The following is a 567,181-nucleotide window of genomic DNA, read 5'->3' as shown; positions in this document are numbered from 1 at the left end:
TACCTATTTTTGGTTGGAAAATACAGTTGCTTGTGAAAGAACAAAAAAAAGGAAAGAAGCAAAGGCAGAGCAACTTTTAATGTAGGCCAATTCATCCTTACGATCCCGTACGCTCGAATGAGTCTTACTTTCCTTCGGTGGATTCAGTCAATTAGATGGATCATCTGCTGCGAACGGAGCACCAACATCCCACCATGACTCAGTAAGGTAGACGATTCTAGCAGCTTTTAACGACTGCCGGCGTTTAGGCTCGCGTAGCTTTTCACGCCACATTAATGGGCGTGCACAAGAACACAGAGAGCTGACTGTGAGGGTGAAGGTTCATTCTTTAAATAGCTTTAGCTCATCCGGAAGAGGGAAAGTAAAGAGGGAAACAGACTTGTTAAACAACACAAGAACCAGGCCCGCCATGAGGTCTGGTAACGAACCAGGCGGTGGAACGCTGTCCAAAGGAAGGCTCTAATTGAACAGCTGGAAGCAAGGAGGAAATAGGACTTTCAGTTGCAGCTGTAATGTGATGAAATACGCTCCATTTGAGGTTCTAGTTTATATTGCAACAACTCTTCGGTATAATATTAGCTTTTCAGGTTCCCCAGCATACATCAAAAACTGGGAAAGTATTCAAATGCTAATCAGCACACGAACGACATACCTCCCGAAGACGCCATCATGCGATCGATCCTATTAGAAATTAAATTCAAACCCGTCCATAAACGCCTTCGTCTACGGATACCCGGCCAGTGATCTCGTCAACCAGGATGGTTCAACACTCGTAAAAGTCACTTTACCGAAACTAGATTTATGTATTTTCGCTTTCTTTTCATCCCTTGGTCTGCTAGCGTTCCTTGCTGGGTGGGTACGCTTCCATAAAAAAAACCTCAATTTCTTCGCTTCCTATTCCTTGGCATGCCACCTTTTGGTAAAATGGTGAACATCTGCTAGCGGCTACTACTGGCCGCGTTCTTGTCGTGCGTTTACCACCGCAGTTGCGACCGAAAATCCGTTCGATTTCAATAACTAAACTTTCTCGTATTCGTTGCGTTGTGGCGCGTTATCTAGCAGCCGTATTTCAGGCAAGGAATTTGCCATCTGAACTCCATTTCCAACCGTGAGGGAGTGAGATCGTGCTGGACCACGAGGGAGCGGACATTTTATGATCGCGTGAAATTTTATTGACCATCACCCCAAAATCCCATATTGTCACAGAAAGCAATGGCTCGCTTTCGCGCTTACACTCGCCCCAACAACAAAGCTCCCCATTACGTGGGGAATGGGCCCCCACGGGACAGTTTTGCTTTTTTTAATGTGTTAACGACCACGAAAATGGGGGTCCCGAACGATATTGGCCAGGGCTGCTGCCGATGCTCGGGTGATGCGGGTGGGTGGTTAGTTGGGGAATTTACACTAATGTGTCGTTTTGTTAGTGGAGAATTATTACCAAGCTAGTAACGGGCTTCGACCAGAAGTGTCGTTGAGCTGACCATAATCGTTTCAAAAGCTGGCAAATGGTAGAGCTTATTTTGATGCTTTCGATCGAACCAGGACGAATCCTTTTTCACTCATCCGCAAAAGATTATCCCGAAGAGAGTCTTTGGCTTAAGTTCAGGTCGTGTGGTCAATCATCTTTCCGAAAACCACACCGAAGAAATGGCTTCGTTTTTAATGTTCTTCCCGGGTATTGGTCAACCCAAATTAAACACGTGGGAGTAGAATGGATTTAACTGTTCGGCCACGATCCCCAGCCCTCAAACCCTCGAAGGCCCCGGTGATCGTGTTTATTTGAGCAGAGTTTTCAAGTCGGCGTTTTATCGATTGGAAGGATTTTTATTGACTTGTTCGGGCAGTTTCGATCGGTTTTAATCTGTCGCCGGAGACACCTTTTGGTCGGTCGGTCGTCGCCGTCGTCGCTGATAATAGGATTCGAGTTTATGTGTATTTTGTATAATTTCTTCCACCTCAGGCCTTCGGTCCATAGAATCGGTCAAAATAAGGTGTTCGTAAATCATACAAGATACTTCCACGGGTAAATCACCACCGAACCGAGCGTCCGTCTGACCTCGTTATTATTTACGTTATTGGATTCATTTCGGCCGCGATGTCGATGAGAAAACATGTTTTAATGGATTTTCACTGCTTTGCCGAACGATACCGTTACTGATTAGATGCGCCAAAGCTCCGGGTGAGAGAAAGAGAAAGAAACGCTGCTGTTAATCGGATGTTTTGATCCTTTTGTTACCAAAACAAAAACTTCAAACTCGACTGCGAATGGGGACATTTTTTTGGAAATAGGAAAGAGGCGTCAACAAAAAAGAGAAAAAAAATGCTTAAAATGTAAATCATTTCTCAAGAGCAAACGGACAGGACTCAATCAAGACGATCAATATCGATCGTGCGTGCCGCGCGTTCGTTTGCACAAAGATGGCGCTAGCGAGGAGTTGTCGAGGAGTTGCAGAATCGTACATACGGGCTTGGTGGACATCACGTACACCACTACCTACTCACGATCGAAAGCAATCATCGTCACCAGCAGTGGTCAAAGTCTTCATCGGACAGGATCGTTCGATCGAAACGTAAATGAACTTTAAAAACCGCTCCTTCTCGATGGTTTTGCCAACTGGACCGGCTTCCCTCTGGCCGAATCCAGCATGCAGTTGTTGTTGGCTTCTGTGTTCTTTTTTTATCACTCTCTCTTTCTCGCTCGCTCTCGCATTGCTGTCATATTGGTGGCGAGGTTGTTTTGTTTTCGTTTTGTTTCATATCGTACCTTAAGCTTCATAAGTTCGTCATGTCGTCATGTTCGATGTCTCTTTTTATTCTCCTCCCATTAGGGGAACCTCATCACCAACACAAGCGAGGCCACATTCTGACAAATCGAACTTCCAGCCCCAAAAGCGGCCCAACATTCCCAACGACCGGACCAGCTTTCATGTGTTGCGCTCCATCATTTTCGTCAACGTCCAAAGTACAACGGGTCGTCGTCGAGAAATCAGGTTCGTCGCTCTGGTGGTGCAAATCTTTCTCCCTTCGCACGGCCGTGATCTGTTTGTTCTTGCTTGCTTCTTGTTACCAACTTGCGATAAAGAGTTTGATTTCCGCCTCAATTTCGAGTGGGGATCGGGAGCATTCCACGAAATGTGTATGCTGTTTCGTTCCATTTCGCGCGCTGCTGTCGCGGAGTTGGGATTGCCATTTCACTCGCTGTGGCTGTCATTGGGTGGTGTTTTTTGCTGTCTCGAGTTTTATGATGATTCTTGTTATAGTTATTAATTTAAAACCGAAAATGTTAAACGAAATCAAACACTTTCCACACACACAGCCGAGGGCGAGGCGAACAAATGAGCGGATCGCAACAACCTGGGCCGAGACCGGGCCGAATGCGATTGGGCCAGAGCCCGACGGTGATGGCGGTTTCGTTGGTGTTTGATGAAGAGTGTTTCTTGCACCCTGGTTTACCATTTTATTCTTGCAAAGTTTGACTTCGTCACCTTAACTGTATGAGAGAGCCGAGCGATTGGATCGGGAGTAAAAAGTTTTATTTGTTTTATTTTATTGGTTAATTATGTTAGTTAATAACACGTTTTTATTAATTTAAAGTTATCGAAAAATTTATACAAAACTGTGTACTTAAAATCTAGGTGCAAGAAGTCAACGATGAAAGAGAAAAAAAGGGTCTTGGCACAGCAATACACCTCAGCGCGAGGAATTTGACGCAAAAGCGCATGACAACCGATTTGTCAGTGTCATTAATTGCACACACTCTCACACACACACGCTCTGCACGCTTATGGTAGCGATTTTACGATAGCAAATGAAGATATGCCCACCCCATAAATGAAGATCCCGCAATGCATTTGCAGCACGGAGCGGCAGTGAGGTTCGTCGCCTGCTCGCACATTTAAATCTTTTCCATCTTTTCCACCGTCGTGCGTCATCTATTCTACCGATCAATAATCGTCGTCCCATGAGATCGATCATACGATTTTGCGCGGCGTAAAGCACGCTCTCGCAACGATACACGATAAAGGCAGATAAGTTGAGTTCGGTGGTGTGCAATGCACCCACAAGAAGTGCATTCAGACGGACGTTGGTCGAGATTGTTCATTTCGCGTTGGCTTCTATTTCTTCTCGGCAGTTTCACGGCGGGAAGTCAACTCCCGGGCAGCTTAATCTTCAAACAGATGATGATCTTGAGCCGCTGACTGGTTGACCGGCTGCCTGCACCAACTCGATCGGACGCCCTGTTTTTCGTTGCGTTGTGCTATCTCTCCTTCCGCCTGGCTGGCCTGGATGGCCGATGGCCGCGGGAGCGATGATGAACGTTCCGATGGTGACATTTTGACAGCCGTAATCAAGCGAAAACACGATGTACTGTCAGCTACTGGAAGCCTTAATCGGGTTTCCCTTCCTCACTGCCGGGATTTGCCCGTTTGACTCTGCATTCGTGGATGAGTAGGTACACTTATGTGTAGTCCGGAAACAGATAAAGTAAGTCCACGGGAAGAAGACATATAAACAGGACCACTCACTACGAAACCAATACGGCACAGATGGTTTAATATGTTAGTACGTGATTTCGTTCCTTCCCGAGTAGAGTCTTCTAATAAAGTGCTTGAAAGGGGATCAAATTTTGGAGTGGATGTGAATGTTCGGGGTTTTCTTGTTCCCTGTTTTGGAACATTAAACCCGGGCTAAATGTGTCGCAACTGGCCCGCCGATGGCATGCTGCTTATGGAAATAGGAGTTTCTTGTTATGATTATGCACCCATTAGTATGCCAATATCGAGCCATTTCGGTTCGGTCAACCGTCCTGCGCAAAACCGTCGCCAGTCGCCTGTCCTTGTGTGACATCCCGGACCACCAGGTGACTCACTGATAAAGGTTGTGCGAAAATTAAGTTCTTCCCGTGTAATGGTATCTCACACACGTTTCGTCCCGTTGCTATTAATATCGATCGAACGAGCCGAACGGCCTAGATGGTCAGACACCAAGCGATTTGCAAATACGTCTCCGCGTCACAGCCTTGATCCCGTGATACACAGCCGAACACACAGTATCACATTACCGCAGCACGATCGTAGCGAAAGCAATAAGAAAACTGCCAGACGGGAAGATAATAACATTGATCCTAATTAAAAGTGTGATATATGCGATATAAAACAAATTAAAATACTCTCTTTCTCTCTCTCTCTTTCTCATCCAGACAACATAAGACTCACCAGAGGAGCCAGTTGGGACGAAACTAGTTAGAGAAAGACATGAAAAAAGGCTCAATTTCTTTGCTTTCCCGCTCGATGGAAATCGATTTCGATTTGCTTTCTGTGTTTTGTCTTTCAGCTCGAGATCGAGATATTCGGGTACGCAAGGCTTGGTTTGTTGCCAGAAGATGATAACTTCTTCGCTCTTTGGTAGGGTCTTCTGCGATGCTGCGATCGTTTCCCGATATTTGATATAGCAGTGATTTTGATATCAAATCAATTTTTATCGATCAAAACTGCTATGGCTGGCTGGGAAATTGGTCGGACATTCCATTCCAGGGTGTAGGGTGATAGGTGAAAAGAAGGATGGTTGGTGTTTTTTTGTGTGTGTGTGGAAAAGAAAGTCTATCGCACGATCGGGAAAACTATTCGCGAAATTCCATCACAACAGCCCATTTTTTGCACATAAAGTCTTTGGAGTTATTTCTTAATTTTGAGCTTGATTTGAGGAACGTTTCTTAGAAATCGTACGTGATTGGAGGAATGTTCCAGATGGAAGTGTGTTCGATCAACCAAATAACCCACGCCCGGGAAGGTGAAACAAGTCATCGCGGTACTTAAATGCGAGAGATTCCGTTTGCTCAAGCGTCCACCGCACACCGAGGTCATTCTATGTTTTTGATGGGCATTATTATATTCTGCCCACGTCCGCCGATCGTTACCACCAGCGCCACCGAAAGTGTGAGATTTTGGCTTAACAGGTTGTTAAATTTTACGATCGCTATCGCCTGTCATCCTGCCATCCAGGCGGGCCGAGGAAGCCTCGCAGAACCGCCATCGCGAAGAAAGTGCGCCTGTGGTGCACGAGAAAAACGAAACCATCCGTCGCCGTGGCCCGATCGTCGGTTGGGCGGAACGATATCGGAAAGTGTCGCAAAAACGGTCCCTTGTCAAGTGGAACGAAATTTACTGTTATTGATTGTACTGTGCGTGCGTGTGTGTGTGATCGAAGACCAAGTTTTATTGATTTTACGCTGCCCTGTAGCAACCTCCCCGCTACGGAACGGTTTGTTGCTTTATCTCACCATGCATATCCCCTTGTGCAGATCCGTCGCTATCGATCGCATAAAGTGAGGCCCGTAATGCTGGGCAGAGATGTGCAGTTTTAATGCCGGGGGTTTTTGTTCTGTGTTTGGCCACTATTGGCTGAACTCCTTTTTTCGTACTGCTTTTACGTACAACGCGATCCGTTTGCTGGCGCAGAGGGTGGCCATGGCGCAAAAAGCGTGATTAAGTTGTTTTGACACATTTCACGCTGCTGAATGACGGTGCAGGAAAGCGGGCCGGCAGCCAGCTGGAGTCTTGGAGCGAAAGACAGAGAGAACCTACCTACAAAGAAGGTACGTGACTGATAAATGGTGCAAAACTACTCGATGGGGTCTCGTTTAGCTGCATAATTTATTGGTAAATTGTTTGACAAGAGTATCCAGTCTTAATAAAGGGAATAAATTTTTGGAAGAGAAAGAAACTTTGTTGTACCAAGGAAATATTTTTATAAAGATTCCTTAAGGCGTATTAAAACAAAGTAAAATCAAATCTCACCCCAGGAAAATGCACCCAATTGCATAAAAAATAAGACATGAAATGCAAATGCACCGGAAAACGTTCAAACACGGGAATTATTGCGATAATTTATGGCCTCAAATTTTATCACCATTTATCAGCTTCCCGGGATCTGGTTCGCTGTTCTGTGTCGCGTTGAAGCTGCTGCATTTAATGACTTCCTTTTACGTTCTTCTGGTTTCTTATTCTTCATTTTGGATGTTTTGAATTCTTCGAAATGGACCAATTTTTATTTTACAAATTTAAAAACTTAACAAAATTTTCTATAATATTGGCTCAAAAATGGTTCAAAAATATAGCCTCGAAGGGATATCCTCTCGATATAGCTCGCTCGATATAAGCAATGGGCTCTCATATTCGATCCATCCAAATCAGTCATTAAAGAAAGATCGCGCTGAGAAAGACACACACAGACAGCGAAGAATCCGATCGGTCCGGAATCGTTGGAGCACCAGCGATCAGCGGTGGGCAAACGACGGTACCCGGCAAACGACCGTTTTCCGAAATAGTATTCCGTACACTTTAGACTTAATTTTATGTTGTTTTTATTTCACGCTTTTACGATCGAAAACTTAATATCCTACATAAAAGTGGGGAAAACACATTTCATGTCATTCCATTTCGTTTTCATGGCGCATCATAATGTCGTCCGGTGGGGGGATTTGCGTCCGCGGAACAAAGCGGAGCGAGAGAGAGAGAGAGAGAGAGAGAGAGAGAGAGAGAAAGAGTGTGTTTTGGAACAGGAAATTCAAAAAAACTTCGGATTTGTTTTTCGAGTTCGGCAGTTTCGGAACATTCAAAGGAGCTCTCGGTGCTTTGACGAGGTTTAACGCTAAACACCAGCTTTTTCATTGCTGCAAAGTTTGGCCGTAGTACGATCGATTGTGGACTTCCTCCCACATGCGGCAGCCAGACATTTCTAAAAGGTGTCAAATGGCTTATAATAATTGAGTTTCTAGTGTTGCTAACAGTTTTTTCGCCCCGTCGAGATGAAATTAAGCACAACATGATTCCGATGGAATGCTTCTTCTTGCCGACGCGTCTCTTTGTCACTGGATGAATTGGGAATAAATCACCGTTTTATATTGGGCTCATATTTGGTTGGTCGGTGTCGAAAATTTATAGCTCGCCCGCATGATTCTTCCTCTCGCTGGACTACATCGCGCTCGAGAATGTCTGCGCCTGGTTGTACTTCCAAAAAGGCTCACTTTTGCATTTTACGAGCCATCGTGGGTTGCGGTCTGACAGGCAACTGATCCTTTAACAAAGCAAATCAAATTATAGATACTTGGGTGACTTGTGACGATTTTGCTCGGACTAAGTGGCGATGTCGGTCCCCTCATCGGCGTCGTCATCATCATCACCATTCTCGAGGTCTCATCGGAGACCTCCAACGTGACCGCAGGATTATCGATGGTTGGGATGCATCGTGTAGGTGCCACGGTGTCGCCCGCTTGTTAGAGATGTGTGAAACAAACGGTAAACATGGACGCCCCCGAACAGCGCACACGAAGACGCTGGCAACTCGCTGCTTCGTACAAAACCCCACGGGCGATCGAGATGCATCCCAACAAACCCAACGGGAATGACCCGATTCTCCCGTGTTGTGGGTGAGCGTAGACTCTCCTGGCCGGGTCTTGCTTTGCATAAGATGATTTGCCCGTGGCGCTTGCACCGACGACGACGACGACGACTGATGATAACCGCGTCGAGTGCGGTGGGAAAACAGTGTAAGCAGACACGGGGTTTGCGAATGGCTTACGGAGAGGAAAATAGGGAAAGCGACAAACGGGCAAATTAATCCATCGTTATCGCTGATGGGAAATTAAACATGGGAAAGGCTGTCTGGCCGAGCGTTAGAATGTGTGGTTTGTGGTATGGGAGGGCAGTTTTTTTCCCATTACAGGGTTGGTGGAAGGTTGATAGAGGCATCATAATGCATATTTATTTTATGATACTTGAAGAGATATTTATCGCTATGTTGTGGAGTTATTTTGCTCTATTAAACAATGTGATTCGTTGAAATAATTTGTAAAAAAGTTAAAAAATCCTTTTTTTCAAATTTCATCCAGGAGTGTTCATTCAGTCATCGTCTTTGTCTCAACTCAATACTGAAAAATCTTTCAAAGTTGCAGCTATTTGGGAGCTAGTTGAGCTACTGCTTCTTAAGATTGGGCATTGTATTTGAGGAAATATTTTGTGGAAATAATGTGTTGGATAGAATACAGTCTTCCAAAGTTATATTCTTCTTCGGTACACTTTCTCCTATGATTAACAGTCATACTGAGCGGAGCTCTGATAGAGCTACAACGCCACGTACTTTGTTCAGCGTTAATTCCTCATAAAGGCAACTACTACCGACGGAAACTTCGAACTTTTAATGTCTTCTGAATATGCCTAAGGAATTGAGGACAATAGGTGTCTAATGAGCATTCCCAAGGAATCGAATATCTAGAAGAATAATTCTCAGGATCATGGTATAGCAGACAGATTCTTTATCAACATTACAAACAGAAGATTGGTCTTTGATTGTTCTTAGTCGAGGACATAAACTACCAGAACGCCTAGCCAGCCGCTGCGTTTTAAAGGAAAGTAGAGATTTTCTTTCATGATCTTGTACTCGATTGAGATCAACGTTTTCATTATCATTAATGATCGTTACCTTAACTTTCAGCTTATTACAAAACTCTAGTTATAATATCTCTCTGATGTCTTCAGATATTCGAATCAACAGAGCTTGGCTGGGGATCCAAAGGTTTAATTGAATATCAAACAATTGACTTCCGGCCCTGAAGTGATTAAGCTTTATTAAAGCTTTGAGATGTCTAGACGAAAAACGTTCACAAAAAATATATCATTGAGTGTTTTGTCCATATCTACTCCAAATGCATGTCTTATTCAGGCTACTTGTAACAAACCTCGTACAAAACAAAAATTTGTTGGTGAGTGGACCTCAAGATTGCATCAAATATCTTTGCTATCAAACCTTTTAGTAAACCATCCTTATGTACAGTTCATGCCATAATTATAACGTTCGGTATGGTTTACCGTTTGAAACTCCTGACTGCATTCCACCTCAAGAGTAATGTCTTTTTATCACCCATTACTTCTTGAGAGATCTTTTAGAATAAGTGTCCTACAGGCTTCAGAAAATGGGCTTATACACCATCCCGAACGGCATATTTTAAAATATATATTGGCTTGTTAATATTTCTTCGGACACCGTATTATAATTCAATTTAATGTTGTATCCAGCAGGAATGCGCTCCATCCCACCTGAGCAACCATCCGCAGGTTGCAAAGTAGCATCGGCACAAATGGTGGTAAAATAATTCGCTCGCTCAATGCGCTCGAGCCTTCAACGTGTGCCTCCGGTTACGTGTGCTTCGGTGTGTGCGCTCTTCCTGTGTCGGGCTGCATTCTTCCGATCTCCCACTTAACCACGGCTGCCCTGCATTTCGGGAGAGTGATCTGCATAAATTCCTCAACATAACTGCGCAAACACACACAAACGTAGGCAGAATCACTCCGATCCAGCCTTTCACGGGAGGATTTTGCTTCGGGGTGTTCGGTGGTCAATCGTCGCCCATCACTCGATCACTTGGCAGGTTGGCATTTTCCATCCCTCGCAGCTTCTCCTCTCCCTTTTGCCACCGCCTTTATCGACCGCGAATAAAAAGTGCTACCGCGCGAGGGTCGGTTCCGGTGAAAAGAAATGCTAGGTGAAAACAGAAAAGAAACCCCGTACTTGCTTTTTGCGAGTGGAAAAATATAATAATAATAATAATGATAGTGATAGTTATAATCATACAGCGCGCATACGACAGTCCATTGTGCCAAGTGCAGCAGCGAGTACCACCGCACCAAGCATTTATCCTTTGGAGCAATAAAGCTGCCAGGCTCGGGTCAGGCTCGGTAACTCGGGCAAGCATTATCTGTAACTTTAAGTACATTCCAAGCGCTTTTCTTTTGTCAAAAAACGAACTTAACACAAAGGAAGCATTTCAAGTAAAAGAGCAATACAAACCGACAAGACTTTACCCACTTCAATATATACGTTTTCGCCTTTTGGCGATGTTTTTTAGTTGTGCTGTGAGCTTAAAGGCGATGTCCTTTGTCTGTCTCCTTTCAAACAAAAAAAACACGCCCGGAGTAGAGTGCGCTGCTCTTTGATTAATAATTTATACGAAAATTATTATGATAAATTATGTTGGTTCCACTGTCTCCGCCTTCTCCATCCCACCCAGACCCTTTTCTGCTCTCCCGGCAACAGGCCAAGCCAGTTGCCGATGGGCGAGAATCAGAAAGGAAAAACATTTTCCAAGATGGTTGATACCGTGGCGAGTGTTGCCAGTGTGAGTGAGTGATTCCTTCCTTCGGCCGGGACGGACCCCACAACGGAGCAGGGGTGCCTCATTATGTGCGATAACACCATTTTGCATGTCGACTATATTTTACTCCACTTGTCAAAGCGGCCATACTGTTTGGAATATTTTACCATCACTTTTTTCTTTCTTTTCGCTTCGGGTATGTATTTTTATATAAACCCAGAAGCAGCAGTTGTTGAACCGTGCACTGCTCAAACTGCAACTCCAACAGGCACGTTCTTATCAGCGAATCGAGATCGCTTTGGCAACGTTTTAGCGCAGGACATTCCGAGCCCGGGCACTGCAATGCACACCCCGCTGCAGGTGACCAATCTGACGGGATCGGGCATCGATCAAGGCCTGCACTCACCATCATCCGACAATCATCATCCATCGGACGTGGCTGGGTGGGTTGGTCCGGTTTTGAAGCACGTGTAATGCAACATGTGCCCGTGTGTGTGCGTGTGTGTGTGCTGGCCAGCCCCCTGAATGCCTGAAGAGCAACTCAGAGTCGCGATGGGTGTTGTAGTTGGAGTGAGATTTTTACGACCAGATTATGTTATTTTAAAGAGTGCAAAATTATTTTGTGGGATGTTGAGCCCTCCCCGCACCCTCTTCCTCTTCCACCACTAGCTTCGCTCATCCGACTTCCCCCTCATCGAAACAGTTGGATGATGATGGACGAACTTTTACATTTAAATACCTTTCTATCACACGACGCGGTTTTCACATGGGGTAACTCCTTTTTTTTCGCCCTCCGCTGGTGTAGGCTCGGCAATTATAGGAACGAACATGACAAAATGGTGGACGAGCAGATGAGATTACTCAGCCCCCCGATCGCACCGGTACACGATCAAAATGTGACGAAGATCCCTTCATTTGATATGCAAAGTTCGTATCGAGCGTCGATCGGTGCGTCCTCGATCACGAGCGGAATGGAAGCGAAAGGTACAGTGCCGGTGGCACTTTCGTGCCATCGCCCTTTTACACCGAGACACCAACTGTGCGCCGAATGCGGACCGTACGTATGCCTTCCGGTGCTCGATCGAACCGTTGCGGCCATTTCCCGTGAAAGCCGGTGCCGGTAGAACCGAGAGATCGAGATTGATTGTTGATCGATCATGCAATCGCCCCGCGGATCACCTGCATTGATCCTGCCATCACCCATGAACACACACACACACACTAGCGCGCACACACAGACACCGGGCACATTTTGTGCAAAAATTATTGCTCCAAAGTATAGGGAAGCAGTGGATCTGCGTAAAAACGTTCTGTGCTGGAGGCTGTGACCAGTGATTGCAATTAGTGCTCTGAGCGTGTGTGTGTGTGTGCTCAAGCAAGAAAAAACTCCTCATTCGTCCAGCACATTCTTCATTTATCCTGCCAGTAAAGCAACCCAACGGACCGACGCTGATTTAGCATTTTGTAACCCCGCGTGCACGACAGTGTGATCAGCGTGATGTCGTTTCGCGGGCATGCCAAGTGTGCATGCCCTTTTTTGTGTTTTGCTACTACTTCCAATAAATCCCCCCGAGCGGATGAGCGGAGCACAACGCAAACGTACGCGGCAAAAGGTACGCGGTGAATTGCTTAGCGTTTAGGTTAATGTTTCATTAGCAAATTGATTCACGCTTGCAGCACTCGGGTTGCAGCTTGGTTGCTTGCCGTTTGTACCGGTCCGATATAATTTTGATTGCCTTCGAGTGAATTGAAAAACGTTTATCGAGTTACAGAAATAATGTGTTCACTTTCGGGCGTTGTACGTGTAGTTGTTCCTTTTTTTCGTAGCTGATGTTTGGTTTGTACGGTTGGTTCGTGAGAAAAGGTTGCATGCGGCATCATTTGAGAACTGAATTTTTTCCTTGAGCAGAAGAGGGTAGAAGTGAGCAGAATTGGTATTAGTATGTGGAATAGCTATTTGACTTTAATATGTAGCCTTATGTCAACATCAAACTAAACAAGAAATAAAATAGAGGAATTATTGAAGGTGCCAATTATGATTTTTTGACTCAATTAATGATTTTTGGACAAAGAACCAAATATAGTTTAAAGTCATGCCGTTTTCGAGAAGAAAGCATGATTTTTCAGTACTGATTTTTAAAGCTTCTTAAATATTGAAACAGAATTTGAAGCTGAAGCGTCCCGGGTTCGTGTCTTATGCTGCAGTCTTTTGATTTAAATAAAATAAAATAATAAATTAAATGAGATAGATGAGTGAAGTAAGGGATAACAGTCTTCAGATTCAGAAGAAAAGTTACGAAGAAAAGTCTGTAGCTTTTTCATCTTCCAAACCGAATGAAGTTACCCTGTCTTCTTACTTTATTACTTTGGGATATTCATAGCTAAGACAATGCTTACTGTGTTGCAAACCAGCATGAATTTAATTTATATTTTCAATATTTTAGTTTATTGTCTTAAATATGGGTTGGGAGTAGTTTTTATGACGAATTTATAGACCGTAAAAACATTGTGTGTTCACAGTAATAATAATAATTTAATACTAGAAATTTTAGTCTATCAGTGAGATAGAAGGAAGACAGGAACGTGAGAACAATTGCTCTCCGTACAATACACATAAAGTATCGGCTCACACAAATCCACCCTCGCTGCACTTCCTTCTTCACGGCCGAACGCTAAAGCCAAACGCTTTGTTGTGATACAGCACGGACAGATCCTTTCACAACAATCAAACAGGCCGTGGCCAGAGCCGGGGCCAGGTAGAATATATTTCTTCCGTTTCTCATTACCACCGCCGGCCACGGTGTGTTTGGTCTATAATGCCTCTAGCTTAAGCGAACACGCAACGTACAGCCTTGAATGAGCTGTGATCCCATTTCCAGGACATCCCAGACCAAGACGTCGGGTATTTGTGTCTGCGTGTGCGATCGACCACAGCGAAGGAGCGAAGGATAAAGCGACGGGAGCCTTGTGTCGCAGCGTGTGTCGCATCCTTTGAGACGAGCCCTAGTTCCCGGGAACCGATATTTATTCCGAGAATTCGGACATCTTTACAAACCACCCGGGTTCGTGTCTTGCTGCTGAAGTCTTTTGATTGAAATGAGCGCTGCAATAGACAGGATGCGGATCGGTACAGGAAAAAAAAATTCCTCGAATTTCATCCCCGACGTGCGGCGTCTTTGGTCCTTGCTCACAGCCACATCCGGATGTCAGCCCGGACGGAACTCACACCCGTCACTTAAGACACCATTTTACGAGCGACACATTCCGCCGGCCCACCCGCAGTAATCGTGCAGGAGAAAATGTATGAAGCGTTTAGAGAAAATTGAAACGTTACTAACCATCGATTTGCGTTCGAACATTGGTGGTGCTCGGCTTTGGGATCCAGCACGACGAGCAACAGACGACGGGCTTTCGGTACAGACGGAATGGCATTAAGCAAAACCGTCTCCCATTCCCTTTCGGGAGGAGTACATACATACATTCTATGCTACATGTACACGAATCACATGAACATGCCGGTCGAGGGCAAAACGATCGATCGACCGTACGTACGACCGTATGTATGCTTTTCCCGGGGTGTGTACGTTCCCGGCCCGACTTGTATGCACATATTGCATGGCACCTCCAACGGCACGTCCTCGTTGCCCGCAGTCGTCAGGCGCGCGAAGCATCAAAGCACGAAAGCATGACTTGGGACGGCCACGAATCACGTGCCCGTGAGCAATCGGTAATCTATCGATTGCTTTTCGGAGGTGTGGTAATGAAGACAGCCAACATGACAGACGATGTGTTGATTAACGCGCACCCGACCTGGCCACCCTCCCGTTCTCCACCAGGTTGCTCCCCCTTTCTTTACAGAGGGAGTTAGAGAGAGAGAGAGAGAGGGAAGGCTGTAAAAAAGTGAACGGACAGTGTGTGGCTCGATGTGTCTATGCCGTCGCTTAAATGGTCTATGATGTGATGATTAGTGTGGGCAATTTATTGAATTTGTGGCCAAAGGCACACGGTGAAGAATGTGTGAAATTTCGGAACCAACTCAATTTTCTGGCCGTGCCTGGCTGGTTTGCCCTGTCCTGGTTGTCTGGTGGATAAACAAATAGACAAAGCGGTACGAAGATGAGAGACTGTGATGTTTGCTGTAGGAAATTCAATTTATTGCACTGTAATCAATCATAAAGGAATGCCATATACGCCCGAGTGAGCGTTGGCTTTGGGAAAATAGCGATCCGATAGTTAAACAAACAGATAATTGGCAAACGGGCTCGGTGAGTATGGCAGGATTTTTTTTTCTTTTTTGCAGCAGACTTTTTAACATCGAAAAATTTCTGCTAGCGAAGTAGCAAAGTGGCGTAATTTTCTAAATTTTTATTTTAACCATGACCACTTCATTGCGGCTACATAATTATTGAATATGGCCCTCGAATAAAAATTTATTAGCTAGAAATTTTGTTGAAGACACCGTAAACATTGACAAGACTTGTTCGTTAGAACAAACAATCGAAGGATCTTGCCTTGATTCCGTTATAAATTTGTGAAGGACATCAACAACATAGAGAAAGGTTATGCTTGAATCTATCGTTTTATTAGGCTACCGATTAGGAGCCAGTCTATTCAAAAATTATTGACTCCCTATTTCAAAAGCTGAGCACGAAGAATTGTTGAAAAGACTGGGTGAAATGCAGTGTTTAAGCTTGTTTTTCCTTCATCTACTCGCAATTATTCCTGGGACATCATAAATGGTGAAGAATGATTCGAACAATTAAATAAGTCATAGCTTCCCGCATGCAGCACAGAACGAGACCGGTCCCGATTTAATCAGTCGCTTCTTCAACAGCTCCCATCCATGCCATTTCCAAACACATCCATCATGATGATTCCCCCGAAACCGATAAGCAACAAAAATTATTACTAAATTTGTTTTCCTCCACATTTGCGGCTAATTACCTGTCACGTCCATTCAGAAAACTCCCTCATGCGTTCTGATGTATACAGCTCCAAACACCGAAGCCCCCTAATTAATCCATCCCGTCGGTAGTCGGCGTCGTCGTCGTCGTCTGCCCCGAACAAAATGGCCGTACCAGATCTGAAACTCATCAGGATTCAGCCAAGCAAAATCGTTGTACAAGAGCTAGTGTAGAAAACAAGCGGCACCTACTCACAAACATGCTAAACATCTTCCTCTTTTTCGAGGGAGGGCTATCAAACGCTTTATTATCGTTCCGAGCACAACCGGTAGCTTCGTTCACAATATTTTTACTATCTGCCCACCGCCAGCAGGTTCGCCAAACATGGGAAGACGAGGAGCCACCCTGCCGAGGTGACCAGGGGTGAATGAAATGATGAATATAAAAAAGAGGCGCAACATCCCGCCTCCAAGTCCGCACTCGTTTGCATGTTTACCCCCCCGCTCACTGGCGAAACCTTCGGTCTTGGGTTTTTTCGGTGTTCGGCTTGGATGGTTGGCTTATCGGCGGGAGAAAATCTTTACGCTACCAATTAATATTTATAACAACTTTTAAACATCTAGACAAACTTATCAACCTCCCCCATCACGGGCCGTGTCGGGGGTGAATGAAAGCGAAGCGGAAAACGATTCGGAGCACCAGCATGACAAACGAGGTGCCGAGGCTTGGCTGGATGGGCAGAACGCGATGGGAGTGTGGTTGGAGTCTATTACGTAAAGGAAATCGGCGAAACGGCCAAGGACGACTGCTCTTAAGAGATCGCTAACATTGCCTTGATGAACAAGATGAATTTGAGCTCCAAGAAAGTACTCTTGTTGAAACTTCTCAAACTTCCTCAAAAACTCAATTCGTTATAAAATAAAAATATTCATTAAATTTCGAAATGCAAAAGACCAGCTTGGGTGTCGTCTTGAGGAATGTTGCGTCCCAACCCTTCAAGACGCGTGACTCAATCGATCGAAACGCGCGAGCAAACGAAACCAGCAGCGCGAACCCTACTTCCTGTGGGCTTGCCGGGCGGAAAAGGTGTGTGTGTGAGCCCATGCGCATGAAAACAAATGAAGAAACCAGGAGGAAATAAGGGAAAAAATTATCATAGATCTTTATCGCCTGTTGGTGCCTGCTTGCCGGCTGAAGTTACAGTCGCCGGTGCCGGTTGGTCAGTTGTTTGCTGGTAGTTGGCTGGTGCTCACCCAGCCAACGCGATCCACCACTGCATTGCATCCCAAGCTCAACTCCAAAACTGTTGGTATGTGCGCGCGCGCGTGTGTGTGTGTGTGTGTGTGTGTGTGAATGTGGGCTTCAGCGCACGCCCGCTCGCGGTAGGACGAATGAAAATGTTCCCCCGTGCGTATGTATAAATAATCATAATCTGACAGCTAACATATTAATTCGAATTTATCACGTTCAATACAAGCACCTACACCTCGCAGGCTGTGGTTCCTATTTCCGGTGTCCCACATCATCCCCCCTCTCGCGCTGGGCACCACATCCCGCGGCTTCAACGAATGCAACTAGTCGTAATGCTACTACTTGCTGCTCGGAACCACGGAATGGTCGTTCGTGTACGGGGAGGCCCATGAAATATTTGGTTCAATTCGTTCAAATCAAAACACTCGAGCGACTGTACGTGGTCCCGGCTGTCGAAAGCCTCGGCGAGCCCAGGCGAGCTTGTGAAATATTAAGCGGCTATTTACCACGCAGCATGGTGAGAGCAACGCTTGTTGGCAAAACATTCATATGGAGCTCGATCTATCACGGCTCCGGGACGGCTCGGAACGGAGGACTGTTTGTTGAGGCTTCAAGATGGCAATGTTTGATAAGTGTAAGATTGATACCGGGTAAACAGTTGTTGAATGCAAACGGAAACATGTTCATCGACAAACAGATCGGCTAAAAATTCTTCTCGGCTTAAAAAAAAAAATCAAAAAAAGATTCTTACATCAAAGTTGATTTTGTTCGAAATTTCTATAAATTAATGCAGTGCACATATTTCCTAAAGATTCAGTTTTCTTCTAAGTGAAGACAAACATTTAAACTATTCTTAGTCGATTAAGAACATTAGATAAATTATGAATATCCGAGGAACTCTATGAAGAAACTCCATGAGCAATCGTTCCTATTATTACGACAATCCCTGTGCGATGAAATTGATGATCCTCCGGCAAGTCTTTCAAATCTTGACAAGTCCTCCAAAATAACCAGAGCTATTTCTAGAGCTTGTTATGGTCTAGACTAGATAGTGAACTTCAAGAACAAACTATGTGTATGCTGGAAGACATTTATCTCCAATAATTCCTATTATTAAATTACTCGCTTTATCTTAATTAATAACTTAAAAAATCATTATCAGAATATTTTGTTCTCACTCAAATTATTATTTATCTCTCGCACAGAGATCACACCCTCGATGTAGATCACCTACCACCGGCATAGATTCTCAGGAAAATTCTTCCGAGCCTTCACCACACACCAACCTACTTAAAGCCCTTTCCAGGAAACGCATTCCAACTCGACCGTTCCGTTTGCCCGAGCTTCCGTCCAAGTGTAATTCTTCTCCCAGAGTCCCGAATCATACCACCGAGTAGGCCATGGGAGCCAACCATCGTAATGTAAATACCATCACGTTCCGGTACTTGAATACCTAATGATCTCATAAACATGCGCCGGAATTATCCAATTTGGAATCGATTCTGTCACACATTTTATGCGACGCGCTGGCCGGGATAAGGATTCATTCGGATTCAAATGAACTTTCGGGCGGGCGCGCTGGTTACTTGGAGCGGGGTCTAAGTAGCCTGGTTTGACCGATCTTCCTGCCTGCCCGCTTTTCAACCCGGGAACGCGGGTTCCGCGGGACCCTGGTTTGTACCGACTGACAGTAAGACGGTTAGCATAAATGCTTTGATATGTAAATTGATTGACACCACACACATGAGTGCCGCGCGATCGCTATAAAGATGCACGAGTGTGTGCGTGTGTGTGTGTGAGTGTCGGTAAGGGAGGCACAAGGATGGGAAGCAAGGGTGAAACCGTCGGAAAGGGAACCGAACAAACATAAATAATTCCATCACGACGATGCGTCGGAACGTGCGACGGTGTGGTCTTCAAAATCATCCCGGGTGCCTTAACGCGCGGGACCGTTCCTCTGCACCGTTCTTTTTTCGATTGTCCTTCCATTCCATTTTGTTTTTCTACCCTGCCCCCCAGAACTTCGTTTAGCAAGACCGTCACGTTTTCGCTGTTCCCTACTGACGTACTGACGAATCGGTTCGGGGTCGGTTTTAAGCTTCACTTGAAGCTGCTTCTGCCAGTAATCCGTGGGTACGAATAATTAGAGCGCTTTATGATGCCGCGACCTCAGTCTGGTTGTGTGTATTGGCTATCAAACAAGGCCACACACACACACTCATGTACCTGTAGAATCTAGCCCTGTTCTGAAGCCATTAGAATCACACCATACAAAACCTACCGAGGCTAATAAGGCCAATAAGAGCCGAGAATCGTGTAATCGAGTAGATCGTCCAATATTGCCATAAACGATACGCCCCACGAACGAGGGTGCAGCACCGAGCAGACTGAGCTAGTCCACTTCCGTTCCTTCGCGTTCGGTACCAGCTCGACAGCAAAACGACAAAAGTGTCAGTGCTTCTCCACAAGGTCCACAAGATCGGATCCAACCAGGCGGAGCTCAGAGGAAAAGACAACGCAACTCGCCACCAAGTAAGTCCACGATCGGCCTCGTTCAATACTGGAATATTTCTAATAAAATAGAGAATTTATTGCCGCATATCATGAAACGCCAAACATGCAAGCCGCCCGCTGCCGGTGCCACTTTGCGATCTCTGCCGAACCGCCGATCGTCGTCGGTCGTTTGTCTCGTTCGCCCGCTCGTGACGGGCGGTGGATTCGGTGTTCCTGTCAACCCGCGGGTACGAGCTCGAGCTCCGAAACCGCATCGGATGGAATAAAATTCTGATGTTCGATCGTAAAAAGTCGTAAAAATTAGAATACACATAAAACGTAAGCGTGAAAAAAATACTTCTTTTACATTTCTATCACCTTTGCGGTTGGTTATGCTGTTGTTTTATCGTCCTCGTCAACCCGCTTTTCCGTCTCGCACTCGCCGCCGAAAAAGTGGTCTCTGTTCTTTTCTCTACTTTGAGCAGTCCTTTTTCTCCTGTCCCGATTCCGTGGTTTGACCACTCGGGGCGGGCCGGCTTTTAGGAAGGTTCTCCGTCAGTGCAACTATTGCCACGGTCACATCATCTTCATCACGGTTCTGGTTCTGTTTGTCGCTGTTTTGACCGGATTAAGTCCTTTCCCTCGTTTCGATTCCACACTTTCAATGTGCTGGCGTGCGTGTGTGTGTGTATGCATTCGAAATTTTGTAGCTCTTTGTTGACTGCTACTTTTCGAACCGCCAGCGAGGTTCGTCGCTTAGCCTTTTTTGAAGTCTTTCGTTTTGTAAGGTGAAGCAGGATGGCTCATTTCTTTCTCATGTGTGTGTGTTTTTATGCGGGGAGTCGTTTACATGCCTCAACAGCATTCTAACCCTTAAATTACTCCGGCAAACTAATCCTGCCCATGACGTCGCGCACGACTCAACCACGTGCACCTATTGCGGATGCATATCCATGTAATGAGCTTATACATATTTGTGTTTTAATATTTATTTATTTGTTTACAGCTTAGTCACACAAACCTCGCTTCTCGTTCGGGGCCACTCCCTCATCGAATGAACGGAACCTCCTCCCTCCCCCTTCCCTTCGAAGCTCACCGGTCCGCCTCTGGGTCCAGCTTTTGGACAGTTTAAAAGCTAATTGAAGATTAATTTTCCCGAAAATGAATGACACTATCGAGCAAGAATATCTTTTAAGCCACCGGATGGAATGTGTGGCTGTGTCTTGCGGTAACCGCTTGCCCCATGGCAGCCTGATCGTGAAGATGCACCCCCATGTCAGCCTAAGAACGCCTATTGTCGCGCTTGGCGTTTTTATTTACCCGGGCCCGGGTCGCTCCCGGCATCATCGTGCACCCGGAGCGCGACCAGCCGTTGTCGTATATTTAAATTTTACGCCGATTGATGAAGCTTGTTTGATAGTGTCACTCCCCGCTCCACGGTTGGTGGATGGGGAAAACGGGCCGTTAAATCGATGTAAATTTATTTAATGTAGTGTATTTTCCGGTTCGTAACGCGACCGCAACCGCTCTGACGGACGCGCTCATGAACCTCATGGGTCCTCAAAATGATAAATGAACTCCCCGTTTCGGAGATGCAAGCAATTCCGAACGGCCCCAGTGCGTCAGAACCTCGGTACTGGACACTGGTGAAATGGTGAACGCGCGAAGTGAAGTTGTTGTTTCGCTCGCGGAAGGATTTGCGGCTGAGATTTTATTATTTTTGCACCAAGCGCAACGCAGCAAACGGGTGAATTATTCTGGGGGTTGTTTTTATGGCACTGTCATAAATATTTTAACTGCTGCTTAATCTACTGCGGAAGGATGTTTTTTTTTTTCTCTCCCGAAAATGAATCTTCGGTAATAAAGCGCCGATCGGAGCTGATAACTCGGTTCGAAAGCGATTAAAGCTGCCCGTCTGCTACAGGGACGAAGTGTGGGATTTATTTTTAAACCCGTCGTTAAAGACACGGTTCGGTTGAGGTCTGCATGGGAAATGTCAAGCAATTTTTTAATAAAATTTCCTTAAATGATTTTGTTTTCTTTTGTACATCAAAAACACGATAGCGGTGCTGATAATATTTAAGTCACCGTGAGAAAACGCAACTTATTTATAGCTGTATTACCTTTTTCTATATGCATGAAATAGTTTATCCGAAGTTCAATTGCACAATTAATGATTTTTTAAGAAGCCTTGTGATACCCATTAATTTTGTTTTACTAAGCTTAAAATTTGAAAACAAATAATTGTGTCCAAAAACCTTTGATCACTGCTATATTGTATATTCTAACTAAATATATTATTAGTTCGGCCGTTCATGTATTTCCTTTTCTAGGGCCAATATTGTAGTGAACTCTGGTTTGCTGATCATCTGACGTTCATTCATTCGTACGTTTCTTAGTGTATTTAGCATACTTTTGTAGTAATGAATTACAAGAGAAAGCTAAATATTATTCCGACCCTAATTTCAGCTAATTTTAGTACAACTGATTCAACCGACAACTGTTCAATCTTCATAGCAAAATTATAGCAAAATCATGCATGTTCATGAGCACATGGCTATGTCAAAACGGCGGTCAGCGCGGCCAACATCCTATCGTTTTCCAAATGCAACCAGGCAACCACCACCATTTTATTCTATCAGCACTCAGCACCAGCGAAACACTTTCCATGTCACAAATATTATGCAAATATTCCGCTGCACTTCACTCAGATCTGAGCCGCCGTTCGACAGTCCTCCACGCCGCCCCCCAGTACCAGTCTCTCATCCTCTCCAACTTTGCGTGGAATTTCGTTTATTATTTTTTTCACACTTTAATCTCGCTCCGGCACGCACATGTCCGAAATGCCGAATTCCAGCCTGCACCCATCGTGTGGGCGAGGAATGGTTGCGTGAGGAATGGGGAAAAGGTGGACAGGGATGCCAAGTGGTGGAACTGGAGCAAGTGTAGCATAAGGGAGTTTCGTCTGACCACCGGGGCAACACACCAGTTGCACACAGTGGTCCTGACACGCTGGTCAAAATTTGCCTTGCGAAGTGGGTGAACGCGTCGCGATCGTCCACTGTGCACTGCCGAGGTGGATTTAGTGTGCACGGTGGGGGGTTGTGTGGCAGCTAGCAGCAGGGGGTGTCTGCAAACTGTTCTGTGGCAGCTTTAGCCCCCCCCCCCCCCTCCCATTCCTCCCATTCTGCTTATCCCATTTTTTTGCACGGGGGAAATACGACAGAAAAGTTCCGAAGATAAGCCCATTACGACGACGATCGGCAATGCATTGGCGCACTATCGGCGAGTTGAGGGGATAATTCCGGCCAGTGGTCGCCGGGTTCCTGCGTTCTGGTATTTATTTTTTCGGGGTCCTCTTCCTGCTCTCGTTCTCGGCCGTGTTTATCGCTCGTCTTATGACCAGGCCAACCCGCCCTGCTCATCACGGCCACGGTCTTCCTCGTCGATGCTGCCATTTGCTGCCATGCGATCGTGTTGAAAATCGCTTTAACGAGCATATTCCGCGGATGGTTTCGCGCGCGCTGGCTAAGACTGGCTTAAGATGTTTGATTTAACTTCAATAGGAATTATTTCTGAAACGAGCTTGGGTAAAGCTTTTAATATTGTTTCTGTTCCTTAAACTAAAGTAGTCCTTTGAAGACTAAAAATCGATGCAAGCTCGACGAAAGTCCAGCAAGCATTCAATCTGCACTCAAAATTCGCCCGTCCAAGACATGCATACGATCTCCCGTTTTATTTCATGTGGTTATCTTCTCTTCCCTTCGATTCCCCCCCCCAACACACACACACACCTTCCCCCTTCACCAGCTACTTGTAGCGCTTATTGCAAAATGCCAAATGTCCCCACTGCATCGGCTGCATCCGTCCGGCTGCATTTGGTTCAGTCCGGGTGCGAAACGGGATGGCAGTCCGTTTGGCAGTATTCATTATCAAACTACTTAAGAACGCGAAGATAACTCTCGTTTTATTTATTGACATGACTTTTTAATGGTTAAATGGTTTTTTGTATCATTCATTTGCCGCCGCACCATCATTCCATATCCATTCTCGCTCACTCGCCGATCGGGCCGACCGGGCTGCACTTTGTCTCAAGTGCGCTTTTGCATTTCGGCGCTGCTAACCGGCTGACCCGGCACTGACGGAAAACGGATTAGCGAGAGGATTCGTCTTGGAAAGGAAACGCTTTCGGCTCGATGATATGACTTATAGCGCGATCGCTTCCCTTTTTCTTCCCTCTCGTCTCGTCCCCATTTCCGGCCGAGACGGATTTACGCACGAGTGTGTGTGTGTGTCTCGTTGTCAGCCAATTTGGGGTGATTTTCATGCGTTTTCGACTGGGCCTTATCGGCCAGTCCTGCTCCCTGTTCGTCCTTCGACCGGAGATGAATTGACCAGAACGGGTCCGCTCCGCACCATTGTCCTCTTCCTTCCTGGCTATGTTTTAATGCTTTATAAAGCATCTGTGCCACTCATTACGGCAAACGGCATGAACGAATGATTTAAATAAATTTGCCTGCTGGAAAAGTAAAACCCCATACTTCAAACCATTCCGACACAGTAAAAGGAGCAACGGCGAGCGAAACCAAAAAAAAAAAAACCCGGTGGCACTCGGATCCTCGAGTGGCAGCAACCGACGACTGACCGGCCGTGAATCATTGTTAAAGGATTAAGTCATTTAAAAGGCAAGTTGTCTGTTTAAAATGCAATCATTTGCCGCCGTAGCTGTGCCCCGTAGCCACCGGGTCGAAATATAAATGGCAGGGCACCAGGGTGACTTTCGATAAGTAAAACCGACGGGTGAGGTGGCCTCGCTAGCGGCGTGGAAAAATGTCAGCCCCATCGATGCGTTCCACCGGCCTGCACACGGTTTAGAATGACAGCGATCGGCATCATCCTGTGTGAGCGTGTGTGTGTCTCTCTCTCTGTCCACTGAGCCAGCGAATAGTTGAACCTTTCCAAGATCGAACGTGTATTCGAATGACTAATCGGGCTAATGGTGCGCGTTTCGTGTTCGGAATCGCCAGACGCACACATTCCTCCGGGAGGATGGCTTTTGCTGCAATCATCCACCGTCCGGACGCCCACACCAGATGGTACACATTCTTCGCGATCGGGTGCCAATGAGTTGCGTTGATTATGCAAATCTTCACCACTTACTGGGACAGTTTTAAGCAACGACGATCACAGTGGCTGAGCTTACGCTCACGACTTTGTTGCATCGGTACTACGGTTGACGACAAACGAACTTGCCCGAAACCATCCAGCAGGGAGGCAGTTCGGTGTGATTGTGAGCATGTAATGTACGTACAGTGAGTGCAAAAAGTATACATTTAACAGTTTAATGAAAATTCCGCAGAATTAGCCTCGTGAAAAATCAATGGAAGGAGATTGTTCAATCAGTTTGCGTCCAACACAGAAATACAACTGATCCAAAAGGCCCATGAATAGCTGAACAAATTGAACAAAGTTCAATACTTGAAGATATCTGGTCTAGTCAAAGCATCGCCATCACTTCCTCTTCCTAGCAGACTGTACAACCTAAGAAAGAGGTCAGAACAGTCAGTACGATATTTATGTGAAAATTAAGGCCTGGGCACAACATGTCATTCAACTAACCACATACTTTTCCGACACACTGTACTCGAAAAATCAAATTCAAATGCTTCCAAAAGCTTTATTTTTTCAGAAACAATTTTAACATTTTCTCTTGCAAATGCTCCCAAGCATACTGTACCCACCCAGCAAGCCCTGGGTTTCTATTTATCGCACTCAAATTCATCAAACAGTGTTCCGGTTTTGGCTGCTCTTCGATCTGTCACACATGCTTACCCTGCTGCTGGTCCGGCAAACATTCCGATCGCGCTCGATTCCATCAATGCTTATCTCTCGCACCATTTCCGTACCCATCAGCCAAGCAGACCCTTTGGCTTTTCCTTCTCTCGCCGATTCCCGAAATTCGTAAACGAATCCCGATGGGAATGAGGACGACGAGTGGACAATTTAATTTATACCTAAGCTCCTGGTTTGATTAATAACTGCAATAAACAAATAAATTAAGCAAGATATGTATATATTTTAAAACATATTTAGCCAAAGAAGTTCGTGCTCTTTCTCACTCTCTCGCTCTCTCCTTTTCTTGCTTTTCCAATCCTCGGTTCGAGATTAGCGTTTGTCGTAAACTTGTTCGATCGTTTGTTTTTCTTTCGTATTGTTTCTTTTTTTTTTTTTTGTTTGAGGGACTATCCGGCAGTTTTTGCTAGTGCTTGTTTTAAAGTTAAACCATTTGAGGGTTTGTTTTTGCGGTGCAGATGGCTTGATGCTTGTCTAACTGCTTTTCCACGCCGGGAGATCATTTGTCCTCCCCACCAAGCACAATCCATCCCGCATGCAAGATCGCAGCACAAAATAAATGAGTCCACAATGCTTTGGCTCGGGATTTTGGATCAGAGACAGTAACAAAAAAAGAAACGCAAGCCCGCACGATTAAAGGAACGACTAAAGCAAGCACACACGGCGCGCAGGAGCGAATGCAAAACACACACACACTCAAACACACATATCCCCATTTAGATGTCGTTTTAAATATTTGGAGTGGAAGCTAAATATTTTGCATAAATTAATCCGACGACACCGACAGCGTTAGCGGGTTAATTTCTGACTGCGGCTGAGGCTTCTGCCTTACCGGTTGAGTTGGAGCTGGAGCTGGATAGAGTCGCGGTACAAGATTAAAACACCACGCCACGAACTGATGTTTCGATTGATGCAAAATCGAAGTCGGTTTGAAGGGGAGAAATTGTTCTACCGAAAAACTGTTCTGCCCTCGACTCGGTGGTGCTTCTAGGCAAATAAATTTGAAGCTATTTCGGATAGCAAATCGTTTACCGGATAAGATTGGCTGGCGCCATGTACCAAGCTTACAGTCCTACTAAAGCTTCAGGTCGATTTTCTATTTTTGTTACGGACCTGCCAAAGCTTTCCCACGGTACGAAGTTACGGAGAGCGATCGTCCAGCGCCAATACTTATTAATCTTTGTTGCTCGGGCGAGTTCACCAGCGAAAAAGGAACGATGCCGACTCGCAGATGTCACTCAACCTACAGCAACGGACGACGGAGAAGTTCCTCTTGAAGTTCGCGAGCATCAGTGTCGTCCACCGAATCTGTTCGATCGCGGCATTTCGGAGCTCTGGATACGGGCAACGGATGAAGCAATTCAAGGAGCCAAGCTCGGTGAACTGGATGTGGAAGGTAGCTCAGACGAAACAGACCGATAAACGTTACTCGCTTTGATGAATGACTGGTCCGTTCCAAATGGAGCCCAAAAAGCACACACGTAGTAGCGCAGAAGAAAACATACAGCAGAAATGTCGCAGACGTACAGCTCGGACCGAGAAGATAAAAATAAAACCTAACTCTGCCTGAACCTAACTGAAGCGCTTGACGGTGATGGAACTTATTATTCAACTCTACCACACCAATATAGTGCACCGGGTCGTCCCTGGCTGAAGACGCGCTCGGTGTCTCAGCTTCAACCGTGGTGAAGATTTATTCACCACCACGAAGGCTGATCTTTTGCCGTATACAAATGAAAAGCTCAGCGCTCGACATAAGTAACATTAATTAAATTTTGACAATTATTCCGTTTAATATGCGATTAATTTGCATTTCGAGCCATGGGACGGTGGGCACGCTGGGCGGTTTGTTTGGATTCTTGAGCGTGGCCTTTGTTTGCTCACGCGCTCCGACGTTTTGTTTGTCTGTTGATCCTCTTTCGGGGTCTTTTGGGTTTCGGGTTGTTGCAGTCGGTTTTTTTGTTTTTTGCGGTTCAAATTTTGACAGCTGAAGAAGAACTGAAAGCCCTGAATGATAAATTTGTTGCAACAACAATGTTTGCATGCTACAATTCACACAACCAAACCGAGGGCGTTCGTTTTGCAATTGAACTAAAATTAGCCACAAGCGAGCACTTAGTGCAGTCAATCAGTCGATTTAAGCAACAAAAAAAAAGCCACAACTCAAAGAAATTCGAAAAACACTCCATTTTGGGCCATTCCGGTCAAAAGAATTATCGACCGTGAGCAATTAATCATGCTGCAGTCAAAACGTTGCAGTTCGGAATGAGGAACGAGCTTGCAAAAACTGCGAACTGTTTCCCATCCGCTTGCCAGAAAAAAGAACCCACTTGTGATCCACTGAAAGTGACGTGAGAGCAAGCAGCCAAGAGGTTCCAAAAGTTCTGCCAACAACTTAAAAAAAATTGCACAAATAACTGCACAACGCCCCCATACGTATGTCTCAAGCTGTTGCGTACGCGATGCGCTTACGATCCCTTGGTACGTTGGTGCCGATGTTCGTGCTGCCAAAGGCTTGCGTCGGTTTCGCCCGGGCCGCAATAATACGAAACCCGGGTCAATCTGCAGGCGGTCTTTGGTGACGAAAAACGAATAAAAAATGGCACGATGCCAATGGGAGCAACAAAAAACTCTGCTAAAACCGTCCTGTGTTTTGTGTTGGCACGTTTCCTGCTAAAATGCATGAAGGGACAGAGTGAAGCGCGAGCGATGGAAGGGAACGGGTGACAGCAAACGGTCGGGTGGTGCTTTTTTACATGCTGTTTATTTATTGGTTTGAAGCGTTCGTTAAAATCGTTACCGGTGTAATTTATGACAGCCAAGCAACATGCACTGGGGACGGACCTGGGGGGGGTGGGGAGGGGGGTGCGAGGAAGAGGGGATGTTTGATTGGGAAGGTTGGGGGAAGGTTTGATGTTGCTCTGATTTTTGCTCTGATTAAATGGGAGAGAGAGATTATAGCGTATATTGCAAGGATGGAAACAGGATTATGGTAAGTACAAATTCAAAAATATTTCTAAATATGGTTTACTCTTAGAGAACCGTCACTTCAGACTTTGAAACAGTCATAAGAAGTGTTGGTTAGTAAGCTCGAGAGCTTCTATTAAATATATTGGGGAAGTGTGTTATTTTGGTTCTCAAACAGATCCTAATCTCTCAAAGGAGCTCCACAGTTCAACCAGTAGTCCCGCTTCTCATAAACTAACTCTAGCTTAACCTCGCTAGATAAGTCTGACATCTGAAGAAGTGTTAAGTCTGATCATTCAAAGACTCTATAAAGCTCTGGAATCACTCTATCTCTATCCTTATTAGGAATTTATTTTTAATGAGAAGAGTGGAACTCCTGGGAAGTTTTAGCTCTCAAAGGGTACGAGAATAACTTCCACCTCCTCGTGAAGAAGGTCTAAAATCAACTTAAAAAACTAGGCTCATTTGATTTAGATGTTCTGAAGTTATGAAAATCCTCAATCATACAGGGCCATCCTGAGTTCCTGTTTCCCAATTTCTCTAATAAAAGTCCACAAGTTTGAGGACAGACCTCATGATCTAATACATAGCTTAAAGGGCAGAGCGTTCAAAGCTCCGAATCTTGTTGCCCTTTTTTGGAATCTCTGAAACCTTTAGAACTTAAACATGTGACATAGTCAGGTCACGAATCCTTTTAACAGGTAACTCGGTTAAGAACTGCACTTCTCCAACCACGGCTGCATCCGATACCCAACAAGTTAGACTCTGCCGACAAGTTCGCAGTGCTCGTCACGTGCCTCCCTGATAGGGCATGAATCCTCATCCGAAATCCTCATCAAGTTGAGTAGGAATATAAACTATAAACTCATAAATTTAAGACTCTTTCTCGTCGGAACCGGAATCGAATGCCGGTAACCGTTGTCATCCTTCTTTGACAATGTTCAAAGTTCAATCGTTTTTTAAATTCTAGTTTCAAAGAAGCTCTCCATGCCTGTTAGAGTTTTCTTCTCCACACAAATTCCTCTACTGCACTTTGTACATCTGTCATCAATCAATTGCTGTTTTTCTTTTCTCCTACCAAACCCAACAATAGTAAGGAAGTGCATTCCAATTCCTGAACCGCTCGGGCACAATTAGAATGCTCACCCGAAAGCGTCCCACTTGACAAAAGGAAGCAGCCAGACAGGCAGCCAGCCAGTCAGCTCAACTTCCTTCTTGAGCGCATAAAATCAATTACGCTAATCTCTCAAACACACACACGCACACATTCACTTGCGCACGTACAAAGCCGGGACTGCGACAGGAAGAGAAAATGTGCCATGTAATGGTTTGCTGTCAAAATCGACACGAAACGCCGTACGGAGTCGTGCCTGGTACGGGGCTCGTCCGCACCGGAGAAGCTCGTGGAGGGACGCTTTTAATCCGACAGGAATCTCCTTAGTCATCGACGGGTGTTTAGAAATTGTAAGATTCTCATTTGGGTCGTTTTGTTCTCGGGTGTTTGCCTTCGGTTGCCTGCCTGCCTGCTTCTGTGTACACCGGTCGTGCAATCCTGCAATCAAGCTGTGTGCGTAAGCAGCTTGCCCTCAGATGAATCGAAGGAACACAGGAGTTCAGGTGAAGAAAAATGATCAACAAACAATGAGGCAATCTGGCGTGGAGACGAAGGTAACGTAACGAGAGGAAGACGAGGCGAGGGATCCATTGAGAAAACGATGGGCTTTCAGTAACGAGGGAGTCTTTAGTAAAGGACGTCCTTTCGAGCAGACGGTTCGGCATACCGGCGCGCCAGTGTTGATCCTCTTCAACGCCGAAGCCAGACAGCGACAGCGTTCTGAAATGTGGAAACCTGAGGCAAACCCGGGCTAGACACGTCGCATTGGAAGGATTATTTCAATCCGTGTGGGTGTTCGGACAATTCTTTGAAACGTGACAAAAGAGATCCAGAAGGACCTTGCGAAGAGTCGGAGAGTGGAAGAGCGAGAGAGAGAGAGAGAGAGAGAGAGAGAGAGAGAGTGAAGGTGATGCTCCCGAAAGGTAAACAAGGCACAAATTTAGTCATTTAGGCGTGTCGTGTCGGATCTGGACAGGAAAAGGTAGTTAGATGTTGTGCCACTTCTGTGCATTTCGGGAACGCTCCTACCTGGCAAGGTGTCTCGGCAAAGCGGAAAGGATCTGCCAAGGATCTCCGCAATAGCTACAGGATCGTTTGTAGATCTGGACCGAGTCCCTGCACAAAAAAGTTGATAAAGTATTTCTCCTCCTTTTGTCGTCCATCCTTTCAGCTCCGGAGCTACACCACCGGGATGGCGCAAATGAAATTCTTCGCCCATGCTCCAGTTCCTCGGCACAAAGTCGGCCGGAGCGGTTGAAGATTTTCGGAATGTGATCAACGATCCTCATCCTCAACTTAGCATTCCGTTCATCTCGTTCGCTCGCTCGCTCGCAGCGGAATGTTTTGAACCGAGGTTTGTTTTGATGCGCATCACGGCATCAAGGCTTTTCTCGCTCTTCTCGGCGGAAGATGGTTGAAGTCCACCGTCTTCGACCATGTGCTTTTGGGATGTCTGTTTTTGCTCGCATGTCCCCCCCCTCTTTTATGAGACATCCGTTCGATGTTCGGCGAACAAACGGATACAACACCCCGAAAAAGCCTCCCCCCCTCTGGTTGTCAAATGAGATTCTTGGCTCACCGAAATGTTCAAGTTCCACCCCGGTAGGGGGGGTTTGATCATTTACGCCACATCAACCGCCGGCAGCCGGCAGACTGCCGACTGCCGAGTGTCAGAGGGTGTTCCGAGTGTCGTCGTCTGAAGCGGGAAAGTGAAACGAAAGGACACAAAAACCCAGCAATACAGAAGTCCGAACTGAAGCCTCTCCGTCGATCGAAAAAGAAAAACGAAAAGCTGCTGCCGAGACTTCAACCACGGCTAAGCTAACTCGGTGGGAATCGGAGAGGCAAGGCGTTCGGGTGCGCCGAAACCCGAGAGACAGATAATATGAGTGGCATTTCTGAACGTCGTACGTCTGTCTGTTTCTTAATTTCTACCGAATACCGAGCTGTAGAACGTAGAGTACCCTCTGCCGGTACGAATACGATGGGAAAGCCGTGAGGACAGTTCGTTGCTGTGTTCCGTGGGGACGGTAGCGGAATGCGGTCTTTGGAGCCTTTTTGGGTGTCTCTTTTCTTCGCAGGGCGCACACCGTCACACAGGGAAACTGGAGAATGCCATGACGGTAAAGTATGTATTAATAAATCGAGAGTTGCTCGCGCGGCGGACGCGATCTCACGGGGACAGTGTGTTCCGGGGCGATCTGAAGGAACCGAAAATCGCTCATTAGAAATCAATCAAGGTTGTCATTGAATGAGGTTATGAGTCAGTTCGGATGGAGGAACTTGTTTGAAGAGCTGCTGAGGCTGTTTCGGATAGTTTGCAGAAGAAGTTTAGGAGTTAAAATCTCATGAACGCTTTAGAAGCAATATCTGAAGTTTATACAAGCATCTCCAACTATAACTCCAAGGCCGCTTCAAAAATCCGATCACTCTTAACTTCAAGTCTCGTCTCGATGTACGGCCAATGCCCCATGTAATTGATTGAAGAATTATGACAGCCATAATCTTACAACAACTGATCCTCACGCCCTCAGAAACACCTTCCCCAAGGATCGGTGCGATATCTGACCACAATCGCTAACTTCTCCGCGAAACGATATCCTCCACCAAGGCAATCACTTTATTTACGAACTCAACACACAGACACCTCATCATGGCTGTTTTCGTACCCTTGCCGAGACGACCTAAGGCCGTGTAGGTGCCATTGCTCCAACACCCATTTCGATCGCTTTTGTCTTCCCCTTACAACAGACAAAGGTCAATAAAAGGCTGTTCGTTCAATCGATCGTTGGAGGTGATCGCAATTTATAATTCAAATTTATTCTTCAAGGTCGACTCGATCAATGCTTTTTTGCGATATCTGGAGGTAACTAGTTCTGTTCCAATAACTGTCGGCAATTTAAAATATTTTTAAAAGGAAATAGACTTAAAATATGAACCTATCAGTATCACAAATCCGCTGTTTTCTCTCTCTCTCTCTCTCTCTCTCTCTCTCTCGCCAATTCTAACACTTCATTGCACCTCAGGATATGTTGCGCACAATCAAATCACAGCGGCAAACAATCGATCCTATAAAACCCATGTCCAATGCGCTGCCCGTTTCCTGTTGAAACGAGATCCCACCCCACAACCGCCCACCCCTACATTACCCTCCTCCCACTGCACGCATTCGTGTGTCGTGAGGTGAGAAAAGCAAACGACGTGTTCTGGCTGTGTTTTCCGCACGTGTAACAATACACGACGCCGGTCCGGGATGTGTGTTTGTGTGGCCGCGAGCCGCGACAGCCGATTCCACCGATTCCTGCCACAAGGACACACCCGTCCCGAGTCGTCCGAGTATCGGCCAGTAGCGTGGCGTCCAGGGGCATCGGTGTTGTGTGTGTCGGTGTTTTGCAAAAACCGTGCCCCAAAGCATGCGGGATGGGAACGATCAGCCATCCCAAAGGGGACAAGTTATTTTCCTTCGGTTCCTTTTCTCATTGGCTGTGCGGAAAAAGGATCGCATCGTACGCTTCCTGTATCCCGCATTGCACCGAATCTGGCGGTAGAATTGAGCTTAAATTTCAACGCTCATGTACAACACAGGCCGTGGCAAACGGCAGCAGCAACAGCGGCAGGAAAACGGTTCTGTTCTCTTTGTTCTGGTCCCATGTTTCGGCGGGACCTTCGCCTCGTTTGGGCTGCGGTTCGGTCGATCGGGAGCGAAATGATACGAAAGACATCAACCGATCGCACGGCCCGGCAAACGGCTGTGGAATGTTGTAAGAATGTTCATTCGTCTTCTGTGTTTAGCATTGTCGCTCGTTTCTCGAGAGCCCTTTAGGCCGTGGGCTATGAGTCGTGTTCGGTGCGCTGGTTGGGATGCGTTCAAGAAACTTGTCCTACAGCTTGAAGGGTAAAGATTGTTAAATAACAAAGAGTTACTAAAAATTGAGCTATAAGAGCAAAGCGAAAGGTTGAATCAAATGATAACCCTTCACTCGCGTCTATCTGGCTTCGATCACGCATGCAAAAATCCTCCATCGTCAAGAAGGACTTTCGCTACTTGACACTATTCCCCAAGTGCATTCCAGCAGCTTCAATTGCTGCGCTGCTCAACAATCGACACCGAGAGCCCTTGCTGAAGCCTGCGGGCTCTCTGGTTGTGCAGAAAGCACGCAGCCATCGTACGCTCGAGCTACAGCACTGCCACGCTTAGGCCGAGTTTGTTTACGCTCTTGAGCTTCTCGCTCGCTTCGTCCGGGTGTTATTTCAATCTAGTTTGAAAGGTTTGCTGACTGTGGCGAGCTGTTGCAAAGTAATAAAACATCTTCCCTTCCTTAAGCACCAATTATTACATGAGTTAGAATGTGAATCCTCCCGAAAAAAAAACAACCCAGGCACCGATTTCGCACACCACAATCCAGACGACGACGGCAAAGTTCTTAAAATTCGCAAACCTCCCCCTCTTTCTGCTCTCCACCCTTTAGCCTAACGAACGAACCGCAACGCGAAGAAGCATTTCTTCCAGAAAACGGGGCAAAACCAACGTCACACGAAGAAGCACACACCGAGCGAACAAACGGGGCAAAGGCACGGCCAGATAACACTGACACGTGAGAATATATGAACGTGATGGCGAGCGCTCGATACGGCAAGCCCCGAACATTAAATGGTCCTACGACCACGGTGGCGGTGATCGTCGTCGTGTTCGCGGCGACCACATGCGCTCTCCACGCGGGCTTTTCCTTCTCCTAGTGCGATCTTCGCTCCACGAGTCACGTAGGTGGATTTACCACCAGTTAAGCCTCTATCCTCCAACACGAGGGCTGACAGGAGCGGGAGAAAAGGGGCATGAAGCTATTCAGTGATGCGGATGCACATGCCAGCCATCCACCGCCCTTGCAGTGGCCGGTCGATGCTTAGGAGGTTATAAGCATATTTTATCAAAAACGGGTATTAAAGAGTAAATGGTGTCAAAGTGAACCGTTTAAGCTTCGTGCGGATTGTGCGGATGCGTGCCATCATCGGTGGAGGTTAATGGGCGTACGGGTGAAGAATGAACCAAGAACGTGTGTGTGTGTGTGCTTACGCAGAATGAATGTGGAGTTGTCACTGGCACTGTTATGTCAAAAGTATTAGGGAGTCGAAGGGATTTAAGGGTTTGTTGAGACGTTTAACCATACTGACTTAAGCTTTAAACTTAAGATCATTTCATAATTTAAAAACATTATTTGAACTTCCTACACTAGTTTTACAAATTATAATTTATCTAAATTGTTTTGCACTGTTTTGAAAGCAAAAATCAATGTCGAAAGCAGTGGCCAAGTCATACAGATCAGAAATAATCATAATAATAGTCAGCTTTAGAATAGAGAGACTTTAACCAATGGACGTTTTGAATGAACAAAACAGTACGAAAGACTTCAAGCGACGAACCTGCCGACAGAAGTGAAACTGTGTGAAAGACTTCAAGCGATGAACTTTTCGGTGAAATTAATTGGCACAAATGACTCAAAGCGATGAATCTTTTGATTTAAATAAATTAGAGCGATATCCCTAAATATCATTTAAAACACCCAATAACAGCTCGAATTAGAGCTATAGGAATATTTATTTGGTTAAATAAATTGTAGAAGAGAAAATATATATTCCCGACGAACGTGCTGCTATCAATCTTCTAGCATTTAATTAATAAAAAATGCACGATTTATGTTACGCAAACTTCTTACAGTGGCCAATAAGACACAACAGTGACACCTTCATCCTGGGCTGCCTCGAACGCTGGCAATTAATTTTGATAAATGCTTTAATGCATCCACCGATATTCAGATGCTCAATGTCGTTGGAATTTGTGTGACTTCACTCACCCTGTTTCCTGCCATTCCTTGTCAAGTGCGGCTCTTTTCCTGTTTAGCTCTCTCCCCCCCCCTCTCTCTCTCTCTCTCTCTCTCTCTCTATCTCTGTCAGAGCCACCAATTTGTACCGGGAAGTTCTTCCGGGGCGTACAAATCGAGTGAAACCGGCATACCCGATTGCACACACGTTGCGCCGCGAGTGAAGCAAAACATTCTAAGTACCATCACCTCCTTTTTTCACTCCACTGGAAAAAAAGGGGATGAGTGGCGAGCGGAAGGGGCTTCAGTGCGTAACCAGCATGAACATAAACCGGGCGCTGTTCTAAAACATGAGTTAAGAGCAGAACGAGTGACGGAAGGAAAACCAGAGTACAAGCGAACCGAGCGAAAAAAGAAAAGCACAACATCTCGCTACAACGCACACACGAACACCACTGGCGGAAGATGCACTGCTAGCTCTGCCGAAGCGCTGGTGCATCAACTAGCACTCCAGGCGTCACCGGGAACCTCACCGTGGCTTCTCTGGTCCTCACCAACCCTCCGAGTGTACCGGGCAGCGATAAACGTCGAAGCGAAAATACTTTATAAATCTTTAATAAACGAGAAAAATGTTATTATTGTCCCTCGGAGCTGAATAATCATGTTTTATATATGTTCCATCCATCTGCAGCGCCGGGAGATGCGCATCGGGACGCCCGATCGCGCTGAACGTACCGCAACTTGACGCGGCGAAGCGATCGCACCACCATCGGGCCAGCGCCACTGCCTCGCTGGTTTTGCGATGTTTACTTCCTCCCTCAGGGGATAGAGCAACGGTTGAGCGACATCGGTTTCGTGTGTTTTGCGCGACAGCGAGCCACTCGCGACGGGGCTGACACTTTGCAGACGTAGGCAACATGCCGTATGTGAAAGGCAGCACCAACAGCAACAGCAGCAGCAGCAGCAGGGAATAGTGGTACACCGATGCGACGTACAATCCATCCATCGATCGCAGATAAATATATTGCAATGATTAATTGATTATCACGCTGAGCAGATCGTTGAGGGACGGCGATCGGGGCGAGATAGTGTGATCCCGGGGAAGCAGTTTACGACGGGTGTGGGGTCTGGTCCAGGTTGAGAAAGTCCCAACCAGAAGGGATGATCCACGGGGATGATCCAAAGTAGGGACTTTAACATCTCCACATGCTGGGTTTGCCCACGGGGAGACGCTATCGATCCCACGCCCAAAGCAAAGAAGAGCACCAACAAACCACCGAGTGTGTGTGCGACTCATCTGCTGCGCGCGCGCGCCATACGACCATGCTTGCAAATCGTTCACGACACGACAGCATAATGTGCCGGATTACGGTGCCCCGTCACGGTTTGCGCCTTCGTCAAGGATACAGTTTCCAACCAGCCGGCCGGCTCGAGACGATCTAGCGAGCCCTTCGCTGATGTGCCGTGTCAAACGCGACGCATCGCAATCGCGAATCTCAGATCCTCACCAGCCCAGGTGGAATCGATCGATCGGTGCGGGGCGTGCGGGCGATGTCGGTGCCGCAGCCTGTTCGCGTCGATCGTAGATCAGTTGATTGAGTTGACTGCAGGGGCTACCAGGAGGACGATTGACGGCTGTTGCTGCCGCTGTTGCTGCTGTTGCTGCTTGCCATCGTCATCGTCTGCTGTTGATTTAGGCTGGCTGTCGCACCCATGATATGGCGCGGTGCAGCGTTTCGTGCACGTGTGAGAGCGATTGATTGTTACGGGTGAAACGATTTGCAGTGACTGCTAGCTGCAGTTTTGCTGCAGCTGTGCGGTGCTCTCTCTCTGCGGCTATGACGTTGATTAATTTGCCTTTGTGTGTTACGTGGCCGAGATGCTATCTATGATTATGGATTGGTTTTGTTTTAGGAGTTTGCTATTGTTTCCCCGGAAGAAGAATATTGAGGAAGAAAATTCATGATGTTGTTAAGGTGGGGATATTAAACACAATTAAGATTTTTCTAAAATGTTTAACAATAAAAGTACTGAATACACTCGGGATATCGCTTGAAGGAGTTTCTACCGAATTATTACTATTAAAAAGTTCGTCACTGGGAGTTTGTCACTTTGTTTCTTCTTTACATTTTGTTTTCTATTGATAGGTTCAAGTATTGCGTATCAGACCTTTTCATCGTATCAGAAGGTTCGTCGCTTGAAGTCTTTAATACAGTTTGGTTACATTGATAGGTTCGTCGCTTGAAGTCTTTTGTACGATATTGCTTACGAAGACGGGTTTGTCGCTATAAGTCTTTTGTACTGATTAGCTTTAAACGAAAAGTTCGTCGCTTCCAAAGTCTTTCATATCTTCCTGCTTCTATCGAAACGGATCGTCGCTTCAGCAAAGCCGTTCCGATACATCAAACAAACGGAAGCTAAACAACCCAACAAAAAGTCAACCATCGTTGGAGAAAACATTTGAAGCCATCGAAAAATTAGCTTTAAACATTTTCTCCCAAAGTTATTCCGTTACTTCCACTCCGTGCTGCCACCGCCTCAACCTCAACAGCGCTCGTGACAGCTCGTCCGTGGTCCGGTGGTAAGTGTCAGCTCAGTGTAACCCATCACGGTGGTGCCTTCGAGCGGAGCGGGGCTTTGAGACCAATCAAAAGTTTTGAAGAATTCATTTGCATTTTCAAATGGCTAAAAAAAACCGACCAAGCCCGCAACCGCAAAGCAACTACGATCGAGGGCGAAGAAGGCTTCTGCTGGTTGGGGCGCGGAAAGGTGCGCTGGAGGAGCGAACACCATGAGCCATGGCTAGTGGAGCCGAGGAGGCGAAAGGCAAGAAAAAAAGGCCCATCCCTGTGACCCATACTCAGAGCCGGCCGTTATCATAATGTGTTTTAATGCTGCGCGTAGTGAAAAATAGATATCAATAAAATTTAATATGGCATTTTCTTATCGTTGTTTTCTGTGTCCGCCTGTGTCCATCTGTGTGCCCTCCTCCACCTGCTCCTCTTGCCCACGCGCACCAGTCGCGCTATCTCGTTTACTTTGTCACCAGTGTGTCCGGCTTTTCATTGTAGCCGTCCCCTGTTTGCGGCGCAAAGCACACTGGCCGGAGGGAACAACTTGTTTGTGGCACGAAGATGTATCGAAAGTCCATATTCCACCGCGTTTGCGTTGCGTGGCTGCAGCGATGTGTCGCAACGGTCAGCGCCGAGCTTACTAGCGCTTTGAGTGGCTCATAATTCATACCACCGCAATAAAACAGCCTAAGCAGCCCGAGTGTGTGGCGTAGAGCTGCGGTTGTGTGACGACTTTCGGGACTGTTTAGACGTGTGTTTTCCCGATGATAACGCTCGTAAAAACTCTAACCATCGATTCGGGGCGGGAGGATTTTAGCTTTTGCATCTCTAGACATGCGCTCCGTGCTTTCGTCAGCCATCCAGTGACATCCAGACGTCCGGCAAAGGTGGGAGCAAAAAAAAGAAATTGTTCCAAAGGATGTCATATTGTTTCATACGCTTGGAATGCAGTTCCTCCTATTTCTCGCCACAGAAGGGTTCGGTGCGGTTCAGGCAGGCAGCACTACCGGGCAGCATACCGCTGGTGATGATGACGGTGGTTGGCAGCTGGTTGGTTCTCCCTTCGGTCTGGCTCATAACCACGGCTCAAGCACACACATCCTCCGGTCGCTCTCTTTTTTGCACGCGCAACAACCGATCTCTTTTACCGAAATCCCCGACGGCTACACCATAAATGCCAGACAAAGATCGTGAACGATCATGTATACACGTATTAATTTTTTCTGTGTTACCTGTTTCCCCCCCCCCCCCCCTGTTGCTTCTTTCTGACCATTCTCCTGCTCTCCTGCTTTCCTGCTGGTGCCGTGTTCTATGTTCTCTGCTCTTCCTGCTGTCCCTGCTGCTGGACCCCGGCTGTCCAACGAGCCCATCATACCCAGCGTGGCCAAACCGGCGTGTGATTCTCCTGCAGCAGCAGCATTTTGAATGGACATTTGTTGGACGCTCTCTCGCTCATGTGCGTTCCCGTTTTCGCTGCAGGTGTTGGGCGATGGTGTCGTTCTCTGTCCACAAGGCCCAGGCGAGCTTTTAGCAGATTAAATTCTTGCCTCATTTATAAGCTTTTTTCTTCGCCTTTTTCTACTCAAGAGTTTAGAATTTGGAGCTCGAAAAATCAAGTTTGTTGAGTCGGTTCCAAGCAGCAGAACTTCTATGACGTCCACATACCACGGCAGGGCTTCTTGGAGGGTTGCATGAGGGATGATATGCACCGTGATATCATGTTGAGGTGAGCTTTTATGAGCTCGGGCCTTCTCTTTCCAACGCCCATGCTATTGTTTCACCTCCTTCTCATTCGCTCTCCCTCGCTTCCCATGCTCAAGTTCAAGCTGGTATGTCCCCGTCCATGTTCGTCACATTCATTCCGGTTGTTTGAACTATGCGCACCCCCCGTGTACACAGGGGGATTAAAATTCTCAGCAAACAGCATTACTCAGCCGCAAACCCAAATGTTCGATCGCTATCATTGCTCTCTTTCTGATGCCTAGTGATTTTTTCATCTGTGTGGGTGCCAGTTCTGCCTTAAACACTCGCTCTCACCCTTTCTCACTACAAGTGAGGAACTTCAAAATATCCTCAGCATGCTTCAGTGATAGCCGTCAGAGTGTTGGTGCCAGAATCAAAAGCTCACTCTCCTTCATTTCGCTCTCGCTCTCTCTCCCATACTCCGGTTGTTATTTTGTGATTTAAAAAGAAAACAAAAGTCTTCGCTCACCCGTATCAACTGAGAGAATATGCTTTTTTTTCTTATACTCTAGGAGAAATCATATTCCCTTGGTAGTGTATGTGTGTGGAGGCTAAGTGCCGATGAATTGCATACGCTCATTGAAGAAATATGCAGAGGAGTGATTGTGAGACAGAGAGAGAGAGAGAGAGAGAGAGGGCCTAGCCAGCGGGTGAGAGCGAAAAGAAGCGATATAGTCAAGAGAGCTTGATCCTCGCCAAGCGCTACTTTGAACGCGTGCAGAGAAGATCGCAAGGCAGCGATTGTTCGCAGCCGCAAATGCCGTCGGCAAAATGGACCATTCCGCAATCGCATCGGGTTTTGGGGTTTTTTTAAACGATTGTTTGCACTTAAGGGAACATTTGGACAGAGCATAACACTTGAATTCAAGAAGGATTTGACCACGTTTTCTTAACTCTTGTTTTAAGAAAATCATTTGTTTCATTGCCTTTAAATCCCGGATCAAATAAAAGGCTTATGATGCGACATATTCTTCATCCAACATCCATTCCACCTCCAATAATTGATGAAAGTTGTGATTGATTTTTCCGTACTGCTTATTCCTAGATCCAACTTTGATGCATAATACATTTTTCAAATAAAGTCAGCTTTCAGCTTTTTATTATTTTTAAGAATTGAAAAGTTTTTTTCTATTTTCAATTTTCCATTCAAAATTCTTTGTCAGTTTTATTTCAACTGTATATATTCTTACTTATGAAAAACAATTGATTGTTCTTCTTTGTATTTAGTAATAACTGTAAGCAGTTAGTCGTATAATATTCAAGCAAAAACATTTTAAATCAACTGCAACTGTTTTCTGTTAAAATACTCTTGTAAATTGTCTCTGAAAAGTATTACAAGCATCAAACCATTAACACAAATCTTCCTCTGTAACCTCTAAACGTACAATTAATGAACATCACTTCCCTCAATATAAAGTGCTCGATAGGTACCGCGGAAGTGCAACAACTTCTGCCTCATACTCATACTCCACAGTTGACGAATCATGCAGCACACAAAAGCTAAACCGGACAGTCGCAGATTCCTTCGCAGCCTTGCGCAGTTAGCCAGTTGGCCATTGTGACACTCCCATGCGGCTCACAACATAATTTCCTTTCGTGCATTTTGCGTGGTCCAATTGAGTCGAAACTTTCCACGCCCGGTCCGGGTCCCGTCCGATCCCGAAAACGCTCGCCAAAAAATCTCGCAATCCCGGGCGCACAACCCTTGTCCTGACAGGCATTTACATTGCGTGACAGGCTTGCTTTGATTATTGTTATTAATTTCTACGCCTCGCGCCTGTCTCACCGCCTGCGACCCGCTCCCGTTGTCCACGACTACCCTTACAACTCCCTTTCTTTCTCACACGAGCCTCAGTGGGAAGTGCAGCAACCGTGAGTAAGCGAGACAGCTAGTGGTATCATAGCACCGAAAGCTCTCGGGCTCGAGCTTTTCGGTGAAACGCACACTCGCACGCTCTCTCGCTCTTTCGCTCACCCGGTCGGTCTCTCGCGCGAGAGCATAAGCGAGATGCACCTGTGTGTGGGTCGAGAGATCGTGGCTCAGGCCAGCGAAGCCAGCAACCTAGGGTAGGCCACACCGAGTCGGAACTGCTGTCGAGGCACCAATTTTGTGGTAGATTTCGTGGCGAACGGTCCAGCTTTTCGATTTCGCTCCCGGTTTTGTGTGTGAAGGCAGCATTTTGTCGAGTTGTCGAGCGGGCTATCCCAGCGTCAGTCAATCAGTTCGAGTAGAGTTTAGCACCCGTGAAGTGTAGTTAGTTTTTAGGGGGAAAACTCTTAGAAACGCCATAAAAAGAATTCGAACTCGCTTGTACGAAGGTGGCTAGAGTGAAGTGAATCGCAACCGGTACGCAACGTTTTCTGCTAAACTAATACGGTACGAAAGCGGGTTTGGTTTTTAGTTTATAAAGTACATAGAAGCGATCGGGGAGAGATGGCCGAAGGTGAAGCAGTGCTTAAGGAACTGTTAGTGTGATTGAGTAGAGAAAGAATTCAACCAACAAGACAACTGCCGCCGGTAAACTCGACCGTGAGTCCGAGAAACATCCGACGGCCAAGTGTTGTGATACTTCAGACGACGGCAAGTTCACGCTGTAGAAGTGACGTTCCGTGTTTCAAAGTTTCATTCCTGCTTCCAATATTTACATCCTCACCAAAAACAGACCCCTCAAGAAACTGATCAAACACCCAATTCCTTCTGCGGTTTGGTGAGCTTCAGTGTTTTTGGTGGCGTATAAACATACCCGCCCGGATATTTGGGTCACCTTCCACCGTCCGTGTGCTCGTGTGTGTCTGTGTGTGTGAGTGATGGTGTGTCTGTGGGCTTAAGGTCTAGCTGATATCACGGGGCCTGCACGTTTGTGATACCGGTTGCCCCGGTGCCTCCCGAAATGGGGATTTCTTCGATGAAACACGAGATTTTTCCAACCGACTCGATCGAGCTAACCGCACACTCCATGGCGGTGGTGGTACCGCAACCACCGGTGAGTGAGGTTTAGCTTTTCATCTGCGCTGTTTTGGATGGGCGACGTTGTTGGACTGTTGTTTTGATTCTCGGTCGGAACACAGGGAGGTAAAGGATTTTTGAGGACATAGCACCGAAAAAAGCCCTTAGCCAACGATCATGGCAAACGCACTCGAGGGTGGTAGATCGATCGGTGCGTAACTTGAACCGGTTGATGTTTTTTTATTTCGTCTCGGGACACAACCACCACACTTCGTACACCGTTCGGACCGGGTTCGAAGATGTTGATTCGGACCTCAGCGATCCCACCTCAGAGAGAGAGGGTGGACGAGGTGCTTGTAATGACGTGAAGAGAAGGGGCAGGAGTAGCGTAGGAAAACCTTCTTCAACTGTCCGAGTCCGACACACTGTATCGCCTCGAGCCACCTCGAGAGTTCGTCCGTCCGCACGCACGCAGGATCCGGGACACTTCATGTCGGTCCTCGCAGACACATCAGACAACCCGTGTGTGTGTGTGCTGCAGTTGAGCCCAATTGCTCCACGGAGGGCGGATAAGCTAGCGAGGGATGCGGTACAAAAAAAAGCGATAAAAACTCTGAAGAGGACTCTCGCCCGAGTCCCCGGACACCCTGAAGCACTGACTTAGCCGCTTAAGTGGCAAAACGACGCTGAAGATGCTTCAAAAGTCTTCTCGGGTGCGTGTCTTCGGTTGTAGGATCGCGCTGCGCTGCGTCGCTAAAGCGTCTTGGGGGAATCTCGGGACAGAATTCCTGGTTGCCCGGTTGCCCCGGTCCCCAAGCATTCGGGAAGTGAGATGAACTAAGAGGGGAAAAAAAACAAGCAACACGACGAACACATGCACGTTCACGCACACAGCCTAGCAAACTTCAAGAGTGAGGCGTGGGGTGAGGGTGAGGGGGGGGGGTTTACATCGACGGGGCGACTAATCAGGACGGTGCCGGTGCGAGGACGGACAACAACCGGCGAGAGAACGAGAACGATAAAGAATTCCAAAACGGTTCCCTGGCGTGTTGCATGCGCGGTGCGGTTGAGCCAGGAGGCCGAGGCAAAGAGCGAAGAGCGAAGAACACAAAAATCCAGAACCCATCGGAAACCCCGCACACACACACACACAAGCACACATGCACACACGCACGCGCGGGACATGAGCAGGGGGTTTTTCGGTACGGAGAATCGAAACGAAAAACGCGCCATGCCATCCAATTCCATAGCGGACGCGGAGCGGATTTTCGGGGCAGAAAATGGTGTTCGGCAAGCGGGACGAGGCGACGCCCAGCCACAGGACGGGACAGAGCGAGGGCCACTGCTTGCTTCAAGTGGCTGGGGGAGATTGTGGGTGTTTTGCGTTCCGTTTCGTGTGGTGTTGCTGGAGCGTTCATTCAAGCCTGCCTTGATAAAGAGCCCCGATGCTCCGGGGCGTTCGTTGCTGCCCTGGCTCTCTGGCACCTACCCGGCCGCCGCCCGGGTTGATGCATTTCTGTACTTAAGATTATTTATAAGGGTCCCCGTACATGCTTCCATTTAGAGCCTTTAAGAGGTATCGCGACCCGACCGTTTCGGAGGACTTAATCGAAAAGCGCTCCGTAGCCTTTTTTTTAAATGGAATGGATGTTGTTGTTGTTGTGGGATAACACACTCAGAACCGGGCTTAAATATGGAAATGCATTATTACCTACTAGCAGCTACATTGTACCGTCATTCTCTAAAACATTCTCCCTCTCTCTCTCCCTCTCATTACAGGCATCAATCCGAGCAAAGTGACTGAAACAGAACGAACGACTTCAACGCAAGCGACGAATCCCCGTCGCAACTGTTTCGACCAGCCGTTTGATGGTGTTATTCGCGCGATAGTTGGTGTGAAACGTGTGTGTCTGTGTGCAGTGCCCAATAATATTCGGTTCCGATGTAAAATGATGCCCCTAAACGGTGGCGCCCAAACAGATCGTTGCAGCAGTGCAGTAGCCGCAAATCAACCCCATCGGTGGTGTTTTCGCGAGTGTCTCTCATGAGCCAAGAGTTACGTGAAGATTTTAAGCCAGTGCGATCGTCCCTTCGAGAGAAAAAAAAGAAGCAAAGAAAGCACTGCAATAAGAGCAGCGAGCAGAAAGGCAACACGGTGCATATGGTTCCACGGTGAAGCGCTGTTCGCTGTACGGGTGATAATAATAATGTGTAGCACCTCGCCGGTTACTGCCCGCCTGCCACCAGCAGCAGGAGGAACCGTGTACTAACGAGCCGCAATCAGTCCTATTCCGTCTGATCGTGTGCGTATATGGGTGTATGTGAGTGTGTCCTGTGTGTGTGTGTGTGTGGATCGCATATCGCGCGCGGCAAATCAGGCCCACGACGACGACGGGGCTTGTTGCGGGAAAAAGGATTTATTGTCCCCAATCGTGATCGGCAAACAACCCGTACCCTCGTACGATAACCACACGCCCTTCGTCCCTCCAACGGAGTGTGCGTACGTGTGTCTCTGTGTGTATGCGTCGGTGCTAGCGGTGCACTGTGGCTGTGAGTTTGTTTATGTGGCTTCGAGGAAGCGGCCAAGAATCGTGATTGTGCACACCGAGAGGTGGGTCTGCCGCTTTTACACTCTTCGCGGCTGTTTCGCCGCACTGCGGACGAGCCAGGCGAAAAAAAGTATGAAATAAAAATAATCCTTACTCCCCGTCCCGCCCCGGGTCCCGCAATTGCATTCTTCCACCGTTCCTTCCCCGGTTGAGAGCTCAACCGGTGGAATTGATGCGTGATTTTGGTGTGTCCTGTCCCTGGGCTGAAGAGGAGTGCTTGTGTGTCCGCGTGTGTCCCCATCGGTGGGGGGTTTTCTCGCAAGTGCGGAGGAGTGTTTCGTGTTTCGTGTTTGGTTGCAAAAGAGCCACAGTGCCTGTTTGTCGTTGTTGTGTGTCCTCCGATCAAAGCAAAAGCGGATTCTGTTGCCAGCGGAGAGTTTATCGCACACAAATAAATCAATTATTATAAGCTCGCGGAAGAGAAGTCGGGCGACTACGGGTGGTGCAGTTCCGTGCGATCGAGTGATCGAGCGTGTGTCGATCCGATCGAGTGGTAAGGATCGTGGGTGAAAAGAAGAAGAGCAAACAAAGGTGACCAAAACAGAAGGAAAGTAAGAAGAAAAAAGGAACCGAAAGTCGCGTTTTTTCGAGAGCTGTGAGTTGGTGTATTATCGTGTGTGTGCGTGTGTGAGTGGGTCCTGGTAGAAAGAATAGTGCAAAGAAGCGCTCCAGTCTGCGTATGTGTGCGCCGACAGCAGGATCATAAAACTTCTGATCAGCATTATCCTCAGCTGTTTGTGTACCGTGATCAACGCCGACCGATCAACAAAGCGGAGCTCGGTGCAAAACAATTGTTGTCCGCTGGGTGTTGTTTGCTGCTTGCACGCAGAAAATGTTTGACGTGCGCACCGTCGAATCGGGTGCCTGTTGTGATCAAGAGCGTGATAGTGGCGACAGCGCAATGTCAATGACCGCGCGACGACGGCGCGCCTTCCAGCGGCAGGCATGTCTGCTGAGCGTGCTGGCCGCCTTTTCGCTCGGCCTAGCGCTCGGCGTGTTTGTGCCGCTGATCGGTATTTCGCAGGCCGCATCCAAGGGTGCGATCGTGGTGGACGGGAGCAGCAGCAGCAGCAGCGGTAGTGGTAGTAGGTTGAACCTCGAACCACAGCCATCGTTACAGGCCCTGCATCATCCAGCGCACCAGATGCCTCATTTTCCGACAATCGACGATATCCGGTCGGACGAGTCGGCCGGTCCACGGGGCCGGTACGCGTCGGTGTCGTTTATCGCGGAGGAAAAGCTGGCCGGTGAGGGTGAGGTCATCTTCCAGCCGAAACTGGACGCGGATAGTTTGGCGGACAGGAAGTTGCCATCGCCGGGCGGCTCGATCGTGGAGCAGATGTTGGCGGGCAGTTCGAAGGTTGTGCCAGCGCCTCAGCAGATGCTTGAGCGGCGTGAGTCACGGGCGAGCAAGCTGGACGAATCGGCTGACCGGGAAGATTTGGAGGGCGTGATACGGGACGGCATTTACTGGGGTCCGAGTGTGGAGCGTGCCCTGCCGGTGGGATTCGATCAACGACAGAGCGATTCATGGTCGAGATATCTGCGAGAGGCGGAAGTGGAACGATTGGAGATTGGATGTGGACGTATGCAGAACCGTTTGCTGGTGTTCCGGGACGGGACACGGGCCTGTGCCCGCTATCGGCAGAACACCGACCAGATACAGGGCGAGCTGTTCTCGTTCTATCTCGGCCAGCTGCTAAACCTAACGAACCTCGCACCGAGCGCGGCTTCCATTATCGATCCGGAGGCGCGACTTTGGGCGGCGGCCACCGAAGAACTGGCCGGAGCGCAGTGGAAACCCACCAAACCCGTAGTCATCACCAAGTGGATCGGTAACCTTGAACCGGCCGGCATTCCACAACCCTTCCGGCCACTCGAACGCCACCTAAATCGATTCGATGTGCGCAACATCACCGAAGGGCTCGACCGACCGCGCGACGGTGTTAGACGCCTGCTCCTGGAACGTCTCGGCCCCGTCCGCGACAACTCCGTAGGGACGGGAGCAACTCCCTCCTCTTCCTCCCTCCTCCTCAACCACCCTGCCATCTCAACCTCCGCCACCGGAAGTTCTCGATCGGTTAGTGGAGCTAGCGCAATGGTCCGACCTGATCGTGTTCGACTACCTGATCGCTAACCTCGACCGGGTCGTCAACAACCTGTACAACTTCCAGTGGAACGCGGACATCATGGCCGCGCCGGCCCACAATCTCGCCCGCCAAACCGACTCCTCGCTGCTCGTCTTTCTCGACAACGAGTCGGGCCTGCTGCATGGTTACCGGTTGCTGAAGAAGTACGAAGCGTACCACGGCCTGCTGCTGGACAATCTGTGCGTGTTCCGGCGTTCGACGGTACGGGCGCTAGAGGCGCTCCGCGATGCGAGCGTTGGCCAGCGGCTGAACGCGCTGTTCGAGCGAACGACGACGGCACAGATACGCGACGTGCTGCCGCCGCTGCCGGAAAAGTCCGTCAAGATTCTAGTCGACCGCATCGATCGGGTGCTCGGGCAGGTGCAGAAGTGCCGGGAAACGTTCGCCGTCCGATAGCGTGCGTCGGCGGACGGTGGCTGAAGCAGCGAGCGACAAAAGACTGTGAGTCCTTGTGGAGCGAATGGGAATTTATTATTATTATATTATTGCTATATTGCTAGTTGGTTGTTTTATTTTACTGCGGCGCATTGGCGCGATCGCCTGTACAGACTGTCAATTGTAAAGTTAACTCGTATAGAAAAGATAGGAACGCGAACGTAGATAGGAAGAAAGATAAGAAAAGCGAGCAGCAGCAGCAGGAGAAAGTAAAACACGAGGAGGAGACAGAAAATAATGGAAAATGTTTAAAAAAAAAGAGGAGTTAAAACAAGATATGACGCAAACAGAATCAACCGCACAGTTTCACTGTAAAACAAATACACCGCCGATTCGAGGCCACGTCAGAGATCGTCAGCCCGCCACATCCCAACGCCGTCAGACGATAGGACGTTGTATAATTACAAAAGCCTTAACTCCACTTGCCACGATGCGATCTTTCAAAAACTCTGATGATTGTACGAACTTTTTGACAGCCGAGAGCCGTTGATCTTCGCTGCTTTCTCAGATACACACTCACACACACACATCGTCCCGTGTCCGTCGTATTCTAATCGCTCACTCTGTTTTCGGGGGGAGATTTGTTTTTATTGTTATTCATTTATTCCACTGCCAAAACCCTTAACCTCACCCGATTCCACGCCTTCCCTGAGCGAACGAGCGCACACTTCACTTCACATGCAAACGTACAACGGCGGTCCTACAGCGAGCGCGTCACGTCGAAGAGAACCGAAACACCGAACCGAAGCTCCGCATTAAAGGACCTCCTGGCGTGGCAGTTAAATAGAAATTCTCTTAGACCTCGATCAAAACCCCGGGCCAGGGCTCACTCTGTGTATGTATGTTTCCCTTCTTTTACATACACACACACATACGCGAAGAGCACACTCCGAGCGATAGAGCTAGCCGGTGAGCGGCGTAGCGAACGAACGACTTGTGCGACGGGCGGGCAAGCGACGAACCCGGGGCTAGAATTTGGCTTGCCTCCATTTCGCCATTGCTCTCGCACTATCGGATCGGATCAAATCGGAACCGCAATCGAATTACACGCCAATAGGGCGCGCGTAATCAAGCGTCATGCAGTCCAGATTGATTCGCACAGATAGAATAGAGCTGGAAAATTGGATCGATTGAATCGCGGTTCTTGATTTGCCTAGTGAGGGGAGCGCTGTTTCGGGAGGCATTTTAGGAGTTCCTTGGCGTCTTCTTGAAGGTTGTGTGTTGCAGAAGAACTAAACAGCCGCCATCTTGTGAGTGTTTCCTGCCAACATCAGTCAGCCAGCGTGTGCTGCATAATTGTTACATGCAATTTGCCGTGGCCCATTCCGTTCGCCGTCCCATCGTCCGTTTAAGCACAGAAAAAAAGAATGGAAAAACGTTTAGACACAGCACTCAAATTTCGTGTGCAGCGTAAGCGCATTACCCTCCCCGGGGGCAGTCCCGAGGAGTGTGCAGCGTGGCAGTGTCGTCCCGTGTCGGCAGAATATTTCAATTTTCTCACCTCTCACCAAAAGGTTCTTCTGGGCCGGTTGGAGTTGCCGTTGTGCTGATGGGAAAAAATATGGTTCTCGCTCGTGAACCCGTCCCGTTGCAATTGTCCCTTGCGTGATGTACCCTGGCAAGAGCCGGGACTCGGTGAGGGAACTGTTTTGGGGTGGCCGGGTGTCGCGTTTTTAAAACAATTACCCGTAGTCTGCCGCTCGCGCCCGAAACCAAAACCAACTACTGGGACCGGGACGATATGATAGCCTTCCCCAAATACTGGAGCTGGCATGGGGCCCGAGAGTCCCGCACACACTCGCAGATATTCAAAAGCACACGATCCTCGGTGCCCGGCACTCGGGGAAAAAGGGATCGCCCTTCTTTCTCTTTGTTGTTGTTTCGCCTCACTGTCTTTTAGCGCGAAGTCCTGCCCGCCCCGAAAAACTGACCACGACATGGCCGGTTGCATTGAATAACCCCCGTTGGCTGTTCGAGGTCGTTTTACCAAGTGGCCTTTCCCTCCCTGCTCGGGCTTTTGTTCCTCCTCCGCTGCTGTACTTGCTGTGCAATTCTTGTGCAAAAGCCGTCCAAAACTGTTCCGTCCGAGAGGTTGTTGATACCCTTTTTTTCGTTGTTGTTCTTTCGTGGTGCTGCCTGTTGCATATCCTGCCTGCCTCGTGGGTTTCCGTGCCCATGATGCTCTCTTGCTCTCCCCTCAATTAGTGAGCACCCGATGCTCCTAATCCTCCCTTTTTGTGACCTCACCTCAGCCCATCTCCCATCTTCTCCGCCACCCGAAACGTGCCACACACGTACAGTGAGGAAAGAAAAAAAAACTCTCAACCAGCCAACCTTTCGCCGGCGAATGGGTCTCATAATCTCGTGTGCGATATTTTCGCATTTTTAGCTTATGCTTTATGAAACTTATCTTGGGCTGGCTTCGTCCCCCCCCCCCCCACACACATCCACTTGGGAAGGGTTTGCCTCCTCCACACGCTGTGGGTAAACCGGCCCGGGAATGCCCTTTGGGCAGGCAAACATGAAGATGAAGGACGAAGCGGCGGAAACAAGGAAGAACTCAACAACCACAACAACAAAAAACGTGGACGCCTTAAACCCACAGCACAGGCTTGACTTGGTGGACACGCATTGGATCCGAGCGAAAGGGTTTCGAACCCGAACGGTTGGCTTGCTGGAGCGTAATCTCTCCACACGGAGCTAATATGCGCGATATTGTACCGAAGCCCTCTTGTGTGTTTGTGTGTGTGTGTGTGTGTGTGCTACAACAATTGACTACCGGTCCGTGGGAGGGGGGGATCGAGGAAGGGACTGTGTATGTGTGTGCTTTTCCCTTGCACCCGCGTAACAACGATGATGACGACGGTGAGGACGACGATGCCGACGCCGCGGTAATCGTGGCTAACCTCGCGAAAGATAGACTGATGAGCCCCAGGGAGCGAAGAATTTTTGTGCAGCGAAGAATATCCACCGTACTCCAGCCGCCCACCCCCGCCTCTCTTGTGGGATTGGGCTTTCGGACTTTCGGAACGTTGGGCCCTGTTCCTTGGTGTGCATGTTCCACAGAAGCATATCGGAAACACACGATAGAGTTGCAGTCCTGTATGGAAGGGCCCTCGCTCAAGCTGTGGGTGGTGTTACGATAGGAATTGCTAGTAATGTGGGGCTTTTGTTTTGTGCCTTCCAATTTTCCTAGCCAAGTGTTTTCCTGCATGTGCCCATTTATCATTTCACCCGGGTAGTTAGAATCCCATTTAGTTGGACAACTATTAATTGCTAATGGGGTTTATGACGGCTAGAGCTACAACATTTAGAAATTGAAGTCGTTAAGTGTCCAAAACTCTGCGTGCGGCTGGGGCTAGCTCTAGGAATTTTTGAAGCATAATCCACGGAGAACTCTTTGATATAAAGATTTTTTGTTTGATTCAGAAAAGATGATCGTTTGACACATCATCATGATCATCTTCGTCAAATTGTGTAAGTAACTCATTGTTGTGTTTGAGTTTAAAAGAATTAGAATGGGACAATCAAAATTGAGGACTTCGTTACTCTTTTTCCCTTTCGAAATAATTTTACAGAGTTCCAATCAACAGAAGCAGGTACAACCAGCCAACCTTTAAATAATCCTGCTTCAGTATTCTCTCCCTCTTACCGGATTTTCGGTCAAAGCTAATAATTTTCGAGTTCATTATCTGGAATTTGTAGTCCCATCGGTGGACCATCTTGGAAATCTTACCATCTAGAATTTCATTCCTTATGCAGGACAGACTATCCAACTAAAAGAAGAAGCATTTCAAGGAAGCTAGTAATGACAGGTCAAGTGCTTTATAGCTATTCGAGCCAAACTGGAAGAAGATGACTTGATATATCGTGGACTCCAATATTGGTTTTGCACAAGTATTTGGATCATTTGGAGGTGTATATAAAAACCTTTTAAGCCTCAAATGACTTGAATTATTAGTTTTAATAATTCTATTCATTTGAAATTGGATCGGAACATTATATTTCAGATAAATGTTTGGCAAGCTATCATACTAAAGGCCAATATTTCACCCCGATTATTTTGGGTAAATCAGCAATTAAAACTTTTCTTAGCCTTACGATCGCGATCGCGAAGAGTCCTGTCGAGAAATCCGCCATAAAAAAAATCAAAACCGGTGCTCCACTGTGGACAAACACGAAGCACACGAATTTTTCGACACTCTCGGCAGTCGCTCCAAGGCTACAGTGGTTCACTGGAAGAAATCACCTTCTCCATCATTCAGCCAGCTTGAAAGATGCGCTTTCCCCTATCGTGCCATGGATGGGTGGGTGGATACCTCTTTATGTGTGTGTGTGTGTGTGTGTGTGTGTGTGGGTATGAAGTAGAAAAAAAAATGCGGAACGGGATTCTGAATCTGTTGCTGAGGTTCATCCGGCGTCCTCGAATACGGTGGTGATGGGTGGGAGTAAGCAGGCAAACCACAGCGCAAGAATATATCGAATACATATGAAAAACAACAAAAGGGCAGACAGTAACCGAGAAGAAAGAATGAGAAACAGGAAGACAAAAAAAAGACAAAACAGCAAGACGACAGGCAAGCAAGCTCTCCGAAAGCGTGGAAAATGTGGAAAAATTGTGATCTACTATATATAAAGTAATTTATCTTAAATTTATCTAGTTGAAAAACCCGGGCTAAGTAAAAACAATAAATTTACCCCGTTGGGTAAGGCGAGTCGTCGGGTCGTCGCTTGTTTGCCGTCGCTGGCCCATCCATCCTTCCTGGCCCTTTCCTCACCACCCTACTGTGCGAAGGGCGCGATATGCGACCGAGCCAGAAACAAAGGGTCGCCACCGCGTGTATCTCGTGGGCTCGTTGGCGAGCGAGCGACGACACCGACGACGACGAGCAGCAGAACGAGCGTGCCGTTCTTATCACGACCTTTTAGCAATGATGAAGCATCACGAAGGTATCTTCTGACCCCGCGCCATTACCGTCGCCACCCCTTCCATCCCGTCGCTCCCAGGGATAATCCCCGCCGATCCCCGGGGTCTCCGCCCGGGATTAAAACGGCGATTTTGAGTTTTCTTCTTGAAAACTGCAACCCTCCCGCTCCGTCGCTCTTTCCCCTGACTCCTCGCTTTTCCTCTCCATTCCGCACGGAAGAATGATACCTTCCGGATGATGTAGCTTTTTTGTTTTTTTTTTAAATTTTGCTTTTATATTTTATTTTCGATACTGCGCCACCCGCCGATTCCCGGGTCGGACGGTAACCGTGTGTCGTACTTATCGTTGAAGCTAGCTCGTTCTTGGCTTCCCTCTTCCTTTACTGTGTGGGGGAAAACTCGGAAGGGACACATCCGAGGGTGGCGCACATCAGGATCGTTTCAGGAACAGCAACAAATCTTCGGGAGGATTATGTTTAGGGAGATAGCGAGCAACCGGGGGAAAGCACAATTGTATCATAGAAAGAAAGGCTTCGAAAGGAAGAATGTCTGCCAGTTGCGCAAATTTGGGACTGAGAAAGCTTCGTGCGTGTAAATAGTTAGTCAGTAAACCAGGTGCCAGGAAGTAAGTCAGAACGAAGGTGGGCTCCGTGTTTTGTGTAAAGTAAGCCAGATGAGAAAATCGATAACCCCTTCCACACGGAACACTAAACTAGGAGGTTGCGTGTGTGTGTGTGAGAGACCGGAAGCTTATGTATCATAGTAGAGAAGCGCAACAATCTTGTACCAAAAAATTGTGAATGTTTGTGAATAAAGTGCGTGAAGAACGGGGCGGTTTTCCGACCGGAAAATCACCGGAAACAAGTGACACACCGAGCCAGTTGGTGTGCTCGTTAGAAATGAAATCCAGCGTGTCGTTGTGTCTATTACTTCCCGAGGTGATTGGGAGCCTGGCTTTGTTTGCTCCAAGAAAGAAGGATTTTCTCTTCCACTCGCCTGCATTTGTGACGGTAATTATGGTTGCCCTTTTTTTTCGCTTTGCTTTGCTAGGACTGCATCGTGTTGTTTTCTCCCCTTTTATTTAGCTTACTTTTTTGGAAACAAATTTTTGAGCGTGGTGTACCGTCATATTTTCGTCACTCGATCGTCCGTAGGCTGATGAAGAAGAGTCGGGTGAGAAAAACGACCCGTGGCCGAACCAATGCAGGTGAAAACGACGTCGACACCGTGAAGAAACCACACAACATGGATGGGACGGCATGACAACATCCACAGCAAAAAACTTATGTTTCATCTTGTCACCAGAACTCGGGGCACCATAAAATGGCGTTTCATTTGTAGGCTCCCAACAACAGGGCCTCGGAGACCGGCAATGAACTGGACTGGACGAATGTTCGATGAACCGAATTTCTTCTTGTTCCCCGCCCGGTGTCTTTCCCCATCTTTCTCCTTCTCTTGTTTGCCCTCCCCATCAAAGCTCGTCGTCATCAGCACGCACTTCAGCATTGTCAGCTTCATCAGCGCGCGCGCGCGCGCTCTCTCACCGCACTAAGGGAGTTTGGGGAGCTCGAGTCTTCGTCCGTTCGTGTGCTTTTTTTTGGTTTGGTTTGGTTCGGTTTAGTTTTGCGCCTTGTCTGCGCTGTGGTATTCACATTTTTATGATCTTTCTGCTCCCCTTTTACCTTCCCCCTTCCATTCCAGCTTTCCCGTGCCCTTCGTTCCGGTTCTTCTTCTGCCCCCCCTTCATTTCTCACACCGCGATTCCGCTACAGTTCCGCTACGCGCCTGCGTTTTGTTCACAGTCTCCTTTCAGTTTGCTGCGCTACAATCCACAGCCGGACACATACGGCGAGCTACAAAACCGAAATAAAATCAAAAAGACAGCAACAGCAACAACAGCAGAAAAACAAAAACAACAACAAAACGCACGCAGCAACAAACCGGGCTGAACCGGGCATCTCTCCGGGGCTCTTGAAATGGTGACAACGGTAACGATTATGATGGCTCTCGATCGTCGCGCCCGGGAGAAAACATTCCGTCCGACAACCCCACCCGGCGAACTGCGACGGGAGGGAGGTATGAGGGGGGGAGCATTTCTGATGGTGTGCGTGTCCGGTTGTTACGCATGTGCTGGTAGTGTGAGTTTCATGTTGATCTTTCTTCACAGAGCGAAAGAGCGTTATCAATTCCAGCTGACCACAAGACGACTCCGGGACAACGCATCCCCCCACGAAAGCGGTAAGCAAAAGCCAAAAACAGCACCTTTAAGCATTATCACTCCTTGTCCAGCCTATAAAATGACGACCGTTTATACTTATCAAACCGAACGAGCACTGCACCGAGCAGTGCGCAAGGGAAAGCGAGCGCGGCAATGCATAGCGAGCGCACAAACATGATTAGGGCGCATGCTAATGCTTCCAAAACCCAGCACTCCCCAACACGTGTGAGAGAGTGTGGAGAATGAGCGACCGGCGATCGAGAAAAAACAAGGCATCGTAACGCTTCATTTCGACCGAAGAAAACCATTCTGGATCGAACGAACCAGACAGACAAAACACGACGGGTCCACGAAAGGAGGCCACCGACGGCTTCTGGAGCAACTAATTTTCGGGGGAACACATGCCTGTGTGCGTGTGTGTGTGGGTTTTGGCAGGGGTAAAAAAGGGAGGGTGCAATAACTACCACCGTTCTTGATCGTGCTAATCGTTTAGCTTTAGCGCATCGCATCATTGTTGTGTGTTTTATTTTTGCTCTTTTTCCGTGTCTGGTTTTTAGAATCGTGTGAAACGACGAGCCCCAGCATTAGGGAAGCTGTAGCTGCCTGTTTCAATGTCTGCTGGAACTGGACCATCTACGATGGAAACATGCGCATCGGTGCATCTTAATGATAGGGGGCCGGCCGGGGCCCTTTTTGGTTTAGAAGATGAGCATTAGCACTCGAATAACAGTGTTGTGCTTGCATCTGATTATGAGTCACCGTGTAAAGAATTTTCGATCCACAAAAAAGAGAATACACGGGTTAGAGATTTGACGACGATAGTGAAACAAAAGTGCATAGATAAGCATGAGATGTCTGGAAGAAATCTAGTCCACAAACAAGGTTCGTCGCTTGTGTGAGTGTTTTGTTATTTCGCTGCAATTGAAAGCATTTGCAGGTAGCAAAGTTAAAAGTAAACAAACAACTTCAAAGATATCCAGCAGATGTGTGGAATCTTGTCCAAATATCAGAATCATCGCTTGTGAGGTTCATCACTTGCGAGGTTCGTCGCTTGCTCAAGTCTTTCGTTCATATTTCACGATTAAAGGCTCTGACTCATCTGTTGTTGATGATTTGTATTAGTACGAACGGAAACACACACACCTTCCGCTTACATTGTTTCTACCAATATAATGATAATTGTTTAATTTAACACCTTTAAAATAAATATAATAAAATTTTATAATGCACCAAAGTCAGACAGACAGCCAGACAGCAGAAGGCAGCGCATAACGGCGGCAAGTTAAAGATTAAGTTCTAATGCACTTTGGAGCGCTCGTCACGCTCATACGCTCTGGCACCTTCATCCTAGGGCCCTTGCAAAAATGACAAAAGCCGCTGCGAAACACACACACACACACACAAACTACATCTCATTACGCACCATTCACACCCGTGCGCTAATTGGTAAATATAATGATCGCCCGGCACGGCCCCGGCGAAAAGCGTTTGTCCATTTTGGTTCCAGTTCCAGCGGTGGTGGAGCGCACCGAAGTACGCTGCTGCACTCCAACAACATCATCATTTTGGTATTTTGCTATTCCGAGTGGACAATGTCAAGCGTCGTCGTGGTGGCGTTGATTGCTCGTGGACACTCACATGCCACACGATCTGCTAAGTGTAGCGAGAGGTGGACGGGGGGTTGGTTGGTGGTAGGAAAAAAGCACAAAAACAGAAAAAAACACTGCCACTGAAATCACGATCCCCTTCGGTCAAATGAACGCAGCAGCAGCAGCAGCCATTGGCATTTCGCACTTGCACGCTGCGACCTCGACTCGCTCCGGTAGCCTCAAACGTGTACGCACTAAACGCCTTGGGACGCATCTCCGGCCATCCTAGAATGGTATGCACAGGGCGTGGGACAGTGGGAAGTGCAAGGACGGGTACCTTTCCCCTCCGAACCTCCCCAGCTAGTGCTGCGTGTCTTGTTTTTCCTTTGGGAAGCACTATTTTTTGTTGTTGTTGTGTCGTTGTTTTCCTTTCGTTCGCACAAAACGGTTTCCATTTGATGATATTTATACGCTCCCCCCCGGTGTCGGATGTACGGCTTAAAGCTCCCTCCCTGTGGCCTGAGAGGGGGTGGTATGGGAGGTAGGGAGAGGGCAAGGCGAGAGACTAGTAGCGAGGTAGTGTGATTGCAATTGGCAATGTCAACGAACGGCTAGGAAGCGCTAGGAATGAGATCGGAAATGACGCCGAAGTCATTGGTGTGAACAGCGCGCAGGCAAACAGAAGCGGACAAAACACAAAATAAGGTGGTTTGCAGTAGTAGCCGGGCGGCCAGCAAATGTGTGTCTCGGGCTCGGTGACGACAATTGACGAAGTGCAGCAAACGTTTCAACGCGCCACGGATAATTGTTCACGGCAAGGTGTGTGTCGGCAAGCAATTTTTGCGACGATCGTTTTGTGTCTTAAGGTGTCTAAATGGGGTTTGAAGGGTTTCTGCTACCGGAACGCATAGGGAGCGTTTCCACACGTTTTCGCTATGATCACGCCGCAATGTCGGATCGGCGTGGTATGGAGGATGTGATGTCAGGATTTCTAAACAAAACAAAAAAATGTCTGAAATTTATTTACTAGATTATAATACGATTAATTAAGTTATTAATATTAGTTCAAAATTTTTCTTTTCAAATATCGATTCTTCAAGACTTAAAACAACAGCTTTTATCCTCATTATCTTCTAAGTACCAGTGCCAGTGTTGCGCGATGGGTTAATAATATTGCGTTTTATAGCAGTAATTGAGCTAGTCTTAACAGTCTATTATTATAAACTCAGAAAAGAGAAAAAGAGAGCAGCTAGGCCCGCCATGGTTGCTTGTAAATTCTTCTTCTTCCTTGCCACTTACAACATGTAGAGGAGTCGGCTTGCCATTGCTGACAAGAATTGATTTTACCCATAGCCGAAAAATCAGTCCTGCGTATGGTCTGGATGGGATTTGAACGCCGGTCTTGCCATGTGTAGACCGGAGCAGCTATCGGTTAAGCCACCGGATTGCTGACCAGCAGTTAGGTCAGCATTAATTTACAGCATACAAAATAGCACCTGGTCAGTAGGTTCCAGGACTCTAAAGAATTGAAGGTATGTTGGTATTATATTTTAATTTGCCGTTTTTATCGATGACTGTTGTCTTGAGCTCTTCTAACCTTCACCATGACATTTATCGCATCCGATTGATTCTGCAGCAGGTTTAAGTCTTTGAGATTCTTAAACATTCCATAGATCACATCCCTACTCAATCACCGCAATCATTCTCGGCTGCAATGCTCCTCGTCAGCAGCTTCTATATGGGTCCACAACATGCATGATAGACTTCATCTCCTCCGTGAAACAAATCGAAGAGTGAGAGCAGCAGAAAAAGAATACAAATTCCCCCCCAAAAAAAACACACAGTTCCTCTATAACCATGCTAGCCGAACGTGGCACTGGGGCTCAGTGTGGCCCGGTATACACGGTCACCCCCAGGCTTGGGTGGTGAGATCGAACGGCGAGAATCAAAATGTTCCACTTCGAACGAGCTAGAGCTAGAGTCACCCCTAGCAAGGTCCTAGCGACCGGCGGCGGGTTGGAAAAGTGGCTGTACACCACAGCCACGGGTCTCACGGAAGATTGTGTTTCTTTCGATTCCGGCGGGCGGCGATCGTACAATTATGTAAATCTACTACACGCTCGCCCCACACACACACACATGCGACGATCGAGTTGGAGCGGAAGAAGCGTGCAACGCCAAGGGAAAATAATCACGCTCGTTGTATCGGGGTGTGCGCGCGCGTGTATGTGTGTGTGTGTGTGTATGTGTGTGTGGGTGTAGTGTGAGTAGAAATGGTACTTATGTTCTTCAGGGTGTTGCGGCTGCTGGCTTCGCCGCTTCTTTGGTTGCGGTTGCTTGACATTGTGACGCGCTTTTTAGCGTTTCCGATGCGACTTGGTGCGGGAAGCACAGGGCGTGTGTGTGTGTGTGAGTGTCTCACCAGTGGGCCAGAACCAGTTTGCCGTCTGTTAAGGTTGAGGCTGCTGTTGCTGTTGTTGTTGTTGCCGCTCTTGGCCGCTTTCTGGAGCGAGCTGAAAACTGAGATTGGGCCGGGCCCGGGTAGATCGGGCGAGACTGCAACGGCCAGACCTCGCAATGACAACAAAACGGTTCTCGCACGCAGCATCCACTCATCCATCCACCCATCATCTCTCCGTGTGTGTGCGTGTGTGCACGTGGAGAGATCGATCCGTTCGGACCTGTTTCTCGACCTGACGAAGGTGCTCAATCCACGTCTTTCCCTGCGGACTTCTAGGATGGAGCGGCACTAGACACCGCCGACGACTCGGCTCCACCAGTGATCGATCACCGACCGAGGAGATTCACCTCGTAAAAAGCACGTGCTTTGGTGCAACCCTATTTGCGTTCGGGACATACACTCGGGAAGGGCGTGAGCCAGCGCGCGCGCGCGCACCCGTACGCTCTGTACTCTCGACATCACTCGATCTCGCGGGTCACGATCGTAACCGTTCTGTCGCACCTATATGTCACACGGGAGGGAAGGTGGTGGTGAGATGGTGGTGGTTGGAAGGGGGACAGTTGCGATGTATGAGCGATGCACATTCGGATGGACGGAGAGTAGCGGCGAGGTGTAAAACATTTCAATTAGGCGCTGAATTAAACAGCCGATCGATGTTTGATTAAACGCATTTGCTGCAGGGCAAGATGGATGGTTTGCTGGTGGTGGTTGAAGGCGGAAAGATTGCACATGGGGATTTGTGTGTTAAACGGGGGTAATATTGTACAGTATCGACCGGTGGATCTTTGCTAGAAATTTAATTGATTGTTTTTGGTTTATGGAGTAATGTTGGTATACAGTATTGTACATGGGTAGTGAACAGAAATCTTAAATGCAGGCATTTACTGCGGGCTGACCACAATATATTTGTTAATTGATATGTTGAAGTGATTATTATACCTTTATTTCCAGACCGACTAGCAACTCAAACTTGAGGACTAAAGAAAGCGTTCCATTGAAGAGACAAAGTGTTCATAGAAAGTTGCTAATCATCCCTAACTAAGTCCAACATTTTTTAGAAAAGCGTAAATATTCAATCCAGTCAAGGACATCTATTTGGTCATACGTAAGGCTTTTCTATTCCACGTCTATAGTCAAGAGATTATGAGCCTTCCAACAGACATCCTATACGATAGTCAAGTCTCTTAACTCTGTAGACTGCATACAGAAGATCCCTTACTTATTCGTTGCTTTAGCTGTATGTAGTTGAGATGATCAAAAAAAGAAAATCTTCTCAAATCTCTCAAAATATCTGTGATGTCTAATAATAGAAATAATAGTTCTGATAATTTACCAGGTGTTATTTCAATAGACACTTACTACGATGTTCTTCAAGTACAGAACATTCTAGGGAAGCGGATGCCTTACTCATCTCACTTAAGACACCTGTGGGGATATTAGTTGTTCTTATAGGTAAAAGGAACAAACATTCAACCGGGGCCAATAATTTGCTTCGTATTCCAGCAGATACTACATAAGTATGATACCCAATTCTCTTCTCCCTTGTGATAATATCATGTGAGTACTTATCTCAGTAAATCAGTACAAGAGTTTTGAAGATCATCAAAAATCAAAGGCAAATATTCGCCTTGCCTGCAGGATAAAACAATCATTTTTCATACCGTCCTATTGTAAGTGCTCATCTTATTCCTCCCTTACATTCACTTTACCCTACAATTAAACTAGTGATATATGTTGGACAATCTACCGTTCCATTAAAGCACGTCACTCATCGTCCGTCCGGACCGTCTTCAACGTTGGCCCGCTTGCTTATGAAAGCGTTCGTCGTCGTCGTCGTCGTCGTGGTTCATCGCAAGGATTTGGGCAAGGATGTGATCCTCAGTATAATCCATCCAAACCACAAAGGACCGTTGGCGATTTGGGCATCGATTTTAGCAATCCATCGTCGTTCGATGGAGTCGGTTCCTGATGCACCGGCGATGTTAATCAATCATCGCTCTTCGCTGACGCCCATTTTGCGACGCAGCAGGAAACAGGGCTTTCCCGGTGCAAGTGCGAGTGCAAAACAACAACAAAACCGCAGTGCTGCCACTTTTACGATCCTGCCCAAAGCATCCTCGAGGCGTCCGAGTGCGCTCGGGCTCGAAACACGAATTTGCCACCCCGGGCCAAACGTTTGATGGAACGGAATTAATTCGTATTTAATACAAGGGGTGCAGTGTGTGTGAGAAGTGCATTTACTCTCCCACCCTCTTGTGGGACGTCCCATTTTTCCGATGGGGGAATGCCGATGCAATTTTCGCTAAAAGGAAAACAAGGATAAACAGCTAAATGTAAGCTTTTTGCACGTTTCCCGTTAGGGAGGATTGGTTGGAGGGGAGAAGGGGGAAATGGAAGTGCAACGGGGGGATAAGATCCCGATTGGAAGAGCCATTCATCAATCCTTGACTTTTGGATCCGGCCCACTGCACACACTGCGGAAGGAGGTACCGATCACATCATAGTTGATGGATAGCAAATTAAGGGCTGGCATTGTGGCGATCAGATGCAGCCTTCTTTGGCCAGGATGCCTCGGAGAGTATGTTTTTTTGAAAGGGGGGACGGATCACTGCACTCTGTAAAGAATGCATTGGAGTTTGTACTTGAGAGTAATGAAGTTTATAATGGCAGGAGAAACTCATTAAACAAAGAAATAATAACATTCTCCTGTATTAAGGATTCTGCAAGGAATTATGCTTACACAAAAAAAAGCTTAAGTCGGTACAAACAACCCCAAAAAGCCACCAATCCGTTTCAAAAATTAAAAACACACCACCAACCGACCAAAACACAACGAAAGACTGCGGCACAAGCGACGAACCCGACGACGAACCGTTCCAAGTGATAATGCTCACGGTTCCACAGCTCGGAAACCTTCAAAAACTTCATCCAACCAAACGGACGTCTGCTTTTGTCTGCCACCGTTCCCCCCATCCCCAACCCCGATCCCCCCTCCCCACCATCGTTCGGGTGCTGTACGCTGTTCGCGTTTTAATTTATGCACAGTGTCAAAACTGCAAAATGAAAAGTTGTCCCGCCGACTATGGCCGACCCGGGCACCATCAAATTGAGGACACATCTGGGGCGGAGGGGAACAAGAGGGGGAAGGATGTGGAAATGGAAACGGGACGCGGTGGGAGAGACGGTGATCGAGACGAAAATATGTGCGAGTGATGTGTAGTATGATCGGTTCTGGTCGCGAACGCGTCGAGGCTTGTTGGAGCTTTTTGGCATGAGCGGCAGTTCGGTTTCTACTAAAAATGCGTGGTGTTTGTTTAGAAGCGATTTGTTGTTTCAAAAACAGATTTTCCCTATCCTGGGCTCCTCTTCGCTTGAACAAAAAAAAAAAAAAAAAACACGTAATCTTCTGCATGTGTGTCACGGACGGTTGGGCACAAAATAGAAACAAGACACATTTTTCTTCACCTCACTTGGACTAGGGGCTGGAATGAGGGGAAGGGAAGGGGAATTTTGGGGGGGGGGGCAGAACTCTCTTGCCCGGTTTCTCCCCTCCCCTCCCCCCTACGAGGAACGTTAATCAGCAGACAAGTTGCTCGCTCTAGGACTGATTGACTAGCAGCAGGTTGGAGGATTAGTAGGATCGATTCCTGAGAAACTCTACACCGGATCCCAAGGTCTAGACCTGGTGCTGCTGCTGCTGCTGCTGCCAACGATTGCCAAAGGACCGAGGAACGGGTGAAGTGAGATGCGAGGGAAAAAATAACAAAAACAAGCATTTAACCCTCGTTTAACACGCAGCAATCGCACCGAAAAGGCTCCCGTCTTGAATTTGATGGATTAGGAGAAACCTGTCGTCCTCTTGGTAGGCTTTTTGTTTTTTGCTTTGCTTTTTTCTTCCTGCTCGCTGCCAGGAGAATCCGAATCGACTCTTCGCGGGGGACTCTTCAAACTCCTCCCTCTCCCTTTCCCTTTCCCTCTCCTTCAGAGCTTGCAATCAAGTGTTCATCGGCAGTGTTGCTGCTGCTGCTGCTGCGGTTTTTCGGGTAAAGTTGCTTGTTATTTTTGTTTATTTCAATTTCTTTTCAGTGTGTGTGTCTGTTTCGGGGCTTACTAGAAGGAGGAACCATTTTTCGCCCTCCAAAAAGCGAGTTTTCTTCGAAGCTCTCCTCGTACTTCTCCCTCGGTGTGTGTCTGCCTCGTGTGGCGTACTTATGAATTTTGAAAAATAGCTCTCCTCTACCATTCCGACCTGCTGCTGCTGCTGCTGCTGCTTTGAGCAGGTCCCAAGTGGTACAAAGTCAGCCAGCAAGCCAGTCGCCAGTCGAATAGGAAAAAAAGAAAACAAAAGGCAACCCGCAATGATGATGGTGGCATGATGGGCTTCCAAGGGGAGAAGGACGGGGAAACCGGGCCGAGGTGTATGTAAAATATTAGACGACAGGCGCTGGGTGATTTGTTTTTCGGCAGTGAAGACAAATATCTTTATCGTGCTTCTCTTTTGCACCAGCGTTCGTTTGGCCCGTATGCGCCTGCCCGCAGACGCTAGCCTTTCCAGCGATGCAAAGCGATGGGGCATCCCTTGCATTTCGGGGCATAATTATTCAAGCAAATAGTGAAAACCTTGCCTCATTGAACCATTTGCTCGTGCAATCAAAATTCACATTTGGTCCCGTTTTTTTTTCTTCGCCGGCGCTTCGTGAACCGTACGAGCTTTGTTGATGAACGATCTCGCTCCGGGCCCCGGTAACCCGGTTCCTACGGAGCCCGGAGGAACTACGAGAGGGATAGAGGAAGGAAGGAACTACAGTGGGGAAAAAGTGTATCAAAAACAATTCCTATTCGCTTGAAATCGGACATTCCTCGTCTGCATTCTCGCCGATGAATGACGCGCTGACACATGTTTCACGTTCACGGACTTCTGGCTCAACCATCGCGGACCTGGATCAACTTTCTCGGCCGAACGACGGACAACGGTGACAACCCGAACCCGAACAAGTGATTAGAAGCGGAAAATGTCAAATATGAGTCCCTGTCAAACTGATCCATGGATGGAAGCACCAAGGAAACAGACACACACACACACAAAAACTCCAACCTCTGTCGATCAACGTCGATCGGTTTGGTGGCAGTGGAGGCCGCATATTGGGCGCATATCTGCGGGTTACGATGTACGTACAAAATATCTACACAAAATAGAACAAGTCCCGTCTTCCATCCCACCCACCCCCCGGAAACTGTCTCAACCTCACTCTCTCTCTCTCTCTCTCTCTCTCTCTCTAGGACACCGAGACACTGTTCCCGAAATCGGCGTGGACCAAGGCGTGGACCAAGCAAACTAGTTCTGGTGCTTTGTTTCTTCTTCGGGTTCGGGGGCCACCTTCAAACTCCTGTTGGGATTTTCATTAATGTGTCACTCCACTGTATTTGGCCCGTCTTGTCATGTTTCCTTCTCCTTTCTCTCTCTCTCGCTCTCTCTCTCTTTCATCTGTCTTTCTCTGCTTGTTCGATATTTTAACATCGATCCTTCAGATCCCACAGCAGCTCCACAACGAGCACGGGCCTTCCTTTTTTGACGGATCTGTCAGCTATCGATTGACGTTCGGTTTCCTTTCGGGACTGAACCGCTTTTGCCCCACACACACACGCACACTTTCTTAGCCCGGCGTTGTGCATGAGGAATTTTGGCTTCCTTCCACCGAACAGCTCTCCGACAGTTGCTCCGGATCTTATTCTAGTGCGTGTCGGGTCGGTTTCGGACACTCGGTCCGAAATTTGGTTAATCTTTCCGCATTCTCTCCAGCATTCTCTCTCTCTCTCTCTCTCTCTCTCTCTCTCTCTCTCTCCCCAACGCATGGTCCCACCGGACACCCGCTGGTCTTTCACCGTTCTTTGCTTCACCGTGAAACCATCTGACTGCCATTCATTTTTCCTTATTACTTACTGTTTTTCTTCTTTTAAACGCTTTCCCTTGGGTGACGTCGGGTTTGGGCTTTACGTTGTCCCTTCCAAAAAACAGCGCAAGGGCCCAAGACTGACGATAAGAAATTAAAACATTTATTACCGATGCCTTCCCACTCACCACCGGTCCACCACACGGCTGCTGGCCGTTCATAGATATGAGAACGCAGAACGAGCCGTTTTATAGCTGCTTGACTTATCTTGCCCATTCTTGCTTTCGCTGTTTGGCCTCCTGCTTCTTGCCGGTGAAGAAAGTACGCTCTACGCTGGCGGGGTTTAAAATTAAAGCACACAGTTTAATGCACAAAGCTACAAACAAAGAACTGTGGCGAGTGTAACAGTCAGGTGGACTGAACTGTCTCATCACTGTTGCATTTCACTTTCAAACGAAGCACGGAATAGATAGCTACAAATGCTCCAACTACCATGGTAAAAAGCATGTGAAGTTGATAACATTTTTCGACTGCGATGATCTGCCCTTTTCTGCTTGGTCCAAGACGATTAAGTTGCTTCAAGCACTTCATTTGCGAGGAAGAAATTGGTGGCCCTATCGTGACGAAATTAACCAAATGTTAGATAACATTGTTCGGTTGAGAAAAAGGGCGCGACTGATGGCCAATGGGCGATTTGGTTAATGCAGGAGAAAACGATTAAATTGTTAAACGTTTGATGGTAATCGACTTAAGATTATATCGTTTTATGTTTGTCTCTGAGATCCTTAACCCCTTAACACCTAATTTTAAGTTGAAGCAATTTTTGCGTGATGCTTAAACCTTTCCATATTCGATCGCTTCAACATGCCATTCACTCAGAATCAAATTGAATGTAATAAGCCAAATTAAATAACTCAAAGAAATGCTTTCCTCCTATTTTGTGTGTCCAGGAAAATAGCACATAATCTTTACTGCCAGTTTATTCAATTTAAGCTAAGCTCTAGTCTATTTTTACTTTTGCTCACAATTTAAGAAATTTCTGTCATTTCTCACTATCCCCATACGAGTCTCTGTTTTCTGCCTCAAAACTCACAAGTCCACAGCCGGCTTAAAAAAATCCGCGGGAGTTTCACATACCTTCCAGTTTCCAAAAAAACAATCCATTTTCGACACCGGAAGCCCACAAACGAGCAAAACGGCGTCTGCCAATGGGACGAACAGGACGTTTCTGTCCCATCACCGCCATCGTACCTCCCCATAGCTTCCCCATCCACGAACCATCCCGGCGGTTCGAAACCCGACTTTGAAATTGAATTCAAGCTTAACTAATGACACCAGGTGAAATAATCCGATAACACCGATCCCGATACGGACGCGTACAGCGAAATGCTTTCACCCTGCTCGGTAGTGTGCCAGACCCGAGAAAGCGAGACAGGATCAAGCTCCCGAAAATAAAGGGTGACGAGTTCGGCAGTGGAGTGGAACCGAAAAATCGAACCTCAAAGACAGCTCTTTCTTATCTCGCGCAAAGCATTCACGGGTAGCGAAGAAAAACACTACGCACACTGCCAAAAAAACAGACCCCAAACCCGTCGATCGTGAGCCACTGACGAGCGATGCAAAAATATGCCGACGTACGAGAAAAACTTGCGCTCACGATTTATGTTTCGCGACAAAATGTTGCTCTTTGCGGTTGTTTCGCTTTCCAAAAAGGTCTCGGTGAGGGAATTTCTAAGTCAGCTCATTCTGCCCAGGACAACAAGCGAGCCAAGGTAAAAAAGTCACTGATCTTTGTTTTTTTTTTTGTTGCTCCTCTGTTCTTCGACCGTAGCGCCAGTAAATTAAAAGGTCCCAACAAAGCTTAACCGATGCGTAGGTAAAATTTGCTAAAATACGGTAGCAAAATACGGTCTCCTTTGGGTTGCCACCCGTGCGAGGGTCCCGGCAGCAAAGAAACAGAGCAAGGCGAGGAAAAATATTATCCCAAACAAATGCGAAAACAAATCTTCACCCAGCTGTGGTCGCGAGAGAAGGGAATCCCGAAACGGAAACCAAAACTAGCTAATCGTGGGCATTTGGGGAAGCGTAGAGGGAGATTGAAACCGAAAATTAAGGTGTCGTCCTTAAACTCTCGAAAAAATTACAGAATCCAGCCGAAAGAATCGAATCGCGGCAGCCCAACAAAGCGCTTCCCGAAAGAACCCTGCTTGGCAAAATAAAAACAAAACTCACTGGAAACAGAAACAGATAAGAGGACGGAGTCGATCGTTCTGCGGCTGATTTTGGCATGCCCGAGGCCGAGTGAAAGAGACCCAACAGAGAGAAAGCAACGGCGAGATAATGAACCACTGACCGTGCTTGAGTGGGAGGAAGAAGCAATTAAAGTAAAAACAAATCATTTTAACGGCGGCCGACCGGTTGTCGGGAAAAGGTGTGTTTTCTTTAGCTACCAGCTGCAGAACCACCTCGTCGTAGGGCCACCGGGCGGTGCAGAGGAAAACCTGGCACCGAATCTAGCACGCTAGCCAGCATGGTATGCGAAAAAAAAAAACACAGAGAGAGAGAGAGAGACAGATTTTTGGACGGTGAAAATAAAACAAACCGAGAGAAAAAGCATTTCGCAAATGAAAATAGAACCAAAGCCACGATTCGGTAAAAGCCCAGAGTTGGTATGGGGAAGCAAAACCAAAGAATGATGGTATCCCGAACAGAGTCACAGTCAAGTGCCCGCTGGCCGTTTGCAGGCGCAAAAATTAAGAGAACCAACAGCAAAGAAAAAACAAGCAACAACAACCGATAAGCGGGACAACCCTGAGCAAGAATACGGAAACCCCGAAAAACTCCGGGCTGTCGCCGGAAAACGCGGGAGAGACACCTCCGCGGGAACGAGCCGAAGTCGAAATGAAGAAATTGAAAACGGCCATTAATCACCTCGGGTGGAATTTTTAACTTTGCGGTTGGTGAATCCTGGATCGGTGGATTGAAGGAGCGGTGGTACGGGGCAGGATTCATTGGACTGGCCACCGGATATTTTCACTCCCTAGCCGACTGAGGACCTCCGAAGAAGAGGAGCAAGATTAGACATGTGTGTGTGTGTGTGTGTGTGTGTGTGTGTGTGTGTGTGTGTGTTCTTCGTTCTCTCTCTCTCACTCACTCTCTTTCGAACCCAGATTCCTGACGCAGTTGCACTTCAAAAAGCCATAAAATTATTTCTTAGACTGCAGCAAACAGAATTGCGTATCATTCGGAGTCGGTTATGGAAATTAACTTCTCGCCTTAACATTCCTTACAGGTCAGGTCAGAAAACTAGATTTGCTAGGCGGCTAATTGCAGGACTCCTCCCATTAGAACCGGGAAGGATCTAAAGAATGGTTAGATTGTCAGCACAACAGCTGTTGTCGTGTTGTGGATGCTAATACCGTGAAACCTTTCAAAACACGAAATCGAATCGGTGCGGGAAGGATCAAACGGAGCAACAACAACAAAAAAAGGACACCTTCTGCCTTGTCTGCCTGGTACGAGATGGGGGCCGAACACGGTGAGTTCGGGTTCCGTACTGAATAAACAAAACATCATCCCGTCCCAGGAGCTAGAAGTGTGACGTTGGATTGTTTTTTGTGTGGCCTGGAACGCTGCAAACTCCGGGTGAAAATGATTAATGGCATAGAGTCTGCGGAAACCTAATCATGTTTTGCACATTTGAGTTAGGTTCGGGAATTGGGTTACTAATAGGATTTGCTGTTCCCGTTTCGGTTTTTCTGCAAAGATTTTGTTGTTGTTTCTTTTAGCTCAAAACTTTATTTAAGAATGCTTTTTAATAATCATTTACGAATTTTTGGAAAAAAATACATATTAAGACTTCCCAAGAGAATTTTCAAAATTTGAGTTTCCTCACTTGCGCTAGCGTTGAAGTCTTTTCCGTTAAGATTGGGCTGCTCACTTGGTTGGTTAGAGTATTGTTAGCACTTTGCAGGCCGTGTTTTGTTATGTTGTGAGTGTGGTATTAGTAAGTATTTCATACCATGCCACATTCTCTTCTCCTTCTCCCTTAACACCCCCCCCCTCCCCACAAGTTCCAGCGTTTCTTCTCCCCAAGAGAGCAGAAAATATAATTTATCATCTTTTATTATGAATTTTTCGGGTGGTTTGGGAGCACAACGGAGCAGTACGGAGCTCCCTTTTGGCAAACTCAAACACACAGGCACACACACAGTGAAGAGAGTGAGAAATCGTGCGGGAAATAGGCATGCTCGTATGGGGGATGAGATGCTCAAGAGCAGCACCAGGAATCCATCCATCCATCCATCCATCCAGCACGAATCGATGGGTTTTAAGCATTTGTTTCGATTACATTTTCACACATACACGCATAGCAATCCCCTTACGAAAAGATAGAAAATAAACATGACTCTTAGCTTGCCGTGATTCTGCCCGCTTTCAGTTTCAGCTCACAACAAAAAACCCCCCACCGTCACCGCGGGAATGTGCCATTTTATGTCCAGTTTGCTCGCACCTAGATCGCGCTCTTCCCTCGATCCTGGCGGACGTGACCGGCGGTGGTTTGTTCGAGTTTGTGCGCGCTTTCAGCACCTTCAGCCGGCCGGCATATTACGGCCGAAGCTCTAACTACAACCAAACATCACACACCGGGAACGGGAAAATTATGAGACGAGGCGGTCGAGGAGGTGTTTTTTTTTTTGGAAAGTGTTTGAATTAGACGCGAGTGTTTGGGGGTCGGCTTCGGACGGGAAGGAGCTGTTCCTTCCCCTATCGTCGAATGACTAACGGGAAGGTGTGGCCAGGTTGCAACAATGATTGGCTGCTATTGATCGCTTTCGAGAATCTGAGCTGTGTTGGAGCAATGTCGGAGGGAGAAAGAGAGAGAGAGAGAGAGAGAGAGACAGAGATTTGGTGGTAGATTAGCCCGTGTTGGGCGTTTGGTGCAGATCTGCGGGGTCACCAGGTTTTCACCTGGCACGCTTCGCGTATTTTGGTCTATTTTTATTTAGTTCGTTCAGGAATAAGTGAACTGGGAGACATTGCCAGAAATTTGTATAATAGGTCATTAGAAAATTATTGATAATTTGTTCATTCTTTGCAAGTATTGGTAATTTTAAAATAATGAAAAAGATAAAATTTGATTTAATTACCTAATTAAAAATTGTACCATCCTCAGTCAGACAATTCATCAAGATTGGTGGGGCGCATCTTATTACAGATATAATTAAAACAATCTTTAGTAGAAGTTTATGTTGTTGCGACTTATTCGATGTTTTCCAACCAATATGCAGTGAAACAGGATGGCCCAGTCTTATCTGTACATTATCCACTCCACTTACCTTACTTTGAGAATTATAATAAGTATTGTCTAAGCCTGCAAAGATCTTCTAAAGACCTTGAAACAAGTCTTGTGTTCGATCTTTGGCTTCTTGCTCTCAAATAGATCATACTTGTTAGCATTTTATGACATCAAATAATCATAATTCTTCAGAGTTTGCTTTAAATGCCCATACTTCACTTGAACTTGAACTGTTTTTTCCCTCCTCTTTTCCACACTCGTTCGGCAAACACTGATGCTCATCAGAACGCGTGCAAAACGTCGCGACTAAACAAACGCAACAAGATGTGTCTCGTCATCGTGTCGCTGTCGCTGCCGCCTCACACACCACACAGTACACACACACACACCTTGTTTGCGCCAATAAAAGTGTCGACGAACTCAATTTCCTGCACGAGATCACGCGCCATCTTTCCCGCTACCCCGTTTGGCCCACCCACCTAAACCGAAAAGGGGGCGAGACGTGCTAACTAGATAAGCATAAGTGATCACGCGCACACGACGCATAACCTCGCAAGCAATGCTTCGGATAGTCCCCTCGGCCCGCTTGTAAAACAAATCTCGCCTGTACGGGCAACGTGCGATCGATTGTTTGTGATCGGATTATCTCGTTTCGGAGGGGCTGGAGAGATTTTGGGGATACAGTCGCTCGCCCTTTTCTATTGTTTGCGCGAGGCTGAAATGGGGGGAAAAGAAAATACTTTTTTTGAAAATCATCCTGGCTCCAAACTTTCCTCAGCGATCCCTACCGTTCCCGCCCGATCCGAGATGGCCCTGGCGATATGCGATCCTCGGCTATCCATAATCAGCGGTCAGGTGGAGGAGGAAAATAAGTGGAAAAAGGAGGGGAAGAAAACACACACGGACACAAACACGAACCCAGCGCTCTTCCCATCGCTCCCCACTGGGGCGGTTTGACACATAGATTAGAATATTTGCGAAAATGCTCGTGTCAGAAATTAATTGGATTTTGCCGATTTGCCCAGGCTAGGGCGTTCGTGCTAAGCATTAGAGGTGCTTGTGCGGGTTTGCCGGGATCGCTGCGAGTGAGCGATCCCCATCCATGCCTGTTTGTGTCCGTCGATCCGATTGATCATCTCGTCTCGTCTCGCTCGCTGGTGGCTCGAAGTCATCGGGCGCACATTCCTTTAAACCATCTTCTCCTCATGAACCGCGACCTCACGCGGTATTCGCCCGCGTTTTCCGCTTTCTGTGTGTGTGTTGTGTGTACCAGCGTGAGGTCACCGGAGCGGATTGCTTTGTATGTGGGTTCGCGATCGTAACTGCCTGGTGTGTCCAAGGGCCAGAGTATCATCAACAGCATCCAATCCGTCCCTGTCACAACCGTTCGGGCTGTAAGGAAGGGGTTTTGGGGCTAACGGGCGCACCAGAGCATCAGGATCATTGCCAAACTTCGGCCACCGACAGGACCGAATGGAATCAATTTTGGTACATGCGTTCGGTCGTGTTGGGGAAGACATTTTGCCACAAACATTTTGCTTTATGGTTGCGAAACCAGCGCAACAAGCGCTTCGTGTTGATAGAGCTGTTAAAAGAATAAATTTCCATTCATCTAGTTGCGGGCTTGCTTTGTTGCTGGTGTTTGCCATCCAATAGCTCTAGGGTGCGTGGCCTAATCCCAACATCCAACACTGGAATTGACGCAAGCATTTGCCCCAAATGACACACATATGAAAGCCCACTCGCATCAACACACAGACACACTCACAGTAAAACACACGAAAAATCATATTCATAACCGAAACGGACAGATATCGGTCGAGTGGCGGTCGAGTCCGGTCCGAAATGTCGAACAGAACTGGAGCACATGGGGTTCGGCGTGCTGCTCAGCGCCCGAACGGTGATAGGAATTGGCAAAACAAAGCCCGCTAGGTGCCCCACAGTGTGGTTTGCCGACCAGCTCGATCGGATTAAGCGACACCCTGTGGGACTCGGTGGGCCGTCGCCCGTGAATGCCGTGGCCTGTTGGTTGGAAAATATGCTGCCCAAAAAATATTTCTCACCCAGTTGTCCGATCCCATCAAACGCGGCTGCCCGGATAAATCGATCGATTCACGGTTGATCATGCGGTGAAAACAGGAAACTGCGCGCCGATACAAAGGAAATCGAATTTCTCTACAGTTCGCTGCACGCAGAACGCAACGACCCGTTGGCCCAACAAGGGAGGGAGCGAGAGAGAGAGAGAGTGAGCAAAAGAACAATAGAACGCACCTTGATCCACCTCCCACGGTGGCCGTAGCGAAATGTGTGTGCCCCTGCAAAGATACCCTGCGAGACCTGGCGGACGGGAACGAACGTCGAAGACAATTTGTGTGCCGCGTTTCGGTAGTTCACGAAGCGGAAAATTGAGAACTAAAAGGATCGTGGCCAGAGCAAAAAAAAAGGAGGGTAGCGGGGATAATGAAAAAACACAGCGCGCTTGGAAGCACCTTTAACGGCTTTAAATAGCAACTTCCTCCCGGCGATGACAATTCGGAATTTTCGGTTCGAAGGAAAGGTTCGTCGCTTCCGATTCCGGACAACCGGAATTGAAGTCTTGCGTCCACACGTTCGTCCACCGGAATGCGGCGCGAGCGCTGGTCGGGCTGCCGGTTAGAAAATAAAGCAATTCGTTTTGGGCACTTCCCACGTACCCCGGTCGGCTGTCGTGCTTGGAACAATCGGGGTCGCTCTACCGGAACGGAGCTGCTATTTTCCCTCGCTTTCGTTGACCCGACTGGCTGACTGGCGGTCTGCTTAGAAGCAAATCGTTCGGCTTTGTTCTGAATGTCGTCACGAAGATTCGGTTTTTGCGCTCGCCTGTGGTTAAACTACCTACCGCAAAATCTACCGCCCACAAAGGGAACACGCCGGGGAAGGTATTCAAATTAAATTAGTGAAATTGAATTGGTGACGAGTTACGGTCATTATCGGTCAGTCGCTGGAAGGTTGCTTCAAGGTAGGGGTTTTTGATCTATTATAGAACTTTTTTGACAATTACTTAAGAATAGCATCGTTAGTCATCAAGATGTGCTATCCGGGACTATTCCCAAGTCATTTTGGAGCTAAGCCCAAATGATTCTAAGGTACGCTGGAAATCCTTATGATAAAATTGAGAGACAAAAAGAACAACAGTAGCTTGGTAGTTCAAGAGGCTTTCCAGTGAGCTGACGGACCAGAACCAGGTCGTCCAAGGACTCATTTGAGCAAGGTGCCTTATCCCCCATAAGGCTTCCCTCCTAAGAGATTTCACTGAGCAATGAGCCTTGTTTTCTTGAGGATATCATTATTCAGGAGACTTGTTTCACCAAGAGTCTTAGTTGAATAGCATCCGACAGGCCTTGAAGTTTGAAACATTTACCAACAGACCTCGTCGTTGAAGGGACCTTGTCCACTAAAATGTTGGGACCTCGTACTTCAAGCTCCATTTACCGAGAGACAACTTCTTCAAGCAGATCAATCTCAAAAGAAATGTCATCTACATAGAACTATCTGCCATGTCCAACAGTGAAGCTGACTCTGATGGGATTTGAGCCCCGGTCCTTGATACTTTGCAAATCTCTGCCTTTGCTACTGATCAGCAGCAAGTTTCCTTATATCGGAGTTTAAGTTATAAAATGCATGTATCTGGGTAGAGAGCATAATATTCAGTTCTTCCATCGCAAGAATTTGAGCTTGGTTGGTTAGTCCATAGAAACTTTGAGCCTTTAGACTCTTCAGTATTTCATACTCCTGCTGTGTTCATACTCCTTTAAATTTACATACATCTGGGAGTTATTTGGCGTAGTCTTGCAAACCGGCCCAAGCGTGCTTGTTCTAGTTTAACACACCACAATCTGCATAACCCACTTCTTCCGTAACCTTTCCACTGGCGATAGTTCAACCGGCCGGGCCAAAAAGTCATTAGTGTCACATCATTAGTTGGCGGATTAACGTTTCCATTCCGGTCGGTCGGCCAGTTCGATTGCGCAATGCGTCCAATGCAAAACCGATCACGGTGGTCAATCCATTACCGTGCTGGTGTTCCCACCGTCCAGCGAGCAGACCAAACAAACAAAACCAAAGGAACAGCAGCAGCCACACTAAACAGTCTTAAAACATACGTTTAAATGTGCACCGGCGTGACCCGATTGAAGTCAATTACTGCAGTGAACGGTATGGCGAACGGTTGCTGGTAACGATATGTGAACATAATGAGAATGTTTTGCATAGTTTTGGCGCCATAAATATCGTCCACTTGTGCCGGGATGACATGGTTTCTGCTGATTGCTTCGATCAGTTAATTTCGATCGGTGGCCCAAAAACAGCTGCATTAGTCATCGAGTTTGAGTTGTTTGTTTGTTTTTTTTTCCGCGGTGAGGTTTAAAACCTTATCGACAGTAAAACGACAGAAATTGCTTGTACGAACATGTAGCGAACCAAGGCGAAAGCTCACCAAGAAACGATTGTGCCGAACATAAGCCACCCTGCACACACACTCTGGCAGATATAAATTGCTCGTCGACCGTGGACCGACAACGGCAAATAAATCGATACACACAGCGCCATGCTGGTGCATGCTGAAATCGATACCAGGGCGCCACAACCGGCGAGTCAACGAAAGTGAAACACGCTGCACGTTGGGGCTTGCAGTGCAGACGAGACAGAAACCCGTGCGCGGTAATTCATCGCCCTCTGGTTTGGCGTGTTGGCGGCGACAGGCTTATCATCATGTCAGCGGTAATGTCACATTTGACACATGCTCCCAACTGTCATCGGGGAGGCTGTTGTTGAGCTGAGCTTGTGAAGAGCGTCGATTACGTGACCGTACGCTTCCCGATCGCATTTTGCCAGCGAGATTTCTACTTTCGCTTTCGCATCTTTCTAATCACTTAGCCGATTGGTTTTGCTGGCCAGTTTCACGGCAAACAAACTGCAACGTACTTCCATGTCACGCTACGTTGCACCTGCTGTATGATTGCGTTGGCTCTGTCAGTGGCACACACAACTAATTGCTTGCCGCTTACTGTAATGCAAGCAAAAAATAAATCAGAAACGCAAGACACGATCGGCTTCGCGGTCGCCCGGTCGCTTGACAAATAGCGATGGTGTTGAAGGTTTATGGTGTAAGATTTGTATCAATTAGACGTTTGGTGCGCTGGCATGGCTGGCTGACGACTGTTCGTTCCATTGGGCTAGTGAGGAGCTGTAAAGCTAGCTTCAAAATGACAAGGAACTCTTGTTAGTGACACCTCATTTGGTTGAGTTTGGAAAGCTTTCCCATTTAATACGAAAAGTCAGACGCTAGTACCACACATCCGGCGAGCACTATTAAGCGAATGTAATATTTATCAGCCACACATTCGATGCCACACTTTATTTGTGCTGGTGCTGTGTACATCCTCCCGGCGTAGTGAATAAATATTGGCCCTAGCCGGAAACGGTGACGACCCACAACGACCGCAAAAAAAAACAGCCACCCAAACCAACCAACCAACGAACCAACGCCTCCCGGTTGTATGTGTACTCAGGTGCAGCAGAAGACAACTTTCGCGCACTGGCAAACGGGTCGGATTATTTCACGGCTTGGGCATTGCGCATCCTCCACGCAAACTTCGCCCGATGCACCAACCACACAGCTTCGGCAGATCGGAACACGAATCACCACCGCGCATCGGTCCGCCATCGTCCACACCACCGTCCGGGGTTTGCCACCGCCGGGTGTTCAATAAATAGTAAAATTTATGCAAATCACCTGCACTACGTGGCACGGTTCGGGTTTTGGTTCGGTCGGGGGAAAAAAAGGTGTGATCGAGAAGTATCTTTGATGGGACATAAACCAGTCAATTTAATCGACTAGTTTATGACTATTATGGAGATCCGTTGCGGGTTTGGCGGTTTTTTGCACACACACACATACACGCATACGATTTGCTAGCATTCAAACACACACACTACGGTTGTCTTCTCGATTTCCTCAGCACCGGGGTCGGGATCAAACAGTGGGATTCGTTCACGATCGGATCGGCTTCCAACTTTCCGTTCGTCGATCCGTGAGTGTGAACGCCAGGAAAAAAAGGAACCAGAAAGACACCTCACCTAAACCCCGGTGGACAAATTGATGGAACGTCTCGGAAAACGCCGGCAAAACGTATGAATTGGAATGGGATATGACCAAGATTAGAGCGAGTGTTCGTCTCCGTTCGGAGAGCGCACGATATTTGCATTAATTTTGAGATGCTTTTGGGGACGCTTCCGTGGACTTTTGTGGACTGGTGGCTTTTAATGGTTAGTGGCTTTTGCTAGTGTTTTTTTTCGTTGATGGTTTTTGTACAGCATAAAGCATGGAAATCTTTTTATTCTCGGGTGTTTGTGTGATAAGGATGGAAATAAAATCGATATGAGCGTCTACTTTTAGTTGTTCGATACACTTTCAGGAGTGAAATCAGATGTAGCAGACAGACATGGGAGATAAAGGGACTTGCAACCTAGCTAAAACCAAGTAAATCTTCACTACGTTGGAACGGTGCGGATGGGATTTGATCCCCTGTCATGCCGTGGGAAGACAATTGCAAATTTGAAAAATAAGATCCGAAGAATTATCGAGGTCCTCAAAAGAGAAACTGTTTACTACATTGCTGCTGCTCGTCTCAACTCATTTTCTCTACTGATCCTATTCGAGTGCAACTCAGACCACCTACGGTTCAACAGTGCACCAGGTCAAACCGGATTCCGTCCAAAAAAAAAAAAAGCACACCAAAACGCTGACCCGTTTCAGCTAAATGGCATTCTATATTTCATAATGATAAGTCTAATTTATAATCAGCCAACCTTCGAACAAAACTACCCCTGTCCACGTCAGAGCCGGACTAATCGTAAGCAGCTTCTGCGATGAGGCTCAGCATGCTATCAAAGACACACACACACACGCACGCAGAAAAAATGAACAAAAAACAATCAGCTAGGATTCAGCCCGCCCCGCGCATGGGTCCAAGGTCAACCCAATTGAGCGATAATTAATTAGCGATTACCCGGCCGCCGTATCGCCCAGTGGCATGTGAACGGGGAAAAACTGACGTGATTCATTGGATCACCGACCGGCCCGAAAAAAAAACACTCCTCATTGACCATTAATAACGGGGTCAGAGCTTTGGCTAGGAATGTTGATCCCGAAATAACCCGAAACTCGGCATCGATTTTGCAAAAACCCTTTTCCCTTACCGTCTCGGTGCCCTTGACGATCCCCAAGACCACCCTTCATCGGGGGAAACAAACGGATCGGCGGGCAACCCCCCGTGGATGTGCTTTTGCGCTTCCGCTACGCTAATCAAATTTATCTAGTTTTGTTTCAGATCGGGCGTAATCAATTCCAAGCTTGCCGTGCCAAGTCGCGCCGGTCCAAACGGCTCCCGTCCAGTTATCGAGCCTTGTCGATAATAACTTGGACTTTGAATAGTTTCGTGTGCGTGCGTGAATGAAGCAATACACTCATTTTCTTCCTAGGCGCGCTGGATCAAAATGATAAATTATCGGCTCATTCAACGCACAAAAAACACGGAATGTGTGTGTGTCTGCCTCACCACACACTTTCGATCGCCAGGTTCATGTGCCGAATGTGAGGCTTGGCGAAGGTCTATTCCTGTTAGAGGACATACTCTCCTACTAGACGTCGTATAAAGTGTGCTTCACTGGAAAGAGTGCTAGAAAGAAGGCACACACACAAAAAAGGCTAATAATTCCCATATTTATTGGATTTAAAAATATGGTTCACGAGTCGGGCTGACTCACCTGACTGTAGCTTGGTTGGGCGACTGATTGAACCACATGCTCGCCCGATCGAATACAGAACATCCACTGCGTTGGTACGTGCGAAGCCAATCGACAGCGGCATTAGAATCGTTTCATTTGCCGCATAGATAACCGCGACCAACAACAACAGCCGAGCGAAAGAGAGAGAGAGAGAAAACCCCACGAATCCAACGTTAAAAGCATCAAAAGACTTGGTTAGTGCAAAGCGACGAACCCACAAACAACGAGCGCATGTGGGCAATACGGGAAAACAAAAAAAAAGAACAAGGAAACGGTCACCAACACCGGCCACAGTGACAAAACTAACGGATGCGGATTATTGGAGGTTAATTTTATGGCCCCCATCCGAACCGAAACTGCCTGGCCGTGAACCGGAATTGGATGTAAAAATCTGCGCACCCTTCGGCGAGGGAAGATCGCATTGCGTATCGCAATCGCAAGCCGCCACGGCTCAGCATGAATAATCAATCGATATTCGACCGGTATCTACGGTGCCGATCTGTGCCTCCACCACCACCTACCGAGCCCTGTCTAAGTCACAGTCTCGCAGCGCAAAAACCTCTAGTGGATGACAAATTCCAGTGAGGAAGCTCTCAGCTCCGGTGCGGCTAGCCGATAAGCGGCAAGCGCGCCATTGGAACGATCATCAGTGATCGTGAGACGAAGACAAATTCCTTGCCAGCGACTGGCGCAAGCGCAAACAAAAAAAAGGTACATCCCAACGCAACCGAAGCCGAAAAATAGATTGCGATCGAGGCAGGAACAGATCGACAAAAACAGATCGACCGATTCGAAGGGAAACCCAAATTAGTCACATGTTTATGGTGATTTTGTCGCTCGTCCGCGCTCGTCTTGGTCCGGTGAAATGTTCCTCCAGGTTTTTCTCAGCCCGATTTTCGATCGAAATCTGTTTAACGGCCGATACTGATGGCGATAGTTGCCGATTGATCGAAGAGCGCGCGCTCGCGCGGGATCGGTGTCGCGATCACCATTTTCGCCAACACCGCGAGCGTGTGTTGCTGGGAGGGCAAGTAACCGAGCACTTGCTGGGCTTTTTATTTTTTGCACGTGTGAACCGTGGTCGAGTAAAATCACTCACGCCCCTTGCTTTAACAGCAACAGTCCATAAACATCTGGTACTGCTGATTGGTGATTTGTTGTCGGTCGGTTGATGCTCTCGGTTCGCAAATAAATCGCGTGCCCAATCGAAACAAACATCTCCGGACAGGCGTGCGCTCGCGCCCATACTGTTGCAAGATCTTCCCGGGCAAGATCGTATCGGTCGTGGAGCTCGATTAAGGAAGCGTAAAGTGATTTGTAGCCTCTGCTTGACGGAAGAACAAAAGCACGACTACTAATTAAGACCGCTACTACAAGGCATTTCGAGGCGAACGCCGAACGCTCGAAAATGGTGGCAGGAAATGAGTTCATCCGAGGACTGGTGCCACGTTTTTCTGCTGCTGTTGTGCCCGAGCGTGCCATATATTTCTCTAACGCGGATGAGTCCCTTGAAATGGGCTGAATGTTTTCCTCGATCCACCTAGAGCGAAGTGATTGATTGGAGTTTAGATTTTGCCGATCTTTATAAGGATTCTCGGGTCCTCCGACAGATAATGTTAAACTTGTGTAACGATTTAGCAAACACAGAAATCAATTAAATTAGAAAGAAAAGCAAACGTAAGAAATTAATTAATTACCTGGCGTTCCTCAATATCCTAAAGCACAAACACCCGAAAACAGCAAAAGCGCTTAGTCAAATTCGCGACCCCACCACGGCCCACGGTCCAACTGCGTACCGGATCCAAGCCGGAGACATAAATCACTTCCTAGACAGCCGCCACCGAAAGCCCGAGCCAACCAGCCGACCAAACCGGCCAAGGCAGCAAGCCGTTTGTCGTGTACTCAATTTCGGCTGAACAAATTTGAATAAGGTGAGTTTGCGCTTGCGAAAAGATTTACCGCCACCGGATCAAACCCGATCGACCATCCGACACTGAATAGAGTAAACAAATGTCGCCGTGTGCCTGGAAGATGGCTCGCGGGAATGATTCTCATTAACCTCGATCGGGATAGGAATTTGGCGACACGCCAGTAAGAGATGCCGCAACAATTTCTACTGATGAGGCCCACCTAAAGCATGATCGATGTGATGCCTCGGTGTCAATCCTGTGACTTTTATGAGCATTCGCCTGCTGCTGCTGATCACTGTTTCAACGTCAACTGACCTAATGAACTACTGTTTGTTTGAAATCCGCACCGGTGCAAGAGCTGCCAGTGCTAGGGGTTTTCACTTGCCAGTTAGTGGGTCAGCAGTTCAAACCAATCACCTAGCGGATCTGCGTCAAACTCGGTGCACTTGGTCGCTAATTGTGTGGGAGTCCAACCAACGCGGTCAGCTCATTCATGACTACCGGTGTAAACCGGAGGTTTTACCAATAAATAAATCATACCGCAAGTAGTCAGGATGTGTTTCCAAGCTGAAGAGCGCGTACAAGGAAAAAGGAAACCTAGGTGTTCTCTCTCTCTCTCTCTCTCTCGCCCTGCCTAACGCCTTTTCCTTCTAATATCCGCGAATCGATCTCCGAGACCCAGCAAGAATAGTGAGCATTTTATTGCGCGAACCCGAGTGCTACTTCTTCACACGCAGCCTCAACAGCCAGAAGTGTCCAGGATGACACACTGCACCGGTGGGCGCATGGCACCGGGATTGACGGACCGAAACGGCGGTCGCCGCGTCTACTGTCGTTACGATACGCGCCCCCAAGCGATGCCTTGCTGCTGCCCGCTGCTGGCCCGAAATGAGCCGCACTGACGGACGTAAATGACATTCCACCGGGTGCAGCGTGCGCGCGTCCACTGTGCGCGGATTAGCTTCCGAAGCACATTCCCCGTCCAACGCCATTCGCCGTCGGGTCACATCCGTCAAAACGCTTTATGACAGAAATATTTAAAGCATCGTAAAATTTTGTTTCTGTGCCACCGTCCGCCTCCTGCACCCGGCCCATGGCCAGCCAGACAGACGGACAGTTGCAGTTTTAAAATCGGTGCCAAACAAATTGGTCGTAAAGGGAAGCTGTGCATGTGTGCAGTTCTTTCTTGTTTTGCGTTTTTGCCATTTCACTTACCAACTTTAATGGGTTGCGCATTTTTTGGTGTATGTGTGGCGGTGAGTGGTGTGTGTGTGTGGGGGGTACTTTTACTGACATTGGTTTGTATGCTCATTGTCGTCTGTTCTGCTGTTGTTTACCGATTGGAATTAATAACGTCTTTGAACATGCGCTTTACTTGTGCATTTAAATAAGAAAATTAAAATATTTGCTGCTTGTGTTAGTCGTTGAAGTGATTATACCGGTCTTGTAATTATAAATTGTTTACTATGAGTCCACTCGTGATGGTTTTTCAGTTTTGTTGCAAATGCAACAGGCAACAATCCGCGAGAATAAATGAATTAGACGCCTTCTCTACATTCGTGAATAAGTGTATTCTTTTTGTAATTTTTAGTTACACTTTTGGCAGATAAAAAGCTTAACGTCTTCCTTCTCTCGCTTTATGGCTGTTACTGCCGTGTGTAACGCGGTCATTCGTCCTCTCCCTTCGCTCTCTTTCTCCAGCTCTCTCTTGCAATGTTTTTTCTCTTTGGCTGCGCTCGTGGCTCATCCTTAAGTGGCTGCGTACTTCCGCGGTCGGCTGTCATCGCACTTGACGTTGACGTTGTATTTTGTTAACAAGTTTCTTAACAGCTCTTCCTTTCTTTATTCTCTTCAAAGGCTCGTGATAATGATACAATGTGAGGCAATCTTTTCGAAACTGTTGCTTCAATAAGCTAACAAATTTAAGAAGTTGAGTGGTTTCATAAAATTTTGTCCAACCCTTTAAGCCGAGTTTGTAGAAGGCCGTGAGTGATTTTTACTTAAAAAAAAATCAGCTTTTTGCATTACTTCAACTTCAAAACCCCAAGAAACACCCCACTTCAACTCATAATTTGTAAGCGAAAACTTTTTGTAATAAATAAATCCCACTTAAATATGATCCTTCTCATACCGTCCATCAGCTCTCAAGAACTAAACACCCCACTGGAGAAGAGTTACGCATTTTTCCCTTCCGGGTAAAACACGACATTTACAAAACGACGACACCGACCCAGCGTCGCCCAGTGCATACCAGAATGTACCCCACTTGCGCTCCATCTCTCCCCCCCGAAGGACAGCGGACGGTACAGCTAATCGATCAACACACACACACGCGGTCCCGCGGACGCCAAAACGCCACTCAGCCACACAACCGATCGATGCAGCATGCTCCATGCGTGTGTATGTGCGGAGGCAAAAAGCAGAAAGGAATTTAAATGCAACCAAACACCAGCACCGAAAACACCCAAAGAAGTGGAAGGGTGTGCCGGTGAAAAGGGCGCGCGAGCGCATATGAAAAGTGAACCTGTCCATCACGCTGGCTGCAACTGCAACATTATGCTTAAAGCTTAAGGGCCAGGAAAGGCCAGGGCTGCCACGGTGCATAAAGATTTATCGAGTTCGTCGATCCGTTCGATGGTGGTGGTGGTGGTGGTGGTTTCGACAAGCGATCGATCGATGAAGTAACAATTGAGCTGCGACCGAAACTGTGGCCGAAAAATTTGTTGCAAAACCGATCATGCAAAAAAGGGCCGACCGCCGGAACATGACAGCTACGATGAGCGGTCTGCCCATCTCTAGGGCACGGTGGGAGGCACGGGGCGAAGGAGCTGGAGTAGGGTGAGATGGAGTTGGAAAGAGAATGCAACGCTTCCCGTCAGTTGCCACGGTAATGCTCGGTGGTTCTGGTGGTGAATTATTTGATCTTTATCGAAAAGAGCGGGCCCGGTCCGAGAAAGTATCTCCTAAAGACAGCTCTTTCACTTCACCCAACAAAACGCTCTCCTCTCCCCCCTCCTCCACAGCCCTCCGCTGTCCTTCTTCCGTCACCGTGTTGTGTAGCTGGCTGTGGCTCAAGTGTACCACGATTTGCATAATGCTCGTCGGATCGCCCCGTTTCCTTCCGTCCGTTTTACCTCCGGTGAACGTTTTATGGTCGTGTCTTGGTGCGCGAAAGGAAGTGCGCAGGAAGACGGCTATTCCCAACGCTGTCCCGCCCGATCGATCGGTTGAATGGATGGATGGATGGAGTCGGTCTGGAATGCCGTACGAAATGTCCTCCGGCGCAACACCGACCCGAGCAGGTTGATGCGCCGGCCTTCCACGCCGCGAACCGACCGCAACCGTTCTGGTTTTAGAATATTTTATAAACCATACACCTCCACTGAAGTGATCCTCTTGGTCTTGTTTTTTTTATTTGCATTTGTGTCTGTGTGTGTGTGTGCTTGAGACTGTTGGCTGCTGTTACTGAGGTTGTTGCTGCTGCCGTCGTTTAGCCTGGCGGCCAAATCCGAAGGGATCCCACTGCTAGATTGCGTACTAATCAATTATGTAAATTATGGGCCTCTCGTCAAAAGTCTGCCACGGCATACGGCTTGCGACAGGGAGAGACCCACTACCACCACTAGACCCGACATCGACACATCCTGGGGCCGATGTCGACCTGGTTCGCTTACCGAATGCGATCGGTCTCGTTCAACCGCCAGCGCGCTTAAACGCTACCAAACCATCAATTTGTTTAGAATGTTGCTGATTGATAAATTGATGCTTTTGTAACCCGAGCGAGCGAGCGAGCGAGAGAGAGAGTGCGACTCGTTTAACGTTGGAGTCCTTTTGGTGATCCTTCCTGTTTCGCCTATCGGGAAGGATTCCGTTAGAAGACGATTGTCCGGTACGGTGCAGTGCAAGTGGCCGTTGGCACCAACAAACGGGGCTTTAAATTTACACACCATGTTGATTCTGGCGACGCCGAGCTGCTGATGCCGACGCTGATTTAATACCACCAACGCGTACGATTCACTTCTGACACTTTAGACAACGCAGTAGCGAAGCGAATTGCTGTGTGTGTGTGTTTCAATCTTGACTTGGTTGGCTGGTTTGATGGTGGATCGACGTGAAACAGTAACAGAACTTATTAATATTCAGCTCAGCAGGTCGCGACGCGCTGCTAGTGTGATCGGTTCTGGTGATAGGTGGTAGGAGTTGTTATGGCGAATTATGGCGACTTTTGGTGTGTGTGAAATTTCCCATAAGATGTGCGCTCACATTTGTATATGATTTTTGCAAAAAATAAGAAGTTTAGTTTAAACAAACATGGATTCAATCCTATAGATGTTTAGAATACTAAAGGTAAATCACCTGAGAGTCAGGTGAGCGATTGTAAACTGTCTTAATTATTTCCATTAATAGAGAAAGATTTATTAACTCTTCTAAAGCAGTAGTTTCAAATATATAAAATAGAGGGGCCTTACTTTTTTTTTCGAAGACTTTTCCAACATTTTTTTTCATAAGTGAAAAACAACCTTCTCTTCTAATTCTTCTTCACTCTTCAAATTGCAAAGGTATTGGCCAGCAAATTCTGGCTTCGTGTGACTTGATTTTACTCATAGCTGGATAGTCAGTCCTGCGTACAAGCAGACAATTTGGATGGGATTTAAACTCCGATCCTGAAGAAAAGTCTGCAATTGCTTTAACTAAAACTGAAACAAACCAAGAATAAACTGCAGCCCTGTATTATGAAAATTTGCAGTACATTTTCCTCTCATCAATGCCTTATGATGATGTCAACAAACAAAGGATTTTTTGAAAAAAAAAAACCCTTGAAATAAATCCCTTAAATTTATATAGTAAAATAATTAAATAATCAACAATGATCCCGAAGCTACAAAAGCAAAGACATGTCTGATTTTAGGTCATTTACTTGGCAACAATTAATGCTACTCTGGTGATCCAATCGCTAGCAACAATCTCCCGCAATCACCTACCGTCCGTATTCTCCAGAATCACATCTGTATTCGATCGGCATACGATACCGGGAAACCCATTATACACCGGACGCTTTTCCATGAATGAGGTTGCGCTGTGAGAACTTCTTCACCAACCGTTCCATTCGAACAAAAATGCTCCCACCACCAGCAGCAACAACATCCTTGAATACGACGCGCACAACATTGCTTCACGTTAGAGTTGCAAAAGTTGCGAGAAGTGTTTTGAGCCTAACCTGCCAACCGCTCTTGTCACCGGGCTTGATGGGGACGGTGAAATTGTTGCCGGTGCGTCGAGGTGACCGGGCGTCCGGTGGCAACTTTGTAGCGACCTTGGGAGATGTTTTGCTTGCTACCAGCGCCCGCTCGCCAGTACCGCATCATTTGACCGATACTTGTTCTTAGCTCCTTTTCTTCCTCCGATTGGTTTCATATTTCCAATCCCTCTAGGGGATCGTCCGAGAACTAAAGCTCCCCGGTCCACGATCGATCACCTAAACCGACCGGGTTCGTCGCTTACAGTCTTTCGTGTCGCTCGGTCACTGTTCGACGCAGGTTTTCCGTGCTTCGTGGTGGCAGTGTAGTTCTGGATGCCGGTGGTCGTTCTCGGGAGCGCGCAGCGGCCAGCCAACGCAACGCCAACGCCATCGTTCACCGCATTCGATACGCACCACGCAACGCAACACGCAAGCGCGGTGGACGATGCATGAATTATAAATGAACCATAACCCGTCATTCGGTGATTTATCGTGTTGGCATTTTCGCTCGAGGATCCCGCACACCACGCACGCGTCCAGAGTTCCGAGGACCGTGGCTGAAGCCGTGGTCAAAGCTAAACTTGTCCACCGCGGATCCTCGAGGCGGTCCACATCCACGTCCGCTCGATCCAATCGATCAAGCCGCACCAACACCGGCCGATGTCGATGTGTGTTCCGCTGAAAGAACTTTCCCCACCAAATGCCAATCTCCTTACGTACGTACGTGTTTGTGTGTGTGCTCGACGCTACACGAAGCTAGCATATGATCAAACAAGCTCCAAACGAAACGCCAGCGGTCAATAGATCAACCGAATGACTTGCAATCGCGCGACCAACGGCTAGCAACGGAACCCGCTGTTTTCCAGGAGGCGCAAAATTTCACCATATCTGTTCGAGGCTTTGGGATAGGATTAGGAGATGGGTGGGGGGTGAGGGGGGGGGGTGGGAATGAACGGGAGTTAAAATAAAATAATAATCGTATAATCATAATCGCAAGTACGCCAAACGCTTGCGTACTGCACCGGGCACGGGCGGCAGTCAATCATGTGCCGCATGTGGTTCCGTTTCAGCCGACGCCGAGTAAGGAACCGCACACATAACGCGCTGCCAGCCGGGATTGCATCGATGCTCGGAAAAAGGGCGCGGAAAGCGTTGTGCGAGCGGAAAGGCGAGACGCGCCACAGTTAGAGAAAATCCCGCGAAGCCGGTTTACTGCGGCAAAACGGAGGCGATACTAAAGAAGTCGTACAAGTAGCATTCGAATCGGACTGCCAGGCCCAGGCAGTCTCATCTCGTCCAACCTCCGATACCGATCCTGCCAGGCGGATCGCTTTTCTCGCTCAACCCCCCTCCCACCCGTGTGTGTGTGTGCATCATTGGTAAGTGTTACTTGGCTACGGGTACGATTCAAATCGGAAAACGGGAACCGCAAGGCGGTAGCAATCGTTTTAAAAGTGTTTACCCCGCAAAAGCACTTCACATCACATGCCGAACACACTGGCTCGCACACACACACACACACACACACACTGGTGTGCCGCCATTTATGCTAATCTTCCTCCTGGAGTCTGGGGAGACAGGATGCGATGGGTGATGGCAGCGGTATCATCTCGGTAACCAGGGGGAACATGTGTACGATGCGATGTATGGACATGTGATCTTGAGCTTCAGGCTGCCGGACCGAACCGATGGCAGTATGAAACGATGGGTTGCGAGCGAAGCATTTATCCATCGTTTTGTGGAAACGCGTTTGCGATGAGTTAGAAGTTGGTGAAGGGTAAAAAAGCATTGGAAATATTTAACATATTGCTTTATACCTATCAAATTGTTAATAATTTGGGTCTCTAACAGATGAACTGATTTTTGTTATGACTACTGGATGACGGATTGCGAGAGAACTTATCCGTAAAGTAACTATATTATTCTTTATGTCAGCCTTAATTTAATGAACACAAATTGCCTTTCGATAGGGTACGAAAGAACTTTGGAGACTAACATTAATTGACTATTTTTGCATCATAAATTATTCCAACCGAACTCCTTCGGTACTCAACACAGGCACACATACAATGAGCACAATTTATTTCTTTCTTCCACCCTATGTTGAACCGACTCGATTGTTAGCGCGCACAACAGTAATTGTGCCTCGTACGCTCGTACCTCAAATGTCTTTGAGTGGTCCCCGTATACCCATTGAACTTCCAAACCCCGCCCGTACGGCTCACCGCCTGTGATAGATGCTGTATCATTGACTTGACCTTGAACACTCCTTCACCATTGCACCACCGTCCAAAACTGTCCAGTTTCCATAATCCCAAGCGATTCGATATTTGATTCTGCTCCATCCATCGCCACAACCATCTCCACTACACCCACATTCTTTTCATCTCCATTGATTGCTCCCCCAATCCCCTTTGCCGACCCTTCTAATTCCTCTTGATCCACTCTCGAAATTTAAAATCAAACGACACAAACGGCACACACAAACAGTTCATGCAAATCATCATTCCGGCCCGAGGGGGGGAGAGAACAGTGGGTTCTCCTCCAAACCCAAAACGAACTGTTCTCGCCTTTATCGTGTCCCGAAGCCGTGCAGCCCATGCAGGCGCGAGATAAAGATTATTAAATTCAATTAAATCCCTATTCAAGCACAGCCCTTTTTCAGCCGGCTATTTTAGCCGGTGCCGGTCACGTTCCGGCGGTACGGGCAAACACGACGCGGGCGCGCTCGCGAAAAAAAAACCCAACCGAAACCCAGCCGACCGGGATAAAGAACCCAGCCGAGAAAAAAAGGAACAAAATTCTCATTGATCCTTCATCTTTCCGTGTTGTGTTTTTGTTGCTAGCTGTAGTCGGTTGATCCGATCCTCCGACAGAGCCACACACGCAAGCAGAAAAGACAAACCTTGTGCGCTTTGAAATCGGAATAAAAATCCGAAACAGAACCTCCAACACAACAAGAGGGTCGCTCCTTTCAACAGCTTATCGTTCAGATATGAACAAGCGCGGCCGCTGGTTGTTCCCGGAGAGGGGCTCACAAAGGGGGAAGAAAGATTCATCAATGTTGCTTCGAAATCTTCTCATAGACACACACACACACGCCTAGCAGTCACACTTTAATCCATCACCTCGAAAACGGAAAATCTTCTGGTTCTGTGTCTCGTCTCTCTCGCATCTTCTCTTCCTTTCCCGAGCGCACCCTTGGGGCGGTTGGGGTATCATCTTCTAATTTACTCAGCAACTCGGGCCCAGAGCCTTCGCCTGGAAGTGAGGTATTTTTTGTTTCTCTTCCTCTGTTCGAAAAAGGCGCACGAACATTAATCTTTGTTAGAAGCAAATCCGTCTTCTCGGCGCGAGCAGACGCGCGCGCGCGCTCTCGTACACACACTCTTGTGCGCATTGTGCGCATTGATTGTTCACGCGTAATGCCATCACCATCTTCCTGCGGCCCGACGGTGTTAGAATGTGAGCGACCGCATCATCATCATCGCGCACGTAGGTTCGTCGCCTGGGCGAGGGTCGGCCCGTTGAAGTACCGAGTGCTCCACAACGCCAGCCGTTCAAAATAGCGTTCTTCGCATTGATCGCGCTCAAAGACGCTTTTTCGCCGCAATCCTGCCGGCCAAAGGGTTTCGGTGCGGTGGTTTTGTGCGATGAATGACAGCACGAGAGCAGCAGCAGCAGCAGCAGCTGCGGTGCGCTTTTCCGATGTAAAAACAGTGTAAGGGCCTAGCCCGCGTTGCCGATAGGACGATGCAAAAGGCCAATGCCTTGACCCGAAAAGTCTATTAATAACTCGCCTATCCCTTCCGAACCCCCCCCCCCCCCTTCCCTAGATTAGGACGCGAAAGGGGAACGCAGGGTAGTGTTTTCGGGGAGTATTGACTTTTATTTTCATCGACTCGTTGAGTGAGGGATATTAAATGATCGTGCCTGTGGCGGTGTCGGCCGTGTTTGTGCGGGATCTCGCAATCGTGCCATGCCGTTCGTTGGGGCTTGGGTGGGTTTATATCTAAATCGAAATACCAACCGACCGGATCGATCTACATCAGAAGAGTAGAACGGTATTTTGGAGGTCCGACGACGGTGGAGGATACGTCTCGGGCCAATTACCAAAGGGGCAACGATGTAGTTAGATCGCATCGAGCATGTCGAGTAAAGCAGTACTTGGCGAATGGTAAGTTGAGCGGCAATGCGACGTTGAAACAACCAAGATTTTTATTCATTATCTCTTAATGTCTTTGATGATCGATTCGATGAAGACTGTTTGCGGACAATGTTTATGCAAAGCTGTCATTACAATCAACCACTGCAAAGGTGTGCTCGATTTGCCGAGTCGCTTGCTTGACGAGCGTTTAAGCTACCGAAAGAATAAATTTGTTTCTTTGTATTGCGATTCAAATATTGCGAACCGGCCGTAAGTCGTTTATAATTTTTACTCCAAATAAGACATTTATCGCTTTTTTATTTTATAAGTGCCCAGTTTTGATAAACGTTCAGCATGAACCCACAATCCTTGGGCTACAATTTCTCTATCTACCCGTTTTCGCCAAAAAACCGTTCTTCCTGTGGCCACCTGCTGCTGCCTGCGGGCCACGGTACTCTGTCCGGGCCACAACACGTTCGTCTTAATTCGTTGTGACATTTCGCTCTGTAGTCACAACGCTTTTCACTCGAAATTGTTAATTCATCACAAAACCCCAACGACCTGCTCCTTCGGTGGTAATGGCATTCGTCTGGTCGTTCTTTAGGCAATATGGTTGACCTGTGGCTTCTGCGTCCGATCGTATCCGCCGAGCAAACGAGCGAACGGGACGGCGACAGCTAAACAGGGGAAAAGCTACACCTTCAAGCATGGAAAAGGAAGCTGGGCAGGTGCAGGGGCGGCCATGGCGAGTACCGTGTAGCGTGAACGAGGAGTGCACGATGAAACGCTTCCCTTTAGGGACGACTGGAATCCCTCCGGTCGGCAGATATTTAGCGCAAACCGCGCGCTCCAACAACCGGATCGGCACAATGCATCACGCTGAGCATGAAATGAGGACGCGCGCGTAAGCCGCATCCGCTACCGACCCGCCGCACCGCAACAACAGCAGCAATAGCAAAAATTAAACAAATAAACAACGGCGAAACATTTCATTCTGGTACGGGCAAACACCAACAACAACAGCAACAACACAATCTCTTAAACGCCCGTGTCGGGCCGGGAGCAGGGCAGACCGGATAAAATAAGAGCGAAAATGAGTCCACCGACGGAGGACTTCGCCTACAAACGAGCCCGGGAGATCGAGATCAGTGTTGAGATGTTTCCTTTTTTTTTCGGCGTACACAAGTCACCCGCTCTTTCCTCGAACCCTCCCCTCGTCCTCTTCCCCCTCCCCCCCTACCCACACTTGGTTGGAGCCGTCTGATACGGTGCGGAATACGGAAGGAATGAAATTCACCGAAAAAACAACATGAACCATTCCCCGGTCCCGATACATGGGGCTCGTCGCTGCTTGCGTTTCCAGCGCTGTGTTTTTCTTGCGGGTCCTTCTATCAGGAAGGAGAACCTAGAGGAGAAGGAGGCGGTGAATAACGAATGCCGAAGAAGTCCATCGAAATAAATGTATCAAAAGAATTCTTCGTCATAAAATGTCATCATTCAACTTTCGGCAAGCGACCGGCCGAAATGTTTCTGCGCGATGGTTTTCTGGCCCGGTGATGGCTGGTTCGAAAGGTTGGAGACGATATGAGGGAAGGCGGTGGGTGCCACGTAACTTCATTTGGAAGTGCCATGTTGTTTGCTGTTTTCTGCTATTTTTCTCCAGCTTCCCCGCTTGCCGAGGCATTGAAGTTCTTCGTACTAGCGAAACGGTTTGGGGCTTGAGCACTTTGCCTTGTAGAGTGCATTCCGTCGGCAGGTTTTCTGGAACTGTTGGATGGTGGCGGGAGCAGCCCCTCTCCATCCTGCCCCCTCTCCTCCTCGTCCTCTCTCTCTCTCTGCTCACACACACGCACACGTATGGTCGGTATGCAGTTCGGTTATGATGAGTTTATATACCCAGGGCTAATGAGGGAAAAATGATGGACACAAAATCGCACGGCAGTTCCCCGTTTTCGGCGTCGGGACCGTGGACAGCGAGGAAAATGGAATAAAAATAATTAACAACAATAGTAGCAGCAGCAACCAGCAAGCGGTTCGAGATCATCACAGCAACAGAAGCACCAGTTTTAGGCAGCAACATCGGCAACCGGCGGTCTAAAGATCAGTCCACAGTCGGCGAGGATCGGATTCATCGGAGGTCTGGCGGGGGGGAAGCGCGGCTGGCGGGGGATCAAATCTTATGCTCGCTACAAAACCACAAAACCAGTGACGATGACCAATGAATGCAGCGACAAACGCATTCTGGTGCTCCATTCGGGTCGGGGTAGGGCAGTGCACAAATGGCCGCACCTTGCGACATTCGGTTGAACGCTCGGTAGAGCACTCGGGCACTGTTTGCTGATGATGTCGCTACTCCCTTACCCTAGGGAGAATATTTCTTTTGGCAATCGGGACGCTAAAATTAAGAACTCGCATACACACGTCAGCAAACGGATGCGGTGGTATGTTGTTCTGTTTTTTTTGTCTCCCCGAAAGCCTTCCCCGGCTCGAGAGTGGTTGGATGCGTTTTTTTTTGTTGTTGGTTTGGGCTTTTAGACGACCATCCATGATGGTTGACGCGACAATGATGATGGTTCGTCATGTAATGGCGGCTTTTGATATAAGGCTGTATATGGATGGAAGAGCAATACATTGGTTTATTGTGTGCGAAATAATCTAAATATAAGGGATTTACATGCATTTTCCGATATTTTCTTCACGAATTGTATGCTTCAGTCTAGGTACTGTGTGGATATTCAGTATAATGTGTTAATTTAACAGATTTTTTATCTAACGTTACAGTTCGAGGTAATTCAACGACTATGATAACGATAATAAGAGCTTTCAGTTGTACTGAGAAGCAATTATTCGAAGCAAAAATACTTGGATTAATCAAGGATCTACGATAGAAGTTCAACAAATCAACTCTATCCTATCTCCAAGCGAAAAACGGTCACGATTATGAGGTATAGCCTAGAAGTCCTAATTCCTAAGAAGAATGATGAGCTCATTAAAATGAAGGCAAGTTCCTCTGATGAGAGGTTCTGAGGACATGATGACTTCATCGTTCTGCCATTTGGGCCAAGAATTCAGTACAATCATCCAAACCAAGAAAATCCTGTTGGCTGTTCCTATCTAAAGACTTCAATCCAGGTTGAGATCATGGCTGAGACCTAGTCGATGTTTGTTGGTAGAGACTGGCAAGCTCTCCTGGTAAAGTTTGTCTTCCATGTACTTCCCACTATAAGTACAGAAATTAGTTCTTCTGGACTCTGCTTATTGTGAACGAAATACTAGCTCAATCTAGAAGCTTTCTTCAATAAATAGACCATAAAGAAACATGTGCTTTTTTGACCAACCTTGGATTACGTTCAATCTTTCAAACACACATCAAAAACAGAATTCAAAGCTGAGGAGTAACTTATCGTTCTAGACACGTAAGGGCTCGCCCTCGGACATACAAACATCGATCGTTTCTAGAGTTCTGAATAACTATCATACTGCCAACAGGCCAAGAATAGAATATCATTTTAGCAACATTTTACCCAACTTTATGACTCAGTAGGTAGGATAAGTGCGTTATAAGACACCTATTCTCATCCATAAACCCTACACTTAAGAGTCGCGAACGCTCACCCGTCCACAAACTCTCGTGCATATTTCGCCATTTGCATGGCCAGCTCACATAAACGGCTAATTATTCACTCCCAAAGCTGCAAAAAACGCACGTGGATTAAAACACTTTGCACTCATTGCCAACTCAGCTTGCCAAAGAAAGCCAACACATTGACGATTAATAACAACGCCACAATGATGCGCTCCACCTGTGAACCGTGACGAATAACGGCTTCTCGTTGGGGTGGAGTAGAACGGACTCACAGAACACAGAACAGCAAACCCGTGAACTGTGCAATAAAGGGAGAGAGAGAGAGAGAGAGAGAGAGAGAGACGAACGACGGTGGAAAATTGGCATGCAAAAGTGTGCCCGCACATTGGAGGCCATTTTGTTTTGCCCCGAGTCGTTTTCGGGTGAAATGATGCGAAATGATTGATCATGTTACCGGTGAGCTTCTCACATTTATTTTTTTTCGGTTGAGAATTCTGTCGATATCGAACAGGAATGTTGTCTAACGTGGTCAAAAATATCGATCCACCTATAAATCACTCACTTACTTTAGCCGATTATTAAGCGTAATTATTCGAGCGCACATTACTCACCGCGCCCCGACCAGGCTCAATGCGTCGTCGAGGGCATTGAGGGGTTCTTCGAAAACCATATCATCATCCTGATGCGTTGGAATGCAGCAAGAAAACCGATATGCAAATCTCGGGGTTGGCTGTTTGCTGTCCCGGTCCCGGTTGGGAATGATGAATGAGGGAAATCAGCGCTCAGTGGCGCTGTGTCGCTTGCGATCGCAACATCGTCAGGTGTTCTATGGACCGACTGTGCAACTTCCTCCCGCAGGGGACACGACGATGGCCGATCCTATTTCCTTCGCAGAAGAAAATGGCCACCGAGCCGGGACCATTCATAAGCCTGTAATTACGGCCGATCAGCAAGCATCGGCTAGTGCAGCCCAAGTGCAGCACATCAAGCGACAAGCTTGCACCGCATAAAGTGTATCATTATTATTATATTAAAATATGCTCCCGGGCACAACTACACTCGCACCACACCAAAACCAACCCCTTTTTTCTGCAGTGGATCGCTTTTCCACACACCGCACATTCTACAAAACTCGAGTTTGTGTTGTGTTCTTTGCTTTGGCTTCTGGCCTCAACCGCATTACGCTCGTGTTGGTTGACATTGTGCGGTGCATATTGGGCGGAGCGTAAGGCAGCGCACTTACCCGAAAACACCAGCATCTGCGATCGCACACCGTACCATCAGCATTCCAGCCCACCGGACGATGAGTGATTGCACACTGGGAAGGAATAAAAAATGGCATCCACATACGGGATACAGGCATGAAAAATCGGCCACCGAATGCACAGTGCCGAAAAAGTGCAAGCGATCTCGATCTCTCGCAAGGCACAGCGCAACACCGAAAAAACCTCACACACCAAACACACCAATCGCTGTTCTGCAAACCGAAAAGCAGAACAATGCAACCACCATCAGACTGTGGGCCTCAAAAACCACACCTGGCAACCACACTCCTGCTGCTGCTGCTGCTACTGCTGCTTTCATTTCTTTCCATGCCTTTTTTTTGCGGCCCATTCTCGATCGCGAAATATCTCCACCCGAAGTCATCGCGAAATGCATCACAAAGACACACCTTGCATCGCAATTGCACAATTTGCGCGCGGAAGCGAGAGCGAACCGGACGGTTTATTGATAGCGATTCTCATCCAGCTACTCATCACACCGCAACACACATCCACAACCAGCATGCAAAGCACGCATACAGATGCATCGGGGCCTACCGATCCATCGCCTCCCCTTCCCACACACCTGACACTAATTATGCTTTCAATTAAAGTCCGATCAGGTTGCCCCGAACCGTTCGGATAATTGCAGAAAGCTTGCCCTCTCGCTTTCCCGCACTCGGATGGCGGATGTGATAAGGGTAGCGAGCTCGGCGAGCTGCATTATGCTGCGGCTCATTTTCCCTGGACGCGCTCCTGACCCTCCCGATTATGCTGCGGGAGGGTACCTTCAACCCCTATTGTGTTTGAGAGTAGCCGGGGAATCATGGCCTCCGATATGGCTTACATTTGTCCCATTCTTCCATCTTTTTTCCCCAGCACACGCACGCATACATAGTCGCTTCTGCAACGAGTAATTATATCTCACCGTTCGTTCTTTCATCGGGGGCTACGCTTTTTTTTTTTGTTGCAAATTTTCTCTTTAACACCATATGACAAGGAAAACTCATAGCAATTTCTTCGCTTCACGTGTGTGTTGGTGTGTAACGTGAGCATCGCACGCACAGTACAGTAGCGGACACAGCAAGTGCAAATGGAGGGATAGCGTGGAATAAATGAATCTCGCTTGGGATATATCTCTCACAAAGCTAACTAATGAGCAATTCAGAATCTTTTTGTAATGTAAATTTGAAAAACTATGCTCATCATGTTCATTTTAGTTAACTTATCACCAATGGCATAGATGGGGAAAGCATGGGTCCTTTAAGAGTCCTGGGATCTCTTCTACCAAACGCTTTCATCGTCAAAGAGCCCTTGCCATTTAAGGTGCTTCGCTATCCGTGGAACCACATCTCCTATAAGAACATATCTTCTAACGGACTTCGCCGTCGATGGGACCACGTCTATCAGAGACCGAATCCTCCAAAGGGGCTATTCAATGGCTTCAGAGAAGCACAAATGCTGAATATGGCCTGACTGAGATAGCAGCAGCCGTAGAGTGAGTCCTTGACAACATTTTCTAATAATTTCCCAAGAATATCTTTTGGAATGCTCTAAATATTAAGCCTATGGATCAAGCTCCTGGACTATAACTGTTCGCTGCCGAAGCATATTGGTAGGCGGAGGCACTATCTTGAGGCCCCTTGAGGTCTTGAGACCCTTGATGATGGATTCTGAGGGAAGTTTGTATTGAATCTTACTCGATCGGCTTTGCTCGATTAAATTGAAATCGATTCTTCTTTTAATTTTTCTCGGTTAAAAACGATTGTTTTAATTTTTCGATAATAAACTAATTCAGATGGTTTTGCAGTTGCCAAAAAAAGCTGCACCAGTTTGGTCTGATACTGTATGTCCACCGATCATCATCATCATATCGTATCACATGCATCTTGCTCCATCAGCACTGCAGCAAGGGCGTTTGATCGCGACGCTTTATCGAGGGACAACAAAGCGGACGAAGATATTACGATGGACGAATGACGAACCGACCCTACTGACATGTACACATGTTTCGGTAATGAGAGAAAAGTACCGGTCGCATACATGTGTGTGTGTGTGTGTGTGCGTGTAGTTTAATCTTTCTTTTATGTACACGCTTTTCGCCAACAATTCTATGCATCGCAACGCACCACCGATTGGACAGAACGGATGGCAGCAGCAGCAGCAGCATGTCTTTAGCGGTGGCCGATAACATTGTATGCAAAAACCGACGCGGCTCGAATATATGTTTTGTGCGTTTTCCTTTTTGTGTCACGGTTGAAAACATTTCACACAGCCCTGCACACACACACACACACACCGTGAAAGCCTCGATCAACAGCAAACGGAAGTGCTCACACGTACGATCCGCTTTACATAAAATGCGACTGAGGTGGATTGGGGGTGGATGAAACGGGGGGAGGGGGGGGACTTCCTTTCACAACATGGCGACATCGGGCGTGTACTTCGGTTGCGACCTGCCCGGATGCTCCGATGAAACACCATAATTATTGGTGGTGGCATATAAGTTTCCGACCGTTTGTTGCTGCCCGCTCTTCGCCTTAAGTACGCCTCGTTATTATTTTCATTGAAGCCACCGTTCCGCGGGATGCGTGTGCACTCACGTGTTGCAGGTGGGGCTTTTTTTTTCTTAATTCCTGCTCTCCCCCCTTTCATTATGATCGTTTGGTGATTCTTATATATCGAGCGGCTGCTGCCAGTCGAGCTTTTCCGCCAATGGGCAACGAAATGGGGTTGGGTTTGATGCGGGATTGGCCCCCTTTCGAGCGGAGCTTGAGCTGCGCATCGGGGGATAATTGCACCGGGATGCACTTGCCACTTTGAATACATAAATTAATTGCCGCTCCAGCTCTGTGAGGCGTCCATTTTGTACGAAGCGATACTTTCATCGGCCGCGATGACTCGAAGCTGGTCCAAAAACTGTCTCGTTAGGTTCTCATAAAGACGATCCTAGAGAATGGTCTTCGAGGCGCTCGCCAAAACTAAACCATTCCACCCGTTCACTCAAACCCATTCAGATGATAATGAGCCCTGGTGCTGTTCCTAAGCTAAGCCCTTAGGCCAGCTCAATCGTCTTAGCCTAATCACACACCATTTAAAGTATTCCGTCAACAAAAACTCATCGCGGTGAACAAGGCGCGCACGGTTTAGCATACAACACGCTCGCACCACCGCACCAATCAGCTTAACAACCTGTCCTCACCCCCCGGCTAGACACAGCCAGACACCCCCGAACACCACCAAACAAAAGGCAAAAGTGTGAAATTTTACAACTTCAACCCTTCTGCTAGTCTGGTGTGACGACGCAACGGCGTAATGGTCGATTTAAATTCCGACCAGGTCATTAAACGATTATCCCTAATACCTTAAATAAGTCATTCTTAATTTTTATGTTGTGACCGTGTCTCTCGCTTCCTTCCCTCTCTCTGTCTCTCTCTCTGTCTGTTGGCTTATATTTTATTCATTTGAGGAATTCCTTAAGCAAGTCGCATACCTTAACGTTGTTGGTCAGGTTCGCAAGCCTGAGCGCGGAGAATTCTGATAATTCTAACACCTTCTTTGGGCATCAATCGAGCGAGCCACTGTTTGGGTGTGTATTTATTTGGCGATGAAATGAGCGGGATTGTTATCACATTAAGGGTTTTATTACTAGCTTTGTTTTGCTTATTTAAGACCTAATGCGATGCTTAATGTTATTAAGGCAGCCTTTACGTTCAGTTCAATCGTTTCGTCTTTTCTTATGCTATCCGATTTACATTCTATTTGAACTTTAGTAATGCTTAGAGCTTCGTTTGATGCTCATTTAAATGTTGGTTGTTTGTTCTTTACTTCTTTTAAGGCCTTTGTTACATCTTCAAATCATTGCAAACTGTGTGTTAAATGTTCGTTGTTATTTCATTTATTTATTCGCGCTTTCCACTTTAAACCTCTTTTCTGTTCTGTACTCTTTTCTTTAAAATTATTACAAAATTTAATTTACTTTAGTTTTCTTTTTCTCTGTATTCTTCTATTAGTTTCTTCTTTTTGTTTCACCAATTTAGTTATCTAATTTATAAGATCAGCATTTTATACGGCTCAGTTGTTTTATTTCTTCCTTTTATTATGTTTTTTGTTCTTAAGTTAAATCAACTTCATGTTTGCTTGAATTTATTTCATTAGTTTAATAATAACCTTTTTTCCTTTTTTAAATTAACCATTTTTCACGCTTTGTTCTTAAAAACTCAAAAAGTCTTCCAATTTCTCAGAATATTTCGAATTTTCATTTAATAAAATAAGCCTTCAAGCCATCAAAACGCTGCAAAAGCAGATTCCCATCTTGTAGCAAACATCGACATCCGCTCTCTGCGGCCTGCTACGCCATTTTGTAATACTCACCGATGAAACACGACAAGTGTCGATATTAACGGGAGATGCAGCACAAAAAAAAAATCCTCCTCATCAACCCCAAACACACACACACTGGGGAGACTTCTTCTCACCCTTATTCTTCCCAACAGTTCATTGCAAATTGCCCACACGAAGAAAATGGCGTCCCTGCCCGGTGCACGGTCTCCCGGTCTCCGGGAAACCGCTTTTAGGGTGGTCTAAGAGCGACCGTTGTCCTTCTTCCACCCCGTTGGAGGCGAACTTGTGCAAAATTGTGTTATGATCAGTCAAACAATCGGAAGGTATGCAAATTAATTTTCCATTTTATGTCCCCTCTGATTTGCGTTTCCACATCGCTTCCCACCCTTTTCCCCCTACATCGTTGCTTGCAGGTAATGGAGACTTCGAAACCGCCTAGACGACGAACCGCACACGGTTAGCGCAGCAAGAATTATTCAAATCAAAAGCTCCAGCTGCGGCTGGCTTCCACCAGCTCTGCCGGACAAACTTCGTCCGGCTTACTGGCTTACGATTACGTGCGAGCGAACGATGCGACAAGATAATCAGGTAATATCCACGCGTAAAACAGGACACCTCATCATCATCATCATCATCGTCGGCATCAGCAGCGAATGGGGTTGGGCTGGCTAGGGGAACGATCGAATTCAAACAACTTACTCACACACGCACGCACACCATTCTGGATCAAGCCGGCGTGCGTGTGTGTGTGGGAAATGTTGCTGGAATGCGATCCACCAGCTCACATGGTGCACGATCGGATCAACGGGTATAACCGCATCGCGAACCCGATGCAAAAACCCGGTCCATTACCACCCATCGGGCTCGGCTCAACGAACGATCTGTGGCCGTGGTCGTGGCGAGCAGAAGGTGGTCAACTGGCCAAATGGGCGATCAGAATCCGGTTGCACAAAACCCATGCAGTTCCGTTGGATCGTCGCAACGATTGGCGATTGGACGGTTGGGCGACCAGCCTAATGGAGAGTGTGGACCCCGTGCGTTGGAAACAAGTGTTGGAAAGACGATTGCATTATCATTCGCCTGCATCTCCGGATTGCGAATGTGGCTTTTTTTTCGCTGTGGATACGTCCCTCCGATCCGGTCCCTACCATTTGCCTGGTCCGTCCGAGGCGAGCAGAAGTCGATAATTGAGTCATAAAAATTAAAATATTACCAAAGAATGTGTAGCTTCCGCGGGTGAGCAAGTGCGTATTGGTCCCGGTGAGTGTGCATCGCCGCGGCGTGTGACATGTACTGGGAACTGGCAAATGGATGACAATTATTGTTAGTTGGGAGTAATGGAAGTTGGATTTTAATTTAGTTTCTCCTGGAGAGATAGACGAGCATTAAAATAGTCCTTTTTAATGTCAACTAACAACGACAAGGGTAGAGTTAATAAGCTTCTTGAAGGATCTTTAACAGAGCTTTAACTCAATGCGTTCTTAAGAGAGAATCCTTGAAAAAAGGAAAATACACTAAAACAATAAAACCTTTCTTTGGTAGTAAAAGCTTGAGCCCATCGTCGAGGGTAAAACTTGTCCACTCACCCGGCTAATTATCTCTTCCCACTTCATCCTGCCGGAAGTGTGCTTCAACACACATTGTCTTCAGTTCGGTTTTATGATGTTTCCTTCAGGTTCGTCACCTTAACACCTTTTGTATACCGCGCTCTTGTTTTTTTTTTTGCTTGCTCCGTGTCTATCTCTCTTCAATTTTGTCTATTCCACAAAACGATAGGCAAATAGTCCATCTAGCTCGTCTAGCCCTAAGCCCCGATGATGCCATCTTCAGCTGTCGATTGTCTTCATGCAACGACGCGCCCGACGCGATGCACACACGCTACCCAGCTGTCGGATGTTAGTTTGCGTTGATCGCTTGCTCCCCTCCCGGCAGCAACTAATCGACACGGCTTCGACAGCTGGTGAGAGCCCGAACGGACGGCTGGCGAGCTTCTAATTCAATTTACACCCAATTCTGGTACCGCAGCTAACGATGCAGTAAACGACGCAGATGATGATGACTCTTTCGGACCACGGTTTGTCTGTTGCCGGAAGGGGCAACTTCGCTAGAGTAAGGAAGTGTTTACAACCAACAAAAAAGCAGGGGAAGGAAGTCGAATGTGCGTCCCTTTCGTTCGAACCATCAGTACATAGTAATTCGACTGTCAAAACAAGGGACGGGACAGTGATGTTTTTGATAAGATGAGGGGTAGCTTGAAGTTGAGATGTTATGGTTTTATGGTTTCTTGTATGAAGTAAGTCGTAAATTTTAATAGGCGATAGCACATTACTGATGTCCATAAAACTGTGCACCAAAAAAAGGTTTTAAGGATGTAACGTAATTGAATTTAAAAGTTACAATTTCTTCGTCATTTTTACTGCTAAGCATTACGGCTATGCTATCTTACTCAAACAAAACGATGTACTTGATCTGGAAAATTAAAATATTTACTTCTAAGAGATGGCTTACTCTGTGATGATTAAATGAATTGGGATTTGGGACAGCAAACAGTTCCTTAAGAAAAAATATTGTATATCAACTATGAATTTATTCTTCAATCTCTTTTCCCAGCAAACAACAATCAATTAGCTTCAAACGAAAAATATTTTTTTCGATATGATAATGTACACAAAAATATTACGTTCATCTTGCGACGAATTAAGAAGACAATCAAAACAAGAAGCCCATTGAAAAGCAGGATTAAATTAAATTAGCTGCGACACATTTCTAACGCTAAATTGTGCCGTCCAAAGTCAACTGCTCAGTAACGATTGATTTCATCATAAATCTCCTCCAACTCCAACGCTTTCCGTTCTGCTGCAAATCACAACCTGGAACCGCTATACCGGCGCAGAAAATGAGCCAACAGACAGACAAAAAGACAAACTTCCCAGCAGCAGTATCGCAAGAGGCTCGCCCGCTTCTTTGTATTTGCTTTTAATTGCTTACGCTAACTGATTGGGAATCGAATGGTGCCGCAAATAAATATTCCGCCGCTTTTATGCACTGCTGCTGATGCTGCTCCAGTTCTAGAAGAAAACTCACCAACGGTAATGAACGTTGTGCCGCAGCACATTACCAAACCTCACACCTGCCTTCCTTTCCCACCTACTTTCCTCCTCCTGATCATCCTCCCAGACGCTAGAGGTAAATATTTATACAATTTTTCCTGTTTGGTTTGCGCTTCATTTTCGCTGCGTTTGCACCTTCTTCCCACGGCCGCAGCGCACTGCTGCATTCTCCCAGCGGCTGATTATTTCTTTCACTGTCCAGCCGGTCTCTCTCTCTCTCTCTCTCTCTCTCTCTCTCCCTTCTCACCCGACCGGAAGGTACTCAACAAAAGTAATGTTTTAACAACTTAATTTTATTATTCAAATTAACAGCGATAAATAACGAGCTTGATTTATCTCCTCCACCATGCTGTTTTAACACCTGATGCCCTTCCATTCGCCAGCCACTCTCATCCTGCTTATGTTCCGAACCGAAAGGAATATTCTTTACCGCATTCTTCTCACCTCGCGAATCCAGCCGACCGGTTGACAAATGTTTGCTTTGCTGTGTGCGTTGCTGGACCGTGCGTTCGGCCGAGCTACAACAATAATAATAACAGAATGATCACAACCGCATCAACGCGTACACGGGGTCGAAACGGCTCGCTCCGGAACGGAAATGCTATTCTATCCTCCCGAGCCTTACGGAAGGCGCAACATTCCAACGACGGCGTACAACAAGGGATGCGGAAGGTAGGGCAACACGGGACGCGAGCGACAGCAATCGAGCATTTGATAGATGGCCAGTTGAAGCTGGAGCACTCGAAGCTTGAGGACCCGTGCTTCATGCCATGATTAAGTGATCGAGGATTTGCCGGCTGAAAGTTGGCCACGAAACAAAGTAAGCCAGCGTGCAAATTATAGACGTATTGAGCCTGCACGGGCCAGTAATAAATGACCGCTAATGCGTTGAGGTTGAGTCGTCGGGTCAGCTATTCAGCGGCCAACTGCAGGCGAAAGTGTTGTAAGGAAGGGAAAAGTGCGAAATCCACCAGGGAAAAGTCCTTCAAGAACGCCTGCCCCTAGTTCGTCAATCTAATTGTGGGGGTCGGTTCTTTCCCAAAGCTTCACTGCTAATTGAATCATTCAAATGAATTTATCAAATTTCCGTTTGACTTGCTTCACACCCGATTTAAATCGCCGCTTTTTTTAAGCTTCACTCCACGACGAATGTTGTTTCGACTGAGAGTCGAATTTCTCGCTTCCAGGAATCCGAAGCACACTGGCAGGACGTCCTGCTGCTACCGAAAAGAACCGTCAGTTGGAACCGGTACCGGGATCACTCACCCACGGCTAGATGAGCTTAACGTTTAGCACACGGCACGGCGGTTGATCCGGTCGTGGCCGTCGATCGATGGCGTGTTACTTTGTTGCAGCTTAGGATTCGGTTGTTGCACGGCAAAAACGATGGTGGATTGACGGTGGCATTTCTGCATATTACCACCACCGCTGCAAGGATCAAGTTACGTGCATATCACGCTCCCCACATCTTCGCCGGCGTCTCCTTAAGCACTGCAGCCCTTTTGTACAGACAGACAGCATTGCCTTGCTTTTGTCTTAAAGTTCCCCCACGGGTTCAAATCAACCGTTTCGTGCATGTGTGTGTCGCCTGCAAAACGCTCAACCGACCCGCTCGAAATAAATACAAATTCAATCATACAAATTAAGCCGTCCGATCTGACAACCATCGGCAAATTGACTGTGAAACACAGCGCCACAGTGCGCCCGTCGTTTAGCGAGACGACTCGACTCGGTTTCGGGGGACGACTCCGCGCGCGCGCGCGCGCTCCTACAGCTGCATCGGATTGCAATGGTTCGGTTGCAGCGGCAGCCAATCGTAACCGCAAGCGCAAAATCCGAATGACGAATTCGATCGACACGGAAAACGGGGAGAGAAAAAAACGCTTCCACCGGAAAGCCGATCAATTCATTCAACGTTGCAGTTGTATCGGCTCTTTTTTTTTGTAGTCGATGTCTCTGACTGTCTGTCTTTGCTTCCATCAAAAAGGGACAACATCGGCGAATGTTTTTGCTTGCCAGTAAGAGTACCAACTTTATCTGGAGGGATCGGCCGGGGAGGGTGAGGACCTAAACCACCACCGCCACTTCGGCCAAGTAATTACGTTTTGCGGTTCGACCGTTTTGATGTGCTGTCAACTGTGCTCAAACGTCTGGTCGATTTGTTTCGCCGTTTTTTTTTTATAACAGGAGAGTTTTTCCACCTCTTTCCAGGGGTAACTGATCGAAACGGTACGGTGTTTTTTAAAGGCTCGCAACGACCCATCGAATCAACCACCGCTGGGTGTGCTTTATTCGATTGGTAAAAAGGAAATCTATTGCATGTGGCGTCAAACAACGAGCAAACACAATAAGCAAACCAGCACGCTTTAGAGACGATAGCCTTTCATTAGTTTATGCTATGGAGGGTTTCGACAAGCCCATTTCAGCCCTATTGATGAGAGATTTTAAAAGAGAGAGCACCCCAATATTCCCTACAAAAATCATGAGAAAGCGTCTCCTCCCGCACTCACAGAAATCATAAATTCCTATATTGCTCCCCGGAGCGTCAGCCCGCGATCACAGCTTCCTAGCACTTGACAACTCCATTAAAAGAGTAAATATCGATCCTAACGCCCGGAAACAAATTGCTGCTTCGAAGCATTTCCCGCGCCACCCCAAAAAAAACCTGACCCTTCCATTGCAACAATGTAACCAAATCTAACCCCAACCATCCGTATGAAAATGATGCCAAAGTCCGCGCTTTATTAACGTCATAATTACCCCCAGCATGCAACCACAGCACCGACCAGCGAAACCTTTTCCAAATGTTACCAAGTGCACCGAATGCTCAAGCTTTCTTTCTCGGGCATCTCCTAGCTTCGTCGGCCGTAGGGTTCGTCACGGCTAGATCAACCTACGGCTCAGATAGGTCCGACCGAGCCGACCTCGAAGCTGGAACCGTTTTGTCAAGCGTCCCGTAATACATCATCAAATAAATATATATTGCCCCGTTAAAGCCCAGCTAAGCGTAACGTTATTAATGCCCGGTCGCGTCCCAAGACACGCAGCAACAAACAGCACTGGACTGCCAGCCAGTGACCAGTTGTTACCGGTTGTGGTGTTGCCCTGCACCATCGTTGTACGAATTCGCTCAATATTTGATGAAATTTAAATAATAACATACAATTTACCATTTATTTCGAAATGATATAATTGATGTTTTCTGTGGGGATTGGGACTCTCCTTCGCGGGACGCTTGTTCTGCCTTCTCTCTACCTCCTCTTTTTCGCACTCTTTTTTCCGTCCCGTCCCGTGCGTCCCGTCGGACAATCGGAAGCAGAAGGTGTAGATAGTAATTGGCTCTCTAACGATTCTCGGACCGTTCGTTTTGTTTATACCAAATTGATGTTTTCATTTCTAGTTCTGTGTTGCTGTGATGGTGCGCAGAGCAATGCGGAACCCCCCTATTCCTCCTCGCACCAAACAACACGCCCTTTGCGATCTGCCCGCGCACGGATCGCCTGATCGCCGACACATCCAGATCGTTCGCCGAAGCGCCTTCATGCGCAGGTTTCGGGTGGATCTTGACGGCGAGAAAGAAGGGCGGGAATCTCGAAAGCAAAGGGTAGAAATAAAGGTGGATCATTGCTGATTAGAAGCTTACGTGCGTTGTCTGGCCACACCGAACGTCGGAAGACAGTGCGAGCGAGCGAGAAGGGACATGAACCGTTTTTTCTCTACGCAACCTAACGTTTACTTGCCCATCATCGATCGGGCCGAGCGGTTCACAAATGGTTAGGCATACGCTCTCTGGCACACAAACACACACACACATACAAATGATCAGCAGCGTTTAGAGCAAGAGGGGGGCTTTTGAGCTTTTTGGAAGCCTACTCGCCTACTTCGCCCGGGCGCGACTTCATGCCGGTGTGCACGATAATGAATGGGTTTAGTGATCGTTAATTTGTTAATAGCAGGTGATTAGTTTCGGTTTAAGTGACAGAAGTTGTCGAGCACGGGGGAACAAAAACTCCTCCTCCGACCGCTGATTCGATGACACAAGGGCATTACGACGGCAATCATGCACCAAACTCTAGCTTGCAAATTGAATCGCGCGGTTCGTCGCTTCTACCGGCACGAGTCTTTTGTTTGTTGCCGCGGTGGTCGAAATTTTGATTCGCAAAAGCAAACACGCTAACCTCGTTCCAAAGTGGCATGGGGAGCAAAAACAAACGGAGGGTGTTAAACGGGCTGCTTACTGCTGTCTTAATATCAGCTTAATTAGATCCTTATGAGCTCGTTTCGATTAAATAAACAAATTGCTCACTTTGCGCATGCGCACCGGGCCAACCAACGCCGGGAACGAGCTCGGAAAGGTGCACCAAACCATCACGATGGGTCATAAAATCATCCGGCACTCAACTTCAACCTCGGTTTCGTTTTTGCCGCGTGCCGTTACGCCGCCCGGTTCGTTTTTGTTTTCCCTTTTTTAATATACGGCATCTTCGTGTGGCGTGTAACTTTTTACAGCAGCCACACGGTCGGACCGAATGCACCGATGCACGCAGGGAGGCGGATGATAATCTTTCATTTGAAAATTAAATAATAATTTAACCCGCAAAATGATTTCTGCTTACGCTGCCACAAAAGGGCGGTCCGATTTTGCGTTACGATCCCGTCCCTTGTCCCGCGCAGCCCCGGATACGGATCTTCACTCGTTGCCGCGCGGTACTTTGGCAGCAGGCAATCGACAATCATCGGCATCATCACCCATTATCAGTGCATCGGATCGGCGAGTGCGCCAGGCCGGGTCAGGCTTTCCTCTGCGCAGACAAAACACTTGCCGCCCAACATGCTGGCAACGACGACGACGTTGAACGATTGCGGTAATGCCGGCCACGAGGATGATGAGCCCATGTGGAAGAACCATGATCATTTTCTACCGGAGCCACCGCAGCAACAGATGTGCATTTGGGTGAGCTGCATCCTCGGACGGTGGTGGGCCGGAGTGGTGCGATAATTGCACACGGCAGCCACCGGTAATCACACACACACACACACACATTTGGCTTCCGTGCGGTGCCGGCCGAGGGTTTGACCGGCGAGCCAATTTCTCTAATGGAGTGAGATTAATTTCAATTAGGATATCTTCCAACGTTTGATTGTGTTTCCGTTTTTTTGTTTTCGCTTTTCCCGCTCTGTCTTGCCTGGGTGCTTGGATCTAAGTTGTGATGAGATGGAAAAGCACCCGATGTAATCGCTTCATTTATTGTGATGCGTTCAATTTTATGAGCACTTTTAGAGGGTAATTTCTAAGGTGCTGAAATAATATTGTTATCATTAAAACTAACAAAGGAAATTGTTTTACAGCACATCTTAGTGCAATGCTTTATATGATCATTTTTTTGAAATTTGTATGTCTTGTTTATCGTTTACTAAATGAAGGTTCATTACAATCATCTCGGTTGCGAAAGAGATTTCTCATCTGAGTTAGGTTCGTCGCCTATACCGGCATCGTTTTAGATGAGTCTTTTGTTTCTGTCATTGGTAAAGAAGCAATTCCTTTGAAACAATTTAAAGTAAATCTTACTCTGAGTCATTGTTCTTACAAATTTGACAAGTCTTTTCCTTCCTTCAGTCGTTTTACAGCCATCCAGCTATTCGGCTACATTTTGAGATCATGAGGAACTAGCTCAAGTAGACTATTCAGCTGAATTGATAGGATGCTGAAATCCCAAGCCCTGATATTTTATTCATTTTTTATACCATTAAACGTGGATGATATTATTGATAGTAGCTTTCAATAACCATGATGTTACGCTAAATACAAATGCCCGATTTTTAAGCTAGACATCATTGTCTCTACAGCCCCGACGGTCCAATGGACACTTACACGAATATCATTATTAGTATTCTATAAAATACTCTGCCAAATCTCTCTATTTTCCTTACATGCTTTCCAAAAAAATTAAAAGCTTCATACCGTATGCCACTCCTTCAACCATCATATGATTCACAAAAGCGAACAAAACTTGTCCAGAACAACCTCTTCGGGTTCGGTCATCTCGTCCAGAACAGTCACCTGGATGAGACAATTTGAATTGCTTTTGAGTTTCGACTTTCGGTTTCTATCCGAGCCTTTCCAGCGAAACGTAAACGCTTCACACCGACCTTACATCTGACGGCCAATGGTTCGTTCTCTTCACGGTGCATTTGTGTGTGTGTGCATAGCACCCAACCCAACATTCATCCCACACCTCGATTCGGATTCGTTCTTGAGCGTTCGTCACCTCGATTCTCGAGACCTTAGACGACACTGAGGCGGTAGTGAGTTTCATAAATTTCCAGATTTGGTCTCGATAAAGGCGTGAGCTTTATGAAATGAGCACAGCGCAGAGGTGATGGTCTTTAGACACGCTAGCTAGGAATTAGAATACGTCCCAATCATTTCCCTCAATCCGTGCGAGCACTAGCGCAACTCTTGATTTAGATCTAAAAATAAAGGCTACAGAGAGCAAAAGGAAGAGAGAGAGAAGAAGGAGAAGATGCTCATAAAAATACATTCCTCAAGGAAAGGCCGCGGCACTAGAGAACACGTCAAGAGCACGAAGAGGGTGAACCAGTTTTTCAGTTTTTCATAACCGTGTCACCGCTCGCACCAGCTATTTACGGAAAGGGTCGATCACCAGAGCAGATTCTTCCCTGCCTTCCTACCCCCGTCCAACCTGAGTCTCGCGTCTCGAGATGCCACAATGACTCAAGCCCCAAATTTATGAACGTGAGGAAGCTTTTAGATAATGTCGACTGTATTTCTTCACCTTTTGCCGACCAACCAACCAGCTCGACCGATGGGTAAATCGAGCGAATAGCACCGAAAAGCAAACCACCACCAACGATACCACTGCTCTCGATCTTGTCTTTGGCGTTGTTGTTTTTTTTCTTCCTTTCTCACTCTCTCTCTCTCGAGGGATGGCTTGGCTTTGGCCTCCGAATTTGCTTTTAATCCTCCAACTGTTTTAATCATACCTCCAAATCATACGCTGCATTAAGCCTAACCGACCGCGAGCCCCATAACGCTCGGAGGTGACGTTAATTCACCGTATGCCCTCTTCGCTTATCAAACCTGGTCCCGGCCTTCCTGGTGGTGGTGGTGGTGGCTGGCCGAGAACTCGACTCAAACACACACACACGCTTCCTACGAGACACCGTTCTGCTGTTTGATTTATTCTCGACCGTGCCAAATGCGCACGTATGCTTAAAAGTAAATATAAGATAAATAATGTCAACTGAGTGCGCTTGCGTGCGCACCGAGCTGTTTCGGGCTCGATTTGATGAGTATTATTTATGATGGAAAGTAAAAAACAAATACGCAGCTCTTTGTGGAGCGATCGTACGCGAATCTTGGTTAGGGACAGCTGTGGAGTAATCGTTTGTCGACACTTGTCGAGCTTTAGATATCGAAATATTTAGAGTTCTTTGAGCAAAGAGAACGGTCATTAGAAGTGATGCAATAGGAGAGATATTTCACAACCCAAAACTCAACTCCCTTAATTGCACTCGCCCCCTTTTTGCTTGTTGGCCATCAGTCTGACAACGTCAATTAATCTCGGAACCCCACGATTAGTCGACTGTCGATTGATTCTCCACGCGCATATTGATGGCTCGTCAATCATACGATCATTTGAAGCGTTCCAAAATGGGTTTTTTTTCCATTGGCTCTTTCCCACGTGAAACAGGGAGTGCAATATTGCATTCTCGCTCGCCGAATGATACAGCTGCACCGGGACGGTTGCCCTTGGTTCAAGGAGGATTTTGAGAACAATATTCTCATCAACACGATCGACGGGTGAAATGTGGTCTCTATATGCAGCACAAATATGCAATTTTGAGTGATTCCCGATGGATGTATTTCTTCTTCTTCTTCTTCAGTGGCAGTGATGATCAGGAGATTTGGGATTGACAAGGCGGGAAGAAGAAAAAAAAGTATCGCCCCAAAACTCACATCAAGAATGCAAATAAGTTACCTCTTTTTTCTGGATCGTTCACTCCGGACATGTGTTTCTGCGCCGTTATCCTTGATTGATCTCAACCTGCTACTCCTCCTTTTCAGCCTCCCCCTCGATCTCCCTCCTGAACCCATTCATCGTAGTGGTGCATTATAGTGAAGAGATTTTGTGCAGGCTTAATAACAATAATTCATCGTTCGCTCAGGCAGATAAACTAAATTTCGCTCACAGAAGAAGGATGACGAGGATCTTGCCGGGATCAACGTAACAAAAAAGCGGGATGGGGAGGGAAGCTTATAGAACATGACGCACCACAGAGAAGCGAAAAAAAACGACAGAGAACCACAACAACTCGCCCTCTGTTGCATTCACCTTCCGCTGCGAGTCAGTGTTCCGGAGGGCAGCAGTTTTTCGGTGAAACCGAAGCGTAATGAATATGCATTTATTCGTCGATTTTTTAGGGTCAAGTGCCTGCCGCAGTGGTGCGGTGAGTGAGAGCGAGAGAGAGAGAGAGCTAGAGAGATGGAGTCCTTTTTTTCCCTCGGACAATCTGTCAAGCGATCGAGCAGAAGGCGAGCAGACGGGCGAGCACCGGCCGAGCGTTGATGGGAGTGATAAATAAATGCAAAATTTTTTGACTGATTGTTGTAATCTGAAGAATGAAATCGGGCATCCCTCGGACCGGGGAGGATCAGGCGGATGCGTACACCGGCGTTCCCTTGTTCTGCCCTGGGCGAACACCAACTTCTGACCGTCAAGTCTCAGGGTCTGTCCAGCTTTTTTTTTTGGCTCGTACGCCTCGAACCAACCTCGAAGCGTTCACCCCGTTAATGGACGCGGATGCATTAAAAAAGTGCAACGCAACTTTGGACCGAAAGGAAGGGGACTCTATGCAGACCATGTCCGAAAATCGTTTCTTCCATCTATCGGAGCAAGAGCCTCGGACAAATTTTGCTAGAAAGCATCGAAAAGCTTCAGCAAAAATGCATCCTCACCTTGTGGCCGCAGCGTTCTCTCGGGGTTTTTTTTAATAATATGCAAAAATTATGACTTATTCATATTTTTACTTCAAAAAAATCCTCCCCTGGTTGTCTGGCTGGCCTTACCTTCCTTCCCATTTGCCTGCTCCATCCATCCGAACATGACAGATTGACTTTGTTCAGTGAAAACTACCCTCGCCTGCTGGAACTGGCCGCTTTCCGGGAATGAAAAGACTTATCCACCCGATCTCTCGACGCGGCTTGACGTCGATTGATATTTGGGAGAAGTTGTTTTTTCTCTCTTTTTGCGGTGCCGCAAACTTTTTCCCCGAGCTTCAAATATTTTAAGCTCTCGTGTGCAATGCAAGATTTATTGCACCTTGTATGCAGAGGGTTGATTGTTTTCCGCTCCCCAGCCGGTTGTCCGGAGGGATATCATCTGCATTCCACGATCACTTGCCCACAAGACCAGCCAGAGTCCTTTCGATTGACAGACGGGCAAGGATATTGACGAGCATCATATTTTAGGGGCCACGGTGAAGAGCGATCGGAAAGCAATTTAGCAACATTCGAATTAGGTTTTATTTGTTTAAAATAACGAACGCTTCAGAAAACTTTCCAACAAACAAAATCAATCTTTGAGAAGGGATTTATGCATTAAGGGAAAGAGCCTTCCAATGTTAAGATAATCTGTCTCAATTCCTATTTCAACTCCATCTCAAACCACACACACACACACTCTCGATCCACCCATGAAAGATGTTGAGAGCACGTTGATAAAGCACGATCATCATGCACACCACCTCCTCCCCACCGCCCATCATCGGCACGAATCCGCTCTGTGCCGAAAAACCGGACCGGTAAGCGAGCAGCAGAAGCAGCACCGGCAGACAGCAAAAAAAAAACGGCAGAAAAGTCGCATGTATGCTTGCGTTATAAATTGCGTGTATTTAAGATGAGATAATAATACATTTATATTACCTCGGCGTATCGGCCTGTTGAGGGTCGGGTGTGTGTGTGTTTTTTTGCTTTCCATCCTTACGATTTCTGCTGCTAAAAGCTTCCCAATTTGCCAATTATGTGAATCCGATGGCGATGGGGAAGGATTTTAAAGGAGGAGAGGAGGGTTCGGGATGGTAACATTACCACCATCCGTTGTACCAAATTCACACGTCAACGAATTTACCAAATTATCCAATTGATTATGGCCCCTAATGTGAGAATGTGTCCATAATGAAATGATTCGCCCAAAATTGCGTATTGTTTATACAGGGAATAGTAATAGAATTACTCCAGTTTAAGAGACAAATTTTCAAATTTCAAAGACTTCATTTACATTCATCAACAAAAATTCACAATAAAAAAAGCCCAAAGTTGATCCACCGTCCGAAGTCTCCGATGGACGCGATAAAAGATTTCAACGACAGCACAAGTGACATTAAATCCTAACAGCGGTGCCACAAACTGCACCATCAACTGGCCCACTCCTCCTCCTCTTGAGCTGCTGCACATAAAAGAGTTCGAGCCACTGTCTGCCATCCTCTTCCCTTTCCCTCTACCCACTGTTCTCTCCCTCGCCCAATTGTGTCTAATTTTTTGAAGTGTCTCGCGATCCGGGGTCCGCCCAGATCAACTCATTCGCGGAACGACTCATTTCGCGTTTGACAACGAGAGCTGGCACGATCCGATGCCGGTGTGATCCGAATGGGGTGCCGTCTTGCCGTTTTTGAGACACTGGATGAGAAAAGCGTCTCACCCGCGCCCGCACACACACACAAACACACACGCATCGCATCACGGGTCAACGTGTGCGCAAAGGAAGAAAATCACAAATTCGTTCCGTTGCTCCGTTTACATTTCGTTTGATTTATATTCCTCTCAGGTCTTTATTCTTCGGCAAAACGCGACTACGTGGCTTTTTAGCGTAGCATTTATTTAAGTACGCTTCTTCCTTCCTTCCTTCCTGCCCACCGAAACCCTCCCTTCCCCATCGACCGTGCCCGCACAGAGACGGACTTGACGGTTCTCACCTGGTTCGGCTGGAACGCCGGAAAGGAGTCGCGAGCGGTGTCGATGCCGTTTCTTCCTTCGCCCGGCGTCGTATCTCCGACGAGAGCCGGCTTTTGCGACCGCGCGAGCGCAATCGTTCTTATCCTGCAGCTCATTTAAGTTCCACCCAAGCCGGAATGAATTTATTCTTTACGACCAACCCGACACCCTGAACGGCACGGCTCGGACGGTTCGCCAAATCAGCCTCGGCTCGGCGGCCTGCCTGCCTGTGTGTGTGCTTATGTGTGTGTCACCAGTCATGGACTTATTGGCTTTCCGCTTAAATACGCTGCTCATGTCACCGCAAAATGCGTTTTTGCGTTACCACCCCTTTCTCTCCCCTTTTCTTCTCTCCCCACCCATACCCATTTCCTCATTTCCTGGCATGCGTTTTTGCGATTGTTGCGCTCGTGTTGCGTTTTTGTTGTGCGCCAAATAAAAGAAACACGTCCCAGGGCCACTCACAAGCACGAAGGGGTAGGAAAACGGGTGGCCGTGTGGGGAAAAACGGGAACGGGAGGGAAGGAACGAAAAACAAGCCACGCCAGAAGGAGAGAGAGAGAGAGAGAGGAAAAGCCCTGTCCCCCCCCCCCCGCCCATTTCTTTACGCATACAGATGCCATGTTTCTGCCCATTCGACACCCGTTTTTCCAACGCCAGAATGGAACGTATGGGGCGGGCAGCAGCATACATGCCGGGCCCGCGGTTTCGCAATTTCGAAGGGGTCCACCAATTTGGTGGATCTCTTTCGAGCCTTAGCTCTCTCTCTCTCTCTCTCTCTCTCTCTCTCTCTCTCTCTCTCTTTCTCTCTCTCTCTCTCTCGGATGCTAAATGGCGGGCTACACAATTTGAATGCAAACATCAATCATTTAAACACACTGCATCAAATCGATAACAATATGGGAAATTTATTTGACGGCAGAAATCCGCCCGCTGTCTTTGTGTTTGTGTGTGTGTGGGAATGGAGGCGAACGAATGAAGGAGTTAAAAGGCGGAAAAAAGCGTTGCAAGTAGTTTGGTAAGAAGCATGGGACAGTTTCAAATCGGGTCTCAATAATTAAGATGTTCGCTGTAATGTTTGTAGTTGTAAACAATTACAATTGTAATTTATCCGTTTTTTTACATCAATCATTTATAACATCTTTAGGTATAATGTTAACTCGTTTTTTTTTTAATTTGCATTAGAAGCACTCTAAATACATTGCAGGTTCTCTCAAAACCATCCTCAAGCCTTCCATATTCCAATACTGTGGAATGACTTCTTGCAAAAGTTATCTAAATAATATAAGGTTTAGAACTTTTGTCAGTCAATTAGATTATCAAATTTTTCTTTGACTTCCTCAGTAGATCAGACTGATGCATACTCTCAGCTAAGGGAACATCTGGCTGTTTAGAGGCTTTTCTATTCCTGGACTACATGAGCTGCATGATATTCCAATACTTGCTGAGTGTCCCTTTCAAAGCATGGTTAACCAATTATTCACTAAAATAACAGGTGGCTTTACAGTTTTGGCTTGCCAGGTATGTTGTTGGATATATCACCACCATTCTTCCTTCTAAGGACTTCCTACGCCTTTGTTCTATCACTCTCCACTATGGCTACTATGGGACTATGAGGACGGTCTCCAACGACTTTATGGACTGGTTCCTAAAGTGCCTTTCTAATGACATAGCTTACTCAACGGGAACAGCTGGATCACAATCGATGTCCAATGCAAAGATCATCGTACAGCTCGTAGAAATCGGTATTCAATCAGCTGTCCAACGCAGCTAAAAGGATTTCGTGAGCTTTAAACAGGACAAAGGACTGAATATACCACCATGGTTTATATTCTCAAAATATTGCACGAACACCTGTAACGATATTCAAAAAATATTAAGGACCCTTAAAAGCATTCAAATTTATCTCCAAAAGGCACAACGACGATATGAGCTTAATCTTTCGACACTAACTTATGTAAAGATTTTTTCAATTTTATCGTTTATCAAAATCAATCCTGGCCTGTTTAAGAGCAACAACCACTATTACGAATATTATATCCAAACCCACGAGCAGGAATTCACTGTAATACATTTAGAACTGATGTTTGAAGCCTCGGACTCCACATATTCTAAGCCTTCTTAATGTACGCAGCAGCTATTTGTTACCGAGCCACCCCTTTCGTTATCCGTTCGCTGATCTTTGCTTCATAAAGTAATTTGCAAACGAAAGACTCCCGCTCCCTCGAGAAGGGAGGACACGAGACCGGGAATCGTGCAACAAATCACTTCTGCATCAGAAAACTGCTGCACCACAAATCCGTTCCATTCGTTTGCCTCCACTCCAAAAGGGCCATCGCAGCTCTCGATCCCTGGAATGCCGAGGTGGGGGGGGGGGGTTCTTATGGGAGAAGCGGACCAGCGAAAGGGAGACGATAAATCGATGTTTTGCTGAAATCGACGCCGTACGCCGATTGGATGTCCATCAAAAAGTTCAACCCGAAACGTTTTTTTTTATCCCCTTTTTTGCTGCATGAGTGTGTCTCGATGGGTTGGCGAGACGAGGGACAACCAACAGCGACAACCAACAGAGAGCAACAGAGCAAAAGAAGAAAAAAAACACGGCACACACATCCACAGTATGAGAACGATGCATCATTCTGATCTGCCCGGATCCCAAAAGCGACTCAAGTCATCTGTCAATCATTCGGCCACCCCAGATACCTGCTTTTTGGTACCCCTTTGTGCCTCCCTCCTTCCCTCTCGCTCTCTCTCTTCTCTTCCTAGTCTTGCAGATCCGGGGGTCCGTCGTTTTTTTTGCTTACTGCTGCCCTTTCTCTATCCGGGGCTCAATTCAATGGTGCGGTGCGTAAAAATGGTCGTTCAAAGGCTCGTCAAAAATCGCCCACCGTCCGATCAGAAAGTGCAGCTTATTGGCAATAACACTGCAACGGGGTGCGCGCACACACACACACGCATTCGACCCATCAAAATCAAATGAACCAGGAGAAGGAGGGAAGGATCACAGCGAGGGGAATGGAAATCATCGCGTAAAAAAGGCTTCCATCGAACGGGGGTTGAAGGCACGCAAATCCCGATGATGATGCGATCAAACTGCAACAGCCGGGACCGATGCAGTTATAATGCAACCATCCACCCCAACCTCCCAACAGGAGAGGGAAAGAAGGTGGCGAAGAAGTCGAGCGGCGGAGGAGCACTTTTTGGGGATCCACGGCAGTCGATCAGTATTTTGTGTCAGCATCCCGGAGACTTAAATTGCGTTTTTATATTTCCAGAGATTATTTTACCTCGTATTTTCTGATTTCGTTTATTAGTCTCCGTCGCCAGGGGTTTTGGGTTCACGTATATGAGTGAAGGGCCGTACGAAGCTGCAGCCGTTTGCTGGGAGGACAGACTGGCCGACGGATCGCTCGTCGCGTACGGGTAGCGTGGGGCGGATCGCCTCAAAAAGGATCATTCCCGAATCGGACGGACGGACGGCCGGGAACCATCATTTGAACTTTCGCTTCGATATTCGACACTTTTTATATGCATGAACGTGAAACGCGGGCAACGGGGTTGGGGAGGGGGAGGGGAAGGGAGGGGAGTACAAGAATGACGGGGAATGACGAGAGCCATCAAACTTGCCCGCTGCCTGCCCAACCATTCCTTTTGATCTGCATCCCAAATCTTCTGCAAATCTTTTCCGCACCGACGTCAGTGTCTTTTTCGCCCGGTTTCGGCATCTGTTGTAAATTCTTAACATCTTAAAGCTGCACCTTCTGCCCGCTTGCGCACCCGTTGAAGTCTCCCTCATTTCGATGTATTTGGGGTGCAGGGTAATATTCTACCGTCAGACAGCGCGCAATCTTGCACCGGTGTAAGATCATAGATGCTGATTCACGGGCTGCTTTCACACGATTTGCTGGTGCATAATTTACGGCGGAAAGATTTTTATTAAACATTGCCATTTCGGCGAGAAGATGCGGCTCACGCCAAACACGAGGAAGATGAGGCACGGGGGTTTTTTACAACGAGCAATATTGATTTCTGTTAAGAATTTTTTTTAAATAACTTTTGATTGAGAGCGAATAATTGCATTTTTCTGTGTGAGAATGGGTGTTATAGAAGTGAAAGGATGGTTATTAATTAACGAAACGCTTTTGAAGAATTCGAAGTTTATTGGGACACGTTTTTTTAACGGCTATTTGTATGCAATTAATTTTTTCGAGCTTCAACTGAAAATATTACAAAAAAAATTAAAAAATACAAAAAAGAGACTTAAAACACTTTAAGAATGGTTATATTAAAGACAACGCCTCTAAATCGTCCAGAAATCCTTTTCCAGTTAAATGAAGCGAACGCAACAACACCACCAAAACCTTCAACCACATCCACAATCGCAAGCACAAATCGCCGAAAAAGTGCAGAAAATTGCCGAACGAACGAACGCCAAAAACTCCTCCCGCCTAAAGAGAAACAAACCACCCCGGAACGCACCAAATCCACCACCACCATCGCCCCACGGTTACGGTGGTGTCGTCTGCCACTCAGCCTTCCGTCAAGTGGTGCTTGGACGAGTCGCTTTCCCAACGATGATGACACGACGATGACAAAATGCACGAAAATGATGACAACCGAAATGCCGATCGGTTGCCGCGATCAGACACAGCGTGCGAGCGTGCGCGGCTTCCATTGGAAGAGGCGATTGATCGATCTCCGGGGAAGGGTGGAGCGGGCGGATGCTTTGGCTTGCCGTTCTGCATTCGAAATCAGCCTTTTCATCCATCGAAACGCAAATACCATTCGCTGCGCGGATGCCATTCGCGGTGGAATGTTTCCCGTGCGCTCAAACGAAACGTTCGGCTTTCGGAAGCCTCGGACGGTCAAATTTTTGGCAGAAACGGGGCACGGATGGGAAATTGGGCAGGAGGGGGGGGGATGCATTTACCACGCCGGTATGCAGGGCCGATTTGATGGACTCGTTCTTGGAAGCCAGCTCAAAGCCCAGCACGGACACGGTTCTGTTTGAAGGCAAACGTGGCTCAAAGGATGGAACCGAGTGTCTCACGGCGGAGCAGCGTTATGAAATCGCCATACAAACGTATTTGACTTAAACATGATTTAAATCCATTTGACAGTTCAATTTTAAACAATTTGATATTAAACGCTCATAAAGAAATCTGACTGATAAAAATGGGATACGAGTCAATGGGGTTCGTCGCCTGTTTTATGAGAGGCGAGTCTTTTGTTTAAATCCTCTAAGCTTTCGAAGAGTTCAAGGATTTTTTCCACTTTTTCTTAAAATTACATATTCTTTGATTTATTTAAATTGCTCAAGCTATTTTCAGCTCTCAGACACATATCTTCCCACCGCAATATAAATATCAATTATTCCCTGCACCAGCTCATCACACAACAATGTTGCAAGTGCAATGATTTTGTGCCCCAGGATTAAGCAATCTTTTTTTCCATCACCAACAGCAATACCACCAGGCCCAAGTTCAAAGTGTGCAAAAGAATTAGAATAATTCTTCAGCGTACGTTAGATAAATAACGTTGTGCATCGGAAAATTATTACAATCGCCACCGACACCTTGCCGCAATAATCAACGGGCTTTCCAGGCAGCTAGTTTCCAGGGTTCCTAGCGCAAGTGCTTCACTGCGGCTGCACTCGCATGAAAAGAACAACTCGTGACCCTTCGTCATTTCACCACCATCGCCTACCCTTGCCCGAGACAAGCCGGCGTACCAATAACTTAACGGCAAAGTGCAATAATACCGGAATATCTCGCGCTGGGTAGTTTGGTCGGAAATTTATGATCCGTTTTGGCAGAAATACGAGAATTCGCTCACTTAAACCGTGCCACCCCCCTTGGGACGCAGCCTCTTCTTGCATTCTCCGTTTAGTTGCAAGTGGAATGATGAGCTCTTGGTGCGGGAAGCGTTTAGAGCGTACGCAGAATCGCAGAAATTACCCACAATCCCAGCAAGCCCTCCTGGCCCGATTTCGGTACGATACTTCGTTTGTCACTTTTCAACCTTCAGACGGAGCAGTTGCTGCGTGTGCAAGTGTGAAGCAAATTGTTTGGACTTCCTTTTCCTTCGCCCGGTTCGTGACCATCCGAGCGGGTCCGGTGTGCTCCGTACTGCCTCCGTTCCAGACGACGAGCCGCGAGATGGTGAGGCTTGCGCTTTTGCATTCCCGACACTGCGCGCCGGAAGCCACCAGATGGGGCATGGGTATAAATTATCGCAGATAATGTTTACCATAGAATGCTACTGCACTCTCGCACGCTCGCACAGTTGGTGGAAATCTTCCTGCCCCATCCGCCACCACCTGATGGGAAGACGACCGGCATCAGTGGGAGAGCGCCTGAAGCTGTCCGGAGCCGTTTGGGAAGCGATACCGGAAGGTGCCACGGTATCGAATCGAGTTTATCGATTCCAACCAGCTGGAAGAAGCTGAAGGTAGGCGTAGTTGAAGCTTGACTGGTACGTGCTTTGATACAGAAGTTATTAATTAGTTTGTACCCGCCCACGGATGGTATTAAGGTGTAATAATTTGTTGTTCCCTCCCAACGACCGAAACCCGAAAAAGAAACCAAAATATTAACAAAAAACCTACAGAGCTACGAGCACCGCCGAGTGAGGAGAAGCAGGAAGCGACAACAGACGCAAATTCTCTTCCCTCTAGGATGGGGACGTTCCAGCGATCAGAAGGAGGACTTGGAGAACAGTTTCGTAGAAGCGAAACGATTTGGAACCGACCGGGCGACCGGGCGACCAAGCGCGATATCGCGGACTATCGTTAGAGCGCCCACCGAGATTGAACGACAGAACGGAGCAGTAAAGAAGAGCTCCAAGAAGAGAGAGAGAGAGGGAGAGTGTGAGACAATCGGTCCAAGCGAATGGACGAAAATGGATCGCCTTTTCAGATCGCCGTACCACCGCGACCGCGATCGCAATCGTTCGCAAACGATCGGCCGGGACCGAAACGCATGCGCGAGACCACGATGACTCTTCGACAGTTGTTGCCGCGTGCGGTTAAGCGCACAGGCCAGGGTAAGTCCGGACACACCGGCGACGAAACCAGGGCTCTGTAATGAAAAAAGGCGGTGAAAAGCGATAATTACCCCTTAATAAATGAACATAATCACTGTAATCAACGGTGACTGCCTAGGCGAAGGCTTGAGAACTTTTTCCTCCTGCACGGTGGGGGACGAGCGATGAGAAGGGTGGGTAAGAGGGGTAGTGGGCCTTTTTTTGGAGGCGAAACCGGAAGGTTGAAGCCCAAACGCGGCTCGTGGCTTGTGGCGCTTCGCGTTGACAGAGAGATCAAGCTTGAAAGTTATACCGGGGGTCGGGATCGGCATCGGCGTGATGGGCCGGGCTTGGGCGATCCACTAATGGGAGGGCCGGCGACCAACGGCGATGGATCGATCGGTTAGCGATAGTTAGCGCAATGGAATCTACTGTCATGATGAGGATGGCGATGATGATGAGAGTATAGATAATCGTACGAGGTCGAATGGTTTAAACGATCAACGAGCAGGAGGGTTCGTCGCTTGGCAATTCGAGGAGTGAGTCTTTTGTTTTGAGCTGCATTAAACGAGCGGATATTTTATTGGCAGAACATTGCAATTAAAATATTGCGACTGGTTTATCACACCGTGGTCTATAGAAAGGGTTCACCGTTTGTTGATTGAGAAGTGAGTCATTTATTTCTGCCCGTTAAAAGCAATGGAATATACGCTTTCCTTCGATTTTCAGCTGGGATAAGGGAATAAATATTTACATAATAATAACATCAGAAAAAAATTGGTTTAAAATATTATTCTAAATATCTATAGAATTTATCTTCATTTCAAGACAATTTTTTGCGAGGTTCGTCGCTTATCATTTGAGCTGTGAGTCTTTTGATTTTAAACAACTTGTCGTATATATTATTGAAGCAAAAATGCATTTAAAATATTGCTGCCATGTTTTCAAGAACCAAAATAGACTTCTAAAACAGAAGATTTTCCTTATTTTTCCTCCACACTCGCACACAAACTCTTACTTTTTACACCGCTCGCCTAAATGACTCTGTTCAAAACCCGGCGAACGTTGGGCACGTTTATTGACGTGATAAATAGATTCGTTTTGGATCACCTGGTAACAGGTAACAGAAAATATTGCCAGCCTCGACGATGACGAGGTGGAATTTTCAGCTCACGAGAACGCCAGGCAAATGACGCCCAACACTGGTGCTGGTGCTGGAAGATGATGATGATGATGAGGATGTTACCTACGCGTGGTGATGCGCAATACGGAAGCATGAACCATGAAGCAGTGAGTAACGCCAAAAAATAAGCTTACCTACCAACCCGGTCCCCGGCTCATGCTCCTCCTCCCAACACCGAAACGATTTCCAGCAAACCGTAGAAAGTAATTTGATTTACGAACCAAGCGATCTAACCCCATCCTTAACGCCTCTCGTGTCTCGTGGCCCTGGTAGCTAGCAGCAGAGTCTGATGTCCGATGAAGCTTTAATGTGCTCGTTGGGAATGGACGGGAATGGATGAGCAACACACACGTACACACGGCCCGCTTGGCTGCCTGTGTGTGTGATAATGATGTGATGAATGCGAGAAAAATTTCATTCATTAGACTACGGTTTCATTGAATAGATTTTGGAGGATGGCCGTGCGTGCGTACACCGAGCGAGCTGCGTGTACATGACGCGGGAAGGAATGACTCCCGTACATAGCTTCTTCGTGTGCGTAAGAATTTCGTACTAGAACTTAATCTCGCTTAGCCCTGTACATAGAGGCACATTAATGAATGGCTGGAATGTGTTCTATTGATCACATTCCAGAGCGATGAAAATGGGAAGGTCTTGGGAAGAAAATCGCATTAAAATTCTTAGAGACATAGCATAGAACCTTTGCTACAAAGATATCACATTATAAACAAATCACTTGAATCAAATAAAAATATATAAAATATATCACCATCAAGATCGAGTATAAATATGCAAAGTAATCCAAGTACAAAGTGACCATTTCCTATCCGCACTGAGCACACTGCCTGACGTCAATTAGTCGATGATTTAGCTGTATTAGCTAAGTAAACAACTCAATTATCCACCAGCGTATTCTCCTGTCAAAGTTCCCGCAATTCCGTCATGTCCAGCGTATCTGACCGACGCATTGTACCGAACAACACTTTCTCACGATCCCATACACACGATGAAGGTGGTTCTTTATCCTTCTCTATCGACACCAACAACAAAAAAGCCGTGGACACAACAAGACATGGACAACGTTGTCAATCGGTGGCGGATCAGTTGATAAGGTCAACCGGTAGCGGAAAGTGCAGGAGGACAGCAGCGGCAGCAGCAGCAGTGTTCACATGAAACGAACCAAACAAACAAAAAAACAACACAAGGAAAAAGCAACTTCAACGTCGAATATCACCCATCGCTACAAAACAATCAACTGCTTACTGTCAGTCGGCTGACATCGAGATGTTTGATTGACACAGAAGTCGTGCATAATTTGATAAATGGGTCCCGAATAAAAGAGAAACACACACACACAGCAAGCTCCACAGTTTTTACGGCCTCCCCAACCGCGGGAGGATAATTGATAGAAGTGTGAGAAAGACCTATGCGAAGGTCTAGGAAAAACAAACAACCTCATGGGAGCAACAGTGGCCAGCCAGTGGTATACTTGGTCCCGGTATTCAGATGTCCGGTTCCTTCCACCTTCATGGATTGATCGCGCCCCATTTGTGTCGAATATCAATGTCAAAAAAGTCGAAAAATCCCAGGCCAGGCCAGCCACGCGAGCGGTAAAGTGGATCATTCCGGGGACCGCCACGCTAATCAGCTACCCCGGATCGCAAACACCGCAACCAATGTCCAACATTTCTAACAAATCACCAAGAAGTCACCGCCCCTGCTGCTGCAGAGGCACACGCAGCGTAACTTGCGGTAGCTCGGCAACAAAACCCGGCGATTCCTAACCCACCCACCCGATCCCACTGGATCTCCTTCCCCCAAACAAAAAGCTCTAGCCCCAGCCAGTCGTCGTCGGTGCTAGAGATTAAGATGGCACAAAAAATAACACAAACCAAACCGAACCGACACGGTCACCGACGGAGACCGTCACTGGCCTGATGGCCTATCGGTGGGTATATCAATCTGCAAAATCTGGAGTAACAGGTTTCGCTTAATTTATTTTCTTATCTTGCTGACTCATCTCGTCCGCCGAAGGTACGGAGGCATCAACTCCTCTGGACGCTAGATAGATCTGTTCAACCCGACGGCTGTCTCCTCCCAGCTGCGTCTCCTCTCCAGAGTGTGTTGGATTAATCTATCGTCCGCTTCGGGAGTCCTCTAGCAGGCCCGGTTGTCTGACCAGGTTCAAGATCATGATGCACATATCCTTATTAAGCCATTTCACCGGGTCCAACTTCTTCGCCTCAGTACTCTACCCAGCACAACCGCACAACAACCTAGCCCCGGCCAGTTTGGTCGGGACAAAATTAATAGACTTATTCAAATACGCTCTCCAGTGGCTCTCCACTGGCCAGCGGTGCATGAAGCTTGGTGGACGTACTTCGCTTCGTGCGACGCATCGCACCGTAGCGATGATGCGCTGACGGTCCTGCTGACACACACGGGACCGCGTTTGTGTGCTTTATAAGGAATGGAACGATTAAATTTCTCAACCTCGGCTTTCGGTCGAATGCGGAAGATTTCGCAGATGTACATACGCAGAGGTTCGTACGGAAATTGTTCTCCTCTTCAACGTCTCGCGCAGTGTTGCACAGGGCGGACTGTAATAAAGCATAAATTATCGCAACACGCTAGAATCAATTTGTTCGCACTGGAAGAAAAGAACCGCGCGAAGGATTTACAAGCGCGACCGCAGGACAGTACTTCATCACCTCGTCCATCAACACAACTCGACGCGAGACTGCTTTACGAGACTCAGATTTTGTAATAAGGCCAACGACGCTCTATTTAAAACGCTCGACAAGCTCCGTTTGATCTATCACGGACCGAACAAGTGCATCGTGGACACAGACAAACAATCACTTTCGACCAGCCCCTGGTTCCCGATTGTCCCAACCCAGGCACAGGTGTTTCTATCGCACGAAATCACCCGTCAGCAAATGTCATCCGGTAGCAACGAGCGTCACTCACACACCGGTGCGGTGCAACAACTCGCTGCCGATCGTTGGTGGTGATCGTGTAAATTCGTATCGCAAAATGTCAAGTGGTTCAAATATCTGGTTCCCCACTGCTGCCTGATAAACCTTTCCCTTTTTGCATCTAGAACCCGAAGCTCACACTAGCCTCAACAAGGTCTCAGGCGTGATCGTGCATTTAAATTCAAATTAAATTATTTCATAATTTCGAAAATTCGCTACCAGCCGAACAACAATACATCTAACGCTGCTGATCGCCCGATCGTGTCGACGTGCTGCCGGGCTCGTATATCAGAGATTATGGTGCATAAATTCGCTTTGCTTCAACACCCCACTTCAGTTCGGATGGTGCGCCTAGAATGCACCGCAAGGCTCTTTTGCTGTCTGTGAGACATTTGTGTAGCTCCGAGGCGATACAAAATTGGACCATAAAACAGCTCACTGCTGCTACTGCTGCTGTTGCAGTTGCACAGTTCGTTCCGGACGCACGCCTTGCATTATCGATGCTTCAATTCTTCACACCATCGCCACTACCGGCACCGAGCTGAAAGCTGCATTTCATAGAACCTTATGGCATTCATCAGACGGGCGTGTGATTTACGCGACGCCAGCCATTCACGATTCATACGGCGTACGGCAGTCGATGCAGTGCACAAGGACGCGCAGAATCGGAGGGAAGCAATCTTGTTAGTGACACGGTTAAGGCACGGTCCCCGGATTCGTCACGGAGCACCCGGTTGTGTTCAGCAGCTGATCGATTAGATTTATGGACGTCGCGAGCGGAGTTTCGCATCGAACCGCTTGCTTGGTTGGGGTGCTAATGAAGGCGCGAAACGTGAGAACACTGCCACAGAACTCAACAGAAGCCCAGATTTTGTTGCACTCGATTGAAAGTTGATTTTATCTAGCAGGAGATCGAATGCAAGGCTGATCGGTAGTGAGCGTCTGTTTGGGAGTATTAATATGCAGCAGCTACTTCTGTGAGATACTCCTTGAAGTTAGACTAGCACTTTGTTGGTTTATCGCTATTTGTGAACATACCTCTTTTCTTAGAGACTTACTTTGATACCTGCAATTCTGAAGATCATTCAAGATCAAACACGAGTCTGAGTTGTGAATAGACCGTCATTGATCCTAAGATAGACAAAGTTTGGGATGACTTCAAACTAGAGATCTCTTATATTCAGGGCACTTCTGGATTAGTCTGCAGAGACTTCTGATTCATTGGTATCTAGCTCAAAAATATCTGACATCTATTCTTAACTTTGCTAAGTCTCTGGTATGTCATCTGTGTTATCAGGTCATGCCTGATTATCTATTACCTTATAGATGACGAGGATTTCCTCTCGTGGTCTCCAATGCACCTTGATCTAGCTAGAGAAGTAGACAGACAAATTCTTCCTTCGTTGGCTGCAAATAATCCACTTTGTCATTGTATAAACTGTGATTATTATTAATTTATAGTAAAATTATTATAAGTAACAACAAATCCACAACAACGATTCAAGTGAAACATCCGAATTCCAACTGCTGCTCACACTCCTCTCCATCTTTGCTGACGTTTTTCGACTATGAATTGACCTTGACGCTCCAAACATTCGGTAAGCAACCCACGCTAAAGCCCATCAGAGTTCGTCTTTTGATTGTACTTCCCGTCCAATGCCAACGCTATGCCATTCCCGAAAAGCATTCGTTTCTCTTCTCCAAATCCGACCCATCTTCGGTGTGGGCACATAAAACATTCCTCAACCAGGCGTCCAAACAGTTCGTTCTGATCTACGCAAAGTTCCTTAAGCGAATTGCACACACACACACAAGAGCTTCTACGAATCGAATCAACCTGTCCCGGCCGCATGTTGGTCAAAGCGCACACGAAAAAGGATCCTTCCTCATCCTCACGATGATACACCGCACTAAGAATGTACAAATCTGTTTGGTACAAAACCACCGCCAGTAATGCCTCCTCCATCGAACCCCTTACCGAATCGATCAAAGTCCGCACAGGTCCACGGTGGACGAAACAAAAATGACATAATTTGAAAATTAACAACGTGCAAAAACGACCAAATTACTAATCATTTTGTCAATCATATAAGCGTTTAATTTTGACTTTTGAGTGAATTTGTACCCGGCCCTTTTGCCAAAACGGAATCGGAGCGCACCTTCGCGCGTCGCGAGAACGCGAAACAGACGCGGACAAAGCACAGTGAAGCGAAGAGGAAGAACAACAGCAACAACAAAAGCAACAACCACGCGGCCAAACGTCGCGGTCGCGGCAAAGCAAGTTGAGTAGTTGATGGCGAAACAAAAACTTCCCCCACGCTCGCGAATCGCGACCGAGCGCGGCTTGCGGCTCTGGCGGAGAATGCGAATACGGGAATGCGTCTGCCTCGTACGCTTCTCCCGACCACAGCTCGTCCGGTGAGTCCGAGCCGAAGGATGGTGGTGGAATAATAGCGATCATAAAAAAATCGTATCCTCCGAACCGGCATCCCTCGATGCTGCTGATCCGGTGCGGAAAGGAGACCGCGCGGTGGAAGGGAAGTCACAAAACCCAACCTAACACAGCCCGAAACTGTACTGCGTCCCGTTGACTGTACTGTAGCCCTCCGAATGAGCACCAAATGCAGTGAAACGCAGAAAACGCATCGCGCGAGACGCGGATCGTGGTGGACCGGACGGCGCGCTTACCGTGCCAGTGAATTTTTCCCGTCATAGTTGCAGCTGGGTGAGTGAAGAGACGGGAAGAGGGAGAAGAAAGGCGTGAGGGGGGAGGGGGGGGGAGTTTTACTTGGCGTTGATTACGCGTTGCAGCAACATCGGCAGCAGCCTCCGTACCATTGACTCGGTGACTCGGTGAACGCGGGTTCGTCGCTTGCATCCTACCACGCGCCAACTCACCGTCAACCGAGTCGGATGGTCTCGTACGAAGGTGGTACGTGGCTTCGCTCCGAGAAGAAGGAAAATGAGCTACAGAAACAGCAACAAAAAAAAAATCCTCCAAAACCATCGTCGCGAGCTTCCCCCAAAAAAAGCGAGTTCGTTACGGTACTGAGAAAGGAGATGGAGAAACGAGAGAGAAAGAGAGAGAGAGAGACTGAGAGAGAGAGATAGCAAAGAGGCACAAAAAATATATCATCAATCGATATTCGATCCTCGACGTGAACCGCCACCGAACCGTTTTATCAACGCGAAACCCTCCTAAACTTCAGTGTGTAGTAGAATTTAGTTGGTCCTTGTGGGTGGGTGGGTGGGTGGGTGGTGCGGCGGGAGGGTGGCGAACGCGGGACGAGCGGTATCGCAGCGATCGTGTACGTATGCCGTATAAGAACTTTAACATATGTACATACATCGCTATTTATCTCCTTCCTGCGATCATTCACTTCTTGCGCCTTGCCAACGATCAACCCACCTTGTCTCTCTCTCTCGCTCTCTTTCTTGCTCCCCTTTTCGCTCCCCTAATGTCACTCTTCCCAGCTTCATCATCCCACCAACCCAACAGACACACACCAATCGATCGTGATCGCGCACGTTGCCTAGCCTCCGATCTGAAGACTCCGATCTCCGAGGCGATCCCGCGATCGCCGATCGTCAACCAAGATCGGTCCGTGATGAGAAGTTTGGGAAGGCTGTGGAATTTGCACAACAGCATTGATTGCATGAGCGCCCGGGAACGTCCCCGAATCCCCGAGTGACGAAGGCCTTCCGAAGCCGCCACCACCACCAAACAACAACCACCGCATCGCGCTAGCAGGGAGTACGCTTGTCCAGCTCGTTTGAGTTATGACCTTTGGCCCTGGCCCCCACGCTCACTTGGACTGCACCTCTGAGAAACTGCAAGCCCGAAACGGCACTTGGCTAGTCAACAAACGGTACAGCTTCCGCGGTGGCCGCCTCGCCGCGGCTGGGTCGAGGATAACTTTCCCTGCAAAAACCCGGGCCCGGCTAGCTCCGGCCGATACGGATCGAAAAGGCATAATTCTTCTGCCACACGATGGCTAGCTGGCTGGTGGCTGGCTAGCTAGCCCACCGTCCGTTACAATTATGATCGAGCAAATATTTGATTATGATAAAGGCTTCGCATTGCAGCGGACCAGACCGGCGAGTACAGGACGCCGGCTCGGGAGTCGAATGGACCACAACCTTCCGGGGTGTTACGTGGCCATAGTGTGCAGTAACCAATTTATTGCTATCTGTGGGGCGTTAATATAAAAAGTGAAAGCTGGCGCTAGCCCACGGGAGGAAACTGGCCGATTGACGACCGATGTTAGCCGTTTGTGGGGAGGGCAAGCGAATTCCGATAGCGTAAATAAATCAAACCCTTTATGAGGGCTTTGGACAAGTTTCAATTTGCTTATTTTATAATCAGATTTTATAGAAATGCCATAGTACAATGTTATGCGCATATCTTCAAATGAGAAAGGCTGTAGTACCGTTGTCCTAGTCTAGCACTAGGGAGATGTCCCTTTGAAAGAGGAACATTTGACCACTCCTTCATCCTAGGGTTATTCTGGTAGTTTCCACAAACAAACACAACCATCTATGCCAACTGCAAGTATATAAGAGTAATGTACTCTTCTCCTGTGGATTTTACTGGTTTAAAGACTCTTCTTAGAAGGACACAGGCCTCATAGTCTTTATCGAAATCATAACTACTTCAAGTCTTGCTCATTACCAAAAACAATACCAATATTTTTTATTTGAGCTAAGATTTGTTTAGATCTCATTCCTTGGGCAATTTCTGATTCCTCCAAAGTATATGCCCTCTATAGATCTTGCATTTATACATACGACGTTTCGGTGCCTTCCAATAGTTTGATGCGGTAAAAGCTCAGGTCTGAACTTGATAGGGCCGGGGTTTTAAAAGAGACTGGCCAGATGTCTTGGACCTTACTACATTATTAAGCGTAGAGCTATTATTTACTGCGTATGTTTTTGAATTTCCACAGAGTCATTTTCATTGGACCTTCGCGAAGTTGAATGCCGTAACAGCTTTCTGAAAAAAACTTCGACCCAAGATACTAGATTAGGCCCAGCAAGGAATTCATGTCTTCAATTCTGTTGAAGAACTACAAAAAATCAAGTTCATGCTAATAATTATCACTTGCTGTATTGAAAAACAGATACTAAACACTGGTAAATTGGCCATTAAACTCACATTGATTTTCAAGCAGTTTGGTGTCCTTTTTCATCACATGCCCAACAACCCAATACAGCAGTAACGAACTTTTTTTTCCCTAGCCACACACAACCACTTCAACCCAAAAGCAAATCGATCACAATCGTTCAGATTAATATATTCCCTTCAACCGTACAGCCCTTCGCAACAAAAAAAAACCACTTCCAAAACAAGCGCGCCCGGGTACCGTGAAAAATTGTATGACGAAAACGCTTGCAAATGCAAGCGCAAGCCAAATGTGGCCCATTTGGCGAATACTCGATGCTCGAATATTTTTACATAACAACGGTTGCCCATTCCGCCCGGTGAAATACCTTCCCCGAATCCGGTAAACCACTTCCACCGCTGGCGGCCGACTAGCCATCTGGTACGGGACAAATAAATTACCAACTGGCCCCGGATGCTAACCCCCGAAAAACCCATCCACCAGTCCTGATCGATCGATTCTGGTGCAAATTAAACCACCGTTCGCCGCCCCGTTTCATTTCCACCCTTCGCCATCCCGGTCTCCAACCCTATTGTAAATGCATGAATGTGGTTTAATTTAATTCCGTGCCCGGTTTTTCCTTCCACCAAAAAGCGCGATCGATCGCGATCGCCCGGAATCTTAAAGTTTTCCACCCCTTTGGTTGGTGGTTGGCCTCCCTGCCTCCCCCTTTTCGATACGCTATCCACCACCGAAAAGGGAAGGACCGGGTACATTTAACCATCCGATCACCACACACACACACACACACACACACACACACACACACACACACACACACACACACACACTCATGGTCCACTTGCTTCCCGGTGCCCCGGTGGTGACGAATGTCAATAGTCCGGGCTTCCTTCGGGGTCACTTTACAGTAAATGTTCATCGTGAAATGTAACCAATTAAAATTCAATATCATATGCGAATGCATTCCGTGGCTCAACTTACCCTCACACACACACACAGGCAACCAGAGTCATGTACAAGGCTCATTTGAGCTCATTATTTTGCCCCGGTGCTATTTACACATCATAAGCAGAGCCTCGCCTGTTGAGGTTTTGTCGGAATAATTATGACAGGCGCGGATCATTATCATTGAAAACCGGGCAGCTTGCTGCATTTTTCGAACGATTGCGGTGGATCTTCTGCGGTGTTTATCGTCGAATTGTAAATGAGTATTACTGGATTGCACACTCGGTACTTGTACTGCTCTTTACATCATCATTACTCTACTCGCGGGAAGAAGGCTCTCACGGGAAGGATATCTTTGTTGCCCAAAAGGGGGTTGCTCTGAAGCATCAAGCAATCCAAACGAAAAGGTTTTTTGACTTTAAAAAGCCATTTCAACTTCCTAAGCATTGCACATTCGGTGCGCATTTGCCGGCCGCTCGAGCCCGGGACTCGAGCTGCACGTTGATCAACATTCCGCGGCGTCCTGTTTAATGTCGGAGCGGTTGAGTGTTTACTGTTCCCGAGATGATCGCATGACCCTGCCACGACAATAACGAACGTGCAACGGCGGGCAGTCATATCATAATTGCTCTAATTAAGAGTTTTCACAAACCGATCCACTGAAGCAAGCACACACACACACAGGCTGCCGAAAAACAAATACCTGAAGTAATGCACCGACTCTCGGTCTCAGATCAGCAGCAAACCTTCTCCCGAGCCTTTGCGGTACTCGTAAATAGCGATGTCATATTTTACATACCGACGTGATCATCGAATACGAGTATGTGCACTTTTCGGAAATTGTCCACATACGCCCAGTGGGGACAGACCCGCGGAATGTTAACAATGTTCTGTTGAAGGGCTTTTGTTGCTGTTTTGTTGGCAATCGAGCACCGACCGTTCCGAGAAACGGGCCCGAATCCTTTTTATGGGAGATTGGAATGTGATCGTGGCCGAAATCTGCCAAACTTCAACAACATATCTTGGAGGCAGAAAAGGATATTGAAGAGATCTTATAAAACAATCTACAAAGACAAGTTTATTCTATAGTTGTATTTGACTCCATCCTTCGGATACAAAATGTAGCGGACTAGTTGTTATCTAAGTACACAGAATGTCCTTGGAATACATATCTTCAGCTCAAAATCTTGCGACAAATGAATATTCTGGCACGAGACTCAGAAGGTAGAGTTCACAGTCATACAGTGGGCTCTGAAGAATTAAAAAGTAGCATTACTTATATTGAATGGTTAAATTAGAACCTTCTTCAAGCTATGGACCGAGTTAATGATTTTTTGGAGGCCTTAGACGAGGCAGTTTGAGCATCTAGAATTTGGAAGGGCAAGGTTCCTTTGTAGACAAGGCCTACTGCACGACCATTCCTTTATGTACCTTTACAGGCCACTTACAGACAACTTTAAGTTAGTAAATGATTATATATGATTAGAAAATTCACCCATCGTTTTGAGCGATTAAACTGTTGTTTTGGCAGTTATGCCTTAGAAGAAATTCGTGGCCTGCTGCAACTATCCTCGACACCGCTCACGGCTTAGCGCCGTCATGGACCAATCAACTATCCTGACAGTTCTGGCGGACACATCAACACCAACACTCCATCTCAATTTAGGCCTACCATATCTCCTTTGTACGTGTGGACGGGCAAAAAGGAATTTACGGGCTGGATCGTCCGGTACTATTCTCATGACATGACCATCCCACCGGAGCCTGACGAGTCTTATTCGTTGCACGATGGTGAGATCACCGAAGAGCTCGTCATTACAATTGTGAAAACCAGATATCTAAAAACTATTTACGCATCGCATCACTGTAGTCCGATTCAGGTATTCATCGGGTGACTGGCCCTCCGCTCAAGCTCCCAGATACTTCTGGAGGGCCTTAATGAGACTCCGAATCAAAGTTATCAACTTGGTAGGCAAGGTAAACTACTTCGAACTCTCTTTGAAACATATGAAGCTTTTATAATATTTATAAAAATAATTTAATAAAAGGCTCGTTATGCCACTCTTAGGATCGAATAATTATTGGTAAGTGATCAGTTTGCTCAAACAGTATAATAAGTTTAGGTTAATAGAACATACTTAAAACATTCATTGTGATAAATTCATAATCTTCAATTTTCATGTAGATTCTCAAGGCACAAACCGAACGGAAGTAATTCATATTTCTCACGGCTGGTTCTCCTATGCATCAACCAAGACGATGAAAACAGTACATCCTCCGCTCGCCGCGTACGGCCACCACGCCATGCAAATGAGCGATGACCAATCGGTTGTTTGCTCGCACATACGCAAAACATGACAGCAATGGGCCCCATGAATGTCATCTTTCGCAACGCACGCACAAAGCACGTGTCCACCATATGGGAGTACGTGAAAATACCGCCGAACATGCCGACGACGACGACGACGACCGCGTATCGTCGGGTGGTCGTCGGGCTTCTTAGACAAACCGCTTGGAAACCGTCTGTCATTTGCTGGAAATATTAAAATTAATCTTGTAATACACGCTGCTCACGGGCTCGCTAGGCTCTCTCTCTCTTTCACACACTCCCTCTCGTTCTCGCCCAGCCGACTCCGACGATCCTTGTCTAGACATCTGAATTGTCACAGTGGGCGCAAAATGACCTCCCCAGTCCCTCTGCTCCCCGGAACCCGGCGGAAAGCTGCCACAGCGAGAGAATGAGCTAAAGACACAACAACAACGACAACTAGAAGAAGAAGAAAACGATCCGAAAGACTTAAACCCTACCAAACAGCCGGAACGGCCAGCCGTTCTGAGCGTAAATGACAGATGATGTCGAGCCTGCGCCCGGTGAGACTGTCCGGTTTCGGAAAGTGACGACTGTCAACAGGCTGCTGCCTTCAACACTTCTGAGCCCTCGGAGTCCTCCTCCAGCCCCGAGCGGGCTGCATTTATGAGTGTGATTTTCTTGCGCTGCCACTTTTCTTCGGTCCGCCTAAGCCCTAGCACTCTCGTGTTTCCTCATTTTTCTTACGCGCCACGATTGCAATGATTACGGCTGCACTTTTGAAGCAGCAAAAAAGAAAGCAACAACAATCTGCTCCACCCGATCGAACGCACCCGGGTCCTGTCAACTTTCACTTCTTCACGGCGTCAACTCGGTGGGCAAATCTGTCACACCGGTTAACGAGACAAACAAAACGGGCAAGAAAAAAAAACTCCCTCTGCTGCACAAATCCATATCGTCTCGGCGCACTGGAGGTTAACAATCTGCACAACTGTAACGCACAAAACGCGCTGCACGTTAGCGTTACTCCTTCGCGTTGCGTTGAGGTTTTACATTTATTCTCTTCAACCGTACCCTCTTTGCGTACTGTTTCGGGTTTGTTCCACACACACACACGCGCGCGCTGAATTCATTTTCCAATGCTGCACCAGCGGTGGCCGTTCCGCGTGCACAAAACTACCCCTTTTTCGCGGACGCTGGGGAGTATTAAATCTAGTGAAGTGAAGTGAAAAAATAATGGCACACCATAGCGGGAGTACTGGCTGGCTAGGTAGGCAGCTAAATACCGGTTCGCTTTTATCGGCCACGACAGGCGCATAAATTTACACCCGTTGTTTCGTGAAACTGTGGCGATCTTGTGGCGATGGTGCTGGCTGCCAACCCCTCGGTGCAGCACTCGCTACCGAAACGCATCCGATCCGCGATGGTGCGGTGGTTTATGCTGCTAGATCGATCAAACTGTGACCGTGTGGGTAGACACCGTTGACGGTGGATAGGAACGGGGGAGCGAGTAGCTACTGTCGTTGCTAGGGAGTTTTGTCCTCTTGAAGGTTTAATCAGACGAAAGCATGTGAGACCGCGCAAAAACGTTCCCATTAACTCGATGTTTCGGTTTTATTTGCTATGCTATTTGTATTTACGCGTTTCTTGTCATTTAATTGTTTTTGATCAGACTGATCAGCTAACTACGGGTAAACAACAAGACAAGAAAGAAATGACGGAACGATGACTGGCTGCTTAAAAATGGTGTTATCAGCGTTTGACCAGGACTCAATCAGGTGTGGACCCTCGATAAATGAAAGTAACAGAAAGGGATGATAGGGTCACAGTTCGAAGAGACTGGATAAATCGAAGAGTCGAAAATCATCTTTAGGATAAGATGCTAAGGACAATTCTTTCAAACAACTTAATTCGTCTCTTAAAGTCTGGAGAGTTTGTAACAATTCAGTGGATTGTGATTATCTAGCAACGTTTGGTGGAGTATTAGGAAGTCCTGAGATTATTAAAGCTTACAGAGCTCATCTAGGAGGGAGATTCTAGGCTGTTCCAGAGATGTTACAGAAGATATTGCGCTCAACCTCTATGTCTTTTAACTAGTCTTAATCTATCATGCTAATTATGATGGGCAAGCATAGTGCGAACCGTAACCTGGTGTATACTTCAACCTCATTACTCCAGCTCAATTTAGTGCTACTATGATTCTTCTTTCCTTGGGGACATACTGAAAGAAGATAATCCAAGCTAGAAGATTCCGTGTCGTTTTCATGTAGTGACTAGCTTACCATGAGCTTCTCAGCCTTGAGAGGTTTAGGCCTGCCTTTACTAACTTCCATTGGCTTTATTTTGGTTGAAGCTTGATAGTATGCAATCATTTGATAACCTATCAGCTACTGCCTCAGCCACCGCACCATCCCTTACCAGGGCTCAGCTGTTTATTAAATTCTAATAGCGTTTAAGACTCTGAGAGAAAGATGAGAATACTCCGACTATATGGCTGTTCTTCTATTCTAGCTTGGCGATGTCCTATTTACACCAATTGATGTCGGTTCTTCCGTTAAGACTAAGTGATAATGCTCTTTCTTTTTTGTCAAATTTTCTACACAAAGACTGGCATTTTGTAGCATCAAAATTACCGATGAAGCGACTATAAGCGACGTAATGCATGACTAAAATAACATAAAATATATAATTTAACACCGTGTTCTATGAAATCCACAAAAATAATAACTAAACCCTCATTTCCATACGAAGATTTGAAGCGACTTTGAAACACTTATGATGTTTTATCTAAAACTCCTTAACACATGCGTTACATTAGGCAAAAAAGCCCGATAAATCTATCACACATTATCAGCCGCACAACCGTCGCCGACTGCACATCACCCGCCAAGCAGTGGTTCCGCCACTCATATGCCATTTATCAACAGCATCACAAAACATTGCGACACAAATCCTCCTTCCGTTTTCCTTTTTTGCTCCTGCTTCACTCGCCGGCTCCAACAGATTCCGCCCAGATCAGACCATCCGATGCGTGTGTCCTTGGAACGCGTGGAAGTTGAAACGCACCAACAAATCAGCTTACCGATAATTGAATTACATCGCATCAACCGTTTGACATAAACGAAGCAATGATTTCCCCGTGCGTTAATCCCGGTTCCTCCTTCGCCGGATCTCCCACCCCTAGGTATGATCGATCGGATCGAGAACGGCTAGTCCAGTCCAGGGCTGAAGTACATTCCTTGCCAACCCTTCCATGTCCCGTCTTGTTCATGCTTCCTCCTCCTACCTCGGCACCCAACGTATCGATGAATGCCAAACTTGTGCAAAACCCACATGAGCATTTCCCAGTCCCAGTTTTTTTTTCTTCTCTCTGCTGCCTTTCGCTTCATCCCCGTGTGCAGACATTCTGGTTCAAGTTAGCCAACTCCACGCATCACCCGACTCCCGGGCCACGGTCGAACTGGGCAAGCGCGCACAAACGCGCGTGGAAACAGTAGTTTGATTTGTTAGACAGGTTTACAATTTCCACCCGACGTCGTCTTAGGGCCGCCTAAGATCCCGATTCCCGGCGTCGCATTCAATTCTTTGCCCATTCGTTTTTTTGCAGCTGCCCTCTCTGTGTGTGTTGTCTTTCCGTCTTTCGCCCTTTCGGTGCGCTCTTGTTTTAATTTCTGCCCGGCCTCGGTGCTCGGTGATGGATTCCCGAGACTCGTAGCGCCACTAGCCACCAGCCAGTTCGAAGCAGCGATCGAAAAGGCAGCAGCAACAAAAAAACAAGAAGAATTCACTGCAGACCCTTCGCAGGCGGTTGAATTAATACAAAATATTTATCCATATTAATTATTGTTTTATTATGCACGTATCATATTTATTGCTAGTCAAGCGGATAACATACGCTGCCTCGGTGGAGGTGCAGAGTAAAGTCGGAGCGGACGGGTGGGTAAACCGATCATTCCACCAACAGATGCAGCCTGGTGGAAGCCCTGCCATATGCGTCAAGCGTTCACGCGCGCGCTCGCTCACATTGCCCGGTTTTTGCGCCCCGACCCGATCCGATCAGCGGCCTGTCATTGTGGGCTATGCTAGGCCGCTCGATCGCCGGCTTCCCAGAGGTAGAAGCTAGAATCTGTCTCGCGATCGTGCAGGATTTATCAATCTCCGCCCGGGCGACTTGGCGGGGGAAGGAATGCGCTGATGCGTCGTCGGTACAGCGATTGCACGCCTTTACCCGCGCTTCCGTACGCTTACGCCGTTTGTGTTGTATCGAATTAATCGCCTTTTTATTGAAGATGGCAGATTTTTGTATTCAATCACTATTAATCATGGTTGCGTGCTTTTTTTTCTTCTCGTTGCAAAAGGATGGAGATAATCTGCTCAGTGAAGATGCCAGGAAACTCGATCGCCAAAGTCAGAAGCCGGAAAGATTCTTGCCCAGCTTCCACGCAGCTCCTGAGAAGTGGAATCTAGGGGGAGGAAGAATTATAGGAATAGATTAATAGACTGACGCCTGATTCGGCCCCTTCTGGTGCGTATGGGGATGGGCCCGGAGACAGATGGTTGTCTCCGTTCCGATGCTCATGCACTCTCATCGGGAATGCATGATTTATGAATCGCTTTCGGGTTTGCCAGGGCGGAAGAGTGTAGTGCGTTCGAGGCTGTGGAAAGTGCATTCCTGCGGTATGCACGCCAAGGGTCAACCGTTAAATTGTCATCTACCCAGAACGATCAATTATTTCTCTGCTGCTTGTTCGCTGGAAAGGTGAGGCTAGAGCAATGCATTTTCACACCAAGTTAGATGACGGTGAAGCAGAGCCTTCCCTTAGTCGGCAGGGTAAGAGATGAAGTAAATGATGAAGTACGTGGAGTGGAGTACTTAATCGTAAATATATACTGCTACCAACTCTACTAGGAATAAAATCCTCATATTTATGAAGTTCAGTCGAAAACTGAACAAAATTTATGCTTGTTTCACTGTTCAGCAGTGATTATAATGTCATGCATATTGTGATGGCATGTTATTATAAACAAAAATCTTAATATTTTTGTCCATGTATTAGACTCTAAACATTCTTCAAGCTGCTATGTTTAGAATGGGTAGATCGTCTCTGGGATCCAGGAAAAAGATCTTACTCCGGGTGCTTAAGGCGAAGAACTTCAGATTCATGGGATCGTTGTTTCCTCATTAACTTCTGATGCTTACTACGCTCCTGGACAATGTTGTGTCGAGTTTTTTCTAACCTTTATGAGTTGAGACTTTCCGAAAGATTAGCATTACCTGACAGAAGAAAGTGAAGAGCTTATACACTGCGCAGATATACTATGTGAGGACAGAGCTACCTGTTGAAGGCAGAAGTTCCTAGTGAATACAGATCTTTAAACTGAGAGCAGAGTTTCAGAGTGAGTATAGACCTACCCAGGATAGAAAGGACATAGCTTCCCAGTAATGGAAAGGCTAAATAGTGAGCACAGACAGAGCTTACGGATTACGGACGAAGCATCATAGCTGATACGGAGCTCCTTTTTATAATAAGATATATTAGAGCTCTAGGTGAAGCCTAAGTAGAACACAACTCATAAGGCGGATCACTCTGTTTGAAGATTAGAAGAATTATTCGGAGCTTAGCAACTCCTTCCTCCGCTGACTTCTACACTCATGATTAAGGCCAATAGGACGATGGAAGTGAAATAATTCAATTGATCCTAGTTCTAATCATTGCATCTTCAAGCAGTTTTTTGCCAGATTTACGAACAGCAGAATCATCTCGTTTTCTTCTTACTTCTTTTGAGTCATTTCTAAGAAAACTCTATACGGACTATTCCTATGCGAATAACCTTAGAAATTTAGAAACAGGTCTTCATATTTTCTTTATCCGTAGAAGACTTTTGTAAAGAGTTCAGTATTACGAACAGCAACAACCATATAAAGTAGATTCATAGCACGACGCTGCACATTTGTTGTACTTTAATTGGTTTACACACGAAATTATATAAACAAAACTGTTCATCGTCACCTTACCATCGCACCAGTCCCTGATCGACCACCTTGCGATTGCATCATTTCCATCGAGACGAGCCTCCTGCACCCTGCCTAAACAGACCGTTGCCTTACCGTTTCGTTTCTGCTTTTAATACATTCTACCTCATCAACAGCATTCCACAGCGTGTCGAGGAGTTCAACACGGCGAGCGGGCAAGGGAGAAACTCCCTGCTGAACCTTGACCGTTGTTTTCGTCTGCTCGTTAAGCATTTCCCACCCGCCGCCGAATCTCGAGGGCACCCGAATGCAAATGGGTGCAGTTTATGCATCGCGGCGTCACCGAGCGCGGCGGCATCGATTTTTATACCGACGCGATCGATTCGGCGCCGAAGCAGCGGCGGGAAGGCGCATCCGCGCGCACACGCGGTGCCAGATTTTATGCAGATTTAGCTTAGTGATTTAAGTTCCCCTCTCTCTCTCTCTCTCTCACACACACTCTTTCGCTTATAGCGGGAGGAGGGTTTATTTCTTCCAACTAAGGTCGCTAAAGAAGAAATTAAGGAAACACTTTAATCGTGCGGACGATTGTGCTGCTCTTCCCTTCACACTGTGCGTTCGGTGGGCACCCGCGCGAAACACCAAAATCAATTGTGGTTGCGCGGGAACGCGGGAACACCAAATTGGCAAAATCCATTCCACCCGGTAATGATGCACTCTCGGGTGCATTCGACACCCAGCGCCAGCAGTGTGCGGTGTTGGATTTTGGGCTGGCTTCTCTTCTTCCTCTTGTGACTCCGTGTGGCTCGATCGGCTACACGAATGCTCCCGGATTCCCGGACCAAAAGTGACACTTTATTTCCGACTCACGGCATCCACGGGTTTGGGAACGGGTTTTTGAATGCGAAAGTGGTTTGGTGTGTGTGTGTGTGCGGCGAAACCATCGTAAGCGCTCTCTCTCTCTGCAGGCAGGTGTCACAGCTCGTTTGGCAATCGATTAAAGTTCGCTAAGCACCGGAGCACAATTTTGTTTCGGTTAATTATTAACACTTCGATGTCGTGTCGCTGCAAAGGCCACGTCCTGCTTCAACACATCCTTCCACTCGGTTCAGCGCCCCCTCCCCCCAGGACACCCCGCTGGCATGGGAAAAGCACGCTCGTTCGGTCGGTGGAAACGGAACCGACCGCGAATCCGAAGCCCGCGGAACGGAAAACAATAATTGGTCTAATGTTTATCAGGAAGGTTTGATCTTTCTCGCACCCAACACCAACGGATCCTGCATCGATTCTCGGCGGGTTGTCGAGACGGATTTACTGCCTTCCATCGTTCCGCTCCTCTGCGATCGGCGATCGGTGATTTTTGGGTCCGTGACGCTTGCAACCACCAAACCGATCGCGCACCTCGCGCCATGAGTGTCTCGCGATTATTTTAATTATGTTCTTCCCGGCAACCGTTCCTTTTTTTTTGCGGGGCAAACTGTTTTGAAATCTATTCAAACGTGCTTTGCTTGCTGCTGCCTGTTTTTGGGGGGCTGTTTTACCTTCGTCTTGCGTTTGTTGCAGCAAGCGAAACGCAGCGCTGTTCGAATGCAGCATTCGAATTAAGGCCGAATAATGGTGCGCAAAAGTTATTCGCCAGTCGTTCGCGCACGCAGTGCGGAATGTGTCACCCAATTCGTTTGTGTGTGGGGAAACAGTTCATAAATTATTTTGATTTATGCTTTGTTGTGGGGCTTTTCTTACTCGGCTGATCGGGATTTTGGGCGAACATTTAGGCATCAATATGCCGGGTTGAATGAGGGTGAGATAAAGACAGCGAGGACGATTTGCTTTGGTGGGGTTTTTAATTGCTTTTAGATAATAACTTCCACTATTTTTTCTGGCCAACTTGTTAATCGAAACATCCTTTAGTTATTGATCGTTTATTTTTAATTGCTAAGAACCCGTCAATAATTGTCACCGATTACCATCTTCCGATTCATTAAGTAATCTTAACGGTCAAAGCTCCAATTAAAGAAAGTGGAGCAGATGAGTCGCAGTCCACAATGTTTCCGAGCATAATAAATCAACAGCCTGATTCCAACTCTGACATTATTCAGCCCCAGAATTACCAGAATTTGTGTTCTTAATTAGCTTTTGCGCAGTCGAAACATTGCCGCCGCGTTCAACACTACAAGCAATCACGACCGTAAGTAGACAGTCCGACAGATCCAGGTCAAAGAAATGGGCGACCGTTTGTGCGCCGCCGTAGCTGCTCCCGACAGCAGCAAACGGAACAGGCTAACAACTGTCAAAACAAAACGCCGCCCCTGTCAAACACGTCCACGGGCCGTTTTAGCGACACCGCAAGGAAGCACTTCGACTCGCGATCGATCGATGATCGACAACCGAAACCGGGCAACCTTTTCGGGCATTCGGTCCAGAAGCAAAAACAACGCTCCCCCCCAAAACAACCACAAGTACGGGGAGCGGTGAGTTTGCGACAGAACTAAGCGGTTTGACAATCTGCCCTCGATCGATCCCACCTTTTTGTGAAGCAAGAACGAAGATCAACTACGCGCACATCGAGAATTCAATTAAAAGCTCAATTCAACCGTGACAGATGAGTGCAATCATTCATGCTCACTTCGCTCACCGGTGAGATAACGTCTCCCGGTCCCGGTGGGATTCCGGTGGTGGAAAGCGGAAGCTGGCCTTTGCTGCCCACTATCCGCACAACTCCGCTCATGGTGAGGGTTTTCTTTTTTTGTGTGATTTGTGCCCGTTTCCCCGTTCGCAGATGGTAGGTTGGATAGTTGTGGACTCTGTGTCTTTCTTTTTTGTGTGTAGTTGGTGTGTTAAACTACACTCCTTGTCCTGTCAATTGATGTCAGTCAGACGTGTAATCGTACTGAAGTTAAAGAAGCGGAATGGAAGCTACATCTGTTGGGGATTTATTGAAGGTTTACTCCAATTTTTAAGTAACAACATTATAAGAATTATGTTTTTAATACAAAAATAATTGTTTAACTATCTCCACTTCCTAACAAGATTCCAAAAAGCCGACAGTAGTCTCAGAGTTCAATCAACATCTTGACAGTTGTCAGTCCATCCAGCCAAATGGATATTCGTCGCTTTTCCTTCTATTTCTTCCCACGAATTGCTCAGAATTTATTCCACTTATTGACGTCAGAATCTGGTGAACTTGCATTGGGCAGTGTATGCGGAGCCTTCACGGCCCATTCGTTACAGTATATCAGTGTGACATTCATGTGCTATTTTTAAAACTAATTCCCTCTTTTTTGTATCGACAGTGAAGGCTATCGCAATTAAAAGCCTATATGCTCGTCAATCTTAGTTTAATTTATTCGATTTGACGTCATACAATTTTTGTGTCTATTTTTTCCTAGAAAATCCATAAATTTAATTCAAATGCACATTAATTCATCTCATATCCAGATGAGAAAGAAGCACGCATGTAGCACCGTATCGCTATGAAAACAAAAGACTTGAACATGACATAAAGCGACGAACGCGACGAGTCGAGCTCGTAGTGAAGTGATCAACTCATGTTTTAGTCAAGATTGAGAGATGATTCCACGCTTACCTCGCGTCCTATCCAACCCCCCCCCCCCCCTCGTCAAACAATCCTATCCATTTAGAGTTGACAAGAGAAAGCTTTCAACCGTCAGAACCGTGTCCAAAAGGGCATGCCCAGCCTGCAACGAGAATGCCGCAGTTGGGACAGCTCAGCATTCCAACCTCCAGAGTGCGGCCCTGTGTGTGGTTTCGAACTTCGAGCTGCGAGTTTTATTTGCCCAGCATAAATAATAAAAACATCAAACCAATCGAAAGCCGCAAAACCGGGGAACCGTACGCGTATGGGAACTTTTCCGACTTCCGAGACAGAGATGCGAAGAGACGCGAAGAGCTTTTTTTTTTGTTTTTCTCCTGCGAGTGACACATTTGATACATGCTTCTTCGAAATGATACATGCTTCTTCTGCTCACCTTCCTTCACCACCTTCCCATCCCATCGATTGTATACACATTTAAATTACATTATAATGTATGTAATCAATAAACAATCTGTAAGCTCTTGCTCACACACTCGCGCACACTCGGTTGCCCCGGCTGTCCAAACATCGTCGTCTCCGCCGAGCCGTCCGGGGAACAGAAAGCAAAAGTTTCCTCCAAGAACACCATCCACCAGCCCGTTTTACGAATTTGTTCCGCCCCGAACGGACCGAGCGAAGCAGAATTCCCTTCGACGGTCTGGCATATTGGGTGGCCTTACGGTGGGTGTGTGTGTGCGAGCATTGAAAGAAATATGCTCCACGGATGGAAGGGCTTTTCTCTCCTTCAACATTCGCACATCGGCATATTAAATTTGTCGAAACGATTCAACCGACCGGAGCCAAAGCTCCCGAGTATCCATCAATGGAAAGTACTCTGAACATGGGAGGTGTGTGTGTGTGTCCGCGAGATAAAGCCAAGCCAGCTTTTGGGGCAGCTTGAATGAATGCTTCGCCACTTGCCGCCGGAACTCATCGGGATGAGCTCACGATCCAAGCACGTGCTTCCACGTGAAAATGTGCATTGATATCGATTTTGCATCGATACCGAGCTTTTTTGCCGACCGCTCCGGGAGAACCACGGTCGAAACGGAAGATCGGATTAAGGGAGGATCTCCCGGGGGGTGAAGAAATTGCTGCATAAAATTAGTCACAGTCACTTTTAGCCCGGTGGTGCTACGGCTTTTTTTTCCTTCAACTTCACCATTGTTTTTTGCTTTTCCATCTCCATCGCTCGCACTCTTTTGTCCGGCCGCGGTAGATAGTAGAAGGTGGAATGTAAATTAAATGCCCACAAGCACATACGCGCGGTACACATGTTAAACCCGGTCAAGGGAAAATAAACTTATCACTCTGAACCTCGGCATCTCAATCGTGCCCTGCCAGTGTGTGTGTGGAAAGTGAGTTGATTTAAGCGCTCAGGGAGAAAAGCGAAACGAGGAGATTTTATATACATACAAATCGGATGAAATAGTTGTATCGGTTCGCATATTTTCCTAGCAAAACGGGGCAATCGCAGTGTGACCGGTTCCCATTCATTCCCATCGGTGTCTTCGGTGGTTTGTTGATTAAGTGCAGCATTATTAGATTGCCTCCAGTTATTGCGCTAGTAATTGTGCCGCATTTATCTACTTCGGATGTGGTATTTCCATTGCAATTCTTTACCATTTCTGCGTTGAAAATACTTGTCTTAGGAAATTCTTTCATACACTTGAAACTGATTTTGGAACTTTTAGGCTCAATAAAATAATTATTCGCATTAAAAATGGCATGAAGAACTCCAGCGATCTCGGAAGAAGTCGTATCAGGTATCGTCATCCCCAAGCAATACTAAATAGCAGTTGCAGAACTCCTTCCCGCTCGAAGCTGAGCTTTATTTTCGATTGTTTAAACATCTCTCGGGAATACTTCTGATCAAAGATTACTATCGTGACACAGCCCGCCCACATTTGGGATTCTGCATTGGTCCCATACCAACTGCTTCGATCAATAAATACAATAACTCCTACTCAGGTTAAATTATTTTCGAAAACTCTCAAATATGTCACTTAGCTTCCTTGATATGGAGTCTCGCGATTGTCGTTAAGTGGAAGAGCTTGTGGATTTGCAATGTTTTGTGCCTCACATTCACCACACACACTCGCCCATGAAAGCGTTGTGTAATTGAGTATTTTCAGCCTCCAATTCCCACTCGCTCCCACAGGCGATTCGAGCTGTATGAACTTCGTCTGACAGGTACCACTCACGAGTTTATCATAAAATCGAATAAAAACGGTGAGTTGTTTCACGGCTTCTGTCTCGTACGGTCCTTTCTAATCGCCGAAGGATGACGATAGCCGGTGTAATCATTTACGATTCGACTGGGTGTAATAAACTGCAAACAGCCTCTTCAATGAAGTTATTAAGCCATGTTTTTGCATTACACGCCGTTTTAGGGAGATTGCGGTTGGGCGCATGGCGTGAAGCAGTAGCACGCCGCAGCTCGGTGGGTGGGTCTTCAGTTCTATTTGGGTATTCGATGAATTTATTGGTAGCGGTGCCTGTCCGCTAACATGTAGAAACCCGTATAAAATTCTATCCAGGCAATATCAATGTGCCAAGGCAGTCAGGATGGAGATGCTTAGCTTTCGTATAGGTTTTAGCTTAACGTTTTATTGCTACTGAGACTAACTAAATCGCAATTATTATACTCAATTCAAATAAATTTCCACATCACATGGTCCCCAAAAACTGCCCAACTTATAAACCTTATAGACTGTAAAATATTATTTGAAGCTTAGCTAGTCATCAGTCTGTCAAACTAAACCACCAACTCTAGACCGTAAATAATCTTCTAAAACAAATAAAGCGTAAATCGTAAGAAAGTATCAATTCTCCCTTCCTTTGTAACTAAAACAATACCTGATGATTGTGATTCATTCATCCCCGTGGCGCTTGCTTCATGTTAAGCACAGAGATAAGTACCCGTAAGATTTATTACTTATCACACGCACCCGAACCACCGTCTCGTACAAAGTGAACATAATTGTACGATCACGACCGTTCCGTTCCCATAACACCTCTGTTTTCCTTCCATTTTTTTCTTTCTTCCAATATGAATACATTTTAATTTTGCGATCATTACAACTCATGCCATCTTCACTCGCCCACCACCACCACCGACTCAATCGATCACCCGTTTATGAGCTCTTCCCTCGATCGCACAAACGATCAAGTCCATCAAGCTGCCGTTCGATTTGTTTTATTTGCCTTCCTTCCCAATCGAATGGCGCTAGCAGAAGATCAATAAAATAGAGCTTCCCACCCGAGTACTCGGCTCCGTAGTTCATTACCAGCAGCTGCGAGCTGCGTTTGCACGGTTGAGACGCCAGCCAGGAGAAGAGCAAACAGTACACGGTACGTACAGTGTCTCCCGTGGCCATGACTAGAACACGGCGAACGCACTCGATCGTACATCTAGCTGCTGCTCACGACAACCGGCTGCACCCTTCAAGATCGCACGCCCGAATCGCACTCCCGCAACACACACACACAGTCGCACCGCGTGAAGTTATTAATGAGAGATTGACTAATAAATAATAACTATTAAGAAATCATTTGTTTTACGATGTCCAATAAATTATTGACACGACAAAACATTAAGATATAACTGGAACCGCTTGTCCAGCCTGCTCGGCCTCGCGGGTGTCCTCGGGGGGACACGGTTCGGTGGTATGAGGACGACCGGGGACAGGACAGGAGCGGTTGTTTTATAAACGGACGCACGCGGTTGGCAATAAAACATTTCCAATCACACTTCAGGTTTCGGGCAGCTGTGACCAGCGTTGTGCACCGTTCTACACCGGAGGATACTCCGGTACTTGACCCGTGAGACTGCCTAGGGAGTCGCTGGTCGCTATCAGGGCGTCCCGATATGTACATACACACACACACACAGTTTATAGGTCAACAACTCGTCCCGTAGCTGGCCGGTGACATTACGCCGCCGAAGAGCCCCGCGGAATATCGTGTCGATACGACCACGCGAAGGGAAGCGAGCTCCAATTAGCGAAACTCGCCACGCCAGAATTAAGCCACACGCGCGCACGCTCAGGCACACACACACGTGTGCAACAGCAAAAAAAAAACCGGGAAGAGATCAACCAACCAAATAAATCATAAATTACGAAAAGCGAAAAATAAGAAGGAAAACAGGGCTTCCACGGGTTGAGGCTTTTCCCTCGATGGTGCAGGACTCTCGTAGGAGGGAGAGGAACGGGGTGGACATGTGGTGCGCGAGGGGGCTTTTAGTTTAATCCATCGGACAGCATAAAACTGCCCAGAAAGAGACAGAGAGAGAGAGAGAGAGAGAGCAAAGGAGTGAGAAATTGCAGAAAACTGCATCGTCCGACCGAACGGTCCGTAGAGCCTGCGAATGAGAGCAGCCGTGATTGCCCGAAGGAATTTCCTAATGAAATTAACCCTCCCGTCCCTGCCTTCCCTTTCTCTCCCTTCATTCCCTTCCTTCCTCATCACAAAGCCCTGTCCTTTAGAGCGCCTTGTTTGGAAGCTCGCGATGGAAGGTGACGCGTCGGTTGATGGCGTCTGGTTGAGTATCTGGTTCCCGGATGGCGAGCGGGGAGCTGTCGAGGTGGGAAAAAGGGTTCACCCGGCCCAGCCAAGAACACGAGAACAAACGCTAGCGCATGGCGCAAAAGGGCACCATGGTGGACCGACACACACACGCACGCACTAAACCTGCTCATGCCGCAAACACCGAGCGTGCATGTTCTTCAATTCATACCGAGCTCATACTGCTCCCAAACCCACCACAGCCGAGCATATTTCCATGCCAGGGAAAAGCAGCAATAAAGCAACAGCACAACAAGAACAAAACACCACCCAACGAACCAAAAACTTTCGAGCTCGTGTAATCGCCGATATGCATAACTATCGGCAGTAATTACTGCAGCTCGCCCTGGAAGAACCCGCTGGAGACCCCTGGATTTGGTAGCCGATCCTGACCGGCTCGCTCCTGACCGTTTGCAAAGCACGGCGCACGATCGGTGGGAACCACCCCAGGAGGAACTAGACCCGGACCGGATCCGGCGAACGAATCGCCTTGATCCTCTGGGCGATCTACGGGATGTTGTTGAAATAATCTCACGGAAGACGGTGTGTTTTTGCTGGCGTTGGGCTAGTGCAAGCACTGCAAAAAGAACTGACATTGAAGTAAAACATACAACAACGTTGGTGTTGCTCTCTCTCTCTCTCTCTTCTTCGCTTAAGAGCCATAAGGAACCTGCGGGAAGTTACACTCGCCTCACCATGCGCTTTCGAACGGAGAAGCCAAAATCTACCGATTCGAACTGGGTCACTAGGGAGCTCCTTCGCTTCGTCTTTGCTTTCTGGCAGCAGCGCTTAGCCTTCTAGCCTCTCCCCTCCCCTTATGGTAAAATAGATAAAACTAAAACGTGATTTGTCAAACGGTGTGCATTGAAATTGATACCGAGCGGGAAACGATTCCGGCACACGGGACATCGCGCGACACACACACCCTCCAAGGCATGCTCCAAAGCTAGATAGACGTGATTTTGCTGGCAAAAAACCAAACACTTGAGGATAGTCGGAGGTTTGTTTGTATCGATTTTGGTGCGAGCGAGAATACAGTGCTTAAAATGCAAATCTGAACACCTTGAAATTGTGATATCGTACGACTTTGTGGGCAATTTTCAGCCTAGAGTTGCTACGTCCTATAACGTCAATTCTATAAAAGAGGCACTCCGGATTTGAAGTTGTCCGGATTTACGTTTGAAGCACTGTAGATATGAGGTACTCCGGCACGCCATCCCGTCCAAGAAAGTTATCTTGCAGGTGTCTTTTTCCGCTTTAAAATGGGTTCCACTTTGTCTAATGCACCTTCGCTCGTTCGCTCGCTCAAGCACTGCATGCACTTCACTGCCTTCGATTATTTACGTTATGCAGCACTTCGATGCACTTGACCAAACCGAAACTATGATTCATCTGCATCCTCGTGCTCTGATGCTGATGGTGGAAAAGCCTCCTGCATGTGGTTCGAAGCCCTCGACAGGAGAAAGAAAAAGCAGCGAGTGAGATCTATTTTGCATATTTTTCAATCGTTCCGCACGTTATTGATTTCTGACCAGGTTCTGTCCCGTTCCTTTCGGACGTGGAACACACACACACACGCATACACATGCGGGGTGGTGTTGGGTGTGTCCATTAGCGGTGGACGGGTGTAGAAATGATAATTGAATGACGAAAAGCGAGCTCCACGTTGGTGGCGTGTCATGAAATCGATTCGAGTGAAAGGTTCGTCGCTTGCCCGAACACAAGTCTTTCGTTTCGGTGAGCGATTTGATAGGGTGAAGGTGCATTTTTCTATTTTCTCGTACACACTTTCTGAATAGATGTTAAGATTCTTTAAGAGATCAGTTGGAAAAGTTTCTTAAATTTCGAATCGAATAGGTCCAGAAACACCAAACAACGCATGGAGTGCTTCGACACATTGCAGTCAATGATCACTGTCTTGTACGAGTCCTGTCGGATTACTGTTTACAACCAGTTACATGCCACCAGATGCACTTCCTCTTTCCTCCTCCTTCCTTCCCGTTTCCACCCCGCACAATTCATTAATTCATTCGTACATATTGACTCTTCGGAGCGGGCGTACGCCGTTCTCTGTTGTCTTTTCACTCGTCATTGTCTCGTTAAATCAATCCCCGTGACAATTATGGAAGGCAGTCCGACTCAGCCACCCGTGCCCTTCCAGTGAGTGATTGTCACTCTGACGCCCTGCAGGAAAAAAGGAAAGCAAAAACCAATGCTGCACTTCGCCGGACACACCATCCCGCCCGCTTGCAATTCTACGCCTGACTAATAGTTCAAATTCTACTGCTCGACAACCCGTACAACAAGCAACTAATGCTACCGGTTTACTCCGTATTCGTCGCACCGTACAACAGCGGCCCCGAACTGGTTCCTGACGATCGCAATGGGCAGCAGAGATCACGGCAGGGCCATGGTGCGATCGAACGATCGACAATCGATTGCAATCGGAGATGGGTCGTGGACGCGTCGGAAGTTAGCGTGTGGCTGACATAGGATAACACTTAGCCGACGCGCAAACGAAGATCGGACAAACACACGATGGCAGTGCCGTGGAAAAGTGCACTTACGAAAAACAGCACTTTTGAAGTGATGCTGGTGTCCCTTTTTGATGTCAGAGCCTGTATTTTATTTTTAAAAAGGCACTTGGTAAACAATTTCATCTCCTCCCGTTTTTTAAGATCGTTTGATATTTAAATGACTTGTTAGAGTTTACTTTTGTATGTCAGCTGGGTTTTCCGTGGAAAATTTCAGCATAAGTGGATATAGCTAGGACACGAGAAAGGTACAAATAAGCGCAACATGAAACCATTAAGCGGACCATTATCGGATAGTCATGTTACAGCAACCCAGCACAACGAATAAAGGCTGGTGACAAATTTTCCAGCTTGCACTATACTTAAACGATCACCAGCGCTACGCTTTCCCCCGCGAACAAACAAAGCGGAAATCGGAGTAGACTAAAGACTAAAGAGAGAAATTGAAAAGTGAATCTCGGTCTTTCTCCACCCAACGTGATAAAAGGGCCCCATTGTGATTGTTTAACAGTGGTTGTTACAGTTGAGCAACAATCCAGTACAACACAACCCTCACGTCTGGGTACCGGGTTGCTTCCTTACAGCGAACCCAAAACCCCTTCCCAACACGACACGCGAGTTCAGTGGGTCAGAATGAAGGTTAGCCAGATAAGCATCTGCCGCGGAGGGAAAATTGTTCACGTCCTTTAGTCACACGCTAAATCATAATCCACCATCGCGCCGCAGCAACAACAACGGTTCCCAGCCTCTTTTTGCCCGAACGGCCAAACAACATCAACCGTCACCGTGGCACATTAACAACGGTTGGGACACGCCACTACATGTGTGATCGGTGTCCGGTGCTAACGGAAAGCAACAAACGACAACGGGGACGCTGGCGACAATAATACAGACAATAACACTAATGATAATAATAATGATAAAGAAAACCAACCCGAACCCGGGTCACGTCGGGTGAGGTGGGAAATCCGCGCGGTCTACGCTGGCCCCACGAATGCCAAAGATCTTCGGGTAGATGGCAGCCCGGGGGATATGAGTGCTTCGCTGCTGGGAGACAGTTTAAACTGTGCCGTTGACAGTGTTTCACAAACAGTTCTTCCAGCATCCAGCGCTAACACGGTGTGCGCCTAGATCGGTGTACGATCGCGACAGGGGAGGTCATAAATCATGCGGGGTTTCAAATCCTGGCGCGGTGGTCAAAACCGGGGGTTCATCAAGAACTGTTCGATTGGATGATTGAGGCTTGGCGATGATCGGACAGCAAGTGGAATTCGAACATAACATTTAGCTTAAATGCCATTGTTGAGCAGTATTTCAAAACATGCTTTTATGTAATATCAGTCTCTGATGTTCTGAGTTGTTGAAAGTTTGCGGCTTTTAGAAGGTCTTTGATGATGTAGACCATCATCTCTTCTTCTTCTTCTACTTTGGCACCACACTTCTGGCCTTCTTTGACTTGATTTTACCTGTAGCTGGATAGTCAGTTCTACGCACGGAGAGCCGATCCAGATGAGATTCAATCCATGGTCTTGATCTCTAGTTCTTGGGAAAAAACGTATCCGTACATCCTCTTCTAGAATTAGGTTCCTTGGTTTTGAGGAGAGCTCATGCTCTTAAGAATATTGAAGTTGTAACTATTCCGTAAAGTCCCAACCTCATCTAGAGATCCAGATTTAGTCAGCTAAATTCTTTATGCAAAAATAGATCCTCCCTTTCCCCCCAACATAGTAGCTCTAGATGACTTCTTGAACAGAATTTGGATGATCTTCAGGTTCTTGGTCCTCGATCTAATCTTATCAAGACTAGCTCCTCTTAGCAAAAATAGACCGTTCGCTTCATTGAAAGAAAAATCTAGAATTATTGGGAATGGATTTGGATCTAATAGGTCTTAAGGCCTAAAAGCTTGTCACGAAGAAGTAGGAGCGGTCCTAGTGCGATCATCTGTCGATGCATCTCCTCAACATTTGCAGAGGTTATTAAGTGAGACTATTGACGTTTATACTTTCAATGTTGAATAATCTGCAATCCAAGAATCTATGTTGACTGTCTCTACTCTCTACTCTGGTAACTTGACGAAAAAAACTCATGGATGGCGCCACGACGCCTTATGCGGCTTCCAGAGTTCGGTATCCATCTAGAGCTCGGTTAATATCGATTGTAATCATGATCTCCCTGGGATATTGATTTATCTTGGAAAAACTTACCAGAAATTCCAATGCATCTCTTTCCGTCAACCTAGGAGACCTTATGAGGACTGGAAATCAATCAATAGAGAAGCTGATGACCCCGGGATGTGTCGAACTCGAGGAGAGGAAAAAGGTCCTTCAATATAACAATCACATATCATAAAAAACCTATCTAATCACACAGCTTTATACAATTCCTATCCAAATAAAATATTAAGCAAAACAGTCCGGGAATGATTGTTTCAGTTGACCTAAACAACTGTATCAATGGTCCGATACATAATTCCCTGCTTTGGAATGCCCCCGCAGACACATTCCAAACACCTTACTCAACCCACACCACCCTGCTCGCCTTGCACCCCTTGCTCCACCGATTCCGATAATCCATCCATCGATGTGCGCGATAGGCATCCCCGTCCGATCGACCCTAGATCAATTATACTATCCGAAACGGAGCAACCACCGTAGATGAAGATCAACCAACCTTCCCTCTGTGTGTGTGTGTGTGTGCATACGTGTTCTAGCTCTGGCATTCCTGAGCCACCGCTACACACACGCACACCTAGGCCCGGTTCCGAACACCGAACCATAAATCCATCATCGTCCAATACTTCACTGGAACGATCCACTGGCTTCACAGCCTGAACGCGAGCCACGGACAGGAGAGCAGCACGGTCCCAAGACAGATCGATGGACAGCATGTTGTCTTGTTTGCGTTTAACATATTCCTCCCCATTCTATCCACCTTCTCTCTTCACCCTCCCCCTGGTCCCACCAGCAGTGGACGAGGCTAGAGGCATCATAAAAAAGCATACGTTTTGTGTACACGCATTTATGATGATTGACCCATCCATGCACGGGACTGCGATCGGATCGGCGACTGCGGGCGACCCCGGAGATCATCCGAGGGGTTTCGATCTCCCGCGGGACGAACATTGCCTACCACTGCTTCGCGTCTCGGCTTTCTTTTTGTGTTTTTACGCCCCGGCTGCATAGACGCACCGGCCCAAAGCCCGATGTTTCCAACTGGCCGGACAAGGTGTTTGTTTATGTTTCACATAACGAGAGAAACAAACTTCGGCTTTTACGACGGAAAGCCCTGCCTGTCATGGCTGGGAATCGGATGGCTTTTTGGCACTTTGCTTCCCGCCGCTGGTGGTGTTCGGACCTTCAACCGAGCTTCGGCGTGGTGGCTCACGGGGAGGCTCATTTTATGGATCATCGACTGCTGTTTGACTTTCCATTCGCACTTCCATTGTTTCGGGGGTTGGTTATGGGTTGCCCTTTTGTCGATCGTCGGATCGTTACGATCGGTCAACAAGCTGGTGGTGTTGGACATGGATACATACAAGACACACTGACAGTTTTCCCGCATCGACACCCTCGCAAACTCTCGCCGATACCCTTAAAGCGTTTACGCTTAACCCCTCGAGCGCACCCTATAAACTCGATCTTTTTGGCAAACACCTCAAATCGATCACCGATCGTAGATTATGGCTTCCGATACAGGTTCCAAAAGAGCGCTCAAGGGGTCGGGTCGGTTTATTGTGCTTCTCCTCCTCCTCCTCCTCCTCCTCCCTCAGAGTAGTTCGAGATCGGGAGACCCTGTCAGATCGGATCTCGAATTGCGATCACACGCAGCTGTCGCAGATCGATCTATCGCGCAAAAAAATACCCCGGGAACTTCTGGGTATTGGAATCTCGGGTGGGGAGGGGGGCCGATCTCCTGCTGTGAAGCTGTTGGACGCAGGCTGACTAGATTTGCATAAAAACAGTTCCCTTCCCTCCAGGTAACGGCCACCTCCTTGTTGGCTGGTTGAGCTAGTTGACTGACTGATTGCCTTGAAGATTTTGATAGTCGCAGCGAACCTAGGGTTCAAAGAATTGGGCTTTGCAGTTCGCTTACGTCACAGAAACATTTATCCGATCCGAGTAACGAATGTCTCAATGTGAACAGACAGCAGGATTATCGACAGCTTCCTCTCCCGAGCGGTGTCAAGCGTCATCAACACTTATTCTTTTCGGAAGATCGTGATGTACCTTCCCACTTTTGGTCTACGAAGGCACAGGTGTGTACCAAAAAGATCGAGAAAGAGTTGCCTTATTTCTTCGATCCATAAACCACCGAACGAGGTACAAAAGATCATCGATCAATCATATGGAATTGTCGTTTGACTTGCCAAATCCTGCATCGTGATTGATCAGATTAACGAAACTAGCATCTAGTAGTTGGAGATACTCTCGTACCATCCGGACGATCAACCACGGGTTTTGACTATGGATTTCATAATTTGAACCACTCAATAACACGACCCCAACAACTGTGTCATTCGCATCTAACGGTTCGCCCTCTAGCAGGCAGCAATTTACACGCTCAGGTGGTAGAGATCTCCACGCCAACCTGTTGTCTGTGTCTCCAATTTCACGACCTGAGCCCAGCTGCCGATACCCGGATCCTCCTATGAATGTGAGAAGATGCACATAGCAAAACACACGTCACGTCATCCGACCACAAGAGACACCAGCACAAGATTCCAATATTCCTATGACAAATAGTTATCGTTAAAGATATGATAATGAAGTCATTAAGATTAAAATATCGAATTCTATATCGTTTGCCCGAGTCGGGTTGGGTCGGGTTGGGAACTCTGCAAGCATTTCGAGGACGCCATTCGACGAACCTTATGGATCTATGTCGCAGCCATGTTGGACATTCTAGTGATGCTGCGTGACAGAACGGAACTCTCTCTCTCTCTCTCGATTGATAGCGGTTTTGTGACGTTGGAACGCGACTCGACCGCATCGCATCGCGGTGTAAAATGGAATGTTCAACCTCAATTTACCATTACACCCCCACTCGTCTTCCGCTACCGGACGATCACCTCCCCGGCATGAGAAGCCACCGGTTCGGTCAAAACACTTATAAACATCCCCTGTGACAACTTGTTAATGCCTCAGCATGTGAGCCTCACCGATTAGAAGGGGGAGGCTTTCGGGCGAGAAAATATGGTTTTGCTTTCACGGGTACTCGCACGGGACCTATACACACACACAAAGCCACTGCACACCGGAGATCCGGAGGTCTGCTGGTTAGTGCTGGTTCGCGCCGCTTGCCACTCTGCCTGCTTTTATCGCAAAGCTATAAATCTTTCATAGACAAAACAAAAGAATGCATGTAAGCGCATAACTTAAGGGAGCTTCCCTCGCTCGCGAAGGTTCAGGTTGTCCATGGTGAGAGCAACACAAAAAAAACGCCTATTGACGGACCCCACACTGGGGTCGTTTCTCTTTTAAGCTTCCTATTTTGCCTTATCTCCGCTTCTCCGTTCTCGCGCTAAGCCCCCGCCGATAGAGGGCGGTTGCAAGGCCACGTGGGCATTGGCAGGAAGATTTTCTGCACCTCGGCCACCACCATTAACTACATTTTAACGTAATAAACACCCTCCATCACCGGCGTATGTGTGTGTGTGTGTCCCAATTGGCAGGTCGTGGTGTAAAAGTGTAAACACTCACCGAGACCGGGCCGAGCGTCTTTCTCTGACGAAGCCGCTCGAAAGGTGTCGAGAAACGCACTTCAAATGCCCGAGCGTTTGGCAGCATTCAATTCGCACTTTTGCCCTTCCGCTTGGACGCGCCCTCCAGGCCTGGGGGATGCGTTTGGGGATGTGTTTTTGCTTAAAATATGTACTTTCCTAGCTACTCGTGCTGGCAGGGACGTTGCGGGTTGCGGCAATGAAGAAATCTTGGCGGCGTCGGCAAAGAAAAGGGTGACCATCGACTGCGCTTTATAAGGGTCACCCGGTGTGGTCGTAGAACCGGTTGGCGTCGGGAAACTGTGTGGAATTTTGGACCCTCGAGTCTTGCGCCAGCCTATCTAGGTGGAGAGATTATGCGTTTTACGGTGCATTTGCAGTGAGATGAAAGTGGTGACCTAATAGGTGAGACGCTCGAGAACATATTATCACATTGTATGCCGAACCTGCGCCACAAGAAAGCAAGCGATCCAGCGGAAGTTGCGAAGTTGTTCAAAGCACTCATATTTCACCAAAAATCGGCCCGGCTTTTCCAAAACAGGAAAAAGTGCTCCACATTCTCCGTTGGGCCTTCAACTCTCCTGTCCGATAGCTCCGAGAAGCGAAGTAAGGAAGCATTCCTGGAGGCCGCGAATGGATCGAACCGATCGTGAGAACGAACCGCGATCAACGCTCCCTTCGCGCTTGCCTTCGAACATTTCCTTTCGGCTCACCAAGCGCGTTTGCCAGACGGACACTAAATGGCTGATCCTGCGACATAATATATCATATTCCGCGAGCACGATGCGCATGTCCGATCGCGTAACGATCGATACGCAATCGGTTCCCGTAGCAGATGACGGGAGAAGGAAGAGAGAAAGAGAGAGAGAGAGAGAGAGAGAGAGAGAGAGAGAGAGAGGCAACAAAGAGCATAATGTAAACGCATAACACGGCCAAGGGACAAAATTGGACCGAAAAAATCCCGACCAACGACATAAAAGGCAAAGAAAGGTCCCCCTTCCCGCTCACTCTGGCCGTTCCCGGGCAGGCTGCCGAGACTCCCGGGGAAAAAGGGAAAATGAACGCAGGACAACAACAAAAAAGCTCTCGCCACGGATGGTGTTCTTCGGGCAACAAAAGCTGAACGCAAAACGATAACGGCCGGGGGCAGAAAAAAAAAAAGGAAACACCCTCCAATCCCGCGAGTACCGCGCGAAAGGATTGTGGTGGATGTGTGGTGGAGTCATTTAAAAAAATAAATAACAACCTTCCAGTACGTGGTGACTACTAGAGCAGGCACAGTGGTGGTGTGTGTCTTCTGTCTCCTGCCTACACACACCGACGCTGGTGTGAACAAACGGCTTCAAAATTGTCTCATTAGGGTTCGATATCGCACTCGCCCGATCATGAACGTCAAACCTCGTGGAACACCGGGATGCCATCCACCAAACCAAAGCCTGTCGTCGTCGTCGTCGCCGTCGTGGTTTGGTTGGCTGGTCGTCGTACGTGGTGCACGGCAGGAAGTGGCATTGGGACATTGGATATCAGCGACCAGCGCAACCACCGCAACCAGACAAAACAATCAAATCAAGATATGAAAACGACCGCTTGCAGTTCGTGCCCAGGGTCGTGCACGGGACGTTTGATGATGCGCCCTTATTCTTGCCCTTATTCTTAACTCGCAGCCGTTCCCGTCCAGAGTGAATCTCCCTTCCCCCTTGATCCTTTGGTGGAAAACTCGTTGTTAAAATGATTGAGCTGAAACAGAGACTATCGGGACTCGTCGTACGAGCAGGTCGTCACACCTGGAGTCACACATGACCTCCACCGTGCTAGAAGACATTCCACCGAGAAAGAGAGTAATCGTTCCGCCTGCAGGGTTTGCTTTAGTAGGTCTTATGAATACGTGAGCGCTCTCTCTCTCTCGCACTGTGTGTCGCCCTTCGGAGGACTCTAATCTTGACAAGTCCCTCTCTCTCTCTCTCTCTCGCACTCCCTACAACGCCTAAAAGGTCCACTATTAACTTTAACACCCGGTCCACTCAAGGAAATCCCTCAGAGCAACGTCCAACCGGCCCACTCGTGAAGATGGGATGGAAACCTATCGCAAATACATCATTTGATATTGTACCTCCCTAAGGTACCGTATGTGTGGTTTCTCCCCCGGTTTCTTTTTTTGTATGCCCCATGTGCAGATCCCATCGGATTATACCAGTTGGCCAGGTTGGTAAATTGTACATGGTTACCTTTTGAAAGCGAGAAAAGGCATTGAGATATTGGGGGGGTTCATCCAATGTTTTTTTTAACAAATTTTAATTAATTAAAGCGTTTTTATCTATTGGTGGAGGTGTTTATTTGGGTTTATTTTTGTTCATTGTCAGGTCATAGATTTACCAAGCAATTTTTTGTTTTGTAAAATTATTCATCTACAAGAATCCTTCCAATATCAATTCAGATTTCAATCGAACAGAAGATGGAATCTGAAGTAATAAAGCTTAACAATTTATCGATGCAATGAAGACTGAATAGTGTTAAGCCACCCGTCTTTGGTTCAGTAAGATATTCATTTCATTGTCATTAATGGCTGTGTGTATTAACACGGCAGGACCGGAGTTCAAATCCCATCCAGAGCGAATGCTACGAGTAAAATCAAGTTACAGAGAGCCAGAAATGGCGGGCCGAGACCATTCGAGGTTGTAGAGCCACGTGAGAAAAAGAATAATTGTAAAGATTTTGGTGATAATTCTCGTAAAGCAAACAGGTTCTAGTGTTTCAATGGCCGACTTCATGATTTCTCATCCAAATTATAGCCCAACACCTTAGTAAGCTACAAATAACGATATTATGAGCCAAGAATGAAGGCTGAATGAACCTCCTCCGGGTGGATCGAGCACGAGGACACGCCGACTGGATCACATGGGAATGAGGAGCAAGAAAAAAGGAAGGAAAAAAGACCTATAATGACACCAGAACAATGATTGCTCCCTGCCTCCTCTGCAGTCCTTTCGAGCAGCAGCACTCCACACCAAGATGGCCCGGGCCTGGGATGGTAAATCCGCAATTCCGCAATCTCACAATTGCTACACTCACTCATTTTCACGCACTCTATATCGCACCGGGTTTTTTTGCACAGGGGCGTTGATGCCCCTTCCTCCTTCCTCATCCATCCCTTGTTCCCCGTTCCCCTGCCCCATGCACTCCGTAGGTCACCATTAATGCTGCCATAGCTCACCTGCGAGAAACATACATTCGGACGCGTCGCGCATGTAATGAATGTGATTCGTTTTTCTCTGGACTCCCCCTTGAAGGTGGTTTTCGTTGGGGCTTGTGTGTGCTTGCTTTTTGTGCTGCTTGGTTGGTGTGTGAGCGTAGCGTTTTTTTTTTTTGCCTCTCCCTTAATAGTGCCTTTAACATTTGCCACGGTCATGTACGCAAAAATGGGGGCCAACTACACAAACAGCACCATGAATGCCTCCCACCAGTGCGATCTTCTGACACTTCCTCCCACCTAGTCAGCCAGCTACACACGCACAGACACACACACCGGGAAGAGGATCGCGATATCATTGCCCTCGAGTGACAAGAACCCGGGAACCGCTGGGTCACCCGTCCCAAAACACTGGCCATTCGCCGACGGGCAAATGACACTCTGGTTGGTCTCCCCATTCGCGCAAGGCTCGAGACGACGATGTGAAATAATAAAACAACTGTGAACGATCGTTCGCATTACATACCCAGCAATACCAGACCAAGGGCGGTGAAGAGACGACAAACAAAAAGTTTGGACCTCAGAAATGAACGAAACCACATGTAGAACCCGCCGCCGCGCCGCCGGTACGATCATTAGAAAGACCGGCGAGACCACACGAAAACGTTGAAACACGAACCGCAAGCGCGACGAGATGAATGGTTTTTGAAGTGCGTTGGACGACTTTGGAGTTGGATCAGTAAGTACGGGCCAACATTTCCCTGTGTGACACCGAGGACCGGGCGCTCTGTCAATGCATCACGCTGGTGACACTTTCCGGGAAGATTGAGCGGTGAGGACCTAAGGGAGTCCTCAGGAAGAGGAATTTGGCTGGAAGTGAAGAAAGCTACTAATCTGTTATTAAGAGCATCCCCCAATTCGCCAATAGTATCTTGTGCGACTAAGTTGCAACTCAGTCCTTCAAAAATATTTTTTTCCTTCACGCATCCTCCTAAGCACAACTCAACCGCATCACACGTAGCAGTGCTCGCTGTGTGGTCCTAAACTCTGTAGCGTTTTATTGCATTTTTATGTGTTTTTTCACTTTCCCCCCCCCCCCCTCTCTCTCTCTCCCATCATGTCTCTTTATTGCTGCACATCCACCCGAGAGAAGCAAAACAAAAACCGAAACCGTAACAAACGTGCGACCATTTGGCACGTACGTCTTTTTCACCGGAACATGAACATTAGAGCACTGGAGTTGAACGTTTTTAGTGAGCTGCGGTATCCCGACGCAGGACACAGCGGACGTGAACATGTGTGCTAATTTGTGGTTCAGTTGGCATGAGATTTCTGTTTTTGTTTGGATGCAAATGAGCCTCTTAATGTACGATACTGCTCTTGCTTTAAGTTTGACATGAGCACAGCTTTGATGGTTGTTTTGGACATTTTGTTACAAAAGGTTGGGCCTTTCGTTTGGCTATACTGGACGCTATTTATAGAAGGTATACGTAGATGTGACATACACTTTCACTAAATTGCTTTTGGTTCTAAGAAGATAGAGAGAAAAGACGAAGAGCAGCTGTTGAAACATCGTAAAGTGTATAGGTCAAGAACTACTTACTCAGTTCAACCACAGTTCAACCATAGTCAACCCATGTCAGTTCTTTCTCACCACAAACCTCACCACATCGCCGATCTTTCTCTGATGAAAAAGTCATCAAGTCCTTTAAGATTGAGACGTCAGGTGTCATTCTCATTGAATGGCTAGTCTTCCGGACCTTGGCCAGTCTTCTACGCAGCTCATAGGGATCTCCGTGAAGCTCACAAAGTAAGGTTTATCGGAGGCGTCTATTAATCAACGCAATCAGGACATCGCAATTTGAATCACCACGCCAATTCTGCCCATCTGACCTTAAGAGACTGTACGGACAAGGTCGTCTAGTGTTTTCTCTTCTCATCTCACTAGACCAGGTCGTCGAGAGGCATTCTCATTGCTTGACTAGCCTTGCGCAGTCTGGTAAGTCTAATTCACTACCCTCAGAGATCACCGTTCAGCTCCAAATACTTCGTTCGTTCGAGCCCCAAAATACTTTTGATCATCTTGCGCTCTAAGGAGGAAATTTCTTAGAGCTGATCGGAATTCCTCAAGTCCAAAATTCAGAGAACATCTCCAATATACTCTCTAGCTTGCTCCAAGCTATTTTCAAGAATCATCTCGAGACCAAGAATCCCGATCATGAACTGCGATCACCTTATACATCAGGTTGACGGTTAGGTGATACCATCAGTTGCTGTTAATATTCTTAGTGTAATAATTGTACGCTCTTTAGCCGCTTTATGCAACACTCCGAAAGGCAATTGCACGCAGTTTAACTAATTACCTCGCTTATCGGCCAGCCAAGTCTCCCCACAGAACGCTACAATGTAACGCCACGCACATTCACTTGCCGGCCGTTCACTCATCAATCAGAGCCGCGTTCTGTTAGCGAATGATTGATGAGAGCACTTGAATATATTAAACAACCAAATCGCCTCCCGATCGTGCGGCCTCCAACACAAAACGGTTCAAATTCGATTAAATGCACCACCACAATCAGTACATTCACGTCCAGTCCCGTGTCGATGACTTCGTGCACCCAAAAATTGCACCCAATTTCATAAGATCCGACACGGCGCAAGGAATTGCGCACCGATCTTCCAAATCCGACACCCTTCGCCGAACTGGTGAGAACTGAACAGAGGGTTGCAGGAAAATTAATTGCTTTTTAACCCGACTTCCCTTCGGCGGGCTTGTCTCTTCCGCGGTGCTCTAGCTTAGCGCCTCGCCTGCAAATCCAATGCATCCAATGCCACACAGCCACTCGCTCGCTGCAGCCTTCTAAGCAACACCTTTTTTCGTGACTGAACGTTGTCTGCAGTTTGGTGTTCTTTCCACTTCCCCGAAAGAGCCTTGGAAACTTCGGCTTTTTCTCTCTCTCTCTCTCTCTCTACCAGTTCTTCTCTTTGTTTGGTTGGGAAGTTCAGCATAAACTAACACCAGTGTTGCTACCGGCCCGAGACCACACGCGCAACGCAAACGACAACCAGGACAGCCAATATCTAGAAAGACCAAGGGGGGTTTCGATTCGCAAGAGCCGCGCGCACGCTCGCCAATTTCCGTTTCGATTCGATCAATTTCGCATTTAATGCAACCTGACAGGCGTGTAAACGCTTCTCTCGGCCGCTTTGTTTGTAGGCTGAAGGTTCGCTTTGTTTAGTCGTTAGCAGCTACTAATCGCAGTGCTCAAGGTAACTCACAGTAGTGAATGTCTCTTAGAGTGATCACTTACTTAAGAAAGGTTGTATGTAGTACATTTTTATTAAAATATTCAAGATTCATTATGATTTTTTTTCTTTTAAATTGTTAATACAGAGCAACGAAGAACGAACCGTTCAGCCTTATTCATTCCCATCAGTGATCGAACACGGATATTTAAATTCGCCCCGACGATCAAACACAATCTCCCGATCGGATTCCTTCTTATCCGTTCATCCTTCCACACACACGCGTGTACCGCTGAACCCATTACCATTCTACAACCACTTACAATTCGGCAAAACACACCGAAACACTTGCTTTCGAAAACGGGGCAGAAAAATCAATCTTCCTTTCCGCCCGTTCACCCCGAGTTTCCCTTTGCCTTCACCACCGCAGATCGCAATAAAAAGCGGCGCCGAATCATTACTCACGGCTCACGGCTGATGTGACAACGTTTCCAGCCTTTCCGACTCCGACCTCCGACCGTCTTCCATCCGCACAATGTTGTCGGTGCATCAGAGAGCGAGAGAGAGACCGAGATCGGGTGCGAAAATCGACCCCGATTGCACTTGCAATCGATCTGCCCCGAAATACCTTAGCCCCTTGCAACAGTTTGCAAACGCGCATTGCGATGTCTTTTTGGTCCGTTGCTGTTGTTGTTTTTTTCGGGCTCCTCCAAGCAACCAACTTCCTTCGCCGAATGCAACATTGTTGCTCGGCTTGACCAACATTACGCGACCTGTTGCAGTCGCGTGCACTCTTTGCCGTTTTTTTGTTTTGCTCTTGATTTGCTAGTGCCGTCTGTCGGCGGGAAGTTCATTTTTCATCGCACAAAGCTTACGTTCCCGCTTTTGGCGAATGGTGCTGTAGCCCGCGGAATGGCAGCACAAAAACCTCCACCCCAAAAAAAGCCCCCTAATAGGAATACCAATGGGGGTATCGATCGAGCAGCGAAAGCAAGTTCGGGAAAAACAGTTCCAACGGTATGCTAAATATGTTTTTCCTCCCGTGTTTCGCCGGTTTCCGTTTGCTAGAGCGACGGACACACATTCCGCACGATGCACACTGCACCAGGGAGTAGAAAGCGACTAAGCTGCAATGCGTCACGCGAAATATCCATCGGGGGTCACCCACATTGACCTGTCTATATCGACACTGGATCCCATTTCTATGGAGGTACTTTTAATTGTAGAAGAATTGTAGTTGAAAATAAATGCAATAAAGTAATATTTTTGTTAGACAACTAATTTGTTTTTAGAGAGAATTTGTGAAGCTGTTACCTTTGAGCTGTAACAACTGAGCTGTAGCTGACGTTACATTTGAGACGCCCTCTACCGGACTCGCTTGGTACTGCCATACCAGCCAGGGATGATCAAATAATTCACACCGATCAATTTTAAGAGAGTATAACTCAGTTCTAGCTGTTCAGAGCAACCTTCACCTGATAGAAGTTTTTCCAAGGAAAACTCGGACGGATTGGTATCGAATCCCATCAGAAGCGCATTCCCGTACGCTGTACTGCCTGTCCAACTAAGGGGAATTCAAGTCAAGCAAGCCAGAAGAAAGCCAGTCCAAGACTAGGCTTCTCGGCCTAGCAGTTCCAAGGAGAATCACGACTTCATCCCGACACCTAGCATTGCCAGACAGCGATCAGTTTCCCTCGGTGCTTCTAATTTAATATCGTACGTTAAGTCTGCAAATTTCTTCTTTGGCACCTCAACCTCGAGAGGTCTCGGCGTGCCATTTCTTACTTTCTGTGACTTAATTTTATCCGTAGCTGGATTGTCAGTCCTGCGTACGGGAGGGTGGACTGGATGGGATTTGAGCCCCGGTCCTGCCGTGAAAAGAATTCACAATTCTATTTAACTTTTCTCTTTACAATTCGTTGTTCAAATTAACTTGTCAACTAATAAAACCTTTATCGATTAATATTAATTCACATAATTTATACTAAATCAAGCGGCTCTCTAGAAACTGGACGCAGTGTGCGAAGCTAAGCAGCCACCACGCTTCTTCGCTACGTGACATTCCCTGATCTCCCTCGGTGCCTGGCGGGCCTGGCGAATTCCACCCATCTCCAAACAAACCAATCGATCACACCGACCCCAACAACCGAACATCAAGGCTGGCTAACCGATTGCTAGACGATCGTTTCCCCTTCGAGGTTTCCTTCCTCCCCGTGGGTGGCTGCCGAGAGAGAGAGAGAGAGAGAGAGAGAGAGAGGGAGACACCGACACACAGACATAAAAACAAAAGACCCGTGCGCGAATTGCAGCAATCAAATCATAAACGGCTAGGCATAGCAAGGGAAAACATTGCTCCCCGAGGGCCACTTGTTGCCCGCGCGCCGATCGGGCGGCCGCTCGCGTGACTTGTGCAACGCGCTAAGCGACGAACCTCCGCCAAGCAGAGAAAATCCCGATCGCAATCATTCAATTCATCGCTTCTTCTGCCTCGATCGAGCTCTCCTTCTCTATCTCTCTCTCTCGCTCGCATGGGGGACCGCACGAACACTAATCGGTGCAATCTCCACCGTGATGCACCGGACCGTGATCGCATACGGTACCGGAAAAGCCTGGCGACGGAAAGCGAATCGCGGACGAACGCGATTTTTGTTTATTTTTCTCCAGTTTTGCTGGATTCATATTTAAAAGACACTATTAGATAGTGCCGATCCAGACGCTGGCACGATGCAAAATGCATGCAATTGCATGCTGGTACTCCCTTCTTCCTCCTCCCCCCCCCCCCCCCCTTCTATTCTTCCCTCCTCGTGTCCGATTATATGATGCTGTGTGTTTACATTTATATTTCAATTGCATTTATGACTTCGATTAACAATTGCCGATAGAGCTGCCGGTGGGAGCCAGTATCGCGCGCGTGTGTGTGTGTGTGTGTGTGCATATGTTGCGGTTGGTGGTCATTGTGTGTTTTATTCGCAACTTCCCTCTTGCCAACTGCCCACTCGCTCTCACTATCGCTTCACACATGCATTCTGGTACATCGCGATCGCACCGATGTTATGTTACAATGTAACGCTGCCTGCCCGATCTGGCATGAATAAAATTTATAGCGCCCCCGTTGCGGCTGTGTCTGGTGAAGAAGATCTATCCGTGCAGCTCGCGCCAGTACGAGTGTAATTGAGCAAACTGCATCACCGCGCGATCACCAGCCGCGCACAAGAGGAAACAAAGCGTCGGCTAGATCCAGCAGCCACCGATGCGCAGTCCAACCCGCGGCCCAAACCAATCGAGCCTGCGGTGAGGGAAGCAGTTGTCGAAACAACGGACAACACATTTCGACCTAAAACACGCAAAGCCACTGGGTGATCGAAGGAAAGAAAGCAGACAGAAGAAAAAAATAAAATCACACGGGGAAAAACTCACGCGCCACCGTCCGACGACGACGATGGGCTTTGAATAACATATTATGCTAATAAAATGATAAATATCACTGCATAATTATGTCTGCCCGGCCCTTCATCCCTTCCATCTGTGTGTTGCCCCTTTTCCACCCCGTTTTTTTTTTTCGCCATCATCTCCAAACACCCGAGAACGGAGCGCGTCTTCATCTGCATTCGGAGTTCGGTGCAGTCTAAGTCGTTCGTTTCGTTTCGTTCTGTTGTGGCTCGGATTTGTGGCTGACCCATTCATTGGGGTTTGTCTCACTGTCGGATGCCGGGTCGCTCAGGTGTAGCGTCGCTAGGTGTTCGAAGTGGGAAGAAAATTGTTTTCTGCACCACCGGCTCACCCTAAAGGCGCAGAAGCGGCGATCACGTACGTCGCCTTTATCGACACGATGCGTCACACTTTCTTCCGCTGTTTAAAGGGAGAGCAAGCAAGATAAAAAAACTTGAAATTGAAAGTGGATTGTAGAAACTAGTATTAAACTTAACTTAAATTTCAATTGCTTTTTATCTCAAATTAATCAAATACTCAAATGAGTCTACTCCAATACTGTCTAACAGTACCGCAAAATTACAGTAGAGGGCGTCTCAGGAGAATAGAACAGGACATGATCTGTATTAAAGCTCTTCTTATGTCGAATCAACTTCAAAATCAATGACAAATAAACAATTTTAAAGCTTATAATGTCTGTTTCGTTATAATGAAGAGATATAATTATCAAACTCTTACTAACTTACCTCCCTGCCTCGATACGGCAAATGATCGAGCTACATCGTCTGCTAATCCAATATCCCGGATATTATGAAGGAATCATCAACGCCATATCTCTCTCTAGACTTGAGCCTTCATCGCCTGTTTTCCCCGTGTCGACGGCGTCAACTGACTTCAAGGGCTTGGTCGTTTGGTGCCTTTCTCATGCCATGACTAGCTCCTCACAGCCTAACGAGTTAAATTGACTGCTCGATGATGAGATCATCCAATGTCCTGCCCCACATACGGGGCCAAAAATTCGTATGGAAAAGCTAGTCTCGGCCGCGACCAAGAGTTGGATGAAGTCATTCTCTCAGACCTTATGTCTTGTGACCAGTTCCTTGATCGTATCTCAACTTCTATGTTGCTGTTGAAGCTGACTGTGGACCTCAGACAGGTGATGTTTTGGGTGAATTGGAAGGTGTGATCACCTGTTCTTACATCAGCATTGTGTAGCTGCTACTACTTCTACTACTAGAATGATCACATTCTTAGGATTTTAAGGAGTCCTTATGATGTATATATCTTCGATGCTTTGATCTTATCAATTTTTCCGTCGAAAACTCCCAAACATCCTTCTTTCAACAAATTAATACAACCTTACAATCGAACATGGTCAACAGAAACCGACCCCCAATCGTCCCCGCTCTCTTCTAACGATCTCCAACGCTTCACCGTCTCCTCCCACTCGCAGCCCAATAATCCCAACAATTCTCTCGGCCAAGAACTCCCGCACCACACACGCACGCATTCCGCCCCGTTTCGTTGTGCAATCACGACCTCGCACAAAACGCGCTACTTTCCCACCGAACCGAACCCGTGTGCCCGCTCAAATCATCGCCTCGGGAAGGCCTTTTTGATTCTGCACGCTGTTCTTCCCCGTTTGCTCCATCTTTCTCTCTGTCACACACACACACATATGATGGTGGTTGGTAATTTCATTTCAACAAAGTTCTCTCTGCAAAAGGCATGAAGAGGGGGTTGGAAAGAAAAGATTCGCTCCGGTGCGATTAGAGAGATAATGTGCTTTTATTTACGACATAATAAATGTTCGAATAAAATATGTACCGTCCGGTGCAAAACTGTCCACAATGAGGTTGAGATGCGCTGGGCCGCGCGAACCATGATGATGATGATGACCAAGAAGGGATGATGTGCATGTGCGGGAGTCGGAGGAGTCATGGGTTGGGGGGAGTTTGTTTATTATTATTATTGTTATTGTTATTGCTGCGGGAAGGCGAATGGCGACGCTTTCTGCGAGGGTGGTTCGGCTTTTGCTATTTGTGTGCAGACCCAGATTTGGTCCAGCGTTACAATTTGTGGAGATGTATTTAACTGTGTCTGTGTGTGTGAGTGTGTGTCTTCTATTACCTTCCCAAAAGCGTACCACCAGATGAGATGAGGATCGATGCACGCTACAGATATGCCAACTAGAACCTGAAACTCATCACGGGGGCTTGGAAAGAACGGAAAAGAAGTATTCGAAGCTGAAGATTGTTGCATTCTTTCTGGACTAAACTATTTTGGTCCAAGTTTATAATAAGAGAAAGAGTTGCGAGAATAGTGGCATAAAGCAAGTCATTCTGATGGTTATTCGCGAACAAAAACCTGAAGGACTTGCCTTAGCACCATCATCATTCACACTACCTCTCACCTAACTCCAGATGAACAGGGAGATTTAACTGGTGTTTCATGCTATGTTTCACAGTCACAGTCACAGTTGTGGAGTCTTTTAGCCAACTTATTTAACAAAAATTGACGCCAAATTGTCCTACCTATTATTATAAATTCTAGAACAGAGCACGCTCTCCCACCACCGACAGATACTTCAACGTGCGTCTATTTACCCACCGCTAAGCATGTTTGTAAAGCGTCCAAAAACCTGCCATGCACCTACACACCCTACCTACCCACCTGCTTAGTGTGGCTTTTAGAACGTTTCGCTTCGCCTGACCATCGTGTGCGCCCGCCTGCGAATGGCTTCATTTGCAACGCGCGCGCTCTCGCACCGAACTCCGAACCAAACCAAATCTTGAGTATGTGTATGCAAAAAAACACACACACACACACAGCTACACCAAAGCACGGTGCGAAGAAGAAGTGTGCTTGCACCAAGTCCAGGCTAGCTGGTGCGAGAATCGGCAGGGGATGTGAGAAAAAGTCAAAGGTGTGTCATTAACTGGTGCGATTAAGATCCAGCACACCGGTTCGGCCGATCGACTTTGCCGGGAGGGGGGACGGGAAGGGGGGAATGGGGGGAAGCGAGCAGGGCATAAACGTTCCTTGAGGTGGTAGGGGTAAAGGAAGAACGACAGCAAAACGACAGCAATTAATTGCTTGACTTAATTGTCTAAATTTAACATCATCGCACTGTCACCAGCGTGTGAGGAAGATCGCACAGAGGATCTTCGGCGATGAAGCACAAGAGGGAAGGAGTGGAGTGGAAAGGTGAAGGAAGAAATCAATGTTATGTTCTACCTCTTTTTGACTGGCTTCTCTTTGCTGCATTGCTTCTGAAGCTCGAGCCCGAATCCGTTTAATCGATCACTTAGCGAACCGCGAATGCTCACGCGCGTCGAACAATGAGCGACAACATTGTTGCAGCTTGTAGATCGACAATCATTCCACCCCTGAACGGGACGCTATGAGCATCAAGCGCTTTTAAAACAAAGCGATTAAACTTACCACCACCAGCTCCAGTTCCGTGAGTCGTGAAATCCCCCCACCTTTTGCCGCACGCAAATGAGCTTCTCCGGGTTCGTCGCTCTACCGCTCGCGCAAGTCTTTCCTTCCCGGGAAAGAAGAAGGATTCAAGTAAACCCAAAAAAAAAGCATGGACAAACCAACGCTGGCAGCCAAAAACTGTTGTAAAACACATTTTTATTGACATTTCGTACGTAGCGCTCGGTCTTAAAGGTACGGCGTCGTAATTTGCGCGATCCGCCACACAAACGCTCGATTGCGGCGTGCCATCTCAATCAGACCGGACCACCGTTTGGCACCGAGCCACCGCCACCGCCACCACCAGCCCGGCTTGACAAGCACACACACACACACAAACACACACGTACCAAACCGCTCGTTTAGAACACAGGTGAAAACGAGGCAAGTAAGCGAGAGGGAGCGAGCGAACGAGCCCAACAGCCACCGAGCGCCACGGCAGAAACGGAAGATTTCAACGACCGCAACCGCGACCGCCCTAACGGGCTTCCGTTAATTTAGTGACAAATTATACACTATTAACTCCACAGCAATCGTTAGAAAATTTGATGGTAATAATTAATCTGTACGCTAATAAAAACAAACGATCTGTTTCGCTTCGCCCTTGTTTTCGTTTTGCTCCAGCCTCGCAGCTCCACCGCATTTCGTGTCACTCGTGTGGGGACAGTGGACGACAGTCATTTGGTTTTGTTTGGTTTACTAGCTACCTTCTAACAACAACGGCCCGGTCGGTTGCTCTTGGTCTGGGGCAAATTGTTTAACCCTTCCTCACTCTCTCTTTCGTGTCTCTTCTAAGACATGGGTGACTTTCTTCGGTACCGACAGTCGGTCGGTTTGGCAAACCCATCTGCCGCTCCATTTACTTTACCTCCGCGCGTGTTGGTGTTGATGCTGTTTAGATTCATCTGTGTTTTGCCACCGATTTGCTTGTCAGGTAGACAAGATGTGCCTCCCTTTAAATGCTTCTGATGGGACAGCTTAATTTCGGGCAGGATGCCTCACTATTAGACTTATTAGTACCTTTTTTCAATAATATTGCTAGTGCCTACCTAATTGATAGTCTACTAATCAAGCAGCTCATTGTGAAAATTTACTATCCCTAAGGCTGCCTCACTTCATGACAGTCTACCGTCCGTTTCCGGTAGAGGGCACTACCTGCTGCTTTCCTTGCAATGCAATACAATTAGGCGATGAAATTCTACCCAAGTACTTTAACAAAAACAACTTAACCTCAACTTGAATGTATCACACATTTCATCCTTTGTCTATGAGGACGACCTGAAGAATGCTTCACGAACTTAATCGTATGTTGCCATTCTCTCGACGCAACTAAGCCACCAAGACCCTTCGAAGTCTAGATCGCTGATGACAACTATCTCTCCTAAAACATTTCTTAGACATCGATCTCAGGATCTTCGCTAAGTTGATTGAATAAATTTAAGAGGTAGTCCATATTTCTCTCGACGATTTATGTGATCATTAGCAACTTAAGAAATTAGATACGAAAACACGTAAGAGGAACCTCCATCAAAGCAGCTTATAGTAGATTCAACAACGTGCACTTGCTACAGGAATGTCCTTAATATTTGTGGAAGTGCTTCGAATAGTTAATGGAAAAGTCCTTCCAGTATCATCTGCTTGATATGTCCACGCTACCGGACTCTTAACATTAGCAAGATTATTTTACTTTGGAAGATTGCACATTGGTGAGGGCATGGATGGTACTGATAGAGCTCAAAATGCAAGCTTGCTAGACTTCGTCAATTTCGATCGAGTTCCATGTAACAGAGAAGAGAGGTGACTTGATGCTCTGTAGGGGTGTTTTGAGTGAAGAGGCTTCCAAAGTCCTGAGACACCTTTAGCTCACTTAAGTTCCAGTTTCAGTTGGATATCAAAGGCAACCTATCATCCTGTCGACCGCTGAGAAAAGGATCTGAGTTGGCTTATAGAAGATAATCCCCAAAGCCCTACCGAGAAAACCTCTGACTAGCTGATCCTCTGAATTCCCAAGCATCTAAAATTGTTGTTCTACGCTTAGTTGCTTCTTGGTGTATAGAATTGGTCATTTCTTGTCATTTGGGCCGTAATAGAACTGCTTATACAAGTATCTGAAACCTTCCTATATAAGATATATTTTTGGAAGTAAACATGAATTCATTATGTCGTCTATTTCTGTAGAAGTCGTTTGATGCCTTAATTAAACCTCTTCTTCGTACCCAACTAAATTAAATTATTTTATCCCTCCATCCTGCGCCATTAATTTCCCCCGGGGCGAATCGTTTAATCGAGGCAAATCAAAGCTATATCCTACGATCAATTACACATAAAGATCAGCCAGCGAGCCAGCCAGCCCGAGCCGTCCGTGTAATTACTGGCCAATCGGTCCCGTCTAGTAGAAGCCACTCACTACCATCAACCGGTTGAGAGGAAAATAATAAATAAGGTGAAGCTCCCGTCGTATGCTAATAAATATTTTATAGCCCCGTCCGTTCGTCCATGCGAAATGGTCGTGGCAGATCAAGCACAGAAAGGTGGTATTCTGTAAGCAAGCTGATTAAAATATGACCATTCTTTGCCGGGTGAGTTGCATTTGCATCTCAGGGAAAGTATCAACACACATTCCGCGATAATATTGCACTCGACCTATTTGTTCATATGTACCGTTTTTGGTGCATTAACACCGATTCCGGAAAGCGTACATACTAACAGGGCTGATAAAGATAAGGGCATGCGCGATATTGTATGACACGTTCAATCCTGGCTTTACTGTCATATATCCGATTTTATGATCATTTTCCTTCTCGCTTGCTCTATCTCGCTCTCTCTCTCCGAACGATCTCAAGACGATCGAGATTGGCACATTAAACATCGAGCGGTGCAGAAATGACAACACTTTTAGAACGAAAGCTTTCCTGCCTTCTCGACCGTCGCGGTGCATCGACGCAGTCCACCCGGCCAGGGCGACGGATCAGAGGTATGCAACTTGCCCAAACTCATTTTAGTATCCGTCTGTCCGTTTGTTTATTGGCGCGTTTGTTGTTTTGATTATTTTTGCCTTTTTCCACTTCCTTTCCCTCTCGCCCGCTTTCGATCCCTGCATCATCATCATCATCCTCGTCCTCATCATCGTCATCCTTCCGTCAGAGGTCTGGTCGTCGTGGTCATCACATTATATCGCTCTATAAAAATGTAGTAAAAACACCAGAAATGTTTTTCTCATCTCCAGCTCCAGCGGGTGCTTCGGGTATCGATCAGTCGCCTTTTTGCGTGCTTTTCACCCTCACCCGTCAGTTAATGCTCTGTACAGGCTTAGTCGTTTCGTTCTTCTGTATATTTACATTTGCCTTCCTACCATTTTTTTTTTGCTTGAGATGCTTTTCCCAGCTTTGTGACCCGTTTGGTGGATGTTTAATGTTCCCTATCGTTGCCCGAACCGATACTGCCCCGTTTTGCTGCTGCTGCTGTCTGTTCTGTTCTGTTCTGTTTCCCGTGCAAACGATTCGTCAGCAACGTTTCGGGAGGGTTCATAAAAAAAAAACCTCTGGCAGTCTCGCCGGCCCGACAGTCCTGGGTGACGGGATCGGTGCAAATTATATGCACATAATAATTTTACGGACTTGTGGTCACATTTCGTGGTGCAAATGGGTTTGCCGAAATGGGAACAACGGATCGTGAATAGCTGCGGTTCGGATTAATAGGGAACGATCTGTATTGGATCAGCACGAAACTGTGCTTTATATCTAGCCTAGAACTTGTTTTATGATATTTTTTATATATTTTTTCTAGATTCCAGTTTTTGCAAATTAAGGAATGATTTACAATCATAAAAATGAAGAAATAGAAATTTTAATTAAAAAGACTTCAACGATCGTACAGGCAGGAAGCTCCTGCTTGTCCTCAATATTTAAATTTACATTAAACATAAGAGCTTCTAGTTTATTAAACTAACGTTGTCGATGACCTAGTTAATACTTTAAACCCCCAAAAACTGATTAACCGTTTGATAAAAAAATAATTCAAAAATAATGAAAGACTTAAACGAGCTCACAGACGAGAATCCTTGTGCTTATGTACAGATTATACAGCAAATGTTTAGTCCGTGGATTTAATTTGTACAATATTTTTTCTTGAATTTTAGCTGATTTTATACAAGTTTTTTATTTTAAAATTGATTTTTAATCCTAAATCAAAACAACCATGTACAACTAAAGACTTCTATGGCCGTCTATATATCATCCCGCCAGACTGTTTTTGTAAGCTCTATAGACAGTATTTTTATTGAATTTATTGTTGCCTCAAATAATTTTCACTTTACACAATCATAATTTAATATTTAGGATTTCAATAATTGAAAAAAAAATACAAAAGACTTCAACGATTGTATTGGACAGGAGAGGAACTTAGCGTTGGTCTTTAAACTGTTTTTTTAAGTTTTATACTAATAAAAACAAACATTAAACAAGTGAAAAATCAACAAAATAATATTTCAAAACGAAAGACTTCAACGATCGCATAGGACAGAAAAGGGGAAGCTCGTGTTTGTCCTCAACCCATAAAGAGGATGTCATCCCTCGCCGTTGAATGCCTTCCACGGGTTTCCCATTGCATTTTATGGCCCTCCCAGCTCCCTTCCCCTTCCATACCCGTACCGCCCCGGAAACGATGCACCCGCCGATCAGCACCGTCCTTCGTCTAACTAATTGCCTAAAATCACGACTCTAATCCATTTATGAGCCCAATAATTTCCAAGCTTTACACGAACACCACGGTGCCTAACTCGCTTTCCATCCTCTTCCTCTTGTCCCCCCCCACTGCATCTCCCCCCCCCCTCCCCACCCTCTATGCACTTTTGCTTCCTCCCTACAGTTCCCGATCCACCGACAAAATGGTGATCGCGCTCGATTCTATTGCCATTTTGTCTGACCTGTGTAACTGTGACGTGGCGCAGCTACACCACGAGCGATGGCGTTTTTTGTTGTTCGATCGATCAGGAACATTAGGGCACTAAACAGCTGAAATCCATTTGCCGGAACGGTACTCATCGCCACTAACGACGAAATATGAGAAATCTATAATTTAGGTAACATCTTCTTCCACGCGTTTGGGACGCGTTTGTCCTTCCCGAAAAAAACAAGCAAGCAAGCTAGCTAGCAAGCCACACCAAACCACCATCCAATCGATACGCTTTAAGCAGCTAAATGATGGCTAATCGTTTCGGTTTTTAGGTTACGCTTTAAAGGTGATGTCGCGCCATGTCGCGCTGACCGTCAGAGGCGGCGGTGCTTACCGTAATGGCTATATCCTGCATCACTCATTCTAACGATCTGTCTCTGGCCGGTGGACCTTCTTTAAAAGTAGCCTTCTATTAAGCGACATCGAGCAGGAATGCGGAATGCTTCTTATAAATAGGAAAATGTTGGGAGTTCGGCTGGCTTTTTTGGTTTCTCCGCTACTCGAACGGTTAAAGGATCCATTTCGATAGCTTTAGAATTAGTAGGAGTAGTGTGGTGAAGGAGCCAGCGATAAGAAGCGACCCGAAAAAGAGAAAGAAAGAGCGAGAGAGAGAGAGAGAGAGAGAGCGCGTGAAACTACTATCAGTAACCGGGCGAAACCAAACAACGGCCCAGAAGAAGCAAGATATATTGTAATGGTTATTGTTATTGCATTGGCCAAGATGAAACGCCTGTAGTTATGGTTATGCTTGCTTATTTTTCGGACTCGGGCATCTGGAACTCTGATCGCGGGCAGCCAGCCGAGGGTTAGGATTTGTCGGTCTTTCTTGGGAGCACTGTGTTCCGTTTCGCGCTAAAACAGGCCGCACCCAGCAGTGCAAGATCAATCCGATTCTGCCGCTGCCGGGAGTCGAGTTTTTCGGGTGGGGTGCCGAGAACAAACAATGGGGAAGATGGAACAATAATTTTGGGGATGTGTGCCGGCCGCCGAAGCAAATGGAATTGTGACCGGATGCACCCTGCTCGGGGGATTGTACATTATCGTTCGTTGACCTGCAAATTTGGAAGCGGGAGGGTGAGTAACGGGGAGGAGAGTTGGGGTAGAGCGCCGGAGATAAAGGATTGGAGCGGTCGCTTGAGGTCGTTTACTGATGAGGATTGAAAGAGGATCCTTAATCGATAAGTAGGTGATTCCATTCGATAAAGAGAGCTGTGCCTTGTTGAGTGAAGTTGTGAATAATACGCAAACTTCTATGCAAATGACATCATATCCGTAGCAGTATGTTTATGTTAAATTAAATTCCTTATTAAAAATTTAGTTTAGTTTTTGATTAATTTTTGATCCAATATTAATCTTTTTCATTCATGGCTTGGCCTTATTACTCTTGTTTTAGAGTTAACAATAATCAAAAGGATTCTTATTTCTGTTTTAATTTTATCCTTATAGTTTCTGCTTTCCAAATAATTATTATTTATGTATTTATTGATCGAATTATTGGGAGCTGCAGTCACTGCAACCGTCGCTTCATTTCTGAGTGAAATATTTCACAACGTTTTCAAACGAAACGTTACACAGCGTTACATGACGTTATGCGTTTCGTTACTGTCAAATCCTAACGTCAACAACGGCTGTGTTTGTTTACATTGGACCACAGAAACAACAACACATTCTCAATCCACCACGTAAAACGCTTTTTTATCCTAAAGTTAGCGAAAAATAGAATAAAATGGATCTATCTCGGGCCCCAAATGAAAGAAAGCTGTATTTGTGCAAGTGGTACTTCAAAGGTAAAAGAGAGTTTAGATGTGAAAACCCACTTCCGCAAGCGCTTTACTCCACCGATCATCGCGTGGATTACTCACCGTTCTGTTGTGCCCGTACCATTTCAGCCGGATTTGCGCTCCTTCCCTTTCTGTGGTCTATCAACACGATTTGGTTCTTCAACGAGGCGTTTCGCAAACCAGCTTACGATGAGCAGAAGGAGATTAAAAAATGTGAGCACACGGTGGTCAATCTCAATGTACGAAGTTCTGCATGTGATTCTAATCCCGTAAACACATGCCTCTTCTCTTTTCAGATGTGATATTCTCGCTAGTAGGATCGTTGGTGTGGATCGTGGCAATCATCGCCTGGGTTGTCACGTTCCAGCTGAAGCGTACCGAATGGGGAGAGTTTGCCGATAACATCAGTTTTCTCATACCGCTAGGGCAGGCCTGACGGCATCAACCGTAACTAAATTAAGCGTACTTTTGCTTGCTAGAGCGAACCCCCATAATCATCATTGTCATCAAGTATTAACTTCTAAGAAAACGGGGAATTATTTTAAACATAAGTCCTAGGAAGAATGTTAAGCTTATACTACTAAACTGCAATTGTTCTCCCCCGGAATAAAAGCTCCCCTCGATACAACCTGTTGCGCTTCGTTGTTTGTTTCTGTTTGCAGCCTTTTCTATGGAGATCGGGTTACTAGCAACCAGTGGAATGTAGTTGCCAGGCTACCATTTCCATTCCGCACCGTTGGTTACTTTGTTTGGCATGTTGGCCTATATTGAAGGGTTTCTTCAAACTTTGCTCACCGTTTGCCAAACAGCTCCTGCGAAAGTGGACGTTCCTGCACTTTTTCCGAATCTTCCCCTCATAAAAATAATTCATCATGGAGAAAAATAACCGTTCGAAGCAGATATCAATCATTCCGAAAAATGCGTACGGATTAAGGACGGACATACAGGGCAATGTGCACTTTACGCTCAAGCAGGAAATCATCTACCCGGTGGCGGGAGTGTTGGCCATCCACGACTTTACCACCAACAAGCAGAAATTTTTAAGGTAAGACAAGCTGTGTCATTGTGAGAATTGAGAAAGATTTCCATTTCCGTTATAGATTCCCTCAAAATTGTCACCCGGAACGGATCGTGCTGAGCCCCAACCGGAAGTTCATCGCCGTCGTCGAAAGAACCAACGATAAGTAATCCTCAACAAGGTCAGCCCGTCGTCCCGAAGTACTAATGTACCCGCTTTTGCTTCTCCATCTCAGTAAATCGATGGTCAACGTGTACGAGATTGAAACGCTACGGAAGCGCAAAACCCTCCAACTGCCGGCGGACTGTCCGAACACGCAAATCGGCAACATCTGCTTCACGCATGACTCTCGCGGAGTGGCGGTCCTGTCCGTCGAACCGGACGCCTTCCTCTCGATCTTTTCGTTCGACAAGAACGATTCGCTCATCATCGGCCGGGCGTCCAACTCGAGCCAGCAGGGCCAGGCCGTGTATCTGTCCTGCAATCCGAACGATGCCACGATTGTCGCAGTCGGTGGGTATTACATGCTCAAGATTATGAACCGTACCGATAAAGGGTTCGGCCAGATCGGTACGATCAAGGGGGACGATCTGCTGATCACCTCCATGACGTGGCTGTCGTCGGATGTGTTGGCCGCCGGCACGGCCGAAACGGAAATCATCTTCGTCGAGTCGGGCGAGCTGAAGATTCGGCAGCGGGCGGACATGATCGAGACGGTGGATCTGTCCGGCGAGGGGGACACGGACCTGGGTGCTACCACTTCGGCGGAAGTTGCAGGGCTGAAGCATGAGGTGCTCTGTTTGACGCAGTTCGAGAAGGGTTTCCTTTACGCGATCCACAACGTGGTGCATGTGTTTGAGCGGGAATCGAACTACAACTTCCGGAAGAAGTCCGTCATAACGGTGCCGATCACGCTGTACGACGAGAAGCAGTACAAGATCTTGAATGTCGCCGTGAACCAGGAGCAGGACACAATAGTGGTGGCAACGATGCACTCGCAGCTGTACATCGGCATGCTGATTGTGCCGGAGACGCTGAAGATCAGTGAGCTGTTGTTTCAGAATCTTGGAGAACCGTTGCATATAAGCGGCATTATCGGGATGGCTGTGTGCTCCTGGAAGCCGATCGTACTGACAGCATGTAAGCGAGAGGTCAAAAGTGAGGTCCCCTAGTGACTACGCACTCAATTATCGGTCTAATTGCAGCACGTGACCTAACGATCCGCGTCTGGAACTACGAAACGATGAAGGTGGAGCTGGTGAAGAAGTACCAGATCGAGATCGGTGTGATCGCTCTGCATCCTTCCGGGTTTTTCGCCGCTGTTGGCTTCATCGATCTGCTCCGATTGCTTCAAATTCAGCTGGACGACCTGAAGGAAACGAAGAGCTTCAATCTGGCGAGCTGTACTCAGCTTCAGTTCTCCAACCAGGGACACCTGCTGGCAGCTGCCCACGGAAAAATGATCACCCTCATCTGCATCTTCACGTTCGAGGTGGTCCAAAGTTTGAAAGGGCACAATGGTAGCATTCTGAGCTTGGCCTGGTCGACGGATGATGCGGTTTTGGTGTCCGGAGGCAACGACGGTGCGATCTACAAGTGGAACGTGGTGACGGGAGAGCGGTTGGAGGAGGTCGTACAGAAGGGCATTCAGTATCGTTCGATCGCGTTAACCAGTGACGCGCACTCGGTCTACTCCATCACCAATACTGGGCTGATCCGGGAAGTCGCCAAGTCAGACATTGTAAGTTTGTGCTGTTATATCTTTCTATTTGGAGCTAATTAGGGTCCGTTTCTGCTCTTAAAGGCACGAGAGTTCAAAATCCCCGAGCTGACTCCGCTCACCGATATGGCTCTGACCCGGTCCGACGCCATCTTGTTCGTGGGAAGCGTCAAAGGGCATCTGTACAACGTCCAAGTCCCGCTAGTGGACACAAGCAGTGGAAATTGCACCAACTTCCGCTTCTTCAACACCAAAGTAACGAAGATCTGCATCACGTACGATGATTGCACGCTCATAACGGCGGCCGACGATGGAACTCTCATCATCTGGCGCATTCTCAACAACGAAGGCAAAACAGCTCGCAGTGCTCCGGAGCTCGGCAAATGTTCGGACGTGCTGATCGCCCGCCAGGAATTGATCGAGAAGAACGAATCCATCAACACGCTGGAGATGCGCATCCAGCAGCAGAGCATGGAGTTCCAGTACAAGATGAAGCAGGGCGATGCGTTCCATTCGGAGCAGATGCGTGACATCCACAAGGACTACTGTGCTGCCATCGAGAATCTTAAGGTGAGGTCCGCGTGTGATTCGGACAGCAATCGCTTCAATCGCTTAAAATTCGCTTTCATGCCTCCAGAAAAAGAACATCGAGATGGAGCAAGCCCACACGGAAGAGTTCAACCTGATCACGGCCAGCATAGCGCAGGGCAAGGAGGACCACCAGAAGGAAATGATGGACTTTGAGGCCCAGTTCCACGAGAAGATCATCATGGAGTACGACAAGCTGACGAGCATGAAGAACAAAATGGACGCGATGCGGGAGGAGTACGAGGTGAAGCTGCGTCGCTCGGCAGGATGTTTGCAGGACACGATAGGTACGGTGAAGAATTGCCCCAACCAAAGCTATCAGATTGTAAAGCGAGCTTACACTTCTCCTTTTCAGAATCGATGGAAGCAGACCAAAAGAGGCTGCTAAACGAGAAGCAAGAGATCATTGACAACATGCTGAAGGATATGGAGCGTAAGCGGGCGGAGTTTGACGAGTATTGCCGCCAGGTGGACGTCGATAACGACCGCCACAAGGTGGAACTGCAGCTTCAGTACGAGAAGAAGCTACAGGAAGAGGAGGAAAACTCGATCAAGTGGCGCGGTGAGGCCGGTGTGCTCAAGAAGAAGTTCTCCACCCTAAGCCGCGAGGCAGAAGCGTATCGGAAGGAGATCGAAACGATGCAAGCCCAGCACGGAAAGTTCCAGCAAAGCATCCGCCAGCATCAGCGAGAGATTGACGGTCTGCGGAAGGAACTCGCCGAGAGGGACGGTACAATCCGCGACAAAGATCGGAAGGTGTTTGAGCTGGGAAAGAAAAACTCCGAGCTGGAAAAGTACAAGCAGGTCCTGTCGATGAAAATTACCGAGCTCAAAGCACAGATCGAACCGAAGGAGCGTGAAATCAAGGAGAAGAAAGAGTTCATTCTCGAGATGGAGAAGAAGCTCGAGGAGCTGCAACAAAACAACAAGCAGTACGAGCTGCAGCTCCAAGAACTGCGCGACAAGTACTGTGGCATCGATCTGGAGCTGCGTCGCGAACGGAATCGGTTCCGCGCGTCCAAGGCACAGTACCAACGGCTGTGCGGCGAGATTTACAACGTTTCGGGGCTGATTCAACGTCCCGAGCAGCTGAAACGCAGCGTCAAGGAACTCTGCCACCGATACTCGAACGACAAGGAGCTTCAGAAGTCGCTCGCCCTCGACGAGGACGTTCAGAACGAGTTCCTCCGCCAGCGGGAATACCTCGAGCGCTTGACCAAGAGCGCCAAACAGAAGGCTTCCAGCCAGCGCAAGGATGCGGGAGAAGCTTCAAAGCTGAAGAAGGAAAACATGGAACTGCTGGCGGAGTTGAACATGCTGCGTGAGATGCTGAACGAGAAGCAGAGGGATTGCACGCGGATGGAAGCACTGCTCGGGCTGTCGAGTAAGGCGATCTCACCACGCCAGGCGAAAGAAAAGCTGGAGAAAGCGGTTGCGGTGAGTAGAAACATTTTTCGAATATTTTAAACGATCACTTACAATCTTCTCACGAGGGCTGAAGAATTAGCGTCGGTAAGATAAGAGCCAAGTTAGCCAGAAACGGTGGAAGTAACGTTCGCTGCACGGTCGTACAGCAGCTGGCATGCTCTTTCGTCGTCGTGCTCGGTACGAACGATAGCGCAAAGCGCGTTCCTTAAGCATGTTCCCGTACAGCCTTCCTGCAGCAGTGGATCGGCATACTTTTGCTTCGTCTGCCAGTAGCGGCGAAGCTCTTGCTCGGAGAAGGCAAACTGCTGCACGAGACGCTGCAGCGAGCGTACACTAAGATCCTGCAGTTGATAGTGGTTCCTGAAAGAGTACGAACGATACCAGGAAGGTGGTCGATCGGGCGTTAGGTTCGCTTCGGTAAGGTTGTACATCCAGGTCTCCTGCTCGAGAGGTACCTAAGGGAGTAGATGATTGCTGATGAGATTACCCTAAACAAAAGCAGATTCGTCACACTTACAAAGGTAACCGGATCGAACTGAAACACCTTGTAGTTCGGGTTCAGCTTGGTGTACGTAGTCGTCGATCCACCGTTCCACGCCACACTAACCGCCTGTGACGGATCGTCCCGTCTGTAGTACAGATTGAACTCATCCACGTGCGAGTGTCCATTGAACTGACCCGCAATGATGTGTGCAAAGCGCTCCACTATCTTCCGATACTCGCGTGTCCAACCGATAAAACACGAATCATCGTACGAAGGCACGTGCGCCAAGATGTGGACCCGCTCGTCTGCCTGTTCCGCTTCCAGCAATGTGTCGTGCAACCATTGCAGCTGAGGCATGAAGTAATCGAGACTGTAGAAAAGCCAGAAATTGTGCACGAAGCAGGGATTGTTGTTGAGTCCGATGATTCGAACACCGTAAGGAGTGCGCACAGTGTAGTAGCCACCCTCGGCGAGCGTTGGCCGGATGTCTTCGATCGGTAACCAATCTGTCCACTGTTCCGCTACAAAGTCGTACAGGTAGCTGGTCCGGTATGCTGCATCGACGTTATGCGGGGCGTACCTGCAAAAACCGAAGACTCTTCATCACTATCAACTGTCACCGGTTAAAAGCTTTAGAATACGTACAAATTAGCTGGATGAGATTCGTGGTTCCCCAGCACCGGGTAGAGCGGAACGCCCGGGAAGGTTCGCTTCATCAGATCAAACACCTGACGCATCGCCACCTCGTTCGTTGCGATCGACGTATTCCACGTGAAATGATGCACAATGTCGCCGGTGAAGTAGATGGCATCGAGCTTCGGATGCTGCTTGCGGATGTGCTCCAGCACGTCCACCACAGCGTGCCACGGTGTGTCACAGTCACGGTAATCACCCCAATATCCAGCGGCCGTCGCGCTAGTTGCTGGTGCAAGATCCGGTAGCGTCCGGCAGCATGCTTCCGCATTGCAGTCCGCATTCACCCCGACCAGATACTCCGGATCGTAGTGAATATCGGTTAGGTGAACGATTGTCAGGGGAGTTCCGGACGCTCTCCTGGGCGGCAAATCATCCCTAGCACACGAGCCCGACTGTTCGTACGAAGCAAACAGTTCCCACCGAATGCCCGACCGAGGACTAACGTCGACCGAGCGGTACAGTGCTGCCTCCGTGATACTGCGCCCATCACGCACGCAATCCTGCTCCTGCAGAAACACCTGACAGATATCGTCCGGCTCCGGGAACGGGGTGCGATTGCGTAGCACATACTCGATCACCTCCCCATTGAGGTTCACGATTCCCTCGCACAGATACTGCTTGAAGCCGAGCAGTCGACAGATCCGCTTGGCAAACGTCCACACCCGTTCCGTGTTGCCCTGCCCACTCACTATGGTTTCGTTGTAAAAGCTCAGGAACAGATAGGAGCTGGACATGCAGGTCAGACACCGGGCAGCATCACGAGCCCGTGCAAATCCATCGATCAGGAAGTTGCCGCTCAAACGTTCACGATACTCGGGCAGCAGTTCGAAGTAGGGGACGTACTGATCTTCGGCCACTTCGGCCGCTTCTAGGATGGTACGCACCCGTGGGAGGAGTGCTTGATTGTACTGAGCTGTTTGTGGAGAGCGAAGAAGCAAAGTTGCACTGTGCCCACCAACACTCGCTCACACTCGTACTCACCTAGATCGATCCTGTACGGTGTGCCTCGGGGAGATCCTGCTGCGAGAGCTTCACTCACATTGCAGAGGACGTAAAGCACAAGAGCAAACCAAACCACGAAATTACTCGCTTGCAGTGCCATCTTCAAGAATCGGATGATCTGAGTCGACCGTTCGTTCCGTAGCACGTCCGATAACCTTCTGGTGGAGTTGGTAAGACACGACGGGGCAGCTAGGTTCGGATCATCATCAAACACAACGCGACGCACGCCGATTCCCACACACCGGCGCCCAATCAATTCGTCTTGTTCCACCGTGTACATGACGGTGATAATGATATGCGTCGATGTGTTTGCTTTCTTAATGAGTACGACCAGTGATTCGGTACGGTAGTGGTAAAGGTGAGTTACCCTACGCGAGTCGATCGGTTCCTCGACGATGATGTGACCTCGTGCAGTTCTCACCGGCAGGTATCATCGGGTATGGAATTGGAACACCAATGCTTGATTGAAGCTTTGCATACTCGGTTGGTCAGCTGTTCGTAATCTCTAGGTTGGAAAAGACCCTGAGGAATTACCCCCTTGAGGGTTGCTGTTTGCTGGCTTGTGGCTTAAGGTCGAACTGGCCCTTTGCATTTAACACAAAGTTCAACGCTCAACGCGTGCACCGGTGAGTGTGATTGGAAGTCGACACCTGGAGCACCAGAACGACCAACTAGGTCACTTGAAAAATAGTAGACGAGTTTTAGTCCGAAATAACTGAGGGTGAATAATAACTCATTGGAGGTGTTGAGCCTTGTGCTACATGACCTGGAGATTCCCTTTGCACCATACATCATCGTTTTATTGGATAGAGACAAGATTTTGCTTCATTATCAGTTGATTTAGAAGCAACGAAAATTGAAAGCGATTCTTGAGGTTCTTCTCGATTATCGATTTTGGTCGGTTGGGCTTTTACATCATTTTTTAACACCCAATTCCGAAGGCTGGTCTCTACCGCTAATAACAATTTTGAACGCCCTTAAAATGCATCACAATCTGTTGAGGTTAAATTAACGTTCTTGTGGCTTTATTGCTCCCCATCGTTGGCCTTACGAGCATCAGTGGAGAAGATTCCAGGACAAAAAGGCACTGTCAGCATGTTCCCTAGGGAAGGCAATCCATTAAGGGATACTGGAAAGTCAGCCCGAGCGAACGACTGTGATGATGATGATCAAAGATCGCGATAATCAATCCTAAATGTTTATTTTCACTAAAATACTCGAAGTATCCACCTCAATCATTCCAGCTCAAATGATTTAAATTCTAATCATTTTAGTGCTAAAATTACCCTTTACGACGTTCTAGTGTTGGGAAGAAAAACCTAAGCGAATTTCCAGACTTATTGGTGATCAACCGCGAAAGCGATCTGTTTAACGCCATAGCCATAGCAGGTGGAACATTCTGCATGCAAATGCTTGGCATTTGTTCGCATTTCCCATGTGCATTGCAGCACTCCACACAACCAACGCCAGAATTGATTAATGCGAAGCGCACACCTCAGCTGGCCCCATAATTACCCAGCATGAATATATTAACTAACAGGCTTTACACTTGACCCACTCATGTTGGAAAATACAATGTTTAAACTGATGTTTCACTAACCTTCCCACTCCGCGCTCTCCACCGTTGCAGGATCGCGATGCACTCGAAGCCCAGCACCGCGAACAGATGACCAAACTGGAGGAAATGGTGCGCGCCCTATCGAACGAGAACCAAACGTTGCGTGCGGAAATGATCGCTCAAGCGGTTCGCAAACCACCTGCACCACCAACCACTCCTGCTAACTAACTTTAAAGCGCATTTTGCTGTCATGTTCTTTCGCTTACTGAACTATCCGGTACGGGCGCGTGCTCCAGATCGAGGCAAAATTCTAGTAATATGATGATAAATATATAATTTATTATACGTTTGTGTTTGCACTTTGCACTGTTCCGCGGTAGCGTTTACGTGTAAAACAAGAAGGAGTAAAACATTCCCTGTGAACAAAATGCGCCCACCGCACGGCTTAAAATACTAACGGCAACATCGAACAAACAATGGTTTGGGTTTTAACGGAAAACAGAAATGAATAGATAAATAGGGTTTTTGGACGGTCGAAGATAAATTAGTAACGAATTACGATACTTAGGGAAATAAAAGGGAATAAATAGAGTCGCTTAGTCGTACGCGCGATAAAACAAAATTAAACAGAAGAAAAACACACAACTGATTGTAAACGTTTTGTACTCCGCGAGTATAAAAGAGACGATTGGTGTAGAAAGTCTTAGCAGCAAGTCGTGATCGCGATCCGTAGTCACGCTCCCCCATCATTGTTGTTCGCAAAAGGCATCATTAAATAGTAGCAAATCATAAAATGCACAATAAATAGAACGATTTTCGCGTGTGTGTGTGTGTGGTGTGTTTGGTGTAAAAAAGGGACAATACTTTCCGTGCCGAAACCGGCTATAAAAATGATTGCGTCAAGCATTCTCTCGGCAAAATACACGCTCAAAAGTATCCGGTATGATTAATACTGGGATCGGCCCGGATGGCCGAGACGGACGCGATGCGGGCGGCCGCATTGGCGAGCACATTTTGCTTCTGCTGGTTCGTCGGTGATTCGGTGCAAATGTTCACCTTGGTCCAGCACCGTTCATTGCTCGATTTCCGGATCGCATCCAGCACCGCCTGGACGTACAGACCATCCTCAAACGTGGCCGCTGCCTGTACCGGTTCCTTTATCCAGCCGGCACTTTCCTTGTTCGGGTGGAACGCATCCCGTAGCGCACCGACCAGCTTGCACAGACCCTTCACGTACGGTCTCGGCAGGGTTGTGTCCGAGGTGGAAAACTGAAGATCCTGCACGTCGACGTAAAGCATTTCCTCCTTGATGGCGCCCGTGTCGGCGTTCAGTCGATGACCAACCAGATCACCACCGCGCACCGTTAAGTGACCGGCGGGCCCATAAATGACGACTTCCTGCTGGAACGCATTGTTCGACTCGTGACAGTTGATGTTGACCGTTACGAGCGCACTCGAGGTACTGCCGTCGCTCTCGAGTTCCATCTGGAAGGTGCACACATCCGGTGCCGCCACTCTCCGTATTCCAGTGTGCGAATGTGACGCGTACATGGCGAACGTCCGCACCGTCCCGTGCACCCGGACCGCTTTCCGCTCCGTCAAGAACTTTACCAAATCGATCACATGGCTCCCGACCAGATTAAGCGCTCCCCCACCCATCGATTCATCGCACAGCCAATCGTACCGTTTCCGGTTAAACAGTGGCCCCATCCGTACCTTCACATCGATCAGCGTCTGATCGAGGCACGGTCCCGGCGATCCAATGTAACCTTCCTGGATGGCTCGCTTCATGTGCGCGATTGCGGGCAGAAACCGTAGCGAGTGGTTCACGATGGAGATCAGCGTCGGATAATACTGGCTCGCGCGGACCATCTTCAGCGCATCGCTCTGCATCAGCGTCATCGGTTTGTCGCACACGACGTGCTTCCCGATGCCGAGCGCCTTTACCGATATCTGCGAGTGGAGAAACGGTGGGCAGGTGATGAACACCAGATCGACATCCTTCCGCAGCAGCACATCGTCGATCTTGGCCGTGTGGAACGGTATCTTCAGCTCGAGCGCCGCCTGCTCCGCTTCCTTGCCCGTGCGGCCCCATATCGCCACGATGTTGAAGCCCTTGTCACGCAGAATCGGTACCAGCACGTGGGTCACCTCGCCCGTACCGAACATTCCGATACCGGGTAACATTTTTCGAATCGAGTTTAACTAAATCACGCACGAGGGAAACACATAAACGCACACACACCACACACGGCACACACGAGTACACCAGGTAGAGCAACGTAGGAATGTTGTGCCTTTTTTCATTCCATTGCGAGTTTTGTAAACAAATCAGCACCGTTTGACATTTTCTCACAAACGTAAACAATCACGTGGTCATCAAGTGTGACAAGTTTTGTAAGCATTGTTGGTGAAAAATTAAGAGAAAAAAACATTTTACCAATTTCAGGAAGTAAATTGATCTGAAATAAAAAATAGAAAAATAAGAAAGTGAAATAATAATTAATTTTCATGTAGAGTAAGGCGTTACGCTCAGCTGTCACAATAGGCGTTACACTGTGTAACGCTTCGGGGTTGAAATTTGGCCGTTTGCCGTTACAGATTCTCCGTATTCACAATTTCAGCTCAATGTTTTCTCGTTTCCACTACCTTCTTCAAAAACAAACACCATTTCTTGCTATTGCTTTCGTTTGCAGATTATTTCATCCTTTTTACACACCTTTCGTGTGCATGCGTTTTGTTTGCTTTTTTTTTTATTTCATCCAAATCGTTTCGGTGACCGCTTGCTAGGCACAGGCCGCCCGGCAAAGGGTCCGCCGCATTATTCGTCCGTTTTTCATCATCATCATTTGTCAGTATCATCCTTGCACTACTAACCGTGCCGGTTCGTATCATCATTTATCGAGAGTTTTGTTCGTTTAGTCCATAGCGTCCATCCATGCATTACAGTAGCTTATCATCATCAGGTTTCTGTGTTTGTGTGGCCCACAACAGCAGCATGCCTTCTTAGTACGAGCAGCATATAGGTAATATTATGGTTCTGTGTGTGTGTGTAATATTGTGTTGTATTTTGTAGATATTTTGTTCGCCCTCATCGCGGGCTGCCAATGAGGGCTTTCACACCACCAACGAACGAACGAACGAACGAACGAACGTTACCTTCCGGTGAGCCAAATAGTAAGGGGCGTTTGTTTATCATTAAGTTGTTCGATATCGCAAATAATCCAGCTACTTTATAGTGTTTCGTTATCCGTTGCAGCAGCATCTCATACAATTTGGTGCAAACAGAAAATTGTAAGCAAAACTACGGCAAAACGTTCCGGTGCAACAACGACGAAATTAGGGGGCTAAAAAACACAGTAATTTCATAGCATCTCTCTCACGCGGCACCTCGGCATCAAAGTAAAACTACATTACATTCACCTAATACACAGCATAATATTCATTTCAAATGTAATTCAAAGTATCTTCTCGCAACGCAATCAAAACGTGTAACTTCGTGTGTTAGAAACGTGTGTTATAAAGAACTAAAGCTCAGGAAAAAATGAAAGAAAAAAAAATTGGGTAAAGAGAAGTAAGGTAGTAAATTGATGAACAAAATTAAAAATCGCCCTCTCTCCATCATCCATTCGCCATTCTGGTGCAATGGAACGGAGAACTTTAAAAAAAAAAGTATAAAAAGTATTGTTTGCTGGCATACACACCTAGCGGTCGCCATATTACCTCTATGTGTTCAGAAGAACTAAATTAAGAAATTAAAACAAAACAAAAGTTGCAGAGAAAACAGATTGTGCGCTTAGATTGTGGTTTAAATGGCAAGGCAAAGCTTTGTTTCCATTTCTATTAAATTAAAAAAAAAGGATTTTTGAGGAAATATGAATATCCCCTGTTCAAATGTGTTGTTTGTCCTGTGAGGAACGACAAAAATTCAATTTCCATATTTTCAAACAGTTTGCCTTGCAAGCCTCAACAATGCCTCTCGATTTCAAAATTTCGAGCCGTAAACTAAAGCAAGCAAAAAAAAAGGAATATTTGTTTTTGCAGCACAAATCTCACAGCAACTATTTAGCAACTTAAATATATGCAGCTTCTGGTCGAAAGCGAACCGGTGTATCCGTCTATGCTTCCTCCGAGGGTCCGGCCGATGCGGCCCACACATCGATATTGTTGGCCGGAGACCAGATCGATGGAAGCTGAAATGGATTGTACGTAGAGGAGGCGGACGAAGTGGAACCGGAAGTTGATGTTCCGGATGATGTTGATACGGTTGAAGTTGCTGCTGCTGCTGCTGCTGTTGCCGATGTTTGCCCGCCAGAGGTAGGATCAACGGTAGAAGAACCCGAACCGTTACCACCCGAAGAAGCACCGGAAGTCTCTTCGGATGAAAGTTGACGGATGAGCTGCTGCTGTTGTTGCGGTTGTTGCGGTTGTTGCGATTGTTGTTGTTGCTGCTGCTGTTGCTGCTGCTGTTGTTGTTGTTGTTGTTGGAATCGATGCTGCAGGAGCATGTTGTATGCTTGCTGCTGATGATCCTGATAAACCATCCGACTCGAGGACAAACCATGATGATTGGAGAAGCCGGGCGGCGGTGCAACGGTTGTCTGACCGGAAGCCATTCCCGCGGTACCGAGCCACGCATCGTTAAGATTCGCCGAACGATGGCCTAGCTGCTGTTGGTGCTGCTGCTGCTGAAGCGGGTGTGAAGTCCCAGAAAGCTGATTAGCTCCCGCCGCAGCCATTGCCAGCTGCGAGTGAAAGTGAAGGACCGATTCGTACGCCATCTGCTGTTGTTGCTGCTGCTGGTACTGATGCTGAGCGTTCAGACTGTTCCACAGGTCGGCCGAGCGCCAGTTTTGATTCATACCGCCCGACTGCGAGGACAACGGTTTGTGCGAAGAAGCGAGTGGCCACTGCGACAAATGCGCATCATCCATCGTGGAGCTGCTGTTCCACCCACCGTGGTGTTTGTGTTGCTGCTGGTGGTGCTGTAGATGTTGCTGCTGACCGGATGGATGGAAGTGAGCTTCCATAAAATCATTCTCGACCGGTCCCGAGCTACCGACGGACTCGGTTTGCTGGTTAGCACCCCCATTGCCGGTAAACGGATGGCCAGCAATCGAAAGCAACGACGACGTACCGATGCCATTCATCATTCCGTTCGATCCAATGCCCCGGTACTGGTCACTCGCTCGGTGCGGATAATCGGCAAACGATTGCGAGAAGAAGCTGTCCGACCGTTGTTGGTCACCGTTCATCGGTTTGCCAGCAGACTCACCGGCACCGGAACCGCTCGCCAGCTGGGTCGGATTGTGGATAACGGGGCCTACAAACGGTTCCCAACAGTTCGCCACATTCGATCCCACCCTGCCTCCCATACGACCCATCATGCCTTCGCTGTCTTCGCCATCGCCATCGGCACCGCCGGTACCAGTGGGCGATTTCTTCGACGTTCCGATTGGGCCGAGGTCGGGTGATGCACTACTGGTCGCAACAAACGGTGCCGAACATTCCTTCTCGAGCGTACCACCAATATAGCTATCGTCCTTCGATTTTGCGATTTCCGTGCGATTCGATGCGCTGGCGGTAGAAGCGACCGCACCATTGCTGGCGGAATCCTGATGAGAGTGCAGTAGAGACTTTCGATAGGTTGGAGTGCTTCCTGCGGTTGATACCGTTGCCGTCCCGTAGCTCGCATGTGAGCGTGCATGGTTCACCGACTTATCAGCGGCTTGGTTGCTTCCGCCACCACCGCCGGAAAGCCATGGCAAAGCTTCCAGGAGCGAGCCAACCGTGGATTGTTTTCCACCTACCACCGACTTGGAGGATGTGGCCGCCGATTGGGCAACGACATCGCTGAATCGGGCACAGTTTTCTCCCCAAACCGTGACACCACCACCAGCCGAAGCCGACGAAGACACCGCCACCGGCACGGAAGCATTCTGCAGCAGCGTACCGAGCGTGGTCGATTTGTGCTGTTGTTGCGCGGGTGTGTTAAACTGAAGCGCCGTTCCCTTGTAGCCCGTCGCCGGCCCTTTGCCGTTCGTGCCTTTCTTGCTTTGGTTCGGTTTACGCTCACGGCCAGGTGTTTTGCTAAACTTCTTCGATTGGGGCTGCTGTTGCTGATGCTGCTGCTGCAGGGACGACTCGACAGCCTAAAACGAGAAGACGCAAAAAAAAAACGTAAACAAACAAACACACACGCGTATCAGAGAATTATTATCGGTTGGCTTTATCAGTGTGCCTCTCGTTTGGTTATTTTGAGGTTATTTTGAGCGAAAACATCGTGTACAATCGTTCGTGACGTAACGGTGTGTTAATGTTATCAAAGTTCAAAGCTCTTTCGAGAGCGCCACCATACGAGCAATGGGAGACTGAAGGCTGAAATGAAATCTAATTTTAAGACACGCGGCACTGCTGGGTACTCTTCCCTTTTCGCTGCCTGAATTGCTGCCTCACTGGTAGAGGAAATGATCACGGGGTTCGATTCTTTTCGGCAGGGAAATAGCTGCTTCATTTCATTGTAGTGGAATCGAGCCGAGAGTGTGTTGACATTATGCGGAACAAACAGTGCGTTCCTTGTCGACAATGGCAAACCAATCGGGAAGAAAAAAAATCATGCTCTTGCGATCAATGTTTGATAAACACGTTCACCAGGACAAAAAGAAGTTTCTAAAGATCCAACATAAGTCCGTTGACTTGCCGTTGACAATAGCGCGATCAAAAGCAAACATTCTCATGAGCACTCATGTGGACAGTGTTGCTAGAGTTCAGTCTGGACCAACCCTCTCTCTACTAGTGATGGGCGCTCCAGAGCGGAGCCACGGCTGTTGAGCCGGTTCCAACTTCATCCCGGAGCCGTCTCCGACTTCATCCCGGAGCCGGTTACGACTTCTTCCCAGAGCCGGTACCGACCTCAGCCCAGAGCTGGCTTCGTTCCGACGGCTCCAGCTCCGCTCCAAGGGCTCCGGAGCCAGCTCCTCTCCGACGGCTCCGAAAGGGGCACCGCACTAACTGCGTGGTAGTAAGCTAGTAAGGAGAGCAAGCGGCATTTCAGAAGGTCTATGATGACTCCCCTTCCTCTCCCCTTCTCCACTCCACATTTCCTGTTCATATGTTGTTAAGCGACTAGGGTGCCTCCGAAAGAAAGCATCCGAGCCGCTCCAAAGCCGACTTCACCTTTTGCTTGAGCTCCGGAGCCGATGGAAGGTCAGGTTGTTTCGAAGTTGTAGAACCAAAGACAAAGACGACGAAGACACTCTCCAAACAAACCTTGTGAGAAGCTCCCAATAAAAACAATCAGTCCGATGTAACAACCAACACCATTGATTGTTCAGCTGAGAGTTCCTTCGCCCTTCATTTCATGTATGCTTGCCGAGAGCAGAACAAATAAACCTCGAATCGATTAGCTCAGGGAACGAGGCAAGCTGTTGTGACGAGACAAGAATGTAATTTTAAACAATTTTTCTTCTGTAATCTCTTGATTTTGTTCCAGCACATAACAAGATGCTGACATTGTACGCATTCGAGCAATAAAATATCCTCGCTGATATCAATCCGGATCATCCGGAGCCGAAATGCGCTTCACTCTCGGGGCCAAGTTTGGCGATCCCTGCACCAGGATCGATTCTGAAGCCACCGCGAGAACGAGCATGTCCCTCTCCCTGTGTCTGTGTTGTGCCGTTTGTTTTTGAGTTCTAAAATAAATAAAAACATTCTTGGTGTGCACAAGCCATCAACAGCTCGTCTACGTCCCCGCGGTATGTCACCGTGAGATGGGTGATATGGTTGGTGATTGGAAGACTTGCTTCCACTCCTCGCTATTGTACACTCGATCGTCTTTGTCACACACCATCCCAGGGCCGAGAGCTGCTTGTTGTAATCTAGCGCATAACCGATCGCATGACTCTGCGGGCACGAGATCGGGCAAGAGTGAACACGGCAGATTCTCGCCGTACGACGACGACGTAAACCATCGTTTCTTCGCTTTAGCATGTACGCGCGCACGGCCCGACTGCTGTGAATGCGCGGCAACATTCCATGGAGCCGCGCACATGGGGATGGTCAACCTCCCTACCACGTGCGTCATCCTTCCCTACCCTCTATTCCCTTTTCTTCCGCGCTTCCGCCCCCCACCGAAACCATCCCCACAACAATCGGAGCGCTCACGTGCGACACCAGCCAATACGCACGAGAGTCGCCCCGTATCGTTACACCGGAGGCGGCGGCGCATGCGTACCCCGATCGAATAACAACAAACAGTAGCGCGAAATGAGAGAACAACAGCAACACAACGCACAAGCAATTTTCGCAGCAACGCATCGTTAGATAAAAACAAACGACTTGCAGGCGGAGGCACGAGTCGCCGGGAGAGACATCGCTCAAACATTGTCGTGAGTACGATTGTGGGCCATTAATCGTTTCGCGGCTATCGTCAATCAGCCAGGGCGGTACCCCGCTACGACTCTCGGGGGACTCTCTTTCGCTCTATCTCTCTACTCCTCAAGCATGAGACTGATAAATGAAGCTATCATCGACAAGCATGCAGCTGAGTCCGCCAACATCTAGACACTTTTTAAGTGGGGTTATAAATCGAACTACCGGCTGTAGATTAACTACGATAATGTATGAATTGATTTTTGCCCATTTTTCATCCGATGAATCCTGAAGTTGTAGTGTGCAGACGTTATCAATCTGAAACATTAACGAGCCAAACTGAGCTCTGGAATTTCTACAAATTTCCGCTAATCCAGTCCTAAGGAGTTAGACTAGATATTCCAGGTGCGAAGAAGTTCCAACACAACGAGGAGCTCAAGTCTGACCTGACATCAGATATATATCCAATTCTTCTTACCTGTGCGCTATTTCCGTTTCCGAGGGATAGTTTCTCCTGGCTTATGATGTTACCACAGGAACTGTTTTCCTTTCCAACACCGTCGGCTGCACCAGATGTACCGCTGAAAGCGTTTACCTTCTCACTGCCCGCCTTTACACAGCTCATCCCCGACGACGCATCCTGCTGTTTGTTGGTGGAGGTCACCGAGGACTTCGCTGTTCCGTTCGGTCCGAACGATGCGCCGGGGCGCAGCTTACTTGGCGCAGTTTCCTTCGCCGGCATCTGCACAGCGGACACCCCATCCTTCGCGGCAGTGGGTGACGCTCCGGTGGCCGTTGTGACCACCGTCGATGCAGTTACTTCCGCCACGGGTTTCTGACTAGTATAGGTTGTGATGGTGGTGGTGCCCGTCCGCGCTAGCGTGCTGCTGGTGACGGCAAACACCGATGCCAACGAGACGACCACCGATTCGTAGCTCACCGGTAAGCTTTTCGTTTTCTTCACGTTCGTTTTGGTGCTGGCTGTCGCCGGGTTTGTTGCGCCGGACTTTTGTTTGTTTGCTGGATGATTCTGCTTCGACGTTGGCGATGGTGACGAAGACGACGAGGATGTCGTCGACGATCCGGATGATGATGACGACGACGAGGACGATGATGACGATGAGCAGGTTGAGGAGGAAGAAAGGGACAACGAGCCGGTGGACGAAATGTGCCGCTCCTCGGCAGCTGGCTCTTCCGCGGCGGCCACCGATGATGAGGACGATGATGATAGTGAGGACGACGACGAAGTCGAATGGTGATGTTGTTTGCTGGTGGCGGTTGAATTTGATTCAAGCACGCCGGTTAAGTCACTGGTTAAAGAGCTGATCGGCGGTGGTGCCGGTTTCGCACCGAACAGCGGTCCATTCTTTGCGCTTTTCACGCTTTCCGTTTCGGGTGTGGACGTGGGGGCTGATGCCTTCGTTCTGTCTTTGGTTGCTGCTCCAGCGCTGTCGCTACTGCTGGGTGCTGGTTGGGACTGGGCTTCCGAACTTAGTGACTGCTGCTCTTTCGACGGAGTTATTGAGCGACGACTCTTCGAAAGAGATGCAGGTGGGGCCCGATCCAGCGGCGAGGAGGACGCCTTTTGAGCAGTGGGTGAAGCAGCAGCAAGGATGGGTTTGGCCGTTGCACCAAGCTTTGATGTAAAATCCGTCCAGCTACGATTGAATCGACTGGGCGTACTCTCCCCCGAAAAGACTCCACTGCTCGCACTGCCGTTCTGCAACCCTGCTCCAGCCCCCTTCGAGTGTGTACCGTTCTTACGTTCCGGCTTACGGTTGCTTCGGGATATTACCGTGGAGGACGTGCTGAGCACGCTACCGTTTTGATTCGTTGCTCCAACGGTCACCCGTCCGGTGGATTCCTTTCCTCCCGCCGCATCCCCGCTGCTAGTGTTCGAATGCTGGAGCGCGATCTGCCGTAGATCAAGCGGCGGCTGCAGCGGACCTTTCTCGCGCACGAGGCTCAAAAAATGGATCCGCAGGACGCGGTTCGAGTCGAGCACGGCTACCGCCAGCGTTCCGAACAGCACAGTCGGCAGCACCACAAACAGCACTGCCCGGAACCAGTACTCGAACCAGGGCCGTGGTAGCGCCCGATTGCACACATCCAACCGGTGCATCGGTACCGTGCCCAGCAGCGTAAAGTTCACCGAGAACTGGTTAATGTTCGTGTCGAAGTGCAGCGTGCGCACGACGCGCGAGAGCGTAAAGTCGGGCGCGAACGCAATCTCAATCTTCCGGCTGGCGTTCGGAGCGAGCTCGAAGGGCGTGCAGTCCAGCACCTTGAAGCCGAAACCTTCGCACGGCGTTTCCTCGATCCGGATCGCGGATATCAGGATCGGTACCTCGCCGTAGTTGCGCGCCGTAAACGTGCGTCGCGTTTCCACCACAAAGTCCTTCCGCTCCCTGTCTGTGCCTCCTCCTGCCGCCCCTTCATCCTGTTTCACCATCTCATGCCGATGGCCTTCGGCGTCTATTTCGTACTCCCGCAAGCGACCCTCGGACCGCAATTGGCGATAGTACCAATCGTAGCACGGCTGAGCGTGCTTTTCCGTTATTTCAAACTGCAGCGCCGTTGGTGAACCGGGACGCCGATTGCCGAATTTGAAGAGCGGGACTACCGCCCGTGCCTGTATCCAGGCGGCGTCGATTAGCGTGAGATTGTTGCGCATGTACAGGACGGTCGAGTAGGTGCCGGGCAGGTGGGCACTGAACTTGATCGCAATCCGCAGAAACGATTGTGGCTTCACGTAGTTGACGTAGATGTCGTCACTGTCGAACAGGAAGAAGGAAAACACGCTCTCCTCGCTCAGCGTACAGTTGTCGCAGGCGGTTAGCACCTCCGGAGGTAAGTTGATGCCGCCACCCGCACCACCACCACCACCACCACCACCGTCCACTATCGGTTGCCGGCCGTGGATGGCCACGTCGTGCAGTACCAGATGCACGAACAGTATCTGATCCGAGGGATTGTTGATCGTGATCAGCCGGACCGCTTCCTGCTCCACCTGGAGCGTCGGAAAGAACACATTCTCGTCCAGCAGCTTGGGCCACACCAGACCGACGCTTGCGTTAAAATCGAACCTTCGGCTCGATTCGGCCAGCACCTGGAAATGGACGCTCGTTAACCGTTGGCGCATCTCCGCGTACCGCTGTAGCTGCTGCAGCAGCTTATCACTGTCCAGTCGCCGGTACTGCTCATAGCAATCCAGCGTGGCCATCCACTTGACTCCGAACGGTTTCGAGAGCAGATCGAAGCTGCTGTAACAATCGGCCGGACCACAGTGAGCCTTCGGGTCGAGCGTTAACCGACCGATGCTGGTCACCGTGTCCGGATAGAGGGCGACCGGTTGATTCGGTGCGAGCGGTCGCTGCTTGTCCGGCGATAGGAACTCGTAGCTTAAGCCGGGCACATCCGTCCGGATACTTTCGATCTGGATCTTGGTCGGAAAGCTGGAGGCGGCCAGCAGTGACAGTGAGCATAGCTTCCCCTGAAAGAAAAGGAAAAGGAGAAGAGAATGAAGTGCGATACCCACACAAATGCAAACCAGTTTGTGAAAAGTGAAAGCAATTGTGAAATGCAGCGCGCAGAGGGACATTTACATATTGCCATTTTTTGTTTTTTTGTTCCTCGGATTCGTCGTCGTCGTCGTCGCCGTGATTGTCTTTATTTTTGCCACTTTTCTATGTGAACGGTTGTTTGAATTGGTGAGGTAAAACATGCGTACGATATCCGCGTCCTATTCTGAAGACAATTAATCAAATCGATAGAACTAACCTACCAAAAACAAACCCCCCGTCGCTCTATCTACATTCTTATGCATAGCCTTAAAGCCTACTTACGGCCGTATAGGAACAGCAGCAATTGGAAATCGATTCTACGTGACCGCTGCTGCCATGCCGAGTTCATTTGCAATTGATTAATGATTGAGAGCAGAGAAAAAGAGGCAAAGATTATATTTGCTGCGTGCTTAATAAGTTCTCCCGGCCTAGGCTGGAATACTTTTGGCACGATTTTAGTTACGCAGCATTTTTTGTTGACCTCCATGGTCACACTAAAATAGCAATACGGGTCCTTGATGCATAGAGAAATCTAAGGTAAAGAAAATATTTTGAGACAATCTTCAGAGCCGATGGGAGAAAATATAGAGTTCATCGAAGATCAGAGTATAAACAATTTAATTCGATATACTGGACACTTCAAGATTAGCCCAATGGGCACAGGACTTCAACATTCTAAACAATTTGCGTGGATACAGATTTTTTGGTGGATGTCCGGGGTCCCATTAACTCTGGAATTGTTAAATGTTATCTTCTGATGATCCATAAACCTCACCAGACCAGTTGATGAACTACGCCAATGAAGATGATCCCGACTGCTAACCTCCAAGCTCCAAGTAGAGAAGCAATTAGGCTCATCGTAGAATATTCTACTAGCCCAACAACAATCGACTGTCTTGTGTCTTGAAGCATGTTGCTGCCTCGCAAGGACCTAGCGCCGATTCTCGATTGATTGACAACAGTCCCTTTTCCTACTGCCCTTACGCCGTTCGTAATGATCATCTTACATCGTTATGCTGCTGTCGACGATCACTATCAGTGATGCAGTCGTCGAAGATCCTCACTTCCGTCCCCAATACCCCATTGCACATCGAACTACAAACAAACACTTTGGACCGAGTGGCCCAGTTTCTATCCTCCGACAGCTTCATCCACCAAACGGCGCCAGGTAGTTGTGATTAGTGGCTGATCCGGAAGCAACGTTGAGACTTGATAGTCCGTTGCAAATCCCGTGATCGTGATGATCGTGCTTCATCATCATCTTCATTATCAGCTCGATTGATGGCTGATTCGAGAACTTACAAAACAGCGCTCGCGCGGGCAGAGCTAACGCTTGAGACACAGACAGACGGGGTAAAGTATGACCACTTGCAAGGTCACTTACGAAAACATACCTCTCTTATCAGTCGTCGTAAAAACCGACTCCCGCCTCTTGTGGATTGTCCATGATTCGGCAATCTCGTCCAGTAGTCCTCTAGATTCATTTTTTTTGGTTGGAGTGCCCATCGTGTGGAGACCACTGTGTTGTTGTTGTCTAGCGTCTCTGGTGCTGCGGTTTGATTCGGAGCTGATAATCGCCAGAACAAACAAAACGTGCCCCCATCATGCCGATATACACAAGGAAGCATCACAACGCAACAACAGTGCGCGCGACTTGCTCGATTGTAATGCAAAACCACGATCTGCTCGGGAAGAGCTGGGTACACAAACCGCCGCAAATGGGAACACGGACAGTGGGCCGAGAGAGCGTGTGTGTGGCTTGGTGTGCAAGTGTGGGGGGAAGCAGTTCATCTGAAAGTGCAAACCAATTGCGCACACCAGATTGTTGCTCCTTTTTTGGGGTTGCTGCTGCCGCTACCGCGATAAGATGGCCTTCTGTTCCGATACGATATATAGGTATCTGTGGGGGCTGGCTAAACCTTCGCCTCGTCTAGACAACAGTCTGCATGGGAAAGTGGGGACACAAAATTCGTTGAACCACACACATCTGTCCCACTGAGAGCCTCCCGCCTTATGCGCCTTATCGCACGGCACGATAAAAATGCAACAAGACATTATCGGTGTCCCAGGTGTGTGTTTTATCGTGTCCGAGAGCACGTGAGTATGTTACGAATGGAAGCCAAAAATGGATCGCAGCCAACAACGATACACACAGCATAATTCCCACCCAACCTAGCAACCCGAGAGGCACGGGAGATCGAACCGACGAAATTCCAGCTCGAGCTGGACGAGTGTGGACGTGGAGCAGAGTAGTGCCCTCTACTACAAGCTATTGATTTTCATCTCTCTTTATGATAAGTCTCGTTTCGATCGGCTATGTCACCCACTCAACAACAAAAAAAGCGATAATTATAACAGCCACCAGCCACTTCAGACTCTCACAGATCCATCTTGCGAGACGGCGCACGCTGGAGTGTGGGGGAGTTGTCTTCTACGCGCCATCGCCATTTATCAAGTGCGAAATCTGTAGAACTGCGTATTTGCAGCTGGGAAAAAAATCTGGCCCGATTGCTAGAATATGTCACGCAAAAAGCTGATTCGTGACACAGCTGATCAAACACGTGAGCCACTTGTGGCGGTGGTGGGCAGATAAATTGACATGTTACGATTATTTAGATAAGATTCAAATGCGTATTTTCTTCAGCCTTCTGAAACTTCCGATCGGAAGCGCATAACCTCCTCGAAAGCCGGTATTCTATTTCAAGGATGCATAGTGGACGCACCACATCTGCCCCGGTGAATTTGCATACTCTGAAAATTGTTCCAAGTTTAGTTTAAAAAAGCCTCAAAAGGTCATGCTTCTGACCGTTTCCGTATCTTGTTGATTTCTCCTATGGTTGTGAAGAGAAAAAATCATTTATCATAAATTATAGATAATATTAATTTTAGACTAAAAATGCATTCCGTTCGTCAGAACGTCGGCCCAAACCAGTTTTGTTCGACTGAATCTCCTTCTCCCTTTGCACAAAATCTTCCTTCCTTTGCACTCAACCAATTAAGCCTAAAATAGAGTTGAGGATATTTTTACACCAAACAAAAGCAGTTAAAAGCATCACCCGTCTTCTTGCCGGGGGGGTTTCCCACTACATTATCGCATAAATAATTACGAAAAAAAATGGGGGGAAAAACTCAACGCAACAACCGCAAGACTATGCGACGGAAATTCGACCACACAACAAGGCGGTTATATATCGTTCGATAAGGTCAGATGGGAGTTGTTCTCCTGCGCAGTGGCTTATCAAACGCTTTATCAATATTATTAATCGAATAAGTAAAGCCGCTCATTGTTGGTTACATTCGGAAGTGAAATATGGCTTTCTCTGCAGGGCTAATACAACTCCTTCATTTGGACTTGAAGCCGGATAAAGAGTGGTATTAAACAAACTTCTTCTTCTTCTTTGGCACTAAAAACCTCGAGAGGTCTCGGCCTGCCATTGCTGGCTTTCGTACGGGGAGGCGGTCTGGATGGGATTTGAATCCCGGGTTCTGCCGTGTGAAGATCGGCGCCGTTATTGCCTCGGCCACCGGACCGCCCCAATTAACCAAACACAGGGGTAAAAAGCGTTGAAAGAAAGAACTAATTTCATTGGAGTAGTGTTAGTAGAAACAAAAATGAACAAGTTTCCAGTATTGTTCCCTACTTTCCTATCCCTCCCCTCTTTTTGTCCCTACTTCCCTCCCGGTGCTTAATCCTTCTCCTCTCCTCAACTCTCTACTCGTCTTAAAAATATACTCATAAAACTGCTCCAACTGCTCCAAAGACAACAAACAACAGCAAACAAAAATCCTGTCGCCAGTTTTTCGTCTGAAACTGCGGAGCAACATTTTGCATACATTTTGTCCCGGTCCACAGCATTGTGTCCGCCAAGTCGCGCGCGCTCGCGAACTTGTTTCCCATTTGGCAACATTTTTCTGCCAACGACGCCTCTCCTTTCAGCCGGGGGGTCGCTCATTTACGGCCGATCGCCGAAGAAATCCAGCACCATTAATGGAGATTTTTGTTCGCGGCGTTACGATCGATCCCGCGCGCAAACTCGCAAACCGGCGTTGGGAGATTTTTCGCGGGAGGGTAGTGGGGTTTGTTTTCTTTTGCTTCTTCTCCTGCGCTGGACTGCGGTTGGGATTTAGCGTGTGACATGGGTAAACTTTCACTAAACAGAACCAAAAATAACGCCGAAACGGATATTGGGCAGTATATGCTTCAGAGTTGGGTGATGAAGGCGGTGATCCGATCGCGACACGATCAAGGAAAGCAAGCCAGCGACACGTACGCGTTTGGTAGTTAGGGTCAAGTTACTGCACTGTAGCCAGGGACACCACTTTTGCTCCATATTGTTATTCAAATTCTTGTAGGATTTGTATGCAAGTTAATGTTTATGGCAATAGTCATTAAGCATTACTCATATTTAACGAATTCCACACTGAGCTCGTCATAAATTAATACCAAAATTATCAATAAATTAACAAGGCCAGGATGATTCTTGACTTTTCGTTATTTGGTGATACGAAGTACTAGATAATCTCAACCACTCGGTGACTTGCAAAGCTTCTTTTTACTCCGTAGCTTGATGATAAATCCTGGCATTACTTTGGAGTAGGTTGTATCAGATTTGAACTCAAGACGGGAGCACGAACTAAGTACACTAAATCGACGAGCAAAATCGACACTCGAGAAAGGCTCAGCTAGTATTGTGAGCACTAAATAAGAATATGTGATTGTGGGCACCTTACTTATCGTTTGCAATACTCTTGTAACTTAAAACACTTCAGATCAGTTATCAGTTAAATTAGTCTCTACAAAGACTTTAATTCTTAACAGAGAATTTGAAATAAAGCAGGGAAAATAAGACGAATTGTTAGTCGCAATATTCATTTGAATCCTTGACCTCAACGAATCCTCAAAAGGCTCAACGAATCCACTTCTAACCCTCCAGTCCATGTCATGCAAACAGTTAGTCCAACTGGAAATGCAATCCAGAGGTCCCAGAGCTATCCTTGATCAATTAGCCCACATTGCGCTTTGCCATAAATGTCTCTCTACCGCCGCTTCGTCACGCCAGCATGCCTTTCAACTGTTCCCTCTACAACCCAATCTTCTCCGCCCCACAATCGCAATCGCTCACACTTACCGGAAAACAATCGTCAAAGCGCAACCGATCACGCATCAGGTGCAGCTCGCCGACGGCCGTGGTAAACCGGAGCGGCGTCACGATCTCCTCGTAGTCCGTCTTGACCGTGAACCGACCCTGGTAGCTGTCAATCGTGCCGCTCTGCACGCTGATCTGGTACACGATCCACTCGCCCGGCTGCACCGTGTGGCAAAACACCAACCCGTCCAGCCGGAGCGGCCCACAACCCCGCAGAATGACCGTGATCGTGGGCGCTCCGACCGCCGCCTCAGACGTGATCGCGCCCTTCCAGTGGATGATCGGTATGGGGATGGGGTTCGGATTGCGGAACGCCACCAGCGCCTCACCGATCGTTGCGATCGGCAGCACACCAAAGTCTAGCTCCTGCGCATCACCGTCCACCTGCTCCGCTTCCTCCGCCGCCGGCTTTTGCGGTTGAACGAGCCCGGTCGGCGTTAGTAACGATGCGTCCCGGACGGTGGGCGATAGGAGCCGCTCCAACCGTCCACTGTACCCCAGCACCGGCAGCTCGTAGTCGCTGATGTTGGTCGCGAGTCGCAGCGACGTGAAGTAGGTGAACTGGCGGCGGTCGTCGATGCTGGCCAGTCGGTGGATTCGTAGCAGCGTGCGCTCATCGTTCGGCTGCAGCACGACCGGCCGGAAGTTCTCGATCGCGAAATATCGCGAACAGTTCTCAGGTACGCTAATGTTCGTGATGGACAATGGCACGTTAAAGTGATTCCGGACGACTAGTGGCCGTCCCCGACCACCACCACCACCACCACTCTCCTCCTCTTCCTTATCCATCTTCCCGTCGGAGGATGTGCCTTGGGCGTGCTGCTGGGCAGAAGGAAGCAGAAACCGTAACGCTTCCTCATTGTACTGGATGCTTCCTTTCAACACCTCGCCAGCGAACGGTATATAGTAGACGCTCGGCACAACCTTTGCCCGTTCCGTGCCTTCCGCTCCGTCCTCCGTGGTGCTAGCAGCAGCAGCAGTCCCGCCTTCGTACTCGCTCGTCCGTGTCCGGATAACCTCTTGCTCATACTTGTACGTACTCCGGCTCGTGGATTCTTCTTGACTGTGAAGCTCCTCCTGCTGCTGCTCTCCATCCTCCTCTGTCTCTTCCTCATCCCCTATCCCCTGTTCCCCGTCGTCCGATGCGGATAGTATTCGTTCCAGCTTAAGCAATATTCGCCCGCTTATATGCCGCCGATCGCTCGTCAACTTGGACCAATCGAACTCGACGTGCAGCGTCGGTCCTTCCGCAACCAGCACCTGCAAACATCGCACCGATTCCGCGTCATCCGCCTGCACCAGCCAACTCTTCACCCGCACCAGCTGACTGCCCGAGTTGTACAGGTCTAGGCTGAGCCGCGTCACATTGCGCCCGGTTCGTACGCTCAGCCCAAACTCGCTGTCGTCTACCGGCGCGGCCAGTGCGGTCGCCGCCGTAGTACGTCTGGCTGCCGTCGTTGCGCTGACGACCTCCGCTCCGGACAGGGACGAGGTGATGCCCAGCTCCAGAAACGGTATACGCGAGTACAGGCCCGTCTCTTTCGAGATTTCCACCTCGATCGGCACGACTAGCATCTTATCGACGAGCGCCGGGTTGGCCGCACCGCCTGAGATCTTGATCCGTACGTACGCGATATGATTGCCGGGGGTGCGCGCATGAAACCGCACCCTTATCACCGTGCGCGTACTGTGCGGCGGGATTTCCCACAGCGTTTGCGGCCCTTCCTGTGCGCCGCTCGGCAGCTCGAGCTGAAAGTTCCCCCCGCTACTGTACACCTCCACAATCTGGAGCGGTGTGTCGTGCGGGTTGTACAGGGTGATCTCGGGCGAGAGGGTCGCGTTCAGGGGGGCCTGCAACCCGACGAGCGGTCGTAACCGGTACGGACATTCGATGCCCTCGCCCTGCACCACATACCGGAGCATCCCGAACGAGGTGTGCACGAGCAGGGATCCATCCGCGGCGCCCAGCTTGCGGGGCAGGAACACCACGTTGAAGCTTGTGTTGCCACCGGGCGGGATCACCTTCTCCTTGAAGTACGAGCTGGAAAATTCGGCCGTACTGCCGGAGATGGAGCCTAGGTAGACGCTGCGGTTTTTGTGCCGATTGAACAGCACCACCAGCTGGTTGTGCGGATCGCCGATCGATCGGTCGGCAAAGTTGAGCGCGGGCGGGTGAAAGAACAGATGGGTGGCCGCCTCCTCGCTGAGTATTTTCTGGCCCGCACTCAGCAGCAAGCTGTTCTCGTCGAGGATGATCCCGTCGATTAGGGACGAGGAGGACGAGGATCCAGACTGGGTGCCGGATGTCGAACCGGACTGTGCTGCGCGGGAAGATGAAGATGTGGTGGAGGTGGAGGTGGAGGAGGAGGAGGAGGAAGAAGAAGCAGATGTATCTTCCGGTGTGGCTGCGACGGGCTGAAAGTGCACCTGCGATTCAAGCTGCAGCAGTACCAACAGCACTAGCCCCAGGAACCGTGCCGTCCATCGGTTGTGTCGACTGTTGTTGCTGCTTCGGCTCGTCCGGCCATGGTTCTCTTCACTGCCTACTGCGAACATGGTGAAGTTGGTGTTGGAGTGGACTGTTGCTTTGGTGTGATGATGCCGTCTTGAAGCCGTCGATGAGGCCTCCTACTACTTGTCGTCTCCGTGTCGACCTAAACACACACGCACACACCGCGTGGTCGAATTTGCCCTCACGCAACGCCCTCACACACACGCACGATTCTGTTGCTTCTTTTCTTCGCTCTTCGGATTTAGATTTTCTTTTTTCACCACACTTTCTGTCACACCACACGCAAAGGAAACTCGGAGGCAACCGTAGAGCAACTCAAGATACACGAGGCAGCAGCAGCAGCTGGCTGTTGCCGTTGCCTTCTTCTGCTCGGATGCAACGACACACGCACTCACACACACACGCACGCACAGGGAGACCTACTTTGTCAAGGATGCACTCTCGAGGGCTGAACGCGTGCACACAGTCGTCGTGTGGATATATTCGTTTGTTTCACACACCACTTTCTTCTTCACAACAAGAAAACGTTGCACTTTTCTCACTCGCACTCGCCTGCTTTTCCTATTTATTTTTGTCATTCACTTTTCACCACCCTTCGCTGTACCGGCAATGCTGCTGCTGTTGCCGTAGAAGCTGCTGCTGCAGCGGTTGCTGCGTTTTTTCGCTAAAAGTGTGCAGCTGATAGGCGGCAAACTTCGCCGCATTTGGTTGGTCAGTGTTAGTGGCTGTTGCTGCTGCTGCTGCTGCTGGGACTGCCGCTGATCACGGGATGTTAACGACGACAGCCAGCTCATATTTTCTGCCCCACAGACAACCGGTGCTGCTGACGGAGTGTTCAGCGCGTCCGGATGTCGTTCTCTTACGCGATTTGGGGAATCAACGATTCTCCACCGGACTCGCACTGACAGGCAGCGTTACACCGCATCCAGCAGCATTTCGCGTTTGGAGACCAGATGGCGCGCAGTCGTTGTTCTCCTTTTTGGACAGCAGCCTTGTGGTTTCGCTTTAAAAAAAAAACAACAATTTCACACACACTTGCACGCACGCACGCACGTTGTTTCGCTGTGATGTGTAGGAAAGGAGAGAGAGAGAAAGAGAGAGGGAAGATGATATTTTGTGGTTGGTTTTTTCACACACACAAAAACACACGATAAGGATAGCGCCAGCCAGCTAGCTAGCCAGCCAGCCACTCGTGTAAAATGATGAGATAAAACGGAACACACAACAATCGCGCACGAGGTCGAAGTGACACAAACAAAACCGCACACACACACACACTCACACGCGCTTATGCATACGCAATTAGATTTCCATCCAACAACTCCAGCGCGGTTGCTTCTTGGAAATATGGGAATACGAAATTCGTTCACGGAGTAGGCGAATTTTCAGGTTAAAAGCGAGGTTACCACGAGTTACACAGAACCGGGCGCTCACAACACCACGCGTTTTCCGAAGCCTCTAAAACCCTCTGCTAAAGATCACCGCACACTGGGCGACAACCAGTTGCCTTCGCGAGCGCTATTTTCCTCGAATCACACACAGAGAAGACACGCGTTTCCTAGCCGCTTCTGCGGTCTGTCACCTTCGGGGAATTGGGAGGAACTGGGGTGTACGGGGTGGAGAGGGATTTTGTTAAAAGGAAAACATCAGGTAAAACTCACACGCACACACACCACAATCCCGTGTCCTTCCGTTCTTGAACGACAGCGCGGGGGTACAAGGGGAAGAGGCAGAAAGGAGGCTGGCGGGTGGTACGCGCAAAAAAGGAGCTATCGAGGAGCGGTTTCTGTCAAGCGGGCCAAGGGAAAATCATCCGATTGCATCCGAAGAAAACTACTGCTCGACTCACACAGCACCGTGAAAAATGGTGTGTGTGTTGTTGGGTGGGTTCGCGAAAAAAGGGCCTCCGTTGTTGGCAGCGGCACGGCCCACACAGTGGCGGGTGTTACGTTTCCGTAAATAAGTTCGCGGCCAGCAAAGGTGAGCAGAATGTTCAACCCCGTGCGAAGCAACCCGAGACCGACCGATTGAATTCGCAAAACCCTCAGCAGGATGTGTGTACGTGTGTGAACGATGGTGGAGCGGGTCTTTTTTTTTCAACACACAGATCTTCACTTAACGACCACAAAACACAGAGCACACGTTCGGCGTACTGTCGAATTGTCACTATCGGCAAAGATTTGCCATCTTTACCGCACGGGCAAACCGTACCGTTATTTTCGCTCGCGACGCTATTGTTTTGCCTTTTCTTGCAACTAAAACTCGTTCGATCCTGCTGCCCCTGTTTCTTTCGCAGCGCACGATTCATCCGTACTGGCCGACTGACGTCTCGTGACTAACGGGCCATGCGTTTATAGCGTTGGGTTCAGAGCGGGCCGATGGTATTGGAGGGATTTTGTTGTGGTTAGATGGCGCCACCGTCTTTGGGGGTTTCAATCTACGTGTAATCGCTGCTTCAGACTGACCTGACAGCTGTGTGTTTATTTACTTGGCGCTGGTGTTGAACAGCTCTGGAACGAATTAAAAAGTTCTTATTTTTCCGAAGGCAACGTAGTAAGAAACGACTTGTTTTAAAAATAAAAGTCACTTTAGGGGAATAAAATCAATTTCTCATACTATTTGTATGTAATTATCGGGATTCGTAAGTGTGCGCGCGTGTGTGTGCGCGGGTTCCCATCGCGTGTTGACACGTCGATCGAAACTGTCGCAAAGGAATCGAGTGAAAACAACATTCACTTTCCCCAGCCGTTCCATACTGTTTTTGTGTGATAAGTGAACTATTTCGTTCTTTCAGCTATCATTTAGAAATAGTCTACAATGGTTGACGATGGAACGCGTAAAGCGCTGAGTGGCATCCCGCTGCTCAAGACGAAAGCAGGCCCGAGAGATAAGGAACTGTGGGTGCAACGATTGAAGGAGGAATACCAGGCACTAATTAAGGTACGAGATGAAAAGCGAATGCTAGAAAAACGTTTGGGCCTAAGCAAATCCTTCTCTTGGCTGGTTTTAGTACGTGCAAAACAACAAAGCCTCCGACATGGACTGGTTCCGGTTAGAGTCGAACAAGGAGGGCACGAAATGGTTCGGCAAGTGCTGGTACATGCACAATCTACACAAGTACGAGTTCGATGTGGAGTTTGATGTAAGAATAGGAAACGCTTACCCTTTTTTTAAAGTCACTCCTAAAGATAATTACCGTTGCTTATCCTCTGCAGATCCCCATCACGTATCCAACGACATCGCCCGAAATTGCACTGCCCGAGCTGGACGGCAAAACTGCCAAAATGTACCGTGGAGGCAAAATCTGTCTGACCGATCACTTCAAACCACTATGGGCGAGAAACGTTCCAAAGTTCGGTATTGCACACGCAATGGCACTGGGGGTGAGTACCGAAAGAATGTCCCCTTAATATCAAAAAGGGAATATTAACCGCTTGAAAATCCTTTCAGTTGTCGCCCTGGCTAGCGGTCGAGGTTCCGGATCTAATAGAGAAGGGCGTCATATCGTACCAAGAGAAGGGCGCGTCGTCCGGTTAGGGAAAATCCATCCTCCATCCGTTCCACTGACCCCGATAAACCTCCTAAAGATGCGTTTCCTTTTGTATTTACTCGTTTTTATCATTAATAATTGTTGCTACACGATAGCAAACGCTTATATTTACTTTTCCGTCTGTCCGTCAAAGTCGGGTAAAGGCGTCGGAATAAACGAAAACGAAGCAAACTGATTGGTAAATGTTTAAATATTGTTCAGTGAATTTATTTCTCTTTCCACTACACCTTTTCACATTGCTTGCTTCTTTTGTCCGGGGTTGTAGATGTTACGAATACTTTAGTATATAGTATAATTAGATTTTCTTTGCCTTTTTTTTCGCTGATATAATGATTCTTCCCGTCCTGTACAAACTCTCCTGCACAACCCGTAAATCCATCTTGCCCTCGATTTTCAACCCAGCCGGAACCACACACCGGTTTGAGTATATTGCCGAACTCTCCCAAAGGGTCATTTCGAATGTTGTTTAAAACGGTTACGTCTACGGTAAGCTACTGGTTGGGTGAGTGTCTGTATTTCATTCTATCAACTGTTGGAAGAAGATTACTTGCTATTGACAGCCTGTTTCTAAGAAGTGGTTCTTGATATACTTTTCCTCCCTTCTCTGCCTTCTCTACCCCCATTCTCTCCCTCTCATTCTCCCTGCCCTCAGACTACCTTGAGATTATACATTAAGGTGCAGTTTAAATTTAAATAATTAATCCGTTAATTTATCTCTACTTCCCGCCTGTGAAGAAGAGTAGCGGGTTAAACACACGACGACCACGTGCTCCACAACGGATCGGCGGCAACAGCTAAAAAACATCAACTCTTTTGGGCTATATACGATGTACGGGCGTGTGTGTGTGTGTGTGTAATACAGGCTGCGGCACCAGTTAAAATGTATTAAGCGAACGTAATTTTGTCACTCTGTTGCTCTCAATACAGCGGTCTGTCTGTCATCCTTCTTTGGATCGATTCGTCCCCATCGCGTCGGCTAAGCATCTTTGCTAAATAATCCTTCCACGATTGCAGTTCTGCACACCCACCGGCATTGCTGTTCCGCACCAGAAAATTGGTTCGGCGTTTGCTCGCGTAGTAAATGGTTCTTGTTCGGGCTAATTTAAATTATGTTATACATGTGTGCGATTCGCCATATAATAATGCTTCTGTACTTTTTTTTTATACTGGAACAAACGTTTCTTTTGTTTTGTTAATTGATTACTTAGCTTCTTAGTACATTAGTTTTGCTTCCTTTACGAATCTCAATAAAACATTCAACTATTGCAATTTGTTCTGCCTCATTTTTCTTCTAAATTTAACCATTTAAATGTTTTCCTGTAAAGGGTAATATTTACGCCACACATTCCCCCTACTGTGCGCGGAATGAAGAAAATTATTTGCTTGCTTTTATTTCAACAAAAAAAAAACATTTACAAAACCATTTTTCGGGCAATACGCATACGCGCGGGCTCGGTCGGCGAACAGCGCAGCGCACAACTCACAGCAAATCCGTACTAACCAAAAAAAAAAGCTTAAACATTTCGACCGCGGTGGAATATCATCTACCTCGAGCTCGTTAATGCTCGAAACATAGGGGGTTTTCATCCGTTTTGTGTGTCCTTCTCTCTCTCTATCGGTCATATCAACGAAATTCACCATAATTCGCACCATCAAACCTTGCAAAGGCTACACGTGGAACACAAAACCCGGCGAAGTAATATTACCTGAATATACATATTTTACAACGCATAAAACAATCTTTCAGGCACAACGTTTAGCCATCCCCCAGCAGGAGAACGCGAATAAAACGGCCCAAAGCGAGAATGATCAGCTTACCGTGTGTGCGGGCGTGTTCCGTCTAATATAGCGCTTTCCACATAAAAAAAGAAAATTTTCTCCATCGATATTCACACCACTTTTTAAATATTTGTTTGTGCCCATTAAAGCGCGTGAACATGCGTGTGTGTGTGTGTGTTTGTCTAAAACTCTTTCTTCACTAATAAAACAGCGATCCTCGGATACGGCATCGGGAGGACCAAACAACCAAAATCGAGAAAAAGAAAAACGAAAATATAAAGAAACGGTATAATAATCACAATGCCATGGAGGTATTAGCAACAAAGTCCCAGTCTTTACACGGCCCGTCTCGAAAGGACCAAAGAACGGCACCCCACTCTCGGTCACTCTCTCTCTCTCTATTCACAAACGCTGCAAACCGGAAGAAGCAGGCAACACTCGCCAACGGCTGTCGCTTCGATGATTTTGAGGATTTGCGGATGCGGATTCAAATAAATAAGTATAATAAATACAACGTCATTAAACGTATGCGCGGACTTTGCTGCTCGCTCTCGCTCACACCGGCGAGCGAGTATCATCGGGATCGGGAAGATTGTGGCGGTAGCGATAGGGGAGTCTGCTCCCTAGCCGATAGGCTCAATTGTGCGCTTTTATGTGTTTGTTGTCGGCCTCCATTATCTCCACCAAATAAACCCGCGGAAACTCTTACTTGTACACCGGCGAGATGTCGAGCGTGAGATGGCGCAGCACCTGGTTCCGGGCCGTGGTTCGGGTTTGTCGCGAGGATCGTATGATTTCCAGCACCAGGCTGCGACAGTCATTGCACACGGCCATCAGCTCCCCGGTGAGCCGCTCCTTCTGGGGGTCAAGCGCACCGGCACCCTGTCCACCGCCGGACGCCGTGAGCGTAAATGCTTTGGCGAAACGATTCCTACAACAAGATGGCGGAGATGTATCAATGGGACCTACGAAATCGAAGGTAGCAATGAGCTTACTTTCTGTCCAGCGTACTACAGTTCGAGTGAGGCCTGGCCGGACTCTGGGGTGGAAGACTGTTCGGACCTTCCATGCTGCGGGACATGAGCGAACACTTCTGCGCGGCGGTGGAGACCGCTGTGGAAGAGGCGGAGATACCGTTCGCCGGAACCGTGACGTCTTTGGCGGTGTTGCTCGCACCGGACACGTGATGCGACAGGGTGAGGGAGAGGGTTTCGGTACCGTGCAGGCTGGTGCCCGGTGTGCTGGAGGCAGAACGCTGATTCTTTGGTGAAGACGGAGCACTTCCGACCGTATTTCGAGTCTGAAACCGGGGGAGGGGAGATGCGAGCAGATTAGTACAAGAGTTCTGGTGTCTGAGTCTGATGATGATCGCTGGGCGACGATATTACCTTTCGATCTAACTCAGGCCGTAACAGTCGCTCCATCAGGGATCTCGGGAAGGATTCGTCCACCATACTGGTAGGACCCGAGCCGGTGCCGTGCGCGTGATGGCTCGGCGAAGGTGTGTTGGATGTGCACGGGCTATTCATGAGCGAAGGTGACAGCAGCACCACGGGAACATTGCGGAAATGTTCGGTAGGTATGCGCATCTGCGAAACATAAAGTCCTATTTAGATGGAACTGCTCCTCAGATTGCTCCCCGCACAAAACCTACCTTCGTATTGCATTTGTTACAAACGGTCCGCTGGCAGAGTTTGCACAGGATCCCGCGCGCGAACAGGGTGAACCGGGTCCGCAAACACAGGAAGCAAACTTTCCGCTTTTCCACGTCCTCCTTGATGTGCACATCCACCGGCAACCCTTCGAGCTCGGCCTTCGTCATCACCGAGCGGATATGTACGATTTCCTCCAGCGTCAGGGACAACCGATCGTTCAGATTGAACGCGTCCTTCCACTGGTGCTCGTCGAGCGAGTTTTTGGTCCAGGTGTCCAGCGATGACAGGTTGCTGGCTGCGCTGACGTACTCGATGGTGGTCGTACCGGCATTGCCCACCATGGCCGCACCTCCGATCGGTGCCGGTCGGGACGTACCATTTACGACGTGTGGCATTACCACGGCGGAAGGTTTTTCCTTCGCCGGAACTCCATTCGTACCGTTCGTGGTGGTGTTCGCGGTGGTGGTCGGCTGGGCATCACCCTTCATCGCATCACGATCGGATTGACGGGAGGCGGGTCGCGACGGTGGCATCGAGTGACTTGCCAGCGGGTCGAGTTTGTAGTTTTGATTGCATCCGATGATGGTGTGCCGGCGCATGGATGCTCGTCGTGATTCGCACTGCGTCGCCAGATCGTACGCTTTTGTGAGGTTAAGAGAAGAGAAAAGAAAAGCCAACATTAGCAACAGTCCTCCACTGACTGATTGGGCTAACCATGGGAATGAACAGGTGATAAGAAGAGTGCAATCACAACACAAAAACAAACCAAATGTGTAAAACGTGCAAGTAGCATAAACCACATAAAGAGAAGAAAAAGCCAATGAAACAACAGCAAATATTAATCGCAAACCAATAACGACCAACTCAAAGCACACAGGTCAGGGTGTCGTCTCCGTTGTGCAATACGATGATTATGCTGCTGATTGGACGAAAAATAGTCGAACCAAGCTAAACCAGTTCTTGGCAACCATCAACTGGAAACAATAACCGGTGACAATACGTGACATTTCTCGGATGTCCAGCGTTCGCCGACTCTGGTGAGGTGAGCTAATAAAAAAAATGTCCAATGTTATCCAAACATGCTGCTCGGCTTTCTACGCGAAAAACGGTGCTCCACCATGGCGGATGTAACGAGCAGGATGAGAAGATGCAGCGTTCGTGATGGAAATGCGAAACAAACTCTGCAGAGCTGATCGCTGGCGCACCATCTCCTTAATGATTAAATAACCCCCTCCCTCAGGGAAACCAAGCATAATGATGTCCAGACAAGCAAGCAAGCAAGCAAACAGTAAGAGGGCCACACACAAATACTGGATGGGGATGGGAGTTAATATTTACTTTCGAGAGCCTTATCACAGAACCGATGATACTCGTCGTGGGTGATGATGTTCTCTGAAAGGTTGTGAGAGATCCATATGGTGGTTCGGCGATCGACATCAAGCACGACATCGGAAGGAAGGATTAGTAGCGGATGGAAGGTAGAAGAAAACACGATTATTAAGTTGACATTTAGTGGGGAACGAGAACGTTTGAACATCCCAAGTATGTTAGTGATCTTCAACAAACTTTAAGGACACAACAGGATAAAGTTAGGAACAGCTAGTGAGTGGGACAAGGACATCGATATACTGATTGGAGACGGTGGTTATCTGCCTGGGGTTTCTCAACTTACTTGTCCGCCGCAGCACGGTGTTAATGTTGTTCTGATTGTTCTCGTTGTTGACGATCATCAGACGGTTTGTACTGTTGCTGTCACTGTTGGTGCTTCCACGATCGTCGGTACTGCAGCGCTTGGCTCCAACGCCACCGTACGCTATCCGGTGGCCACCATTCGGCTGCTGTACAGCTCGCTGTCCACTGGCGGTGCTGCTGCACGTGCCAGCACCATCCGCGCCATCGTTCGCCGTTTCGTCAATGAAGTCATCATCCTACGGAAATGGTCAAGTTTCCAAACAATGGAAGAAAAATGGAATAACAAACAAATTAGCACAAAATAAACGTGTTGCGAGTTGTTTTTTGGTTCGCTTTCGGAACAATATTGCTCGCTAGCATAAAGGCGAGAGACTTCCCAAAACTGAAGGTCACGTCGTCGAGAGCATAGACTTTGCTTTGTGCTGTGCTGCTTTAGAACGACGGTCACGCATTTTGAAAGTTTCCTGCTCCAACTCCAACCAAAACTATATCTCGGATCACGTTTTGGACGCAAAAGCGGGCAGCAGAATGCGTACATGGTAGCCAGGTCGTCCGAAAGAATGCTCTCGCTTCGTGCCGCTTTTAAAAAGGTTAAACCACCACCTGGTCGACCTCAACATTTGTGAAACCGTTTCGCAAGACGGGTATTTATGGGTGTATATGCCAATGTGTGAAAATCGTTTCGTTCGCAATGCTGGAAAGGGTGTTGTGGGGTTTGCTTTTTCTTGAACAGTGCAGAATGCAACATTTTCCACGCTCCCATTTAACCCCACGGCGGGGCGTTCTTCAAGCGAGCAGAAGGGCAAAGACCAATGCAAAGTTCATATGCACAAAAACTGGACGTTAACAGCAGTAACGCGACAGGGTCCCGAGAGCCCTGTAAGTAGCACAAGCGGTCACTGGCAGGAATTCGTTTGCAGCCAGATTTTATGCTCAATCTGGTTTAATCTCAAGCTTTAAATTCTAGTTCGAAAGGTCCCTTCACTTCTGGCGAATTTCAACGATTCTCCGCACAGTCACAACATCACCGAGCCGACAACCTTGGGCTGCGTACTCCAGTTTCCCGAAACAAAACGACCGCGTGGCGTTGCGTCACTGCTACACCAACAACACGCTCGTGGTTCTTGCCTTTCCGTGGCTCCATCTCCAGCAGCAGCAGTAGTGGCACGTTTTCATCTGTCGGTAAACAAAGTCCGGTGAGAAAAGCTTTGGCAGGTCGCATAATGGACGAATTGCTTCACAATTTGTACAAAATCGTCCGTTCAACCGCTTCGTTCACTCGGTGAGTGGTGAGCTCTTGAGAGTGAAGTTGAGGTGAGGAGGTCCGCCTACCGAGGGGGCCATAGCATCAGCTCATTAGCATTGGTGTTGGAATTGGAGAGGCATGGAATGTCCAAATGTGGAGCAACTCTCGTGCCCGAAGAAGAAGAAGGGGGTTGCTTAGAAATGAATTCTTCAGCAAAAACAATCCGCTTATGAGGGCGCCATCAAAGGGCCTGCAGATATCCACGATCCGATTGCACCGACATCGACATCTATAATCAGACGAATTTCTACCTCGTGACCGAAACGGGGAGGCTTATCTAACCAATGTCCAACTGTTCGCTCAAGAACGACCCCCCCCCCCCCCCCCAACCCCATGGTGTACTTACGTTGAACAGCGAAAAGTCTACTGGTATCAGTCTTAGGGTGTTACGGGGTGTACCGCTGGTGTGCGAAAAACTCGAACGACCCAGCGTCATCGTTTTGTGGGCTGCGCTGGTGCCGATGTAGCTGGAACCGTGGTGGAAGCTGGCGGCACTGTGACTGTTGCCGGTGTTGTTGCTGCTGTTGCCGCCGCCGCCACCGCTGCTGACTCCGCCGAGGCTGTGGGCGCCGCTGGTGTCGATTTCATCATCACACGATTTCTTTACGCTATCTACTTGGGTTGTGGTAGGTAAAACTGAAAGTAAAGGTAACAGACATGCCAGAAACCGGAGATAGAGAAAAAAGCGAAATTAGAGATGGCGGTTGAAGCACAGATCGATTTAGCTGCAGCGCGAAGGCTATACAGGGGACACCGTCAGCCGACACATTGTTTGGCTGGCGAAACAATGTCTTCACACATTGATTGAGCGGCTCAACGGACAAAAACATCACAGTAAATCTAATGGAACTTTTAACCACTTTGACACCATGCAATTAACCGAAATCTAGGCTACGATTTTAACTTCCACAACCGAAACTCGAACACATTTAACCTAATTTTTATCAGTTGCCGATGCGTGCTGCTTCCAACGTTCTGGGGCACGTTCGCGTATGTCATGGCCGGTTGGGGAGCCAAAAACCAATTCGAACATCAATAAATGTAATGTAACCTGTGCCAGAGGCCTATGGCTTTTTATCATTACCAGCTATGTCAAGTTGTTGTGTCTGCGGGTGTTAGCCAAACGCTCATGCAGGCAAGCAAGTCACCGATTAGCCCTGGCCTAGAACGAGAACGTGGGGCTGGGCCCACGATACATAAGGTACGCCTTGAGGGTCAACCCCTTGTAGGGGCATTCTAGGCTGGAGAAGGAAAGAAGAGTAAAAAATGGCTTCCTTTTACAACCGCACTGGAAGTGGTTGGAGGTTACCGGTGTCTTTTTTCGCCCAACCCGTCAAACGCTATCGATCAAGTTACGGAGCAACAAGTGTAAAATCCGTTGCGATAGACGGTACTGGGGGGATTCGTTCTTCAAGGTTAACGCAATGGCGGGGGGGGGGGGGGAAACAGAAAGATCTATTACTTAACGGTCGCTGTACTACTACAATGAGTCATTAACTGGTCGGACAACCCCCACAGAAAGTTGCTTGATAGTTTCCACCCATTCCTTTCGGAGGTTTTTCGGAGTAGAACAAAGCCCTTGAACTGTTTGCCGATTTTACGGTGGTGCTGGATGGAGGTTATATAAACAGAGAATTTATTGTGCCATTGCACGAGCTTTTATGGTGCCGTACACCAGGAAAATAGCCCGTGGAAGATGACGCCAGTTTCATGGAGACGCCCTCATATGTGCTTGACCAAAGGTTTACTGCACGAGAGCCTCCTCCGGGAGCCACAAATTCGATTTTGAAAGCGGAAGAAAAGCTAGCTCAAGGAAAAAGGGACACAGCCCGAACAACCACACAACCGAACACCCATGCCCGTCGGACATGTTTTAGGGCCGATTAGGTTTACAAATTCATGAGCGTGCTGGAAATGGGGAGCCCGGGGATCAACAAGGGATCCTTCCGAGAAGCCGTCACGAAAAGAGCGCTGGTACCTTACGGACCTCGGAAGTGCACGTCTGAGCAGCATTACGTAGCATTCGTGGATCCATCTTCTCCGGAGCTCGCAACCATGCCGTGCCAAGTATCTTACACTTCCGGTGAAGTTGAGCTCAATTCTCTAATGGGTTACAACTTTTTTTTTTGTAAAATTGCACTCTTACGACGCTGGTTCGGGAGATCGGCCATAACTCCATTTCCGCCGCCGTGGATGTGCAGCTATGGCGCGATATCCCTTCGGACGTGATGCCGTAACGAGCTTAAAACGTTTGCAAAGAATTTTTCCGTTGCCAGGAAGTATAAATTTCACGATAAAAAGCCTTCACAGTACCTCCATTTGCAGGAATTCCTGGTTTTGGCAAGCATTGGGAATGGCTCATTTTGCTTGTTTTGTTAGTTTTGGTCGACTGCCAATAGTGTCCGTGTGGTATCGATTCCTATATTCAGGCGCTTTTGCTGCGAAAACCATCAAATAGATTCTTTATTTCCCGAAGCATATGGTACGCCATGTGCCGTATTGCTTGTCTGCTTCCGTTGAGCAACAGTGTTTTGGTGGAGAGCTAGGAGAGCATTCAATTTCTTTCATAATGTTTTCGGCTAATCTTCCGCTTCTTGGCGAATTGTATGTCAACAAGTCTCTGGCTATTCCCAGGGAGCATATGTCCGTCCTAGCTCAAGTCGCGCAAGTCTGGCATATATCCATTATATCATCATATTCATTAGCTGTCCGGCACGAAGCTCAGTCTCAAGGCCTAAGAGAGGAGTCTGCTTTGTTGGCGCTCTCTCCAAGTACCACGTTGCCTTCTCGGCACGACAAAATCGCCCCTAATCGTTCGATCAATAAGCAGGCAGAATAAACATGACCCCATTTCGTACGCACATCCGTAAGCCGACGAAAAAGGGCCATTTTTCTCTCGCCTCGATTTTTGCTCCTCGCCGTTCCACCAACTCTGGACATAAATCTGGGAGCATCTTTCGCACCTTAAGGACCTGCATAAATGAATCGATTTTCACCGTCACCGAGGCCAGTGGTTTGATTCCACACACTTCCGTCGCATAGTCGCGCGATGCGTGATTCGATTGTGATTGGAAAACCGAATGCATATTTAATGGCCTGTAGCAAATCTGACACCTCTAATGGACCAGATTTCCCTTCCATCTAACGAAATCGTGCCTGTTGGGAAAAGCTCGCCGGAGCAGATGGGCTTGGATGTTGGTTGCGTCGCGTGTAAATTAAGCGTGTGAAGTTCGAGATGACGTGAGTCGTCCGTTTAAACGGACATGACGCGAGACAAAATGCGTATCGAAGCGTATGTCGCTCGGGCCGTAGATGGTTAACGAGGCAGCGCAAGAAGCTCCAAACTTCGCACTATTACCAAACAAGACACGTTTTATGATGCGCGTCGTGGAAGAAATCAAAGTGACAAACCAAAGTCCGACCAAGGTGGGAACACCAACGTGGCGCTCACCATAACCAGCGGGCCAGAGGAGGCCAACGAACTTGGCAGGGCGGGCGTGTGTGCAAATTGCTCGCTCGGTCTTTGGTACATACATTTCAATGGAATGATTAGCATCAGTCCGCTACGTTTGCTGCTTCCGCGAGCTAATGATGGCTTAGGCAAGCAATTGTGAGGGAGCGTCATTGAAGAATTCTTGAGCAAATTTCTTGAAGTTCATCAAACTATCAGACGAGTTTAAAGATTCAAGAATTCTGAGCCCACACTCCTTTAATTCTAGAAACATATTCTGTACCCAATTTTCCAGTCATGGGTTTGCCCTAATTACCTCGCAGAAATCGGGGCTGGGCAAGGCAAGGCATCCAAAAGTCCCGAAGCTCAAATTTTCTGTCCCGTCCACCCGCGAGGCGACGTTTAATTCCGTCGGGATATAAATTGTTTGCACGCTATTAGAGTTGATTGCCCGCCATGTTTAGCAATTAAGGTAATCAGTTTGGACGAGCTGTATCCATGCAGAACCACAAAACAAATTAGGAGCATAATCGGTATTACTCGGCGAAAAAAGCACTCCTCCTTCCTACGAATAATGTTTGAAACTCTTAACAGAAACAGTCTAACATATGGAACATGCATAAATCAGAATCGGAACGCTTTTTGGAATAATTTCATCTACATCCAATTGAATTACTAAGGAGTTTTTTTTTGCTCAGAAACTCTCCCTCCGAAACGGAACAACACTATACCTGATCTTGGTTTTGGTGTTGGTGGCTGTTGGGTCGCACGTGGTGCCGCCTTCGGTACGCGATTGATCGGCGGCAGCCCCGCATTCCCACCGCTCATACTGTTGCTCCTGTGTTTGGCCGGTGTTGGTGGCTTCCGGGGCGATGGGGCCATCGGTACCGGGGCCGGATTATCCACCGGACAGTACGCCAGATCGCGGACCGCATCGACGCAAGGGTCGCCGTCGGGTGATTCACAGTCTGCGGTCGCCGTGACAAACATTTTGTGACAAACTTGTTCAGTTACACTTGCAATGTGAGATCAAGTGCGTGCAATCAACGGAAAACGCAAACACAACAACTAAAGTTCACTAACCGGTCACTAACAAAACTAAACGCGGAGAGATGGGGTTTTTTGATGAAATCTCTAAATGTTTGAATCTAAAATGTTGGAGCACCTAGCACGAGTTATGCTAGCGGTCGATAAATTCTACACTCCTTGCTTTGGCGAACCGGTGTGAAGAACTGACCCGAACGCCAAGCCCAAAAACAGGGGAAGAAACGAACGATGACATCATCGAAAGTACTCCCAGACCCGGTCAGACCCCGGCCTTATTTTATTATCCATCATCTTGCTGGTGTTGGATCGGTTGGGGTGGGACTTTCCACAAGAAGCTCCATGTCCTGCAGCCTTCCTGGACATAAGAGTTGCATAAAACTGCACTCATACCTCTTCAAGGATAGCGCTATTTTGATATGCCTTGGTGTTGTATCGGAAAATTGCTCCCTTTATTAAAATAACTATTATCCCTCGGTCCTCTACCCTGCAAGACACAGTCCTGACCAGATGGACCACCAGAAGGGTGTGAGTCAGCTCCAGTGGTGAGTCAGCTGAGCGAAAAAAGGGGATCAAGGTGGATTGCTTTCCAGCAGGACTCCAACTGCCACAAACCACAACTCAATCGTGGCGCTATTGTGTATCCTTGGGGAACTCATAAAACCACACACGAGCGCCTGTGTCCCTTGCACAACTCTCTCTCTCTCTCTCTCTTCTCTCACTCGTTCTTTAGCACAACCACACACACTGTGACATGTTTCCGACAAAATCACAAACACACCCGCAGAAGGACGAGGCAGAATTGCAGTGACTTTTTCTTGTTGTTCACCAGCGTCCGCTTTTTCCCATTCCGAATACCACGTGAGGGACAACTGGCGAAGTACGGTGAAAACCACCGCAAAGAAGGGACGACACCGTAATGTTGCGTTGGGTTCGGAAAATCTACGCACGCACTGCACGACACGACACTTATCGATTAATCAAAAACGGTAGACTTGCGACTTGGTTGAGCTATTATTGGCGGCCTTTGTGCAATATGGTACAACTGCTTGATACCTTACATTCACTAAATCACCTTCACTCGAAAAGCACCTAAAAGAAGCGGAGGGAAACCGTTTCCCAACAAGCCTATGGGCTGGGGGTTTGGTTTTGTTCTAAATTATTGCTGCCCTAAGCAAAACACACCAATTAAGTACGCGGAAAGCAAGCAACACTCGCGAGATAGAAGCTGCAGGCGTCGAAGGAAACGCGGGCCGTTGCGAGCAGGGCACGGACAAACGCCACCATTATTGCAACTGCACTTGCACAGCACTATTCAACCATTCTTTCCCCGTTCTCGGCAACTCTTTTTCCCTTCGAGTGGGAAAAATTGTGCGAAAAAAGCTTCACGGCAGCGGACACACACACGCCCGGAGTTTCGCGTCTCGCGTGGTTCACGTTCGTGCGCGGACTGTACGCGATGAGTTCCCGTGGAGTGTTTGCAACCCTTCGCTGCGAGAGAGATAGACAGAGAGGGAGAGAGCGAGCATAGCCTTTTTTATGCTGAAATAGTAAAACGCGCCACAGTGGTGGTGTTGGTGCGTAGCTGATGCTGCCCTGTGAAGCGCGTGCGCAACCACCACATTGTCTTGATTGCAGAGCGCGAACACCGTCGTCGCGGTCGTCGTCGCTACTAGTAACGGGAGGCGGTTGTAGGTGTCTGTGGCAACAGTGACACCCTCAGTGCCCCTCCGGGTGCCTCGTGCATAGGCACAACATAAACAAAACATTTCCACCCGCTACAACGGGGCAGTAGTAACAAAGCGAGCCAGAGCATAAACACATGGAGGAGAAACATGGTTGGATTGGTGAAGCGCCGGCGCTTATCTACTACAGTGTGGGACATAAAAATAGGCAAACAGCAACATTTCATACTCTTTATATATTTACTAAGTGGTGTTACTATATCCTAACACCCGTTCAAGAAGACTCTTCTACATAAAGGAGGCCCGCCCAACCTACCTCAACAGACGGCAGTGTTGAGCATCATTAAATTGCTGCCAAAAATATCCAAATGTAATCAACCTGTCTAAACATGCATGTACCCAGCTTTTTCTTCTTTCATTCGTACAAATTTTTCATATCCATCGTTCCTACCTACATAACGACCACATTACGCGCTACCAGTGTATTGCTGAGATAAGGATATATTCAATTTACATAAAGGCACTTTTTGCACGCGCCATCAACCAGCAGACCTATGTACTAGGGACTTCCGTTTCGTATCTGTTGCTACGGTACACGAAACGCCTTTCATCGGTTATCGGTGGCGCATCGGGTCCGAATTGATATCAATCGACTTCGAGGAATCGGCTACTTGAGATGCACACCTACCGCCGGGCGCATCGAAGCGGATGTTGTGTATCCGCGTTTATCTAGCTCTGCTATCGAAATGTGCCTTCGGCCGCAAGAGCTGTGGCCGAATGCGCTTAGTCGGCGTACGATCGATGGGCTTTACACGGATGGCTTGCTTAGTAGTTGTCGTTGTCGGGGGAGGTGTAGTTCTTCTCGTTGGTCTGCGGTCCATAGGATGTTTTTGGGTGGACACTGCTGGTGGTAAAGTCGTTGGTGCTGTCGTCGTTGAGAGGCTTTGTGTAGGTGTAGATCCAGTTGGATTATACGTAGAGTTTGCATCGGGAGTCGAATCATTATGAGAGGGTGTAGAAACATACGGAAGCCATGTATAGTTCGCATCAGGCGTCGTCCAATTTACAGGAGGGACAGTAGCATTCCAGATAGGAGTTGAACCGGTAGGATTCCATGTAGAGTTCACGTCAGGAGTCGTCCAATTCAGCGAAGGATCAGTAGTATTCCAAACAGGAGTTGAACCGGTAGGATTCCATGTAGAGTTCACGTCAGGAGTCGTCCAGTTCAAGGGCGGATCAGTAGCATTCCAGACAGGCGTTGAACCGGTTGGATTCCATGTAGAATTCACATCAGGAGTTGTCCAATTTAGGGGTGGATTTGTAGTATTCCAAACAGGAGTTGAACCGGTAGGATTCCATGTAGAGTTCGTGTCAGGAGTTGTCCAATTCAACGAAGGATCAGTAGTATTCCAAACAGGAGTTGAACCGGTTGGATTCCATGTAGAGTTCACGTCAGGAGTTGTCCAATTCAGCGGAGGATCAGTAGTATTCCAAACAGGAGTTGAACCGGTTGGATTCCATGTAGAATTCACATCATGAGTTGTCCAATTCAGCGAAGGATCAGTAGTATTCCAAGCAGGAGTTGAACCGGTTGGATTCCATGTAGAATTCACATCAGGAGTCGTCCAGTTCAGCGGTGGGTCAGTAGTATTCCAAATAGGCGTTGAACCGGTAGGATTCCAAGTTGAGTTCGTGTCAGGAGTTGTCCAATTCAGCGAAGGATCAGTAGTATTCCAAACAGGAGTTGATCCGGTAGGATTCCATGTAGAATTCACATCAGGAGTTGTCCAATTTAGGGGTGGATTTGTAGTATTCCAGATAGGAGTTGAACCGGTAGGATTCCATGTAGAGTTCACGTCAGGAGTCGTCCAATTCAGCGAAGGATCAGTAGTATTCCAAACAGGAGTTGAACCGGTAGGATTCCATGTAGAGTTCACGTCAGGAGTCGTCCAGTTCAAGGGCGGATCAGTAGCATTCCAGATAGGCGTTGAACCAGTTGGATTCCATGTAGAATTCACATCAGGAGTCGTCCAATTCAGCGGTGGGTCAGTAGTATTCCAAACAGGAGTTGAACCGGTAGGATTCCATGTAGAGTTCACGTCAGGAGTTGTCCAATTCAGCGGAGGATCAGTAGTATTCCAAACAGGAGTTGAACCGGTTGGATTCCATGTAGAATTCACATCATGAGTTGTCCAATTCAGCGAAGGATCAGTAGTATTCCAAGCAGGAGTTGAACCGGTTGGATTCCATGTAGAATTCACATCAGGAGTCGTCCAGTTCAGCGGTGGGTCAGTAGTATTCCAAATAGGCGTTGAACCGGTAGGATTCCAAGTTGAGTTCGTGTCAGGAGTTGTCCAATTCAGCGAAGGATCAGTAGTATTCCAAACAGGAGTTGATCCGGTAGGATTCCATGTAGAATTCACATCAGGAGTTGTCCAATTTAGGGGTGGATTTGTAGTATTCCAAACAGGAGTTGAACCGGTTGGATTCCATGTAGAATTCACATCAGGAGTCGTCCAATTCAGCGGTGGGTCAGTAGTATTCCAAATAGGAGTTGAACCGGTCGGATTCCAAGTTGAGTTCGTTTCAGGAGTTGTCCAGTTCAGGGGCGGTTCAGTAACATTCCAAACAGGAGTTGAACCGGTAGGATTCCAAGTTGAGTTCACATCAGGAGTCGTCCAATTCAGCGACGGGTCAGTAGTATTCCAAGCAGGAGTTGAACCAGTAGGATTCCACGTAGAGTTCACGTCAGGAGTCGTCCAGTTCAGCGGCGGGTCAGTGGCATTCCAGATAGGCGTTGAACCAGTTGGATTCCATGTAGAATTCACATCAGGAGTCGTCCAATTCAGCGGAGGATCAGTAGTATTCCAAACAGGAGTTGAACCAGTTGGATTCCATGTAGAATTCACATCAGGAGTTGTCCAATTCAGCGAAGGATCAGTAGTATTCCAAGCAGGAGTTGAACCGGTTGGATTCCATGTAGAATTCACATCAGGAGTCGTCCAGTTCAGCGGTGGGTCAGTAGTATTCCAAATAGGCGTTGAACCGGTAGGATTCCAAGTTGAGTTCGTGTCAGGAGTTGTCCAATTCAGCGAAGGATCAGTAGTATTCCAAACAGGAGTTGATCCGGTAGGATTCCATGTAGAATTCACATCAGGAGTTGTCCAATTTAGGGGTGGATTTGTAGTATTCCAGATAGGAGTTGAACCGGTAGGATTCCATGTAGAGTTCACGTCAGGAGTCGTCCAATTCAGCGAAGGATCAGTAGTATTCCAAACAGGAGTTGAACCGGTAGGATTCCATGTAGAGTTCACGTCAGGAGTCGTCCAGTTCAAGGGCGGATCAGTAGCATTCCAGATAGGCGTTGAACCAGTTGGATTCCATGTAGAATTCACATCAGGAGTCGTCCAATTCAGCGGTGGGTCAGTAGTATTCCAAACAGGAGTTGAACCGGTAGGATTCCATGTAGAGTTCACGTCAGGAGTTGTCCAATTCAGCGGAGGATCAGTAGTATTCCAAACAGGAGTTGAACCGGTTGGATTCCATGTAGAATTCACATCATGAGTTGTCCAATTCAGCGAAGGATCAGTAGTATTCCAAGCAGGAGTTGAACCGGTTGGATTCCATGTAGAATTCACATCAGGAGTCGTCCAGTTCAGCGGTGGGTCAGTAGTATTCCAAATAGGCGTTGAACCGGTAGGATTCCAAGTTGAGTTCGTGTCAGGAGTTGTCCAATTCAGCGAAGGATCAGTAGTATTCCAAACAGGAGTTGATCCGGTAGGATTCCATGTAGAATTCACATCAGGAGTTGTCCAATTTAGGGGTGGATTTGTAGTATTCCAAACAGGAGTTGAACCGGTTGGATTCCATGTAGAATTCACATCAGGAGTCGTCCAATTCAGCGGTGGGTCAGTAGTATTCCAAATAGGAGTTGAACCGGTCGGATTCCAAGTTGAGTTCGTTTCAGGAGTTGTCCAGTTCAGGGGCGGTTCAGTAACATTCCAAACAGGAGTTGAACCGGTAGGATTCCAAGTTGAGTTCACATCAGGAGTCGTCCAATTCAGCGACGGGTCAGTAGTATTCCAAGCAGGAGTTGAACCAGTAGGATTCCACGTAGAGTTCACGTCAGGAGTCGTCCAGTTCAGCGGCGGGTCAGTGGCATTCCAGATAGGCGTTGAACCAGTTGGATTCCATGTAGAATTCACATCAGGAGTCGTCCAATTCAGCGGAGGATCAGTAGTATTCCAAACAGGAGTTGAACCAGTTGGATTCCATGTAGAATTCACATCAGGAGTTGTCCAATTCAGCGAAGGATCAGTAGTATTCCAAGCAGGAGTTGAACCGGTTGGATTCCATGTAGAATTCACATCAGGAGTCGTCCAGTTCAGCGGTGGGTCAGTAGTATTCCAAACAGGAGTTGAACCGGTTGGATTCCATGTAGAATTCACATCAGGAGTCGTCCAGTTCAAGGGCGGATCAGTAGCATTCCAGACAGGCGTTGAACCAGTTGGATTCCATGTAGAATTCACATCAGGAGTCGTCCAATTCAGCGAAGGATCAGTAGTATTCCAAACAGGAGTTGAACCGGTTGGATTCCATGTAGAATTCACATCAGGAGTTGTCCAATTCAGCGGAGGATCCGTAGTATTCCAAGCAGGAGTTGAACCAGTAGGATTCCACGTAGAGTTCACGTCAGGAGTCGTCCAGTTCAGCGGCGGGTCAGTGGCATTCCACGATGGAGTTGATCCTGTAGGATTCCACGTAGAACTCCCTTCAGGAGCCGTTTCGTTCCACGTAGGGGTGGAACTGGTTGAAATTGCCGTAGAATTCACATCAGCGGCCGTCCAGCTCATAGGAGGACCTGGTCTGGCCCATGAAGGCGTCGTGCCTGCTGCACTCGTCGACAAATCATCCCCATTCCATGTATCTTTCGCTACTGATTCTTCAAGAGCTTCTGATGCATCGACCGGAACTGCACCATCGGATGATAGCAAAGTTGCATTGTCTATTGCTTCACCATTCACTACCAGCACTTGACACAGAAGGGTCAAACACAACAGCACACTGAGGCCACTCTTGCACACTTTACCAACCTTGAGACGCCCCATCGTTGGGCGGTTACTCTTTCCAGAACGATAGTCGATATCGGTCTGTTGCCGCCGGTCACGCTTGTGGGCATTATTTATACCTGACGCCAGGAGCATGTATTTTATCTGGCTGAAATCTATCTACACATCTTGCCGGCCATATCAAAGCTTATCTTAATTGCTTCGGGTCCCTGATAACAGAATAGCTGCGTTACGCTTCTTCCAGGAGCTTGATTGATTTTTGAATGACTTCAACAGTAAAGTACTCCCGCTTTCAATCGTATAAAGTGATTCTTCCGGTTGAAGATTAAATACAAAAACCTGTTCCCTACTGTAGTTCAACAAAAGGGGCACTTCTTGCTCCCGTTATGACGTCATCGTATCGCTGTGGTTTTATGCTGTGGAAATCAATACCAGGAAATGAGGACGTCCTGCGCATACAAAACAGTGTGTGTGTGTGCGTGCAATGTACCCACACAAGCACAGCGCAAGGATGCGCTTTTCGTGCCAGGTTGGCAATGGTTTGTGACCTTGGCATTTGAATGTCCCCAATGCAATGGAGAAGATGCACTTGCCTTCGCAACACAGCCATCATCTCTTTCACACTTTACACGAAAAATCAATTCCAATGTACGAATGTAATAACAACGGGAAGTGAGTTACATCGAACTGGCAGTAACATGTCCATATGCTGCATTTAATCTACTCTACTACCATATGCTGCAGCAAACAGTCGAGCAAATGCTGCCCTTTTGGGAAGTAAATTCCACGTAAAAGCTCTACCTTCAAGTAACGAGATGGCGAAACGCGAATGACAGCATCAATAAAATATGCATTCGAGTAAGTTCCCGAGTTACAGCAGCTACAGTTGCTGAAAGAAACGTTCCGTGTTGGTTATTCTGATGAATAATTAAGCAGACACAGCTTGATGTGCGTTCGAGTGGCAGGGTTTTCCGAAAAAGATAGTAACTGGTCTGTATCAGTAAACGCACACGACAGACGTACTTCAGACAGGTGTGATTCACACGCCAACCGTGAACTCTCGGGCACACTCCACTCTTATCTTAACATCCTACCAACGGAAGGCCACAATATTGGCCATGCAATAACTCAATTGAACTTAAGTAAAACATACCGCCGAACGGGTAGAGCACGCTGGGACTTATCGCTATCGAAGGTACAATATTTTGGTTTTTGATTTTCAAAAATAGCATCCGGCGATCGGTTATCGGGCCACATAGAATTGCCAAGCATGTGTTAACATCGTATCGGACAGGAAGTAAGACAACTGATTATTTGATATGCTCCGCGTTTGGAAGACTGTTTTCCTTGTTTCGTGATACATGTTCTGGTATAAGTTGATAAAATTACTACCCTATTTTCTTCCCCTAGCAAAGGTAGTTGCCCTCAATCTTGTTGTCTGTTCTATACAGCTCTCTTCCCGATTCGATTCATTTGCACTCTTGAAAGCACAAACTCTAAAGTGAGTAATCGGATTTAAGGATAAGACACGTGCTCCGCATACTTAGCTGCTTATCAAGCAAACATCAAAGAAAGCATCCTCCGGATATCTTGACTCAAGTTGTCTCAAACTTTTCATCCATTGCGCTTGCATCTGCCCGTTGCGTCACGAAATAAGCTCACAGGAGAAAAAAAACTTGAAGCTTCCCACCCACCTAACCAAGTTCCCGCTTCAAATCATTCGGATTCCCTCCAAATTCCAACGAATAAATTTGTATTCTTTTTATTGCCCTTTTTTACCGATTCGTAGCGTACATTCGGGCATCCGAATGCGGGGAGAAAGTTTTTTCGCTCCGCTGTACCTTTCGACCACACATTTGGTTGTTGGTCATAGTTTCGATCCTTCTTGTGGCTTATCGAAGGGCACCAAGACGTTGCTCTCTTGCACGTTATGCTATGCTTGGTTATTGGGCCGTTTTGGTACGAATTTATAATACCGCATGTGATTGGAGCCCGGGCACGGCAAGTTTGGCTGCCTGAGGGTTTATATCAGAGGGATTTATTATTGTATGCTCACGCAATAAGATCATCCCAGGACGGCCGCTTGGGGATAAAGAGCTTTCGTAGACGTCTTGTTCATTTGGATTTATACCGGTGTCACAAAGCTGTGTTTAGCATTTCTGCGGATTTATTCGACGGGTTATCGTGGCATCCAAAAATAAATTGTATTCTGACACACCAAACAGTACGCTTTCTAAGAAAAACGCTGGAATTTTAGGCAATTTCAAGGCCCCGAGTTTATCGTGACAATCGATTTTCATTCACATTCGCTTCACGAACTCGAAAACCCACCAGCAGTTCTAATTCAAACACTTTCCCCTAATCAATCACGCAATCATCGTTAGTGACACCTTTCGCCTACTGGTCTGCTCGCTCGCTTCGTCTAACCGGTCTTTGTTACAATTTAACGTAAAGCACTCTCGCAAACGCTTTTATCAATTATCATTTCAAGTGCATCAAAGCCAATGGCAGCCGTACCTGGCAGGGGGTTTGTGAAACGAAACGATTGCAACTGGTTTCAACAGGTTATTGTCGTGTTCGATGAGTCGGTGAGGTGCATCGACCACTGATGGGAGAGTCTACCCCACCGTGAAGCACGTGCTATTCCTCAAAGTTAACGACAACGACGACAAGCCCGCAGACAAAATAAACAGATACAGTCGATAAACCATCAACGATCGGAGTTTGCCATATGTTCAAGAATTCCAAACACGAAACATCGTGAGCTGGTGGTGGATGCCATCCTTCTCGACCTCAGCATCACTTTCACTTCTGGTCGGCTGGACGACACCTGACCCATACTTCCAAACACACACACACACAAACAAACCAGAGGAACGCGTCCCAAAAAACGCATCAACGTTACCAGAGAAAATCGCCAACATTTGCAACGCTTCTCCCTCTTCGCCAACATCGTATCGGTCCCGAATTGCCAAAATAAAAGAAAACCGCTTCGTCCCACGATGCGAGATTTAAATTTTCGAATGTAGCTTCCCTACAGGAGACAAAAAAAAACGGGCGCAGTCATCACGATAAATGGCCCTCGGGGCCACCGGGACGTTAAACGCTGCTTTGCGCAGTATCTACAACATTAAGCCCGGGACTCCGCGGTCCGGTCTGATTCTATCTTCGGGCGGTCGGTCGCCCGAAAAAAAAGAGTGAAAGGTGTTGCACCCTTCCGTCCGGATGGATGCCTTGGAAAGTATTTTTATTCCTCGCCTCAGAGACTGTCTCTGGACCCGAGGTGGGAAAGATGTTGCGATGTCTTTCGTTCAAGATCTTAATGACCCCAATTTTTGGGGTCCCCCCGAAAACTAAGCAACTTAGTTAAAGGAATCTCTGAGGGCGTCCGAACGCTCAGAGCACGTGTCATTGCTCTAATGCTTCCGTTCGCGTAACCTGCCCGACTGCCTTTCTCTGTGGGACCATCAATCGGAAGAAAACAACGTCGGTGTCTTCACGTGACATTTAAGCCGCTTAACCCCTTTCTGTCGGTCCATTACGTGCCCTCGGTGTTCCCGGCATATTGGGGCGCCCTTTTCTAGCGCCAATTCCCAAGGAAGTATTATCGATTCACTGATGGGGGTAGAATCAGGTGGCATAGTCCGTAGCAAGCAGTACATTACCTGTCATACCCATGGCCAGCTGGCGCAATTTAGCGTTGAGGTTTATATAATCCATCGTTGACTTGCGTTCGGAACACTGGAACGTATGATCTTCAACGGTTGTGGCAATCACATCACAATGTTTTGATGTACGCACAATTTAATTTGGGTTCACATTAACAGCCCTCTGATTGTTATATTTTTCATGAGCTTCAAATCACTGAGTCACATCACAACATATTAAGCTTACAATTCTCACAATCACAACAGGAATTCTTGTAGCTTAACACATTAGAACACTCCATTGAGCACAATTTCAAACAAACAGACAAACCGGGCACGCGGACAAACGAACGGACGCGATCCAAATCTCAGCATCGACTAAAGTCCAACCGAAGCCGGCATACTACGGCAAGCACACATTTCTTGCCGACGCGGGAAACTTGCCACAGCAGCATGAATGTAACAACATGCAAAGCTCTTCGGTCTCATTCGCGCTCGTCACATTCGAGCAGTTTAAACGAGTGAGCTTTCGAGCAGTTCGCTGATGACGCGGGCACGCGAGCTTAATTTCATTACACGAACATGGACAACAACAAAACAGGCATCCTGAAGTGGGCAAACCCGAACCGGGAAAAAATGACCCCGGTTACACAATCGTAATGCTTAGAGCAATTGATTTCGTGGTTGCCAATTAACGTTGTCCTTCAAAGCGTTAGGGCTAGACTCACCACTTGTCGTTAAGTAGGACACAGTGAGCATTTTCTATCGCTTTTCCTTGCTATGCCACCACGTTATCCTTTCATCGGATTCGATACGCTCCCAACACGAAAAGCCAATTTGATATGGTGGAACGGATGGAGTGAAAAGTGCCACAGCACACACCACACACACACCAAACAAGCCAACCGGCAAACGAGAATAATTTATTCGATTCGTTTGCTGCGGTTTGTCCTGTAATGAGTTTTCGTTTGCCTTCCTGGGATTTTTCTTTTGCCCGGGTCGAGCCGACATGGCCTCCGACCTGAAGAAATCCGCCATCGTTAATCCAATGCACGTTACGCGGATCGGGGAAAGATTAAGGTTGAGCTTGGCTTTAGCTGTACAACCGCGAAACAGCGGCCTACGCTCGTGCAGGATAATTGAATTGTATGATCTCGGGTCGGAATAAAATTGAGGTAGCAGTGGTGTGGAGTGCACCTTAAAGAGTACATAACATTCACTTAAGAAATATTTCTTTACGATACAGACTTTTAATATTAAAGACACAAAATTCAAATTGGAAATAAAAACATCCACAAAGATGCCCCATTTGAGTTAAACATTTATGAGTCGACTTTATCATGTGAACTACCAGGCGTCTACATTCGAAAGCTTCCACGAAAAAGCTTCCAACGAGCTTTAGTTCGCTCCGTTGCCGGCTGTGGCGCTAACGCAGCATGAGAGAAAAATCACACCGTTGTTATGTTGTGGTGTTCTGTGGGGATGATTTTTTCTCCGTTTTCATTATATTTTAGCTTTCTATTGAAAGATAAATTTAAAAAAAATTATCATCTTTTAGCGTTTTTTTCTCCTTTAATAAAATGTTTAATCAATCAACTACACTAATGGTACTATTTATTATGGGAAGATTTCAATTCGGCTAGTAATGAGCTAATCGAATTTGAGAATTTCCCACCCATAACTCAGTGATTGGGCTATTAGGAGAGATCCCCCATCAACCTTGTCTACCCTAAGCGACGTCCAGTTGTCGCTAATAAAAGGCTGAAGAAATTAAAATATCATACTCGACACGAGGACGATTTACAGGCTCTCTCTGTACACGAGATTAGCATCTCATTTGCATACTTCCCCTAAGCAGATTGTCATTTCCCTTTCGCTTTCGGGACAAGCGCCGAACTTATCATCCCCCTGTTTTTGCTGCGTATGTTTGCCCCGCCAACGATTTATGATCGTGAGCCACCACCCGCAGCTACATAACTTCAGCAATTGAGCTCGTCTTCGTGTGGAGAAATGGACACAAAAAAGAAGGGAAGTTGTGACCAGTCGCAACAAATGAGCCAGACATTCCACCGGCGCGCAATGAGCAAAAGTCTTTGACATGTTTATGAGACATTGTTCCTGTTCCTGTACCACGTTGCGGATGGGGTTGCGTTTGCGAAGAGATGCACACCATGCGTGCGAAACCCCGAAGGGCAGAGTCTTTGAAGTTAAAGATCAATCCACCGACTACGCTTGATAGCCACTCCACGATCGTCCAGACGCGTCGCGGTCGGTCTTTTAAAACGCGAGTGATGAGACGTTTAACGTTGATCGCTTACCAGCGACGGTGCGCGTTTCGTAATTCCAAATAAATTTGTAGCGTTGCTGCTCCAAGGGAAACATTCAGTAAAATAAAATAAACTGTCTCACTGTTTATTAGCACAAACTAAAATTGCCTTCCTTTCCACCGGATCGTCATGAAAAGAATGGGACAAGAATGGGACATTTTCGGCCACAAGCGTTACACATCCATCAAGATGATGAAGCTCACCGATAACGGTGCCTCCTGAAGCCAACCACCGGTTGATGTGCCTATTGAAAGCAACAATTTGCATACCTCACAGCGCTGCTGAAGGTAAACCCCAAACCGAGGGAGGCGAAAATAATAGAAAGAAAATTAAATTAAAACAGACTATAAAAATCTCGATTGACTTTCTGTTTAACTGCACCGAAAAAATGCCTCCTGGTGGTGTTATGCGTGCCTTCTGTTTCATTTCCCCGAGAACAAGAACTTATTTTTCTCATCATTTGCATAAAAGCATTAAATGAGTTGTTTCAACCGCTTTGGTGGTGGTGAATCGCTCCCTTTTTCGTTCGATACGCTTAACTAATTTAATTTAACTATCAAAACCCAACCAACCCAGGTGATCAAAATCAGTGAACTGGGTTGGTTGGAGAACCTCTTGCTCTCTCTCTCTCTCTCTCTCTCTCTCTCTCTCTCTCTCTCTCTCTCTCCATAAACGTCACAGTCTACGATTTTTATGATAAACCAAACCTTACACCGGTTGGTGACTTGGCGTCGTGTCGCACAGACTGCATCGTTATCGCCTTACGGTGGTGGCTTGCCGAAGCACCAAAGGAAAACGCCTTCATCAGATGGGTGGCTCGAAGGTCGAATTTTCGGTCGAACCGGTGACAAACCTTCTGTGTCCAGCTTCAGGCAAAGGGATGGTCAATCGGTCATTCGAATGGTCATAAAATTTGGACAACCGTCGATCGCAACTTTATGTTCTTCACCGTTCTCATATCACGGTAAAGGATTCAACAATATTGTTGTTACAAAAAAAATTGTGGAAAAAAAAGAATCGAATCACCATGAATATTTTAAAGGGGTGGGAATTAAATAATGATGGTCGTAAAAATGTGACACTTGGGGTCTGTTTTGGGTACGGCAATGTCAATGCATCTGGCTGCATTCTTCCGTCGTAAAATAAAAATCAAAATGGGTAAGCAATCAATAAAGGGGCGCATTGAGAGGCATTCTTTTGAAGCATTTTCTTTATAGCCATGGAACAGGCTTTGATTTTATAAGGAATAAAATTAGAACATAAAATGAGGGCGAAGTAAAAAATAATTTGAAATAATGAAAATGGACAGGAAAATTAATGCAAATAGTCGTCGATTGCTCAAGAACGATTGCTGAAGAAAGACGTTCATTTCGATTCATCCAAAAGGATGACAGATAGAGGTTTATGGCAAAATCTTTTATGCCTAGGATGCTTTAAAGCTTTTTTTATAGCTCAAAGGGCTTTAATTTAATTAAAATTAAAATTTAACAATTTATTTAACTGTTATTAAAAAACAAAATATATTGTAGTGAATAACCGTAGCGAGCTGTAAAGGCCAAATGAACCTCTTTTTGACAGAGACATCAAACGTTCCTAAGCTATCGAGCTCAGCCCAGCAGACTATCTGATGACAATGAAATTGCCATATTACTCAAATACATCTCTCTCCTAGGAGATAGCACTTGTCCTACTCATTACCGGCAAATGGTCAATAAATGTCACACCGAATGCTTCCATGGAAAATGAACCATACTCAACTCCAACCGATTTTGGGTCAAACCTCTCACCCGGATCGCAACATTGGCAGCCCGTAGAGCAAGCTTAGAAACAGAAAGTCAAGTATCAAGCATCCCTCGGACAAGTCCCAACCCCTTTAGTAAATGCACTTTTCTGCATACGGATGATGATTGGCAGCAGCCGGCAATGTTGATGATGAACAGGTTTCATCAACAAAACCCTTTCGTTGGAATATTTTTGCATGCCATTTTTCCCTCGTTCTCTCTTCCCTGGGGTCCCTGAAACGGCGGAATTTCGTTCGGAAATGAGTTGAAGTTTATTGACTCGCCCGATATTGACGTTTCGATGGGGTTTGGGGTCGCGGCCGGCAAGGGTGAAAGTTGTTCTATCGAGTGAATGCATTTTCTCACACTTGGCGGGTCCTGTCTGCGGGCACATTGAGACATTTCCTGTCCATATTGGATTGTCTTAATCATTGAGGGTAATTTTTTTCTCTCACTTTTCATAAGTGAATGTAATTAATTAATGTTCCTCGAATTGCACCCTAAAGCAGCTCAAGGAAAGGTAAGCTGAGGGAAAAGAAGTCTTCACAACCTTTGTAGGAGATGTTCCGCCAACACGTCACGAACCCAGGAAGAAATGGCACATTAAATGGCTATCATCGATCAAACGAAGAATCTTTTCGAGCGCTGCGGTTGTGCAACGATCAGCCGCTGCTATTCTATGCGTGGCGGTTTGTCCTTATACGCTATGATGGTGTACGTTGATGGAAGCTTCAATAGAACGAACGAGACATGGCTGCCGGCTGCATATGATTGACAAGCGTGACTTACAACGCGTGAAAAGGAAGACTACGACATGGATATGGATGTTTGGTACGGAACTGTTAAGATGGACGGGCGATAGTGCAACATTGTATCCTGTAGCATGACAGCTTTTGCTAAGGATGTACTTGAAGCACGTTGAGGAATTTCTTCCAAGCGCGTAGAATGAACTGAATTCTCATTTGAATGAATTAACAATTTTGCTAACCGACTGTGAAGAAATTCCAGACATAAATTTTGCCATTTCCAATCCTTCTCTACCTGAAAGAGATCGCTTCAAATAAAGACGTTCTTTAAAGACGGTCATTAGCCGTTCCACATCAGCATCAAGCTCACGATCAAGCTGTTATCGTAGCTCCAAAATCAAAACATCGATGGTTTCGCTCTAAATTGGCACCCGCAACTGTGCCAAACTTCCCGCTGAAGGAACAGCCAAAAAACCCCACTCGAGGCACGATTTACATATCGCAAGCGAAGGTGGTCTCCCTCTGGGTACATCAATTAGCAACCGGTGCGGTGGAGTCCCATCGTAACATTAATCAGATTAACCCTCGAGCTCGAGCAGCATTCCGATCGTCTTGGATCGGCCCATAACACCCAGTCTCCGAACCTGCGCTGAAACCACAAGTCGAGAAACACGCACGACGATTTCGATCGGATCGTTTCTTCGTTGGAAAAGATCAAGTCCCACCTGTAACGGGCAAGATGGAGCGTACGCCACCAAGGAAGAGGCACGTGGCATGGTTCGATCGCGACCGGGAATCTTTACATCGAACCCTTTTTTTCCCCCCTTTGTCAGTCTATGTTTGTTTGTATGTGTTTGGAGAAGATTGGGGATGAAGAAAAAAATGCTCTCGCCTTCACGAGACAGACGCTCGTTAGAAGTGTGTTAATCCAATGAAGCCTAAAAGGGCCACTACTAAATCGAAAGGGAATTCAATTTTGTTATGATCAATAATTTCAGATAAAATTATTAGCTGTAAACAAAAGCCCCGGGAAAAGGGAACAAATAAAAGGGAACATCAGATGCAAATCAGAGAGAGGGAGAGCGAGAGAGAGAGAGAGAAACCCTGAAGAGGAACACGGAACGGCAGGCCTTTTCTGGGTGGGTAGATGGTAAGAATCTGCCGGTTGGGATTGGCCTTCAAATGGTATTCGACCCACGCTTGCATTTCCCTCTCCCTCGCATCCTCTCTCTCTCTCTCTCCATCACGTCTGATGTTATCGTGCCAAGACCTACAGACCCAGTAACATAGTGCCGGGCCGTCTCGATTCGTGCATTGTTCCCTGGATTGGATTTCGGTGTAATTTCGATGATCTCCCGGACTCGGGACACGGGCGTTCCTCGGAGTGTGGGGATTAAAAGTGGAGGACCGAGCGGTGCATCAGGAGAAAGATATCGAAGGTTACCACCAATCTCCACCAACCACGAGCATCAAATAGCATCATCATTAGCGACGGTGTTTATGGTAATGATGTTGTTGATGTTGAATTGTAGTCATTTTTCGGTGGAGTGGGAGCGACAACACACCACGCTCATCCCAAAGGGACAACACGACGACCACGCGTCCCTTTTCGAGGTTGATTACGAGTTGATTATGATGCAGATGCGCGCGCGCACGTCTGCTTGCATGTGAGGCTCCTCTCGCAGCTAACCTAAAATCCTCATTACGTTTTCCCTTTTTTTTTTGCTGTCGAAAAAGCCATCGAGTCTCGTGTGGTGTGACTGCACACCTGCAGAAAAGGGCATCGAAGGGCGAATTGGACAACCAATCTGCCACTGGTAATAACCTTCATTTTCTGACCCTGCAGTACTGCACACCGGAGTAACAAGTGCTCGTCAATTTTCGCGATTCCGAGCGAAGTTTTGCAAGGCGTAAAATTGGCCAAGGTGTTTGTGGATGTGATAAAATTGGCCCTGGCTATTGGCCTGAAAATGATGCGAACGCTGAACGACGGAAGCTATGGTAAAAGGAAAGGACATAAGCAAATTGCGATAAGGCACAACCGATATTAATCTTTCACCAATTACATGGATTCCCTTGAGAAAAGAAGGGAATGAGACCCATTCTCAATTACAAGACATTTATACGGTGAATAGGAAAACGATGATTGATCGGTCCTTGGAAGTTTTCAGTCAAAGGCGTTATTCTCCCTCCCTCCCACTGGGTGGGAAAACAAATCAAACGGCAAACGTACGAACATGGGCAAAACATCAATGAACACTTTGCTTCGATGCGCCGCACAGAGACTTCGATAATCGATTCGGACGATGTCAAGATCACGTGCTCGCTCGGTCTCTCTCTCTCTCTCTCTCTTTCTCTCTCTTTCACGACCTGCATCCTCCAAAGGGAACTCCATGCTTAACGTCAACCCTCCCAACGGGGAAGATCCAACGATATGTATCCACGTTAATCGATAAGCTGATTCAGGAATGCACTTCAAAAGGGTGAAACAGAGAGAATAAAGCGACAGTACAGTGTTGGACGAAACAAGTGCAACTCGTAAGATAAGCAAGACATGTAGAAGCTAAAAAAACTGGAATAAAATTAGGGAATCGATTTTTCAACGTTATAGGGTTTTGATCCATTTTATGTAATGCTCAATAATTCAGAGGAATATTTCTAATGAGTAGAGGAATATTGAAAATACGCTGAGAATCATAGTATAGAATCTTCGGCAGAAATCTACAGCAGCCGCATTGCAAATTTCTCCTTACTCTATGCAAAATTCCACTATATGATTGCAAAGATTCGCAGCGGATCTGCATTATTCCACCATTCATTTGAAACACTCCTCAGAGTGAATCAACAGTTCCTTTATATGTATCGAATCCTTGTAAACCATATTTTCGAATGTGAGAAAAGAATCCCCTATTTAAAATAAAATTACAAAGCTCTGTTCAATATTTTGAACGAAATATTTGTAAAAAAAACCTTCTCAAATGTACGGATTAAACTGAAATATAAACAACCATAGTTATAGATGGACGGTTGTAATATGATCAGAAAAAAATCTAAAAAGATTTCAAATCCAAATGACTTAACAGAGTCTTCTAGAGACCACAGAAACTAACTTTAGGTTAGTTCTTCTGTCTGTTAGGAGTTTTCTATATTTTGAGCATTACACTTTTAAATAAATATTTCCGCGCTAATTTATTCCTTTAAGCTCAAATATCAGTAGTATTCTTTTATTCAATTCCTTAGCACGAGCTGCAGTTGTTTTGTCCAATGCTGTACATCCACATGAAAGCACAGAAAGCAGATGGAAATGAAAAGTAGTAAAGGAAAAGAAAATTACAAACACACATGCGCGCACACCCGTTCCACACTACAGCTCAAGATGATAATGAATCATAACCTTACAGATTGCCATTGAAAGCTAGACTGAAGCAACAACAGAAAAAACACTCTTCCCTGAGCCGACCGATCCGTACGTGTCTTTGGTGTGCAGACGACGACACGGTATCATAATCGGTGAAGGAGGGTCGGGTTGGGGGGGCAAAAAAGATGACACGGATATGTAGGTTAGTCGTGTCGTTTCGAGTGTGTGTAATAGTTTTCTCTCCATTCCCGACCTACGAAAGGAAGCGCTTTGGCAGGCTTGCAGCATCAGGCACACTGACTGGGTGCATCACCATCGTTGCAAACGTGTGACCTCCCTCCACACATTCCAGCGTGGAGTGTTTCTGTGCGTGTGTGTGGGTTTGGGGTCTTGATTGCCGTGAGGAGCGCTGTGGCTAATCCGGTGAAGTCAAGTTGTACCATTCTTTCATTTTCTCGTGAGCATTATTATAGTTTCCTTTTTCCTATTTTTTGTTGTTGCCTGTAGTCGTTTTGTTTTGATGCTATCTTTGCAGTTTCTTATCTGCATACATTATTTCGTGCTGCTATTTGCGTGAAGTTGTCGTTGCCTTTCCATATTTTTTTCTCAAACTTTACAATCGCCAAGTTGTAATGGTAGATATTAAAACACGAGTGGGTTAAAGCTCCAGTACAGCCTCAGATAAAGTTTGATATCTTACGCGCATGATGTCACACGCACCTTGAGGCACGCAAAATGTTTGCATTATGACATGTGCTCCGACCAACCCTTCGACACACTCGCACAGCAGATCGAACTACAAACCGTGCATTAAAAGCACATTTTTATGCTAATGTGAGGCCCGGCCACCGTAGCATTCGCATCTTTGGCAAACCCGGAGGACACCGAAGTGACAACCTTTACGTCCTTCATTATCATGTGCCCGAACGACCGCTTAAAGCACGTCGGGTGACCAGATTGCTGGGCCACGGAAGGTGTATAAAATTGTTGATACACGAGTTCCCGAGATGGGTTTTGTATAATTCATACCCGAAAGAAAAAAAAATCATCATCATCATCATCGGGTTGCAAGCTGTTGATTACGAACAGCGAACAGCCCTTTTCAACCCTGTTTTGACGCGTGCCGTCATCATTAAGGGGTTCGTCGCTTTCGTTTTTTTGTTCGGGACAAGGCGCGCGCACACACACGCGAACATCAATTACCGGTCATCAGCGATTAAGCAGAAGGTGCCCGTCTTCGATTAGTCCGCCGACCATATCGTTTTGTTTTCCGCTTTTTCCTTTCTCATGATCCTCCCAAAAACAGCTCGCAGCAGGAGGTAGCGAGACTCGATCACGTTTTGACGTCCAGATGTCGCTGCTGCCACTGCTGCTCCTCGACAAACATAGCGCTTCACTTTCGACTTGATGAAATCGTTTGATTACGATGCAAAAAACCACCTTCCGTGGGGAAGAATTAAAAATCATAACTCGTCCACCACCACGAGGGCCTTCACAGTGACTGAGCTACAGTGAGCGCCACATAATGTGGGGGAAATTATGAGGCCTCTGTCGCGCCGTTTCACTTCACAAATGAAGTTAAAACGTTAAATTTATGCGAGTGTGGAATTTTTGCTAAGGAAAGCAATCTGTAGAAACGGGTTCGGAGAGACTTCAGCGAACAGAAGACTTCTACGAGCAGATAAGCGACGAACGGCATCGGTGGTGTCTCGTCAATAAATTTCGTGTTTCTAATTATTTCTTCGCGGTTTTTTTTCCTGACAGCGTATGGCTGGTTTGACTGTAAATGTTTTAATTAAGCGTCGAAGAACGTGCATTGGAAAGCATTGAAGCGCCCGGTTATGTTGATTAGATAACATTTTGATTCTTGCCTTACGTAAAAAGGGACATTCTAAAAAAAGTGAATTAAAAATGTCACGCAAGCAAATTGTAATTCCACGTTTGAAGAAGGTGCTTCTTTAATACAAATAAAAGATTGTCATTTTCTTTGCCTGGCTCAAACAGCCAAATTTCATGAAGCAATCATCATTATGCGAAATTAACCGTCCCAGAAATTACACAATAATAACTTCTACAACAACAAAAAACGCCCGAATCGTACCAAAAATATGATGTGACTCTTGCTGTTTGGATCAAAGGCGACCGAAACGCGTTCGTGTCGTTCCGTACTACCTCCGGTGCGGATTCATTGAAAATGAATATCCCTGAGAAAATTTCCTCCACCAATCATTCGATCATTATTCCCCGAGCTTCAGTGTGCTTTCTGTGCGCCCGGCACAAAACAGTTTTCCTTTGTACTCTTTTCCCTCCCGGCCAGCACATCCTTCCAGCACAGTTCCCCTGCTTGCGCGAGGTTAATTGATAATTTCCAACTGGAAGCACATCTCCCGCGTGCTTCTTTGAAGTGTAGCTTCCCAGTGCTTTCTTATATAATAACCATCTTTCTTTCTCATCAGTCAACCTTGACGCGAATGGATAGAATCGAGGTAAAATCCGGTTGCGAAAAAAGATCGCCGACGCTAAATAACTCGTGAATTATTGGACGAGCTGCCGGGAGGCACAGTCTGGTTGTGTCTTCGTGTGTACAATCTGGGAAGAACTGAGCTTTTCCCACAGCTTTTCCCGAACGATTGCCATTCCCGCAGCGATTAAGTGCAAAAAAAGGGAACAGAAGACAGAAGTGATGCACAATCTTACATCATCTTTGCCGTGCTGGTGGTGGCGGTGCCATCGATCGCGATCACGACGCTACCGAAGCACCCCAGTGACCTAGACCAGAGTTGTTGGTGGCGGGAAGGAAGCAAAGAAGCGTCAAACATTCCGACACCAGAAAGATGCTTTGTGATTGAGGGAGGCGACGGGGAGGGGAGAAGAAGGGCAAGCGGAAGGCAGATACAAGACACGAAGTCACGGGCAAACATTATGGAACCACCGTGTGCTACCTATTTTCTTGCACAAAAATCGGTTAACAACACTGGATATGGCGTTCAATAAAGAATCGCTTGCAGAAAACAAGGTTCGTCGGCTCATTATCGCATACATCTGATGCTGTTGAAGTCTAAGAACTCCCGATATCTGCAATACCCAGAGAGCCTAGCACTTGAATGATGTTTGTCCGCAAGATTTCTTCAATCCTCAACCGAAATAGGAACAACTTCATCTCACAAAGTAAAAGCCCACTCTCGAATGATTTTAGGACCACTTAATAGACATAGATTGTTCACTCACTCTCGGTCGATCGAATTCCTCCGCCAACAAAAAAACCGGTAGTAGTTACCGTGTTAGCTTCTGGTGTCATCTTCCTGTCATCTTACGGGGCAACTGTGTCCAGCACGACAGCAATAAGAAAGCAGGAAGAGCTAAACCTTCCCGACAGTTCCGACAACGCCAGTCACAAATATAATAAAGCCGACTCTAATACGACCCACGGTACGCACATAACAAGATGTTGTTCATCGTGATTTCCTGCGACCGTCCAGATTCCATCGATCTTCCGGATGCCTTTCGATGAAAGGTACCCACACACCGGAGCATCCGTTCGAACGACGCGCGGGGAAAGTGAACCAAGGCAGTACGCGCTCTGCGCTGCGATAATTAATCTTCGATGCTCCCGATGTTCTTCGAGGCGAAAGAGGCATTTCGGACGCACAAGTTCAAGAGCTCCGGCAGCAAAACGGGTGCTATACACCGAGGTGCCCCGGAAGAAACACACCGAGGATGTTTAGCACCGGAAGAAGATTGTTCACCGTGTGTGCCTCGAACGAATGTCGCGGGCACCGGGAACCGATCTTCGTTTCTTGCCGGTTTCTTCAATTTTCACTTCCAGCGTTACGGATTTATAATTGATTGGTTTGGAACTTCATTTCCTACGATGATTATTGAGAGCTGTTGCTTTGGGATTCCTTGTAAAGCATCAAAAACTGACCTCCAGTGAGAGAGAGAGAGTTCATCAACTTTATGTGGACGATCCCGTCCGGCGGGTAACGATTGTTTTTCGGACCAATCGATCGTATCGCCCTTCACACGTCAAACAGCGACAAACAAACGCAGTAAGACACACGAACCATTGTGGGCAGCAAATTCTATGCAACGGGTCTCCATTTGCACAGACAATCCCCCCCAAACCTCGCGATGCGTTCCAAACCTTCGCTCCGAAAAATTAAGGTGTGTATGTACATTCTGTGGCATGTCCGAGGGCTTATGCAATGGTTGTACAATAAAGCTGCACACTACACTGCTGCTGCTCCCGCGCGACAAGACCTCGATGAAAACCTGAACCTTCGACACCCCGACGGTGTTGACAGGTAGCCAGCCCCACACACTGATCTGGGTCACCCTGGGTCGCAACGGCTCTGATCGACATTCGATGTCAAAGTCATCAGCATTACATCTGGGTGCATCTAGCGCATGCAACGACAGCTCGACTGGAAAGAACAATTAGCTTGCGACTTTTATGGTGATCGGTTGTTTGGTGGAGCACCTGGAGAGCTTGCTTTGAAGGAGAGCAATGTCTTTCCACGTTCGTTTCGAGAATGCTTTGAATGCTGTGGAATGTAGAAGCAATTTAAACGACGAAACACAGAGACATACACGCACACTTGATCTACTAATGAGCAACTCTACTTCGACATGACTTTCTACAGCCAAAGGACACGGAACACAGAACGTACGATACTTACTGATATTGATGTACTGAAATGGATCAAGTGGAATTGTGATGGAAAATGCTAACAAACCGCACCCTAGACAGCGAAGAAATGAAGAAGAATGATGATGAATGATGAATGAATGATGAAACACTTTCAAGATGGACTAACTTTTTCTCCATCTCATTATTGCCAAAATTCATGCATGCACTATTTTCTGCTTGTACCGATTTTGCGATGTACAAATTCGGACGATTTTGAGATCTCTCGTACGATGTCTGGTTTCCATCAATTAAAAATGCAAACATTAATCATGCTAATCTACACGAAAATCCACCAAAGCTAACGACCCTTCCAGATTCACCTTCGGTCTCCAAAGAGAAGGCTTTTCACCATCTTCACCAGAGCTCCCAAAAATAAGCTGAGAAAACTCTGCCGATCGAGAGTGAGATGAGAAATGCAAACACATCCACAGCGTGTATGAAAATATGCTAATCACATAACGTCGAACGGTGCGTGATCGGGAACGGAGAAAACCTGCAGCAGTCTCGGTGCGCGTGGATAGGATGGGTTTACGTCGTGAGGGAAGATATAAAAAGCGGGAGACAGGTACTGCCTAATGAAGTCATTACGTCGCGTACTCGCAACACTTTATGCCAAGCCGGGAAAAGTGCACACACACACACACATTCCACACACACACACAGGGGAGCGCGATCGAACCATGCCAAAGAGCTTCACGGTCGTTCTGCAAATTTCTTTTCAATAGCTTCGCTTCTTCTGGCATCATAATCACACCCGTCATAGCTTACGTTCGTGATTAGCTAATGTGCAACAATGTTGCTAACAACATCATCACCATCATCATGACGGGCGGTAATCATAAGCGATCATACCACAGCAACAAACCGCTTAGTTTTATTCTGACACATTTCACCGATGGAAAGAAACTGGAAAGGCGGATGCTTTTGCGTGCGTGTGTGTCTTTTTCGAGCGAGGCATTTTTGCAGTCATACGCAACCGCCTCTTTTTTCCCATACATTAATTTCGGTGCATCCTATCCTTTCCAGCTATTCGCTCTCTCCTAACGAAGAGCACAGAAAGCGATATGATTGTTAACTTTATCCTAACTTTGAAACGAAATTAAGCCCGTACGATGAGTGTTGACGTACATGCAAATGAGCGTTGAAATAAATCCACCCCCTAGGCGATGACGAGTGTAGAAAGTGCAAGTTTTGCACATTATTGCACGTGCATGCGTGGGAAATATGCAAACGAGTGCGTCGGGCTCATCTTGGCTGGGTGAGCTTAGCTTTTTTTTAATATTCACCGTAGAAAGTGAAAGGGTTTTAGAGTTCACCTATGAGCATCTGTATAATTAAATCCTCTTATACGACCGAGTGACATCGAGCGAGCGAGGAGAGTGATTTCCAACAGTTACTGACAGCGGCTACTGAAGGAGCAGTAAAGCGCATTTTTAATGCACAATGTCTGCACATTTAATGCTAATAGTAAACCAAAGTGACTTTTCGTGTTGAAGTTAATTTCTAATTTTTTACTTAATTTTTTTTTAAACCAGCTTAAGACTTCTTGGGGTCAACAACACATTCCATTTATGAATGAAAGCCACACGCTTAGGGAAAACATCATACACACGCGCGCAAAATATGTGCCAATCGTTCTCCGGTACGAAAGACTTCAACGACGCACCGGAACAAGCGACGAACGGTACATATACGCGTGCACCAACACCGCGAGATTAGCAATACTGGTGGCAAACTATAAAGCTCGAGATAGAAAAAAGGGCCGTGAGGTATAATGAGTGGAAAAAGGGCTGTAAAGGCAGCAGCAGCACCGGAGTTTGCCAGAGGCCGGATAAAAGCCGCAGAGGCCGGATAAAAACAGGAAACGTGTTTCAGTGCTGCTAAGTGACGGCCGCCCAATTACCCTAAGGCAATGGTGGTGGTGGTGTAAAATGAAGCTGGTGAGCGAGTTACTACGGGTGGGATAAGGGAGCACGAGAGAGGGACGAGGGCATGCAAAAACAAATCGTAAGAAAACTGGTTCCTTTTTTCCGTTCAACAACCTGCCCAAACGAACGGTACTAGCGTAACGTTTGCCTATCCGTTTTGCCCCCCTTCCCAGGGGGTGGTAAACCGATCCACTCTCCCTTCTTGCCACTCTCTCCTCCCTCGCACGATGCTCCAGGGTCAGATAAAGTGAGACAATTAATCATTGGGAAATTGTTGACGGTTTGCTATTAATTTAATAAATCCCTCGGTCCCCGTGTCTACGCCCTTTTTCATTTCCGCGCTCGTTCCATGGCTCAAGCTGCTCGCACAAACACGCACACGTGCAATCACACTAACCATCCGTGCGTGCGTGCCTTGATTGACACGTTCGCTGCAGGCGGCGTGCGTGCATGCGTGCGTTGCAGTCTTGTCACACCGAGCTGGAAATGGCGCCTTAACCAACGGGACGACACATTGGCTTCAGCAAGGCCGGTTGAAACCTGTTTCACATCCAAGCCAGCCTCCCGGTTACGGAAGCACGCGTCTCGTGCGCCCGTAGTGGATGATGGAATTAAATTATTAAACTTCAATTAAGCGCCACAGAGCACAGCGAAGCCGTCCTCAGCACATTATACGTAATTAATAGTGTAATAACAGTCGTAGACAGCGGTTTCTGCTTCAACACAAGGAATTTATAATTTATGACAGCCAATGCAGGTCACAGGCTTTACATCCAACACAAATATTTGTCCCCAGAAAGAAAACAACAAAACTGTCTGTCCTAACACACACTTCTACGTGACGGCGAGGTTGTTCTTATGATGAGTTAAGGGTAGATGTTAAAGGTAAAATGGAATAAACTTGATGCTTCTACATACGTCTTGACTTCAGCTTCGGATGTACCGGCTTCAGCACACGTCCTTTCCGTATCGAATCTAGCAACTGTTCGCGAGGACACGAAACTCGCTTGAGCGGTGCTGGAGCTAGCTTTCTTTCCGATGCCTAAAATTGAAGAGAGCAGCTGTTTAGTTCCCATGGTCCGCCCGTAAATCGAATTAGAAGCTACTCAAACACGATGCTTACCTTTCGTAGCGGTGGCCTCGAACGGATAAACTCCAATATGACTGCGTGTGCGTCTTTCTTGACGCGCGGTGGAATGTCGCCATTCACCATAACCTTGCGGAGATTGTACTTTCTGTAAAACGGGAGCAAAGAACGAGAGTGAGAGAACAATCAATCGTCTGTGTGTCTGGCTGTTGTGAAGGTCGGTCGGGCATAGGAAAAGGCACGATCGATATGATTATCGATCACGATTCGTGATTGGAATTAGCCGTTGTGATGGTTAGATGGAATGTGTCGCTGAGAAGTAGTCGAAAGGGACCACACGAACGGAACTGTCCCTGTCGCGAGAGGCTGACCACAGCGTAGTGTCTTCGTTGACCGCCGTGCACTGCTCTTGACCCCGACCTGGATCCGAACCGTGTCACTGCGACTCACCTGGAGCGGATATCCTCCATCAGGATTTCGTAGGGCGTCAGTTCGTACTCGATCGGTGTTCGGGAGAAGCTGATCTTTTTCAACCGTACGCCACGACGCAGCTCATCAACGACTTGCATCCAAAAGCGGGCCTAAAAGTGAAACAAGAAAACGAGAATTAAGGCCTTGTAAACAAATAAAAGTGATGCGACTTGAAAGAAATGTAATAACAAAGTAAATAATGGACTCAAAAAGCAACTTATAAAAAAAATAACTACGATGCACACAGAGCCATCATAACTCTTCGCCGCATTACAACACATCGCAACCGAATGACAACATCGTCGCTCAGCATGTGCTCTCTCCACGCGTTGACAAAGTGGCGCCTAACCGCAACCACTGTGAACGCGCGCGGTCCCGGGGGGGCTCATGTTTCGTTCGGTCACATGCTTCTTGGGGAATGCGTAGCGAAACGTTCCATCACGATCGCGCACACGACCACAAGAAAAACAACAAAACAGGGGGGGCTTTCGATCGAGAGTCGACCAGACCCCGGCCGAGTGGTAGTGTATCAGAATTTATGGAATTTGTGATAGTTATGAAACCGAGCAGCGCCGCGATCTACCGCCTCGAATCGGACGGATGGAATTCGATCGGAAGGCAATTCCTCCCTGTCAGTTAGTGAGCTGTGCATGGGGTTCAGGGCTCACGAAATTATGTCCAATCGGTAGCGGATTTGTGAGGTAATAGTAGGCCAGATGATAATCGTACCAAGATAAATATTAACCTTTTGCGATGTTTTTAGTTTTAATATCTGTACTTTGATACTGAAACGGATGAGCAACATTTACAAATTGCCCTTTTAAAAATATACCGTCTAACCTTTATTGCTTTTATCAAAATCCTCTATCCCTAAAGTCTCTGGGGCTTTCAATATTTCATCATCTTTATTCTGCATGAATCATCGAATTGCCAAACCAGACTCAAATAGGTAACTCCGTTTTGCCCGGATAGGGAAAAAGGAACGAACGAACGTTTCCTTTCGCATGTTGCAACATGTCTACGTTCTACTACAGTGCCTGGCATAACTATAGCAGCAATTATTTTGGGGACATCGATCAAAATTTGCTAGGTTTAGGTTTGACTTCAACATTCTCTCAAGTGTTTCCCAGGTTAAAATACAAGTTTCTCATACAATTCGAACAATCTACGGCTTCTTGGCTTCTCGATCTGCAAGGTCTTGTCGACCATATAAAGGCCATATAATAGAATTCATTTCTTACTACCGAGGTTCTATGTCTAACAACGCATTGTTTTAAACATGGACACACTTGTTTGAAGTCCTGAGAAACGCTGAACGCAACACTCCTATTCTTACGTTACGAACTGTACTCAACAGTGAAGCGACAACCGGTGCGCGACCTGTGCTGCTGCACCAAACTCGTCTGGTTCGTCGCGTAAAGTGAACGTAATCTAGAACTCACCAACCACAGAAGCCTACTACAGCTTCGTCCAACACCCCGACGACAGACGGACATTCTTCATTGCTCTCCCTATCGGTTTGGCGCAGTCTCGCAAATAAAAGCCCCCTAAGTCCCCTTTTTAGTGTAAGCCGCTTACGAAAATGCTACTAGCGACAGAAAAAAGCTTCTAGCACTCAACTCTAGTCCGAGGCAAGCACAAAGTGCAAAACCGAAAACCTCAACAGCAGCAGCTGGTTCATTAAATGGCGCGTTGTCGGTGAGCTTTTAATACCGGACCGGACAGTTTTATGTAGGCAGATAAACGGTCCGCTCTCGAGCCCTCTCCTCGCTCGCACAATCTAGCCCGGAGACTATTATTTATTAGTTGAAAAAGCCGGGGAGAAAAACTATTTCGGTATGAAATTCACCAAAGGTCGATAAAATGTCATAATCGGTTCATTCGCATAAGAATAGAACACAAGAGCAGGATGTAATAATCACTGCAAAAGCGTAGAGGGAAGAAAGAGAACTAGCTTCCTTCGCAGCAAATACCGATTCGAAACGGCCGTCGGTACTCTATTTCCGTCCCATATTCCCGAGAGAAGTAGCGAGCTGTACCGCTTAATCCGGTAGTAATTCATTTATTTATTGCCCATCATCCGGGTGGCGTTCAAGATCAAAGCAGCATCCGCAGCATGAGTTGGGGAGAGAGAAAAAAGAACCGTTTTCCAGCCATACCAGCAGCCATCTCGCACATCATAATCCATCATTTCCCGCAGCCAACTCGGTGCACACAAACAACTGGAACACATGCGCACAAAGGCATGCGCACTCCGGTTTTCCGGTTGGGGATGAAAAGTAGAAAAATGGTTCGTTGAGGGGTTTTTCCACTCATCATCGGCTCCAGTGGAAGAAGGTTGTCATTTTTTAATCAAGCTTCACCCAGATCCGCTGCAATAAATCAACATCCAGTCGGGTAGATATACGGGATGATACGTTGGGTTTTAGTGCCACCCTCGGGGGTTCTATTTCCTACCGTTAATTTGTGAGGTTATGTGTGGCTACTCTTTCCAGGCGCATCTGCAGAAGGAAGGAAATTGCACCATCGTCGACCATCGAAGTTGATAAATGACAACAAAACTGATACAAATCCGGTGTGCGCTTAAACCGCAGCAACCGTAACAGTGAAGATGGAACCAAAGGAACGAAAAACCAACAAAAAAAATGGAAATAGCACTACAAAAAATTGGCTGAATATAGTTACCGAAGAATGTGTAATGTACAAAAGTTTGTAAATTAAAACGCTCATACTTGCAGTGCCTGCCAGATTCTTTGATCGTCCGACTGGATTCGAGTCCGGTATGCAGCAACAGCAGCAGCAGATAGCAAAGATGCAGTTACAAATTCGAACAATAAAACGGATGCGCGCACACACACACGGAGCGCATGTTGACACAACGGCGTTGTTTTGCAGCACCAGCAGAGCCCACAATTGGTTCAATTTCGGCGATAAGTCGAAAAAGTAGCGGCAGACGAACGAACGAGCGAACGAGCGAATGTATTACCATTACCAATCAGCAGCAACAGAGTGTGATGGTTCAGAGATTCGGGCAGCATTCCCAGGAAGAGGAAAGAAAAATCGGTGTATAAGCCGTTGTGACTGTGTGTGTGTGTGTTAAATAAAACAGGAAATGTAAACTCAGCTCAGCTTGATTTTTAACGATCGTCAACTGTCTCGGAAAGATCTCACCGGGAAGACACACTACTATCGACAAGTATCGGAGGAAAAAAATGTATCGCGACCATGGCGAGAGACAAAAAAAACTGTTAAACAGGGGTTTACTGATCGATTTTAATGTGTTAACTGCATCTTCCATATCTTAACAGGACTATTCGTGCATTCGGGGGATGTTTCGTTACTGTAGATATTAATTGTAATTCTATTGCATTTTATTTCAACATCCTAAAGTTCTTATTTCTGTTGTATGATCTAAGGATTGTTCGACAAATGAGGTCCAATTTTTTTTACATTTCCTGTCTAAATTGTCTTTCTCTGACTCAACAACCTCAAGAGGTCTTGGCCGACTATTACTGCCATCCTTGGCTTAGTTTCAAGGAGGATTAAAATCTCAAAAATAAGGAAGCAATTATCCTTTCGCGTTTAAAAATACTATTTGGTACAATGAAATTCAGTTGAAATAGATCGCCACAAAAGTGCAATTCATATCCACGAAAAGGAGGAATAATCCTTTCGACGAATGAAATATGCTCTCGACTGCTCAAAAGCCACCCGAAAACCTCTGTACCTCGAAGATTAATTAAAGTACATTCTTTCGCAATCGTTGTACTCCATTTCGTCCGGCACCTTATCGTTCACACAATTTCGGTGCATTAACGGGCGGTTGTGGGCAGTGTTTTTCCATTTATTTGTTGTTTTTTTTTTCTTCTTTCAACTCCTTCCAATTACTTCTTGCAGCAAGGTGCCACATTTCGTGGTGCTTTCGCGTGTCGTTATCGTCGCGCGGGCGAAAAAAAAACCAGATACAACGACTGTCTCTGGGAACTGCCGACGAGACTCGGAAATCGGCAAAACATTTCTTTTCGATTCCGGACCCGTCTGCGAACGTCAGACCGACCGACGATGCAAGTGAATGCTACCTTGCCTGCAGTTGGTTACTCTCCTTTTCGGTTAGGGGAGTTTTCTGCTTTTTTTTTGTTTTTCTGCATGCATTTTATGCATTTGCAGCGAACAAGTTTCCCGTTTACGCGTGTTGTTTTCTTGATAATGTTTTTTCCTCGTGCGCACGAGATTGCACAAGAAGAAACAAAGTCCTTTAATTACCGGATGCAGCACACAGGGGGGCGAGAGTTGCACTTCTCGCTACTGGATGTCTGACCAAAATGGAACCAGACTTTCACCTTCACCCGGCGTGTTTCGCCGAAGAACAATGAAGACGAACAGGTGGTGAAGGTGGTGGCTGCTGCTGCCTGCAGGATGACAGACAGCCAGACTTCTGTGCTTTCTGATTTCTAGCAGAGCAGTTGCGGTTGGGGAAGGCTTTATGCAACTTCTTACGCGCTGCCACATCCTGGAAACGGTTGGACAGAAGAATAGAGCCATCAGACCGAACCGGACCAGTCTGGGAGCAGACATATTTCGAGCGTGGACGTGCGCCGGACATCGACAAGCACAAAAGTCCTTTGGAATGTAATTGGAACGGATGGCAACCAGAATCCTTTTTTTGGTAGCTGTGTATGCGCTCCCCATTTTTTTGCGAATGTCTCGTTCCGGTTAAAGAAATGAACCCAGAAATTCAGCTCCCTCCGAACGAAACGAAAGGAAATGGAAAGTATAAAGAAGGAGTTGGATTTTCGTTTTGCTTCTGCATCGCCAATCAACATGACACATTCATTTTCGTTCAAAAGAGCTTAATTTATGCCAACTTCAGGGCTGGTCAGCTGTCAACATTGTTGTTGTTTATTTTTTCTTCCTTTCTGCATTGCGAATCTTTGGGGATGTCTCTCAACAGGAAGACAAACACGGGTTCATCACTTGTGTCTACACAATCCACTCGTTGAAGTCTTTTGATTTCGGGCGAACGAATTAAAGCACCTGCGCGGTTGGGAATAACGCAAATCTACAACTGTTTGTCATAGTTTTAAATGAAGCACAAGCTATAAATTTAAACCAAAAACAGAAAACTGTTCCGTTTGCCCAACATCATGGAACACTTCAATGCTAAACTGTAGAGCTCAGTACTAACATTAATAATAAAGCTCCTGCATACACTACTAAACATTCCATTGGCTCATTTGCTTTCGGAGCTCATCTTCAACCAAATGGAATCACCGTGTACCTTGTGTTGGACCCCCGTTTTTGCTCACCGTAAAATGGATTTCAACGAGCGACAAACGACGGACCGCACACGAACGAAACACCGCTCAAACACGGACAACAAAAAAAAAACATCACCACAATCATTGTGTAGTGACGCTTTCCACGGTAATTGAGCATAATTCTGGTCAAACTGGTGCGTTTTGGTGTGTGTGTGGCCACTTTCACGTTCGACAAACGGTGAGCTGAAAGTGACGGCCAATGCATCCACAGCACGCCCTGATGATTTGCAAACTAGGAAGACAGGAAATGGTTAGGTAAATTGGTCCCTTTAATTGCTCTCGCTACTGGTACTTCACTGACCGACCGGCTTATTGGGAGCATCTGCAAACCAGGCGAAATCCTAATGGTGGTAGTTGTGTATCGTACCGCTTTTAGAGGTCTCGTTAAAACTGAGCCCTCAGATTTCGGCTAGCAATCCGTTGCTCCTGACCTTTCTTTCTTTAGAGATTACTTCGGGGAAATTATCGTGCCGCCTCACAAAGTCAATGTCATGGGATAAAATTGAGCTCCTAATAAGCCTCTTTCAACTAGCTTTTATTTACATCTTCAAAATCTACGACTTTGAGCCCTTCGATAATGAGGCCTCTTATTCACATTCCCATCAGTGTCCTTTATAAATCTCTTAAGTAAAATTAGTCATTTTTACTATCACATATTTTAAGCCAAACGTGGCATATAAAATAAGGCATTAAAATACAATTCCTTTTGCATTATTCAATATCTATTTTGGGTGTCTTTCTCTCCATTCTCCTATCTGCACAATCGTCACCCTTGCTCATATATTTGTTAAAGCGCGGACACGATATAATTTTACGATTGCTGGACGACCATCCAAAAACCAAGATGAATTAAAGCGTTCACGCCACGATGACTGTGAGCTGGATTTTATGTCCCTTCACCGATCCCCACACCAAATGGCATAATGTTTGATACGCTCCAATGATCGTGAATAATGCGAACACAAAAGCATAATAGTCTTTGAAACCAACGAAGGGAGGAGTAATATTTGCATGCTGTTGCGGGTATTTTTAGCGTTTTTGAAGATCAGTTTTTTATACGTGTCATGTGCTTCTTCTTCGTTAGCGTTGCCCCGCTTATTACCTTCTAGCGATGGAAATGATCGCATGCTGTGCTAATGTTGCCATTTTTCTGTCCCCCTAAATGTTATGTCTTTCAAACTGCGAACGGGGAAAATATAGTTTTATGAACTCATTTTTATCGATATTGCAAGTTATGAGTTTTTTTCACATCCACATGCTACACGGCCCGCCGGGGCGGAATTGTTCTCATTCCGGTACCACAAGCGCAACACCAAAAGGAACACACATCATGTAGGGTGGATTTTTTAATAAGGACTCACGTAATGAGTTGGCCCTCGTCATAAATTTCGCGCATACAATTCTTTCACTCGGACACTCGGAAAGAAAGAAAGATCGGCTACTGCTTTTCGGCGTTTCAAATGCAATCTCGTCCGGTACACGGCCGGCTACTACAGCCCGATTTCGTTTGCACACGGCTTTTTCGGTGTTGTGAATATTCACCACCAAAAGCACTCTCCTTCCCGGTGAGGTTTTTGGGGTTTATATTTCTGTTGTGCGTGTGCTTTGTGGTGTGTTATTTTCTTTTCCGCCGGAGTTTAGCATCGTTGCGGAAACAAGGGTGCGAAACAAGGGCGCGCAAGGGTTGTTTTTCATGTTATTTTATTTTCATGGTTCAGCAAACCGGGGATTGGCAGTGGGGCTGTTTGTTTGGCAAAGCGTTACTTAACCATTTCTCCTAAGATTATGTCATTTATTGCGTTTTAATGAAATATTCATGGAATTTTTTAATAATTCCTAATTTTACTCGGAAATAAAAATTAATTTGCTATTCACTATTATCAAACTAATTTGAGTAAGTAAAGTAAAAGATGGTTGATTATCATCCAACTTCGATGCGATCTCTTGTTTGCCCCTAAGGCAATTGCATTTCAACGCAGGCAGGGGTGTTTTGCAGACGATTGGAAAACCTGATGACGATTACAAGAAAAAATAACCCATTTGCATTCAATCACACACAGGCAAAGGCAGCAATCGTCTTAATTATCTTCGCTATCACTGCTCAACTACACACTCACACACAGGCACACACAATCACATCACCAAAGGCAAAGAAAGCAAGCCGATCCCTTTTTAATCATCACCCTTCGGTTTTCAATCAACCGTTTTGTGGTTGGCGTGGCCCGTTGAGGGGCGAACGGGCAATTAAAGTAATTGAATTAAATTAAATTAATTCCAAACAAAGCCCCCCCCCCCCGCCCCATTCCCGTCGGTATCAGGAGGAGATGGAGATGCCCTTACGCTCTTTATACCCCGGGGAAGGTAGAAAACCGAGTAAAACACAGTTCATCATGTGCTCGGCTGCAATCAAACGTTTTCGCTAGGTTTTTCCCGCACAAAAGATTTCCCAACGCGAATGAGCACACCGGCGGTAGACGGGTTTTGTCTAGCGCTCGGCATTCAAAGCGTGTGGAAGGATAACGTTTTTTCGCTGCCAAACTGTACAGTAATTGTTCCAAATCTCATTTCCATGTCCGTTTTGTTCGAACCCTGACAAGCCTAACCTTCCCTTCGAACGACTCGCTACAGCCGAAGATGGACGGCACACCTCACTTTCTATGCTACAATTTGATTGATAATTCAATTAAAGCTGTACCAACGCTGGTAAAGTACATCGTTAGGGAAACTTTTGGTGGAAATACACTGAACACTGCCTGTCCGGGGGGGGAAAAGTGAGACACAAACAGACATGAAGTGATGTTGCCAATTTTAAATTATTCCACATAATAACGTCTTTATCTGCGGCTAGTTGGAAATTTGGCAACCGAATTACCGAAAGGTATGTAGTTTGCTGGCTAAAAATAGTTTAAATTGCTATCAAGCACAGTTGAACGCATGAGCTTTAATTCAGGCTGTAAAAATTGAAGTACAATTTAAAAGATTAAAGTCCTGTAGGACCTGCAATTTTTAAACGACTTAAGTTTGCGATCGAGAAAAAAAAACTCCAATAGCTTACCCAATCGTTGAAGTGGATCTTCTCGAGCTCCTTGCCGGTCGTTTCCGCCTGGGCCTTTAACCGCAGGACCTCCGCCTCTCCTTGGCATACCCGTTGCAGGAATGTCCGCAGCTCGAGCGTTTCCGTTACGAGCGCTCGACACACGGCCCGATAGTGATCTTCCGGCTTCGAGGGTGAAACACGCGACGAACAGTACTGTGAACGATAAAATAGGGAATGAACAGAGCGTGAGAAATGATGAAGGGAACTCCTCCAATAAAGATGGAAGCTGTATGTACTTAAACATGAACTTGATATCACATAAAACAGATTTACTGCAGTAGGGAATATTGATTTCAAGCATCATTAAGTAATGTCATAAACTACCCTAAAGCCCAGACTTTCTTTACAGTGTGAATGATTGCAACACATTACGGAAAACGTCCATGATAAATCTATTTTCGGAAACTGTGGATCGTAAAGAAAGCTCATCTGATCGTCAACAGCTTGTCATTCGCGTCAATAATGAACGTGTCTTTAGTCGAACAACCACAAATGTGCAGAAAACTTGTCGACAGTTAACAGCAACGACCATTTCGTTGGCATGCGTACGCTTCATACGCACTCAGGTTCATTACAACTACCTACTCTTTAATCTTGTCTCACATCACTTTTCGTACGCTTCTTCCCAATTTTGTTTCTCGTCTACTTAAAATTGAAAGTGTGACATGTGCATATGCTTCATGTATACAGAAAAGATCTTCGTCTGTTTCCATATTGCGTGGAAAAACTGTCCCTTTTCTTTTGAGTGGGCTTCCGCTATCACTTAATATTTCCTTTCACTCGACTATCATACAACAAAAATACTGATTCAGAAACTCAAACCCCCAACTCGATGGTGACCTCTGCTTAAGATGCTCCGCTTAATGCATTTCCCACACACGCACAATGAGGGCGGCGATCGATGCTGCTCACTTAGAAACATGATCTTTTCCATCATGTTTCCTTTGTGGCGGAGGCTTAACGCGCTCGGTTCTTTCCCTTGCCTAATGTACAGTTGAAAGTGTCAAAATCTTCCGCTAATCTCAAAACACATGCCAGCGATAAATGCTAGTAAAGGTGGCCCTAGTGCCCTAGTGTACCCAGTCTCAGAAGATTATGGCGCTTTTATCCCCGACCGACCGTTGCATGGGAAAGAAAATTAGCTTAACGATGGCCATTTTACGACACACGGCTCATGGTGGTGGAAAACAGTATCCCATTGACTCTTCACACTAATGCTATCGTAGTATCGTACGATATTCTCTCTCGAAATAACCTTGAGATTTGAGTACGATTAGCGTGACCAAAGTAAGTTAACTGCTGTGCTGTGGAGTTTCCAAAATTAAACTCTTCACTTTCTCGCGGTTTTTTTTGGTAGATCGAGCTTGATCGTAGGGGATTAAGTAGCACCCACGGGTTAGATTCGTAGCCCTTGGATGTTGGGCGAGATAAGACGTCAAAAAATGGAAGACGCTGCTCATCAAAACTTCAGCTGTAGCGCTGCGATTTAAAGTAGGTTATGGCTTATTCACCCTTGCCGCGCTTAGGACTTTGGTTTGCAGTGAGCGCGATAGCATGGCGATGGACGCGTGACGCGATGCATTTGTCGCTTCAAGTAGTAAAATTTTTAATACCCTCATAATTGTAGCCTTAAAAAGAAACGGATCACATGTAAACAGAATGATTTATTTCTCTGCTTCGCACTGTGGGACAGGAGAGATCATAAAAAAACCCATAATATTTTGCTAGATTTTTAAAAACTTTTGATATCAGTTGACAGAATGTATCTGAATTCTTTACTTGAACATTTAATTTATACTGAATAATATTGAAAAAATGTATCAATATTTGAATCACAAAGTATTATAACAAAAGTGTCAAAAGTATAAAAGAACATACACAGTCAATCAGACTATCAATGCGCATAGCATTTATGCATAATTGCATGAAGGGCAGACAAATCATTAAAATATTTATTTAACGTAACTACGATACATAATTAGAATTAATATGAAGAAATTGCTTCAGCCAAAATTTTAATTCGTTCACAGCCCTTTTTAAAGATACATAATATTGTAAAGACTCTCTGTTGGACAGCAATTGCCACAGATGGTCTGACCAGAAAAACGCCAGATTTAAATTTCATTCAATCATTCCCTCCTTAAATTTTCGTCAAGCAACTTTTAATTGAAAATTTGAAAATTGATGACACACGTAACTAACTTGACTAATAGTAACACTTTATTTTATATTCCAAATGTCCACTCTTGGACCCAATGTGCTCCCCGTCGCCATTGAGAGCTTGTGTGTCCCTGAACCTGTGTGGCGATAAAACTTTTCTTTCTATAAGCTATTCTGGAGTCACATTACATTGCTACAGCGTTGTAAAATCTGCCCCCAAAATCTAACAAACCGCCGTTCCAGAAAGTGAAAACGGTCCCGAGGGCACAACCGCATCGAAGGCGATACACATCTTCGCGCGTATTTCATTACCAAGGCCAATGGGGCAAAGCATTGTGGCCGAGAGAAAAATAAAAGCGATTTCTTTGAGGCGTAGGCGATAATGAAAACGGCCGAGCGACGACTTGCATTAACGAGCGCATTAAAAATGCATCTGAAAAGGGAACCTAATTTTGGAAAACGAGTCATTAAAAATTATACACTCTTGTTTTGCTTGTTTGGCTTGCACGGGCGCAGGAGACACTGAGAACATTCACTTGAATCGGATATTATTTTAAACCACGCAACTGTGGGCTGTAATCGAAAAAACAGTGAATAAATATTGAACAAAAACACGGTTTCCGATTTTCCATCGTCAATATCCAAATTGCAGCTCGTGGGCTCAATAAAACAAGCAACAATTACATACACGACCACAACACATTCGGTAAGCATTCTCCCGAAAATAAAGCAATAAACATTACCATGGCCTCGTAAAATGAGCCTCGTCTTCTGGCAATTCTCGCTACCAGTGAAATAAAAAAATGTAAAAACATTTAAAATAAAATCCACAATCGCAGCTCCTCCCGTTGTACTGTGTGGCTTCGAATTTTTACGCAACAATCATAAAATCGAATCGCCACCCGTCCGCTAGCTACCCTCTTTTCCCTTTTTTTTCGGGTATTAAATTTCCATAACCCTGTGTGCACAATATAATGCCCAGGGCCTGGTGTGTAAACGATGCAATTTATTTATCGCTTCACTGCCGTGCTGCAACTCTTTCACGTCTCTCGCTCTCTAAAACAAAACCACGCAAAGAAAAACGTGTGGCCACCGAAATCACAAGTTCGGGAGAGCGAAACTCCTGCCGATCGCCATAATCACCATCACCATAACCCTCTGCCAGCGGGCATCAGGCGGCATAAAATATTATGCTATATTTCGATATGGTCGATCAGCGCGCCATACGTTCCCGGGGTGATCGGTGTTCCGTTGACCTAATTTTTGAGCTCGGGCCAAAACCAATAAGGGATCTATTATTACACATATCAGCATCACTCCTTACTCGATTTAGCGTGCCGGACTTCGGTGACTCAAGGCCGTTGGTTGTTGCGGAGGTCTTCCCTAGACGCATCTTTCCTCCCAATTTATTGCATCCATCAGACCTCTGATTGAGCTCTGCGCGTAATGGGAGTTTCGTTTTAAATTTTCCTCCCTCAAAACAACCACAAACAATCATAACATTCCCGTGATGCGCCATGTAGGCGGTGGTGGTGCCGACAAAACGCAACCGTATCGAGAGCTGGATTATTTAAATGGACCGTTAAAAGCGGTATCGGTGACATCGGGTCATCAGTGGCACCATTTACCGACGCCATCTTCGTCACCAGGAAGCAGATAAAGGGAGTTGCAGTTGCGGCTTTCGATCGGTTTTGCTGTGGCGTAATACAAGTGGAATGGCGCTGATGAGCTCAAGGGCCACAGGGCACACGACGATGATGTGCGGATTGCATCTTTGGGCGCGAAATTCACTTGCTGAGGTTTTTTGAGGAATTTCTGATTGTTTGGTGAACCTTACTTGCTTACTATTCATACTTTGGTCCGTTTCTTCATCTTACTGTCTTGTGACACGCGAGGGTGTAGTCGATTTAAATATTTTTTCTTGGGGGTTTCGTTCAAACTCCATTTCCAGACCACCCGATCGAAGGTGGAGGAGGTTTGCTGGTGTGTCCTCCCACTTGCAAAAGGGACGCAAGATTTCGTTTTCCGTCCACTGTAGGGCATTAGGTTACGAAACTGGTCTTAACAGAGCCACCGCTGACAACGGCAACGACCTCGCTAGGTCGAATTCCACGCGGGTTGCGCGTAGGTACCGGCTCAAGGGACTGCTCCGTCTAGCCGCACTGTTTCGCGCGTTCGGTGCCGAGTGGTCAACCTTCCGCACCCACCCACCCAAATCTCCCCCTTCCCCACAACGAACCCGGCTACCAAGCAGATGTCAAAAAAATATGTCACGTGTTTGGGCCAGGTTCGAAGGTTATGTCAGAGCTGAGCGTTAGGGCCCTCCACACAAACAGCTTTTGGGGTGCCAAATGAAAGCAAAAGCAAAAACGAAACTAAACAAACAGCCGAAAAGATAGGAAAAAAAAGCACAGAACATGGGAGGGCAATGTCGGACACACTGTGTATCGCATAACACTGGACGACAGACACATAGAAAAACTGTCAAACAAACGCTGGAACGAAACGAAAAAAAGGCCGAAACCGGTGGAAAGACACAGTTGCAGAAGCACTATCTCTGCAGGTCTGGGTAGGTGAGCTGGTTTTTTTTTTGGGTGCTCAGTCAGTGCCTTCTGAATCAGCTGAGCAGTGTGTTTTCGTGCGCTGAGCCCGGAAATGACCACCATAATTCACAGCCTCCCTCTAGTCGGGAGCGAGATACTCTGTCGGTGGTTGGCATTCCTTTCGGTTGCTTTGTTTTTTCCCCTGGCTTAAACTAATCACCCTACTGACTACTGGAGCGTTTCCAATTTAACTAATCACTGTTTGATAACATTGGAATCATTCATTGACCACGTGACGGTCGGCCGTTTGGGTTTACATTAACTTTCGCTTTTCACAGGGAACAACACAGGCGACAAAGAGAAGAACTTATAATTTAAGAGACATTTAGGAGGTCAAAATATCCCATTCAGCACCACATTTAGTACAGGGGTTTTCAGATGATTGTGCAAGAGTAAAACTTTTTTAAGTAAAGGCAACGTCATTAGATTATATAAAAGTGTTGTTAAATTTAAGACAATCGCTAAATTTACCAGGAATTTTTAATAGTTGATGATTGATTTATGCTTTTTTTCGTCAAATATTATTTTGGTACCAAGCCAAGGATACTTTTAACTGCTTTGGATCAAATAGATGAGGTAGATCAAACTTTTCAGAATCATAAGAACGTATGGACTATTTGTAGTTTAATAGACTAGCTAAGAATCCAGCAACAAACTATAAGAATCAGTTCACAATCCCGGGAAGCTCACTACAAGCCACAGTTTTCAAATCATTTTGCAATCAGCGAAATTATTCTACAAAGTTTTCAGATGATATCACAACCGCTGCACTTAATTTCAGCGAAAAAGTAATTGTCTAAAATACTCTTTCTTTTCGAAAATATTTTAAAATTTCCTGTAATTCATTGAATGAAATAAAAATGCCCACATCTATTACCAATAAAATCTTTTGAAATAAAAGCAAATTGAACATTTCAATACCCTCCAATCTAGCTCAAAAACAATAAACCAATCTGATTTAAAAGTCAATCACTTCCTTTCCATCAAGCAATGCTAACCTGCAAGACACCACCGCGTACTTTTTGTGTGTGTGTGTGTGCTGCTGCATACGCCGATTGTTCTCGCGCCACAGCAAACAAATGCGTTTCGGTTCAGCAAACGGTTCCCCGACTTTCCTACCCACCACAAATCCAAAAGACAATAAAGGCAGCATCCATTGTCACAATCGAAAATATAGCCACAAACCCGTTAGCAAAACTACCGGTAAACTCCCCTTTCTTATTGTAGGAAACGGTTCTCTTCCAGAAACAAAAAAACTGTTCCCGCTCTTAGAGAAGTGTGATTGAAGGATAGGAAAAAATTTAAATACACATTTCAGTCAAGCACATTAGTAACACCGACCGGCGGCCATCAAAAAGAGTTGAACCGTTTTTCCATCGAATTGAATTGAGTGGTTCTTGCATGCTCGAAGTATCGGACACTTCCATACGCCCTAGTTGTCCGGTTCCGAGCCAGACCAACAATCAAACCACATCCAATGACCAACTAAAGGAAGCCGACGACGCCGACGCGCGAAAACCAACCGCCCAGAACAACTGCAGCGCCAGAAAAATGCCCAAAAACGGTTCCCCCGCTTTGGGTTTGACTTCGATCGGGCGGGTTTTAAATTACGGTTTTACCACTTCGGTTCAAAGACAACAGATGGAGGAGGAGGGAGGGAGGGATGAAGGATGGTTAAAGGGGACACACACACACACAAAGTTCAAACCAGGAAACTCAGGAAGTGCACAAGAAGTCATTTGCTGTAGTTCTTCACTTCTCAAAGCATCAACAACAAAGACCTTGAAGGCCAATCCCCGCCAACGAGAACTCGACCGGGAATTAACTTCCTCGAGGGCGTGGATGTCTTTTTTCGGAGGGAAGAAAGAAGGCATAAAAGGAAAAAGGGGGAGGAGGGGGGGGAGGTTGGTGAGGGAGGAGTGTACCGATTGAGTAATTTAAATCAAAACCAGGTAATTTCCCATTTTCGGTTACGTTTGTCGGCACGAGTCAAACACAACAACGCCGGTCTGTAGGTGGAAAATCAACAAAAGCAAAGAGAAAAGGAAACAAACTCACTGTACAGTAAAAGAAAAGGGAGAAAAATGCCGTCCACACGGCCTGAGTGATCAGCCGATGGTGACGGTGCAGTTGGGAACTGGCCAAATTTCCTTCTGCACCGTTCGAGCATTCGACATACTTTACAGCGCGGTACCGATGGAAAAACGGCTATTTTCTTTTCGGTAAAATTGTCTCCGAACAAAAGATTTCCTCGTAGCTTCAACAACAACGGAGACGTCAGAAGATTTTTCCACCCCAAAAAGAAACACAAAAAAAAGGAAAAACGGTAAAGCAAGGCACGCAATTGTGAACGTTATCGGAACGGAACCGTGGAATAAATTTCGTCGAAGAATAATGTCTTTTTTGTTTTGTTCCACTCGCATTTCGTTTTTGGGAAAATTGTTTTCCGCCTATTTTTATGCACGATAAAACGGTAGGGTGTAGTCGCGTTTAGTGGCTCAGTTCCGTTATGAAATGCGCTCTTCATGCAAATGTGTTAGGCTGGAAAGCGATACAAGGAAAAATCTCTTTGATGGAGACATTCGTGATGCTCAAGCGAGCGGAAAACTTCTTCATTACACTCTACAGGAAATCGACATACAAAAATCATTTTTAAACCTTTGTTTTCCTTCGCTGGTGTGTACTTCCTAACCTTTGGTAGACAAATTTCCATAAATATGAATCTGTCTGAGCCTCCATCCACGAAATCGCGATCGCCGGGTGTTTGGTCCGAAAATTTATGCAGACAACTAAATCCCTCAAAAACTACCGCCGAAGCCTTGCCTAGCCCGGGGTAAAGTCTAAATCCTCCTATCGGTAGCTGAGGATGTCATGTTTCTCGAAAGCTTAAGCGCCAACCAAGGTTCCAAACTTCAGCAACTCTGCAGACAAACATTCCAACTTTCGGTCCAACTCCAAACCAGCATCCGGTATCGCATCCGAGAAGAACTCCCCTGATCCAGCAGTTCGTACCGTCGTAAATCTTACGAAAATAACTCCCAAGCTTGGGATGGGAGAGGGAGAGAGAAGGCCTAATAACATCGCCCATCGTGGAGTGAAAAGAGGAAAGCCATCAAAAGTAAGAAATCATGCCGAAACCACCCGGCATAAACCGGGCGATCAATCGATGGCTGGGTTGGTGGTGTCCCGGCATGATCCGCGATTCGGTTTCTCGACCAATAACAAATCTTGTCTGAATGGTCCGGAGCAACTTCGATCATTAAATTATGCTAATTTTAAATTATTACCCATAAAAATCCGATCCGATCAGCTACCGGACTTTTCGCTCATTTGCTCACGGTCTGAGACATGCCGTACCTAAGCAGACGAATCTGGACACGGTAGTTTTTCCGTGCAAGATGCATCCACGATGACCTACGAAAATAGGCCAATAAGCACTTTACTACCCGCCAGCTCACCCCCCAAATGCACTACTTAAAAGCGGATAATCCTCCCTACACGGTCACCGAGTGCCCCATAATGACCTCCGGATGTGTCTAGCGGAGTCCAGAAGATGTTCTACTTTTCAACGCACCACCATCTCTTTCTATCGCTGAACCAAGGAGAAGATATCTTCATTATGTTGTGGATCCAGTGCCAAAAAAAAACGCACCCCTCCTAATGAAGTATAAAATATTCCACCGAACAGGCAAACCTCTCTCTATCGGACAGACCTATTTCTGATCAATCATTCAGATCGTCCATCATCAGCCGATTGGAGAAGGTGAAATCTGCACAACAACATCATGGCATGCGAAACATGCCGTGACGATCGGCGTTTGATCGAATTAGGAGAAAGTTTATGACTTAATCTCTCACCGACAGGCGACGCTCTGTGTATTCGGGGAAGATGAATGATTTGCAAACGGAAAACGTGTGCTGTTGTTCTGGGTCGTCTATGGTTTCGCATAGTGAGAGGATAGCTTGTTGTTGTTCATTCGACATGATTCCTGAAGCAAAACTACTCATTACCGCCGTGTCCTACTTCTGGATCAAAAGCAACTTTGCTCTAAACGAGCTCCGGATGAAGTAGTAAATTCTGCCGCTAATTAATTTTGTAACAAGATATGGGCCAACGCAGGGTTGCTTTTATTACAGATCCACGTCCAAATTGAGATTCAAACAACCGATCAAGACCCTCCGTGAGGAGGAGGTCAATATGCGCTTAGCTCAGCTTGGAGTTGAGAGAGCATGATCGATACACACACACACGCCGGTTCCGGACGTCGATGGGAAATTTATGAGTAATTTATTTTCATTAAGCACTTACAGCTCTTCGGGCCGCTGTACCGACGGAACCAACGATACATCTTCTTCGGTCCCGCGGTACTCATCCAAAGGCTCATTAGAAGTTTTCCCTACCGCTTTCTCTCCGACGTACAGAGTCTAATCGATTGTGTGGACCTACTTGGCGACCGGAGGTATCCCGCGCCATAACGAACCGATTGGTTCCATTGATGTCGAAGGTTAAACGGTTCGGATAAGTAGGTCAACACTGTTTGAGCAGGGCCTCGTAAGGGCATGATAAAATATTTCCTCCGTATCCGATCATAATGCTTTTGTTGTACGCTGGTACGATATTAGCTTCAAACGACCTGATGATGTCTTGTTAACTTTGTGGAGTGCGTTTTGATAGACAAATATAATGAATCAAAGCGCAAAGTGGCTGGATGGATGGATGGACCGATATTTCAACCACACGCACGGCGGAGAATCAACACAAATTCTTCTGAACACGTAGAAATAGAAAGTTAAAGTTCCCACCGCCGGCTCCAACGAAGCGTCACCTCATGCCGTCATAAATCACTGTCGCGGCTACAACGTACACACGCTTCACGATTTCCGCATGCCTAGAATCTAATCGGCGACAGGTTGGGTGCGCAAGGAGAACGAGAACGATATGGATACTAAGTTAACCGCGAACATGTCTGGTTCGTTCGTTCGCTGTTGTTAGCGGCGCCGCCAATCACTGACGACGTGCCTCTAAGGAGTGGCTGCAAAATTGAGCCGTCCACTGCACAGTGGTTGATGGTTGTAATTAATATGTAATTTATCTACGTCCTCGGAAAGCCCGAGCGCATAGTTCACACACCGGTGGATGGTGGTTCCAGGACGTTAAGAAATTAACATAGTCTTGTTAGAACGGCCAATGGAATGCGAATCATCACACTAAGAAGGGTAAGAACTCCGCAAGAAATTTCTTCTTGATCGGTGTGCCGTAGAACAAATACGAAAGATATGTCAATAGTAGTGAGCAACCTGTTGACTAGCTCGTATAACTCACAATAACAACTCATCAAATGATTGCTTGCAGAAACGAAGGTAAACTGAAGATGCTATAGAACAAACAACGTGTCCGGGAACATCTAAATCAATAGTTCTACCGTTAGCATGGGACAGCAAACAACCGACTACACGCGTGGATGACTTCCAGAGAGCTCACCAGAAGCTTCACAAAAACAGTTGCTACTTTCCTGAGTCTCTTACATCGCTCCAAATAGTTGACCTGCCAATGCAGAAGTTAAACTCCCTAACTGCAGGCCGTTTGTTTGCCATTTTTTATTACGCCCATCGGCCCAGAGGAACTCCACCTCCGGTATCTTGAGGTGTCAGAGCAAACAATGCGTACAAGCTGTACTCATACCGGTACTTTACCGCTACCACTATGGCCGAACAACAGCTTCAGAGACACCAAAGAAACACCGTTCCTGTGCGAATCATCGGCGAAGCCAACTTTGACGCCCTCATACGTACAACGTCCACTGCCTTCAATGAGGCCACCTCCACAAGAAGAATTCTCTCACTGACAGAAGTGCGCGCGCGCGCGCACACACGTAACTTACTTTATGTCATTCCCGTTTCTGCTTTCCGCTTCAATCATTCGCGAATTCCAAGGCCATCTCGGAAGCGCCGAATCGGTTCCGCTGATGTAATGAGCTGGCGTCTGAGGCTCTAACTTTAAACGGAAGTGTGGATGAACGCTTCCCACTGCCATGCCTCCAGCTTCTCCGGGTGGGCACACTCTCAAGTGGAATTGTTGGGGAGTTGCGTTTTCGAGATGTGTATTTTTCTGCCTCTCTTTCTTCGCTTTGACCATCACAGCTTTCAATCAGCTGGCAGTTTTTCACTTTCACTTTTTTCCACCCACCGCGGTGGTTGATTTGATTTCATTGTTAAAATTGGCAACGGAAGGACTAATATTCCGAAACCCACCCCTACTAACCGGGCCGCTGGGCTCATTATCAGAAGCGCTTTTCGATTGCCTTGCTGGTCGTAAAGTGTGGTAGCCAATGCGGCCCACAGCTTCGTAATTTAGCTTCGTGAACAAAACGACAATGATGCGTGGGAGAATGGATATCTTACGCTCGACGGATTCATGATTCAAGCCTCGTTACGGTCTCGGTCGGAATGGAAAGAGAGAAATATGTGCTCCTTTGCACCGGGGTGCATAAGTCTACCTCAGTAACACACGTACCTGTGTACAAAGTGATTCTCTTGTTTGCATAAGGATTGCATAAAATAGGCTGGCGTGCGGCCGCTGTAGTTTGTGGTGCCCATTAGCATAAGAGTATAATCTTCGGTAGGAAGAAGAGAACAATAAAACCCAGAGAAAAGGGTGATGAAGACACAGTTTGGTTGTCTAGTTTTGGTGTCTAGCCGACATTAACGCCCCGTATCAATTGGAAACTTCAGGCTAATCTAATGAAAGCTACAGAAGAAGAGTTTGGATGCGAAGAGCATGATGAGATGAGCGTCCTGAGCGCGCTGAGTTTTCCATCCCGTTTCCAGCCAACCGTAACCAATATCTCAACGTTCATTCAACACCTTTTTCCACCTCACTGGGCGCTTGCAGTTGGGGGCAAAACGCGAGGCCCGATTGTTTGGTTTTCCTTGGCCGCCTCTATCGACCACACACAGGTTAAGATGAAAGCAGAAGATGGACTGGAGCACCAAAGTAACAAACCGTGTCATAGCGCCTCGAGCGAACAAACGAAGTAGACGCGCAATAAAATACGTGCCGGTATCATTTTTATGCAATAGAGCTGCAGTAGGACAACTTTAATGGAGAACCCCTTTAAAAGTTGCTTCACACTAAGTGACTACAAACAATCGCAACTATTTGGTCAAGTTCAGAGAAAATAGATTTCCAAGGACACTGTGAAGGTGACACATCCACCGTGATCGCTCAGGATTATGTAATACCTGTCAAGCAACGCCACCCATCAATCCTCGCAAACGATACGTTACTAAACGTTTCCTCCCATCACCTAACGTCCGGAAATGAATCTTCTAGCGTCTCTCATCCTGCTAGTCATGTTCCTAAGGTTCCCACGATTACTTTAGAAAACCATTCACGGATCTCGGCCGAAGAGTTACGAGAGATCGTTTGCTCATTTCCAACAACCCTTTTCCTCAACAGCCAACACAACATTCACAAACCCCGACAAACGGAGAAGGAAATTGGCAGTAATCTGTATTTTCCTCCTAACGTCCAACTCATCAACTCGCACGAAAAAGGGAAAAGTCGTACCCTGTCCCTTATACACACACACGTCTCCCTTTCCAAGAAGTTCGTCTGCTCGCATGAAAAAGCGCTGGATGCGTACACAACACCGGGCGGTACGAAAATTAGTTGCCCGGCCCGTCGGTACCGAACTTCATTCAACGTGCGGATCAGCCTCCTTTTTCACTCGTTGACATCAAGCAACCGACGCGCAAACCGCCAACCGTTCACTTTTTCTCACTCGATCGCGGGAAAATTGGTGCACGCTTAGCAAGGGGGGAGGAAATGGGCGAAACTTTGTGTCTGGGGAGTGATCCCATCATGGTTGCAGGAAGACAAACGCATGAGAGTGGTTCTCGCTTTCTGGCGGGCGAAATGAAACAACAACTAGCAAAAAAAAAGCTTCCCAATTAGCTGGTCCGGAATGTGGCGCACGTCGAAAAGCAGGACTCGAGCGGCTAGTCTATTGACAAGCCGGTGAGTGATGGGATGGTTGAGAAAAAATGGGAGCTTCGATTAAAAGCGAAACAGAACGCGTACGATCGTTAGCTGCAAGTGAAGGTTCGATTTTAATCACTTCCGAGGCAAGCGTTTGAAGAGGGATTACTATAGATGCAATAAGAGATATGCCACTAGAAGCTCATTGCAAGAGACTGAGTGAATTTTGTATAATCTATCGTTTTTGGCCATAAGCTCATCCTCAGTAGATCGAACTTTAATGATTCATTCGTCTAACTTCCAAACAGCCAACACTAGCCCCTGTGAGAAATATTCTCGTCCAAACCACAACACCAAAGTCCGTGTCTTCATTTAGAGAGCTTTTTAACAGTCTTCCATGATCAATTCATCTTCATCTCAAACAAGTAGGCACACCAACTTCACACACCAGAAACAAGTCCAGACATAAAAGCGCAGCATGTCACTACACGGACAAACGAATGGCATGGTTCCTTGAATTAGATTAGGAATCGCCGAACCTTAGACGAGGCTCGTGTACGTACACAATTTTGAAGGTAGCCGCCTAAAGTATGTCTCTAAGCCACCGGTGCTTCAACGATTTCCTAACGAAGAGAAAGGATACGCTCACACCAAGGGAGAAAAGGTCGAATCTTTTGTGCTCGTAATTAATCGTTCATACGACGCGTCCAACCGAAACCCGAAAGAAAAACACTTTCCTTCTGATACGATTGTTCGACGGCGAGTGAAGAAGTGCTTTCACCACCCCACAGATGATCGACCCCCGGTAGCTTACTTCGCAGCACACAGCGCTCGTCGCAGGACGCACAAACACAATTTCCATACAATTTAGAGCGCTCCTTTTAGTGGTGTACACACACCTTCACCCATTTCTCGGTCATCTCGGCTGTCTCTGGAGACGCCGATGGTGGACAACCCTTTCGGACGCCTTACGATGGGGAGATCAATCGCACCAGGCACACGAGACGCTCGATTACAAAGCGTGCAACGCTCTGAGAGAAAGGCCACATTCATCGACCAATGAACCGCGAAACAGGCGGCAAGGCTTTTTTGTTGTTCCAGACCAGGACCCCGAATATCTTCACACTCACCTCCAGCACGTGATCCAGTTCTTTGGTTTCGAGATGCTTTCGCTCACCGCCACCGCAACCGTTGGCGGCTACGCTGACTACCTCCAGGCCGAGCGATCCCTTGCCGGGCTTGCAGTCATCGTCGCTGTCGACCGTCACCAGGTCCTCTTCCACTTCTTCCGAGTCACGCTCGATACCTTCGTCGTCGTTATCTGGGGGAGGAAAAGCAAAGGCATAAGAGAACATGAGAGATGTTTTCGATCAGTTCTTTACAGAATTGGACGATAGAATGCAACGCGCTTCAAACTAGACAAATACTCTCGATTGACACGCATTGATAAGAGTTCTGATCGATTAGGTCCCAAGAGAGATGCTCCAAAAATCTATACACACTCAGCACGGATATGGCCAATCACGAAATACACCGAACCCAATGATGATTAATCATCAGTTTTTAGTTCCAACGTTCAAGAGCATTCAACCAATTTGTTTGATTTTTATCCTGGTCACGGCACCAGACAATTATTTCCAACATCCCTCTCTCATGCAGTTCAGAAGGAATTTCTCGTTTCACCTCAAGAGCGCCCATCGCTTATCGCCTCGCCACGTTCACTAACGGTCGCGTTTATTGGTTGGATTAGATCGAATTTATTATCTTGCGCACTCTTCCCACTCCGTATGCACAATCTCTGGATGCAGATTTGCATTCCTTTCTCCTTCACTGATACTGTTGGTTAATGATGGCACAATATTCAAAATCAACACCAGACATCCTACTAGAGTGCAGATCTCGGATGCGAGTCGCACCCGGAGCGTGTATAGCTTAGAGGCGCAGGTTGCACATCGGGAGTAGGATGCCTGCGAAAACCACCGAGGACCAGCCTCACTAGACCAACGTTCAACGTTCGGGGAAGGAGGAAACCGTTTTTCACCCCGTGTTGAGAGCGATAATGTTAATAAATGATCCCATAACTTGTGCCGCGCGCGCGATGCTTATGCTCGGCGATCCTTTCCGTGAATTATATTCCTCGCCTATCGCCATTGACTGCAGGGGCTGTTGATTTGAAAATAGGCAGATAAACGACGTCCTAACATTCCAGATAGTGTAGTTCCTCGGCACTCGCCCTCTACCCACAGAGCAAACACGCATTTTTATCCCACCGTGCCGCGGTTCATCTGAGCGATCGTGGAGCGATTTCAGTTTGGCCTGAGGTACGGAAGAGACACTAAATGGGGTTTGAAATTGCTACGAAAATTTTCCTGATAGCCATGAGTGTTCCGGAATGCTTTTTTTTGTTTTGTTTTTAGACGCTCAATTCAAACACCAGCAGAGAAGGTGGAGTCCAGTCCAATTGGCTAATGGAGAATGGTATGAGCTAACAGCACTAATGCATTATTTATGTTATGCGCTGCAACTACGCTATAAGAAACTGAGTCAGTTAACGGTCGGGCGAATACCGCGACTCATAACCAACCCCCAAAACAAGCGGGGGAAAAGGGCCCATGGAAGCATACAGAGAGACAAAACAAACATCACCCAAACAAACTCACCTTGAACTAACGAGAGACAAATATGTGCCACCAGGCAGGCTCTGCCCTCCCGAAAAGACTCGGTATTTATGAAGTAGATATTAAATTTAATCAAAAACATATGTATCTTTCATCGCACTGTGGGAAGTAAGGGTGATTATGTTTATCTTTCCAGCTGCCTAGAACGAAGATTAAATCGTTCCACCTGTTTACTAGTTAAAATTTTTGTGTAAGGTCTTCTGCTTAGAGGGGAATGAAGTAATGAAGCCCTTACTATCCCAATCAAGCAACGGTACTCATTTTAGAAATTCAATGCAATGCATACAACATTAAGACTACTTCAAATAAACATTTCAATTCATTGAAAGCGTCATGAAAACAGTTATAGAATTTTAGGCAGCTTCTGTGCTTAGAGCATAAAGCTTCAAAAGGGAGCATCTGTAACTAAATGGTGCATTAGTTCACAATTTATCCCATTTTCTATCTGACTTAATTGTCTTGCTTACTTCTGAGCAAGATCTTCTCCAACACAGCCAAGAGCTTTGCCCCCAGACTTCAACAGAGGTCCATGTCGTCATGAAGACTTATGTTAGTACAAGGACTATTTGTGAATCAGCTTCAGCTGTCACGAAATCCTTCGCGTCCTGCACCAGGCTTTTGGTGGTAGTTCTAATAAGCCTAACAATGTCTGTTCATGTCGATCAGGATTCCAAAAGAACTCATCAAATCATATAGTATTACTCTGTCGTATGCTCAGTGAAGGTAAAGCTCTGCCATCTTGCTCAAGAGATATCACTTGGTCAAGATTTGTACAGTTTTAAAATTTATGTCAACTATCTCTTCTATAACTAGGACACTAAAGAGAATGGTGGGTTTATTTTACATGCCATATGCAACGCCGTAAAAATCCTTAAGTTATCGTATAGCCTGGCTTCTCTCCTTTCTCGTTTATGGCGTAGATGAAGTCAAGATTGGAAAGCAATACACCATCGATTCCCATACCGAATCGAATTTGATGAATTACGAGTGTTTCAATGTGTTACGAGCAATGTCACGAGAGGACCCTTGTTTGCCAACTCACCAGACCTCCAGGACCGCCTTATTGTCTGAGGACCTAAACATTAGTTTCAAATCAAGGTATTGTACATACCGAACTCCCACGTAATTCATTAGCTTTCCATGAATGAAATCATAAAGCTTACGTTAAACCACACTGCCGCAAATCCATTTCACGACTGCCCATTAAAACCCAACAAGTACTGTCATTGATAATAAAAAATATATATTCGATTACAAGCACTTAACCGTACGCGATACGTCCACAACGACCAAACAAACCCAGTGACAACAAGAACGTCAAACATAAAATTCATTCACAATAGTCTATTTAACGCCATTACAAATAATGGGCGCCGTCCGTAATCATTGCCACACAATATCTATCAATTACTGCGCTGAGTAATAACCCTTGCGCCCCTTTGGCAGCGGCCCTTCCTTTTGTGGTTTTTTTCATCGCCCTCTAACGGCTTGGTTTTTTTTGCGCTTTGTGTGTGTCTGCTCGAGCTCTCGGTCTCGGCTTTTATGGATTTTGTTCCTTCCATCATGTCTTTCCGCTTATAAATGATCAATCAATCGCGTACTCCTACACCGCCACTCAGAAGAAACCGAATCCTAAGTACGGTGTGACACGGGCAATTGCAACACACCCGACGAACACAAACACACACACACGATTGCCATTATCATGCAGCACGGCACGTTCTGGTCCTTGTGTGCTGATGTGTGTTGTTTTCCAGCAGTAAACCTGCCAAAATCGATAAATCTTTAGCATGTGCAAGTGTGTGCGAAACACATTCACGCCGCATGTTCTATTCGTGCAAGCGAAACTTCATGCCAAGTCGTGTTTCTTCACCCGCGAAGGTTCTTGTTTGCAGCCCTTGGTGGTTCGGCGTGGTGCCACACTTATTTTCGTGTTCCACTGACACCCGCCCTATGGCGCACCGCTACAGAACGCAGAAATGCTAACGGGTGTTGTGCAATGTATGCAAATTGTCCCCAAACACCACACGCTCCAAATTCCAATGAATCATACCCGGCGCACAACCTCGGCCGGCATCCGACAGCAGCAGCAGCAGCAGCAGAAGTAGAGAAACTAAACAAGTTCTTTGCCGCTTTTCACTGATCACCGATTGCATGCATGAGGTTCACTAACCCTTGGGAAAATGGTCTACCGTGGCCTAGACGATGCGGACGACAGCAACAAAAAAATACTTGCCCGGTTCACGAATGCATCTTGTTCAGCTGTCACTTTTCAAAGCTCCAACGGTTTTTCTTTCCCTTTTTGACGCACACACACACTCACAGACTCTCGGCACAACTCATTCATAAAGCGTTTTTCGCGGGCGTAGACAGAAAAAAAACAAACAGAACCGCTAGAACTGCGATGCAACCAAACGCAGGTGAACGAGTTGTATCGTGCCCGCTTATATGAAAGATTTCAACGATGGTTAAGCTACGAACCCCAACTGTTTTTTTTCTCCTTTTCCCTCTGCTCAACAACCAAACTGTACTGCAGCATAACAGTGTAAGAAAATAGCAAAACTTCATCTCACACGATACTTCTTCCCATTGCAATTCCCAGCCGACCACTCGCGGGGTTCAACTGCACACTCTGTAGCAACTGTTCTATGTGTCACTGTAGAACGGTTTTACTGGGTCGCTTGGTACGATCGTGCGCCTCATGCAACATTAAACGCAACCGTGCATCGAAACTGCAACGGTCACACATTTCATCTAGCGCACAACACGCACACAGTACGCCCTTTATCCGGTTGGCCGCTTTGCTCGACCTGCCGGCAGGAACCTGCAGCATTGGGTGCGATGGATGGGCTTGCCCTAGTCCACCTAGTGGTGCATGTCGGTGGCGCACAAGTGCTCCCCATGGTGTATGATGAAGCGGTTGTCGGACCACCGCTCGATGCAATGCCAGCCAGCCAGGGGATTTATTCCTTTTTTTTTACTTTTCTCGGTCAACCCGAGTCAGACCGGTGTGTGATGTATTTATTGTTGTTACAGTTTTCAGTAGATCGTTTTGCCCATTTTTCTTCCATACCTCACGAACGGGTGCTGTACGCGCAACCACAACACACTACACACCTTCACGAATGCCCTTAGATTTTTGTTGTTGCTTCCAACATCCGCTCATTCGCGTGCGCCTGTCATTGCTGGCTGCGTTTTGCACGGGACATGTAGGATTGCGTTTCCGTTTTTTTTGCATTGAATCTCGGTAACTTTTTTTTCCTCCTTCTGTGATTTGAATGTCGAAAGGTAAGGTAGAATAATGCTCAAAGCTGTTTGCCTTAAAGACCCTAGCAAGAAGCATGGCCATACGCTTGTAGCCTTCCGAAAAGTCTTGCACATATCTAAAGGTTATCTTCCTCGCGAGAATGGAAATATCATGACCAATCTTTACTTCCCCAATGTCAATTTGTTTGGCAACTTTGTTAACATTATCCATTAAGTAATTAATATATTGCTTTCAACAGCGAGCGTTGAAAAAGTTATCAACTGCACTACCAAATATGGCAGGGTCGAGTCGAATCCCAGCCAAGGCTACTTGGTACGCCAGGCATTGGTACACAACTGTGGCGCGGTGAATTTAATAAAATATCAATCTTACCCTGAGGCTTCCATTATCGTGAAGGTCACCGCCGCAATTTACCTTCCCGGTTTTGGCGCTTGTGTCGATTCTCAGTTCACGTGTCCCGTGTGATTGAATGTGTGAAATTATACTAATATTCGGTCTGCCCGAGTTGCCAAGATCCGTGAACCACACCCTTGCAGCAACTACCGGGGCAATAGCAAAAACCCACCTAATCGCAATCGATACCAGGGTGTAGTAATAAGCCGCCCAAAAAGATCGTGACCATCGATCGACGGCTGAAGCGCTGGTCCTTCCTACTCAATCGGACCACAGCCACACTAGTCAGGGGGTAGTTTATTAAGGTCTTAATAAATTGCGCTACAACATGTCTCAAATGTGAGCATATGAATCAAAATGTTTCGCCCTTTAATTCAAGGCACCCGCTGATGTTTAGCATGTGCTTGCAGCTACAGGTCTGCGTTAATTTCTTCAGGGTTGTGTACATTCCAGAACAAACTGGAACCTGCAGGATTTTCTTATAATTTCTAAAAAAAATATTGGACAATCTCTTCAGGCATTTTTGGACAAAAACACATCAGTCATATTATTGTCATGGCATCAACATAGTTTAGAAATAGAGATAGATTTTGATGAATCCATATGAGCACCAACAATGGGGATTCAGACGCCAAGTATGCAGAAAACAGAAAGATTTTGAAGGTACCGCATGCTTGGGTTTGGTAAACAACCTCTTAAACTTAGACGGTGTGAGGTCTCGATCGATCTGCTTAATCAAACAGCCAAGCAACAGTCCATTAAAATTCCAAACATGGTTTGTTTGTTCATTCTATGCTTTTATAAATATATTCTTCGAGAGAGTGGATTAATATTGAACGTTAAGATCCACTGGAATCCCAACAAAGAGGCCCCAAACATACCTTAAAAGGATTTTGCTTGCATTGCATAATACAACTTAAGGAACTTCATCCCGAAAACAAAACTCATTCATATTTCATTCTGTCTTTGATAGTGAACCTCATTTTCCCACCCACCTTCCTCAAAAAATTTAAAATATAAACAGTCGCAAGGTTGCCGACCTTAACCGCATGGGGCCGGCTGAAACGCGATAGAAAGCTTCTGCTCAGCATAACAAATTCTCCAGTTCATTCACCACTCAAGCAGAGCAGCAGTAGTTGCTTCGCTGCTGACGGCATTGAATTTCACACCACCCACGCAAAGGAAAGAAAAAGGTTTAATGTGTCCCAAACTTATAATGAAAACACAGCGCGATGTGTATGAAAATTACTCAGCGCCCCGCGTACGATGTGCGGCAAAAGGTAAATTATGGAAATGTTGGAAAACTTCACCTGACACCTTCAGCCGGAACCGGCAGTCCGGAATACATTACGCGTGCGCTTTCGGGCCGTGCTTTGGGTGCGCTTTTGTCTCGGAGTTAACAAAGAAAAGGTGGTGAAAATCAAGGACAGAGTAAAGAGCATGTTCAATGTTTCTCTGGCAATACGGAGATGTTGGAGAAATATAGTTTTTTCCTGAAGAGTTGGTGGATCTATTGGAAAGAGGCCTGAGAAAACTCCAGCCTGAACCTCCGCATAGTTCACACATAATAATTTCTTGTACACAAAGCAAATGAGCGTGTGCAGTACATGTCGCATAATTAGCACCACTGACATCTTCGGGGAACGATAACCGAGGATTAGCTGAGTAGCAGATAAAACTAATTAAAAACCACACTTTAAAACACCTTTAAATCGTTAACTCCGACCGTAGGTGTTGCAGTTATCCATCGAGGCAAAATCATTAGAAAGACACACATCGTGAAACACTGCCGGAAATAGCCGAACCGTGCACCCAAAGAAGCCACCAGGGCATGTTCGTTCTCTTACCTTTTCCCACGATTTTCATGCTAAACATGAAAAATGAACGCATTAGTCTGACGCAGTGGAGAAAAAAAAGCACAGAGGCAACAGAAACCACCAAACGAACTGAATGTGATAAACAACAAAGAAATCACGCAAACGCAAGACATCAACGCACGGCAAGCGACGAACCACACACACACACAACATTCTCCCCCAAACTACTCTTATTCTTTCCCCCGTGGTTTCTGGCCGTGGCCGTAACTGCCTGTAATCATTTTCATCATGCTGATCATTAACGAAAGCTAATGTGTGTGCTCTGCCCGTCTCCCGTTCTTGCTGTCCTCGCGAGTACCGGATCGTCATGTTTCCTGAGGCTGTTCCTGACCTCCACCAACTGCTCACGACCACAGTGTTCTGTGACATGGGAACGAAGAAAGCAAACGGTTGTGTGGTGAACCACGCACCACAACAAATGTATGCAGTCGGTGGGGGGCAGAACGCACCTCACAAACTGACAAACCCAGTGGTGCAGGATTCGGCCGGATATTCTCGGCAATGGGACGACCAGGTCTCGCCTTCTTCTTTGAGCTTGCTCTCGACACAATGCAGTTTCGCGCAGCGATCGCCTAGAGCTATTTTCTCATGTTGCGTCGCCGTTGCGATCTGTTACTCATATGATGAACGGTCGAAAACTGTACCGTCAAGAAGAAGCACCGGGATCGATTATGCCCGACGGAGGTTGAAAAGACCTGAATGAAAATATCTCACGCCAGTGGACGAATCTCCGTGTAGCAGCAGCAGGTTGCAGAAAGAACGGAGGGTCGAGCCCATCATCAACCTTCATCCGTGCCCACAATTAGGTCATCCCGGGACATCCATTAACTCTGAGCCGCTTCGTCTCGTGCGATGTACTTACCTTCGGATGTCATGAAGTCGATCAGCTCCTCGAGCTCGTGCGAGATCTGGCAGTCTTCGCTAGTGGGCAGGTTGTAGTCGAGTGCCCGGTACACGACAATGCCCAGCTTCAGCAGTATCTGTGGAGAGCGTGTAGAGAACAGAAAAGAAATGAGAAAAAAATCGACGATCGATAACAGCAAGCAAATGGACAGGAAGGTGTATAAACAAACATCAAGATATCGTCGAGCCGGTCGGTAGGTCAGTGGGTAAACCAAACGTCGTGCACACAGAAAATCGAAGTAAACTGAGCCGAACACTTGAGCCCCGATAGTATGGCCACGTACGAGCAGGAGAAACGTACGATTGCAAGCCCTTCTCGGACCGATATCATCGTCGTCGTCGTGCGCCCAAACGGCCCAAACAGGTGAAAGCGTATCGCGACCCACCAAAGTTTTTCTCTCCCTCTTCCCCGCTGCTTTCTCCACCCCGTTTTCTTCCCACCCCCTAAAGGGTGTTTGAGAGGGGGGGGGGGGGGAGTTTCCTTCTTCCGAGCTCGTTAGCACAAATCGGCAAACTTCAGAAACTGGAGAGGAAAATGCACCGAAACCACAAATAAGGCGCGTATCGGGAACGGAGCTTGTTAGGGATTGAATTTCACTGCCCAGTTAAGGCCTCAAGGTTGATTTCGGGCCTGATATACCAAATGGACGGCCCCACTTCCCTCCCTTGCCATACTCTCCTCGCCCCCTCTCAAGCACTCTCTCTCACTCTCTCAAGGTTGCGAGCGGCCACGTTTTCTATGCGATTGTCCGGAAATTGATCGTTCCAAATTGATCAATGAAAATTGGGCAACTAACTAGAACGAATAAGTGACGCATTAGCTTCACACTCAATTTTTTGTTATTGCATTTGTGTTACTTTTTTTTGGCTTGATAAATTTGGTCTAATTTCTATTTTAGTATAATTACGAAGCTTAAGTTTATTAGAAACATGAGACGTATGAATCGGTTCCCTCCAAGAATGTTACCCTCTAAAACTCACCCTCTAAAATTTAAACCTTGAACTTGCTGGATAGAATACAGCTTGCCTTACAACGGTACCTTAAAACGACACGTAAACAACCACTTATTCGCATTTGATGCTCCAACGCCACCACTTCGTCGATCTTGCGCGAATTTATCTAAACATTTTTATTCGCACTCTTGACGCTCCACAGATGCCGCGTTTTGCTAATTAATACACATGTCATGAGATTTCTTTCGCAGCAAAGCAAAGTGGGATGCGTCAGAAGAATTTCAGCTTACCAAAATTCGATTGTGGTAAAAAAAATTGCCGAAACGCTTCGATCTATCACTCTCCAAAAAATAGTCTAAAAATAGCTCATACTTTTATTTTATGCATTATCGAGGGAAAATCGACGAAGATCCGTTGTTCCGATTGCTCTGTGTTTTCCATTTTCCAAGCACAGTTACTAAGGGAAACTTAGGCAATCGTTTATTGACCCTGAAAATTTGGCATTGAAAGCCACAAAAACACAAGACCAATATGATTTATGATGCGTCAGTTAAAGGTTAAAAAATGATTGAAAGTGAAATTATGCACCACAAATCAATATTATTATTCAGCATGATGTGTATCCTCATTGGCAGTACGTTAGCATTTAAATTGAAAATTAAAAGCATTGCACGTTGCATAAAAATAGGCGCACACATGCATGATGAAAAATTGTTTATATCTTAAAGAGATGCGGCGTGCTAAGGAACGTTCCGCAAATATCGCACAAAAATTGTTCAAAAATATGTGCGAAGGGTTAAATTAACACCATTCATAAGGAAACTTTGCTTTGATCGGCGAAAATGAAATTGAAACGCTCCAGCAGCTGCTTGTCGATTGATAGCTCACGACTCGCGATCAGTAAGAGTGAAAAATGTAGCTCCACAGTTGAAAGAATCTCATCGAACACCATCACACGAACTCTTCAGCAAACACACACGAACGCAAAGCTACAATCGTGTTGATCTGTCTGGAAGCATTCTACCACCTCCATTCAAACTTCAACTTCCTGGCCACGGATTATACGCACCTCAGGTGGAATTTGAAAAATGAACAAACAGACGAGAACCTCTAGGGCAGGTGGGAAATATCGACCACGGTTATAGGGGGGGTTTGGGTGCGTGTGTTGTGCGCAACCCGCGTGTCCAAGAAGGTGTAAAACAAGAAGCGAACCAGCCGATCGACGACGACTGATTACCGGCTGATGGATGGGCATGATCAAACGAGACGATAAACGTCTCGAGGATTGGATGGAGTGTGTGTCGAGAATCCCAGAAGAGAATTCTCCCATCGAACACAGGGAGTGGTAGTGTACGGGCTATTGAACTGATATTGAGCTGATCCATTGAAACATTCCAATGCTGCTTAAGAGGAAGACCTTGAGATGTTTTGAGATGCAAAGTCTTTTCGTGGCTGAAGATTAAAGATCACGACGAATGATCCATTGGAATGCTTTTGATAGAAGTTGGTTCGATTTTCCAGGCTTAAATACTGTTTTCAAGTTAAAATGTTTCCTTCAACAAATTGCAGATCTCCCACTATTTCATCCTAAAGTATATATACGCAAAGATTAATCGCGAAAACCGTTCGCTGGTCAAGTCATCAAATCCCGATATGAGCTAGGCGCTGGTTAAAATAGCTGTTGGCCTGGCCATTTTCCCGTTAGCTATCCCAGGTTCGATTTCATCATCGTCATATTGCTATTCATCTTACCGGTTAATAAAACCACACACGCACGCAACCGAAGCCATTTTCCGTTGTAGGTTATTCTCAGGCGTATTTGTGAGGCGTACATCAATCATGGCGACGTGTGCACAATTTTTGGGAAAACTCCTACCGTAACGGCATGCCGAGAGTCATCGAGCACGATAAAATGAAGGCGGTAACATACCGCAGAACGGAAACAAAAAAAACGCAAACTCATACTGACCCCTAACGACTGACACAGTTTTAGAGAAACCATAGGAAGGAGGCACACACGTGATCCTATTCTTGTACCATACTAGACTAAACATTCTTGCTCCACCCGCCCCCCAGTAGCATGACGGTGAGGTTTTTGTTCATTCACAAAACTTCCCTCCAAACCCGGGCCCAGAACATCTAAAGCTCGTCAACTGTTAAAGGCATAATTGGCGGCGCAGAAACAAACGCGCAATGTGGCGTTAAATTAACCGGTGCGCGCATCAAGGTATCAAGTCGTCTGTGATGTCTATTATTATGCAATCAAGAATTTGGCCCTAGCACATTCGGTGCTCACCAGCCGTCAGAATAAAACAACACCGAGAAGCAGAGAGAAAAAAACAGGGTTCACAGATTGAAGGATAGTTTCTTAGACACCTCTTCAAATTATAGGCCATCCATTTTGGGGTTCCTCTAATGAGTCCCACCGACCGTCCGGAACATTACAACGGAATCAAGGAGAGGGTCACCGGCAATTTGCAACCATATTTGCTTTGATGCTCTTGAGATAGGTTAGCAAAACCTTGTACATTGTCGCAGAGCGAGTGGAAGGAAACATTGAAAAGAAGAGATGTCATTTGTACCTTAAACGAAACAGTTATGCACACGAGACCTTCGGTGGGAACATCTTCATAGGAGCAGTTCGTGTACGTTCCACTTCAAATGCAACGATGCAAAAGAACTGTTAATGATTCCCTTACACATAGCTTCAGCATCATTGCGTATGGCTTACCCCTAGCCTAGTTGGATTCCTTCGCTTAACGGTGGTCTGACCGTCATTGGAAGTGGAGTGGGTTTATTGATTTACGATCAGAACGTTTAAGCGTTAATGAACGATTCCCGCCCGGATACACGAGGGCTCTGGCTACAATCCGGTTAGATAATATTGCGGACACCAATTAACGGTTTACATCTTTGTGACTCAATTAGCACCCCAGATAATGCTCGTGAAGAACTATACAGCCTCGGAGCTGGAACTTCAGGAATAATGATCACCTTCAGATATTAAAACTAGAAGTTGTCGATATCGCAAATATCCCAAGAGCTCCTACTCTCTCAGATCCTATGTATTTCAGAGCAAGGGTACTATACGTGCAAATGAATAGCTCACATTCAGACTAAATCACAACACAGCCAGTAAATTATTCACACTCCAAACCAAATGTGCAAAGGAATGCCCAACACAATAGCACCACCACGAGAGATTTGCATCTTATCGATTGAACGCTCCAATTGGTATGGATTAACGGGTAGCACAAAACAAACACTTTCAAACTTCCATGTCCATCTCTACCGGGCATACTGGTCACTTTCGTTTGGCAGCTTTGGAAATTTGACCTATTCGCTCCAATAATTCTGCACTCGTGGTTGCCTCCACCACAGCAGCAGCAGCAGCAGGCATCTCGTAGGCCAAATGTCTTCAGAGAGTTTGCACTACCCATACCATCAGAGGTTTTAGGGACCTCTCGAATACGCCAACAGAGTCTCTTATGGCTTTGTCAAACCTACCAGAGGAAATGTGGCAATACCTGTGTTTTCTAACTAGCAAACCACGGTGCGACCTGAAAGGATTGTTTTACTCATCAAGCGGCAAGACAAGCGGAACGGACATTGGAGGTTAAGCGGGGCAGAGGTGCGAGAAAAAGGTAGCACAAGCGTCGGTTGTTGCATTGTAAAACTCGGGCGGTAATCCACGCAGAGGACGCCATTTTTTTTTTGTTACTTCTTCTTGCTAAAACAAACGGATGCACCATTGCGCCAGCAGCACGGTAGCAACACAATTGCACAGTTGATGAGGTCTTTTACAGTTCAGCAATTTCTACAAATAACGCTCGCGGTATCTGAGTGTAGATATCTCAGTCGTTGCTTGGGTTTATCTGCTTTGATCTAGTGCTATGCATATATGATTGCCAACTTCTGATGACTACAGCTTTTTCTTCAGAGTAGATTTCACTGTAAGAAGTGGCCTCAACCTGTCACCAGCAGTTGGATGAAGATTTCAAACTCCTTACAACAGTTATTCTATTAAGACTTGCTGTCCACAAAATATTACACTAAGGTCCTAGGCAACAGTTATGCTTGGCTAAAACATCGACCTTCCCTCCTTCATTTCTTCCGGAACCACATAAACATACAAGGTGAATGGCACCGAAGTGCCAACTTCATGCCCATGGCAGGCAAGTACGCAGGTTCCAGCAAACAGACCGTAGGATGGTAATTGGATGCGCTTCGTACACGCCGTCACCGTAGTTCAAACGGCATTTCACCGGGCCAGTGACATACGACGACTATTAACCTAGCTCCTCAACGTTCCTCTCGCTGCATTCACCGTAGCACAGCTTCGGTAGCTTCCAGCTAGCGTAACAACCTCCGGCAAGCGGGGACATAGATACATCGGGAGGCCTGATGTGTCGAATCCAAACCAAACCATCGACACAGCTGCGCCATGTTCAGCCAGCGTGTTGCATTACGAATTTCACCGTTCAAACCGATGTCGGAAAATGTGTCCACAGCAAGAGAAAACCTTCCCCGGCCCGGCCCTTCACAAAAGCGGCACTTGAGCCAACGTTGATAAGATTAGGTATCCGTTGTTGATATCCCTGCCTGCATCAAGAAAATCACAAACACAAACTTGTAAAACCGGAAGTTACTCAAAGTGAAATTGATACAAATTTTTGCTGTTGACTCACGGTAGAGAAGGGCTCTCCATTCATCAGTAGCTGCCGATGAAGAGTATAGATTTCCGAACCTCAGATATTGATCTTTCAAAACGTTGGCTTAGCTAAAATTAGGGTTAAGCTCTATAATCGAAATGTGCGACTGTTGCCCTGTAGATAGTCATACTCTTTAAGGGAAAGGTTAAAAGGTTGCTCGCTCGATGAAGTTATCCAGAGCAACTCAGCTCTGCCGACTCCGCTCACTTTTGTACACTCCCGCGCTCAAACAATCTGCCATCAGTTTTTTTCCGGATTTGATGGTAATAAAGTTTGGGTAAAGTGACTCAACTCTAGACGCTAGAACTCGCTGCTGCACAAGCTAGACCTCGGAATCGTGTCCCAGCTTGCTAGGCCTTTATGTTGTAATGCTGCGAAACCTTGCAACACCGCCACCGAAAGGCTACGACGAAATTTCGACTCAAATTCGACGTTCCGAAACCGTTCTGGCAATATTTATTTTCTCAGCCCTCCCTTGTTACTGTGCAAGCGGGTCCTACATCGCTCCTTCTTTGGAATACCAACCGATCCAAGACATGTCGCGTTGTGAGTGTATATTTATCTCTCCGGCCAACCAGCACCAAGTACACTCCCCCCCCCGATGATGATGGTGACGATGATGGTGCGCGGTCCATGAAGGATGTGGCGGAAGAAATGGAAACTCCGAAGGAACAATGAGCTCACGGCGGCGACTCAATCGTGATAATTTATGATCGTATCGCCAGTAACTTATTCACCCTTTTTTCGCGTTCGGTGTTTCACATCTTGGTGCCATAATTTTACTGTACTGTGTTGGACTTTTTTTTTTTCGTTGTTGCTCTTTAGGACCTCTGAAATTCTGTGGTCTGTCTACACTCAATTATCGTGCGATGATTATTGGGAACTGCAGCGCCGTTAACTAGCCACCTTGGTAGGTGGTGCTGCGATAGTTTCGAAAAGGTAGTTCATTCCAGCAGGACCTCTTCTTGCGGGTCAGTGGGACATATTTTCTAGGTCCCCGGTCGGTGACAGATGGTGCGCCGGTTTGGCTAGGACCGCTAGGAATTCCTCGCCCAACGAACCGTGCAGGTCGTGCGCAGATCGTGAGTTCACAAATGTCACGCGGAGTTCCAATTTGCGTACCGTGATCGATTTGACCTGTCTCTTCCGAGGCCCCGAAACCCAAAACAAAACGACACCACCAACGCGCGCAACATAAAGCTCCGTCATGGTTGTTAACGATGGCGGGAAGGCTTGTACACCGAGGTGCGTGCGCTGCGCTGGTCATTGCTCAAAATTGTACTCACTCTTCCGTTGCGAACGATTCTCTGCTCAAGTGTGCGTGTGGCACACGACCAGCAAACGAACGGTACCAAGCCGGGCCTGCTTTGACATTGACATTTATCGCCATTAGTAGACTCGCCGACTCGACAAAGACAACAAATCGATAAATGGACCTAAACTGGGCAAATCGAAATCGTCATCTTCCTTCCTCGGGGCAGCGCGGAACAACGAGCTCCAGTTCTGTCAATCAATCGATATCGGTTCGCACGTCGCGTGCTGTGGGTAGGCTTGTGTCTCCCTGCGCTATATGACAGCCTAATGACAGACTGTCATTCTGAAGGTCTGTGTCGGTGTGTGCGTGTGTGCGCAACCAGAGGACCGCCCTAAATCGATCTTCTTCAGACATTCGGGCCAGTTGATCGATTGAGAGCGCCAAATTGCGTATCCACTTCGGCGCGACCGATGGTGTACGTTACCAGTTGCGATACGATAAAGTTTCGAAGATATGGTCATCGAGGTAGAATTGCGATAGCACAGTCTAGGACAGGGAAACATATTCCTGTGGCCTTTCCTGTGGCCTTCCTGTATACCATCTGGCAGCTGTTTTGTTTTGCTGCTGCTTGGGGTAGATAATTGATACGTGCATGTCCAAAGCTACGCAGGCATATCATAAGTGATATTAATATTTGCCTGCTACGCATCCATATTGCTATCACTTGGGACAAACACTCGTATCTATATCAGGAACTGCTTGTTTATCATGCACGCATTAAGTGACAGAGCTCTTTCCACGTTGTTGTCAACATTGGACCACACTATCTCACTCATTACCGGCATTGATTTAGTACTTCTAAACAGACAAGCTTCAAGCAATTCCCCCATCAGTAAGCCTTTAATGTACGTATCTTCAAGAAATTCGATACCAATGCTTGGAAAGCAGACCACCACCAACTTCAACTTTAACTCCAAATCTTCGAAATTCATTATTGATCTAGTCCATTGGCACAGTACCCTTTACGCATAATGCAACGTCTACAGACATTTCCTCAATCCGTATGATGCAATTCGAAGTGGGATGGATTCAATTGCTGCAGATGTTGGTGAAGTTGTATCTTTTCGTCTCAACACCTGATCGCTGATGGCTAATTATTGATGGCTTGTTATCGACTGGCAGACTGCTAGGCTCTTCTCCGGGATTGCTTATTTTCGTTCGCTTTTGTATTCGTCTACTTTGCGGCTAATTATTATTGCCCAAGTTGTAGAGTAGTTGGCTGCTGAGGCTCTTTCGCATTGAAGATTTCACAAGAACGAATGAATTCGTATTTACGTACGCCATAGTTATTCAGATCACCTCCAACTAATATCTTTCGATAGGAGAGAAATAATTTAGGACATCTTTTCCCTTTAATTATTGATTCTAACATCCTGTGCCAATGCTAATACAGACATTTCACCTCCAAAAACCCCCACCGTCATGAGTGGTAATGGAAAAGACACACGACTTCCTTCTTTCTGACAGCAGAACAATCATCGAGACAATTACATAGAACAAACTTTCTAGAACTTTGTCCAGCAAACAGTCCGTCTACGCCGGTGCTATAATTTATGTTTACCAAATTATTACCCAAAACACGAATCACTACCAGAAGCCTTCAGAACACCAACCTAGAGCGCTATTATAAGGCGCCTGTCTATTATGGAGCTTGGGCAAGCAAGATAATTTGGGGCTTTCCATCCACGGAGAAAAAGCACCCGCAGAAAGGTAAAAGAACTCATCATCGACTAAATTAGGAGCAAGAAAACGCCTCCCAGAAGGTGCGCGGAAATCAAACCGAACGAATCGTACGCCGAGAGCAGCAAGATTCTAATAACACAGCAGGAAAGTCGGGAAAGCACTCAAGAACCTTCAATTTCTATTTCCTTCGCGTCAACCCATCCGAACATTCAGCGCCAGCCGTGTGCACCGTTCTAAAGAAAACATGGCCGAACGAATCTGAAGCCAATTACAAAATTTGTAACCCACCTCCATCACTCGTGCCGGAAAACGGCCTCAACCACCACCGATGGATGCTGCTGCAAACCAGAACGAGAATCTGTATTGTTATGCCAAATAACGTTCGCTGGAGATTCGTTTTTTTTTCCTGTCGTGTTACTGCGCCTCTACCATATGTGCGCCAGATCTCACAAGCCTCGCCAGCATGGGGCCGCACACCAAGAACATGTAAATGGGTTCATTGAGCTTTCCGATCGAAACAATACGAATGGTCCGCCGAATGACCACCGATCAAGCGTACCTTCATCGTTTATGCCGAGAATCCATTTTGCAACACACAACATACTCTCCACGTGCCTCTCCATCAAGTCCGAACGGCGCCAACCTCCCCCCACCCTTGTCCACTTCTTATACAAGGGGTTTCCTCGGAGATTGGCTTAACTTCACCGCAAGAACTTCAGCGCTCCGCGCCCGTGGAGCCACATACGGCGAGAATGATTCATACCGAAACTATTAAACTGACTCCAGCCACGAACCATTCACGTGCGACACGGTCTCGTTCGGAGTTCTTTTGACGTAATGGGTTGAGCGCGATGTAAGGTACGCGAACTGGCAGACCAACCTACAGGATGTTGCGCAAGTAGGATTCTTTCCGCGCAGAAACACTCCTGTCTCTTCGAGGTACCAGCCACTCGTTTCTTACGACTTCGACAAGATCAACAATGGTCACTTATGACTATCAGATCAACCATCAACACAGTCCAGGCATCCTCGTGCACTTAGCTTACATCGCCAAGCAGCTTTGTAATGTATTAGCCAATGCACGCCTTTAAAATGTAAGGCACAAATTGGTCTTTTTAAACATTGAATAATGAAGCAGCAGTTACGACCAAGACCTGAAGCTACTCATTAAGAATTTAAGTACATCCTCAAAACGAAACGCTTTACAGCTTCCCACGCGCTTTCTTTCTCACTCTCTAACTAACCGAATCCCTTTCTTTGGCTGTACAAATGGCAAGAACCTTCCCCGGTTCTTCTTGCACTCTGCCCCGGGCACGATCTGCCGCCAACGCCGCAGGTGAGCCAACTCGGTCTTGGAGAGGCTAGTTAAAGAGTTAAATGACCGTTGCTCAGATCTTCCGAAGCCAGCCTTCATCTTGGGCGGACAGGACATATTGTTTTGCTCCCCACAGGTAATGAACAGGTTTCGCTACACACGAGTTCGCTATTTAATTGCAAATGCACATCACGCGGTACCACAGGACAGAATATTAAATGAAGATCACATTCGCTCCAAGCGTATCGTCGCTGGCTCAAAGTTTCGGTTTTGTCCAGATCAATTGTCTGCATGATGCAACGGGCAACTAGGAAACACGAAGTGAATCGATTTCTCCCGAACGATTATGCCATCGTGGACATCGTGGAGAGCCTGGAGCCACAATTTCCACTGCTGCTGCTGCTGCTGTTCCGGTTTGGGACAGCAAAAAAGGTGAAGACACGAGACAAATTGCATAACACAAAGAACCATAAAGCGCCTTTTTTGGCGAAAAAGTATAAGACTAAAGCCCCCTCCCCCAATACCCAAGCTACAGCACGAAATCTGTAGGAACTTCGTCGTCGAACCTGATTAGTGTTCGAGAGAGGTACTTCCACTAATCCAAAAACCTCCCTGGAGATGATGGGCCCATTGGATACGCTGTGTGAGCACAGCCTGTCTGGGGACTAGAAAAACGCATAAATTTGCAAATCACAACTCACATCTCAGCCCCGTACTGGTCTGTCCGAACGTGACTGAAAGGAAGTCGCAAGGCACCCATTGGGGATTCGGGAAGGGACGTATTGTTTATGCTGCTGTTTTAATGTGCCATACTTACTTCGTGTCTGCAGGGAGCAATGGAATAAGTTTGCAGGAAGGCTACATCCGATGTACACCCCGAAGAGCTCTGGAAGGGTTTTTTTGTTTTGGAAACACCACACCACAACGTTCAACTTCAGCTTCCACCAATGCCCCTATGCATGGTCTGAAAGCCTATAGTCAACACAGAAGGAGTTGGGTGACAATTTTTGGCGCCTTAGTTTGCGACAAACCCTAACCAAAGTCCTAAGCCGCTTAGATGCAAACCTTTGGGCCACATACTCCCGACGCCGAAAGGTCAGCAGTGGCGTGACCCGACAAAGTTGGCCAGGGGCTGGCGATCGTTGGCGCCTACTATAGTCGCTCATGAATCATGAAGCTGTAGCTCACGAAATAAATTCATCATTCTTGCCGTAAACTGGATTCTACTGAGCGTAATGTCAACACCGGGCAAGATTGCGATCACTTCAAGGTGTGGAAGCGTGTTGCTTCAAGAATTTATGACAATCGTTCTCCGGCATGTCACTTTGATGGCAATGGAAGTATTTCAGGAAATTCGGGACATTTTCGATCCATAAGCCGGATATTCCCCAAACATCAATCAATCATTACTATTTTGTGTCTTTTCATCGTAGTCCCTACCGGGCACAGCATAAACATCGTCACACATTCTGTTATCAGGAGAAAAACACACAAATTGCGATAAGAGGTGTGATTCCCGGAATGCTAGGCAAGACACCAATTTGCCATAGTGCCATGCAGACTATGTACGAACAAAAATGACTGCAAAGAAATTTTTTCCAACCACACCTTCACGTGCTTCGGAAACGCATCCAAGAAATGCGAACCATCCCGCTAGACATTTTAAAAAGTCCAACGCTCTCCTCTCTGAAGTGAAGCGTCCCCTCCGGTCTGATGCTATTTTAGGAAGGTGGGACACCGTCAACTAGCCACCCGATTGGATTGGATTTGGTGGAATTAGTTCGCTTGGGGTATTAAAAATAAATTTGTTCCCATCGGCTAATCGAACATCGGAGCGAACACACCGCACCAGACGGTATGTAACGCACGCCGGGATCGTCCGAGAAAAAAAACCGAACGAATGTCTCCCCATTTACAACACGAAAGCAACACGACGACGACAATAAGATATTGGATCTTGGAGAATTGGTGTATTTTGGGGACACGGTTGGCCTACTAAGAGCCCATGCGCCGAGATTCACCACTATTTCTGGAACATGACAAATAGTCACATCGATTGACCTCACAGGTACGGATCGTTTCTTTAGGATTCCCCAACCTAGACTTCTCACACGTCAGACGTATTAGATTAAATTTATTTTAAATGGCTTCTTGGCAAGCAGCATTTTAAGGGAAGTTTTTTTCATTCGTGCTTCGTGATTTGTGAAATTCGGGTTTTGTGATAAATGTCGGAACATTAGAATTGCTACAGCATTATTGATCGGGTCTTAGTACCGCAACGGCCAAAAACCGCGCAATGCGGCAAGTAATAAGCGGTTTCAATCAAAACTTTTCCGACCAAAACTGTGCCCGTCCGCCTCTGGTATATGGCACAAGACGTAGAAAAGAAAACCCCAAGAATCTCAACATGGACATTGTGTTTGCAATATTGACGAAAAATGTAAAGTAAGGCAATCTTTCGTCATTGACGCTGTCAAAAGCTTGACAGCATTTGAGCCTCATTACCCGGCCGAACATGAAAAACCGGCGGCACGGGATCCGTTTTGCAAAACCTACTACCGCTGGATGCGAAATCGTGTAGCCTGCCGGCGGCAGCCCTCTTTTGCGCCCTAGCGTGATGGAGAAATTGCTCGCTTTCGTTGGGGTTTCGGCGCCGCCGGTCGAATGACCTAACGTTTAAACGAGCTTCGGCTCTTCGCTTGCAGAGATCCCGGGGTCCAGAGCGAGCCATCCTTCGAGCAGTGCTCCCGAGCACCCTTACTGAACGATGCATGTTTAGCGACACTTAGGTCGCCGGCCAGCAAACTGGCCCCAAGCTTCATGACTTGGCGTCGCGAGAGCAAACCGTAAGCCGTGAGAAATTTTTCTTACGCCGATATACCACCCGACGCAACTGGTTCCCACTGGACCACCACCCCCCCTGGTCCGGTAGTGCAACTTCACAATCAGCTCTCGAAGATAGAGCTTGGCAAACATACCAAACGGGATGACAACAGCGAAAGACTGGATATTGGAGGGCGGTCGGCAGGACCTATGGAAGTTCCGAAACGCCTTCTACCGGCGGCAAAGGCACACTGTGTATGCAGACAAAACCCCCTACAGCCATCAGTCGGCGGCCTATCTTTGCGGTTCGCGTTTTGAAATGGTAATACTTGGCAGTGTTTATCTGGCGAAAAAACACCAGTTACCTCACCAGACCACCGACCCGACGGTGGCAATAGCCCAAAACCCTTTTTGGACGACTCGGCTCGGATCGCGGGTTGGTCATTCGACTTTGCCAAATGCTGGGCTTTCTTCGGTCGCACCATGAGGCTGGCCTGCCGGCTTCGAAATCGAAAGTGCACGATTTTAATTGTCGTGATCAATTAAAATGCAAACTTCCCCACCGAAGTTTAGCCTCTGCATTGCGCACTTTCTGCGCGGTTTCGCGTGCTACTGTGTTGCTCGACACCGAAGCAACAACAACAAAAAAAAACAGGGGGCGTCTGCGACCACTGCGGAAAAGGTTATTTTGGCTGTTTGGGCAAAGTTTGCTAAATTGATACCATCCCCACACGGACACCACGAGGCGGCAGTGCAATGTAATACGAGGTTGCGTACCGAAGATGTTTTTTTCTTCCCATTTTTGAACCAAACGGAAATGTTAGGCGGAAGTTGCGCCTAACAAAGGTTGGCGGTCCTCGTGGATGTGTCCGCCCTGCCGGTAAAGATGAACGGCTGTATGTAATGGACGATGGCTTTTCCACACACACACACTTTCTATTTTCTGGTCAAGAAATTGAGAGAGGATCCAGCATCGGTGCGGTATGTCCAACACGCAGAAGGATGTTATTATGTCGAACTCGAAATTATCCACCGCACTGAAGGTAGACAGCTCCTACCTCTGCTCTGATGGCGAATGGTAAGCAAGTAGAGTTCGCATGTGTGCAAACAATTTTCCAACCAACTTCCTCCGTAGCACACACACACACACCCAAGAGCGTAGTGCTCCGCAATTTCGTGTGTTGCAAAATATCATCAACGGCGACCAATTTTCGAGCAGTTGTGTACCTTTTTTTTTATCGTATCGCCCTCGTGTAGACCTCCGGAAAAGGTCCAATGCATAACCGCAAAGTTCACCCCTGCAACGTTCCAAGTGGGTTCGAATCGAAAACGAAAGTGAACTTCGCCTTGGTTGCGATAACGACGAACGTATGGGCCGAGTACATGTACAACACACCTACGGCCTACACCTTGGCCCCCAAAATCAATCTTTTCCTTCCAAAGCCCGAGCTGTGCAGAAGACCACCGTCGTGGAAGCAACACTAATGCGCACCCTTGAAATGTCTTGTCCCGGGCAACCCTACCAATCTCGGGGCGGAATGGGTCGGAAATCGCCACACACCAAAACATAAGCGAGCAAATGATGCACCACAAACCGAGCAATGATCGGCCATCGAAACCTTAGCAAATTATACCACCGGCTGATGGTTTAAGTACTGCTGGCAAACGGAAAACCAGACAAGTGAGCAGAACGTGCGTGTAACGCTGGGGTAACGCTTTTACAGTTGCGAGCGTGTTTCGGCTTTCTCTGGGGCGTTGAAGTTTGGCGGGATATTGATTCTCCACACACACAGAGGGCGTTATCCGGAGGATACAACCGATCCACACTTAACGCACCGAGCGCGGCCGATTCTACTTAATAGCTGGGTGTGTGCGTTGCTTGAACATCGTGTGGTAATGCTGCAATGAGATAATCACACGGGACCAACCAACAATCCGGTAGCCAACAAGATGTCTCGTGCACTGTGGTTATTGCATTAAATTCGCGGGCTGTTTCGCAGGCGCCCTCCACACCTAAACAATGCGGAAAGTGATACGATTGGCAGCCTTTGGCTACACCTTAAACTCCTTCCAGCTCCGTAGCAAGTGCTCCGCAAGCCCGAAGGTGCCGAGGCGTGTGTATAAATAATCATTAATCATAGTCATTTCATGGTGCATGCTTCGGTGTGCCTGAAGGCTAACTTCACATCCTTTGCGCTACAGTGCTTCAAGGAGCCGTCACATAAAAGAGCTCTGAAAACTCTCTCCTACTTCACCTTTTTAAGAGATCTCGTCCAAAGAATGAAGCAAGGACATCTCACCATTTCGGCAAACAAACTTCACAATATCCTAAGTATCTGAAGAGTATTGCTTAGCTAAGTCTTTGACGTTTCACTTTTCTTTTTCCAACTCACTAATGGCTACCTGTCTAACGCTACTCTCCTGTGTACTTTGATTCTGACAACCGTAATGGAGCAGCTTTTGTACTCCTAGGCTCGACACTTTGATCGCTAGTACCTTTCAAACCCCAAACCGTCTCGTCTAAGGGTGCGCACTAGTAACAGTATCTACACACACTGGAATTCCACAACTAATTGTTACGATCGGACAGCATGGTGAGCTGAAGTGGTTTGAGCGACGTCGTCGAACACAACATGCACATACGAGGCACTCCTTGTTCGTCTATGCTCCTGGGCCCACGTATGCTGCAGCCCCCTACGATGACCGTGAACTTTCGCCTACTCGAGTTTACATGCGCACCAAGCCAAAGACAACTGCCCCCGTGGGGAGTGCTTGGAGTACGTGTCAACTCACGCGCATCGCACACACCACACAAAACAGCATATCCCTGCATCGGAAGGGTGATTATTGCAGGGCATCCCGATCCGGCTAGGGCTGAATTTAATTCCAATTTCACCCGACAGCGTGTGTGTGTCATGATCTCGTGATCACGCTCGTTTGCGTTTGCACGATGCGAAAAATGCATCGCGGCGACCTATTCGATCATACGACGACGGTGTCGGCGGCAGGAGTCACCACATTCCGAAACGGGACGCACGCCTAGCTGGCCAAAGGATGACAACGATCGCGGGAAAACTGTGCCATCAGCAAACGTGCATCTAGAAATTCGAGACCGCACACCCGGTCGAGAAGCGTCCCTGGTGGAAACTTTCGCTCTCGGGGAGCTCTCGAGGAGGAAAAGTAGATTTACCGCTTTGCTGACCATAATGCAGCATTGGAAATTGAGCGAATTCGACAGTGACTTGCCACCAAGTATGTTTGGAGCGAGCGATTCATGCTGCAAAAGTGAAATTATACGAATTAACACGCGCGTTTATAAATAAACCATGATAAATGCACGATTTAATCTAATAATTCTCATGACCCCAAGGAATTGACCCTCGCTCAGTCCTATCAATCGGTGCCGTGAATCATTCTATAGGTCACCGTGACAAACACACGGAAAATCAATGCATACCTTGGGCGAACCGGCGCACGATTACTCTATCGTTTATGATGACCATTTCTGCACCACAAGCGTCATATTCACACAACACACAACATTGGCTGAAATAGGCCATAAACACGGCCGTTAAATCGATAAAAATAAAACCCAACCCCCAAACCTCCCAAACAGGCTGGGAAAGGTGAGGTCGCGTGCATCGATGACGTGGGACCCCAAAAGGGATCGAAAGCCCCAAACCACCTCCTTTCATCTAATCAACCATTGTACTCCCATGGGCATGGACATCGCGATACGGTCGCCGGCTAGAAGCGACGGCTAGAAGACTATGCAAAAGTCCATGCTTCAGCCACCAACACTCGCCAGCAATCGATCGAGGCCCTGGCTGGTGGAAGATATGGTTAATCGTGAGTCGCCAGATCCCAAATATGGGTCAAAAGAATCTTTATTCTCACGCCCCCAAACGATCAACGAGCGCCTTGGGGACGTGAACGGAGAAATTATCTTCGGTTGGGAGGTTTGTGATACGACGCATACATGCTCGGCAACCCGTGGAATGAAGCAGTATCATGAATTTCACTCCAGCCAGGCCGGGACCGTATTTCACAGCCCCTCTAGATGCCCCCGGGGGTATAGAAGAAAAGCCTCTCTGTCCTTCCGTACGAGCAAACCTGGCTGGCTGTGGTGGCTAATTTGGAGCCACACGCCATTGCAGCTGACGTTGTGTCTCTATGGTGGTAGAGAGCTATCTGTTTTTTTTTTTTTTGCTATACTGTTGAGTGGAGTTTTATTGAAGAAAAATATGGAAATAATCTAACCGTACACAGCTAGTGCAGGCATATAGCTCCGGGGACAGAAAGTTGCTGATTCCCATAGAGCAGCGATACCCGAGTGGAACTCTACTAACCTTAGCTTTTAACCCTCCCTGCTTCATCATCGATCGACACAGCGAGCGGATCTTCACCACAAGGCCTTCTCTCTGCACGGTGTGTGCTTCATAGTCATTTCGGCCAACGCTGGCCGATAGCCAGAAGCAACACAATACCTTCCAAGATCAGCAAAAGCATGTTCAGAAATGAAGCTTAGCTTCAAGTATCAGAGCGCTGTAGCCGCTTTCTTTTCCTTCTGTTAAGAAATAAAACTCCAGAGTGTATGGACATCATACTTGGACTGAGCACAGTCGCCGATCGGCAACAAATTTCTTCTATATCGGAGAGCGAGAATCATGCATTAACGTTTCGTCTCGAGACTCAGGGCATTTTGGAGCTCTAGTTTGCTGTTCGTCCATAGTGTATCACTGACTGCACGTTACTAAACATCCAGCTAAATGACCCACGCCGCTCTTTAATGGTGTCCGACCATTCGCTCCGGGGGCAGAATCGATCGACAAGCGAAGAAACCTGTGAAGCCCAACTTCAAACACATTAGCACAATGTTTCGATCCTCTCCCTGCCGAGGCCTTTTCCATGCTCTGCGAAACTATGTTTAAGATTACATGCAATGATACACGCGTCATCGACCAGTTTAGCTCTCTCTCTCTCTCTCTTTAGATCTGATACTCTATTCCCATTCGCTGTATCGTTCAGTATCGAAATTTTAAATAACACACCATATGGACGTTGGCTGTGCTGCGGACAACCGTAAACGCCATCGTAATCACAATGTTTAGACACCGAACGCCTCCGCCGCAGCCTAGATTGTTTAACCTGGATATGACCGGCAGGCTCACAGTTATCAAAGCCATTGGACGTTGAAAGTACAGCACTCTAGAGAGCTGGAATCCGTTCCGTAGTAGGTCTATGCAAATCTGCTTTCTACACCAAACTCCAATGAACATTGATTTTCATCTCAATTACTGGTGCCAGAGCAACAGCAGCGCCTTTGGCTGCCGTGTGGCCGAATACCGAAAACAGAAACAAAGTAACAGTTTTTCGCACACAAAGGACCTGTCCGTGCGGGAACGGAAACAACCTGTTTCCCAACTATCAACGCCTGGACCACCACTCTCTTTGGGAAACGCAGGGACGATTGGTAAACGTAGCAATAATCATAAATAGGTCACCCGAGTACTGCGAGGTGCCCCCCATGCGATGAAGACAGCCTCATCCAAGAAGAGAGGGAGTTGTAAAAAAGAAACAGTAAGGAGATGGGTTGGCGAATGGCTGTAGCTGGTTAATTTTATTGCTTCTTCAGGATGAAGGCTCTCGGAGGCAACAATTCCCTATAGGTTGGTGGCCCAGTTTGAGAAAAAAAAAAGGAATGTAGCCCTGATCCGAAGAAGGGTCACAAAAAGTCAAACCACAGAATCGTTACGAACAAATTTACCTAAATATAGACACTAACTGTGCTCATCACTCAAAACGCGAACCCGTCGTCTATGTAAAACCGGGCAGCGGGCAAGATTAGCCAAGCCTGGAAGCTATCAAAAGTGAAAGGATATAGATGATTGGATGCGCGTTGCATCCTACTTTTTATGCGTTTTATCATTGCTGAAACGATCGTTAGGAAATTTAATTTTACCAGACCCACCAACAACACGGTGCCACACGTGGCAATAAATCAATCCAATACGGTAATGGATTATTTAAGACCATAAAATGATAACCTTACTGGTTTCAAATTTTACTGCCACAAAACAAAAACCATGGCACTAACCAACCATGGGGAGGGATAACGAGTGCGAAGATGTTGTGGGCTTTTTTTACGATCAATACGTTCCTTACATGTGCACCGGAAATTACATACAAGAACAAAATGGCAACGGTGAAGAGGAGAAGAAACATGGAGAACCGAAAGGGTAAACCAAACCCACGACGCCTGTCACGCCGGGTGAGCTGAGCGACCACCAGCATCTCGCGGGACGACAATCCTTCGGTATATAGTCATCCAATTAGACGCATAAAAAATCTAGTCATATTTCATCCATTTTAAGACCTTTCTCCTTTCGACCGGTCGCGCCCTGTATCTCAATGGCCGGTAAGCCGTATCTCTTCTGACAGGTGCATACTACGTATCGTGTGCTGTATTGCTGTCTTTCTTTTATCCGATGCATAGCATCACGGAGCCTGCAGTTCGGTGCAGCATTCACACGGACCCAACCCTTTTTCTGTTGTTGAACTTGACCTTTCTACGGTTAAATCTTGTGTGTGTGTGCGTGTTCCTGAATATCCGAAGGTCTTGCTTAAAGCGGGACCAAGAATCAATAACTTATTGGAATTATCGCTCTCGTAAAATCCATCCTGGGGGTTCCTGATCTTTGATCCCATGTTTAACCAAGAATGTCTCTATCTGAACTTCTTAAGTTGAGTAGGGGTTTTCCATAATTGGGGTCTGTCAGCTAAAGGATATTTGTTTTTAATCATTAAGCTACGATCTATTGATTCAAACCAGTAGTTTTAAATACAAAAACATCTAAGTTTGTTAAAACCTGCAATTATCTATAGCAAAACTAATAATTTAACCCAGCAGGTGTACTAGAAACCCATTCCTTGTATCGAATCTAAAAATATCAAACCACGTTGCCAGCACGGATTTAGGTTTTCAATTAACATTCACGACATTCTAACAGCTGAATGGTTGAATGGGTCTCCGGTGCACAAGCGAAAGGCCCTTCCTATCAGCGATAAGCATCGCGAAAACCACCGAATTCCACTGAGCGTTGCTTGTTGCTGTTTCAATTATCATTCCAGCGACACCCGTACAGCGATCCGCGCGCCGATTTACGCCTCACAGTCAAGCCAACCGTCAACAGCCATTGAGCAAACCGTTCATTCAACACAACAACTGCAAAGAAATTTAGATTGGCAATCTTAAACCTTCCACCGTCTTCCAGCTCAGGAAGACCTCAACCGACTCCGGTTCCAAAAACCCCAGTGCATCAACCTTCCTCTGCCGGTGCGAATTCACTCCACAGAAAGTGAAACCATCCTGTCAGCCATTCTTCGCTCTGCTGCGAGCTTTATTGCACTCTAAACCGGGCCATGCCTAGGATCCGCGTGCGACGTTAGCTAACGTACGCGCGGGTCGAAACGGTTCGGTTGGCTTGGAAACTTCGACTTCGTTCAGACGACGAACTTGACCGTGACGGCTTACTCAACGGCGACTTCCCGCATGGTCTGCAGCAGGCAGGTATCCGGGCAGCCGACCTATGGCTTTAAGAGTCTCTCGCGAAAATAATCGAACGCGCATCAAGCAGCAAAAAACCGACCACCAACTCTAGAAATTCGTGAGCCACGATTCGCGAAACCAAAAGAGAGACGCAACCACGTTAAAAGCGGTTACTCCCGGGGGTACTGACGACCGATGGTCCCGGGGTCCCGAAAAAACCCCCAAAACCGTTCATTCGACGCACAGACATCCGTTCCGGCGCGTCTAACGGGAAATGCAAACGGAACGGCACCTAATGTCCGCATCCACGGCCGACGCTACGGTACGACCGGGGTCAGCGGCTATAATTACACGATCGCGATAGCGCCGGACTTATCTGCCACTTTTAATCAGATGTGATTTAATTACACATTGAAACGCAGTCACCGATGGGGATTTTGGTCGTACCGCGAGCGTGCACGCAGCATATGTGCAGGAGATGATGTTGAGAAAGGACGGTGTGATCGTACTTGCGACGATGTTTGTCTCGCGCCCGGTGGTGAAATCGTTCGTCAGCGATAACAGCACAGTTGATAGGAGGAACTACACCGACGACGACGACTCTCAAATGAGATACCGACATATCTCATCTGTGGTAATGCGTAATGTGGCCCATTCTCTTCGCACGGTCGCGCATGGATCCGTCTGCCGTGTCATCTCCGCGGAGTGTGGCAAAATGCGACGAATACTCACCTTTTTCTGGGTCGATGGAATGCACAGCTCCTTATCTGTGGGTGAAACACGCAGAGAAAGAAAACAAACAATCTTTAGTACATATGACACTCTTGCACAAGGTTGTTTTGGGATGTGATAAAATCAAGAGAGAAGGAGACACCAACTATTCCCCAACAGAAAAAAATAACATCGAATGATAAAACTTTGTTTTTTTCCCCTACGATTCTACGATGTCGTGTGCTAAGATGCTTTTAATTTTGAAAAACACACTTCAAAACCCGGCCCAATGTATCGCCAAGAACCTGCCGACCGACTGGAACCGGAAGATCTGTTCAATATTTAATTAATCAACTCAGCAGTAACGGTCTTAATGAGGCGTGAATAGAATGGATTAAGGCAATCAAAATCAACAACAGACAGTCCCGCGTCTATGCTGCCGACCGTTTGCGACCGGCGTTGTTCTTCAAATCTAGCTGGCCACCTCCCAGGTACGAGATAATCTAACACCCAGCCATAAATTCGCTCGCTCTATTCTACTCAATCAAGAATTTTATCACGCAAGAAGCGAGCGACTCATTAAAATAAAACGGATCGTAATGATGCGCTAGGGGAGGTTTCTCGGTCGCGATACGATGACAGCTGTATTTTCCTCCCGGGACCACAGTGGAATCTATCTTTGAAGACTTTTATGCGCCCTTACCCTATCAAATCCTACACACCAGAGGTCTCGTAAACTGAAGAACAGGTGCACAGCAGAGCGATCTAAGACATCCCCTTCAATCCAATCGAACTCGAAGGAGAATTTGGGGAAAGAATTCTACCTCATCGGAACTCCCTAAACGTTGGCCATTGTCTGTGAACTTACGCCGACGACTGAGGTCCAGCGACATGAGTGTGGAAAGCACTCAAAAAAGCTTGGACAACAGAGCGATTGGAAATCGGAAAACCGGTCGTTTCATATCACCGGACATGCTGCTGGGAGACGCCAAACCGGACACCGTAGACCACACCGCCACACCAATTCATGTTGCATCCCGTGAAGTTCTGGACCAGTGAGCCATCCTCTCCAAACCTTCACGGTTAATGTAGCCCCAGCGTTCCGACCGATATCCGAGGGCTGATTTATTGCTGTGTGTCCACCGGGACACACCAAAACGCGTCGACCCACACCATCCGGGAGGTAAGAGAGATAGTTTGGCAGCACAGTCTCATTGGACGTGGATTACAATTTATTCAGCAACAACGCTATATCCCGCGTGAGCACTTTAATCACTCGCGTAAGCAGTTCTCTGGAGGAGTTTTTTTACAGCTTTCCTTCGTGTTTTGTTGCTTTGTTTTTCCGCAGTCACCCCGCCGCAAGCACACCGAATCAGGAGTCCTCCTCTTCGCGAACCCCACTGACAGCTACCGACAGCACGGCGACATGATATCTCTCAGAAGCCGCGCGCAAAGGCTACCGACAGCTGACAGTGGTTGGTGAGGTAAAAATGAAAGGTGTTGTTACGGACACGGCCGCCGCTTGACTTGTTTGTTTGTTTGTTTACTTAATTATTCACGATTATTTACCTTGCCCGGTGGGATTACAATGTTGCCATCGGAGGTGTGCACAGTGTAACGATCTTTGCATTTTTGCATTTTCAAGTCGTTGCCTTTTTTTTGCCTCATTTTCTACCGCAACTACTCGTCTTTCCTGCGACGTGGGTATTATGCTGCCAAAGTTCATTGGCAGTGAGGTTCTTGGGCATTGCGAAGATACCGAAGACCTGATCACTTGAAAGAAGTCGTGACAAACATATCTCGTAGCTCATTTATAAGTCTTATGGGAATGGAGTAATTAATTCGCAAACAATGTGCCTATTCCACGCTGAAGAGTTGAGGGTGCTTTATGAGAAGACCTACATACTAGTCTCTAAGCAGATCTCCTATTGCTGTAAAAAAGTGCCTCTTCTAATCATCAACACATGCAGGCACAATCAATTGAAGATGAGAAATGAAACATGTTTCCGATAGCCCTTACCTACTTTCTACAGCCGTCTCTGACGATTTACCATCACACAGTGTCTGGGAACGAGCGCCATAAATAACACCGCAGCAACGTAACCTCCAAAAATCTTACCGCCTTGGGGGTCAGCTCTGGCACCACCAGCGGGGGAGGCCATTGCTCCAGTTTTACGGTGCGGTTACCAGCGTAAGGCGCGATTTCGTAAAACGTAAACATCATCTTCTACGTTCGGGGCGGAAACTGCTCAATCTCCATCCACCTCACCAGGGAAACGTAATGCTAGAGAGCTACTTTTCTAAACCCCACACAGCCGGGGCCACAACAAACTTCGCGAAGGAGTCATTTGCGCGGCTGAGCGATTTTACAAAACCTTGGCCTCGCCTAGACAATCGATAGAGTTGGCGTGGCCCGTACGTCGATTATCGTATCGCTGCTAATCACTGCTATTTCGTCTGATGAGCCTCACATTGCAGTGGGCTCTCTCGGCCTCTCTCTCTCTCCTTGTCTCTCCCCATCTTCCTCGGGCCGCTAGAGAAGGGTAAAGCAGGAAATTCGTCTGCAACAGGCTGAGTCCATCACTCCACACTAACCTACATTCTAACCTCAACCTACAAAACACAACAACCCGCGCGAAGTTACCGTGCTCACTTTTATTGACCATCGACAGCCTTTAAGCTCTGGGACGCTTAGTGTGCGCATGAAGCAATCGAAAGGGAGGAGACCCATATAAACTAACCCTCCTGAAAGCAACTAATCGATCTATTTCGCAGGCAAACTGGGACTTATTTGGTCTTAACTCCTCTCCAGACACGTAATTCAACAAACCTGGAGCTACAATAGTTCACCATCAAAGTGACATCATCCGTCACTTGCCGCCCCGCCTGTTACGCGTACACTTGGAGTGCTCGCCTTAAGCCGAGAAAGCCGTAAGCTGTTGTTCCACTTGCCCGGCTTCGATATCAGTAATTAATTACCTCCAGCAAGTACAACAAAAAGCATTGTTCTAGAAACCGGTGCAAAGCTCACGGCAGAACGCCACTTCACAGTGCAGCGCCAACCATGGATCGATCAGCTGCAAAGACCCGCGACTCTCTGGCTGGAAGTTTCTTGGACGAGGTTTCGCTGACTCCAACAAATACTGTGAGAAGGCGCGTCACTCATTGAGCAAATTCTTCGCATAGTCGTCAGCCGTACCCCGTTACAGGAAAGCACACCCAGTGTCAGCTGATTTCCACCGTACCTGAGAGCGATTCCAGCAACTCACTTTATGCAATTCAGCGCCAAGAACAGTACTCGAGTAACAGTACGTTACAGTATGGAAATGTAAAGTGATAAACTGAGCATTAAATTTAAGTTCCTTTGTATCCCGATAATACAAATACACACTTTAAAGCTAAAGTAACTCCCTTGGAATTAACAAAGTGCCCTCCGCTCTGCCCAATCTCTGGATATGGACGATTTATTTCCGTCGAAATGATTTATGTAATTAATCTACCGCATCGGTATTTTGCAGCGAGCCAGCCACATCTCACGCTACTTTCACCCAAATTGGCTTTCGCCAAAACACAGAACCTGCAACAAGTGCAACAGTCCACCTGCACTGTGTGCACACCTCGTTCACATCGCGAGAACGGAATCAGTCCAAACCGGGAGCACGGTGCAGTGCAGAGTTGAGAAATAATCACAGGTTGCAAGCGCAAATAAATATTGTCAGTAGTGGATTCTTATCACGTACCTGCATCAATGGTGGGTTTGTGGCGGTTAAGAAAAATGCATTCCTTCCGAATTATACTGGCCCAAGAATTTCTCTTTCACCGAAAAATTGTCCATAAATTGAGACTCTCCTACCCGATTCCCGGTTGGATATAGTGAAAGATTTACTTTAGATTGGCTTTAAGGTTAATGGGCGTGATATCGTGGTGGCAAGTAGTGGATAACGTTTTGAGGCCAACTACTCAGTAACGATACATTTTCCTGACGAGCGCTCGAACAAAAAGAAAGATGAGATGAGGACAGTGTCATTCACATATCATGCCCCACTGATGCTTTACTCAATTAATCCGCTTCTAGAATAAGGTCTCTCGTCTATGAAAGACTTCCTCATTTGAGTTTGATAACCCGGGCAGCACGTAATGAGAGCAGGTCAACACACTGAAAGGAAAACTGAAACGGATCCGGTGCACAATGCAACACAGAAGAGCATAGGGCACTATCCCATGACATAATTGACGACGTACGGGGCTCGTAAGTAAACCATAACCTGCTTCGCGCAGTAGGTTAATAGAAAGGTAAACATGATTGATTAGCATCTTTCTCGCCAACAAAACCATCAGCACCGTACATGCAAAACAAATGTGCAACTAGTTCTGTGTGGCAGCATCAGCAGCGGGTCGTTTTACTTTCCCAGCGCATCATCTGCCGAAGAAAGCATCTTGCCGAACGGCACCACAGAAAGAACATCGTCGAGTTCCATAACGATGCGGAAAACGCTTCGGTGGAGGAAATCCTCTCTATGCAAGCGGGACCGATCGTTCATCACACACTCGTTATGCATCTGCTTAGCCATAATTATGATGTCGAGAGCCAGTCGTGGCAAACGAACGGATGCATCGCAGCAAGTTGAACGCGTGCTGCCGTTGTGAAGCCGAGGAAAAATCCACACGCGCGTGGTGTGTATCACTTTTCTTCGAGCCGGGAAAATTTATGCTCGCAACCCCCACGCATCCAGAAGGGAAAAAGGGGCCTCGTACTCAATCGTCTGTGCGTTAGAGTTCGTGTAAAACATGCTCGGCGTGCACTTGCGTAAGGGTACGTTTGCACAATATGGGAAGAGGAGAGTCTTATATTTGAGATCGTTTCGAGCTCATAGTTTACATTCCCTACCCTGGCAGAAGCCGTTAAGCCATTCTAACCTAATTTAGTAAATATGTTTTGTGTGTTTAAGCCGTGACTAAACGATACAAAACCCAGCGTGGAGCTTTTGGAACTTCCTGGTTGAACCATAACCAGCAAACATGCAGCACTTATTATAACTGACACACCAAGTACACCTTCAAGGTTATACGCATTTCCCGTGAAATAAATTCTACCCTCAAAACCATTCTAAAGTAAAACAGAGTTAAAAGCTCTACTAGGAAAATTATTAGCTGTCGGTCGTTGTATCAACACAAGCTCTAATTGATACAATCGTGTGACATCAAACGGACGAGGCCTATTAAGGTCTATTGAGAAGCTTTACAAAACACAAACCGAAGAGACATACTCCAAAAAACAATCATCATTCTAACAAATCACCAAATCACTTCGTATCTAATGAATCCGATCCAATAAAGCAACCGTGGCCGGCCAACCGTGACGCGTTATTAAATCGCTGACGACGTACACACGGCGACACGCGAATTTTTGCCGCAGTTTTTTTTCGCCACCCAACGTTTTGAAGGACTTGAGAGCTGGTTAAACCGTTTGAGCTACATTTTTTCTGCTCTCCATTTTCCCATTTCCATTGTCGTACGTTAACCTCGGTGTTATGCTACAGTTATGGCCTCGCAGAACGATTACGAGCTATAACGAGAACTAGACGCACCAGTCGATCGGTTTTCCTACCGAAGGTTGGAACGTTAGAGCTCCATGTCCGGTACGCTATGTCTAGAATTTAAAGCACGTGCACGCAGCGTCGTTGGAGAAATCGATATTTCCTTTATGTGCTGCCTAGGTTAGTTATGTTTGCTTAACGAGCCAACCGGCGGCTTCATTACTTTCGTTTTATGGACCTTCCCCAAGGCCTCGCTGTCCGAAGCTCCAACAACGCGAAAACCGACGTGACGTCATTGTTTCCCAGCGGTCGATGGAAAACACCGCAAAACGTCATACTTTTCGGTCGTAAAATGTCAAACGTTGAAGGGGAAGTTTCATAACATCTGTCGTACTTGCGCAGTACGGCAGCCGAATGCGGAAAACGGCATAACGAATTTCCTTCTCGATTGACCTTGAAAACAGCTCGAATGGAGGGGAGAAAATTAAATGTTGCTCGAAACTCTACCTTCCACAGAGGAGAATTGATTAAGACATAAACTTTGACCATACCGAGCAATCGCTACATGAGTGGAACGTCCAACAACACCCACCTGTTTATGATGGGAAATGTTTTTCCTCGTTCCCAATCAAGCTTAATCAAATCAGAAGAAGTAAAGTTCCCCAAATTTTGTTCTACCCCGGTCGTCACGATTCCAGCACAAACATGGGCATCATGTCATACATCCCAATATCCCATAAAGAGATACGCGTCCCGGGCGTGACTTTCTCCCCAATTGTTGTGGGTTTAAGGTGTTTTACTTTTTGTTCCTGCGCTCAGTGAAAGCACCTCATCAATCACGCACTGGCCGCCCATTTGATCATGACCCAGCCACACACACCCTCTTTCACGAACCATTGATTTCTGTTTATTGTTTATTCTAGGTCCCAACTCCCTCTTCAAGGTTTGAAGTTGGCGGTCGGTGACCATCGCTCCCAAGCGTTAGAAGAAAAAAAACCCACCAACTTTCTGGATGACTTTGGTACATCTTATTTCTATTTTGATTTTGTGTGTGAGTGTTTCGGTGGGGGCCCGTAGGCCCGTTTAGTACTTCAAGGGCTCTCTTCGGTGTTCGTGAATCGTGACACTACTCACGTATCGATATCATGCACGGAGATAATGATCTTTGAGTAGTGGAGCGCGAGGCATCAGGGAGTTTGATGGCGGCACCAGCGGTTTACAGCTGTGCCGCCCCAAGTCACGAGTCACCCAACGCTAAGTGGCCACTTAAGAATCTACGGTTCATCCCGCTCGCTCGTTAGCTACATAAGAGATCTCTCAAGTGCACAAGTGCGCACAGAGCTTTGTTTGTGGACGCGTGTGCGCACGTACGCAATCAACAGCCGAATCGCGCGATGCATCTTGATGTCCACGCCGGCCGACCGCCAGCCAGCCAGCCAGCCGGTCACAGGCAAACGAAAACAATTGCATCCAGCGGTGCTCGGTGCAGCCGGTTTTTCCGGTCACGAGAAGGAAGTACTCCAAAACAAAGCCCAAAACAAACTGGTTAAAGTAAACAAGAAATTTGGTTTGGAAAAATGGATAATTTTAGTTTTACGCACAAAATGCCTCACAACTTTGGTTTTTTGTTGAAGTACTACCCCGCAGCGCTTGTGTGTCAAAGGCGAATAAATTTTACGCATCGTTGCACTCTTTTTATTGAGCTTTGGGACAACGCTAACCGAGTATCTACCCACCAATGGGTTGTTTAAAACCTCAAAGCCTCACGAAGAAATGATCAAAAAAAGGAGGACCGCGTTCAAACAATGCAACATGTTCGCAAATGTGCACTATGCACAACAAAAAGGGAAGTTTTGAGGTTAAAATGTGGCAGAGTCATCAGCAAATACGAATAAAATGGTCGTACAAAGTAATATCAATTTGATACAGGGTTTACCAGATCAAACAATAATATGTTGACAACACTGTCCACGCCAATAAAAAAATATTCGCACTTGGTGTTAAACAAATGTCAGATTCGTCTGCTTGGCTATTGAATATCATTTCCAAATACCTTTGACACTTGTTCAATAAAAAGCGACCATTGTGTTATTCAAATGGACACTTACTATTTAACCTGAAAAAACCCTGTAAAACTTCAGATCTCTGTTGCCATACTTCATTTGCACAATTTAAAACTTTATGCAAAAAAGCACACAATTTTTCAAATTGCAAACACAACACCGTCGGCTGTGTAACGTTTCTCAACCAACCATGACGGATTATTTCGCTTGTAGTTTTATTGACAGCGCACACTCTCAAGCAATTCGTTTACCAACAGAGCGGCACCAGTCGGTTGCTTCCGTCACCTGGTACTGCAGTGTTTTAAGTGCTGTTGATTTATGACACACACACACAAATCTTTCAGCTCCAACATCGATACTATGGCAAATAGTGCAATTTTAGTACTGCAGCAAGTATCGCATGTGAGGCTAAATTCAATAAAACATGACTCAATGAACATCCAACTACTTAGTTAGGGACTGAAGCAATTAACGGTTCACCACGCAAGGCTCATGTCCAGGAAATGTTAAGTTGACGGTAATATATTTTAAGATAATTTATAGAATTATAAACTAAAAATATAACTAATTCCTCAAACAATGTATTGGACAACACTGATGGAGGGAAAACACGATTCCAATTCCTGTTCCTTATTGCCCGAAAGAAAAAGCTGATAGCTAAACGATTAACGATAAGCCCCAGAGCAGCAACCATATCCCGTTACGAAACATCCAATCTAACGCTTTGCAAACTTCATTTCATCGTGCTACAATTTAATTACAATTTTTATTTGAAAAATAAATCCTTGGACGTCCTCCCGGGGTCGGATCGATCTAGCGTGCACAAAACTGGAACGCATGTTGCCTGCCTTGATTGGCTACTGGTTTTCATGTCGACCGTGGACAGCAGGTACTCTTGATCGAAACGCGAAGCAAATGAAGATGCCCTGCGGAGGAAAATGGATAGACATACCACTAGCCGATGACAGCTAACATGCCACCACACGACCCGATACGAATCTAGAAAAAAGACCGATCGGGGGATGGAATCTTTTGGAAACCTCTGAAGGTGCAGTGGGGAGTGTGACACTTTTAAACTACCGTGCAGAGGAGGACCTTTAAGAAACACTAGTCAACACGACCACAGATGCGTCCGATCGATGGTCGATGATCGATCGATAAGATCTACATGCGATCAGCAACACTCGTCCCACCCGCCTCTTAAGCTAGCCTCGATTGGACCTGACTCCGCATGTCCGTAAGATTCCCTCGGTCGACGAAAACGAGTCGGCGGCTCTCGCGCTAGGTCAGTAGTAGTCAGTTGATTGGGGCATGCAAATGTAACTGCCGCTACATCATCAGTCCCTCTGCCCCCTCAACGCATCCGTCGGTAATTGCCCGAACGGTGTAAGACTGGAAGTGGTGCTAGATAAGTGCAGGCTCGTCAGCGGCCCCGGGGACAACCTCGACCTAGGACGTTGAAGATATCTCGGCAGACCTCGGGAAAAAGTGAAGCTCCCGTACCCGTACGACAATACCCATTCGTCATGCAGCCGTCACACCGTGCCGTGTTCAGGTCACATACGTGGTTTATACATCGAACGCACGGCGACTTGACATTGATTTATAAATTGCATTTACCCGAAAGGCCGCCGGCAATAATCTCGGGTCGGGACGGGAGGCTAACTGGCTAAAAACAAGTGTGCTACTGTAGTTACCGAGGACACACTCTCACTCTCTTGCAGACGGAGGTTTTGTTAAACAGCAAAAGCCCACTTTCTTTCGACGATGATACAGCGACAAACACAGCGTGAGCCGGGATGATCATCTAAAAGCCCCCTTTTTTCTGTCCAAAATCCGTTCACCGTGCATGTCGCAAAAACGGGGAGAAAAAGGTTTCGTTTTCAACCAGAAGAATCCATGCGATCAACAAAGACCCCACACACGTCCACACGTACGAGAATAGGTGTCGGAAACCGAAATCCGATATCCGATGACACCCTGCTGCGAGAGTTGCGGTAGTAATTAACTGCGGTTAAATCAAAACTCACTCTATCGCTAACAGAGCTCCTAACACTCTTCACTCTGTAGCACAAAAACAGTATTTTTTCCTGAACACAAAAAGTCCCCCCAAAGCCCTCCCAACAACATACACTCGAATGGCGCATGGGGAAAGTCAATTAAAAGCCGTCGTTACCTTCACCTTCGCGTCCTTTTTTTTTCGGTAGCCGTCACACATATCTCGCCATGGCTAATCTGCCGCTGGGAAACGAAGACCCAATATGGAAACGGAAACCGTATTGAACTGTTGAACGCGCCACAGGGGTTTCGAATTACCGCCAGTCAGGTGGACATGTCAATACGATCGCACACGAGCTGTCCAAACAGTCTTCCGGCTGGGATCGACTTACAACAAAAACTGTTTCAAACTTATCAACTTAACCTACTTCAGCTTCATAAAACCGTCATACAGCATCATGTAAACCCCCTTGCTTTTTTTTAACGATCAAACGTTAAGCTTCATTATTTTGTTTGCTGTTTTCCCTTTCAGTGTCTCGTCTGCCATGAAAGTTTTGGGCACAAAACATAGAACAAAAGCTATAAATCCTCTCTCTCTCTCTCTCGCATACTCTCTCGTGATCTCCTGTGGTGCGCAAAAATGTGTAATTAGTGTCCTACGAGCTAGTGGACCGCGCCAGTTTGCCCGTTTGTTTTGCACCAGACCGAGTCCGTTATTGCTTTACTGTTGCCATTAATCAGCGCTTCCTGTGCACTGTTGTGCTTTAGATTTCACTTTCCAAAACAGTTGAGTTTGCGTGAACATGGCTTGTGTTTTAAATATAAATGTTTTTCTTTGTTTTCATCCGAATTTCTTAAACATAAAATTGAGCCTACCAGAAATCAAAGGCCTACTAGGTACGCACCGAGGTACGCAAAAACAGTAAAGGTGTAGTGCAAAATTGTCTAGCGGGAAAGAGAAGAAGTAGCAACAGGTGGGTGGGAGACTGCTCTGCTACCACCGAAATGCGAACTTAAACGGGCCAAAAACAGTGATTAGCAAATGGCCTTCTTCCCGGAAGATGAATGTTCATCCGGAGGCTTCCGTTTTCCTTTTTTATTATAATCATTTTACGTTTTTTGATCCGCCAAGATGATGATGGATCTTCAACTTAGCAACCCGGTGAAGGCGCACACTCTGGTAGCAATTGCAATGCATTTCGGCCGGCGTTCGAAGAAAGCAAGCGCAGAGTATAGTCGCCGGTCAGACACGAAGATGATCAAACCTTGAGCATGGTGGTGGTGTGCAGATATTTCCTATTTCGCAACACGGAAAATTGCATTTTGGGGTTTTTGTTTTGTAGCCATGTTTTTTTTCCATTGTTTTACATCTAGCTGCTGTCTCGTTAGTGTGAGGTTAATTTTAACGAACCAAAACAAAACATTAGGACAAATTACGACTTCAACCGGAACTCAGATAAAAATGCTTGAGGAGAATAATTTGCTAGCAAAAATACCAGGAAATTCAGATGATTTCGTAAAAATTGCAATATTTAAGAGAGTGGCATCACATGATAAGCCAAAATTATCAGTTATGTGTAGAACTATTCTAGACACAAAGCTCACGATGTCACGATTAAGCTCTGTAATTTTAAGAAGCTTTGACGCCCTAGGTAGCTCTTACCTCACTAAGTAGTTCTGTCCTCAAATAATCTACTCCCACTTTGGAAAGCTGTGACCATTAGGAATCTCTGACCTCACAAGATATCGCACTCCGAAGCTCAGTTTTCACAAAGTAGCTCTGTCCTCACATGATAGTTGTACACACTCTTCAAGATCTTCACAATCTTGAAGTTGAAGTTGTACTCTCCATCATAAAATAGAGCCACTTTGAAACAACTCTAACTACAGTACTGGCCGTATGAAATTGAAAAACTGTTATTGTGATATCATCTGAAAACGTAACTCTAGATATTATAACTTAAAGAAGCGGCGGATGATGTCCTAGTATGAACTTCCGTAGCCTTATTTGCTATTCTACTTGCGAAAGGATCTACACATCCCTGACTTTAACTTAAAAAATTTAATAGACGCAATGCTAAAATCTCTTCTGTACCTCACTACAAATAAACTGTTTAGATATCTCATACCAAAACAACACCATCTCCAGTCTGTAAAGTTCTTTGACTTCGTTACCCACATTTGCACTTCCTTTGTGCGATTCTTCTCCTTATCCGATGCGAACATTCTTCCTGATGCTGTTCCCCATTTGCATCGATTCACTTCCTCACTGCAACATCCCAGCGTTTATCAGGCAGACCGTAGTACGGTATTTTCATATTTTTGTACTCATGTTTACCATTTCTCTCTCGTTCTCACTCATAAAAAAACCATGCAAAACTCGTTACATGAGCAGAGAACTTGTTCTTGAGCCTTTTTTTTTCGTGCTGCCGGAATGTACCACATCAATAGCAGCAGCAACATCTCCGCTTCTCCCTTGCAACGTGCAACAACATTCTGTGAATTCTTTCTCCAGATGAAAGAACCGGTCCTTCCTGTAGTGTTGCACTGCAGCACCAGGTCACCAGCTTCCTGCTGCAGGTGCTGGGAAGATATTCGTCTGCATATGATAATATGCGTACACACTGCGCCGTACGCTTACCAACGATAATGTCAGCGTTTGCAAAAGCGTTGCAGACGAAGGTTTATGCTTTCCGGATGCTTCGGTACGGTAATCAGTACGATGCAACTCTCGGCAGAAAAGCACAGCATCGGCTAGTACGTGAACATTACTGCACCGCACCAGGCCCTGGTGTTCCAGGAAATTAACGGTAGACGTTGACAGCACTATCAACGGAAAATGAGCATCGGAAAACACAAAATCGGATGGTAGCTCACTCAATCTCCCTATTACAGTTTAGCCACACATCAACCGTGACCCTTTAAATCTTCCACGCCAGACTTGAGAGTGAAATAGAGAGTAGCGCTCGCGCCAGAGCATCGAAGAATCGCGAACTCGTCTATCCCAAGCGCATGCAAGCAACATGCATGTAACTAGCGGAAACGTACACATTTGGAAAGTCATGTTCAGAACAAAAGTTACGGCAGAATTGGGCCCCATTAAGTGTTACGCTTTGATGAGCGCGCGTAGGGGCTGGCGCGCGACGCGTACTCCGGCCAACAGCTGCCCTATGCGGCGCAAAAAAAAAGCCGCTCAGAACACCGGGGAAAATGCACTCAAAGCGTTCTAATAAAGCAAGCGCAGTAGCAAACAGGAACTATGGACAGCCGGTTTATGGAAGGGTTTTCCATCTAACTACCCCAACACGGGAAAGGTGAATGCACCTGGTTTTGATCGAAACGATACCGTTCAAATGGGCTCCCAAGTAGAATGTTTCGCTGACAAGTTCTGGGAGTAAGAACGTTTTTATAGTGTCTGCGAAATTAGATATATTCTGAAACATAACTCAATTGCTCTAGTAGAACTCAGTTGATCAGATTTGGCATTTGACTAGACATTGTCGTGGTCTCTCACTAGTTCTCCAGAATTAGAGCTCAGGACCATAACTTGGTAATCCTGAAGAAGGAGATTTCTGCTTCATTGGTTCCTGAACTTCCTGAACTAGAGATCCGGCTCTGCCATTTATAGGCTCCAAGATTATTTATTTTACTATATCCATCATAATCAGTCCAGCGTACCAAGACTCGAAAAATATCGTACCCACAATTCGCCTGCTGTTCTTATCTTCCAGGGATTTTCTGACGCCAAGAATTCGAGCGCCATATTCTCAAAACGTCTGATGTAAGATGAAAACAAGTGACAATTTTCCAATATTTCTCTCGTTTCAATGTAAATTAAAAATACTTTTATTTGACTCAGGAACATGTAATAAAATTAAATGATCATGTACCTAAGACACTTTTCGTGTTGGAGAGTTCAAGTTATTTCCGCTGTGCCAGGACAGGAATAGGAATTATGTTCGTCGGTGAGAACATTTATGATGCCATATAAATACCCTCAATCATAGTCAAATCCCCCACTGCTCCTGCTCATGTTTGACGCACCGTAACTATTTTTATTGTCTCGTGTATATTCCCGGACATTGTATGCAATGCCCCGACTTTGAACACTTCACATACCGCTATTAAAAATTATATTCTTTTCCTTTCCCAAAAAGCATCCATCATCTCCGCATCGTCCCCAACACGTTTCCAGGCCCTATACCATCAACCGACATGCACTGAATGCATTTTCTGATTGTTTTATGATGTACCGAAAACAGAAACAACAAGACGCACCCACAACCCTACAGCAATTTAATTACAAAATTTTCATCACCACCAGGAAGGCTTCAACAGCGGAGGCGGAGACAGCTGAGATGACATCCCCAGCCCCCAAAAAGTGTGGTTTCAATGTTTCCGAAACTGTCGCCGTAAAAACTAACGACCAGAAAACTAACCTCACTTAGCTCTTACGGCGATGGCGGGAAAATTCATTTCCGAAAAATTGCTTTCTTGTGCACCGCATCCACCACCAGCTACTGCTTGGTGGAGATAAAACCTGTCCAACAAAACAGTGAACATCGACTGCGCGTGCCTCTTGCCCGGGTCTGGGTCTATGTTCATCGCCGCAGGTCACTTTTCCAATGCGCGGGAAAGCTGTAGGATTTTTTTCTGCCTTTTTTTCGGGGAGAGAGAAAAACAACTTTCAACGAAAGTGAAACACAAGTGTGTGCACGATCGGAGGAGTACGGATGGAAAAGTTGTAGCACCCACAGTGCCGCATTAGTCACACCGGCACCGTCAACAAACCCTCCCGCGCCTAATGGGAGGGTTCTCCCACACGCACACACCTCGACAAGCCACGCACCAAAGGGTAACCGAGGGTGTGTTTTGGCGTTTCGAGGCCTGAGGAGGGAAGCATAAAAAAAGGGCAACAAATAACCAACTACTACTGCTCGGGCCGGCATTGAGAAAAGTGATGGTGAAAAATTTGTAATTTATAAAGAAAAAACGACAAACGTCCAACAAAACAAAAACGTGCCGCCACCGACCAAACGCGCAAGGGAAAATGCCGTGCCAAAGCACCACCAGCCGATGGAAAAGCCTAAACAAACGCAACCCCCGACCGGCCCGAAAATATAAATACCTTCAAAACTTTCCATCGCTACCTTTAACAAATTTGAGCGGAATGAAGAGGAAGAAAAACTGCGACGAGCTCACCAAAGCACAGCCATTGCCTAATGACATTTCTAATTAATTCGAAAGCATAAAAAATCCTCCACCCAACATGACAGTGACGACCCGAGGTAATGGTAGTGAGGTGGCATCAACGCAACATAGTCGCCGGGAGCGAGAGGTTTATGGTTTTAAACATTCATTTCATACTTCAAAAGCGATGCTCCAAGATGGACTAGTTTTTAGTGCAAGGTACAAAATCAATAAGAGCTCAGAAATGTACTCCGTTTAATGAAATAGGGAGTTCACTCATCCGCTGAACCGTGTAATGAAAAGCGAAATTTATGTCTCAAGGTTACAGTTCATCGTCCAAAGTGACACGATTCAATGGACACGATTTTGTAATTAATTGGACGGCTTTTGGGGCAAATATCAGTACATCATTCTATATATTGGAAGTTTTTGTCGTACCTGAGATATTCGAACTTGGAAAAATCTGTACTCTGCAAATAAGTGCTTTTTCAGCATTATAATCATGTCATTATTGAGTATTGAACTTGCTAGAACCCAATGGATTAGAGACGTCATAAATATGACACCGGACGATTCAGTCAGATGGCAACGATCCCCAATGTTCCTCGTGATATTGATCAGTAGCCAACCTTCCAACTTAGGAATGGACCAGTGACATAGTATTAGTTGAGCGACCAATCTCTCCATCTCTTGTCTGGAGAATCTATCTAGGACTGTCCCTTCAACAATAGGTATATTAAGCCAAGGAAGTCAAAAATGTAGCCAAGTCCTCCAGAGCTTAAATTCTTTGACAACTATATACTGACATCACAGTTGGATATTAGAATCCCACCGAAATCCAGTGGATGGTCACGTCAAGAGAATGTCGCCGAACGATCTAGCTCATACACACAGACAACAACCTCGTATATTCCTCAAAACTATAATCAGTAGACATTCTCCCAACATCTTGAGAGCGAAAGTACTCTCATCTGTCCTCAGATACCCTCAGATAATCTAGGCCTACCTCGTCCAATATATAGATCACACCACCCATCAACCCTACAAAAAAAGACAAGCTTGGCGAAACGAATCTGTTTAGACAAAACAGATGACGCACCGTGATCCATGGGAAAAATCTTCCCCCTTTTTTCCTTTTCCCATATCATGCGCTGATGTGAAAGGCTTTCACTTGCAGCAGCAGCAGCAGCAGCATCACGCACGTACGCCCCCAAAATGCATGATCCGTGAAGGGCGCGACGAGTTGACAACATGACTGCCTATTGCTCCGATGATCATCACGATGACTGGGAGGGATTACGAGACCCGGCAGCCATATGTGATAGCAAACCAAATCCACCCACACCCGCAGCTCTGATTATCAGCGCCGCACACAACAACTGCACCGCATACATCTTTTTCACAGGCTTTCCCGAAAGAAAGCATCGCAACTTCCACTAGACAACAACAACAGAGAGAGCAAAAAAAAACTCATCAACGTCAAGTCAGCATGGTGAGCTGGAGATAGGTGATGCATGTGTGTCTTTTAATCTTTATCTGTCAGCGGACACAAGACCGGGCTGGGGGAGGGAACACACAAAAAAACAAGTTCCACACACTACCATTCCACGCGGCTCATCTTGCTGTTAATTAACGTACCACAAATCACGCCGAAAAGCAATCATGCCAACGGGCTCTGGTTGAGCTTCGATGAGAAAAAATGTGCCGCCTAGTGGGAGAGACGGGCCGGTCGTTAAAGGCAACTGTGTAGAAAGTACCTCGAGGGCGGGAAATTCTGGTTTGAGACCTTCCTTTTTCCTTCTTTTTGCCATCTCTCCAATATGTGTCATCGAAGTGCTGGAGGGTGCATGCGTGCGCAACTTATGGGAAATGGGTGACAAGTTTCGGGATTGATCATCCCGGGACCAGAATGAACACAAGTTCCTTTGTGGAGATGACATTTACTACTTCCCAGATCGCTTATCCAGCGCTTTGAGTACAAACGCTTAATTGGATGACCGAGCAGTCCAAATTAAATTCCAGTCCCCTAGACATCTCGTCCATAAACTTGTGCCTAAAACCGAGCACATTTCTCCAGTTCATCAAACCACACCCTTGTCTCTGACGCCATTTCATGTGACAAAACGGACGTGTGCTCAAATCTGGCGTTTACTTCATGCTTTTATTGCACAATATCATCGTCACCCCCAACCACTTTGACCACTTCTAGTGAAGCAATCACCATAACCATAAAACACATACCCATCACACTTTTCTGATTTCGGCATTCATCACTTAGGAGTGTTTTAAGACACTCCAGAGCAGTAAGTGCTCATGTATCATACATTATTGTCAGATCTCCACACAGTAATTTGTAGGATTTCCGTTGTGTCTCTCTCTCTCTCTCCGGTTAGTCCAACTACTAGACGCTCTCATAAATTAATTGATCTCATAAAATTTTACAAACCGCCGCCGCCTCCACCGCCACCACCAGGGTCTCTGGACAGAATTCCAATCCATCATCATCACGTGGCGACCAAATGGGCCCACCACCCCCCCTTTGCTCGGAGGAAGTGGTAGGTGATATTTATTTTTGCCACGAGAGGGCAACAAGGTTGGCCAAAAGTTTTGGCGTTCAATTACAAAACTCCTATACGCCGGCCGGAATGCACCAACGATTTTGGGCCCAGTCCCACTCTGGTCGAGGTCTGCCGTTTCTCACGCCACAGAGTGCTGCCTGATGGACGTCGGTGGAGCGTGCGGTCTTCACCTGTAATACGTCTTACATGACGTAAATATGTCGGAAGAGACCTCTTAGCAATTTTGCACTCCACACTAACAAAAAACCGCCAATCCCCCGCCCAACACAAACAAACATTAGCCCATTCCAACGTCGCGCACAGCCCAAATCTCCGCCGTCCGGAAGCGATGAAATGAGAGCAATCACTCAACGTCGTAAAACTAACTACCCAGCGCCGCACAGGAAAAAGGCCCATACCGACCACCAACCCAAAAAGGCACGCACGCAACCTGGCGAAAGGAATCCGAGAGATCCGATCTACCTTCGTTTTTTTGCCATTACGGATGTTTGCGCAAAATAATGTGCTCTCCAAAAATCAAACACGAAATTGGGAGGGACACCACCGGAGCGGATGAAAATGCATCACACGAATTAAATAATACCAATAAAACAATGAAATTACAGGTTGATCTGCCTTTCCTGTGCCACAGCGTCGTGAGCGAGCGAACGTTAATGTGTGGGAAAAGTGCCCAATGGGCGGCAAAGGTTTGGCGTCACAGGAGACCCGTTAACAACGACTCCGAAAGGAAACCGGCTAAAATGGCCCATATTCCGGTTTAGAGTTGAAGAAGAGATCCCGATTTCGGTCCTCACTGTCAAGATCATCTTGGCACATCGTCGAGTACATTAAGCTCAGTCACGAGATCTTATCTCGCGTATAGGAGGGTTGTGGATTCGAAGATTTCACGCCATTGAAAGCAATTATGTAGTGTCCTAGGGAAGAAAGCATCGTAAAACTAGCGTCTAAAGTGAGGTACGAAACAGAGCTTGTCCCTTAGAATCAAGGAAGATCTTTCAAGATCTTCAACGTCTGATACGGTTCGCCATCACCTCGTCGAACTGTACACTTTAAAGCTGACTAGTTGACACTTGCACAATCATACTTAAGGGAAGGGGTGTCTAATTAGCTCAAAAACGACTCTTCATGACAGGACCAGATCTAATCGTGTTCCTTTACATCAGGAACCAAATTAAAAGCAAAAGCCTTAGCGAAAGAGCTAGTTTAACTTCTTCACACGACTCAAAACAATCTTCTGAACTTGGTTCTGCAACAATCATTAGGCGCTCCTGCTTCAACTCCTCATAAGCCCTAAGTCCTAAGTTTGTTCATCCGCCGGAAGAGGACGATTCAAAGACACACTCGACAGTCTGATGAGCGGACATAGCATACACAAAACTCCCATCGACACAGGTCCGCTCCGGTCCAGCCGGTTGAGTGTGAAAGCTCTAATTAGCACATCGCCCATTGTTCTTGTCGATGTGTTTGCCCTTTTGCCCTCCTGCGATGGTGGGGGATAACGCGTGGAAAAGCGAAATTGTCTGAGCATAAATTATTCTTCACAATTTTGCTTTCCAGCACCAAAGGCCTACAAGTGTGCGTTCTTTCGTGTGTTCGAACGGGTCGACGAACATGGAGCGTTGGGGGTGTTGTGTCAGCGCGACAGTCATTCGCACACTGCCAATATTATTCAGGCCACTGACCTTGACCATGGATCGGCCTGGAACATGTGCTGCGATGCGATTTTAATTTGTATAGCGATGGACACTCATTTCCATTTTCGCCGCTGCAGCGCGAGAGCAGGTTTTTATGCCAGCTGCCATTATTTAACGTGCGAGCAAGCAACAGAACGGGCCTCAGGGCATCGATGGAATTGGTTGGTTTTATGTGAAATTTTTAGACACATTTTGTGTCGCTGGTAAAGGCAATAAACTTTCGAACATTCTGTTCTATAAACAATTAAAAAATTGAAGTCAAATTAGACCGTGACTAGGAGCAGACAATTGGTTCATTGGCATCATAAAATTTAAATCATCAGTATAAATCATCATTAAGGCTAGCCCACATTGCTAGAATATTCGTTGAGGTACTTGGAAACTCTGCGTACTAATAGATTTAGGCCTAATTGAAACTGTAGCAGTATCCAACCCCACTGCCATATACGAAGTCCCTCTAATCTCTCTCCACAATCTCTACCTTACTTAAAGTCCGATTGCACAAAACCGGTGTGATATGATTCTTATGCAAAAACGATTGTGCAACTGCATTTTGCATCACTGCCACCAATAAGCCTGTCCTTTTTATTCTTATCCACCATTCAATCTGCAACCTGCACCACATAACACTAGAGATATCTGACAGATGCACCACAGCAGCGGATTGCCATCAACGACCCACCAACGCCAGCCATTGCATTGTTCTTTCAAACCGCACACACACACAGGGAGATTTTTGTTCGGCCAACTAAAAGATAGCGAAACACAAATTCGCCACACTTTGATAGTACCGTGGTTTTTGCATACGACCAAACTGCGGAAACTGCTACTAAATAAAGCATCAGCAAACTCATCACAACGTAACGAGCTGGGGAAGGAACAGGCCCAACCAAATGGCACAGGTGGCACAAGGGATACACTTAAGTGAAGCACAATTTGTTTGTTTTCCACGTTACCGTCCGATGGGTTTTGCATTCCCACTCCCATCCGGAGCCCATCGCAGCGCAGCGACCTCCACGGTAAGAAACCGGGAGGGCGCACATGAAGCGCACGACGATGCGCAACTAAACTGATCGTTTACCGGTGCAAGAAGGTGGAAAATTGCATAACGCTTGTGTCCTCCCCTGCGCGTAGGCTCTGTAAGCCGGGGATTCGCACAAGAAAATCTCGGATTGTCGGTCTGAGTGTGTTTGTGTGTGCTGGAATGTGCGACCTAGGCGGAGGCTCCGCTAGGTCTCGTGCGCGAATGCTCGAGGTCGTCTTTGCGCCATAATGGACCTTCCTTTACAGATCGCAGACCGTAGAAAAGGGCCGTCACAAAGAGCGCTTAGCTGCTTAGACAGAGGACAAAGACTCGGGAGGACCTGGAGCATGACATTCGCGCAAGTCTGGCATGGGAAACCTACGTTGACCTCCCGCTTCTGGGGAAAGGTTAGGGTAAATACAGTTAAAATTACTTCAACAACAAGATTGCACTATTAAATTGCACTATGGGAAAAAGGAACGATTCTAATAGATCTTTAAATTGTAAAAGGCATTCTATAATCAAGATGTTTCTGGAGGAAGCCTCACATGTCACTACCAAAGTAGTTGCTGTCAAAGTAAGACATACCCGATTTAGAGAACCTGCGCGCAGCTGCTTAACTCATCACTCTTGAGATATAAACTCTCCTCTTCTTTTTATTTAATTCTTCTTTGGCACTAACAACAACCTCGAAAAGTCTTGTATGCTCCTTGACGATGAATAATCGATACTGACCAAGGAAAGTAACGATCCAGATTAGATTCGATACCCGGTCCCTTCGTGGTGGCATCCAGCCTCTCTACCAATGGCGCCACCAGTCCGCCGCCTTATCAGCTAGCTTGCGATCCACAAAAACTACGCTTGCTTAGTCTTTCAAAAAGTCATATGACTATGCAGTCGTCAAAAGCAAGAAATTCTCTATTACTCATTAAGTAAACCTACCAATTGTGAAGCTTTCATTAAAATCTCAACCGAAAAGCCATAGTAGTACCGGTTTACATTTAATCTTTACTATTATTTTTTATAACCACACCCTAATTTCAGCTTACGAGTTTATCGTACACCACCGATCACTGAATCTTTAATCGTATGCGTCCGAGTAATTGCTCAACATTTTCAACGCCACCATTCTCCATGTTCAACGTCTCCCAAAGAACCACCGCAAAACCGCTTAAGTAAAGTAGATCAATTTCCCGAAAAATCCACCGTTCGGTGTACTGCTTTTGGCGGTTCCCTTTTACAACAACCACAACAGCTGTCAAACGGCACCATCAGCTAACACTACAAATCGTCAACCGTACAACGAATTAGATCGATTTAGCGGGCGATTTGCTGTATGTCCCAGTCTTCTTTGCCTCAACAGCCGCGAATCCCCAAAAAGTCGGCTTCTTCCCTAAACAGTTTTACAGCAATTTGGTTCCCGGCAGGTTTTGCGGCCACCATCACCACCATCCACCCGTTCTTTTCATCTTCAACACCTTAAGTGACCAAAAACAAAACCATTTACACGCACCGCATCGCGGCGCTCGTGTACCGTCGTCGTCTTATCCCGAACCTCCAGAAACGGACCACCTTAATAAGGTTTCCCTTGCGGGTTGCTCGCTTTCGGGCAGGAAATTTAGTTGCGGAAAAGACGAATTTAACTTCGTCTTTCATCGTTCCCCTCTACCTCCCCCCGAGCCTCTACCACACCTTCGCGACCAAATGCAAGCGCGATCGGAAAAATTGGAGCAAACCTCTGTTGTCTGTTCTGATGGTAGCAATAGCGGATTCCTTCCTTATTGTTTCTGGTTTCGCTTTATGTAAGCCTCATCCAGCTTCATCATCACCGGTGTTACCGACACCCTCTCCTCACCCTGCCTCTCCTTCCCTACCCACTGACTCCGATGATAGATTCCGCGGCCTGTCTGCCCGGACGTCATCGCTTGTATTCCATTAATTCACTTACATTCGGGAACTGGGTCACAAACGCTTACGGGATCGGGTCATTTGCGGAAAGGAGGCGCACTTCCCAAGAGCAATGCCGCAAAAGCCGACCAACGTAAACCGACATGTTCCTTCCATCACCTGCACGCATATTTATTTGCCCATTAGATGTTTGTCTAGCGCGGCCGCCTCAAGAAGCTAATCCTACCGAACGTCACATGTGCTCCGGAGCGCCTCTCGCTCTCAAGTTCAAGTTAAAGAAGTCATCCAATGTCTGGCCTAGCGTATCTAGTCCAGCAACTCCCCAACTCTCGAAGCACCCGGTTTGATAGAACCTAACCCTCAACATGGACCTCCGTGCCAATGAATCAACCCCAAGCGTTTAGGGGTACGTGTTCATTCGGAATGTGCCCCGTCACATGTCAGTGATAGAAACGACGATCAAAACCAAGACAACAAAAAAACACAAATCAAACATCGAATGCCCTCTTCTTTCGCGCGCTGGTTTGCAATAACTGTTTTTAGGCACACGCTCAACCCACCGCGACATCCACTATGTCACACTCGCGTCTCTTCTTATCTTCTTTCGCGTTTGAAAACAACATCCAAAAAACACGAAACACCTTTTGGTCGATTTCATTCATAATCGTGCAGGCAGCTGGAAAGCATCGGACGATAACATCAGAGGCCGGTTCCAGTCCCGCGAAAGGATACCGGTTGAGGGAATTGGGAGACGGATAATAATTGGTGAGGGCCTGCAGCTTTTGCAGAATATCTGTGCCTGTGGAACTCCACAACATCTACATGAAGCTGTGGAATTTGATCTCCTCTAGTATCGTTCCCAATTTTCGATTTTTTGCCACTCTACCGCACAAAAGAACGAAACATATCACAACACGCATCGCACAAATAGTTTGCGCTCGTTCGCAGCAAGCGCGAATAATACTAAGAAACCTTTATGTGTCTCCCAAGAAGCAGTGAGCCTACCAAAGAGCCGTTTTGATTTTAGACCTGCTGCTAAGCTCATCAAAACGATTAAAGACGGAGCCGTAATGGCGAGCAGGAGGAGAAGAAAAAAATGATTCAACTAAGCATAAAACTGTTCCATGGGGTGTCCGGTGACATTTTTATGAACCGCTTCCCAGCACAGAACCGGTCAATGGGCGCAGAATTGTGAACGATAATGGGATAGGAGACAAAACTTGGTTGGGCACGCGAAGCATCTAGTCATTGACTGTGTAAGCAATGTGACGTCTGGAAATATCTGGTTTTTGATAATTTTTAGCAATATTTTAACAACAAATTTCACCAAATTTAATTACAGTTTTTGTAACAATTTTTTTTGTATTGTTTTCAAAATTCTTGGCTTCCCAATTTTGACCAGTTTTTTTGGGATCTGGATACGGCCTTCATGGCTTGAATTAGATAGATAAGAGACTTTATCCTGGCAAGTTGCCAAATGTCGAAACACCGAGGAGAAGAGAGTACATTGTTCCTGACATGTGAGATGAAGAAGCCAATATCAAAAGCGTATGCCGCTGTAGAAACTCTCCCTTCCTTCTGTCACTTTTCTTCACCACCACCCTAATCCCAGGTTCGCCAAAGGGATTAGCAAAAGAAAGCAGCCGCCCGAGATGAGATCAGCGGCCAGAGCAAGCGAGATTCCGCTTCAAGGAAAAGAAATAATAAAAAAACATCTGACAGCAATTTTTCGGCCTCACTCCCGGGTTTGACCGATATTTTTGATACGATAGCGGCCATCGAGCGAAATCTGGATGAGTCAAACTTCCCATCGCTCATTTATGGTAAAATCCAATCAACACGAAAACAGTTATAAACCGTCGCCCGGGCAGGAATTCGTTCACCAGTGTGTGGAGCGCCTTCTGAAGCTTTATTGACTTCAGAGCGTCGTATAACGCGCTCGATAATACACCACCACATCTGCTTACGATTGTCCGAAATGCATAACAAACAATTTGTTGAATGAGATAGAACAACCCACAACAACATCTTCCCGAGATGCATCCCTTTTTGGGGGTTCGAGAGAATAAACGGTTCGAGATGGTTCGAAGCCGCGAAAATCAGCCTCTTTCCAATTAGGGGAATGTGTGAAGAAGGCGTGTTTCATGACGCCACAGCTACACATTAAAAAATCGATCTATGACCGGGCGGGATCGATTGCTTAGAATCGATTCACCTCTCTTCGAAGTCCTCTCTTTTTAAGGTTATATCGGGCTAAAGAAGGAAAATCTTTTAAAGAACCTATTGAAAGATGTTCTGTACCGTGGAATTTCGAAAGCATGCGTGAAAAACGAGTCTTGTTTCGGGTGTCACATCACCTCGGAAACGAACCGATTTGAGCGTGTTAACGACTCGCTAGAAAAAGAGGTCAAAAATTGCATCACTGACTGCAGTTGACTGCAGTTTGACACACACGCATTAGCATGGTGTGAGAGTTCTGAAGAATTCGGGAACTTCGGCACACGCAACTCACACTGACGTGCGCGTGATGGGGATAATATATTTTTAGGTTCCTCACAATATCCGTGACCACCCGTAGGACTCACCAAGGAAGTCTGAATGGTTTGAAAGGTGACTAGGTTTTGATTGGTTCTTCAGCTATGTTGGTAGCAAATTGACAGGGTTGCTTTTAAATATTAGTCCAAATATTTCACACCACAAATCTCTTCCGTGTGTTTTTCCTTGTGATTTTCCTCACCGAATCTACCTAGTGAGGTCAACCACCAAAGAAAAATGGATCCCAGACAGTCGGCCCGTGAAACTGTGTCAAGGGTTTGCATGCTGTTTAAATAACATTTTTAAAGCATTAACCCAAATCAACTCCACACGACAGATAACGAACTACTGCACATTAACGCACTGGTAACGAACCGCGCCGCAACATTAGGCCAGAAAAATCCATTTTCCTTCGTCAACCGATTCACCGCCGAATCACACACATCGAAATGGTGAAATTTAAATCATTCACAGCAAAGAGGTAAATCTGTAAAAACACCGCCCGAAAATGTGACAACCACCGGCACCGTGTGCTCAACCACCCATGTTCGTGGAGTATGAGGAAACGCCCGTCAGCAGGAGACAGGAAACTTCAAGCTCGCATCATCTCGTCATCATCTCCTCGCGTTGATGCTGGCCGTGCTGGCGTGGCGAAGGAATGCGTAACCATTTCATAATCGCACATTTTTTCTCCGTTTTCTCAATGGCGAGCAGGCGCGTGAAACAAACGGCAAACCACCACACAACAAAAACGGCACGCATCGATACGTGCCAACTGCAACTTCTACGCAATCGAACCTCCCAAACTCCAAACCGCACTGTCTCTCTACGCCGTGTGATGATCATCTCTCGCAAGAAATAACAATAAAACGGGCGAGCAACACAACACACGCGATGGTGTTTGCTCTGAAATGAGAAATAAATCTTTCAACTGCAACAAAGGCGCCAACGCCATCTTTGCACGGGCATATCGAGACCCCGCGCTCTGGCGTGACTCATTTCGCAGTTTCCGTCCCCGCCTACACGTCCATCCACAACATCCGGAGAGGGTACGAAATCGGATGCTCGCGTGGTATGCCGTATCAGACTGTTGGGGGTTTTATGCACGGTGAGAGAGGACCTGTGAACTGCTAATTCATCAAGATTTGGCTGTGTGCAATATATACACGGGGTGAGGTTTTCACTTGATAAGACCGAATACCATTAGCTCTTTCATGGTAACGTCAGCATATATTGCATTGAAACTATCAGATGATAATTCAAAAGTGCTTATGCTATCTCGAGTCCTGTCAGAAAACTGCGATAGGCTAGATCGTGGCGCGACCTTGTAGCAATCGTCAGAATCTTATCGGGATTAGCGGAATTCCCTCCAGATCCACTCAGGATTCTTCAGGAATTTTCTTGGATTCAAATCAGATATTTCACTGCTGGAATCGGAATAGATTCTTGAATCCTAATTCCATGTCACTAGCCTTTGTACCGAATCATATAGCGGGCTTCCTGGTAGCAGTAGCAATGACGATCTTCACTCGCCAAGACAGGGTCTGGACTGTCTCCTCCAAGGCAGGATTGACTATCCAGGTACAATAAGATCAAGCAAGCCAGAAATTGCTGGTCGAGACCTGAAGCTAGAGCTCTACAGCCACCTAGGATCCTCCTTCTAGGTCCTAGAGAACTTAGAGTTTAAGCGCTCACATTCCTTCTATTTCGATGAAGTGTTTCGTTCTTCTATATTCTAACGAAAATTCAACAGATATTAAGTTGATGACACTTGTTAGGTTAAGATCTTGTTGATCGATAAAAGGTATATTGTACAGGGAGTTCCAGGTGATATCACAAACATTACAATTTTTTTGTCTAGACAACAGATGACAGCACAACAGAATCAGTTTTCAAAATGCAACGATAAGTCAGTTGTTTAATAAAATCTAAATTAAATCCTGCAGTTTGCCTTAATATTCAAAAAGAGTCCTTATGATTTATGCAATTGAATCACTGTGTTTCAATTGAGAAATTTCAAACATTTTTTTTTGCCGTATTAATGCATTCGACTCACTGTTTGATTTATGGCCGTTGCGAAGTTTATGTTGCACATACGAAATGACCAGCATTGCCGCATTTCGCCAAAACGATCGTTAAGCTTATGTTCGATGAATAATCAAAAGCAGAGGGAGAGAAAATAGCTAAATTATAGTGTCTACCACCACATCGCGATGACCAACACAACGTACCCCCCAAAAACGACCCCCGAAAGCGCACTCGTGTCCATTTCTTCTGCATTCACCCACCACCACGGTGCTACGGAGTGGTTTTGATTTCGGCCTTTTCAAATCGAAACATTTCATAACACACTTAATCGGCCCCAAAAGTGGTTGAAGATCTGTGTGGCTTCAAGCGAGGAATGTGGAAGCTTCCAAACCGAATCTCCAACACTTAAGCGAAGTGCCAAAGTGACATAAAGCAGTGAAGCAAAATGCATTTTTATGTTTGTATTTTTAACGAGATTTCATGATTCGCGCCGAAGAAATGAATATCCTCTCGGGCATGGTACGATCTGTATGATCTTTGCTCCACATAGCATAAAACACAAGCACCCGGGAGGGGCGAGAGGCGTATCAAAAGCGACTACCCTGTTGTTTAAAAAAGGCAAATTTCTCGAGTGCTGCCAGCGGGGTACACCTTTTGCTGACTAATAAATCATTCTTGTTTCGGTGGTGATTACAACGACACTTAACGTCGCTGACGAGCACAGCGACCGGGCGCTCAAAGTGAAAATAAAAGCTACCTGGTGTGGACGTGCACACGCTTGTGCTGCTCCTCTCAAGAGATGAAGACGAAAGGCAAATCAAACCACCATTACCATAAAAAAATACCCATGCCCTTAACAATTAACAATTAAGGGCACAAGCAACGGGGTAAGCACCCAGGTGTTTCGCTTACCCACCGATCTCACACTTTAAGCTCATCGAGATTTTAATGCGCTTTCACGCACCTTTTCTTGAACCCATCTTTTTTTTTTGGTTGGTTTTGAAAGTACGGCACACGCACCCAGCATCTCACGCACGTACGACACAGCAGAAGGTGTGGCTGGTTCTTGAGATGAGGTTTTTATTTTTCACCCGGCCCAACACATCCCATTTCCAGCCATATATATTCAAATGAGAACTTTTTAATGCAATCGCGCAACAGATGAGGCAAGAAAAACGATTCATGATGGCATAAAATTAACGTTCAAGTACCTAGGTAACCAGGGTGTCAAGGAGAGAGGCACTTGCCACGATAAAATAAACATTGAAGGTGTCCGGGGATGTTTCCGCCGAACAGTTCCCGGGTGCGTAAGATGCTGTCAGGTGCGTCAGGTCGCGTCTTATGGATTCCTGGAAGCGTCTTCAGGGTTTAAAACAATCCAAGAAGCAGGTTTGGAAGCCAGTGTTTCTCTTGCTGGCAGGAAATATTCTATCCCGCCCCAAAAACCACCATCAAGTGTCAAAGTGCTGATGTCTCCTTGAATTTCTTTTCGTTATACCTTCCCAAGAGAAAGCTTGGAACGTGGGCAATGCAGTTTGATGGGCAAGTAGCAGGTGCTAGTTCCTCTAGACTTTGGTGCGACTCCAAAAGGGTTCCCTATGAATCCCTCCAGAGAATCCCTACATTCGTAGTTCGTACATTCACCTTGAGATTTTATAGTTTTGCTTCCCATCAGGCGACGGTACGGGCAGCAGAGATCATGCTGAATAATTTCACACCAAAACCACATCCAGGTTACGGCTCATAAAGCAAACCGCAAGAACTACACCGTCCAATCCTACGAGACAAACAAGAATTGTCCCCCGGGGATTTTGTGTGAGATTTGGAAATTGGGAAAATACGCCACGCGAGAACTTTACCAAAACTAACTAAACATCGTGGGAATCAAGAATTCATGTGGCGCAATAAAACGAGGTTCTAAATTAAGCAAACAAAACAAAACATCTCAAAGTGTTCCCTGCTCAAACGTCTTCAAAACAAAAATCCGCAATCAAGCAGATTAGGAATTTGGCGAGCTAAATTGCGCTAACAATCAAGCTCTTCGAGAGCAAACTGCTCCAAATAAGCTCCAAGCAGAAAAACGACCTCTTCTTGAAGTTCATTACCCAAAGCATCGCCATCGTCCTTCGATCTGTAGGCTTTGTTTGACTTTCTCCTTCTTCCAAGCCAGCAAACACACGTCAGACGGAAACGAGCAGCGTGGAAAATCGAAATCCAAGAATGATTGACCCTGGGTAGCACCGTTTCGAGAGCAAACGCGAATGACGTAAAACACACCGAGTCGCGCCTAATGGAGGAAAGTAAAAGAAAGACACCAACGGAGCAGTTTTGGTTTTGGAAATTGGGAAGTCACTTCCTTCCAATTAGGGCCAAACCGAAAGTCCGACACCGCCGCCGACGCCACCACACTATGACGATCAATTCTTGAACAACGCAAGATATGATTCCAAAAAAAACCCCGGCCCGCGGATGTGGTTGAGGTGAAAGGACGTATGGAAAGAGGGGGGGGAGAGGGTTCCTGGGTTCAGCTAGATCGATCGCTCATTATTAAAAACCGTGACCATGAGACTAGAGCCTTAAGCCTGCCGAGATTGATCGGAACCTTGGAGGCAAAAGAAGAGGCACACTTGATCATGACCCATCAAAACGGTTTAAGGGGGCAGAAGAGCTCGTTTTGGGGATGTGGTCTCAGCAAATCGAAAGTACTCTGCTTCGTTCATGAGCAACCCCATTGTACGGATGCTGTACATAAACTAGCCCTTGATTGATGTTTACCATTCCCTGCGCGATGTGCTTCTTCATTGACGAACATTCAAGAAACGCGTACTTGAAGGCAAGTGCATCACGAGCCACCTATCTATCATTACCTTGATTTGCTGCCCGTTTCAAGGGAGGAAATTCGTATGTTGGATCGAAAGAGGCTCGGAACAATTTCTATCCAAATTAGATCGTATCTTAAGTATCTTGAGGAAGTCTCGACTAACTCTTCCTGCCACCAGCGGTTAGGAAGCGATTCAGCTCATTTAACCAAGCGCGGGATATTAAACGTGATTGACGTACTGGGCGCCCCATGACGTTCTGTGTTTGGCTTACCGTAGCAATACGGGCCACATCACCCGTTACCGTTGTTGCGGAAAATCGTGGCTTCTGTACACAGCAAACAACACCTGCTTGGTGGCGGTCTACATACTAATAAACACTGCCCAGCTTGTTCAAACCGGAAATGTGCTGTTCGGCGTGTTTTTGTAGCTCTCCGCTAGGCCTGTTTTTTTGGTAAAGGGAATTGTTATAGTTTTCGTTCAATTTGGACCACATTCTAGCGGGTCGTTCTAACGGGTTATGCGCGATTGATTGAGAGACCTACAACTTCAAATTAAATAAATTGGCGAAAAAAAAACCCAACCTTCCAAACGATTCTATTGCTTTAATTTCACCAGAGTTCCAGCAATCATTGCTGCTCCTGTTCGATCTTAATCATCGAACTACCTCCGGCACCGTTCTGAAAGTTAAACACTTTCTCCCGGCCAAGAATCCCGAAGAATAGGAAACACAAAATGAAGTTAAAATTAACTCCACGCACGTTTCTGAGACTGCGGGTTAAATTACATAATTGACTGAAGCAGCGCAAGAACTCACCAAGAACACAGCTGCACCCAACCAATGGTTACCAAATTTTCCAAATCATGCGCAACCGAAAATCGATGACTCTATTTTCCTCCCGAACAACGAGAGGTCTTTTTTTCTTGGTTGAAGCACACCAGACCTTACACCATTCATAAAAACGACCTCCATATGTACCGCGCCTTCGAAAAAAGGTGTCGAAGCAAATGGACCCAATCAACCCGAACACACGATTCAAATTATTTTTAAATAGAAGAAAAAAAGTGGTTCACTACGGAAACAAAAACGGAAGTACACACTTATCGCATTAAGCAGCCAGCGATGGAACTGGGCGCAGATGGCGGGTGACAACACCTCCAAATAGAACTCCAAAATCCATTCCAACAATTCTTTCAATCTATCTACTCCTTCTACGCATCACGCGGAGGGACTCATGCTCCCACCAACCCAGAGAACCAACGACACCACGGTGCTCCAGCCGAAAATCTCGCCCGAGCACCCTGAGACATCTTCTCCAGAGCCCGACCCGACCGGTATGCTATTGTTCAATTTTCAATTCTCGGCTCGGTTTTGGTGTGGAGGCGTTATAAAATGTCCCAAATAAGAAACGGCGTCCAATTGTGCGCTGCGTCTGAAGGTGTTTCATGAAGAGTTATATCGATTGCACCACACATAACCTACGAGCATGTACATTGTGCGGGATGATGTCTGTGTGTCTTTGGCCGGGACGCACCCGTGTGGCTTGTGCTAGCCAAAAACACGGTCCCGGAGCTGATTTATGTGGCCAGGGCCAGATATCAGTGTCAGCGTTCTCGAACCTTATGTCTCACTGAGCACTTCCATCGGAAACAAGCGAAAGCATCATTCGAAAAGGTGTCTTAATCCTCCGGGAATTCCACACCACTCGAGAGTGAGAATACACTGCAATCAATTCTCTTGAAGCTCCGTTGCCAACAATCGTTGGTCCCAGTCGCATCAATTATTTCTTCGAGATATTTTTTCCCTTCTTTGTCCAAAGACGGTCGCCCTCGATTAGGTCATATTCATAACCGGAACCAAGTCCTTGAACATATAGCGCAATAAAGCGCTCTGACATCATGTTTTACCAACCAAACTCGAAATCGATTTGCTTTTTTCATGCAGCAAACACTAACACCGAGAAGAAAGTCAAGTTCATGATTTGGTGACAATGGTGGCAGAAAAAAAATAATTACTCAAAGTCCGTGCCAGTATAATCGCGCGAGAACCCCGATGGTGTCGGACGGTGGTGAAAAAAATGGATCATTCTTGAATGACTTCATCTGCTCCGGGAGTGTATTTCGGCAGGGTGATCTCAGCAAGGGCGTCGTGTAGCCAAGAAATGTTTATCTAAAGCTACTTTAAGTTTAATGAAACCTGGGGTGGGTGTTTCAAGAGTACTGATTAGGACTTCTTCCTCTAGAACCCGCAATGCGATGCAAGGCACTCTCTGTCGAACACTGTCAACAGGTCCAAAGGTTCCTCATTAATACCTCAACAAAGCCAAATCCCGACGCTCTTCAAGGTAGGAAGAAAAGCCTTGCGAGTTCCTACTCCACATATCTCGTCGAACGTGATGACTAGCCAAACCGGAGGGGAAAAACAGGGACACTTGAGTATCTCCCACAGAACAAAGACTTCTTCCCTAAGCGCAAGAATTCATTCACCCTCCAAGATTTGTTTACATTCACCTGACCTTCACCGGCCTCAGGTTTCAGCCGAGCGTGCAAATATTGAGAGACTTTATGAGCCAAGGTAATTCCCCCTACCAACATCAAACGACCCCTTATCATGCTTAAATTGTACTAACTTAGTTTATAGTCCAAAGACACTTACCTGATCTTGCCGTCACCAGACAGCTCCCATCCTTCTGAACTTGTAGCTGATGCGGATGTAGCGGTAACCGAAGGTCACGCAACCGGCTGCCGGGCTCCTCTAGGCGTGCCTTATACATCCGGGACGCTTGATAGATCAACGCCCAAGCCTGATCCTCGGAGATGGGGGCATTGAACGTTTTCAGGATCTCTTCAAGCGTTACCGAGATCGGGACGGGCACTGGCACTGCTATCTTACCCACCCCATTACACTCCCCATTGGCCATTGGCCCCGTGGGACCCGTCACGTTATACTTCCCATACTTCAAACCTTCCGTAGCACTCTCAACTGGGCCCATTTCCGTCCGGCACTTTAGACGCTTGTCAGCGGCAACAGTACGCTCACTACCATCACCGTTGACTTCACGCCCTTTGGAAATTTTCCGGTACACGGTACGCTCACTGGCCGCTTCCGGTAGTGGAGGACAGGCCGGGATAGAATTTTCCGTCTCGGACGCCATCTCACACACACACACTCAGAGACACGCGTTTTTCTTCCTCAGGTCGGGCAAGTCTAGGGAGAAGATACACTACTGTTACTATCGATCACCATCAGAGGTGCGAAGAGGTAACCTCCCCGGCGGGGAGAGGGTATATAGAGAGGTGGTTTGCTTTGGGAAAGAAGGGAAGTTTTAATTTCGTTTTCTTTTTCGTCTTCTTCACGCTCACACCGGGCTAGGACTCTCAACACACAGATGTCGTCACCCAAATCACTCTGCGGGGTCGCTCAGGTGATCTTAGTGGCCGGACTTTGGCCATCACTGTTGAGGTATTCCATTGATTGCCATCCAGAGAATGGGATGCCCCGGTAACGGTCATCTTAAGCAGATTTCCTTCTTTTTTACTTGCTCTAACTCGCACCGAATATTAAGGCATCCTTGCTGGCAGGTGGCTTCACGGAACACGGAACGCACTGCTACAAAGGATTGATCACACACACACACAACACGCCACACTACACCACAAAACACACAACACACGGAGGATATATAGCAGAATACACTACCGGATTGAGATAATCACTTTCCCTCTAGGCACCGGGAGGACTTCCGTTCGCAAAACCTTCTCGTCTCGTGGACCGTTTGATGGATTATGGCGAGCTGAGGACGAATCTGCTGCTGTTACCAGACTACTAAGATTCGATTCGATGCCACTCCAAAACTACTACCACCACCACTACTCCTCACACACAGCGCACACTTGTGTCACCCTTGGAGATGACAGCTGAAAGTGAACCGCACACACGCACACTCTTTCACCGTACCGCGATGCGTCAGATCATCCGAAATCATCAATTTGGCTATCGGCTAGCAAACATTGATCTTCGGACGGCTGATATGCCGGCCCATTATGTTACGCGTGGACGCATCACACACTATCTTCACGCCGCACAAGTAGTCACCGTGGACTCAACGGTAAAGAGATACCGGGTGGGGTGGGTGAAAGGGAATCTCCTTTTCACTGCAGGTTCTGTTTCATGGGCTGCTTTGTTGAAGCTGCACACTGAACTGAGAAAAAGGGGAAGAAAATAAGCATAAACACATCACATCAACACATGGACAGAAACACACTCGCAGAACGGCTGACGGTCGTCATCAGTGCCAGTGGAGATGATGACGCGTGAGCCGTAAAACTTTTGCTCCAATTCTTTCCGTATCATGTCAAAACTTTCAACCATTTCACCAACTGCATAAGGGCTGCGCTGTGGCCTTGCAGGATCCAAAAAAAAAAACAAAAACGCCAAATGTCACCACGGCAAAATCGATTTGGCCACTTCCTGGATGCCACTCAACGCAACTAACGAACGATTTTCCCACGGTCACGCATACACACTTCTACAAACTGCACACCGTTTACACACGGTCAGGATACCGGGAGCAACGCAATGCACACCATCGCACGCCGCAAGCAAAATATCGATTGCACACAGCTGAAAGTGAACGTTTTTTTGCGGACCCAGAACATGCTCCCAGAAACCCACATTGCTTCTGTTGTTGTGATGGTTGCGCGTAAATTCTATCGGTACATTTTTGGGGCTGTTGATGAAACCCAACGCACAATTTCACTACACCCAATTTATTAATGCTCACCATAATCACATGTTCGGGAAAACTGGGTATCGAAGCTTTTTTTCCAGAATCGAAAACCCGGCACGCACTCGGTCGCGAAACGGAATATTAAAAAAAAACAGTAGGAAAACCCGTTGCTGCACTACGTCGGACACGCACAACCTTCCTCGAGCAGCATCGAACGCGGTGTGCGGGCAAGTGTTTCGAATCGCGGCAGCCGGCTTCGCGCCGTTCGTGGAAAATCCGAACGCACGAACGCCGATGTTGTTTCGTTCAGTTGTCGCGGTTACGTTTGACGTTTTCGTTCAGTACGATGGTCGGGTCGTTTGCTGGCGGTTACTTTCGTTAAATGCGGTTTTTGAATTTGTATTTGAAATTGTTCTTTATTTTTGCGACACGAGACCGTACGATAGCCAATTAGCAGAAGGATAACGCTGAAGGGTCATTTACCTCTCTTGACTTGTTGGAGAAGTCCGCTCACAGTCTAGCGCCGTCGTCTGTGAGTCTAATTTTCTGATAAGATTACCCTACAGTTCATAGAACTCATAGTCATTGTAGATGCTCCTCCATCATGTGACTATGCAGATAAGGCGCCTGTAATTCCAAAGCTAGAACGGGTATCGAATCCAATCCAGCTTGCCTGACCGTTCTCAAAATTGACTTCTCAGCAATAAAAGTAATACTAATTTGTGTGCCTAGTGAAGAGTATAATACTCGAAAAGGTTCAACACCTCCTACAACTCGTTGAAAACGCCACGAACTAAATTACATCGCGCCAACCGGCAACGGCTACGATTGATCGTTTTTAACGAAACCATCGACAACAACCATTATTCAACGAAACAATCTATTTGAAACCGTTTCTTTAACGAAACTTATCGTAAGCCGTTGCGTTTCAAATTTCGTACACCAAAAACGTGGTCGACAGTTTTATCGGATTTCCTATTCTATTTATCCTGCACGCGATCAACTGATTCGGATTGTTTTGCGAAACAAACTACACATTCTCGTACCATATCTTTCCACTCCACATGTATTCATTTTCATTATAAAAATCCATACAAGAACAAACAACATACAAAGGATTTCAGAAAGGGGGTGTTTTACATTTCAGCTACCTAACTTAACGCTACCGTTTGGGAGAAGCTTTGGAAATACAAATGGTCTAAAAACGCGGTGTGTACCCCGTGTCCATGGTAAACCGGCACACTACCCTCGCTCCCTGCTCTACCAACGCTAAGGATCGGTTGGAAATACCTCCTTCAGACCTTGGTGCCAGAACCTTCTTATCTGCTGTAATTGACTGCTCGTGTACTCTACTTTTTGCAGCAGTTCGTCCGACTAGGAAAAAAAACAACGCAAAAATCCCTCATTAAAAAGCTGATCGGAAAGGAACTTACCCAAGTCGTCCTTATTAAAGCCTTCGTACCTCGTTACAGTTGGGATCGCTAGTCGATCGCATCAATTTGAACGCATCCGGTGGGTAAAAGGTTTGATGAAGCGGTGTAAGATTATAGCTCCTGCAAGAGAAAAAAAACAGGAAAAGGACATTTATCCTCATTAGAAAACTAGCATGAAACATAAATTCTTCCATGCAAACAAAAACAACATTACAAAAGCATAATCTGGGGGAAAAAAGCAGCATAATCACATCAAAACGCCTGCGGGTTAGCTTTTATTCCAAAATGGCATGCCCCGTTCGGGTCTCCGCTCGGTGGTAGGTTAGTATCGGCGCACAAAAAACTCACTCAAAAATCAAACGCATTAGCAAAAAAGGCGCTTCACCTCCGATTGTCGTCGTAGGGCGAATGTTGCCGGGATGGAGGAAGTAGCGGTTGCGATTGTTGCATTTGTTGCTGTCGCGCGAGTATTGTATTGTCCCGATGGTACGCGTTCAGCTTGCCGATCAGCTTCGATCGGTCCTGTTCCAGCAGCTCGGTGCGCTTCTTCAGCCGACCAATCTCCTGACAGTACTGTGCTTCCCGTTCCTTCCACTCGGCTACACTCTTGCGCGTTAGGTCCTTGGTGGAGAGTGTTTGCTGTTTGAATTCTAGCAGCTTCTTTGAGCACTCGCGCAGCTGCTCCAGTTCGTGCTGCGTGTGGCGATACTGTTTGCTAAGATCCTCGTGGAAGTCTTTCAGCTGTTCGTAGTTTTGGGCCAGTTTGCGGTTCGTTTCTTCCAGTTCCTGCGTGGTAAGAACGGGTAGAAATCATTCCAGTCGGAGAAGTTTTCGTTGCTGACGCTTACCAATACACGTGTTGCCTTAACCGCAAGCTCATCCTGATTGGATTTAACCACCTCACACAAAGCGCTTTCCTTGCCTTCGTATTTGGCCAACCGTTCGCGCAGTCCTTGGCATTCGTCACGCAGCACATCACGCTGAAAGTGGAAAAAACGCCGCAGATCGGATAATGCAAAGGAACACCACATACCACAACCAACCAAAGATACCAACCTCACTAGAAATTTGGTCACACTTATCCCGCATAGCGTCCACCTCGGCCCGCAAACGGTTCATCTGTCGCTCGTACTGCTGAAGCTGATTTTTCTGATCCATCGAACATCGCCGGGCATTGCTCAGCTCTTCGGTGCACCGTTTCTCGCACAGCAGCGCTTCCTGCCGAGCTTTCTCCAACGCCTCGGACAGCTTCACGCTCTTCGCTTCCAGCTCCGTACACTGATCCTGTCGCACGGTAAGCTTCCGGCTGATGTCACGCAAACTTTGCTGCAAACGATCGATCAGCTCGTCCTTCATGTGTGCCACCTGCTCCACGTTTCCGAAGCGGCCCTTCAGCTCACTTAGCTGCTCGATCAGTTCGGTTGCATGTTCGGACGCGCGGACCCGATGATTCACGTACTCCGTTTCCCGCCGCTTCCACTCTTCGGTGCGTTGAGCTAGCTCCTCCTGAATCCTGGTCGCTTCAAGGGTTTTTTGAGCTAGCTGTTTCTGCAGCGAATGAGACAGTGGTACCTTGGCCTACAGGGAAAGAGTTCTAGTTATTAGAGACCTCAGAAGAGAATAGCGCTTACAGATGCTCACCCTTTCCCGCGATCCGCTAGCATTGGTGGTGTTGAAGCCACACTTGCACATCTTCCGCTGCATCAGCAACTCGCCCGATATTCGTTCCTTATCCGACCTTAGAGCTTCAATTTTCGCCTCCTGTTCGGTGCTACGCGCACGCAGATCTTCCAGCTCCTGTCGGACCACTTCCAGCTGATGCTGAGATCCACCCAACTGTTGCTCAAGCTGGACACTGTTGTCCTGGTACGACTGGATCGTCTTCTGCAGCAGTCGGTTATGCTCGTCCAGCTTCAGAATGGTGGTCTGCAGAGTCGCCAAAGACTCCACCATCTGGTCATGCTGTTTGCTCTAGAATTTTAACAAAACACCATTACGACACAACTTGGAAGGGTCTCTCCCTCTCTCTCCCGCACCATCCCTTACGCACCGTGTCCGTGCTGGTGGCCAGTTGATTGCTCAAAGATTCAATCTCTCTCCTCAGCTGCTTTAGCTCACTGGAATGCTTGCTGCGCTGCTGGCTCATCTCCAGCTCGTGCAGTCGCTCCATCTCGGCACACTTTTCCCGGAAGTAGCTCAGATGGCCCAAATCTTGCTGGCGCGCCACTATCTCGCCCCGGACACCGTTCATCTGATCCTGCAGCTGCTTCACGTCATCTTTGAGCAGCGCGAAAAGCCGATGCTTCTGCTCGTCCAGCTGTAATGAAGCGCGAAACCCGTCAATAGAGATGATCGACATGTCAGGTTTCAAAAATGCCCACAAATTCCACCCAGCTGTTAATTCCTACAATAAATCGATGAACCGCCTACTGGAGCGGGAAGTGGTAGTGCAGCAAAGCAACAACACAGACCACACACACCCACTCACACCCACTCGCGGAATCGAAACGTGTAAATGACCTGGAAAACTAAACATCCTGCGGGAACTCCATTCCCGGGGGGGGGGGGGCTATAATTTTCCAACCCAATCGGGTACGCGGGCGCGCACACCCCCCATAGCGCTCGTATTAATTGCAACCGCAAGGACAACCGATACGCTGTTGGAATTCACGATCACTCACTGCTAGCGTTGCTCTGGCGCTTTTACGATTTTTCTACCATTTTCCTATTCCAAGCGACTACAAACAATCAGGAAAGCGGGAACCAGAGCGCACGACGGATGGCAAAACATATTAAACTTAAACGGAACTAGAAGCGAACGAACGGTTTTGTAAGGTTATGTGCTAGCGACCGCTAGTAATGGCACGGCATGCCGATGGTAATCTGTTCCGTCCTCTCTCTCTCTCTCTCTCTCTCTGTGTATCTCCGTCTCTTACCACCCGCACCAGAGCGCACCAGGATTTTTGATGCTCACCGTTCCTTCCTACAGTCCATTACAACGGTGTCCCACAAGCACTAGCGCGTAAAAATATTCCAAAAAATCCTCGAGGTTTTTAAAACATCTCACACTGATGTTGGAATTTTAGTGCCTACAAACTTCCTGTATCGATCAGGGTTAACTTTAACCCGACACACACCACGGGACACGTTCCGACCGTACGTGTCCGCTGCAGCGCAAAGGGTCCACTCCCGGCGAACGTCCAACTCGAACTAACCCTCCCAACAATCCGTCGGCTCCATTCAATCGTCGTTCTCGCGCGCGCGGGCATTGTCGAAGTTGTTGATGTTTGGCGCGATTTACTAGCATTCCTGCTACCACTGCTGGTAGCACGCTTCTAGCCCTCCACCAACCTCTGCCTGGGAATGGGAGAATCGGTTGCAATGCTTTCGTCGCCTCGTATCCCAGAGTTCGTGCGGTCGTGCGGTGGCCGCAAACTGCAACACACGACGACGACGACGACGGCGCAAGCATGCTGTTGCTGTTGTACCAATAAATCTGATTTCAATCGCAAGCCAGGCAACGCCAAACGCTCGAGGACATTGCACCCTGCCCGGAGCAGGCGGAGGAAGGGCCACGAGCGGTATGATTGCCAATTCCTTCCCTCGGTCGCCCTGGGAAAGAAAACATTCCAGCAAATGAATGAAGTGCAGCAAGCACCATTACAAACACACCGAACGTTGGCGAAAAACAGCCCAGCCCCCTCCCCCCCCCCCATCCCCGCAGCCCACCAAACAACTTATTAAAAACTCGTCTCCTCATGTGAGGGAAAGTTTTTCCATTAATATTTGGTACTTTTTTGTTCGCAATGCTCAAAACTTTGGCTCACCTAATTGAATCGAATTCCATTTCACTGCTTGCCCCGATGGATCAACTTTGCTGGAGCTGCTATCAAGATGGAGGAGGGCTGCCCATGGTTGGATGCTCATTTTTGAACAACATTGATTACAACTTGCATTTGTTATCTGAATCAAACTTTCATTCACTGTACCTGGTAGCTATGCAGATACGCGAATCAATGTGATGCGAAGGCGGTCAAGTAGAAATAGGTCAAGGTAAGTTCTGGAGCTAGTGTCTCCAGAGTTCAGCAAAGTTGGGGCAAGTAATGCGGTGGGAGTTGCGATCAAAATTGTGTAAAGTATGCCTTCAATCTCATGATATTGGGCCTGAGCTTCTTCATTACTACACCACCCGGTGGAGGCCCCTAGTGCAGCCCCAAACCATCATATCGAAGTTAACAAATCTATCCCAAAGCTTCGCGTGCTGCCACCCTGTTCTCTGGTGGTGCTAACCAGACCTCCCAAAACCAAAACCAGGACAGCAGTACCGCTATCGCAGCGCCTGACGTACGCTTCCAAAGACAGAAATTATAATTCATTTACCACCTGCTTGCTGGCACCTGCCATACTCTGCCATAGTCCGCACTAAGCAACGCGCTCCCAACTCCTTCAAGACAACAACCACAACCACACTGGACCTAGAGCTGATGGAGAGGTGCAAGAGGATCGTTTGGCTTGCACGCAATCCGCAAGGTGCAAACCGAAAAAACGAGGGGGGGAAGGATCTTCCACTTGGAGTGTCCTCCATCACAGGTGACTTTCACACACTGCTCTCTACGTCCCTCACCATCACGAGAGCGTGTGTAAGGGAGGGGCGCGCGCGTGCGATTAAAATCTGATTATACTTTAGCATGAACTGCTTCCTGCCCGTAGTAAAGTATTGGTGTTGATAGCTTCTTTAGCAACGTTAAGGACACACACACACACCCCACCCCCTCCACAGAAACGGGGGTACGAAAGGAGAAAGTTTCTGCATAACTTTCCAATGCCTAACGCTATGCTGTCTTCAGCGCAACAAGCGGCCACCTTTCTCTCTCGCTCACTCTTAAAAGAACCTCGCTCCAACTAGCACCCCAACACCCTAAAGCATTCCTTGGAAACGAAAGCTCCACCACGAAAGGACCCACCGGTAGAACCGGAACCGGTAGGTGGTAATCGATAAAATTTCACGTTCAACACCGAATCCAGTCAGTCACCGGATTTTTATGGTCCAACATCAATAGCGTCACCAAATTGTGGTGCAGCATGCCCGTAAACCCTTCACGCCACAACCCGAGCGACGAACGCGGTCGTAAAATATGATTTCTCAATCAAACGGAACGCGGTGCCACCTTTAACGATTGGTGCGATTGTGCACCGCCGACGGGTTGGTGCAGTAATTTCGTACCAAGCACCGGGGCCGTGATGGACGACTTTTGCCGCAATATACCGGCCTGTATTGTAAGCACTTGACTAACACAGAGCTCACAGCTCACCTCGTGTCGGATGTCTACCGCATCGGAGATGTCCTTCAGATTGCCAAGCTCGCGGCTCAGCTCGGCCAGCTGACAGCGAAGCTGCAGATTAGAGTCACGGTACTGGTCCAGCTCGTTGTCCTTTGCTATGTTCTGAGTAAAGAAGTCGACCAAACAAAAAAACAATCAATTACTAGCTGCGTCATCTCTGGTGTAGTATCTCGTAAGTCTGCTAAACCTATTACACACCTCCTTGAAAGCGTCGTTCAGCTGCTCGCTCAGTAGCATCACCTCCAGCTGCAAGTTTTCCACCAGTTCATGAAGAACGCTAACCTAACGCGTGTTGAAGCAAAGCAAACAAGCAAGTTTACACAACAGGTACAGAGTCCCTTACACCCTGATCAACTTACCAAACCACGCACAAACACAAGGACATGCAAGAAAAACGGGGTTAAAGGTAGGGTGTTAAACGAGGACAACGCACACACACACACTTACACCTAACGGAATTAATAAGCGCCACCAACAGTGGCTGAAACAATAATTTATTTTAAAAATTAAACAAATCAACACAGAGACAAAGGGGAACCGATGCTCATCATTTAACATACTAAAAAAACAACTGCTTTAAATACTACAACTATAGTATTGTGAGCTGGCGTGACGAGGTGCGTAACACCGCCGGCAGCCATAACGCTAGTAACGCTAGTAACGCGGGAATCGTTTAGTAACACTACCACTAGGTCTAATCGTGTGTCGGGTACGTCAAAGATCATTCGTTCACTCCCAGCAAAAACCGAACAGGAACACTTCACAGCATCGGTCGGTATGGTAAGAGAAAGAGGTCTCTCGTAAGGCATCCGTTTCTGGCGGTTCTGGCGCATTCTGTTTTGTTTGGCACGTGGTCGCTTAGGGCAGCGGATAAGGATACTGTGTCTACGATTCAAATCCACTGAACAGAGCTCGCCCAATGGCGGACCAATAATCACTACCCTGAGCTGGAGGAGCGCCGGGCTGACCTGTGCCCGGTGCCGCACTACTACTACTACTACTACCGTTTTCCGTTACGCCACTCTGTCCCGCTGTGTTGGTTAGCGTTGGCGAAGGTGTTGTTGTACCGCGCTGTGTATTATCCTTGCCGTTAGCATGCAAATAACTGACACGGTACGACTGAGGTGTGGTTGGTGGTGGTTGGCTGTACCGTAGCCCGGAAAAGAAACTCACGGATGAGCTGCCGTTGCGCTTCGTTTCCTCGAGCGCAACGCGCAGATTGGAGATGGTGACGAGCAGGTTTTTGCACTGACATTGCACAGAATACAGGGGGAGAAATAATCGAAAATAAAGAGTGAAGATGGGGAATTAAAAAAAAGGTCCCGAGCACAATAATTCACATTACAGTTTTTTTACAAGTCGCTAAACAACCGTCCACAAGACAAATGGCGTCTAAACAGTCTACAACTGATTGCCTTTCGATCTCGCTTGTGCACGCTTGTTGAATGACCTGGATAATGTTACATCACGCTTTTGCTGACGTTATTCTAAATAATTTTAATTTTTAGACCATTATTAGCTATAGCTCTAAGTATCAGCAATCAAAACAATTCACCCAGTTGAGGTAAACAAAACTGCGTTGAAATAAATTTGGCACAAAACAGACTGCACATCGCCGTAGCGTATCATGCGCAAGCGGCATCAGCATTTGCCGGTTGATGAGAATCTACTCAACGCGCACGTCCTCCGTCCACTCACCTCGTCCTCGATGGCGACCTTCTCTTCGCTCGTCTTCTGCAGATTATCCCGGTACTGTTGCAGCTGTTGCAGGGTGGGAATACGCGATGGCAGGAAAGGATAGAAATAAAACACACCAATATGTATACCAACGAATCACGATCTCCGAGATCACACACACACGCACACATACCGTTTCCTTGAGATCTTCCACTTGACGCAAGAGTTTCACTTTTTCCATGTTCAGCATCGCGATCGTACGCCCATGATCGTCCACGTTTTCTTCCAGCTCGACAATCTAACAAAATTGGACGAACGAACGAAACATGAAGGATTCTGTTGACCAGTTTCCGGAGCAGGAAACATACCTTTTGCAGGAATGAAGTCTTCTCACCGTCCAACAGCTCTTGACGTTCCCGGCACCGGCTCAACTGCCGATCACGGTTGGAGAGCTCCTGCTGCAGTCGCTCTATCGCATCGTGCCGATCGCGCAGCACAAGGTCCTTCGATTCGATCTCCTTCTTCAGATCGTCGATCAGCCCTTGCAGGGCACACCCTTCGTCCAGGCCGAGCGACAGCGAGCTCAGTGACTCGCTGGCACTGTTGTTACTGTGCTCCTTGCCTGCGAGCTGGAAAACGGTCATGGTGGTGGGTTTGGTTCACTCTAACAAACTGATTGCAACTTCAACATCTCACACTTAATTCTAGCACACAAAATGAACTTCCACTTCCGGTTCCGGTAACACACGAAGAGAGAACGAATCGCGTAACTCGCAGCACGATCGACGCGCGTCCAGCCCGAGATCCACGCACCAACTGATCCGGCGGTCGAATCGCGCGGCAAACTCACAAGACCAAACCCAAGATTGCGCTGCGACCAGAACACAGCGGACGGGAGTCTCTTCACACGCCGAGCGGGAGAATCGAAAAGTAACCCACGCACGGGAGACCCTCCCCCCCTAAACAGGCAGCGTAGTTCTTCAACTTTAATTGAGTGTTTGGGCTTCAACTCTGCACACCAAGTGATAACTAGTTTTTATTTTTCAAACTATCAACTCTTTCTCTGCAACGATTCCTCCCATGAAAGACATGTCCGTAGCGATGAGTGCGAAGCAAGAAAGGGCGGGCGGTGGAAAATAAACTCCTAGTCCCCGTTCTAGTCGCGTGCTAAGAGGAAGTTATTTTAGGACACACCGCTCCCGTCGTCGCGGCAACACGGGAAACCCCTGACGGTTCTGACGGTTGCAGTTGCGGCTGCAGCGTGAGCAGATCGTGCGCGAGACTTGCCCTGTGATGTGATGTGATGAATGTGGGCGTTGTTGAGGATGATGCCGCGCTATGACATCTCCCATCGGTACCGGTACACGTTCGCTTTCGTTTCGTTTACAAACAACGTCCCGGCACGGTGCTGATGGCGCACCCAAAAGTGCAGTCAGACTAATTGGTTCTAAACTGGCCCCGCAGCGTCGAGAACCTTTCGAAAGAGAGAGCTCTTTATTTGGGGGGGAGGGAGCGTGGTCGAAACCTCGCGGGTGCGTAGTTTGCTGCTCCCTGGAGAGTTGATGGGGGAGGTGTTTTAAAGATCGCACGATCGCTTAAAATAGTTGCGTCGTTTCAAAGATCGTAACGAGCAGGGAGCGAGGAGATCTATGGTCTTACAGTCGGAGCAGAGAGCTGAAGCTTAGGTTGTCTACATCGACCACACGCTATTGCGACAAAATGTGTATGCAGAGTTTCGTGGAGCTGGGTTTGAAAATCATTGGATAATGAGAAGCAATTATGAGTTTCCTTAAGCACATTATTTCCAGCGAGATATTCTATGAAGTAATGTCTGATCTTTACTTTGGGTGAGAATCGTTCTAGCTGAGGTGAGTTCTACTGAGTATGATACCAATAATCCAGTCAGAACTTTGCGATTTTCTAGTCCGAAGTTTGGTCCAAGAAGCTGTGGACCATCAGGCCTTCATCAGTTTCCGATTGCTCCTGTACGGTCATACAAGACAGTACAACTTCGGTCCACATCCCTGACAATCTATAATAAGAGAATGTCTACTGTGATTTGGCCGTCGTTGTTCCTAATTAACTAACAACACTATATGATACGATTTACTCTGTATGCTAAGGGGCAAAACACACCAGAGTTGGTTGGATCAATAGGACACAGGGTAGGGACAGGACTCAGGAAAACTGTTAAAAACATGCTCATAGACTCAAGCAACTGAGGCAAGCAGACATGAGCAGACCAACAAACAGTTGCGGAGCCAACTAACACCCTCCATCCACACCTACGACTATACACGTCCTCCAGCGTGCAGCTTGTCGTTAACCATTCAAAACACGTTTTATCGCTACACACGCGCGCTACGACGCCCTAAATGGCACTAATGGCTGCGTATACAAATATCGCTCGATATTATTGCTTGTAAATTAACGCCTTTAGAACGCAAATGGCGTCAAACACGGAGTTGGCGGAGGAAATAACCGTTCCCCCCCCCCCCTCCTTTCTTCAATCCCCCGTTTGTTGCTCCGTCTTTGGAGCAATTCTCCAACTTCAAATGGCGCTTATTTAGCGCATTCCAACGCTCCCAGCGAGTACGAAAGGGAAATGCATACAAAGGGAACACACACAAAAAACCCAGGCTACCCGAAATGGCAAGCCAAGCTTAACCGATCCGATCCGCAGCTGCACATGTCGATTCCAAAATAGATTCTGTCACTCTCCGCGTCACGCCAACCAGCAACGAGGTGTGAACAGTCAGTCGCCAGCATCGTAGAATGGGCATGCAAGATCGGGAAACTGGGTTACTACTACTACGCACTGACGGCGCGTGCTTCGAACACGTCTCCAGGAGCAGAGTCGTCATCGATTTGTCGCCTTGTAATGAGGTTTGCTGCTCGCCGCAACACGGATTGTGGGCATCCAGCAGCAAGTGGTCCCCAAAAATAGCCACACTTCCTTACGCGTTTCAATCGCTCCAACATCGGGATTGGAAGAATGCAAGATTAATCACCGAGAAACGCCGGGAAGAAGTCCCCGGGACTGTTTACAACACCCGGTGAGCGATTGGGAATGTTTATTTAAACTAAGGCACCGGGTCAGCGCGTACTTAGAATGGGGAACCGAGAAGTGGCTTATTTCTGTGTGTGTGCTTTCTAGTGCTCTACTTAACACTTACCAATCGCTTCAATTGTTGCTCGATACACACCATTACCTGCTGCTGGTCTCGCGCACTAATCGGATCCGAATGTTCCAGCCGGGATGTACTCGCACTGCCGATGCCTTCATCCTGCTCGACCATACCGTTTGGCTTGTGGGATGATGTCTCTGCTGCTGATGCTGCTGCTGCTTCGAGTTGACGACACAGTGCGTCACAGCGATCACGCATTGCCTCGATCAGTTCATCGTCGTCTTCGAAGTGGAGGTAGCTTCCCGCTCCCATGCCACCCTCCTCACAGTCCTCCCTCCAACGGTATCCACAGCCCCGTAGCCTTCCCGTGCTCTGTAGCAACTCCCCACAGACTGTCCGCAATCGGAACAGTGCCTGTTCCGACTCTTCCCGCTGACTTCGCTGCTTGTGCGCGTGCTGCAGCTGTTGCCGCAATTCGACCAGTTCAGCCTTTAGCAGCTGCACATATTCCGACTCCGCGTCGCTATCCTGCTGCAGCGTACCAAGCCGCTCGAACAGCAATCGAGGACCGCCGGGCTGTCGTTGTTCAACTGTCGGCGAGTCGTCGTCTTCCGACCGTGCCGATGCGAAAGAGGTAAAGGATGTTTGCTGCAGCACTGGAGGCTTCTAAGTGGTTCGAAAAAATGATACAAAATAAAATTAGCGAATGATTAGTGCTATGGACGGATCAAAACCAAACCAGACACCAAATGTTTATTAAAAGCAGGGCGAAGCAAATTTAATTAAAAGATTGAATGTTATCAACTGTCCAACGGTTATCTAGACGCTAGGAAAAGAGCAGCTTCGCGATACGTTTTGCACCACCACCACCACCACCGTTCGAACGATTGGCTCCCCGTCGAAAGCTTCCACTCAGCGAACTCGGGAAACTTTCCTCGCTACTGTCCAGCGTACCGCCATCGTACAGATCCGAAAACACGGAAGCATTCTCAAGCGACTAAACGGCAAAAGCGGACAAACATTATTAGCATTACCATCACCACCACGACACACAGCAGCAGCAGCGTTAGAGTAAATGAAGCAGATAATAAAGTGCTCGGTTCGGTACCTCGTTCAACAGTTTGATTTCCTGCCGTTGAGCCGAAATCACCTCATCGCGGAACTGGATGGCGGTGTTCGCTTCGCGCACCTTGTCCTCCTGCTCCTTCAGCTTCTTGCGCAGCTGCGTTATCTTATCGTGGTGATCGGTAATCTCCGAAATGAGGCTCCGATTATCGATCGAGGCCGTCGTCGACTGTTGGGCGATGGGAGCGGTTCAAGAATGTAAGCGGAAAATAGAAAGCGGGATCGGATCGGGCCGTCGGACCTGTAGAAAGCGGTTGGAAAAGCCCCCCCCACCCCCCCCCCCCAAAGACAAGCGGATGATCGTTACCATTTTAGCTTTCTGTAGCTGATCGTTCAGCGCGACGATTTGATGCTGCAGTATGGCAATTTCTTTCTGCTTATCGTCCAGCTGTTTTTCCCGTTCCTGGGTCATGTTGCGCAGCTGCTCCAGTATGGATCCACTTTCGGCCGTCTGCTTCCGTAGCTCCTGCAGCTCCCGCCTTTGCTCGTCGATTATGCTGGGAATATATAAAAAAGCCACGTAAAGTCTGCCATTTTACCATCCCAAATCACACACACGTACCTTGCTTTTGCGTCCAGCTCACGCACCAGCATCTCATCCGTGGCCGGCACCACGATGGGATAGTTGGAGCTCAGCTCAAGCGCTACAATCTGCTCGCCGGAAACGTTCGCACTCGCATCCGGCACGCTCGCTAGCCGCTTCAAGCGTACGTCCGGCCCGAACCGCTCCAAATCCTTCAGATAGGCCGCTCGCATCAGCTGCATCCGCTCCATACAGGTGTCCTGCATTTCGCGCAACGACTGTACCAGCTCGGTATTGAGCAAACGCAAACTCTGTACCCATTCGGCGTACACGTTCAGCTAAAACCGTAACCCCGTAATATATGAAATGTAACACCGCGGCGAAAAAAAACGGAACAGCACAGAACAAAAAGCGACCGAGGAACTGATACACTGCACGACGTCAGGCGCCACGTGTTGAGCGGTCGGGGAGGAGCGCACAAGATAAAACGGTAGCAATAATGGGCCTGCGGCAGCCAGGCGGCGGCAACCTTGACCGGCGGTGGCGACAGTGCAGTTGTGGCCACCGCTGGCGGCAGCAGAGCGATTCTAATCCCTCCCCCCGCGAATAGCCCATACGAGGGGTGTGACCTTCGTGCGTGTATTTGCGCGGCTGCTGCTGCTGCTGCCATCACCATTACTCACCTTGAAGCCATCGTCCAACTGATCGCGTTCGAGCAGCTGGATCTGCTTTTCAAACTGCTCGTTCAGCTTGTCCAGTAACCGGGCGTTCAGCGACGTATCGTCGACCGGGCCAACGGAATCCTTCCCACCGTCCACTACCGGGGTACCACCTGCGGGATTACGCTCCTGCCGGACCGCCGCCTCGTCCGGAACGTCGGCGCGTATCAATCCGCCACCTTCCGGATGGGATTCTTTCCCTTCTCCAACTGGCTCCATCGCCGGACACGAATCGTTGAGCGCATCCACCGTCGATCGGTCGCCAAAAAACAATACACCTGAACTGCGCCTCTAGCAGCGTTCAACCGAACCAGACAGCTACGGTTGCTGCGCTCTTTGCTCGTCCACGCACCTGTAGCGGACGACTTTTTTTTAACTGTGGAGGCAAGCTAGCAATCGAACAGGCAGACAGCCAGGCAGGCAAGGCACACTCGATCCCATTCACAGGGGGGGGAGTTGCGTGCGCTTGCTTTGTTTACGTTTGCGTCAGCAGCTACGGCTGCGTTTATACTACTCCCGGGTTGACTAGATACATTGCAAAGGGATTGCAGGGTTTTCCCACGTGCAATAAAGAATTACACTAAGCCGGGGTTTAGCGTTCGATTAAGATAAGCAGCGCATGATTCCATTACCCCGTTACTGATTCCATGTATTGGTGTGTTGTTGAGCTTCTCGATAGCACCTGGAAGGTCCAAATACGCCATCACTCCATCTTCAGTTAAGCTTGGTCGTCCGGTGTCATTCCCATGACATAATCGGAGACTAATGATGGTCCCCGTAATTTTTACCTCAAAAACGAAATACAAAAAAAAATACAATTCTTTGCCATTTTATAAACGAAACAAATTCTCACACTTCACAATCGTTCCTTTCAGCCGTTATTTTTGCCTTTTGTTCTTTTTTATTATTTTTTTCGTGTGTTTATTGTTTTGCTTCTCCATTCTTCGGATTCTATCTCCTGCACACAGCAGCTGAAGATGATCAAATGGGTAGCAGAACTATGCCATGTAACAACATTCCGTTGAGTGATCTTCTCTTTTACTCTCTCACACTTTCTCTCTATCTCTCGTTCGTTCAAACACTAATCAATCGCAAACGTCTGCACCCACTGTCGCTGTACTCGCCATTACTGCTCGTGTGTACCATCTTCTTAAGTATAAGTTATTTAATTATTCCGTTTTCAAATACATTACATAGCGTTTTAGTTAGGGTTTAGCAGTGTTTAGCACACACTAATCAGCTCGAGCATGTCAACATTTGAACAGCGCGTTGGGCCGAAAAGACTTTTCCATGCCGACGAAGACGGACAGCCCAAACTTACGCAGCTCACACAGCTTACTGCTCAAAAGGGGTACTCCGGTCTTGTTGTTTGCTGCGTTTGCCCCACAGGCGAAACCAGATTGACCTCATTGCCTAAAACTCCACGCGTAGAGCAGAGTGAACGGCGCGCGGTGGTGAAGGATCGATGGAGGTCGATGGAGAGGAGTAGTGTACGATTCAAAACATAAGACGCTGGCGGAAAATATCAACACGTAAAAGATCTTTTCTTTAAAAAACCATTTTCAACTGCACTACTTAACCCTTAATGCTCTTATGCACAGGCAGACACACCTTCACGATGATTCTTATCGGCATGAAGTTGCGATTTAGTCTTCCATTTGTTTTTTCGCCTCACTAATCTCTCTCTCCACAATCGTTCCACAATCAGCGTGCAGGAGCGATACGATAGTAAAACGATAATTTGATAGTATTTCTCGCTAAAGGATTTCTAAGTCTATGTATAAAGTTCTCCTCTGCTCCTCTCGCTACGTTTTACAAAACTTAACACAAACAAATCAAAAACGAAACCTAAAGCACGGAACGCAATTCATGGTGGTGGGTTTCGTTCCGAAGATTCGCTACACAATAGTAATGCGTACACACAACGCCAGACTCGGCAAATCAGCTAACGCAATGTAAAGGAAGCTGATTGGTGAGAGTAGTTCAGCAACGCATTCGATTATTACAAAAAAAAAGTACGTCTAAATGAGGTGAATCTAAATCCTTGGGAAAGGTAGCATGTTTGTGGGATAAAGCTGTGGCGCACAGCCCATTTCCATTGAACGGTTTGCTAGAAAGGAAGCAATTTATTTTCCTACTGTAAACGCATGGAAGCGGGTGGAAGAGTGGCAAAATTATTGATGTTCGAAATTTGCGATACGGCACAAGAGTAACAGAATTTACTACTTATTGAGCAAAAACTAAAAGAAAAGGGGGAAACAATAAACTATCGACCGTTTTGTTCATAAATAGACGTCTGCAAGGATGGTAAGTGTATAAAAGCTAATCACGCAAAATCCCGCAATGAACAGGAACAAGGAGGAGGTAAGATTGAAAATTATATATAATATTTGCAACCACACATCGGCTTGGCGGCTTACCGGGCCTTTCGGCTTATTACTGTACGTAACCATCGCTACACGCAAGGATAATAAACATGTTCTTCGCAAGCATCGGGTCCGGATCAGATACGAACCTCTTGCACTTGCGGACGGTGTCTTAACCTGGCTGTCTGACACAACACCTTCGAGACTGTACTACACAGAAAGGCTTCGTTTTCCCACGAAAAAAAAAACGCACACACACGCACACAATCACAAAGGAGTCCTGTATGGCCTAATGCACACACACTATCCAAAAGGAATAGAGATGTTCGTTAGAACAGTCCATCCTTCCCCAGCATTTAAACAAAGCTCAATCTCGCAAACACACTTCCAACACATTCATCAACAACCGGTGATAGAAACTGAGAGCGTTTGCCAAAGGATTGATTTGCCAAGGTCGTCGAACGAGCGTCAACATGTTTAAAACAATGCACGACACTCTGATCTGATGCCGCACATTGTTTCGATCATGTGGACGCTTGTTTGAAACATGGAAAACCCTGCAATTTGCGATAGATAGCACAGGTGGAAAACAAATTAATTAATTGTTCGATGGTTCTGCCAGTAGCAAAAGAAAAGGACACGTTTCCGTTGTTCTTTATCTGATCTGTCCGCCTGTCTTCTGATTGCTACACGGGAAGGATTGATGCAAGTAGCGTGAGCCCCAACTCTCAACCTTTCTACCGTCGTCCGTCGTATTGCTGTGCCTTTCACATGATCGAATATCGAACGCGCACGCTATAGTATGCAGTGCTCTATACCTGCGGGTTTCGCTGTGCTGCTGCTGCTGCTGCTGCTTTGGCGCTGTCTTTCACCGCCAGTGCGCCTTTGCAAACATACATAATATATATATATACCCATTCTATCGCTCTATCTCTCGTGGATTCGACAATTTAATTTGTCTTCCGCTGTTTTAAGCTAGATACACATAGATTTTCCTATCCTCGGGCGTGCGGGCAAGATATTCACGCTCGATTAAACCCTCTATTCTTTTCTTAATAATCACCGGCGACGGCAGGAATCGGCTCTTCAGCTGCGTCGTCACGTCCGATACGAGAAGATTGTGCTGAAAAGAGCGGAAAACGTTAGCAAAAACAAATCCTGCTTTTTTGTTTCCTTCCCCATATACATACAGGCATTCGCTTTCGCGCCTTCATGATGCGCACGATAGCAGCTTCGATTTCGTGCTTACGGTCTTCGTCAACCTTGCTTCGCGTTTCCTTACGCTCCGGTTCGGATTCGCCCTTGGCCGCGACAGTTTGAATTTTAACTCTGTGAAATGGAAAACGGATCGATTTACAGCTCATGGAGGCTCCAACCCGCTCGTAGTTGTTTTGCAAACACATACTTGTGAAATTTCGACACAAACGCATCGTTCACGTAGAACTCGTCCGTCGAGACGATGTCCTTGGACGTTTTCGGTGTCCGCACGAGCAGCCGCTGCTGCTGTTTGCCCATCGACAGCGACTGGAGGGCGCGGATCAGATCTTTGCTCGGGATGTCCGTCTCCTGCTGGATGTCTTCGTACGTCATTCGTTCGCGATTGTTGAACAGCATCAACACGCACATCTGAGGAATGGTGGAAAGAGAAGAAAGAAAAAAATCAGTGCCCGTCGACGGCAAAATTGGCGACCGCAAACACACCTGATACGTCGATAATTGAAGCACATGTCGTTTGGGAGCATCGAGCGATGCAGCTCCGGCAGCCGGCGCACTACTACTGCTGCCGGACGTCGGTGCTGTGCTGCTGCAGTTTCCTTCTGCCTTCTCCTTTTCGGCCTTGACGCCGTAGAATTCGGCATTCATGTACACCGTACCTAAGGAAACAAGGGGGCCGACAACAATCTTGAGTGGCAGGACAGGATATTGGGGAAGAAGCGAAGGTCCACTTACCTAGCTGGGGCTGCAATGTCAGCTGGCGACCTGAATGTTTGGCCAGATAGAATCGTTTAAACGTTTCAAAGGCCTTCCGCGGTGCTGCCGGGATGTTGCAGTTGGGCGTTACAGACTGAAAGACACGGGATGGAGAAGAGAACGTTAGCACGCTGAGTACGCAACGCTCCAGATTACCGTCGGCCTTCGAATCTTTTACCTGAGTGGGCCAGAATCCTGTGGTCAGAATTCGCACCGTCAGCTCCACGCCTTCCAGTGCCGAATTGTCGTTGTTGATGTGATTCTTAAACTCCTCCATTACCGTGTTCGAGACGGACATATCCTTAAACATTCCTTCCAATTTTGAGGTAAATTGACAACCGCATTCAGTCTGGAAAAAGAGGCAGAATGGAAAGTATGTGTTAAACTCGCACCTTCGCCATTTTTGCGTGCCAGCACAATTGCGTACCTTTAATTTTGATATCATGTTCTTCTCGGAATCATCGCTGACGGATTTGTTCAGCAGCAGCCGCTTCGCCAGATGCGCCTTGTAGTACCGCTCGAACACATCCTTCTCTTGCAAATATCTGAACAATACCATCGTTTTGTCAAGTATGGTTTCAATCTCCTGCTCGGACATCTGCAACAGGGATTGGTTAACGTTAGCTTCGGTTGTGTCTCAATCAACGCCCTTCCACTTACCCCTTTGCAGCCCTTCTTCAGCTTGTCGTCGATAAACAGCGACAGATACTCGGGCGATTTGCTGTTGAGATTGAGGAAGTGCTCAAAGTCGGACGATATCATGTTCTTGAACGTCTTGTCATTGTTGAACGAGTGGTACAGGAAGTGGTCGGATCGGTCCTTCAAGTCCAGCAGGTTCTGCACGAACGTGATCGGGTTCGTGCTGCCATTTTCCTCCTCCTTCACCAAATCTCGCCCCAGCGAGCGCAGATTCTGTGACACGCAGTCGGCGATCGTCTTAAGGCCACCGCTCACGCGCGAGAACAGCTTGTGCATGCAGGCCAAGTCTTCCGTTTTGGTGTTTTGCAGCATGTACACCACGCCCGAATTTTCCATCTCGACGATCGTGCGCATATGCTTCTTGATCAGCTCGTCCTCCACCACCTCCACGATGCGGCTCTCGGTGCTCTCGTCCAGGTACAGCTTGGCCCGCTCGGCTTCCTCCGTAATGCGGGCCTCGACGCGCCGAATGTACACGCTCGCACTGTTTTCCGCGAGGAACTTTTGCGACTCGAGCTTGTAGAAGGCGGCCGACTGCGTCAGGAACGGTCGCTCGAAGTCTTCCTCGTACACCCAGCGCTGGTTGATGCCGAGCACCATCAGCATCTGGCACGCGTTCTTGATCGCAATATGATCGATCGCTTCCCCTTTGCGCTCGCACATGACCATGTTCAGCAGGGTCTCGCGCATATGATCCCGAATGCGTGGATAGCGTACAACCTGCAACGGTGTGGGGCAGGCATTAAAGAGTCTGATTGGTAAACACCCTCCCCCGCCCCCGCCCGAATCCATACCTGATCACGGAAGATGTTCAACCCTAGATTGTACACGTTGTCCACATCGTTCTGCTGCACGTAAACGCGGTCCATGTACATCAGTATGTCGCGAATCATCACCATCGATGTCTGGTGATCGTTCCAGCACTGGTTCAGCGTCTGCAGAAAGTTGCAGTTGAAGCTTCGCAGTACCTCCTCGCGCACCTTCGACTCCAGATGGTGTGTGACGACCTCCTTCAGCCCGCTGTACAACCGCTCGCCGTGCTTGTGCAGCACCATCGTGTACGCATTCCTGTACAGCTCCTCAAACGAAAGGCCCGAGTTGTTCTTTTTCTGGATCTCCTGAATGGCGCTCTTCAGCAGCGACCAAATCGACTCCACATACTTCTCGTCCATTGTCATCTGTGGTAGGGGAAAAGAAAGGGACAAGTTTGAGAACGGTTTGAGCTTCAGGACTAACAATCTACCGCCATGTATGATGGCTAAACGCGCCAACTGCCTTACAATCCGCTTAACGAAGTTCATCGCAATCTGTGACGGGCCGCGACTCATCTTCCGCTTCCATTGGATTCGAAACATTGCGTCTTCGAACGCCCAACAGAGGTAGCGGACGGAACTTCACACTTCCACAACACCGCCCCGAAGGACATACATGCGGGCCCGGGGGGTGTTTTTTGGGACACTGGCGGCACCGCGTGCGTTCCGAGGACACGATGCGAAATTTTCCGTTTTCTGCTTCTTCAACACACAAACCATACAGACGAACGTGTTAGGAAAATGTTAACAGAATGTCTCTCAAAGGGAAAGCTATTTGCAAATAAAAACTTAGTTTTCCACAAACCTCTTAGCTACCGCGTACATTCAGACCGCATTGAGCAGAGTGGCGTTTCCAGAACGTTTTCAACGAACGAATCAATACTCCAAAAACCTGTAGACAATGAAGCTGGGACCCAAGATGACACCCTACGCACACAATGTCGAACTTAAAAAGAGTAAAAAGCAACAACGAAACTGTAGCAGCACTTTTGCTTCACGTGGGGAGTGAAGTAAAGTAACCCGGATGTTGGAATTGGCAAAGTAACCAATTCATGGTTTTGCAATGGCTGCTACGATTTTTGGTAAGCGTTCGATCGTTTACGGTTCGTTCGTCGGCGATGAAAATTAAAGACATTCGGTGAAGAAAAGGGCCCAAAACACGAGCTTGAGGAACGAAAAGTAGATAACGAGGCGATAGCGACGCCAGTCTTCCCACGGCAGGACCGGGATTCAAATCTCATCCAGACCGCCACTCCGTACGTAGGGCTGACTACTTTACTACGGGTAAAATAAGGTCGCCGAAAGCCAGAAATGGCAGGCCCGAGACCTCTCGAGGTTGTGTAGTGCCAAGGAATAAGAAGAAGAAGAAGAAGAAGATGGAATCTCTAGCGGTTATCTCTAGCACAGCAAGTCTTCCCCACTTCTAAGCTGTATGCAGTAAAATTATATCAATATTTCAAACCTAACCGCAATTCCATGTCGATTACTTACCGGAAAGGCACGGATCCTCATTTTGCCTTCCTTTTTCTGTGTTGAGACACGACTCATTTTGTCCAGTAGTTGTCGGTGTGATCCACCCGTGCCAGAATGCCTTAAAAAATCTTAAACTCTTTTCAGCGTTACTGGTCGTGAGCTGTGCTTAATTTTTCAAGATCACTTCTTAACCACTTCTGTGCACTTCTATTTCACTTTGTGTCACTGCTTCCGTCCTTTAGTGATCCTTCTCACCGATCGAGACCAGTACGAGACACACGCACTCCCAATACAAACACACAGTGAGCTCAGTGGTTCACATCAGGAGCACAAGGAAGCATACAGAATTTTTCCGCTGCCCTGGATGGTAACGAATGCTTCGATTTGATTGATTGATCCTATCCACCGCAACCGATCACTATCCACCAGGTATGTATTGTTGTTGATTCTTTTTTATGCAGAATGTCGCTAAAAGCCGCGCACCGTTTCGTGCGGATTCACAAGAAGGAAAACACTACCGGGTAGCACCTGAAATCTGTCACGAATCGAAATATCATCTCATGACGCCCTTGTCAGCGTCGCAGTACGATCACGTCGGATGCTGTGCCTTATCATAATCCGATACATGTTTTGTGCGTCAGTCGTGAGAGTAATCCGTTTTAAATTCCGTTGCTCTGATTGGGTGAAAATTTTTCGCCAACTTGATCCACAAGCTGATATGCGAACATAGGGTTTCCCTAAAATGAGAAAAAGCAAACAAAATTATTAGTGAATCATAGTAGCAGGCGCTGTGCGTACTTCTGCATTTCCATATGACTTTTCTTTGTCGAGGAAAAACACCGGTCGCGGAAAGCAAGGCCATTGACACGACATGGGAGAAGAGGGGGTGCCGGGGGGGGTGGTTTTCCCAAGGAGCGTGTTATTTATTATTGTGTGCTCTGGAGCAGCCACACATGCAAAACACATGGGGAGCATTCGGTGGAGAGGGAGAAGGATGTCTTGTTTGAGACTTTGTTCGCACGTGTGTGTGTGTGTGTGTGTGTGTGTGTGTGTTTGTATGTGTGTGTAACACTTATCCTCTTTCTTCCTTTCTTTGCAACACAGTCCATGTCCACCAAAAAGGAAGGAAAATGGTCCAAAGAAATTCTTCTGATTCAGTTGCAGATGGTGATAGGATGTCCGCTAATCAATTTGCCCCAATCGGATTGCGGAGGCTTACAGGGAACATCAACCATTCGTTCGAAAATAGCAACAAAAAACAATCATTTTCATCGTCATCTAACTGCCTCCCTTTCTCCTTTCACCACCCATTTTTCCTCCCTAACCCCCTCCCCCCCCCTCCATCCCTCCTCTCCGTTCCACATTCTGACATTCAACTTTGTCAGAAAAATCTTCCCGTTTTCCTTCAACCATCGCCCACCTCCTTTATGACTTTAACTGCACAGAACAGAACCCGCTTCTCACTCGCTCGACAGAACAATTGTAAGGAAAAGATTTTCATGCGACTCGTACGCATTTTTGCTATTTTACAGCATGCGCTCGATTTGCTACATCATTTTCGGGGGGGCTGGCGCACACACACACACACATACACACAGACGACGCACAACGACGACGGCACAACGGAGATGTAGGGGTGGGTGAACAATCAATTCCATTTTCGATTCACACTTCACCTGTGGCCACCCTTTTTTCGCCCTCCTTCAACCCACTCATTCGCACACCACATTCGTCGTCTGTGAAGTGATGGTAAATGGTCAAACTTCTTCCGATACGCGTCTCTTACGTGCCCTCACTATCTTCCTTTCCCAACCCCCTCACGTATTCACCTGTTTTTCCCACCGTAGCAGTCAGCACAACTGTGTGCATGCATACCTTTTTCCAACTCTCCCAATCGAAGCCAGCGAACGGGCGGGCCTCTGCCTTCGGTGCACGTCGGAACGGCGAGCCAGCGAGCCAGATACAAAGGGGCCACAGCTTTCGGTCACCACTGCCGCTGGTGTCCGCTTTTCACTGCACTCAATTACGCTCTGCCTTCAGGCCAGAGAACCTTTCCACGTCTTTTTTCTTTTCTCACACACCGTCTACCGCGTTCTGTGTCTACCGCCGCTGCTGCTGGCTCATGTCCCCTTTCCGGGGCCGGGTTAGGAAGAACCGCCACGAACCTTTTCACGGCACTCGTAGCACGGGATCGCCGATATTTGCGATGGTGGCTGAAGCTCTGCTACAAATTTCATGCGACGAGTTCTTTAGTTTTCATTAACAGAAAAAAAACCCTCTCCGTTTGACAGACCCACGGCGACCATGTTTTCTTTGCAACTGTTCTGTCTCGGTGTGCGTGCATACATTACGTACGTGCGTTTCGGTCGCAGCGAGTGTGTGTGTGTGTGTGCGTGAGAGCGAAAAAGAAAGCGGATTAGCTGTCAGCTTGCCTCGAGGTTGAATGCTCGAAAAGTACGTTCCGCACTGAGCTACTTGAGACAAAAATGCTCAATTATTGTATTTTTGTGTTCATTTAACTTTCCCCAAACTACAGACGTAGGAACTTGCATTCCACGGGGAGCATTTATTTATGTGTTTATTTATGGATGTTTTGCTTAATGTACGTCCTGAACTGAACCTCAGCCTAAATACTAGCCACACCACCTTTCTCCACCTGATCCAACAACGTCTGCAGATTCGTATCGAACAGCTCGCACCGGATCGGCATCTCGAGCGAGTAGAACGGATTCTTCAGCACATAATCCGCGTACAGCTCGTAGATCCGTCGCAGCAGCACATCAATGCCCGGCTGCACCGTTTCCGCGAATATCATAAACTTTACGCCCGTCAGCGTCTGGAAGCAGTGCAATCGGAATGTATCGGCTTCCAGCACCTCAATGCCGCTACTTTTCGGTTCCGGGCTTAGCTGGCTGGCAATGGCAAACAGCGGGTAGAACATGCTGCCCAGAAAAATCTTCTCATTCGTCGTCATCTTCGGCCGGCTGAATTTGAGCGACAGCGGATAGCTGTCCTTGCTTTCGATGATTTCCTTCACCTCACGCCCATCCTCCAGGACCGCTCCGTTTACCTGCATCCCGTTCACGGCGATCAAGTGATGGCCCACTGCAAACAGATGATCCATTACTAGCGTACAGTGGCAAGGTAACAGCGAACCGATCCTTACCATTAATTCCATCTCGCTGCCCAAATGCAACGGAAATCCGTTTCGGTTCATACTCCAAACTGATGTCCAGCGGGTAGCTGAATGTTTTCTCCGTCTCGATTTTGGGCAGATTATGGTCCAGGTTGAATATCAACCCACCGGATTTGTTCACAATATACACGCCAAAAATGACCATTTCGTGGGGGTTCGGTAGATAAATTACACTCCAGATAACTCGCTATCACCTTCCGCAAAAAATCCCCTTCACAACATTTTCCGTACGTACGGAAACGTAAACAAAGCTGCCCCTTGACTTTTCCCTTGACTCCCTCTCTCTCTCGCTCTTTCTCTCGCTCTCTCATTTGACAGATGTCAGCTGCTAAAGTTTTGCTCATTTTTTGTTATTGACAGTAAATTTGAGCAACTCTGGCTCTCTCACTCCCTCTTTGTTTCTGCTCGAATGTAAGCGCACACACGCGCGCGCCTCTACTCACACTACCACGCATTTACTTGAAATGGGATTCCGTCGTGTTAACAGATGATTCTGTTCATTTCCTAGTCTAGTTACGCAGGTGTAGTGCAAAACAAAAAAAAAACATTTAGCTCCCGGTGGAAACTGTTTTCCCTCATTTCCGTAAGTTCCTAGCCGTGGTGCTTCATAGTTTTCACAACCCGTTGGCACTGTAATTCCCATCCGCGTACCGCAAGATTGTTGACACTTCAGACGCAATTTCATCTTCCGCGCTGGCTGTAAACAAAAGCTGTCAAAGGTGCATCGGTCCCGCTCGCACAGCGCTCCATCGGGTGTATTTCGGTCTCGCTCACACTCGCACACGCAAGGTGTTCCGTAGTCCTGTTGTCGTCCGTTATTACCCATCGTTTTAGTATGATTTCCATCGCCAACGACGTATTTTTATTTATAAACGTTTCTCGTTCCTGAAATACGCAAAACAGCTGAATTCCTTGTGTCCGCGTGTGTGTCGTTTCGGGGTACGGCTCGTGGATCGTCGATTGTTGATGTAGTCTGCTTAACAACAACCGTAGGTCATCACTATTACACATCTCTCTCCTTTCGTGGCTTTGCAGTTTTCATCATCCTAAGTTACATTACATCCCTTGAGGGGCCAACCATTTAAGTTACCACCCTAGTGGCATAACCCTGTGTAACACACATGCCACACGCACTGTTCCGACCAAGACGATGGAAACGTTGTGTGTAAGTATGGGGCTTCTGTTTCCGCGGGTTGCTTCGATCGGAAAATGTACGTCGCCCCTTTCTTTGTGTGGCTTGCAGAGAGTAGGCGCCACCGTGCTGCACGGTATCCTGGACAGCATCAAGGGCATCACCGTGATCTTCTATCTGGACAAGGAGGCCAACCGAAAGCTGTCCCAACCCACCACAAAACCGCTTCTGTCAGGATCGGCTCCCCGGACGAAGGAAAGCTTATCGTCCCAGCCTCGCACATCGTCATCGAGTTCACTCGTTTCGAAGCGAATTGAGTAAGTAGCCGCTGAAACCTGTCTATCTGTAAGCGATTGGAAAAAAAACCCCCTCCCGTTTCTCCTTCCGGCAGAGAATCCAAGGTGCTAAAGCGTGTTCTGCAGTGCTCGCTACTAAACGGTGGAATATTTATGCTCAGCATCCTCTTCTTCGAGTATGCCGTCCTGCCCGGGTTGCATCTCTTCCTGTGGTATCTGTTCCGTAACTCGTCCACCATGAGCACCGTCTGGGGCTGGATGCTACCGTCCCTTTCGCTGCTATTCAACTCGTTCTGGGTGGCGCCACTGTTCCTGCTCAGCAAGATCGTCAACAGCCTCTGGTTTCAGGACATTGCCGATTCGGCGTACAAGTTCCGGAAGGGTCGTCCCCAGCTTATACCGAGCATTAGTAAACTGATCGCCGACACACTGATCAGCCTGCTGATCCAGATCCTGTTCCTGCTGCAGAGCACGCTGGTAAAGTACCTGCCCGTGCCGGTACCGTTTGCCTGCACCGCTATCTACATGATGCACATGAGTCTGCTCTGCTCACTGTACGCGTTCGAGTACAAGTGGTTCAATATGGGCTGGGAGTTGCACAAACGGTTAACGTACATCGAACAGAACTGGCCCTACTTTTTAGGCTTCGGGTTACCGTTGGCCGTACTGTCCGAGCTGCCCAACTCGATCGTCATCAGTGGGTGTGTGTTTTCGGTCCTGTTTCCACTGTTCATTATCAGCGCTAATGAGGCGACACCCAAGGTGGATGTGTGGTAAGTGTGCTCATAGAGTTAGATCAGATTTCCGTATGCAGTAGGTCGCAACGAAGGACGATATAGCCTGCCGCTGGTAGCAGGTTTCAGTGATCATAGGTCCTTCTATTGAAGTCTTGAGCACTCTCTCCAAATTACTTATCATAGAGGTTGTCTAACCCGAATGGGCTGTAGCTAGTGATAAGGAAGTACCCCACGATCTCTAATTTCCACGTCCATTCGATTCTCTACGTTCTCTCGTATACGTTACGCTACAACATTACTCACTCACTTACCGTTTATCGTCCTTTGCAGCGAAACACCGCTAAAACTGTTCTCCATTGTGGTTGCCCTTACGAATGCTCTCTTCCGGGGTCGAACGAAACCCGGCAAAGCGGCCCTATCGCAACCGCTTACACCCGGTAGTGCTGGCAGTCTGCACAATACTCGTGGCCTAACACCACCCCTATCATCGTCAGCGTCTGCTTTTATGTTTCAACAGCAGCAGCAGCAGCAGCAGCAGCAACAATTCCGGCACCACAATTCTCAGAAGCACCATCACCACAATCGATCGCACCATCGTCAACCTTCACCATCTCCGTCGGCCGCCTCGTCCACGTTTGCTTCCGTTCAAACGGCCCAGCTGCATCAACAGCACACCGTTCTTAATCGACCCCTTAGGCGATAGGATGCGCTTCCGGAGGCGCGCTTTCTTGCTCCTCAACAAACAGAACGAAAGCTCAAAACGACGAGACTAGGGGAGCAATCACTGGACGACCGAAACCCAACCGAGAGACACGGGGGGATGTGCAGGATTCGCTAACGGTTTTTTAATTTTCCATCGGGAATGTTTGTGCAATTTTACCTCTTTTTTTCTTGACTCAAGAGCAGACCGCTTTAAGGCGACCGGAGATATAGAGCATTGGGCGAAACGAAAAGGAAAAGATATTTTTCGTAACTTTAACTACCAATTACATTACTAACCTCCAAGCTTAACCGTCGATCGTACACGTACACAATCAAACCAACCTGATTAGGACTGTCGAATTGATGAGCTTTTCGCCCAAAATTATTAACCGATTTGATAGGCAGAGCAGATTTCCCATGTGAGAGATTTATGTTAACTAAAATGGGGCGAAACAAACACGAGTAGATCAACTGTTACACAGTGTGATGTACTTATAGCATAATGCGTGTGTGTGTTTGTGGGGGGGTGTGGTGTATAAAAGAAAACGGTTCAACGATAGCAGCTAGAGTGACAAAAAAAGGCTTTCGTTTCCGCACACACCGGGTTCGGGAAAAGGGTTTTGTAAAACGGTTTTTCTTTTTTGCTTTTCTCCTGTTTTTGTACCGCTCCGATACATGAAAGACTGCCCGCGTTTTTAGGCTGCGCAAACGTGAAATCTGTGAAACAGACCATTAAAAGGTAATAAATTTACTCAAAACCAAACGTATAATACGACCGCGTCGATCACCACTCCCGGTTTGGTATTAGTCTTTGCAAACGAAAGGTTCTCTTTATTGCCCTATTACGGTTTCGGGATTCCTTGGTATCGGATTCTTTTGCCCACCCCACACGTTGGGAACGTTTAAAATACTCCTGACGAGGAGGTGCCCATCATTGCTATCCACTTCACAACGACTACATCCTATGTACAAAATGAGCGACACGACGACCACCGACGACTACTACACCGACAAACTGAACGAATTACCGTCCGAGTGGTCGAACAGTTCGTCCGGTGGTTCTTCCTTGATTTCCGGCACGGTACGATACGTCGAGATGGTTATGTGGCGCACCAGCGCATCGTAGCTCAGTGCCGGATCGTTCTCCTTCTCCCTGCTGGCCTCGGTTTCCTTCCGCTTAACGATCCTGTAACTCGGGCAGGCCTTCGCAGCCGGTAAGCTCTGCAGGAGGTTCGCGATGGTTGGATGCGCCAGGCCGAAGAACCAATCACCCATCGGGCGGGAATCGATCGAGCGTATGTTGAGCGCGGTGTTGATCCTGCGCAACAGCTCCGCATGACAAGCGTCCGTCGTTGGGCCACTGATTGCTGTGTCCTCCTCGGCACTGGTGCCGTTCGTTTCACCAGCCTCTCCACTTGTGCCCGCCGGATCGGAATCGTCGGGGACGATTTCAAACCGTGGCCGTTCGCCACCGTCCATCACGCGGCAGGTATAGTTACAACGTTTTTCCGGATCTTTATAGTGACCGTACGGTCGGGTGATCGTGTAGCCGATCGGATAAAGCGCACATTCCGTGTGAAAAGCCGGCCGATCCGGTACAATTTCACCCAGACTGTGCACGGTAAAGCTACCTACCGGCAACGGGTACGTCGGATGGCCCGACTGGTCAACCGTTATGTTTTGCATACGTTTCTTCCCATTGCCACCGAGCCGACCCTTCCGTCTCGGTTTACCATCCGGCGCCTGATCACCTTTTCCCGCCGGTCCTCGCTTTTTGCCTACCCGGTGACCATTTTTACCACCGTGTTGCTCGCCCGCTCCTGATTTCCCGTTCGCCTCTTCGTCCTTCTCAACTTTCACCTCCACCGTCCCGTCCGGCACGGTTCCCTGAGTATCGTGTGGCGCGTCCGCCGGTCCCTCGCCGGAAGTGGTCGCATTCGGCGCTCCATTAACAGTGGCACTTTTGTCCCGCTTCTTGTACTGTCGTTTCGGTGGTAAACTGTTTGCTATCAACTCGTTCAGCTTGCTGGACGGTCGGCCAAGCTGCGTTTCCATCTCGTGCTCATAATCGAGCAGCTTCTTGAGCAGAAACCGGCGCTCTTCACTAACCTGACCTATTTTTTCCTGCACCTGTGCAATGTGGTCACTTAGTGCGGCATTTTCCTGCAACATGAAGGCCAATGAGTGAGTGTGTGTGCAATCGAAATCGAAACCGGACCCCCACTCCCCATAGAGCGGCACTTTCTTTAACTTACAAACACCATATCGGTCATGTAGCGCTTCAAACGACGGTACTTTTGCCGATATTTAGCATTCGCTTCCTCGTCCACGGCCGCTGTTGCTGCTTCCGATGGTTCGCAGCTGGTGTTTTGCATTTCCTACGCAACTTCCGCCGCATCGACGCCGGCACACGGGCAAGAGATTGCGGCTGCTGCTGCTGCTTCAGCGTAGACAGCACCCCGTGGGTAGGGAAAATAGCGCGCGCGGAATGCTACACAAAACCTTTGTACTATCGGCACAACGGACACCGCACAGTCACACGCGTCGCGTACGGTAAAAGCATCGGTATTGTCACAACAGCTTATTAATTGCTTTCATTTCCTATTGATGGTTTTGGGGACTAAGCGAAAAGCTGGCGGCAAGCATACGCGCGACACTTTTGGGGGAAATAAACACAAGTCGCTTGCAAACCCGCGTTGGGTCGAATCGTAAACAACCCACTCGTCATACAAGTGCTCGAATCCGCATGCAACGTCCTAATTTTGTGTCACAAGCCCGCCGGCCATACAAAATTGAGGACGTTTTTACATGGGCTGAGGACATTCTGAGGACGTTCGGATTCGGGCTTATGGGGTGGTGTGCGTGAGCGTTTGCGCTCCAGCGGTATACATGTGTGTGTGATCACGCTGTTTGTATGTATTGTGATATGTGTTTTCTTTCGCCTTGCCACTATTTGCTTCACAAACAAAACAGCTCTTTTTAAAATCATTTATTAAAAGAGGCTTTGGCCCTCAGAGACCTCATCCGCCTCTTTAAACACTCCGATAGTATCCGATGCCGGCTACGAAACACATCCGGAAGCTTCCTACGCCGGCTCCGAAAGAGAGCCAAAGGCTTTCATTGCACTACGTTTTTCCCGCAAATTTTTAACACAATTGATTAATGCGTCGGTCCCTCCGATACAGGAGCGATCTCGACGTGACGCGGATGTTTTGGCTGGCAAAGTTGCTTTGCCTAAACACAATTCTAATCGATAACAGCAACTGCGGCCAATGGTTTGTTTACGTGCCGGCACCGTACCTGTCAAGTCTACACCGACGCGACAATACATACCAATACCGCGCGTTTACACGGTCGAGCAGTGGCATACACAGGCATACACATCGACTCAGGCAGTGGAAGAATTGACAGAGCACCACAGACGATCATTGCCATACTGGCAAAGAGGGATAGCAATATGGAATGTTGCACACGAGCACAAAATTGGGTACAAAGCTGAGGACGTTGTGCGGAAACTGCTCGACAGGACCAGTGGGAACAAGCCGCGTTTGACAGTTGTGCACAAGATCGTTAGTGTTAAGGTGTGCCTGTCAAACAGCGTGCCTGTCAACGTCAAAATGCCGTGCAGAAAAAAAGTTGGAAGCAGCTTCTTGGAATGATCACGATCTTCACGTTACGATCGATTCTCTTCATATTCCTGTAAATTGGTGAACGTTTTTGAAAGTTTAAGTTACCTAACCTTATTTCGTGATGGCAATTGTGTTCGATAGCGCTGAAGCTCCGCAAAAGGTAAGCGAAGATAGAAACGGCCACATTCTACTCCAGCTATACTTACTACTACTGCAGACCAACGTTATCACTTTGGGGAAACCGGGTTTCAATCCGGAAAGAACAAAAATGGCAATATTACCTACCCGGGTCGTGCCGCCTCAAACGGTCGCTCTACGCTGCTCGCTTTTATCATCATGTACCAGAGTTAATGGACGTGTTTAATCAAATATAAAAACACGCAAATTAACTCCTCAACATGACGGAAAAAGATGTCTCGCACACGCGTTTTCACTATTCCTGTAACCTGGCAAAAGAATCGAGGGAGGGGGCAACATTCTTGCAAAACTTGTTCGTACAAAGGCAACAAAAAACATACGGGACTCGAATTTAGCGCTCGTATCGTAGATCGTTTACATTTAATGTCATTGTCCTTGCGGCTCTCGGGCAAGGGAGGGAGGGCGAATGAATGTGGGAAAGGCAAAGGTCTGGTCGGTCTGGTTATTTGAAAAATAAATTACATTAACACATAGTTCACCACGCCCGCTTTCACCACGCTGCCGTCGGTTGCACCGGTTCCCCGATGTTGCAAAGCCCCGGATAGTTGGTGCTGCAGCCCGTCACGCACAGCTCGCACGCATTGCCCTTCACGTACACCGGATGTCCGCGGGCGATCGAGTTCGAGTAGTTGCAGACGTAGTTCTGGTGCACCCAGTCGTGGCCCTGCTCGTTCTGTGTGTACTGTATCATGGCGCATCCGACCGCCGTAGCCTTGTCCATGACGATCTGCGTAAAGTGTCCAATGTCCTTCCTGTGGAGTCGGAAAAAAAGGGTGCGGAAAATTATAACTGCGATGAGTGGTTCTACTTTCGTGTGAATCTGTAGGGATGCGTACGGTGGGTCTTGGCCGAGCAGCGGATACGAATCGATGTAGTCCTGATTGGCGTTCTCGTTCTCGCCATACCAGCTGTACAGGAGCTCGGTCATCGTATCGAGCGGCGTCACTTCCATGCCGTAGAACGAGTTGGCCGCAATGTTCTGACCGACCAGCGGGAACAGCTTCGTGTTGCGACAGTAATCATGGCCGTAGATGCAGGTCTTCACGTTATACTCGGCCAGCTTCTGTAGCTCTTCATCCCAAATCTACAGAGTACAAAATGGGTAGTAGTTGTATGGTCTCAGGTCACAAAGTTCGGTCACCATCACCTACCAGCGTTGGCATTCGAGAGGCTGGCGCATAGTTGGTCACCTCACCACGCGCAACATTGGCACGGAACACGTTGTGCAGGTCTAGGATGAAGGTTTTCACCTCCTCCGTGATGGGCACCAGCTGCCGATCGACCGGACAGTATGGTCCGTAGTTTTCGCTCTTGCCACATCCCACATGCACTAGGTTGTTTTCTGTAATCACAGGATGACATTGAACAGAACACAACTCAACACAACACGCCGCTTCGTTCGGGGACACTTACTACACAGCGTAGGATCACAATAATCCGTCTGACCACTAATTTGACTGATAAGTGCAAGCAACACCACCACCACCACCGCACACGCCGTTATCCCTGCAATGGAAGTAATCTGTATGAGCCACCAGGACATAAAAGAAGCGCTCCTTGCACATCACTTTTCTGCCACATACTTCGCACTGGCACTGAAGACATGATTATTGTAAAATGAAATCTCCCGGGGCGAAACACATTGGAATTAGTAACACTGCTAAGGTAAGCACTGGTGCGGAATCTGCCTACTCCCCAGCAAAGGAACAAGTTTACTGGAGAAGCTTTCGGACAGTTTTAAACGCATCCGGTTGTAGAGCTGCCCTATTTATACTACGCACCGGTTCCACGGCCAGGAACACTAAGGTGGCTGGTAGTAGACGGATCGATCTGACGTAGGTAGGAGATGGTGGATCTCGACTCGACTTGTGGGTGAGATAACTAGAACCCACTGGCATGCTTCCAAACCCCCCCCCCCCACCCCCCCCGCTGGTGGGAGCCTTCTTATTGATTAGTTTTCCGGAATCGTGGAGTGAATTGGCGAAGCGGAGTTGTGTGATCGTGATGCGTCGATAAGCAATACGCAACATCATCAGCGGAGGGTTCTCGTACCTGTGCGTGTGTGCGTAAGACAAACACATTTACTATTTTAAGCGAGTGTGGAAAAGCTCTAAGGACTTCGAGCTTTGGGTACGTTAGGTGTATTGCATTGCATGAAAAGGACATCCTGTTTCCTGGTTATGGTGCTATAATTTTGGATCAATTCTTATGATTCATTTTAAGAGCATAGTCTGTGTGCGTGAGCTTAGAACAACGCACACACTTCGCACGGGCTAACGGGCACACAATTTCCCATCGTCGGGGAACAATGATGGGAAACGACGGTGCTCAGCTTGCAGGCGCTTCATCGCACGCGTGCAATGCCCTACCGTGAAAATCATGTTCACCCACGAGCGAGCTCGTTAGTACGATTGTAATTGCTGACTAAACTGTTGGCTACTACTACTGCGTCGAGCTACTACCAATACGGCCGCCGATAAATTGTTGGGAAGGGGTGCAATTTCCTGGCAATCGAAACGCACCTCTCCGCGTTTGTACTTTTCGCCGTGTCGATTTCTTTTATTCCCCCCTAATTATCGGCCGCCATACATACCCCTATCCGGCTATCGAGATCAACGCAATCAGATAAAAAAAAAGCGGACATTCAATTGAAAGCGTCATGGGAGGGAAATGCGTGTAGAATGCTGTTTTGTTGTTAGTCACACCAGCTGAGGTTGAGATTTTTGTACTTTCTGGAAAGCTTTAAGCATTTCTGATGCTGATAATGCAGTTGTACCTGAGCTGTTGCTTCGATTCCGGTTCCGGCCGGTTGGATAATGCATCTAGTTCCGGTCTGGAAAGATGATTATCTTGGGTGTATGAACAATGGTTTCTTAGCAGTTCTCTTAGCATGAAGGGAAGCTTTTTTTGCCCTTGGGGGGGGCGCGATCACTACTTTCGGACAGATTCCACTGCTCCATGTTCACTGGCTAGAATATAACATTCGTAGTGATCGTAGGGGGCATCGCGCTGTGACAGCCTTGTAAGGACGGCTGACGTATGAACTTTAAAGAACCGTAGATGAAGGGCTTTAGGCTCCTTCAAGATGGGCAAGATGTGATCAGTGACGCGATTTGGTATAAAATTGGCCAGAGAGTGGACGTAATTGCACCACCAACTCTAGGAAGTCATTACGATGCGGACTGACCAGAATGGTATCAGTTCTCTCGTTATTTTATTATACTCGCTTTGTCGCTTCGCTCGCTTTGAAGTACATTAAAATGCTTGTTAAATAGATGATCTTATCCAAAGTCTTTTACTAAAGATCGATTTTTAATAAGACTTCATAAGATAAGTTAAGGGGGCCAGTACGGTAGCAAAGGCGACAGTGGTGCCGGTCTTCATACGGCAGGGCTGAGGATCAAATCCCATAAAGATTTGAGCATAAAAAGGATAAAATCAAGTCACAGGAAGCCATAAATGGTAGGCCGAGACGTCTCGAGGTTGTAGTGCCAAGGAAGAATACTAAGAACCGTCTATGAAGCTTTTCATTCAAGCTTTCTTCAGATTGTCCATTCCACATACCCATACTTTGAATGTTGGATATCGACTCCCTTTCTCGCCGCAGCCGTCTAGCAATCCAAAATCCCGACTTTTCTATGTGAGCCTTACAGCTTTAAAAGGCTTTAAGGGCAGACGGTCATCCGGTGCCATTCTCATGACGTGATCAACCGCCACTGGTTCTCAGACCTCCGTTTAACTGGTTGGCAGGCAACCAGTAGTCTTGCGCGAGTCTCAATATCTATGTTGTTGTCGAAGGGCTCACACTTTTGACCTGAGATAGGAGATGTTTTGGACGACTTTAAAGATGCAGTCACCTATCTGCGTACATCATCCCTGCTTAGGCTTAAGCTATCAATTCTCTATCGGATGCAAAACGATAAAGCGACAAAATATGCTGGATTATCAACCAGAACATTTTCCCTCACCAAATTGTCCTTCGGCCGTGGGAACCTCCAATATGTACACGCACAAATAATAGCCGCAATTAAACGGGGTGAATCTCAATCGACGAATCGACCCGAGCAACAACAAACATCAAAGTACATCCGTTAAATGGCTAATTTATGCACCACGTGAACGCAAACACGACACAATGATGCGGTGTGAGTTGCAGGCCGTCCGTCGTACGCATCACATCATGTGGAGCGATTGCTGTATGAAAATGGTTCGCGTTAGATTCGCGCTTCGAATGTTGCAATGCTGCCACGCGAAGGAAATGTCGCAAACGCTTCCTTTTTTTCTGTTAGAAACGCTTCACTCGGATACGCACGCACACAGACAACCGTGCTTATGCAAACGCGCCTGCTTTGTTGGTAAACAAATCGTTCGCTCTTGGTGCGCTGTACGGTTCAGTGTTCCGTGTTGGTGGTGGCACGCGCTGAAAAGGAATACATTTTGGCCCAAGAAAAACAAAAGCCATGGGTACATTGTCGAAGGTAATCAAAGCATTACTTTAAATCGTGGAGTAACAGCTCATTCAACTTTTGATCTACTGTTTTCAGTCTGCAACCGACGGGGACGGTCCGCCTGCAACTGCAACGCCACCCGTTCCGGTGAATGAGTCCGATATTTTCGACCACATCAGCAACAACCCGCAGGTGTTTTACAAAAGCCAACAAATTAACGATCCCGAACTTACGGCGAGCGAAAAGAAAACGATCCTTCGGGACGTGCTGAACAAAAGCCACTGCACGTTCCTGTCCCGGTTTGGGTGCTTCATGCGGGATGAGCATCTGCAGTACTTCGAGCAGGACGAGCAAACGCTGGCGTACAGTCCGGATGAACGGTACGAGATCGATCACCATTTGGAGCGTATACGCAAACTACGCAACGGAGGCCGGGCGATCGAGGTGCGCAATCGACGGTATGCCGCGCTGCAGCGAATGTGTGACGATGGGACGTACTTCAGCGAGACGGAAATGATGCAGCGGGACCCACTGCTGTACGACCAGCTGGTGGGACAGTACATGACCGAGCAGGAAAAGCACGCACGGGATGCGAGTGTGCCCGTGCCGCGAAGTGTCGTCGGCATTCTGCTGAAACAAATCGATAAAGATCGGGCGGAGAAAGATTTGCAGGCACGGCAGCAGGAAGAGGCGGCCCGTCAGCCGGCGGACGGTGAACCATCGCGTCCCAATTCGCCCGGTTTCCCTCGTGCGCAGTGGGGCAATTTCGATGAGGAGGAGGAAGCGCGCGTTGCGGCCCTGAAGCGCACGAGCAAGCAGAAGCGCAACCGTCATGCGATACCGGCGGCACAGATGATGACGGCCGGCGAGCGAAATTTGCTACGGGATGAGTTTGTGGGCATTATGCACGCAAGGTTTATCGCGGGCGAGGAGAAAGAGTTCGATTACACGCAGATAGACGATTCGGATGCGTACGACGATCTGGACACGGTGGATCACGACGAGCAGGAGAAGTACTTTAATCTCGACGACGAATCGGACGTACCGGATGGGAACGATGGCGAGGATGCGATGCAGGTAGAACCGGCCGGAGAAGAAAGTGAAGAGGACGATTTGGATATTTACATGCGCCATCTGAACCGACATCTGGAACAGCAGCAACGGATGACGGCGGAGGCGGAGGCGGCGGCCACCACCGGGAACGAGGTCCGTGACCCGTACTGCGAGTACGACAGCGATGAGTAAACAGAGCAATCCTTTTCCGCGTAAGCGTTTTCTTGAAAATATTATAGTTTTATTTTGTTGTATTTGCTTTTGCTTCTTTTTCCTCTTGTTGCTTTTGAGGCTGTGTTAAAATGAAATGTAATGAAAAGAAAGAACGAAAAAACACATAATGGAAGGATTTCTTCTCCCTCTCCCCTCCCCTCCCCTTCCCCCCTTTGCCCTCCCTATCGCCCTGAGATGTGTAGGTAACAGGGGTATTCTACACACGCGATCTCCCCCGAATACGGGGAAAACCACGGCCCCGGCCCCGTAACACTTTCCCGTTCGCTGGCGGACTTTTCGGTCGCAACGCTTCGATCCGCTCGGTGCACCCGGTGGTTGGACTTTCCTCGAACGAGTTAGCGTACAGTTCGCTGTTAAAGTTCGAGTTGGTCAGCTCCGGTCCGATCGTTACCCAGCCGGGCCGTATCGTGGAATCGCGCCCGAAAATGTGCAACCGGCGGCGCCCGAGACAGAAGTGTTCGATGATGTGAAAGATTTCGATCGGTTTCTCCAAACTGCCAAACTCGGCCTCCTCCGAGATGATCAAGTCGATGTCCACGTTCGCGTGAATGAAGTCTCCGTCGGTCGACCGCCGTACCGTGCCCTTGATGCCCATCAGACAGTGTTCCTTGGTGCGCTGAAACACGGCCTTCGGTTCGAGAATTTTCGAATGGCCGGGTGAATTGATGTTTGTCCGTATCCAGCAAATGTCCTCACACCGTCGGAAGCCCCACTTGCGCAAACAGTTGCGTCCCATGTCCAGCCCTTCGGAGCTACCGCACCACAGAAACACGAAGCTCCGATGGGCGGCCACCTCGCCAATGTCGAGCGCGAGTATTTCGTCCCACGACCAGAAGTTGCGTGGTGCACCGGCCGCCACTGCCGCACCACCCCGTGCGTACTCCTCGAGCGGCGGTTCGATCAGGATGACGTCGAACTTGGTGCCGAGCGTTTTCAGATCGAATGTTTTAAGGTCCGCCCGCAGGTACATGGGCGGTGTGGCAGTTTCCGCGATCAGCTCATCCTTTAGCCGGATCAGTTCGCGCAGCTTCGGGTACTCCTCGAACCGGTCCGCTAACCCGACGTCACGGATAAAGTTCTGGGGCCGCTGCCCCGTATCGACAAAGTGCTGGCAGTAGTCGTTGTGCGGATTGGACGATTGTGTGCCCTGGAATGAGAGGAGAGATTTTATTTGTGCTACCAAGGGGGCTGGTGAGTACTGACGTACCTTTAGAAAGGTGGACGAATCCCGATACACTAGCCCTTCGGCCGTTTCAGACGATTTCGACGAGCTGGCTTCCTCGTCCTCGTACCGTTGCGATTTGTTGATTGGTGAGCCTTCCGCGGTGCCGAGTACGTGCTTCAGATCTTCCACACAGGACACACCAAACTGTACAGGAGGGAGTGCATCGAACCATTAGTTCCCAACCGAACACTTCCCATCGACCATGGCTAGCCCGCCCGCGTTACTTACGGTTTGAGCGAGCAGCATCTTTCGCTTTTGTGATTGCTCACGCCGGGACTTGATAACGTCGCTCATATCGTATTTGTTGCTAGGTTAACTTTCTTTTGCCTACTAGTTATCGCTTCCACACCTACCCACAAACTTATTGCTAATAATCGATCAGGCGTGTTATTTCCTAAAAAACGGAAGAGTAATCAGCTACGAGGCGATGGTGCCTGACGATGCGGCATCATCATATTCGGTTGGTGATGAGGTTTTGCTGCTTATTGCTTTGATTCTTCTTCTTCCCGGAGGGAGAAAGTTCGGTCCGTGCGTGTGTGTGGTTTGTGTTCCAACTCTGTCCCCGGGGTTTGGTTGTTGATCGGTTGCGGGCAGTACGGGCGCAGATGTGGGTGTCGGCTGGTGTGGGGCCGCGGAAACCCGCGAAACTCGTTGCCCTCTGTGGCAAGGGCAGTTGATGGCAGAAGGCGTTGCTTTGTCCGGTGTCCGGTTCCAGTCGCGGGTTGTCCGGTTTGCCACAGGTATTCCCGTGCGCCCAAGTTACTTCACTGTGTTTTCTTGTCGTATTTATTTGGCCGTCCGCATCCCAAACGATGCCTGTGCGTGTAGTTGTGGTGGTTGGCTGTCAGTTTTGGTCCGTTGCGTGCCGCGCGTTTATGGTGTCGGATTGTGGTGTTCTGATGCTTTGCAAACCGCGGCAACATGTAAATGTTGTAAAAATATTACAATGTTGAGTTGTTTGCTATTTTGGAGAGTTTTTTATACTTTTTGAAAGGAATTATTACGTTTATAATTTAAATGTTTTGGTTCAGTTGCCAAGTCGAATTGTTGGAAAAAATCACCTACTTCAACTCTAGTAGTTGCCTACTACACATTACCATGGCAACCATAGCAAGCATTCCAAGTTCTTGCTCGATGCTGGCTAGCATAACGGTCAGTTTAGTCTCGCCGGTTCTTCTCAACACCTCGTTCAAGTGCGTAAATCCTCTGACCTACTCGTAGTGCAGTTTATTTGACGATGAATCCTAATTTTGCAACAGACAAACGTTCTCGTAAGTAAAAGCAATGGCCGGCCGACGTGGAAACCCAATTTGAACTCTTAATCCAAACCAATCCTATCGTACAGGGTCCAGCAATCGTACGGAACAGCAGTGTCCCGTGCAAATGTTTTCCGTTCCGCCACCTGCAATTCCACCGCCAAATACTGTCCCACTGCTGATGATTCGGTCCCCGATGCCTCCGGTGTGGATATACACCGGTCCCCCGAGCTATGACCAGATGCAGTAAGTCGGTGGAGCAGGAATATTAGTGTACGATCGATTAAAAACCCCCAAATGTGCGTGTATTTGTAGGTTCAATTTTAGTTGCTCATCTGGAAATTCGTTCCTTAGCAACCACCACCATACTGCTGCTACATCTGCTGCCGGACCATCGACATCGTCGGTTGTTTCATCATCGTACGAATTCAGGATGTCGAGCATTATCCAAAACAACCCGTTCATCATGGCGGCTGCCGGGTCGGAACAAGAAACCGCAGTGTAAGTAAAATTCGTTGCTTTGCGTGACGCGCCATAATTTTAATCCTCTGTTCGATGCTGTAGAAGCTCCATATCATCGATGAAAAAATCACCGCCTACTACGGCGTGTCTTCTCGAACAATTTCCCGAGCTGGTGCGGACCGCACTGGAGGGATGCAAGAAGGCGGAACAACTTGCCCAGAACCACCAGAAGCGGCCCTGCTTCAAGAAGATTGACAGTCTGTGTGCCCGGCTCAAGCAGGACCTGGTGAAGGTGGATAACGTGATGTCGAACATCAACTCGCAGGGTTTGGCCTGGGCGGTGAAAGATTTCATCTTCGTGTTCACCCGGATCATGAACGCGTGGCTCATCATCAAGGGGTACGTGCCGAACAAGCCGGAAGGCATGCTGACGATCCAGCGCGAACTCTGTCCCAACTTTTTGGACGCATTTGGGCGCTGGCATGAGGCAACGCACGAACTCATCCATTCGCTGATCCAATCGTTCACCAACCTGAACAAGCTGGCCAAACAGCAGCGCAGTGGGGGGAACATTTTTGCCAAGCCCGAAGAACAGCCATCCGGTTCCGGTGAGGGTGCTGCTGCAAGCGGTACTACCGGTGAGCAGCAGCCTCAGCAGCAGCCGCCATCAGCGCACGATCTGCTGCTCGGTGAGATTGGGGAAACTGAACCGCTCAACTCACTTGGCGAGGGATCTTACATTAAGGCTGGCGTTTATCACTTCAATCCTCCACCCGGATTCGAGGAAAAAACTCCGACCGAACAACAACGCGCTCAAGCATCGGCCGAAGGATCGCCCGTTGCAGCTGTTGCTCCGACTAGTCCAAAGCATGCTACGATTACCCACAGCGATGATTCCAGCAACACCACAGCCAGCCCGAAAACTGAGCGTCAGCCAGTGGAAACTTTCTTTCGGAAAACTTGGACGGACTGCATTAAATGGGTGGTGGATGAAGTTCGTGCGATCGAGGAAGGCCAATATTTCTATTGCATTAATTTTGCCAAAAATTATGTAAGTTTTTTTTTTTTGTTTTCGCACCACCGAGCGCGTCCGATCTCTCCGATCGCCATAGCAGAAGGCTCATTTAATGCAGTTCTTACGAAACTGAAGGCGGATTTTTGTCCTCCAAACCAAAAAAACAAAAGCAAGCAAGCTTTCTCCCTCGCTTTTCCGAGGGCGTATGCGCCAAAAAGGGGAAACCCTGGACTGCTCGGCGCATGTCCAGAATGGACGCACGCACTCTCTCTCCCGCTCTTGGTTCTCAAATGCAACGGATGAAACGGTCATTGCAATTCTTTGCCCACACTCTCCTTTCACCTTTCTCTTTTCCCCCCTTTTAGTTTCCCGGTTTCCATCTGATTGCATCGGACATGATAGATCTGCGCCAAGTGTACCGGAAGCATCATGCGGGACAGTACACGACGATGGCTGAGGTGATCGATGATTTGAGGCAGATTGTAGATACCTGCAAGCTGTACGTTGAAGTTTCGACCGAGTTTGAGATTTGGACACCGAGCGAACCTGTTCCGGACAGCAGCACCGCCATACAACGGCAGGAGTGGGAAAACTTTACAAAAATTCAAAATTTTATCGCCAAAATGGAATGTCTGCTGGCGCTCATTTGTGCCAAGGGCCGATCGGCAATGACGGACCGTGGTACGGATGGTCGTTCGCTCGTTTGTGGCACGGACAACGGTCAGCGGGCGGCCTAATTTCGAATTAAGTTTTTCGTTGCAGGATGGTGCAGGATATGCCAATTATTCTCTCTTTAGACTTTAGACACCAGTACAAAACTGCTAACCGGATATCAGGACGCTAATCTAAATGTATAATCGTAATATATTAAATGACTTACTTACTTACTTACTTATGCGGCGTTACAACTACTTGGCGGTCTTGGTTAGCTGCAACAATTGCTAGCTGACCGTTATGGCGGTCTGAAAGGACTTTACGGGCTGGGTCGTCCGATGTCATTCTAATGACATGATCATCTCACCGAAGCCTGTCGAGTCTAACTATCTGTACGATGGTGAGATCATCTCCATTGTCCTTCCACATATACGGGGCCAAACATCCTTCTGAACGTGGCTAAGAGGGTTTCGTCAGTTTTTTTATCTGAGTCCATGTCTCAGAGGCGTTGCAGGGCTGCTATTGGCTGGCTCCACTACCTTTTTTTCGCCTCGTTAATCTCCAGAACCCGAGGTTCTGTGCCGCACGCTTGATCTTTTGATAAGCTTCTGCCTACATAGCAGAGCCTCAAACCAGTGAGCGTCTATGTCATCAACGTATGCCAGGATCTGGGCTGACTCGTAGATGATGGTCCCCGAAGATTCCACCTCCGAGCCGCTGATGGCATCTCTCTAGCGCCAGATTGAAAGGAAGACAGGCCCTGGGTGGTAGCAAAGGGCCCTGAGAGTTTTCCATCCACCTCCATCTGGCATGTAATGTTGGCCATCGTCATTCTTACCCTCCTGGTAAGCTTGGGCGGGATTCCAAAAGAGCTCATTGCGTCGTATAGTTTTACCCCGGGCTAAAATCAATGAGGTAAGATGGTAGGAGATGGAGCTGCTGCTCCGCCATCTTCTCCATGGTTTGCTGCATCGTCATGACCTCGTCAGTGATTGATTTTCCATTTCGGAATCCTCGATAACAGTTTCCAACTATCTCTTGAACGGAAGGGCAGATCGACCTTTTAGATATAAGTTCTTTGATTAGAAATTAGCGATTAATTATTTAGTTCCACCTCTTATAATTTTGAAACATTGTTTTAAACTGTTTGCTATCTTTAACCTTGCAGCGAAGGAAGCGAATCATCCGTCGACGACACGCTGCTACACGAGGCGAGACGATCATGAAACGTGTTAATAGGTGCGACACAGCTATTGTTGGATTGGCTGGTCGTTGTTTCAAAGCGAGGTGTTTGTGGCCGGTTCGGTTATCACCAACGATTCGCTAACGAGTAAGACAGTGTTGGCCGATCACGGCAGGCAGCAAAATATCTCGCTGTAATAATTATGAACCAGCTTTCTATTAGCGTCCCGTTTGCTAATCTGTCGTAAGGTTTAACCGTGAACAGGCAATCGTAAGTAGAATGGGGGGGTATGAATGTTGATTGAATTATTAGCAGCCGTCATTTGTTTGGATGAAAATTTTGGGCATTTTACTAGGGACAAATGTTAAAAAAAGCCAACCTCAAATAATGTGTAACGTCGCTGTGATAACGAGCAAAGGGGACCTCCTCAACTTCGCAAGCTGAAAATCAAAATGACTCCAACTTCGGAGAGGCCAAGCGCGAGAGCACGGAGAGCAATCGTCTCACCTTGTAAGACGTTCCCGAGTATGGTGGGGAAATGCACTCAATTCTTCCAAACCCTTGGAACCACCCTCCCCGAGAACCGATCGGGTAGTGCGGTAGTGGCCATATTTGCACAGTTCGTCGTTACTCGTGACAGTGTACGGTTGTGCTTTGGCCCTAGTCTCGTGGCAGCGTCGTGCTTCTCAAGGTTCGTGATACCCTTACCAGCTAGACGGGGAACGGGAGACACCGGGTGGGCTACACTTCCGGTCATATATCTGTAGGAATATTGAGGAACCCGTGAATATTCTGACTCTTTTCTCGGACACTTCACTAACGCAGATCGTCCCATCACAACGGTCTTCCTGCAAAATAGGTTTGTGTGGCTTGTGGAACTTTGAGGATTCCTGTGTTCTGCGTGTGGAGGGCGCAAAGGGTGACATTCTTGGTGGTTGTGTAACAATTTCGGTACCAGGTGCCTGGTTCTTTCCTCAACCTCGAGAGGACATTCCGCTGAATACACGTTTGTGTTTGTGTTCGTGTGTGTGTGTCCAGGCATATTACGAAATCGTCAGGGATGCAGTGAGTGAGTGGTGTGACCCATACAATCTGGACTCCTAGCTTGACCCTACCCGTGTGGACTCTGGCGTCTTACGCAATAGAGCAAACAAAATGTTGAACAACACAATAGAACTATCATAGGCAGCTATGGTTTTAAGCGGAGCAAAGGGACAACTCCAGGCAGAAGTTGTGCAACAGTGGTGGCCTCCTACTGTCGTCGGTGTTTTCCTTTTTCCATCTTCCTAGTGGCTTATGCGCATGGTTGGGAAAATCGAAAAAACGAAGGCATTAATCGACCTCAGCATATCCTGTGTTCTCTCGTGCACCTGCGTGTGTGTGTGTTTGAGTGTTTGTGTAAGTGTATTGGTATGCTTTCTTTTGGCAGGTTAACGCCGAAGTAGTTACGCAAGGGAAGCAAGCAGGTTGCAAAAGTCGGTGGCGCCAAAAAGAGAGGAGGTCCAGTCCTTAACCTAGCACCGAGCCAAACGGGAAATGATGATGATGTCCTCGCTGCAGTCCGTGTTTCTCGTCAGTTTATTGGTGATTGCGGTATTCATCCACAAGGGTAAGTTATCACATCTCCGCCTCTTTCTCGCTGGACTCGCACTATGTTCGCCCCCTCCCCTAATCCTGACACAAATTCCGAACGCGAACGCAGTTTTTCGCGTTTGGTAGGGAGCAAATGGTCGTCCCCCCTGATGGTACATTAATCCTTTACGAAAATCGATTTGATCGAAGTGATTTATGTCTTACTGCCGGAGGTCAATCTTGAAGATGTCTCCGACGCCAAATGCCTGCAACGCACGATGCTGACCACAGCTACAGACGGGCGGTTGTGACGCGTGATATTATCCAATTCAGACCTTAATTGAATATTAAGAGAAGCGAAAGAGGAGGGAAAAGAACGGGACCAACGATCGGCCGAGTTCCGTGATTCACACGAGGTCAGTTCATCTACGGGTGGAGGAGACAGCTTGGTTCCTTGTTCTCTGGCGGTTGTTTAGCACCACCAGAGAAGAGAGCTTCTCGAATATGAGAGCCAGAGTACCATGCGGGTGACTCGTGCGATGGGTCCTCAAAACGGAGGCACATCGGTGGCAGGTCTCGGTGCGATATTCTAACCTTTGGGCAATGCAGCTGTCCAAATCGGGGAAAATAGTGTGCCGATTATGTAAGTCTGTAGGTCTGTAGTACGGGCTGTGGTTGTATGTGTTGGAGCGGTTTGGCTGGAGGTGATTCGCGTATCCTGGATCCCAATGCTCCTTGGATCGATATTCTGCAAACGTCAAACATATGACAGGGGGGTGTGTGTGTGTGTGTCGCGATATACCTCCGACGGTAACTAGATCGATGAAAATTACAGAATCATTGTCCAACGGCGAACAGAACAGCGCACCGAATTCTCTCTCCCCTTGTTTTTGGGGAAGTCAAGGTCATCTGGAAGAAGTCGTCTAGAATTCCCATGTCCCAGGAAACATGGTCACGTACAATTAGCACCCGTTTAGTATTGAGAAAAAAAAAACAAGTTGATTAGATTAACGCTGTTAGGTACCAATTAAAAACTCTGCTCCAAACTTCCAGACCCATTAGTTCTTGGTTCTCCAAAGCTAAGAAACACTTCTCGTGCGTCACGGTGTTACGACGACACGGGCCGAGGCAAATAATCAGCAACACTCTGAAGTGCTGCACCGTAATGTACGAATAATGTTAACCAACAAAACCTGTACGCGGGGAAGAGAAAACTGCACACACACAATTTTATCTTGAAGCACGTGTTGTTGACCGTCAATCGCGGAGTGTACACGTTGGGGGATTCCACGCGAATGTCTCTTCTACCCGTCCGGGGGTGCTAAATTTATGCACCCCGGCATCCATGAAGTCGTTAATTGTATTCCCTCTTTCGAAACAAAGTGATTTGCTGTGGATGAAGTAATTCTGAAGCTGGCATGAAAACAAGATTAGACTCCCTGAGCATCATGACCTCACACTAGCCGGATCACTGGTATAGTAAGGAGGTTATGTCCGAATGTAGCCTTACATACGCCTCACTTGGGTCTGATTGCTGGTTTTCTTCTCGAATCTGTCCTCCGATTTGAATGCTGTTCATGCATGGAATTTGTAAACATTAAACCTCCCCGAGACTGATAAGACGCGGGCAGCAGCATCATCATCAGCAGTAGCAGTAGCTGAACCGAAAAGTAACCCAAGCTAACTGATGCGCATTGGTAATTCATCTCTCTCTCTCTCTTTCTCTCGGTTTCGTTCTACCAGGTGATGCTATCCGTTGCTTCGAGTGCAACAGTGCGGAGGATTTGACCTGCTCGCACGACAACCCACCGGACACGATGTCGGTCGACTGTAACGATCACAAGGACGGCAACAAGTACACCTTCTGCCGGAAGATCGTCCAGATCATCGAGTTCCCGGTGAACAATCGTAAGTGCCGATACCGGACGCTATTCTTCGCACGGTGTGTCCTTTAATGCGCTACCTCTTGTTCTTCTCCCCTCCCAACAGTTCCTCCAGATAACCGAGTGATCCGTGGATGCGGTTGGGATGAGTCCTCGTACAAGGTACGTTATTCGGCTGTGCTTGAACGGTGGTAGTAGGGCAGCTCTCATCCGCACACTGCTGTGCTTCTTTCTTGTAGGGCAAATGCTACCAGCGTTCCGGATTCGGTGGACGTCAGGAGGTGTGCGCTTGCTACGACGACAATTGCAACGGTGCATCCACACTGTCCGTCACCTTCGGTGTCCTGCTGTTCGGTGCAGTCGCTTTCCTGATTCGTGCTTAATCCAATCAACGGTTCCACATTCCGGCACATATCCATCGCGCCGATATGCTTCTACCACCACACTAGTGTGTGTGTGTGTGGAGCAGATGCTAGTTTTCTGTTTATCTAATTTACCTCCCGCTCGGAGGAGTCGGGGAGGCGTTCGTTCTCTTCGCCATTTCTATATCGAGATAGCACCATATATTGTTCGGTGGAAATGGTCTTCATGCTCGAGGGAAGAACCACTCAACAGGTTATACGGTTTAGCTTTAAGTTGCTGTTAATCTTTCGAGGAACATTCCAATATCTTGCACCTCAGACTACTGCTGGGGGATTGTGCCCTAACTCTAATCCCAGGGCCCTTTATTTTCTTTAGGCAATTTTTGATACACACAACACACACACACCTTACAATCTCGACGAGGTATGACCGTTTTTGTAAAGAAACCAATTTCTACGTTACGCTATTTTAAGACAGAACCAGCAGCCAAGGAGGAGCTGGTCGGTTGGTTAAAAACAACGTGATGGCCGCGTGTTCAATAAATCAGAGTTAGAGTTTAGATGATTTCCGTTATAAATGAAAAGAGAAACTAACACAAACACCCGAACAACAGCAAGCTTACACAAACCAATTCAAGATCAGAAGCAGTACAGAAGGAACACTTTAAAATTAAAGCAGAAGTAGTAGAACAACAAAAAAAAACCGCCCGGCAAATGCCATCGCAGCAAAGGCTCTAGGAAAGTCGGTTATAGCTAAATAGGAGGAGGACGAAAAATAAAACAAACACTAAAAGCTGCCATAATCGCTTCGTCGCCATGCGCGTGCAGTGTTGCAGTAGTGCTCCCGTCTTTGGTTCGACGACGCGGTTTCGCATTCTGCCGTGAAGGGATCTACAGCGCCGGATACGGATTCGGCGGTGGTGCCTACAGCGCGTCATTTTAACCTACCAACAATACAATCGGAAACGGGGCGGTGTTGTGCAGAGGCGCCAACAAAAAAATAAAATAAAATACTGCAGTAAGAGCGAGCGATTTTCGGAGATACACATGAAGTTCAATAAAATAGACGAGAGATAAAAAAAAGAAGAAAAATGATTTTCCGCTTTTTTGTTAATCGGTGGAAGAATGTTTGAATGCAGTTGCGATGGACAGGAACGATCGTAGTAGGTGAGTGCGCATCGAAAGTCGTCGTTGCGAACGACCCCACCCTCCGCTAACACTGGCCCAATAGCAGCGAACACACAAAGTAGGCGTTTAGTAACTCTCGGTAGTGTATAGGGAAAATGAGCAATAATTTAAGTTGTGTTAGGCGCGCTTCGATTGGGGTGGGTGCATCGTTGTTATGTATTTGACGGGCGGGAAAAAGGAATCAATGTAACACAATGTGCGCATCACCGGAAATAGATCCAACTAATGCTAGTAGCCAACCGCCATGTTTAATTCACTAGACATTTCACACCGAGACACCGAGCCATGATGCATGATAGCAATTCCACACAAACACACACACACACCTATAATAACCCTAGCTGAAATCGGCACTACAGAATGCGCGCTACTCATAAGCGGGGCGTCACGTTTTCTAACATCAACGAAAAACAACACACCTTTTGCTACTGTTAAAATCCGAGATGTGAAATAAATTAATTACCTAACCAACTCCGAAATCGTACTGCTTGTCGTGCTCAAATTGCAACGTCTCGGCTTTTCCAATACGGATTCTAAATCGGGTGCCATAAGGGATCCAATTTAACTGCGGAAGCGTCACTGGAGCCTTCGATTGGGCTCCATTGAAGGCGGCCTGAAACGCTCCATCTTTTGGAGTCCATGGTGGCCTTGCTGCACGGTAACCAGCGTTGTCCAAAGATCTTGTTCACCGTATGGACGGATGATCGGAGCATTTTGTGCAAAATGCGGAATATTAAAACACCATCATACGGCACAGTCGGCAAAATTGGGATTGGGTAGTTGTCAGGCAGAAGGTTCCTGGCGATCTTCAACTTCTCCACTTAGTGCTAGCACTCATATAGTACGAGCAAAACTTCACGAGTAATTCTTGATTATTTTTGTCCACATATGCTGCAAACTAGTTGCTACCGTTCTTAACAAAAATCTTCTCCCTTACTAAAAACTATTTTTAAGAACAATTTTGTCCAAATTTCATACCCAACGAACGCGAACGGAATTCCAAATTGAATTCAATTTGAATCTTATCGTAGCAAGGTACACATATACACGTTCAAGCTTGAAAACGATAAGTTCGGCCCAGCGCACATCCTTTCTCTACACATCTTGGTCAGGGCAGCTCGCAGCTGTCAACTGTTGCGCTCGCAGGCGCTTTGTTTGTTATTTTGTTTAAAATTTTAACAACCTCAAAACGGGACGAGGACGCATTTTCCAACCGCAGCAACGATTACCAAGTACCAGAAAACCATGACCAAAGTTATTGCAAAGCCTAACCGCTTAGATCTGAAGATAATAATGGCTGCGAAGAAGGCACTCGCACAGAGCCACCAAAATTTGCCCCATAGCTCAAAGGTAACGACTATACCCTGGACTAGAATAGCCAAACAAATTGGCGAATCAGGTAAGCGCGCGCTTTAGAGGGTAGGAGTAGCAACTCGTGGCTCGTGGTTAACAAGTACGTTCTCGTGTCCATTGCACGGTACAGCTCTCCGTTGCCGGTCTCGCTGGAAAACCCTGCGGAATACGTTCCGACGACACGCCAGCCGAAAGGGCACGGGAGAAATCAAATCGGATTGGCCCTATTACGAGCATATGCTGTTTCTGCACAATTACCTTTCCACCGCTGGGTAAGTTAGCTATTCCGGATGCTCGTGACCGGTTTTGACAGACCGTTTTCGGTTGCTTGATGCTTTCCATTCTAAGTTCTTCGACCACATCCAATACATCGGTGAAAGAGCGAGATGAAGAATCGCCACAGCAAACAGCGGACGAGGAGATGGAAGAAACGGAAGAGCTGTCCGAGCCCGAACCGGCAGAGGAACCGCACGTAATGCCACAAGTGCCTGCACCGATTGTCCGCTCGATATCGGTCGAATCGATAACGAAGGAAGAGCCACAAATTGTGCGGATGGACAAGGTACGCTACGTACCGGAAACAAATGCCACCACGGCGGTGGTGGACCCATTCGTACCGACTGCCAATCTTCCATCGCCGGCTTTGTATGGCAGACCGGCCGCGACAAACGAGGGAACCGGGCCGGAAGAGTACGAAGAACCACCGCTATCCTGGCGCACGATCGACACGGACGAACAGTTTCTGCTGAGCTGTCTAACAGCGATGAAGCGACTGTCGCGACGGCGTAACGCGTTGGTGCGGCTGCAAATTCAACAGCTCATGTACGAGGCCGAGTTTGCCGATGAGGATGAGGCCAGAAATGCGTCGTACAACAATCGTTAACGAAACTCACTAGCGACGTAAGTATTGGACGATAGCGCCCTGTGCATGTGGTGCAAATACCAAAAAAACTATTTGAAGGGAGGACAGATTTGGAAGATTTGGATTTAGAGCAGGGTTGTACCAGTCGCCAACTATGAGTGCCATTCGAGTGTGTCAGGTGTGTGCACGTTATCACGCAGGTATTCGAGAGCGGTAGATAATGAAAAGCACGTTAAAAATCACCTTCGTCATCGACGACACCATAATTAGCGTCTTCTCGACGACGTTCAACACAGGGCGAACAGATACAGAATGTTGACGACAGGTTTGAGAAGTAGTAATTTTAAGTACAATTGTTTCAAATTTTGTAAGTGTTTTACGTACAATAAATCTTCATGGTAAAGCTACATCTCACGAGTGCTACAGGATCTTGAGCTGATGCAAGTGCGACTACGGGAGCCACATGGACAGGTATTATAATGTCGAAGTCACGAACTCATCGGTCCCGGTTGGTCAAACTGGCCAACTGGTGAAATGGCATTAAGTCTCACTATCATGCATCGGATGCTCCCTGCAACAGGACCTTCCCGAGGACTCTTCTGCAGACTTGAGTCTAGTCTTCCAGTACTGGGGTTCCGGGAGGACGTGGTCTGTTAGGTGATGAGAAGCTCCCGGGGACCGATCGCCCAGTGCAAAACTCATGCTACAGATTTCGTCGATCGTGTCTACTATAAGCTCCACAAACTCAGTCGATCCAGACGAAATCGTAAAGGGAGAAGAGCACAGAGAGCTCAGGATTGAGTTTCCTGCAAGCGAATTGGTATCGTTACGTGTGTGTAAAATACACAACTCATTTAATGACACTCCACCACACTCGTTCCACCATAGGTAATATTAGAAGCAACCGTGAAACAACCAGAACGCAACGATCTCCCATTACAAAGCAGGGCACCGTAACGGAACGACTCCCATTGGCAGCTAGCTAGGCTGCAACAGTTCGGGTTGAGCTGGATTTAAACTAGAAAAGACGCTAGACATAGTTCAGCACTTCATGACGTCTAGCTACAGGCGAGCCAAGATTACCTACTTCTCCTCCTTTCTGACCACCCCCAAAAAGGGTCTTGGACAACATGAACATTGTTAAGATCCACCATCCACTCACCGAAAATCCAAACAAATTCACATATGTCTCCAAATCCATATTAGCACCACAGTTTTTGTCTATGCCCCACCACGCTCAGTGTGCCATCCGGAGATGTATCCGGAGTGGTGGGGATCGACTTGAGAACTTTTGATTGATTTTCGACATAAGTTCACCGATCGTCCGGTCTGCTCCGATCAGTTGTCCGGTGTGAGCTGTTCGGAGCTGGGTGCCTGCAGGCCATCTCGCAGTAGTCTTTCTTCCAACCAAAATGGCTTCTACTGATCGGCTGGGATTTACTGTGTTCGTGGTGCTTGCTGTACTTGGGACGAATTCTGGTAAGTGCAAGGGTGGACACGAGAAGCGTGACGAGTTTTAAGGGAAGATAGGACCTGCTAGCTCTCCACCTGACAAGGCCACCCCGTTTGACAAGGTCGTTCTATCAAAACCCCCGAATCAGCTAACACGATCACATTCCAACGCAAATTCCCCAACCAGGGGGGCGCACCTTCCTCCCGGTGTGAATAATTAATACTTTTACCCCACTTTTACGGAGACCATTTTGTCACGCCGGTTTCGCGTTATCCGCGCGGAATCAACACACCGGATCCCTCCACCGGGGGTTGTGATTGATGAGTGGTCGTCGCTGTTGAGGGAGGGCTGGTGCAACAGACACAGGGCCGGCATGACATGCTGTCAACAGTTCCCGGAAGAACAGCCCACACACACACACACAAAAAACACCCTGGTAGTGTCCGAAGTGAAGATTGGCCGTGGACTGATAAGAGTGTGACATTGCATTAACACCGTGTACACATCGCTCGTTAAAATGCGGTTCGTGTGAGTGCGTGTTTCTACAACCATTTTTTTTTCTCGTTGGCTCTCTGGACCCGGGCCCCTGTCACCGTAATCGACACCCGGTGCAGGAATGGTTCTGTGTTTACTCGTTCGGAAATTCATCATGATTGGAAAAATGTTTGCCACTTACTACGAGGCTCAATGAACGTAAGGGGCCTGTCCACTTCGTTAGCGGGCTGTCCAGTGGGAGTTACCACGTGTCGTGTCGTTCGTATTAATAATTCATGATTTCAGTGTTTTCATTCCGGGGACCGATGCCTGGATAAACAGTCAGCAGCGTTATCGAGTAAATTGGCCACATCACTCTGAGGAGAGCGCGTGGCAAGCGATTGATTATCCTCCAACTGTTGGTAAAAAAAGAAGAAAGAAGCGATAAAGTATCGATTAGTGTAAAGCCGTTCTGCTTTATGTTTTATTGCGAAATACGAGGTGACCTTTTGCATATATGTTGCGCAAGTTGCGCCCACCGCCATGCAGAATTCGATTAGACTTGGTTCGACGGTGATCGACGCCATTGGCAGGGAGCAGTTGTTCTCGGTAATGAAATTTTCACTGCTCCATCACGCATTAATGATCAAATGAGCAATAGCTTTTATGCGGCCTGGAGAACCTTCCCCAAGGGTCACGGTTTACGCAAGGAACTCAACAGCTCTCAGCAGGTGGATTAGCCTCGGTGTACCTCGCACCACACGTTCTAACTGCGTGTTTTACCCGTACCATGCTCAATGAATTGGAAATTATTTATCACTCTCCTGCCTCCTGGGTATTACCGATACTACACCATTGGGAATTACCTTACCGAAAAAAAGAAAATGCCGGGAGAGTTCTTTTTTCAAGGGGAAATAAAAGTAAACCGTGACATTGGGGCTAATTGTTGGGCACGAACGGTGAATGTGCGTCACTCTTTATGGTACGCAGCTTACGGGGTGATTATTTTGCACGTTATAATTATGGGCATGGGAGGGCTTTTTGTGTTTTGTTTGGAAACTATTTACGATGTTCAGTCACAGTGGGTGTGGATAGGTTCAGGCTGTGTGACCACCGAGAAAGGTCACACAGTTTTCTACATGTAGCGATTAGATTTGGTGGTTACTTGTTCGATGCTAATCCTACAGCCGCCTGCTCATGGTCAAGGGCTGACGATTTCCAATCCAATATCCTGCGATTCTGACCACATCGCAAAGAGGTCAATTCGAAGCTCGCGGTAACCTTTCAAGGGTATCTCATAGGCTCATAGGTGAGCTCTCCGACTGTTCCGGACTCCCAACATTATTTGTAGAGCTTGACCTGAAACAGCTTAGGCTTGGGTGTCCTAAGACATTGAAGATGCTTAGAACTTAGATAATGAAGTCTTCCTCCTAAGGCGAAGAAGCTGATCGTTTGGCTTCATTCTCATAGCGTTATCAGCCTACCGAACTACTAGAAGAGCTTCACAAGAGAGATCACTGGAACACTGGAGAGCATGGATGACCTCGTCGATTTGGAGCAGGATCCATACTCAAGAACCACATGTGATCTCTAGGTTTATAAAGGCTCTGTACAGTCTAAGCATGGCCAACTCGCACCATGATGGCATGAAAGCCGATCAAGAGCACCTGTCCAACTATTACACCGTTTCTCACTCCCATTTTCCAGTCGGTGCACTGCGTTGCTACACCTGCAACTCGTACGATAACTCGGAATGCTTTGCACCACCGAAACGCTTTACCGAGCAAGATCTGCAGAACAACGATACCGTGCCGGCCCGGCTACTGGTCGAGTGTCCACCGGATGAGAAGGGACGCGAACCGTTCTGCCGAAAGGTGGACGTACTTGGTGAGTATGAAGCGTCCCAGCAATGCCGCGAAGCGCTCGTACGATCCTCGGTTTTGTTTGTGTGTTTGGTTGCAGTGATCGGTGGAAGCGTACCGGACCATACGCGGGTGACACGCGAGTGTGGTTACGAACGGGCTCGGCGACCCTGCTACAGCGTCATCAACGGCGGTCACGAGGAACTGGTGTGCCAGTGCTTTACCGATGGCTGCAACGGTGGATCACAGATCACCGTGTCGCGGGTGCTCGGTGCGCTAATGTCGCTTGCTGGACTATTGCTAGGATGCAAGCCGCTTTGAAGAAGGGGAAAAGAAAACTCTGCTTGATGGAATAAATTTGCACCCCACATACATCACCAAGGCGCCCAAAACTACAATGCCCGAATCGTGTGTACGAAAGAAAGAAAAAAGGACGACTCATCAGCAATTCAAATCGTGCCATTCGACGGTACCGACCGGTTCGTTGGCTTCACGAGTTCGCGATTTCCACCGTTTGTTTGTGCAGAGTAATGGAATCGATTCATCGCGGGGCTACAAACCCCCCTCCCACGTGGTAAGTAAAATTTAATGGCAGCAAGTGCTCGGCTCGATACCAGATGGCAATGCCTAAGGATATTCCCTCACAGGGAAAGAGAGAGAGAGAGAGAGAAAACCCATCCCACAAGCACGCTCCGTACCGATTAGCATCATCTTGGGTACGATTTATTTATTTTTGCAAGAGGAAACGGTCTACCACGACACCACCACCGGGAGACAAATTACCTCCTCCTCTTGATGATTGAAATTGAAAAATGGTGAAACATATATTTCGCACAAAACACGACTTTATGGTAAATGAAGGCAAAATAGTCTAAATAGACGACACTCACAAGAAAACCCATCCCGGGGGACGGTTTGTTGGGCGATGAATGCTTCTGGCGTGACGTCAGAGCGTGCAGCGTGCGTGTGGTTAGTGTGTTTGGTGGTGACGAATTTTAACGACCGTATGTCAATGGAGTCCAAATTGGATAGACTTCTGTTTTGTCTCTACGCCACCGTACGTCACGCACCAAGCACTCATTATCACGTCTTTCAGGTTTCTAACCTTGGGCAGAGACTGCCGAAGACTTGCCGAAAGCTTGCCGACTTGCCGGCCCAAGTAGTTTAAATCAACGTTTTCTGCCTTGTTGCGCTTGCCTTTCGGGAAGGAAGCCGAAAGTTTTGTGGGCAAGCTTTTCACAGTGGGAAGAAATAATTTCCGGTTGTTATGCAAATGACTTTATTTAAGCGATTTCGGGAGCGAGAGAAGCGCGCTTTGCCGGGGGCGAAACTTTCAGCCTTGTCGGTATGATGGTGTTGATGGTGTGAGGAGCAGTGAAGATGTGAACGGTCGGCGTACTAGTTCATCACACGGTGTAGGAACGCGTTACAGCGATAGGCAGTTTTCATGACCTAAGCGCAAAAAGGAGGCAAATTATTTGTTAAAGGCTTCGTTGGGCATTGGACAGTGGATAATCCTTACCACCGTAAAGAGAGCAAAGGAAAGAAAGCCAAACCCACCAACACTGAAACCATAGTTGCGCTGGGCATTCTGTAGCATAAACAGTATATCCTGCAGATCGCGCCGGTTCCACAGCCGATACCATTGGTTGGTGTACACGGCGGTGCTGAATGCGGTCGATTTGCTTACGACCAGCTCACCACAGTAGCAGAACAGCCACATCTTGTTGACGTTGGTCAGCAGCATGCCGTACGAACCGTTTTTGAGCTTGAGCTGTATGTGAAACAGTGACACACAGATGTGTACGCTCGAGCAGAGCACTTGCATCAGATATATCTCCCGATATATGTAGGAGCACTTTGAAAGAAACCTAACGACATGAGGCTTATGAGTAAGATCGTTCGTGCCCCACTACAATTATGACTTACTTGGAAAGGTTTGTGTGGATAGCATACACCTTCCGTATCAATCTTCGTTGCTCTGGAACGTTATCCGGACTGGAAGCGGACAAGAGTACTAATTAAAGGTGCTAACAAGGTAACGTCATTCCAGTTGCATACATTTAGGCGTATCCTACCTTTGACCAATTTGACGAAGATACACGATCAGCATCTCTAGCTGTGAAGCGGAATAGCAAACAAACAGATAAAATGGACCATCGAGTCCGATAAACAAAAAAGCGACCCAGTTCAGCTGGACGATCTGTAGCACGTAGTTGAGCATATACCAAGGAGCTTTATAGTAGTCGACGAATGGTATCGAGTAGCCCACCGGTAGGGTACGCTCTTGAATGACCCCAGGCAGCGTTGGATAGATTAGCAGCATCGTTGCCGTACCCAGGTAGGAGGCGATCGTGATGAACAGAAGCTTCCTTGCCAGGCGCATATACTTCCCACAGATAGCTCGCTCGATCGGCCCGCGCAGATAGCTCCGATCGGCCAGCACCGTACCGATCATCTGCATGATCTCCTTCCTTCGGTACACCATACCGTTCAGTTTAAGCAACACCTCCAAAGCACTGACAAAGGCCGAAACACTCAGTATTACCGTGTCGAGATCGGTCCGGTAGCGAACTGCGTGCAGCGCAATCGTCACTAGTGAGATGACTATTTCCGATACGAAAAATTGAAACAAAACCGTTGTGATGGGTGACACCAGAAAGTCATCGTCGAAGATGCGGAGCAGAGTTAGTTTAAGGAACCAATGAAACACTTTGTAGATTTGGCTGTAGCTCAGCTCGAGGTATTGCGTATGGGACTTGCGAAAGAAGGACATCGTTAGCGCGGGAAGAGAGTTGAATTTCAAGTGAGCGAGTACCGACCCACGTTCTATCGGAGCACCTTTAAATTGGTGAGGAAAATTGTATTATTTATGCCTCATTATTGGAGGAAATGTAAATGGCCTCGCAATAAGTGTTCTCAGCGCCTGAACATATGCAATCCATTTTCAAGAAAAATTTTGAATGGTCCACAAGGATTAGAGCAGAGACTTGTATTGACGACGGATCATATTGCATACATGCAGGCGCATTCCGCGTAGATACAAGCCTGAGAGAAAGAAGCAGTTATTTAAACTAATAACTCAATTAGAACCATAATGATAAGCTCAATTTAGCTCCAATTTGATGTGAGAGACACCATCAATCGAATCCATCAATTTAATAAGAATCGATTTACAGTAAATATTTATAAAGGTTTGAATAAGTATCAGTAGAAGCATAAATTTAGGCGCAACTTTGGTCGTATCGAAAGTTGTCCGTATTCATCAAAAGTTTTTGAAAAAAATACATGTTTGCCTCTTTTAAGCTGATTGTTTATTTATAAAAAAAATCATTCGCCTCTTGTGATGAAGTACACTAGTTTTGATAACTTTTCCTCCCAAAGACACACCCAACCCCAACCGAATCTCTTATCTTGCCAAGTTAATTTGCTTTCCGAGCCTAGTGTTTTCCCTTTTTTTGTTGTTGCCCCATTGTTCTGCTCTGTCTGACGCGCATATGGGAATTAGTATTTATGGGAAACGACCCAATTTTATGACTTCATTAAAACCGGCGACATTGGCTGCTGGTTGACAGTTTTCGTTTTTTTGACCCATCCGTTCCATGCTCTAGCTGTGCTCTTTCACGCGGACGGACATGAACATAAATTTCTGTCCTGGAAGAAAGTTGCAGAACAGACGCTGAGCACGCTGGGTGCGAATGTAGGGCAGCCAGCCCTTTGGGCGATAAATTTTCATCGTTCACTAGCCGTGCCGTGTGCCGTGTCAGTCAGGATCAGAAGCTTCTGTTCCAGCGATACAGAACGCACTGCTTCAAGTTTCGCCTGCTGGCAAATGGTGTGCAGGAACTAATTTTCCCTACGGATTGAAACTACGTACGTAAGTACAAGTGGAGCTTAATCCTATCTTTTTCTCTCCCGGATAACACCGCATGTGTTGGCATGTGTGCGAGCACATCCAAAGCACGGACTAGCAGGACCCAGCAAATATTTAATCAAACATATAACTCGCTCGATTTATGATGGCAGTGCAGCTGTGGAGAGTGGTAATTGAATTGCGAATCTAGGCGTTCCTTGGGCAAAAAAAAGAAGTGCAGGAACTCACCGATAGGGCAAGCTAGGAATTAGTGTGTCTATTAAACGCACCCGTTGCCAGGTTTTGCTACCGTATATACCACATGCGGATAAAATTCGGAGCAAAGAAGACCGTTCGCGCTGCACAAAGCACGAGCAAATACGGTGTCATATGAAACATATAATTTTAATTAAATTAAAATAGTAAAGGCACTTTACAATTCAGCTCGGCGATCGTTGTTGCTGCTGTTTGCTTAGTACATCCTAGCGGACGAGCCCTTGCACTCGCGCGAACGATATTGAATTTTCCCCTAAACTAACCGTTCGGCGCGGTTCATGTGTACCGAAACTTTTGGGGCAAATTTATTCCTCGAGTTCGGGATGGAGAGAGAGAGAGAGAGCTGAGACTGCATCTGCAAAAAGGCACCAACTTGCCCTAGAAGTTGGTACCCGGGACCCATAACCTAACTTATTGCAACCACCAAAGTGAAGATCAGTGCAAAAGGCGGAGAGGCCAAAAGTTCATTACAGAGTTGCATAATTAAATGGAGGCAAACCCGACCGTCGGAAGCCAAACTTCCAGCGAGCCAACGAATCGAGTTCATTTCCATTTCGGGTCCAGGGTCTAGTGAGTGGGGGAGAAACGCATTTCCCTGTTGCTGGTGGTTTTTTAGTGGCCATACTTCTAAGCTTCTCACGAGTGAGGTCAGCAGACGGACCAACACTTGATTACGCACCGTAAATGCACTTTTTGAACTGTGGCCAACTGGGTGCTTTAACCCCCCCATTGGCTTGCATTCAGCTTAAACTGGTTAAGTAAAATGGCACTTTTGCGTTTGTTCCACTTTTTGCTGCAGTGGAGAGAAAGTGGGAGAAAGCGTGAAAGGAAATGAAATAGAACGATTAGAACGAATAAATTGCATCGTTTTTCATGGTTGAATAGATTCGCATTTTTTTTTTTAAAAACCTCCTTACACGATTCGTCACTTTGTGCACATGGTGGACCTGCTAACAGGAACTGCAATCTCTCAACCGTGGGATGTACAGTGCGTTTCAAATACACACACATAAAAAAAAACAAACATTAAGCTAGGTCACAATCAATGAAAAATGGAAAGTTTTATCACTCACTCGCACTATGGGTTGGCAAAGAACAAAACATCTGCCCTCTAAGTGTATCGTATTGCTGATCTTATTCTTAGTTTGCGTAGAAAATATGATATCCTACAAGGGGGAAAAATGACGTTTCTGAAATAAAATAACTGTGTTTCTATAAGTGATTATCCTTCGAACAATGCATTGGATGTTATCGTAGTTTAATCGTACAAAGTACAGGGCGCCTCCAGCGACATATGTTACGCTGAAGGATAAAACGATAAAATCATTCCATTACCGGCATTTAGTAAAACCATAGCAAAAGATGGAAAAAGCATTAATTTATAATCACAATTTTGCATTCGTTCCAAAATTATAAAATAATTGCGTTGGACAAAAAAATACGAATTTAATCAAATTATTTCTTTCGTTGTTTGATAACCCACAACAACTGTTGTGACTCTCCAAATAACTGACCTAATAGCCTAATAGTATGTTTTTGATGGCCATTGTCTTAATTTCTACTCTTGAGAGCTAATCAAATGTGTACTACTGCTTATTTCGTACAAAGTACTGGGCGCCTCCAGCGACGTACATGATTTCCGGAAAAATAACCACAATTCCCCCAGTAAGATGCTGTTTGATGAGAATCCCTCACAAATAAGGAAGCCACAAACAAGAGCAAATTGTTAAAAAAAATCCGAGTAAGAGACATTTAAATAAATTTCCAAATGTATGTTATTTTTGACCATCTCCACCCCATAGTGTACACCGGTACGCTCAATTGCGGAACTAAAAGCAATTGGAAAAGAGAAATGAAAACGTCGACAGGAATAGGTTATTCATCTAAAAATTGCATCCATTGCACGGCAAGTTTCAAACCCGGTAGCACACAGCATCCCCCCCAGTTCACGGGGACCGTCATCGTCAGCATGTTGCTTGTGCTTGTCGTCGCTTCGCGAAATAAAGTCCCCCTTCCGGGGAACTTTTCCCTCCCCCCCCCCCCCCCCCTCTCAGAACATCCATCCCACCATAACCGGGGCAGCAAAAAAAGGAAAGGAGAGGACAATAATAAAAACTGTGACGTCGCCCGCTCGCAGTCCAGCCATGCGGCGGTCTCCGGTCGGGTGGGAGATGAAAATAAAAGTTTGTGGGCGCCATCGTGACGCATCAAATCTGCCATTTTCGCCAGCGTGGCGCCGTTTTGAGGGGAGGGGGGGAGCCCGATTCGACCAGCGTGTTTTCTCCGTTGCTGTTGTTGTTTGCTGTCTAGAACGGCGTGTCCGGGGTGGTGGTTTTGGCTGACTTTTTGATTGGTGTCGTGACCAGGAGCGCGAGTTGGGAGCCACCGTCTGCCGGAATACAATTTATTTAATCTCGATATTGAGGCCTCTCGCGGCACCCGGCACGGGGAATGAATTCTAATTCCCAATTCGAGTTGTTGTTGCGAGTGTAAAGCAGACGATTCGATGTAACTGCTCTCGAAACCAGACCCGAGATATCCATATCAAAGCGGGGAGAAAATAAAATTATCAAATTAAGCTAACTTTGGCCTCAGGGGATGTCCACTCCAATCCTTCTTCTGGCGAGTACTAGCAAAGGGAGAAATTCATATTCCATCGACGTCTTTAGATAGCTGTATACATGTTAACCATTAACTAGCGTTGCTTCTATTATCTTTCCCAAGCACGGACTTGTGATTCGAAGTGCTCGTGAAGGAAGTTTTTGCTTCAAGGGTATCCACTTCCGGGTACGAGCCAAAAACTTTTGACACGAATGTTTTGACCCTTGCAAATGCGCGACTGACACAACCGGAAAACTGTCTCGATTCCTGCGTCTCTCATGCCTTTCACAACACACCAGAGCAAGCTTCAAAGTACGGTAAAAACTCACCCACCGTCTTCAAGCGGAAGCTTCAAAACTGAGACGAAACAAACAAACAAACAACCAAGTTCGGTTGCTTTGTGTTGTAGTCCGGGTTGGAAGCCATGTCATGTCAAACTGCGCTACCGAAGCGCGGAAGAATCGTATCCTTCCCGTCTTTTGTGTGTGGCTGTTGTTTGTGCATCAACCAGTTGATTACCGATTGGGAAACTGAATTGGGCGTCGGAAAAGTGGGATTCCCATCATCATCTTCAAGGACCTTTCCCAGGAAAACGAGTCCTCACTTAACGCGTCCAAATCGCAATGAAACCCAATCATCGCCGATAGCCATTTTTTGGAGCGGACCAATTTACACCAACACCGATTTGTGCTTTTGCGGTTTCTGGCGATTAGTGCCGTCTGCTAGAGAAAGCAAGCTGACGCCAGCTGATGGTCAGGAAAAGCTTCTCCTGATGAACGCAACACCTATTCAATCCTTCTTAAAATATCTGTACAGCAACCACCCAAAAACTGAACCGAACCTTTCCTTTTGCTAACGTTTTGTGCCAGTGTCTGGCCCCAAAAAATCGATTCTGTTTCGGATTACAGATCCGGCTTTCATCTCCCGGCTGTCCAAAAAACACCTTGGACGAATGAAAAAGAAAAACTCGTTTCGATGAGGTCTTCCGAAAAATACCGAAGAAGAGAAGCTGAAATGAAAAAGACAGCACAGTAAGTTTTAATTGGATTGGAAAGAAAATGCGGTGTAGCTGCTTCTTGCGAGAGGGAAAAAAGGAGAAGAAACAAAATGGACACAAACACGAATTGTGTTGAGTTTGGTCGGTTGGACCACCCGGTCCGGTCGGTCGTTCGATCGATTGTTTTACTACGTGCATTTGGGATAAATGAAGGTGGGAAAAATATACTGCCACATGTATATCCCCCCACCCAGTGGCGTGAGTTCTGCCCTCGTTGACACGACCCCGGACTACAATTAAATCCGGTAAGGTTCAGCGAGCGTTCAGAGGTGGTTTCTAATTTCGCGGACACGACCGCGAGATTCGTAATTTTTTTGGTCCGAGTCTCAATATATTGAAGTACGTGTAAGCATGCAATGGAGAAATGTTTCGTTTCGTTTGTAATTGATTATATAAATAACATCTTACACGGAGAAACTCGTGTTGTAAGTTGTATGAATAGAAATACAAGATTGGACAGGACAAAAGACCCTGGGCAAATGGATGAATAACTTTTTGGAGTCAGACTTGGAAAAAATGAGCCAGAGATTGGGAAATCCTTGACAAGGAGATAGCTATGTCCAAGGAGACTGTCAGGGAGGAGTTTAAATTTCTAAGCTGCAACATTGGGGAGGGTTTGTCTATTTTTTAAGCTCTCGAGAGGGTCATCCGCGTCTGTTGGAAGAATCTTCAATAACCAAAAATGAGCAGTCATAGGATATCCTTTAGGAATTTTCAAAAATCCTCAAAATACCATCCAAGACTCCGAACATCACCATCTGCAAGAAATCTTAGAATAATCCTAAAAATGACTATGAAAACCGATTTTCTCAGGACTGTCCCAAAGTACAAGTACGATTATCCCAAAGTACAAGTTGTCTGAAATCTTAACCTGATCTCACATACACCAATGGACATCGGAAGTTATAGGTCCTTGTTTAGTCCTAATTCGATAGTTCTCAACTCTTCTTCAGAAATCCAGACCAAATGGAAAAATATATCTCAGAAAACTTCACGGAACTAGGAAGTTATCAACGAAGGAGCAATATTTGCCATCAGAGTTTAATGCCCATCGTTTACGATACTTCTAAACGAGCCAGTGACACTCAACAAATTATACAACTCTAAGCGCGAGAAGGGGAATATTACTTGAGCAGTGCAGTAACGTTTTATGAGCAGTAAAATAGCATATTTAGTGCTAGAATTACATAAAACTTTCATAGCTTCAACACTCACATATGGTTCGGAGAAGTGGACATTGACTAAGGAAATTGAACGTGGTTCTCTTCAATGGAAGATGCTCACCAGACTCTTATGCTAGATAAGACAGTCGAAAATATGATACAAAGTCACCAAGACGCTATATAGTATTTTGGAAGGACTCTGTGCCCGCGTTACAAACCCTTTGCACCAGCTGCACCTTCAGAAGATTATAATTTTCCACGCGAAAGAGGAAAAAAACTGATTGGTCCTCTTGAAACCCTCCAGACCGGATAAGAAGCGGAGACAAATAATTTCTCATATAATTCCCCACACAAAACCATGAATCCATGAATCCCGCAGACGACCGTGGCACGGGACGAATGATGAATGCCCAGACCAGCGGGCCGCTTTGTCCAGACAGCTAGGGCGACGCTTAGCTTGATCGTGCTTGTTCCGACTCCTTTTCGTTCCACAGCAAACAAAACCATTTAACCATGAACAACCACGCTAACGGGCTTGGCGATGTAATCAGGCTCCTACAGTCTACAAGGCACAACAACAGCTGCATAAAGCGAGGAGGATGCAATTTTGATGCTTCGCTTCTCGGTTCACTGAGTTCGGCGGTTTCGCTTTGCTTCAGCTTCTTCAGCCACCAAAGAGAGAGAGAGAGCTAAGCCACCGTTTTGTCCTGTCGTAACATTACTGCACACCCTCGGAATTGGACGTTTGAACGAAAGGAACAAACGAAGTGGATAATTTGGCCGCTCCCGCTCTTTAGCGGACCGTCGTCGTTCCAGCCGCGTCTGGGGAAAAAATTGTTAACTTCGTTTTGGCGAGCTGCCAAAAACGATGTAACGTACAAGCGTGTGTAATGCGATGACAGTGAAGCTATCCCGCTTTTCGTGTTGCCACCGCTGTACTTCCTTTTCGAAGGACCAAAATTCGCGACGGTCGATTCACTTCGAACGGTGGTTCGCTGTACGTACGTACCTGCATCGAAGGAAGCAAATAGGATGACAATCTTTTTTTTTCTTGTCATCCGGAGTGTATTTTTACCGATTTTCCATCAGTCACGTGCTGCGAAAAGGTTGGACGACGAAAATGCACTCCTTCGCGAAGGAATAAAGCTCACTAATGGGATGGGTGCAGTGAAGTTGAACGGGATCCTGTTCATTTTTTTTTCTTTCTTAGCCCATTGGAATGTGTTCCCCGATATGCTATTGCAGATGGGGATTTCCTCTGATCGGGTATTTTGGATCATTTTTTTTTCTCCCGACCACAAGAAAAACTGATTGACGCTCTCGCCCAATGATTGAGAATGATTTGAGATGGAACGCGAATAGACGAAGGCAAACCACACCAAAACAATTTCCAGTCCTCTGCCTCTGCCTCTGCGAGATTGTTTGCTGCGGTTACACAGCACAAGAAGGAAATGGGAATTTTCAGTGTTGAGGAAAGCGAGCAAACCTTTCGTCAGTAGAACATCGGCGAATGTGGTTGCACCTTCCCAACAAAAAGAAAAGAAAAAACGAAGGAAAAGAGTCCTCGAAACTGGGTGGGCAATTTGCATTCGAGGAAAATTCAATTTTCGACTTTTCGGTTCGCTGCGAAATTTTGAGCGCGTGTGCTTTTTTTGTTCTTGCTGCTGTGTCGGATGAGCTGTATGCATTTTGAAAATTTTGCATTGCATCTATAGATGCTGCCTGTGGATGATGATGATGATGATGATGCGAAGTGAGGTACGGAAATGGAAATTTTATTCCAGTGTTCCATCGTTTTCGTTTGTTTATCATGATTGAATTTGTTTTGTTGTGCTTTTGTGAAGGAAATAGCTGAGAGAACGAAGTAAATGATCAAGAATCGCTTGTCGATGTTGTTGCAATAAGTAAAGCTCTTAGTCATCAAATTTTCAGAACTACCCCTAGTTTTTCACATACCGAAAGAGAATGTGTTTGCCTATATAAGCCATAAAGGCTTCTTGTCTGAAACATTTTTTGATTAGATCTAGATCAAGATCCAACAGAATCTAAGGCCTACGATCTAAGGTATTGACAATATTGAAGATCCTAGCGATAGTCCTCGCTTCTTAGGACCTCTCCTGAATCGAGTAAGAACTTGAGATTTCTTAAGGCTTCAGGTATTTCTAGGGTAGTTAATGTATGGTGCTGTATGACAGATTGGCAGACTCCAACGACTCCATCTTAATTTAAGCAAGTCCAAAATTCATTCTCTCGAACACCAGTGTCGGATCAAGCACCTTGGAGATCCTAAACAAGATGAAAAATGGAGGAATCTACTGACCAGGACAGAGTCAGAAGACCAAGCGAAGACACTATGCGAGGCCTCTTATGGAGTTTTAGGGACCATACAGCCTGCTTATATGCAACCTGATCTTGAAAGTTCAAGGTCCTAAGCATCTGCTTAGTTTGCTTATGCTATGATCAACCCCTGCTTGGTACGAATCTCTCATCAGGAGTCTGGCAACTATAATTAAATTTTAACTATTGAAGTAATTGTAAAACTCATGGTGCTCATAAATGCTCAGAATCCTTCAGAATATCTTCCTCTGGAACGCGTCTAAGAGCTTATCGTCAATGTTCCAAAGAGACATTTAAGCTATGAGACCCCCTCTTAGTAATTCAAAAGATGCGATAACATCTTACTAGCAGACGATCATTCAAGAAACAGGATCTTTGGTTCCATAAACTCCAAAGATCTCACCCTGCGATATCTGACTTTCGGTGACTTGATTTTACTCATAACTGATTACAAGGTCCTGCTTACGAGGAGGTGCTCCGGATGGGATATGGTCCCTAGTCCTGTCCTGTGAAAATCGGTGTCCCTAACGCCTTTGCTACCGGACCGCTTCAGGAGGAATATGATCTTCAGATTTTAATAATCAGATCTATAGTTTCTCAGGAAACCTCTTGGATTCAAATCTCCAGGATTCTAACTTGGAATCCTAACCTCCTGATCATCACTTGAGAACATTTTGCAGAGTCGCACTTTAATTTCTGATCTCAAGCTCACGGAAAATATCATCGTGGAGTTTAAAACACTAATTCCTAGGCGAAATTACATCTTATTCTCTCTCTTAGATTCCTTCCAACGATGTGAATATGATCCATTATGATGTTAAGGAATTGGAGAGAGTCGGCGATTGACTAGGTCTGCCTAGGGGCTGATTTTGATTCTACTATTTACTGATCTAAAGATCACAACTCATACAAACCAATATAAAACCGCTAATGATCGTGTACTTCGTTAGGTTCAAGCTCCACAAATTACACAATTGAAAGCAAAATAGGATGGAATAAAATTATACTTTTTTGCTCGATACTACATCAACACGCTCTTTTTCTATGCCTTTCTCACTGTCTTCCTTCAATCCCGGACTCGCCAAAAACTTAAGTGGTGATGCTAATGGTTATCAGCATTGGTTCACCATTCTCCCAACAACCGGCCCTGGGATTTCCTTTATATTTATTGCTCTCACCGTTTCCGTATCGTTAACGTTCGGTGCTTTTCAGGGGCCTAAGGATATCAATTTTCACCTCGGTTCCGGATATTTATTAGGGCCGGAGTATTTTTATTGTAATGCACGCAAAAGAAAGGAAAGCGAACGAACAAAACACACAACGCGCTGGTGGTTCGTTAGCGAATTTGGTGCGATCGATTGCGCGTTTGATGTTGAGAAGCAGAGTCGCCAGGTGTTGGGAAGGTGATTATAATAAAGGAAGGATGAGTGCGATGAAACCGCTCGAACGGCTTTTATTACAACAGTGCGGGCAATGAAGATTGCTCCAGGCAAATCATTTTTCCGTGCGTTGGTTGCGGGGTAGTTTGCGGGTGAATCAGTTTAGCATAATCCAATCAAACAAGATAAAACTAGAGTAACCCGGCTGCCAAGAACAATCACCATGGTGTGTCCTGCTTCTTCACCGACGCCCGGCGTGCTTCGTGTGCAGTAAATCATAGTTCTGTGACCATTGATTCATATTCATGAAGCTTCTTGCCTTCATTTGGCTGCGGCAAATAAGGACGCACTGAACGCGAATGAGCTTCGTTCAGCACCGAACATGCGGGCAGCTCAGTCTCGGGTTAGCACATGTGATAGTGATTATTCAATTTTCTGGGAAGAAACTCATCGTTAAGTCACACACAAATCACTTCATTCTGAGTGCTCCTGCGGGTGGACTTTCGCTTCAAAATGCTTCATTAATGGAGCACCGGTGGCGTAAGTTTTATAGTGTGATTTGGTAAAATCCATTTTGAAACTTCCCCGATGGAAAGGTTGCGCTAATGGAACCCTCAAGCAATCCCTAAGGATTCTTATCATCACCTTGACGCGTCCAAAAAATAGGTCAATTTCCCACCCATTAACGCGATTACAGCAAGCAGTTGCTCTTTTCTGTTGGTGGTTCCCTTAGGAGCTGGCGATTTCGGACGACGTTCCAATAAATGGGGGTTACAGCAGAGGTGACAGAAATGAAACCACACCATCGAATGCCAAGGGTGGTCTGTTGACCTCGTGCCTCGGTAAATTCTTCCCGGTCACGCAAACTCGACCAACCGGATTCGATTTTTTCCAGCCATCCGATTACCGAGCACTGAGGTACTCCTTCCGATGGGTTTGCACCCGCAGTTGATAGTAAAAACCGCATGGAAATGTTAACGCCGATATTAGCACAGTCCGTATAGATGTCAAGGGGAACACCGGTCTATTTATAGGGTAGGCTGCCTCTCGCCGACCCAACTTTTCTCGTCAGTTTCGTGGTTCTCGCAAGGAGTCGACAAGAAAGAATGCCAGCCTACAGGTTTAACGCTACACCACAAGTGGGCCGCGTGGGCTTTAAGGAATTCTTGTTGGTTCGGTTCACAAATCAATCCAGGCTTCCCTTTCCCCACCCGATCAGAGTCGCCGAAACAAGCGAAAAAAAGGGGGAGGATGGAAAAGTTTTCACCAAGTTCTCAACCACGTCCGGTGCAAGGTAAAATTGCAGTATCGTGTGCGCGAAAGGTCGATGACGGCGTGATTAGCAAGCGGATGCCAGCAAGCGGTGCCCGTTACGCAATTACAACGAAGCAGCCAGCTAGAGATAGACGTCTGAAACTAAATCGATCAATGTACTTCATCAAATGCGATTTCATGCCCTGAGCTACTATTACATTGTTTGCGATTAGTCAGCGTGCGGTGTTGACTAATGTCGTGGTGGGACGTTATGATTAATACTTGCGGTAAAAGAATAAAACAATTGGTGGGGAGTTTTTGAGGATGAATCAGATGTTTACGGGTAAATTTTTTTAACTTTAATTTCGTTATCTTGTTCGTGTACTTGGCTAGTTCTTCAAGGAGCGCCCTCTACTGGAATCATCCTATACTGGCATTAGACAGCTAAGAGATTCAACACACACTCACACAGAAGAAAAATCGAATGTTTTAATCGTCCAGTGTAATATTTTTAACTAGAATTTCTTATAGTGATAAAGAAATACAATAAAAAAAATGTTCAAAAGTCTGCCTTATGCTTCTGCTTTGGCCATAAAAGCTTGATAAGTCTAAAGTTATAGTCTGTAAATGATGGCTTCCATGACTTGATTTTCTACTCTACTCTGGGTAATCAAAACTAAGTACTGGGAGTCTAAGTCAGATGGGATATGGTTTCCGGTTCAACTGAGTGAAATAGCTTGATGAACTTTTCAAAATTCTGTGAAACCCTTTACTTGTAATCAGTTTTTGATACTTATGTCAAAAGAAAATATTCAATCTTCTATCTTTTATGACTCTTGGTTGGTGTGAGAAAAAATAATAATTTATTAGACGCCATCTAATAAATCCGGTGGACGAGGCGACAACGGCGCCGGTCTTCACACGGCAGGGCCGGGGTTCAAATCCCATCCAGAACGCCTCCCCGTACGCAAGGCTGACTACTTTTCTACGGGTAAAATTAAGTCACAGAAAGCCAGAAATGGCAGGCCGAGATCTCTCGAGGTTGTAGTGCCAAAGAAGAAGAAGAAGAAGACGCCATCTATCGGAATCGTGTGGTACTAGCATGACAGATAGACGTTGTCAAATTATTATAGCACTTGAAAGGTTGACAGTTTGACAGCTAGCAATAAATACTGTTTTAAGTACACTTTTAATGAAAAAAAAAAAAGTTTTTCCAACAATGCTTTCACTCACATAATTTTCTCCCGTGAAGAATTTTTCATTACACAAAGAAATAGCGCTAACTTAGCAAGGCAGCACTTTTCTACCCAATTAATCGTTACAATTTATAGCTATAATTTAATACACTCACAGCACAGCACAGAAGAGCCATTCTCATTCAATTTACCTGCCCAGAATTGTGTACTGGGACGTGTAACCTTAACCTTTCCTTTCCTCCCATTCTCTGCCAACCACTTCCAGCTACCCGATGCCCGATACTACAGCGCTCGTACGCACAATCAGGTGATTAAAATCATAAATCTCTCACCGAGTCAACCCCATTGACTTTGATTGAGCGTGAGGCAATTTTAGCCACCCCTCTCTCCCATTTTCACCCCTCTGCTAGGTGGTCATTTTGTCCTCACCCGTTCTGTGGTTCTAGCGCAGGGATGGGTGATGAGGTGTTGAATTGTCCACCACGGAACTGCTGGCTGTGTGGCGCTTCTATCTGTCCAAGGTGGAAGAAAAAAGGGTGCGTCAAGCCTGGTAACCACGTGCCAAACAGGAGCAGGTGTGAACGGTTCGAGGCATTTTGCTTCATTTGCTGCAATCAAGCAATCAGGTGTGGAACTGTGGGCTCCGTATGGTTCGCTTATCGCTCACAGGCTGAATCGGAATTATGGGATGATTGGCTTCGAAAGGGAGCATTTTTGGGGATGAGCAATTCTGATGGCTAGTTTAACGAGCATGTTTCCAACTGTGAAAAGAAAAATGGGAAATTGATTATTTATGCTGCTAAACCAATGGATAATAAATAAGAGTTTTGCGCCCAGATGTATGCAATCTTTCTGACAAAATTCTAAAGCCGTCTTCAACTGGGGAACAGTTGTGTCCTGTTAAAGTTTCCTCTTACGGTAAAAATCATTTCAACAAAATAAAACTCAAACGATAAAGGATCGCTTCTTCATCATGAAAAGCTGAGTTCAAAGCTAGTTAAAAAGACATCATCATCCGCTTCTAAGCATGCTCTAAGCTTCCCGAACAGACAAGCAAAGGAAGCACAAGGCATCGAGAACACTAGACCCACTAAAGTTCCACCTACTTAAGCTGTTGATTGTCGAAAGCGCAAAAGAAGCCACTTCAGCAGAAAACCAACCCACCCCGGGCGTTGATAAACATCACACGAACAAAATCCTCTTCCGGAACGGGCTGGACCGAAACTGGAACATCCAGCAGGAAAAGGGAACATGAGAACACGTCGTACAACAAGCCGAAAGAAGGCACAAGCGCGGACTCGTAAATCAGCAAACCCCGGAATCATCATCGCCTTGAAATTCCCAAACCAAACTAAAAACTTTCGGCCCCGCTCGTTTTGCAAGTAATGCGCCGCTAACGATACACGACGAATGCGCTAGACCGGTCGGTTACGTAACTGGTGGCTCCGAATCTTCCGGGTTTACTTTTTGGTGCTGGAGCATTTCCAAACGCTGTGCAGGGAAGCCCGCGAGCGCAGCATGTTTCATATTAAAAAGCAATCCATTTGCTATAAATTTGGCAGACAACAACGGACGCGCGGCCGGACGGGCGCGCGAACGATGTCTTGTGAGGAATATCGGTCCTCCGTTACAAGTTGCGGAATGTCGGAGAAGCCGACGGATTGTTGTTTCGCCGGGCACACTCAGCACCACAGACTCGTTTATTTCCTCGCCGGGGGAGAGTTTTCTTTTCCCATCGTCCACATGATTGCAATATAGTTTGGGTTTAAAAGCAATCGGATTATAAGACAATTTCGAAGCAATGAAGCCGGGTTTTGCGGGAAAAGGCACGGACAGTTAAGATACAGGATGACACTGTTCTCGGATACGATTGAATCCATCCCAGAGGCTTTGGATCGTTTCCCAAATAATACTGAACGTTTGCACAGGAATTATTGATAAATCAGTACAGTTTTAGTACTTTTTTCAAGGTTTAGTTTTAGTTAAATAAATTATCATTTAGACGAAGTAAATTAGAACATAATATGACTAAATTAATCATAAATGCTTAATATGAATCAAGTAAACTGAGAATAATTAATTTTAAAACAATCATTTTATAGTGAACCTATCGTAAAATAATCGTAAAATTAAAAAATATTTATATTTAAAATGCATTATTTGTGCAAAAAAAAAATCATGAAGCTTGCTTGATGTCGTGAAAAATAAAAAGAATATAGGAATACATTGAAGTGAATTAAAATGTATTTGGGAAATTGTTAATAAACTGGGGGACGACTTCGAAGATACCTGGGAAGCTATCAACATAAAACCACGAAAAAAAATGAAATTATTCAAAAATCTGTAAAATGCCTTAGGAATACCCTGCAACTTCATCGTCTTAAGCACTTTCCGTCCGTCTTTGGGGACATGAATGAAATGGGTTTTCTGCAACCGATGGAAAATGACTTCACGGGAAGAAGAAAAACGAGATCAAACAAAAAAAACCCCACCGTAAACAACCGCTGCCACGATGCGCCGCTTCGGGAATGGCTCTGTGTGCGAGAAGTGGGTTGAAGTTTTCCATTGATGACCCTCTTTTTTAAGGTTTTATTATTCACATTATCGCATTCAAATAGCGATTCGAACGGGTTTGCGAGTTCCTGCAAAACTGCAAAACAACTACTTTTCCGGCTCGTCCGTCGTAGTGTCCCATTACAAATGATGTTAATTTCCACAAATTCCCTCAACTGCTTCTATGGAGATCGTACAACAACTTTTCCACAGATCGTGCACATCTCGCCGGGATAAAAAAAAATCTTCCACTCCGAAGAATCCGAAGGGAAAACTATCATACAGGGGTTTCCCTCTTTTTTTGGGTTCCAGTCGCACGAGAGAGAGAGAGAACCGAAAGTCTTCGGTTTTTGTATTCTCCCAAAACATTTTCTTCGGCCCATTTTCGGCACCCGATTCGCTCCGAAACCCCGACGAAGGACGGTCGGAAAATTCTACTTCGCGACGGTCGTGTAGGATGTTTTCCAAATGCAACCCTTGTGCCCAGTCTGTAACGGTCATTCGCGCGGTATTGAAGTCCGACTCGGCACGTATTACGATTCGAACGGATGAACGGATCACTTTAATCGCGGATTTCTTTTCCCTTTCTCTACTTCTCTCTGTCCACCTTTGACTTTTCTACGCCCATCGACGACCCACCGATCCTTTCGATTCTGTAACTCTGGTATGGTGGTGTTTTCTTTAGCTGTGTGCCCTTTCAAAAACCGGACACCGTTTGGCGCGGTGTTTTCGGGATAAGGTGGTGTAGTAACCTAACTAATCTTTCCATCTATAACAACGCTTGAACGGAAAGCAAGGTACTAGAGTATAAAATCGAACCGAAACGCAGTTGGTGGTGAAACCTTTTGGAAAGTGAAACAAACAAACAGGATTACAAGTGCATTGTGACGGTTATAAGAACGAGAGCTTGTGTGTTGTGTTCGATGTCTTCGAATCAAATTTGAATAACTTTTTATCGTGGACTTTCATGATTGCCCCTTCGACGTGTGTGATTTTTCAAGTAGATTGGAATACAGTGCAATAAATAGTTGGACTTTATAAAAAAAATCTTAATGAGTGATTTGAGTGATATTAGCTCTACTTAATGAAAAATATATATTTGTCTATCTCTAAAGCAATTAAATCTTAGCGTATTTTTTAAATAAAAGAGTTGGATTACAAATAAAATTTAAACAGTTATTCACTATAAAACGAAAAAATATAACTGTTTATTACTAAAACAAAGATTTAAAAATTATTGAAAAAAGTAAGAAATGCAAGAAAATGAAAAATAAAAAGTCTAATAGAAGAAAAATATAGTCAACAGAAAAAGAGAACAAACAGAAGTAAAAACAGTAAAACTCAATCAAAACTCATATTAGTACAGTGTTTCCGGTACTATGATTTTAAAGTTACAAAATATTAAATTGAGCTCTGTTCTTTTCTGTTTCCCAACTGTGCGCCATGCATCAATCAGTGAAAATCCATCACAAAACAAGGAAACCGTTCCTTCACTTGTTCACTGGCAAGGCAAGGAAAACCCGTCCCCAGATCCGTGCTTTCCGTGGTGTGTTTGTTTGTGAGGTGGTGCTTGTTCGCGATAAGCAGAAAAACGGGGAGTCCAAGCCTGAACCAAAGCCGACGCCAACGTGTCTCCCGCAGGCCAAGTGAACCGGAAATCGTAGTCGGCGACCAGAAGACCACCACCGCACCGCCACCGAGACAAAATGAGCAAATTCTATTCGATTTTTATGCAAATTTGTGTGATCGCCGCATCGATGCAGGCCGGTAAGTGGGCGTCGCAGCAAGGGAAGGCCCGTGTTGGATATTGAATTTTTCGGGGGGCGGAGAGTTATTTTTAAGAATTTAAGAAGAAAGTTTTACTGAAGACTTTTACCCGCTTTCCCGGATATTGGATAGCGATCGAAATTAACATCTTTATTATACTGGTATGGCGACGGTCCAAAAGCCATTAAACTGTCTGTTTCCACTTCTGCAGAAAAGCAGTTCCAAAAATTACGTCCCCGTTGCGTGCAGTTTTCCAAAACCGACCAACAAACCGAGTCGGTTCCTGCGTTGGCTTTGCGGGGCGCGTTTTAAATTAGCTTCACCGCATGCTTCCCAATGCGGGACCGACTATTAGTGAACGACTGTCAAGATTATTTTTGGCCCACCGCCCTCAACGCAAAAACACAAACAAGAGGATTGTTTTATTTTTCGCCCAGAAAAGTGATCTGGAGGGAAGCGAGCGTCGTCGTCCCATCAAGCTGTCGATCTGCTCCATGGTGAACAGTTTTCTTACTGTCAAAAGAAAACAACAAAAGCACACACTAAAGATCGAATGACACCTGTCGCAATATAGAGAGGAAACAAACATATCTCTTTCCAAGGGATGGACTGCCCTGCCTTCGGTCTACGGAACGCATAATAAACGGATGAAAAATGAGCTACAGCGATTCTCGTTTCAGCCGCGGTGACTTATCCGTCCATCCGTCTGGCGGTCCCGAGCTGATCCTAAATAATGGTGCATAAAGTTACCACCACAGACGGTGTCTCCTCTTCGGCTTGTCTCTTCTGACTTGTGTTAAGGGGGGTTTTCCCAGTGGCCAAATGAAAAATGACCATCAACCAGCGCAGATACACACACCGGGATTGTCTTGGCCGGTTCACGCACGGATTATCATGAACGGTGCCGGTGAAGTTGTGGCCGATCGTTGCGCCCTAAGAACCCGCATCTTTGCCACTGCGTGGGACTTACTTATGCGCTCTTTGATGTGGGCACGTACGCTCGTCTCAAGTACGGGCGAGATTGGATGTTATTTCATCGTTTTTGTTTTGCTTTCTTTTTGAAATACAGGGAGCAATTACCGGAATTTCATTACCAGTGCCACGCTAATGCTAGTTGATGGTTTTTGGGGAGGTTTTGGAAAGATTGCGAAGCAGTTTTTTTGTGTTTTTGAAAGTTTATAGAGAGATTACTGACACTGACAGCTGAGACTAAGAAAATGAGATAGTTTTGGAAGAAAAAGTTTCAAAAGTATTGATATTGCATACCTTTAGGCGCCCAATGTGTAGTTTCATAATAAACAATCCATTACCCCATTTTTATGAGCAGATTTTCAAATTTTAATAGCCTATAAGAACTCTTGTCAGATGATCAAGATCTCTAAAAATATGCAGAATTAGAATTTTGCCGAAATTTCACTTTTAAAAATGTATAAATTGCATATTTTTAGGCTTTTTTGCTGAAGGCTCATAGTATACTATTTATGAACAGTCCCACCTCAGTCCCACCTCACCAAAATTTGGAATGCATTTTTTGGTATTTTTGAATTTGGAAACGAATGCCTGAGAAATCTTGAAATGCTCTAAGTTGCATACCTTTAGGGGTATACGTTTTTAGATTTATAATATACAATCAGTTAAAGATATTGCTACAAATGGTTTGCAAAAATTCTAAATATTTTTTATGAAATCATTTGATTTGAAATTGTTCTATGAAAGCAATAAGGCCAGGCCGAACTTCATAAACAAAAAGTTCTATGAATTACTCAAGTAAATGTAATCGAAAAGAATCATCACTTGGCACTCTGTACTTCCTCCCTATGACGATAACAACGAGCGCAAACAGCATCATTCCATTCCATCAGCAATCCCGTAAATTGCATTTTCTGCAGCTATCCGCAGTTCTGCAAAACCCACACCACATCATGCATCAAATATTCTGCGCGGGCCTGCGGGATTTCCATATCGGAATGCTTTCGTGTTTTTTTTTTGTTCATTTGCTAGAAGAATTTCCTTACTTCGGTTGAAATGTGCAACACACGATCGTGGAATGGAATTCCGTACAGCCTCTCTCTGCGTGTGAAAATGCTCCGGCACTCATAACAGTAAAAACCCGTTCAACCAGCATCATGAAATTCCATCATAGCCTTGCTTGGTACATCTCGCCGTACGTGCCTACAGCTGATTGGGCTGGATTTGGTCGGTCGGGCATGATGATGGAAAAGTGGGCTGAGGTCGTAATGCAAGATGCATTGCAGAAAACGGGAAAAAGAAAGTGAGAAAGCAATCTTTGGTTAGTTGGGCATTCAAGAAAGGAAGTAAGAAACGGCAACGATGAAGATAGCGAAAACTAATTCCCACCACACACCACCACCATCACCCAGCGGGGACAGCTTCTTCTGGCACGGTACGAACACCTAATGAACCGCTTCAAAATGAACGATTAGGTAATCTACTGATCAAGGGTGGACTCACTCTCTCTCTATGGCTGTGTGTGTGTTTTATTTTACTTCATCTTGCCCCAATGTAAACGACCCACGCTCACAGAGACACGACCGACGACTTGCCCGAACCCTTGGCGGACGATGTAACGAGCACGTGCTACAGAGCAAAACGTGTTCCCGCTGGGACAGAACCTGACCACCTTCCCTTGGGTTGCTTTTTCCTTTTTTCCCGAAAACAGGTTGTTTCTGAAGATATTGTTACGGGTCTATATGTTTACGGTGCGCTTAAACATTGTTCTGCTCCTGAATGTATGCACCTGCAACGCTAAACGCTTCGGTGAGCTTAGAAGCCGGAGAGAGAGAGAGAGCGTGAGAGGTACAGAGTGTGAGGGAAGAGGTGTGGAAAGGCACAAAAACTAATTTGTATTTATGTGTGCTCCCTACCAACTCGGTGGGATGGGAAAATTGTGTTACGTTCGGTGCAGTTCTCGAGCTTGGCTTAGAGCGACCAGGCGTCTCCATCGTAAGCGTTGCATTACAAGCCACGTGTTGCGGGAAGGATTTGCCCCGTGGGTGGAGCCGAGCTGGAAGGCAGTGTAATTGGCGTATGTGTGTGTGTGTGTGTTTTTTTCTATTTTCATGCTCTTGATGTGCAAACACGGGGAACGATTTTACCCGCAACGATTTAATATTTTAATTTTATATTTAGAATATTTTACCAGTAAATTATGTTATATTAATTCTTTAGCAATTTTAACCCAAAAGATTGTATGGTGTGGTAGACAATCACTCAAGATCAAAGAGGCACCTTAGTGACTGACAGTTCAAACAATAATTGTATTGCATACCTTCAGGCGCACACTGTGTTGCTTCATAGTAAACAATCCATGAACAGTCTCACCACTTACAGATCGCTCAGTTAGGGGATCTGCTGTCTAGCTAAATTGCAATTTACATTGTAAACTTAATTTCTGTTCGTCACTGTATCGCACGATGCATCGCTAGCGCTTACCGCGTCATGGGCACAAGTGCTACACCCATCCCATTCCGACTCATAAAAAAGGACATTTCCCTAAGACAACTTAATGGGGTTATGCTCGGTGGGTGTGTTTGGCTTTAGAACTAACCAAATTAAAGTGATGCAGTGCTTTTCCCTGTTGCCGGTAATTTCTAACACACCCCCTTTTAGTGGTGTAAACAATCGAATGGAACACGAACACGTTTCCAGTGCCGTTGGGGAAATTTTGTGACATTTTATTTTATTATTAATGGCGCGTAGAACTGGTGAGGAAATTCTATTGTGTGTCAATGATGTAGCAAAATGCTCGTCTTGGGCGTGGGTTTATCGACGCCTAGGTACACTTAGCTTTAGATACACTTAGTTTAGGCTCAAACCAGTCCTCCAATTGAAAGAGGTTCTCAGAGCGCACTCTAATGGCTTGTCTAATCGTGTGTCACCATTCGATCTACTACACCATAGACGGTGGTTCAACACTCATCTAGACCGTGACTCTCCTTTCAATTAAATATATTTCTAATGACACCATCTCCTCTCTCCCACTGCATGCCATATTTCGTGCTCCCAACATCAACGGACGGATGGCGTAGGACTAAGCATCAAATGCTACAACTGTGACTCAACCAGCAACGAAGAGTGTATGGATCTGAAGCGAAACTCCGCCATCGTCGCCGAGGTAAGACACAATAGCTTTTGCAGCGTTCGTGTTCTCTCTGCAATTAGGGAAGAGCCTTTGAGTGCGTACTCCAATATTAATCGTCAATTACGCCGTCGGGCTTGATATTTGAGGATATCTACACCACCTTAATCATCCTGTCCATCTGCGAGACTGAAGTTGAAGTGCAATTGCGTACTAATACACCCCTCACAAGACCTTCTGGAAATGGCAGCTCAAGCCTAGCAGCCACATTAGGGGCAATAAAACAGCCGCGTGTGGTTAAATATGGTGCGTCCTTCAGTCCATTGTTGTGCAAATAATGTTTCATGTCACGAACGTCTAGCGAGGAGTGTGCATTTGTTTTGATAAAAATTTGCAGTACATGCGTCACACGATTAGAGCTTCTAATTCTGGAACATGCGAGCGTCCTTGAAGTGGAAGTCCCAATGTTTACGTCTATTTCGAAAGCAGTGTACCCCACCACCATCACTACAAACTATGACAGAAGCAACTTGACATTTGACATTTGTTTACCTTTCTCTCTTCCACGCGTAGACGTGTACGCCCAGTAAAATGGCGTCCACGACCGGTAACTGGTTGGCGGACCTGACACGCATCGAGTACTTTGGCGGTACGGAAATTACGGTGCCGATGGTGTGCCAGAAAATCGTCGCCTCTAATGGTAAGTGTTGTAAGCAAGGCGTCTTCTGACTGGAATACCTTCAATTAATCGTCCCCTTCTTCTCTGTTTCATGTGCAGAAAATGGCGATACGATGACGTACCGTGGCTGTCAGCTGGACGGAGGTAAAACCGACCCCTGTCAGATCGCGTACGGCAAGGCGAAGCTACAGCGTGGCGTAAAGATCGAGTCCTGTTCCATCTGCAAGGATGATGCGTGCAATGCCGCACCACGGTTGGCAGCTCGTCCAACGGTTTGGTTTCTAGCCGGTAGCGTGCTCGCTCTGTTCGGATTCTCCGCCCGACGGCTCGCTCTGTAAAACGTACTTATCCACATCATCATCCACACCTTCAACGGCGTGCTGAATAGTACGCGAACTATCTAGCGTCAGTGGTCAGTTCATCATCGAACCTGTACATATTGATTGATTGATAAAATCAACCCGCATTAATGCACACGTGGAATCTGCTGCTAACTGCTCAGCGCTGCTGCGTCAACTGCGACGTCGGCACCGATGAGCCATCACGACCCTTTATCGTCTGTAATCCGCGCGCCAAACGCGCCCCCTACTATAAATAGGATCCCATCCAAAATAAAGCTTTCTCTAGCTATTTAATCAGTACCGAATTAATAACTTGCCAGCTTAATCATCCCGCGCCTTAATCAATCTCTGACTCACTCTCCTAACCCGATGGCGTGTGGTTAAAAAAAACACACACACACAAAGTCGCTTTATTATGATAACGGGCGTGAGTCACGCGGCATATATTTGCTGGGGTGTAATATGATCGATTTTTATTCTTTCCTTCTTCTACCGGGAGACACGCTAGTGATTGAGTAGATAAAAGCGTTATGAACAACGCAATCTAACGGACGAAAAGGGATAATGTAGAACGAGAATGGAGAGAAGGTGCGATAAGGCAGCTCGAGGAACAAGAGCTGATAGCAAAACTAAGCTAAGCTTTGCCGAGAACATACCGCTAGAAGTAAAATTAAATAATTAGCGAAAAAGAGCGAACAAAAGTGGCGTTGAAGAAAAAATTAGCGAAACTATTGGAATACAGCCCCCGAAGATCAAATTCACGCATATGCCTTCATTCGATTAACAAACAGAAAAAGGAAGCAAACATTAATGCAAAACTTGTTGGGAAGCATAAGTTAAGATTGTCATAACTACACTTATGAATAACTCTAATATTCAAACACTAGAGATAACACACACTCGTAACTGATAAAGGAGAGGAGCACGATGCAGTGATGGATAATGGAGCCAGTTTGGAGCCGATTAAGTTAGTGTGCGCTTCACGTATGTCGCTTTGTCACACGATAATAAGAAAAAACCCATCTCCAAGAAATCTCTTAGAAATTATGCTAAAGTTACAGTGTTTTACAGCAGGATATAGAACAAGTGTCTCGATGTTTAAAACAGCGTGCGGTTGAACCTGTGTGTGTTATGTCAAAATCGCACAATGGTTACAATCATTTAGACACTTGTTATATGGGCTGAAAAACACACACACACACATTGTAAGTGGATGTAGGGACGATTTGATAACACAAAATAAAACCATTAGAAAACATATGCAGATATATAGTCGCTGCAGTTTTGTTTGTTGTTTGGCACAATAATTATTAGTCAGATAGTGAGGAGGGAAGTAAAAAACAAAAACCAATGGGAGACTTCTAAGTCCCAAACCAGCCGGCTAATATTAGCTCAAATGTGTGTGGTATGATACTAGCGTTGGAAGTAGTATGAGTAGAAGCATGTAAACACCAGTCGAAAATACACCATCAACACGCACACCCTCACCCATTAACTGCACACCGATAAGCCGACAAGTGTGGCGAATCTCTTTCTGTTTTAAATAATAGTTACAAGTAAGTTGAAAGAGTTAAAAATAAAAACTACTTGCAATGGTGGCACAAAGGAAACAAACATGTTCGAGGCTTTACCACACTAATACACTTACGACGGTTGAATAATGTCACCTTTTGAAGGCCCATTTACGTTAACAGGCGTAATAGTTTTATGATTACCGATTAAAAAGGCAAGTCACGCAGTTTAGGTCAATTGAGCACATTCGTTGATGTATATAAAACATGTTTTTAGCCAAGTTTTTTAAACAATCAATTCTGTTGATAATATTTTTCTCTTTTTAAATAAAATAAAATAAAAAATCAAACACACACGCACGCACAACCTTAAGCGAGCTCTTCTGAATTGGGTAGAATTTTTTTTTTTTGGTAACAGTACTGGTAGTGGAATTTAGTCGCAAACAAACAAATAAAAAAATATTTAAAAAACAAAAATCATCCAAAAAGCAAAATTTAAGACAAACACCCAAATCACGCAACTAATAATAACAAACAAACGAAAAACGCACTGAAAAATGGAAGTAGATTCAAAACATAAAACCCACACACACCAACACATGTAACACGTGATTGAGGCGGAAACTAAATGACACTATCAATAAAAAAAAAACACCAAAAAACAAAACAAAAAGTTTTTTTTTGTATCACCCAAAAATAAGTAAAAGAATTCGTCCTTGTAATTGTGATAAATAATTCACTTACCTATCTTTCGTCCGTTACAAGTGCGCCAGTCGGTGTAGATCTTCCTCAATTAATGCGTGTCCATTACCAAGCACACACAAGTAGCCAGAGCTCATCATCCACAGCTAAGTATAGCCATTTTCGTAACATGTTGCTACTGTTGACTTTTGTGGGCTATAAACGACCCAACCACCGCCCGCGCTGAGCTCCAGGCGGGTGGAGGCTCATTGATGGAAAACTAATTGAACGGTGATAGTGGGAGAGGGCATAACTTAACAACACACTATTGTTGGACCGTCTAACCTTGTACTCGTTGTTTTCTGCTCAGTGAATATGGGGGTTGATTACAGCACCAGCAGCGAATAGACGCCATTCGATGACGACTTTGGGCTTCTTGTGTATGTAAGTAATAAAGCTTATTTTAGGGACACTTCCTACCACGAGACTGTTCCAAATTAAATGACTGACGTCGCATCGTCAGACAACCATCTACTACCTACTGCGATGTGTCATCGTAGCTGTTGCCATAGGTCCACCACTGTCCGTTGTCAGTGCATCGGGTTGCTTCGATAGTTTAGACAGGGAAGCTAATGGTGAAAGTTTTATCATGACGTCAACACAAGTGAAGGTTACACACATTTGTCATCAGACCTCCACGCAAAACGAGTACCGATGCACTTTGGACCACAGCCACCTCATTAACGGTCTTCGCCAGCCAGTAGCCATTCAAATGACAGCGTAAAGCGTGTGACAGAGTTTGGAGAGTTTGGGAGCTACCTTTCACCCATTCGCTCGATAAGTGGTCGACTGATAAGCCCGTCGAGTTCTACCTTATGGTGTACGTCACCAGCTACAACACCACCCATTCGCTGCGCATTGCTCGGGGAACGTTTGGGGACAACATGGTGGGGGAAGGCGCGACCGGGGAACAGGTGCTGATTAGCCGATGTTCTAATGTATAAAAACCCATCCACAGGCAGGTGAACGGTTTCAGTTGTGTGGTCGAATTCTGGTGAACCTGATCGGGCAGTAGGACCGGGTTTTTTGGGAATTTTCTGTGCGTGTGTGTGTGCGGTTGTATATGGTGATCTAGTTCCGAGTGCCACTCTGTTGCTTGCCTGTGATAACGTTGAACGGTGTGAAGTTTTAAGCAGAGCCAAATCCAAAATGAATGCGAAATTGACGGCAACGTGGCTACTTCTGGTGGTGTTCACAGTGAACTCCGGTACGGCAAAAAAAAGTGAATGGAGAGGATGGGGAGCCACCGCTTATTAATTGTGATCCTTTTTCTTGGTTCGCTCTTCAACTTCAGCCCACGCGCAACTCCAGTGCTATGTGTGTGACAACTGTCCCGACCCGTTCGAGGGTACCTCCTCCCAGCTGCAGGCCTGTCCACCGTCCGATTCAACGACCACGACACAGACACCGCCGGGCGGTGATACAACGATCCTAACGCCACCACCACTGCCGACGGGCGGAAATCCAGGTGAAACGACGACGACGGCCGCCGTCACGACCGAAGCTCCACCAACGCCCAGCACACCGGTCATCACACCACCGCCACTACCGGGTCGCCGAAAGCGCCAGACAGCGACCGGTCATCGGTGCTTCCGGATCGAACATTGTAAGTCGCGGTGCAAAGGTTCTTCGCCAGGAGAACTTCCCTAACTAATTCACCTTCCAACGTCTTCTTCACCTGCAACAGCAAACACTGTCCGTCGGGGTTGTGCTGCGTTCCTGGGCAATCAGCCCGATACCTGCTCGTCCGTTAATGGTGGAACCGTGCCGGCGGACTGCACACTCTGCGACTGGGATGGATGCAATAGTGCGACCGGACTTCGAGTATCGCTGTTCGCCCTACTACTAGCCGTCCTACTTTCCGTTGTGCTGAAGCAGTAACACCGAACTTGCAACCCGAACCTACGCGGAAGGTTACTACTCAACATGCGAGACGCGAAAAGCGAGCTGGGCTCGTCCAAAGACATTCAAGCTTTACAGATCCCCGCCACATGCGCGTAGTGCTAGAGGAGAGCACTATTAACGCAGCTGATTCATCAACGCAGGCCGACTAGGTTATACGATTATAGATTAGACTGGGATATCCAAAGTTGAATGGTCTGTTGACAAAATAAAACCGATAAAACCATCCCACCACCCCTCTCTCGGGTGGTTAATTACAGTAAGCAAAGGATTTTATTTTATCCTCAACACAGATTACGTTGCTTATCCGTAATCGTGGTAGGGATTTTTTGTTTGTTTGGCTTTGTTATACTGATCAGACAACTAAATCACCTCTCACGGGTGTCTGACTTATCTGAACAGATAAGTAATTCCAATCATCGTGCTACCCGTCCGGTGTCTGTGTGTGATCAGCAACTTCGGAAGGGAACATTAGTCCCTCCGAAACCCAAATTCTTGTCCCAACGAGAAATCCAATCAACTTAAAACCGCCCGGGAGTACACATGCCCACTTTCGCAATATGTGTCTACGCAACACATGTACGTGACAAATCCGAACATTCGTACCCTCGGTCGGGTGGTGTGTAATTATGTTCAAATGGAACGGTTTGCACCTGTCAGCCCGTGTATGTGTTGATAGATCGGCCGAAAGATACGGCATGCGATGGGGTCGGCCGAGCACCATTAGATTAATCACAACCGATTATGATGGGCCCGTGCGATAGGTAGGCCGGCATGGAAATTGATGAATTCGGGTGGTTATTTGGTAATTAGCTGACGGTTACGCATCAGTCTCAAGTGTTACACGCTGTTGCATTTATCAGCATTTTCCGTGTTCAAAGTTGATAATGACGTTGTAGCTTTTTTTTTTCGTATGTGGTATCCAAAAACAAGAATTTTATAAAATAAAAAAATATCGCTGAATCTTGTTTGTAGAATCATGATAGAATTTTTGGACTTCAAGTTACCGGGAAAGCATTGAAAGCATTTCAAACCCTTACCGACTTCTTTAATTGGGCGCCCAAAATTGTAATAAACATCGGTATGACAGTTCAAACTGCCGATTCGCTGTTATGCCCCTAAATGTAGGCAATCCGGCAATCAAATTTATAACAGCTTCAAAGGAAGCTTTTCGAAACCGCAACAGTTAGTGCGGAAGACATCGACAGTGGTTAAAGAAAGGAACAAACGGTTGTTTACTGAGTAGCTTTTCTAATGATTATCGTCAAACACAATTTATAGTGCATTTTTTAATAGTAATAACCATATTCTGAACAATTGCATTTATTTCAATGACCAACATATCGACTGAACGATTCCTCACATCAACTTCAAAACAAATCACAGCATGCTCGTATCATAATCTTCTTCAAGGCTCCCAACCTGGACCTACTCATTGCACAGTGAGTGTCCACAGACACGGCAACTCGTAATGCCACCCTCCGTGACCGGGATCTGCCCTTGATCACACACACCGATAGCGTATCCTTCAATTTCAGCACATCCACGTCGATGAATCGTATCCTTTTGGGAATCTTTTCCTAGAATAGAACAGTTTATATATTAATTCTTGTTTCAGTTTTAAAATGGTTGCCTCGCAGAATCCTTACCTTTGCTACGAATCGTCGCACAGACGAAGCGCTTCTGTGGCTTTAGATGTCCTTTCGCCTGTCCGAACGGGTAGTACGTGGTCGGTGGCGTTAGGATGGGATTGCCCGGATTCCACGCAGTATTGCCACCGACCGGCGGTGGTGGAGTAAGCTGCGGATCCCAAGGATTCAGCTGATTACCATTGCCCCCATTACCGTACAGGGGCGGTGGAGTGATGATCGGATTGCCCGGATACCAGGCGCCTCCATTGTTATCACCACCGACGACCGGTGGCGGTGTTAGTAGCGGATCCCACGGATTGTTCTGATTGCCGTTCGGTGGCAAGGTCGGTGGCGTTAGGATTGGATCCCAGGGGTTTGTGTTCCACGCTGGCGTGGACGGTGTCAGGATGGGGTACGTGGGGTTGTAGCTAAACGCGTTCAGATCGAGGCCATTCTTGGCGTTGCATTCGACGATCGTTGGCGCTTGTTTGAGGCAATCGTCACACGAAAAGCAGCGAATTTCGTTTCCTTCCACTAAAAAATAAACATTTCCAGATTGATAATGGATCGTTTAGACGGCGAAAAAAAATCAAACACTTACCGAACGCAGCAAAGAATGCAAACAAGATCGCGTAATACTTCAACTTCATTATCAGTCTTTCCTCAAGCAACCTCACATCACAATCACTGCTGGCAATAAACCATCTAATGCAACCACTGCTCTCAACGCTGGTTGCTTTATATATACTCACCCTTTTCTGAAAGTGTTTCTCATACGGGCAAAGATGAGCGGCCGCGGCCAATCAGCGTGCCTCTCGATTGATACACCTATATCTGCACTGTATCTTATCACGCCAAGCCACACGACGAAGTCACTCCCAGGTCGCTTTCGCCAATATCGCCAGTCATCGGAGAGACAGCACCGAGCGGTATGCAAATGTCCCGCAAGCTCCTCAACCTTAGGCCCAGTGTCCAACTTGATCGAACGATCGACATTCCGATACGAGGGGGGTGGGAAATTCCTATCTGTCTTAGATTCTTCTGCCTCGCACCATTACCTGGCAGAAAACCAAGGAGGGCCCGTGAAACGCCGATGACGCACCGACGATAACAACCACAATTTCACCTATTTGTTTTGAGCTATGTTTAGTGAAGTGCTTTTTTGAATTTTTTGATAATTGTAGTTGGGCCCTTACCGACGTACCGAACGAGACGACGACCGACAGACAGACTGAATGTCTGCTATTAAACCGTTTAAATTCGTCTCACAAATATTGAATCATAGGACCTTAGGAAGACCTTATCTTCCTTTCCTGCGATGAATGTATGTATGCCACATTGTTCGGGGTTTATGATAAACATCGCCCAATGCTTGACCACCCTGGCGGGCATAATCTTCTGTCTACAGATAAAGAGCACCACCGTTGGCACACATTCCATTTTCGACCAGATTGAACCGGTTTCGGCGTTTGGTCGATATCTGAGGTGTGTTAAGTCCACTCGCATTGATTGCTTGCTATTGAGCATTAGTAACGATTTCTATTGGAGAGATTAATAATGTAATTGCTTTCTTACTAACAATGGAGGAGCCGACAATGGAGGGCCTTATCATGCACTGCACCCATAGGGTGTCTCCACTTTACCGCTACAATGACGAGCTCTACGAGCTGTACGATGATCTTATTACCATCGTGTAGCGAATTAGACTCGCCAGGCTCCGGTGGGCTGGTCACGTCATGAGAATGACACCGGACGACCCAGCCCGTAAAGTCCTTTTAGGCCGTCCACTCGGGCAGAGGAGGCGTGGTAGGCCCAAACTGAGACCGGAGTGTCCGCCAGGAGCGGGAGCGTCCGCCAGGCTGGGGTATCGAGCGAGTATCGAGGATTGTTGCAGCTAACCATGACCACGAAGTAGTTGTTACGCCGCATAAGTAAGTAAGGACTTATCATGGTTTTATGAGCCTTCCTGGAGAAAGTTACTTTCGACACTTTCTGTTCTTCTATCTATTGTATTTTCTTTAGGGTGGACACCCTCACGATTCAAGCTTTAATCACGACCAGTGCTGGTTGAAGGGCAGCAAATCTTCAAGACAGACTGTTTAGTTCACAGATCGCCAATTTTCACTTCCAATAGTGGTGATTTCCTCAGTGTTCCCATAGAAACGTGATCTATGCCAAGGATATAGTAATCCGTGCTGGATGTCTTGGCTCTTGGCTAACTTCCAATTTAGTCGTTGAACTGACAAGTGGTGGATCATTGTACCCATTGATATGGTAGGGGGTATAACAGCTGATGCCGGAGCGGAGCGGTTCATAGTTGGATACAAGTTCAAGCGAGTGTACTGTATATTGTATTTAAATATCCAGGGACCTTTTACCGGTTCTGTCGTGTGAAAGAACAGTGGAGTCGCCACTACTATACTGCCGGATAACCCCATGTTTACGCTTAGACGTCAAACCATACTTGACGAAAGCTAGTTTCGTCAAGTTTATGATAAATGAAATATTTCAAGGATACAGTGAGTAGGGATGAGTGTCGCTCGGGTGGGGGGCACTCAGAAAGTTTATAAATAGGGCAGAAAACACAATTATATCTCTCTTCGAATTTGGAATCTGAACACGACGCTTGGTAAATATTGCAACCCACATCGATCCGAAACTCCGCGAATTCTTCACCCCAGAAGTTTTAGGTTATTGATCTGAATAAAAGAACATCTGGGAACTCTCTCGTAAGAAAGACTCAGATCCTAATTAGATTGGCGGTGCTCATCCATGGATTGTGCTGATAGCTATCCCTATCCTAACATGAGTAGCCAAGCTATTACACTGAAGCTGTATTAGTACTATGAGTCCCGAAACCCTTGGAATGCAGAATGAATGTAGATCTTGTTGTATAAAGGATTTCGAGGTGATTTCAGCTTCAAGAATTACTGGATCCATCCAGGCTCAACGCTGTGCTCTAGTACGGTAGAAGCGAGGTAACGAGAAGCGAGGTAGTAAGAAGCACTCCTTCTTTAACTGAACAAAGTCCGATAAGCTCGTCGCTCTCATATCATCGCCCATCGTCACTAATAGCTTCCCCGCACACGCCACTAGTGCACTATACAGGTGCAAGAATCCTTTTCCTGTGTAATTATCGCACTGACCTGAGCCCAATAAATACCTTCCGTTCACTGTCCACCACAAACACACGCAACGCGCAGCTAGCACCATTTCACCATTCATAAGCACATGTAACGGGCAAGATCCGGGTTAAGATTATTAGCTCCACAGCAAAGCGTAATACCCAAAACCCAGACGACAGTCTCCTAAGATACGCAGAAAGCATCGACGCAATCGAAGCAGGCTGCTTGCTTATTGTATCTTTATGATCGTCCGCTTATCACCACGATTTTGGTAAGACTAATCAACAGCGAAAAATTATGACCGGCCGGAATAGCCTATATAAGCGAGCGCCAAACAGGCCCGTTGGTTAGTAGTAGATGAAAGAAATATTACACACCTGAAAGAAATGGTAAAAGTAGTGAGTGCAAGTGTAGTGTGGCCACCCGGTGCCAAGAAGTTAGTGATAGGTGTGTTGCTGTTGGTGGTACTCATCCCAGTGAGGGCTGAGGTGACATGCTACTGGTGTGACGGGTGTGATGCGTACAAGCCAACTCAAATGAAGGAATGTGCGACTGAGTGTAGCGTTTGGTACTCAAGTGAGCATTGCCACAAGTTCCCGGTTATGTGTGCCCCAACTAAATCGTACTGCAATCCGTTTACTATGTTCCTTAGAAAATGGCGAAACGACAACGGTGAACCGAGGCTGTCTGGAAGAGGCCGCGCTTGATGCACTCATCGCCCAATGTACTTCCGCGTTGTGTAATACTGCCAGCGTTACACGCTGTGTGCGATGTGACTCGCCAGTGTCAGCAGAATGTGAGACCGTCATCTGTCCAACGGCGCAGGACAAATGTTACCTGAATCCTGCAGGTAATTATCGCACCCTGTGTCCATTTCCTTTGGAGAATTCTAAACCCGCGTTGGAATGCTCCAAGCTATGCCACATCACTTGTTCTTGGCAGTGCTTTCTATGTGTAAAACGAGATAACCTCAACGCAATAGATAAACTGCTGGCTTTAAACAGTACCGCCGCCTACTAGCTCTACTGCTGCCCACTTATCGGTGGTAGATGGTCATAAATCCTCGACGATGTTTTGAACGCCACTCATCACAAAACAACCAGCAAACGATTGATGGCGGTACGGTAAACAACCACCGGATTCGGAAGTGGGAAGACAGTGCTCCGAGTGGATAGATTGCGGAACAGGTTGTAAATGGTGCTTCGTATGAAGGTTTACCGCTCACGCAATCATACCCCGGCGCTTGCAGTTGACATTATTGAGCCGTTATTGGCGGCACTGTGATACTGTGTTGGGTGTTTGAAAAAGTGACGTTATACGGGGATTGCTTGGCCACTTGTCTAATAGGAAACGCGATTTTACACACACAGATGGTCATCGAGGATGCAAATTGGATCAGGCTTACGAAACAGATTGCGCACCGGGTACGGGCACCAGCTCCTGTATCGAATGTACCTCCCAGCCAGGCAAACCCTGCAACGATATACCAAAGTGTGTAGCGTGCGATATAGGCAATGATCCCGAATGCCTCGAGGACACGCTCTTCGTACAGCAGTGCCCACGAACGACCGACCAGTGTTACCGATATCGGGATGCCGAGCAGGTGGTACATTTGGGTTGTACTGGCGCGGAAGACTACACGAGCGCCTGCCAGGGCACGGCCAACTGTAACACGTGCTCGGGCGAGGAATGCAATCGCAATGGTAAGTATGCAGATGGTAAGTAGATAGTTGCTGTTGGTCTTTCATTTCTTCACTTCATGTTGGCAGCAAAGTTTGAGTGCTATACATGCGACGATTGTGGTTCGGTTGAAGTTGACCAGGCGCTGGCGGAATGTAGCATCTTCGAGGAGAACCAATGCTACGTGGGCTATGATAGTAAGTAGCCGCACACGAAGTCTGCAAGTAGAAAGAAGGATAAGGAGACTTATTATTTCGTCTACAGAGACCACCAAGCAGACGCACCGTAGTTGTTTCAGCGGCACCGTCCCACTGTACGATTTCTTTAAGCTGTGTGACAGCACCGGTTGCAACGATCGAAGCTTTCCCGAGCATCTGCAGTGCTATCAGTGCGTTGATTGTACCGAAGCTATCGTTGAGGATGCTAACTACTGTAGCAGTACCGAGGCTACCGATTGTTTCATGCTGCAGCTTTCCTCTGGAACAATCGTCCGAGGCTGCAACACGGACGAAGCATTTGCCGACTGTCAGCTTGATCGGAACTGCCAAACCTGTGGCAGCGATCAGTGCAATCGGGAACCAGCGCAGAAGCAAACGTATTGTAATCAGTGTACCGGCGTGACGGCATGTGAGCAGCCAATCCCGAGCACCGCCTGTACGGACAGTTCATTCACCAACCAGTGCTACCTGTACTCGGACGGTACGCGCCAGATGCGGAAGGGTTGCGTACTCGATCTGGATCCGGCGATGGCCGACGTGTGCTACGATCAGACCGATCCCCGGTGCACGCTCTGTAAGGATAATCAGTGCAATCAGCAGCACTGCGTCCGATGTGATTCGGGTACGGACGGGATGGGTTGTGTGGTGGCAGATAAGGCCGCGGTCGCACTGCAGTACAAGCTTTGTGCCGGTGACGTTTGTCGGGTGGAGATCGATGCGGAAGGTCACACGGTGAGAGGATGTTTGGAGGATTTTGAGAACCCTGTCTGTGAACCGGGCAGTTGCGTGGAAACGGTGGAGAGAGGATCGAATGCTGGAGTTTTCCCGGCCGATCGGCGTCAGTGTTATAAGTGTGCAGGGGACAGCTGTTGGGCGCCAGCGGAGGAATCGGATGGAGAGTACTGTCTGCTGTACCGTGGTGCTGAGGATGGTTGTTACATCTACAACGGTGAGTAAGAATGTTGAGTTGTCCAAAGAAAGGAATTCAGCGCCCTCTACCGGAATCAGGAAGTACTGAAAGATTTGACAGCCTGTTGACTGCACACAGCCTACTACTTTGAAATCAAAACGATCTGTTAGTAGCTGTTGACAGGGGAGTTGGGAGTCTGAGGCTGTGTTACAATGTCCACTACAGGGAGGCTCTTTCAGACTGGCTGTTTTTAGTCTTGTGGATGATTTGGAGTGGAACGCTAAGACACAAAGGTTAATCTACTTTTATCTCTCAACACAGACGGTAGTACGATTGTGCGAGGCTGCACTACCGATCCCGATGCCCGGTGTGCTGGAGATGACAGTGATCCCGACGAAGCCTGTACCGTGTCGCTTACGGATCTGAGTAACGATGCTGCTCAGTCACAGACGCCCATGACGTGTTATGCCGACTGTCCAGGGAATATGCCACCGTGCCTCACCGTCACTTGCCCACGCCCTTCCGATCGGTGCTTCGTGAGCGTATCGCTCAGTGGTGTCATAACGCGTGGCTGTACGCCAACCTCGTGTCCTGCCGATTCCAAGGATTGCTTCACCTGTAACGAACCGATCTGTAATGGTGTGTATTCCGTCTGTTCCACGTGCGACACGGCGATCGACACGGACTGTGCCGTGGGCTTACGACAGTCCGGAGCCATTTGCGAACAGTCGACCGGTTGCTTCCAGTACCGGGACGAGGATCGAGCGGTGTATGGCTGTGCCGAACAGGCTTCACCCCTTTGCGTAGACAATGAGGAACGGTGCCAGTTTTGCGAGGAACCATTGTGTAACGCAAAAGGTAAGGTACAATCGTTCTGTGCGCGGGATGGTTCTCAACCGGATTATCTCTTGCAGATTTAAACTTGTGCTACACGTGCACCGATTGTCCGGATGCTTTGACACCCGGTGGCCCAATGCTGAAGCTGTGCGCGGAGGAAGGGGACCACTGTATTACCGGACTGTATGACGGGAGAATCGATCGTGGTTGCCAGTCTGGGCTGGCACATCCGATCGATGAGTATAGCGTGATTGAAGACTGTACCGCCGAACCGGGCTGCAACCAGCTGCTGATAACGGAGTATGTCAGCTGTTACGCGTGTGTCGACTGTCCGGACGGTGCAAACGAAGCGGACGCCACGCTCTGCCTTAATCCTCCCACCAATCAATGCTACACGAAGCGAGAGTCGGACGGTACGATCAGTCGGGGATGTGCCAACGAGGACGCACTGATCGGTTGTGACAATGGCATCAACTGTGTGGTGTGTGAACAGAGCAACTGCAACAGTAAGGCCGTACCGCGTGAGTTTAGCTGCGTGCAGTGTCCTCGCAGTGAAGCCTGTGCCGATCGCAATGTGCTGAGCGACTGTCCCAACACGCTCGGTATGGTGTTCGATGCGTGCGTCATACACAGGCTGGGCTCGGAGGTCACCAAGGGATGTCTGAGCAGTCCCAGCCTGTTTGCCCTGTGCTACGGCAATACGAACGACGACCGTTGTACGGTGACGTATGAATCGCAGGGGAATGCACACCCCGTGCAGTGTATCGACTGCCGGGGTGGCGTTGACTGTGTCCGTGGCGACCCTGACGAACTGCCCACCGATACCGCCTTCCACGGGTCTTGTGTGTCGTTCGTGGACGCGAATGGTATGGTGGTGCGTGGTAATGTGATCAACTATCCCGAATGTCAGGATTCCTCGCACTGTGCGGAGTGTTTCAGCGACGTCTGCAATGGCGGTCTCTTTCCCGACGATCGGCTGCTGTGCTATCAGTGCAGTGGAGAGCCGTGTGCTCGGCTACCGCTGACAGCAATCAATCCGGAACCGTGCTTGCGGTACGATGCAGCGAACGAAAAGTGCTACACGTGGTACGAATCGCCTTCCAGCGCGCAACGGGGCTGTGGCTTGGACGATGCCGTGTGCCAAACGGAGGGTGTACTCTGCCAGGAGTGTGCGGACAGTGGATGTAACGTGCTCGGGTACGACGGCTTTGACGATACGAAGGTTTGCGTGCAGTGTAGCTCGAACCGGGCGTGCGATGAAAGCCCGTTGGAAGAAACCTGCTCCGATGGTGGAGGTTGCTATACGTTCTTCTTGAGCGAACTGTTGGTTACGGCGAAAGGGTGCGTATCGGAGCTGAGGGAGAGTATGGCGTGGTACGAGGAGTGTGTCGGTGGTGAAAGTGGCCGCTGCGAGCGGTGCTACGGAGATTATTGTAATCGCAACAGGTGTTACGTTTGTAACTCACTGTCAGGAGACGGTGGTAACTGTATCGAACCTAGTGTCGGGAGTACCGCATTTGCTACCTGCCCAGAAAGCGATGAGTGTGTGGCGTTTATAGATGGTAAGTGTACAACAACTACAACCACCACCTCACTACCATCTCAAGGGGCTTATCAAGCCTACCTCTACTCTTGTGGACCAAAATCCAAAATCCGTCTGGTGTGCTATTCTCATGACATGACCAGCCCTCCTAAATCTGAATGATGGACAGGGGGCACTGCACTCAGAAGGCCAGTAGGCACAATAATAGCAATAAGGCTTTGAGGACCTGACTATCCAAGCTTCTTATTCTTAGAGTGACTATCCTAAGTCCTAAGTGTTGTGTTTGCCGCGGAGCCTCTTATAGCTGTGTATGTGATATCGCTTAGTAACCTGGGACACGTCTGATGTGATTAACAGCTATCATCGATCTGCCTTTATTTTCTATTACAAAAAGCATCTCAGCGCACTCGGATCAGCACTCATTTGTCTGAGATCCTTTATCCTCATCTTAACCCTTAACATCGCAACACTAAGTATTGATGCTATATCGATAAGGTTCATGTCAAGGGCTAAAGTCTGCATAGATGCGCCCCCCCCCCCTCCACTCACGGCACTCACTTTCCGCTACTGAGCTACCCAAAAGGGAATATTTTTCAGACTTTTTAGTGTAAGTATTTATTTATTTATTATTTATTTATTAATTTTTATTTATTTATTATTTAAAATTTATTAATCATTATAATTATAATTATTATTATTACAATTTATTAAATTAATTAATTATTATAAATAATTGTTACAACGATTTCTCACATTTTTGCTTAACTTTTACCTAAATTTAAGGTAACTGAGTAGCGAAAAGTGAGTGTCGTGAGTGGGGAAGGGGGGCATCTATTCAGACTTTAGCCGGCAATGTATCAGATAAATATGAGGATTCCCTAAGGCCGACTCTAGGTCGAAATTAATCCCTAACCTCCCTTTGCCTAGCTGGTGGCCACACCATCCGTGGATGTAGTGACAGTTTCGAGCAGGAACAGCTAGCTGCATGTTCCGCAACGGGTGGCACGTGTGTCAGCTGTAGCGGGGATTACTGTAACGGTGGACCAGTGCCCGGGGATCGCCTCAAATGCTATCAATGCGCCGGTACACCCGATTGTCTCAATCCGACCAAGAGCAGCGAGCGGTACTGTGATATCTACCGCGAAGGAGAAGATAGTTGCTACACGCTCTTTCAAGGTAATTGGAGACCGCAAGCTTTCCCTAGCCGAACGCTTATGCTCCTCTTTTCCGCCAGATGAAACGACGGTAGAACGCGGATGCACGCTTCAGCGGTCGGAACCATGTGACCAGCAGCCCCCCTGTGTGCAGTGTAACACAACGGGCTGCAACAATCAGCGCGCCCTCGTCCAAAGCACGCTCAGCTGTGCACAGTGCGCCGGGGACGCGTGTCCAGCCATCGATGAGCCGGCCAATGACGCTTTGGTAAAGGCGTGCCCGAGTGAGATTTTGCTGGGCCGTACCGATCAGTGCTACGCGTACTTCCATCCGAACGGAACACTCGAACGAGGATGTCTTAGCGAGCTGGCGAAACGTGAAGATACGCTAGCGGCCCAGTGTTTCGACCCGTCGGATGTAAGCTGCAAAGTCTGCCCGAGCGATGGTTGTAATGCGCGGAGCGTGCGATGCTTCGTGTGCGATACGGACACGTTCCCGGGCTGTGCAGACGAGCTGGACGAAGCGGCGCACAGTTCACTCGTACAGGCATGCGCCACGGGACAGTGTGTTTCCGTGCTGGACGGTGCAGTCACACGGAAGGGCTGTGCCGAGGATTATACGGTGGAGTGTGCATCGACCGGCAGCATGTGCGAAACGTTCGAAGGGACGATGTCGAACGGTGCCATTTATCCGCTGGACCGACTACGGTGTTTCCAGTGCCAAGGGAGCTCCTCGTGTGACGCGATCCAGAGTTCGTCAGCATCGGCGTCGGCTTGCCAGCAGTATAGCGCTGCCGACGAGTGCTACACATACGTCTCCGGTAAGTGATTTGCTTCCTTCTATGCTGAGATGTTCGTCTCGGTGCTGATCCTCTGTCTTCTCTGTCGTTTATCAGACTCCGGAGAAACCTTCCGAGGATGCGCCTCTGACTCGCCAGTATCGAATCCATGCACCGAGCAGCCCGACCTCTGCATCCGGTGCAGTTCCGCGTCCGCATGCAACGATCAACCTGCCGTACGGTCCAACGAACTCATCTGCGCCCAATGTACCCGGGCGGCCGAGTGTGAAACGATGGAACGATTCGAACGTTGCACCCAGCCGGTACTGCTTGGACGATCCGATTCCTGCTACGTACAATCGTTTGCCGGTGAGATCCTCGCACGCGGCTGTCTCAGTGATGCTGCCGCATCGTTGCGTGACAAGTGTGCCGACGCCGGTGCTCCGAACAGTGAATGCTCGCTGTGTCTGTGTGATCGTTGCAATGGTCCAGCGGTGCAGTGTGTTGCCTGTGAGAGTGAGACCGGGTGCGGTAGTGTCCTCGGTGCCGAAGCGACGCTTGTTCCGTGTCGGACAGGGAGTTGCGTCTCGTTCGTGAAACAGCTTGCGACCGGGTCTTCGCTCATCGTGAAAGGTTGCTCGGAAGCGTACGAGCAGGACACTTGCGGCAGCGGACAGTCAGCGGAAGGAAGCTATAAGCTTTGCCATTCTACCGGGTGTAACGATGTGATGTTTCCGGTCGGTAGATTGAAGTGTTACCAGTGTGCGGGTGAAGCCTGTTCCAATCCATCTCTGCAGCCAACGATCTGCGAGCCTTACAGGGAGGGGGACAGGTGTTACAGTTTTCGGGACCGTCAGCAGAAGGGTTGTCTGGGACAGTTGGACAATGGGACGGAATGCAGCGAAGAAGGACAGCGGTGTACGGTTTGTGATTCTTCCGATGGATGCAATGAGAAACCACGAGCTCTGCAGTGTATTGCGTGCAGTTCGAGGAGTGATCCACGATGCGCTGATTCGATGGCCGCGGGGCTGAGCATGAAGATGTGTCTTGTTGGGGGGTGCGTTACCCTAATTGATGGTGAGTGGACTCCCTCCTCCTCCGTTAGCGTTCGTAAGCTATCCTTCTCTATTTCTTCGTCCCATCCGGCCTTCCCACAGATGATGGCTACACGGTGAGAGGGTGCGCGACCGAATACGACGCGTCGTCAGAATCATGTACAGCGGCAGAAGCAACCGCCACCTGCCACGTTTGCACCGCTGGCGACGCATGCAATAATGCGTTGCTCCCTGCTAATCGGTTAAAGTGCTATCAGTGTTCGGAGGCCGCCTGTTTGGACGTGTCGCAACAACAGCCGTCCGTCTGCCAGCGATACAGTGCAACCGAAGCTTGCTACGCGTACGCCACCAGTTCGACCAACATTCGACGGGGATGTTTGTCGGACCCTGCCTTCCAGTGTCCGGACGAAGGCTGTGTTACGTGTACGGCTGGGGATGGTTGTAATGACGATCCACCGATCGTGCCTAACGCGCTTACCTGCCACCATTGCGACGGTCCGGATTGTGCCATGCAGCAGACGGCAGGCAAGGGAACGGCGTGTCCGGTTGTTTTGCTAGGTCGTACCGATGCCTGTTACGCCTTCGTGGAGAGGTACACCGTACGGCGCGGATGCCTGTCGGAGGCAACGACAGCTTGCGATCCTACCGATGAGAACTGTCACGTATGCACCGGTGAAAGCGGTTGCAATGGAGAACAGTACTCGATAGCGCGACACGAGTGCGTGCTGTGTGATGAGGGCACTGCCGGTGAACGATGCAAATGGGGCTTCGATTATAGCGAGGCACAACGATGCACTACCACCTCGGGTGTGGCGTCCTACGATGCTGGCTGCTACACTTGCTACAGCAGCTCGGTAGGCTCGTTCCAGCGTGGCTGTGTGGGTGAGAACCGGCAAGCACAATGTCAGCCCAGCACCGTCCAGGTGTGTCTAGGCACCGGCTGTAACCGGCGCAACGAGCAGCTACAGATATGTGCCAAATGTGAGGCAGGCTGTGAAACCGATCGATGGACGGTGGAAGAGTGTCGGGGGGTTGTACCGTACGAGCGGCGGGGTTGCTACATCATGGTTGACTCACGGAAGCGTATTGTGGCACGCGGTTGTGCGGCCGATCTGAACGAGGACACCTGGAATCTGTGCTCGAACGTGAAGGATTCGTCCTGCGTTACGTGTCTGGGGAATGAGTGCAACCATGCGGGTAGAGGGTTGCCTCGGTTGTCTCTCCTTTGTACGCTTCTGATAGCACTACTGTTCACGATTAGTAACCGCGGTTAGTGGCGGCCCAGGTGGTGGAAGAGGGGTTTAGTTGAGGACTGACTATCCAACTACGTGGCATCATGAAGTCTAGGGAAGCCAGAAGTGGCAGGCATGACCTAAGAGAGGTCGGTCGGTAGGTGGATAGGGAGAATGTGGAGGCATATTTTCTCAAAATCGACTCAACGAATGCACCTTCTTGTATTGTAACGTACGGTAGTAACAAATTCCGATTTTATTATATAAAAATGCTATACTATAAAGATTCTTGCTGATAGCGCGAAGGTAGATAATAAAAGGTAAAGTTAAAAAGTTAGAGGGAGGAAAATAAGAACAATAAAAAGATAATTCGGTAAATGTTTCAAAAGAACGGGAATAGAATTTAGGATTGAAGTGCGGTCGTTCAAAACTTTCTGAAATAAAGTTAGAGACAGACAGACAGGTAATATAGTTGAAAATGTGAACAAAAAAGTTTAAGATAATAAAGGAAAAAAAATTGATTGACGGGATAATGGCTGAGGTGTTTCACTACCCTGAGCGAGCCACCCCGTCAGAATATCACCCCGGAAGTGTGATGCACCTGCTATAACCAATATATGATTTTTAACGGTTCCAACTCCAACTAAATTCGCTCTCTCCCTCTCGCTCTCTCTTTTTAGCACCTGTCTTTATCGAGAACACACTCGGTGTGGGAGGGGAGGGGGGGGGGGTTTGAATATATGCGTCAACATCCCCCCTTTTATCTATTTCCTGTAACACTATTGAGAACAGTTTCCCAAAACATGTGTGTAGACCCGCCCCGTTTGTGGTTTTATGATTTTTCGGAAGGGAAAGCACGGTTGCGATGCAATTTGTGCTCGTTCTCGCTTGCGCTTTTTTTATAAACGTTTTGTGATTTGTATCTGTGAGTGTGGATGTAAAACCTGGAAGGAAGCTCTAGGAGATAGTACAAAACATTTGCAAAACAGAAAGCGCATACACACCGTGCTCCACGTCTTGCTTGTGCTGTGTATATTCAGTAAGTTCGTTTAAAATAGGAATTATCAAAAAGGCGATTATTAGTGTGTGTGTTTGTGTACATAAATTCTGCCACAACATACACCACACCACCACCACCTTGTTCTTCTCGCTGTGTCATGTAACATGAAATACTTTTCAACACCTTACTGTATAACGGACACCCGACCCGCCGATAATAGCTGGAACGACGGGTCGGGGTGGGGGATGGGTTAGTCATTCGATTGGTTCTTCACCTGTCAATATATAAGCGATCCTTGGTAACAGTCCTCAAGTTAATTGTCTCGTCTCCAAAATCCACACACACAAACATAGCTTAGAAGTTTGGCACAAGCTTGAGGACATGTTATTGCGCTCACAGAGCGTATCTCTCAATACACACCAACTTTCTTCTTCTGAACACTTTCTGTTTCATACTCATGTCACAATTTCACACAATCGAGTGCGAGATTCCGCGTTCGGAAGCTTAACAACAGTTTTCCCCCACCTCATCATCCTCTCTATTCGGTTGTATATAAAAAAAAAGGAAGAAAACAATGTCTTTCGTCCCCTACTGTACACAATCTCTCTCTCTCCCTCTCTCTCTCTATCGTCCTTTAAAAAAAAATCCCTCCCTTCCTAAGGCACAGAGTTGGTCGCGATTGCGATCGGCCACGTAACCGGTCCCTTCATCACGATATCCGCCAGACACTGCTTAATCCTAATGAATCGCCGCTTGAACTCCAGCCCGCAACCCTTCGACAGCCGGAAGTCGCACAGTATCTTCCCGTCCATCTCCACAATGTTGGCCTTAAAGATGAGCTGCAGCTTACGCCGATCGATCGTCGATATCGTGATCACGCCCTCGTCGTTCGATTTCCAGCTGTAGCCGAGCTTCTCCAGCGCCGACGACAGACGCTTCAACGTTTCGTCGCACCGCGTCGAGACGAAGAAGCGCGTCATGCGGCGCACCAGCCGCTGGAAGGGGTTTTGCTGCTGCTGCTGCTGCGTGCCGACGCTCTGCGTGGGGTTGAGCTGCGTGCAGAGGATGAGATCGTCCAGCATGGTGGGCTGGGAGAAGCAGAACCCGTTCCGCGCCTCGATCGCTTCCTCGACACCGTTCACCTCGGTGTGCACAATCACCGGCACCGGTTGCGACTGGCACATGCGGGAAGTGGAATCATCCAGCGGGCTGGAAATGTTCTGATTCGAGCAAAGCCGCTTCGCGCGTGGTGACGGCCGCCCATCGATCACATCGCCCCCACCGGCAGCAGCCGTGCCGTGATGGACAACAACACCGCCGCCCAAACCGCCACCACCGTTGTTGCCGCCTATATCGGCAATGCCTGGAGGAAGGAAATGGATAGAAAAATGCAAATGAATCTTTGTATTAACTATTTCGATTACTTTTATTTCACACACTTTACACATCACGCGGAAGAAGCACATTCGAAGAAAGGAGCCTTGATATAAACTCATCATTACGGTGCAGAGTACAACATGCAGTGTGGAGGAGGAGTGTGCGGTAAACGATAATATAAATCATAATCATGGCACGAAAACAAACAAAACAAACTCAAAATGTACACACACATTAGGTTTTTGGTGATAAAGCTGTATGTGGTTAGATTGCATTCAAACATACAGCTAAATCACCAAAGTCCCAATAGGTGGCAGCGGGCGAGAGAAGCAGTGGCGGGTGGGAGCAGGAGCAGCACGCGCGGCACAACCAAACAGGACATTTTGTGCGGGATAAACATAAGTTTTAATTAAATTAAATTAACACAAAAAATAATAAAAATAAGCAAGGCAATAAGAGGAAAGAGCAATACGGAACACTAACTGAAGTAGCGAAATAACGTTGCAGCAAATCGATTCGGTTAATTCATTATTATAGCAGCAGCCATAGCAGTCATGCAGCTAAACGTTCCTTTACTTTTTTAATAATAATTTTAAATGTTATATTAGTTAGTTTTAATAACTCGGCAATTGATGTTCCCCCTTATTTCACATCGCATCGTCACTCGAACTACTCCATCATTTGCAGCAGTGCCACGTTTCGTCCATGCTTTGGTAATCTAGCTTTATGAAATAGCTTAAATTCTATCATACAGCTAAAGCGCCAAAGCGCAGACAAAATGGCGCGCTCTCGTATACAGCACTTCCGGGGGCCGGCCAACACTTCCTTCTCCTTTCGAACACTTAATTTAGTACAGAGAGAAAGAGAGAGGGAGAACTATCACTTTTTTATTCTTGGTTTCGCTGATAAGATCCTTTTAAATTGTATTTTTCGTTATCAGACGCTACAACCACTTTGCAGTCCTGGCCTGCTGCAACAATCCTCGATACCCGCTCACGGCTTAGCGCCGTCGTCTGCCAATCCGTTATCCCGGCCGTTCTGGCGGAGGCATCAGCGCCATCTATAAGGACTTTACGGTCTGGGTCGTCCGGTGTCATTCTCATGACGTGAACAGCCCACCGGAGCCTGGCGAGTCTAATGCGCTGTCCTTCTAAACATAAGGGGCCAAACATCCTTCTGAGCATCTTCCTCTCGAACGCAGCTAAGAGGGCTTTTCGTCAGTTTCAGGACAGGGTCCATGTCTCTCAGAGGCGTATGTAAGTGCTGGGACTATAAATGTTCTGTACAGTCCCCGCTTCGTCCGTCGCGACAGGTATATAGAGTGGAGAAGTTTCCTCAGGCTGTAGCATGACCGGATGGCAGCCAGCACCCTTGCGCGTAACTCACCATCAATGTTGTTGTCGGTTGGCTTGACTTTTAACCCCAGATAGGTGAAGTTTTGGACGATTTCGCAGGTGCGGTCACCCATCTGTACATCACCCGTGCGTAAATCAGTGTTTATTAGCAGGGCCACTGGTGGTGCCACCATCATCCTGGGTTTCGCCTCGTTAATCTCCAACCCATCGTTCGGTGGATCGAGCGTGCGATCCTTTGATAAGATTCTGCCTACATAGGAGAGCCTCAAACCAATGATGTCTGTGTCATCAGCGTATGCCAGGATCTGGGCTGACTCGTAGAAGATGGTCCCCGAAGTTTCCACCTCCGAGTCGAGGATGGCTCAGACAGACAAGCCCATCTCCCTGGCCGCAAGCTCTTGGTGTTTAAATTGTATTGGGTGTTGCAAATTAATACCGGCCACTATTGACTATGTTAGCGCCAATTGACTATCAAGCGCCATATGCCGAAGGTGTTGGCTGTTTTTGTTTCGAGCTGTTTTGTTTCGAAGAAAACGGCAGCCGAAGCGCATCGCCATAGCTTTCGACTGTTTACGGCGATGCTGCTCTAAGCGCCACAAGGTGTCGGGGGATTGGTGGTTTCGACGCTTTCGAAGCGGTGATTTCGCCGTGAAGGAAGACCGTCTCAACGTGAAGGAAGACCTAATCAAAACGTTCGCCGACGAAGAATTGACGGCTTTACTGGAGGAAAATCACTGCCAAACCGCAAGAAGAGCTTGCCCTCGTCATGTGTGAATTGCTGCTGGTCCAGCGGCACAACAGAAAGGGGGGGTTTCTGCACAAAATCGTCACGGAAGACGAGAAGATGATAAGCTCGACCGAACATCCAAAGCCTCGAAATCTATGCCGAGTATTTGGTGGGACCAGCTGGGCGTCATCTACTACGAACACTTTAAAGATGAAAGCCGTCCGCACCGGGTTAGGCACTGAATGCTCCTCAGAATTTTTACACGACTGAGAGTCATCCAGTACCTGACCGTGTGCAGCAGCAGCAGCAGCAGCGAACGCTTAACTTTAACGGGAGAGCACTTTAAGGCAAGCAGCAGGAAAACGGTGCCTCCTACATCTAGACATATTTTCCTCCCTCGATCATATGCTGGACAACTGCCAAAGCGAACAGAAAATATTTCAATGTGCTCACACAACCGATACGAGAGACAAAGCAACGGTCCGTCCGGTTCGCAAAGCTCCTCTCTGTTGAAAACCTAAGATAAATAGATTTAGGCCTTCTTCTGCTTTCTTCCGCGGTACGGGATATTCTTCTAGAGAGAAACAGTATCCCCACAATCCGATTTTAAAAACCAACGGAACAGAGGAGTAATGGTTGTGTACCGGAAAAATTCGTATCGGCGCGTTCTTAGCTGTCCTAATTCCTTTCCGCTTCACAAAACATAATCCTCAGAGCACAAACCAACACACCGCTCCTACAGCATTGAAATGGTCATTTTATGCATGCAAGCATCGGGCCACACAGAGGAGCAAACCACCGCAGAGAGCTTTAAATGACCATTTAAACACGACCGATCTCAAACAAAGAGCTGCCGGGGAAAAAAAGCTTACACAAACTACAAGTGCATTTCTTAGAAAAAGTTAGAAGGATTGTGCAGACACACATCTTTGCATCAGGAAACACCGACTGACCTAATTGGTGAGGTGGCTTCTTTGTTGGAAAATCATTTGCAAATCAAACAAAATTCCACAATTCAAATCACAAACCAAAGAAAGCAAAAAAAAAAGGAAAGGAAGCTCATACAAACCTTGCAGGTGGAACTGTGTCTGGCACCATTTGTGGTCCTGCAGCTTGTCCAGCGTTAGCCTTTGGGCCGGGTTCGCCACCAGGATCTTTCGCAGCAGCGAGAGCGTGAGCGTGTCCAGCTTGCACCAGGGCGTTGAGGTAGTGTACTTGTTCTCCTTCCAGCAGAGATACTCCGCACACCCGGACGATGGTTGATCCCAGGGCAGTTCTTTTCAATTGGACAGCATACACAACACAAATGAAAGGAGAAAAATAAGAAACAGAAAAAAGCGCATTAATTAACGAAATTTGTGGCACGCATCATTCTGATTCCATAAATTCAATATTAATCGTCGTGTTGGATATTTTTGGCATTTCACAAAATGATACCTCTCTTTTTCATGATTTTTTTCTTATATTAATCGCCCAATGATGGATGTGTGGATGGAGGAAGATATTTGATTTAGCTGTGTCGTCGGGAACATTCAAACGTCCAATGACTTAAAAAAACAAAAACCGTGCATACAACAGTTGAAGAAGGACACAATTTAAGGTGGGATTATTGGTGGTGGTGATGGTGCAGCATAACATCGAACACATAAATACACTCGCGAAGCACAGTGCCCAAACAAAGCCATACACAGTGAGAAGACAGAGGAGATATATATATATAGAGAAAGGAGACAAGTGCGAAGAACGAAAAATCTGTAGAAAATATCACTTTCTTCTTATTTCCATAGAGCAGCAACACACACACACATTCTTATACACACACACTCTGATACACTTGTCACGAGAAGCTTAACGGTCGCGCGCGGCGTGGTACACGATTTTCGATTTATTTATATTCGATTTTATAGCGAAACATATTTTTATATATTTGTTTACATAGCACACACACACACATTCTTTTATCTTTCTTCGGAAAAGACTCGAGAAGACCCCCCTTCCCCCCCCCCCCCCAGAGAACCTTTGGTCTGTGTTATTTTTATTGCACTGTGTGATTTCTGTATGGTCAAAACTCGTTTGATAAGACCATGATAATATTCATCAACATCTATGTCCCGGTAGCAATTATCCATATCATATCAGCCTTCTCGAGTCTTCTACCCTTTCTTCTTCTTTAATTACACAGTTTAAAAAAATCTATAAGGAAAATATCGTGCATTGTATGCGACGAAAGCAGTAAAGAGATTGAATTACAAAAAAAAATATCCGTATCATTCTTAGTTTGCTCAAATAAAAGTACATACACAGTAAGAAATTGTTCAAAAATTATTGATTGACTGAAACATGTGTGAAAAGCGATGCACAATAGGCACACAAAAGGCAGCAGCAGCAGCAGCTGTTCGCATTCGCATTCCAAAAGTGTGTGTGTTTTCCTTGCACAAATAATCTCATAGAGAATATCGAATCGAGAAACACACACACGCACAAACAATACACAAATTCGAACAATAAATTAGCGTGAGTTGAAAAAGGAAAATGAAGATCAAAAGAGCAGAGCAAAAACAGCAGAATAATATGTATAATATATCACACATCAGCAGCAGCAGCAGCACATCACACTGAGAAACATAAACGCACAGCAACACACATACACACACGCGCGTATCTCGCGAGCCGGCAGCAGCAGCACATAATCGTAAGAAAACATTTTTAAAAAAATACACAATTTATGCATCGAAAAGAAAACCCGAAAGGAAAACGAGACGTACAAAAATCAAACACAACAAGTGCAGGTGTGGGGGTGCAGCAGCAGCAGCAAGCAATTCCCAGTTGGACCTCTGGTACTAAAGCTTTAGAGATATTACAATCAAAACAACATTCTACAGCTAGAATACCAAAGATACAGCCGGAAATTAATAAAAAAAATGGGGATTTTATAGAAGAAACACACACACACACACAGAAACACAAAAAAACAAAAACAAACAAACGGTGGCAGTTATTATACGTTCATATAAATTGTGTGTTTAGAGGGGGGATGTGGCCAGTGGTGGGTGGGTGGTGGGGGAGGTGGTGAGGGTGACAAACGAGCGAATAAACGAATGATGAAAACGGAGAAGAAGTACAAATCGCGAAGAAATTATGGAGCAAAAATACAAAATTAACAAAACACACGCACATACACAGCACACGGAGAGCACAAAAAAATAGGTAAAATACATAAAAATGTATATATAATAGTTAATAAACCGTAGAAGTGGAAGGAGCTAATTGATGGAAATGAAATATTTCAATTGAAGGACTTTTAACGATGCTATCTCTCATCTCCGCTTGATACAGCAGATGGGGTTCCAGTTGAAAGCGCAAAATTATCAACTCGTGTATATAGCAGCAACGGCGGCAAGCGGCAGATGCTACATGAAAACAGTCAGATGATATCGTAAAAGCGGCCATCAAGCTGTGCTAAGCTTTGTATTAAAATTTGTGGGCTAAAGAAGAGTAAAATAGGCCCACAAGTAGTAGAGCATGGAACACACACTCGAACGCAAGCTTTCGTGGAAGTGCACAGTGGAATGAGAACATGGCGAGATAGGACAACATGATTTAATTTAAAACTCACAGTTGTGTACACAAATTATGCAAGGCATTTTCATTTAGCGTGGTCAAGCGTTGTTGTAGTTATTACATATTTTTCTACAAATTTTTAGATAAAATTTTTATAAAGTGATGATTAAAAATTATTGTTACTAATTCTCAAAATTACTATTTTATCTAGTTTTGGTAAAAGGCTCGAGAAGGCCCCTCCCCCCGCTAGAATCTTTGGTGTGCAGTACTGTGGCCTCTCATTTTAATTGCACAGTGGGATTTTTGTATGGTCATAACTCGTTTGATATAAACATTGTGCATTGTTCCCTAATACTGTTACTGGACAGCGAGTAGAGCATGATAATATACATTGTAACAAGTGATTTGGAACAATATTATTCTTATTCTATGCCCGTTAACAAGCATCCATCGAAACTATGTTATGAACGAAACTATGGGAATTTAATCGAATAATAAGCAATTTTTCATTCGAATTCATTCAACCATTTTTAACCACAATAATAGAACACCGTGAAACTTTCGCTACGTGTACTGCGGATTGCATACTTCTTCTTTTTCCTTGGCACTACAACCTCGAGAGTCGTCCTGCCATTTGTCTTATTTTGACTTAATTTTACCCATAGTAAAGTAGTCAGCCCTACGTACGGGGAGGCGGTCGGGATGGGATTTGAACCCCGGTCCTGCCGTGTGAAGACCGGCTCCGCTGTCGCCTCGGCCACCGGATCGCCCGCAGACCGCGGATTGCATACATTCAGGCGTAAATCCTACAGTGCCTAACAAATTTTGTAAGGAGGGGGAGGGCCTCTCGATTCTTTTATCCTAGTTTTTTTTGTACCATCCATTTCATCAAGTTCATGAACTATTTAGTAAAAATATACTTCAGTACATTTTTTTTCATTTTTTTACGTTTAAAAATGATTTAAATAAGGATCAGCAAGGATTAAAATTATAATTAAAGTTATTAAAACCATTGAAAAAGTTAATAAAAACTGATAAAAAGTCTAATGAATACTTCAACAAACTACCATGACAACTTATAATAACTTTGAAGAGTTTTTTTTTGACTCAAATAACGTTTCATTTAAATATTACTATTATGTCCTAAATACTCTTGCACACATTACACCGTGAACTTTCACCCTACTTGCATTACAAGTTGCGCGCCGTACAACTTGTGAGCCTATTCTACGCCTTAGCCAAAATTTGTGTCTCCTTTTATCATATCAACTGATTATTTTATGAAAGACCTGCCGCTCCGTGTATCACCAACATATAGAAGAGTTGATGATTTTACTGTATCAACTGAAAACCACTGTAAATTGTTATGTATTTATTTTTTCGTTTATCACATTTATCAAGATCAAATAATTATTTATTTATTTATATTTTTAGGATTACGGTTTGACGCCGTATTGTCAAGATCAAATAATTAGTACGAAAAAAAAAATTGGGACACAATCGAGCAATAATATCGAATCAAATACACAGTAAGTAAACACACGAAAGCAGAAAAGAAAATGCTCTGTTTACATACATAAAATTATGTGCACAATAAAACGTTTCAAAAATAAGAAGATAGAAATACAAAGAAAAAAGGGAGACGACAAAACGATGAAAGGACATTCATATGTGTGTGAGTGTATTGGAGAGATTAGTACAAAGAGAAGATTATCAATCAAAAAGCACATTCATAGAAAACAGAGGTCAGTGTTCTTTTTATGTGTGAAAAGAGATGTAGATGAAGTTAGCTTTAAACAGAAAAGGACAAAAGGGCCACCCATTGGACAAGCTCGCCGGTGTGTTGTTCTGTTTAAGTAAATGTGGCTTCTCGTTTTATTTGTGGGGAAAAGCGCGGCAACAGCAGCAGCAGCAAAAAGCATATATAGCAAAACAGAGAGAACTCACCTCCGGCTAGCATGGTAACGAGGATGATGCCGCAGGACCACAGATCGGCCGGTGTCGCTCGGTACGGTTTTACCAGCACCTCGGGCGCCACGTACGGTAGTGTGCCACACTTTTTATCCAACAACCGTTCTCGGCCCTTCATTCTGCGCTCGACGGGTGAAGGTGAAACGGGCACATAAAATAGAAGGAAAAACGAAAACGATTGATATACCCGATTAGTGGAGACTGTGAAAAAGCTGTGTTCGCTCTCCCCGTCGAGGAGGAGCTGTGAAATCAAGTCGTTGTGTCCCCCCGGAACAGTGTTCCGTGGAATCAGTTTGTACCTAAATACCTAAACATGGTGGCCATCCCGAAATCCGATATCTTCACATTGTCATGCTCGTCCAGCAGCAAATTCTCGGGCTTCAGATCACGGTGCGCCACGCCGCGGGTATGCAGATAATCGACACCGGCCAGCAGTTGATTGAAGTACCGCTGCGCTTCCGGCAGTGGCATTCCAACGTCCGGCTCTGCAGATAGACAGACAATTAGAGGGGTTTCGTGTGATTGGAGTGGAGCTGCTGCTGTGTTTTGACAGCTCTCGACACATATCTTACCTATCCGATCGAACAGCTCACCACCGGCAGCATACTCGAGAAAGATGTACTCGATGTCGCCCTGCGTCCGTTTGCCGAAAAACTTCAAGATGTTTTGGTGCTGCAGAATCTTCTGTATACACACCTCCTTCTTGACCGAGCTTTCAGCGTCCGGATGCTTCTTCAGATCCACCATCTTCATCGCCACCGCCTCGCCCGACTGTCGGTTTATGAGCAGCTTCACTCTTTTTTTACAGCACAGATATAGATTAAATTAAACCAATGGGTACAAATCGGCTAATTTTAGACATTCCACAACACTTACTCGCCATAAGCTCCCTCGCCGAGCGTTTGCGCCAATGTCCATCCTTCGACAAACTCCCGCAGTCCAGCAGCAGCGGCGGCACCGGTGGTGGTGGTGGTGGTCTGTGATGAGGCCATCGTTGTCCTCTCTCTTCTATCTGCTTCGCCCAGCAGCTACGGCACTTTGAACATTCACACCTTCCCTAACCGCCGTCTCTCGTCGCTCGTCGTCGTTGTAGGTGGTCTGTCGGTGTGTTTCCCCATACACGCCACCGCCGCGCCTAGATTTTTTCCGTCTGGCTGGTACGATTCTATCGCGATTTGGCAACGATTCCAATATTATCATCACTCCGGTGGGGGACAAAAATAAAATCCAACTATCCCCCCTGGTGGCTTCGTCGGACACTTGGCCCTTTTAGGACATCGGCACCAATCAACCAATATTCTCAAGCAGAGAGAAAGAGGCCAGATCTTAATTGGTTTGTGATGCTTTCGATGGCCGTTTGGCAGCGAGCCACACAAACACACACACATACACGGTAGGAAGGATCAATCGAACCGATTTTGAGCCGATGACAAATACGGCACCACAAGCTCCACACTTCTGCACCTTTTTCTGTGTAAGACCGAAAGTCTCTCTCTTTGCCTCGGTGTATCTGTGAGTCATCTAGCGGTTGATGGTGTATTTTAATATTGATTAACGCGTTGTTCCAGGCTCACCAGTGTGTGCCTTAATGTAACTGGTTCCTTCTTGGCAGGGAAGTTCAAAGCTAGGCAGCAGCAGCAGCACAGACTCTGTTTGACCTTCGGTAAACGAACTGACGCGCGATGAAGCACATTCAGATCCAGACTCCCGTCGTTTTACGAAGCGGCGATGCGCAGAGCACACACACCTCTCTCTCTCTCTCGCTCTCTTTCTGCTAGCTGCTTTCACCTTGCCTTCCGCGCCAATCTTGTGTTCACGTGTCGCGCGCGCTTGAACACTTCGTCCTTTCGTGGTGCTCACCACCTTCAACAAATCGAGCTCATCACTTACAGACGGCGCGGCATGCGACAATGATAGAAGATAGCGGCGGCAAGTCTCCGACTGCTGCGTCCCCGCGTGTCTGGGCTCTCTCTCTCTCTCTCTCCCGTTTGCTTGGCCACTCTCGCGCGCTGCTGTTATCTCTCGCGCTCGCAATTTTGCGTGGGCGTGTGAATAATTTGCTGTCAAACGCAGGATGATATCCCGCAGCCGCCCCACAGGATCCTCCTCTTGATGTATTCGCCAGAGAACCTCTACTGGAGAATTAGCGCAACATCATGATATCGAGGACTCATCATCGGAGAGACTCTCCGACACGGGAAGGATGCCGCTTATAGTAGATTGGAGGATAATTGTTCTTCGCCAACATCGACCTCTGCCTGCCCACTTGCTGCTGATTTATGGTGCGGCGGTATGGGGGTTTGCTTATGAAAACGGCGAATTTACTGCGAATAGTTCGATGTCGTCGTCCATTAGCCCCGTTTTCAGCTCACCTTTCTTCTCTCCTTTCTTGGAGGGGGCCCACCACGGAAACAGATGTTGCCAGGATTGGTGTGACGGCTCTCGCTCTCTTAGCGATATAGCCTCCTTCCTTTATTGCCACGGCATTAGGGTAGAGAGAGGTGGATGAAAATTCCTCGTTAACAACGGCACACAAAAGAGAGGTGGGATCGATGGTTTTTGGTTGCGGGTGATGAAAAATCCTTACCAGCTTCAGCTCCCCTCACTCCCCCTTCTTCACACACTCGGACGGTCCGGGACTCTGTGGCAAAAGGGATCGCGGCGCAGGCACAAATCGACCGATAAGGACACGGCAACTCTCGGCCGCGTTTCCTGCTTTCGCTTGACTCGAGAATTACATTCGCGCTTAGTCTTCGTTGCTTATCGCACTTGTCTCATTTCCTAGATGCCGAGACGTGCCCGCCAAGGAACAATCGATCGGTGTGTTGTTGTGGTGATTGTGAGGGGTGCCGCAGGCCGATGTTCTGTAAAAAGAAATGAACAGAAAACACAAAATAAAACTTTTAGAAAAAGAAACCAATTTTTTACTCTTACTCTGCTTCTGCAATATTTTTTCAATAACTCCAATAGTAACATATCCCCCAAACTAACTAGGTACATCCCGTGGCAACCAAACTCGAGTGAAACTTGCTTCGATTGGCGCTTTTACCGTCCCGATCATATAAATCAGCGATTACTACCTAGCCCAGGATTGCCCCGTGGACAGAGGGGAACGGGTGACACGGGAGGTAAAATAAACGGAACCCCCACACATGTCACACACCACTAGCACACCAGAAGTTTGCTGATAGAGCATATGTAATAAGATATATGGGAGCCACCGCAAAAACGGTTTTACACACCAGACCAAACGCGCCGAATGCGCGCATTAGGACGACGACGGTGGAGTTAAGTTTTTGCAACGTTCACGGAAAACATGCCGGAGTCAGTCACAATTCCGAACACCTCCCCCCGATGAGAAGAAATTGTGTGCCTGGTGGCGCATAAAAGGGTTAAGGCCAAATTTTCGTTTGAATAAATAGTACAGAACGAGAAACAAATCTTCCAGTAAACCCTTTTTCACACGTAAAAAAATTGTATCAATTTTCTCACCTTTACTCCCGCCCTTCGAATGTTCGATCCGGGGACCCTTTCTGAACACTCCAAACCACATGGCCACATGGCAGCATATTGGGTATTTCACAATGCGGGTAAATTTGCTACCGGACCGTTTGGATGCGGATATTTCATCACAACGACGCTCTTCAATATTCGTGGCAACATGCATCACACATCGAGGTAGTGAACGCACAGCAAGCAAGCAAGACTGGTCTCGATTTTCCCGCGTCAAAACAAGATTTTTCAGCATCCGCCATCATCATCATTTGCATTTGTGTGCGGCACACACCCGGACACGGGACGCACCAAGAAGGATAACGCACAGCGAACAACGCAACTAGCGGCTTGAAGGATTTGTGGGAGTCCTTCGAAACAAACAGGACGGACACACCAATGCAGTTGAAAACCCGCCATTTGTTGCCGCGATTGGCATCACACCACCACCTTCCTGCAGAGGGCTGGATGGTGCCGCGCACACACTGTTTAACATGACGCTGCATGCAAATTACACAGCAGGCTAGGGAGTTGATTAGCGCAAAAACGTGCGAATTAGTGATGGGCGGATTGATCCGAACCTACTGGGTCGGGGAGCCATCCGTAGGCGACCCGGAGGTGCTAAGAGTCCGGCTTTACCCGTAGCTACAGCAATCGGATCGGATCGAGTACGACGGGTTGACACACCCCCCCACGGGTCGAACTCGATTCCTATAGGAACAAACACGATTCCGGGATCGATTCGTCAAGAGAGTCATATGACCCATCACTAGTGTGGAGACGCAACATTTTGGCTAGCTTTATCTCCCTCACTTGTTCCCGAAAGTTGCACCACGCATAACACCAGCGTATATCGCATTTAGTGTGCGGAAAAACCGGAAAGCTTTTTCCTCAATTGTCAGAAAAGACAAGCTAATGTACTGCTGCCGACTGTCCGGTGTTGCATGTGAAGACAAACCTTCAACCTTATCATCGCAAGAGAGAATGAGAGGTAGACGAATATCTCCACTAGATCCTGAGCGCTATTATTTAGCATTCCACTAAATCTTTTATGACCGTTAAATTAAAAAAAAAATAAAACATTTTCTTCTTATTCTCAGGCTCTACCAAAGCCTTTGGAAGTCTGGCCTGCCATTTCCAGCCTCCTTACTGGTGCAGTCTTCTCCTGAGCAAAAACCGGAAGGCACATTTGCACGCCAAATCATATTCCACCGAGAGTAGAGGTTGATAAATTTGATCCGGAATACCGTAGCAAGGCGGGACAAAAATCGGAGATGATGTTGGAATAGTGACACACACCGCACAGGAAATGCCTGCCAACGGTTATCTATTTCCACTGACGATGCAAAACGATGAATGCACCACAGGCACACACGGTGGTGGTGTCCTATCTACGTGCTTATCGCAGCAAATTCCCCGACCACACCGTAGAAGATTGCTACCGGGGGAATCGTGTTAGCATCATCAGTCTACAAGAGACTCGTGCTTCCCTCGCGTCAAGTATTTCCAGTTCCGGTGTATCGTGTGTCTCTGCTTTCGTCTGTTTTATCTATGTCTAGATTTAAGGTGTGTTAGACGATTCGCATTCGAACAGATTACACCTCCTAGCAGAAGAAAAACTACATTTCTTCTCATTCTCTCTAAAAATAAGAAAAAAATGTCAGTTAATATTGAATAGACCAATTTCATACTAATGCTGCTACATTGCGTCGTCGTTTGGCATATCTGAGGGAATCGCCAATTTTAACATCACCCGACGACCACTGGCTGGCTGTACGAGGGGGATGCTTTTTCTCTTGTCTCATTTGCATTCAACCCACTTTCAGGAAGGGGGAAACACACCAGCGCGCGTATGGAAATGAAACGTTTCCCCTCCCTCTTGATCATTCCACCACCTTCTTTCTTCCCTCGCACAAGGATCCTGAAACGATGAAAAACCTGAACCAACACTGCTGGGATCTTTTCCTTTTCCATTAGAGCGCTCCAGACTTCTCTCGCGCCTCGAAACGATAGCCACCAGCAGCAGCAGGGTTGAATTTTCCGTTCGCATGCGCCGTGACACATTCGGACCAAAAAGGCAGGACACACGCACGACGGACACATGGCGGATCTCTTGGTTCCAACACCAATTCAGAGAACCGGTCGCGCTCTTACCCACCCACGGCATTAGTGTTGGTTATGATTTTTCTCTTTTCACCTCAATATATTGACTACCAAAAAGGGTGATGATTTCAGTGTCTACACTTATTGAATTCCATTGGAAAAGTGCATACGGAGGTTGCGCTGCTATACACATTTGCGAAACTGCATCACAGATAATACAGACCAAAATTCAAGGTTATTCAACCGGGGCCTCCTTCGATCGGAAATGGTGCGTGTGAGTGTGTGGCGCTGTCTCTCTATCCTCTCTCTGGCGCTCTTTTTTTTACATTGAGAGATTGTTTCTCTTGATTTGAAACACTATACCTTGTTTTCTAATGAAAAGCAATCATTTATAATGTAATTTACTTCCAGTTACGATGGCTGACAGCATCCAGCCCAAGGAATCACAGCTTTTGAGTTCGAAAACAGTTCAGTGTGCCCACAGCATCCACAGCCAGCGAAACTTTCCCAGAGAGCCTCATCTCGTATGCCCCCACACGGTTGCTTCTAATTGTTCTTTTTTCCTCGCGGTCTCTCTCTCCCTCTAGCTTGTTGTTCTTACTCTCCCAGTAAAAACATGCACACACACACACATAAACGCTTGGAAACTTCTTTCGCCACCAAACCACCCTCCTCAGTGGCTCGCCGCCGATGACTTTCTGGCCGTTGAAAAAAGAAACCTGTTTCAGTTTTTCTTTCCTACCACTTTCTTCCAACAACGTTCTTCAGTTAATCTTTACGCGATAGGAGGATGCTGCTACAAGGGTGGCACGGGGTTGGGGGTGATTGGTTTAACGCGTATGTGAAAAAAAGGGTCACAAAATAATCGCTTGTTCTCGGCGGCTATGCTCCATCACCCATTTCGCGGCACCCTCCCAATCACCCCACTCCCCCCCTCGCCACATTAGCGTAGCGGAATCTTTTTTGCATTCATCACATCTCGCCAACAGAACGCGCGTTGGGGAAACAAAATCATATCCATGGCAACAACGCGTTACACTAAGATTCAAGACAGAGCTTTACATTTAACCGAAAATGCATTAGTGGAGGGGTGAAGGAAAGATTTCAAATTTCTTTCCCAACTTCATCGCCCACAAGGCGTATGGTGGCGAAAAGTGTGAGCAAAACTCGTTTCTAGTGGCGTGGCTAACAAACAAAAAAAAAAACATCGCGTTTTGCGTTCATTGCTCCGTTTTGTTATGTTCCTCGTTTTAGTTTAACCGAACGGCGGTGGCGACGGCGTAGAGATCATTTTTTGCCAACAACTACCACCCTTTTTCTCGTGTGTTATTCTTTCTCGCTTCTTTCGGTACAATATTTGCAACATAATACAGCATCTTGAGTTGAAAAGCATCACTTCCCCCCGGGGCGTGTGTTAATCCCACCCGAACACTCAGCTTCCATCAGTCTTAAGTTTTCTTCGCGACTCCAACAATCCACCACAGCAGTTATGCGCGGATATATGCTTCTCTTATTCTCTAAATTCTAATTCTCTAATTCGCTGTTAAGAAGTAATGAGAGGAACATTTCTTCGCCTTCATTTTCGCTTCAATCTTTGATATTAAGGGGAGACAATATTTCCCAACACATGTTATACCACCATTCTTGTTTTGGAATACTCAATGGTTTCTAACACCCAAAGCCCATCAGAAAATCATTTATCCGTACTAAAGATTGTATCTGTGTCTGCTGTTAAGGAAATGGTAGCCAGAAACATCATCGGGACGGTCCGGTGGCCGAGGCTACAGCGGCGCCGGTCTTCACACGGCAGGACCAGGGTTCAAATCCCATCCAGACCGCCTCCCCGTACGTAGTAAGGCTGACGACTTTACTACGGTAAAATTAAGTCAACGAAAGCCAGAAATGGCAGGCCGAGACCTCTCGAGGTTGTAGTGCCAAGGAAGAAGAAGAACAAGCCAGAAACATCAGGCCATGATCTCAAATACTCTCTCTTTGGAGTTGGACCGATCAAATGAGGGTGGCTACCGGCGAATAGATGAAAACAAGAGCACTAAGCGCACTACAGATTTATCCTGATGCTGATGACACCCTCATACAATATCCTAAGGACTGTTATGCAACCCCGATTGTGTGCCAATTGAAAACCGCACGCAATCTTAATGACTTAAAATAGGACTTCTTCCTAAAACGAGTGTCTGGGGGGTCCGCCACCTTCACTCCAGGCGCGTCCGTTGACATACGCAAACGAACACCACAGGAAATCAAAACCACACAGGCTCAGCACCACTCCAAGACACGAACGGGAACGTGCAACAACACCCCAAGAATGGAGGAAAGTTGACTCCACCGAAGAAAAGCGCGTGAAGGAACAATCTAGAGATGAAGAAAAAAGGAAAGGCCTTATAACCTCCCAAAAACAAAAAGAATCAACACAACACCACCAAGCATGATTTCGAAAACCCAAGTGTAAAGAGGGATCTCGTGTCGCCGTCGTCTGCCTACTCGATTGTTGCCTGTGCACGGCCTTAGCAACACACACACGAAAACTTCAACATGGATTCGCGCGCGCGGATGTGGAGAAAACCCCATTCTTCTCCATTGCTCTTGGTGCGCGCGATCACTGGGGGTTAGAAAATCGGGTGAAAGGGGCAAGATAGAACAACCTGGTATGTGTCTGGTGTGTGTGTGGAGATAGAGCGGGAGAGAGTGAGTGAGAAAACGATAGCGAATGAATACACCGACGAAAATCAGAACCTGAGAGAGAATGAGAGAGAGAATAGTTGATGATGTCTCGCACGCACTATGGCTGCTGGGATGATGGCTATGATGATGATGATGATGGTGGGACGACGAACACACACACCAACACACAAAACACAATATGTGCTTGGTGGCGGCTTTGTGTGCGCCTGCAGAAGGATAATTAAAATCGCGATTTTAAAACGAGCACAAGAGCACTCTGTTGCGCAGAACGGAATGATTTCCAAGGGGAGCTCTAGCAGCTATCTGAATGAAGCTTCCTCATTGCGGGTGAAATAAATGTTGAGCGAAAAGTTACCACCGACGCGCCATGTTGTAATGGAAAAGGACGAAGAAGCCAGCTGATGTTTCTTCTTATTTCGCTGAATTTATAAAGAAAATATATGGAGTATGACACCCCAAATTGAATTCTTCTTGAAAAAATATCTAGAGAAGACATAAGAGCTTTCACCCTGGGACTAAATCTTAACCTCAGAAAACCCAAACTCACCTGAAAATCCAACGAACGTCCAATTCACATGGTGTAGGGCTTCATAACCAACTTCATCCAACACCCATCCCCAGCCAAGTAGCCATGATAGTCGAGTAGAGAGTGTTTCCAAGTAGCCTTGCCGTGTGAGCCCAAATAAGTTTGAACTTCACGCTGTTGCTCCTTTCCTAGAGGCACACGCGCTCTCTTCGCGAGGTCGAGATCAATCCCAGAGACAGCCATGAAAACTGTTTTCTGGGAGTCTTTTCCGAAATTTTACCACAATCCAGACACAACTGAACCACGCGCACACACTGTCATTTTAACCACACACACACACAGGCGAAAATAGGGAACACCTTTGCCTCCTAGTTTAGTTCCATTTCAAAATTCGCAAGGTAGGCGGCGGCGGCGTCGGTGATATTGAACGTCTGACGACTCCATATACTTTTACCGACATTTGACTCCTAATTACATTTTCTCCGCGTGCGCACACACACGCACACACCAATGCACACGCTCCCATACGGTGTTCCGAATCTTTGCAACGTGATTTAAGAGCTACCGGCTTCTATCATCATTACAACTCTGCTCTCACACGCCATTATGTTTTTTCGACCCGGGAGCTTCTTTTTCCTGCCTAACTGCTGCTGCTGCTGGATGCGGGTCTTAGAAAGATTACCCGGCCTAGTGCGCATCTGAGGAAGGGCGAACCGCAGCAAGGGGTGCTAATCAAACGCGATAGATAGCTGCTGCTGCTACTGGTCTTAGCTACAGTTCCTATTATTTTATGCCGGGTAGCACCCATTTTCCAACTAACCGTGCAGAACAGCGATGATGGCCGCCGCCGCAACAGTACCATGCACCGGAGCACCATTTGCAGTAGCCACCGACGCCGCCATCACTGTTGTTCTTCACTTTGCAACATGCTGCCATCGTCGCCGTCCGCAGTAATTAATATGCACGCAGCTCTTCAAGCAATTTGGGAGGTTATGAATTGTTCAAAAACTTTGCCTTCCTCCTTGCTGAGTTGAGGGCACACCGAAAACTAAGAACGCACGCGCGCACACACACGGGGCACTACCAACGTCTGCACTGCACGGGAAAAGAATGAAAAGCAAACCGAGGCCAACGGGCGTTTTTGACAAATGGCTGTCGGTGAAATAGCGAACGAGAGAGAGAGAGAAAGAAAAGGGGAGAGAGAACGTTTTTTTCTTTTCATTTTCTCCAGAAACCAACAAAACTTTGAGAGAGCTCTTTACGAACTAGGCAGCACACACACTCACACACTCGAACTTCTTTGAAAGAAAGCGAAACAGCGAACAAAAGAGTACCTGCGCACACAGTTGAACAAACAAAACAAAAGACGGAAAGAGAGAACAAAAAGAAACTTTCAAATGGTGTGCGCGCATACAACACACACACGCTGCTCTTCTGACTGTTCGTTGCCAAAGATAAAAGGATTTTGCTCTGTAGAAGAGCACAGGAAAAAGAAACTCATACACACACACACACACACTCGGTCTGCCGGTAAGAACAAAATATTCTCTCACACTCTCTCATCCCTCTCGCACGAACGAACAAATTGTTGCTCCCATCCCATCGCTCCGGTATAGCGTGCATCTCACTCACACCTTCGTGTATTGCGCGGCGGCGGCGGCGGCACCAGCTTCTTCGAGGCCGACCTTTTTCCTTTTGCTGTTACCGGTCATTTTTTGGATTTGATTTTGCGTCGTCGACGAAAAACTGGATTGTCAACGTGCGTTTGTGTGTGTGTGTGTTTCGCTGGAAGTGTGAACGAGATGCCTGACGGGAATAGCGCGCGCGCGCGTTCGTGCCCGGCAAAATGCATGTATGTGTGCGTGTGTGCGTGATGAACAATGGCTTCTTCAGAGAAGCTACACGCAGAGCTAAGAATGAAACAAAAGAGCCAATGCAAGCAAAAATGTGGCTGATTTCAACCGAGTACCAATTTTCCAAACTATTTTGTGTACCAAAGCGGAAGATAAAATGAAGGAAAGATTCAGATAAAATGTAGGTTGAGTGCAGCACGTGAGGTTGCTTTTCTCCTGGCGTACGCAGCACTACTGGACACACACCACAAGGCCCTTGTCTCTTGCGGCTTTTGCACGGCAATGTTCCGTGTGCGCGCGCGCCCATTTCCCTAAACACCACACAGCAACAATGTCAACTGAGCAAGCCTGTGCTGTGCTTCTATCTCTATGCAACTGTGCGCGACGTTCCAGAAGTCCCGGAACCCTACCACCCTAGTCGGGGATAATGACGACTTCATTCCGCCTCAAAGGGTTCCGGTACGGCTGTACCGCTTAACCTAAAATCAAGACCGCCCGCTATACATCCCAAACCGATCCCGAAGCCCAATTTAGCGCTTACCTTTGTTGTTTCGCCAAACACGCGATGCACAGGAGAGTGTTCCAATATGCTTATCTCTTTGCTGCGTTCCGCTGCGCCGCCGTTGTCTTCAACGTCATCTATAGAAGAGCACTCAGTTTCCATGCGATGGGAGGCGAAGGAACAATAATAACAGCGCTACACAAAACAAGATACTGCAAACCGGACACGACACGCTTAATACTAATTATATACGCACTGTACAGAACACACACACACTCGGCCAGGCTGAAATTGTCCTTTTCAACGCCTGGTCCCTCGATCGCAGTTGCTACGTTCTTCCGGAAAGCATAATTCGCCAAGAGATTCCCGCGCGCAGACCGTGTGCGGCTTGGTGTGCCGGTGAAAAATCAATTTGCTTCTTCTTGGTGCGGTATTCATGCTTGACGTTTTGCCGAACAGCGGTGTCAAACGATGACATTTGACGTTTTGACAGTTGCCGGCCGGATTGTGTGCGTATGCCTGGTGAGTGATGTGTGAAAGATAACCGTTTTTGCGTAAAAAAAACAAGCAAAAACAGGTATTCAACTGTTTCCGCCAATGAAAAATCTAATTTTTATCTGATGAAGGTTTTTAAGCGGTATTTTAGCGACATGAAGCGAAAAGCACAGTGATGGAATTGTTGCCGCACTGGGCACCCTTTTTTGCATGACAATATTATGACAGTTCGCACACACCTAACCTCAACACGAGCAAACACAGAAAAGAAACCGCTAATCTCGTACGCTTGTGTTGTAAACAAATCGCCGACACGACTCGCTGCTAGTTGCACCCGTTCCTGTTTCGTCGCACTAATACACGGTGTATTGCCCACTCGGAAATCATGTCGGAAAAGAAAGTAAGTTAGATTAAGCGGTGGCAGTGCAGTTCATAACGCTAACCTATTTTGTCTTGCTTCCAGTCTGCACCATCCGGTAACTCCACTGGTGGTGGTGGTGGTGGCGGCGGCGGAGGCGACAATAAAGAAAAACGGCGAAAGGAATCCATTCTCGACCTGAGCAAATACCTGGAGAAAACGATCCGGGTCAAGTTTTCGGGCGGTCGGGAAGCGGCCGGCGTGCTGAAAGGTTACGATCCACTGCTGAACCTGGTGCTGGACAATACGATAGAGTTTCTGCGCGATCCGGACGATTACAAGCTGGCGGACGATACACGGCACCTCGGTTTAGTCGTGTGCCGTGGCACATCGGTGGTGCTAATCTGTCCGCAGGACGGTATGGAATCGATACAGAACCCTTTCATCGCGCAGGAAGGCTAGCGTGGACGGGCAACCGTGCTGTGAGGCGTATCAACAACAGGTTTTCATTTTTCGCAGCTTTTGTTTGTTTTGCCCTTTACACTCGTGCCCGGAGTAAAGTTATACCCTATTATTCGTTACACCTGATTCCTTCTCAACTTTTGTTTCCCATTTTCATTAATTTTCTCTATTACTCATGCTCATGTTTATCAGTTAACCATACTCCCCCCGCCAAGCTCACAGCGGTGGAAGAAAATGATCCTGGCGACGACAGGAACAGGAGAAGAAACAGACTCGTTTACGGCAGATCGGTAAATCGATCGAATTTATTAACTTAGCCTTAAGTAACCTTACTTAAAACATTCTTCTGCTAGGAAGTCGTGCGCGCGTTCCCGTCACACCAGCACAGGGAGCAACAGTAGTAGTTGTAGCAGTAGCGACTTCCACCGCTGGGCTTACCAATAGTTGTTAAAATTTGTAACGCAAATGAAGTTGAAAGGGGGCATCGCAGAGTAGCCGGAAAGTACTACCGAACACACAAACTAAATTCTACTCGGTGTTGAGCTATTATGCTTGTAAATAAATTCCAAACAACGCAAATCACGCTACCACTACACAGTCCCGCTCTCTCTAGTCCAATCCGAACTCGTTCCGGATCCAGGGATACTGGGCCGGACACTCGTTGCAGGTGGAAAGGTAGCGATCCTGCTGCAGGACGCGACTGTGAAGCTTGCAGGTTCGGGGCAGATTGCAGGCATGTTCCTGCGGATCGAGCTGCTTCGGTCGGCACTGCCACGGTTCGAAGTGGCCGAGCTGATTGGAGGTGGTCGGATTGCGCATCCACTCGATCGCCTGATGGTTCGTGACGAAGTACACGTCCGGATACTTGGCCATATCGTCGAGGAATCTCTGCAATAACGATAAAAGAATGTGGGTAAGTAAATTCAACCCACGAATAATTCCCTCCATGCTTACCAGGAATGCATCCAGATACTCCTGCTTGCGGAACCACGTGGAATGGAAGTACAGCCCTAGCGGTGCCCGGTTCGTGTGATAATGGCGCTTAAAGTTGTGCACAAACATCCGGTACACGTCCTCCCCGTTCATGTGCGGCGGGCAGGTGTCCACCATGCCGCACGTATACTCGCCCGCCTCCAGCTGATTCATGACCAGCTCCCAGATGCCCGGATAGCTCCGGGAAGGACAGTACTGATTGTTCCCATTGCAGGCGTGTGGCATCTTGTAATCGAGCGTGTAAGGCCACAGCGGTGGATTCGAAAACGGAGCCACCATCGACGAATCGTACACGAAGCCAAACTCCTTCATCATGAGAAACTGCCTGTTCCAACCGACGCGCAGAAACGGAACCCGCATCCCACGCAGCTCCTCCATCCGGACGTTCGAAAATCGGTTGATAATGTTCGCCTGGCCCACCATCTCGTCGAACCAATCCTCGATCGTAGCGTTGCGGGACCACCACTCCTCCGGACCCCGGTGCGTGATCGAGTGGACCGCAATCTCGTGCCCATCGTTCCACATCCGCTGCACCTGGGCGTAATTTGTGTACTGATGCGATATGAAGAACGTCGCCCGGATCGGACATCCGTTGGGATTTTTGCGCGCCGGTGTAAAGAGTTTCTCCGTGTACAGTTCCCAGTTTTCGAAGTTGATTGCATCGTCGAACGTGAGCAGAATCATCTGCGGCGTGTGGTAGCGTTCCAATCGTCCCGGGATGATGGTACCATCCTTGGAGCAGAAACAGTCCGGCAGCTCGCACACGGACAGGTCGCACGGGTCGGCTGCATTCGGATCGTTCTCCACATCGCACCAGCCTTCGTCCGAACCGTCCTCACAGTCGACGGAACCATCGCAGAAGTATTCGTTCGGCAGGCAGGTTCCATCGCCGCACCCGAGCTGGGATCGTTCTTCGCATTTGGCATTCTCCAGGAGCGGTTTCGGAACACGGGCCTCTGGAAAACGGACGGAAGGAGAAGGAGCATTAATTATTATGCTAGAAAAGACCGTTGGCGTTGGAGTGCAGGTCTCATGTCATGCGAATAAATCGGGAGGACCCAGACCCTGAAAGTTGTCTCTTCAAGTTGCGCATGTCAAACATATTACAACGATCGAAGCAGTCTGGGCTAAAATGTAACTCGCATCTTCAGGCGTTACTATAGAGACGAAAATTCAAAATTCTTGCCATACCTGCAGTCACGTCACAGTTGTCCACGTTCTGCTTAAAGTCACAGATTTGCCGCGACACATCGAACAGCAGCCCGACGGAACATTTGAACTCGAACACTTCCCCGTCGAGGCACAGATAGTACTTCGCGCACTCGGTATTGGTCCACATTTTCTGCTCCGGTCGATCAGGATTTCTGCCGTGGAGAGAGAGAGAGCACGAGACAATTAGGTTATCTATTCCAACAGAATGCTATCGAGAAGCTATCTGCTGCACGCCGGTATAGTTTCCACTCAACAGTCGTCTAACCGACCGAAAGAAAGGGCGGCAAATCAGAGCCGCGAACGCGCCAAACCTTCCCACCGTTCGGGGAAACGATTGTTGGTAATCGTTAAGCAGGAAACCACCGCTCATCAACACTGACCTGTAAAACCGTCCATCCTCGAAGCAGGGAACTGTGTTTTTGAGACTCCGCTTTACCAGATTGCCGCCGTGCGCTGAAAGTAAAGAAAGAAGCGAGCGAAGCCCGTCGGGTGAGTGTACAAGATGGCGCTGAAACCCTTAAGTAGCCAGTCTGCTGGCAGACAATAGTAAACAAAACAATCTTAGGCAAATGCTCAATAAAACAAACGGTTTTCCTAACCTGCAGCAGGCAAGAGCACGTGGTGGCCCTAGCACTATATTGTTCCTCCAGTTGGAAGCAAACAATATCGCCCACAACTTCCTAATATGGCGGCGAAGAAAAATTGAGGTTAACGTGCAAACTCTCGTGCGCACTCGCCAAACTGAATAGTGATGAAGGAAAATGGGTGGTTGGAAAAGAGCGTTTTTTTTTTTTTTTTTAATGAGCACCGCTTTTATAATGATTGCAATTTATGCTAGAAATTCTCTTTTATTAAAGGGCAATAATGATCTGCTGATCGACGAGCGGGAGGCAAAGATGTTATCTCGAATAATGTTTTCGCAAACCAGCGCTTACTCGATTTACTACTGCACACGCTTGTAAAGAATACATTATCTTTACTTTCATTTTTATAAACCTCATTCAAACTATCCCGACCAGCTCAAGCTAAGCTTTCCCGGAGATGCGGTACAACGCATGACGAGTACTGTTTCTGTTTTACGAACTCGCTGAGGTGTTAATTTAATCATTTCAACATTCAGCAACCGGTATGCATGCGTGCGGTTGCGAGCATTCATTGTTGCCGGAGAGATGAGATCGTTGTTGTTGTTGTTGTTGTTGTTGTTGCGTGAACCCTCCGAACCGTGACATCCCATCCCGTGGCCCGTTATAGAAGCGCAGGGCGTGCTGCACCAGCTGACTGCCGTTTTGTGTCATATCCGACCAACGCACATAGGCACTTTTCTGGCTTTTGTGTGTGTGTGTGTAATTATTATGAAACAGTTAGTTAGAAGTACTTGCACCACAGTTTTAGTTAATCAGTTCCACAACGAGATGCTTTAAATCATATAAAATGCCTAGCTATATTCTTCATTACAAATACCCGTGGCACGATTCTCTAACGGTCTCTCCAATTTCTTGGCTTCGCGGACGACATAGACATCGTTGACAAGATGACAGCGAAGGTGTGTGAGGCGTACACCCGACTGAAACGTGAAGCAGCTTCGAGACCGCACGAAACGTGAGATCTATCGCACACTGATTCGCCCGGTGGTCCTATATGGCCACGAGTCTTGGACCATCCGAGCGGAGGATGCAAACGCTCGGGGCGTGTTCGAGCGACGCATCCTCCGGACCATCTTTGGCGGTGTGTGAGAGTGGCATGGAGTGTGGAGGAGAAGGATGTACCACGAGCTTGCTGAGCTATAAGGCGAACCGGACATCCTGACGGTGGCGAATACGATGGCTGGGGCATGCGATGAGGATGCCGGACTCATGCCCCGCCAAGAAGGTATTCGTCAGCGACCCTCAGTTCGGCACGAGGCATCGGGGAGCACAGCGAGTTTCTATGGCTACTGGATCAGGTGAAGGGAGATCTGTAGGAGATCGGGAGCCTACACGGATGGGAAACTGCAGCCAGGGATCGAGTTTCCTGGAAATCTATTGTCGTCAGGGCTCTTTAAAAGAGTAGGCCAGCTTGATGATGACCTAGCTACATTTTCCGAGATTTTCTTCAACAGTTTCGGAATTCAAATTTATTAGCGACAATGTAGCCGACGCTTGACATCTTTTGGGATTCCTGGAAGAGGTCTCTTGGATCCGACGTCAGCCACTGTAGCATCAACAGATAGGCAAGAGAGTCCTCAATATCCTTTTCCGGGTTACATCTTCTTTTTCTTCTTGGCTTAACGACCCTGCTGGGTCATGTCGGCCATCTAATGGCTTATTGGTCTTATTAGAATCACTTTGTTGGATAGTGCTTACACCATCACATGGGAACGATGGGGATGAGATTCGATTCCCGGTCCAGCTGGTTTAAGACCGTTGCCGTAATCATGTCAACCACCGAGCAGCTCGCTATCTCAGGCCTTTAAGACTCAAATATGTAGACCAGAGAATTATATGCGATTGGTTTTCATCTAACAGTGCATCGTAGTATTTTTGTTGAATAACCAAGAGATGAATTTGTTCCTCCATTACCGGTACGACTCATCATCATCACAGTGATAAACGTAATTTAAAGGCCTGTATGAACTGAACAGTACGGTTGTACATCATACCAAGCGTCCTACCGGTCTCGCAGTTACTCTTCTAGTCTTCCCTAATCACTTTCAGGTGTTGTTGGGTGATGTCGCTTCATCGTCGTCGATTAGATAACCTCCACCGAGTTCCGAGACGGGCAACGTCTCAAAGAGTCTTCCATCATCGCCGGTATGATGTTCAAGTATAATTACGACAGGTCAGCAAGGTGTTGTCTCCGTACAGTACGATCTTCAACACTTCCCTCTCGTAAAAACAAAAACAAAACCCGTGAGACAAGACGCAGCAGCAGCAGTGATTTAACCACCAAACCGTAAGGGGGACAATATTTAAAATCAATTTTCACATTACACATGTGTGTGACATGTAGTAAGTGGAGTTGCTGGAGCTTATGGCAGCTTCAACAGTGCGCGTTGTTATGTCTCTTATGAGAAAGGCTCTTACACCCCGAACCTGAATGAACGTGGGAAAAACCGCTTCGCTGGAAGACTTCACCGAGCTGAAGGGAAAGGTCGGGTCCAACACGGCACATCTACAGCAAAATCGTACCACACACTATCACTGCTGCTGATCTTGTCGCAACCGGGCAAAACTGCATCTGTCCCGAACGAATGTGAAGTGAGTGTGAGGACAGGCGCAGTAGTAAAACAGGAAATGGCTGATCGTCACACTCGCTGGTGTCCACGCCCACGGGGTCGTCGTGGTCGCTTTGAAGAGGTTGGAAAATTGAATCACTTCTCCAACTGCTGCTGGTCTATTCCGGACCCGTGTACACACCGTCGACGATAAAGTAGCACTAGACGCGGGGCCTTCCAACCGTCGGGGGGTTTGTTTTTTAGCTGAGTTTTAATAAGCCTAACTGTCACCGGTTGAAAGATCGTGGTCGTTCCACGATCGAGCCAGAAAAACCGAGCAAGCAGGCACTGGGAGCAAGAGACCGGCTAGCGAATTTGTAATTCAATTTTCCATGTCACCATCGCTTTTTTTCCCTCTGGTTTCGCAGCCAGCCGGGCACCGCCGCGCTTCGGAACCGTTGGAAACTTCATAAATACCGTTGATCGGGAAGCCGGAGGAGGAAAACTCCGAGTGCGGAACGGGCCCCAGATGGTTCCAGTCTGATTTACATTCATACTCCTTCATCCCTCGGCCGCGTGGTTTCTCTTTTTTTCTACGCCTCGCAAAAATACACCTCCTCGAAGCTAGCGGCAGTAGATTTTCCTTCAGCCCAGGAGTGTCATTTTCCAACTTCTGGTTGTGTTTGTTTGCTTTTTCCAATCCTCCATCTCTCTCTCTCTCTTGCTCTCGGTTCCAACAAACGCCGCTCGATCGTTTACTTTAACGATTCATTAATTAATTATGGTCACGACGAGTGGCGGTCGGTCGGTCGGTCGGCCGGTTCTCCGGTGTGTTTTGCTTCGCGCGTCTCCCACTCGAGCCCGACCGTGTTTCAGCCCGCATTCGGTGGGGGGTGATTTTCCGAGAGTTTGTTTTTCTCGTTTGTTTTAACACTTTAGCGCGGTACAAACGGAAGGTTGTTTTTCCGTTTTCGTGTGTAGCATTCCCACTTGCTTCATCGCACCGCCGGTGGCCGGTAATGCGCGGGCTGCAGTTAGAAGGCCAATCGGTAGAGTGAAAACAAATAGAATTTTCCACTTATAGGCGAGTTATGGAGCGAGACAGAACTCGTGCCAGGTTTGATAGAATGGTTGAATAAAAACTCTGAGGATCGTTCTTATAGCTTATTTTGTAATTAATTTTCGAATCGGGATTTTGTGGAAGAACGGAACCTAAATATCTCTGAAACGTGGATTCAACAGCCATAACAATATGGAAACGAAAGCAGCAGCTGCTTGAGCAACTCATACTACCCAGCGATAGTTTAGCACGGTCTTTTTAGTCGTCCAGTATCATTCTCATAACATGATCAGCCTGCCAAAATCATACATTTGTAGTTCGTTAGACGCTTACTGTGCATCGTTCTCTCGAACTCTACATCGTCTCTGGGACTGCAAATGCTCTATAAAGTCCATACTTTAAGGAAAAATGTGTTGAGTCGTTGATTGTTGACTCCAGCTAACAAGCTGCCCTCTTCAGCGTATCTGAAGACTTGTAAGATCTGCCCTGGAAGCCTCAATATACAGCAGCAACTCAGAGTATATTATTCTAGGATGCTTCCCTCAGGAAAATGCCGTTTTATAATTACTCTCATAAGTTTTTATTACTATTATAATACTACCAGAACCGGGATGGCCCGTTATTCATACGGCAGGACCGGGGTTCAAATCCTACCCGTACCGTTCCGCCATAGTAAAGAATGACTATCCAACTATGCGGTATCACATGGAGTCGAGTAAGCCAGAAATGGCAAGCATGAACTAAGAGGAATAAGAGGTCGTTAAGCGAAAGAAGAAGAAGAATATCATTAAATTCTAATTTTTTATCGCTGTCTTAGGCATAATAAATTAAAAAAAAAATTACAATTTACTTAGGCAGCTCATAATATATACCCTCCACATATAAATGAATTTATCAGAAAGATAGTATGACTTATCTGGACATCTTACTTCTCTCTAAGTACTTAAGAATTCCCTGCCATCCCAACCATCGTTCCCTTGGCGAGGTCTGTTTAAACACACCGCGATTTGTAGAAACAAACATCTTCCTTGTTGCGTGCCGAGCGAGCGTTTCTGCTCAATATCCCCGAATCGGAAATGTTCCTGGCCCACAAAGTGTCTGCCTTCCCAGCCAAAGCACTTTTCCTATCACCCATCATTGCAATTGCACCCGCGGAAGACACACATTTTCTCACCGACCGAAGCATTTTTCCGGCCCAGCAGTGTTAAAAATTTCTCTTCCTGCAGCACGAAAAAAAACAGGTGTACGCATACACCTGCCTTTCCATCTGTCCGTTTGCTCCGGTTCCCACCATCCAGCGAAATCCCACGAATGTGCTCCCGGTGCATCGACGGTTGCAAGTGCAACTGCAGTTGGCCGTTTTTTTTTTCACGTTCACCTTTCGAGCGAGTTTTCTAAATTCCGACTTAAACGCCATGAAAACTAGCCCACACACGCGTGGTCGAAGCAGTTTTTTTTTTTTTTGGGGGGGGAAAGGGCGCCATTTTTGACACACCCGATGCAGTTTTCTGCCACAAACGAATCTCTGCTACCTGCATGCTCGAGGTAGCGTCGTACCGATCGGATCTATGCAAAGATAATCCCATCACCACCACGCCTTTATCCCATCCCCAATACCCTAGGCGCCCCATCCCGTCCCACGTACCGTTTCCAGTGAAAGTGACCGCGAGCGTCAGCAGCGTGTAGCATAAAAATAGACCCATTCCGGTTGACGGTTTTTTTTTTGTTCGTGCTCTGTGTATCTCGTTCCCGCACTGTTTCGCGATGCCCGCTCGGTTGACTTCCTTTTGGGCATTCAGCCTCTGAAAAGCGGTTTGCTGCAGGCGATGCTGATCTCGTTTTGAGAAATTATGTTGCACTTAAACTGCTGCTTATCATGATCACAACACACTGAACGCACACGTTCTGGAAGCTTTCCGATTTCACTTTTCTTCGCCCGAGATCCTGCTACTCCGGAAAAATCCAGCCCACTACAAATCCACCACAACCTATTCCCCGTTTTGAGATAGCTCAAACGGGCTGACAAAACGGCACAGCGCAAACAAACACGCGTATCAGACGTTTCGCAGTGCGACTTTTCCACTTTTACTTTCACCAGCCACGCGCGCCAAGAAGAGAGCACGTTTTGGTGGCTGAATGTTGCGGGTGTCCACTCGCGCGCGCACACCTTCTACTAATCCCTGACACCGCCTCCTTTCACTTCAGCGTCCGGACGCACCACAAGAACTGGTTTTTGGGGCCGCACTTTACGTTCAGGACCTTCGACTTTCGCTAAGCTGCACTGCCTAAGAATTCACGCTTTTGTAATTCAAATGCTTTGAAGAACACTACTTCAACTGTTGCTACTTAAAGGCGCGCGCGATCTCGTACACGATCTCGTCCGGAGCTACGTTCGAAGGCACGTGCGCACGCTCCGATCTCTCGCCGGTAAATGGGGGAGCATTGCAATTGAACCGTTAGCTTTATAACATCATCGCACCGTGACGCATGGCATGGTGCGCTCTGAGCATAGCAAACGCCGCAAAGAAAGTCGCGCGATGCTGGGAGAGCGAAGAGCGATGCGCGCTACTACTTTCTTTCTGCTGCTGCTGCTGCTTCTCGAGCATCCTATTGGTTCCGGTGCCAGTTCCGTGTGGTTGGAGGAGCTGTGTTTTCTTTGTGCTTTTCGGGTATCAACAGGGAGAATTTTTTTTTAAATGTCGTCAGTAAACTAAAGCTTTTATAAAATGCCAACCGAATTTTTCCTAAGTCAGGATTGCCCTTGGATCCTCCTTATGGTTGCCTTTTTGCTCAAACATCCTCTCACGGTTGTAAGCTCTCCTGTAGCTCCTCAGAATAAGCAAAGTGCGTATTGCAGATTTTGTGTTGTCCTAGGTCAGGGAACGACATCGCCGTTGGCGCTGCGTCGTCGTCGTGACGCTCGCGCCAGAAAGTGGTTTAATTGCTGTTTTGCCGTCTTCTTTCGTGTTTCTGATTCGGTGTTGAGTTTGGTGATCATTTCACTTTTCATTTCATGTTTCGTTCCACAGGGGATCAGATAAGCGATTTGTGGATGCAGAGATACCGCCCTAACGGATGCTTCATGTGAAGATCATTGGTAATGCAGATTTTATATTGGATTAAATAGTCGGGATAAGCTCAATACTAATACTACCTTATTGTACTCTTCTTGGAATAAGGTACAGCGATTCTAAAGGAACGTATGCCGATGATCTGCAGCGGATGTTAAATTCCGTCCGGATCGTCTCCTCGCTCGAGTAAGCCAGAACTGAGAGGTTGAGGTAGGGGTTGTAAAGGGTCGTCTATAATGGAGATGTTGAAAGGTGTTTCATTATATCTTCTTATATCAGCTAACTAATGTTATGCTTGCCTGTAGGCTGCAGCCGAATGTTGATAGAAATCACCCCCGTTGAGACGACGATAAAGAACATGCGGTAAACACACAGTCGGGATGATCGTTTGATGGAATTGGGACTCTTCAGGCATTATCGGACTGATCACGCACACTTTTAGTAGATACCCTAACTTTGGTTTAACTTTTGCTACTTATTTCTATCGAGTCTACCAATTGCAGCACATTCGTTGCGCGATTTATGCAACCATTCATTGTACTGGAAACCAAGAAGTCCGTTATCGTAAACAAACCAACTGACAGCTACTTTTCAAATTCTGTGCCAATCTCCAGGGCAGCATTCGGTTTTATAATAAAAGCTGGCGTCACTATTTTGAATTATTCTCTAATTTTTTGCAATTTTTAGACAAAAAATAATTAACAAGGGTCCACAAAGTACGCAAATCCTTATCGCAAAAACAAATATTTCCAAGAACTCAATTTATCCATGGGACGAACCACCGTGCAACCGCATCTCAGCTGTCAGTTTGACAGTTTATTTACAAACAAACAGTTGTCCTCAGCACCCGGGCCCGCACAAAACAATGGAAGGGAAATTAATAAAATCAATTTTATAGGAGAATATGTACTGAAAACGCTGCGCGATTGATATCACATAAAACTTTAATCCTTTCAACACAACGCGTGCCTGTTATCAGTATTGTTTGAGGGGAGTTGCACTCATTAAACCCGCTTCACCGCTTGTGCCGGTGTAAAGTTGACCTAGAAAAACATCGGATCGAGGAAAAAAATCCGTCCGCAACTCTCTTGTTGGTGCTTTATTTTCTAACAAAACGCCTGTGCTTTAAGTATGCTAGTTCAAAAATCGGTGCAATGCATACTCTCTTTCCTGCTGATACTCCACGTGGCCTTCGGAACACTTTCTCCGTCCGATAAGAACAAAAACAAGAAAGTAAAGGAACTGAAAGTAAAAACCGGTCCACAGCCGACCAACGTGTACGATAGGGGACTGGTGCAGGGGGAACCATCGGCAAAGGATATTCTCGTGGAAAATGCTGCCTTCTTCCAGGACACATCGTTAAAACTGTTCGAGGGCAAAGTGCTTGGGTTTGTTACGCCGGTAGGTGGTGGAGGAGAGATGTGTCCCCTTATCTAGAACGTTACTCACGCACCGATTCCGTTGTTTCTCGGTTTGCAGTGGAACAATCATGGGTACGACGTGGCGAAAACGTGGGGACCCAAGTTTGATTACGTGTCACCGGTGTGGCTGCAAGTGTTGCGGAAAGGTCCCAAAAAGTACGAGGTAGCCGGTGTGCACGATATCGACGATGGGTGGGTAAAGGATGTGAGGAAGGCGGGCTCATCAATCAACAATCGAGGTACGATAAAATGAGCTGCGCATCTTTCGATCGATAATCTTTACTCGTTTCTTGCTCTTGCTAGTTGTGCCACGCGTTCTGTTCGATAAATTCACCGACCGGGACTTTTCCCAGCTGCTCACTTATCCAGAAGAACGTACCATTGTCGCTAAACTACTGCTAGCGACTGCCCGGAAACACAAATTCGATGGGTTGGTGCTGGAAGTTTGGTCACAGCTGGCTGCCCGTGTAGAGGACAACTACCTAATCGGACTGGTGGAAGAAATCTGCAACACCCTGACCACCGGCTCGTTCGACTGCATTCTTGTGATACCGCCAGCACGCAAAGAAACGTACGATCTGTTTTCGCGCAAGCACTTCGAAGCGCTCGTCCCATCGGTAACGGCTTTCTCGCTGATGACGTACGACTATTCGAGCGTCCAGCGACCGGGAGCGAATGCCCCACTGTACTGGGTACGGAATGCCGTCCAGCACATCTGCCCGGACGGTACGGATGGCGTGCGAGAAAAGCGTGCAAAAATCCTCGTTGGACTGAACATGTACGGTAGCGATTTCACACCGAACGGTGGACAGCCGATAGTGGCGCACGAGTATTTAGCGCTGCTGAAGCACCTGAAGGGTCACCTGACGTACGATGAGCACGATGTGGAGAACTTCTTCGAAGTGAAGTAGGTTACTAGGGGATGTTTTGCTTTCTGTAGTCGTAAGGTATGTAGCTTAATGACCACCATCATCCCTCGTTGCAGAACCTCCAACGGACGCCATATGGTATTCTATCCGACACTCTTTTCCATCGACGAACGGCTTAAGCTGGCCCGAGAGCTTGGCACGGGCATTTCCATCTGGGAGCTTGGCCAAGGGTTGGATTACTTTTACGATCTTTTCTAAAAAAACGAACCACTAGACACACGCGTCAATTTACCCTCAGCGAATGCTTTATCAGCCCAACACGCCGCACACAGTCGTTTCGGATAGGTAGGGCAAAGCTTCGCAAATTCGTTAGCTGGACGAAATAGTTTTCCGCTATTATTCTTACCACCTAGCGTAGCGTACGGCCTAAAAGGTAAAAGGTTCCAGTTTTCCGTTGCTCTTTTGCTCGAGCGATACACTATTCGATCATTTCTTAGCAATGAAATAAGATGCAATAATGCCGAACGAGCTGCTTATTGTAATACGCGCCTTACTAAAAAACGGATGACGAATTAGCTGTGTGTGAGAGTGTGAGAAGGGTGGGGAAGAAGGAGTAAGGGTTAAAATGATGATGAGCGCACCGAGCGTGGGGTTTTAGGTGTGCTCGAGCGTTGCCTATCCAGCCGTCGCCTTGCCCCGTCCACGGAAGCCCATCATCGTTTCCGGACCCTTCATGACGCGGTACATCAGCTCCCAGCACATCTTCGCCGGCAGCAAGCATTTGAGCGGCAGGAACATGCGGACGTGGTCCGGCAGCGTGCAGTTCACCTCGTTCTTCAGTATCGAGCGTACCATGCTGTCGGCCACGTGCTTCGGTTCGAGCATGGGCAGCAGGCGTGGTTTGCACCCCGCAAACATGCCCGTGTTGATGTAGTACGGACAGACCAGCGTCATGTGGATGTTGTCGTAGCCGTGGGTCTGGAAGGAGGGGAAGATGCAGGATGTCGAGAATCGTGCAGCACGATTTGATGACCATTCCCTTACCTTCAGCTCCGTGAACAGTGCCTCGTGGAATCCGACGCAGGCGAACTTGGTCGCACTGTAATCGGTACACCCGTACGTACCGAGCAGACCGGCCACCGAACCGACCGTTACGATGTGGCCACTGTTTGCGTTCATCATTTCGGGCAGGAATGCGCGTGTGGTCTGCAAAACAGTTCGAATATTCCCATTAGTACAGCGTAAGCTTTTCTAAACAATCTTACAATCTCACCCAGTAGTGCGACAGGATGTTGACGGCGTACGTGCTTTCGATCGCCTTATCGGTCAGGTCCCACAGCGTGCGGCACGCCACGATACCGGCATTGTTGATCAGCACCTCCACGTTGCCCACCTCCTGCTTCACCTTCTTGGCCGCCTCGTACACCCGCTCACGCTCGGAGATGTCCACCAGATAGGCACGGCAGCGGTAGCCTTCCGCTTCCAGTGCGTCCACCGTACCCTGGAGTGCTGTGGGGCGAGGTGAGAAAGATCCGGTTAAACAAATTAGTATCATGATGCCGCTCGGGAAAGGTATAGAAACACGGTGTTTAACATCGTGTGATAAATGGATGGTGATCCCGGGTGTAGTAATCAATCAGACGGCGCTGTTCATTATGCACGTTTTGCTGTCCTGTGTGCTGGCTTTGTACAAACAGGTACAACATGACAAATTAAACCATCGGCAACGCTTTGAACATCAGATTCATCACAAGTATGCTCAAGGCAGGTTGGGAAGAGGCAGACAGTACCACGATAGGAATCAGCAGCTGATAAATGGTAAAGGCCTTCGCCTCCTTCCAAGCATATTACCATTGGAAGGCACATTTGCTTCAGCTAAACCAGAGGATCACCACATCAGACGAATTCAAAGTCAGACCCTCGTCTGGTCTGAATAGATCAGCTAAAACAAGGTGTTGCAGAAACCTCTACCGAGACGGTGTCTCCCAACTAACATCGACTTATGGTGGAAGGTGCGAGGACACTTCCTGGACAAGAAGCGACAAGAACTCTTGAAGAGTCGGACGAGTAATCTGTAGTGAGGGTAATATGCTGTTTCAACAGGATGACTCAGACGACAGTGACGCCTTTAAACGACCTTAGTCCCTTAGTAGACGAACCGAGGATTGTTGTAAGATTTGACTACGGCTATGAAGTCTTTTGGTAGATGAGACCCCAACTACTCCGAACCCTTTCAGACGGTGTGACCACTTGGTCGATAATCAAGCGGGGTTTTTCATGAGGAAAGCTAGTTTATGTGCCGCGTCATCGGCCAGGAGCGACGATGGCGCCAGATTCCCACGCACCACCTGCTATTTCAAGACGACCTACGATACCTTAGACGGGGTGTTGAATCATGCAGCTGCATGGATTGCCTGGCAAGTTGATAACTACTGGCACTGGAGCCAAAATATTTAAACGCTGAATTTCCAAAATATTTGACTCACTCCGTATCTACTGTTCTGTGTTCTCTCTTAAGCTAACAGTTAAACCGTCGAAGGTTTTTCCCCCCCGCGACTGACTGATCAACCCAACGCTAAGGTTAACTGTGACCGTTCGCCCGCGGATAGCGCCACCGCGTACCGTGAAAATTGAGCACCCCCCAGTCCGGCTAATGGAGCATTGTTGGCAGTAATTATTTGCCTCGCGTCATAACCAATATCCATTAAAGCGCGACTTGATCTCTTCATCTACAGTGCTGGTGTTCGGGCCATTTCGACCGGGTGTGCGGGTCTATGCAAATTTTATGTGCACCTCCTTTCGAGACACTGGATAAACAAACCGATCGGACCCGCGTGCGCGCCTTGTTTACCTCCGCGGGTCGTGAAGAGGTGATCGAGAGAGAGGTCTAGACGTTAAGCATCCTGCCTTCCGTAACCGATGACCTGTTTGGCTGAAAAGTGGCAGCAAAAGCAATGACTCCGGCAGCCTGTCTCAACTGCATCCGGGCAGCGGGGATTTTCGTAACCGGCAGAACTGTTTTCGCGGCAGCTCACCATGCATGTCACGCAGCAGCGAGATTACCAAAGGGGGCCCTTTGTTTGGGTGTTTTGATTTTAACGATCCATTTTAATCACCGTATGTGGTTGCCAAATCGGATGTCAATTCTTCAGGGCTGCAATCGGTGAATCGGTGGGTTGTTTTGCCCATTTTACGTAATGTAATAGGGGCGGTCCGGTGGCCGAGGCGACAGCGGCGCCGGTCTTCACACGGCAGGGCCGGGGTTCAAATCCCATCCAGACCGCCTCCCCGTACGAAAGGCTGACTACTTTTCTACGGGTAAAATTGAGTCACAGAAAGCCAGAAATGGCAGGCCGAGACCTCTCGAGGTTGTAGTGCCACGGAAGAAGAATAGGAAAAAAAAGATCCCAAGTTTGAAGATGGAGTATCAAATAACAGCGACCACTGCGCTTTTACTTTAAATTATCGCTCGTTGCTTTTATAACGATCGTTTTCATTCAAAGCCATCAAATGATCATTGGTTGATTGGCGTTTATATTATCATTTTCTTTTTTTTATTTCAATTTTTGGACACGTTTGTGTCAACTGGACGATGAATGGCTAGAAATTACAAAGAAACGATCGTTAAAATCGTATTAAAAATTCGTCGTCGTTCCGTTTCGGCGGACAGGTGTGAAGTAGCATATTGATAGCTGCCACCTCAACATGGCGAGCGAGGTGTAAGTGTAGGCAACGAACAAAAAAAAAAAAACGTTGCAAAGAAATCTAAATGATAAAAACAAACTCCGAAAAACGAGAAACCGTAGTGTTAGCTTTGTTGATTCTGTAGTAAAAGAGTTGTAGCTCGAAACCTAGATCATCCGCACGGCCTTTTGTTGGTTTATCTGATCAATCGCTCAAACAGCTTGCAAAAAAAGAGATCGAACTCTGTTTGCTGTTTAATGGCTGCTTAAGAAGCGATCTCATCCGTTTGGAACACCACTTTTAGGCGACTATTCAGCTGCCTGTCAAAATGTTGCCTAGTGACACTCGGAAGCTGCTTAAAAGCTGCTTAAAAGTTCTAAGTCCTCTGAAGCATGCTCCAATTGCCCATAGTGGGAGCTTTTCTGTTCTTGCACATATTGCAACAAAAAACCTGGCATGTTAAGCGTGGATCTTGAAGGACACACAAGATAACGCCAGGCGACAGACAAAGCAAATCTCGCAGGTGGTTCGGCGAAGATTGCAAAAATGCTTCTTTCGCAACATAAATATACTGACACGTGACATCGAACCGGTTTCGGTGATGTCCAATGCGTGTCTCGAGGATAAATAGCATAAAATCGCCTCCCGCATTTCTAACGGCTATCGATCCGATGTCTAGTCCAAGGCCTCCAAGGCCCGCCCGAAGGCCAAGAAGAGTATTTTATTTTAAATCGTCCACCGTTGATCGACAGACTAAAGTATGAATGTTTGAGGTGTCGCAGTACCACACACGATCTGATTAGCATACGTCCGTTGATCAAGTTATCCTTCTCCCGTGAGCAAGTCTTCCGTTTCCGTACCCGAGCCACGGAGGACTTTGGCTTCCACTGCCATAGAAAGCTTATGCTGAAAGTTGCGTGTTGATTTGGGGTGAACTATTGTGAGCCGGAGTGTGTTCGTCATCTCCCGTCTGCGGTAAAGTTGCGTAAAGCAGACAAACATCACACCCGATCGAAAGCTGGCAAGGGTGACATTTTAATTCGATTCCAGTTTTGGTGGCTTCGGTGCGATTGTTTAAGGTTTCGCTTTTGAAGGAGGACAGTGTGGTAAGCCAAGCCAGGAGGACTATGTACGGCACGCATTCGTTTGGAAATTGCTGCTAATTTGCTAGAAGAATAGTTCACCAACTTCCTGGTGACTCGCTAAACACGACCCGGGCGAAGGTCTTGTGGGAACGTCTATTATACCGATTATAAAATGGTTTGCAACTTCACAAAACCTTAGAGCCTTAGAGAGCTACCCGGCCTGTAGCATCTTGGGAGCTATTCTCTTAAGCGCGCTGCGCCGTTCCGTTGCAGATTATGCTGAGCTGTCCGCGGTGGTTCCGTTTGTCACCTTCACGCATGCCATCACATTTGCCCAGCCGGTGGCGCGATGGCTGGCGAATCGCTTTAATGGCTGTACGGCGACGATTAGCATTAATCAAACGATCCTTCCCAACAAACCCCATAAGCTTCCGTCCCGTTTTGCGATCGATCGCATCGTGGCCCAATCGTTTGCCCACCCAACCGACGAGGACGCCAGTGACTTACCATCCTTGTTGATGTCCCAGATGACTACACGGGCACGCAGTCGCGCAAAGTTCAGTGCCACCTGCCGTCCGACGCCACCACCGCCGCCCGTTATCAGCACCACCTGTCCGGCCACGTCCTGCGAATGAGCGGAAGAAGAAGGTGTATCGATGATTCAAACAAACCGAATAAGAAAGTGTTGGGCGGAAATCAATCAACGCCCGAAGACACACGATGTCGCTTGTTTTGTGGGCCTGGGCTTCATTTATTTGTAAAACAGGGTGTGGTGAAGCTGCTTGGGGTGAAACTGTTGCCGCTAAAGTCCACCGTACCGTATGGCGAACCGTTTTTGTGCAATGGTGGGTTTAAGTAAACGTGCTTAAAAAAGGCTAACAAATGGACATGTGTGTCAACAGCATGGCAAAGGGCGCTCGACGCGATCGGTATGACCTTTTAGGGCAGTGAAGAAGAGGAAGAAAGATGGCAGTAATAATAATAATGATAAGAGGTTGAAGAATGAGTGTCGTTAGTAGAATCTTAAAGACTTAGGACGCATCAATCAATAAGTGACGCGTTGGGCAGATTTCTAACGACATTTTTGACGAGGCAATGATTTTTTAAAGAATTAGATAACTTAGATTAGTACCATTAGTATAAATAATTTAGCTGATACTTTGTCATCGTTTTTATCATAATTACTCATGACTACAGTGTCTCATGATCTCATGAGGGTAAGCTTCATTATCACTAATTTAAGTTATTTGACAATTTTATAGAAATAGTGCTATTTAAAAATACACCAGTTAGGAAGCTATAAAGGGAGGGCCGTCCTGTGGTCGAAGCAACAGCGGGGCCGGTCTTCACACGACAGGACCGGGGCTCAAACCTCATCTGAGTCCTTCCCGCTCACTATGGGGACTATCCTATGACTATGCGGTATCAATAGGCCAGAAATGGCAGGTAGGACCTTAAGAGTTTGTTAGGCCGAGAAAGAAGGAGAAGCCCTCCCCCAGAAAGCTAGCTAAAAGTTAAATAAGAAATGTTTACAGGACTCGTGAGAATATAATTGGCATAGAAAAAGGCTTCCGAAGGTTCGTAAAATTGGTTCAGTTTTCAAAGTCTAAATTCGAGAGATCCATTCCGAGCTACTTAAAGTTCCAAAGTCAGTTAAAAGTCCTAGTTATGAAGAGTTACTCCATCTACTACAGGACGACTGAAGTTATTTGAAGGGGGAATTTTGTACATTGTTGAACAATACCGGTCCACAAACTTTGAAGAAGCAGCTTGGAGTAGTTTAAGGCGAAATATTAGGCGATAGAACCCGATTTTTTCCCTTGGTTCCTTGTGAAGTACCTTCATACTCAAATCATGCTGATCATTGAATGAGTCTTGACAACTCCATCGTTTAAGAGTTCAATGGCTGAGGAGTGGTTGTGGACAATTTTATTCCTCTTCGCAGATCAGACACGCACCGAATGCCGTATGGACGATATCGAGACCCGATTTTGTAACGAAAGAGAAAGGAAAAGCATTAAATTAAAAGGTAGCGAAACTCTCGCTACGTCATCGAGATTTCAATTTCCTTCGAGCCATTTCGGGCATTCAGGCAATAGGAAATTAATGTTTCCTTCCCTTTTTGCCATTTGAAAGCGTATCGGATTGATCAACCATTGAGTGACTGTTGGATTGAATGGTCGTCGTTCGCCCAGCTTCGGGACGTTCTCTTAAAACCGCACATAAGACCAAACCTTCCACTTTATGCTGATTGAATTGTTCTTCGTACGTGCAGCTACCACCCAACACGTTGGCCCTGGTCCCGGCGTAAAGTGCTTTTATGACTTCGAAAAAAAGGCCATCCACGGTGTACCTTACCGCATCTTAATAGCCTGTCAAACAAACGGCCCTTTCAGTACGACGTGTCCATCGTGTGTCGGCTGGGACGCCTCGTTCCATCATGCGACACGTTGCGACAGAAGGACAAACATCGCGCTGGGAGGGAGCAAACTAGAGTGGAGACGAGATGAGGGTCTGTTTGCGAATTTGTCAACCTGGTACATCCGTCCGCCCGTCCACGGATGACGTGATGCGCTTGAGTGGACGCAGCTTGAACAGCGTTGTCGTGCAGGCTTTGTTTGAAAAGTGCATTTTGCGTGTGTTGCTCGAGTAGAAATTTGGCAAAGCGAGGTGTCACCCTTTTGTTTTGCAGAAGAGAGCAAGTGCACTACGTAAGCGAACGCAATAGATAATTCGATTTTAATGAGTACCTTCAGCTAACGACTGTCAACGCGCCGGGTGTGTGTGAGTGTCCACCGAGTGTCACGCGTAATTGTGTCCCATTAGTGTCCTACGGTGGAGAAAGTGTGTGCGTTCGAGCGCGCGATCATTCGGTGAAGACTTTTAGCCGGGTTCGTCGCCGGAAATCAGTCATCCACTCGTTGAAGTCTTTCGTGCATTTGCCTACAGTTTTCGGGTGGATTTTAACGCCAAAAGTCAAGCGATGTAGGCCACATAAGTGCCGTTGATCTGCCGGGTAAAAGTACTTTCATTTTGGTGGGTAAATAACGACAAAAGTACAGCCGGCACAAGTACAACCGGTTCGGCGGGGCATAAACGGTTAAAGCTGCCCGCTTGTTGATGTCATTTTGGGTTGGATGAAGGCCGAAATGGGAAGCCGCCTGCCGAACCCTAGGGCGCTAAAGCAATTGTCTGCTGGTGTTGCTGATCCTCAAGGTGATTGTGGGGTGTGTATGTGTCCGTACTGGTTTCTGAAGGGTTTTAACACACACACTCGCTCACACTTTTTGTGCCACAGCTTGACTTCCAGGCGCTTTATGTAAGATACGCCAGGAAACCCTGGTTGTAATGCTGCGCTGTGCTGAAGGCTTTTTTTCCCTTCTTCACTTAAATTTGAAGCCTTTTTCCAATGCCAAATACTATCTTATTTTTGTTTTGCATAGTACTTAAGCAACCGTTCAGTTAAGTAACGGCAGCCAGACAGCCCGCCAGTCAGCCAGCATACATTCCCGATCGCCGATCGATGGCGGGGCCCGATAATTGCATTCGCGCACTCGCATAGCATCCTTGATCTAATCAGTGCAAATCAACGCGATCACTAAATAATTGCTTGCACCGTTTAGTGTCGCACCTCAGGCACGGACCGACCGACCGACCGAACGATCGAAGTGACAAATAAGGCGAAATCTGACGGAGACATTTCTCTTCGATCGCCAAACCATCGATCGATTTGCAGCGGTACCGGTGACGCTATTATAACGCTCTCCGGTTCAATGTCCCCCAACCCAGAGGGGTCAGTGAACTATTTTGGATGGTTTTTATGCAACGCTCTGGCGGGAGGCCAACTGTTAATTGAATCGTTCGAGCGGAATGATGAAGTAATGCAACACACCAGATGATGCAGCCGGGAGGTGTTTGGGTGTTTTTAGCTTATTTTAAGTGATTAAATCTGGCCCAGCTTTCTCCGGCAGGCCGGTTGACGCTATTTCACAACATTGCACAATGCAATGAAGGAGTGTCTGTTTTGTCAGGGGGAAATAATAAATTAATAAAAAAAAACTGTTCACCGGGTCATGACAGCTCGAAGGCTCGTTAGCGTTTGAAGGTTGTGAAAAAAAGAAAGGTAATTATCATTAAGCTAACTCCTCGTTGATGGATGAGAAAAATAACTTTTTCTCCCGTAAAAACACACTTCTAAAGCATTCCTAGAAAAAGCTCAGCTCAAAAAAGCACATTTCTCCTTGCAGTTAGAGTAAGTAAACTGACTTTTCTCCTTTTGTTTAACGGCCTCCCCCATAGCTAGCTTGCTACGTCGTTGATGGGCTGGGTTGAGCAAATGTGCCACAGGTTCGCTAATTTCCAATCCCCTTTTCCGAGGACCATTTCCTGCTCGGAACACCTCCCCAGTTTGGCTGACCAATCGGAACACCCCGGGAGAGGCAACAACATGACCCAATTTGCTTTTGGCAAGCTCGAAACAGAAACGTCAACAACGCGTGTGAGGAGGTTTTGAAATCAGCTTGAAGCTCATTGCAGCTGTGGGAAGAAGATCCTGAGGTGGACGAACTGTCGACTCGTATCGTTTAACGCCTTTCATCGAACCTGCTGTTAATATTGATTAGTACGTGTGAATGTGTTAGCCGGCGGTAGAATAACAGCTTCATTTTGTTGTTCTTTTTCTTTGAAGCTATCCAGATGCATCCAGGAGGAATGCATCATGCGGTGAAATAGGATCTGAGTGGGGATAGGAAAACGGCATCTCACTCTCTTCGGGGATGTAGCTAGTACAGCTCAACGAAAGCGGATGTTCTCTAAAACACATCAACTCCAAATGCAAAGCATAAAAGATAAAGATATCGTTTCATGCACGAGCCGACGGAAGGAAAGGAAGAGACGAAAGGAAAGGGCGAAGGGGTTGCCAGACAGTTTTCAATGGTCTTTATGGACGACTTTACGCATCACGCGGCTGGCATTACATTATGCATGCAGAACCGGTCCACACAGGTCGCGTTCGATAACGGGATAAACAACCGGCCCGAAAAAAAGCCTCCGAAAATTGTCGTTTAAAAAGGAAAGAGAAACACTGTTTGGTAAGGTGGGTAAGGCAGAGCGAAAGCATCTCTGGTATGGTTCCGCGGCGTGCGCTTATAAGCAACCGGGTAAGAATTGTTGAATGTTTTTCGCATTTTCGCTTTCTACTGACCCACATTGCTGTTCGGGGTGGTGGACGTGGTAGAATACAGTACTATCGCACGATCACCGGCCAATAATGTCCTGGCCAGAATGAAGAGTGCAAAACAGCAAACAAAAAACCTGCTCGTTTTTTCAAGGGCGATCAGGTATTTTACGCGTGTGTCACGTAAATTCAGCTTCGCTTTTCGCTTGACACATTGGTCACGAAATAGGAGCAAAACGGGCAGCAAGCGGCACAAGAAAAATGCCTCCCAATCAATCGATTATCCGAACCGAAACGGTTGATGCAGCGAATTGCATTCGTTTTGTGGCTCGGCACAAATTCACAGTGTTTTGGAGAAAGCGCTGCATTTTCAATCATGCTGCGAATCAATTTTGCTCACTGCGCACAGTGGTGGACGCAACAATAGGATCACCTTGCTCTATTCGCTTTTTATAAAATTGCTTTCAAAGCTTTAGAGCGGAAAATCCATGATTTAACTTGGTGATGCAAGTATAGGATCCTAACATTTAATCGTATTTGTTTTGGATTTACAAAATTTATGAACTTTAAATTTACTAAATACAACTTTCATAATAAACCGCTGACCGATGCTAAATTTAAAACAAACCCGTAAAGATCAGATTCTCAGAGCAAAAAACAAAAAATTGATGCAGGATTTTCATTTATTGTTTATCGTTTTCTACCTTATCTTATTGTTTTCAGAATGAAATGAATAAAATTAATCAAATATAATTTTAGGAAACAGCAATTATAACCGCTTGACAGTCTGTAAACACACGATATAAACGTTATCTGGCGATCAATCGTACTGAGTACGTTTATACGCTCTAGTTACGTACTTCCCTCAAGCTTCACAATGCAGGGTTTACACAGCTTATTGGTCATCGGCCTAAAGCGCCTGAATGTTTTCCCCAACTGTCACTTTGGCATCGTAAACCCACAATTCGGCATCGTAAATTACAAAATATCACAATAAATGTGTTGCTGGGCCGGTTCCGTTTATTTTACCTTTTGGTTGTAAAATCAATCTATAAATTAAATACTATTTCAATAAATTTTACAAAGACCGACTGGCTTTGTAAACGCTGTCTAATATGTAGTATTCCTCCTAACTAACCAAAACACGAAGACACTTGTTATACAGAGTGAAAAACACTTGACTATACTGGTTTTGTGTGACCGTGTGAGAACATTATCCCATTTATGATAAAGTTGTGGAAATAAATGATGATGCTGTGTTATCATATTCTACTAAAAGTGTTGTTTTATTTTCTAAAATCATTTGCAGAAATTCGGTAAAATATGTTACACTATATTTTATAAGAAAAAATAAACGATCCATCAAATTCATGGAAGGTTCGTATCAAATCGATAGAATGTGCTTTGAATACTGAAAATGCTCACATCAAATGGCTGCAACCCCAACGCACAGTTCAGTTATGAATGCAAATCGTACACATTACAACGTTTTCTATGAAGGAATAAATTAACGTATCTGAAGTCTGGATGGAGTCAAGCGAATTTATAATTGTTCTGACGTGATGTGTCCTCGTAATAATCTTCACCAAGGTCAATAAAATACACACGCACTCAAACACACACACATACACTCAAGTGTGAAAAGTTGATTGAAATATAAAAGAAGATTATCGGTCATTTTTTGAAAACACATGAACGAACGTAAGGTGAACGGTACACTTGAGATGATCAAACCAACTGCTTCATTATGTTCAGTTGTGATGCGCAAAAGCAGCACCCTTAATTGCAGGTGGAACAGGTAAAACGTTTTTTTTTTTTCAATTTCGGTGTTGATGTGCTCTTCACGCACAAACATACGAAATTAAGCACACGTTCTTGAGCACGCCGCTGTCCATACAGGAACGCGATCGGTACGCTCCCACCCCACACAACAAGGTCAGTATGCCCGGTAATGAGTGATTGATGATGTTACCAGATGCTCATCACCCTCTTCACCACCTTCCTCAACTCCCATTTCTTCACACTTATTAAAAAAAAAAACAACCTACCTTTAGCTTCCGAAATCGGTACGGTGTGAGCGTAAGGGCGATCGTTTCGAGCGTGTAGTAGATGGATTTCACGAAGAAGATCAGCAGATCGAACAGCAGCGAAAGAAAGTGATCGAGCGGATTCTCGTAGAGCATGTCCCGCATTCGTAGCACCATCGTGAATTTGTGTTTTTTTTTTGTTTTGCTTTACAATTAAAGAACAATTTCAACTCAACTTGCACACTTTTTTAGACCCTCGAGGGAACTCGATTAAAACATTCCGTTTTTTGTGTATCACTTTTCACTTCACTTTACAATATTTGGGCATACGAGTGAGTGGCTTTCTTCTCACTTCGGTTAACTCTTCACACTGCACTAGAAACAATAATTTTTTAACCCGTTTTATATTGAACAAGCTAGTAAATGATCGGAACGCTTTAATTCCAGCTTCTATCACGCAGCTAACACAAGCTCAACACAAGATCCCCTCCCGGTGTTGGTTCCCGGTTCTTAGCAACACGGAATCGGGTCAACCTCACTTCGCTAGAAAGCACCAACTGGACTAGCGGAGCTTTCTTTTTTCTTTTCCTTCACCAATCTTCAGTCCCCTGTTCGAGATGGCGTCACTCGTCGTGGTCCGAGTCCGATCCGAACGATCGCAAGTACCGAACGTGAATGGTGTGGCTGAACTTGCCTGCGCCGACGCTATGCTACGGAACCCAAGCTCGTGTGCGCGGCCCATTCTCACGCTCTCTCACTCTCGCTGCTCACTCACGGCTCATCTTCGCGATTGTTTTTGGTGAACGTGAGTTTCCACCGAAAGAGCAGTGTGATGAGATGAAAATGAGTGCGTGAGAAGACGGGGTTTTTCACCATTTCGAGTTTTGGTTGTTTTTGTGATGAAATGAAGCACAAAACAGTAAACAACGGTCTTTCTCTCTGTGAGAGCATGGGGCCGGTGGGTCCGGCATCGGAGAAAAGCCTTCGCTACCACAGCAGGCTGAAGTTCGATGACGTTTGCGGTGTGCGTTGCTATGGGAGATCGCTTGCCAGGCATTCTATGATGGCAGGTGATCGTGTTTGAAGCACCAAAAGGTAAATTATGGAAGATTCGCTTTGAAGAAGTTCCACGAAGTCTAGACTTGAGCGTTAACCCCAAACTTCTTGGACCGGAAGTCTCAGAAAATACTTTTTGAATAAAAAATGTCTCTGATCATGAAGCTAAAACACCTGGATTGCTACGAATGTGTTATGCCAGAAATCTCTTATTGTTATAAACATGTAGACACTTGTTTTACACAACCATGTGGTAGTGTGTAGCGATGACCCGACCATACTAAAGTCCTCAAAGCACAAAAGAATCATTGTCTTTCTATTCGACTTCTCAACCCTTAGCAGACGTTAAGTACCGCTCACCAAACTCAAGGTCGCTTCATATTTTTCTCTGTGAAATACTCTTCAAAATTTACATCTATTTTTTCATCACAACTTTGAAGAATGCTACCTTGCAAAAAAAATCAGGCATGAAGACTTTATGCAAAAACTACAAACAGGCTCATTATGGTAGCTTGTCGGCTTGTTTGTAATCCACCGATCCTCATCTTTATAGCTTTTACACCAAAGCCGGTAGCTCTGGCGCTATTGAGGAAGCTGCGTGCTTCGTAGCACCCATGGTGACGACGACGCGCAGCATTTCTTATTCATCGGACGTCCCTTCCAAAAGGTTTAGCCATGGGATGGGACATTATGCAAGATGCGATGCGGGTCCCAGTAGAGAAGAAAACACTGCGCCGTGCATTGTATTACACATCAGCCTCAAGCGAATCTGGAATTTGGCTTATCCCGAACGTCGCCACCTTAAAAGTGGACTGGTTTTTTTTTTTTGGAGTGGAACATCTCTTCTCCCGCTCCCGCTCCACAGCTAATGCTAATGAAGATGGTGGCACTGTTGAAAGCGTGCATTACGACCAGTCGTCGGAGGAAGTTGTAACGTTACAAATTTAGGTTCGAATGTTTTGTTGGGCGTTGGGAGAAATAGTGATGCAGTTGGTTTGACAAATATTTATACTTCAAAGTTTCACCTTTCATGTAGGGGGTAAAACTACAAACAACATTGCATGCCTGGTGATCGATCGCCTGTGGTACACGTGGCCATTTTGTTTACGTTTCGTAATGTCTCATTGCGCCAACCCACAAAAGGTTATGCAGCAGGCAGGCCGAGACGGGTTGAGCTAGTGGGGCGCCACTGTGGTGTGAAAATCCTTCACATTTGGTCACAGCAAGCTGGGCAAATGATAGTTCACGCAGGTCATGCGGTAAGTGAGGCGAAAGGTAAACAACGAGCGAGATGGTGACATTAAAGAATTAATTTATTAATGCTTGACTTGTAGGCGCTCTACAGGTTAGCCACTTTGGGGTTATTACTTATGATTGGTGTGGTTTGGAGCAGGTTAAATGTTACTCAATCTGGTAGAAAACAAAGGTTAAAGTTTTGTTATTGTTTTTCTTTCTCACAGAAATTTCCTAAATGGAAGCGCAGGAAATTATGCATTGGTTGTTCTTTTCCAATTTCTCAATTAACACCCATATTGCATACTTTCAGGCGCAGATACGAAAAACATGCTTATTGCATACATTTATGCACAAATTTCTGTTAGAATTTTAAATATTTTCTCAACTTACCTTATTTAAACGCAGATAAATCTACTTTCTTTCCATTTTATTTCGGAATATTATTGACTTAGCGCAAAATTAAATCAATAAAAATGGACCGGAACAAAAAACAATCACACACAAGTGCCATGTACGGTTACGACAAAAGAGAAACGTAAGTAAAAACAGATAGGTTTATATTTTTGAATCACATTCGCTAGAATGGTTAAAAAGTGGTTGAGTTTCGAAAGTAAACCAGTCACAGCACAGCGTGTGCGTTCGGGAGAACGGTTGTAACACAATTCTAACGCTGCGTAAATATTCACTGACTTTATCCTGGATAGAGAAGAATGTCTGTGCATTCTGTCTACGTTTAAATGAATGAAATGAAATTTGACCGTTGCGTAGCAGCAATCTGTTAGCTGATTTTGCTAGTGTTTTCTGAGAGCGAAACATATAGATACATAAAACATATACACATTAAAGAACACACATTTTCTTCCACAACTAGCACACAAATGCACCCGCCCGTCAGCATAAAAGCATTAGCGCGGCACACTTATAGCACTGTTCTTTTTAAAGAGAGTGTTTTAATACGTTTCTTACTGTTGCTATGCTTATTATTTAGCCAGTTCACTTCACTTCGAACATTCTCATAAGGTTTACAAGTTACATCTGAAAGATCTTTTAACGGTTTTTTGTTGTTGCTTTTTATCTACCAGCTGAAGTATTCGATAGTTTGGGGTTACCCCATTTTTACTAAACACACCTACAGAAATCTCCCACAGCATGCACCAAACAAACGAAACATGTACACACACTTAGTTCCCAAAAACTGCATGCAGCTTTTCCGTTTGCCCAAACCGTTCCTACCATTCATTAGCTCCGTTTAGGTTTGGTTTTTTGCGTTCCCCCCATTTTCACCAAAGGACAGACAAAACAAGACAAAATACAGTTTGCAGTAAACTGGGGTTTAGATTTTTCTGGATGCTCTTTTGAAAATAAACATATGTTATTTATTTTTCCATTCTTCACTAATGCTTTTGATGTGTATGGAGTATAAGTGTTTGTGAGTTTTGCGGTGTCGATCTTCCGATCATCGGTTTCTGCATCGCCTAAAGGACATTTGGACATTTAGTTGCACATAAAGATAAATATGAATACACCTCTGTTTTGCCGTAGTCTGCTGTCTACCAAATAAGCTTCCTCTGTCTTGCACTGTCAACCGTTCAAAACTGCCGCATGAGAGAGATATTACTACTCTCGCTAATCCCTCCGGCTCGGCTAAATAGTGTGCGTGTTTGTGAGTTTTCTCTTCCCTGAAACAGGGGCGTTCAAGTGTTAAACGGGTAGTGGTAAATATGTATAACAATAAATTCAATTCTAAGTGTAGCTCCTGTTCATGCTCCTGTTCTAGCTGCCAGCGCAGGTCACTCTTTACTCAGGCTTTTCTTCAGCTGTTTTTCTCCCTCCCTGGAAGGATGCTATAGGATAATATAGTTTGCTTTATCTTCTTTTGCTTATACATTTCATCTGTGTTAAAAGTTCAAAATGTGTTTCACATGTACACACCGCATTCCTAGTTCGCAAGTGGTGCTAAACTGTATGATATATTCATGCATTGAATGCGCTTTGCAGTGCGCATTGCATACCTTTCGAAAGCTGACGGACAACGATCGTAACGTATGCAATCCGCACAGACAAGCGAGCATTCGGTCTGCAACGATGAGCAGTAGGCAGCGTGGTAACCGCTGTACAAATGCTGCACTCCACTCCGTACCGCTGTACACAATCACATCAAAGTAGGCGTACGTACGGTACCGGTTGCTGCTATAAACGTACCAAGCCACAAAAGTAGTAGTGAGTTAGGTGTTTGTATTTGTAATTGTATGGTGGGCGGCACATTAGAGGGGATGTGTGGAGGAGAGGCTGGAGGCGTGTGGTGATGAATTGATCCTGTCCTGGATTGTGTCTTGTGGGAACGAAAGGAGGGATACACTGATTGACATTTTGTATAAGTATATAGTGTATATGCACATAATGCGTGTATGTATATATATATATATATGTATTTCCATAGTGGGGTGTACCATGTATGCCAGTCGGCGCCATCTCTATCCTATATGTTGGTTTCTGTTTTGTGCTTTCGCTTCCATTTTTTTGTTTGGTTTTTTTTGTTTGTTTATTTGCCCCATTTAAATGTATATGTCTATATAATTTATGTGAAATAGCTCAAAAAGTATCATATATATGTATATGTATATGTATATAGTAATCCATTACAGATTTGGTTTTCCTTTGTATGAGTTTCCCATTTGTTTTATACGCTCGTAATCTCGTTTATCCGTATCCGTCGTTGGTCATGTTGATTTTCCGGTGCAATTTGTCCGTGTTCCATTTTGTTCCGTTCGATTCGTTTAGTGTTTTGTTTGTTTGTTCGTAAATACATTTGTGTTGTTTGTGTAAGTGCAAAAGAGTGTGTTTGTGTGTGTGTGTGTGTGTGTGTGTAAAATTAAATGAAAAAATCTCCATCCCCAATCGCACAACTGTTGCTAGAGACGATACTGAGCTGACAGCAAAAAAAAAAGACCGACCAAAGAAACTCAACCTCCAGTATAAACATCGAAGTGTCGGAAGAAAAAGCAACACTACTAAGAAACAGCATTTTTGGTTTTTGGTTTTGTTTTTTTGAAGTAGAGTTGTATGTAAAACATAATCCGGTTTATTAGATCTTCTCTTCTTGCTTACTTAGATAGGCGCGCTTAACGCGTTGTGCTTCAACAGGTTTAGGTTTTCAGATAAATAAGTTCACAAAACTAGTGTGTATTCCATTGTTTTTGTTGGGTTGTGTAATTGTAGGGGTTTCCCTTTTGTTTGTTACTTCATTTGTTTTTACTCAGTCTCTGATTAATTCGTTTTACTTCTTCTCCTTTATCTCTCGCCTGCTTTCTCTCTTTCCACGCACACATAGATACTTCTGCGGTTGCCATTTGTTTATGATTCAAGTTGTCCAAATGTGTTATGTGTTTTCGCCCTTCTGCCTGTTTGTTTTTTTTTTTTTGTAAAGTGTAAACAAATCACTATCGCCATCTTGCGCTTAATTTTTCTTTTTTGTTCGTAGAGTTTGTCGCTTTTAGTACATTTTGTTGATTAGTATAATTAGTGTCCACGCTCAATTCTCGCTCACAATGGCGCCTTGCTTTTCGATAGGCGAAAGTTTCAAGTCCTGGCCCGTTTGATGCCAGTTCCTTATGTTTTGATATACATGTATAATGGTGCAAGTGAAAGAGAGAGGGAGAGAATGATGTCTCCAGATATATCCAGTGCATGTTTCGTGCTCCTCATCAAACTTTTCTCCCCATCCGGTCGTCAGAATTTTCTTAGGAAAGATGTTGTTTTGCTACCATTTTTTTTTTGTTGGCGAATGTGGATTGGAAATTGAATGCCCCCAAAACCAATAAAAACAGCCGAAAAGGTGTGCGATTGCGGCCGAAATGCTCGCAAACGGGCCCAAGCCGAAACTGTCGATCCTTCAAAAGTGGGCGCCATGTTGGGTTCGGTTAGTAGTTCTTAGATGCGACTCCCAAGCGTTTCCGCCACAAGCTTTCGCCCGGACAGCTTCGAAACCCTCAACAGGCTGGAGTTGCGGGCTTCGAGCTGTCGAACGCTGATGTTGGTTGGGCGAGTCTGTGTGGCGTGGCTGTGCGGGGACGTTGGTCGAGCTTTTGAGCGGGTACGTGGGTAAGTAACACTTAACCTGGTGCGGTTACAGTACAATATATGCTCATCTTACTGAAGATCGTGAAAATACGCACACTCCCGATAGTTGCCACTGTCGCTCGCTCGCGCTATAGATAGATTGTATATGTGTGAGTGAGATGGTTTTTTTTTCTGTTGCTGCTTCTGCTCTATGTTTGTTTACTCTTTTTTTCTCTTCTTTTGGGTAGCTTTAGTAACATGCATACGTTGAATCACACATTAAATCACTAAAATGGGTAAAAGTGGAATAAGCATAACGTTTCGTTACTTTCATAAAGTACACATTTTCATCGAACAATTACATACGCTTAGTTGGTTTACCTCGTGCGGGGCGTTTGTTTTGTTTTGTTTATAACACTAAAATGCATTTTCTTCCCCCCGTCACGTGTTTGTGTGTTTGTAGTATATAGTATGGTAAAGGTTTTCTGGCTGCTGCTTTCTATATATGTGTGTGTGTGAGTATGTATACTAAATGGTTGACAGCTTGTCGGACACACACTCGCACGTCCTCTACTGCGATAGTGAAGCGTGCGTCGTTCGCCGATCGGGCACTACATCGAAGGAGCCGCTGACAGATCTGTCAAACGGCGTACCGCTGTAACAATGTTCCGTACCGCAAAACCCTCCCGTTCGTACACTCTGGTGCGAGCGACGCAAGCGCTTCAGCGGTGCAGTAGCGACCGGTGTGCCGGCTGTTTCTACAATAAGGAATCAAAAAATATATATTTTCTTCCCCTTGCCTAACCTCACTTTCCATCCTCCCATGCACTTCCTTCGCCCGATTGTACCTCTCTCGTCCAGATCTTGCCCAACAAAACGGTCGTTCGTTCGTGTTCGTTGCGGTGTTCTTGTGTTTGGATATTGTTCACGTTTACTTCTGTGGACTGTCGGTCTGCCTGCCCTGTCTACCAAGCACATCAAATGTGCCGTACCCTACATCCTAGGTATTTGGTTTGGTTTTTCTTCCTTTTCTAAATTCCTACTCCTACCTAATAGCTGCACTCTGTGATCTCTGATGATCGCCATCTTGCTTCTTCGAGTTTTGTGCTCTATGAATTCCGCGTGTGTGTGTGGCGCGATTTTGAATCGCTTTTTGTACGAAACGAACTCCTCCCAAAACTCGAGCACCCTGCCTCGAGGTCGATAAAATATATACTTTTCAATTCACTAATTCAGACTGCCCCGCAATCCGCTCAATATATGACCATAATCATCATTATCAGCTCCAGTGGTTTGTGTAGTAAGGTTTTAAAATACGTTACGAGGGGAGGGGGAAACATTCTTTCCTTTTGTCTCCCACCTATTCTCTCTATCTCTGTTGCTTTTTGCAATATAATATAATGTATATATGTAATGTATGTATATATATATAATTACTTTTTGTTATGTATAATAATGTATTGTATGTATAGATATATGTATGACGTTTGTATCTTCCTTTTTTTGGTATGCCTTTGTAATGAGTTGTCCGGGGTTTGGGAAAGGATACTGGGTTAGGGATAAATATCCATCTGGCTACTACTGGCCTTCAACGTAACGTAACTGACCGCTGACACACCAAGTCTGCCAAGAGGTGCTAGGTGAAAAACAAGAATTTCAACTTAGTGTACGCGTTAGTACGCTTAGTAGAAGTAGTTATAGGAGGTACATAGATGATTTGTTTTTTTTCCATTTTTCCTTGAGTGAGGACCCACGGTCACAGTCACCCACAGTTAGTAACATTGATTGGCGATGTGACGATGACGGCTAAATAGTAGGTGAATGATAGGTAGTAGTCCGTTGGTTCAGGAGGTTTCCTCTAGAGGCCATGTTTGCCATTGTTGCCCCGCTTTGTCCTTGCATTGATCGCTTCGCTCGCTGCAAAGATGATATTCAAAAGAAGGTGTCGATTTTTCGTCTACTGCTGATACTGCGCTGATCTGTCTGATCGGTAGGCCCACCGCCGCATCCCGGTCTCACACCCGGCCAGCACCACTTTGCAGGCTGGTGGGCAAAGTGGTCCGGCCGGGTCAAGGATACCGCCGGTGCATCCACCGTACCGAAAGATGATCTGCTCGCTGCTCTGCATAAGGGTGTTCTCAAATTGACAGTGCATCAGTTGTGCTCGCTGTCCTCGCAGCGTACAGTGTGTGTGTTTGTGTGTAAATGTGTTTGTTTTTGGTATGGATTTCTTACATAAATTTCTTTTTTTTTGTTTGTTTTGTTTTGCCTGTTCGATTCATGGTTGTGCCGTCTTCCGTTTTGAGTGCGTGCATCCAGGGGTTCGCTTAGCGTGTAGGTTCTGTTTAATCGATTCAATCCGAATAACTCCGTTAGCTTGTTTGTCGTCATCTGTCCAATATGGTTCCCGCTTCGCGCTAATAGCTTCTCCCCCATATTTTATGTCCGGGGGAGATTACTAAGCATTCGAAAGGGGAAACTTTTGTTAACAAAATCATCTAAAACAACAAAGAACGTTAGAGGCAATTCTAGTACTCTAAAGGAGTTGAATTAAAAAGGCGCAGAGCGCAACGGAACTCCGATGATAAAACATCTTAACTTGGCCACTCAACAAGAGTGGGTCTAGGAAGTGACTTATCTGTGTTTTAGACTTGACATAAAATCAGATCTGACAGGAGAAATGAATAACGTTTCACCGTAAAGGAACTACTACAACTAAGCCCAACTAAATGCATCCGTATCCGCTCACATCTTCAGCTGATGATTCACTTGTCCACTGGTTTGTCGGCCGCCTTCGCTGCTTCCGGTGCTGCCTTGTCATCCTTTTCCTGATCCTGCGAGCCCTTGTTGCTGCTGGTGGATTGTGGCAGTGCCTTAAGGATGGCATGCACCTCTTCCGCGACGGCCATTAGGACGAACTCGAACTGTTGCCTGGTGGCCACGAGCCCGGCACGCTGATCGCGCAGATGTTCCAGTGTTGCGGCAATGTCAATTTCCCGGGCGCCCTTGTTCATGCGTCCAAGGACCAGATCGAGCAAGATGTAGGCACCGGTACGTCCCGATCCATTGCTAAAAACGGGATAAAAATACGATCGGCATGAGAATTTATTCGAAACAAGCAGTATAGAGCATCGCATTGCCTACATTTAGGCGTATAGCGCATTCACTTACCTGCTGTGCACAACGATCGGACACGAACGTCCTCGGTACGACTTGTTGACCTTGCGCCTGAAATCGAGCAGTGCCTTCGCGGACGTCGGTACGCCACCCTGTGGCCAGGACAGGAAGTGGAACTGTGTCACGGTACGCGTTTCTCCCGTGCGCAGGTTCTTCAGGTAGAACGACCTCACCAGGTAGTCATCGCACCAGATATGCTCGCTAACCAGATGGACCTCGTAGATGTGATACACCTCGGCACCTTCCTCGGGCCAGTAGCGAGCACACGCCGGCTCACCGTTCTCTTGCAGACGGCACAGAGCCACGAGAACTACAGCACCCTGCTCCCAGACCATCTGCCAGAAGTGTGCCAGCGTCGACTGCATCGGTCCTTGAGCAGCGACATACGCCGGGGCACGCGGATCGTGATCGGTGATGGTGGACGCGTTGATGTAGTCCATGCCTTCTGCGTTCGCCAGATGGTTCAGCACAACACGCGAATGATCGTACGGTAAAGGTGCACCGGGACGGTTTAGTGGAGCACACTGGGACTGTAGTGCCGCATCCCGTGCGCTCGGTTCCGCCTCGTACCGGCAGAGTGCTTCCCATTCGCGCTGGAGTCGTCCCTTGTTGCGCAGGTGGTCCTCCATGTACGACAGCACCATATGGCCGGTGGAGATGTCCATGTTCGTTAGCGCCGGCTCTTCGCTCCAGGAGGATGTGCTCGAGCGGGACGATGGAGGTCTCGCTTCGGCTTCCTTCGTCAGTGCCGTTATGCGTCCGCCAGGGGAATCCGAGCCAGTAGGTCCCGTTTTTCCACCTGCCATACGCGCTCTGCAAAGGTCCTGATAATCCTTGCTCGAGCTGTCGGCACCGCTCAATCCCGACTGAAGTCCTCCCAGTTTGTCCTTCTTCTTATCGTGCTTGCGGATAAGGAACAGCGTCATCGCAACAACGATAACAGCTGCTGCTCCTGCCCCAGCAAACATGTAAGCCATAACGTGGGTAACGTTCGGTCCATCCTCGACACGCTTCAAACGCTGTGAAGAGACATCGTTTTCCTTGGTCTTATCGCCAACGCCGGCCTGTATAACGAGCACACCCAACCGTCGCGAGAGATTGTTCTTGAAGCGGCTATCGTTGATCTGCTTGGCAACATCGGCAGCCGTTTTGCGATCCGGGTTCGCCTCCACACGGAACGAGACTTCGTGCCGATCGACTCGTGGATGCGTGAAGTAGCCCTGCATGTTCAATAGCTCAGCCAGCGCGGCCACAATCCTCGATCCATCCTTCCAGTTGTCAATCCTGTTGAAGATCACGAAAAGGAGGTTAAAATGTGAGCTCGCCTAAATGTATGCAATTTGACAACCTAAAAGCACTTACGGATTCTTCAGGATAACGTGCGCGTACTCCGTATCGACCGAGTGCGGTGCATGGTCGTCGTCCGTGTGGGCAAACAGTTCCTTCTTCGATTTCGGTCGCTTATCCTCACCTGTGGCTGCCGGGTGAGGTTTTTCCTCTGCTGGTGCCATCTCCTTCGGTGGTTCGCTAGGACTCTGGCCCGATGGTGGTGGTGCTGCCGGAGGTCCCGGTTTCTTCACGTCTAGCCGCTCGCGTCTGGTAAAACCAAGGATGTTGTCCAGCAGGGTGCGCGCTTCATCCTTGCCTGGTCGACCACCCGACTTTGGAACGTAAACGAAACCTCCCTCGGTGTACAAGCCACCTGCTTCCGGACCGGGTGCATAAGCAGCTACGGCTGACTCACGGAAGTTGCCCGAGGCTGGAATTTCATTGCGCGTATGAGGAACTGCTTTGTGCGGATGGGTGTAGAACTTGTCCACGTTTGGGTCGTTAGCTTTCGCCGCTCCTGGTTCTTGCTGTAGTCGGTTGACGTTTTCGGGCGCAAAGTTGGATATCTTCGGGATGTGATGCTCTTTCGCGTACTCTCGGAAGGATGACGTCTTGGGGTAGATGTACTCAAACTCCGGATCTACGTCGGCCGGTGTTAAGCGATCGACCAGTTCCTTGAGAGCGCGTTCCTCATCATTTCCTGCCTGTTGATCGCGGAAGATGCCCGAGCCGGTCGCTCCCCGTTTGCTCGCTCCGTATGCCCACTCACGCTCACCTTCCGCCGCCTTGAACGGTAACAGCTGGCTGTCTTCGATCTCGTTCATCTCAGCTCCCATATCCAGATAGTCCGTAACGTCCGGTGGATGTTGCTGCTGCTGATCGGCATCGTACTGCTTGAGCATTCGCCCGAGAGCAATCCGCCGCTGCAGCTCCTGAAGTCGCGCTCGCTCAAGCTCAATTGATGGTGCACGCGGATCCAGAGGAACCACCTCCGGCAGAATGTCTAACTCAACCGGTGACTCCATCTGCTGGTGTGCGAATGCTTTCTTCGGCGGTGGATAGTATACCTCGTCGGCGTACTCCTCGTTCGGCGGCGTAAAGCGTACGAACGCAAGCGGACTCTGGGGGCCAAGGATCTCCGGATCCGGCGCTAGGTTAGCGCACAGCGTCTGCGGGATCTCCGAGTTGGTGCGGATGGCGAAGAGCGCACCCTGGATGCGGCACTGGGTGAACGGGTGCTCCCAGCCGAGACCGGCCCCCTGGAGCTCCTCGAGCATGCGCGCCAGGATGCGGCTCTGGTCCTCCTCCAGCGGTTTGCGGAAGAGTTCCTCCGGTTCCAGCCCATACTGCGGTAGACACTTTCCAAAGGCGAAGTCTGGAACGAAGGTGTGAGAGAGAGACAGCAAATAAATGCCATTGAAACGGTGATCAATTACGGAGATCCCGCGATGGGAGATCCGGCCGAGATATGCAACAGGAGATAGGAGTGAAACTAATTAGCGAACTTATATACACGCTCAGACCATCGATTAGAGGCAGTAATTGGAAGGAACGAGTAAAAACGGAACGAACACTTAATTGGATTCACGGTAGCTCCATCAAACGACGGACATTTTTGCCGTGGGCTTTTGATTGATAGCAAACGAAGAAACTTCTCCACGAACGGAACGGCGTCCTATTAGCTCCCTCGCTCTCTCGATGGTGGCTACAAGCACGTAACGGATACTTACCATCATAGCACCATTCCAGGTGTTCCAAGCAAAGTGTTTCCGCAAAGAGGCAACCTGAAAGAGGCGAAACAAGAGAAAAAACACCGTTAATAATCCGATAGCGAGTGAAGATTAGACGAGAGCGGTGCTTGAGAGGTGGATGAGATGGAACTGAGCCAGACGTCAGCGAATAATTATCCTACGCAAATAGGGGGTTCTACAGGAAACAGATAAATCATTCTGATGTCTTTAATAGCGTATTGGAGGTGAGGAATTCGCTTGAGATTCTCTTATCCACCGCTTAAAGGTGTCTTTCATTCCGAGCTCAATGGTACTTCGGCTGTAAAGAGCAGTCGAACCCACTCACATTGATGGTGATGGTTGTCTGCGCCATTTTCCAGTGTACAAGGACCCGCAGGACCATTATCGAAAGTATCTCTGTGACGAGTGGGATGTCCCTCTGCCGCTCTCTCTCTCTCTCTCTCCCGTTTTAACCTTTGGCGTGTCACAGGGAAACGGTTATGTCTTAGGCACGAAGATGAATGCTCCCCAGTTGATGAATCCCACTGCATTAATAAACAAACTCAAGCGAGAAAAAGCGAACCGAAGCGAGCACCGGATAACCGCCGAGCACACAATGCCACTTGATGCCGGGGCATTGAAAAACGGTTTTTGCAGCGGAGATGATATCCCTCTGATATCCTCCGATTCAAACAAAACTGCTGATGAGTGCGCTCTCGGGGCTTTGCTCCATTGCCAATCCCATCGGTATCGCTGGGACGAGAGGACTTCAAGGACATCGCGTAACGCTTCGCGAGTGCACACAATACAACCGGCAAGAAAACATCCTCTTCAGAGCGACAGGAGGCCCCTATATTCGGCCTACATTCTGTGAATCCTGCAGGCAACCAGCGCTGCTCGCTTCTGTCCAACCTCATTAGACGGCACGGCAAAGGCACACTCGTGTACACTCATTTTCACACGCCCCGTGATGGTGGTACGATGAAGGATGCGTTGTGGACAGGATTATCTGACATTTAGGGCGAGTGGTTTATTTTCCTGTGGATGAATGCCGACGCGAACAGTCAGACGCTTCAGCGTGTTGGCGCGTGGTGTTTTCTTTGGTTAAAATATTGATTTTGATGGTGCCTTATTCGCACTAAAAAATGACGTCTAGAGCCTCGAGGGAGCGGGACGAGCCACGGGCATGCCGAACCGGCTAAGGAGATATTCAATGATTTATGGTGATTATTTTGTGATTACGTTTTGCTTAGATCATGTCATCTGTCAGTCAGTAAATGGATTCGTGGAAAATAAACCAGCGGGAGTTCGGTCGTCCGAAACGCAGCTCATAATGCCCCACACGAAGCAAAAGTAACGGCGAAACGATAAAATGAGCAATTTATAATGATAAATGAGTAAATTGATCGAAATTCGTGGGATGGAGTGGTATAGCCTTGAGTCGATCGAAAAGTTGCGCCTGAGAGTATGCAATTTCTTGTTCGACTGTTTCGCAGAATCCGAGGAGTTCGGTCAAAAACTTTACATTGCATACTTTACGGCGCGTTTTCATGATTGCAAAAGATTCAACTCGCAGTTATTTTTAGTCGAAGATTCTAAACAGATGAGAGATTTTCTTTTGCTCTTTTTACAAATCAGTAAAGAAAACTGTCTGTCAAATATTTCTCACACAGGAAATCTTTCATTTCTCTCGTTCTAGCAGCGACCACTCCAATAGCCAGATCGATATCAGTCCGTCGATTGACTCGTCGTGACGTTTCAATTTGATTCCACCGCTCCACGCTGTCTATAAATAGCACCGACCGCTTGTTGACGTGGCTTCTCCGACGGCAGCCACTCAATACCCGAACCCGTCGAAAAGATATCGCCAACCCCCCAAAGTTAGGTTCAGTAAACATATGCTTCCTTTCCGTGCCAGAACTCGGAGCCCATGTTGTGTGTGTGTGTGGGAAAAAGCGGGACTCTGATGCAACAAAATTCCTTCACTCGCGATGCCTTGCCAGCCCGGTCAGACCGTGTCCTGACTGTGTGTTTATTTTGTGCCTTCGGTCCTCGGAATCGGCATAATACTGTCGCCATTTCGACAGGCGCTTGAGCTACTTCTGCTCGGTCGCTTCTCCGATCGGTGAATCTGTGCCCTGTGAGCTACGAAAAGCACTCTAGCGCATATTTTCACACATGTCATCCCACCCTGCTGGGAGGAATATTAAACAACATTTCAATAAAATAAAAACCCTGTTAACCAGCACCAGGGAACAGCGGAGTAGGTGGTGTTGTCGAGTGTGCTAAAAATAACTTTCGACCGTTTTTCCCAAGTACCGGGCACGGCAGTGAAAATGTGTGTGTGCCACCTGTTGTAGTCCTTCGCACGCTCGAAGATCCTCTATACAACGTGCAATTTTGATCGCTATTTTACATGGCTGTAGCTGCATCTTGTGTGACGCTTTCAAAATGGCCAAAGTTTTCGATACCAAACTATACACTAAAAAAAAGGAAAACAAAACATAAACCGTCGTAAGAAACATGTTGAACATGTCTTTTGGCACGCATCGGTATAATGTTCGTGACACATGGTACCTTACCGGTTGATTTGCCTTTCTTGAATATATTTTTTCAATTCACCAGTGCGTGGGAAAAAGTAATTAGAGGCTCCACATTTTGACGCTAGCTGACGTCAAACGAGAATGACCAAGTGAGACAGCGAGCGAGAATGTAATTTATATTCCCGCTCGTTTTTTCCTACTTATTTTTGTTGCAAATAAAAGCTTTAAATCGTATTAGGAAAATGAGCACAAAAATATCACGTCGTCATTCGTGCGAATATCAAACGTTCCTACATCAACTTAATTGGTGTTTGGTGCCTGCAGCAAGCGCTGGCGTATAGCAGTGTGTTCTATTATTGGAAAATGGTAGCGTCTGGAAAACAGGGCGAAAAAAAGAAGACAGGAACAATGTGCACCTGTCTTTGGCTGTGATTTACATTGTTGAAATTTAATCCTACATTCCAATAAAAGCATTTTCCCGCTACTAGCTTCCTTTCTGCTGGTTCGGTGCCCTGCTAAATCGTCCTTGGACGCGTCCCACACAGCCACGGGCCGGTGGTAGATAAGCATCGTGAAAAGCAACACAATGAATTAGTGGAATATATAGGCAAAGCGATGTTTCCGGCCCCGGGCCTGTTTTGCGCATTTTGCTGGCACGAAAAGCAACAACAAGAAGAAGAAAAAAACAAACAAAAGAGAAGAGAGCAAAAAAAACAGGTTAACAAACGAACGCGATAAGCTGTCAAATTGACGCAGTCAACGGTGAGTTCCAGCTGCGAAGTCGTGAGTGTACAAGGTGGAACTCACGAGCAGCTCGCTCACTGTACCGAACCACCATCGAAGGCGAATGACGTCAAACCGCCGGTGGAAAACTTTGGGCAACCGGTATTTTAGGTTAGGTTCTTAGATCGATTCGATCCGTAGGCTTCCCTCAATTTTTATTCCCTTCAGGTTTGTTTTGCTTTGTGCCGTGACAATATTTTATTGGCAACGTTTGTTTGTTTCCTATTTTCCCTTTTCCGGAATCGAATGCCCCCTTGTTTTTTTTTCGCTGCTAAAGCCTCCCAGGTTAGATGGCGCGTGGGTTGTCGGTTTAGAGTTCCGACAGCTCCCACATTCGGTTCAACCTTTGGCATTCGTGCATGGAAGCTCCATACACGCAAACAACCAACGAGCTATGGTACGCGTACGTCAATGTGGCCGGTTTATGTATGTGTGTGTCCTTTTTTTTAATGTGCCACTTCCGGGTTCTGATTTTCTATTTTACAGCCCAAGAATGGAGGTCTTTAGGTTTCTTGGCAATTTTCTGTCCCTTCCGGCAGCCATATGTTGAAGGTAGAACCTTGATAAATGGTTTATTTTTGTCCCTACAATCCACACCGATATCGATTGATCGGCTAAGAAACTGGAATTTAAATTTAGATCACGTGCTGTTTGAGAGTCAGAGGTTGCGTAGCGTCAGCTGCTTATTAAACGTGTAATTATTTATAAGCGACGTGCTTTCTAATGCTAGATTATTTATTTCAAATCATTCAGAAGCGTAATAGATGAGAGAAAGGCTTGTTTTGTCATGCGGGTTGCATACTTTTCTTCCGCATCATACCAACATAATCGTTAGTAGCTCGTTGGATACAAGAGAGTATTTTAACTAACCAACACTCAATTCCCAGATGGAAATAAGCTAAAAGCTTTGAAATTCATGCCCGACGCGAGCTACAAGAGTTCATGCAGCTTCAGCCAACAAAAGGTCATTTCCTCTTAGCTTAATTTATTTACAGCCTTAATCCCATTACAAATATGTATTTAGGACATTCGCTTATTTATTTAAAATAATTACGAGCCTAATTGATGATAAAGAGCCGTATTTTGTTACGCACATTGCATACTGTAAGGCGTAAGATATTCCGAAATTAATTTACCTTCACACTATTTGATGCGAGAAGTAATTTAACCTTGAAGTTTTTGAGTTAACAAGAACACTCGGATTAACCCACACCACCCACTGTCAAGCTTGTTGGTTGGAAACAAGCTGGAAGGGCACGAAAAAGACACATCCTGTGCTAACTTCAAAAAGCTCATGCCTGCTCACACCAACCAACAGGTAATTCGGTCCTTCGCTATCCCGGCCCCATCTTGGCGCATTTTATTTACAACCTTAATCACGTACGCTCCATTTTATCACACCCCCGAGGGTGGATGGTTTCCGATTATGGAGGCTATAAGCGAGTACTGACGGTGGTTGGTAGGGTACTTCAAAGCGCTCGAGAGCGCATATGTTGGGAATAAATTATCATTTTCTACACCCATCACGAGCATAATGTAACTGTATGTGTGTGGGTATGAGGTCTCGTGGGAGCCACATGAGTAGGGAAAAAACATAAAGACACATCTTGGCTACATGCGGTCAATATACACTAGAGCCGTGCATAGTCTTAGTAAAGTAGATAGAAAGTTAAAAATTGCACGGAGTTGAAGAGTAAGCTTACTTAAGCGGCTTACATGTACACTGTCGAAACCCCCCAAAACATCTCTACATTCGTATGCTACCAAAGATCCGAAGAGTTTTTTTGAAAACATTCCCTTGGTTGTGGTTTTTACCAGGAACAGAGCTTTACCTGGCTTTACCTGGGTCAACATAAGATACACAAAATTGTCATTATCCTCGGGAGCTTTCCATATCCAGCGCCCAGCAGCTTTCATCCACAGAAATTCCAAAACGGACAGCTTATACAACACTGTCAATGACATTCCGACATCTCCGAACCTTCGGACCGGTCAGTTGCCGTTGCCCCTGATGTGCCAATGCTCCTTGTGTCCGCATTCTCAAGAAAAGACTGATGCTAAAAATGGTCTCGCAAGGGTGTATCGATAACATCGATAGCCTTCGCTTTCAATAAACAGCTTTGTTGCTTCACTTTACCTTAACAAACAACAATCCTCGGACGAATCAGCCCATAGCTGGCACAACGTGGTGCTTGTTTGTGCCATCCCGCTCTCCTTAATCGACGAAATTGATAGGAAATGGCTTCGGGCATCTCTTCGCTTTTGTCAGTGTATGTGTGTGTGGATTAGGTTACAAATTAATACTGCTTCCATTTTGTGTATCGTTTTTTGGGGGTACGTTTCCGTGTACCAACACTACCACGGCTACTATTGCTTCTGCTGTCACACCTCTGCAGTGACGCAGATGAGTTTGGTAGAAAACTGTATATTTATCGCCGTATCGCCGACCAACAGGTGGAAAATACATTTATTTAATTATCACCATCGTTCACCGTGGCATTGTGCACAGCGGGAAGGTATCGCTTGCAAGGTCATCGAAAGGACAGGCTCATCAATTATTCAGCGCTGCTCGTTTAACTGAGGACGAAGGACCAATTTACTAAACTTAGCTCGTTTCGTATAGCATTTTTAACCTTCTTGAGAGTGATTTAATAATATGATAAAAATATTAAAGTTCCTTCAATATTACTTATACCCTTTCTGAGATCACTTAACTCAAATTGCATACATTTAGGCGCAAATCAAAACGATGGCCTAAAGAATATTCCAAAGCGCGTTAATCCGCTTTCAAAGTATAATTTAAAACAAAACAACATTCAATAAAATCCACAAACCCCAAACCCCCTTACGCTCGGCAATGCCTCTAGCCCTCTGGGACGATAAATCTAAATCAGCGAACCCATCCCAGCAACGACCGAAAAGGTATTATTTCTCCGAATCCTTTCTGCGTACCTAATCCGCTTTCGGATCGCCCTGGTTTGGTTCCCATCGCTATAAAGGCATTAATAACCCACCTGCAGCATTAATCCAATCTTCCAAGCGCAACCAAGCACAATGGCACTGCCAGCAAGGTCTTCAGCTGTCGCCGTTAGCCGTCATCGATTTTGATTTTAATCCTGTCAAGCGGCTGTCGTGAGCGAATGCTGCCAGTCGGCAGGTTCCAGGCATCCTTCCTTAATAGACTGCTATTTACGCTTCATCAAGGATCGCCCCTTTGGAAACGGAACCCTTAGATGGTGACATATTTATACAAGCTAAGCCCTTGCGACACCGTTGTGGAAGCATTTTTTCTCCTTCAGTGGTCCAGAGACTCTGCTAGCTCGATACAGACTGTCTGGACTGGTCTGGAATGTGTTACTGAGAGTGAAAACCTTCGTTGCCCATTCTGCTTCAGCTAACAGGCTCCAACATCAAGTCCTGTATGTATGGGTGTGCAACAGTGCAACACACTGCCCAGTGATGCAATTCCGTGTTCGATGCAAAACGATGCAAAGCGCCGGATGCGGATGGGTAAATTAAACTTCCTCGGCGGTGCAATATTATTGCATTGACCGAAATTGAATCATGTCCCGGCATGGAATGATCTCATTAGATGGGAACGCTAGCCGGCAAATACTATTCAATGCCAGTGCGCTTCTGCATTAGCATAAAGTGCAGACCCCACCCCATCCCACCTACATAGCAGCGTTCCTCGTTATTAATAGAAACTTTCATCATGGAAGCAATCCAATCACGTGCTTCAAAACCAGGCCACATTCCGTGCTGTTCCTTCCCTTGCAGAAGGTGTACAAGTTACAGAAGGAAAAGAAAACAAACAAAAAACGATCGCAACCAGACAAAAAAAAAATCCAATTAACTCCTTAATTCCCGTAATCCGGGAGTGCTCACCGAGCCGGGAAACTAGCTCCATTTGGTAGGCAAATGCGCTCGGCTGCGAAACCCGGCTGCCTGTCTGTGGAGCACGGAGCTGCATCGGAATCCGGGAAATTCAAGGCCATCGAGGCTAGCCGTGCCGTGGAAACGTGTGGGAGTGCATTTTATGCAGCAGGTGCAGGTGCATTGCGCACCGAACCATGGACAAAGGCGAGTGTTTGGCAAAAACTCCCACACACACACACACACACACACAGAGTCTCTCGTGCGACCAATCACGGGCGCAACACGTACAACATCAATAGAAAAGGTTGAAGCCTTTATGCAACAGTCAGTAAATCATAGTTGGAGCTCTTTTTTCGCCCCCTGTTACCCTTTTTCTTTGTATGTGACGCAATGTATGTGTCCGATAAGGGGTTGGACATGGTTTTCTTGTTGCTGCACGGATCAATGGCGTGTGGGGGGAAGTGTTTTGCGTGTTGATCAAGGAAAATGTATTACACGTCCGTACGTCACGAGCAGGGAACGAGCTTTGTCCGTAAGGGGGAGAAAAATTGAGAGCGATTTTTCACTGCGAGCGTGCTAATATGCGTTGGTTGGGGTTCCTACGGTTTAAATTTATGATTTTCTTGCGTTTTTCTTTAAAAAATTTGAAATAGCTTTTTTTAAGGTAAATTGTGCTAACTGAACAACAAATTGCATACTTTAGGGCGTAATATTGGAAAAACTCATCAAAAGCGCCTAAAGTTATGCAATTTTCTGAAACATCTCTAAACAAGTGGGTTAACAAGCGCAAACTCCAGCTTAAACTCGCTTTTCTGTCAAAATGCTGTCAGTTTATGAAAAAAGCTATATTGTTGAATTATTCGCTCGAAGTTAATAATGAGTTGCATACTTTAAGGCGTATTCAACGGAACTCCCGAAGAGCGCCTAAAGTTATGTAATATATAAAAACAAAACGTTATTCGTTCCCTAATCGACATTCAAACATTTTCTTTGAAGTGCTTCAAGCAAAACATCTTCAAAAGAAGATTTCGAGGTAGATAATCCTCTTGCCTTAGCGTTAAACAAAGCGATTGACAAACTTAAAGCAATTCATCCCTTTCTCACCTCACACCGGATTACGTAAACGTGCTCCAGCCTTTCACCATGCCTTTCACGCGTGCTGATAAGAGATAAAAAAAACCGTCCTGACATAGTTTCAACCCTAACCCTGCACGAGTGAGTACGTATTTTCATTATGTAAGCATCCGTACCGATTCCCGGATAGATAACAGAAAACGACCTCAACGTACACATTACACCTCTCAATCGAGATACAACCGAATAGCAGCACGACACGCATCGGGACGTAAAATTACATCTAAAATTCAGCTCACAGCTCAGGCGCTTCCGAATTCCGTTTCCAGGAATCCGGATCCTCAGCCTTTCTTTTTGCGGAGATGAATTGAGTGATGAAACGCTGGTAGGATCCAGCTTATCGATCGAGGGGAAAAAGTTTTTAACAGCCTCTTCGATTCGGAACATAAACAAAAGGAGGAAGACAACGACACAAAACTTACCGATGTTGCCTTCGGCCGAGACGAGGATGTTAGTGCCACCGCCGGACAGCAGCAGCAGCGCCAGCAGACCGGCGGCCATCATCAAGTGTTGCCTCGAAGTGTTTGTCCATGCTGCCACTGTCGTCGATGTGTCAGTATTTGACATATTTGCGCTCTAGATCATCACTTTAAAGTGTTCCCGTGGTTGGCGTTTTTCCGGGGTGGGGGGGGGATGATTTCGTTTACCGCTTTTTCGTTCCAACCTGTACCTGTACCTGCTGTTGTTGCGTGAAGAAATGTCGCTGTGGAGTAAGAAAAAACGCACACATTTATTGGATTAGATCTTGTTCGAGTCGATCGATTAATTTCGCTCGGAGCGCATCCCCACCCAGTGGAGCCCATGGAGCAAAGAGCGAGGAAAAAACGATTGGAAAATTAGCCCAGCGCATGTGCCCCAAGCACCAGGTGGAAACGAAACGGACATCAGTTATGCAGGATCGTGACGTGCCTAGGAGGCGACCGCCATCTGGATGTACCAACCCGAACACAGGCAAACCTGTGTTTGTGTGTAGGCTTGATTGGGTTCGGAAAAGTCGACCGCTCTTAATAGCCCATCAAACACCGGTTCCCATCCATCTCTGATCCCTCTCGATTGGATCCGTTTTGTGGCTGTTCGGAGGCTTCCGGAAGTTGCCCCGATCGAACGTGACTTTCATTTTGTGCACGTTAAGCACAGAAGATGAGGATGGGTGAGCTCTTTCAAACGAATCGTTCGGCAGCAGTTTGCTGCCTCGGTTCGTTCATCCCTTTGCCGGCGACGAAGCTGTCTAATTCCCCGGGAGATCTGTCAAACCATCTATCCATCCAGCGAAGATGTCGTCAGATGAAGTGGGATCCCCCCACTGCCAGCTTCGGTTCGACTTCCTCTCCTCCACGAAACAACATTCGTGGGCGAACGTGGTCGAAGCGCGTTTCTTATCTTCCATATTGCCAACTGGAAGTTAATTTCAACAGAAGGAAGTACATATTGGAAAACTTTTCAAATGCCACTTTATCGGGGATGGGTAGGTAGAGTGGCGTGCACAAGATAAACGACTATTTTACACCGCGCTGCGTGTAAATAGCTCAAAACGTAATTAGGATCCCGGCACCAGGCGCCTCCATTTTTAACGGTCGTTTTAAAAATCCACCCGCTCGCAAACCGCACGGTATTTTAATGAATGTTAGCAGCAAAGTTCACGGCTACAAGTTAATTTTCGATACGGAATCGTATCACCGTGACAAATTCCATTGAACCTTTCACCCATCAATGTCAGCCAGTGTCAGTGACGGTGTCAGTGTCAGGTGAGAGGATGCATAATTGGATAGAAATGTAAATGAAGGCGCGCCACTTTTGGGCCGTTTCGGTGCAAAATTGATTACAGCCTACAGTTTGATGTAAATGGCAGTTCACAAACTATTGCCCGGGCGTAAGTTGAAGGTCAAACACATACCAGCTGTTCCCGTGTCTGCCGAACGGGTCTCGCGGGACAGTTTTGTGTAATAAACAATAGAAAAGGTGCGGCTTCACAATTGCCAGCCAATTCATGAAACGCGCTGGGTGAACCTTGTCCTTCACCTAGACGCTTTACGAAGTTTGTCCGCATACTGTGACGATATGCCATCGCTCTCGTTTAGTGGCAAACATTATTATGTTACACAGATGGTTACCGGGTACCGGATGCTTGCCTTTCGATAAAGTTTTCCACTGCACAATGTAGGAAAATTAACTTAAGCGGCAGTGAGCTCAAGACGCACACAGTTTTAATTGCATTTTATCAACAAAATGTCATTTCAGGTACATTTTTCCACTTCTTCACACTGTTTTTGTGAGGTAAAATATATTCAAACTAGTAAATAACAAGCTCTCTTTCTTTAGCTTTCCACCTAGCAAAAGGGGATAATTTTCCGACGCTCCCCGAGCTAAGGACATTAAAAGCCAATCACTTTACCGACGGCAACACAAGTACAGCGTGGCGAGATTTTATCATGTTTATCCAGTCCAGCGGACGTTTAAATAAAAGCTTTTATTTACTGCCTTTTGCTTCAACTCGCGAGCAAACAAGCGATCGCGAGGGTTAAACGGATAAGGTCAACAGGCATGTTGTCCTTTCCTGTTTGCTAGTCCAGCGGGTCTGATAGAAGGTGGAAAACGGCACTGCGAAACGTCGTTAAAGTTATTGCACAGCAACTTCACGGCACTCGGTGGCTTAGCATAGCACTAATTATGGCAGAATGGAGTTGAAGAAGAGCAGGAAAAATTGGGAAGAAAATTTCCTTCCTTTCAACTATAAGACAAAAGACGTCACATTTTTTCTAAACTGTTTCAGTTGGAAATTGCGAATGTTTCGCTTTGCTGTTCCACTCCGTATTCTAATGCAGATTTTTGCCCACTAAATCGCACGCAAAATAACGATTCCCCTAAATTGTGTAACAAATCACCGTGAACGGTTTTGGAGTGGAAACAAAAAATAAACACGCGCACGCACCGTTCCCGCTACATCTTTACGGGCACACAAGCTAGGTGCCGAAAAGCTCCGAAGGCTTTGCAGTCGGATTTGGAACTGGCACCATTTACCGGATTGCCGCTTGACGATAAGCCGCCTGCTCTGCTGTTCGCTCCTACAGCGGACGGTTTCTGTGCATACTTTACCGAAAGCAAAATGCTTCCGACGACAAGTCAACAGGTTCTACAGCGCCTGAAGGTGAGCCAGGGAGGGAAATGAGAGAAGGAAGGAGGACGATCGTGTTGCTTTTTAAGGTGTTAGTGAAAGGACATTCCGTTGCATGGAAGCCAACATCGAAGCGAGAGAGAGAGAGAGAGAGAGAGAGAGAGAGAGAGAGAGAGAGAGATAGAAGAGAACCACTGTGAGTGTGTGGTAGGAGCTTCTTCTTCCTGTTCGAGCTGTTTCGTTCGAACCAAACCAAACATCGTCGGCCTGAGTGCCACGAGGATCGACCGGCTCTCATCTCGCAGGACTAGCTTTCGATGGGACTCATGGGCAGGCTATGTGCAAAACCCATATCTTCCACATAACATCTCAATATACACACTCTCTCGCCAGCTATGACGGACACACAACCACCCACACAAACAAGCAACAAGACAAACAGCAAATATCCTGTGTTTTTTTTGCTTCTTCTTCTTTTAGCCATGAGCCACCAGGCGTCTCCACCTTTACGACGGAGCTAGGAAAAGCTTTTCCGACCCGTTCCACGGACAAGATAGATGCACAAGATGTATCTTTATCTGTGTGAATGTGTTATATGGTGTCTTTTTCTTTTGTTGGCATGCCAATTTTCCTCTCCTAATAAGGCTACGGTTGGCACCAGCCCCAGAGTTGGAGATTGAGATTTCACAACTAAATTACAAATGGAATAAAATATTATACAATCGGTCTAATATTTATTCTCTTCGTAGAGGAAAAAGTAGATCCCATGAATTCTTTTCGCTAACATAAGGTTGAGCTAATCAAGGACAAATTGAGTTGCGATTTTTTTTTGTAGTAATTTTCTCATACTATGCTCGCCTAATTCTACATCATTTTATACGTTTATCGTTCATTTACCTCTTTTGATAGTAAATTGCCACTTGTTTCTTCTGTTTCCCTTGAAGATCCGATTCAATATGGATGCTTACGTTACCACGGAATGCTGCTGGCAAGGAATTTGCACACCACAGAAAAAAGGACCTCTGTTTAAGCACGCACACCGACACGTACAGATAACTATTACAACGTACCCCGTGTGTTTAGGGTGAAAGAAAAAACTTAAAGCCAAAAACTAACAGAGAGCGTTCACCGAAAAAAGTAACCGAACCGAACACAACTCAGGTCAGAACGGAAACGGAAAAGAAAAACCCAACAAAAAAAATCACTATCACTTGGAAGGACTTTTCTGTGTTTTCACGCCTGTTTTCCCCTTTTTCCCTCGGTTCTTTGTTTTTTCGAGTCGGGCTGTGCAACACAAACGGGCTCTGTGCTGGACGCGGTCGGCCTAGTCCGAGCCTGACCGACCTTCTGGCAAACTAGTTGCCAAAAAAGTCCCAACTAATATGCACACACACACACACACACACCACGCACACACGCACGGTGCGGCTGCACTGCGTAGCAAACGACTGGTGCTCGCAGCAGCGCCTTCCGTTGTGAGAGAGCGACTCCGAAATGCAACCGTTCGCCAGGCGAACACACGGCACAATATGGTAGCGTTGGCGAACGCGCCCGAGGGCAACTCCCGGCCTGGTTGAGTGTCGCGCGGTCGGTTCGGGTGGCCTGGGACGCACACACACACACACAGATGAGTCCATCGATAAAAGCACCTGTTCCGTGCGCTTCTGGCCCGGGATCGCTTGAATCGCTCCGAAAAACGAGAGCGAGAGCGATTGAAAGCTTCCGGTGGAACAAGGTCTCAGCAGGAGCTTTTTAGCACTCATTTCCTGTGCGATACAGAACCAGGAAAAACACGACCCGCGTTTGCCTTCGGTGTGTACCATTTTCCTCCGTTTTTCTATCGCCAGCGAGTAGGCAGTTGTACGATTAATTTTCATTAACAAAATGTGTTATTATCGCTTGATTCGAACGAGCATCGCGAAAGCTGTTTCCTAAATGTATGCAATGCGCTTCACAGCTTGAAAGAGGAAAGCTGCTGTAAGCTGTAGCGTGTAATATCGTAATACATACTACTTCCTCGATGCCGTCATATTTTTTCATAAACACACACATACACACACACATACGCACACGCCAAAGATAAAAAAGATAAGGTTATCATTTTTGTGGCTCACCCCCAGTTCGAAACATACCATTAATCTTGTTGATCCGTCCTTTGCTTGCTCCGTTGCTGCATGAGTTACGTGTCTGTTTTTATCCTTTTCCAGCTCTTTTTGTACTCGTTTTCTCTTTCTTTCGCTGCTAATGCACACAAAAACAAACAACCAAACAACAGCGCACTGTCGAAGCTGTCACTTGCCTTCACCACACGCCACTGGCCGTGTTTATCTGATATGACGGACTCGGTTTGCTTACGCACACACACACACACTCGTGTTTCTTTTTACACGCTTTTCTTTTTAAGCTTTTGGCCGAAAATTGTCCGTAGCGTAAAGGGGTTCTACAAGTTCTTACGTTTTTCGAAAGCACAAATACTCACGAGGCACTTGATTTAGCACGATATTGGTGGCGATGTAAACAGCGTATAGTAATGTCCCCTGCATCTCTTAAGAACTCGTTGTTTGCTGGCGAGAGTGTGTTGCGTGAAGGCTTCAGTTCAGTTTTCTGCACGTCCCGCACTGGGTAAAGCAAACGAGCTCCACATAGATATACCAGCTGGTGGATAGAGATTCCACTCAAAATATACGTTCTGTTTGTTTACTTTTCTCTTAGCTGACGCTTTTAGTCTATTCCTCAAAGGCTCTGTGGATCCCAGAAAAAAAAGCAGCAAATGTTCCTATATCCTTGTACGCGCGGCCCTACGTCGTCGTCCTCTACGTCGGTGCGTATTTTGCTGGCGAATGACACTTCGCGACTGTCAGTCGAATGGCTCGGTACCGACCGACCGACAGCTCGGTGAGTGCCTTGTCCACCATGCTGGGAACCAAACACACTGTTGCGCTTTTCGCACCGATACAAACACACACATACGCGGCGTTCGATCGATAGCGAGTAGTTTGGAAGGAAAATTTCGCCCAAAAGCGCAGACTCCACCAACATGTTTCTTCACGAAGCATGATAACCAAAAAAACAAACACTTTATTAATGTGTGTGTGTGTGTGTTTTGATGCGCCCGCACACCATCATCATATTGTTCAAACTGTTGACGTAGATGCGCTCTTGGTGCTGCTCATTGATAAAATTCATACTTCGCAACACACGCGCGAAAGCGCGAACATTCCCACGCATTATGAGAGACCGTGGGGCTTTGCCATTGCTTCCCCGGCCGTATGAGAATTCGGGACGGCAAAAGGTGGGGGAGGAATACAGGAACATAAAAACATGCTTTACTTCCCCCCTTTTTTCTTCGGGAGTTGTCTTTTTATCTCTTTATCCTGTTAATCCCTGTTTGAAGTTTACATTGATTTGATGGGATTGGATCCTGGATGGGAATGTTTTTTTTGTAGGATTACAATTCAATTTCTAAAGCTGTAATAGCGATCAGATTGATTGATATCTCTAGATGCCGTAGTATTGAATCATCTCAGTTATTCGGGCCTGAGACGCGTCCTGTGTCCTTAAGACCTATCTAGAGATCTAGATTGTCTGGTGTAATTTTTATGACGTGATCACAAGGACCATATGGGCGTGATGTTCATCGAAAACATTGCCAAAAATCTGTTACGAACATCAGCAACAACTATAAAAACTCTCTAAAAAAACAAACTTGAGTGTAACATGTGTACAACAAAAACCCTTCCGATCCATGTCACACAGTCAAACACAAGGTCTCCCGTTACCCACACCGGGATATTGCCCCAACAACAACAACAAACATTGGATCCCAGAGGGAAATGGATTCCTGAAGGACGGACTGTATTCCTCCATTCCCGCAATTGTTTTCACATTAACACTTTCTTCTCTGCCGTCCTTGGCTGCTTCCAGGCATGTGATGATAAAGCATCAAAAGCATTTGCTTCAGCATACACCTCCACTCGGTGTGAACATCCTTGAAGCTTGAAGTGTTGCGCAGTATCAATCCCGGGTAACTCGAGCTGCTGTCCTACGGGAATCAGTAGCTTTCTTGCGATAAGGCCTTGATTGCACGCTTCACCGGCAGCATGTGTGGCGTCGCCCTCAAACATTGGGGGGCGCCCATCTGGGTGGTGGTCATGTGGAGAATGCGTGAGCAAGCATTACTGCCGAACTGAGCGTTGCCATTAACCCGATACGTGTTGCGGGAGGCCATGCTTCTCGGGTAAGTAATTTAACAACAACTAGTGTTTGTTGAACTCAACAGTACTAACCGGAAATGGATGGCGATCATGTTCGCGGCTCAAACTATTTTCTTCATTAACCCTCAATTTTCTTCAATTCGTTGGATTCAAGCAATACGCCCATCCTTGACTTCTCCAAAACACGACGATGTCTTTTTCTCAGCACGACCCTGAAAAAGGCACAACAAAAAAAGGCCAAAAATGGTTAAAGTAAAAGATAGAGTTTCCGTTCGTCTTTATTACATTGTCCCGTGAGATTGTTCCTTTCGTTCTCATCATGATGCGCGTCAATTGATCAGTAATGTACGGTTTCGTAGGTAAGGTATACCCCGTTTCTCTTACTGCTAATACTTGCTTAACGATAAAAAGAGAGACAGAGAGAGTGAGAGTGAGAGAGGGATGGATTTCGGGGGTTTAGGGGGAAATCCAGGGGGAACGTCCAACTCGGACACCCTAAAAAGGCAGCGATATCGATATCCATTGGCTAAGAATGTATAAAACTACATTACTTCTCGCTCTTTTTTCAACCTGTTAAGAGATTCAAACGCCAACATTCTAATGCAGAGATGGACAGAATTTCGTAATGTGAGCAAAATCGGGGTATCGTTTTAAAAAATAGGAATCAAGTCAGCGTTCTGATATGGTTAGATCACGTGTGTTGAGCGCTTTTCAGTATAGTTCTTGCTTTTTTGTCTCTCGCCTACCGAAGGAAAGTTTTACACGGAACACATACTAGTCTTAACGTATTTCGCGGTTTCTCTTGTTCTGTCTACCATCACACAACTACGGACGCTTTTGCAAGGAAACAAGAAACCCCTATTACAGAGAGCAGATCGTTAACGATGTATAGTAGTGTGTGTGTGTGTATAAATATATGTATAGATATAGAAAGGTATACAGCACGACCGATCGTGCCCGATTTTCTGTCCTGCCTCTTTTTTCACTATATTGTTCCTTCAATAGTTTTACATCGAAAAGTTAACAAAAACGTTCGCCCTCTTTCATCAATAGTAACTAGCTGTAAATATGCTTCGAACGAGTGCATAAGGTAATAAATGTAGTTAAAGGAATATTTTTTCATTTTTCGATTGGATTTCACTCCTGTTTCAAATCGGCAAACTTCCGAAAATCTGTAATTCAAATCAGTTGCCTTAAAGTTGTGTTTTTTTGTGATAAATTTCATAACACATTTAACGCACTTTTACTCTACTGCTGATGCTGCTATCTTTAAAAAAAACGGGTCATATTGTATGGTACTAGGATTACGATTCGAATAAAATCCTCACGTTCATTTCTTACATTCAAAATAGATTTCTACCTCACATCAAACGGTAATGAAATTGAAATAAAAAAAGAGAAAAAAACTGTTACGATATAGTATCCCGGAAAAAAACAGTTAAATGCATGCTCACTCATTCTTTGCTCACTGTTGTTTCGTTACTGAGTTCACAGTATTCTAATGTCGCCTGACTTCAGCCTGATCTCCTATGACCCACCGTACACGTGCCAGCATCAAAAACAATTATGAAAACTAGGGGTGAAAAATTATAAAATCTGAAAGAAAAATATTAAGACAGTGCGGGAACATCCCGTGAAAAGCGTATGCGCCATTCTACCAGCTAAGGTGTAAACAATATGCGAAAATGTGGAATGCCTGGACTGGTAGCTTTAAGTTGATAAAATTCGATACAAGCTTACTGGCTCGCTCTCTCTCGTTCGCTCGCTCGGATGTACTCCTCACTTAAGTGACGTGACCATCGGTGGTGGCGGTGAACCAGCGACACGTACCGAACCATCTTCGATCTCCTCCAGCGGCTGAGCCATCATGGCCGGTTGCTCCAGCTCACCATCGTCCATCAGCTCCTTGTCGCGTTGCTGGTCGTCCTGCTGTTCAATTACCTCCTCATCGATGATGGATGATTCTTCCTGTGCACTCGAATCGGCCGAACTCACACCATCAAACGGTTCCGAATCTCCGCCACGCAGCAACATCAGCTTGTCAAACCGTTCCGAGCTAAACGCCAATTTAACGCCATCCGTAGACGAGGCTGGCATCGCGGCTGCGGTGGTGGTCGTTACTGTTGTGGTCGAGGTCGACGGCGGTGTGACAGACGGCTTACCACCGTTACCACCGTTGCTGCCGCTCACATCCTGACCCTTGCGAATTGCCATCGTAGCGTCCGGTTTCTCGCCCGAGCTGATAGCATTGCCCCGTGCTGGAATGGCGGCCGGTTGCTGTTGCAGCAATGGCAGTGCACCGTCGGCCATCGGGAGGGATGGTTGCTGTTGCTGCTGCTGCCGTTGACGTTGTTTGGCGGCCGACAACACCGATAGATGCTGGTAGATAAAGTTACGGTCCATGCTGCGTACCAGCTTGTACGATTTGCTCATCAGGAAGCGCCCGATCGTTTGCACATACTCGTCCACGTCGATCATCATCTCGTCCTCCTCGTAGTAATGCACCAGGTGAATCGAAATCACCTTGATATGTACACGATCGAACGGGATGGTTTGAAGGATCTAAAATGTATAAAAAAAAGTGTAGAATTAATAAAGGTAATATAGGATTCATTAAAACTGCAGGACAAATAATGTTTAGTTCTAGGGTATAACAGATCAAGTGTCCACATTCTAGCAACACTAGCAAATGAAGTAAACTATTGTCACAATCGTTAGATTTACCAGTTTGACCGTCAGATCCGTCTCATGCATATGCTCAAACATAGCCAGAACATTTTTAAAAGCTTTTCGGATTTACAAGCTTTCTCGGGCCAATTAAACATAGTAACGATGTCAGATTAGCGATTTATGCTGTTTGCAAATAGCGTTACAAAGTTGAACTGGTCTGAAGAACCCTGCATTTCAACCGGACCTTTCGGCCGTTTTTACCCAATAGAAAAAAAAGTTGTATTATATTTTTATATCATACCATGCTTTATGTATCACAAAAATAATATTTATATTATTCATGTCCTTATTCATGTATTAGATCACATTTTGCAGATTAAGGAATATAACACTTAAACTGGACAAATCCGATTTTTAGTTATTCCAAAAAGCGTTATTTGTTCAATGAAGGTGGACAGTGTTTCTAAAATAGTATGAGTACGAGTTTATGGACCCGGCAAAAACCTCGCATTCTAAGCATTCTCGGGCAAAGACAGGAATCAATAACAGCCCCTCCCACACGGGGAAAGGTCAATCGAATACGCGTGACACAGAACCCATCAATCCAAGCGCAACCGTTCACGCTCACTCACCTGCAGTTCCTGTCCGTGGCAGCCAAGGCTGAGCAAATCGATCGATGTTCGATTGACGGCCAGCATTAGCGTGTAGACCGGGAAACACTTGACCCGCGGGTGAAACCATTCCGTCTCCTCGTCCAGCACGCTGTTAATCTGCACCTCACTGTCGTCGTCGTGGTGCAGCGTCACCTAACGGTTCGATACAAAATGACACCGGTCGATTAGTTGGCATGTTGGGGGAAATGCAGTCCGCTTCAATTACCTCCTTCGGGTAGGTGTTGGGCGACAGGCACGCATGAATGACCTGCACGTTCGAGCGGAAGGCGTTCTGTTTGCGTAGCGAAAAATATTTACGCGGATCCGGTTCCACCAGGTAGCCGCCCCAGTTCATCGTCTCCGCCAGCCACGGTGCGGTCATCATCGAGTCACTGTTCCCGGTCAGCGATTGGAAGAACGTACCGAACCGCTTCCGGCCGAGCAGGTCCGATATCAGGTGTGCCATCTCCGGTGTCAGCTCGTGCCGGTCGGTAAAGTTCAGATGCTCGGCCGGCGCATTAGCGTTGCGCATGAACGTCATCGGGTACTTTTTCATGTGTATGTCCCGCACGTACTTGACGAGTGCCGGGTTGTCTTGCGGGACTCCCATCAGATCGTAGTCGCGCGACATGTTCAGCCGGAACTGTTGGTGGCGTATTTCTGGAAGCGAAAGGAGGGAGAAGTAAGCTGTGAGCATGGACGGTGAGCATGTGCAACACGAAGGTATAAACCCGTCAAAGCTTTCAACTTTTAACAGCGTATCACAGCGTATCACCTCAGAGCTCCCCTTCAATTCTCACGGACTCGTGGAGAGATGGGGAGCTTCAAGAGCAACATATGAACCGCAAAAACCGCATCCGAAAAGTAACTGAACGAACTCTGCCCGCTAAAACACACACACAAAAAACCAACCCTCAACACGCAAACCCCTATCGAATGCCACCGGCCGTGTCGAATAGCGCAGATGCGAATGTTTTCGAGAGGATTAACTTTTGGGGGGTACGCGCTCTGTCGGCGAAGGAAGAGTAAAGGTTTGTATTTTGATACTGACGAGACCTCCCGAACCCGCGGCTAAATGAAGCCAAAAGAAGCCCTCCTTTCCTTTAGCAGAGAAAATCGTAACATTAAACGCTACCTTCAGCGAATGGGGTGCGTCGTGGACGTGGTGGCGTATAATGTTCTTCCAATGTCCCACAGGGATGAGCCACCCGAAACGAATTGTGGCGGCGAGCAACACGAATGATGCTGCTGAGGTCGGCATGTGGGAAGAAGGTTAACTTCTGTCAAGTAATCGACCCGCTCCTGGTGGTTGAGCGTCACCACAACCGGTAGGCGGCAACAAGTGCTTCCGTAGCGAGGTAGTAGCATGCCGCCCCGGGGTGGTACCGATGATATGTGTGGTTGACGACAAAAAAAGGGGAGAATCGCATCCAAATGCATCCACGCTTCAAAGGCTTCAGGGAGAGCAATTCTGGAAGCTTGTTTGTCGGTTATGCATTTTTTGGGGATCATTTTCTCATGTCTCGGGTGAGGACATAAATGTACTTAAAGGCTATTCAATATGTACCAGAAATTGTATATTGCTCAGGGCTCACTATCAAGAAAATTAGACATCCAATTTATCTTCCTCACCAAGTTCCCGGAGGGTTGTGCTACGTCTTTCTTTCCTTTGGGACATACTGCGAATAGGGACAAATTGAGTACGAAGTACCTGATGTTATGCTGTTGCCTTCATCAAGATGTAGCATTCGAAGAAGGATATAGCATTTACTGTACCAAGAAATCATTCCAGGATCCAGGAGCTCATATTAATATCGTCCTAACAGTCTTATTGTCTGGACAAACCTCAAACGAAGGATTGAAGTTGGAGTTTCTACCCAAGGACTCCCACTTCTGATATCGTGCCAAAAACTGAGGAACATCTGACTCCATCAAAGCCATCAAAGAAATTCTTCTGATTTTTTAAACTACATCATCGACATGTCTGGACCTCCGTTTTTTAGGGCTTCCTTGACTCGATTTATGCCACCTGACTGAAGAAAGCTCAAACAACGCAACCATCAAGGGAAATCGGATTTACTGAGCTGTCTCAAATAATTCTGCTAGCGAGATGACTTCTTGTCTTCTTAGAGATGTTTCTGCCCATGTTTCGCATCATATTTAAAGCCTTCCTTGGCGGCGTTGAGTACTTTAAGATAATTCTTCTTCCATGCTCTTTACGTTGCCCTCCCGAACCCCACTCTCCCGAGCCTCTCTCTCACACACATACACACCCGAAAAATTCGATCCGGTGGAAAGTGAAGTCAAGTGAATTCCGTACCGTGAGTCAGCGAGAAAATCACCACCACCACGAGCACCGCGTGATTGTTTAATGATAGACCAAGTTCAATTTCCTCACTTCTTCGTCTTCACCGCCGTTTGCCTGCCCCTTGTTTGTGTGTAAATCGAATCGAACTTTTACCACTACGATCGACTACGGATTGACCACTCTGATTAGGATCGGTTCACCCGCACGCAGTAGCACGTGCTGTGGCTTGCCTCGGTAGCCGAATTGAACGCTGCCGTAAACCGTAAATAATGCGTCTCGTGCGCTTGTCCGGGTTGGGAGCAATTTTCCATCCTCACAGCACGCGCCACCACAATTTGCGTATCCCCAATGCCTTCGACCAACCGATTGGATCCACCGTTTACGCATTTTTGCCTCCCTTGCGACCCTAGCTCACCCTTTCGTTCTGCACTGACTCGACATTCTGCGCAACCATCCCTCGCACGGGTGGGGTTTTCCATTTCAACCGCCAACCGGGCCGCTGGTGTGCGCACCGACCAGAGAACAACCCATCCACACCGCTATCCACAATTCTGCGGCCCATTGGCAGATAGCAGATAGTGGATGCTTCTTGTGCTGCCGCTGGTTTACAATTGCTGTGAAATTAAATGCATCAATCTGAGCAATTTGCTTCACTTCTTTCATTGGGTTGCGTTGGGTCTTCGGGGGCTTCTGCGGTTGCTGGTTGCCGAAGCAAAAAGGGCAATTTAAGCTTCTTCACAATCGGTCTCATTAAAAGCGTTTAGCAGCAAATTGTTTTTTTTTTCTTCTAATTGAAATCTAAGAAGAACGCCAACGGGGGAGCTGTTAAAGGGATTTTCTCTTTACGGCTTTGCGATAAGATGGATTCTTTCGTTTTTGCTTTTAGTAACAAAAATATTCTAGCCTACAAACCGCAGTGGAGATATCAAAGCAGCAGCAGCAAAAAACAGGCACAACAAGCATTTTATGTTCTACTTTTCGGGAGGGGTTTACCCATTTTTTTTTTTTGCAAACTCTGCACCAAATTTCCGGTCTGTTAAGTGTCACTTCCGTCGTCCACGACACCGATCGGTAGACGATTTTTTCTCCCTCCTCGGTGGAGTTAGAAACTAGAGCACTGTGGCACACCAAGTCTCGCGCGACTCGTTTACCGTACGGTCTACTGCTTTAACTGGGCGTCAGACGAACAAAAAAATTGCATAAATCAGCATGAACTGACAAACGCCGCCGAAACTTGGACGATGCAAGCAATGGTAAGCAACCAAAAAAAAAAAATGAACGACCGGTAGCCGGAAGTGATTGGTTGGAAGTATACATGCACCAACTTGGGACGAGAGCGAGAAAAAACAACAACATATTGTCTTGCAGGCTTTTGGAAAGTTTGGAGACGATGTAAAGGTAAAAGAAATACACTTTGGACGGAAAGAACGGGTTGTGAAGTGAGGTGGTGAGAGTGGTGAGAGCATTCTGGGCAGTAGGTTTGTACATTTTGGAACATTAGGAAGAGCCTGGTATTGTGTAGATGGTCGATTGCCCTGTAGACTTTTTACGAGGACAAGGCATCAACAAATGTTCTTCTCTCTGCTTAGAGGTCTCTTAGTTCTTCTTCTTCTTCTTTGGCACGGCATTAAAACCTTGAGAGGTCTCGGCCTGCCACATTTCTGGCTTTCTGTGACTTAATTTTACCCGTAGAAAAGTAGTCAGCCTTACCGTGCCGTGTGAAGACCGGCGCCGCTGTCGCCTCGGCCAAGGGACCGCCCGGGTCTCTTAAGTTCATGGTTGCCATTTTTGGTTTACTAGTCTTTCTGATAAGACGTAGTTGGATAGTCCTCACGACGGGGGAACGACAGGTCCGGATGGGATTTGAGCCCCGGTCCTGACATGTGAAGACTTAATATTTTTTTAAGAAGTGAACTATTTCAGGAGCAGCTGGATTCTTAATCCTGTACTATCTTAACTCTGTCCAAGTTGAAGACGGATCTTTTCAGACATTTCTGGTCTTCAACAGTTCTCAACGTTGGTGCATCGGCAATTGCCCAAAACATGTAGAACTCAGTTGAGAACATTAACGTTGTAAAACAAATCTCTCTTGTCTCGTCAAACCACATTTACGACTTTAGACATCAAATCACTCGTATAGCCTAATTGAAGTGCGTGTGAGCATTAATTAATGAACACCCTTGACCGTCACCGCTATCCTTCCTTTTTTTTTGCATGATCCTCTCGAAGCGATCTCGACCAACACCAAAATAAGCAAATATACAAATGAGTAAGCATAAATCATCAGTTAAAACATCGCCGAGATATCAACCACAACCAGCGTTTGGCGCAGCATAATTCTTCATCATTAGCATCCCATCCCATCATTACCGGCCGACCGGCAACAGGGTGATAATCAGTGCTGGAGGTATTTGGGACTGTTATTAGCAGAGGGACCCATCATCATGTTTTGGGATGGTCGCAACGCCAGGAAATCGAACCATACAGACGAGCTTGGCTATTCTGTAACTGTATTGCTCAGCAAGCAACACAAGACGTAGACTCGACTCTCCTTCAGCTAGTTTTAATTAAATAATCGCACGTCACTGCTTAAGTGTGCTTAATATTCCACACATGTGCCGTCGCAACAATTATTCTCGGTGACAAATTCACACACCAACAAGGGACTCGGTTTAATTAACGACTCCCCCCACCACATCCACATCAAGATGCAAGATCGCAAACGAGCGTCATGTTTCGCTAATTGATTATAGCAAGAGTGCTGGCAGTTGATGATGATGATGATCATCATTAACGATCGCTTAGGTTCGCGTTTCAAACGGCGCGTCAGCTGCCGGTTTTAACCGCCTGCACAGCCATTTCTACTTCTGTTCGTGAGGTTCTTCAGCAGGGGTCTTAGTGGTAATACACCGAGGCAGCCGAAGTCCGATTATTATCCTGCTCCCGCGTTTGAATGTTCTTTAAAGTATGTTGGCAAATTTCCTCCCTCTCTGTGCCTAACGTTCTGTAACTCCCCATATCTTGTACTTCCCATCGGTGGTCTATCTTGGGCGCTTCGCCACTGCTGCTGCTGCTTCGTGTCGTGTCGACAACACATAATTTCGCACCAACATATGATTGGCGTAACCGTGTGCTGGTTGGCTTGCTGTGGTCAGTTTTCGGACCAAAACAAAAAAGGAAACCATTCCTATTTTGCTGTGTCTGGCCCTCCCGTTCGCCCTCCTCACACAGCTCCCCTCCACTCTCTCTATTTCCCTCAAAAAAGCGCCCAATGTGTGGTATTATGATGATGATAATAATATATTTCCCACCGAAAGGGCATTCGGTTTTAAAAACAGCTGCAGGCAACGCAGCCAGTGTTTAATATTGGAATGGCTCTAAATTGAGCTAATTTGCAACACAGGCGCGCTGCTGTGGGTTCTGGTAAACGAGGAACTTTGGGGGTTTTTTTTTTGGAGAGGCTCTAAGCGACGAGCTTAAATTTGGTTTAAAATGAGACATAAAATTAACATATGGCAGGGAGACCAGTACAATGGTTTGGCTCGGATCTCTACATTGTATCCGGTGTGTGGTTGTAGTTGGGAATTCCCAAAAGGATTACTGGACAGATAAATGTTTGAAGCAATTTTTACTGGGTTTAGCAGTTCATCAGGCAAAATCATCAGCCCGTCTGGTAACAATGGAGGCAGATGAAAGAGGCGAGTGCACTTAGCAGATGACAGTTGTGAAGCATCAAGCTTAAAAATCCCTGGAAATTCTTACACCCTGATAGGATACAATGTTTCTAGCTACAATAAAAGCTTTTTGGTCAATAAATTATGTAGAAGCAATTTAAAAATCGGGATGTTCCAGACGATACTCATAACAACATTCCATTCATTGCCTCACAAAAGCACGCCACTTAAAAGCGAAGGACTTCACAGCATTAAAAAGGGTTCCGTACGCAGCAGCTCTTAATCAAAACGACATCCAGCAGCACTACCGGATGAGGATATTATTTAAATAAATTTTCTCGCTCATCAGCCGGGTAGGGTGCAGCAATATAATCTAATGCTTTCTCGCGGGTCCGGTAAAAAGGCAGCGACAATCATGAATTGGAAGGTGCTATACACCAACCCCGAAGTCTCGTACAAGAAGCGAACCCCAAAGCGACACCTGAACAACCGATAAGGCAGCAATAACGACACGGATGCACGGTTTATCTCGGCGGAACGTTTAATCGGCTTATGGCCGGTTCGCCTTGCTCCTCCCAGGGGCATACAATGCTGCCGCACGGTCATCCAGATGGAGATGTCCACCAACTCCATAAGCCACCTTTTTTCACCGGCCGGCTAAGCGGGCCGGACCGGCAAAGATTAGCCCATTCTGAAGTCTTAGACCCAACAAACCGCACGCACTTCGGAATGTCGTTTAGGGTGCCCGGCTTGCTACAAAGCCCGAAAAAGGACCGGAAATCGATTTCGATCTTCGACAATGTGCCGCCTGTTGAGTTTTGAAGAGGTTTTTGATGGTTTTTCGTTCAGCAGGGTGTTTCAGATGGTATCACAATTGAAGGATATAAATCTCAGAGGGCGTCCACAGCAGGTACGGGCAGGTATGCTACTGTAATATCGGTTGAGAGCTCTCTGCTCTTGATATGATAGCAGTGCGAAATCAACTGATGTCCTGTGTCTTATCATATGCAATCGTTGACCTGAAATAATGTCATTCTTCTGAGATTATCTGAAGACCTATATATTTTTTTAACACTCCAAGATCGTCTTTAGAGCTTCTGCGAATAGAGAAGATTTAACACTTAATATAGCATTAATTGCGATTAATTGCCAAGCAATATAAGGCGTTGCTAAAAAAAAATCTAATAAGATTTTCCTTCGCCTTCGCACGATTCTGCCTACAGAACATAAATCTTTCTTGCTAAACCCCTTTACACGGAACAGTGGAGGCCCCCCAACAAAACTGTTGATTGGTGGACCCGCAACCAAAATGTCCAACCAGTTAATGCAAAGCGAACGGATAAAATCAAACAAACAACCGTTGGCCGGAAGTTGAGTGACCTTCTTTTGCGTGGTACTTCTCCCGTCGGCGTCGTGGCTGAGAAGAATCTATCGCACAGGGGGGAGGAAAAAAGAAAGCACCAACGCCGCACATTCGGCAATGTGTAAGGCCGGGAGAAGACACACAAGGCCCCCAAAAGGGGAGGACTAGGAACTTGCGCGTAGCATTATAATGCCGCCGCAGAGTGAGAGCTTACGCGCACGCACCCTAAACTCACTTCTAAGCTCGCGCGCGACCCACCGTTCGGGTCGACTTTCCGTTCGGGGTGCGTCGGTTTTTATTGGATTTCGGCGGAGGCTTTTCTCCCTAGCGACAGCATTTATTTATTTATTTATCTCCAAAGCCCCGTTCGTCTTTTGTCCACCCAATTTTTGGAGACGGATGAAGGCAGCAACAAAAAAAATGGGCAAGGTGAACATCTTTTTACGCAACGTTCCAAAACGATGCTGCGTGCGCGTTTCCTGCGCTGAGCTTCGGCTTTAATTACGCACTCTGATGCGACAAACAAGTTGCCTTCCCTTTGAGAGGCTTTTTCTGAGTGGAGACTTTACCATTTCCATTCCGATTCGGGATGTCCGCAAAAGCAAACGTAAATGGGCAAAACAGTCCACTCAGTTCCCATCGTCGGTGGGGAGGACGGTAAAAATTATTTTCCTCCAAGCCTTCGATGCTTACACCGGCGTTTTGGCGAACGGGTTAATGATTTAACTTTATAGCAAACACGTGCTCGCGCAGCACACGCATACAAATGGCGCCTTTTCCTAGGTGAGGGAGAAAAAAAAACTATAAAATGAGAGAAAAACAACGGAAATCAGTGTGAGGTTGGGGCACGACTTTGAAAGCGAACCCGAGGAAGGTCTGTTTGATTTCTGTACCCTACGCCACCGTTAATTAACTTCGGCAACCAAAACACACAGCCGTTGTGGAAACGTAAAATGGTGTAGCAAAAAAAAAGAAAACAACCCAACGCGCGCGCTTATCGCTTCATCACTAAACAAAACGCGAGCTACTCTAACCGACAGGAAGCTCTCCTTTCCTTCACATCCTTTCCCAATTCGGTTGTTTAAGATTTCCACCCAAAAAAAAATTCGTTTCGTGTTTGGAGCAGGTTAAAATATGCACGATTTTGCGGTGACAAACTTGTTGCCTGCCCCCTTTGAGACCCACCATTATTGATTGATTGCGTGTCGCGGCAAGGTCACACCAAGCTGTTTCAGCGGTTTATATGCCTTCGCGGGAGCGCGCACGGAACAACAATTGTGACCCAATAATAAAGAAATCAAAGCCCAATGGAGACGGTTTGGATCTCCTCGCGAGGATCAATAATGCTACCATCAGCACCTAAAAGTAGTCAAATTACTTCTATTCCTTGCACAACACTCACCCGTAGTGTCCATGTAGATAATCAGTATGCTGAGCACGGTCGCGAACGATATGATGCACAGTGTCACCGGAAGCAGCTGCCGGAACGGGGACGGTCCCAGCGGTGAGCTTTTCGACGGTAGCTTCGATGAAGCGCCGGTCAGGCTGGCCGGGTTCGAGCCGGTCATCGTGCTGAACTGATGCAAGTGAGGTAGTATGTGGGTGTAGCTGTGCAGATGATGCTGCTGGTGCGGTAGGTGTTGATTGTGCTGTGATTGTGCCTGCTTGTGCTGGCCACCATCTAGGCCACCGATTCCGCCGATAAGGATCGTGCCGGCAATGTTTGGAATTTGGTTCTGCTGCTGCTGCTGCTGCTGTTGCTGATTCTGCTGCTGCTGCTGCTGCTCATCCGATGACATTTTTCCTTTCTTCTCCTGGACTTTCGTCCTCATTCCATAACTGAAACGAATCAAACAAGGCATAAGAGAATATTAGTTCCAAATTTCACTGTAGATTTGAATTGCTCTCTGCAAGCGATCTCAAATTGCATACATTTCGGCGCAAACAAGCCTTTACCGTAATACAAGCAAACCTAACTCAGGTCTCAAAAGGATTCACCCTTTCCAAGTCCTGTTAGTGCTATCATTACCGTTCATAGGGGCACATTTAACCGGAATAACGTTTCTTTCTTCTGTTACAATGTTCGGTCAGAATAAAGCACCGTTTACAGTTACCCCCGCCCTCTTACAGACATATCCTGCCGTACGCGGTACGCCTTCTTGTACAGCAAAACCCGCACACCGGATGGAATTGACGGGTCGGCAAAGCGGGAATGTCTTTTACGCTTGATCGAATATCACCAAACCGGGGGCCTCAAGGAGCCAGAAAAACGCTCGCGGATCAATTTTTGTACCAAACGGGCACGATTGAACCTACGAGTAGAGTAGCGGGAAGGTGTGCACCAAGAGTGTTCACAAGGAAACCGATTGTTATTACACGCCACGTTGGCAAGTGATAGGAGCAGACAATAAGGGCCTGTAACACCGCACCCATCCGGTACTCCGCTGTCTTGTGTCGAGGTGAAAGGAAAATGGGGTTTTTTTTCCCCCTGTAACCAACCTCACACACACACGGGAAGATATGGCTGGTAGTGAAGAATGCGTTTGATGCAACTCAACCCTTTCCTGTTCGCAGGTGGACTCATGTTACAAGCGAAGTAAAAAGGCCTTCCATATCAGCGAGGGAAGCCCAACCAGCTCGAAACGGTCGCGTTTAATATTTTAAAACGTTTCCTAGTAGAAGCTTCCCGTCACAATGTAAGAATTGAAATGATAGCCTTTTTGTAGCGAAATTGATTCAATTTCTTTGAAATTGTATCTGTATGTCATACTGCTTCACGTAAATGGTTATTGTCGTTCTCCAACGGTAAAATCTCTCACAAAACTTGTCACGATATGAAATCGATCTTAGATTGATCGTGGCCTAATGATGGCCAGGAACAAGCATCAATCCTTGGTGGTAAATCGATTATGTGCATCTGTAAAGCTTATACCATAGTCTTATTTTTATATTATAAATTTTAAGTAAAATCTGAGCAATTTTTAAAAATATTTTCCCTTTTACTCAAACACAATTCCAAATTCTTTTTCAGTCTGTAAAAAAAATCTCCTGTGTAATAAGTCCTTTCTTAAAGAAATCATAATGCTTTCTGTAAGACATTCTATAAGATAAGACTTTTTGGCAATAAATAAAACGCAAATGTTCGAGCAAAAGAGTTCCGCGAGTTTAAAGCTCTTTCTGCTCTCGGTTATCCTCCAAAGACAGCCATTATACAGATGAGCCATGTTTGAGAGCTTTTCTCTAACACTTGAGTTCGACAATAGGTCTGATAGGTTTCGTACAATCGCATTATCGAGCCATTTCTAATCATAGTGCTTTGTTTTCGTTTTTCCTGGATATTCCTCGAGAATAATTCAAAACCATCCTTATGCTTCGTTCCTTGTGATTTCAACAGGATCTCCTCAAGTGTTCTACCAAGTGCATCCGGATAATGTGGGTCTCTTAGCGTTCAAGATCTATGCGGGTCTCTAAACAAAGGAAAGACAATCTCCTGATCCTGAGCTGAACACGTACAGGAGGAAGCGAACTCTCCATCAGCTTCATCCTACACTCCGTGTTTCTCAAAGCGCTTTCAGCAGATTTATTTTCCGTTCCTGCAGCACATTTAGCGTTTTATTGAGCGTTGCGCAATAAATTGCAAAAAAAAAAAAGAAAAAACTGCCCAACGATCTCCACTCAAGCATGACGAAAAGAATGAAACGCAAAATAAATCCCGTACCGTTTGCAAGTGAGGCAAACAAGCAGGGGTGGGGGCGTGATGAATGGGATGCATGGATGCACTGGAACTGACATTTGATGGACAAAGAACCTCGTGCGTGTGTGTGTGTGTTGGCGGCTGTTGATGGTCTCTAAGTTGTATTTTAATGATTCGGGATAATGATTGCGTTTTTTTTGTTCGGTTCTCCTCCAATCTCCGTTTTATGATACACACGCGGGTCGCGATCGGATCGGACACAACAGCAAGCGCAGTAAGAAGTTTGTGTCCCGTGTCTCAAGCAACCAAACGTCCGCGCCACAGGAGAAAGGTCGGCGAAGCATATTTATGAGCACACCGAGGTCATTCAACCGAATTATTGCCCTTTGTTACGATCACGCACTCGATATGTGTGGGTGTGTGTGTATGTGTGCTTGCAGTATCGTTCGCTTTGTGTAATAATTTGCCCAAAGCGAACCAACAGAATCACGACCAATGCATTAGAATAAATTGAGGTGCAGACGGATTTGGTACAGCACCCTTCGAGCCGGGGCTTAAATAAAGTCATCAAGCCCCATTTGTCACTTTATGTCACATAAATTGCTTCTCCACTCAAGCATTCAGTAGTATTGGTAGTAGTAGAAACTGATCAAGTATACGATCGAGCTCATTTTGGAGTGTTATACTTAGAAAACAGTTGTTCAGATCTCAGACAGACAGACAGTACAGACAGTAATCTTGAGGACATTTGATTTGTTCCCAGCTAAATCTTGTGATCCTGCACCAATCCACAATATAATAAGAGTGACCTCCTATTGATTGGCGTTGTACGATCATTTATGGCAATCAGCTAATACAACACAATCTTGAAGCATCATTAATGGCCCTTACGATGTACGATGCACCATTAAACAAATTTGCTCTCTTCAGCTCACCGCCCAATCACACCTGTTTCCTCCCATTCCTTCTGATCCCTTTTTCTCCACAGGATGTAGACCACGCTCTCGTCGAGCTACAAATGCTGTCGCGCGTTTCGTGCACACGTAAGCTCGGAACTAGGCCAAGGAATGACCCGTGCGTCAAAATCAACCCGCAACCACTCGGCCGTCAATCGATCCATTCCCCAAGGGATCAGTAGCAGCAGCGTGCGTGTACCAAAAATTTGTTTTGTGCCTTACTTTAGGGCTGTTCGTTATCCTTCGACACTTCGCCCGAAACGGTCTCAGCGGGCGTCCTAATTCCCTCACGAAAAGCAGGACGAACCAATCCTGTACCGAAGAACAAAATAATCGAAAAAAAAGAACCTTTTCCATTGTGTTTTGCTAGTGCTGCCTGCACATGCTGCGCTTCATTATCCTCGGATTCGTCGTCCTGCGACCCGCTGCACATCTGTGAAGTGCTGGAGGTCTTTACGGCACCGTACGTTGAACAGAGAGGGGCAACAGAAACTACAACCTAAACAGCATGTGAAGAGAAAGACAAGTCTGCAGCAGCACCGGGACAAGGATGAAATCGATATCGACCACCAGCGACAGACAAACACGAGAAGGACCATCGGAAAGAAAGTCTGACGCTCGGTGCAAAGTCGTCCTTTTTTTCCAGATCTGATCGATACAAACGCTTCAAGAATGAAATAAAAATCACAAAGTTACATTTTTTTCATTTCATTTTTTAGGCCACAGATAACTTCAAACTTCACCGTAGCATTTTAAAGAATAAGTTAAAATTGTCTGAGTGCTGTATCTAATCGCGGTAAGGACTTTTAACATAAGAAGCGTTTTTTGACGCTCGGAATTTTATACCAAAAGTGTACCTTATAACTAGAACCCCATTATCATAAATTATGACTCCGAATAGCCCGATAGAGGATAGAGGAAAATGCTCTGATAGCTAGGAAAAACTGAGAACACACCAAACACATTATTCATTCCCTGCGTCTACGTCACATATGTTGGATGATCTTCCGTTGTAATGATTCCACCATAAAACACTCACACACACACACACACACACGGGAGGCGACGCATGATAGTGTGTCATGCCATTTGCACCACATCTGCTTTCTTTAGGCTTTAGAAGGAAACAGCTGGTCCAAGCCTAAGGGTGCTCTAGACAGATGCATTCCATTCCCACGCATGAAGCCATTTTGTGACTGTTTTATGTCTTATCGAGCACCATACGGAACATCCATTCGATCGATACTTTAAATTTCTTGAACGAAATATAGTTTTATATAAGAACTGGCTTCCAGCAAACCCTTAAGGCATGCAAATTTTTTACTCCCACCGGAAGAAATAATCTGTCCCACCGCTCATCCCACCGCTTACTAAGGGAAGTGAAGGCCCTTCAAGGGGGAAAACAAAAGTTTTGTAAAGAAACACCCGAACAAAAGCAATTCCGGCATACGTAAAAAGCCAACCGTGTGGTGTCATCAGGCGAGACCCGACCCGACAGCTGAGGTTACGCAGCGGGAAGCGCAACAGAAACCGGATACGGTGTAACGTGTGTCTGGTGGATGGTGGTACCTAGGAACCGGAACCTGGGCTAAAGCCATTTGTCTGAAGATGATACTTTTGGGCCGCGCGGTACAAGCAAACCCAAGTGGTTCATTCAAGGAACTTCATCACGGATGCTGGACTTGATGAAGCAACAGCATTTTGAATGGCACGAGATTTAACCCACTAATTGAAGGTTGAGGTGACAGCAGGTTCGGAGAAAGAATTTCACTGCGAAAGAGATATTTGAAGGGTCTTTTACCGAGGTAACTTCAATATTCTAACATAAAGCTAAGATTCTCGTACAAGAGGGCAAGAAGTACAAGAGATTCTCAAGAGGACCACTAGAATTTAAAAAAAATCTTCCTTCGAATATTGTTCCTCTAGAATTTCCTTGTCTTTGAGCAGAGTAGAAGTATCCAGCAAAACTCCTCTCAAATTATGTCCTTTTAGGTTATCGGAATAAAACGATTGTAAATATTTGAAAAATCCCTTAAGGTCGTCCTAACTCTTGCTGGTTATTCCTCTCAACTTGAACAACTGCTAATTAAACTATTGTTGTAAATGCTCAAACTCAATTTAAAACATTATTACATAAACACAGTATGATCAATAGCTCTGCACACCATCCCATTACACCGTTTAAATATGGGGCTCATCATTTCGCCGCTTCCACGCCGAGGACACAAGTTCTGCCCATCCTGGCAGTCGCAGTTAACGGGACGTGTGTGCAATCAAAACAGGAACTCGCCGATTATCATTTTATAACGCGGTGGCAGGAAAGAACAGCCAACAGCCATTCTTTCCGCCGCTCAGCAGCAATTAGCATAAATTTTGCCCACTTTTGCCCCAGAATATGCAGCGTCTTCCTGACATGCGAGGATAGTAATTTTGTTAGCACCAGGACTCGCACCTTCGGGGTGAGTGTTTTCCTGGGCCCTTTTTTTCGGGCTGTCTTTAAGTTCATACAGACACAGTACACACAGGACGTTAAATATCGATAAACAACCATCTCCACGTTTCTCAATCATGAAAACCGTTATAAATTATCCAACAAAGATGGACTTGCACCGGTGAAATTAAATCAAGTCAATGAAATCGAGGTACACAACATGGCGAAGGACAATAGAGACAAAGGGAGCAAAAAAAACAGGGTCTTTCGGGCAATGGACACATCCCAAACCCCGTTGTCAGTCCCGGGAAAGGACTGATTGCGCACTTCCGGCTGTGGGACAGAACCTAGCGAGAGGAGCAGGGAAAAAATCCCCGATGCTCATGATGCATTGGATGCACCTGGCGCGACTTGTTTCCCGACGATGGTTGATTACAGGTTGACTCTTGGAATTGCTCACAGGAGGTTGTTGGGCTATCTCTCTCGCTTTTTGCTTTCGTGGTCCTGCAGGCGACAAAGCATGATCCCGCGTATCATGATAAGTTCCCGTTCTGGTCCCGCATTACATTATCGCTTTTTTTTCCTGGTCCATTTCCTCACGCTACACTACACGTTCCCTTCGGGCAACGAACGCACCGTCTGCCCTCTCTCGCGCTGATGAGGATGAAAATCTGTTCCTCCGGGATTTCTTGGTCCATCCTGTTCTGAGCTGGAAATTAGGAACCATCCTCTGGCCGGCGGAAGTTCCACACCAGAGTCACACAGCAGCAGCTGTAGCCGGTGGGTATAGCTCGCCAGAACTTGTTCTACTGATGACGGGTCAAGGAGATAATTACTCGGATGTCTGTAATTATAGAACTTTCATCTCTGTTTCCCAGAAAATGTGTACAGTGTCACTAAATCCGTCCGACCCGATCAAGTGCTGATGGAACTTAGACTGTAACTATTGCAGTAATGCCACAACGCACTAATCTCCACGAAATCTTGGAAAGCCATCAAGACTTGGTCTATTGAAACAAGACGAATGACGGAACATGAAACCATTTCCACATCATTGAGCTAAATGCGAAAATTCCTTCCTTGCTCGTCAGCTCGGACAATCTAAAAACCCTTCCTTCAAGCGATAATAAATCGTTGAAAGCTTCTCAATTTCAGAACTCGTTTTCCGCTAGGTGAGATTTCTTCAAGACCACAATCTACCACAAAAGAGAGGTAACGACAGCGGGGAGAAAAAAGCACCACAGACGTTCAGCTTCTAACTAATGGTGTGGTGGGTTTTTACGCCCCATAGACGGGTCGGTCCCGCCTGTCCACCTTTCTAACTGCGACCGGAAGCGGGACACGCACTAGAGTTTCCGTCCTGCGACGGAACGACGCCCCACATTCTTGCCCTGTGGGGCACGCACCTAATTACAGACACAACTTGGTAACGATCGTGAGCAGTGGCGCGGCCTGGACCTGATGATGAAGGTCTAGGGTATGGCGACAACCTATCACCATCGCTGTGTCCGGTCTGAGAATGTCTAAGTCGTCTGAGTCGCCGGACCCGACTCAGTCGAGTGTTCAAGATTTTTTCGAACACATCTCCTAACGGGTTACCTCATCGTCGGAGCATGAACTTCAAGAACTTCGTCTTCAAGAATATTTCTAATAAATGTAGCAAAAACAGCCTATTTGCTTTTGATCTCCCCAAAAAAAGCGAACCTCTTTTTTCTTCGTATTACACAGCGAACACAAGCTGTAAATCCGGTCTCGCTTGCTGGATGTAAACCATCGTCAAGAAACCCATCGTCATTACCTCTTCCGGACACTTTTCTTCTTCTTCCTGTGCTACTCGCCGTCCTCCCCTTCCTCCTTCTTTAGGCTATCGATTTAACAACCTTCCTCATCGCGATCATCAACTGAGACCCTTTGCCAGTACACGTACGTACCCCGAGAGACCGGAAATAAGTGCTTCCGGAAAATGCGTGTTTTTTGCTGTTGTTTATTTGTTCCCCCCCATACTTCCGAGAGCTTGACATTCGCTGCCTTGCAAACGTTACGTTATTACAGCATCACACAGCAACTGCTAGCTTCTTCAGCTGGCTGCTGCTGTAATGATCTGGTTGAAATTGTTTTCCTTCCTTCCGTTCTTCCGGTTTTTTTTTTTGAGGAGGAGGCTTCTTTCTCTTCTGTCTCTAACTTCCGGAACTTGTGCCGTTGTTTGTCTGCAACGTTCGGAGAGCCCAGCCACCCAGGGTACATGATGCGATTGAGCATGATTTATTCAGTCATTTCGTCATTTGCTCGCCGCGCCCGCCTTAACGATCGACGACGAGTGCTGGCGATCGAGCAGCACTCCGAAAGGGGAAACAAAAATCAAACCACATTCTACACGGTTCTTTACGCGTTGTGTTCTTTGCTTAATGTTTGATGCCTCATCGTCACCTTTCCGGTGGTTTGCTTCCGGCTAAATGCAAACACGAACACGATGTTTCTTACTATATAAGGGGGGGTTTCTGATGATCTTTCAAGAAGAAGCAGCAGGAAAACTGACCTCAAGTTTCAAGTTTCAGAATTCTATCATATTTAGAGCAACCTACTTGTAGATAATATTCCGCTGAAGCTCGCAGAGAGTACAGCTACCTAGAGCGAGCTACCGAGAGCTACCTAGTGAGGACAGAGCTCGATTATGAGTACAGCGTTATATTAGGAGGACTCAGGTTCCTAGTGAGGACTGAGCTTCAAAGTACGGCCAGAGCTACCTTGTGAGGCCATAGCTTCAAAGTTAGTCTAGAACCACAATTTTAAAATGAAGGATTAAGATCAGGGCTCTTAGAGTATTTGGGCGAGTCTTCGAAGCAGCTCTTGAGCTCACTAACCAACACTATATGCTGCTAGCAGTAGAATTCAAACGACAATCCCATTTTCATTCAACATCAAAAGAAATTTAGCCTTCTTTCTCTCGGTCCTAACGGCTGTAATCCATGGCAGCACTCTCGCGCTCACGGCTACACTCCCCAGAACGAAAATCACTTTCGATCGGTGAGAAATGATGATGAAACATAATGTAGCGCACCCGAACATGCCTGGATATAAACAACCAAACAAATCTCCTAACTGCCAAACACCTTTACACCGTTCCACTACTGTTGAATTGTTGGAGCAGCAGTTGAGAACAAAGCTTGGCCAACAACAACAAGCACACGAAGAAGGAAAACCCTTTAGGTCCCGAAAAAAAGTTTGGTTCATTAATTATGAATCTAGCCTCGGTTCCACCGGACCACCGGTATACCCTCTCCCTTACCCCCTCTCCCCTTCCTTCCTTTCCTTCTCGCAGTGACCACCAGGGAGAGGGAACGGCAGCACACCGGTGGGCACTGGGCGGAAGCAATAGATTTTCATCGTCATCAATCGGCCAGGGCAGGAAAAGGCATGTTTGAAATAAATTAGACCAGAAGTTGCTGCTGCCTCCGCCGCTAACCGCCCCTCCTTTTTCCACCCTTCAACACGCTGCGCTGATCTCTGACAGCGATGATTTCCCCCGGCAGTTTCGTCGATCTATCTCGCACAACATCGAGATCGATCGATCGTGCTCGATATATTATGGAAACGTAGTACACAGTAGTAGCAGTCCCCCACCAATTGGGGTTGTTTCAACACACAAGCACATTCTATGCGACAGGTGGCTTCCTTCATCGTGCCTCGACCACTCCAAAACCCAAGCACACCCAACCCCCGTCCATTCGGCTAACCAAACAAATAAATCACAAATAAACAATTTGGCGTTTGTTTTCGTTTCGAAACATTTTGTTTTCATTCAACAAGGCCCACTATTTTGACCACACCACACACTGCCGACTACTAATTGCCGGTAAGAAGAAGCATGTTTTCCAAAAACAGTTTTAAGTGCCTTCTGTGCCCTTTTCAGCATGGCAAAGTGTTATGATGCAACAGCGACGCTGCGATGGAAACAATACACGGATGGCTTTTTCTTGAGAGCTAGAGCTAAGGAACCCTTGATCGGGGGCTAACGATCAACCGGCAGAAACAATGGGGGTTGTGATCAAATACAAACAAACATGGAATGCATCACAAAACCCTGATTAAAAGAGTGTTCCCATTTTTGGGCTTTCCTGCTTCAAACATAGTGATGACAAAATTTACTGGTTTTGTTTTAGAAAAGCATGATTACTATAAATTGTGAGATAAACATGTCGATGGAGGTTTCCTTTTTTTGATATACAAAAAAAGCTCAGGTTCTTTTCGTGTCTTGTCTTGGTCTTGCCAACAATGGTCCTGGCATCGTTGAGAAGGTTTACCCGCAGGTAGAAAAGTTCTATGAGTGATTTGAGGATGAGATTCGATATCCGGTCTTGTCGAGTGACGCATCAATTCTTCTTCTTCTTCTTCTGTGGCACTACAACCTCGAGAGGTCTCGGCCTGCCATTGCTGGCTTTCTGTGACTTAATTTTACCCGTAGAAAAGTAGTCAGCCTTTCGTACGGGGAGGCGGTCTGGATGGGATTTGAACCCCGGCCCTGCCGTGTGAAGACCGGCGCCGCTGTCGCCTCGGCCACCGGACCGCCCCGCATCAATTACTCTACCAATATGCCACCGAGCCGGCTCCACTACCATCGGTGTAAAACGCAACATGAAGGTGGACCAGATCAGAATAACTTATTAAACACAAACAAATACAATTAAATTAACAACTATAACACTTACGAGCTAAAGATCGTCATCTTTGCTGTTTTCTGGCCACCCTCGTCGGACCCAACGTTATAGACGTTTCGCTGCGATTGCCTGTAGCAAGCTTTCTTCTGCTTCCACCAACTCCAAACCACGACTAATACCAGCTCCTTCCACGACTAATACCGTGATTTATGGCTGAGCTTTGCACTTTCCGCTACACGAAAGCGAAAAAAACCAACCCGCACCGAAGATCTCCCTTGCGTCCTTGTGGAGGAACACGACCGTGTGTTAACTCACGTCAGTAGTGCATTGCAGCAGAATGCACTGCGGAACACACCCAACGATCACGTATGTCAGCGTAAGAACACAGGACAGCGGGAAAGGAACTTTACTAGCACTGCACGTAATCCAAAATCACCAACACTGAATAAAACAAGTTATCGTTAACCTTGCAATAGTTTTTTTTATACACCCTATAGCGACACATAAAACAAAATAAATTCACGTTGCATTAATTGCCTAATTATTATATCTCTTCACAATAAATCTTCATCACTCGCATATCGACTCTCTCGTCTAGGATCGTCTCTCTGTCGTTTGCTGTCCCGCTTTTTTGTATGCCACACGATGTGGCTACTTAATGACGTTAAACGTCAAGGTGGTTATAAGGAGGAAATGATCATAAAGTCGTTTTTTTAATCGTTACTTTAAAACAAGAAAAACAACCTCCCACCTATTGCAGTATAAGGTTAAATGGACAACTAAGCAATAAAAACGCTTTGCATCAAAAGCAACATCTAAATGCACTGTTTTCCGAACATTTCTTTGTCCGGTGATTTGCGTGGGAGAATTGCTTGGCAAGTGCGAGAAAGGAAATACGGTCCAGTAACGATGGATGGAATTTTGCGGTGAGGAAATGGCGACATAGGAAACCTTACGCTCGCCGCTCGATCGGACATAAAGTAAACCACGACACGCTTATTAATTGGAACAACTCTGCTGGTCAATTAATGTCCCTACGTTCCGGCAGTTTGCTCGGATAAACGGTCTTGTAGCTGGAGATCAGCGGACAGGGGGATCAGACAACAGACAACTCGAGAGACGGATCATCGACGATCGCGCGCGCTCACACACATAAATTGACAACTTCTCGATGATGACGACGATGCAGGCGACTAGACTGCAATCAACATTAGTAGGCAGCAACATCAGCAACAACAACAGCGACAAGTCGCATTTAATACACTGGCGCGATCGTACGACGGCACACACCACACGCTGACGTAACGCAGCTTAGACTCCTTGCAGGCTTTTTGCTGACTCGCTTCACTTTTTGCTTCCACTCGGAAAAGATGATAACAAACCACCCACCTCACAAAAGGTTTGCACACACGAAAAAACAAAACCAGTGGCCTAACAAACTACCCCAAATATTCTCTTTACACTGAAGACTAACACGACACACGAACGAAAGACTCGGAATAGGTCCACCGAACCGAACGCGGGCCCAAACGCAACACACGACCGATCTTCACCGCAGCTCGAGCGTAAATGAGAGAGAACGGCCCAAGCCCGTCGGAGCGAACTGGTTTCCCAAGTCGGCTCAACGCGCGTGCTGGGCTCCGAGGGCAACCATGGGACGGAGGAAAAGGGCCGGCAAGAAAAAAGGGTCCCACCGGGGCCAGGGCCGGTTCGGTTGCTGCCCGTACGTACAGTGACATATGGCTCGGAAGCCGCACAAGCACACGGCGTACGCGGTGTAGTTAGAGCAGCGAATAAAACGCTGGCTGAGCGAGCGGTCGAGAAAGAAGGATAGCAAATAGGCACACACATACGGGGAGGGCTTGTTGTTGTGTTTGTTGCTGTGTTGTGTCGGGTGCTATTGGTAGTTGCAGGTCTGGTCAGCTGGTCAGCAGCAGCTCACGCTCGCAGGGAATTATTTCTTTTATTACAGACATATTGCAAACTGCAGTAGAAGTGTGCTGGCTAGTAAATTATTCGAAATAATTATCCCTAATCGTTTTGAGAATAAAATCAAGTTGAAAATGTATAAAAAGTTACCTTAAATGGCTAACCTTGCACCTTGATGAGCAGATTTTTTAGTATATTTTTTTAAATTCTTTTAAACAGTTTTGTTCCAAGCATTTGCCCAAGCATTCCCAGATAAATCACCTGGCCTAGTATTAAATTGCTGATCCATAAATTGTAAGGGAATCAAACCCTTTATGGGGAGGCCCCAGAATACCTCCAGAAAGTCGGAGGCCCCTAACACATCGAATCTGCTAACTGGGCTAGAGCCAGATTCAAATCGGAGAAATCATACGAGGTTCGTTATGAAGTTCAGGGCTTTTTAAAAAAATCTTTGTTCACTGGACCCCAAAGCCCTACTTTTGAGAAGATACGCCACTGTCGATAAGAACCGGCCTCTCGAAAGCTCGGGGCTCAAGCATCCTCTTATCAATAATATGCCTTGTACATTGCTATACATAGGTGGATATAAGTCTGTTCCTCTACTTTCTTGGCCTAACGACCTCTTGGATCATGCCTGCCATTTCTGGCTTACTAGACTTATTGGGTAGCGCATAGTTGGATAGTCAGTTCTCACTATGTAGGGATGTCTTTAAAAACGTCTCTAAATATCTTAAAAATATATGGTCTTTAGCGCTTGAGGTCTGTATTGAAGGTGTTTCTTTAGGAATATCAAAATAGTTATCGTTCGGCTCATAAGAATATCTCTCATCTAGACTCAGTCTCACGTCTTGTGCAACGTAGGACAGCGTCAAATTGTCAGAAATTGAAGCCTGGCGCGAATAATAAATTTCCTCTTTGTAATTGTTAATGACACATTCAGCATCTCATAGCAGATATAACGGCCCAAAGGATATAAATTTAAAATAAACCCACAACTGCAACTGCAACATAATGACTATACTTCGCCGTAAAACAAAAAAAGATTTACAACAAACGATACAGTACCTGACCACAATGCTGTCCCGTCGTCATTAACCGAAATTACACAAACTTCATGCAGAACTAACATTACGATCGGCACAAGATAAACAGATAAAACCCCGTTTACCTACGCCGCCGCCTGTTACTAATCTTAACCCTACTTTACTGACTGCACTTTACTGGTCATTGCAGTTGTAGAAAGCTCCTCCCATTCGCAACACAACACTAATCGCCATAGGCACGCCATTCGGAAAACGTAGCAATTTTAAATTTCTCGCTATCACAAACCTTAAAAATGGGACCCGAGATGGATGGAACGGGTGGTTGGTAAAATACGTCTTCCGGTTTGCAATAGTACCCCTCCCCACGAGTGCTACGAGACCGTACGAGAGCAATGGCACGTGGCACTAGGGAAACACAAACCAAATCAGCTTGAGGTGGATGGCGTGCGATTTGCGCTGGAATTTGTGTGTGACTCGACTGGTGCCGGTTTTTTTGTGGTAGGGTGTAGTAGTTGCAGCAAGGCAATTTGTGTAGGTGTAGATACTTCGCTAATGTTTACAACCCCAAGCTAGGAACGTTCCGGTCGGTTGCCGTACTACCACTCCGGTAAGATGTATCAACTCTTAGGGTGATCGGAACATGTGGACGCGTTGAAAAATTGGTAGGGAAAGCAGGAAGCCTTTTAAAGTTACTAATTGAACCATTCCATCCATTGCCCATTACTGAAGCAACAGATCACTGGACGTCTGGAGGGAGAACATTTTTGGCAACCATACATCAGGACACGTCAAAGGTGAAGTCCTAAAACATGAAACCATTCCAAACGAAGGAGAAACCCGCTCAGACAGATAGGGCTGCCGAAGCCAAAAAATATGTTGCCATAAGCCATGTGTGGTGCTCATATTACGAGGTAAACGGCTAAATACTTCGGTAGCTGGGTGTGAGCATTAACACACGGAAGAAAGAACTATTGCCTAATGCAAGGCAGATTATCCCAGGCTATTTCTCCTTATTTGCAAGCGACGAATTAAGACGAAATGTGACTCAATGTTAGTTGAGTTAGTTGATGGTAGTTGAGATGAGATGAGTTGATCAAAGAATGTTAAATGTCCAAGCATGTCTATTGCATCTTCATTGTTACGCAAAAGCCTCCAACAAGCTAATTTTTCTCTAATCAGTCAGTTGAAGTAGCAAGATGGATGGCGCCCGGTTTCCGAGGCACTAGCGGCACAAGTCTTCACGTGACAGGACAAGGTTATCGAATCCTCCTGTCTGAGACCCGGTGTGGCTCCCCACACAGAACTGACTATCCAATTAAAGCAAACTAAGTCAAGGAAACCTGTAATGGTAGCCCAAGACATCTTGGGTTATATTGCCAGGGAAGAAGAAGATCACGTCTGTGATAGAAGAAGAGACTTCCTTCCGTGACTTCCAAAACATCTCTTGGGCAAACCTTAATCCCAGGATCTTTTCCAAGGATTATTCTTAACATCAAAGAGGAGACATAGGACAAACTGATCGCTAAGGCTCCTAAACCACTGAACGGCGTAGAATTCGAGCAAAATTTAGGCAGTTTAGTATTCAATCTTCTTCCGACCATTCTAGTGATCATGCTTTTATGATTTCACTGAAGCCGGGTTGTTGTCATAGCAACCTCCCATACGATGGCATCACATCACCTTTGAACATCAATGAAGTAATATTTGCTCTGGAGCATCGGCTGCATTGATGATGCCGTTCCAGACGTGTAGGACGGTAGAGGCCAACAAAAAAAAACGGAGGATAAATCTACAAATAAACAAAGACTTTCCGAGATGCATGATGAATCATTCAGGTGAGGGTCTTTGTTCCTAACTCGCCGCTTACTCATGGAGGGATTTTCCACCCCGCTTTTTTACCATCTTTTCTCCAAATCCCATAGCCCTGTTAACATCAGCCAAAAAAAAAACAAAGCATCACTCGTTTGATTTAAATTACTTTCACACCGCATCGGAAGCGTTATGAAATTGTGGCTGCAGCAGCGTGTTATGTAAATTTTAAAACTAATTTCTTCTGCTAGAAAAACATTAAAAATATAAAATAAACTGATCGGAACCGATCGAGGAGCCGGGCTAGTTCCTCCGGTTTAGTACGGAGCCACGATCGCTTCACGCTACATTTGGCAAAGGGCCAGCGCTTTCGATGCAGGGGTCGCGCGTCTGCGAGTTCAAATGCGGCTTGTTGCCGCAGCTTCCCACGGCAGGACGCGATCCAGCAAGAGAGAGCAATGGATGTTGCCACGGCGGGGTTTTCTTCTCATCTTTTCGCTTCGTACGCCCGCGAAGGCAACCATCGATGCTAGCCCATAAAGCGGCGGCGGCGGCAGAAGGTTCGTTGTTCTAGCGCTGCACGACCATATATACAAGCGTACACCTGCACGTACACAAGCGCAACACGAAATGGTACAGACGCACCTACCTGGAGAAGAAGAAGTTCAGCGTCTTCGACCGTTTCTGTTCGAAGCGCCTGTTTGTGTTGCCCGTGCTGCTGCGCTTCTTTTTCGGCCGTTTTCTGCACTCTGCTTCTTTTCGGGTTGATCTGCGAGCTCCGGATCTTCCGTACACGGATCGCCCGCTGCTGCACGAGAACTGGTTCTTTTTATGGTCAGCGAAATATTTGTGCACGGCCTTTTTAACCTTGAGTCGGGGGTTTTTTACTGCTTTACAGCTTCTTTTGTGGTTGCACTGAGCGCTAATATTCACTTCTTCTGGCCGCTGCTTTTGCACCTTTGCGATTACACACAACCATTCAGGTCACTGACGAACGATCACCAGAGTGAAATGTACGGCTTACTATGATTTAACCACAATTACCCGATACATGTACCAAAATATTAACCACTGCATCTACACGTCTGCTTCCAAAGGCCACAGGGATTGCGGTCTTGGATTGGAAAGCACTGCTCGATCGTTGACCACCGTCCACGGCAACGACGTACAACACAACCCAAATTTGGCACTACTTCACACAATTTCACCTCCAAATGCAGCCACTGCTCAGGTGTACGCGGGGGGATCTAACACGAATGCACCTTAGGCCACGAACAGTACCTTTTTTGGGGAAGTGTTGCTTGTTGCAATCCGAGTGAAACTGTGGATTTGCGGATGCAGTCCGAGAGCGAGAGGGAGATGGTAAGGATCAACGATGATGCTAAACAATGGTGGACGCTTCACAGGTCCATATTGTGCGGGAAATCGACCCGGAAAAGGACACCAAACGGAGTACTGAGTTTCGTACTCCGGAAAGCGAGGAAACAAAAAAAGGCTAAATTAATGCACGCGTATACGCTGCTTCTTGTGTAGTTGGATGGACGGATAGGTGCTTGTGTGTGTGTGCGTGTTTGGCTTGGAGTTGTAAACGAGCAGTTTTTCGAACAAACAAACTCGTTTAGCAGCTGTGGTTGAGTTGAGGTTGATGGTGATTTACGAATAATTGCACTGAAATTATTTTAAATTTTAAGAAAAAGCAGTACACTGCACCAATGCTAAAATTAACTCACGTAGAATAACACTACTGCCCATTTTTCAATGTCCTTTTTAATTCCTAGATCCTTTTACACCCCTACCGACCCCACGTACAACTGAATCCGGTTTCAAATTTCAATGTTCGAAAAACATTTCTGTTCTGAAAATCCGCTTTTTTTATTTTACAAAATGTTTTATGGATAGTTTTCACTTATTTGCTAATAAACTGTTTCTATATTTATACTACACTATTCCATCACTTCATCATCATCTTCCTCTGGCTTTCCCCACACCTCCAGATGCCGTTTCCGGGCGAATAAAATATCGCTTCCGGTAGGATGTGGTGCGAGCGAGTGCACTACCTCGCTTCCTATGCGTAACCTTCGCACCTCCTTACCCTCCAGCAGATCCCAAATGATGGCTGCACCTTCCGCCGAACCGGATATGATTTTCGTATCGGACGAAATAATGCCACACTCGATCGTGTAATCATCCACCCGGTGACCCTTGTACTCGGACAGCAGCTCACCTGAATCGTTATCGATCAGCCGGATCGTTCCATCGGAGCAAGCCGCCAACAGACACTGCCCGTCACGAGTTTGCACCAGGTACGTAATCGGAACGCCTATCGTATCACAGACAAGCTCACCGGCCCTGATGTCGTACTGCCGGATCGAACCATCCAGCGAGCTGGCGATGATTTTGTGTTCGCTCACCACAAGCGCCGTAATGCAATCTTTGGCTTCACGCATCGTCTGTACCGCATCCAGCTTTCGGGTGCGTATATCCCAACACGCTACCGTATTGTCTTTCGAGCCAGAAACGGCAATCGAAGATTCCTCGTTGAACCGGATGCAGGTAACACCGCCGGCATGACCACGCAATCGGCGCACGGGTAACCCCGTCGATACGTCCCAGTAAATGACGCTTTTATCGAGGGAAGCCGACACGATGTAGCTACTTTCACAGCTTCCAGCAGCATCCATTACCTCGTCTGCATGACCACCGTACGTTTTCAGCAACAGTCCTGTCCGTGGGTTCCATAGCTTGATTTTTTTGTCCGAACCGCAGGACAAGCAATACGAACCATCAACTACAAACCGTAAAAAGCGGTTAGGAAAAGGTCAATCCAGTAGAAAACTGTTCTTACCATTGTATCGTACAGCACGCACCGCTCCCTGCTCGCAATTTATACTTCTTTTGGCCACTAAATCCATCACAGAAAGCACAAGAAAAGCCGTGCGGTGGTTTTTTTTTTCTCTCTTCCCTCCGACCGCGTTGTTTGTAAACAAAGCGCTGCTTTGTTGTGCCGGTTTGTCAAACTTATCGTTTTCAGGGCTGCTGTCAACCCTGCCAAAAAGTGGTCATTTTCGCATTTGACGGCAGGCGCGCGTTGGTGTGTGTGGTCGCTTGTGTGTTTGCATAAATTTCCAAGAGAAAAATACAAAAAAGTACATTTTTTCGCTCGATGCCATTCGAGAACGCGCGCGTCACACGCGAAGCCAACAGTGGGGATTCAGCTGAAAAAATAGTGACAAACCCCGAAAATTGGGCACCGTGTTTGCCCAGTTGCCGCACCGTGATCGTAAGTGTGTCGCAATGTGGTAAGCCACCAGCGTCGTAATTTGCGCGATTTTTATGCTGTCGTGTCGTCGTCGTCGTCGTCGGTTCGAGCGTCGTGCTGTGGCGCATATCAGGCACATTCCAATACCGATACACCGCGGACCGCTTTTCCCTGCGGATTGTTGTTGGTTCAGCAGCTGTCACCATCATCCGTCCCGCGTAAGCATCATCGACGCGGATTAACCTAAACCCCGGAACGGTACGAAAACATGGCACTAATGTGGTGCGGCACTCGTACGGTAACGGCTCCGAACCAGCACCAGCTGGAACACGTAATCTGCTTGCGCGCGCTACTTGCGTCCCGTAACCGCTAATAGGACCTCCACATCGTTCCATCGTTGGCGGTGGTGGTTGTGGAGACACTGGCGGGGGAAGTAAACGGCAACGGGAAACGCCAATGGGGCACGAAATGATGCTCCCCGAAACGCCAAAGCGCTGGCAAATGACGTCGCAGAAAAAGGAAGTTGAACGGAACAGTTCGAATGTAATTGTTATTGTCCAACAGTTGTGTTGTAACAGTGTCATATAGAAGCAAAATCGCGGTTTGTTTACGCTTGGACCTCGGAGAGGCTAACCACAAACGAAAAAGCACACCACACTTCACCCCGTAACAGGGAGTTAAACATTCAACTCACACTTGCAGTGGTCATCCGTGGCCACCGAAATCCGATGCTCGTACGATGACGGAGTTTTGTGACGACGTTATCAAGCTGTTTCCGCTGCGCGCGATCCCGGATGTGATAAAGCTGTTCCGCCAGCAGCTGAACAATCGCGAGGAGGAACCGGACCTAACGCTGCTCTCGATCGTTACCGGATTGATCGAACATTCGCTCACGACGAAGGTGCTCGAATCGAACTCTGCATCGTCGGCATCCTCCTCACACAACAACAACAACAACCATGGGGAGGGAGGAAAGGGCGCCGCAACGGTGGTGGATTCGGGTGGCAACTTCCCGGTCATCCGGTACGACACGGTGGAAGGACTGTACAAGCGGTTCAAATCCGTGCTGGCACCGATCGAAAAGCTGCTGGTGAAAACGACAACCGATTCCAAGTTTGCCAGCCGGGAGATTATCAAGAAAGTGTCCGACATCATCTGGAACTCGCTGCTCCGCAGCTCGTACAAAGATCGAGCCCATCTGCAGAGTCTGTACAGCTATTTGTGTGGCAACAAGCTGGACTGTTTCGGTGTTGCGTTTGCTGTTGTGGCCGGCTGTCAGATGCTTGGCTACCGGGATGTCCATCTGGCGATCTCGGAGGATCACGTTTGGGTCGTGTTTGGCAAGACGGGCGACGAAACGATCGAGGTAACGTGGCACGGCAAGGGTGCGGAAGATAAGCGTGGCCAATCGGTTGCGCCGGGCATCGAATCGCAAACGTGGCTGTACGTGGCGGGTAATCCGGTGGTTTGTAATCGATACATGGAGGTGGCGGCAATCGTTTCTGCCATTAATCCATCGCTGACGGCGACGAGCGCCTGTCTGGAGGTGGCCGATTTGCAGCAGCAACTGCTGTGGTTGCTGTACGATATGGGCCATCTGAAGAAGTACCCGATGGCACTCGGTTGCTTGGGCGAGCTGGAAGAGGTTGAACCGACGGCGGGAAGAAAGAGCTGCGAGGAGCTCTACAACGAATCTGTCCGGTCGGCCCAAACGTACTACCGGAACCATCATGTGTACCCGTACACGTACCAGGGCGGCTACTACTATCGGAAGAATATGTACCGGGAGGCGTTCGCTTCCTGGGCGGACAGTAGCGATGTTATACGGCTGTAAGTATACCGGTAGCAACCGGCCCATGGCATGCTTGATTGAAAATTCGCTTTCACTCTACCCCCCACACACACACACAGGTACAACTACTCACGCGATGATGAAGAAATATACAAAGAGTTTCTCGACATTGCCAACGAGCTGATCCCGCAGGTAATGAAGCTGGAGAGTTCGGGCCACTCGGCCAAAAGCATTCTGCGCGATTCGTCCTGCTTCGCGAACCTGTTGCGCTTCTACGACGGAATCTGCAAATGGGAAGAGTGCAGCCAAACGCCCATCCTGCACATCGGTTGGGCTAAACCGCTGGTTGCTACGATTGCCAAGTTCGATCACGATATCCGTTCGCAGGTAATCATCAAGTGTGCCGATCAGGAACCGCAAGCACAGCACGGCCAGGAGAATGGTAGAAACGGCGCGGACGATTCCTCGCTGCACCATCATCATCACAACAATAACAACATAGCGAAGGTGGACGCTAACGTCGCAAATGGCGGGCGCAGCAATGGCAGTAACTCCGGCAAAGGAAATTCCCTTCCCAAATCACTCGAAGCGCTGGTGGGAAAGTGTGGCGAGAAGCTGCTCAATCCTGAATTTCTCCTCCAGGGCGGTGGACAACCGTTTACGACGGAAGAAAGTGCGGAACCATCGTCCGATGGGGAAAAGCTTTCGACCACCGGGGTAGCAGGAGAAGCCAATGGAAAGCGTGACGACGGTGGTGCTGCTAGAAAGCCGGAACAGGATGCAGAGTCAGGCAGGGGGGTAACAAAACCCGAGAAACGTGACCCGGCGGACGATATGGAACCGAAACGGCCGGTCATTGTGCTGTACAGCCAAAAGATGAAGGGTCTGAAGGATCTGCTGCTGACCGAGAAGCTGAACACGAACGCGATCTCGCTCCAGATTACGGCCCAGAGTCAGGTGCAGGTAGGTGGGAAAAAATTGCGCGGATCGCATACGGCATCGCTCGGTGGGTCCGGCGGCGGTGGTGGTTCGATAGGAGGTGGAGGCGGTGGATCCACCGGAGGGGGAGCAATAAGCGTCGGCGAGGGTATCGAGGGTAATACGCGACCGAAACGGGCGCGAAGAGAGTAAGTCTCCTTTCAATGTGTTAAAGCAAACATATATTTATTATCGTATGTCTGTGTGACGCCATTTTAGGTTCCACTTTGCTGGTATTATATAGTTTTAAAATGGCATCGCCAGTTTTTGCCCCCCCCTCCCCCCAATTTTCCCTGCTGTGAAGGGGGGGGGAGCAAATTCCTTATTTGTCGACACAAACGCTAATACTTTACAGCCATTCCAACGCACAGAAAAGCCGCAGAAAGAAAACGGAACGACCGATTCTAGTCGGAACATCATGTTAGTTTTTGCACCTATTTATAATAATCCCGCTTGTTTGCTATTGTTTTTTTGGTTATTTAAATATTAAATTTGTTATCTTCTCTTTCCTGTTTTTAATCGAACCTCCTTGTAGCATTAAATGCACACCAGAACAAACGCCGGACGCGTCTACTTCATCCCTTTCTGGTCTAAATGGTACACCCTTGTGTGTTTGTGTTGTTTTTAAATTATTTAATTAATTGCACCTGATGCATACACACACCCATCGCTAGCCTAGTGTGTATTGCTTTTTTTCCATTGTGATCTTGTTCATCCCCCCCCAAAATTGTGCTCGTGGCGGCACAGTCGAAATCCTTCGCCTATTACAGTGTTTTCCAGATGATTAACGCAAGTGTCCTAATGATGAAAACGATGAACGAAACCTCGTGCAATGTTTTTACAATGTGGACACTTTTTATTATATTTGGAAAAGCACACACACTTATCTTAAAAATTGGGAAATTTTCTGTTCGTATTGTTTGTGCAGCATAGTGTGTAAGTGTGGGGTAAGAGTCATTAAGTTTTATTTTAAAATTGTGCAACTGCACCCACGTTGAAATTATGCCTATGAGGCAGATGAAGATCGGGAGTTTGTAGTGTATAAGAGAGAAAGAGGGAAGGAGGGAGAGAGAGAGAGCATCAACAATCAAACAATTATTGGCCACTTGCTATGCAATAGGATCGTATAATCAAAAGTATGTGTTTTTATGTATATACATAAACCCTTAGTATAGATTATCTGCGAAGCTACTGCTAAAAAAGCACACACACACACAGACAGACAGAAATGTAACTTATTATTCATCATATCGACTTTTTAACTGCTAATGTCTAAGTTTTTGCCGCATGTTATTATCTATGTTTCGCTGGGTTTTTAGGGCTTTGTTGTTTGCAAAATTTTATACACAAAAAAAGGGAACCCCAATTTTCACTTCCCTAGGAAGGAATAATAGCGTTGAGACAGCTCTTAACAGCTCTTCATTTACTGTGGCACATGTGTTCGTGTGTGTGTTTATCCACATAAAAAACAATTGGCGTGAAATAGTATTGGCAAAGCCAATTAATAAGGGAAAAAACACTTATGAAGTACGGTGCATTAATGTGAATGAATGAAGCAGTAAAAAAAAGCATGATTGCTGCAAACAGGCAGAAGGATTATAATTATGTTACAAATGTAAGACGATGAGAAGGCAGAAACTCTGTACGAGACACAGTGATTGTTGTGACTGCCAGACGATTGATGAAAGGTATTTTGCTTTGTGTTGGGCCGGGAAGGTGGGAAAAGTTAAACAAAAGCATTACCTTTGCTAGGATACAGGACAGAAGCGTCAGAAGAGCCTTTGGCGTCGGTTAAGCCTATCCCAAGCGATGTGTAGAAAGTTAGTATAGAAAGGGCCCGTAAAAACAAACATCCGACACCCGATGGTAATTGTTGAGCAAAATTTGGAAAGGCTACTATCACAACAAACAAACAATCGAAAATTGAAAGTACAAACATCACTATAAACAACAACAAAACAAACAAAAAAAAAAACACCCATTAGAGATTAACAAAAAATCCTGCTCTAAACGCAGCTAGTAATTCCCCCCTCTTTTTCCTAGCGTAATAGAACGAATGATCGAATGATTCCATTTCTCGTATTTCCGTAAGAACGTTACAACAAAATTCAACCAATCGCGAAACCCCTGTAGCAAAATTGTCTTCATCATAGGAGAAAAAAAAAACAAAACAAAAACACTCTCAGTACCTTTTTCGATCGCCCCGGGGGTCCGGGTATATTACTGTAGGAAGAAAAAAATTGTAATCTGATCTTTACTGACGCGCGTAAAATTAAGACAAGTATTAAAACAAAAAAACCTTCAACTGCATACAAAATTTAACAAAAATCAGGAATAGCGCAAGAAAACGCAAGGTACAACAAGGTCATAAAAATTTCTCAAAAAATGCCCAACAAATGTCGTCCGGGCCACGATGACTCACGTTTTGGAGGAATGCCTTTTGCTTCGTTCTTGCTTTAACTGGATGGGTGATAGGGCGTTTGATGAGGGCTAGTATAACCCCTTCTAGTATTCACCCCTTAGGGAAAGGAAAGTCATACATGAATACCAAAAAAAAAAACAGAAGAAAACATTGTAAAACAAACTAACATCATCCTCGTCGTCGTCGTCGTTGTCGGCGTCATCATCATCGCCAACATCACCCACTGGTAAAAAAATCGGATACGGAATGTGGGGCACGGTAGGGACAGGACTGAAATCAGTGCTCTACACACAAACACACACACAAGCATTGTGTTTTTTGATAAGGTGTATTTATTGCATTATTACAACATGGGTGGTATAAGATAACGGGGGAAGAAATCTATCATCAACTTACGAGAGAAATTGTGGGAAGGAGATATAATCACGGCGGAGCTTAGCGTGTAGCAGGTTACAATCCTCACTCGCCGATTCCCTCGGGTGGTCGGCAGACCTTTAGGCGCTCCGATTCCTTCCACGGAGCATGTGTTAGGGCACACTGTCATGTTGTTTTCCTTCGATTTCCTTACTCCTGTATCCTATGCTATATAGTGTTGTTGATTGTTTGTATTCATCATACTAATCATGGTACAATGTTGAAATAGCTAGCAAAAGGTGAAACAAAACGAACCTATATTAGTAAGTAATTCCATTACAAGAAGTTGGTAACATTATTCTAGCAAACGCCATATTGTTTAGTTCGCAAGAGCGAGAGTAGTAGAGTTCCTTACCAGTGATCCACTGATTGTCTACTAATCGGATTGGTTAACGAGTGCAAGAGGAGGTATAGGAAATACTGGTACGTTTTTTTAGTTACTGCAACAACAACCAGTGGAATGCATTAGAGCAAGAAGAGAACTGCATTATAGCAAAGCTTACACACACACACACGCCCTAATGAAATAGATCATAAACAATAGAAGATGTGGAAGATGCATAAAGGTCAACGAGCAGATAGTTTTGTATTGAATTCCGTTCTCTTACTTTACATTCCTTGGCACAAGTTTTAATACATTTAATACACAAGAAAAGCGCACAGAATCCATCAGAGAGCTCTCGGCGCAGGGTGTACCAGCTAGTTGGTAGGCGAAGTTCTAACGTGATCGAAGGTCTAAAGTAAGGTCAAACAAACCAGAGTTTGAGGTTGCAAGATCTATATCTAACATCTACAAAAACCAACCGAAGACACTGCTCAGAATTCTAGGCTGAGCCCCCCCTGCTCCTCGTCGACGGCAGCTGATTTTTCTATACACTGATGAGGGTCCGCCACTGTCTGGACCTTGGACTAGGACAGTTTAAGCCCGACCAAGTTTGAAAAGTGTTGAAAAGTGGTCCAAAATATCGTCCTCTTGTGAAATTATTCGACAAAACTAGAACTTCGACCACCGTTTGGTTGGTATACCCTGCACTACTGCTGCTACTATTACTATTACAGAGAAAGATCGCTAGCTACGTGGCTAGATTGTTGCTGTGCCATTTGTTTAAATAATTAAGCTGCACTGCAGAGAGAGAGAGAGAGAGCAATAGTACATCCCCTTCAAGTAAGCACAGTTAAACACAGGGTGTTAGTCATGATCGGTTAGGGATATTCTGATTACACTATTATACTACTACTAAATGGCACGCACCAGCACAACGTTCGTGTAATGAGTTGAAATAGCATTGTCAAAGCCGCCCTCCATAGTGAGCAGTACAACAATTGAATCGTGTCCACAACCCAACAGATTATCCCGCACATCACATATAAAGGACACATCACTAGCAGGTGGAGGAGCGATCACCTGCTCTTCAAAACCGCCAAAATGGTGGGGTGAAGGATGCGACAGTTTAGTATAATAGAGGCTCCTAGTTCTTGATTGTTTCATGTTGTAGCGTACACTGAGTAGAAGCATTACACTGTACTAGCATTAAAAGCTAACAAAAGAAGGAAGGGTGGTACAGTCGGAGAGGGGGAGAAAAGTTTGCTTGTTTTTTAGCTTTTAAAAATTGCTGTTTTTTTGTTCTATATTGTTTTGGTCTAAATTATTCTGTTGGTTTCTCGTACTGTTGTAAAAAAGCTGAACGAGTAAATTGTTTGAAGTAAAGCAAGTGCGGGACAGTGCATGTCCCTGCCGGTCGGTTATTTCGTTAGCGCAACTTCGTTAACATGTTCCTTACAACACGTATTTCTCTTTATGCTTGGATCAAACTGGATCCGTGCGTCTCTAAGTTATTGGGTGTGGAAGCTGTGAGTTTTGGGGGAAGAAATTAGGGACGGAGGGGGGTTTTCTTGGAACTGTCTATTTGCTATAAAGCGAACAGTTTGGAGAAGCGTTTTACGCCTCGTATTTGCGCCTGTTAGAAGAAGGTCTGTGATGGTGATGATAATGAAAAGCATTATATAGGAAGTAATTCGGTGTCATGTCGTGAGTGTGAGTGTGTGTGTGAATGTGTCGGAAAGTGAGTGAAGAGAATTTGCTATAATGCATTGTGCTATAATTTACGATCGGAAGATTACTAACAAGCCAAGGCAAGACTACTACTACCAAGGCTCCAAGACGTAGTAGTAAGAGGCACCCGCAAGTGAAGCAAAGATAAAACAAACAGAAGAGCACATCAAAAGTGGTGTAATGAATACAATGAAATTGGCATTGGACACAGAGATAAATAACAATAATCATGTATAAACAAAACAAAAAAACATTTACATATATTTTTGAGAAAATATTCATATACTTATACATATAAAAATACACAACCCTACTCCCCCCCAAAAAGAAGGATGGAAATCCAACTTAAACGAGAAGAATGGAGAAGACAAAAACGATCAAATCAAACTGCATCAATTGGCGCACTACAAATTCTACTACCGAGCGTTGTTATACAAGCTTTTTCCGTCTCGTTCCCGTACTCTTCTTCAATACCGATATGAATGTTGTAAGGAAATACCGAACAGAGAATCTTCAATCTTACTTTTGTTGAAACTGTGCTGCAGATGAAATAGTAGTGTGGTACAGAGAGCAAAACACTTGCAATAGAATTAGATTGTTACACCACACCCCGGTACACACACAGTACACAGCACCTTTCCTGCTCGGTTTTTCTTTTCTCAAACTAATGCAAAGCAAAAAGTATATAAACACACCGATAACACACATAAACTACACTTACAAGTATATAAAAAAAGGAATGAATAGCAAAAGAAATATCTGGTAGTGTGAGAAGTTCTCTAAGAAGTAGTAGGGGGAAAAAAACATGTAAAAGGACACAACAACACTAGAGAAGAAGGCACTGTAAAAACTCGAAGGCAGGAAAGGAAAAGGGAAAACAAACACACACGTACACAATAAACCTGCGAAGAGAAAATGGTCGATTTCGACGAGTTTTTTTATCCATTTTGAAAGAAAAACGGACCAAAACGAATCGATTTATAAATGCATGTTTTATTACCTTTCAAAATTTTGTAACAAATTAATTTTTCTATCGTTAGACCCATAATTCGTTTTCACAGTTTACACACCGATTGTGAGTGTGGTAGAAACTTTGGTGTCCTTCTTCGAGTGATCCCCCAGTCCCCAGGCCAGGGAGGAGCGCTGCCGTGTTCAGTTCGTATCGTAAAAGTAGTGTGCCAGCGGATACCGGATCGTAAACGCAAACACCGCACAGACGAGCTGAAACGCGACCAGCAACCGATTCAGTCGATCCTCCCGTATCGGTCCCGTCAGCAGGATGCAGAAGTTGATAATCGTAAAGTTGTTACACGTCACCGTCCTTCCATCACGATCCATCTCACACCGTACGAGCCGCAGATGCCGGAACACCTGATAACAGAGCCGGCCCAGCACGTTCAACTCATCTACCCGGAACTGTGTGTGACTAATGTGGAGGAGATCCGTCTCCGGGTCATGCTTTGGCATACGGTGCCGTGGGCAGGGAATAAAGCGGAAGAGCTGCGGTACGGAGTACAGGAAGTTGAGCACCTGCGGGATGAAGAACAGTAGCACGGTTTTGCTAAAGTGTCCCAGTATGCCAACCACCGCGAACGTCATGCCGGACAGATAGTTGAACGTATCGCCGACAAACACCTGCGAAGGATATCTGTACCGAAGAGAGGAAGAGAGAGAGAGAAAGAAAAAACGGTCAATTCAAAATAGTGAGATAGAAAACGGCTCTCACCAATACATGCGCAGTGTGAGCGTGACAGCTGATTGAGAAAGGATAACAAGCCCTGCTGCCAACACGTACGTTTAATGACGCAGTATGAAAAATAATATTATTTTAAATATGAAAAATTATTCTAAAACCTTTCTCTCTAGTTTTAAGCATAAATCCATCACCAAATTAAAAAAAAAAAAAAACGAAAAAAATCAATCCCAAATATTCAGCAACAAACATTCCGACATTTCTGGCAACACTTCTGTCATTCTTCTAAGCAAACCCCATTCACTTCTCGCCACCCTTTCCAGCCCGCTTTCCTTCTGCTTCCACTCTTGCGAGTCCATATGACTCACGTTTTTTTGTTGCACTTTGTTGCTACGATGCAAAACGGGTTGGGTTCGCTGCTTTTGGTCAATTCGTTGCTACCGCTTCATTCATAAATCCGTTCTCGACCGAGTCACCGGGCCCACCGCCGTAAAACAGTGCGAACAGTAGACGATGTGAAGCTGGCCAGAAGGTCAAAGTGTGTGGTGCAGGTGCAGTACAACATGAGCGTCGCAAAGAGCGAAGAGAACATCGAGCTTGCTGCTATCGTCTGCGCTTTTATTGCGACGGTTTGAGAAGATGTGAATAAGGGCAACAGTATAAATCGACCGGGAGGAATACGGACGGATTCGTGCAGTGAACGCCCATAAAATATTTGCACCAAATTTTTGTGTCCGTCTACCCTTGATGGTGGTAGGACGAAGCTGCCAGAAGCAAGAAACGCTTTAGCTCGTGGCTCCTCGCCAGCGCAAAGGTAGAAGTGGGTGTCGTGTGTCTGGAGTTAGCGAAAAACGGAATCGGATCCCATCCGGTGTAGCACAACATCCGGCCCGGGGGTGGGGTCCGAATGTCTCCCGGTGTCAAACGGAAGTTCGACGTACGGCTGTTTCTATGGGGTCTGTTTCTGCTGCAAATCTCGCTCATCGGTCTGTTTCTGCTGTTCGGTTCGCTGCTCCTATCGACCACCGTCGATACGGCGGACGACGGTACCGATGGCCGTGCCCAGACAGCTGAGCAGCAGCGGATCGTTACATCGTTTGCCGTCTGGTCCCCGTTCGGGGTGCGATTCATTTCCAACCGAACGGCGGGGCTATTGTCGCCTACGGCAAACCCACACCGTAGTACCGGGACGATCGCAGCAGCCAATGGTGACGATTCGAATGGTGTGGATGGAAACGATGGTAGGCGTAGTAACAACAGTCAGCTGTTGAAAAGGAACCAACAACAACTGCTGCAGCAGCTACAGCACCCGAGACATGCAAAGTATCATCCATGGATTCAGCGCGACGTTCCGAAGGTGGAAAGTGCTGATAAATATTTTAGGTACGTTTATATCTAATGACACGGAAATACCGGTTTCGAATCTCAATCTGGAGTGACTATCAAACTAAGGGTTAATTAAACATAAAGAAAGCCAGAAATAGTAGGCCAAGATTTTCTGAGCTTTTGCTTCCAAAGAAAAAAAAAAAAACGATTGAAATTTCAAGGATGTTCCCAAGCAGATTGGCAAGAAGCTTATCATTATTCCGAGCGAATGCCTTCATTTATATCAATTCAATCCAATTGTCACCAAAACATTCACTCACAGCACGAGACTGTGTTAAATCACGGGAGCGAAATTACGATGCAAATTGAATTGTTGGTAGGCGGTGGCCTCGCTCTACGTTCTCTCTTCCCACCTTAGCAGCAATTTGCTCGTCAAAGCTTTAAAATCAATTCCTTAAATTGGTGCACTCGTGCATGCAGCTGTACCGGCACGGCCACCCCTAATGAGTGTACACGATTAGTGTATGTCGCACCGGGCAGGTCATCGGCCAGACACTAATTGGCTTAAAATTGAGGTGGGATGGGAGTGTGACCCAGTGACATGAAATTTTGCCTTCCGGACTCTCAACAAACCAAAACCTGCCCGTCAATCGATAAGGATAAGTAAAACGGTTGTGGTCGTTTACCTCATTCTTTTTTTTTAGGACGATTCCCTACACGGACTGGCAGGGAACCCGCAAACAACGGTTGTGCTTCATCGAGGGTACGCAGGGAAAGGCGTTGGTGACTTCAAAGGCAGCAGCAATCAGCAAGCCCGGCAACAATGAGACTGAACAGATAGATACAGGAGTAGTGAGCAAACGAGCAACAGAGCTTAGCAAATCCAGCCCACCGGCAACCGGTGATGATGACGCTGGTGTCCTGTCCGCCGTAACGGTAGGAGACGACGGTACGGGCCGTTGTCGCTGTAACCCGCAATGGCACGGCACCGACTGCGGTCAGCCGGAGGTTATATGGCGTGCGTTTATAACTTCCAAAATTCCACCCCGTGATCAAACGGCCACCCCGCGCCCGTTCGCCCGCAATCTCTTCTACATCGTCCAGAGCACGTTCGTCAGTGTGGAGATGCTGGAGATACAGCTGATGGAGCTGGCCGATCAGGTGAGCCTGTTTGTGCTGTGTGATCGACCGGCCGGTCCACCAGGTTCCGCCTCATACGGTGCCTCAATCGCGCATCACGCCGACGGAACCGACTTCTTACGCTCGATACGGGACCGACTGCTCCTCGTGTCGGATGCATCGTGCAGCGGGAGAAACATGTTCCGGAAGCTGCTCAAATACACCACAAAGGGTGCAATCCGTGCGGATGACATTGTACTGTTTAGTGGGACGGATGAGGTGCTAAACCGGAAGGCGGTCGCGTATCTCCGGTGGTACGACAATTGGCCCCAACCGGTACGGTTCCGGTTGAAGCACAATGTGTACGGCTTTTTCTGGCAACATCCAGCGAACAGTACCGTGATCGGTAGTGCCGCCGTGCAGGTAAGCACCCTGCGCGAGGTGTACGGTTCCGATCCGGAACGGTTGCTAGCGATCGAGAAGCCGGTTATGCTGATCGGAGATCTGAATCACTTTGGTGGCTGGTACTGTCGGCGCTGCTACCAACCGGGCTCGATCGTGCAGTACTACGAGCATCGAGCAGCGACTGGCGCCGGTACCGTTTACCTTCCCGACCCGAAGCGTACCAAGGTGCTGAACGAAGAGTACGTGCAGCAGCTGATTGCAACCGGGAAAGATCTGGAGGATGGGGAACGCACGCTCGAACGGATTAGTCGCCGCACGGACAAATACTATCAGCCGGATTACGTGCGGGAAAATAGCTGGAAGTTTGATAATATCGTACTGAATCTCTTTGCCCGCTGGGACGATAATCTAGCGGACGATGATTACTTTAGCTAGGCTTTGAAGAGAGAGCGAGGCAGGTCGTACCTGAGCGGAGGGTGAATGTCCCCCCGGTGGGACAGCACGGTAAAGCAGCAACTCGAATTCTTCCATCCCACAGCATCACCAAAACCAAAAACAAAATCATCTCAACGCATAATCATAATAATGCTCCTGTACGCCCCAAATCGGCCGAATCGGCGGGTAGCTCACACAATTAGTCAAAAAAGAAAAACTTTGCACCCGCTTCAAAAACAGTCAATCTGGTCAATATAAATAATAGTGGGAAATATTTAAACATAAAATTCAATCAAAGCCGTATACGAGACATGATGCAAATACTCCAACCGAGAGCAGGAATATCTTAGCCGAATTCTGGAAGTCCTTTAAGCCATACATCATCATCTCAAAGGGGGAAGTAAGCAGGTGTAGTAAGCCATTATATGGCCGGTAGAGCGAGCAATCATCATCTTCGAGTGGAAGGGGCGAGGAACTCATACTAAATACGCCATGATCATACACACACGTACCGCATACAAAACCGCTGATATTATGCATATTTATATACACTCTTAGTGCGAAAGCAAAACCAGGCCAGGAATAAGTTACTCTAAAGTCCTCTGTGTACTTGTACCGTGAAATGTTCGGAGTAAGCCTCCTGAGCGAACTGAGAGAGAGAGAAAGGGTGAGGGTGAGACAAGGAAGAAGCAATCCTCCAGCGGGTTCCGCTGCTCATCAGCGAAGGAAAGCGAACAACTCTTTAGCTAGACACCAATTACGTAAATAACACGTATTTTGTATACTCGTGACTCCCGTTGCTGGAATCTGGAAGGTGTTTTCTTCTGGCAGCCTACTACAAGAGGAAAAGGTAACCGAAACGAACTGCATTATGCGCGAATGAAGAACCGAATGGGGGAAAAAAACGAAGGAAAACTTGTGATCGACTGAACAGTGTAGTAGTTCTTAGAGCGAGAGAGAGAGAGAGAGGGAATGGGTGGGTCCTGCGCGAAAGGCACATGTACTGAAGATATAGAGGGAGACGAAGGCCGTTGGAGAAGGAGAGGGGGGAGGGGGTCGTAAGCGCTAGTTATTTGTTTTGTAATCTAGGTAAAATTTGCTAAAATAAACTAACTTCAAATTAACAAACAGAAATCGGAGCCGGGGCTTACCGGTTGTACCGCCACAGCGCCAACGTTGCACCGATGTAGGGTAGCATAATGTAGAGGGAAAACTCGTGCGCATCACTGTGGTGGCCGCTCAGTATTTCCACCACATTGAACAGCACGATCGAGCTGGCGATGATGAGCGATTGGCACACTTCGAGTCCATTTATGCCGGCCAAAATGTTGATTGCGTTCGTGCAGAACACGGCCAACATGCCCATGAACAGGTAGTACAGCACGCCGATGTCTAACGAATGGCCCAGCAGCGGACGTACCAGTTTTGGCAGTATGACGGTGGTGGAGTTAAAGTTGGTGTAGTACACCATGAGCAGTGGCAGTGAGGCAACCGTGGGTAGGTAAAGCTTATCACGCCACCGCAGATTAAGCACATCGTCGGCGAACCCGAGCAGAATCATGCAGCAGATCGAGAGCATTGCGGCGATGAACTCTACAAACTGGGGGAAGGGAAATTATTTAACAACCTTTAAGTTGCTGAACAGGATTGCACTACTGGCTTACCTTGTCGTGTGGGAAGTCACCCTTGATGGTGGTGGAAAAGTTCCGCAGAAAAGGCACCGGTATGAAGAGGAAGAGCGACACTAAAAATATGCATCCCGTGACTACGCCGAATGCTTCCGGACTGCAAGGAAAACGTAAAAGTAAATAAGGCTGAGCTTTTTGGAAGAGAAGAACAGAACCGAACTTACATCTTTGGTTTGGACGTTTTGTTCATATCGATCCCGTACAGATTCGCATTGATAAACATCGGTTTCATCTTCGGTATGAGGCTACGCCCGGCAAAGTACGCCCCAACCGATATGGCCACATTCACGAGCAATGGCACTGGTAAGGACACCGGCTGTCCCAGCACATCAAACTCAAAACAGTGAAAGAAGGACATTATCGGACTTAATAAACAAAAAATGGAAACGAGTCAATTCTGCAACCTTTTCCCGTAACGTAATCAACAGGAGCAAACTAAACCAAAACAATCGGTCAACGATTGCAGCTGTTTACGATTTGCCATCGCCAAACAATTGCATGATGCATTTTTGACGCGGCGCCAAACTGTCAAACGCGACCTGTCAAACTGAGCTGTCAGCTCGAGCTTAGGTTGTGGTCTATGCATGTTTAGGTTCGTTTCTAAATAAATAATTAAAAAAATGCATTTTCAAAGGGATTTTATTGGAAAAAATAGATTTCTCAGCTTCTGGGTGTAAAATAATATCTACAAAAAGGATATCTGATTGATTTTATTGTGAGCGAACACGCGTCCTCTCTTGCGAGAGCGTGGCATCTGCTTCTCAACGCGCGCGAGAGAGAGAGCGTCTCCATCGCGAGACCGGTCTCGCCGGTAGCACCCCTATACGAGCCCACACACCTTTAGTTTCCTTTAGTTTCCGAGAAGCATCCGAACCGAATGGTAGTGGCAGTTCGTGTGCCAGTCACGTTTTCCAGTCCGTTGAGCAAAAAATCGCCTTTTCCATCGCAAGCGCATCGGCGAAGGCGTGTGTGTACTCGCGTAAAGTTCGATTAGAACGTCGTTGACAACACATTTTCCACAACGATAAACCTGCAGTGCCGCGGGGGTGATTTGTATGTTGAAATCCAGGTGGATGTGAAAACGTGAAAACATATGTGAGCGGTGTGTGAATTTGGATTAGAAATATGAATGATCGTGAAAAGTGTGTTCGTTCACGAAAGTGTTCAAGTGTGCTTTAATAATTGAGATAGCACCAGCATAATTGATTCGATTATTACTACGCACAGCAAAGCGGAAGAAAGAAAAGAAAAACCTATTGCGTATTTCGTTTGTGCGTTGTGATGTTGTACGTGCATTGAATAAATAACGAACGGGGAACAACAACATTATTTACATCCGGCGTGGAACGTCATGCACATGCATTTGCCTGAAATAGATTTACAAAGCTTCGGAAGCTTCAACCAATCTAGCAATCAATTTGACATTATTCACTAACCTCCGCCGGTTGTGATAAGCACGGCAGGTACGGCCATAGTTAGTTTTCCACGCCTTTACACCAAATCATGAGAACCGGCCGTGTACTGCTGGTGTAGGTTGCACACGTGTGAGTAGTGCGTGTAGTAGTTGTGGGTTGGCGGGAAAAAGTGTAGTGTATGTGAGCCATCATTGTTCCAGCTACTAGTGCGCCACCACCTGTTTTGCGGCACGTTGCGCTTGCACACGTTGTACCCTCTGCTCACTGTCCCTGGAGCTTGGTGGGGGAAACGATTGCATAAACGCACTCAACTCCCCAACACGGCCGCTGCCAGCAAGGTAATTAGACAGCTTACAAATAGTATCAACTTATACAGTACATGCTTTTAACACGCGTCAAACCCGCCGTTGCTTTGTCCAGGAAAAACTGGAAACCCTAGACTCTACCTCACTCACTCCGATGCGAACACGTATGTTTGACGTTTGTGTAAAAGTTTAATGAAGGAACCTTTATCTGGAAATTATCCACCAAGGAATTTGATGAAGCTCACCGAAACACACACAAAAACAAAAACGAAACAGACCCCTTAAAGCGAGGCGAAATGGTGAGGCTCTTATTTGGTGTTTTTTTTTGCTGGTGCCCACGATAGACGACCGTATGTGACATTTGTGTGTGAGTCAATTTTATGCATGAACAAAACAGGTGAAAGAAACAGTTGAGTTGAGTGTTTTGCCATTCGTCGTTTTTTTACTCCACCGGCAGACTTGCGGTTTAAAATAATAGTTGACAGAGGGGTTGCTAGGGCAACTCGGCGGCGTAGTGGTAGAGATGCTCCCAGTCAAAGGTAGGCCAGCCCTCACAACCGGCGAACATGGCTTACTGAGAGAAAATCTTTGGAGTTGATCCAGCGTCGTCGCCTACTAATAAAATATCCACAGGTTCCTTTCAACGGTCTAGAAAACTTTTACCGATTAGGTCGTCCGGTGCCATTCTCGTGACATGATCAGCTCACTGAAGTCTGGCGAGTTCAAATTGCTTTGTATCTTCCGAATTCGTTACCTTAAGACAGAGTCCACGCCACTGAGGCTTCAAATACTCCAATACAGTCTCAGTTCTCCTTGTAAAGCAGATACATATCAAGCGAAGCTTTCTAATTCTGGCGTCTGATGTCAACACGAAATGTGTGTCCAAGAAGAAGCTGTTTTACCATCCATCTTGTATCCAAATGGAAGAAACAAGCAACGGACAAGAAGAGGAAAATTCTGATTTAGCCTCACGAACGAGTTCCAGAGGCATAGATGAATGAAGTGAATGCACACGACGACCTCGACCTTCTCTCGGGGTAGTTGAACAAAAAATCCCCCCCCCCCCAACGGGCCCAGAATAAGCCAACAACAAAGACACGCAACATACGAACACACGATCACGATCGTTTCAGCAAGCGCTTCCAATACACAGGCAAGTTTGTCTGTCGCCGCGGTTTGTTCAACTCAGCGCCCGCGGGAAGCTGCGGAACCATTTTGGACGCGTCTCGCTCTTATTGTGTGTGTGTTTGTGGAGATCTGTTCGTTTGTCAATAATAAGCTTTAGCTCTGTTGAAAGGGAAGCATAAAAAAACCTCGAGTCTCACAATGTGATCGTTTCACGCAACGCAACCACCACTACATGGACACCACTAAGGGGATGGAACTTGTTTTTTTGGGGCTCGATTTCTTATTGTGGGTAAAGGAAGCGAAAATAATTGCGTCGGTGAGTTCTGGAAGGGTGTTCTACCCTTCCACACACACACACGCACACACACAGTCGATCGTTCCGAAAATGATCAAACGCGATCGTGCGCCATTTTCGGCGAACCTGTGACAGCCGAGGACCTGCCGGGTGATTGTCAGAGGTACCGTCCGCAAAAACCTAACCGTTGTTGCCCGAAGCATTTTCGGCATTCTTTGCGAATCTTCATGTCCACCTTGTGATGTCTTCTCGAGGCAAAAAAAAGGGAAAACAGGTTTTCCCATCGCAGAAGACTTCGCTGGCGGAAGAGCCTCCTTTTTGGCGATAAGAAATCTTCAAGAAGTCTGCCGGCTTTCGCCCCGGACAGCCTATCGTGTTTGATAATTTATTTTTCTAGAACTGTCTCTACTATCTTTCAGGACATCATCGCCGGCTGAGTTGTTAATGGAATGGCAGCAGCTTGGGAATGGGAAGTTAATGAAACATAATATACAGAAATAGCAAATGTGGTGAAATAATGGCCCAACACCACATGGGCGCTCTTGAAATCGTTCCAGAAAAAAAGCATAAATCGATCGGAAGCTGGCGTGTTGGGCGTTGGGAAGGATAGTTGGCGCCCACATCTACCACCCCACGAAACTCTGGGCCGGGGCTTTCGCCATTCAAACGCCCACAGTCGCCTCAACGTTTTGGACACGAGCGTGTACATAAATTCTTCCGGGAAACAAACTCGCATGCCGCCCTGTTGTTGGAGCCCTTTTTTCGTGTGTGTGTGTGTGTGCGCTGTTGTTTCCACTGGCAAACGGAAGGTTATAATGGCACGCAGTGGCGCATAAGATTGTCCTCCTTTTCTGTAGCCCTGTACGTAGCCTACTTACGGGGGAATTAGGGCACCAGGATGTTTAACGAGGAAGAAAAACAGCGACAGCCACAGGAGCGTAAGACATTGCATGACGCCCGCCTCACCATAGCTGTCCCGATAACGAGAGAGAAATCTGCATATTTACACAGGTTGAGGATCCGTTGGGGACTGAGAAGAAGAAGAAACCGGGGGGAGGGATGGACTTTAATTAGGACTCCTGCCGTCCAGGTCCAGGTAATGAGAGGTGTTTGAGCGTTCTGTAATCTGGAGCAGGCGTAATAAAAACTCGACAGCTTCCGGAGAATGGGTGAGCGTGCCAAGTTGATGAGATTAATTAGTGAGGGATGCTGACGAGGTGGTGCAATTTACTCCATTGAAAAGACACCCTCTGATGCTCATGGAAGACAAGATATCTCCAAAAGCAAAAAGCCTTCCGTTACCTCCATTTAATCCACCAAGGTTATCGGGTCTAATGTTCCATGAGCTCACCGGGCTGGCATTGTCCAGCTGGTAATGCTAAACCTTCCATCGTCCAACGAGAGACCTTGACCGTCGCCTGCATAATGGCAAATTCCCACCGGACGACAGCACGTCGCCACAGTAAGGTGTTTTGTTTATCGTTTCCCAAACCACAATCTACTGAGCTGGCTTCCACTCGTTTTTGGGGAACTCAGACTCCGCTTTTTCGGAGTCCTGCCATAGAGCGCCTTTTATCATCGTGAGATTGAACGCTTCCATGATTTCATCACCTGAATAAGCTTCGTTTGTGAGGCTTCCACTTCACCGCCACAGCAAACTGTGGTATGAATCACCGTTGGGTAAGCGGCTTGTGCAACGTGCTGCATGCTCTACTGACCGGGCTCAATCAACCCCGGTGGCAAATGTGCGCGTGTTACGCAATCGGATCGGTGTGCAGCCTGCACATGTTCCATTTCCTCCAATGCTGTGAGAGAAAATCCGCCATCAATCACGGACCGGCGCTGGATAGATTCCAAAAATTCCTATCTAATCGAGGCTTCGGAATAATTGCGCGCAACTTGGCGAGGTTTGCTATAAATAAACCACAGACGCTCGGTTCTAGTGGCTCCACCTAGAAGCCAAAGAACTTCAATTGCGCTTGGAAGTATTGAACCGAGCACGGTTCTCGGCCATTTGATACTCGTGTGAGAACCTGGCCTTGTACAGCGGTCATGCTGACTTGCACCTCTGGCAATTCTCGGCTGTCGGCCACGATCTCCCCCTGATCGATGGCTGGAACGATCGATCCGGTGGAACTGATAACTCGCCACAAATCGGAATGGAATCGGTTTGATGTGTAGGTTGGTTCCGCATTTGTGCCCCGTCTCGCGTTAGGTGTGTAATTACTCTTCGCAGTTCTTGGTGGCTCGCTTAATCCCGGTTTGCTCCCCGGAGCTCGTTATCGTATTACCATGAGGATCAATTAAGCCGCGCTTGCGTTAAGTACAATGGGTTGGGGTTGTGTGTGCTTTCTTAAGCTTCCCCGCAAACAAACTCACCAAAACTACCCGGGATCTATGACCTTGATCAGGGTGAGATTGCATCCCGGGTCGGTTTATGGTACTTGGAACGTGGGGTACATCTCCCTGCTCATTAACTGGAAATGTGAGCCGCGACCGCACACGTGGGGGACCAGAGGGAACTCCGTAAGGTTTCACTGCAAACGACCAACGACCAACGACCAAAGTAAACAAGCTCTGCGGTTGTCTAGAATCTGTCACACTACCAAGAACCGGTGGTTCTGCTGTGCGTTACCTCGACGATCGATTCAGAATTGTTCATCGTGCGGCGCTTCTACCGAGTCATGCCCGCGCCGCGCGGATGCTCTTTGTTCGCGCAACTCGCGACACAAAGACCTTGGACCGGGTGTGTCTGAGTCTCAGCCTCTCTGACTGCGTGTGTGTGTGCCATTTTCTCGTGAGATCTCTAATTGACCCCGAACCGTACCGTACAGTAGCACCCTGCTCGTTGAAATGAATCATCATCATTACGTTCTCGTGAGACGTTCTGCCTCATGGCTTCAGTACGCGCGGTAACCTTGATCGGATGCCCGTCGGATCGGGTAACGTGTTGGCGAACTTTAATTGGAAGCACAACGCTAGGTACGATCTTTCGCAATAAAACAAGTGACCGCGAGATCCGCAAGGAGACATAGCTCAAAGTATGGCTCACTTAAACCTTTAACCCGGAGTGCGAATTCGAAGAACTTTGTGCGCTGTCCGTAAGTCCATGACCTGGTCGGTGAGAGTAGGTGTTGGAATGGCAGCTCCCAGTCACTGGCCTGAAGCTGTGCCGATCGGCACCAGAACTCAGATTATCAGACTAGAGTGTGAGAGGGCTAGCCCCGTCCTACGCAGCGTTGGACAACCTTTTAATGCACAATTGCAGCAGAATGCCAATCCATCCGACCCACACGCTCGCATGTGTGGGCTTTTTGACCGGCCTGACACGCCGGTTAGCACGCCTTTCGCTCCTTCTCAACAGCCAGACATCCCAGTCTCGACTCGAGCTGGCTCCAGACGGTGGCGCTCTGGCGCTGTGCATACTCTGATCACGGTTTACTATCCACGGGCTAATCCACGTCGGTGGAATAGTCATTCACCAGAGCAGGCACACGCGCGGATCAGTCTACCGTGCGTACGATCTTGATTAGAGGCGTCCTAATGCAGGTGCAGGTGCACACAGCATTCCACAGCGCTGCACCACGTACCACCGGAAAGCCGTTACAAAGCCACTTCTGTGCGCTAGAACTTTACCACAAAACCGGTTTGTTACAGCCGTGTTGACAAAGTACCTACCGTAATCATCCAGCGTGTGATAATTGATTGGCAAGCGAGTGAGGTGCTAGGAGGGCAGTAGCAACAGTGGAACACCTTCAAGGACGACAGTTTTGCGCGCCGTCACACAGACGCCACCGCGTGGAGAAATAATTGATGCTGCGTCTTAGGTGTTGTCGATTGATTGATTTATTTCTTATTTAAAATTTACAGCAAAAACCTCTACATTTTGTAGTGCGAATTGCATACCATACAGGAGTAATTCGCCCGAGGGAGTAAAAAGCGCCTGAAAGTATGCAATATCCGCATCAAATAAGCTTATTTTTTTAAATTTTAAATACTTATAAGCCATTTTTAAGCAGATTTTTTTGAGCGTTGCTCACCTAACCACAAAGTCCGCTGTTGGTCAACATATTCCGCTTAAAACTTTCTTATCTACTAGATATCGGTCCAGCCCTGTATGGCTCACAGGTTGGGTGCAACTATTTCCTCACCTTGCAAACACCTGTTGGGAAGTGATAAACGACAAGCTGTTCCTAGCAAAAAAAAAAAAAAATCACCGTCAGCTGGAAGAAAAGTGACATGAAAGATAAATATATTACAAATAGACCTAGCGTTCCCCTAATCGAACGGACTTCTAATCTTATCAGTATGGGGGCTAGATAAACATGCGCTTTCATCACAACCTATAGCTCAAGGTGGGAAAAACGGAAGAAAGTGCTGCAATGAAAATTGATCGGAAATAGATTTGAAACTTTGATGCAGGAAAAAAAAATCTGATTGATTGCCTTCGGAGGCTTGGCTTGACCATAAAAAGGGGTGAATGCTGCACAATTGCAATTACGAAATCTCTCCTAGGGCGGATGTTTACTCAGCTGCACTATCGCGGCAGGTGGAGTGAAGATTTGTTGCAACGTGGAGAGCAAGTAGCCTTGCATAACGGTCGTGCCTGCATCGAATGCACTTCCGCCCCGAAAGCATTTGCGTGCGTGAGTTTGTGCTTTTTCTCCACGCAGCACGAATGGCACGAAACGGCCATCCATCCCTTTTTGTGTCTTTTCTTCGGGGGAAGAAAAAATCCGAAAAGGCTTTCCCACCCTAATGGCACGTAAATTGCCGATTGTCCGGCTGGCTTGGCTAGCGGCGCGATTTAGAGCTACCATTGGGGAAAACATTTAATCGTCCCCTTTTTGTTGTGTCTCGAGACCGTCAGATCGAGACAGTGGCGTTAATAAGGTTCGTTGCGGTGTCGCATACTGTCGCTTTTCTCTGACGCTGCCTCTGCTGCTAGTGGAGCGACACTAATTTGGGAGCTAATCTTTTCGACCGAGCTTTGAGTCGGTCGAGGTTTAGTGTAATTTTATTGAGGTTTTTCGGTCACCTTCTAGGGAGCTTAGCACGCGCGAGTCGCACAAAGCGATCGGATTCAAATTCGGCGGGAATGAAAAACGTAACCAACCGTAACGATTGGCGGAGTTGAAACTGTCCAGCTGGGTTTCCGAACGGGTGTGTGGAAAACCGACCCATTTAAGCTTAAACAGGAAAGTGAAATTCAAAGTTCGATGGACAGCATGAATCCAAATCGGGGAAGTAGAGCTGGCATTTGTTTCCTCCTCGGGTATGGAAGGGGTTGGCCTGCTGCATTTCGAGGCGAGTGTAGCGAGTAGCCATCTGTCAATCGTATCGTTCATCATCGTACATCATATGGAATATGGGTTGGCTGTTGGCTGTTGGCCAACAATCGTGCAATCGATGGTGCAATCGGGGTTCGGTCGAGATTTGAGTTTTTATTTTGTGTGTGCAAATTATAGGCTAAGAGTGGGTTTATTGATCCGTTTGTTTTTCTTTTGTCTGGTAAATCAAACAAACCAAACCCATTAGAATAAGCCCTCACTCACCACCTCACATAGATCATCCAGGAATGGATTGGTTCATGTATAAAAACCCCCACGCTTAATGGTAGCAATTACATGGTCACTGCACATTGCGTTGCAAATACAGAAAAGCAGGGGTTTCCCAGTAAATGTAGCAAAGGTCTGCAGGTCTCATTCATTATAGGTAAACAACATGGCGCTACGGGTCTGAAGGGCTTGTTAAGGGTAACCAGACAAACCTCTCGAAGTTAAAGCCAAATAAGGAGAAAAAACAGAAAATTCCTAAATGCGTACAATGTCAATGTTTCATATGAAAAGAGCAAAGTTGCTCGTTCACGGTGGTACTTTGCAATCATATAATGGAATCTTGCCAACAATTAGGGGATGAGGTGTTTGAATTTGAATGATAAGGCGTGGTGCATTTAATAGTTTTACAGGGTTGATCCACTAGATTCGGCAGAAAATCCATAGCTGATTGCAGTGTTCCACAGCGAATTTGAAACATTCTACTATTCATTAGTGAAATTTTCTGTATGACAAGATTTTTTTTTCAAATTATTCTAATAAATTTATCAGATCTTCTTCTTCTTCTTGATTGGCACTACAACCTCGAGAGGTCTTGGCCTGCCATTTCTGGCTTTCTGTGACTTGATTTTACCCGTAGCAAAGTAGTCAGCCCTGCGTACGGGGAGGCGGTTAGGATGGGATTTGAGCCCCGGTCTCGCCGTGTGAAGACCGGCGTCGTTATCGCCTCGGCAATCCGACCGCCACAATTTATCAGATCAACACACACAAATGTGTGCTGGTTTAACTAAATTGAAGGAATGTCTAGAAAATATTGATGATGATATAGCACTCGTTAGACTTACGCTTTTATTATAATTTTTTGAGAATATTTTTACAAAAATTAACGAACATGAGCCTTGTTCAAACAAACCCTACAATTGTTTAATTCAATTGGACAGAGTACATCAAATGTTATCACCTCGAATCAAACATCGTTTCTGGCCTGAGAAACCCTGCAAACCCGCCTGCTTTGGAATGAACCAGACATTCTGCCATCAATTATGGCCACCCAGTCCTGTGCGGACGACGAAACCTGCCTACCGGTATGGAATATCCACCGTAGACAAGGGAAGAACACGTACGTACGTACGTACGTAAACAACTGCAGCAAAATAGACGCAAAGTTTCACTGGCTCGGGTCCGTTTCGGGAAGTTCCTCTTTATCCATGTTTGAACCTGCTTCCGTACTAGGAGGTGGGTGCACTTGCGCTTTGGAGCTGGCTTGTTGTTGCAGTGATTCATCCACATCGACACACACCCTCAAAGTAAAAGCGCCCAAAGCCAGCTAGACGAACGAAAATCGAAATCGGATGACGATGATGATGAGTCACCATCCGTGATGGGAGCTTTCTTCTTCGCAAGCATCGCACGCATATGACACGAGTGGAGGAGTTGCTCATTAAAAAGCAATCCAAATGCAAATCGATGCCGGATGAAAATCAACCCCTCCCCTAGGGGTGGACGATAAGCGAACATAGGGGGTTTGGCGTTACATTGAGTGTTTAAATTTTCTCTGTCTAAACCTGACACCAAGTGGTGGCAAATGTGTGTGTGAGAAAGAAAAAAACAGAGTAATAATTTTATCTTCACATTTTACTGCACACTCCGCACATGCTAGCCGCTCGCTTCGTATGCTGATGATCTCATTTGCTAGTCGCAGTGGCGACAGTACAATGAGCGCGATTCAGACCTCGAATCGCGTATTGCTGTGTGTCTGTGTGTGTGTGTGTGCCCCGTAACCGGAAAGGTGTGAGCTAAAGTGTTGTTTTAGTCTCCTACGCACTGGCGAGTCTTGTGCACCCTCGGCTTGGATTGCGACGCAGGTGATTTACGGATTGCTTTTACTGGAGTGCCATTTTACGCACCTCACAAGAGCTTTTAAATTGGGCGATTTTGTTTTTAAGTGGTGTTGATGCTAAATAGAAAAAAAAAGCTGTAGCTTGTAAAATTTCACATAGGTTATGAGACAATTTTTGTCTGTTGATCCGTACAAACAAAGGGCGGGACTTTAATCCCGGATGATGTCTTCTCGTCTTCTTCTACTTCTCTCTCTTTCACACTACTACCTTGAGAACCTTGGGTCTGCAATTTCAATTACCTTGACTTGATTTAACACCCAAGTACATGAAAAGTTCCTGCGTCCTTGTGACTACTAACTAATCTGGGTTGGGATTCGATACCGGATTCTCTGAGTTAGTATAGGAAGCCGCTGTCACTAGACCATCGGCTCGTCTTTATCGGGATATGATCGGACCCAAATAATAGCTTTCAACTCGCTTTCTTTTCTACTCCTTTCAGTAAGTAGAGTATCCCATAGCGATCATTTATTCTATTTAATGCATAATAAATTTTAGAGCATATTTTAATTGCTTATACTGCTTAGCACTTCAGGTGCTTTCTATAATTTTTTCATGGTTCATGGTTTCAATATACATTCTTTTAAATTGATAACAAAATTATTTTCATTTCATTCGAGTGCCTTTTTGCCCTTTTTGGTTAAAATAAGAATTTGAAATGCTATGAGCAAAAGCAATTTGAAAGTACTAAATTTTATTCCAAACTGCATTCCCAACTCTACCTGCAATTGCAGCTGTTGACTGATAATCTGTACCCCCATTTCCACCTTCTACATCACTTTGCTGTTCGCACGACTGCAGAAAACTTTAAACACTTGCCTTGCCCCACCGCTATCGATCAAACTTTGTCCGGGTGGCTCGTCTTGGTTGCATTTGCGACAAAACAAACGACCATCTTTTTTGCGTTATCATTCTTGCACCTTGCGTTTTCGTTTCTTGAGCCACCGAATTAAAATAGATTACTGTGGAGACTGTGCCCTTCAAGTGTTCGGAGGTAAAAAAGCTCGATTCAATTTAAACCTTTTGCTTTTTTTGCGCTGTTGGGTGCACACATTTATCTCACCTCTGCACTGTTCTGCGAATAATTTACACTGATTACTCTCCGACCGACCCCGTTCGGGTGGCGTTTGGGGTGGAATTGATTTTTGCCAGCGCTACGCAAATTCGAATCGTTTTATGCGCCCACCCGACCCAACGCCGACCCCGTGTACATCAATTTGTTCGAGCTGAGCTTTTTCTCATTAAAGGCAAATGTATTTTTAATGCACCAACTACCGACCTAGTGGGGTAGTCGTGTTTTTTTTTTTGTTTTATAAAATTCAATTCCACTCAGTACACCCGTCACGTCTCCGATTTTCCATAGTAAATCCACACAGTTGCATTACGATGCGGCCACCCTGGCACCTATGTGGTTTTGTACGGGCTGTTGTTTCACCCAGCCCTTTGGAGGTTCTCACTACCATGCAGTAGTACAAGCGAAAACAAGGCCTTCTTCTGCACACTGCTGCATATTATGTCATCCACTGACAGCGTGCAGTTGCAATCTCACCCATCAACTCATGGAATGCGACACTTTAGCAAAAAGGGGTAAATTTGTTTCAGAAAGGTATTGTTTCTTAGGCCATTTTCTTTGCCAACCCGCCCTGCCTTATTGCTAATGGACATATTGATGAGGAAACACAACCACTCGGTCGGCGCATTGGATTGGATAGGGAAAGTAAGCGACGGTAAGGCATGATGCCCACAAAGCAAATGGTCCGCAATTATTCCAGCAAATGATTTCTATTCGCGAACAAAGACATTGCTTGCGGATGACTAACATCGGTTTGCTGGGCAGCTTTATTGCAGCATCCCTTCTCGCTGGGGTATGGTTTTGAGAAAGCTAACGTTGTGTTTATGACTCAATTTTCTTGGCAATCCGGTCCGGTAGAATTAGCAAGATTAGGGAGAAATGATCTCGCAAAGATCAAATGGGGGAATATTGGACATTATATGCACTGTTCGTACAGTGTGTAGCATAACTTTATGAACGTTGTTAAAAATAGAATATACAATTTGAAAAAATCATATAAACTAACATGGGTGGTTAATTAAAAAAAGATCTGTAGAAAACTGACAAGACACAATAAGGTTCTTAATATAACTATATAGAACATACAGCCATGAGTTACCCATCATCGAATATTTTTTAAAGGTAATTGAGCTGGTCTTCACACGGCAGATCCGGGATTCAAATCCCATGTGGGCCGTTCTCCCGTAGTAGGGACTGTGTCTATATGTCTAATAAGCCAGAAATGACCTAAGAGGTTGTTACTATTAGAAAGAAGAAGAAGAAGAGCAAGCGTGTACGTTGCACTCGCACACCAGGAGAGTAACTCAGGAAGGCTCAGGAAGCTGGATTCCCTTGCCATACCGAGGGATTACCTCTCAGATAAGATGAAGAAAAATATGACTACTGAACAACTTCTTCGTGAAATGAAGTAAAAAAATATATATATTGCATAAAAGTTGTTGTAAAAAATGGAAAATATAACTACTATAGTTCTTAACAAAACTGAAAGCAAAAAATAAAGATAAAATTAGATTTATCAGTAAAAGGCAAGAAGAAAATCTCCAGCATCATTTTTTTAAATTGCGTTCTCATACTCTAAATAAAAAAATCCATCCGGTCAGAACAGTCCTTTTAAAGTAAATTTAATTTTAAATTAGATTTCCACTCTTTCTCTTTCTCTCTCTCAGACTGTCTTTCTCTCTTCTTGGACTAACGACTTGGTGCTCTTAGGTCTACTTGTTATTGCTGCCAAATTCGTTGTAAATAATTTATATTGCGTTGTTATTATGGAAAACTTCTGCAAAAAATGTAAACGAAATTTTTTTTATAATTTTGTTCCAGTATCATCATCATTGGAGTTGTTTTTATCGATCTCTTGATTTTTTTTTTTCATCTACTCATATAATTATCTCACGCACTGTACACACACAAAACAATTCCAATACATGCATATTTCTAATTCTGACGCTTAAATATTTCTATACCATTCCAACTGATTCTTCTCCCCCAAAAATAAAAATCAATTCCTATTTATCGCACTAAGCTCTTGGCGATAAAGCAGATAACGAAACCTAGTATGGCGCCGTAAATTTCGCCCGACATGGAATTAATGTTGTTCTGCTGGTTTTTTTTTTCTTTCTTTCCCATTTCCAGTGCTCCCTTAAGCAGCGACTCACGATGGATTTGCACAAGCATTAGAGCTGGATTACGCTTCATTTTGTCTGCTGGTTGATCGAAATAAGCACAACAAACAAACCAACCAAGAAGTAAGACGAGGCACAGAAATAAAAATAAAATGAGATAAATAACCCGGCGCGAAGGTGTTAATCTGATTCTAAAATCCCGGTCACTGTACACGGAACCAGACGGAGCACACTACCGAGAAAAAAAGGGGAGTGTCTCCCCCTAAGAAGCCTCCCGAAAAGACCAAAGTTCGAGAGCAAAAAGAGACGAGACGACTTTGTACCTGGACAGAACGAAACGCGCACAAAATGTCGGACATTTGTGACTTCGAGTGGTCCAACAATCGGTACCGACATAATCTGACCATATCGGAGCTCAAGCTGGGCTTTAATCGGAACGAACCGACCGACCGTAGCCGGGCACTGATCGCACTGAAGGAGTTGATCGGGGCGAGCAGAGATTATGCACTGAAGGATAAATCCTGCTTTCAGGACGATGAGTTCCTGTTTCGGTTTCTGTATGCGCGCAAATTTAACGTGAACGAGGCGTTCCAGCTGATCATCAACTATCACGCGTACCGGCAGCGGAATGCGGCCATCCTGCAGCGTTTGTCGGTGTTGGATGAGACGATACAGATCGCGCTGCGGGATGGGTTCCCGGGCGTGCTGCCGAACCGGGATCGGAGAGGGCGTAAGGTGCTGGTGTTCTTTACCGCCAACTGGGACTATGCGTCCTACTCACTAGTCACTGTGTACCGGGCGATGCTGCTCACGATTGAGAAGCTGCTGGAGGATAAACAGAATCAGGCGAACGGGTTTATCGCGATCGTGGACTGGACCAACTTCACCTTCCGGCAGTCGTCCAACTTGAATCCGAAGGTGTTGAAGCTGATGATCGAGGGATTACAGGTAGGTTAAGGAGGCTTTGTTTCCCTCCTATTGGTTTGTTTGACGTTTAACTGGTGGCGCCCTCTGACGGGAAACTCATGTCACTACTCTCTCTCTCTCTACCACCTGCCTACTAGGATTGCTTCCCGGTACGATTTAAAGCGATCCACTTCATCGGCCAACCGTGGTACGTCGAGGCAGCCCTAGCCGTAATTCGACCCTTCCTGAAGGAAAAGACCCGCGACCGGATAAAACTGCACGGCAGCAATCTGTCCACCCTGCACGATTGTGTTGCGCGGGACATCCTGCCAACCGAGCTCGGTGGTGAAGGACCCACCTTCAACCCGCTCAACTGGTACCACGAGCTGCTGGAATCAAGTCAAACCGTCACCAAACCGGCACCCTCGTACTGTCTCAGCCAAACGCAGATCTACACCAAAACACCAGCCCAGTTCGTTCCAACCGTCGGCAGCCATCGGAAGGGGGCCGACCTTTCGCCAGCCCCGTCCCGCACGCCATCACCACCTTCCTCGCTATCGTCAACGAATGGGGCCGAATTTCTGAAAGCGGCCACCAAAGCGGCTGCCGTCAAGATCGGTGTCCTGACGGCGAAAGCGAACGATCCGGCAGCGAACACCCTGCTCGGCGTGACGACCGGCGCTGGCGGATGTGATTTGTGACCTTGCGGCGTGGTAAGAACGGTGGGCGTGTATCCCGCTAAAGACTGGATCGTTTCGATGACCGACGGTGGTCAGCACTGCGCTATGATGATCTCATATCAGGTACAGAAACGTTCCTGGTGGTAACGGCTGTCAAACCGGTAAGGATGGAGGACGGGATGAGTTGGATCGGGTGGAGGTGGGTTTAGGAAGACAAGTGGAACCGATGCGGAATTTCTGCAAGCTGATGTATCCTCGTTTAGAACACACTCAAAAATCCCAACAGATGGCGCTTGAAGCCTCAAATGTCATGCTTACTTAGTAACATGGCTATTTTTTCCTCTCACTTCACGCGTTCTCTCACCCTCTCTCTCTCTCACTCTCTCTCTCTCTCTGCTTTGTTATCTTAAGCATTTTTGTCCTGTTATGATCATAATCATGTGAGGTATTACAGCCGCTGTAGACACTCTTTGTCTCCTTTTTAGTACTTTGGACGATCGCAAAGGAACTTGGGATATAATCTTAGCCCCTCAAAGTATGCAATCGCTATTTTTATGGTACTGCGAAGTTACTGAGCATCAGTTTTGTGTCACATTTTGCCCTAAAAGCCTTAAAATTTCCAGGATTTTCTCTACTTGCTTTTAGCTACTACTTCAGAAGGACCTAATCACCAATTTCTGGAGGTCTCTTTGGTTCTGTTTTTAAATTTGTTTGAGCAGAAATAGATCTCAATTTAAAATCCTTCCACCAACATTTACCGTTTGAACCGTACCAAACGAAACGGTCATTCCTGCACGCAACTAACGCCGGCTTCATACCGAGAAACGTGAATGTCCTGCAAAGCGTCTTGATTACCACGAGCACACTTGTTTTTCGTGAGCCTGGGTGTTTACCTGACAACCGTGTCCCAATTCGTGAACCGATCGTGACTCATCGGCACATACATGTACACGACCTTCCGTCCAGAGTTTCAGTCTCCGTCTTAAGCGCACTTCCCTACTTCCTCCGATGGTCAAGGTTACGGCAGTGCGCAAGGTGTGCGTATCTGTTTACGTCGAATCACTGCACACCTCGCTCGACCTTCTATGGAGGACAGCGGTGGACGGTTGGTCCATTTCTGCAAAACTACCAGCTCCCTTTTTTGGGAAATGGGTGTCTCCTTCAACTTGACGTCCTTCCATCAGTAGCTCCAGCCGACGGTTTGGGTTGGCGGTTGGTTGTGAGGATAATTTCCGCTTCGATACTTTACTTCGTGTAGCCATGGCGATGACGATCGCAAGCTGACAAAACAAAATGCGGTCAGTAATGTGAGCCCGTGCTAGGTTTGGTTAGGGGAGAAAGGCCTACGGACTTCTTCGGAGACACGTCGGGTGGGCAGGGAGACATTTTATCGCGTATGGTCGGGGAGGGTCGCCGCTACGCGTGACTTACTTACTGCTGGCGACTCTTTCAAGACGGCTTCGTCTAATGAGGGCGAACGATGGAATAGGGCAAGCCTTTAATGAACCACGAGCTCCCGTAACGGGTGTATTTGATTTTATACTCTCTCAGCGAGCAGTTAGAGCACACTAGAACTTTGCAAGAATATAAACACTTTTAACCTAACGCTTAGCAGCAACGCACCATATGGCCTTGTAAAGCATTTTTTCCCCGACGCTTCATTAAATGCACAACACTCGTCGTTGTACGATTAGGCCCTGTGCTTTTGCTCGGCGAAATGAGGTACATGCATATTTTAATTTTTCCAACCACCTTCTACGGTGCAATCGTTTCAGCCGTTAGCGTGCTCCGTGTCGTACGAGTCGGTACGTTGTTGTGGTGGGGTTTGTTAACTGCCACTTGATCAACTCTAACTAGGGGGTATGATGACTCACTTTAACATATTAAATTGCCAGTGCAGTGAGCTGGTGCTTTCTCTATGCTGCCTCCAATGTCCCAGCAACGACCATTGGAAGACATCTTGAAGATTGATTTTTCAAAGTCCGAGTCAAAGTCAAGCCTGCTTCAAAGCGTTTAGGGAATCAGTTGCTGCTAAACCTTCAGTGGAGCAAAAACCCTTCTTGGACGCAATCTTGGCCAAAAGAAAAGAAGGAACGATCTTTTAGTACGGCCTTCTCCGGAAGATAAAACTTATATCGACGCCGTGCTAAGATGTGCCAACTGAATGCACTTAATTGCATCTCGCACGGAACGATAATTACGCCCATCCGCCTGCTCGAGACACAAAACGGGACATTTTACGGGCCTGCCGGTTCCTGGTCGAACTACCGGCGATCGGGTTTGTCACTGGCTTTTATTTTTCCCTTAATATGGTGACCATAGCAAAAGAGGAATAGAGCTTAAAAGGAGCAAGAAAGAGAGAGAGAGAGAGAGAGAGAGAGAGAGAGAGAGAGAGTGAGATAAGTAATTTTCTGCACCCCATTAATTAGCAACATTGTATTATGGGTGAGGAAAACGAAGAAAAAAGAAGCAATATTTGTATTGAAAGGCTTCGTTTCTTTTCAGCCATTTTACGCATACTAAAAAGATAGTTAAACTATTACACTTTTAAAATAATTAATGAGGATACAGTCACATACACAGTGATAGCTTGCAGAGCTTTTTTTCCGCCCTCCAGCTCGGGTTTGGTACAGTTAAATACCATTTAAATCACTCATCGGTTTCACCCGATCCGTGTGGAACGGAATAACACAACAGGTTTCTCGCTTCGTCGTTCTTTCGCCTGTGGCCAAACGCGATCGTGGACACGTAATACTACTCAGAAGCAAAAAAAAAAACGACGCCACTCGAATAAACTGAAATCCATGGCAGCCAAGTGGGGACGCACAAGGACACTCTAGTGGGTAAGAATTTTGGTTGACATTACGTGGAAGAGCAATAAGAGCAGCAGCAATAAAACAAACATGGTGGCCTTATCTATAGGGAGCTTACGATGAGACAAAAAAAGGGAAATACACCACAAAAACACGCACCACAACAGGTTTGGCAAAGTGAGATGGTAAAGATTTCGATATAGAATTATATTGGTAAGAAGCCTAGCTTAAGATGAGCAAATGTACTTTAAGTGATAATAATGATATTCATTCGCGTGGTTTCAGTAGGTCAGTCCGTCCGTATGAAGTCATAGGACCAGGAAAGGATGCTTGTGTTTCTTACTCTTCTTACTATTACGGTTTCAACGAATTATTACACACATCTGCGTCTTACAGAAAATGGGGCTTTTTCCAGTTGATTGACACAAGTGTAGCAGCATTTTAGGTAGCTCGAGTTAGAATTCTATCGATTTCTTGGGTTCAAATTGTGTAAAAGAGCCCTTTTCCCACATTCGTTCGAATCAGTATCAGCTACCATCGAATCGTGAGCGATTAGTTTTGGACTGAGAGATGCTTTAATTCCTACAAACGATTCGAAGCTCTTAATGCGATGCGATGATAGTTGCAAACGATTCGAACAAAGGTGGTAAGGGCTCTCTTTCTCTTTCTATATCTCTCTTTCTATTTTTTTCGAACTGTTTAAATTTTTTATCGAGTCCCAGTACTGGCTTTAAAGAAGAATGAGGAAATATTAACAAATTCACAATCATTTACCACTCAGCAACCAATCTATACATCTGTCAATTTGGCTGTCATTCGTACTAAATACGTTTATACTAGCAGCTTACATACTTCACTCACACTTTAAAATCTACTATTTGAAATTATGGGCTACGGTTTGTGATATTATCTGAGTACGTTTAACTGAATTCCAATTTCATGTGCTGCACTTGTCTAAAATGCTGCATTCTCTTGTGAAATCATCTGGAAAACTACCCCCAAAACCATATGTTTATAATGCGCAACTAACAGAAAAACAAAGCACACTCGGGTTGGGAGGGAATAAGTTATTGATCGCCGCTCTATATCGGCCGATTAAGCTCGATGATAACATTTCAATTCAATTAGCTTTACATAAGTTTGGTGTTTCCTATTACGACGCGACAAGCTAGGGTATGAAAGGTTGTTCCTAGACTGTAAGAGTAGATCTAGCTAGGGTTTTGTGTTTTTTTTTGTAAAATAATATCAAAAAATGCATTTGTAACATAATCATGTACTCCGAAGTTTAAACGGTAAAACGAACAGAGCAACAAACAGAAGAAAAAAATATATAATTTCGAATTTCGCTTCCCTTTTCGAGAGGAACATATACACCATTAACAGTGTGCTGTTTGCAGTAAGCTAATCCGAAATGAATGTCTTTGTTTTCTAAATCACGCCATGTAAGTAAACAACGAGAGGAGTCAGTTTAATGAATGATGATTCATCTCCATCTCGGTGGCAGCGATTACCATCTGCCGAAGATGTACGATCCGGCCAACGCACTCTTTGCACCGGTGGGTGGAACATTTCGTCCCCATTTAACCCATCCGACACCACAGCACTTCACCCTGATGGGGTGATCTTAACGATCGATCGCTTGCTTCGCTTGCCTGTTACAGCCGAATGCACTTTGGGAGCTGCAAAGCACCCACCTAATGAGTCACACTCGGCTCAGGGCAATGTCCACCCTGTGTACAGGTTTTTCCTCTGTACCGTTGCGAATTTACGACCCACAGCAACGTTTAGCAATCGGACGGCATCTCGGAAGCACAGCGGGAAGAAAGAAAGTGGGACCAAGTCTACCCGGCCAGCAATTTTGTTACGTTTACAGCGCGGCTCGTTTTTTTCCTTCACCGGGCGTGAATCACAATTTAAAATCCGCTAACGATGAGCCACGCGCACCTCAGATGTACCACGGTCTGATGCCAGGGGGAAATGCAATGAAAATTCAATCAGACACATTATTGACTCAGACAAGGTAAACAGCTTGTAAAGGGGGAAAGGTGGCAAGGGAGAGAGGGGGGGGGGAAAATTTAACCAAGAAGAGATCATTTTTCACCTCACATTGAGAAGAAAACAACATGAAAGAAAGAAAAAATTAAATCATTTCTAGCCGGAGACTTCAACGGGCGAAACAAAAGACTTTGCGCCGCAACAAGCGATGAACCTTGGACGAAAGTGGTTCACAACTGCTGGACGCTTGGCCCTGGCCGAACTGTTTTCCGAATGTAAAATTTTAATTCTAGGATCAGAATACATCACGAAGATCGCGTGAAGCGGCAAGACCGACCTTCAAGATCGAAACCGGCCCGGAACCTGGAGTTCGCGTGAGCGCGGACCATTCCTTTCACTTTACCCATTTTCTCCCTTCGGTTCATAAAGGCATCCCTTGCTGAAACCCGATTCCAGTGGACGTATCGAGCCACGAAGTCCCACGACAGCCACGACGCCCGCGAGACGCTGTTCCCCGTTCAGCGTCAGCGAAAAAGTACCGTGTTGACCTCTTTCCAGCCTTCGCCAAACGCTTCCACCAGTTTGCCATTTTCCTTTTCTTTTCCCCCCCGGCGGAATGTTTTTCCCTTTTTTCTTTTTTTTTGCTCGCTTCTTTCACCGTTTGGACGGCACAAATGAAGCGATCTAGAGGTTCGATCTTCGTTCTCGGGCGTACGATCGGATCGACCTCTTTCGACCATACTTTAGTATGGTTGCCGTTCTTGGTTCACATTTCACGTACCATCTGTCGGGGCTGGTGGACAACCGGTGGGCATCAACATAATCAACAAGCCAGAAAGTCAAACCGGCCGAAGCGAATCGAAAAGAAAGAAAAAAAAACAAGAGCCGAGGAAGCAACATAGTGAACAATAACAAAGAAAACACAACCTAATAGGGCAGCAGTAAACGGTCGCACATAAGCGAACGAGCGGCACAGCAAGCAGAACCAGCCAAAAAACCCCGCCGCAATGTTTATGTCCGCCAACCGAAGCGTATGAAATGCGCGCGAACTACGTAATGATACTCACTGCCGGCCAAGGCGGACTGGAGCGTTTTTTTTTTGTCGGTTTTGGTTTTCTTTTCAGTGTTTTTGGTTTTTGGAGCGGTTTGAATTGGAGCGGTGGAAGGTAATTTTATGCTACCCGGCCGCCCTTTTGCTGTGTGCCAGGTTTTGTATGGCCGAAACCGGCCCACCACCACTGTACCTTATGATGTCGTTAAGCGTTACGCGCCACAAGGAACGTGTAATGCATCAACGTTAACGTCATTCCAATCGGCGGTCGAAGCAGGCGACGATGTTACACAGTGCTTAGCATAATTATATGAGCAAGGGGGGTTTTTTGTTGAAGAGAATGACACGACAATTTAAGCCAAAAAACCTGCTTCAATTTGTATTTAAAAAAAAACATCTTCATCATGAAGAAAGACTTCGGGT

At 46.8% G+C, this 567,181-nt stretch overlaps 37 protein-coding genes and 3 long non-coding RNA genes across 72 annotated transcripts; 19 read left to right on the top strand and 21 right to left on the bottom strand.

Annotated features, from left to right (window-relative positions):
* Window positions 1-41,951: 41,951 nt before the first annotated feature.
* LOC118513763 (extracellular serine/threonine protein kinase four-jointed) lies at window positions 41,952-53,836 on the top strand. The gene is given in 3 exon segments (XM_036059936.1): window positions 41,952-42,240; window positions 44,590-47,400; window positions 47,402-53,836. Coding segments are annotated over 2 exon segments (1,713 nt in total). The 5' UTR covers window positions 41,952-42,240; window positions 44,590-46,251; the 3' UTR covers window positions 47,966-53,836.
* Window positions 53,837-174,700: 120,864 nt separating this feature from the next.
* Window positions 174,701-175,483, top strand: LOC118513761 (gamma-secretase subunit pen-2). The gene is made up of 3 exons (XM_036059935.1): window positions 174,701-174,861; window positions 174,964-175,068; window positions 175,152-175,483. The coding sequence occupies exons 1-3, from the start codon at window positions 174,801-174,803 to the stop codon at window positions 175,289-175,291; spliced, it is 306 nt and encodes a 101-aa protein (XP_035915828.1). The 5' UTR covers window positions 174,701-174,800; the 3' UTR covers window positions 175,292-175,483.
* A 125-nt stretch (window positions 175,484-175,608) lies between these two features.
* On the top strand, window positions 175,609-183,806 carry LOC118513759 (cilia- and flagella-associated protein 57). The gene is made up of 8 exons (XM_036059933.1): window positions 175,609-175,900; window positions 175,956-176,039; window positions 176,109-177,013; window positions 177,079-177,614; window positions 177,678-178,163; window positions 178,231-178,468; window positions 178,537-179,618; window positions 183,422-183,806. The coding sequence occupies exons 1-8, from the start codon at window positions 175,728-175,730 to the stop codon at window positions 183,575-183,577; spliced, it is 3,660 nt and encodes a 1,219-aa protein (XP_035915826.1). The 5' UTR covers window positions 175,609-175,727; the 3' UTR covers window positions 183,578-183,806.
* Window positions 183,667-185,734, bottom strand: LOC118513760 (glucose-fructose oxidoreductase domain-containing protein 1). Its single transcript, XM_036059934.1, has one exon. The coding sequence runs from the start codon at window positions 185,534-185,536 to the stop codon at window positions 184,277-184,279; it is 1,260 nt and encodes a 419-aa protein (XP_035915827.1). The 5' UTR covers window positions 185,537-185,734; the 3' UTR covers window positions 183,667-184,276.
* A 299-nt stretch (window positions 185,735-186,033) lies between these two features.
* LOC118513758 (transmembrane protein 131) lies at window positions 186,034-205,276 on the bottom strand. The gene is made up of 4 exons (XM_036059932.1): window positions 205,156-205,276; window positions 200,415-204,006; window positions 192,201-195,215; window positions 186,034-189,501 (listed from the first exon to the last, which is right to left on the bottom strand). Exons 2-4 carry the CDS (start codon window positions 202,986-202,988, stop codon window positions 187,468-187,470), a joined length of 7,623 nt encoding a protein of 2,540 aa, XP_035915825.1. The 5' UTR covers window positions 202,989-204,006; window positions 205,156-205,276; the 3' UTR covers window positions 186,034-187,467.
* A 97-nt stretch (window positions 205,277-205,373) lies between these two features.
* On the top strand, window positions 205,374-206,677 carry LOC118513757 (ubiquitin-fold modifier-conjugating enzyme 1). Of its 2 annotated transcripts, none has more exons than XM_036059930.1 (5): window positions 205,374-205,497; window positions 205,739-205,884; window positions 205,955-206,086; window positions 206,160-206,327; window positions 206,395-206,677. In XM_036059930.1, exons 2-5 carry the CDS (start codon window positions 205,762-205,764, stop codon window positions 206,479-206,481), a joined length of 510 nt encoding a protein of 169 aa, XP_035915823.1. In that variant the 5' UTR covers window positions 205,374-205,497; window positions 205,739-205,761; the 3' UTR covers window positions 206,482-206,677. The 2 variants fall into 2 exon arrangements, with proteins under 2 accessions (XP_035915823.1, XP_035915824.1); XM_036059931.1 differs by having other exon boundaries at window positions 205,418-205,585.
* A 309-nt stretch (window positions 206,678-206,986) lies between these two features.
* LOC118513755 (protein spire) lies at window positions 206,987-329,903 on the bottom strand. 9 transcript variants are annotated; one of them, XM_036059922.1, is made up of 19 exons: window positions 329,710-329,903; window positions 328,626-329,127; window positions 327,582-328,230; window positions 295,572-295,606; window positions 274,448-274,565; window positions 266,500-266,690; window positions 252,584-252,778; window positions 246,943-246,975; window positions 244,190-244,320; window positions 243,776-243,887; window positions 243,571-243,694; window positions 217,109-217,345; window positions 213,273-213,562; window positions 211,601-211,856; window positions 211,267-211,320; window positions 209,928-210,568; window positions 209,662-209,862; window positions 209,269-209,573; window positions 207,015-209,204 (listed from the first exon to the last, which is right to left on the bottom strand). In XM_036059922.1, exons 3-19 carry the CDS (start codon window positions 328,078-328,080, stop codon window positions 208,979-208,981), a joined length of 3,648 nt encoding a protein of 1,215 aa, XP_035915815.1. In that variant the 5' UTR covers window positions 328,081-328,230; window positions 328,626-329,127; window positions 329,710-329,903; the 3' UTR covers window positions 207,015-208,978. The 9 variants fall into 9 exon arrangements, with proteins under 9 accessions (XP_035915816.1, XP_035915815.1, XP_035915819.1 ...); XM_036059923.1 differs by having other exon boundaries at window positions 206,987-209,204; window positions 327,582-329,127; XM_036059926.1 differs by lacking the exon at window positions 217,109-217,345 and adding an exon at window positions 240,714-240,776 and having other exon boundaries at window positions 327,582-329,127; window positions 329,710-329,901.
* LOC118513754 (mucin-5AC-like) lies at window positions 219,325-224,277 on the bottom strand. Its single transcript, XM_036059919.1, has one exon. The coding sequence runs from the start codon at window positions 224,212-224,214 to the stop codon at window positions 219,832-219,834; it is 4,383 nt and encodes a 1,460-aa protein (XP_035915812.1). The 5' UTR covers window positions 224,215-224,277; the 3' UTR covers window positions 219,325-219,831.
* A 795-nt stretch (window positions 329,904-330,698) lies between the features above and the next one.
* Window positions 330,699-344,083, bottom strand: LOC118513753 (myosin-2 heavy chain-like). 4 transcript variants are annotated; one of them, XM_036059916.1, is made up of 18 exons: window positions 343,567-344,083; window positions 342,923-343,221; window positions 342,668-342,857; window positions 342,344-342,529; window positions 341,314-341,901; window positions 338,476-338,736; window positions 338,301-338,405; window positions 338,129-338,191; window positions 337,604-337,678; window positions 336,629-336,712; window positions 336,401-336,532; window positions 333,139-333,405; window positions 332,730-333,059; window positions 332,145-332,666; window positions 331,937-332,068; window positions 331,474-331,874; window positions 331,118-331,208; window positions 330,699-331,029 (listed from the first exon to the last, which is right to left on the bottom strand). In XM_036059916.1, the coding sequence occupies exons 1-18, from the start codon at window positions 343,819-343,821 to the stop codon at window positions 330,925-330,927; spliced, it is 4,086 nt and encodes a 1,361-aa protein (XP_035915809.1). In that variant the 5' UTR covers window positions 343,822-344,083; the 3' UTR covers window positions 330,699-330,924. The 4 variants fall into 4 exon arrangements, with proteins under 4 accessions (XP_035915809.1, XP_035915808.1, XP_035915810.1 ...); XM_036059915.1 differs by having other exon boundaries at window positions 341,284-341,901; window positions 343,567-344,081; XM_036059917.1 differs by lacking the exon at window positions 342,344-342,529 and having other exon boundaries at window positions 341,284-341,901; window positions 343,567-344,082.
* A 443-nt stretch (window positions 344,084-344,526) lies between these two features.
* LOC118513742 (cullin-3) lies at window positions 344,527-353,258 on the bottom strand. Its single transcript, XM_036059899.1, has 11 exons — window positions 352,799-353,258; window positions 350,942-351,660; window positions 349,433-349,816; window positions 348,600-349,358; window positions 348,367-348,537; window positions 348,118-348,288; window positions 347,919-348,033; window positions 347,670-347,842; window positions 347,374-347,594; window positions 347,159-347,297; window positions 344,527-347,091 (listed from the first exon to the last, which is right to left on the bottom strand). The coding sequence occupies exons 2-11, from the start codon at window positions 350,996-350,998 to the stop codon at window positions 346,939-346,941; spliced, it is 2,343 nt and encodes a 780-aa protein (XP_035915792.1). The 5' UTR covers window positions 350,999-351,660; window positions 352,799-353,258; the 3' UTR covers window positions 344,527-346,938.
* A 179-nt stretch (window positions 353,259-353,437) lies between these two features.
* LOC118513750 (trafficking protein particle complex subunit 4) lies at window positions 353,438-354,783 on the bottom strand. The gene is made up of 2 exons (XM_036059910.1): window positions 354,090-354,783; window positions 353,438-354,028 (listed from the first exon to the last, which is right to left on the bottom strand). Exons 1-2 carry the CDS (start codon window positions 354,262-354,264, stop codon window positions 353,550-353,552), a joined length of 654 nt encoding a protein of 217 aa, XP_035915803.1. The 5' UTR covers window positions 354,265-354,783; the 3' UTR covers window positions 353,438-353,549.
* Window positions 354,543-357,753, top strand: LOC118513746 (etoposide-induced protein 2.4 homolog). 3 transcript variants are annotated; one of them, XM_036059903.1, is made up of 5 exons: window positions 354,543-354,702; window positions 355,155-355,284; window positions 355,363-355,568; window positions 355,643-356,320; window positions 356,615-357,753. In XM_036059903.1, exons 2-5 carry the CDS (start codon window positions 355,270-355,272, stop codon window positions 356,985-356,987), a joined length of 1,272 nt encoding a protein of 423 aa, XP_035915796.1. In that variant the 5' UTR covers window positions 354,543-354,702; window positions 355,155-355,269; the 3' UTR covers window positions 356,988-357,753. The 3 variants fall into 3 exon arrangements, with proteins under 3 accessions (XP_035915796.1, XP_035915795.1, XP_035915797.1); XM_036059902.1 differs by lacking the exon at window positions 354,543-354,702 and adding an exon at window positions 354,830-355,058; XM_036059904.1 differs by lacking the exon at window positions 354,543-354,702 and adding an exon at window positions 354,861-355,087.
* LOC118513744 (transforming growth factor beta regulator 1) lies at window positions 357,752-359,717 on the bottom strand. Its single transcript, XM_036059901.1, has 2 exons — window positions 359,242-359,717; window positions 357,752-359,149 (listed from the first exon to the last, which is right to left on the bottom strand). The coding sequence occupies exons 1-2, from the start codon at window positions 359,359-359,361 to the stop codon at window positions 357,989-357,991; spliced, it is 1,281 nt and encodes a 426-aa protein (XP_035915794.1). The 5' UTR covers window positions 359,362-359,717; the 3' UTR covers window positions 357,752-357,988.
* An 874-nt stretch (window positions 359,718-360,591) lies between these two features.
* Window positions 360,592-366,568, top strand: LOC118513747 (coiled-coil domain-containing protein 97). Of its 2 annotated transcripts, none has more exons than XM_036059906.1 (2): window positions 360,592-360,775; window positions 365,358-366,568. In XM_036059906.1, exons 1-2 carry the CDS (start codon window positions 360,737-360,739, stop codon window positions 366,504-366,506), a joined length of 1,188 nt encoding a protein of 395 aa, XP_035915799.1. In that variant the 5' UTR covers window positions 360,592-360,736; the 3' UTR covers window positions 366,507-366,568. The 2 variants fall into 2 exon arrangements, with proteins under 2 accessions (XP_035915799.1, XP_035915800.1); XM_036059907.1 differs by lacking the exon at window positions 360,592-360,775 and adding an exon at window positions 365,103-365,291.
* Window positions 361,139-362,640, bottom strand: LOC118513749 (antigen 5 like allergen Cul n 1-like). The gene is made up of 5 exons (XM_036059909.1): window positions 362,397-362,640; window positions 362,227-362,319; window positions 361,965-362,155; window positions 361,650-361,897; window positions 361,139-361,565 (listed from the first exon to the last, which is right to left on the bottom strand). Exons 1-5 carry the CDS (start codon window positions 362,416-362,418, stop codon window positions 361,304-361,306), a joined length of 816 nt encoding a protein of 271 aa, XP_035915802.1. The 5' UTR covers window positions 362,419-362,640; the 3' UTR covers window positions 361,139-361,303.
* Window positions 366,528-368,625, bottom strand: LOC118513748 (N6-adenosine-methyltransferase non-catalytic subunit). The gene is made up of 3 exons (XM_036059908.1): window positions 368,002-368,625; window positions 367,756-367,917; window positions 366,528-367,695 (listed from the first exon to the last, which is right to left on the bottom strand). Exons 1-3 carry the CDS (start codon window positions 368,065-368,067, stop codon window positions 366,745-366,747), a joined length of 1,179 nt encoding a protein of 392 aa, XP_035915801.1. The 5' UTR covers window positions 368,068-368,625; the 3' UTR covers window positions 366,528-366,744.
* Window positions 368,626-368,885: 260 nt separating this feature from the next.
* On the top strand, window positions 368,886-372,434 carry LOC118513743 (protein mitoshell). Of its 2 annotated transcripts, XR_004906506.1 has the most exons (6): window positions 368,886-369,044; window positions 369,119-369,275; window positions 369,345-369,530; window positions 369,594-370,542; window positions 370,872-371,560; window positions 372,329-372,434. XR_004906506.1 is itself a non-coding variant. In XM_036059900.1 (5 exons), the coding sequence occupies exons 1-5, from the start codon at window positions 369,011-369,013 to the stop codon at window positions 371,241-371,243; spliced, it is 1,698 nt and encodes a 565-aa protein (XP_035915793.1). In that variant the 5' UTR covers window positions 368,886-369,010; the 3' UTR covers window positions 371,244-372,316. The 2 variants fall into 2 exon arrangements, 1 of the variants encoding a protein (XP_035915793.1); XM_036059900.1 differs by lacking the exon at window positions 372,329-372,434 and having other exon boundaries at window positions 370,872-372,316.
* Window positions 372,435-372,493: 59 nt separating this feature from the next.
* Window positions 372,494-377,255, top strand: LOC118513751. Of its 3 annotated transcripts, none has more exons than XM_036059913.1 (5): window positions 372,494-372,613; window positions 373,773-373,952; window positions 375,659-375,823; window positions 375,905-375,960; window positions 376,038-377,246. In XM_036059913.1, exons 2-5 carry the CDS (start codon window positions 373,880-373,882, stop codon window positions 376,179-376,181), a joined length of 438 nt encoding a protein of 145 aa, XP_035915806.1. In that variant the 5' UTR covers window positions 372,494-372,613; window positions 373,773-373,879; the 3' UTR covers window positions 376,182-377,246. The 3 variants fall into 3 exon arrangements, with proteins under 3 accessions (XP_035915806.1, XP_035915804.1, XP_035915805.1); XM_036059911.1 differs by lacking the exon at window positions 372,494-372,613 and adding an exon at window positions 372,891-373,034 and having other exon boundaries at window positions 376,038-377,255; XM_036059912.1 differs by lacking the exon at window positions 372,494-372,613 and adding an exon at window positions 372,963-373,202.
* On the bottom strand, window positions 374,524-375,065 carry LOC118513752. The gene is made up of 3 exons (XR_004906507.1): window positions 374,940-375,065; window positions 374,749-374,824; window positions 374,524-374,663 (listed from the first exon to the last, which is right to left on the bottom strand). It is a non-coding gene; the product is annotated as an uncharacterized LOC118513752 (long non-coding RNA).
* A 1,179-nt stretch (window positions 377,256-378,434) lies between the features above and the next one.
* On the top strand, window positions 378,435-379,972 carry LOC118513741. The gene is made up of 3 exons (XM_036059898.1): window positions 378,435-378,747; window positions 378,832-378,973; window positions 379,050-379,972. Exons 1-3 carry the CDS (start codon window positions 378,594-378,596, stop codon window positions 379,582-379,584), a joined length of 831 nt encoding a protein of 276 aa, XP_035915791.1. The 5' UTR covers window positions 378,435-378,593; the 3' UTR covers window positions 379,585-379,972.
* A 911-nt stretch (window positions 379,973-380,883) lies between these two features.
* Window positions 380,884-383,744, top strand: LOC118513740. The gene is made up of 3 exons (XM_036059897.1): window positions 380,884-381,042; window positions 383,198-383,377; window positions 383,453-383,744. Exons 1-3 carry the CDS (start codon window positions 380,976-380,978, stop codon window positions 383,671-383,673), a joined length of 468 nt encoding a protein of 155 aa, XP_035915790.1. The 5' UTR covers window positions 380,884-380,975; the 3' UTR covers window positions 383,674-383,744.
* A 983-nt stretch (window positions 383,745-384,727) lies between these two features.
* LOC118510056 (odorant receptor 49b-like) lies at window positions 384,728-386,128 on the bottom strand. The gene is made up of 4 exons (XM_036051445.1): window positions 385,431-386,128; window positions 385,282-385,350; window positions 384,875-385,223; window positions 384,728-384,804 (listed from the first exon to the last, which is right to left on the bottom strand). The coding sequence occupies exons 1-4, from the start codon at window positions 386,126-386,128 to the stop codon at window positions 384,751-384,753; spliced, it is 1,170 nt and encodes a 389-aa protein (XP_035907338.1). The 3' UTR covers window positions 384,728-384,750.
* Window positions 386,129-398,330: 12,202 nt separating this feature from the next.
* On the bottom strand, window positions 398,331-411,065 carry LOC118513739. Its single transcript, XR_004906505.1, has 3 exons — window positions 410,163-411,065; window positions 404,804-405,014; window positions 398,331-399,229 (listed from the first exon to the last, which is right to left on the bottom strand). It is a non-coding gene; the product is annotated as an uncharacterized LOC118513739 (long non-coding RNA).
* Window positions 401,496-410,059, top strand: LOC118513738. Of its 2 annotated transcripts, none has more exons than XM_036059896.1 (5): window positions 401,496-401,760; window positions 402,478-402,788; window positions 406,838-406,923; window positions 407,461-407,587; window positions 407,666-410,059. In XM_036059896.1, the coding sequence occupies exons 2-5, from the start codon at window positions 402,728-402,730 to the stop codon at window positions 407,902-407,904; spliced, it is 513 nt and encodes a 170-aa protein (XP_035915789.1). In that variant the 5' UTR covers window positions 401,496-401,760; window positions 402,478-402,727; the 3' UTR covers window positions 407,905-410,059. The 2 variants fall into 2 exon arrangements, with proteins under 2 accessions (XP_035915789.1, XP_035915788.1); XM_036059895.1 differs by having other exon boundaries at window positions 401,496-401,818; window positions 407,666-409,880.
* A 67-nt stretch (window positions 411,066-411,132) lies between the features above and the next one.
* On the top strand, window positions 411,133-412,324 carry LOC118513737. Its single transcript, XM_036059892.1, has 3 exons — window positions 411,133-411,366; window positions 411,454-411,765; window positions 411,847-412,324. Exons 1-3 carry the CDS (start codon window positions 411,309-411,311, stop codon window positions 412,038-412,040), a joined length of 564 nt encoding a protein of 187 aa, XP_035915785.1. The 5' UTR covers window positions 411,133-411,308; the 3' UTR covers window positions 412,041-412,324.
* A 1,022-nt stretch (window positions 412,325-413,346) lies between these two features.
* LOC118513736 (DNA-directed RNA polymerase II subunit RPB1-like) lies at window positions 413,347-414,432 on the bottom strand. The gene is made up of 3 exons (XM_036059891.1): window positions 414,294-414,432; window positions 413,711-414,226; window positions 413,347-413,641 (listed from the first exon to the last, which is right to left on the bottom strand). Exons 1-3 carry the CDS (start codon window positions 414,340-414,342, stop codon window positions 413,490-413,492), a joined length of 717 nt encoding a protein of 238 aa, XP_035915784.1. The 5' UTR covers window positions 414,343-414,432; the 3' UTR covers window positions 413,347-413,489.
* A 2,723-nt stretch (window positions 414,433-417,155) lies between these two features.
* On the top strand, window positions 417,156-426,587 carry LOC118513731. Its single transcript, XM_036059884.1, has 11 exons — window positions 417,156-417,393; window positions 417,470-417,667; window positions 418,188-418,520; window positions 418,587-418,694; window positions 418,762-419,664; window positions 419,947-420,483; window positions 420,540-422,024; window positions 422,933-423,181; window positions 423,240-423,980; window positions 424,056-425,015; window positions 425,096-426,587. Exons 1-11 carry the CDS (start codon window positions 417,204-417,206, stop codon window positions 426,265-426,267), a joined length of 6,876 nt encoding a protein of 2,291 aa, XP_035915777.1. The 5' UTR covers window positions 417,156-417,203; the 3' UTR covers window positions 426,268-426,587.
* A 516-nt stretch (window positions 426,588-427,103) lies between these two features.
* LOC118513733 (serine/threonine-protein kinase grp) lies at window positions 427,104-447,818 on the bottom strand. 2 transcript variants are annotated; one of them, XM_036059888.1, is made up of 8 exons: window positions 447,435-447,818; window positions 438,804-439,080; window positions 437,093-438,686; window positions 436,789-437,012; window positions 436,524-436,701; window positions 436,193-436,335; window positions 431,754-431,960; window positions 427,104-428,588 (listed from the first exon to the last, which is right to left on the bottom strand). In XM_036059888.1, the coding sequence occupies exons 3-8, from the start codon at window positions 437,206-437,208 to the stop codon at window positions 427,882-427,884; spliced, it is 1,575 nt and encodes a 524-aa protein (XP_035915781.1). In that variant the 5' UTR covers window positions 437,209-438,686; window positions 438,804-439,080; window positions 447,435-447,818; the 3' UTR covers window positions 427,104-427,881. The 2 variants fall into 2 exon arrangements, with proteins under 2 accessions (XP_035915781.1, XP_035915782.1); XM_036059889.1 differs by lacking the exon at window positions 447,435-447,818 and adding an exon at window positions 445,062-446,151 and having other exon boundaries at window positions 437,093-439,080.
* A 224-nt stretch (window positions 447,819-448,042) lies between these two features.
* LOC118513735 (U6 snRNA-associated Sm-like protein LSm7) lies at window positions 448,043-449,297 on the top strand. Its single transcript, XM_036059890.1, has 2 exons — window positions 448,043-448,290; window positions 448,354-449,297. The coding sequence occupies exons 1-2, from the start codon at window positions 448,276-448,278 to the stop codon at window positions 448,708-448,710; spliced, it is 372 nt and encodes a 123-aa protein (XP_035915783.1). The 5' UTR covers window positions 448,043-448,275; the 3' UTR covers window positions 448,711-449,297.
* LOC118513732 (chitin deacetylase 1) lies at window positions 448,987-458,469 on the bottom strand. Of its 3 annotated transcripts, XM_036059886.1 has the most exons (6): window positions 458,323-458,469; window positions 456,814-458,246; window positions 451,296-451,368; window positions 450,895-451,067; window positions 449,665-450,659; window positions 448,987-449,598 (listed from the first exon to the last, which is right to left on the bottom strand). In XM_036059886.1, the coding sequence occupies exons 2-6, from the start codon at window positions 456,869-456,871 to the stop codon at window positions 449,320-449,322; spliced, it is 1,578 nt and encodes a 525-aa protein (XP_035915779.1). In that variant the 5' UTR covers window positions 456,872-458,246; window positions 458,323-458,469; the 3' UTR covers window positions 448,987-449,319. The 3 variants fall into 3 exon arrangements, with proteins under 3 accessions (XP_035915779.1, XP_035915778.1, XP_035915780.1); XM_036059885.1 differs by having other exon boundaries at window positions 456,814-458,469; XM_036059887.1 differs by lacking the exon at window positions 456,814-458,246 and having other exon boundaries at window positions 449,278-449,598.
* Window positions 458,470-459,045: 576 nt separating this feature from the next.
* LOC118513728 (chitinase domain-containing protein 1) lies at window positions 459,046-461,058 on the top strand. The gene is made up of 4 exons (XM_036059881.1): window positions 459,046-459,640; window positions 459,719-459,899; window positions 459,964-460,567; window positions 460,646-461,058. Exons 1-4 carry the CDS (start codon window positions 459,371-459,373, stop codon window positions 460,785-460,787), a joined length of 1,197 nt encoding a protein of 398 aa, XP_035915774.1. The 5' UTR covers window positions 459,046-459,370; the 3' UTR covers window positions 460,788-461,058.
* LOC118513729 (estradiol 17-beta-dehydrogenase 11) lies at window positions 460,897-473,197 on the bottom strand. The gene is made up of 5 exons (XM_036059883.1): window positions 472,523-473,197; window positions 465,806-465,923; window positions 461,803-462,038; window positions 461,574-461,735; window positions 460,897-461,507 (listed from the first exon to the last, which is right to left on the bottom strand). The coding sequence occupies exons 1-5, from the start codon at window positions 472,676-472,678 to the stop codon at window positions 461,205-461,207; spliced, it is 975 nt and encodes a 324-aa protein (XP_035915776.1). The 5' UTR covers window positions 472,679-473,197; the 3' UTR covers window positions 460,897-461,204.
* LOC118513730 lies at window positions 462,051-464,066 on the top strand. The gene is made up of 2 exons (XR_004906504.1): window positions 462,051-463,199; window positions 463,265-464,066. It is a non-coding gene; the product is annotated as an uncharacterized LOC118513730 (long non-coding RNA).
* Window positions 473,198-476,125: 2,928 nt separating the features above from the next.
* On the bottom strand, window positions 476,126-499,435 carry LOC118513727 (receptor-type tyrosine-protein phosphatase-like N). 3 transcript variants are annotated; one of them, XM_036059879.1, is made up of 6 exons: window positions 498,672-499,435; window positions 493,850-494,130; window positions 485,089-485,142; window positions 483,392-484,733; window positions 482,024-483,313; window positions 476,126-481,921 (listed from the first exon to the last, which is right to left on the bottom strand). In XM_036059879.1, the coding sequence occupies exons 2-6, from the start codon at window positions 493,992-493,994 to the stop codon at window positions 481,618-481,620; spliced, it is 3,135 nt and encodes a 1,044-aa protein (XP_035915772.1). In that variant the 5' UTR covers window positions 493,995-494,130; window positions 498,672-499,435; the 3' UTR covers window positions 476,126-481,617. The 3 variants fall into 3 exon arrangements, with proteins under 3 accessions (XP_035915772.1, XP_035915771.1, XP_035915773.1); XM_036059878.1 differs by lacking the exon at window positions 498,672-499,435 and adding an exon at window positions 497,437-498,073; XM_036059880.1 differs by lacking the exon at window positions 498,672-499,435 and adding an exon at window positions 496,357-496,485.
* A 1,565-nt stretch (window positions 499,436-501,000) lies between these two features.
* Window positions 501,001-529,500, bottom strand: LOC118513726 (protein Star). Of its 9 annotated transcripts, none has more exons than XM_036059868.1 (6): window positions 524,547-524,883; window positions 523,209-523,648; window positions 512,824-513,260; window positions 504,303-504,736; window positions 504,056-504,229; window positions 501,001-503,315 (listed from the first exon to the last, which is right to left on the bottom strand). In XM_036059868.1, the coding sequence occupies exons 2-6, from the start codon at window positions 523,223-523,225 to the stop codon at window positions 502,533-502,535; spliced, it is 1,845 nt and encodes a 614-aa protein (XP_035915761.1). In that variant the 5' UTR covers window positions 523,226-523,648; window positions 524,547-524,883; the 3' UTR covers window positions 501,001-502,532. The 9 variants fall into 9 exon arrangements, with proteins under 9 accessions (XP_035915761.1, XP_035915762.1, XP_035915763.1 ...); XM_036059869.1 differs by having other exon boundaries at window positions 524,310-524,730; XM_036059870.1 differs by having other exon boundaries at window positions 523,209-523,598; window positions 524,547-524,730.
* Window positions 529,501-529,785: 285 nt separating this feature from the next.
* Window positions 529,786-530,950, bottom strand: LOC118513725 (WD repeat domain-containing protein 83). The gene is made up of 2 exons (XM_036059867.1): window positions 530,784-530,950; window positions 529,786-530,726 (listed from the first exon to the last, which is right to left on the bottom strand). Exons 1-2 carry the CDS (start codon window positions 530,848-530,850, stop codon window positions 529,882-529,884), a joined length of 912 nt encoding a protein of 303 aa, XP_035915760.1. The 5' UTR covers window positions 530,851-530,950; the 3' UTR covers window positions 529,786-529,881.
* Window positions 530,951-531,020: 70 nt separating this feature from the next.
* LOC118513721 (menin) lies at window positions 531,021-538,985 on the top strand. Its single transcript, XM_036059862.1, has 2 exons — window positions 531,021-533,027; window positions 533,109-538,985. Exons 1-2 carry the CDS (start codon window positions 531,937-531,939, stop codon window positions 534,118-534,120), a joined length of 2,103 nt encoding a protein of 700 aa, XP_035915755.1. The 5' UTR covers window positions 531,021-531,936; the 3' UTR covers window positions 534,121-538,985.
* An 844-nt stretch (window positions 538,986-539,829) lies between these two features.
* Window positions 539,830-546,034, bottom strand: LOC118513723 (UDP-N-acetylglucosamine--dolichyl-phosphate N-acetylglucosaminephosphotransferase). The gene is made up of 4 exons (XM_036059865.1): window positions 545,687-546,034; window positions 545,499-545,619; window positions 544,986-545,434; window positions 539,830-540,504 (listed from the first exon to the last, which is right to left on the bottom strand). Exons 1-4 carry the CDS (start codon window positions 545,878-545,880, stop codon window positions 540,009-540,011), a joined length of 1,260 nt encoding a protein of 419 aa, XP_035915758.1. The 5' UTR covers window positions 545,881-546,034; the 3' UTR covers window positions 539,830-540,008.
* On the top strand, window positions 540,802-544,837 carry LOC118513722 (beta-1,4-mannosyl-glycoprotein 4-beta-N-acetylglucosaminyltransferase). The gene is made up of 2 exons (XM_036059864.1): window positions 540,802-541,932; window positions 542,580-544,837. Exons 1-2 carry the CDS (start codon window positions 541,457-541,459, stop codon window positions 543,832-543,834), a joined length of 1,731 nt encoding a protein of 576 aa, XP_035915757.1. The 5' UTR covers window positions 540,802-541,456; the 3' UTR covers window positions 543,835-544,837.
* Window positions 546,035-546,361: 327 nt separating the features above from the next.
* On the top strand, window positions 546,362-563,247 carry LOC118513724 (clavesin-2-like). The gene is made up of 3 exons (XM_036059866.1): window positions 546,362-547,275; window positions 559,324-560,261; window positions 560,378-563,247. The coding sequence occupies exons 2-3, from the start codon at window positions 559,662-559,664 to the stop codon at window positions 560,918-560,920; spliced, it is 1,143 nt and encodes a 380-aa protein (XP_035915759.1). The 5' UTR covers window positions 546,362-547,275; window positions 559,324-559,661; the 3' UTR covers window positions 560,921-563,247.
* The last annotated feature ends 3,934 nt before the right edge of the window (window positions 563,248-567,181 follow it).

The sequence above is a fragment of the Anopheles stephensi genome, chromosome 3 (genome assembly GCF_013141755.1).
Source record: "Anopheles stephensi strain Indian chromosome 3, UCI_ANSTEP_V1.0, whole genome shotgun sequence".
NCBI classification, from domain to species: domain Eukaryota; kingdom Metazoa; phylum Arthropoda; class Insecta; order Diptera; family Culicidae; genus Anopheles; species Anopheles stephensi.
This window is presented reverse-complemented; position numbering and strand designations above follow the sequence as displayed.

What these genes read in the sequence shown, in the direction of transcription:
- LOC118513761 (XM_036059935.1), top strand. Translation starts at nt 174,801, where the DNA reads ATGGATCTATCTCGGGCCCCAAATGAAAGAAAGCTGTATTTGTGCAAG. An exon ending in GTGCAAGTGGTACTTCAAAG is followed by an intron (nt 174,862 to 174,963) that starts GTAAAAGAGAGT and finishes GTACCATTTCAG; the next exon opens with CCGGATTTGCGCTCCTTCCC. An exon ending in GCAGAAGGAGATTAAAAAAT is followed by an intron (nt 175,069 to 175,151) that starts GTGAGCACACGG and finishes TTCTCTTTTCAG; the next exon opens with ATGTGATATTCTCGCTAGTA.
- LOC118513759 (XM_036059933.1), top strand. Translation starts at nt 175,728, where the DNA reads ATGGAGAAAAATAACCGTTCGAAGCAGATATCAATCATTCCGAAAAAT. An exon ending in GTCGAAAGAACCAACGATAA is followed by an intron (nt 176,040 to 176,108) that starts GTAATCCTCAAC and finishes TCTCCATCTCAG; the next exon opens with TAAATCGATGGTCAACGTGT. An exon ending in ATGTTTGCAGGACACGATAG is followed by an intron (nt 178,469 to 178,536) that starts GTACGGTGAAGA and finishes TCTCCTTTTCAG; the next exon opens with AATCGATGGAAGCAGACCAA.
- LOC118513760 (XM_036059934.1), bottom strand. Translation starts at nt 185,536, where the DNA reads ATGTTACCCGGTATCGGAATGTTCGGTACGGGCGAGGTGACCCACGTG.
- LOC118513758 (XM_036059932.1), bottom strand. Translation starts at nt 202,988, where the DNA reads ATGTTCGCAGTAGGCAGTGAAGAGAACCATGGCCGGACGAGCCGAAGC. An exon ending in GCTTTGACGATTGTTTTCCG is followed by an intron (nt 195,216 to 200,414) that starts GTAAGTGTGAGC and finishes CTTTTCTTTCAG; the next exon opens with GGGAAGCTATGCTCACTGTC. An exon ending in GAAACGGAAATAGCGCACAG is followed by an intron (nt 189,502 to 192,200) that starts GTAAGAAGAATT and finishes TTCTCGTTTTAG; the next exon opens with GCTGTCGAGTCGTCCCTGCA.
- LOC118513757 (XM_036059930.1), top strand. Translation starts at nt 205,762, where the DNA reads ATGGTTGACGATGGAACGCGTAAAGCGCTGAGTGGCATCCCGCTGCTC. An exon ending in AATACCAGGCACTAATTAAG is followed by an intron (nt 205,885 to 205,954) that starts GTACGAGATGAA and finishes GGCTGGTTTTAG; the next exon opens with TACGTGCAAAACAACAAAGC. An exon ending in AGTTCGATGTGGAGTTTGAT is followed by an intron (nt 206,087 to 206,159) that starts GTAAGAATAGGA and finishes TATCCTCTGCAG; the next exon opens with ATCCCCATCACGTATCCAAC.
- LOC118513754 (XM_036059919.1), bottom strand. Translation starts at nt 224,214, where the DNA reads ATGGGGCGTCTCAAGGTTGGTAAAGTGTGCAAGAGTGGCCTCAGTGTG.
- LOC118513755 (XM_036059923.1), bottom strand. Translation starts at nt 328,080, where the DNA reads ATGGCGTCCGAGACGGAAAATTCTATCCCGGCCTGTCCTCCACTACCG. An exon ending in TCCGAAGCTGAAGTCAAGAC is followed by an intron (nt 217,346 to 243,570) that starts GTATGTAGAAGC and finishes CGGCGACCGCAG; the next exon opens with ACTGTGAATCACCCGACGGC. An exon ending in GGCCTGAGTTAGATCGAAAG is followed by an intron (nt 209,574 to 209,661) that starts GTAATATCGTCG and finishes CCCCGGTTTCAG; the next exon opens with ACTCGAAATACGGTCGGAAG.
- LOC118513753 (XM_036059915.1), bottom strand. Translation starts at nt 343,821, where the DNA reads ATGGAGCCAGTTGGAGAAGGGAAAGAATCCCATCCGGAAGGTGGCGGA. An exon ending in TGGAAGATCTCAAGGAAACG is followed by an intron (nt 338,192 to 338,300) that starts GTATGTGTGCGT and finishes ACCCTGCAACAG; the next exon opens with CTGCAACAGTACCGGGATAA. An exon ending in TTAAGGCAACACGTGTATTG is followed by an intron (nt 331,875 to 331,936) that starts GTAAGCGTCAGC and finishes CTTACCACGCAG; the next exon opens with GAACTGGAAGAAACGAACCG.
- LOC118513742 (XM_036059899.1), bottom strand. Translation starts at nt 350,998, where the DNA reads ATGAGTCGTGTCTCAACACAGAAAAAGGAAGGCAAAATGAGGATCCGT. An exon ending in ACATGATATCAAAATTAAAG is followed by an intron (nt 348,289 to 348,366) that starts GTACGCAATTGT and finishes CTCTTTTTCCAG; the next exon opens with ACTGAATGCGGTTGTCAATT. An exon ending in GACATTGCAGCCCCAGCTAG is followed by an intron (nt 347,843 to 347,918) that starts GTAAGTGGACCT and finishes TTGTTTCCTTAG; the next exon opens with GTACGGTGTACATGAATGCC.
- LOC118513750 (XM_036059910.1), bottom strand. Translation starts at nt 354,264, where the DNA reads ATGGTCATTTTTGGCGTGTATATTGTGAACAAATCCGGTGGGTTGATA. An exon ending in GCAGCGAGATGGAATTAATG is followed by an intron (nt 354,029 to 354,089) that starts GTAAGGATCGGT and finishes ATCTGTTTGCAG; the next exon opens with TGGGCCATCACTTGATCGCC.
- LOC118513746 (XM_036059903.1), top strand. An exon ending in CTCGTTTCGAAGCGAATTGA is followed by an intron (nt 355,569 to 355,642) that starts GTAAGTAGCCGC and finishes TCCTTCCGGCAG; the next exon opens with AGAATCCAAGGTGCTAAAGC. An exon ending in ACACCCAAGGTGGATGTGTG is followed by an intron (nt 356,321 to 356,614) that starts GTAAGTGTGCTC and finishes CGTCCTTTGCAG; the next exon opens with CGAAACACCGCTAAAACTGT.
- LOC118513744 (XM_036059901.1), bottom strand. Translation starts at nt 359,361, where the DNA reads ATGCAAAACACCAGCTGCGAACCATCGGAAGCAGCAACAGCGGCCGTG. An exon ending in ACATGACCGATATGGTGTTT is followed by an intron (nt 359,150 to 359,241) that starts GTAAGTTAAAGA and finishes TTCATGTTGCAG; the next exon opens with GAAAATGCCGCACTAAGTGA.
- LOC118513747 (XM_036059906.1), top strand. Translation starts at nt 360,737, where the DNA reads ATGGCAATTGTGTTCGATAGCGCTGAAGCTCCGCAAAAG. An exon ending in GCGCTGAAGCTCCGCAAAAG is followed by an intron (nt 360,776 to 365,357) that starts GTAAGCGAAGAT and finishes TACTGTTTTCAG; the next exon opens with TCTGCAACCGACGGGGACGG.
- LOC118513749 (XM_036059909.1), bottom strand. Translation starts at nt 362,418, where the DNA reads ATGTCTTCAGTGCCAGTGCGAA. An exon ending in CCTCTCGAATGCCAACGCTG is followed by an intron (nt 361,898 to 361,964) that starts GTAGGTGATGGT and finishes TGTACTCTGTAG; the next exon opens with ATTTGGGATGAAGAGCTACA. An exon ending in CTGCTCGGCCAAGACCCACC is followed by an intron (nt 361,566 to 361,649) that starts GTACGCATCCCT and finishes CCGACTCCACAG; the next exon opens with GAAGGACATTGGACACTTTA.
- LOC118513748 (XM_036059908.1), bottom strand. Translation starts at nt 368,067, where the DNA reads ATGAGCGACGTTATCAAGTCCCGGCGTGAGCAATCACAAAAGCGAAAG. An exon ending in AGATGCTGCTCGCTCAAACC is followed by an intron (nt 367,918 to 368,001) that starts GTAAGTAACGCG and finishes CCTCCTGTACAG; the next exon opens with TTTGGTGTGTCCTGTGTGGA. An exon ending in ATTCGTCCACCTTTCTAAAG is followed by an intron (nt 367,696 to 367,755) that starts GTACGTCAGTAC and finishes CTCTCATTCCAG; the next exon opens with GGCACACAATCGTCCAATCC.
- LOC118513743 (XM_036059900.1), top strand. Translation starts at nt 369,011, where the DNA reads ATGAATCCTAATTTTGCAACAGACAAACGTTCTC. An exon ending in TGCAACAGACAAACGTTCTC is followed by an intron (nt 369,045 to 369,118) that starts GTAAGTAAAAGC and finishes CCTATCGTACAG; the next exon opens with GGTCCAGCAATCGTACGGAA. An exon ending in CCGAGCTATGACCAGATGCA is followed by an intron (nt 369,276 to 369,344) that starts GTAAGTCGGTGG and finishes GTGTATTTGTAG; the next exon opens with GTTCAATTTTAGTTGCTCAT.
- LOC118513751 (XM_036059911.1), top strand. Translation starts at nt 373,880, where the DNA reads ATGATGATGATGTCCTCGCTGCAGTCCGTGTTTCTCGTCAGTTTATTG. An exon ending in TGCGGTATTCATCCACAAGG is followed by an intron (nt 373,953 to 375,658) that starts GTAAGTTATCAC and finishes TCGTTCTACCAG; the next exon opens with GTGATGCTATCCGTTGCTTC. An exon ending in CGAGTTCCCGGTGAACAATC is followed by an intron (nt 375,824 to 375,904) that starts GTAAGTGCCGAT and finishes CCCTCCCAACAG; the next exon opens with TTCCTCCAGATAACCGAGTG.
- LOC118513741 (XM_036059898.1), top strand. Translation starts at nt 378,594, where the DNA reads ATGACCAAAGTTATTGCAAAGCCTAACCGCTTAGATCTGAAGATAATA. An exon ending in CAAACAAATTGGCGAATCAG is followed by an intron (nt 378,748 to 378,831) that starts GTAAGCGCGCGC and finishes TGCACGGTACAG; the next exon opens with CTCTCCGTTGCCGGTCTCGC. An exon ending in AATTACCTTTCCACCGCTGG is followed by an intron (nt 378,974 to 379,049) that starts GTAAGTTAGCTA and finishes TTCCATTCTAAG; the next exon opens with TTCTTCGACCACATCCAATA.
- LOC118513740 (XM_036059897.1), top strand. Translation starts at nt 380,976, where the DNA reads ATGGCTTCTACTGATCGGCTGGGATTTACTGTGTTCGTGGTGCTTGCT. An exon ending in TGTACTTGGGACGAATTCTG is followed by an intron (nt 381,043 to 383,197) that starts GTAAGTGCAAGG and finishes CCCATTTTCCAG; the next exon opens with TCGGTGCACTGCGTTGCTAC. An exon ending in CCGAAAGGTGGACGTACTTG is followed by an intron (nt 383,378 to 383,452) that starts GTGAGTATGAAG and finishes GTTTGGTTGCAG; the next exon opens with TGATCGGTGGAAGCGTACCG.
- LOC118510056 (XM_036051445.1), bottom strand. Translation starts at nt 386,128, where the DNA reads ATGTCCTTCTTTCGCAAGTCCCATACGCAATACCTCGAGCTGAGCTAC. An exon ending in CTTCGTCAAATTGGTCAAAG is followed by an intron (nt 385,351 to 385,430) that starts GTAGGATACGCC and finishes GTCCGCTTCCAG; the next exon opens with TCCGGATAACGTTCCAGAGC. An exon ending in CCTTTGCTCTCTTTACGGTG is followed by an intron (nt 384,805 to 384,874) that starts GTAAGGATTATC and finishes TTTTGCGCTTAG; the next exon opens with GTCATGAAAACTGCCTATCG.
- LOC118513738 (XM_036059896.1), top strand. Translation starts at nt 402,728, where the DNA reads ATGAGCAAATTCTATTCGATTTTTATGCAAATTTGTGTGATCGCCGCA. An exon ending in CGCCGCATCGATGCAGGCCG is followed by an intron (nt 402,789 to 406,837) that starts GTAAGTGGGCGT and finishes CGGATGGCGTAG; the next exon opens with GACTAAGCATCAAATGCTAC. An exon ending in ACTCCGCCATCGTCGCCGAG is followed by an intron (nt 406,924 to 407,460) that starts GTAAGACACAAT and finishes TTCCACGCGTAG; the next exon opens with ACGTGTACGCCCAGTAAAAT.
- LOC118513737 (XM_036059892.1), top strand. Translation starts at nt 411,309, where the DNA reads ATGAATGCGAAATTGACGGCAACGTGGCTACTTCTGGTGGTGTTCACA. An exon ending in GGTGTTCACAGTGAACTCCG is followed by an intron (nt 411,367 to 411,453) that starts GTACGGCAAAAA and finishes CTTCAACTTCAG; the next exon opens with CCCACGCGCAACTCCAGTGC. An exon ending in GTGCTTCCGGATCGAACATT is followed by an intron (nt 411,766 to 411,846) that starts GTAAGTCGCGGT and finishes CACCTGCAACAG; the next exon opens with CAAACACTGTCCGTCGGGGT.
- LOC118513736 (XM_036059891.1), bottom strand. Translation starts at nt 414,342, where the DNA reads ATGAAGTTGAAGTATTACGCGATCTTGTTTGCATTCTTTGCTGCGTTC. An exon ending in TGCATTCTTTGCTGCGTTCG is followed by an intron (nt 414,227 to 414,293) that starts GTAAGTGTTTGA and finishes TTTATTTTTTAG; the next exon opens with TGGAAGGAAACGAAATTCGC. An exon ending in TGCGACGATTCGTAGCAAAG is followed by an intron (nt 413,642 to 413,710) that starts GTAAGGATTCTG and finishes GTTCTATTCTAG; the next exon opens with GAAAAGATTCCCAAAAGGAT.
- LOC118513731 (XM_036059884.1), top strand. Translation starts at nt 417,204, where the DNA reads ATGGTAAAAGTAGTGAGTGCAAGTGTAGTGTGGCCACCCGGTGCCAAG. An exon ending in CGAGGAATGCAATCGCAATG is followed by an intron (nt 418,521 to 418,586) that starts GTAAGTATGCAG and finishes TCATGTTGGCAG; the next exon opens with CAAAGTTTGAGTGCTATACA. An exon ending in GTGCTACACATACGTCTCCG is followed by an intron (nt 423,981 to 424,055) that starts GTAAGTGATTTG and finishes GTCGTTTATCAG; the next exon opens with ACTCCGGAGAAACCTTCCGA.
- LOC118513733 (XM_036059888.1), bottom strand. Translation starts at nt 437,208, where the DNA reads ATGGCCTCATCACAGACCACCACCACCACCACCGGTGCCGCCGCTGCT. An exon ending in GGCGAGGGAGCTTATGGCGA is followed by an intron (nt 437,013 to 437,092) that starts GTAAGTGTTGTG and finishes CTGTAAAAAAAG; the next exon opens with AGTGAAGCTGCTCATAAACC. An exon ending in GACACAGTTCCACCTGCAAG is followed by an intron (nt 428,589 to 431,753) that starts GTTTGTATGAGC and finishes TCCTTCCTCCAG; the next exon opens with GCATTGCCGATATAGGCGGC.
- LOC118513732 (XM_036059885.1), bottom strand. Translation starts at nt 456,871, where the DNA reads ATGGGTCTATTTTTATGCTACACGCTGCTGACGCTCGCGGTCACTTTC. An exon ending in GAGGATGGACGGTTTTACAG is followed by an intron (nt 451,068 to 451,295) that starts GTCAGTGTTGAT and finishes TCTCCACGGCAG; the next exon opens with AAATCCTGATCGACCGGAGC. An exon ending in AGTATCTGGATGCATTCCTG is followed by an intron (nt 449,599 to 449,664) that starts GTAAGCATGGAG and finishes TCGTTATTGCAG; the next exon opens with AGATTCCTCGACGATATGGC.
- LOC118513728 (XM_036059881.1), top strand. Translation starts at nt 459,371, where the DNA reads ATGCTAGTTCAAAAATCGGTGCAATGCATACTCTCTTTCCTGCTGATA. An exon ending in TGCTTGGGTTTGTTACGCCG is followed by an intron (nt 459,641 to 459,718) that starts GTAGGTGGTGGA and finishes CTCGGTTTGCAG; the next exon opens with TGGAACAATCATGGGTACGA. An exon ending in GAGAACTTCTTCGAAGTGAA is followed by an intron (nt 460,568 to 460,645) that starts GTAGGTTACTAG and finishes CCCTCGTTGCAG; the next exon opens with AACCTCCAACGGACGCCATA.
- LOC118513729 (XM_036059883.1), bottom strand. Translation starts at nt 472,678, where the DNA reads ATGGTGCTACGAATGCGGGACATGCTCTACGAGAATCCGCTCGATCAC. An exon ending in ACCGATTTCGGAAGCTAAAG is followed by an intron (nt 465,924 to 472,522) that starts GTAGGTTGTTTT and finishes GCTCATTCGCAG; the next exon opens with GACGTGGCCGGACAGGTGGT. An exon ending in ACATCCTGTCGCACTACTGG is followed by an intron (nt 461,736 to 461,802) that starts GTGAGATTGTAA and finishes ACTGTTTTGCAG; the next exon opens with ACCACACGCGCATTCCTGCC.
- LOC118513727 (XM_036059879.1), bottom strand. Translation starts at nt 493,994, where the DNA reads ATGTCAAATACTGACACATCGACGACAGTGGCAGCATGGACAAACACT. An exon ending in CTCGGCCGAAGGCAACATCG is followed by an intron (nt 485,143 to 493,849) that starts GTAAGTTTTGTG and finishes CGCCTCTTTCAG; the next exon opens with GTTGCCTCTTTGCGGAAACA. An exon ending in CCTGGAATGGTGCTATGATG is followed by an intron (nt 484,734 to 485,088) that starts GTAAGTATCCGT and finishes CCTTCGTTCCAG; the next exon opens with ACTTCGCCTTTGGAAAGTGT.
- LOC118513726 (XM_036059868.1), bottom strand. An exon ending in TATCTACATGGACACTACGG is followed by an intron (nt 504,737 to 512,823) that starts GTGAGTGTTGTG and finishes TTTCGCTTCCAG; the next exon opens with AAATACGCCACCAACAGTTC. An exon ending in CCAACACCTACCCGAAGGAG is followed by an intron (nt 504,230 to 504,302) that starts GTAATTGAAGCG and finishes TCGAACCGTTAG; the next exon opens with GTGACGCTGCACCACGACGA.
- LOC118513725 (XM_036059867.1), bottom strand. Translation starts at nt 530,850, where the DNA reads ATGGATTTAGTGGCCAAAAGAAGTATAAATTGCGAGCAGGGAGCGGTG. An exon ending in GCGTGCTGTACGATACAATG is followed by an intron (nt 530,727 to 530,783) that starts GTAAGAACAGTT and finishes TACGGTTTGTAG; the next exon opens with TTGATGGTTCGTATTGCTTG.
- LOC118513721 (XM_036059862.1), top strand. Translation starts at nt 531,937, where the DNA reads ATGACGGAGTTTTGTGACGACGTTATCAAGCTGTTTCCGCTGCGCGCG. An exon ending in AGTAGCGATGTTATACGGCT is followed by an intron (nt 533,028 to 533,108) that starts GTAAGTATACCG and finishes ACACACACACAG; the next exon opens with GTACAACTACTCACGCGATG.
- LOC118513722 (XM_036059864.1), top strand. Translation starts at nt 541,457, where the DNA reads ATGTCTCCCGGTGTCAAACGGAAGTTCGACGTACGGCTGTTTCTATGG. An exon ending in AGTGCTGATAAATATTTTAG is followed by an intron (nt 541,933 to 542,579) that starts GTACGTTTATAT and finishes CTTTTTTTTTAG; the next exon opens with GACGATTCCCTACACGGACT.
- LOC118513723 (XM_036059865.1), bottom strand. Translation starts at nt 545,880, where the DNA reads ATGTCCTTCTTTCACTGTTTTGAGTTTGATGTGCTGGGACAGCCGGTG. An exon ending in GTGACTTCCCACACGACAAG is followed by an intron (nt 545,435 to 545,498) that starts GTAAGCCAGTAG and finishes CCCTTCCCCCAG; the next exon opens with TTTGTAGAGTTCATCGCCGC. An exon ending in GCGCTGTGGCGGTACAACCG is followed by an intron (nt 540,505 to 544,985) that starts GTAAGCCCCGGC and finishes TCTTCGGTACAG; the next exon opens with ATATCCTTCGCAGGTGTTTG.
- LOC118513724 (XM_036059866.1), top strand. Translation starts at nt 559,662, where the DNA reads ATGTCGGACATTTGTGACTTCGAGTGGTCCAACAATCGGTACCGACAT. An exon ending in TGATGATCGAGGGATTACAG is followed by an intron (nt 560,262 to 560,377) that starts GTAGGTTAAGGA and finishes CCTGCCTACTAG; the next exon opens with GATTGCTTCCCGGTACGATT.